Raw genomic sequence first — 576,716 nt, 5'->3', positions numbered from 1 at the left:
CACTATAATTCACTTCATGGGCTTAGCCGCCTGCCGGCAAAGCCCTTCAACGTGCCCGGTCCCCTGCAACCGTACACTAGTGCGGCATACTCTAGTACCGGCCCGCCTTCACTGGGCTGCCGCCGTATGTAATATAATCCACTTGTATGAGCGTTGCCGCCTCCCGGCAAGCCCCTTCAACGTGTCCGGTCCCCTGCGACCGTACACTAGTGCAGCGTACTCTAGTACCGCCCCACCTTCACTTGGCTGCTGCTGCTCGTCGCGTCCTTTGATCCCGCACCGGAATTGTCAGTGCGCAGCGGTGGATCCACCTGTTCTGTATGTTGAACGCTGAGTCGTGAGCTCGGTGCCTGTCAATTTGAACAATATCCTATGCAATGGTCTATGGGTGACGTCACCAGCTAAATCTTTGCATTAACAATTTGTGCACTTTTCATATATATCCCTCCACCTTTTTAATCCCACATTTAAAATCCATAATCCCCACAGCTGTCTTCCCACCTCCCCCGGGGTGGAGTATACATCATCATCTTTTGAAGGTGTACTGCACCCGTCGCGTCGCCTGATGTGTGATATGCTCCCGATCATGGGAACTTAACCAGTCACCTACCTTCCGCAATGTCAAGATAGCCACAGCTAATTTATACGGGAATTCCTGGGGACCCACTGTCCCGCCCCCAATATTCTAACCTGCATAAGAAGGGGCTACCTCTGCTCCGTTCCCCTTACTTATACATATGCCAATCACCACCTCGGTACCAAACGTTATGATAATGTGATACCACCCTCCACCCTACACGCACGTCCTCCCCCCACCCATACAATATGTTGTTGCTCGTTGTGCGGACCACACTTACGTTTAGGTGCACGTCTGCAGGTGCCGCTCTGCTGCTGGCTCCCCTCCCACTTGGCTCGCCTCGCCTCCTCTGGACCGCGTGTGGACACTTTTTTGAAGTCGGCTACCGACGGCCTATCTCCGGTTGCGCTGTCCAGTATTGTCGCAATTACACAAGGGTCCTGCAGTCCTTCGAGGTCCGACGGCGGAGGGGGCCGCACCTTGCCCAGCTGATGTCGCAAGCGGTCTTGCCGGGGTCTCAGGAGCACATCTCAGCAGTACCTCCAAGTTGTTAGGGTAGATTCTGGGGTCGGCAGAGCCGTACCTTGGGTCTGCAGACCTCCAGCTCATGGAAGGCCCTAACTTTTTCCAATGTCCCAAAGAAGCCGAGGTCCACACAAGGAGCAAAGGTTGAACTGCCATTTTATTATAGTCAAACAAGCAGGGACAACATACACGGCATAAATTTCATCCCAGCACATCTCAGTCATTTCGGGCGCGCAGGCCCCTTTTGTACACTTGTGACGTCTCAATTGTTACTTACCAAAATCCTTCGCCGAACCTAACACCACCCTGGGTTGGCGCCCAGAGTGGTAGGTCCAGTATAGAGACGTATGTGTTACTGTGTTATTGGTGGGTATGCTGTCAGGTGGTACGCTTGGGTCATTCCTAAAAATTGCTACCTGACAATTGTTACATTAGAACCCCTGATAATTGGCTGAAGATTTCGGCCGCCAGCCCCTGTCCCTGTACCTGTCCCTTAGTGTGCTGATTGGTCAGGCTGCAGGCCCCCAAGCCTGGGACTAACACTGTTCCCAGCCCACGAGACACCTCTTCTCAGATAATATGTATCAACAAGCTGTAACTTATGTGACAGTGTGTAATAGTAAGGTCTTTGCTAATGCCATGAGAGCAGTCCGGTCCCGGCGTATTTTGTAGATGGATTGTTGCAGTTATTTCAAAAAAGGTAGCAGGCGCTCCTCTCCAGAAAGAACATGGCATGATAACCTGTTCTGAGATGAGAGTTTGCAGCACACGCTTTTTGCTCACTGTACCTTTCACAGATGGGAAATATCCATTTGCATATCAGTCTTTGTCCCGCCCACATGGGCAGTCCAGCACCGAAATGCTATGGCAATTCCTCTCTGAACAAGAGTACCACCAGCAACCCCATACACGTGTTTCAGCCTTGTTGGGCCTCATCAGTGAGGTGAAGCTGTGCCTCTCTGAGCACAGTGAGCAGGGAGTCCACGTCTGGTTGCCCCCAGGTAACTTAGGGTGACCAACCCCAAGTTCGTTGCAAATATTTCAAAAAAGGTAGCAGGCGCTCCTCTCCAGAAAGAACATGGCATGATAACCTGTTCTGAGATGAGAGTTTGCAGCACACGCTTTTTGCTCACTGTACCTTTCACAGATGGGAAATACCAATTTGCATATCAGTCTTTGTCCCGCCTACATGGGCAGTCCACCACCGAAATGCTATGGCAATTCCTCTCTGAACAAGAGTACCACCAGCAACCCCATACACGTGTTTCTGCCTTGTTGGGCCTCATCAGTGAGATGAAACTGTGCCTCTCTGAGCACAGTGAGCAGGGAGTCCACGTCTGGTTGCCCCCAGGTAACTTAGGGTGACCAACCCCAAGTTTGTTGCAAATATTTCAAAAAAGGTAGCAGGCGCTCCTCTCCAGAAAGAACATGGCATGATAACCTGTTCTGAGATGAGAGTTTGCAGCACACGCTTTTTGCTCACTGTACCTTTCACAGATGGGAAATATCCATTTGCAGATCAGTCTTTGTCCCGCCCACATGGGCAGTCCAGCACCGAAATGCTATGGCAATTCCTCTCTGAACAAGAGTACCACCAGCAACCCCATACACGTGTTTCAGCCTCGTTGGGCCTCATCAGTGAGGTGAAGCTGTGCCTCTCTGAGCACAGTGAGCAGGGAGTCCATGTCTGGTTGCCCCCAGGTAATTTAGGGTGACCAACCCCAAGTTTGTTGCAAATATTTCAAAAAAGATAGCAGGCGCTCCTCTCCAGAAAGAACATGGCATGATAACCTGTTCTGAGATGAGAGTTTGCAGCACACGCTTTTTGCTCACTGTACCTTTCACAGATGGGAAATATCCATTTGCAGATCAGTCTTTGTCCCGCCCACATGGGCAGTGCAGCACCGAAATGCTATGGCAATTCCTCTCTGAACAAGAGTACCACCAGCAACCCCATACACGTGTTTCAGCCTTGTTGGGCCTCATCAGTGAGGTGAAGCTGTGCCTCTCTGAGCACAGTGAGCAGGGAGTCCACGTCTGGTTGCCCCCAGGTAACTTAGGGTGACCAACCCCAAGTTTGTTGCAAATATTTCAAAAAAGGTAGCAGGCGCTCCTCTCCAGAAAGAACATGGCATGATAACCTGTTCTGAGATGAGAGTTTGCAGCACACGCTTTTTGTTCACTGTACCTTTCACAGATGGGAAATATCCATTTGCATATCAGTCTTTGTCCCGCCCACATGGACAGTCCAGCACCAAAATGCTATGGCAATTCCTCTCTGAACACGAGTACCACCACCAACCACATACACGTGTTTCAGCCTTGTTGGGCCTCATCAGTGAGGTGAAGCTATGCCTCTCTGAGCACAGTGAGCAGGGAGTCCACGTCTGGTTGCCCCCAGGTAACTTAGGGTGACCAACCCCAAGTTTGTTGCAAATAGTTCAAAAAAGGTAGCAGGCGCTCCTCTCCAGAAAGAACATGGCATGATAACCTGTTCTGAGATGAGAGTTTGCAGTTATGTAGCAAGGCTCAGCCTCAGACGTGGGATGGCAGCATCTTCCCAGCTCCCAAGTCTTGGCATCAGGTCAGGTCGGCCGGATCACTTGTGAGGAGACCGCTGGAGAAGTCGAATTACTTCGATTTGATTTATATTTTAGCTTCAGGTATCCTGCTCTGCAGCTTGGCTCGTCGCTGTATTGTGGGGGAGGAATGTCACTCACAACATTATGGCCTTGGCGGTAGCAGCCTCTGCCAGGGTGATTTTGCTTGCTCAGCAGCTTGCAGCGTCGAGGTCTCTGTAGAGGGGGTGAAGGGTAATGGATCGTTCTGAGGCCTACCTAACGTCTGGTTATTCTTTCATTATGATTGTTCAAGAGTTTAGCGAATATAATGAGTGATCAGGTCCCTTGAGTGCTTCTGTTCATCCATAGGGTAAATAGCGAGTAGCGTCTGCAAGCATATACATAAGCTCTTCCGGCATCTTGCGTTTTCTGCAGTGTGATAGCGGCCTATATGAAAAATAACAAACGTGCTGACAGGGTGCGTGTTGCTGTCCTCTACCTCAAAGAACTGTACGCGTATGTTCTTCGTGTGGATTGGTGTGTGTGTCCCGATGGTGCCTACTGCACGTGTGCTTCCTGTCTAACACGGCTATGTCGCCATGAAGTCTATAACGACCTGCAGCATGGCTTGCGGGAACATCAGTCGATCTGGTCCATGTAATCGTCTCCAGCTGGGTCTTGGTTGTCATCGGTTGCGTTGCAAGGATTGATCGGGCGGATGGCCTGAGGTCTGTCGTATTGTGAGCTTGCAATGGGATTGGTGGGACCGGGTGCACCCTCTGATAGGCGGTAGTTTTTCTGTTGGGGGTGCTTCTTCCGGTTAGGTGCCCCATCAGGAGGGAAGGGACACTCGGATTTTCCCTCTTCACTGCCATCACTGACATCTCTCTCTGCAGGCAGAGGTACCAGAATTATTTTGCTCGCAATGCTAACATTCTTGACTTTGTGCCTTCTTGAGGAGTACACAACATCATGCCCTCTCCTGCGTCCAACATTTCACCGCGAATAAGCCCGCCAGAAGCTCCATGCATTTTATGTGAAGGTTCAGTTCTTCTTCGGACCATCTGCCACGATCTCCACATCTGGCTCCCCATCCCCACCTGCTGGCATTGGACTCTATCACTAGGTCTGGGGATGAGCCAAATATTGCCCTTCCATTCCAGGCATCCATGTGTTGCAACCACCACTCCAGTTCTTCTTTTGCCTCCAGGGAAAGGGGTATTCTTGGCACATAAGATACGCCCCTCCTATGTTCTTCGATCTTTAATCTCTGGAGGGCTCTGTAGTGGAGAGGACCAAGGAAGATCACTTGAATTGAGGATGCCAGGCAATGCACTGGTCTCGCTATCTCCCTCAATTATATCATCTTCTTCGCTAGCATGCTTCTTATCTCTTTTTTGATGGTGTTTACTTTGGTCAAGGGGAAACTCAATGTTCCCTGCACTGTATCCATCCTGAAGCCCCAGAACTCCATGTTCTGTTCCGGCTGTAAGATAGATTTCTCCCATTTTATTGGGAACCCTTGTTGCTGAAGGCGGTCTAAGGTGATGTCCACCTGTTCCTTGATCAGTTCTGACCCATTAAGCAAATGTTATCCAGATAAATAATTTGCCTGATTCCTTGTTCCCACAGGGAGGTTACTACTGACTTCATCACTTTCGTGAAGCGCCATAGGGCTGATGCTAGCCTGAAAGGTAGGCATGTAAATTCCCATATTTGTCCTTTCTACCGAAAACTCAGTAACATTCGCTGTTCTACTGCAATGGGAAGGGTCCGGTAAGCATCTTTGAGGTCTATTCTGGCTAGCCAGTCCACTTGCTGTAAAATGTCCCTCAGGGGGTGTATGCCCTCCATCTTGAAATGTCTGTAGACTACGCATTTTTTTATGATTGGTCTTAGTTTGTGGCATCCTTAAACTAGGAACATGTTGCTTGTAAAGCTGTCCCTCATATCTGCTGCTTCCACTATGACAGCTTTGCGCGCTAGCTCTCTTATTTCCACATCTAACAGCTCCCCGTCTGCCGTGCTCTGTACTAGTGTCTTTGGCTAACTCCCCAGACTTGGTGTGGCTTGCTAGTCTATATGGAAACCTTGTATGATGTCTAGAATCCAAGCATCTTATGAAATCAGTCGCCATTTTCCTATATACTTTGCTACTCTCCCCCCTACTGCGGGGGGTCTGATCATCTGACTTTTGTGCTTGCGCTTTCAATCTTACCTGTATTAGGTTGGTGTTGATTTTCTGCATGTCTCCAACCTCTCCCTCTTCCTCTTCCTCTCGAAGGAAAGGACGGGTTGGGCTTCCTCTCATCTTGCTTCCATTGATATCTATCGTTAAGGAACCTATTGCTTGTCTAGCGGCTGGCAGAGCAGCCCCTCCCTCTTCCACCCTGGCCAAAAACCTATTTGCCAAATACCCTTTTAAGAGATGACTGGGCTTTATCGGTTGCTGCATGTGAATTTGCAAATTTTGTCAATTATTTTATGAATGTGTCTCCAATGAGTTTCCCTTTGGTGGATGCTGATTTTAGGCTCGATCTTTACTAAAAAAACCATCTCCTTCTCTCTGCCATGATCGTGCTGTTAGCGTTGCCCAGCAAACATATGGCTCTCTGGGCCCATTCAGACAGAATAGTTGGGTCTTTTAGTTATTTTTTCTCTTTCGCCTCGTCCACCATCTCCATGAGTTATTTCATTGGACCAACCACGTCCAGCATCTTGTCCTGGCATGAGCGCCAGGACCTGTCTAAACATTTTTTAATGTCTTTAACATATCTCCCCATAAATGTGACCATGCGGTCATCAATATCCGGGGTCTATGCTATACCTTCTGGTAGATGTGATCTTGGGTATTCCGCCCTCAACCTATTTCTGGCTTCTTTTGCCAATGGTGTCCTGAGTCTTCTCTTTATGTATGCCGCAATTTGTGTCGGTGGTACCCACTCTGAGGAACGTGGATGGATCAAGGTGTCCGGGTCACACTCGTCCCCAGCTTATTCCTCCTTGTCCTCAACTTTCTGTTTATTAGAAGCTCTATTACTCTCCTCTTCCTCTGAGGATATAACTTCAACTTCCTCATCTGATGATTGGCTCACCCATTTATCCTCGTCATAATCTTCTGAGCTGTCTGAGGTTGCATCTTGCCATCTGTGCTCTTTATTTTGTAGGTACTGCCTTTCTCTTGCCCTTTCCTTTATGTTGCGAGCCCGGCTTTGGCCTTAAGGGCTTTCTTCCTTCCCCCTTTCTCAGTGCCTTGTCCATTTGCCCCCCTAGGTTCCTCCAGACCCTTGGAGAACTTTAGCCAGTCCTACATGATAGCCAGCTGTTGTGAGCTGTGTCCTAGAATCCGTCCCAGAGCTTGATGCAGTACTTGACCCATACTGGGTTGTAATCTTCTTTGCCTCACCTATGCCCTTTCCTCTTCACTTGAGCTGGTCTTTTATGGCTGTATATGTGCCACTGGTTTATCAACTAAACAGGTTATCTTGGGCATGTACCCCTCCAAAATATGTGTTAATAGGGCAGAGTAAACTTGCAGCGCTCTTTTGGCTATAATTTTGCTTGCCAACCTCTTATCTATCGAGCCGGTCTTTCTGGTCACCAGGTGGCACTGATCTAACCTTGAGTCGCGTTGTTTGGCACCTGGTATATCTCACACGTGCTTTGCGCTGTGTATTCCGAAGTAATAAAACAATTCAGTTGTCACTGGCAGATGAAACAGTATCTGTCTGGGGGTCTGCTCTCTGTATAACAGTCACGGAAGTGATATTGAGGAGCGCTGGGACTATGTTAAATCCCATCGCGCTCATAACACTTCTGTGACTGCAGTGTCCCCTTTACAGACAAGTTACTATTGCGGCCGCCAGAACTGTTGGTCCCGTCTCAGGCCGTAATATGCATATAAAACACTTTCTTAACTTGCGGATATTCTCAGCCACATTTGTCCAACGCTGCGCACTAGTTCAACTCGCGCTATGTGACAAATCTAGCATTCAGATTATCATACAATCAAATGCCACAGTAATTAGTGTAGTTACGGAAAAATGAACTTAAGTGGCTGCCCGAGGAGCAAAGAAAGAGGAGTTCATAAAATGGTGGACAGGATTTATAGAGGCTACAAAGAACTCTAAACATATGGAGATTGTAGTTTTTGCATTTTGTATGTTACTGTTATTGTTTGATGATGCTGCTCGAAAAAAGTAAAGATGAGAGTAAAGCATAATTCGAGCCTCCAGGTCTTGACATAGAATTCAGATTTTCAACACATTTGTTCCAGAAAGTCATAATTCTATTAAAGACACAGCAGCAAAGGATTATGCTTCTCTTTCAATTTACTACTCAAGCAGCAATGACAAAACCAATAATATAAATAATAACAAAGATAAAAAAAACTAAATATCCATTGGAGATAGAGTCTTTGGTATTCCTGATATCATTGGTCTCTTAACTGACCACGTGACAAAATTAACCAATCAGTCCAGTCCTTAACCATGACCACACTGAACATCCTCTTCCACTTCCTCTTTCTTTGCTTGATCAAAAATGCATCCACTGTTAATCACAATCCCATTGTATGATCGAAGACTTTCTTCAATTCCCCGGTTGTTTGGAATCCACCACCGTACCGAGTAAAAAACAAATATATGACTGTAAGTCGAAAGAGGGTGGAACAATCGTATACTTCCGACAGTTTCAATCATCTTCATATTCATGTATGCATTTATATACCTTTTGATTGATATTTTATTTCTATCGCGCTCGTACACAAGTGTTTCAGAGCGCGACAAGGCAAGGGAGGGGAATAGGGGAGAACAAAACAGCGATCTTACTAGGCCTAGTGACATTGGGAACGCGCAAGTGTATGGGAGAGGGGGAGGGGAAAAGTGCATGGAAGGGGGGAGAAGTGGAAAGTGCGAAGCAGAGGAGAAACAGATAAATAACAAATAAATAATAAAGGCAACAAACAGTGGTAGTGCAGCCAGCAATTTGCAAGTGCTAGGTTTAAGGCAGCAGACAGGGTAGGTCTGATAAGTGCAGGAAGAAAAAAAGGGGGGGCTGTATGGGTACAGATACAGACCCCAGTGCAAGGGGTGGCCCGGAGGCAGTGAAGGAGGGTGGCGGGGTGAGCATGTACCTGGGCCCGGAGGACAGAGGGTGGCCAGGTGCACAGTGCCAAGACAGAACAGATCAGCAGGGAAGAGGGGAGCAAAGGCAGAAGAAATGAGGAAGGTCTTGAGGTGCTTCCAGAACCGGAGATGGTTCTCCTCAAGTTTTAGAGTAGCATGGAGGCTGTTCCAGAGGGAGGACCCAGCCGAAGACAGAGATATACCCCCAGCTTGTTTCTTTGAAAAACGACTGACCCTGAGGGAGTTGGATGTAGAGGAGCAAAGAGCTCGAGAGGGGAGGTATTTGCAGAGAGATAGCTGAAGGTATTTTGGACCCAGGCACCAGAAATCCTTGTGGACAATGCAGAGGGTTTTGAATTTAATCCTTGCATCCACTGGGAGCCAATGGAGAGATTTCAGAGCTGGAGAGATACGATCCCAGGGCTTGAGGCCAAGGACAAGTCTTGCAGTCCTGTTCTGGATTAGTTGCAGAGGGCGGAGAGTAGAGGCAGGTAGATTTAGAAAGAGGCTGTTACAATAGTCCAACCTAGATATAACCAAAGCTTGGGATACCATGAGCTTCTGGGGGAAGGAGAGGAAAGGCAGAGTACCTCTGAGGAGGTGCAGTAGGAAATGTGACTTTTTAGAGACCTCAGAGATGTGGGCAGAGAAGGAAAGGGTGGAGTCTAAGATGACCCCGAGGTTCTTAGCCTCGCAGGTGGGGGTAGGAGGAGGGGCAAGGGAGGCCGGCCAGAGAGTGAGGGGAAAGGATGGTGAAGGTATGCCGATGAGGATCTCCGTCTTGCTGGCATTCAGACAAAGATCATTGGCGGCAAACAATCTTGAATGGCAGTTAGGCAATCAGAGATGAGAGAGGGAGAGGAGGTGGCAGAGGGCAGCCTGAAAATGAGTTGAGTGTCATCAGTGTAGCACTGGAAATTTGAGCAGAAAGTGGCAATGCAGTGGGCGAGAGTTACCAGGTATTGGTTGAAAAGCCAGGGTGAGAGGTTAGACCGCTGGGGAACACCACAAGTAGAGAGGAAGATAGATGAAAGGAAGGACCCAAGTTGGACCTGGGAGGGTCGATCTGAGAGGAAAGAGGTCAGCCAGGCCAGAGCCTGATCAGTGATACCCAGGTTTTCACAGAGACGGTTGAGCAGGATGGTATGGTTGACCGTGTCGAAGGCAGAAGAGAGATCGAGGAGGATGAGGACAAAGGGAATGTTAGAGTCAAGGTTGGAGAGCAGATCTTCATGGATGTTCAGGAGAGCAGTTTCCATGCTTCTGGCAGCTCTGAGGCCAGACTGGTGGTCATGGAGACAGCCAACAGAATTGGAATTAAGGTTAAGCTGAGAGATGGCCAACTTTTCCAGGAGTTTGCCCAGAAAGGGAGTAATGGAAATTGGGCGATAGTTAGCTGGACAAGAAGGATGAGCTGTGGGTTTCTTGAGAAGAGGATGCACAAGGGAGTGCTTCAGAGGGGAGGGGAAGGATCCGGAGGCAAAGGAGTGGTTGCAAAAATCAGCAAGGGCCGGAGCGAGGGTGTCAATGTGGTCCTTGATGGTTTTAGAAGAACAGGAATGAACCTGTTTTGACAAGGCTTTCGTTGCCGTGCGGCTTGATGCTTAGTTCTAACTTCCGGACCTAGTGTCTAGGTCCATTTCTCTAACCGCTTTGTCGTGCCGGCGTGTGAACGCTGCCTGTGACTGGATCCAGGCCCTCGGCTCCCGCAGCGCCCGTGGTGCTTTTGGCCCGCATGGCTGCCCATGGTCGGTGGACACATGGAGATTGGAGTCGGAAGACCCTGAGTCCAGGAGCCTCTAAGCTACCTTTGGACCCTTCTTGGGTGGCCTCCTTTGGAGAGGCAAAACTCTGCATGAGCGATAAGAGCTGTGCTTTTCTCTCTGTCCATATAGGACGAGATTTTGAGGACAGCCCACATCAGAGAGTGGGACTGCCTATTCTGCTTGCATATTCTGCTTGTTTCCTGGCCCGTCTCTCCCGTCAGTTCTCTTGTCAGTTGTACTGTTCACTCATCCAGCTGTAGCCTGCCCTAGTAGCGAGTCTAGCAGCTAGCCTGCCTGGAGAATGGTGCCGTCTGGACATTCAATCTCTTCTACTTCGGGTCCAGCTATAGATAGTATGGGCTCTGTCTCTGGGGGTGGGGGGGGGCGATACCATGGCCGCCAATAGAAAAGTTTGGGGTCTCTGGTCTGCGCCCAAAAGATACGGATTATAAATTGTACTCTTCACGGTCTCGGGGTAAGCCCATTATGGGAGTGGCAGAAACGGTATTAGTTGGTCCAGCAGTTGGCCTAGCTTTCCCCCACCCCTCTCCCTCTCCCATTAGAGATCGGGTCTCAGAGGTTTTGTCCCTTAGCTCCCTGTTAGACGATCCTCTGCACACCAGTTCACTACACATCAGAACACTGCTCACATTTCTCCACCATCCCCTCCCACGGTTCCAGGCTCAGGTGATTCGGTTAACCCAAAGAACCGAAAACCCCGTACCAGCTTTGGTGTACGGGCCCGATTGCAACCCTTTCTGCATTGGCAATTGCCTTGGAGAGCGTATAGCAGAAGGGGCGGTGTTACGTCACCACGTCTGTCACGTGATCCAGAGTCACGTGACCTTGTTGGACGTCACATGATCCAGAGACGTCACATGACTCCCAGACACACAGTATAAAGGTCTGAGAGACAGAACACTCATTGCTTCTCAGCTGGCTTCAGACCCTGTTTGGCGTTACTACTTGCTCCTTGCTATCTTGATCACGGAACTCTACCTCGGACTCCCTCGGACACCCCTTTTGTACCTTTGCTTGGAACTGTTGACCTGTTGCCGGATTTTGGACTTCACCTCGACTTGTCTTTGGATCATCCCTGGTTACCTTGCTGAACTTCTACGCCCTTTCCCTTCTTGGGATTCAAGTCAAGCCCTCTCTCCTACAGGTGGCTAACCCTTCATCCACGCTAACCTGCGGTTCTACCATTCCAGGGACCGCCGCATCATCTGAGTCTCGAACCTCTCTACTAGGTTACCTGGGTTACCCTTACACCAGATAGGTAAGACATTTTAGATCCTTTCGTTTATCTGACTGTATTGTGATTGCCTGGTACTTAACCCCGTTCCTTCTCGACAGCAGCATCGGTGTTCCAGAGGCTCCGTGGATCTGGGAAGACATCTCCCACCTGTGGCCTCAAAGGTCGCACAGCGGGTTTCTATTAAGTTCCCCTGTGCGTCACTTGGGGACAGAGGACTCATCGGTCTACACGACACTCAAGTCAGAACAGACTGAGAAGCCGTTTAGTCGTGTTTGACGATGCAGGGATCCACGGAAGAACCCATAGCTGCTTTAGTCCAGGCAATTACAGTATTAAGGGCAGATATGGCAGCCGCGAACACAGTGATCCACCAAAGGTTGGATTCCATACAGAGTGTTCAGCATTCCCTTCCTGCAGACCCTGAGTTTGGAGATGCCAGCTCCTTCACTACACCCCCTCCCTTGGCTACTTCTACAGTCCCAACTCCAATGATCCTCCCATCTCCTTCCCCCCTGGCTGCTCCGGAACGCTATCAAGGTGACCCCAAGAAATTCAGAACCTTTGTTAATCAGTGCAAGTTACACTTCTTATGCAGACCTTTGGCTTTTCCTACTTCCACTACTAAAAACGCCTTCGCCCTCTCCCATTTAGCCGGAACGGCTGCCGCTTGGGCTAATCCCCTGCTAGAGAATAATAGCCCAGTCCTTTACGACTTTGATTTGTTGGTTCTAGAAATGTCTCGAGTATTCGATACCCGACACAAGGCGCAGTCTAGGGATTTGGAGTTTTTAGAACTGACTCAGGGTAGAAGGACTTTGATAGAATACATCACCCGTTTCAATCAGCTAGTTGCAGAAACATCATGGCCAGAAAACAAGCGGGCGGTGGTCTTTTATAGGGGGTTGAGTAACACCATGAAAGATGCTTTATCAGTGATCCCTTCTATGCCTACTCAGTATCAGGAATTGGTTGATCTCGTCTTGCAGGTAGATGCACGACGATCAGAGCGTAGAGCTGAATTGGGGGTCTCTTCCCCTCCTACTCTTGCTAGTACTCCTGCTTCCAGTACAGAAGAACCTATGCAAGTGGGAGGTTTACGTAGTCCTATCACAACATCAGAGAGGGAACGTAGAAGGGTGGACAATGCATGCTTTTATTGTGGCACCACTGGACATATTGTGAAAGAGTGTCCTCGACGTCCCAAGAAAAGCCAGGTTTTTCGGATGGCTCGACCTTAGATCCGGAGAACAGGTCGAGTGTCCCGTCATCATCTCCGGGTAACTCTCTTGCCTTTGCTCGTGTCCAACCCGTCTCTGTAAAGGCTACTCTATGTCCCTCTACAGGCCTTCTTCATGCAGTCAATATCATCATTGATTCAGGTGCCACTGGTAATTACATAGATATTGATTTGGCCCATTCCCTCAACCTACCTTTAGTGGTAAAAACACGACCGGAACATGTCCAAGCCGTAGACGGCTCTGCATTAGTTTCTGGTCCTGTTAGACACCAAACTGCACCCCTCTTGTTGAACATAAAAGAAACACACACAGAAACCTTATGTTTTGATTTAATTACCACACCCCAATTCGGTATCATACTAGGAATTCCATGGTTACGTGAACATAATCCACTGATCAATTGGCAGTCAGGCACTGTACTCTTCGAGTCCAAAGTCTGTCAGAATTATTGTCTCCCGGTCCATCAAGCCTCTGACACACCTTCTCGGGCCTTGGGAGCTTTAGCTCAACTCACTGTTGATGATCCAGAGATTGTTCATTCACATACTGTTGGGGGGTTGGTGTCTGGGATTCCGCCTGAGTACAAAGCATTCGAATCGGTTTTCGATCGGGGCTCTTCCGAGGTACTTCCTCCACATAGACCATATGACTGCCCAATCGAAATACTTCCTGATTCCACTATCCCTTCGGGCAGGATCTATTCTTTGTCCCCTTTGGAGGAACAAGCATTGAAAGAGTATGTACAGAACGCCTTACGTTTAGGACACATCCGTCCCTCCACTTCACCAGCAGCAAGTCCCATATTCTTTGTACCCAAGAAGGAGGGGGATTTACGCCCTTGTGTGGATTATCGACGTCTTAACGCTATCAAAAAAAGGATAGATATCCAATCCCGTTAATCACCCCACTTCTGGACCATTTAACTCATGCTTCCGTTTTCACCAAGCTTGACCTACGTGGCGCATACAATTTAGTACGCGTTCGCGAGGGAGACGAGTGAAAAACGGCTTTCTGTACTCGTTACGGCTTGTACGAATATTTAGTCATGCCTTTTGGCCTATGTAATGCCCCAGCCACATTCCAACGATTCATGAATGACATATTCAGGGATATTCTGGACGTTTACATGGTTGTGTACTTGGACGACATCTTAATCTTTTCTCGTGATCTTGATGACCATGTAAAGCATGTTCGAGAAGTACTATCCCGTTTGAGAGAACATTCCTTATTTGCCAAACCTGAGAAATGTCAGTTCCATAAAACCTCTGTTGAGTTTCTGGGTTTCCACATCACCCCTGGGGCGTTATCCATGAACGAATCTAAGGTCAAAGCAGTATTAGATTGGCCAGTACCTCAAACACTCAAGTCCTTGCAGGCCTTTTTGGGATTCGCCAACTTTTATAGACGTTTCATTTCTTCTTTTTCCACAATTGTTGCGCCGCTCACGGCTCTGACTAGTCCTCAGGTACCCTATCATTGGCACGGGGAACATCAGGAGGCTTTTGAGGCTCTGAAAACTGCTTTCACTACCGCACCGGTACTCCAGCACCCCAATCCTGATCTTCCGTTCATAGTAGAGGCAGATGCCTCTTCTTTTGCTCTCGGTGCGGTATTGTCACAAACGTGTCCTACAACAGGCAAATTACACCCAGTGGCATACCATTCCCGTAAGTTCTCCAGTACTGAGACTCATTACACTGTTACGGAGAAAGAACTCTTGGCTGTCATGGATGCCTTTCGTGTTTGGCGCCATCATCTTCTGGGGGCCAAACATCCCATCACTGTATACTCAGATCACCGGAATTTACAGGATCTGGCCTCATTGAAGTGCATTAATAGCAGACAGGTCCGATGGCATCTTTTCTTTTCCTCTTTTGATTTTCGTATTATGCATCGTCCTGGCACTGCACATGGAAAAGCAGACGCCTTGTCACGTTCCCCAGGGGGGGTCGAGTTGCCAACCTTTCCTGACACTGTTCTCGGAAAGAGTCATGTGATTTGTCTTTGTACACCTTCATTGTCATTATTAGACTCGGTCCGATCCTGGACTAGCAATCATTCCGACCAGTTGCGAGAATGGGACCCCGTGTATTCTGATGGGTTGCCTTTCGTACATGAACGTCTATTCCTTCCCACACCTGACACTCGTAATCTGGCCCTTGAGTGGTCTCATGATGCCCCTTTTAATGCCCATCCCGGTCAAGAGCGCACTTTAGATCTTCTCAAGCGCTGGTGTTGGTGGCCCTCTATGAAGCGCGATGTAGACTGCTATGTCAATTCATGTGCAGTGTGTGCTCAGGCTAAACATCGGAGAGGCCGACCGGTTGGGTTGCTACTTCCGCTTCCAGTTCCTCCCAGGCCTTGGCATACACTGACTATGGATTTCGTTACCGATCTCCCCAAGTCACGAGGCTTTGACTCCATCTGGGTAGTGGTGGACACGTTTACTAAAATGGCTCGTTTTGTCCCTTGTAAAGGTATTCCTTCGGCCCCGGTCTTGGCAGACTTGTTTTTTGAACATGTGTTCATGTTATTCGGCCTCCCTTCGGTCATTATATCCGATCGAGGATCACAGTTCACCTCTCGGTTTTGGAGGTCGTTGACTAAATTGTTGGGCATTGATACCAGGTATTCTTCGGCATATCATCCTGAGACCGATGGGCAGACCGAAAGGACGAATCAATCTATGGAGCAGTATCTTCGCTGCCTTATATTGCAACATCAGACCTCCTGGTTGGCCGTTTTGCGGCTTGCTGAGTTCGCGTACAATAACGCGGCTCATTCAGCTACAGGTTATTCTCCTTTCTACGCCCTCTACGGCCAACATCCCAAGGTCTTGCCAGTCCCTGATGCTTCTAGTTCTTCGAATCCTGCGGCCACGACGTGTCTTAGGGATCTGTCTGCTGTACATGCTAGTACTGTGGTTCATCTCACAGAAGCGAAGACTGCCATGAAGGCCCGTGTGGATGGCAAACGTCTGGCTGCTCCCCCTCTGGTGGTGGGTTCTAGGGTCTGGTTGTCTTCACGTCACCTTCGCCTAGTGGGTTGCCGGAAACTGCTACCTCGTTTTGTCGGCCCGTATGTAGTCTCACAGGTAGTGAATCCGGTGGCTTTTCGTCTAGTGCTTCCTAGTTCTTGGCGTATCCATCCTGTATTCCATGTATCCCTCCTCAAGCCTTGCCCCGATTCTGTCCGCCTTCGTACCCCTGTTGCACCGGTGTCCCTGTCCTCTCCTGATGTCTTTGAGGTGTCGGCCATTTTAGGGTCCCGATGGTTTAGGGGTAGGCTCCAATATCTGGTGGATTGGAAGGGTTACGGCCCGGAGGAGCGTTCATGGGTTTCCGCCTTGGATCTGAATGCCCCTCGGCTGGTGGCCCGCTTCCATAAGGATCATCCGTCCTGCCCACGGGGTCGTGGGCCGTTGGGGGGGGCTATGTTAGACGATCCTCTGCACACCAGTTCACTACACATCAGAACACTGCTCACATTTCTCCACCATCCCCTCCCACGGTTCCAGGCTCAGGTGATTCGGTTAACCCAAAGAACCGAAAACCCCGTACCAGCTTTGGTGTACGGGCTCGATTGCAACCCTTTCTGCATTGGCAATTGCCTTGGAGAGCGTATAGCAGAAGGGGCGGTGTTACGTCACCACGTCGGTCACGTGATCCAGAGTCACGTGACCTTGTTGGACGTCACATGATCCAGAGACGTCACATGACTCCCAGACACACAGTATAAAGGTCTGAGAGACAGAACACTCATTGCTTCGCAGCTGGCTTCAGACCCTGTTTGGCGTTACTACTTGCTCCTTGCTATCTTGATCACGGAACTCTACCTCAGACTCCCTCGGACACCCCTTTTGTACCTTTGCTTGGAACTGTTGACCTGTTGCCGGATTTTGGACTTCACCTCGACTTGTCTTTGGATCATCCCTGGTTACCTTGCTGAACTTCTACGCCCTTTCCCTTCGTGGGATTCAAGTCAAGCCCTCTCTCCTACAGGTGGCTAACCCTTCATCCACGCTAACCTGCGGTTCTACCATTCCAGGGACCGCCGCATCATCTGAGTCTCGAACCTCTCTACTAGGTTACCTGGGTTACCCTTACACCAGATAGGTAAGACATTTTAGATCCTTTCGTTTATCTGACTGTATTGTGATTGCCTGGTACTTAACCCCGTTCCTTCTCGACAGCAGCATCGGTGTTCCAGAGGCTCCGTGGATCTGGGAAGACATCTCCCACCTGTGGCCTCAAAGGTCGCACAGCGGGTTTCTATTAAGTTCCCCTGTGCGTCACTTGGGGACAGAGGACTCATCGGTCTACACGACACTCAAGTCAGAACACTCCCGCAGAAGACAAAGACTGCAGAGTTATCTGCCTATGCTTAAAGCTGAGGAGTCTGCCTCTCTCTCTAAAAATCCAACCCTAGAACCTTCACATCAAGAGCCCGACAAACTTTCAGTAATTCCTAACTGCACAGCCCTCATACTCCCGCAGTGTACCCTTACAGCTGATAACAGCTATATCCAGAACTGCATGAAGCATGACCTCATCCCTGTGGCCATAGGGGCCTGTTAACGGCTTCAATTCCACTACAGCTAAGTCAATGCCTAGTCTGGGATGCTGATGGAAACCCATATTTATATATTTTTATGACAAGTTATAATCTGGATGATGAACCCTTGTATAACGCCCCTCTCTTAGAATCCCCCTGACCCCACTTAGCCAAGAAGTAGGTTTGTTTTGCAAATTGAAAAGGTTTATTTGAAAAATTAAACAATAGATATATATCACACTTTTATAATAAATTAATATTTGATATCACACTTATGAGTATAATGTCGATCAACAATGGATAATGTTATACTAGCACACTTATTTTATTACTTAGGAGTTGGTACGGAAAGAACAAGGTAGCTGGGAATGCTTTATGGTTTCAAGGAGTTGCAAAGATGAATAAAAGGCAGTACAGAAATAAACTTGATATGATTTAAGCAAAAGATAATATGATCACTTTTTCTCTGACAATTCACTCCCCCCTATGCAATGTAAGAAGTAACACACACAGTCTTCAGGAATACAATCACAGTACAATACGAATTCAGTTCCCCCCTAGCAAGCTTAGAGAAACAGGGATGATTTTAAACACAGGCAAAGTACTTTAACGGTGGTATGCAAAGAAGGGAAAAATATGCTAAAAATGATTTTAATTCCCTATAAGAGATTCAGGGTGGGTGATAGCTACTTCAAATTAGTTCAGGATCCCTTTAGCAATGTTCTATGAATGATTGTCAGGTTGCAAACGAATTTCAGCAAAGGAAAGCAAGAAGCTGCTATTTTGACAAGTGAAGAAATTTGAGCCAAATTGCAAATCACAGCACTTTTTCCGAGTGCGTCGAGCGCGATTACGGAAGAAATCTCGCTTCAAGCACAAACGGTTCAAGAGATACGGATTTCGTGAAGGTAGATTTTCAGAAATGAAATAATTATTCAAAATGGCAAAACGACACTTTTACAGGTTTAAAATCGGAGAAGGAACACACGATTCCTATGATGCAGTTCTGGATAGGTTCAAATGTTTTGAATCAGATTGTTTTAAGCTAAGAGATTGGTTTTGCACAGTTCTGGCTAAGTACTCACACTATGAATTTGAAATAGGCCGTCAGGGTCTGGTCAGCAGGTTGGACTGGACTCCGGGCGGGTGGTTCTGAAGTCACAGCTCCCTGGTTCAGCTCTGCTCTGCACTTCACCGCGGTCTGGATCTCTGGTTCTGGTCTCTCTGGTGCTGATCTGGTCTGTGGTTCTGCTGTCGGCACTTCTTTCTGGGTCTGCTACCAGTTCTGGCAAAAGTTCTTGGCAAAGAATTCAACAGCTTGCCCAGCTGTAGAATAGTTTGGTTGGATTGCTGGATTCTGAAGGCCTGCTGAAAAAGGATTTAGCTGGTGGCCCAGGCCTCTCTGCTTTAAGTTCTGGAGTGAAGTTCTGGAGTGAAGTTCTGGAGTTCTCCGTCAGCGTGCTGCGCAGGAATTCAGTTGAAGGTTGGAAAATTAATGTCCCTGTCTGGCTTCCAGTGGCTCTTTTTATGTCTTTTGAAAATGGGTGTGGATGCTAACTTTCTTTGCCCAACCCACTCACGATTTCATAGGTCAAGGATTTCTCTTTGACCTGATTTGAGAAGGGAGCAGTGAGTCAGAGTGAGTCAGAGTCTTACAGTCTATTGAAGAAACGCCCCTTTGCTTTTACTTAGAAAATGAATTTTTCATAACTAACACATTTCCCAGATACACAAGTGGTTGGCATTACGTATACACATCATATATCACATAAGGTAGTTTCTGTTCCAACTCTGATGTTTCTAAGAGCTTGGATTAAGAAATGACAACATTTTGCGCTTTTTGGTTGGTTTACCAATATTGGATTTTTACCAAAAATGACAGAGATGTACACCGCCTTCCTACACATATGCCAGTAAATTTTCATTTTTCTAGCGTGAACCCCGTGTCTGCAATCTCCATAGTTCATGGGGTTTTGCCTCAGAACATGGTACAGAGTTCTAACACCTCTTAAAATGTGCACAGAAAAATCACAAGAATAATGATATTAATTATATAATTTTGACAAGTCCGTACTATGAATTATCCATCTTTTTAAAATTATGCTCTGGCCCAGAGGGGTGTGGTTTCCCAAAGCACATGGTGGAATTTCTGGTATGTCCACTTCCTCCAACTCAAGTTGCTCACAGATGCAGAGCCCCTCCCATTTCCTTCCAAGAGGAAGCCATTTACGACCCCCCTAATTTTACATTTGCCTGGGCCAAGGAAGGCTCATTGTTCAGTTTCCTGCAGTCCCCAGGTGCCACTCCCCTAATTCAATCAGAGAGGTGTCATCTCCTTTTGGCAGGGGCAGCAGATTGCATCCAGGCCTGGGAACACAGCTGCTGATCAAGTTTCAACTCCTGTCGGGGGTAGTTGTCAGGCAGAATTCAATCTCTTTAAGCCAGGCTTCAGCTAAATGTCACTTTGGTTCCCAGTTTTGTACATTCAAACCAAACTTGCAATGTTTACATATGCAGCTAGAACACTGATTCTAAGTTCAAAACTATGACATTTAAACAATTGCAAGCTATGTGACACTCAAAAGTAGGTCACTCATTTATTCTAAACATTTCGATTTTAGTGGCTTTAAACCCAAATTCACTTAAGCTGCTGACATCCCCAGCTATTTCAATACATACTTTAGACAATTACTTCCTTCCCGTCATTTCAGAATATAGTTTTACATTGTATCCACCTCTTAGCAAGTCTTTCTTTGGCCTGGTTTGGGTTCATTTGTTCAGTTTTACACAAGGGTCTGGTGGTTTTAAAACGCCGGCTTTCTGGTAGTGGTGAGCACCAGTATTGCACCCATTTTTGACATTAATAACAACAGATTTTGAACAGCACCATATTCCTTAGCACTGATTTCGCTCATGGCGCTTCTGGCCCCTCACGCTCACACTGGTGGGTGGCAGGTCAGGCGACCGTTTTGGTGTGCGCACAAACTGCGCGGTTTTCCTGGATTTTGGCGCAAATGTGGGTTTTTCCGCCATCTTGGATTTTCTAAGCCCACAGCACCAAATGTTGTAGCATAATAACTTGAACGTGGGTCAAGACACCCAACAAGCCCCCCCGCCCGACTGTGCTTTGATTTCGAGTCGAGGGGAAGTCGGGTGCAAAGGATGTTTTGATCCACACGCTGGGATGTCCGCATCATCTTCTTTCGATTCCGCAGATGGCACAGTTCAGCATTTGTCCTTCATCAGGGTCGTTCGATCAGTTCTTCTTGCCGGTCCTGATGGGAGTATTGGGCGGTACCCCGGGCCCCTCGGATCTTTGCTCCCGGTCCCCAGGTCGTCTTCCGTGGTCAGTATCCAGGTTTCATCTCTCCTAGGATGATAAAGCAAAGCGGCAATACACATTCCTAGACATTTTTCCACCACTATTAATGGTGCGGCGAACATATACATTTTATACATCAGGATACATTTTGCAGTCTTATTTTAAAAACAAGATATAACAGGATACATTGGCATTTAAGAATCATAATATTTTAGAGACTGTATGTGGGATATTTTAGGGTTGGAACTGAATTACTCTGGAGCGGCCCCCTCTGGGATTGCAGAGGACTCCTCCAGTTGCTGCAGAGTGTGCCTGGGATGGCAATACTTTAGCTGATTGATGTGGACCCACTTGTCTTCCCCCTCTGCCAAACTGCCTTTGGGGAGGCGGATCTTGTATGCCACGGGGGAGATCTTGTCTATAATTTCAAAGGGTCCCTTCCATGTAGGCAAACATTTTCGCTGTTTGGCCTGGTTCCTTTGGAAATTGTATAGATAGACCCGGTCTCCCACATTATATTCCTTCCTGGTGGTTTTCAAATCATAGTGAGTTTTCATGCTATCAGCTGATCTTTCTAGATTCCGCTGAGCATAGGCAAAAGCATGTTGGAGGTGTTTCCTCAAATTCTCCACATACTCATGAGTTGTGGAGGCATTGATCAACGTCTGCTCTTGGGTCCTGTAGAGCGAATGCTGGGGAAGCACCATCTTGCGTCCAGTCATCAACTCAAATGGTGACATTTTAGTTGCAGATGAAGGGGGAGATCTGATGGCCATTAGGACCAGAGGTAATCGGATATCCCAACTTGGCCCAGAATCTGCCACAAACTTTTTAAATATGCTCACAATGGTCCGGTTGTAGCGTTCTACTGCCCCAGAAGAAACTGGCCGGTAAGCAATATGTAGCTTCCTTTTGACCCCCAGTATCTCCCACATCTTAGTCATTACTTCGCTGGTAAAATGGCTACCTCTGTCTGACTCAATCCTTTGAGGTAGACCAAAACGGGAAAAGATGTGGTTAATCATCAGGGCAGCTGCTGTTTCTGCCTTGCAGTTTGGGGCCGGGAGACATTCCACCCACTTGGTAAACAAGCATGTGACCGTCAACATGTACTTGTTTCCCACATCACCGGGCCTACAAAGTCGATTTGCAAATCTGACCATGGCAGTGTCATCCCCCTCTTTTGGAGAGGCGCCCGGTGTGTGAGGGATGTTGGCTGAAATTGTGCACACACAAGACACCCCTTCAAGTATTGGTCGAGGTCCTGCCCCATGTGTGGCCAGAAAGCAACCTCTCTTAAGAACTCAAGTGTTGTATGAAACCCTCTATGACCGGCGGTGGCTGCATCATGGGCGTGACTTAACATCAGGCTTCGGAATGAGGTAGGGACCACCCACTGATCATAGCCAGCTTGGGATTTCCTTACCAACAAACCGTCTTGGATTCGAAACATTTTTGGACATTTCATCAACACTCTAAGGCCCTCCTTCCCAATGTAATCGGTATCCGTCAGGGGAAAGTTCTCAGGGTCCTCAATGTGTTGGTAAAACTTACCAATTATTGGATCCCCCTTCACAGCCGTAATTAAATCAGCATCAGGGGTCTCCTTACTCCATTGTGCAGTTGAAAGATCATTGTGAGCATTTGTCTGGTACCTAGTGATAGCAGTGACCTGGATTTCCCCCAACAAGTACTCTATTTCTATTAGATCCCCTTGGATGGCCCCGGTTTTAGCCAGCTGATCAGCTAAGTCATTTCCAGTTTTGTCTGGTCCCTCTACTTTGGAATGACCCTTGATATTTTTCCAGTAGATGGTCATCCCATTCGAGGTGACCAGATCATCAATGTTTTGGATTAACTTCCCATGTTTCAAGGGTTTGTTATTAGCACATAACATGCCTCTGGTTTTCCAATTAACCAGGTGCTCCACAAACCCGTTCCGTACATAATCTGAATCTGTGATTATGACCAGTTCGTGGAGTTGATGTTGGACAGCAGTGAGGATGGCCTGATGCACAGCCATCAACTCTGCTACTTGACTACTTCGGGGACCGATTTTGTACCCAGCGTAGGGTTCTGGAGACTCATTCACCCACGCATTCCCTACGCCGGCCACCAGTTCTTTTTCCCCGTTGTTTTCAACATGGTAAGAGCATCCATCCACATAGACAGTGGGCATTCCCTCACACTTGTCCTCTTCAAAGACTTTGTGTGGGGAATTAAGGTATGCCTCCATGTTGTCTTTGATTTTTAGACTTTCGTCCTCGAGACAGTTTTCTCTGGCACAGTCATGCAAGTCAGCCAGACTTTGCGCAAGGGGACTCTTCTTGTTTTGGCCATATCTGACCTCCACAGGAAAGCCTTGCATTGACAGAATCCAGGAAGTAATTCGGGAATTACTCACATTTCCGGCCCGGATTCTGTCACTTTGGAGGTATTGCAGAGGCTGGTGTGGAGTCTCCACTATGATGTGTTCCCCATGGATGAACGGGCGGTAATTCTTCAATGCCCACACCGTTGCCAGGAGTGCCTTCTCACAATCATTGAATTTTTCCTCCGCAGAGGATAAAGTTTTGCTCGCATAGGAGATTACTTTATTGATCTTGTCATGCTTTTGGTATAATACTGCCGTCAAGCACGTATTAGAGAACCCTGTCTCCAGGAAGAACTCCTTGTTCTGACAGGGTAAGCTAGGCAAGGCGCTTGTGAGAGGCTTCTTTTGAGCTGTCTTACTGCCTCGGATTGTTCTGGACCCCATTCCCACTTGACCCCCCCTTCAAGAGATGAATCAGGGGTCTGGTGATCTCTGCGTAGCCCTCAATGAACTTTCTGCTGTAATTAGTCAGTCCAAGGAGGCTCCTTAGTTCCCGCAGAGTTGTGGGGTCTTTCAGTTTCTGAAGTGCTTCCACTTTCTATTCCTGGGGATAGAGACCCTGAGGAGTAATCTCATGCCCCAAGAAATGAACACGTGTTCTACACCACTGTGCTTTTTGAAAGGAAAGTTTTGCTCCGGCGGCCCTCAACTGGGTCAGGACATATCGGATCTCCGCTATGTGTTCCTCAACAGTTGAGCTTTTAATGAGGACATCATCTACATAAGCCAGGTTACCCCTCGCACCCAGGTCGGGCATGGCCTTGTGTAGGAAAATGTTGAATTCATTGCCGGAGTTGAGATATCCGAAGGGAGTCCGGGTCTATGTGTACTGCTGGCCCCCAAAGGTAAAAGCGAGTTTGTTTTGGTCCTCCCTACTGACAGGCACGGTCCAGTATCCATTGGTCAGGTCTATTGCAGTGAATACCTGTGAACCCTGAATCTGGGCCAGCCCTTGGTCAATGTAGGGCAGAGGCCATCGGGAAGTATGGACCCGTTTGTTGAGATCCCTAAGGTCGGCACAGAGTCTCCACTGGACGTTTGGCTTCAATATTCCCAGCACCGGATTATTGAAGGTGCTGTGTACCGGACAGATTATCCCCGGGACTCAAGGTTCTTAATTATTTCAGTAAGGGACTCCATGGATGCGAGAGGCAAACGATATTGCTTCACAAACACTGGAGTCATGCCAGGGTCCGTAGGAATTGTTGTTGTGTGGATGTCGGTGCAACCACAGTCATATGAGTCTACCGCAAAGAGATCTTGGAAATCCAAGAAAATGTGTTTCAACTTTTGCTTCTGTTCCAGAGTCACGCAGGCATCAGCTAGGTTGACTCTCTCTTCCACCATCTGCCTGAAGCCTGGAAAGACTTCTGCTTTGGCTATCTCAGCGGCCTCCTCCAGCTGGGTGGAGAAGTCCCTGGTCAGAGTGCTGATTTGGACTGGAGGCTTCAGGTGGGAAAGGCAGCCCTCGTGGACCTGGAAAATCACCTCATCCCTCCTGAAGTCACAAGTCACATCTTCCTTACCATAAGGGCAGGAAGTGTACACCAGGAAGTTCCCCCCATGCCAGGTGAAGATCCTGTCTGGTGTTGTATTGTCATCACTGTCACTGTTAAAACAGTCCTTGGGGATTGGTCCTAACAGTTCATTTCCTAAATCAACGGAGAAATGTCGGTCATCAACGGCCATTCCAATAATGGTGCCTGCGGCTAGAGTAATACTCTTTAAGTCGCTGTTATCCACCTCTATTGGAATGGTGTCATGTTCTATGTTGACCAATGGTGTTGGGTTTACCCCTAACCCTTGCTGTTGGAGGAAAGCATTTAGATGAATATAAGCATCAGGGTTTTTCAATTTTTGTCCTCTTTTAACTTTCACTTCCAGGGAGAATTGTCAGGTCCTTTCTGGGATGGTGACTTCCTCCTTAATCTGAATTTCAACTGCATAAGGTAGCAATTGAGCTGACCTAAATGCTTTTTCTGGATCATCAAAGCCCATGGGATTATCCGCTAATCGGGACCAAGCTTTGAAGTTTATTAGGTCCAAACTAATGGCAAAGTGATTGAGAATGTCACTGCCTAAGTAAAAGGCGGCAGTGACGTCTCGCACGACCCAACAATTATGGACTATGCTCTTGTTGCCAATGGAAATTTTGAGCATACACCTGCTTGGCAGGAGATGTTTGGAATTGGGTGTTTCCAGATCCATTTCCCATTTGTCTATCAGTTTGAATGTGGGAATGGCTGGATCTTTTGGGAGTTGGCGGAACATGGCTTCGCTGATGAAGCTCTTACCGTTGTTCACACACACTCGAGCGAGAACAGAGTCCTTCCCATCATTTAACTGAACAGGGATGAACAACTGCTCTCCAATTTGCTGAATATCAGCCAGGCTCTGAGCTGATTTCACCTCTTTCTGGACTATCGGAGTGGGAATGTCTGATTGCGGATTAGTAAAGAATTTCAGAGTATTTCCTTCCAGTGTGGAATACCACCTTAAACTGGAAGGAAGGTTGATTTTCAGAAATAGAGAGGACCCCCCCATCACCAGTCTGTTGTCCTACTGCTATTACTGTCACATCTGGAATTTGGTTGTTCTGGAAGTGAAATTCTACTTGGTCAGATTTTTGTTCAACCATGTTTTAATTTTATTGGTCGGCTAGTCTGGGTCCAGAGGACCTTGTTTACGCAATCTATTAGGGGTGACAACCTTCTCAGGAGGTCATTCCCTAGTAAACAAGGGGTGCCCTCTGGAGTCACTACTATGACCGGGTGTTTCACCTTATGTCGCCCAATTTTAATGTCCAAATCTGCCGTCCCCTCGACGGGAATTTCCTTCCTGTCAAAGTTCTGGAGTTGTCCAGGAAGAGAGGTGAGAGGAATACGGTAATTCTCCCACCTTCCTGCATTTAGTTCATCAAAGGCCCTTTTGGACAGAAGGGTAGCTTGGGATCCAGTGTCCACCAGTGCCAAAATTGTACCCTGCCCCTGTACTTGTACCGGGGCATAGTATCTTCCCTCCTTATCCTCAAGGGAGCACAGATAATGCACATTTTTGGACAACTGGTGGGCTAATTTTCTGGTTTTGGCCATTGCGAGAGAAGAGATTTGTGTAACGCTCACCTGATTCCCGTAGAGGCGCCGGTCTTGACTGGGCGTATACCGTATCTGCAAAGGTGATGTGTAACACATGGCTGGCTCTTTGGGCTGGACCTCTGTGCACTGTATGTCTGACTTGAAGGGTAAGATGTCTGCAGATAGAAAATATGGGATTAAGGAACTGGTTATTGAATGTCTCTCTCTTCTTCCCTTTCTCTTCTCCTGTAGAACCCCAAAGGTTAACGCTCTCACCTTAGGTAAGTGAACGCCGTGCTCTCCATCTGCCTCGGGGCAGGGTGCTGTAACCAGTTTCTTCACTGGATAAGGGGAGCAGGCCTCTTGACTTCAGAGGACTGCTGTCCGTCGTTTACTGCACGAACGGTAAGTTTCGAGTAATTCTAATGTCTTTAAAGTCTTTAGTAATGATGTTTCTTGTTTTGCAGGGTTCCGGCGATGGCGGATGACGGGCTGAAGTGAGTTGAAGATGGAGCCCGTGTGATGAATAGAAGCGCCTGGAAGCACGTAAGTAAGTGCTTGTTGCCTGCTTCACGATGCGCTCTAACTGTCTTTTTATTTTGCAGGTACAAGTTCGGAGCGGCTGCAGGGTGCCGGAATACCCACTGGGTTAGATGTGGAAAGGAGTAATGGCACGTGAGTATTAAAGTTCCCCAATGTCTTTAAACGCACCTTGTTTTGTCTTTCAGATGCGGGATGCAGCGCCGAAGGCCTCCGGAGCGTGCGAAGAGTTGGTAAGCTTTTGTCTTTCAGATGCCGGAATGCAGTGTGAAGACCTCCGGAGCGCACGAAGAGTAGGTAAGCCTTTGTCTTTCAGATGCCGGAATGCAGCGCGAGGCGTTGGTGACAGCCGATGGACCAGGTAAGTGAAGAGCTGTCACTGAAGACCGTAATGCTAACCTGTTCTTTCTTGTCTTTATAGGTGTTGCTGAAGACTGGATTCAGGATGGTAAGCCTTTTTCCTTAGGCCCAGGATCAGATGCAGAAGACACGATGAGCGTTCTGCTGCAGAGGATGCAGAATAACGCAAAGCAAGATTCATCCATCGGGTGTGGTTTAAATAGCCTTCTGTAGTGCTTAGGTGTCTCCTTCCACAGCCTCGCCTAGGTAAGAAAAGAGTTCCTGCTTTCCAGAAGAGTTCCAGTGTTCTGAATCTAGGGAGTGGCTCCTGCCCCACCCAACAGGAAAAGTAGTTCCAAACAGAAGAGGATCAGAGGCTCAACTGGCAGGCAAGTAAGCAGCATGGTCTGCTGCAGGTAAGTCCACCCAAGCATTATGAGCTCGGCGCTTCCAGCGCTGGGACTGGACATATTTATGAGCCTGGTGCCACTGGCGCCAGGACTAGGTCCAAAAGGTCCCAATTGGGACTGGTTGGCACTCGGAACCTGGGTTATGGATCTGCTTCCAAGGGAGTTGGGAAAACCCTGACCTTTTGGAAGCAGAGATCATGACAATTTGGGCAGAATTCTGTGGAGAGTCATGGGAATCTGCAAGAAAATGTTGGCAACTTGAAAGAGGATATTCGAGTTCCCCTGGTTCCGGTCCTGGGCCGCCCCCCCTTTTTAGAGGCAGTCACCAGAACGGGTTTGAACCCGGGGATTTTGATGCTGTTGGTTCTGGGATAGGATGATGGGCGGCGACAGCTCGATCCCCACATCTACCCAGTCTATTGATTCGGTTTTAGGTTCCCCTGGTTCCGGTTCTGGGCCGCCCCCCCTTTTTGGAGGCAGTCACCAGGATGGGTTTGAACCAGGGGTTTTCGGTCTTGTTGGTTCTGGGATAGAATGATGGGCGGCGACAGCTCAATCCCCACATCTACCCAGTCTAGGTTGGAATCCCTTGGGACCCATTTTTCCTTGGGAGGAGTTCCCCCATCTCTGAAGGAGAAGATCCTTTTCCCAGGATCCTCTGAGGATCCCTCTCCCTCAAATTGGAAGACCTGTACCTCCTCCACAAAATGGGTCTGTTTGGGTCCTTTGTTTCTCCTACCTCCTCTCTGCTCCTTGGGTGGCAGACTTCCAGGGGTAGGAGATTTTGTTTCCGGTTCCTGGTTTTCCAGGGGCTGTTTACAAGTTGGGAAGGAAGCTTCCTCCAAGGCTTTACACCCCCCTTCCCTTGTGCCTCCTCCCTGGGAACCGGTGGGTTATCGCGGTGCTGCCCCCGTCATTGTTCTGGAGCACCAGGCCCAGAGTTTGGGGCATTCTGCGGTGGCATGCTCATCTGAGGGTTCTGTTGAGCCCTCAGTATGTGACCCAGATCCCGTGCCATATTTTGGACCTGGCGCTCAAGTTGGGAAACCTGCTCAGGCTGATACGGGGTTCTGTTTTCTCCCCTGGGCTGATCCCGGGAAGGGCAGCTATCCCTTCTCTGGTAGTGCCCCGGGTTGGGAAGATTTGGGTACCCCTCCACCCTTGGCCTCCCCTCTCCCAGATTAGGTTGTCTGGGCTCAGGGAAGTGGGGAAAGAAGGATGGATGATTTTGGGGCTGGAAGTTGGGTGGATACCTGGGGAACAAGTTCTGCCCAGGATTTGGTGAATTTCTGCCCTCCTGGGGGAAGTGTGGAGGGAAGTTCCCTGGGTTGGGCGCTTGGTTGGATCCCCCCCTTGGGCCGGAGGAGTCCACACATAACCCAGGATTGGACTGTTTCCCTTATAGCGGGGACTTACATAGTCAGGGGAGCGGGGGACCCCATTTGTGGGACTACCTCCTTGACTCCCTGTCTGTGACTGGCCCGAGGGCCTTCTGGGCTGTGAATTATTTGGTGCAGGCAGGTTTTTAGGTCCCCCCATCTCCAAATCTAAAACGGGGGCAACCTTTACCTCTGCCACCTTGGCAGCAGTAGGGGTGCTGTTGGTTTTGGGGTTTTTGGGCTGATTCTTATTTTCCACCGGTTTCTGCACCTCATAGATGCGGGTGGCTTGCTCAATGACCCAGTCTAAAGATCTTTTCTCGTGAAAATCTCTCACGAACTGGGTCATTATGTATTTGGGGAGAGCATGGAAAAATGTGTTGATGAATTCTCTGCTGTCCGTGCGCACCCTTCTGGTGGTCTGTGCAAAGGCACACTTCAATTCTTGCACGAATTCTTGTGGGGCCTAATCCTTCCCACATTGCAAATTGTAGGCTGCCTTGCGAGCCTCTTGGGGATTCCGGTGAACAGAAAAATGTTTCAAGATGGCCGCCCTATATGTGGACCATCTTGAATGGTTTTGGTCCTCCAGCCCTGCAAAGAAACTGGAGTATTCTGGGGAGAATGTCCATTTGACATACTGAATGCAGCTACTGCTGTCCTTCAAATGGAAAGTCTCCATCATTTGCTCATAGAGCTCCAAGCGTTCCCAAACAGAATACTTGGCGTTCTTGTGATGAGGCATGATGACACTCCTGATTGCCTTGATCTGCTTTAAGGGGTCCTTAAGCAAGGCCCTTTTTGCCTTATTGGCCTTTTTGGTTCGGGTAACCCTGGTCCATTCCTCCTCTGACTCAGAAGCACTGCTCCCAGAGGTGCCCGTCTGATCTTCCAGGCTCTCCCGGATTCTGCGAGCCTGGGAATGGCTGGCAGAATGTGGGGACCTGGTCTCCTGTGTCCTGGGCCGCTCAGCGGAGTCCTCAGATCCCTCCTTGCTGCCAGGATTTGATGGGTACCCCCCCAACTGATCTAACTGGGCAGAGGTTTTTAGGATGCCCTTAGTGGGTCTACTTTCCTGGGGTTCTCCACTAAATTTCACTCTGCTTGGGTGCTCATACCCGGATGCCCGCCCATCCATTCCTGGGAGGTACTGGCCTATGAACCCCATACCTTTGGCCGGATAGTAATCTGCCCTCCCTGTGGCCCTGTGCTCATGTGCGCCAGAGGACATGGGGGTGGCAGTGTCCAAGGACTGGGAGAGATGAAGGCCTCTGGTACTAGGGCTCCTGAGGTTATGCTCAGGTGTTTACCTTTCCCAGTGAACTTCATCTCTATCAGCCCCTGCTCCCTGTTGCAATGCAAGAGCCTGCGCTTTCAGTTCCTCAGTTAAGGCCTTACTAGTCTCTATCAGTCTCTCCTGCATGGCTACCTTTCATTGTGCTGACAGAGAGCCTCATTCTCTCTCTGTGCCTCCTGATTGGTCCTGGAATACTGGGCCAGTCTTTGCTGCAGGAGGGTTACCTCCTGAGTCCCATCCCTACTGGCCTGCTCCTTTCTTGCCAGAGCATCTTCCATCCTCCTGGTGTGCTCTAACAAGTTCTGATGCTCTTTTTGGAGGTCACCCAGCCCCTGGAGGGCCAGGTGATTTCCTTCAATTTTCTTCTTTTAATTGGCAGACTTCCTGGCCTAAGGTGTCCCTTTCCTGACTAAGAGCCTGCATCTGTGCCGCCAGGTCGTCCCTCTGCCTTTGAAAGGCACCAGCTTTCTGGCGTTCTTGATCAAACTCTGCCTGGGTATCCACGTCTTTCAAAATCAATGTATTGCTTTCCTCTTTCTCTCTGTCTAGTCGGATTTGCAGGGTGGCTACCTGCTCTGTGCATGCCCTGTTAAAGTCTAGTTGTTGCTCCAGCTTTTTCTGGCTCTGCAGTAGTGAGTCCAAACCTTCTTGGTGCTCCTTCTGCAAGTTCAGAAATCTGTTATCCTGGTCAGACTTTTCCTGTTGCAGGATATCCATATCCTCCTTTATTTTAATAATATACTGCCTAATATCATTTTCTGACTCCGGGCTCCTCTGCAGCCTCTGCTCAGAAGAGACCAGGTCAGATTGGGCCTTCTCTAATGCCATCAGTTGCCTATTTGCCAGATCTTGGCCTACAGCACATTTGTCCTGAATGGCTCCCATATGTAAATATAAATATGCTGCTACCCTGGCAATCATGTTGTGCTCATCCTTGGCCTTAGGGGCCATATATAGTTCACTCAGGGCCACATGTAAAGGACCCTGATCTCTCCGTATATCTGACCCTGTTTCAGTGATCTGGGGTGCGATTGCCTGCAATCGGACCGCCTGGTCCTGATGAGCCCACTCACCTCTCACAAATAGCTTATGTAAGAGGTGTTCTCTGGCTATTTTGATATCTACCAAGGTCGTCATTCTGGAACTTTCCTTCCTGACTTACAGAAGTTTGTATTTTATTTTGCAAAACAGACCGTTTCCTTAGAGCGTTCCTTTGAGGGGTGTTTTTACAGTGTAACATGGCGTGGTGACCCAACAGAATTAATATATCCTGTCAGTTAGCACACTGTATTAATCTGCACAAGTGATAGATCTAATCCAGAATCCCCGGCTACGAGCCCCCACTCTGTTAACGGCTTCAATTCCACTAAAGCTAAGTAAATGCCTAGTCTGGGATGCTGATGGAAACCCATATTTATATATTTTTATGACAAGTTATAATCTGGATGATGAACCCTTGTATAACGCCCCTCTTTTAGAATCCCCCTGACCCCACTGAGCCAAGAAGTAGGTTTGTTTTGCAAATTGAAAAGGTTTATTTGAAAAATTAAACAATAGATATATATCACACTTTTATAATAAATTAATATTTGATATCACACTTATGAGTATAATGTCGATCAACAATGGATAATGTTATACTAGCACACTTATTTTATTACTTAGGAGTTGGTACGGAAAGAACAAGGTAGCTGGGAATGCTTTATGGTTTCAAGGAGATACAAAGATGAATAAAAGGCAGTACAGAAATAAACTTGCTATGATTTCAGCAAAAGATAATATGATCACTTTTTCTCTGACAATTCACTCCCCCCTATGCAATGTAAGGAGATGGAAGTAACACACACAGGGCCTCATTACACGGTAGGCGGTAACCATGGCGCTATTAGCGCCATGGTTGCCGCTGGTACCGTACCGGGTCCGCCTTGGTGGATGGCGGAATTACCGCCCTACTCCAAGGTGAGCGGGGCCGCTAATTCCCCATTCACCAAGGCTCTTCCCCATTCCCATTTTTGCCCCCATAGGGCATAATGGGAATGGGGAAGGAGCTAATTACGGTACCGCTAATTGCGGTACCGTAATTAGCTCCGAGGTCCTTTTGCGGGTTCGTTTTTTAACGCCTGCTAAAAGCAGGCGTTAAAGTGCCAACCCGCAAAGGGACCTCGTAGTAAGGCGGTAAGGGTTAACGGTCACCGGTACCATTACCGGTGACCGTTAACCCTTACCGCCTACCGTGTAATGAGGCCCACAATCTTCAGGAATACAATCACAGTACAGTACTTTAAAGGTGGTATGCAAAGAAGGAAAAAATATGCTAAAAATGATTTTAATTCCCTATAAGAGATTCAGGGTGGGTGATAGCTACTTCAAATTAGTTCAGGATCACTTTAGCAATGCTCTATGAATGATTGTCAGGTTGCAAACGAATTTCAGCAAAGGAAAGCAAGAAGCTGCTATTTTGACAAGTGAAGAAATTTTAGCCAAATCGCAAATCGCGGCACTTTTTCCGAGTGCGTCGAGCGCGATTAAGGAAAAAGTATAATGAATAGAAAGTCGGTTCTGGGTTCGTTGGAAAGCCTATAATCTTAAAATGAAAGTTAAATCTCACTTCTAGCACAAACGGTTCAAGAGATACGGACGATTTTGTGAAGGTAGATTTTCAGAAATTAAATAATGATTCAAAATGGCAAAATGACACTTTTACAGGTTTAAAATGGGAGCAGGAACACGCGATTCCTATGCTGCAGTTCTGCACAGGTTCAAATGTTTTGAATCAGATTGTTTTAAGCTAAGAGATTGGTTTTGCACAGTCCTGGCTAAGTACTCACACTATGAATTTTAAACAGGCCGTCAGGGTCTGGCCAGCAGGTTGGACTGGACTCCGGGTGGGTGGTTCTGAAGTCACAGCTCCCTGGTTCAGCTCTGCTCTGCACTTCACCGCGTTCTGGATCTCTGGTTCTGGTCTCTCTGGTTCTGATCTGGTCTGTGGTTCTGCTGTCGGCACTTCTTTCTGGGTCTGCTACCGGTTCTGGCAAAAGTTCTTGGCAAAGAATTCAACAGCTCGCCCGGCTGTAGAATAGTTTGGTTGGATTGCTGGATTCTGAAGGCCTGCTGAAAAAGGATTTAGCTCGTGGTCCAGGCCTCTCTGCTTTAAGTTCTGGAGTGAAGTTCTGGAGTGAAGTTCTGGAGTGAAGTTCTGGAGTTCTCCGTCAGCGTGCTGTGCAGGAATTCAGTTGAAGGTTGGAAAATGAATGTCCCTGTCTGGCTTCCAGTGACTCTTTTTATTTCTTTTGAAAATGGGTGTGGATGCTAACTTTCTTTGCCCAACCCACTCACGATTTGATAGGTCAAGGATTTCTCGTTGACCTGATTTGAGAAGGGAGCAGTGAGTTAGAGTGAGTCAGAGTCTTACAGTCTATTGAAGAAACGCCCCTTTGCTTTTACTTAGAAAATTAATTTTTCATAACTAACACATTTCCCAGATACACAAGTGGTTGGCATTACATATACACATCATATATCACATAAGGTAGTTTCTGTTCCAACTCTGATGTTTCTAAGAGCTTGGATCAAGAAATGACAACATTTTGCGCTTTTTGGTTGGTTTATGTCACGCACTCCACTCGTCCCTCTGGGGGTCCCATTCCTCATCCCCGTGCCCCTAACACCCCTCGCCCTCTTGCCCGGTTCTGGGACTCACAGGTTCTCTCTTCGTCCCAGTTGCCACGGCGCCGATTGCCACAAAGCTTGGGTCGGCATGCTGTTTGCCCGCGGAGACGTCTGCCCCTTTGGCGTCTTCCGTGGCGGCTGCTAGACCAGCTTCTTCCGCGTCACATGACCGTCACCTTCCACTCACGTGTTTCTGGACTACACTCCCGTGATGCGGTCGCGGGTCATGTGACCGGGAGGAAATAGCAGTGCCAGTATTTAAACGGCTGTGTCGCGGTGCTTCGGTGCTTCACAGCTGTTTCCTCGGATTCCTGTACGGCGCTACGTACCTTCTGTCTCACCTTTTTTGGATCTTGACCTCGGATTTGTTTCACGGACTGGCAGCTGGTAACCCTTGGCTCTGGTACTTACTTTTGGATCATCGTTACGACCACTGACTGCTTCACAGACTCCTACTACGTTCCGCCTTTCTTGTGCGGATTCTGGCATCAGGTGGGCCCGGCACTTGCAACGTTGCTGGGATCGCTACACAGTGAGAAGAACAGCCTTGCTGGGTCTCGGAACCTTCCCCATAGGTACAACCGCTACTCCACAGACGCCTTTTGGTAAAACCATTCCACTTACTTGTTGATTGGTTGTTGGTTCTGTTTTGGCTTGACGCTTAACTGGTGTTTCCTTTACAGCGGTTCGGGGTTCCACGAGTACCGCAGTTCCGGAAGAACATCTCCCACCTGTGGCCTCAAAGGCTGTACAGAGAGTGACTTTGATTCTCTCAGTGCGGCACTTGTGGACAGAGGACTCTTCGGCTACACGACAGTCAAGACACAACAGTTAACCAATATTGGATTTTTACCAAAAATGACACAGATGTACACCGATGTACAACGTGAACCCTTTGTCTGCAATCTCCATAGTTCATGGGGTTTTGCCTCAGAACATGGTACAGAGTTCTAACACCTCTTAAAATATGCACAGAAAAATCACAAGAATAATGATATTAATTATATAATTTTGACAAGTCCGTACTATGAATTATCCATCTTTTTAAAATTATGCTCTAGCCCAGAGAGGTGTGGTTTCCCAAAGCACATGGTGGAATTTCTGGTTTGTCTACTTCCTCCAACTCAAGTTGCTCACAGATGCAGCGCCCCTCCCATTTCCTTCCAAGAGGAAGCCATTTACGACCCCCCTAATTTAACATTTGCCTGGGCCAAGGAAGGCTCATTGTTCAGTTTCCTGCAGTCCCCAGGTGCCACTCCCCTAATTAAATCAGAGATGTGTCATCTCCTTTTGGCAGGGGCAACAGAATGCAGCCAGGCCTGGGAACACAGCTGCTGATCAAGTTTCAACTCCTGTCGGGGGTAGTTGTCATAGTTCTGGAGGAGGCAAAGTCAAGGCAGTCCGGATTTCTTAGAGGAGTAAGGTGGCAGCATCATTGAAGTTAAGGTGCAGGGAGGACCCCATTTAGCGTTCCGGAAGCAGACAGGGAGCCTTAGAAGGGGGCCTTAGAAGGGGGCCTTAGCTGAGAAAACAGTTTAATACATTTTCAACAATCCTCATTGATAATACGATTTACAGGGTGGGATAATCCTTCGCCTCCATGTCTTTAATAGAATTATAACTTTCTGGAACAAATGTTTTGAAAATCTGAATTCTATGTCAAAACCGGAGGATCGGGTTATGCTTGTTCAAAGCTTACTCACCACTAACAATGCCATACTCTCCATTGGTTTAAAATAGAAAGTCTAAAAAGTCAATTCATTAGACCAATCTGCCGATTTCATGATGTCTTCTACTCTGGGGCCTGTGTTAAATGCCTTTGTGTCCATCGCTCCCCTCGCTGAATGAGCACTGTATCTTACTATGTCGATGCCTGCCTGATCCATCACCCATCTCAGCCATCTGGCTATTGTAGCGGGTGTTGCAGCCTTATATGGTTTGCAGATTGCTATTAATAACTGGGATAGCCCTAGTGGCCTCACTTCTCTCGTCATATCCTCGTATGGTGTCAAACATCTAACTGGGCATAATTTAGGTTGCCCCGGAAAAGATTTGTACGATATAGATTTCAATCCTGTCTTAGTGCTCCTCATTATGAGGAAGGTTATCCCACTCAGTGATACACTCTTCCTATTGATCTCCAACGCTCCAATGTCCAATGATCTCTTCCAAGACAGCAGACATAGGAGCATGGATAATTTTGCTGAAATGGCCTTCCTGGATAAATCCTGGTTGTCGGACCATGATAGAAAATGTTTCAGTACTGTGTCCACATCCCATAGTTGAGTATATTTATCTCTAGGGGGTCCAGATATTTTTACTCCCCTTAACAGTCTGCAAATCAGGGGGTGTTCCCCTATCGTGACCCCTTCTATATTGGTGTGCCCTGCCAATATTGCAGACCTGGCTGTGTTGATGGTCCTGTATGAATTCCCTTGAGCAGCCATCTCGGCTAGGAAATTGGCAACATGGACTACATCTGTTCCATCGAGGTGAATGTCGCTCTCCATACACCAGCTACCCCAGATAGCCCATGCAGATTTGTAAGCTCCATGTTTTGCTGGGGCCCAAGATTCATTAATGATGAGTTCAGCCTCATTCAATAGTCCTGGCCTAACCCAACATCTCCTGAAATCGCCCATGCAATTGGATTGAGTTTGCTTATTCTCACTACTGGGTGGCTGAGCACCCTGGTGTCCTGTACAATGAATTTTACCTGGGTAGAGACACTGGGTTGTGATATGATAGTTCCAGTAGGTTGGGAAATCTGGTGTAATCAGAGCTAGCAATGCTTTGTGCCCCCTTGTCATGCCTGCGCCATGGGCGCATACATTGGCAATCATTATGGACTAATGGTTATTCATTTATCTACAGAAAACTCTTGGATCAACCGCTATTCACTTCTTGGACTTTATTTCCCATTTGCGAGACTTTGGTGCTTTTCTATTTTTCCCAACAAACTACACTTACCACAATGCACTTGGCTATAACTATCTATTCCTGGCTATTCCTATTTGTCATCATCTGAACTACAATCCCCAGAAGCCCTAGGGATCAGCTCTGCTTCCACCAGCTCAGGAACAGAGAGGGAGGAGGCAGATGGTATGCAGGTGTGCTGATCCAGGTGCAACCAATTAGCCTGCCTCTGTGCTGGGCAGGGCGGTATAAAAGCTGCTGCCTGCAGGAGCTCAGTCTCTTGCATTAAGAGTCCTTCCAGCACTTTTTTGCTTCGAGCTACGGATCTTTGTATGCGGTTCCTCCTTACTCCTGCTTTGGATCCAGTGCCCTGCCGGGCTCTCTGCATTGCAGCCGATCACGCTCTGCTGCTTTCCAGCCTCCGCCTTTATCCTTCCGTGCTTCTGCCTTGCAGCCGATCACGCGCCGCTGTTACCTTCCGCCTTTGTCTTCCAGGCTCCTGCCTTGCAGCCGATCACGCTCTGCTGCTTTCCAGCCTCCGCCTTTGCCCTTCCGGGCTTCTGCCTTGCAGCCGATCACGCTCCGCTGCCTTCAACCTACAGCCTTCGTCCGCTGGGCTTCCAGCCTAGCAGCCTGCTACAGTCATCGGCCCTGCTCCTCTGAGCTTATTCCTTGCTGCCCGGTCCTTCTAGCTTCTTGCCGCGCAGTCTGCTTCTCTCCGCTGCCAACAGCCCTTGTCCTTGGGGCTTCCTACCTTGCAGCCGATCACGCTCCGCTGCTTGCTACCTATGGCCTTTGTCTGCTGGGTTCTCAGCCTAGCAGCCCTCTACAGTCCTCTGCAGCCTTCTACAGTCAGCGGCCCTGCTCCCTGGGGTCACTCCTTGCTGCCCGGGCCTTCTGGGCTCCTTGCCGTGCAGCCTGCTTCTCTCCGCTGCCCTAAGCCCTTTCCCTCTGGGCTCCCTTCCTTACAGCCCTGCTCCTTTGGGCTTGCTCATTGCTTTCCTGCTCCTCTGAGCTCTCAACCTTGCTCCCTACCGTCCTCTGCTATCCTCAACAGTTTTCCTACATTATTTACTTTCAGTTATTGCAGTCCCCCTGTTTCCTGACTGCTGCTCCCTTGCTTTCCTCCTTGTTTTCAACCCTCTGTTCTTTATCCTTATCCAATCCTGTTATATGGCTTTCCCTTCATTTCCTTCTGCTAGTTTGCTTATCGACTTCCTTTTTCCTGGATTTGTCTGTTAGTGTCTTCTCTTGTATTGTTTGTAGACCCCTTTGTACAGAGCTTGTCTGTTGGTTTCCGCAAGGCAACCTCTGCCCCCTCCCTTGTCTCGTTTCTGCGTTACAGACACCGATAGCTGTTGTTCCAAGCCATGAGCAAACAGCGTGGGCCTCTGTTATAGCAAACTCTGCAGAAGGCTAGAGTTTTTCCTAAGGTCCGTGGAATACTCTTTTCCGATATCTGCATACACCCCAAGAGGGAATCAATTCTGTTGTACCTTATTTCCTTGCTACACTTGCCTACTCTTCATTCTCTTTACTTTCAGCTGTGTGTGTACTTATCTGTCCACCTTACTTCGGCACAACCACCCAAACCCTTCCTGGGTGTCCTGTGCCACTCTTTACAGAGTGCCATCCGTGACACCCCGCTCCTGGGCTAGCATCCTCACAATTATGGAGAAAGGAGGTAATGCATAATTTATTTGTTCACCCCATGTTTGAAGAAAAGCATCTATTGTTTCCGCCCCTGGATACGGGCTCCAACAGAAAAACCAAGGTTACTGGTTGTTCAATCTCGATGCAAAGAGATCGACCTGGCATGGCCCCCACTGAGTCATCAGTTCTCAGAATACCTCTTAGTCCAGCTTCCAATCGCTGCCGTCCCTGAGATACCTGGAGTTCCAGTCGGCCACCTCATTCTGATGGCCCAGTAAGTACTCTGCCATCACTGACACTTTTCTCTGAAGGCAGAGTTCCCAGAATTCCTTCACCATTGCTGCCATGAATTTGGACTTTGTCCCTCCCAGTCTCTTTATATATCTGACTGCCGAGACGTTGTCCCTCTTGAGTAGGACACAACATTGTGCTTCCTCCTGAGTCCAGCATTTCAATGCGAAGGACCCTGTTATTATTTCTAGGCAGTTGATGTGAAGAGCTGTCTCCTGATCCGACCACCTGCCGCTTGTCGACAGGTTCCGCCTCGGGCTCCCCAGCCTCATCTGCTGGCGTCAGATTTGATTATCAGGTCCAGGGACGAGCCAAATATGGCTCTCCCGTTCCATGCATGTGTAGCCACCATTCTTACTCTTGCCTTAATTCCTGGCAGATTGTAACGTTCGAATCATAAGATACGCCCGGCTGAGGTGTATGATCTTCAATCTATGTAGGGCTCTTTAATGCAGCGGCCCTGGGAATATAGCCTGGATCGATGACGCTAGGCATCTCACTAACCTTGCAATGTCTCTCCTCGACATCTCTCTCCTTGATAAGGTATGTCTTATCTGTTTCTTGATGTTGTTCACCTTGCTAATCGGTAAGCTGAGGGATCCCTGTGTTGAGTCTACTATGAATCCTAAAAATTCCATTGTCTGTTCTGGCAGTATTTTGGATTTCTCCCAATATATTAGGAAGCCCAGGTTCTGCAATAGATTTACTGTCGTCTGCACCTGTATTTGGAGTGTCTTTCTGTCTTGGAACATTAAGCATATATAGTCCAGATATATTATGAGTCTTATCTCCCGACTCCTGAGGTGGGTCACCACTGGTTTCATTACTTTGGTGAAACACCATGGTGCGGATGCCAGTCCAAAGGGTAGGCATCGGAACTCCCACGTAGACTCCCCCCAGACAAATCTTAGGAATTTGCTGTGTTTCGTCGGTATGAGTATAGTTAGGTATGCGTCTTTCAGATCTATCCTTGCGAGCCAATCGCTCTGAATTAAACTTGCCCTTAAAAGCTATATCCCTTCCATTTTGAAGTGTCTGTATATAACAAATTTGTTCAAACCCTTCTGGTTTATGATTGGTCTCACCTTGTGTTTTCTCCTCACTAGGAACATATTTCTTATGGAACCTCCTGAGGAGTCTGTTACCTGTTTTATGGCATTTTTGTTTTCCAGCCCTCTCACCTCTTCCTCTAATAATTGTTTGTCATCTTTGTTTAGAAATAATATATGATATGATATGATGTGGCATTTATAACGTGCCTATACACAAGTGTATCAAGGCGCGACAAGGCAAGGGAGGGGAAACAGGCGGAAGACAGACAGCGATCCTACTAGGCCAGATGACATTGAGATCGCGCAAGGGCAGGGGGAAAGTGGCAAGGGCAGTGCAGTACATAGGATAACAGTAAATGAATAAGACAATAAATAAAAATCCAGCCAGCTGGTGACAAGTGCAAGGGTAAGAACAGACATCAAGGGGTCAAGTGCTAGTAGGGGCTGTAGGGATACAGAAACAGCTCCCAAGTGCAAGGGTTGTCAGGGGGCAGTGCAGGTGTGCAACTGGCGGGGAGGGAACCTGGGCCCGAGATCAGAGAGTAGCCAGGTAACCAGTGCAGTTTCAGATTCAGCAAGGAGATCAGCAGGAGAGAGGAGGAGAGAAAGCAGAAGCAAAGAGGAAGGTCTTGAGGTGGTTTCGGAATCGGAGATGGTTCTCCTCAAGTTTCAGAGAGGCAGGGAGACTGTTCCAGAAGGAGGCCCCCACAGAAGAAATAGATCTACCACAAGTCGCTGCTTGGAGAAGCGACTGACACTGAGGGAGTTGGAGGCGGATGAGCGAAGAGCTCGAGAGGGAAGATATTTACGAAGAGAAAGTTGAAGGTATTGAGGTCCCAGGCCCCAGAAGACCTTGTGGACAATGCAGATGGTTTTGAACTTAATCCTCGCCGCCACTGGGAGACAGTGAAGAGATTTCAGTCCTAGAGAGATACGATCCCTGGGCTTGAGGCCAAGGACAAGTCTTGCAGTCCTGTTTTGGATGAGTTGCAGAGGGCGGAGAGTGGAGGCAGGAAGATTTAGAAAGGGGCTGTTGCAGTAGTCCAGCCTAGAGAGAACCAGAGCTCTGGAGATAGTGAACTTCTAGGGGAAGGAGAGGAAATGAAGAATGCCTCTAAGGAGGTGAAGATGGTAGTGTGACTTCTTAGAGACGTCAGAAATGTGAGCAGAGAAGGAAAGTGTGGAGTCGAAGATGACCCTGAGGTTTTTAGCCTCACAGGTGGGAGCAGGAAGAGGGCCAAGAGAGGCCGGCCGACAAACCCCTTGGTGGGTTCCTCTGGTGTGGTATCATGTGAAAGTATATGTGAAAACCCTGCACCGTCTCTAGTACCCAGGTATCTCCGGATTTAGCGTGTCAGTTTTTTTATATACTCTGCTAGCCTCCCCCCTACTGCTGGGGTAACTAAGTGCAGGTTGTTCGCTCTCACCTGTGGAATTCTATTGACAATCCCTGTTTCACCAGCCTCTACACCTTCCTCTGCCCCTTGAAGGGAAGAAAGGGTTCTGCCTACGATTGTCTTGGTCTCGCCACTGTGCCCTATCGTTGTAGGATCAAATGAATGGGAAGCAGCCAGCAGATCAAGCCCTACCTCTGCTGGTCCTCCAGAAAATGTGTCTTGCGAATACTCTATTCAGCGTTGCTTGTGCTTTATCCAGCGCTGCGTAACATTTTGCGAATTTCATTAATTCCTTCATAAATTAATCTCTGAAGAGTTTCCCCTTCACTGCCGTCGCTGTCTCTGAGGAGGCTTCATCTAAAAAGAAATATAAAACCTATTATCTAAATGATACATACTATCCTCGTCATCCTCACTTATTTCCACAAACACAATCTATGTGCATAAGTAACGTTCGATGTTGTTACAACTTGGGCTTACCTCTATTGTATAACTTGTGGAGTAAGTGCAACCAAAAATGGGCGTAGTCCCATGCAGACTCAACCAATTGAAGGATATTCAAACTGCGAGCCTGTGACAATAGGAGATCAATGGGTTAATACCTGCCCACTGAATCTCCATACATGCATTTTAACCTTAATCGTAATAAGTTATTTAATGTATGCATTATATTTGTACTCACTAATATGTCTTTCAACACCTTGTGTCTGAGGGAATTGCCTTCATCAAAAATGTCAGTATGCAGATACTATTCTGGTGTCTCAACTTAGAGGGACAGGACCGTCTTCTTCTTCCTCGACTGCCTAGCCTGTTGGAAACAAGTATTATACTATAAGTACTTTATATCTCCCTTGGTATAAATCCAATTCAGGAGACACAGATATGATATGATAGTTTATTTATATAGTGCCTATACACAATGTGTTTCAAAGCGCTTCAAGGCAAGGGAGGGAACAAGGGAAAATACAATGACATTCTTACAGGCCATGAACAGTAAGGATGTGAAATTAACTATCGTACTCGGCCTGACGACATTTCAGATAGTGCAAGAGCTATGACATAGATAAGGAAGGGAGGGTGAGAGTGGGAAGGAAATGGAAACAGACAGGCGACTATCGTACTAGGCCTGATGACATTTCAGATAGTGCTGGAGAGGTGTGGGGAGGAAGAAAACAGTAATGGGAGGGTGGAGGAAACAGACGAGGTTGCTATCATATTAGGTCCTGGGACAATTCTGATAGAGTAAGTGCATAGAAGAAAGTAAGGGGAGGAGATAGGAAAAGGGAGAAGGGAAAGGAGGAGAGAACAGAGGGGCTTAGGCCAGGTGACCTAGATCCACTTGCACCTGCTCCCATCTGCAAAGGAAAAGGGGCTGGAGGGCTCCTTAAGTAGGAAAAAGAGCGGCAAGCAGGAAGGCACCAGGTGGACGGGGCTTGCTAAGTGGTGAAAAAGAGCAGCAGGCAGGAAGGCACCAGGTGGGCGGGGCTTGCTAAGTGGTGAAAAAGAGCGACAGGCAGGAAGGCACCAGGTGGGCGGGGCTTAGGCCAGGTGACCTAGATCCACTTGCACCTGCTCCCCATCTGCAAAGGAAAAGAGGCTGGAGGGCTCCTTATGTAGGAAAAAGAGCGGCAGGCAGGAAGGCACCAGGTGGGCAGGGCTTGCGAAGTGGTGAAAAAGAGCAGCAGGCAGGAAGGCACCAGGTGGGCGGGGCTTGCTAAGTGGTGAAAAGGGGCAGCAAGCAGGAAGGTATCAGGTGGCCGGGGCTTGCTAAGTGGTGAAAAAGAGCAGCAGGCAGGAAGGCACCAGGTGGGTGGAGCTTGCTAAGTGGTGAAAAAGAGCGGCAGGCAGGAAGGCACCAGGTGGGCGGGGCTTAGGCCAGGTGACCTAGATCCACTTGCACCTGCCCCCCATCTGCAAAGGAAAAGAGGCTGGAGGGCTCCTTATGTAGGAAAAAAAGCGGCAGGCAGGAAGGCACCAGGTGGGCAGGGCTTGCGAAGTGGTGAAAAAGAGCAGCAGGCAGGAAGGCACCAGGTGGGCGGGGCTTGCTAAGTGGTGAAAAGGGGCAGCAAGCAGGAAGGCATCAGGTGGCCGGGGCTTGCTAAGTGGTGAAAAAGAGCAGCAGGCAGGAAGGCACCAGGTGGGCGGAGCTTGCTAAGTGGTGAAAAAGAGCGGCAGGCAGGAAAGCACCAGGTGGGCGGGGCTTAGGCCAGGTGACCTAGATCCACTTGCACCTGCCCCCCATCTGCAAAGGAAAAGAGGCTGGAGGGCTCCTTAAGTAGGAAAAAGAGCGGCAGGCAGGAAGGCACCAGGTGGGCGGGGCTTAGGCCAGGTGAGCTAGATCCACTTGCACCTGCTCCCCATCTGCAAAGGAGACGCAATGAACATCTCAATTGTGTCACAATAAACTAGCGCGCTGAGGCCCAACCTACCTTATTAGGGATGTGGTATATTCAAAGTAATGTCAGTAGAATCTCCACGGGCCTCGGCTGTCCGTAGAGGTCATGCCACGTTCTAAATTAGTTGTATGTGCAGTCCACGAGTGAAATCTGAAACACATAAGGTTCCTATTAGCACTCCTGTTCTGAACTTCTCTTGTCTGATAATTTTCTATTTATCCACATACATCGACATTCTGAGGCCGATTCATGGAATTAATGTGCGCTGAAATTTTCAGCACAAGCGTGCGAAAGCGTGCGAATCGCAGTGCCAGTGCAAAAATCGTAGCGAAACCCGCACACAGCGATTCATGGAAGTCCGTGCGCATGTAAATCCCAGGATGTGTGCCAAAATTCTGCATGGCGCACGCTGGCGCACACGTCTCTAAACAGCGTGCGCTACGCGCACAGCGAAATCGCACATAGCGCAGCGCACACAACAAAAGTAGGAGGAACAGGGGGCGTGATACGCGGAATGGGGAACAACTCGTGAAAATGTGGGCGTCACGGGGGAAGTACAGGAGGCAAGTGCACGGAACGCCCACACGCACGTTCAAAACACGTATTCATGGAATCGAACGGGGCTAAGGCGTGCGCCAAAAAAGACGCACTAATCAGGAAACACATACGCCAGCAGGAAGCAGGCGTACGTGGACCCGCGCAGCATAAAAGTGCACGCAAACAACAAACAAGCACAGACGCCAGGATGAATATACCGTTCCTAGGAGCAGTGATCGTGGGATACCGCAGGAGGAGGAGGAGGATAGTCAGGCCCAGAATTTTTACACCCAGAACCAGCCTTTTTGGGATGCCTGATGACCAGGTGTATGGGAGGTACAGGTTTCCACCTCACACAATACTCGACCTGGTCAGTGAGTGGGAGGATGACCTCACATCACCCACCCTGTGCTCCCAAGCACTCAGCCCCCTGCATAAGGTCCTCAATGTACTGCACTTCTTGGCCACTGGATCATTTCAGCGGACAACTGCTATAGTGGGGGGGTGTCACAGGCCACGCAGTCACGCTGCCTACACCAGGTCTTGGCCATCATGACTGCACGCCCATCAGTCCGCAGGCACATATACCTGCCCAGAACACCTGCAGAAAGGCAGGCTGTCTTCCAGGATTTTTACGGGGTGGCACACTTCCCCAAAGTGCTAGGTGCCATTGACTGCACCCATGTGGCTCTACGTCCCCCCAGGGCATCAGAGCACATCTATAGAAACCACAAGCACTGGCATTCCATCAGCGTCCAGGTAGTATGTGATGCCAAGGGAATCATCTCCCCAGTATATGCCAACTATCCAGGGTCCACCCACGACAGTTTCATTTACAGAATGTCAACCCTAAACTGGGACCTAGAAGTTGGGCGGCATGGCGATAAATGGCTGCTCGGTGAGTATAAATGCCACAGCACATGCGTGCATGTCAGATACTGAGCAATGTCACAACCCCACTAATGATACCCATCACCACCTCCCCCGGAGACAGTGCCTACCTTCTGAGCACCCACATGATGACGCCAATTCGGAACGCCACCCGAGGTAAGATACAACACAGCCCACATTGCAACCCGGGGCATAGTGGAGCGCACATTCGGAGTGTTCAAGTCACGCTTTCGCTCCCTTGACCGTTCTGGCAGGCAGCTGTTATACGCTCCCCCAGTAGTGTGCAGGATCATAGTGGCAGCATATGTCCTGCACAACGTTGCAACACGCCGGGGCATGCCCGTGGACATGGTGTTGCCACCACATCCCCAACCACATGCACGCCCGCTGCGCATGGGAGGGGAAAGGGCACGGAGTGAGGCAGCCCGTATGCAGCTGGTGGCTAATTACTTCACCTAAAATCACACCCCTGTGGAGTGCACATAGCCCTGGCACATACCATCTGACAATCAATGATGATGACATAAGGGACAGTCAACTGTCACAACCATACCAGCCTGAGATTGGTCACCTGGAAGTGTTACATTGTGTGCATCCCTACCTACACAAACACCACCAATGCTGTGTCATCAAAAGACACACTTCTATGCTGCTAAAATCATGACCCCCTTGCAAAATACAACATGACAACAGTGCCATGTCACCCAACCCCTCCCCAGCACCGCCACCCAACACACCATGGCATGTCATGCTATTTGAGAGCAAACAAAGCAATCCCCAAAACATGACACAAGTGTCAAAGTACAGTGTCCCTAATGGAAACTGCCCACACACAATATTCTCCCAGTAATGTAGAACTAACAACACACATGACGAAATACTTACCAACAATACAATGCAGCTACACAACCTCAAACATAGCATAAACATGACATTACTAAGTTAAAACAGTGGTAGTCTTACAACCTGATCATGCCAGCACATCGGCCACTTCCAACTGTACAGTGCTGCTGCCACACAAACGTCTAAGTGCACTGCTTACAACATAAACTCCATCTCCAAAGTAGACGGCCTTGTGAAGACATGAGGAATTAACCTGCAAATTAGGCGAAATACATGGATGCACAAGCACATAGCAATACACCATGCAGTGTACAATTCAACAACGATATCCACTAGGAATGTATACACAGTATTGACTACAGACTGCCCACACAGCTCAGTCACTGTCACTTGGGCGCACCCTTTGCAGGCCCATGGAAACGGGAAGCAGGAGGGGTGTGTGTCTCACAAACCCAAGCATCTAACCCAAACTCAGGACAAGCCTGCATGTGCCCATCCGGAATACAGTGGATGCCCACGGGAGGCACACAAGGCAACACACTGTAAAAAAAAAATCAAAAATCAAAAAATCAAAAATCAAAAATGGCCATGTGGGGGGGCACCCAGGAGGTCCGAGGACTGGGTGCACACCAACACCCACCTGTGTGGATGTTGGGAAAAAAAAAACACCTCCATGGGCTCATGGCCTGCACGGCTATGCCAATGTGGGAGAACTGCTGCTGTCGCTCTCATCACCCTCTGCTGCTGCCACAGGAGGTGGTGCTGCCACAGGAGGTGGTGGTGCTATGGGAGGCAGCCCACGGAAAGCCCTGGTATGGTCCTCCATGGCAGCAAGCATGCGCGTGTAGAAGGTTTCGTTCTGGAGGATTATAGTGCGGAGATCCCCATGCAGCACCTGACGTGATGCCCGGATCTCCTCCCGAGTTGCTTGCATCTCATCTGAGAGCGAACGTGTGAGCCGCTCCAGCTGCTGTTCTGTCCTCAAGTTAGTGGAAGCCTCAAGGTCAACAAGAGTCTCCCTGAGGTGATGGAGTTCTACCCTCAGGGCTTCCCTGTGGCCCTGGGACTCTATTGATATCGATTGGCGTAGAGTCTCCAGTGCCGCCCATCTGTCCCTGTTGGATGCCAACATGTCCTCCCTGTGTGATTGGCAAATGGAATCTGTTGCCTGCTGTAGTTGCTCCATCTGCCTTTCAGGGGGGACAATGGAAGTGGCCACCCTCTCCATTGCTTGAGCCATCATCTCAACTGATGCTGCCTGTTGGGTTGCCATACCGTACATGGATTGTTCCCATGCAGTATGGCCTGGTGGCGTACGACCACTGCATCGCCACCACCACACCTGTTTGGGGCAAGGCGATCTGCGCCTTGCTGTGCCGGCACTGCCTGAGGCTGCAGGACTACATTCCCCCTTTGCCCAGGAACAGGATCAGATGTTGTGGAGTGTGACCCTGCATCCGTAACCGCCAAAGGCGGACTTACCAACACTGACATCCCCATAGAGGGTTCTACCCCTGGTACAGGTGGGTTGGACAGAACAGAATCCCTGCCAGAAACACTTACCTGCGACGCCACATAGGTCTCATCATCCGAATCAGCACCTGAATAGAGGTCTGGGGAGGTGCACCCAGAGGCACCCCTCGACAGAATGTTCTGCAGCAAGATTGGGTTCTCACCCACCACCACACCACGTCCCCCACTGGTGCCCGGTCGTGCCTGAGATTCCTCCTGGGTCTGCACCATCACCTCAACAGCATCAAGTGCGTCATGCCCTGCAAAAACATGAAAGACAAAAAATGGAAACAGGCATTAGCACCATAGCACACAAATAGGCCTGACAAGCTACAGAACCAGTACATGATTTACACATGTCCCACATAACTATAACCCTCCCATGCATGCACTGTCAGTGAGTTGGAAGGGGAGGCAAAAGGCAGACACTGATGACACCAAGATGGAAGAGCAATACATTTGCTGCATGCTTGGTAGCACTGCCATCACACATTGGCCTGTGAGTGGCATGTCCAATACACATACATGACACATACATGACACATGACATCACACAGATGGCATGTACCATAGCCATGGTACATTCCACAAGTACATCCATATGTCAGTGAATGAATACTGTCAGCCATCCATGTGAGATGGACATGATGATATGAAAAATGCTACATAGTGTGACAAAATAGGCATGTGCCACACACTGCAACACATCCAGTGTACAAAAATACTGTGATTGCAGGCCGATGTACACATCAATGGTTGTGCACTTCAACATGACAGGAAAGAACTATCATGTTCCACATTCAAACAGGCCCCAAAAATTCCTGTGATCAGGCCAATACTCAATTAGCCTGAATGGTCAAATCATCCATCTAACAATGTAACACATGTGGGCCAATGTGGGGTTCATCAATGACAGAAGCATGTCACAAATGTGACAATAGGGCTGAGGAATGCGTAGCAAAAGTGGGAGAATTGAAAGAATCAGCCTGAAGGAACACTGAAAAATACAAACAATGTTGTTGCAAGATGCCACTTCAAGGGCAACTGCCGTAGTGTGGAGCCAAATTACTAATGTGGGCAGAAGGGATACCTTCACACCCAAATCCAAGGCCGCTGAATGTTTTGGATGAAGCACATGGTTGACCCATACCACTCAGGCACACACACCCTCACCTGGCACTCAATCAGAACCCGTCACCCAAACAACATACACATGCATTACACAAACATGCATGGGCACTCACCGGACAATGCATCATAATCAGGTAGTCCTCCCACACCATGGATCTGTTCCTCTGTGACGAAGGCCCCAGCAACAGACTCATGTTCAGTGAGTTTGTTGTCCTCTTGTGGAGACCCACCGCCAGTCACCAGAGTAGCGGCATGATTTGAGGCCAGCTTGTTCTTTGCTCTGCGTTTCAGGTCATTCCACCGCTTGTAGCAATCATCAGCTGTGCGCCTCACAAATCCAAGAGCACTTATGCGGTCGGGGATGGTCTGCCAGTGTGCCTTACGTTGACCAGGTGTGGTCTTGCACCCTGCAGTCACCAGCATTTCGTGGCTATGTGCCGACACATAGCCCACAAGTGCATCAAGTTCCGGATCATTAAAGCAAGGCTTCCTTGAGGTACCAGAGTGTGTAGCCGTGTCTGGGGTCTCAGCCTGTCGTGCCAGAGCAACCTTCTTCCTCTTCTTTAAAGGTGGAGCAGAGCCAGAGTGGCTTACGCCGCTCTGGTCAGTAGGGGCAGAATCACCGGTGGACTGGGTAGTAGGAGTGTGGGAATGCACAATGACCATAGGTCTTGATGCAGGCATTGGTTGCAGGGTAATGTTGGCAGGGGGAACGTCAGTTTGATGGACCGGGGCTGACACTGTCCTGGCTGGGAGAGTCAGAGCTGGGGCAGATGGAGCTGCAGCTGCCCCTGCAGCCTCCCCACCCTGCATACTTGGGGCAGCAGATGACATAGCTGCCCCAGATCCACGTGGATTGGTGACAACAACTTGCATCGCCACACGTGGCCTAGACTTGCTGACCTGAAAGTCAGCCAGGGAGTCATCCTGTGCCAGGTCAGGTGCCAAAATGGGCTGGTCCAACAGGGGCTGAGCTTGGATGGTGTCAGCCATGTTTCCCTCAACCATGGGGGGGCATGGGTGTCCCTGAATCGTCCTCCACACATGGGGGTATAGGGGCACCCTGCAAATCCCGGCCACGTCCCCTACCGTGCCCACCACGCCCACCTTTTGAGGGTCAGCCACCTTTGCCTCCCTTACCGCTTGGTCGCCTCCCAGCCATGGCACTGATGTTGTTGTGCGTATGGGAGTTGCAGTAAACTATTGTCCTGGGCAATTGGGGTTCAAAGGGGTAGGATACTAGATGGAATTCGTACCCTAGTGCTCTAACAAGGCTGTCTGTGACCCCTGGGGGAAGATGACAGGTCACGCAATGCACAGGCAGCCCAAAATCAAAAAATAACGTGCACGCAACCCCTCGTAGACCACGTGCGTGAAAAAATGAACCCGTACTACGCTGTGGCACCCAGAAACACAAAAATAAGCGTACGCATAATACACGCAGCCTACAATGACCTCTGAAGGGGAATGCGACACACAGGGCAAGCACAGTTGCTAAGTACGTGCGGAACTCACCGTCTGCCTGGAAAAAGAACGTGAAAAATACACGCGTGTGCGCGTTGGCAAAACCCCGCCAAAAGAAGAATTGTACGCTGTCTGAGGAGACAGGACAAAAGGAGAAGTGAACTCTGTTTGAGGAAACAGGCCCAACAAAAAATCCGAAAAGAGCTGTCAGAGGTAACAGGGAGAACGAACTAGAAACGCTGTGAAGTAATCGCGTGTGAACCGACAAGAAGTACAGATTTCACCCACTCGCTCTCCACGAAAAGCACGTACAAGGAAATGGCGTCCTACACGTAGCTTTTAAACCGGCCCACACGTACACGTCAGATACGAGTGTACGCGGGCGCTTTCCTCCAATTACACGCAATGAAACTCGGACGTGCAGTTTTTCCACGTGTGCTCTGTCATCACGTGCTATGAGGGAAACTGTTAGGAAAGATTTCTTAATTGTGGGTAATTTTCCTTCCATGTGGCAACCCCTAAACTTTTTTGCTGTTGTTTTCACCATGATCTAGACTTTGCCAGAGAAGTGCAGCCTTCTGCCGCACTCCTCTGGGCTTTCGCTTCATTCTTACGGGGAAACTGACATGCCCTTAAGACAGTCAGTACCGGGAAACATTGTTTTCCGTAGTTTCTTTATCATGTTGCAGCTTTCGCCGAAACATGGCACAAGAGGGCACTGTAAGCTAAGTTACTGCTCTCTTGGGTCTCTAGTCTTCTACAGGCCCTAGATACTCTCTTTGGATTGTAAATGAACGGTGCAAGTGAATCACAGACGGGATTGGTGACAGCGATCGTTTCTTGTGTTTTTGAGCTCCTTTTGGCGTTTTAAGCGCGTTCTTCGCACTTAGCCCAAAATGGTGGCCTGGCTCCCAAAATGGCCAGACCACGAGGCTCTTTGTCCTGTCCGCTGACCGTCTTGCCCCCTTCACCTCCCCCAGGTCGAGCCGACCCGGGGCCTTCCTTATTTGGGCATGTACTTTCCCACGAAACACAGATGCTTTCGCGGGCTTCTACAGGCCTGTGTGTGCCTCCAGGATGGGGGCTGGGATGTCTGGTCACAATACACATCCTGGGCGCCAGAGAGTCTAGGGTGGTGTGAATGCCTGGGACCCCCGTGGTCCGTGATGAGGTCCACAGATGGTGTGAGTGTTTTATGAGCGGATCTCCCATTGGTTCCCCTCCGCTTTGGCGCAAAGGGAACCGTGGATAAGAGGGGGCTGGAAACGCCACTACCATGTCGATTTCCTGAGTTCTCACAAACAAAGGAATACAGGAGCCAAGTATCCTGCAACCACGAGGCTGAACCGAGGAATCGCTGGTGACCCGCTGAAGGACTGCTCCTCTGCACTGCTGTCGCTTTTTGAAACCCTTTCTACCTCTGATCGAACGAGAAGGCCTGTACTGGTACTTCGACCCTTGGAATAGTGGGAACAACTATTCTCGGCATTTTCACCATCTCCTGCACGTAAGCCTTCGGAGTGTCTCTGGGCCATCCAGCAGACTGACCAGTTACCCAGGAGTCAGGTTGTGTTGTATTATGAGTCCTTGTCACTCTCACACGATTCGTACACTTGGCATTCCCAGGTCTGAAGTGAGTAGTGTACATTTGGCGGAAATACACACGGCCGCTCCGTTGCCCTGCTGTGGTAACAAACTGTGCGGGTTCACTGCGTTTGGAACGCCCTCAACTCAACTTCTGCTGCTGCGGAATCTACACGACGACGAGACGTCCCCTGCTCCTATCTGAACCTGTCAGCACTGAAACTGACGCAGAGAAGCCTGGGTCTGCTTGCATCGGGGACCGGTGAGTAGCATAGCTAGGAACTAGTCGCCCTCCTGCAGGAGCCCATAGCTTTTCCCCGCTGTGTCAAACAGCACGCCTTTCCGTACTCGCGCTCTGCTTCTGCCCACAGTGGAGGCTGCGCTTGAATCGCGGAGCTCTGTTCATCTTCATTTGTTCACCGAACTAAACTGCCTGATTCCCTCGAAGAGACTCCCCTTTTTGCCCATTGGCACCAGCGTGTGCAGGTACTTTTGAGCACAAAGCTCCACTCTTCATAGGGCTTGGACTTCCTTTTAGTTAGGTGTCTCTGAAGGCGGACTGGGTCTAATTATTATTCGCACTGCCTGCTTTCCTCCCCATCTAGGTGGTCTACACATTTCGTGCGTCTAACTCTTTAGACTCGTTTGTATTTGTATATATATTGGGCCTCATTACGACCCTTGCGGAAATGGAAAAATGATGGCGGAAATGCAATACCGCCATCGAACACCGCTCGTTGCGATCATGACCCGTCACCGTAAAGTACGATGCCATTAGCGACACCGCAGTGAACGGCAACGCTAACTGCACCAAGTACGCGCACGCGCGCCTTGCAAAACCGGAATCACCGCCATGGCGCAACGGTACGCGAATTCTGACCCTAGCGGACATGTACTGAACGCCATCAAGCACGTCGTAAAGTACCATTCCGCCATGGCGAGAAATACGGCAACGCGAACCAACCGTAAATGGCCCACTGAGTGCCTGTACTCCACTCCCTGGCCTCATTGCACAACTCCTGGCAGGCGCAATGTACTCACACTATGCAACCAGTGAAATCCACTATTCACCCATGCATGCCAACGTAGAAAAGCATGCAGGGGCTCAAAGCGCCCCGTGAGTGGGCATCCATGTACGGCATGTCACCATAGCCGTACTGACGCAGCACAGGCATGTGAAGGTACAACACATCAAAATGAAAATCAAGAACACATGACACAAAACAACAGTAGTCCCCCATCGCTTGCCACCAGCGCAAGGCAACATCCACAACAGCATCCTGAGGGGGATTGCACCAGCCCTGTACTCATGCCAGTAAACAAACCAACCATCAGCAGAAGCATGTACCACACAAGTTGGCAGAGTGACTGAGCAGCCAGGCTCATCCCAAGAGGGGCCGATGGGAGCTGCAGGGCACAGATGGCATCAATACAGAAGCTATTCCAATGGACATGACCCCAGTCCCCCTCCAACAAACGCACGCAAACACAGTCACCTGTGACCAGCCACATTCTGAACAACCCATCATTCCACCAATCGACCTGGCTGACAGGCACCAGTCGGCCAAAAGCCAATCCCCCGCCCCTGAACAGCACATCATGTAAACAGACACAATGGCAGCCTCTATCCGTGACCATACTGTGCTACGTAGGCAAACGCGGCCAGTACTGTACCACACAACTCAACTCAGAAGGCGGAACACAAAGCAGATCATCACGCAATACATACCGCCACAAAGCGAAAATCGCCACATCACCTGCAAAGAACAACGCAACACGACAAATATCGGAATACAATTTAAATGCACATCCAAATGACAAAGGCCCCACAGCAATTTGCAAAATCCCACCAAAACAACCATCATCACCGAGGGCTGCATCTGCAATAATTGACCGGCTTCCACTTGTGTGACGCCCTGTACCATCATGGCACACAGGGCTTACATCAACGTTCCAAAAGGCAACATGGAAGCGGCAAGAACCGCAGGTCCGTCCCATGAGGCAGGCACTAGTCGAGCTGAAAGGCCGAAATGTTGCACCTAGCCACCAGTACAGCGTAAGGGCATGTGGCCCATTGGCGATCGTCCCATATGATCGAAATGGTGCTCCACTGATTCACCCGAAGCTGCAGGAGTCGAGAGTAAAAACCATCTGGAGGAGTGGCGTAGAGATGGCATCTGCAATAGGGCAGGAGATACCTGTCACCCAAAAGAAACACAAATCAACCGATTGCATTACGGGTCTCATGATGCATTACAATCTTCATTCAACACACCAAATCCACACCCATATGCATGCTAGCCCACTCCAAAGGAATATACACACCCCTAATCCAGTATCGAATCACAACGAAACCAATCGAGCCAAATACACCATTGGCAACGTCGGTTACTGTGCATGCGTCCGTCAAGATAGAACCCATGACATGGGATTAGTAACGTGCCTAGACACAAGTGTATGAAGGCGCGTCGAGACAGGGAGGATCCGACAAGGGCAGAGAGACGTATGTCCCACTATGGCAGCCTTGCATCACATAACGCAGGGGAAGGGGAGTGAACCAAAAAACCCATGTACATGGCAGACCCTAAACGGATTCATCAGTCCATGCATCCACACATCATTCCCTCATCCCGCAATGAAAACGCATGAATATTCACTCACATAATATGTGAAACTTCCATCGCGTCTGTGCGTAATGCAGTCCGCAAAAACCACTGTGCCCCTGGCCGGATCTGTAGTGTTGTGAAGCAAGATGGATTTGGGAACGTCCTGCCTCATCGTCCACTACGCTATTGCGCATCCCCTTCAATTCATATCATTCATTGCCTGCTCGTTATGGGCCATGTCCCAAGGACATTCTACAATAGAACGTTACATTTCCAGCCAGACCTGTGGGCGTATCCTCGCCGCTACTTCAAAACCCAAAATGCTGGCCTTCGAATTCCTCACTTGCAACATTACGTCGAAAAGGCTTCTGTGAACGCTTGCATTCACAATTACATCAATGTAGTGCGGCTGTGTGTCATGATGCTAACTGGCTGCAATCACAAATGGGACGCCACGCCCGTCGGTGAAGTACGTTACTGTGCTGCATGAGGGTCGGCCATCGATCGAGCCCTACATACCACTGACTCTTCACAGGTATGTAAGCGGCTGCAATCATAGCATGTGTAACAATGGGAGCATACCATGAAAATCAGTCAAAGTACATCACACTGCCATCGGGATTTGATACATGATTCCAATCCCAAGATGCCATGCGGCCAAATGCAGCCTTACGTGCGGGCCGTGCTCGACCAGAAGGGATTGCATCTGCCACAGATTCATTCAATCAGCACAGGTGGAGGCCATACAGGCCGACAGCACATATATTGCAGACCCAAACCCCTCCCACAACCACTCCCACTCCAAAATGCTACCGGCAGGACTAGCGATGTTGGGCCTGGGGTACCAGATAGCACTGCAAGTGCTACAACTACAAGAAGACGACGAACAACAACAGGTACAACAACCGGGCGCACAGGGGAGACGGAGGAGGAGGAGGAGGAGGAGGGCAAGGCAGGGTCAGCAAGGCCCACAAGCACTGCCACTACCACCACGCAGGCGGCCCGCAATCCCACGCCTCCGAGCCGATCCGTTCAACCTCACTGCTGAGCAGATCCACACCCTCTACCGTTTGGACCGGGACACCATAATCGCCATTGTGGACATGACACATGCTGACCTCGTGAGCATGATAGATAGCCCAACCGCCATCCCACCCCAAATGAAGGTGGTGTCTGCTCTCCACTTCCTGGCCACAGGCACCTACCAGCACACAGTGGGACAGTTGCATGGCATTTCACAGCCACTGTTCTCACGGACACTCTTCCAAGTGCACGATGCCCTCCTGAAGCACGCCGACGACCACATCACACTACCACGCACGTACCAGGAGATTACCAACGCTAAAGTGGGATTCCATGCACTTGGCGGCATCCCGGGTTGCATTGGTGCCATCGACTGCACCCATGTTGAATTGGTTGTCCCACATGCCATGGAGGTCCAGTACCGCAACCGGAAACAATTTCATTCAATCAATGTGCAAATGGTGTGTGACTCCAACAAGATATTTACGCATTGTTGTGCCAGATTTCCAGGATCTACCCATGATTCTATGGTCCTGAGGAACACAAGAATACCACGCTACATGGAGCGACACGCAGGGCACAGATCCTGGCTACTCGGTGAGTCTCATTCCATGCATGACATCGTGGCCCATTTGATGCGTCAATGACCTTGCAGGGGGGGGGGGGCTACTTAGCACTATCATTCCACTGACACCCTTTATTCGTCTCATACAGGTGATGCCGGGTATCCACTGAAGAGATGGCTCCTTACACCAATCCGGAACCCACAGAACGAGCATGAGGAGGACTACAACCATGCCCACTCACGTACCCGTGTGGTCATTGAACAGGCATTCGGCCTACTGAAGGCTCGTTTCCGCAGCCTCAGCAGGTCTGGCGGGGCACTCATATACAGCCATGAGAAGGTTTCTAAGATGGTCATGGCATGTGTCATGCTGCACAACATGTGCATACGTAGGAATGTGCCCATGCCCCCTGACGCTGTACTGCATGCACCTGAAGATGATGATGATGATGAGGGTGGGGATGTGGAGGCACCTCAAGGAGTCCATGAGGCACAGGATGCACGTGCAATCCGACAGAGCATCATAGATGCATGCTTCTAGCAACCACGCATGGTGCCTATTACACGGAAAGGGGACCTGTGGCACTGTGTGTGTGTAGTACAGGCACATTGTGGACTGTACGCCTATGAAGGCCTCGTACGCAAATATCAATGTCCACACATGTCATTGGATGATAATGAGGTGCTGTATTGTTGATGTGATTTGATTTATACACCCTATGGACCCGCCACCCAGTGAAGCCCAACACACCCCCTCCACCCTACTACCTCCCCCCCCAACACCAGTGTCCAAATATGCATGCTGTCCGTGGGTAGACGCTATTGCAAGCCCCCTCTACGGGTATCAGGGGCACCCCTGCCCGTGGAGCGCAGGTTCCTGCCAGATCTGCGTTGGGGGCTGCCCTGGACGGAACTTGCCACGGATGAGGTCTCTGCCTGCTCGCGTCCATGCATGTCTCTGAGGGTTTGTGAGAGCTCCGAGAGCACACGGCGCACAGCAGCAAGTTCAGCACAGACGTCTTTGGACGTCGCATGCAGTTCCCCCCTCAGGCTCTCGGTGCTTTTCTCCATTTGTGCTCTCAGGCTCTCGGTGCTTCTCTCCATTTCTCCCCTGAGGCTCTCACTACTTTTCTCTATTTGTGCCCTGAGTGTCTCGGTGGATGTTTCCATGGCTGCCCTGGAACCCCCGCATTCATTTGCATGGTCCTTGAGTAGCGTGGACGCTTCCTGCTGTTGCTCGATCAGCAGGTCGAGGGACTGTTGCCTCTGCTGGGCCATGGACATTTGCGGTGGTGTGACAGGGGGGCTGCTCAACACATGTTGCCTTGGCACAGGACTTGTGGGGGTTGGCCAGTCGTCGTCTTCAGGGTGCCCCTGCGTGGTTTCGTCATGGTGTAGGGGATGGAACATGCAGGGGGATTGGGAAAGGTCATGGATGGTACCTACGTCGCCAGCACTGTTTTCCGTGTCGGAGCATGCTGGCATGACAGCTGTGTCACCTATGGTGCTGCTACCACCAGAGGCAGTGCCATCAGATACGTTCTTTGGGGGGACCTGTGGTGCTGGGGTTGTGGACTTGCTGGCTGCTGGGGTGCCTGTTGCAGTCCCCTCCAGTGTGCTGCCACTTGATTCCTGCTGCTGCCGTGTCTTGATCCTTGCACCTGAGGTGGAGGCTCTTGGGACGTTGGTCCTGGCCCTCTTTGCAGGCGTGCTGGTAGGGGTGTCCTGCAGCTCGTCGTTGGTATCGGACCCTGTGGTGGAGTAAAGAGGGGCGAGCGTTAGTTATGGGTCTGTCGGATTTGGAATGGCAACGTATCAAATGCATTGGGGTGGTACATGAGGCTGATTTGGGACTGGGCCTTGGAGGTGGTCTCATTTTCGTGTGGATTGAGGATGCATTCATTTGGCTGCCTGCAGTTAGGGGGTGCATGCTGCACATGTAGGGGTTGTTTATGGCTTCTTGATTGATTTGTTTGTTCATTCTGACTTTTAGAGGGCGCTGTCAGGGCTAAGTATGTATTGCACTATGGGGTCACATGGTACTGCACATGTTCGTGGTTTGTGGATTTCGCATTGTTTCTCTTGGCCAACCTACCTGATTCTCCGGATGTCGGCACTCCTTTCTCCATCCCTCCGACTCCCTCTATGCTCTCCATTCCTATGGTGGAGGCGCAGATTTCCTCCCAGGGGGTCAACTTGATGGGCGACTCTGAACCCCCCCCGGTAGCTGTGGCGATGTTCCTGTTCGCAGAAAGTATGCTGCGTACGCGGATCCGCAGGTCGTCCCACCGCTTGCGACATTGCTGTGGCGTGCGGGGTGTTGTCCCCACCGCACTTACGCGCTGTGCCACCAGGACCCATATGGCCTTCTTGTTGGCAAGGGCCGTCCTGGTCATTTGACTGGAGAAGACGACGGCGGAATTTTCCTGTAGGGTCTCGGTGAGCACGGTCAGTTCCTCTCGGGAGAAGTGTACCTGCCGCTTGCGGTCACACGCTTTCTTGGCTACCTTTCCCATATTTATTTTTTTAACTGGGGTTGCTAACGGGTTGGGATGTGTGTCAGGGTCGGATTTTTTATGGTTGTGTTGGGATTCGGATTTTATAGTTGTGCGGCGTGCTGTTTCCCGTTCCGGCCACATGCTTTTACTTCCGTTTCCGTATATTTACGGTGGCCGTAATTTGCGGTGCACGCTCGTTACGGTGACCGCTCATTACGGTGACCGCTAAGATGGGTGGCGGTATTGCACCTGGTGCAGCGTACGGCGGCGGTAAGGGCCGTTTTGGGGTCATTTCCGCCATCGCAGCCTTTCGGATTCCGCCATGGCGTAATGCTCGTGCCCGATGGGTCGTGATTGGCCGCACTTTGCTCCTTCGTGCTATGGCGGAAACGCTATTTACGCTGTTGCGGTCCGGTCAGTCAATTTCCGCCAGGGTCGTAATGAGGGCCATTGTATTGGTTTGGTATGTGTTGGTTTACTTGAGTTTTATTGTGATTTCTCGCTACGGTCAATGTTACAAAGGCCTTGTAATAAATGTGTATATATTTTTAATGTAACACCTGCTTGTAGTAATTTGTAAGTGTCCTTGCTTTGTGTGCTCATTGCGGGCTTTCAGTCACCCTCACCCCTCTTGAGACCTAGTCTTGACCGCTGCGATCGCTACCCTGTTTGGTCTGGCTTGTCAAGAGGTTAGCCTGTTCCAAGAAACTAGGTTGGCCTTCTGAACCTCTGCGCCTCCAGGACAGAGTTCAGAAATCCGTCTTAACAGAAACGCCCGCGCGCGTAATGGAACTTACGTGCTAAGGGCCTTTGGTCCAATGGAATTGCGTGCGTGTACTGACGCACTTACGCGCTAAGGCCCTTTCCTCGAATTACACGCTGACGTGCAAGATTTTCACGTGCCAAATCACTCCGTATCAAGCTTGCCACGCGAAAACACACGGAAGACCACGCTCCTGCCCAGAAGCGCCGAACTACTGCCCCCCAGAGCCCGAGCACGCTCCCACCTGCCATCTGCTGCTGCCTGACTGCCTGCTGCCCACGTGCCCTGCCATTTGCTGCCTGCACGTCAGCCAGGGATGTAGTTGCTGTGACCACCCCTGCTGGAACCTAAGACTCCCGACTGGGATTCCATCGCTCCACAGCCCAGCCCCAGGACCCAGTTGCCCACCCACTCCGGCCTCTGGGGTTGCCATGACCAGCCCTACACCATCTGGCAGCACTGGCAACCCCCAGCCAGAGAGACAGAGGGCCACCAGCTTCAGTGCCACCGAAGTTGGTGTCCTGGTGGAGCAAGTCCTGGGGCAGTATGATGCCCTCTTTGGAAGTTCGCGCGCCGACAAGGAAGGACGGACCAGGATCTGGATGCACATCGTGACTGCCATCAACGCGGAAGGGGGTGGCAATCCGCGACTTACAACATGTCAAGAAGCGCTGGGAGGACTTCAGGTCCAGGACCCTCAACGCGGCCGGCGCCTCGCTAAGGCAGCGGATGCCAAAGGGCGCCGGGCCCAGCTGTCAGACCATCAAATGAGGGTCCTGGAACGCATATGCCCAGCGCTCTACGTCCAGATCCTTGAGAGGCAGACCCGTCTGGAGTCGAGCGGTAAGTGTACATGCATGTTGATGGTATGCTGTGCGTGTCGTGTTGTGCCAGTAGTGTGCAGGTTGCACATGTGTTCATGTAGGGCCATGTAGGGATGTGTATGAACATGGGCGTGTGGCTGCCACATGTGAGTCCTCTCAGGTGTGAGACACATTGATGGTGTATGTGTTGGTAAGCATGCTGGGCATATGCAGGTGTGGGAGCACACAGGTTTCAATCTCTCTGTATGTACATTGGCATGGTTGTGGCACGGATGGTGCTTCATAGTTCATGTATCTGCACTGTGTACATGTGCATGTATGGGTATTTCACAAGGGTGCAAATGTGATGCATCATGCATGCACGTGACACTGATATGGACAAGGATGAATGGCAGATGTGACATGTATGGCGATCTCTTCACTGAAACAGTTGCAGGAGATGTAGACATGCATGTAAGTGTGGTGGCGTGTGTGCATGTCTAGTGCACTACCTATGTTTCATGTGATGTCTGGCTCACCTTTGGCTGCTCATGCTGTTGTATGTGTATGGATGTTGCTGGCCGTTGTGATATGGCTGTGGAATAGCTCATGTGTGTGAGTTGAAATGACATGTGTGTTGGGGATTGCGATGCCATGTCTGAAGTTTGGCACTGCCACTCATGTGGAACTGTCATGTGTGTATCAGTCCATTGTACAGTGCCCTGATGCCTGTCTCCTATCTCTCCCTGTCTGCAGCGTCAACTGATGAAGAGGGCGGAGAAGGTGCTGTGGAGCACAGCGGCGGGGATCCCACCGCCAGCCGGAGACGCAAGGCCCGGCTCCCCTCCCAGGTTGTGATCTCGTCGGGGAGTGAGGAGTCTGGTGCCGCATCCCAGGCCGCAGCTGCCGAGGGTAGTTCCAAGAGGCGGAGGTTGGAGTTGGACTCCTCGGCAGCAGAAGTGGCAGCTGAGACCCCACAGGGTCCGACGGAGGAAGATGGCATAGAGTCATCCAGGTTGGTGGGGGTTTTGGTGGAGGAGGAGGCCGTGCAAGGGACAGACACGGGGTCTGGAGGTGGGGATTCCACTGGTGCTAGTGGTGCAGTGCAGGGACAGGAGGCAGCACAGGCCACCGCGGAGGTGCCTGTGTGTAATCCTGTCCCCGATCCTGTGACTGCATCATCCCGCACCAGCAGGGATGCCTACGTTCAGACCCGTTTTCAGGGAGGGGATCCGCTTACAACAACTGGCCTTCCTCTCCCTGCGGACGTGGCTATCCGGGACCGGGTTGAGCCTGTCCTGGGTGGGGTGGCGTTGCGTCAACGGGCCATGCGAGCTGACCTGCAGTCTTTTCATGAGGAGACTGCACGTCTTCTCGTATGGCTCGTTGACCGCGTTGACCTACTGGGACAGCTCACCAGGGCTGGATTCCTCCGTTTTCTGGACCTTGTTCCGACCCCCTCCTCAACTGAACCCCTATGCCTCAGTCGTCCTCCATGCCATCTTCCCACCCATGTATCACCTTGGTACCCTGTGGAGCTGCCTCTGACCCTGCGGCCGGGCTGGTGGAGGACACATCCCTGCCACAGTGGGGAGTCGGACATCCAGGAGGGGTAGCCACCTCAACAACTGCACCCCAGTCGGAGGAGGATGTGCAGGCAGCAAGAGCCAGGGCACAGGCAGAGGCACAGCAGCAGCAGCAACAAGGTGGGAGCCATCATGGCTCGGGGCCTTCGACATCGGAGGGGCAGGCATCGGCCAGAGGGCAGGAGGACACAGGACTGGAAGTGTCTTCCGTGTGGCAGCGGTTAGGCCATGCTATAGATGCGGAGCGGCAGCGGGCAGAAGAGGCACGGCTCACAATGGTCAGGGCGGAGAACTCCATGCGGAGGGCCCTGAGGCGGGACGAGTGCCTTGAGGCAATTCGCAGGGAGTTGGAGGAGAACATGCCATCGTCCCTGCGAACCCTTGGGGCCATGGAAGAGAACCGCCTCCAGGACATTGAGAAGGAGTTCGATGATGCCCTGGCCCGGGACATCCAAAAGTGAGCCGTCGGATTAGCCCGCTGCCCTTGTAAATAGTTTTTAGAGTTAGGTTTCCTTTATGTTTTCTTTTTATTTGTGGTCAATGGACAATGCCACCCAAATGTGTATATAGTTATATTTTTAGGTAGTTAGGTAGGTAGGTTTCATTTGTTTGGTTGGGATCATGGACCCTTTACATCCTTGGACAATGGATTGTATATAGTTTAATCATGTTTTCATTTTTTTTTTTTTTTGCATTATGGACATGGAGCAATGGATTTTTTTTTCCCGGACAATGGATTGTAAATAGTTGGACTATGGATTGATTTCTCTTTTTTTTTTATGAACATGAAGCAATGGATTTATATTTTTTTACATTTCCTTTGGATTTGCGTTGTTGGAGGGTGACTTTGGACTGTTTTTCTTTCAAATTTATATGGATTGGTTATCATTTTCATTCAATCATCTTTTTCACATGCTTTTCATTTCATGTTTCATATTTTGGTATGCTTTCATTTCATTTTTGATTTCATGTACATAATACATTTTCATTTTTTAGTTCCATGTGTGGGATTCGCTCATTGGGTTGATGCATGTGAAAATGTGGGTTTACACAAGCAATGCCAACCAGTGTATGTGTGTGACGGACATGTGTTGATGTACATAGTTGAATTTTGGTTTGTGTCATGAGATCAGCATTTCACTGCTGGGGGTGGGGGTACAAGGGGACATGAGTGGGGGCCTGCTGGCAGGTGCCCTGCAGTGCTGGGGGTGGGGGTGCAAGGGGACATGAGTGGGGGCCTGCTGGCAGGTGCCCTGCACTGCTGGGGGGTGGGAGTGCAAGGGGACATGAGTGGGGGCCTGCTGGCAGGTGCCCTGCACTGCTGGGGTGTGGGGGTGCAAGGGGACATGAGTGGGGGCCTGCTGGCAGGTGCCCTGCACTGCTGGGGGGTGGTGGTGCAAGGGGACATGAGTGGGACATGAGTGGGGGCCTGCTGGCAGGTGCCCTGCACTGCTGGGGGTGGGAATGCAGGGGGACATGAGTTGGTGATCAGTAGTGCAAGGTGACATGTGGCTTGGCTGGGGGGCATGCCCATGGTGGATGGGCTGCCTGCGGGACATGACCAGGGGTGCAGGGTAGTCCCCTGTGGTGTGGGCTGCCTGCAGGGACGTGGAGGGTGTAGAGGGAACACCTGCCAATTCACGTGTAGGACTCCCCTGCACCCCCGAAATACACGTACCCTGCTGAAATCGCGTGTGAGACTTCCCGCGAACCCCAGTTATACACGTACCCTGCTGAAATTGCGTGTGAGACTTCCCGTGAACTCATGTCTCACCTATGTCCCCTTGCACCCCCACACCCCAGCAGTGCAGGGCACCTGCCAGCAGGCCCCCACTCATGTCCCCTTGCACCCCGCCCAGCAGTGCAGGGCACCTGCCAGCAGGCCCCCACTCATGTCCCACTCATGTCCCCTTGCACCCCCACCCCCCAGCAGTGCAGGGCACCTGCCAGCAGGCCCCCACTCATGTCCCACTCATGTCCCCTTGCACCCCCAGCAGTGCAGGGCACCTGCCAGCATGCCCCCACTCATGTCCCCTTGCACCCCCACCAGTGCAGGGCACCTGCCAGCAGGCCCCCACTCATGTCCTCTTGCACCCCCACCCCCAGCACTGCAGGGCACCTGCCAGCAGGCCCCCACTCATGTCCCCTTGCACCCCCACCCCCAGCAGTGCACGGGCACCTTCCAGCAGGCCCCCACTTAAGGCCCCTTGAACCCCCACCCCCCAGCACTGCAGGGCACCTGCCAGCAGGCCCCCACTCATGTCCCCTTGCACCCCCACCCCCCAGCAGTGCAGGGCAACTGCTAGCAGGCCCCCACTCATGTCCCCTTGCACCCCCACCCCCCAGCAGTGCAGGGCACCTGCCAGCAGGCCCCCACTCATGTCCCCTTGCACCCCCACCCCCCAGCAGTGCAGGGCACCTGCCAGCAGGCCCCCACTCATGTCCCCTTGCACCCCATCCCCCAGCAGTGCAGGGCACCTGCCAGCAGGCCCCCACTCATGTCCCACTCATGACCCCTTGCACCCCCACCCCCCAGCAGTACAGGGCACCTGCCAGCAGGCCCCCAATCATGTCCCCCTCATGCCCCCTTGCACCCCCATCCCCCAGCAGTGCAGGACACCTGCCAGCAGGCCCCCACTCATGTCCCACTCATGTCCCCTTGCACCCCCACCCCTAGCAGTGCAGGGCACCTGCCAGCAGGCCCCCACTCATGTCCCCTTGCGCCCCCACGCCCCAGCAGTGAAATGCTGATCTCATGACACAAACCAAAAGTCAAAACTATGTACATCAACACATGTCCGCCACACACATACACTGGTTGGCATTGCTTGTGTAAACCCACATTTTCACATGCATCAACCCAATGAGCGAATCCCACACATGGAACTAAAAAATGAAAATGTATTATGTACATGAAATCAAAAATGAAATGAAAGCATGCCAAAATATGAAACATGAAATGAAAAGCATGTGAAAAAGATGATTGAATGAAAATGATAACCAATCCATATAAATTTGAAAGAAAAACAGTCCAAAGTCACCCTCAAACCACGCAAATCCAAAGGAAATGTAAAAAAAAAAAATCCATTGCTTCATGTTCATAAAAAAATAAAAGAGAAATCAATCCATAGTCCAACTATTTACAATCCATTGTCCGGGGAAAAAAATCCATTGCTCCATGTCCATAATGCACAAAAAAATGAAAACATGATTAAACTATATACAATCCATTGTCCAAGGATGTAAAGGGTCCATGATCCCAACCAAACAAATGAAACCTACCTAACTACCTAAAAATATAACTATATACAAATTTGGGTGGCATTGTCCATTGACCACAAATAAAAGGAAAACATAAAGGAAACCTAACTCTAAAAACTATTTACAAGGGCAGCGGGCTAGTCCGACGGCTCACTTTTGGATGTCCCGGGCCAGGGCATCATCGAACTCCTGCTCAATGTCCTGGAGGCAGTGTTCTGACTTGAGTGTCGTGTAGACCGATGAGACCTCCGTCCCCAAGTGACGCACAGGGGAACTAAAAAGAAACCTGCTGTGCGACCTTTGAGGCCACAGGTGGGAGATGACTTCCCAGATCCACGGAACCTCTGGAACACCGATGCTGCTGTCAAAGAGGAACGAGGTTAAGTACCAGGCAATCACAATACATATTAAGTAAACCAAAGGATCTAAAAGGTCTTACCTATCGGGTGTTAGGAAAACCCAGGAAACCTAGTAGAGGTTCGAGACTCAGATGATGCGGCGGTCCCTGAATAGTAGAACCGTAGGTTAGCGTGGATGTAGGATCAGCCACCTGTAGGAGAGAAGGCGTGACTTGAATTCCCCAGAAGGGAAATGGCGTAGGAGTTCAGTGAGGTACCAAGGGATGATCCAAAGACAGGTCAGGATGTAGTCCAAAATCCGGCAACGGGTAAACAGTTCCAAGCAAAGGTACAAAGGGGTATCCGAAGGAGTCCGAGGTAGAGTTCCGTGATCAAAAGGTAACAGTGGAGCAATACGTAACGCCAAACAGAGTCTGAAGACAGCTGAGAAGCAATGAGTGTTCTGTCTCTCAGACCTTTATACTGTGCGTCTCTTGGTCATGTGACGTCTCTGGGTCATGTGACGTCCACCAAGGTCACGTGAGGAACGCCACTCTGGATCACGTGATCGACGTGGAGACGTAACACCGCCCCTTCTGCTGTATGCTCTCCAAGGCAATTGCCAATGCAGAAAGGGTTGCAATCGAGCCCGTACACCATAGCTGGTACGGAGTTTTCGTTCCTTTGGGTTCACCGAATCAGTTGAGCCTCGAACCGTGGAGGGAGATGTTGGGGAAATGTGAGCAGTGTTCTGGTGTGTAGTGGACTGGTGTGTAGTGGACTGGTGTGCAGAGGATCGCCTAACATAGCCCCCCCCAACGGTCCACGACCCCGTGGGCAGGACGGATGATCCTTATGGAAGCGGGCTACCAACCGAGGGGCGTCTAGATCCAAGGCGGAAACCCAAGAACGCTCCTCCGGGCCATAGCCCTTCCAATCCACTAGATACTGGAGCCTACCCCTAAACCAGCGGGACCCCAAAATGGCCGACACCTCAAAGACATCAGGAGAGGCCAGGGACACTGGCGCAACAGGGGCTCGGAGACGGACAGAATCGGGACAAGGCTTGAGGAGGGAGACATGGAATACAGGATGGATACGCCAAGAACTAGGAAGCACTAGACGAAAAGCCACCGGGTTCACAACCTGAGAGATCACATACGGGCCGACAAAGCGAGGCAGCAATTTCCGGCAACCCACTAGGCGAAGATGACGTGAAGACAACTAGACTCTAGAACCCACCACCAAAGGAGGAGCAGCCAGACGTTTGCCATCCACACGGGCCTTCATAGAAGCCTTTGCTTCAGTGAGATGGACCACAGTACTGGCATGTACAGCAGACAGATCCCTAAGACATGTCGTGGCCGCAGGATTCGAAGAAATAGAAGCATCAGGGACCGGCAAGACCTTGGGATGTTGGCCGTAGAGGGCGTAGAAAAGCGAAAAACCCGTAGCTGAATGAGCCGCGTTATTGTATGCGAACTCCGCAAGCCGTAAAGCGGCCAACCAGGAGGTCTGGTGTTGCAAAATAAGGCAGCGAAGATACTGCTCCATGGATTGATTCGTCCTTTCAGTCTGCCCATCAGTCTCAGGATGATAGGCCGAAGAATACCTGGTATCAATGCCCAACAATTTAGTCAACGACCTCCAAAAACGAGAGGTGAACTGTGATCCCCGATCGGATATAATGACCGAAGGGAGTCCAAATAACATGAATACGTGTTCAAAAAACAAGTCCGCCAAGACCGGAGCCGAAGGAATACCTTTACAAGGAACAAAACGAGCCATTTTTGTGAACGTGTCCACCACTACCCAGATGGAGTCAAAACCTTGTGACTTGGGGAGATCGGTAACGAAATCCATAGACAGTGTATGCCAAGGTCTGGGAGGTACCGGAAGCGGAAGTAGTAACCCCACCGGTCGGCCTCTCCGATGTTTAGCCTGAGCACACACTGCGCACGAATTGACATAACACTCCACATCGCGCTTCATAGAGGGCCACCAACACCAGCGCTTGAGGAGATCTAGAGTGCGCTCCTGACCAGGATGGGCATTAAAAGGAGCATCATGAGACCACTCAAGGGCCAGATTACGAGTGTCAGGTGTGGGAAGAAACAAGCGTTCATGCACGAAAGGCAAACCATCAGAATACACGGGGTCCCATTCTCGCAACTGTTCGGAATGAACGCTAGTCCAGGATCGGACCGAGTCTAATAATGACAATGAGGGTGTACAGAGACAAATTACATGACTCTTTCCGAGAACAGTGTCAGGGAAGGTTGGCAACTCGACCCCACCCGGGGAACGCGACAAGGCGTCTGCTTTACCATGTGATGTTCCAGGACGATGCATAATATGAAAATCAAACGATGAAAAGAAAAGATGCCACCGAACCTGTCTGCTATTAATGCACTTCAATGAAGCCAGATCCTGTAAATTTCGATGATCTGAGTATACAGTGATCGGATGTTTAGCCCCCAGAAGATGATGGCGCCAAACACGAAAGGCGTCCATGACAGCCAGGAGTTCCTTCTCGGTAACGGTGTAGTGAGTTTCAGTACTGGAGAACTTACGGGAATGGTATGCCACCGGGTGTAATTTGCCTGTTGTAGGACATGATTGAGACAGTACCGCACCGAGAGCAAAAGAAGAGGCATCCGCCTCAACTATGAACGGGAGCTCAGGATTGGGGTGCTGGAGCACCGGTGCGGTAGTGAAAGCGGTTTTTAAAGCCTCAAAAGCCTCCTGAAGTTCCCTTTGCCAACAATAGGGTACCTGAGGGCTGGTCAGGGCCGTGAGCGGGGCAACGATTGTGGAAAAGGAGGAAATGAAACGCCTATAAAAGTTGGCGAAGCCCAAAAAGGCCTGCAAGGACTTGAGTGTTTGAGGTACTGGCCACTCTAAGACTGCTTTGACCTTTGATTCGTTCATGGATAACGCTCCCGGAGTAATGTGAAATCCCAGAAACTCAACAGACGTTTTGTGAAACTGGCATTTCTCAGGTTTAGCAAATAAGGAATGTTCTCTGAGACGGGATAGTACTTCTCGGACATGTTTTACATGGTCATCAAGATTACGGGAAAAGATCAAGATGTCGTCCAAGTACACAACCATGTATACATCCAGAATATCCCTGAATATGTAATTCATAAAGCGTTGGAATGTGGCCGGGGCATTACACAGACCGAAGGGCATGACTAGGTATTCATACAAGCCGTAACGAGTACAGAAAGCAGTTTTCCACTCATCCCCTTCGCGAACGCGCACTAGATTGTATGCGCCGCGCAGATCAAGCTTGGTGAAAACAGAAGCATGTGATAAGTGGTCCAGAAGGGGTGTGATTAACGGAATTGGATATCTATCTTTTTTTGTGATGGCATTAAGACGCCGATAATCCACACAAGGACGTAAATCCCCCTCTTTCTTAGGTACAAAAAATATAGGGCTTGCAGCTGGTGAAGTAGAGGGGCGGATATGTCCTAAACGAAGGGCGTTCTGTACATACTCTTTCAATGCTTGTTCCTCCGAAGGAGATGAAGAATAAATCCTGCCCAAAGGAATGGTGGAATCAGGGATTAATTCGATTGGGCAGTCGTATGGTCTATGTGGAGGAAGTACCTCGGAAGAGCCACGATCAAAAACTGATTCGAATGCTTTGTACTCAGATGGAATCCCAGACACCAACCCCCCAACGGTATGAGGATTCCCAAGCTCAGATCCATCAACACTCAGCGTGAGTTGAGCTAAGGTTCCCAAGGCCCGAGAAGGGGTATCAGTCGTTTGATGGGTCGGGAGACAATAATTCTGACAGATCTCGGATTTGAAGAGCACAGTGCCTGATTGCCAATTAATCAGCGGATTGTGTTCACGTAACCATGGTATCCCTAATATGATACCGAATTGAGGTGTGGTGATTAAGTCAAAACTTAATGTCTCTGTGTGAATATCTTGTATGGTCAACAAGAGAGGTGCAGTTTGGTGTCTAACAGGACCAGAAACTAACGCAGAGCCATCTACGGCTTGAACTGGTTCAGGTTGGGATTTCACCACTAAAGGTAGATTGAGGGAATGGGCTAAAGCAATGTCTATGTAATTTCCAGTAGCACCTGAATCAATGATGATCGTGACTGCATGAAGAAGGCCTGTAGAGGGACACAGAGTAGCGTTTACAGAGACGGGTTGAACACGAGCAAAGGCAAGAGGGGTACCCGGAGATGGAGACGGAACACTCGACCTGCTCTCCGGGTCTAAGGTCGAGCTGTCCGAAAAACCTGGCTCTTCTTGGGACGTCGAGGACACTCTTTCACGTAATGTCCCGTGGTGCCACAATAAAAGCATGCATCATCCACCCTTCTACGTTCCTTCTCAGATGTAGTAATAGGGCTACGTAAACCTCCCACTTGCATAGGTTCTTCCGTACTGGAAGCAGGAGTACTGGCAAGTGTAGGATGGGAAGAAACCCCCAACTCGGCTCTACGCTCCGATCGCCGTGCATCTACTTGCAGGGCAAGATCAACTAGTTCCTGATACTGAGTGGGCATAGAAGGGATCACTGCTAAAGCATCTTTCATTGTGTTACTCAACCCTCTATAAAAGACAACTGCCCGCTTGCTTTCTGGCCATGATGTTTCAGCAACTAATTGATTGAACCGGGTGATGTATTCTATCAAAGTCCTTCTACCCTGAGTTAGTTCTAACAACTCCAAATCCCTAGACTGTGCCTTGTGTCGGGTATCAAATACTCGAGACATTTCTAGAAGCAACAGATCAAAGTCATAAAGGACTGGGATATTATTCTCCAACAGAGGATTAGCCCAAGCGGCAGCTGTCCCGGCTAAGTGGGAAAGGGCAAAGGCGGCTTTAGCAGTGGAAGTAGGAAAGGCAAAAGGTCTGCACAAGAAATGTAACTTGCACTGATTAATGAAGGTCCTGAATTTCTTGGGGTCACCTTGATAACGTTCAGGAGCGGCCAGGGGGGAAGGGGTTGGGAGGATCACCGGAGTTGGGACTGTAGTATAAACCAAGGGAGGAGGTGTGGTTGAGGAGCTAGCATCTCCGAACTCAGGGTCTGCAGGAAGGGAATGCTGAACACTCTGTATGGAGTCTAACCTTTGGTGGATCACCGTATTAGCGGCGGCCATGTCTGTCCTTAATACTGTAATCGCCTGGACAAAAGCAGCTATGGGTTCTTCCGTGGATCCCTGCATTGTCTAACACGACTATACGGCTTCTCAGTCTGTTCTGACTTGAGTGTCGTGTAGACCGATGAGACCTCCGTCCCCAAGTGACGCACAGGGGAACTAAAAAGAAACCCGCTGTGCGACCTTTGAGGCCACAGGTGGGAGATGACTTCCCAGATCCACGGAACCTCTGGAACACCGATGCTGCTGTCAAAGAGGAACGAGGTTAAGTACCAGGCAATCACAATACATATTAAGTAAACCAAAGGATCTAAAAGGTCTTACCTATCGGGTGTTAGGAAAACCCAGGAAACCTAGTAGAGGTTCGAGACTCAGATGATGCGGCGGTCCCTGAATAGTAGAACCGTAGGTTAGCGTGAATGTAGGATCAGCCACCTGTAGGAGAGAAGGCGTGACTTGAATTCCCAGAAGGGAAATGGCGTAGGAGTTCAGTGAGGTACCAAGGGATGATCCAAAGACAGGTCAGGATGTAGTCCAAAATCCGGCAACGGGTAAACAGTTCCAAGCAAAGGTACAAAGGGGTATCCGAAGGAGTCCGAGGTAGAGTTCCGTGATCAAAAGGTAACAGTGGAGCAATACGTAACGCCAAACAGAGTCTGAAGATAGCTGAGAAGCAATGAGTGTTCTGTCTCTCAGACCTTTATACTGTGCGTCTCTGGGTCATGTGACGTCTCTGGGTCATGTGACGTCCACCAAGGTCACGTGAGGAACGCCACTCTGGATCACGTGATCGACGTGGAGACGTAACACCGCCCCTTCTGCTGTATGCTCTCCAAGGCAATTGCCAATGCAGAAAGGGTTGCAATCGAGCCCGTACACCATAGCTGGTATGGAGTTTTCGGTCCTTTGGGTTCACCGAATCAGTTGAGCCTCGAACCGTGGAGGGAGATGTTGGGGAAATGTGAGCAGTGTTCTGGTGTGTAGTGGACTGGTGTGTAGTGGACTGGTGTGCAGAGGATCGCCTAACAGGCAGCCCTCTTCCATGGCCCCAAGGGTTTGCAGGGACGACGACATGTTCTCCTCCAACTCCCTGCGAATTGCCTTGAGGCACTCGGCCCGTCTCAGGGCCCTCTGCATGGTGTTCTCCGCCCTGACCATCGTGAGCCGTGCCTCTTCTGCCCGCTGCCGCTCCGCATCTATAGCATAGCCTAACCGCTGCCACACGGAAGACACTTCCAGTCCTGGGTCCTCCTGCCCTCTGGCCGGTGCCTGCCCCTCCGATGTCGAAGGCCCCGAGCCATCATTGCTCCCACCTAGAGCCTGCTCCTGCTGCTGCTATCCATGTGCCGTGTCTGATGGTGCCTGCACATCCTCCATCTGCTGGTCTCCAGTTGTGGTGTCCACCCCTGCTGGCCCGCCGACTCCCGACTGTGGCAGGGATGTGAGCTCCACCAAGCTGGCTGTGTTGGTCGGGCCAGGTCCACAGGGGGCCCTGGTGGAATCTGAGCCAGAAGACGGTGTGGAGAATGACTGGCGCATAGTCTCCACAGAGGAGGAGAGGTCCGCCAGAGTGCGCAACACATGTAGGGACCCACCAACCAGGACGGAGCCCATATGTTCGTGGGACCCCTCGTCCGCAGGTAGTGGAGAGGCAGATGACATGGCACTCTCTCCTACCTGCGGACGGGCCTGGGACGGGGCCTCCCTGCTGGTGCATGCTGGTGCAGTCACAGGGTCAGGGACAGCGACATGCACAGGCCCCTCCGCGGAGACCTGTGCTGCCTCCTGACCCTGGCCCTGGACTGCACCACTTGCACCAGTGGTACTACCCCCACCAGGCCCCATGTGCGGCTCAGTAGCGGGCCCCTCCTCCTCTGTGGAGACCACCAACCTGGATGTCTCCACACCGTCTTCTGCCATTGGAAGCCCCTGTGGGGGCTCACCCGGCCCTTCCGCCACAGCCGTTGTGGCAGACGCAGCACCAGACCCCTCGGTCCCGGATGATGGTAATTCCTGGGAGGGTGGCTGGGCCTTGCGTCGCTGCCCGGTGGAGGCATCCCCGCCGCTTGGCTCCACAGCGCCGTCTCCGCCCTCTTCTTCACTTGACGCTGCGTAGAGGGAGACATAGAACACAAGCATCAGGGTACAGTACAAAATACCCTAGACAGGAAGCAATAACACATGAGTGGCACTGTCAAATGTCACTTCCATCCTGTCATTCCACAACCCATGGGTCAATGCACACAACACACATGCAGAAACAGTCCCGGCGCCTGCAATCAACATCAACATCCATGTAGAAGGGTCCCTGTAAACCAAGATGTTGCCTTCATAGTCACATGCAGCCATGGCGTTTCAAAGTCACACACACACTTCTCTGGCACACACACACACACGTGCACCATACAAGTACATGACATCAGCACCCATTCCTCACCCCCCCTTCATGTCCAGGAACAGAGACAGCCATGCTTTCATGTGTGCATTCCGCATAGAGCTCCCCATGTTGCATTAAAACACATGCACCAACCATGTGGTTCACACATAATTGGTCTCACATGCATGACCATGATGTCCCTGCACACACACATCCATACATGGCCTATGTCACACATACAGGCAAGCATCAGACTAGCAGCACACTGCAACATGCACTGTGTCACACAGCAATGCTTGGCCACTTACCGCTCAACTCCGGACGGGTCTGCCGCCGAAGGATCTGGGCGTGGAGCGCTGGGCCTATGCGTTCCAGGACCCTCATCTGGATGTTACTCATGCGTGCCCGGCCCCCTCCGCGAGGCGCCGGGCCTTGTGGAGGGTCCTGGACCTGAAGTCCTCCCAGCACTTCTTGACATGCTTGATGTCGCGGGTTGCCACCCCCTTCGTGTTGATGGCAACCACTACGTCGTCCCAGATCCTCTCCCGTCCTTCCTTGTTGGCGCGTGATGTTCCAAAGAGGGCATCATAATGCCCCAGGACATGCTCCACCAGGACACCAACTTCGGTGGCAGTGAAGCTGGTGGCCCTCTGCCTCTCTGGCTGGGGGTTGCCAGTGGTGCCAGATGGAGATGTGCCCGACATGGCAACCCCAGAGGCAGGAGTGGGTGGGCAACTGGGTCCTGGGGCTGGGCTGTGGAGCGATGGTATCCCAGTCGGGAGTCTTCTGTTCGAGCAGGGGTGGACACAGCAACTGGACCCCTGCAGATGGCTGATGTGCAGGCACCAAATAGCAGGGCACGTGGGCAACAGACAGTCATGCAGCAGCAGATGGCAGGTGGGAGCGTGCTCGGGGCTCTAGGGGGCAGGAAAATGGCCTTCAGGGCAGGAGCGTGGTCTTCCTTGTGTGTATGCATGGCCAGCTTGATACGGAGTGATTTGGCACATGACAAATGTGCACGTCAGCGTGTAATTCGAGGAAAGGCCCTTAGCGCGTAAGCGCGTCTGTGACGTGTCGCGCACGGGCGTTGCCGTTTCGCATGTCAAACTTCACGCGAACCCCAGGAATACACGTACCCAACTCGCACGGGGCCCTTTTGCGTGTAAAACTTCACGCGAACCCCAGGAATACACGTACCCCACACGCACAGGGCCCTTTCGCGTGTAAAACTTCACGCGAACCCCAGGTATACACGTACCCCACTCACACAGGGCCCTTTCGTGTGTAAAACTTCCAGCGAACCCCAGTTATACACGTACCCCACTCGCACAGGCCCTTTCCCGTGTGAAACTTCCTGGGCACCCCCGAAATACACGTACCCGGATCCAATCGCATGTGTGACTTCCCACGATCCCCCATAATACACGTACCCTGCTGAAATCACGTGTGAAACTTCCCGCAAACCCCAGTTATTCACGTACCCCACTCGCACAGGCCCTTTCGCGTGTGAAACTTCCCGCGCAAACCCGAAATACACGTACTCGGATCCAATCGCGTGTGTGACTTCCCGCGAACCCCAGTTATACACGTACCCCACTCGCACAGGCCCTTTCGCATGTGAAACTTCACGCGCACCCCCGAAATACACGTACCCGGATCCAATCGCGTGTGACTTCCTGCAAACCCCCGTAATACACGTACCCTGCTAAAATCGCGTGTGAAACTTCCCGCGAACCCCAGTTATACACGTACCCCACGCGCACAGGCCCTTTCGCGTGTGAAACTTCACACGCACCCCAGCAATACACGTTCCCCGCTTGGCTTTGCTGTTTGGCAGCCCTGTAAACTGGTGCAGGGTTAGCGCAGCCCTTTGCGCTGGATTGGGGATTTTGATGGCTTTTCCTTGCGGGAGGGCGTTCTTGGGGGCGTAACTGGCGCTGCTGCAGGGTCGCTGCGTCACTCTGCCCCACGGCTGGTTTTGGAGGATAAAATCCATGAATATGCTGTGCGCGTAAATCGATTTTAGCGCATGCGGCTGGCGCAGACATTCGCACGCGCACACTGTGCGCCAGCCGAGTGCGCCACTTTTGTGCGAAATTCTATGAATTACCCTGTCTATTTATTCTGTATCTTCACTGCTCTTGCACTTTCCTAAAATGTGTCCAACACCACATATTACATTGTGGCTTTGTGCTTTTGCAGTATATTTTTACAACTCTATGCACCAAAGAATATCAGTTTGATACGTGCGTGCGAAGCGCTCACATCTAAATTGCAAAAAACACCTGCGTGCATGTCCTTTTTAATTTAATCCGTGCGGCTGTCCTGAAAAGCACTCACCTTTGGTAGTATGCGTCCTGATTTAGTGAAATCCGCTGGCATCTTTGTGCTCGCCGTGGCGTTTTACACATGGAGTAGATTGAACTCGCATAGTGATAGAAAGAGGACTTTAATCTGAATACCTCTTACGGCGTTCTCAATTTTTATATTTTGCTGTAGAACATTCAGAAGTCGTACTGCTGATAATGCTGCTTCAACCCCGCATATCAGTGCTATTACATAAAAGCATATTAGAGTGCGACCAAAATTATCCCGTCTTAGTAACTGCATATTTTGTCACACAGTGTCTTCTGGGAATTGCCGTAAAAAATAGCTTGTTATTTTACTTTCAAAGATGAATGTGTGAGCTGTCTTGAAAATCAAAACATGCCACATGAAGAGTCTGGCTGATGTGGTTCTGCATGAGTATTTGTTCCTAAAGATCTGCTCACTATTGTTGCAGAATGCTCCATGTGATACTATTGTTTCACGATACGTGGTAGAATTTATGAGAACAAATGTGTTGTGGCCTTGAAGGACGACAGGATGCTGTGCAAGGGTATAAGTGTCTTTATTGTAAGACAAGGGGTGAACCTTTGGTTGTCCTAAAGCAAGGTAAACAATTACTCACAGTTCAGTTCTGTTCACTGTTCAGGAACTCCCCAGTTGACTCACTGGGAAGTGGGTGTGCACAACGATAGCACGCTGCGAGCTTCTAGGGCCCCCAGGTAACCTCCTGTGGCTGTGGACTTACGCCCTAGAAGCTGGAGCATGAGGCTACTCAGGATCTCATGTCAATGGCCTCTGATAATGTTTAGTGGCTCCTCATAAGGAGCAGCGCTCGCCGGCACGACTTGCCTGGCTCACTGCCAGCCTCCGACTGGCGCCAAACGCTTCTCGCGGAGCGCGGGCTCGCGAGATCCCGTTGGGCCGAGATCTCGCGAGACCGCGCCCCCGCGGTCACGTGACGTCCCCACACACCTCCTTTGCTGGGAAAAAGGATGGATGGTCACTCCATGACAAAGTCTGCAAACTTGCTGGGTTTCCTTTTCTCTCTCTGTGGTCTGCCTTGATCTGGATGCGGGGCAGGGGTGCGAGAGTATTCTTGGGAAGGTGCGGGTGATTCTGGTTCTCCTTGCTTTGCCCTCGGCTGTGACTCCCTGAGTGGGTTTGGGGAGTTGCTCCTGGAGGCTTCGCTGCCATAGGGTGACTCTAAGGGATCCCTTTCTGTCTGGCGGGTGCTTTCGGATTGCCCTGGCAATTCGGGTGCCTCTTGTTGGTTTTGATCTTCTCCGGTCTCCCAGACTGGCTGTTCAATGGATTCCTTCCTACAGTACATCGCCACTCTTTCTAGATTCCATTTCCTGCCATCGCTGGTGCAGATGTGGTTTGACCCTTTGGCAACGACCTCTATGGGACTGCTGTACCTGGAACCTGTCACTGTGTCTTTGTGGGGAAGACGAATCTTGACCAGGTCGCCTCTGTTGACTGCTGTATGTCGAGCGGCCCGCCGCATGTCTCCTAGAGCCTTCATGGTTTCCTTGTTCCGCTGAATGCGAAACACCACGTCTCCCATGTCCACGTCTTTGTCAGCCCTCACTTGATGGAGCCACGGTGGTACCAGTGTGGATGCTGCCCTTCTCCCCCTTAGCAGATGGAATGGTGACACGCTGGTGACGGCGTTAGGGGTGATGCGGTGGGCCGCGACGGCCTCCTTGACAGTCTTGTATGGGTCTAGGCCCGAGGCATTCGCCAGTTGCAGTGCACCTTTGATAATGCGGTTGGCCCGCTCGACCAGGCCGTTGGCCTGTGGGTGGTAGAGACTTGCTCTTCGCTGTTGAATATTGTTGTGCCTGAGGAATTTCTCCATTTCTCGAGAGACTAACTGGACGCCATTGTCCGTCACTATTTCCTCTGGGAGGCCTTCTCGCTGGAATATGGCGGTGAGTGCTTCAATGACTGTGTTTGTGGTGATGTCCGAAGTGAACTTCGACCCATTTAGAGAAATAGTCGACGGTGACTATCCCGTATTTATGTTCTGGAGGCATGACGTCCAGCGGGCCGATGAAGTCCAAGCCTAGTTTGCGCCAAACCCCTTTGGGGATTTCGGTAGGCAACATGGGGGCTTGTCTCACAGACAGGCGCTTGTCGCTGTTTGTGCACTCATGGCACCTTTCAACCATTAGTCGTATGTCCTGATCCATGCCTGGCCACCAGTAGGCGCCAGTAGGCGTCGCGAATCCTGCGCCTGATCATGTTGCACACCAGATGGCCTGAATGCGCTCTGCACAGAATTACTTTGCGAATCCCACTGGGCGGAATCACTTGGTCGCCTCTAAGAATGAGACCGTTCATGGCAGTGATTTCGTCATTCACCTTCCAGTAGGGACGTAGACCTTCGGGAATCGCTTTTTCATCAGGCCATCCTTCACGGACCCAGGCTGCCAAGTGCCATAGGGCATCATCCTGCTCGAACTCCTCCTGCCAATGGTGCTCACTAAGGTCCATGTACTCGCCATTCCTCAAGTCGCCTATGGAGGCCACGGCGCATTTGTCTTCTAAGAATGTGGTGCCAAGGGTGGTCTGGTTCAAGAGCCTGGACATGCAGTCAGCTTGTGCATTTTTCCAGCCGGCAATGTGGGCTATCTCGTATGTATACTCTTGAAGTTTTGCGGCGATCCTGGCCAGTCTCGGGGTAGCAGTCTTGGTGCCGCCTGGGCTCAACATGTGAATGAGGGGTTTGTGGTCTGTGACCAGTTTAAATTTTGTGCCCCAAACGTAAGATCTGAAGTAGTCGACGGCCCAGGCACAAGCCAACATTTCTTTCTCCACGGTGGAGTAATTCTTCTCCGCTGACGATAGTGCTTTGGATGCAAAAGCCACAATATTTTCAGTGTCGCCCTTCTTCTGGGTTAGGGTAGCCCCCAGACCATACGCACTGGCGTCCGTAGTGATGCAGGTGTCCCATTCAGGGTTGAAGGGTTTCAGGCAAGGTGCATGTATAATCCTACTTTTGATTTTAGAAAAGGCGCCGTCTTGCTCTGGGCCCCAGGAGTATGTAGCACCTTTCTTCAGAAGCTCCCTCATGGGGGACGTGGTTTCGGAGAACCTTGGGACGAATTTTACATAGTACTCCGCTAGGCCCAGGAATGAGCGGAGTACTTCTCTGGACATCGGGGCCGGGGCATCTGCTATGGCTTCCATAAGGTTCTTCTTGGGGCTCACCCCTTCGCTTGAGATGCAGTACCTAAGGTATTCCACCTTGCTCGCTCGGAAGACAGATTTCTCGTGGCAAAGATGAACGCCTGCATCTTGAAGCTTGCTCAGGACCGCCCTGAGTGCTCTGTCATGAGTCTCATCATCCTTTGCATACACGAGGATGTCGTCCTGAAAGAATGCAACGTTTGTGAGTCCTTTGAGTAGGGAATTCATCATTCTTTGAAATGCGGACGCTGCCGAAGACAGCCCGAACGGCATGCGGGTGTACTGAAAAGTGCCGAAGGGGGTGATGAACGCCATAAGGGGGCGCAAAGACTTGTGTAATGGAATTTGGTGATAGGCGTCACGCATGTCAAGCTTCGAGAAGACTGCTGCTTCTTTCATCATTAGGACAATCTCGCTGATGCTGGGGAGCGGAAAGCTGTCGGTGACCACCTCAAGATTCAGACTTCTCAGGTCGATACATATTCTGAGGTCGTTGCTGGACTTCTTCTTGACTAAAACCACCGGACTCAGCCACTCTGAGGATTCCACTGTCTCGATGGTCCCTTCTTCGACCATCTTCCGGAGATGAGCATCCAATGCAGGTCTCGCCGTGACGGGCACCGGTCTAACCTTGTGTTTCACAGGTACTGCATTGGGTTTCAAACGAATTTTGTGAACGAAGTTTCTCACTTTTCCCGGTCTCTCGGAAAACAGGTTTGGGAACATCTCCTTGTAGTCTTGCGCTGCTCCTGAGGAGACCATAAGCACCTGTTCCGGAGTGCTGGGGTCTAGTTTGATGCTGAGTCTGTGTTGATCGTCCCATCCAAGCACAGCTGGACCTTTGGGTGAGAAGTACACCTTGGTGGTGGTGGTCCTCCCTTTGAATTCAATTTGGGCTTTGATGTACCCCAGTAAGTCGACGGTTGCTCCTCCGAAGACCGTCGGTTTCTGCCTGGTGGACATGATCTCCACCTTTGCTTGTCCCATCATCTCCTTGTACGTGTCGATGGGAAGGATTGTGAGGTCCGATCCTGAGTCTGCCATGACACGTGTTTCCATGCCGTCGACTCTAATGGTGCAGTGGGGCTTTTCCCTCCTGGAGTGGAGGGCATTGACCATGACGACCATGGGTCTGTCCTGTAGCTCGTCATCGTCGCTTGAAGCTTGGTCGCCATTGACGCGGGAGACAGTTCTTCCCCGCCACGTCCATGCTGGGGCCACGTGGCCGAAGCGTCCGCATTTGGAGCACTCCTTATTCCTGGCGGGGCAGTCACGATCACTCGCCATGTGTTTGGTGCTGGAGCATCTGTAGCATTTCGGCACTTCCCTTTGCCTGGGGCCTTTTTCTCTTGGACTGTCACGGGGCTGCTTGTCTCTGCGCCCTCTCCACTGCAGCGCTGTAAGCTCGGGTACGGGTGGATGACTTCCCGCCTCTTTGCGCCTGTTGGAGGTTTCTTCTTCCGCCCTGGCAATTTGGATGGCCTTGTCGAGGGTCACTTCCTTTTCTTGTATAAGCTTGTCCTGCACTTTCCTAGAGTTGGTGTGCACGACCAGCATGTCGCAGATGACCTGTTCTGCGTTGTCGCCGAAGGCGCATAAGGATGCTAGCTCCCTCATCCTGGTGATGTAGTCGTCCACGGGTTCACTCCCTTCTTGTTTGCGAGTGTAGAACCTTAGCCTGTGCAGCACCACGTTCTCCTTATTGGTGAACCGCTTCACAATGCGACGGATTGCCTCTTTGTATACGTTGTCGTCGTCATCCTCCACTGGTATGGCTGTCAAACTGGCAAAGATGCGCTGTCCCTCATCCCCCATTGCGTTCAGCAGCATCGCCTTCTTCCTGGCAGGGGCATATCCTGTGCCGCCTACAGCCTCCAGATACGTGGAGAAGAGGGGCTCCCACTGCATCCACGGAATCGCCGGGGTCCCGGGTGAGGGGAGGAACGCAGGGGGCGGCGTGGCACCTTGCATGGTGGGTCCGTGATTGTTGGGATATCCTGGTCGCCAGTTATGTTGTGGCTTTGAAGGACGACAGGATGCTGTGCAAGGGTATAAGTGTCTTTATTGTAAGACAAGGGGTGAACCTTTGGTTGTCCTAAAGCAAGGTAAACAATTACTCACAGTAATACTCCATGTGCTCGCCGCGGCGTTTTACACATGGAGTAGTTTGAACTCGCATAGTGATAGAAAGAGGACTTTAATCTGAATACCTCTTACGGCGTTCTCAATTTTTATATTTTGCTGTAGAACATTCAGAAGTCGTACTGCTGATAATGCTGCTTCTACCCCGCATATCAGTGCTATTACATAAAAGCATATTAGACTGCGACCAAAATTATGCCGTCTTAGTAACTGCATATTTTGTCACCCAGTGTCTTCTGGGAATTGCTGTAAAAAATAGCTTGTTATTTTACTTTCAAAGATGAATGTGTGAGCTGTCTTGAAAATCAAAACATGCCACATGAAGAGTCTGGCTGATGTGGTTCTGCATGAGTATTTGTTCCTAAAGATCTGCTCACTATTGTTGCAGAATGCTCCACGTGATACTATTGTTTCACGATACGTGGTAGAATTTATGAGAACAAATGCCTGCTGTGCCTACAAACTGCAGATGCCGGCTGATACATCAAAAGTGGATAGTCCTCACTGACAATAAACCCTAAATAAAATCTTCTGGGCAAAATCTGATTGATGTTAATGAATGTGTCTATTCTGGAAAAGCATACTTCTCATCCAGAAAGAAATATATATGTATTCAATGGGCAAACTCTGTTTGGAATTGTCGGAAATGTCTATTCCTGGAATCCCTTGTGCAACTAAAAGATAGAGCACTGAGTCGACGTATTGTATCTTGTACAGAAGAAAATGTATTCTTGGTGGCGTGGCCAGGAGCGCCAGCAATGCGGCTGCTTCCTTGATGGCCTCCGCCCGGAGCCCGTGGCCACCAGCTACCATTCGATGGTTTTGGACCGGATCGCGCTGTTGTGATGTGAGCCGGTGGGGCCCCGTTTCCCCCTGCTAGCCCCTGAATCGGCAGTGCCTCACTTTCGCGCCGAGACGCGGCTGGCACATTCAAGATGGCGGACGTGACGAGTCCCTCGCCGTGACGAGGAGCGAGCGGGAATCCATCCCTGCCCTGTCCCGGACGCCGAAGTGGAGCCCTGAAGCAGCCAGAGGCAGCGGCTGCGACGGCGCTGCGTGGGAGTCTGGCCCACCGACTCGTGGAAGAGCGAGTGCAGCGGGTGGTGTGCGGCCTCCGTCCCGCCCCAGTGCCCCCCCACGCCCAATCCTCGGGGGTGTCTCCACGAGGGAGGAACGGGCTCTGTGCCCGTGGCTGCGGTCGAGCGGGAGCTCCCGAGTCCGGAAGCTGTACTACGCTGGAGGCGGGCGAGGAGGCTACGGCGGCCCGCCACGGCCCGCCCCACCCCTGGGATCTCTGAGAGCGGCGGCTGGGGTCCTCCGGCCCTGGAGAAGGTGAGAGCGCAGCAGCGGGGCTCTGGGGGGTGCTGGCTTCCCGTGGCTGCTTGAAGCGGTCGCGGCCACTTCGCCTCCCCCCCCTGGATCCAACAAGAATCTTCTGGCTCCCTGCCTGGCACCGCCGCCCCGAGGCGCTGAACTGGCGATTCCAGCGCCACTGGGATCCTAACATCATAAGCCCCTGAGATCACTATCCTCGCAGCGCCCCGCCACCCAGTGGCTTCCTGGGGCGCCCCTGCCCATCAGTCCTCGCTGCCCCTCGAGTGTCCTGGACCTCCATCCCTACGACAGTGGGGTCTCTCCTGCCAGTGATCGGCACCTCCGGTTCGCCCTTGGGACCCCAGTCTACTACCGACTGACGGCCTCGGAGCCTCTACCACTTTGGGTATCCCCTGCGGAATAGCTGACCGGAGCCACCCCCAAGACCGCCGCCCTAGGAGGTTCGGACCCATAATCCACGCAGGATGTTGAAACTGCCTAAAGCAACCAAATCCTCGGACATCTCCGCCTAGCTGCTGGCAGCAGACAAGACGAAGAGGTCAGCCCCTTCCCCGAAACTAGCCCCACAGAATGCCCCCGAAGAACAGGGAAAGCTAGCCACTAGAGATGACATCCAGGCCTTCATGCAGGACATCAAAGCTGAGTTCCGGTCTTGCATGACTGAACTGTCTGCGCGGATGGATCAAACAGACCACCGACTCACAGAAGCGGAGCAGAGATTGGGAGAGGTGGAGGACCTAACCCACAGCCACGATGCCGCATTAATAGAGCTGAGACGCGACCTCCAGGTGTTACAGAACAGGAATGAGGTACTCGAGTTTAAACAGGAGGATCTGGAAAACAGGGCTCGAAGAAATAACCTGCGTATCCGAGGGGTCCCGTCATCGGTCCCAGACAAAGAATTACCAGAGTACATAGGCAACTTCTTCCAAGCACTCATAGATTGCGCCCAAGACGTGGAGTGGACTCTGACGGTCCTCCGGATGTAATCACCAGAGTCCATTTCTACACCACCAAAGAGGCCATCTCGGCAATAAGCTGTACTAAGGATGAGCTCTCGTTCATGAGCACTCAACTTCAGATTTTCCAAGACCTCTCGCTGATGACCCTGCAGAAAAGAAGAGCCCTGAAGCCCTTAACTGGGTTTCTGCAGTCCCAGCAAATACGCTATCGATGGTTGTTCCCGTCCACACTTCAATTCACGTTCCAAGGCGTTAAGCGTAAGATAAGTCATCTGGAGGACGCGGAGTCCATTTTGCACGCTAACTCTCCGGAGTCCTCAACGACCCATAGTCCCCTACGTCCCTCGGGAGAGGCGGAGCAATCACCCCAGAAACAGCAACAGCAACCCTGGTCCAAAGCTCAGAGACGCCGGAAAGTAAAGTAACCCTACCACGCACAGCGATCATGAAATTTCCTCCAAGGAGTATGTCACCGATCCACCCTTGGAGACGAATCCAATTACGCGGTTTGATCCTGGCCCTGTTGGCTGGGAGTACAGTTATGGCCCTGTTGGCCGTGGATGGGACTGTGTTGGAAATTCCGGCCCCCCACCTGACTAAAAGTTTGCCCTCCCGTTGGAGGATATATAAAACGCAGCCACAGGAATTCCATGCTGAGTTTAAGTCTCTAGATGATGACTGAGAACTGCCGTCCCTCCCGCTCAGACCAGCTCCCTCCACCAGGAAAGGCCCAGGAGGCGACACCGCCGCACCAGAAACTGAAATTCCTGACAATGAATGTCAGGGGCCTCAACGCCCCACAGAAGAGGAAAGCGATCCTGAGACGCCTGCAGAATGACAAGGCCTCCATTATCTTCCTCCAAGAGACCCATCTGCTCCCGACCAACTTCACGCGGCTACGCGACCGGCAATTCCCGCTGCAATTGCTTGCATCGAATGGAACAAAGAAGGCTGGCACGGCGATTCTGTTTGCCAGGGGCCTCAGACCACAAATCCTAGACTCGATGCTCTGCCCAGTTGGCCGCTTCGTGGCAATCAAATGCCGAATCTTCGGCCAACTCTACACGCTAATCTCGGTGTACGCTCCTAACGAGGGGCAGGAGGAATTCTATTCAAGCCTAGAAAATACCCTCCTGCCATTTGCGGAAGGCCAAACTATGATCGGGGGAGATTTCAACGGAGTCCCTGACCCATTGACAGACAGGTCACACCCCCCGGCTCGTAGAGATTTTGGCCTGGCAACAGCGATTCTAAAGCTATTCAGAACTTTGGAGGTAGATGACACTTGGAGAGTCATCCATCCCGAGGAACGGGACTACTCATTTTATTCTTACGTACATAGAACGTACTCACGCATCGACCTCCTCCTGGCCTCGCCTCAGGTTTTAGCATTCACAGACAAGGTTTCCATCGGGCCGAGAATCCTCACAGACCATAGCCCAATAATCCTAACGCTCAGAGCCCACGATCCTGACCCGGCCCCGCAACGCAGATGGTCCCTCTATGACCCTATTTTAGGCGATATGGCAACTAGAGACGTGGTGGCCAAAGCTATTAAGGAGTTCTTTGAAGTAAACAGGAACTAAGATACCTCTCCAGCAAACACGTGGGATGCAATGAAGGCAGTGGTGAGAGGGGTCTTGATCTCCCGAGGTGCAGCCTACCATAAACGAAGGCAACAGTTCCGTCGTGACCTGGAGGACAAGGTGCAAGAGGCAGAGACAGCATGTAAAGCTAAAAATTGGTCCCCACAAACTTATCGAGTCTTGCAGACAGCCCAGAAGAAGTTGGAGGCCCACTATGCAGAGGATACGGCTCAGCTCCTAGCCAAAACAAAGCAAAGCTACTATGCCAGAGGTAACAAAGCTAACAAATTCCTTGTGGACAAGCTAGCGAGAGTCAAGAGAAGGAACATGATTATAGGCCTGCGGGACCCCCAGAACATAGTGCAGTTCGCTGACCGGGATAAATTGCGGGTTGCAGAAGCCCACCTCGCAGAGACAATGTCAGCTACCCCGAGATCCAAGGAGGAACAACAGGCCTACCTGCAGGAAGCTGCCGTACCTCACATTACCACCGCAAGAAGAGAAGAGCTGGAGGCCCCGATCACCAGCAATGAGGTTGACATGGCTATTAAAAGCCTGAAATCAAGGGCCCCGGGCACAGATGGGTTCTCGTCTCGATTCTTCAAACTTTTCCGGCACCAGCTGTTGGCCCCCATGACGACACTCTTTAATTCCTTCGCGACCTCGGGCTCTATCATGGCGTCAATGTAACAATCAATACCAGTGCTAGCTCTCAAGCCAGGAAAAGACCCTAGGGACATCACAGCATATAGACCTATTTCGCTATTAAACCTGGATGCAAACATTTACTCAAAGGTCCTGGCGAACCGCCTGGCGAAGATTCTCCCGGACATCATCGACCCAGATCAGACAGGCTTTGTGATGAATAGAGCAACCACGGATAACACCCGTAGGGTCCTTAATCTGATCGAAATCGCCAAGTGAGACTCACGAAAGCTGGCCCTACTAGCCTTGGACGCAACCAAGGCGTTTGATAAAGTAGATTGGTCGTTCCTCCGTCTCGCCCTGGAATCCTTCCGTCTTGGACCACTCTTCTCGAAGCTCATCCTAGCGAATTACCAAGCTCCGAATACTCTCCTCGAGTGAATGGCCTATTATCCAGCTCGATCCCCCTAACATGCGGCATGAGGCAGGGATGTCCTCTCTCCCCTCTGCTCTTCGCTCTGGTGATGGAGCCTCTGGCCCAGCGGATCCGTTGTAACCCCAGCATTAAAGGCCTCCAAGTAGGCCCTACCCAACATAAAATTGCGCTATATGCGGACGATGTGATGTTGACCATAACAGACACCTCCCAGTCGTTGAGGGCCGCCCTGGTGGAAATCCACAGGTTTGGCAGGGTCTTGGGATTCTCCATAAACTTTTTATGAAATCAGCAGCCTTGGGAATAGGCCTGGATCGGGCGGACAAGGAGTCCTTTGGAACCCATTGCCCGATTCCATTAAGCGATAAATCTATCCCCTACCTGGGAGTCCAGATCCCCGCTCGCCCTGAAGACACCCACTGGATAAACTTCCCGACCCTGTTTAAGACCCTGGAGAATGATTTGGATCGCTGGCTCTCACAGGAGATTTTGCTGATAGGTCGCATCGCGGCCTGTAAGATGAATCTCCTACCGCGGTTCCTCTACGCCTGCTCCGCCCTCCCCACCATCATTCCCTGTCCCCCGCTGCAACAGCTACAGAGGAAGATCTTTAGCTTCATCTGGAGGGGGAAAAAGTCACGCATCCCGCGGAGCACCATGATGTCCACCCCAACCCAGGGAGGCCTAGGGTTCCCTGATCTACAAAGGTACCAGATGGCGGCGCAGATAGCTCATACTCGAGCCTGGACCATCGCGTCAGGGCGGCCCAAATGGATGGAAGTAGAACAATCCCGATTACCCCTTCCCCTCCGTTTCCTGCTGCACCTGCCAGCTTCATTGCGACGAACATGGCCATCTCTCCTATCGTCGACCAAACAAACACTAAAGGCATGGGATTGGGCACGCAAAGCTAGAGGCATCCCAAGAGACTTAAGCCCTGCCGCCCCAGTGTTCTACAACCCAGCCTTCTCCCCGGGGACCACACCCTCGAACTTTAAAAACTGGATCACCGGGGGCCTCAGCTCTTTAAGTCAGCTATTCGAAAGCTCCCAGCCTCTGACGTTCGCCCAATGTAAGAGCTCTTTTAGCCTGACTGAGACCGATGGATTCTCTTATATCCAAATCAGACACTGGTGTTCGCAACCCCAGACCTGCACAGCAGCCACACGAGATCTAGATGCCCTCGAACTAACGGCTGCTGATCCACCGAGCCGAGGGCGAATTTCCACGCTATACAAACTATTGCAGATGAATCTGCTTGCAGCTAAAGCAACTTATATGGCGCAGTGGGAAACGGAACTAGGACATCCGATTCCAGACCAGTCGTGGTCCGACATCTATGCTGGCGCTGCTGCGGCATGGAGGGCACCTACCTGCATATGTGGTGGTCATGCCCAGTGGTGGCGAACTTATGGTCCTAGTGTATAGCCACCATTGCAGACATTACTCAGATTACGTTACCGTTGGAACTAGAACCAATCCTACTGGGGACCCCTATCCCAGGCATATACCCAAGATCTGGCAGGAGGGCGACTCTCATAACGCAACTGCTCCTAGCTGCGAACATCACGGTTGCCCGAACATGGAAATCCCTGGAGGGCCCCCTAATCCTGTGGTGGCTGAAGCTTTGGGACATCTTCATTGCTGAAAAAATAATGGCCGCAAATAGAGGCCACCTCCACCGCTTCACAAACATTTGGTCGCCAGTGATCAACTATGACCAGCGCGTCCCAGCCCTAACATTCAAACCTCGCTTGTGGTAAATGCCCAAAGGGCTGAGGACAGGGACCTGGCTCAATCAGCGGAGGAACGAGACCTGAGGGGCAGTCAGAGCGGGTGGGGTGGGATGGAAATTTAGGAGATGATTAAGATGACAGGAAATGTACTAAATGTAGAAAGATTGTAATGTAATGTTTTCCTGTGCGTTGCCTGAAAAATAAACAAGTTTAAAAAAATTAAAAAAAATGTATTCTTACATCTTGTGTAAAGTTATACCATATAAGAGTATACCTGGGTATGCACAGCATTCAGATCTCTTCATAGGTTGTTTGTAGCTGTATTATTGCGGGTGTATTCCTGTGATTATCTGTACATCTGTCACGTGTGTACATTTATTTAGCAATAAGATTATTCCACTCTACGGAGACATTTAAACCATGGTTTACAGTATCCAGTGTGTTAATCCAACGTTGTTCGACCCTATGTAAGGTCATGGCCATATCGCCTCCTTGTTCTGATGGTTTAATGGCCTTAGGTATAAATCATTTCAAATCCGTATCCTTGTGGTTGAACTGCACTAAATGTTCTACAAGGGGCTTGTCTGCCACCTAGTTGCGGATGCAGGAACTATGCTCCGATATCCTCTGTCTTATTGGTCCGATCGTTTTGCCTACATATAGCAAACCACATGGGCATGTGATGATATACACCACATTTGTTGTAAGACAATTGATATGATTTTTAAGTATCCATCTGATACTCCCATGTTGAAATTCGTGCTTATTCTCCATCAGGGGGTAAGCAGCACAGTTCCCGCACTCATGGTGTCTAGTAACGGGAGGCAGATCCCATTGGTTTAATACAGTCTGTTCTCTGATCGTGTCCTGATACGTGTGTATCAGTTTTTGTTTCAGATTTGCACTTCTTTTGAAGGCAAACATAGGCCTTTTGGATAAGCTGCCTGGTTGTTTCACCAGGCTCCAATTTCTGTTGATAATTTTCTTAATTTCATTACTAATAGGGTTGAAAGTGGTTACGCATACTAATCTGTCGTTTTTGTTCTCGCGAGGTGTCAGACAGACTTCTCGATTAGTGTTGGATGCTCTTTTTAGATGGTCCTTTGCCAATTTATTTGGGTAACCTCGCTCTCCCAGTCTCTCCTTTAGCTTGTCTGCATGTATGTCAAATTCTCGTCATCCTGAACAATTTCGATGAATCCTCAAAAATGTACCATATGGCAAGTTTTGCCTTAGGCTTGCTGGATGGAAGCTTGAGTGCAACAGAGCATTTCTATCCGTTGGTTTCCTTTGGCCACAGGAGGCCAAAACTATCGAAGATCTAACAGATATGTTACCTTTTCGAACACATCAGGGTCATCGAGCGGGTTGGATCAATCGTTAGGGAGTATGGCAGGACCTAGGTCAGGAGGCAACAGAGGACAACAGCAACAGCAGGTTTTTTTTTTCCGAGGGGGCCAATGGGGTGCCGAAGACAAAGGCCCTCATTAGGACCCTGGCGGAAAGGGGTTTACGCCGGCGTAAAGCATGGCGTACCTTTCCGCCAGACTACGAGTTCCCGTAGCGCCATGGTGATTTTCACGCCTGCTTTTTGCAGGCGGTAAAATCCATGGCGCTACGGGACTCGTTGTTAATTACGCCACCGTAATTTACGGTGGCGTAATTAACACCTTCCCCACTCCCATTATACCCTATGGGGCAAAAATGGGAATGGGGAAGGGTAAATGGGGATTGGGGACTTACCGCCCCGCCAACCTCGGAATGGGGCGGTAAGTCCGCCAACCCCCATGGCGGAGTTGGCAGCTTTGCGCCATGGACCATGGTGCAAATTGCACCATGGTCCTCCGCCAGGGTCGTAATGAGGGCCAAAGACAACAGCAATTTGGTCAAGGTATGAGGACCAGACAATGGTACCAAAACCAGTATATAATATGACATTAGCCATCATCAATCTATCAACACATGTACTCACCACTACTGAAATAGACCTTCTGTTCAAAGGCCTCTCTTATGTCCCTGTGGCAAAGGCAGATCCTTTCACCACTGAAATAGAATTACATTGTTTTTTCAGAAATATTCAGCGAAAACATTTCTTTTAAATGTATTAGCCTAGTCAAACTACAAAAGAAAGTAGCGGAGGACATACCATCGATGGGGTCACGAACATCACAGGTTTGAAAGTTAAATCCAGATTTATTCCTCCACCCCAAACATGTCCACCTGCAATTCTCACTTTTGTGAATAGAGTTACCAAACAAGTACTTTTAGCCCTGAAATATAAAAACTATCGACCCAACAATTTGAATAGAACAGAGAGAGTCTGTTTGAGAGCTTTATGTGAGACACAAGAGATTACGATCAAGCCGGCCGACAAAGGTGGTGGAATTGTCATCATGGAAACATCTAAATATGAGAAAGAATGCCTGCGCCTTTTGGCGGATGTTACTTCATATAAAAAACTAGAGCATGACCCCACTAGCAGGTTACAGGAAGAAATTAAAAGTTGAACTGCTCATGGAGTTAACGAAGAATGGATAAGTCTGGAAGAAAGTCGTTTTCTGAATAAGTTACGTCCTAAGAAATCGGCTTTCTACACTATTCCCAAGATTCACAAAAACAAGACAGAACCCCACGGTAGACCAATTGTCTCCGCTATTGTCGTACCTAGTACCCCTGTTGCACCTGTTCCCATGGCTCCATACCTTCGTGGGACACGTTTTGCTTATAGAACAACAAGACCGTTCTATGCATTGCCAGGAAAACGGCGTATTCAGCATACACGCTGTTAGTATCACATGATCTGCATTTAATCACGTGATTCCTTGCTACGTATTTAGCAGGGTTGGCAACTCTTATTCGCTGCTTCTGATTGAGTTTCTACAGTAGTTGTTTCTCGGTGAAGCTACGTTCTGCGTTACTCACATTACTGTTTTCTTAAAACAGTGTTCCTGAATCCCTTTCGACCACTTGCTGCTTTTTCCTTAAGCGGTTCCTTTTGTTTCTAGTTACCAGTGACGAGTCCCCCGCTATCTTGTTTCCAAAGCTGGTTTCCAAAGCGAATCCTCTGCTGCTTAGCTCCCGCTCGAGGTTTTCCAGCACGATTACAACTTGGTACGCTGCATCCAGAATTTGAACTGTCTGCAAGATCTAATCTCTGCAATTGCACGGCTCCACAGCAGCAGCCCAGATTTCACTAGCAGCTGTATTTACATGGCGGCAGTCCTAGACTCATTTAGAGCCATATAGACATTTCTGGCTGCTCCGGCTTTAACTGTTTCAGCTAGCTGGGCATTGCGAAATTCCTCGTTCTCAAAACCCCACGAGCCTATCCATCGGTTATACTGATCCTCAGGATTAGTACTTACTCTCCATTCCAAATTACCTTTTTGACAATTCAAGGGCATGGATTATTAGTCCCGACAATAACTGTTTTCACCAATTGCTTTCTCCAAGTCACCCCAAGGATACACGTGCACAGGACTTCATGGACGCTATCCAGTAGTGCACCAACCCGATATCTAGTGCGACCCTTGTGCCGTTTGGGATTAGTTCCCTTAGTAACCTTCCTTCCTTGTCGTTGCTCCTTACTTGGATTGACTTGGTGTTCTTGTCGGACTTGTTCCAATATACTCACGCCAACAGGTTGGTGATACTCCTTATTTCCTTATACAGTGATAGGACTCATAGTCTTAGTACATACACTTACTTGTTCTTTATTCTCTCACAGGTTGGTGATTATTTTGTATCTTCCACACCCTTTCCATTGATTCCTCTCTCTGCCCGTGTTTACTACGGTCATAGAGTGTCATCAATTGGAAGGTCTGATTCTGATCTTATCGTGCTACTCAGCCCGTATCTTGACTTATCAAGACCCGGAGATTGCCCTCATCATTCGTATCCTTTAAGGTGGTCATTGACCTGTATCCTTTGTGTATGAGTAATTGATACAGTGGTTCAACCATGACAGCTATTGATCACTCTTGGAACCATTATCGGTTAACCCCAAATATTTTTTTAAACCGTTTGTGCTTCAAATGCCATAATACGTGATAGATTCTTCAATTATGATTAGGATAACCCAAAATATCACCCTAGAGGTGGAAGATATATTGGTGACAATGGACCTAGAATCTTTACATATGTCAATACATCAGATGGACGGTTTAGTAGTACTGGGAGATTTCTTGGACCAACGGAGCACACCACATGTCCCCCCACAGGATTCATCCTTGAATGCGCACGCATAGCGATGACCGAGAACTTTTTCTTGTTTAAGCAACAACTATACCAACAACAAATAGGAGTCAGCATGGGGGCCATATTTGCCCCCCGATATGGCCAATCTATATATAGCAAAATTTGAGGAAACATTCATCTCGTGAATCGATAATACTCTAGAACAACATCTAGAACACAGTAACCATTTGAAAACGTGGCAAAGGTACATCAATGACGTGTTCATCATCTGGAGAGGGACACCTGATTCTTTGCTGAAATGTTATCATTGGCTGAATACCTGCAATGATAATATCAGGTTTACTATGGTGCGGAGTAAATCAGAACTTAGTTTCCTGGATCTCATGATTAAGAAATCTGAAGATAGATTGACCACCACTTTGTACAGGACACCAACGGATAGAAACACTCTGTTGCACTACTCAAGCTTCCATCCAGCAGGCTAAAGGCAAAATTTGCCACATGGTCAATTTTTGAGGATTCGTCGAAATTGTTCAGAAGGATGACAATTTGACATACATGCAGACAAACTAAAGGAGAGACTGGGAGAGCAAGGTTACCCAAAACAATTGGTAAAGAACCATCTAAAAAGAGCAGCCAACACTAATCGAGACATCTGTCCGACACCTCGTGCGAAGAAGAAAAATGACAGATAAGTATGCCTAACCACTTTCAACCCTATTAGTAATGAAATTAAGAACATTATCAACAGAAATTGGAGCCTGGTGAAACAACCAGCCAGCTTATCCAAAAAGCCTATGTTTGCCTTCAAAAGAAGTGCAAATCTAAGCACGAATTTCAACATGGGAGTATCAGATGGATACTTAAGAATCATACCAATTGTCTTACAAAAAATGTGGTGTATATCATCACATGCCCATGTGGTTTGCTATATGTAGGCAAAACGATCCGACCAATAAGACAGAGGATATCGGAGCATAGACCCTGCATCCGCAACAAGATAGCAGACAAGCCCCTTGTAGAACATTTTGTGCGGTTCAACCACAATGATACAGATTTGAAATGGTTTATACTTCAGGCCGTTAAACCATCAGAACGAGGAGGCGATATGGCCATGACCTTACATAGGGTCGAACAACGTTGAATTTACACACTGGATACTGTAAACCATGGTTTAAATGTCTTGGTAGAGTGGAATAATCATATAACTAAATAAATGTAAACACGAGACATATGTACAGATAATCACAGGAATCCACCCTCAGTAATACAGCTAGAAACAACCAATGAAGAGATCTGAATGTTGTACATACCCAGGTATATTCTTATATGGTATAACTTTACACGAGATGTAAGCATTTTTTTTTTCCTGTACGAGATACATTATGTCCACTCAGTGCACTATCTTTTAGTTGCACAAGACATTCCAGGAATAGACACTTCCGACAATTCCAATCGGAGTTTGCCCATTGAATACATATATATTTCTTTCTGGATGAGAAGTATGCTTTTCAAGAATAGACACATCCATTAACTTCAATTGGATTTTGCCCTTTAGATTTTTTTTAGGGTGTATTGTCAGTGAGGACTATCCACTGGTGATGTATCAGCATCTGCAGTTTATAGGCACAGCAGGCATTTATTCTCATAAATTCTACCACGTATCATGAAACAATAGTATCACATGGAGCATTCTGCAACAATAGTGAGCAGATCTTTACGAACACATACTCATGCAGAACCACATCAGCCAGACTCTGCATTTGGCATGTTTTGACTTTCAAGACAGCTCACACATTCATCTTTGAAAGTAAAATAACAAGCTATGTTTTACTCCCATTACCAGAAGATACTGGGTGACAAAATAAGCAGTTACTAAGACTGGGCATAATTTTGGTTGCAGTCTAATATGCTTTTATGTAATAGCACTGATATGCAGGGTTGAAGCAGCATTATCAGTAGTATGACTTCTGAAACTTCTACAGCAAAATATAAAAATTGAGAACGCTGTAAGAGGTACTCAGATTAAAGTCCTCTTTCTATCACCATGCAAGTTCAAAGTACTCTAGGTGTAAAACGCTAGGGTGAACACAGAGACGACCATGGATTTCACTAAATCAGGATGCATACTACCAAAGGAGTGTGCTTTTCAGGACAGCTGCACGGATTAAATTAAAAATGACACACACGCAGTTGTTTTGCGCAACTTAGATGTGAGCGCTTCACACGCACGTATCAAACTGATATTCTTTGGTGCATAGAGTTTTAAAAATATACTGCAAAAGCACAAAGCCCCAATGTAATATGTGTAATATGTGGTGTTGAACACATTTTGGGAAAGCCATCTAAATGCAGAGCAGTGAAGATACAGAATAAATAGAATGTCGATGTATGTGGATAAATAGAAAATTATCAGACAAGGGAAGATCCGTACAGGAGTGCTAATTAGGAACCTTATGTGTTTCAGATTTCACTCGTGGTAGTGCTGCTCATGCAACAAATTTAGAGCATGGCATGACCCCTACAGACAGTCGGGGCCCGTGAAGATTCACCTGACAATACTTTGAATATACCACATCCCTAATAAGGTAGGTTGGGCGTCAGCGCGCTAGTTTGTTGTGACACAATTGAGATGTTCGTCGCATCTGTATCTCCTGATTTATACCAAGGGAGATATCAAGTACTTATGGTGTAATACTTGTTCCAACAGGATAGGGAGTCGAGGAAGGGGAAGACATTCCTGTGCCTCTAAGTTGAGACGCCAGAACAGTGTCTGCATACTGGAATTTTTAATTAAGGCAATTCCCTCCAACTGTTACTCACCACACAGGCCGGGGCGTTGGTTACGGAACCCGGGAAGGTTGGAGAGTTAGCCAGAAGAATACCCGTAAGCTTCTTAAGCCTATATCCGTTCGTCCGGGACTAGGCCTCCTCAACTTGAGGGTACTCTTTATTATGACGTGACCCTCTGCTGGATGACAGCCGACAGAGGGACTGATCAAACTAAGGAGCGGGGAGAACACACACCGCCAAACCACAATGCTGTAAAGGAAAATACCACAGGTTGCTGGGCAAGATGTAGCATACAAGCAAGTTCTGATTAACAGTTATTGTACCTTAGGAATGGAAGGTTGCTGTCTATGATAACAAAAAGGGATCTACAAGAAAACAGGACAAGAGTGACTAAATACCAGGAAGAACTCACTATATCTAGATACAAATAAAGACTTTTCCTTTCTTTCCCCAACTGTATAACACCCAAAGTCAAGTAGGTTCAATACAACGACGGGAGAAAACAAAAAACTGGGAAGTTAGTAAAGGGGAAATAACTCGAACGGCACGAGGGTCGCACTAGTACCGGGTTGGTGCACACACAGCAAAGCGTCCAGGGTGCACTTAAATGGATTCCACAAGACAGTTCACAACAATGTTGGTGTAGGATGGAGTGTGCAGAAGGGCGTGTATGATTGGCAACAGAAAATGGTAAGTAGTTGTGGCGGTACTATGGATTAACCATGGATTAACCAGTATTTCCCCTATGAGCGTATAACCAGGAAGCAGATAATACAGAGCTTACCAGAGGATGAAGAGGAGCTCAGAACTGGAAGTGTATGCAGAATGAACAGCTCACCGCAGTCCAGTGCACTCGAGCACTGAGGTAGGGAGCGAGTGAGAAGACGCGTTGAAAGGAGTCAACGCGGTAGAATGCGTATCCGAATCGGAAGACAGAAAGCAGTCCGGGAGGAGTTCCGTGTTCGTCAACGTGCTGGCGAAGGAGGATCCCAGGGTAAACCAGAGGCAGTCCGGGTAAGAGGTCCGAGTTCGGTAACAAGAAGGCCGTAATACCAATTCACAAAGTGATAGGAAGTCCGAGGACAGGCCGAAGTCAAGCACATAAAGAAGTCATCAAAAAAGGTAGTATAGGAAGTAACGCTAAACAGAAACAGCGTTCTATCGAGTAAGGATTGTTATAGGGCATATCATAGAGGCGTGTCTCAAACACAAGTCAGCTGACTTCCACGTGATACGTTCCGTCGAGCACAATGGAACAACGGAGCATGTTGCCATGACAGCTGCCATGCCTCCAAAGTGAACAATATCCCTACACAGGACTTCTAAGGAGCCTGCCATCGTTCAGGCCAAACGGGCGCTGCACGCGGCTATGGCCAGATGTGACAGCATCTGCCCCCAAAGAAGGCGGCAACCCCCGGGAAGCATGGAAGTCCCGCAAGAGATCCGGGGCATGGATGTGATCCAAAGGTTCCCAAGTCCGGTCTTCAGGACTGTAACCCTTCTAATCCACAAGATAATAAGGTTGGCCTCGTTGCAGCCTAAAATCTAGGATCCGGGCAACCTCATACTCCTCCTCCCCATCCACCGAAACAGGGGCAGGATGCAAGGGCAGATGGGTGGAAGAAGGGCAAGGCTTGACCAAAGAGACGTGGAAGACAGGGTGTACACGCCAAGAGGGAGGCAGGGAGAGTTTGATCGCCACAGGGTTAATGATGGAAATGACTTTGAAAGGACTGATGAACCGCAGGAGCAAAGACTTCTTGCCTGGAATGCATAGATGGCGGATAGAAAGCTATAAAAGCATTCCCACATGGTATGCCAGAGCAGGTGAACAATGAACGTCTGTGTATTTCTTTGCGCGTACCTCAGCCCTAAGAGATGAGACTGCACGTCCCTGTGAAGTTGGTCCATGTCGCGGACATAAGAGAGAGCAGCAGCAGGATTCTCCACAGGCAATGATGGATCCAGAGGAAGGGACCAGAAATGCTGGCAGTACAACACAAAAAAGGGTGAAGAACCAGTGGCAGAGTGCACTGAATTGTTATAGGCAAATTCGGCAGAATAAAGAACGGCTAACCAGGTGATCTGAAATTGGAGACACAAACAACAGAGATTTTGTTCCAGAGTGGAATTAACACGTTTTGTCTGTCCATCCATTTGAGTATGAAAAGCTGACGAATACCTGTCGTCAATCGTCAGGGATGTAGTAAGAGTCCTCCATAAACAGGATGTAAACTGCGTACCCCTGTCGGACACTATAATAGAAGGCAGTCCGTAATGTCGGAAGACGTTGTCAAGAAACAGTTGAGCCAGCAGCAGGGCAGTGGAAAGACCCTTGCATGGAACAAAGACGGCTGCCTTGGAAAAAATTGTCCACTACCCCTCAAATGGTATTGTAGCCGTTGAGTTCTGGTAATTCGACCACAAAGTCCATCGACAGCATCTGCCACGGTTTGTAAGGGACTGGCATTGGTTGTAAGAGACCAACGGGTTTGTTTCTTGTACTCTTGCACTGGGCACAGACCGAGCAGTCCGCCAAATATTCCCCAACTTCTCTGGACATGTTAGGCCACCAGGTCCACCGTTTTAAGGATTCCAGGGTTTTCTGTTGGCCCAGATGGGCAGCAGAGATAGAGTCATGGGCCCATTCCAGGGCCTGGGTGCGTGCCTGTCCGGGAGGCATATAGATCCTGCCTTGGATGTAAGGCAAACCCTGCACGACATCCAGGTTGAGGTCACCGACCTTGTTGGGATGCGAAATGACCCAATCAGAAACCAGAGACTGCAAGGAAGAGGCTGCAGTGCAACCACACACCACTTGGTTTGGAAGTAGCAAGGGAGGTTTATTGGCCAAAAAGGGCCCTGCTGAATGTAAGCGGGATAACACGTCCACCTGAGCCTGCTGCTTAGCCAGGCGGTATGTGATCGTGAACTGAAACTGCAAAAAGAAAAGATGCCAATGCGCTTGTCTGGCAGTTAGACATTTCATTGACTGGAATGCCAGAAGGCTCAGATGATCGGAGTACACCGTAACAGAGTGTTTTGCTCCCAGAAGGTGGTGCCTCCATTCAGTGAAGGCATCCTTAATGGCAAGCAGCTCCTGTTCCGTGATAGAGTAATTGCGTTTGTAAACGGAGAGCTTCCTAGAAAAGTAAGCAACAGGATGGATGTCTCCGGAATCCGGACAGGCCTGAGAAAGAATAGACCCCACTGCACAACCTGAAGCATCGGCCTCAACAAAAAACGGCAAATCAGGATTAGGATGCTGAAGTACAGAGGCTGAAGAAAAAGCAGCCTTTAATGCATCAAAAGCATTCTGAGCATCTGTTGACCAGACAAAAGGAACCTTGATACTGGTGAGAGCCGTAGGTGGTGCCACAATAGAGGAGAAGGAATGTATAAACCGCCTATAGAAGTTTGAGAAACCAAGGAATGATTGCAGGGATTTCACAGAGTTGGGCACAGGCCAGTCTAAGACGGCTTTCACTTTGGACCTGCTCATTCGTATTCCTGACTTGGTCAAGTCGTAACCTAAGAACTCTACTCCTGTAGCATGAAATAGACATTTCTCCGACTGGACAAACAAGTGATTCTCCCGAAGGCGCTCCAAAACAGTGCGTACATGCTGCACATGTTCTGATTCGGAAGAGGAATAGATCAGAATATCGTCAAGGTATACCACGACGTATTGATCCATGATGTTGTGGAAGACGTCATTCATGAACTCCTGGAACATTGCAGGTGCATTACAGAGCCCGAAAAGCATCACAAGATACTCGAATAGACGGAATCTGGTCTTAAAGGCAGTCTTCCATTTGTCATTCTCTCTGATTTGTACCAGATTATATGTGCCCCCAGATCTAGTTTTGTGAATATTCGCAAAGAACCCAGTCTGTCAAGAAGGACTGATGTAAGAGGGAGCGGATACTGATTACGTACAGTTAACGCGTTCAGAGCCCTGTAGTCGATGCAGGGTCTCAGATCCCCTTCTTTTTTGGGAACAAAAAAGAGGGGAGAGGCTGCGGGTGATTTGGATGGTCTAATGAACCCTGTTTTAAATGCCTTGTCTTTGTATTCTTTGAGGACTTGATCCTCTTTCAGTGTCAGGGAATACACCCGGCCGGAAGGTATTTTAGCCACTGGTACGAGGTCTATAGGACAGTCATAGACTCTGTGTGGAGGCAAGGTTGCAGCCTTGCCTTCATCGAATACATCATGAAAATCGGCATATTCCTGAGGAATACAAGCAAGTGTCGCGGACACAACTGAGCCAATTGAGGCTGAGGCTGCCAACGGCACATGGCAGGAGTTAGTTGTTGCTATACCATACACAGGCATACACTGGGTGTTACAGGTGGTTGATGGAAATTGAATGTTACGCAATGCCCAGTCTATGACTGGGTTGTGGAATTGCAGCCAGGGAAGCCTTAGAATTACTTTGTATTGCGGGCCTTAATGATGTCAAAGGTCAATTCCTCAATGTGACCATCCTGTATACACATGGAAAGAACCACCAACTGGTCCAGTTGGGTAACTGGACCAGAAATGAGAGTGGAACCGTCAACCGCATTAACTGCCTCTGGATGCTCCTTGGTTTGGGTTGGAATACCCACGGACAGGGCATATTGTTGAGCCATGTAATTGCCCGTGGCCCCGGAATCAACAATAGCCGAAGCGGGAAAGTATACCTGAAGCAACGGTAAAGACAATGGGTAGATGAAAAAGAACAGAATACCCGGAAGTATGTGAGTCCAAGCATGACTCTCCCAAAGTAGGGACTCGATCTACTGTCGGGATTTGGCGTTTCCCGCCTTTTTCTTAGGTTTCTTGGGGCATTCTGGTAAGAGATGTTCCGAAGACCCACAGTACATGCAAAGGTTGTGAGACCTCCGTTACTACCTTTGGGTCAGAGTGAGAGGACCCCGTATAGCCTCTACTTGCATGGGTTCGGGTGTAGGAACGGAAGAAGCCAATGTTGCCTCTGAAGAAGCAGAGACGGGAACAGCTCTCTTCTCGCCTTTCCTCTCAGCCTTTTGAGCGTCGATTTGTAACACCAAATCGAGTAGTTCTGGAAATTGTTTAGGCACCACAGGAACGATGGACAGCGTATCTTTGAGTTCCTCCGAAAGCCCTTGGTGAAAGACTGTGGCTTTCTTCTCTTCAGGCCAGTCAGTTTCTGCGGCTAACTGATTAAACTTCGCCAGATAAGTTAAAAGCGAGGAACTCCCCAGTCACTGTTTTAGAAACTCCAAATCTGTGGCTTGCGTGGTATACCGAGTGTCGAAAACCCGGTTCATGGTATGGAGGAGTGCGTCACAATCATACAGCACCTGGCTGTTTGATTCAAGCAAAGGGTTTGCCCAAGCGGCGGCGGTACCCCATAAATATGACAGAATAAATGCTGCTTTTGCGGTTGAAGAGGGGAAAGAGGCAGGACGACACAGGAAGTGTAATCAACACTGGTCCATGAATGTCGTATATGTTTTTGGATCACCCATAAACCTTTCCGGGCGTGCTAATGGGAATTGGTTTGACATTCGCACAGGAGTGACAGCTGGACTGGGTGATGGAAACCCTGAACCCGAAGCAGAACCTCCGGGGGCTCCAGTGCCTTGAATAGAGGGTGGAGCCATAAACCCTTGCAAGGAGTCGAGACGATGGCGCAGGCCTGCATGAGCTAAAGTGAAGTGCGTACACAGATCGACAATCATCTGCAGGATGGATGCCAAAGTCTGTTCAGACTCCATCAGGATGCTTTGCAGCTTCTGTTTCTGTTACTCACCACACAGCCCGGGGCGTTGGTTACGGAACCCAGGAAGGTTGGAGAGTTAGCCAGAAGAATACCCGTAAGCTTCTTGAGCCTATGTCCGTTCGTCCGGGACTAGGCCTCTTCCACTTGAGGGTACTCTTTATTATGACGTGACCCTCTGCTGGATGACAGCAGACAGAGGGACCAATCAAACTAAAGAGCAGGGAGAACACGCACCGCCAAACCACAATGCTGTAAAGGAAAAAAACACAGGTTAATGCTGGGCAAGATGTAGCATACAAGCAAGTTCTGATTAACAGTTATTGTACCTTAGGAATGGGAGGTTGCTGTCTATGATAAAAAAGGGCTCTACAAGAAAACAGGACAAGAGTGACTAAATACCAGGAAGAGCTCACTATATCCAGATACAAATAAAGAGTTTTCCTTTCTTTCCCCAACTGTATAACACCCAAAGTCAAGTAGGTTCAATACAACGACGGGAGAAAACAAAAAATTGGGAAGTTACACACACACACACACACACACACACACACACACACACGCACGCACGCACGCACACACGCACACACACACCCACACACACAGTTCACAACAATGTTGGTGTAGGATGGAGTATGCAGAAGGGCGTGTATGATTGGCAACAGAAAATGTTAAGTAGTTGTGGCGGTACGATGGATTAACCATGGATTAACCAGTATTTCCCCTATGAGCGTATAACCAGGAAGCAGGTAATACATAGCTTACCAGAGGATGAAGAGGAGCTCAGAACTGGAAGCGTATGCAGAAGAACAGCTCACTGCAGTCCGGTGCACTTGAGAGCTGAGGTAGGGAGCGAGTGAGAAGACGCGTTGAAAGGAGTCAATGCGGTAGAATGCGTATCCGAATCGGAAGACAGAAAGCAGTCTGGAAGGAGTTCTGTATTTGTCAAGGTGCTGGCGAAGGAGGATCCCAGGGTAAACCACAGGCAGTCCGGGAAAGAGGTCCGAGTTCGGTAACAAGAAGGCTGTAATACCAATTCACAAAGCGATAGTCCGGGGACAGGCCGAAGTCAAGCACGTAAAGAAGTCATCAAAAAAGTTAGTATAGGAAGTAAGGCTAAACTGAAGCAGCGTTCTATGGAGTAAGAATCGTTATAAGGCGTATCATATAAGCGTGTCTCAAACACAAGTCAGCTGACCGCCACGTGATACGTTCCGTCGAGCACAACGGAACGCGCTGCCATGACAGCCATCAACACCTCCAAAGTGAACAATATCCCTGCACAGGCTTTCTAAGGAGCCTGCCATCGTTCAGGCGAAAGGGGCGCGCACGCGGCTACGGCCAGATGTGACACCGACACAAGGTGTTGAAAGACATATTTGTGAGTACAAATATAATGCATACGTTAAATAACTTATTACGATCAAGGTTAAGATGCATGTAAGGAGATTCAGTAAGCAGGTTTTAACCCATGTATCTCCTATTGTCACAGGCTAGCAGTTTGAATATCCTTCAATTGGTTCAGTCTGCATGGGACTACGCCCATTTTTGGTTGCACTTACTCCACAAGTTATGCAATGGAGGTAAGCCCAACAGTTCTAACAACACTGAACGTTACTTATGCACATAGATTGTGTTTTTGGAAATAAGCGAGGATGACGAGGATAGTATCATTTAGATAATAGGTTTTATATTTCTTTTTAGATGAAGGCTCTCACCCCTACCATTGTCGAAGCAAGACACATTTGACACTGAGCTTCTGTCCTGACGAAGTTCTGATCAACTAAAGGGCCAGATTTGGAAAGCCCGAGACATATGACCGAAACACGTGTTGACTGTTTTGTACACAATCTGTGGTGATCACAGTATAGTCACACTTGTACTAAAGAAAAGGTGTTAGAAGTTTGTGTTATATATTTCTCATGTGAGAGGTATATGTATATCAATACCAGTTTTTGATGTAGAAAAAGAGAGCTATGGTTGATTGCATGAATGCTTATGAGCGGTAGGGAAACTGATTGTGAGAGTTCGTGAAATACACATGTAAACTGTTTTTTATTGTTGCGATAAAATATTATATTTGATCAAATAAAATGATGTATATGAAGAATTAGTAACATCTTGTCCTGGCATGATTGCTAGGACCTATCTAGACCTTTCCTCACATCTTTTACGTATTTACTCATAAATGTGACAATTATTTCGTCTATCTCGGGTGTCTGAGCGGCACCTTCAGGTAAGTGAGGTCTTGGGCATTCTACCCTCATCTTGCTTCTAGCTTCTTTTGCTAGTGGTGCCCTCAGGTGCTTTCTAAGATAGGCCGCTATCTTTTTTGGAGGTTCCGTTCGGAAGATCTGTGATGTATCAATGCTTCTGGGCTAAAGTCATCATTTGCCCCATCCTCCTCTGCCTCCTCTTTCTTTTTCTTCGGTGCTTTACGGCCTTCTTCTGACGATGATATGGAGTATACTTCCCTCTTCTGAGTAGTCATCCTCCCAAATGTCATCCCCCTCCTCTGAGGTATCGGATGATTTATCTTGCCACCTGCTAGGCTCCATTTTGGTTCCCTATCTCCTTCTTGGGTGGTGTGTCCGGGGGATGGGGGGTATGGGCTTCATCTGCCCTTGGGCTGTTTTTCTTCCCCCTTTCACTCTGCCTTGTACTTTCATCCCTTTGATAGCCACTATGAAAACTTGAGCTAATCCTCCATCAGAGTTATTTGTTTAGGTCCCTGCCCCAACAAGGCTCCCAGGGCTTTTTGAAGGACCTGAGTAATTTCCGTGTGGCTCATCTTTTGGCTAATACTAGCCTTACCCTCATCACTAGAGGAACTCGTCTCAGCACAGACACTGGGCATTATATTATATATATTATATATTATAGCCAGTAGTTTCTAATAGATTGTCTCCTTGAGACTGTATATGTGTGTATCTTCAGAATCTTGCACGATCTGATTGTTTACAACATAAGAGAATGCACTATGCACTTTACCATAATGTTGACTGTTAGGAAAGATTTCGTAATTGTAGGTAATTTTCCTTCCATGTGGCAACCCCTAAACTTTTTGCTGTTGTTTTTCACCTTGTTCTTGACTTTGCGAGAGAAGTGCAGCCTTCTGCCGCACTCCTCTGGGCTTTCGCTCCTTTCTTACGGGGAAACTGACATGCCCTTAAGACAGTCAGTACCGGGGAACGCTGTTTCCCGTAGTTTCTTTTATCATGTTGCGGCTTTCGTGCAACATGACACAAGAGGGCACTGTAAGCTAAGTTACAGCTCTCTTGGGTCTCTAGCCTTCTACAGGCCCTAGATACTCGTTTAGGATTGTATCTGATCGGTGCAAGTGATTCAGGGACGAGAATGGTGGCAGTGATCGTTTCTTGTGTTTTGAGCTCCTTTTGGCGTTCTAAGCGCGTTTTTCACGCTTAACCCAAAATGGTGGCCTGGCTCCCAAAATGGCCAGACCACGAGGCTCCTTTGTCCTGTCCGCTGACCGTCTTGCTCCCTTCACCTTCCCCAGGTCGAGCCGACCCGGGGCCTTCCTTATTTGGGCATGTACTTTCCCACGAAACACGGATGCTTTCGCGGGCTTCTACATGTCTTGTGTGTGCCTCCAGGATGTGGGCTGGGATGTCTGTTCCCAATACACATCCTGGGTGCCAGAGAGTCTAGGGTGGTGTGAATGCCTGGGACCACCGTGGTCCGTGATTGGTCCACGAATGGTGTGAGTGTTGATGAGCGGATCTCCCATTGGGTCCCCTCCGTTTTGGCGCGAAGGGAACCGTGGGTAAGAGGGGGCTGGAAACACCACTACCATGTCGATCTCCTGAGTTCTCACGAACGAAGGAATACAGGAGCCAAGTATCCTGCAGCCAAGAGGCTGGACCGAGGAATCGCTGGTGACCCGCTGAAGGACTTCTCCTCTGCACTGCTGTCGCCTTGTGAAACCCTTTTCACCTTTGATCGAACCAGAAGGCCTGTACTGGTACTTCGACCCTTGGAATAGCGGGAACAGCTATTCTCGGCATCTTCACCATCTCCTGCCAGTAAGCCTTCGGAAGCGTCTCTGGGCCATCCAGCTGACTGACCAGCTTACACGGGAGTCTTGCTCTGTAACCGCCGCCAGGTTGTGTAGTATTTCGAGTCCTTGTCACTCTCACACGCTTCGTACACTTGGCGTTCCCAGGTCTGAAGTGAGTAGTGTACATTGGGCTCAGATACACACGGCCGCTCCGTTGCCCTGCTGTGGTAACAAACTGTGCGGGTTTCTTCGATTGGGACGTCTTTTTACTCAACACGACGACGAGGCGTTCCCTGCTCTTCTGAACCTGCCAGCTACTGAAACGGACGCGGAGAAGCCTGGGTCTGCTTGCATCGGGGACCGGTGAGTAGCATAGCTAGGATCTGGACGCCCTCCTGCAGGAGCCCATTGCTTTTCCCCGCTGTGTCAAACAGCACCCTTTTCCGTACTCGCGCTCTGCTTCTGCCCACTGTGGAGGCTGCGCTTGAGGCGTAGAACTTGTTCTTCTTTTGTGCACTAAACTGAACTGCCTGATTTCCCTCGAAGAGCTCCTCCTTTTGCTCGTTGGCACCAGCGCGTGCAGGTACTTTTGAGCACAAGGCTCCACTCTTCGCAGGGCTCGGACTTCCATCTAGTTAGGTGCCTCTGAAGGCGCACTGGGTCTAAGCATTATTTCGCACTGCCTGTCTTCCTTCCCTTTTAGGTGGACTACCCATTTCGTGCATATAACGCTTGAGACTTGTTGTATTTGTATATATATTGTGTTGATATGGTATGTGTTGGTTTACTATCGTTATATTGTGATTTTCTCGCTACGGTCATTGTTTTAAAGGCCTGGGAATAAATGTGTATATATTTTTAATATAACAACTGTTTGGAGTAGTTTGTAAGTGATCTTGCTTTATGTGCTCATTGCGGGCTTTCAGTCACCCTCACCCCTCTTGAGACCTAGTCTTGACCGCCGCGATCGCTACCTTGATTGGTCTGGCTCGTCCAGAGGTTACCCTGTTCCAAGTAATTAGGTTGGCCTTCTGAACTTCTGCGCCACCAGGACAGAGTTCAGAAATCCGTCTTAACATTGACAAAATATCTCTTCCTTGACATAACCCATGGCCATAGACAAATGCAAATATGTAAGCACTCTGCACTTTGGTCATGAAACATTCATCTACAGTAAGACATAGGCACATGCTGCGAGATAAGTGTAGCATTCAATATAGTTTAGCCTGGCTTGTTTATATATATATATATATATATATATATATATATATATATATATATATATATATATATATATATATATATATATATTATCAGGTTTTACCTGAGACTGTGCCCGTCGTGATTCGAGAGCTGCGTTGTCTCTCTGTGGCCTGCAGGGGCACTGTGTTCAATAAATCATGGGTCGTGATCTTCTCTCAGAGATCACCGTGATCATATGATGCAAGCGTACTTTTCGCTCTGTAGAATATATATATGAATATCTCAAATCGAGGGAGTGATATCTCGCACCTTCTCTTTCGCTATGGTCGCCAGAATGGAGGAAGCGCCGGAACTACATGATCCCTTCGCGCTCATCCTTCCGAGACCATGTCTGTATGACTGTATGGTTGCGGTCGCCGGAGCATTAGCCCTGTTGCGACCGTAACTCTCCTACCCCACTAAATGCGGATATGCCCTGCCACACTGCTACATTGCGTGCGAGCTTGCCAAACACAAAATAAGCTGACATTTAAGGTATAGTGACACCATATGAAGTAATGAAAAAATTGTACTTCACTCACTGCCGAGCAATAAAGAAAGAGGAAGTGGAAGAGGATGTTCAGTGTGGTCAAGGTTAAGGACTGGACTGATTGGTTAATTTTGTCACATGGTCAGTTAAGAGACCAATAATATCAGGACTACCTAAGACTCTATCTCCAATGGATCTTTGTTACCATTTATATTATTGGTTTTGTCATTGCTGCTTGAGTAGTAAACTGAAAGAGGAGCATAATCCAAGCCTTCGGTCTTGATATAGAATTATAAAAGCGCCACACAGAGACATAAAACGAGAAGCCAGTGCTATGAACGTAGTTGCTTTATTTGTTTTCTTCATACTGTCTATTGTGATGCATGAGAATTTAGGAACAACTTGTGTGGACAATGTATGTCAATTACTCACAAACTGCATTGATTTAATGAACATTTGAACCGGAATGATACATTGTACCATGAAGAGGCAAAGACGTCCCTTTTTGTTGATGAAAACACACGAGCTAGAGGCATACCTGCCTAACCTCCGGTTTTATCCCGGAGACTCAGGGTTTTCAGGCTCTTCTCTGGGTCTCCGGGGAAGAGCGATGAGTTTCCGGGTTTTCACAGCAGGCCCATAGTTGCTGCTGCTCTGAGGCTTGGAAGGGCTGGAGCAGCCAACATTAATGCGGTTATGGCGGCACTTGCTAGTTCACATCCCTTCTGCACAAGACCACAAGCATCCCCAAACATGTTTCAGCCTTGTTGGGTCTCATCAGTGAGGAGTAGCTTGGGTCTCTAGACCAGCAGGCACAGGCCCCCGCATCAGAGCATACCTGTCCCACTCGGGGTGACAAAGCAAAAACAAAAAGGTGATGGCTGGAAGGTTTAGAATGCATCTTAACCACTGGCATTGCTCTGGGCCACCCTCCAGACCATCGTTCTTTGCCTGCCAAGATGGATTTGCAAATGGTAGCATGTGCCACCCTTAGATGGATCTGTAAATGATAGCATGTCCCACACTTAGATGGAATTGCAAATGGTAGCATATGCCACACTTAGATGGAATTGTTGGAGTTGTAAATGGTAGCATGTGCCGCACTTGGATGAAGTTGCAAATGGTGGCATGTGCAATGCCTGGATGAAGTTGCAAACATTGGCCTGAGTCGATTCTTGATAGAATTGCAAATATTAGCATGCCCTACACCTGGGTGAAGTTGCGAACACTATCCTGAAATGCATCTAGATCGAAATGCGAATGTAAATGTTAACATGACACGCTGTATCACTGTGTACCCTGCTTTCCTGTTTCCCCTGTCTATATATGCCCGTGTGTCGCTGCATTCCCCGCCATCCTGTTCCGATGCCTGGTCTTGTGCGCTTTAAAGATAACCATCTTATCACATGACTATGCTTACTCTCTACTATACACCATCATACAACTAGAACACAGCTACACCCCTGACTAATTCGGCCTAGCTGTTCACATATGAATATGACCCCATGAACACCTCATCACTCTATAAAACGCAGCTAGCCGAGCACATTCTAGCCTTGTTGCTCACATATGCGTCCTACAGGCCTAACGCAGCTAGAGCCCTGTCTGGGTGTCCACCCACCAGGCTGCACACATTCAACTGATATCTTCAGCACCACAACTAACGCTAGGATGCAGCTACCATCATGCAATTACATCAGCTGCACACATAACTGGTGCACCCACGCACCCTATGACTCTACCTCTCTCAAATGACCAGAACTACGGTTCCCGAGGCCGTTCAACCTACCAGCGCTTTGAGGTCATACCAATGATATATAGAGCGCTATATAAATACCAAGTAACATAACATAACCTGCATGCTCAAAAAAGGTGTTTTTTAAATTGTCTGTGATTTTCTAATTACCGGTTACTTTTATTTGTTACTGCCAGGGAAGCGGTGATCAAGGGCTTGATAAAATGTTAATGAGATGTCTCAGCAGGACTATACAGAGCTGAAGGCATTTTCCTCTCATTCTCCAGAATGGAGGAAGCGCCGGAACTACATGATCCCTTCGCGCTCATCCTTCCGAGACCATGTCTGTATGACTGTATGGTTGCGGTCGCCGGAGCATTAGCCCTGTTGCGACCGTAACTCTCCTACCCCACTAAATGCGGATATGCCCTGCCACACTGCTACATTGCGTGCGAGCTTGCCAAACACAAAATAAGCTGACATTTAAGGTATAGTGACACCATATGAAGTAATGAAAAAATTGTACTTCACTCACTGCCGAGCAATAAAGAAAGAGGAAGTGGAAGAGGATGTTCAGTGTGGTCAAGGTTAAGGACTGGACTGATTGGTTAATTTTGTCACATGGTCAGTTAAGAGACCAATAATATCAGGACTACCTAAGACTCTATCTCCAATGGATCTTTGTTACCATTTATATTATTGGTTTTGTCATTGCTGCTTGAGTAGTACACTGAAAGAGGAGCATAATCCAAGCCTTCGGTCTTGATATAGAATTATAAAAGCGCCACACAGAGACATAAAACGAGAAGCCAGTGCTATGAACGTAGTTGCTTTATTTGTTGTCTTCATACTGTCTATTGTGATGCATGAGAATTTAGGAACAACTTGTGTGGACAATGTATGTCAATTACTCACAAACTGCATTGATTTAATGAACATTTGAACCGGAATGATACATTGTACCATGAAGAGGCAAAGACGTCCCTTTTTGTTGATGAAAACACACGAGCTAGAGGCATACCTGCCTAACCTCCGGTTTTATCCCGGAGACTCAGGGTTTTCAGGCTCTTCTCTGGGTCTCCGGGGAAGAGCGATGAGTTTCCGGGTTTTCACAGCAGGCCCATAGTTGCTGCTGCTCTGAGGCTTGGAAGGGCTGGAGCAGCCAACAATAATGCAGGTAATGGCGGCACTTGCTAGTTCACATCCCTTCTGCACAAGACCACAAGCATCCCCAAACATGTTTCAGCCTTGTTGGGTCTCATCAGTGAGGAGTAGCTTGGGTCTCTAGACCAGCAGGCACAGGCCCCCGCGTCAGAGCATACCCGTCCCACTCGGGGTGACAAAGCAAAAACAAAAAGGTGATGGCTGGAAGGTTTAGAATGCATCTTAACCACTGGCATTGCTCTGGGCCACCCTCCAGACCATCGTTCTTTGCCTGCCAAGATGGATTTGCAAATGGTAGCATGTGCCACCCTTAGATGGATCTGTAAATGATAGCATGTCCCACACTTAGATGGAATTGCAAATGGTAGCATGTGCCACACTTAGATGGAATTGTTGGAGTTGTAAATGGTAGCATGTGCCGCACTTGGATGAAGTTGCAAATGGTGGCATGTGCAATGCCTGGATGAAGTTGCAAACATTGGCCTGAGTCGACTCTTGATAGAATTGCAAATATTAGCATGCCCTACACCTGGGTGGAGTTGCGAACACTATCCTGAAATGCATCTAGATCGAAATGCGAATGTAAATGTTAACATGACACGCTGTATCACTGTGTACCCTGCTTTCCTGTTTCCCCTGTCTATATATGCCCGTGTGTCGCTGCATTCCCCGCCATCCTGTTCCGATGCCTGGTCTCGTGCGCTTTAAAGATAACCATCTTATCACATGACTATGCTTACTCTCTACTATACACCATCATACAACTAGAACACAGCTACACCCCTGACTAATTCGGCCTAGCTGTTCACATATGAATATGACCCCATGAACACCTCATCACTCTATAAAACGCAGCTAGCCGAGCACATTCTAGCCTTGTTGCTCACATATGCGTCCTACAGGCCTAACGCAGCTAGAGCCCTGTCTGGGTGTCCACCCACCAGGCTGCACACATTCAACTGATATCTTCAGCACCACAACTAACGCTAGGATGCAGCTACCATCATGCAATTACATCAGCTGCACACATAACTGGTGCACCCACGCACCCTATGACTCTACCTCTCTCAAATGACCAGAACTACGGTTCCCGAGGCCGTTCAACCTACCAGCGCTTTGAGGTCATACCAATGATATATAGAGCGCTATATAAATACCAAGTAACATAACATAACCTGCATGCTCAAAAAAGGTGTTTTTTAAATTGTCTGTGATTTTCTAATTACCGGTTACTTTTATTTGTTACTGCCAGGGAAGCGGTGATCAAGGGCTTGATAAAATGTTAATGAGATGTCTCAGCAGGACTATACAGAGCTGAAGGCATTTTCCTCTCATTCTCTTTGTTTCTTTTAATTAACCCACTTGGCACATCTTATTGCAGGCATTAGCAGACAAGTGTGTGGGAATGGTCAATTTCTCTATCAAGCCACAGCTCACTAGAATGGCTTGCTTAGCATTTAAAGGCCCCATAATCTGTATCTATGATAAAGTAAATACCAGACTAACAATGCATTCTAGTCTGTGCGTGTCTGCGTGGTTGACATAAAAACAATGTTTACCCTTTATGAGGCATTGCATATTGTATTTACGTCCTGCACAACAAGATGCATCAGTGTGAAATGACTGAGCTGCATTCTGGGACTGGTAGTCTTGTAGCTATAACAGGAAACCACGGGTATATTCCCAGCACCAAGTTAAAGAGGCTGGAAGACCGTCTCCGAATGGAATGGTGCGTGGGTGCGCATTTCAAGGTGATGTTGGTCCCCTCGCCTGCAGCTGAGAAGACAAGACGGCAGCTCTGACCTGCCTGCACATGTTAGCAAAGTGCCTTTCTCTAGATTAGTGTAATGATTCCAAATTCAAACGGGCACTGTAAAAACGGAAAATGCGTTTTTGGGGGCACAGTTTGATTTGGTGGTTGTGTGCACATAGCTGTTCACACATTCAACATAGTTTACCTTTTGACATGTGGGCGGAGCCTTGTGTCATTGAGCGGAGTCCTGTGTGGCTATGGGCGGGGCATAATTCTCAGAGTTTTTGATTTTCAAATGTAGGCAGGTATGGCTAGAGGTCGTATAACAAAACCCAAAACATAAGCAACTCAATATTGGTTAGCAAAGGCGACTTGAGATAGAGTCCTTCCATAGTGTTTACTATTTCGCGAATGTCGTCACGACGCCGGAAAACACCCAAAGATGCACGTAACGCCGTAAATTAGTATTAAGCCTGAGTCCCGCTTTCTACTAAAAAGAGCACACAGGTAAGAGGAGGTGCGTGTAGAAATACTGGCGCAATGTGAAACCGTAATAAATGCCCATGTATTTGTCTGAACAGCAATATCTCCTGATTCAATTGCAGGAGGAGATTGGATTATAATGCCTATATTGTGTATGGGTTTAAACTGACCGGGAACTGCAGACTCTGTCAGACAACAGCGCTTATGCACCATAGATGATAAAACAAGTTTTCATACCTTAAAGTAAGTACTCCTTACTAAATAATGACCATGGCTGTGACAGCACATTGATCTAACCCTGTTTGAAAGGGACCACATGTTACATACATACCTTTTTTGTTTATCCCTTGTCGGTTGAAAACCCTATATATATCTGAATTTAGCTGGCAACTCATCTGCTTAATTCCCAAATTGGATGTATACGAGTTCTATCTCTAATACAGGCTAGTACTCAATCAGGTAATCCGCATGAAAGCACATGAAAAAAACAAGAAGACCTATTAAAGCACTGAAACAATGTTACATTTTTAGGAAGATGGGATGTAACACACCTATTGAAGGGAGAACCCAAAATCCAGAAACACGTAATGTCGCCAGATTATTCCTTGTAGTACACTTCTTGGGAATCAAACAAAGTGAAATTACTGCAGAGTTCACATCCTGTTGAAAATGTGTTCTATAATTTGTGAATGTACCTTTGTATGCTTATTGTACATAACGATTTAATGTATGTAGTCTGATTGTAAACGTATCATACACATTGGAGCTTAAAAAAGTAGTTTGTTTTACAAATGTTTATTGGGTCATTACGTTTGTTTTCTGAATATTCACCATTTTATGTGCAAAATAAATACTTTTTTATAATCAAGAAAGATTCCACAAATCGTCTTTAGGATTTATCCTTAGTTATGCGTGCCCAGGTGTTTGAGTTGGCTCTCAGTACCAATTTCTTCTATTAGTATGTGTGTCCTTTTAGCCAGGGAGACACACCTGGAGCACCAAAAACATCAATCTAACATAAATGAAGAAAATCGTACTGACATGATTAAAACATTAGTGCGTCTCCACAGATAACAGAAGGCCCCAGCAAACTGACCAGTATAAGGTGAACCTCCACAGACTCAGGAAGAAACGACTCCTCTCTGCTCAATGGGTATAATTTAGAGATAAACAGGGACACGGCAGTCCGCTCTGGGACTTTCTACTCAAAAACAATATCCCTGATAGCAGAGATGAGGGGCAGATCCAATTTGGAAGTTGTATTACTGGTTCTTTCATGTCTCCTGGTCCACCAGGAACATGTTGTGTGGAAAAACCCATAACAGCCACCACACCATCACTTTCACTAGAGCTTCCTTGACCAGATATTTGCCCTGCGGCCCGGGTCACTGTAAGTATTCAAAAAGACAGTCACTGGATTAAGATGACGAAAATGAGAAAAACAATGACTAAGATAAAAGGCACTTTCTTCACTCTGGCTTAGTTCTTGTACCTTAGAGGATCTGCCAAACAATTTGCTGAGGGACAACAAACCACCTCTTATGCTTCTTATGACCCTCTTAGAGCAGAGGAAAAAGAAGCTCTCTCCACAGAAGAAGCCTTCTACACATTTCTGCTTGCTCACCCTTTTCTCATCCCCTAGCCAAATGCCTGCCTCACTACCGCACAGAGGCACCACTTTTCTAACAGGACCTCGAGCAGCACCAGAAACAAAGTATACAAGCTTTGAATGGCAGCCATGAGAGCAGTCAGGGACTGGGTAGGTTGAGCAGCTGGGGCCAGGTAATCAGGTGATGAGCGAGAGGCAGACGCAGAGACCAAAGCTAAATTATGCTTCCTTTCTATCGATTCGTGGTGCCAACCATTCAAGCATGCACGTTTCAGGGAAAGCGGTAGGAGGGAAGCCAGCGCATAGCTGCCTGCACTCCCAAATTGGCCTGGAGACTCTTCCACAGGAGTCTCACAATTACTTAATGCTTGGCTTAGCATTGAAAGTGGAAGCTCTTAGTGTTGGTTCTGGGAGTAACCATTTCCTTGGCAATACCCTAATGTATGTTATTGTTTAGGTATTAAGAAACAATGGACACATTTGCTTCTCAGTGCCCACCCAATGCTCCTCTGTCTTCTTTCAAGACAATTCAACTGAGCGATTGTGACAGTCAGTGCCCACGTTGCATACAGTTTCTGGTCCGTCTGCGAGTAGGACTTTTCGGACCAGTCCTGACCTATTCCCAAACCCCCAGAGAGAGCAACTAATTAGAAAACGACCAGGTCCCTAAGAAACAGGGTGTTGGGGACTGCATTTCCCAAGAAGCTACAGGTTTACAAATCCAAAACCCAGAGGGGATTCTGGAGTGCCTTTACAGAATTTATGGAAAAATAGGGAGAAACATTCAGAGAAAGAACCCTCTGTCAACTAGTGCAAATCCTCGAAGGAAAAACATAACTTATGCTAACCCCTGCTCCCAGCTGTTTTTTCCCTCCCCTGCAGCTGCAGCATTTAAAAAGGGAAATACTTCCCCTTTCCCAAAGTGAAAACTATGTTGCTCTGGTCGGTATTTACTAAATGTTTTCCTGTTGCTCGGGATAGCCTGTTAATCACTAGAAACCCACAACATAAACTTATGTGCAGGGGGACAGCCAAGAACAGAGCAACGGACAAACACCAGTCCAGACACTTGGTAACCAACTAAAAGAAATCCAAGATTGCCTTTTAAAGACTATCTTCCAAAAGGCAAGCAATGAAAAATACAAGAAATGAAGAGAAATTAAGTTGTCTTATGTGAGGGGTCAGAAATGTCAGGCGGACAACTTGGTAAGGTTTTTCACAATTAGTCATTTTATCTTAAAAGTGTGTGACAAATGCCTCATTATCCCTAACCTAAGATTGAATTTCCCCACCTATCAAAATAACTAAAGGAAACATTCTATCTTTTATATCCTTCCATATATATAATATTCTATACTATCCTTTGCTCTCCTTCTTACGCTACTCCTCCTCCTCCCACTCCATTTCTTCATTTCTTCCAGTCACTCAATCTGAAGTTACCCTACTACTCTCCAGAACTAATCCTACAGCTTCTCCTTCTCACCCCATTCCTACCCCCTCATTCCTAAAATCTACCCCCTCCTTATACCCTATCTCACCTCTTTCTTCAATACCTCCCTCACGTCTTCCACTTTTCCAGCTCCTTTCAAGCATGCAACTATTATTCCGATACTAAAAAAACCTTCCGCTAACCCCCACCTTGCTTCCAACTATCGTCCCATCTCTCTCCTACCCTTTCTCTCTAAACTTCTCGAACGCATTGTCAACTCTCAACTTTCCTCTTTCGTCTCCAACCACTCTCCTGCCTGACTCTCAATCTGATTTCCGCACTACACTGAAACTGCCCTTACCTCTGTTCTCAACTCTCTCCTCACGCCACACCAAACATTCCTCTATCCTTATTCTTCTCGACCTCTCTGCTGCTTTTGATACCGTCGACCATACTCTTCTCCTTAATTCTCTCTCCTCATTTGGCCTCACAGACTCTGCCCTTCTATGGTTCTCTTCTTACCTCTCTATCTTTACCTTTGCCGTCTCCTGGGGCGGCTCTACCTCCCCCCCCCCCTTCCCCTCAACCATGGTGTTCCCCAAAGTTCTGTCCTTGGTCCCTTTTCTCTTTTCGCACTACACCTCCTTCTTAGCTCCCATCATTTCCTCCTTTGGTGTCTCACATCATTTCTATGCGGACGGCTCTTTCTCTCCTCCTTCTCTCCTGATATCCAAGAGAAGCTTTCCTCCTGCCTCTCTGCCATTAAATTGTGGATGTCCTCTCACTTCCTTACTCTCAATACCGACAAAACTGAAGTCCTTTTCTTTCCCGCATGCTCTCCCTCCTCCCCCTCTCATACTCTTTCCCCCTCCAACCTCTCCTTCTCTCCCCATGCGTGCAACCTTGGTCTTTATCTTGACCCCCACCTCTCCCTTTCTCACCATATTTCTCTTACTGCTAGATCTTGACGCTTTCACCTCTACAACATCCGTAAAATTTGCTTCTTCCTAATCTTTCATGCCACCAAACTCTTAATCTCCTCACTCATCTCCTCTAGACTCTTCTACTGCTCTACTCTCTTCTTTGGACTCCCCTCCTCTCACCTATCCCCTCTCAAGTCTTATCTACAACTCTGCCACCCCTTCTCTCTCCCCATGACTACATCTCCTATTCCCTCTCCTCTCTAGGCTGGCTCCCATTTCACTCAAATTCAATTTCCTCTGTCTCGTATTCAAATCCCTCCATGGTCTTGCCCCCCCCCCCCATCTATTCACCCTCCTCACTTTCTACACTCTTGCCCGTTCTCTCCGCTCTTCTAATCTCTTCCTACTCTCCTCTCCACCTCCACCCTGTGCCCCTTCTCGCTTCCACTCTTTTTAAACTCCTTGCCCCTTTCCACTGGAACCGCCTCCCTCTTTCCATCCGCTCTACTTCCTCCTTTACTTACTTTCGTACCTCCCTAAAATCTTATCTCTTTCACTCACCTCCTTAAAACCCTTTGCTTTCTCCTACTTCTTTTAATATTCTCCCCAACCCCTCCTTTTCCTTTCTTACTTCCTTCCCCCTTTCTCTCTCTCTTTACTCTCTGCTCTCTCCTTCCTAATTTCCTGTACGTTTCTCACCCTCCTCTATTCCTTCCTTCTCCTCACTCCCTCCTCTCATACTTCTTCTCTCTCCTTTTCCCCCACCCTTTATCTCTTCTCTCTCCTTGACCCCTCCCTCCTCTTCTTCCCCTTCCATAATGTAAATTGTTTTTGTACTGCTTTCTGGTTTTATTCAATTGTTATGTAATGCTGGCTGTATATTGTTGGTTCCTCTTGTAAAGCGTTTTGTATTAAAACGCTATATAAATTCAATAAAATATGAATACTCTAAAAAGGAATTGTCCCTCACACTATACTGTACTGTACATACTTTAAACTCATAAAGATAAACTATGGCAATTCACATGTAACATAAATAACAGTTATGTTCAACTCAGACTCAATAACTGTATCCTTGTAACCTGGATTGGATCCCCTTCCCCAGATCCAAAGCAGGATTTTCAATCCAAATTCAAATAAGAAAGTTCCTTTTTGTAGGCAAGTTTTAACCATAAAGTTTGCCTTATTTCAAAAGTCTTCCACTTGGACTTAACCAAAAGTTCAGTCAGATAAAATGTCTTTATCTCTTCAAGATAAAAGTTCAACACAACTTCTTAATAGAGTACAAATAATTTCACAATTCTTCTGTATCAACAACAATGTTCTGTCAGGATGTTTCCAACACAATTTATGTAACACTTTAGTGGTCATGCCACTTATTCTTCTTCACAAGTTTCAACCACAATGCAGTACTTCAATACGTTCTTCCTAGTTCACTAACCCACCAGGGCAACCACTAAAAGGTCCCTATACAGGTTCACTGTCCTGCCAGGACCAAAAGCTCCTAACACCACTACTCTGTGATGTTTACTTCAAACCCCTTTTACAAGGTATTTCACTTTCAATCAACATTGAAATTCACAACTTCTTTTGGGTAAGACATGAGCCACATTGGTTCGGTTTATTCCAATGCTGTATTTGCCACATCTAATGTAGGCTATTCTCCTCTCCTCCTTTATAACCTCTGTCAGAAGGGCTTCTTTCCTGCAACTCCTTTTTTCCAACTTTTATATCAAACAATTGTTGGCAATGTTCCTTTACAACCCTTGCCCTTCTTTGACTTTGGCAATGCTTGCTGACATCCTGCACAACTGCCTAACCCTGACTTTGGCAATAATGGTTATAATTAGTTGTTTTCAGTATTGATAATTCTTTACTTTTGCAATGGTGGTTAGTATTTTCTTGTTTTAGTATTGACCCTGCTTTACTTTGGCAATGGTGGTTAGTATTAGCCTGCAACAATATTGTCCCAGCTTTGTCTTTGCAATACCTTTTGGCCTTGATAACAATGAGTATAATGTTTCTTTTCTTGCTTACAAAATTCCCTTTATGCCAATTTGACTTCTTTAAATTAGTTCAGTATTCAAATTGGTTACTTGTAGCCAGCGGTCATCTACGGAGCGTACAGGGATTACCCGAAAATGGTAAACTCACCTGTGTAGTCACACGCATCCGATTGACTCGCTGCCACAACTCGCTCTGCTTCCTCGGTTCCCTCCTGCACGGCAATCTTCTTCTGCTGGTTTCCTGTGGCACGGGTAGGCCGGGAAAGGAGCTTTCCTCACTCCTGGGACAGTCTGGTGCTCTCCGGCCACCAGAATGTAACACGCAATAAGGAGAGTCTTTCTCTTGTTCGGGAAAGTTTCTTACAACCTCGCTTCCTACTGTGTAATCTCTGCAATTTAAGTGAGCATGCTTGGAGACCCTCTCGGAGACCCGTCTCCCGCTCCAAGTATAGCCAGCATCTCTGCTTGCTTTCTTCTTCTGCTCCTACTGCGAACGGCAGTCTCGGCAACTGCTCCACCTCCTGGCTCTGCTTCTGATTGCCTGTACATGAGGGGGCCATATACATTTGAAGTCCCGCTCAGGTGTGGGTCATGTGAAGGCATTCTGATGTGAGGCATTCTGGAGTTAAGACACATTTCTGAATTAGAAATAAAACACATTATGAATTTAAGTCCGGATGGAAAAAGGCCTAACATGCCTTTACTATGGTGGGATTTCCCTACCAGATTAAAACTAAGGAAAGTCAGAGTCAAAGAGTTCAATTTAGGAATCTGTGTGTGTCCAAAACCTGTACTTGCCCTCACAGCTACTCTATACAATGTTACAGGATTTCAGCAACCATCAGAAACAGTGTCAACACAAAGTTTGCAGCTTCCTTTCAGCTCCATTCCTCAAGTATAACAGTTCCAACACAATTCTTGGAATAGTCTTCTTTAAATTCAAGAGGAAAGGACTGGACAAAAAAATGGTGAGAGCGACCCATAAAGAAAGAAACCAGTGCAAGAGTGCACGAAAGAAGCGTGCAAGTGGCAAAACACGGATAAGGAATACAGGACAGTACCAGTGTGCACGGGAAAAGAGAAAGGAATACAGGAAAATGTGCAGGAAGCAACTAAAGATAAAAAGTGCCAGAGAACGTAACAGTTAGAAACAAAGAGAGGGGCAAAGGGTCAGAGTGGTTGCGCTGAGGAAAAGCAAAGAGCCTGGAGTTTTTAAAAACCTCGGATTCTAAAACACAAGAGGATGATATGCAAGAAAGACTGTACATAAGGAAAAGGGCACATCCTGACAAGCTAACTTGCTGTTTGGAATCAGAGAGGCCGGAGTTTGGGGGAAGGGAACCCTGAGAGGCCTATTGAAGAAACTGACTTTGTGTTTTGTACTGAAAGCTGAAGTTGAAGTTTGGGCAAGGGAACCCCAAGGAACTTAGACATTGAAGGTACTTGAATTCACTGTAAGGGCCCTGTGAAGAAGGTCTTACGAACAGCCCTGGTGAGTTAATCCATCTTTGTGACATTGACCAAATTGCACCTGGTGTGAAGACAACCTAAAACCATCTTTGGTTTTGCCATTTTTGTTGACCCACTATTTTTTCTTTTCAAAAGACTTCCTGTCACATTTTTGTACAGCATGAGGGCAAGCATAGGTTTAGACACAGTCTGACTTTTATTTTGGACTATTAGACAGCAACAGCACTTAGAAACATCAGTTAAGGGAACCACCCTTTTAGAGTTGGGGCCATTCAGGCATTGTACCAACCCAGGAACCTTAATAAATTAAGGTTTTAAAACAAATACTTTCGAGTCTGTGTCTCTTTTGGTAGCATGCCTGTCTCACAACTGCTAGATAAACTTCAAAGTATATTGTTATTATGTACAATTTTCTCCCACTTTCTTCTTTGATAGGCCTCTCTTTGATTCGCTGTTAAAGTTCTCCTCCAAAGTTCCATTCACTCTGAAGTCCAGCATATAGGGTGTTCACTTGCGCTGTTAAAAAAGTTCCATTCATTTTAACGTTCAGTATGTACTGGTTTCACTTAAAGTCAAAGTTCTCTTCACTTGAAAGTTCAACATATATTGATTTTACTGGGATTGCAGTTTTATTAATTTCTGAGTTTGGCACAGGGTAATTTTATTTGAATTTATTTAAAGTTCTATTCACTGTTAATCCCCATATGTAACAGTTCTGTTTATTTAGTTTTCATTCAATTTGGAATTCGATAACCATGAGGTTGTTTTTTTTAAAGTTTTCATTTAGTTCGTCCCGTTGTTTAATATCTTTGTAAGTTCCCTTTAATGAAGTGCTGAGCACTCTGAGACTTTCGTAAACATGCTTTCTTACACACGCAACCACTCCGCAACAAAGTATTCTTAATAGTTCAGTAATTGACAAGGATTTGAATCAGAGACCTTAGAAAACATGTCTCTTCAAACACGTGACCACTCTGATAGTGTATTCCTCTACGAAAATTCAAAACACTTGCATACTGGGTTTCTCCTTGATCAAAACTCACTGGTTGCGTCCAAGGGTTTTCTAGCAGTGCAGATCGTTCGGCCTTCTGCTCTCCACATCCGGGTTCCGCCTCCTGCCTCTCACACTCCTTCTGTCCACAGGAGAATGAGCACTGTGAACACCAGAAAAAGGGACGCCCTCTTGCACGTCTCCCTTTCTAGCGTTGGATCGGTTCCACAGAGCCCCAGCTCCCAGGCTGCACTTCCATAAACCGTTGGTGTGCTTTACAAACACAGTTCCCTGCTGCTTCTCTTGACCTCTCTGCTACTTCAACACCACTGCCACCACCTCTCTGCCCCTTGATTAGAGTTCCTTATGTACACATGCAGCCCCTTGACATGCTGCATGTGCAAATATCCAATTGGCCCTGCCTGACCATAATCAAAAGGACATGCCCGACCCTGCCAGTCCTTAGCAGGTATCTTCCTCTTCCCAGGACCAGAGTGGTAAAAGCATCTAGTCTTCATTACTCCTAATTGCTTCTTCTTTGTCACCGTACTGTCAGTGATCATATATGAGGAGGGCGGGGGCTTACAATAGCCCATGAAGGTTGGGGAAGGGTTGGGTTGGTTGTTAGTAGGAAAAGGGGATGCCATGTCTCTCCCAAGGAATCCCACTCCCAATCCCCAAGGACTCTCCACCCAGCTGACCCTCCCTCTCTTGCCCACCCCCAGGGTCCGGATTCAAAAGCAATGGCCTTTCCCTGGCCACCTGTGCAGTGGACCCATGGGGAATAGTTTTTAGAATACCCTCAGGCTTCTCAGTCATTAGAATCACTAGACTGCCTCTTGCAGTTTAGTTCCTCTGACTCCCTCCTCCTAGTCCCAGCACTTTAAGGCATTGTGGCACTTGAAGTCCCCAATGTACCGGTTATGTTTTTCTTCATAATTGTAAGCTTCAACTTTATAATAAACCATTAGATTTGTAGGGTCTTTAGGGGCGTTATTAAAGGGGTTCTCCCAGTCTTCTTGACCTGGTTCCCCACTCATATGATCCTTCTGCAGACCACCACCCCCAGGGTCCGGATCAGGAACCATCTGCCTTTCCCCCGGCTACATAAGGGCTCCAGGCCAGGGTTTTCTGGGATAATCACATCTGATTCTTCACATACCCTTCCCCTAATGTTGCTGGTTTTCACAGCCTCTATTGGGAATTGGAAATGTGACGGGCCACCCTGTTAGGGGTGGGGGGAAAATCTGACCTCAACCCTGGGCTTTGTTCTGGAGCCTTGCCGAGAGTATGCAGGTGCATACCTGGAATATATATATATATGATTGGGATGAACACCTAAGATACTTTGATGCAGTATGCACAGAACTCTGGAAAGCCCACTTAACAGCCAATCCCAGTAAAATGTCATCTGGTCAGGAGCTTCGTACATTATCTAGGCTTCCAAGTAGGAAATTGGACAGTCTTGGCCCAACAAGCCAAGGGTATAGCAGTACAACAAACTAAACGATCATGTACAAAGACGGTCTTACAAGCCTTCCTGGAACTGGTTGGGTATTATCGCAGGTTTATACCCACATTTTCCAAACTTGCTGGGCCATTAACAGATCGCCTAAAGAAAGAATGTCCTAATCGTCAATGGGATGATAAGACCCAGAAGTCTTTGAAACAGCTTAAAGAAGCCCTCTGCAAACATCCTGTCCTTATTATGCCAGACTTTTCAAAAGAGTTCATTCTGCAGACGGATACCTCCAGCGTCAGTTTAAGGACTGTAGAAGCAGGGGCTGTATATAGGTTGAGATATTCCAAAGTTCCGATTGGTGACTGATCATGCCACACTTGTGTGGATGGCTCGAAATGAAGATCCAAATCCCTGTGGTTCTTGGCCTCACAGCCATTTTTCTTAACAGTAGAACATCGGGCAGGAATAAAAAAAGCCAATGTAGATGCTTACCCCCAGACAGTTGGCCCACAAGGAGAGTTGGGAGAAGGAGAAAGGGTGGAGGTATGTGACAGGGCCACTAATATGATATGACATTTATAGCGTGCCTACACACAAGTGTTTCAAGGCGCGACGAGGCAAGGGAGTTGAACAAAGTGACATTGACACCGCGCAAGTGCAGGGGAGAGGGAAGGGAGAAAAGTGCTAGGGGAAGGGGAGGAGGAGCAAGTGCAAGACATAGGATCAAAACATCGAAAAACAAGAAGTGCGGCCAGCAGGTGGCAGTGCAGGGGTTAAGCGCAGACAAGTGTTCGATAAGTGCAGGTAGGGTGGACTGTATGGTTGCAGATACAGCCCAAAGTGCAGGGTTGCCAGGAGGCAGTGCAGGTGTGCAACCGGGAGGGCAGGGACCTGGGTCCGTGTTTCAGAGGGTAGCCAGGTAACCAGTGCAGTATCAGACAGGAGATCAGCAGGGAAGAGGGAGAGAGAAGCCAGAAGCAAAGAGGAAAGTCTTAAGCTGCTTCCGGGACCGGAGAAGGTTCTGCTCAAGTTTCAGAGAGGTTGGGATGCTGTTCCAGAGGGAGGCACCAGCCGAAGAGAGAGATCTGCCCCCAACTCGTTGCTTGGAAAAGCGACTGACCGTCACGGAGTTGGGAGGAGTGAAGAGCTTGAGTAGGAAGATACTTCCGAAGAGAAAGCTGGATATATGTTGGCCCCTAGTCCCAGAAGGCCTTGCGAACAATGCAAAGGGTCTTGCACTTGATCCTTGCAGCCACTGGGAGCCAATGGAGATATGTCAGTGCTGGAGAGATACGATCCCTGGGCTTGAGGCCCAGGGCAAGTCTTGCAGTCCTGTTCTGGATGAGTTGCAGAGGACGAAGAGTAGAGGCGGGCAGATTGAAAAAGAGGCTGTTACAGTAGTCAAGCCTAGAGAGAACCAGAGCTCTAGAGACAGTGAGCTTTTGGGGGAAGGAGAGGAACGGAATAATACCTCTGAGGTGCAGTTGGTAGTTTGACTTCTTAGAGATGTCAGAAGTGTGAGGAGAGAAGGAGAGTGTGGAGTCGAAGATAACCCTAAGGTTCTTAGCCTCACAGTTGGGAGCAGGAAGAGGGCCAAGGGTGGACAGCCACAGAGTGGCAGGAAAGAGGGGTGCAGGTGTGCCGACAAGAAGGATCTCCGTCTTACTGGCATTCAGGCAGAGATCATTGGCGGTGCACCACTCCTGGATTGCAGATATTCAATCCGGTATGAGATGAGAAGAGGCAGCAGAGGGGAGTCTGGAAGCAAGCTAGATGTCATCCACATAGCACTAGAAGTTGGTGCAGAGAGCAGCAATGCAGTGGGCGAGAGGTGACAGGTATTGGTTGAACACACTCTGTCGGGGGTAGGGGAAAGTCTGACTCCAATAACCCTGGGTGCCAGAGAGTATATATACAGATCTTCTCCCATTAGCTCCTTACCTGCCAGGATGACCCTATGGCAGGATTGGGTGTTGCGCTGCACAACATCCTTGCAAGAAAGGCCACAGATCAGCAACAGAGAAGAGCCAGCACATCAGGAGAAAATCCCTAATACAGCAAAGCCGTTTAGAAAAGGGGGTGGTCTTGAAGCCCTTATGTAACCTCCCAAGCCCACCTCTGTCACACACCTGTAGAGCAAGGTAAGCCATTGGTAGAGTAAGTAGCCAGTCCAGAGACGCGGGGGGGATATACAAGAGGGAGCTTGGGAGTTATGTGGTGTGGGTTGCAGTTGAGTGAGGACCGGCAGCAGAGGACGTCCAAGATACTAGAGGAGGCAAGAGTGATTGGAGTGCAGAAGCTATTGCTAAAGAGGTAGTCTGTGGAGTGTTTATGTGAGAGAGAGAAGTGTGAGTATAGTAGTAGTAGAGTGGGGTAGTAGAAGAAGTGGCAGACGTAGTAGCGGTTGGGAGTAGAAAAAGTAGGTGGTGGGAGTAGTGAGCAAAGCCCATTAGTTGTAGAGTGGGAGTTGGTACTATATCCCTTGGTTTGAGAAGGGTGAGCAGGGCACAATATCCCTCTGAGTCCCTGATGGTCAAACAGGGGCTACTGCAGAGGGTGAATAGGGCACCATATCCTTGGGGTCTATAACGGGGAGTGGTACACAGTGCACCTTATCTGTAACAGTGAGAAAGGGGTAGTGGTTTTAGCAAAAGAGGGACAGTGGGAGACAGGGAAGTAGAATGAGACGTGTGGCAGGAATGACAGAGGTAGAAGAATAGTTGGGTGTACAAGCGATTAGTAAGAATATGAGTGGGAAAGGAAGTAAGATTGAAGGGTGGTAGTTGAAAGGCAGAGAGAGAGATTGGAGGGACAGTGTCGTGGTGGGAGAACAGTCATTGGGATCAGTACAGAAAAGGGTCAGGTGTGAGGTTGTGGAAGGAGTGTCCATGACACAGGGTGAAAGAAGGCACCAGTCCCTATTCCCAGAGACTAACCAACGATAGGAGAGGGAAAGCTAGAAGTCCCCTAGGGAGTTAGTTAGCCATCGTCTGAGGGAATACCTGTAGCCGTAGTCAGAAGAGACAGATGGGGGTTACCGATCGGTAGATGACCAACAGCCCGGTAGGGACGTCGGGGGCTGGGAGGTGAATGCCAGACCTGGGCAAGTCGAGAGAGGAGAGGGATGGCCCTAGCGCCAATTATATCCCCAAGCCCTTAGAATTTTAGGAAACAGAAGCGCTATTCTGACAACTTATTTTAATAAACCCCCTTGAACTTTTACTCAAGAGTCAGCATGATTATTGGTGGCGGGCTGCCCCGTCACAGAAAGGAAATCAACATTACCCTATTCCTTTCCGATGTTCATCTGAAAAGCAGTAGGGCTGTAAATTTTTAAAAAAAACAACGGACAAATACAAAGAATCAAAATGTCAACTTAAGGTCCCTACTAAATACCTCGACAACCACACAGAGCGGAGGAGAGGTAAGAGAGGAGGACAAAAACGTGCAAAGAAAACCTTCACAAGGAATGCAAACGAGATCCAAATTGAGAGGGAACCAGAGGTAGATTTAATTCTAAATCTTTCAAACCTAGAAATAGATGTTAACTTGAACTCAGCATTGAATAAAGGCCTTTCTTTTAGCCCGACTAACAAGATGGATTATTTTCAGATGCAACTTGACCTCTACAAGTTTTTTCGAAAATTGAAATTAAGAAAATACTTTGAGGAAAACCCAAAACAGAAGACTCAGCCAGAAAAAACAATCCCATCACCACTCTCAGAAGAATTAATTGAACAAACAGTTGACTTACTCAACCTGGCTGGGGAAGAAGACTACACAATGGAAAAATACATAGATAAACAAGAAATAGACATCTTTCTTTGTGAAGAAACAACTCTCAGACCTAAATCAAAAGTTATGTTTATATTCATTTCACAGAACGTAATTGACCTATTCCATAAAGCATTAAAAGAGGATCTACGGAAAAATTATCTTGAAAATCGAAAGAGTAAAATCAATTATAACCTTCATTACAAGAATGGAAAGCGATTGAAAAACTATCCCAAAATGAGGAAGTTATTGTAAAGATGGCAGACAAGGGATGCAAATTGGTTCTAATGAACAAATCGGACTATATCAGAGAGGTCTCCCAACAACTTAATGACCCTCTATGCTATGAAATACTAAACCACAGTCCACTCCAAGACCTACTACAAACCTGGAACCACATGAGTAAAAACTGGTTTGAAATAGGCCTTTTAACACAGGAAGAATACAGCTATATGAATGTTCAATACCCAATAATGTCCACAATATACTTTCTCCCTAAGATCCACAAAAAATACAAAGGATACCCTACCTTTAGACAGATAATTAATGGAATAGGTTCAATAACGTAGAAAATCTCACAATTCATAGATGTCCATTTACAACCGCTGACCATGCAATTGGCATCAATTACATGCGACACAAAGCACATTCAGTTAGACTATCCCATGGCAAAACAACTACTACTTGTTGACATTGGATGTTGTGTCTCTATACACAAGCATAAACCATGATCAAGGCATAATAGCATCTGAATATTTCTTGAAAACAAGATCAATCCCATTCAAAGAACAAAATAACATGCTATTAGAAATGCTGCACTTTGCCCTAAACAACAACATCTTTTGCTTTAACAAGAAAATCTACAGACAAAAGCAAGGAACCGCGATGGGCTCCAAATTTGCCCCATCGTATTCAGATCTGTTTATGGGCTATTTTGAAGTGAAACATGCATGGAAACACAAGGCCTTTACCGACTCCAAGAACATTATTTTTTGCGGTCAGTATATTGACGATATCTTTATGATTTGGGAAGGAGATCTAATGGAGTTTGACTCATATGTTTAGTATCTAAATAACAATGAATACAACTTGAAGTTTACAACAAACTACAGCAAAGACAAGATCCAATTTCTAGACCTAGAGATCTACACGGACAAAGAAAACATTCTTACAAATCTATATACCAAACCAACTGCAGGCAATAGCATTTTACATGCCCAAAGTAACCATCCAAAATACATTATAACCAATATCCCGTATGGGGAAAACCTCAGGATTAAAAGAAATTGTAGTACGGAAGAATCATTAGAATCAAATATCGAAGGAACAATAAACAAATGTACACAAAGAGGATACAAAGCAAAAAGTGTAAAAGAATCGATCAAAAAAGCAGAGAAAATTAGAGAATATCTACTACAAGACAAACCTAAAAAAGGAACATTAACAACAAAAACGAAATGTATTACCACCTATGGATCAGATGCTTCAACACTAAGGAAAATTCTTAAAAAACATTGGGACATGTTGAAATTGGACAAAACTTTACCAAAATATATTGATGATAAGCCAGGGATGTGTTGCAGAAAGGCACCAACCCTCAGAAATAAAATAAGTCCAAGTCACTTTAAATCAACAACCAAACAAGACATTAGAAACATGTTTAAACAGCCACCAATCTTTGGAACATATAAATGTGGCAACTGTAAACTGTGCCCACAAATGGTTAACGACCTAAAGAAAATTAAGTTACCAAATGGAAAAGAGAAAATGGTGAATCACCTAATCAATTTCAACAGCAAATTTGTCGTATATGCAATACAATGTATATGCTTGAAAACATATATAGAAAGCACAATTAGAAGCCTGAAAGTAAGAGTATTTGAACATTTAAGAGCAATAAGAAACCATGACCTAAAATATCCTTTATCACTACACTGTATTATGGAGCACCAAGATCTAAATGTCGAAGAATTGATTGTATTTGGCTTAGCCAAAATTGAAGATCTGCCCAGAGGTGGAAATAAAGAACAGATCCTGCGACAAAGAGAATCAAAATGGATTTGCCTTATGGACACGTGTGATACCGGATTAAATTCGGAAAATGAATTTTGTAATTGGTTATAACACGATGCAAGCAACACGATTGGCCATGCATGCACAATAACCTGCTTTTTTCTGAAAAAATCTTTCATTTCCTTTTCCCTTTCCTTTCCCTCTTCTTTCACCCTCTGTGTGTTGAGTTATTTTGCTTCTAAAAAGTTTACAATAGATGAATATAAAGGTAAAAAATATTGTTTGGGGAAAAAAACCATGCCTGTGTTAAAGTAAACAAATCATTGAAAACAAGCGCGAAATCGGCTAATAAAATGGGCGACAACACGTGCACAAATCAATGATACTATCCCACGCGCTAGAAATCAAGTGTGGTGATGTCAATCACAAAATCAGAAAAGCGTTGTTAGATGCAGTAATTTGCATATAAAGCAGCTAACCTTTTTAGAATCCAACGCGAAATCGGCAAATAAAATGGCCGACAATGCACAGAGCGTGATGATGTCATTGTGCATGCTAAAACGCAAATGCAATGACATCACTCGCTCAATCAAAATACCGTATATATATGCGCGAAAAGCACACACCTATGTGCATTGATTGAAGGGGCAAACACATCCCTCCACTGCTCCAGTTCTAAGAAATATAAAAGAAGCAAGGTAAGCAAATGTATCTTTGGATTCCCCTGCAAAAATAGCTCTTTAGCTTCTAGACCCTAGAACCTTTAACAAGGTTAAAAACATTTTTCTGCATTAACAACTAGGTAAAACAACCCATTGGACCCTGAATTCTTTTTGAAACCTCATTGAGACTAAAAACAACTAACTATAAAGCAAGAAAAATTGAAACAAACATTATTGGTGAGTGCCAGCCAAATTTGATGTGTAACCCTGAGATGAGAAATCTCAGTGTCTCGCCTTTCCACCTTTCCTTTTTCTCACAGTACAAAAGAAATTTGTTTTTGAGTTCAAATGAAGAAATGTATATATTATTAGCCACAAGGAAGGTTATAATGATTTTGAGTTGAAATGAACAATTGTACACAAGCTTAGCCATTAGGAAGGCTATAAGGTTTCTTCTATAATGTGTAAAAAATTATTTTTGTTTCCATAGAAAAACTCTCCTGATGATCCCTTTTGATGTTATAAAAAGGGTGAAACACGTGTAGAGAGACCGCACAATTGAGGGGTTACATACCCTTTGTAAAATTAAGACCAAGTTTGTGTGGAAATGACTAATTTGGCACTCACATTTGCATATTCAAGATTGCCTTGGGCTGTCACAAGTGGATATGTATGATTATACAAAAATACTGTAAATCTAGAAAACAGTGCCTAACTCTAGCATTAGCATCTTTTCTTAAACGCAACCACTTAAGAGGAGCATGGTGAGTCACTAGTTAAAATGTCCCACCTATCGTATTTCAAATGAGTAAAAGACCACTTCAAGTTCCAGAGTGGCATAATTCTTCTCTTAGGGAAATAATTATCTAATAATGTAGAGAATGGGAAGTTCCATCATGTATTTGTAACGATACTGCCCCTCATCTGTAGGTAAAAGGTCTATTGAAGTCTTCCACCTTCAAGACAGGTTCACTACATAAGATCAGTTTTAATTTATCAAAACATACTTGGTCTTCAGAATTTCTAAGTTTGTCTGTAAGAATGGAAGTGAAGGAAGAGAAATTAGGGATGAACCTTCTATAGTACACTTACAACTTTTTTCACTTTACAACTCTTGTCTTGCAGCAGCTAAATCCTCCTACTACACTAACCTTCTCCAGTCTCAAGCCTCCCACCCTCGTCGGATTTTTCAAACTCTCTCCCGTCTTCTCTCTCCTCCAACTCCTGATCCCTCGACCAACTCCACACTCTCTCATTCTGACTTCGCCAATTTTTTCTCCTCCAAAATCCTCTCACTCCGGCAAGAAATTAACTCCCTCTCTGACTCCACCTCTCCTCCTCCCCCCTCTCCTCCCTCTTCTACTATGTCCATCTTCTCACCTGTTTCCCCCTCTGAAGTCTCCTCCCTTCTTTCCAAAGCCCACCCCACGTCCGCCCCCTCTGACCCTCTCCCCTCTGTTCTCATCCCCAAGATCTACCCTCTTCTTATCCCTTACCTTACCACCTTCTTCAACTCCTGCCTTTCCTCATCAACCTTTCCCTCTACGTTCAAACACGCAACGATTATTCCTATTCTAAAGAAACCCTCTGCCGATCCACTTCTCACTGCTAATTACAGACCTATCTCTCTACTACCTTTCCTTTCTAAGCTTCTTGAGCGCATTGCCTACTCTCAACTCTCATCCTTTGTTACTTCTTCCCATCTCCTTCCTCCCTTCCAATCTGGCTTCCGTCCCAAACATTCCACTGAAACTGCTCTCACCTCTATCCTTAACTCACTCCTCTCTGCTCGTCATGCTAAGCAATCCTCTATCCTTATTCTACTTGATCTCTCTGCAGCTTTTGACACTGTCGACCATCCACTCCTACTCCATACTCTTTCCTCCTTCGGATTTAAAGGCCCTGTTCTAGAATGGCTATCCTCCTACCTCTCCTCCCGTTCATTTGCTGTTTCGTGGGGAGGCCAGTCCTCTCCTTCTTTTCCTCTTATCTACGGTGTTCCTCAAGGCTCTGTACTTGGTCCTTTCCTTTTCTCTCTTTACACCTCTCTCATTGCCCCTTTCATCTCCTCGTTTGGCATTTCCCATCACTTCTATGCTGACGATACTCAACTCTTTCTTTCTTTCTCCTCCTTCACACCTGACCTCCACCTTAAACTCCCCTCCTGCCTCACTGCTATCAAGAACTGGATGTCCTCCCGCTTTCTCTCTCTTAACACCGATAAAACCGAAGTCCTTTTCTTCCCCTTTAATTCTCTTCCCCCTCCCTCCCCCCCCCAAGCTCGTAATCTAGGTGTTCTTTTTGATTCCTCTCTCACCACATTTCACTCACCTCCCGCACCTGCAGATACCACCTCTACAATATACGCAAAATCCGTTCCTCCCTCACATTCCACGCCACCAAACTCATAATTTCCTCTCTCATCTTCTCCTGCCTCTTCTACTGCTCTTCTCTAATCTTTGGACTTCCCGCTTCTCAACTTGCCCCTCTTAAATCCATATACCACTCTGCTGTTCGTACCCTCTGTCTCCTTACCTCCCGTGACTCCATCTCTTCCTCACTCTCGTACCTTGGCTGGCTACCTTTCCACTCACAGCCTAAATTCCACTTTCTCTGCCTTGTCTTCAAATCCCTCTATGGTCTTGCTCTTCCTTATCTCTCCTCCCTTCTCTCCTTCTACTCCCCATCCCGCCCCCTTCGCTCCGCTGACCATTTCCTCCTCACTGTTCCTCCTTCCCCCTGCGTTTCCTCCCGTTTCCGCTCATTCCAACTCCTTGCACCTATGCACTGGAACTTACTCCCTCTTGCAATCCGCTCTACTACGACCTTCGCCTCATTTCGCACTTCCCTTAAATCCCTCCTCCTCCATTCTCCCCCTTGAAAACTTCCCCTTTCACCTGATTCCTCTCTCCCCGTTCCTACTCCTCTCCCTTCCTCTTCAACTTTCCCTCGCCCTGTCCAACTCCCTCTCCTCCCCCACTTCTTCCCTCTCCCCTTTCTACCCCCCCGTTAATTGCTGTTTGCACTGTTTTGTTGAATGATTCAAGATGTACATTTTGCTCCCATTGTTAAGTGTTATTGGTTTTTTGTAATCTGTTGTTCCATTGTACAGCGCCTTGGTGTAAAGCTCTCTATAAATCTAATCAATCAATCAATAGTAACCAAATAGGCCTGGGAAGGCTTGTAGTTCTTTCTTAGTCTTGGGCGCTTGTGTTTCTTTAACAGCTCAACCGTTTCAATCTGGGGTTGTACTAATCCATTTCCTACAAAGAAGCCAAGATATTTTACTGTGGATCTAGTAAGATGACACCTCTTTAGATTGGCAGTGAGTTCAACTTTCCTTAAAGCTTTTGTGAACTGATATGTGTGACCTATGTTATGGCCATGTTTTACTCTGTATAATGTTATCAATGTAGACGCCACAGAATGAAGCATATGGTCTTAGAACATAGTCCATTAGTCTTTCAAAGCTAGCTGGGGCCCCATGCAAGCCAAAGCGTAAAACCTTACATTGAAACAAACCTATTTGAGTGGAAAAGGCTGTTTCTGGTTTGTCTATGGGGTTTACTGGTACCTGCAATAACCTTTCGTTAGGTCAGTGGTAGAAAGATATACTGCAGCTCCTCATTTATCAATCAAGTCATCTACCCATGCCATAGGGTAACTGTTAAACTGTGATATCCCATTGACCTTCCTAAAATCATTCGTGAAAGAACCGCTTTGCCGCAACGCTTGCTGCTTGTGGATTTGTTTGTGAACCTGCTCCTGTGACTTGGTGCCGTGAAGGATCGTGGATGAACAAGTTTAATCTCATTGGATTGTGATCTGTCCCACCCACCCGACCAGCGGATTCGCGGAGAATTTACTTCCTATAAAGGACGAAAGCCCGCGCACAGCGCGCGCGCACTCGCGGAAGTACTCGTGGAAGTACCGCTTTGCCGCGACGCTTGCTGCTTGTGGATTTGTTTGTGAACCTGCTCCTGTGACTTGGTGCCGTGAAGGATCGTGGATGAACAAGGTGACTTTGTGCCTGAGCCCCAACGGAGCCATTCACTATTGAATAAATTGTGACTCTGATGCTCTGACGCGGACGGTGGTTACAACACTGTTTTTTTTTCTTCTTTTTATTTGTTGTTTTCCCTGTAGTTTAATCTCATTGGATTGTGATCTGTCCCGCCCACCCGACCAGCGGATTCGCGGAGAATTTACTTCCTATAAAGGACGAGAGCCCGCGCGCACAGTGCGCGCGCGCACTCGTGGAAGTACTCGTGAAAGTATCGCTTTGCCGCTTAGCCGCGGAGCAGTGACGTACCTCCTTTATTTTTTTTCTTTAAACATCAACCTTGCCCACTGCTAGTTGTGGGTGACAAATTCTGTGTGGAGAGTTTTGTGAGTTTTTTGAACACCTCCTAATACTCTCAGTTTATTCACCGTAAGTGAAAATTCTCTCTTTCAATTACAATGGTATTGACGCTTAAATCAGGAATGCCTGGAATTGAAAAAATTAATGTATGTGTGGCAGAATCAATCATGACCCCGAAATCCTCCTCACGTACCATTCATCTAAAACGAGCGTCCAAGTCAGCAACTGTACTACGGTCTTGTGCTGTGTTGGCTGACATACGAAAGTTTTGTGCGCCGGGGCCCAAAATGGGGGAGGGAAAAGAAACTCCTCAAGAAAACCTGACGAGTGTGGAAACAGCGAAAATGCCCTTGAGTAGTAATGTCAAGGATCAATTAATTCAAGATATTGATAACACTCCCCTCTCATTTATGGTGGAAGGTCATGGGAGGCAAATTAAAGAACAATTGGCCGTTAAGGGGGGTGAAAAAGAAACGGTCCCTATTATTATTCCACAACAAACTACAGTAACTGTAGTAGATATAAATCAAGGCGGCGCTAATCAAGATGTTTGTACGGGCTCTCCTTCTGATAGTGCCATAGTGAAGGTACTCCCGGTCGTGGAAGAGGGTTTTAATGTTGACAGCACTGTTCCCATAAGAATGCCGGATAACATTAATTTGGTTGAGCAGACCACCGATGGCGATGTAATTCGGCATGATCTATCGAAATCCCCAATAATGTTCTCACCGACACAAAATGAATCTTCGGTGTTATCATGTTCTTTTGTGCAGCCCACTCCACGCAGAAACTATATAAACCCTGGTGGCAATAAGCAGGCTTCGCAGGGGAATTTTGTAATTGGTTTGGAGACCTCTATCCAAACAATGAATGCTGCGCTGTTTTCATTGACAAGGCTGTATGATTCGTTAGACACAAAATTGAATGATCAACAGATGTTATTAAAACTGGTACAGGGACAGTCTGTGAACTTGACGTCATGCGAACAGTGTAGGACTCGTAGTATTGTCCAACCTCAAATGGGGAAAAATCTTACTGATATGCAAAGAAATATGAATTATACTAATGATCATGATGTTTTATTGATTGATTGTAATCATAATCAGCAATTGATCCTACAACAAGATGCTGAGAAAGAAAGAAGAACAAAAACATTAATTGATAACAAGCAGATTGAGGATCATGAAAAATCTTTAATATTGGTCCAAGAGCCCATTAAGAGCAACATACAGCCTACTCCGAAATTAATTGCGGACAATGAGGAAGTATGTCAAATAGGCCAGCAATGCCTGAAGAAAAAAAAAACAAAACTGAAGAATATGATAATCCCGTCCATACTAGGTGATGAAAAGGTTCAGCAAGATAAGGTTGTAGGAAATACTGATGTAATTTTGACAAGTGACAAAGAGCCAACATATCTGATATTTGATAAAAAAAAAACAGAAGACTCAGATGGTAGGAGTGCAAGAAACTAAAAAGTCACAAAATTTGAAAACCTTACCAAATTCTAAGATCTCTGGTACTAAGCAGTTTATACAATCTTTGACAAAACCGAAAACAGTAACAGCTCTGGCTCGAAAAGCAATAGCCAATAAGCATAGGGACGCAATGTTAATTAGAGCTAGTCAAACAAGCCAAATTAAACTAGCCTCCCTTGCATACAAGCCCCTTGATAACTTAGTATTGTTGAGTAATCAGAATGAGGGTACAGATGCAAGGGAGGTGGTTACTGCACGGGAAGTTCCGAAGGCTCAAGCGGAGCCTGAGTTTACTACTTCTACTTTAAATGTTACGATGCCGCCTGAATCTGCAAAGGAAGGAGTGCGAGTGGCACCAGTGGAATTGGTGGGCGAGAATATATTAAGGATGAAAGAGTGGAAAGAGGAAATTGAAGACTCGTTAAAGAGAATCGTTTCCCTTGTAAATAGACCGAATGTACCGCAGCAGAGTGATGGGAAAAACGATGTCAGGAATGCTGCTCCACCTTTTAATTCAACTCCTCTAGCTTTGCGGAACCAACCTCATCCGATCTCTGCCCCTAGAAGAGCGCAAGGAAAATTGGCAAAATCTGTTACATTGCATCACCTGATTTTGCAGTGCCGCTCGCACCCGTTTCGGTGTTTTGATTTGAACAGACAATCTGTTATGAACATCATTTCAGATGTACCGTCTTTGGAGGGGATATGTTCGGGTGACATTGAACAAGTAGAGTTTATACACGGATCTGACTTATCAGTAGTTAAATTATGGATCAAATCAGGGTTTGTCAAAAATGCTTTGTGGCAAGCCAGAATGGACTTATACGAACTGGGTTTTGTGTTAATAAATCTTGCCGAACCTGTACAATTACCGACTCCGTTGGGGAGAAATCAATATCAATCCAAGGCAAATCAAAATGTGAAGAACCAATATACTAATCAATTTACGACCAATGAGATGGTGAGTCTTAGTCGATCAGATGATATGCCAGGAAGATCATGTGGAAATTAACTAACTCAGCCTTCCACTTTTGTCTCTCTTGCCTCATGGAACATCAGAGGCTTTAAACATTTAACCAAATTTAAGAATACTATTTTGGGCCAATATGATATTCTAGTGTTCCAGGAAATATGGTTGGCAACTGCCCCGGTCTGGGACAATCATATAATATCTCTGATACCGGCAATAGTCCCTGTAAAAGGTCGACCGATGGCTGGTCTGATGGTGGCTATAAAAATTTCACCAAATGTTTACTTGGAACCATGGGCATCCCCAAATAGTTTTCTTCAATTGGTAAGAATAAAAATATACTCTAGAACAATACGGTTAATAAATGTTTATTGGAATCATGGAGCAATTACAGAAGAAGCTTTCTTTCTCGCCCTGGAAGAACTCTTGAATATGACGGTTGTGGATCTGACCTGTGATTATGTCATCATCACAGGCGATCTCAACATTACTTGTCATAGACAAGAGGGTAAACAACTATCCGCAGTGGCTGCGAAATGGAATTTGTTAATGAATGAAAGGCAACTATTCAAATTGAACGGATCAATGGAAGGGGATATTCCACAACGAAACACCTGGCATCGGGGTTCGCAATCATCTATGATTGATTATACTTTTGTTGATAACTCCTTGTTTAACAGTATGGTAAATTTCACAATTGTCCCCCAGACATCTAGTGACCATGATATCCAGACTATGCAATGGAATTGGAATGTTCAAAAAAAATATTTTGATAACTCTCGGGCTACTAATTTAACCTTAAATGGTCTCCTCAGTCACTAAAAACATTGGAGCAGAATCTTATGAGAACTGAAAATGATCGACAAAATGGGATTAAGGGCAATGGCCGCACTTATGTAGAAGAAATGCAGATATTCGTAGTTAAAATAAAGAACAAATCAAAAATAAATTCTAAGTTGAGGCTACACTCATATGATGAAGACGTGTCTGTACGGAAAGCACAATATAGGAAAGAAAAGAGACAATTAAAACACTTAAGTCCGTCGAAAAGAGGTGCCAGACTTAGATCCCTGAAATGTAACTATAAAAATTGGGTAAAATCAAGACGTGTTAATGTATCAAAAGGATGCGGAAAACATGTTAGAACAATTAAAATCAAAAAACTCAGCAAAGATCTGGGACCTTCTGAAAGTGACCCAGGCCAAGGTCGAAATGATTCACCAGTTGAATCCCATTCCACAGGAAGTATGGGCTACGTTTTATAAAACTCTTTATGCCGAAACTAACTTAGTGAATAGCCTGATTCCGGTGAATTATACACAAGGTAGGGATATCATATTTGATATTGCGGATATATTATTTTATATATCAAAACTATCAACGTCGCGTGCACCAGGGCCCGACGGTTTATCGAATTTAATGATCAAGAGACATCCAATGGCGTGGGCAAACATCTTTTTTCTTATATTTCAGCAGATAATTGAAACCCACACCATTCCATCGTCGTGGAAAAAATCCATTACCATCCCAATTTATAAAAAGGGAGATAATAAAAATCCTGCGAACTATAGGCCGATATCGCTATTAGACATACCAAGTAAATTGTTTGCTAGATTACTCTTGCGAGATTTAAATAAATGGTTGTGTGATGGCGGAATGAGGGACCCAAACCAAACAGGCTTTATGCCAGGGATGGGAACTGCCATTAATCTGCACATCTTGCAAATCATTAAGGAACAGGAATGTCTAAAGGGTCAAATGGTATATCTGGCCTTCATTGATTTTCAAGCCGCTTTCGACTCGGTATGCAGAAAATTGCTAATAAAGAAACTAGGAGAGGCGGACTGTCCAGCGTATCTGATTTATTGGATAAATGAGTTAAACTCAGGGACAACTGTCTAAATTAGGCTAGCCTCAGATGGTACGCTATCGGATCCCATCCCGACGTGCAGAGGCCTAAAGCAGGGATGCATATTGGCAAGCACCCTGTTTAATTTCTTTGTGACTGCAGTCAGACATGACTTTGAAAACTGCAGAGCTGATGCTCCACATCTGGGAGGACGTGCAATCCCCTGGTTGTTTTATGCCGACGACCTGATTTTGCTGGCTAAAACTCCGGGGGGGTTGCACGAGCTCCTGACAGCCCTGAGTAAATATGCTAATGAAAATCATCTGAAAATAAATCAAGAAAAATGCAAGATCATGATAGTGGGTAAAAACAAAAAGCGGAGAACTGTGATCAAACCATGGGTTATGCAGAATATTCTGATTGAGACAGTGGATGAGTATAAATATCTAGGTCTTCAAATCAGTAATGATACACAAGATAGACCATTTTTCAGTGATCTAAATCAAAAATTGTCAACGGGTATATCACAAACAAAGATTATACAAGCTAAATATGGGAAGTTTTCTTTAATCCCTGCGATGACCTTTTATAAACAAAAGGTAGTCCCTACTCTTACTTATGCGACTGAAACTAGGGATATGATTGCTGAAAGATCTTGGATTAGAATGGAAGGTCGTTTTTGGAAATCGATTTGTGGTTTACCTCTATCTGTCCCAGTTTGCTTACTACGCCATGAGATGGGGATGATTTCTTTAAATGCTGTGTATTTATGGAAAGTGCTGTCTCTTTATCGTAAATATTTCATGGCTAAGGAAGGAAATGGGGTTATGCATATTATAGGAAACTACATGTTAAATGCAAGCAATAACAAAATTGTAAAGTGGCGAAAATGGATAATTTCAATCATGAATGAAGCAGGCACAGACATCATTCTCTTGGTAAATAATCCAGACAGAGCCAAGAAAAAGCTGTGGCTTGGTGACTGGATCAAGACCAGGGAGGCTTGCTTGAAATTAAGGTTGTTCAAGAATCAACCATATGCAATTAAAGAACTGCATAAAATAGAGCAATACTTGATCCGATTTCCTGATCCGAAAAATAGATTTAATTATCTAAGGTTTAGATTGAATTTATGCCCAACAAATGAACTGAAAGTGATGCGTAAAATGATCATGAACGGAGACTGTAGATTCTGTAGGGTTCCGCAGCAATTGGAAACTGTAAAGCATCTCATTGTAGCTTGTCCTGCATTAATTGAGAAAAGATGTCAATGTTTTAAACATATGTTTGCTAATCAGTGTATCCTTGAGTATGAAGTACTATGGGGAAAATTATATCACAGTCAAGAAGCAAAAATGAACATTGCAATATTACTGTTTATTAATTCTCTAAACTTAAATGAGTACATCCCGGTAAATAGCAAAGAATGATTATGGTATATTTCGAGAATGTGTGTTTTGGTACGTTTTCGAGTGAGGTAGTCATATGTAGTATTAATTAATTGAAAAATGGAGAAGGACAAAAAGATTTTGCTATGATGGTAAGAAAGGTTAAGATGAGACTCAGTTGGAAATGTGGTATTTTATTTGTTTTTTTGTAAAATTGATAATTCTTCCTTTCTCGATTTTGGAGATAAAGTGGAGATAAAAGTATATTTTTATATGTTGGGTTTATATTATGTAAACTGTTAAATATATTTTGTGTATAAATTTGAAAGGCTGTTTTTTATACAGCTAAATCAAATAAAAAATAATAAAAAAAAAATCATTGCAAAACCTCCATGAGTTATCGGGTTTAGCAGCCAGCACAATAGGAACGGACCAAGGACTTTGTGAGGGTTCAATAATATCTGCTTGTATCATAGCTTCTATTTCGTCTTGGATAATTTGTTTCCTATGCTTATGGATTCTATAAAGTTTCTGAGGAACAACCTTCCCCGAAGGAGTGCTAATATGATGGTACACCCATTTCACTCTCCCAGGTTCAGCTCTAAACACAGTGGACTGATGCAAGAGGTCTGTCAAATCTTTTATTTTGTTGTAAATTAGGAAAGATTAATTTGTTGGTATCCCTTTCTTCAGATCATAAGCTTGTTAATATAACTGAAGGTTTTAAATAAGGTCTGCTTTCCATTCTTTAAATTAATATGGTAAATGTGAGTTTTAATTTTTCTGTCTGTTTGGGAGACTTTATAATTATAAGGTCCCATTTGTTCTAAGGTCTTTTGTGCCATGCCATCTGGAAATCATTTTATTTTCAGAGGATGGAAGTAAAACCAATACCTTTTGACCTACAGAAAAGGATCTCATCACAGCTTTCTTGTTATAGTATTCCTTTTAATGTTCTTGTGTTTGTGCCATGTTAGTTTGGACTATATTTTGAACCGCTGCATATGTTCTTTCAGTCTTTGTGCAGTTTGAGATAATGGTATGGCAGACCTATTTTTTGTTTTGTTTTGCGTAATTGTCCAGCCCATCTCTAGGTTCTCTCCCATATAAAAGTTCAAATGGGGAAACCCCCGTAGATGACTGATATGATATATTTTATTTATATTGTGCTCGTACACAGGTGTTTCAGAGCGCGACCAGGCATAGGGAGGGGAACGGGGGAGAAAAACAAAAACAACGATCTTACTAGGCCCAGTGACATTGAGAACGCGCAAGTGCATGGGGAAGGGAGGAAGGGGAAAGTACATGGGAGAGGGGAGAATTGGAAAGTGCAGAGCATAGGAGAGAACAAGATAAATAATGTAAATAAAATAAATAAATAAGGTGGTCAAAAAAGGTGGTAGTGGAGCCTGTGAATGGCAAAGTGCATGGTTAGTCAGATAGGGTGGATCTGATAAGTGCAGAAGAAGAGTGGGATGGGACTGTATGGGTACAGATACAGTCCCATGTGCAAGGGGTGGCCAGGAGGCAGTGCAGGAGGGTGGCAGGGTGAGCGTGTACCTGGGCCCGAAGGACAGAGGGTGGCCAGGTGCAACAGTGCCGAGAGTGAAAGACGATCAGCAGGGGAGAAGAGGGGCAAAGGCAGAGGCGAAGAGGAAGGTCTTTAGGGGCTTCCGGAACGTAGATGGTTCTCATCAAGTTTCAAGGTGGCAGGGAGTTCTTTGAAAAACGACTGACCCAGAGGGAGTTAGAGGAAGAGGAGTGAAGGGCTCAAGAGGGACGTATTTACGGAGGGATAGTTGAAGGTATTTTGGACCCAGGCCCCAGAAAGCCTTGTGGACAATGCAAAGGGTTTTAAATGTAATCCTTGCATCCACTGGGAGCCAATGAAGGGATTTCAGAACTGGAGAGATCCCAGGGCTTGAGGCCAAGGACAAGTCCTGCAGTCCTGTCTGTATTAGTTGTAAAGGGCGGAGAGTGGAGGCAGGTAGATTTAGAAAGAGGTTGTTACAGTAGTCCAACCTAGAGAGAATCAGAGCTTGGGAGACAGTGAGTTTCTGAGAGAAGGAGAGTACCTGAGACTGAGGAGTTTTTCTAATGGCGAACAAGGCCCACTGTATCATATTGTGCCAATTCTTACTGTCTGCTGATAATAGTTTCTTTAAGATGTGTTTTAAAGTTTGGTTACATCTTTCTACTAATCTGTCTATTTGGGGATGATAAATGGATGTGCATAAGTGTTAATTTGGAGAATTTCTTTATCCTCTGCCTTAAGTTTACTCATAGGATTGTGAATGTTAGCATGTGCCACACATGGAATTGAGAACATTAGCCTTTGCCGTATCTAGACAGGATTGTGATTGTTAGCATGTGCCAAACTTAAGCAGATTTCCTAGCTTCGCACTGCGTCGCATCTGGACAATATTGTGAAGGTTAACGAGTGCCACATCTAGACGGAATTATGAAGATTACCAAGCACTACACTTAAAGGGAATTGAGAATGTTAGCATGTCCCACACTTGGATGGAGTTGTGGGCACTGGCCTGTGCCGTATCTGGATGGTATTGTGAGGACTGTTGAGTGCCACACTCTGACTGAATTATGTAGGTCAGAAAGTGCCACACTTAGACAGAACTGTGAATGCTTGCATGTTAATGTCACATAACCCGCTAACCGATATAAACTCAAACTCGCTGCATACAAAAACTCACACAACCATCTCTCGCACAACAAGCCGTATGCACTTCACCACACTGCAACAACACATAAGCCGCACCAACAGCATACGCGGACGGACACCGATCCAATACTCGCACCACAGCTCTGCACCCGGTGTCTTCCGAGTTGAAGCTGCCAACAGTACACCACTCCTCTCACTATCCTACTCCCGCTTTACTTCACTAACCCATCCCACCTTCTCGTTTACAGATCCACCAGAGTGCCTGGGGGCCAATTCCGTTGGTGACGGTGCGCTATATAAGTACCGATAACATAACATAACGTACATGTGGACTCTTGACCTGACAATTTATTTTGGAAACCCTTTTGTAGAAAAGAACATGAGTAAATGTTTGAAAATTTGTTGTGATGTGTTATTTCTGAATGGAAAATCCTCAGGATAGCATGAGGCATAATCCAAAATAACCAATATGTATTTGTTACCTAACTTTGAGTTTCTAAAGGACCCACTTTACCCATCCCTATCCTTGAAAAGGTAACTTCTATAACAGGTAACAGTTGTACTGGAACTTGAGGAGGAATTTGATTACTGGTTTTCTGACAGATGGCACATGCATTGACAACATAACTTATCGGCATACATTCCTGGCCCATAGAACCTATTCACAATTTGGGCCTGAGTTTTGGCAGTTCCTTAATGACCTCTTAAATTTGAATGAACCTTTTCCAGAACAATATTCTTGTGGCTTTTGGGTATTACAATTTGTGATCTGGGTGAACCCCTTGGTCCTACATCCCCTCTATATAACAGTCCTGATTTTAGGAGAAAAAAAGTCCTGTCTTTCCTCAGATTCAGATATCACCTGAATAAAGGCTTCTGCTAACAAAGGATCATTTCTTTGAGCAAAAGCCAAATCAAGAACAATCTCTTCCTCAACATTGGGTTTCATTATGGGTTCCACAGAAGGTTCTATATCTGCTTCACCAAAAACCTGAGTTCCTCTTTCTGTTTGATCACTAAATTTGACTTCCTTTGGTTTTGGAAACTGAGCCTTTTCCAATATTCCTTGAGCTATTTCCCCAGCCTTAACTTGATAGACTTTCTTTCCATTATTCTGTATCAAAAGTTTGATATCACCTCTAGTCGGAATCAAATACTCCTGCCAATACGTCTAAGACATAGCACCAGGCTAGTCCTGCCTTTGAGGCAAATCTGATGTAAGTACCTTTGGGAGGAATAAGGATTAAATTGCTGGAAATTAATGCTCTGTCTCCAGGTTGAAGGAATTCCCTTCTGCTACTGTAGATATTGAATCTTATAGACTGTTCAGTAGCAATAAAAGGAGGGGAGGCCCTTTTACTACATTTCTCAAATTTAAGGTTTCCCCAATTTATATCAGTTGATTCCGATCCCACTTCTACCACCATATGTGAGGGGTCAGAAATGTGAGCCGGACAACTTGGTAAAGGTTTTGCACAATTAGCTATTTTATCTTAAAAGGCTGTGACAAACTCCTCACTATCCCTAACCTAAAGAGAATTTCCCTACCTATCAAAATAACTAAAGGAAACCCTCTAAAAAGGAATCTGTCCCTCACACTTGTACATACATCCAACTCATAAAGGTAATCAATGGCAATTCACATGTAACGTAACAGTTCTATTCAATAATAACTTTGTATCCTTGTAACCTGGGTTGGATCCCCTTCCCCAGATCCAAAGCAGGATTTTCAATCCAAAGAGTGTTAATCATAAAGTTCACCTAACTCCAAAAGTCTTCCCCTTGGACTGCTTAACCACAAGTTCAATCGGATGAAAATTCTTTATCTCCTCAAGTATAGATAATTTTTTTTAACCGTTTTTATTGCTTTGAACACAAACAGGTAACTAAAACAAGTAAATATTCACTGCAACCAAACCAGTCTTTGTAAAACCTGTTACCACAACGAAACCCACCTACCCACCCTGGTTCCTCCCCCCGATTTGCCTTTGGCACTAGCCCATATCTTGAATTAGCATTCGACACTTAAAACACTGGTCGCTGCCCATATACATAATACTTAAGGTATCTGAAGTATCTATGGCGTTTATGGGGTAATGGCCTCCCGGATGGCTTCTGTGGCGTCCGGAGCGAATAGGCCTTGCACCAGAGCGATCGAAGCCGCCACCACTTCATCGGCAGCCGAAAGACCAGAGTGCACCACCCCCTCCAAGCCTCAGTCTCAGCCTGCGCCCATTACCTCTGGTCCCTCCACCAATCCTTTATGTTAAGGCCCACTGGTGCTTTCCATGCCAATGTAATTCTGTGTTTGGCCAGTATATATGCCAAATCCTTCATCTTATGCATGTGCCTTGCGCCTTTCGGGCACTGGAAACGACCCAGCAAACATGCCCCGGGGGAGGGAATTTCCAGCGCCAACCCTCCCCTGTATATTCTAGCTGCTATTCATCCCAGTATTTCCGCACCATGGGGGATGCCCAGAACATATGAAGTATACCCGCTTCCTCTGAATCGCACCGTGGGCAAAGTCTTGTTCCTGCCCCAGTGAAACAGGAAATCTTCAATTGGGTCAGGTAGGCCCTATGTGTCACAAACAGCTGAATCAGTTGTAATCTAGCATTCCCGGACATTCTTTTGGTATCCCAGAATTTCCTTCCACTGTTTGTCTGGAAAAGGGACTCTGAAGTTCCACCCCCCCCACCCCCCCCACTTGCGTCTGACTACCAATGGTGTGGGGGACCTCCTGTAAGCAGTAAATCATATATCCTGGATATGGTGTGTCCGTCCTCTGAGATGACGTACAGGATGTCCACAATTAAATGTTTTTCCATTGACTCTCCCATGCAGGCCAATGGCCTGTGATCTCCCTCCTAATTGTGCAAAATAGTATGTATTGGCCCCAGTGTATCCCAGTAATGTCAGCTAATTCACTGAATGGTATGAAAGTTGTTACGTAATAGATTCCCAATCGTAACCACCCCACCGGGCTCCCAAATAGCTCGTATCCCTATTCCGCCTTGTGTGGATGTCCTTACTACCGATATCAAGGGAATCTATACTGAGATCGGGTCCATAAGCTGTATGTGTTTGAGTGCCCTATCCCACGCTTGCGCCCCCAAAGACATGAGGAGCAACCTAATGCGTGCCTAAGGCCTCTTGGCACATAATACCTTTAAATAGAAGTGTGGGAATGTACGTATGAGCATTCTCGTGTCTCTGTTAGGTGTTATCTGCCAGCCAATCCACTACAAATTGCAGCTGGCCCGCTAGGTAATACAACTCAAAGTGTGGAACTCTGATTCCTCTTCCTTCGTCGTAGGGTCTGCATAGGGAGGGCAGCGCTATCCTGGGCCTGCCGTTCTGCCACAAGAAAACCCCACATACGGAGGCTAACATCCTGAAGAAGGACTTGGGTATGTATTCTTTGTAGAACTCCCCAGGCAAGCCATTCCAGCCTGGGGTCTTTCCTGTAGGCAATGCCCTAATCGTGCATCATATTTCTTCCAATGTAATGAGCTCTTCCAAACTATGAATCGCCTCTTGATTTAGGCAAGGCAGGTCAATCCCATCCAGCAACTCCCTTATATGTGCCTGTGGCCCCTCCTGGTAGAGGGTACTGTAAAATTATTTAAAGACCGCATTAATTCCCACTTGCGTATGGCATAGAGCCTCATTCTGCATTTGTTTAGTATGAATTGGGCTCCGATTCTCCTCCCTCTTGTATAACCAGGCCAGCAGCCTGCATGGCTTATCCCTTTCCTTATGTTGTCTCTCAATATACTTAGCAGACTTATGTTTCCCCAGTCTTTTCCCAACACTCTACACACTCTACACACTTATTTCTGAACCTCACTGCCTCCTCCGTCCGTCACCATTATGACCCTTGCGGGACTGCACTGTCTCCTGTAGCTGGTCCTCCGCTGAGGTTAACTCCCTTTCTAGCCTGGCTTGAACGCTGTTGGATAATCCTATGGCAGCGCTCCTAATGACAACCCTGAGGGCTTCGCATAGCAGCACTGGGGACGCTGCCCAGATTATGTTTGACATAGTAGTCAATGTTTTCTTTGATGTGGTCACGGAATGGGATGTCGTGTAAAGATTCACTTATGAGCCTCCATGTGGGGATTCAGGGTCTAGGGGGTGCATATTGCCATTGCAGACAGAGGAGTGCATGCTCTGACAGAACCTTGCCTCTGTACTTGACAAGTGTGAAACAGTCTACAATCTCCTCACCAATAAAAAGAAATGGTCAATCCTAGTGTGAACTGCACGTGGAGCGGAGAAATGGGAAAAATGCCTGGTGATCGAGGAAAAACGTTGATCATTGACTGCCCGGCATCGCGGCTCTCAGCGACTATCTGCTTGAGTACATACTGCACGACGCTATAAGCGTCTTGAGTGGTTTAAGATAGTCCACCTGGCTGCACCCCTGGACTGCTGCAGGAGGGGACGCATGTATCTGCCGTTGGCATCTCCAGTACAGACACGCTGGTTAAGTAAATTTATTTCTCTTCAAAATGATGGCCCTGATGAAGATGGCTTATCTTCCTACCGCCATCGAAACCGGTCGACGTTTCGGGTCATGAGGGACCTCATGACCTTGATGATATCTCCTACAAGAATTGAGAGATACTAGATGGATAATTTAGATCTTATACTCGCACAGATTGGAGCTTTTTACACGCTCAAGTTAAATGAGCCTTCCTTTTAATTGGTCTCTTTTAGTGAACATTCCAACTGCATGTGTTGACTCCAACACCCAAGGGCAGAATTAAACATCGAACTTTGTTTGGAATCAAATTAGCCACCTTGGTGATAGGTTGTTACCATCACCATTTTTGAGCTGTTACGGTAGAATCTAATGCACAGTTCTGCCGTCCTCTCAACAGCTGGTTGGAATTGTTCTTGATGCATGTTGAATTGTTTTTGTTGGGTATATGCCATAGTTGTAGTAAATTAGGGACCGCTTCCCTTACTATCTCTGTTAGATAGGCGTTGCATCACACGCCACCTAGGGTGAGGAACCCCCGATAGGGACAGGATGTTCTTCCCCAGGGTCAGCTTACAGCAGGGTTGTCTCCTTTTTTAGACTGTGGGCCGGATCACGAGTTTGGCGGTAATGTAATTCCTCATTCCCCGTTGAGCCCATTCGGGAATGACCCATTCCCCATTGGGCTCAATGGGGAAAATTTGCGCTCTTACTGCCGGCGGATTTCCCGCTGGCGGTAATAGCTTGAATTTTCAGCGGATTTCCCCCCAGCCAAGAGCTGGGGCAAAATCCGCCGAAGTCCTGATTTGGTGGACCCTTAAATCCGGCGGTAATAGCGCGACCGCCGGATTTAAGGGTTACCGCCAAAGTCGTGATGAGGCCCTGTGTGTTTATATATGATTAATAAGTGCACTGTAGTTTTGAATGACTTCTCTCCTTAAGAACCGTTGTTTTGTGATAACACCTTAGTGGTTGTGCCACTTATTCTTCTTCACAAGTTCCAACTACAATGCAGTACTTCATTATGTTAGTCCTGGTTCACTAACCTGCCAGGACAAAACACTAACACTACTACAAGTACTCTATGATGTGGTTTACTTCAAACCCTTTTTACAAGGTATTTCCCTTTCAATCAATATCCACTTCTTTTGGGAAGACATGCGACACACTGGTGCTGTTTATTCCACTGTTGTATTTGCCATATGCAATTCAGGTTATTCTTCTCTCCTCCTTGATAACCTCTATAAGAAGGGCTTCTTTCCTGCCACTCTTGTTTTTCCACTTTTATATCAAACAACTGTTGCAATGTTCCTTTACAACACTTGCCCTTCTTTGGCTTTGGCAATGATTGTTGAAATCCTGCTCAACTACTGCCTCTTCCTGAGTTTGGCAATAATGGTTGTAATGAGTTGTTTGCAGTATTGCTCTTTCTTTTCTTTGGCAATGGTGGTTAATATTGCCTTGCTTTAGAATTGTCCCCTCTTTATTTTGGCAATGGTGGTTCGTATTAGCTTGCTTTAATATTGCCCCTGCTTTGTCTTGGCAATACCTTTGGCCTTGATAATAATGATTATATTTTTTCTTATTTTGTCTGCTTACAAAGTTCCCATTATGCCAATTCGACTTCTTTAAATGTGGTTGGTATTACAATTGGTTACTTGCAGCCATTCGTTGTCTAGGGAGCATACCGGATTTACCTGCAAATGGTAAACTCACCGGTGTAGTCACATGCATCCGATCGACTCGCTGCCACAACTCGCTCTGCTTCTTCTGTTGCCTCTGTTAGGCAGCATCCTGTGTAGTGCCCTTAGGGACCACTACACACAATTAAGACTACAAGTGGTAATACAAGTTCACCTTTGGTACAAACCTGTACTACTATGTTAAAGTGGTAGCAGTACCGGAGCAGCCAGGCTTATCTCAAGAGTATATGAGCAGTAGCAGAAAATTACACAAAGGACCACAATTACTGTGACTCAAGTAAACACTGACTCAAGGTTTCAGGTAAATAATATAAGTACATTTATTTTTAAACCATCTGTTATAAAACACTTCACTTTTATACATTCGAAACCACACGTAAAATACACTACACACAACCAATTCCACTCGTGCCAGAAAAGTCAAGGTAAGTACATTAGGATTTGACAGACTGGTGTTGCGATACTAACACGTAACTGCGGATAGAAATGTTCACGAAGTTAAAACACACTTTGTACTTAAGAATTTCAAACAAGGGAAAAGTGAATAAAAATCAAAGGCAATACTTTTTCTAGACCTGGAGACTCGAGGACGTGTTCAAAGATACAGATTAAAGTCAATAGGCCTGTGCCAGTGTCAATGGAGCAGATGCTCAGTTTCTGAGGATCACACGTTGAACAGTTTGAGATTTGAGATGCCAAGTGTTCGTAAGATTGTCAAATGGAAGGAAAAGTTATAAGAAGGAGGGAAGAAAGAACAGATCTTCGTGGAGGAAAAGGGTTCACACCGATTCCAGCTGGTCAGACGGAAAGAATGACAACCACCTCAGCCAATCAACACAAAGTGCGACTTGGGTCTCCAAGGAGACCCTGTGCAGGGGGTGACTACACCCCTCCCTCACATTCAGCCCACCTAGACACCCAGACGCCAAAGGAGGGCTTCTGGTCAGAAGCCCGCCAAAGGTCGGCGAACAAAGGAGGCAAACCTGGTTTGCTGCACAAAGAAAGACCCAAGAAGGATGTTAACAAAAAGAATTGGTGATTAATCCCAACCGGAGCCGAAATAAGCATTTGGGGTAGCAGATTTAAAGTTCAAGGCTACTAACATAGCCTAAAACAATACCACGATATGTAACATAATCGCGGTAGGAGAATTAGGGTAGATACCACTGCCACCAGCCAAGTCTTAATGTTAAGGGAGCGAAACAGTGCTCCAGGTGGTACAGATAAAAAGGGCTAAGAATTAACCCTTTCCAATACTCCATGTAAGATGGGGTGTACTGGATCTGTGGTTAAATGACTATGTAAGGTTAATGGCAACTTTACCCTTTTCTGGGGGACAGTAGTCCGCCACAGAAATGGAGTCGGTGGGAAGTCTAAAAGACAACCCTGTGTCACTGCACTGAAAGTGCTGTGTAACACACAAAAGAGTGGGGCTACTGAAGTGGTGTACTCCAGAGTCCACAATCACAAATACAGATTAAATACACATGGCAGAACACAGGCAAGAGTGGGGGAAAAGCTCACACTCTTACCAAGTGGAAAAAAATAAACTCCAGAAATCCAGCAAAGCTGCTGGAGGACTCACTAGGTAAGGGAAATTAGCAATAGAATGATAATTCTCCCTAACACTCACCCCCCACCCCCAGACTAAGTAACAGGAGGATTTAATTCACTCCTGGATGGATCTCCTACCTCAAGTCGGTTACAAACATCGTAGAGAGACCATCAGCATTTTGGTGGTGACTTCCTGCTCTGTGCTCAATGGAAAAATCAAACCCTTGCAGGCAGATTGACCATCTGAGTATCTTGGGGTTTTCCCCTTTCATTTGCCTCAGCCATCTCAAGTGTTGGTGGTCAGTCTGAATAATGAAGGTAGAACCATACAAGTATGGCCTAAACCTCTTCAGTGACAACATAATAGCAAAACATTCACGTTCTATTGTTGCCCATCTTGTCTCGGGATCCTTTAACTTCCTGCTGATGAAACAAATGGGGTGTTCCCTACCTTTCTCATCCAGTTGACTAAGGACTGCACCTATACCTACATTTGAAGCATCAGTTTGTACAATGAAGGGTTGGTGATAGTCAGGAGCTCTTAGGACTGGAGCTTGACAAAGGGCTTTCTTTAGACCTTCAAAGGCTTGATTGCACTCCTCATTCCACCTGACCTTTTTAGGGAATTTGGGAGAGGAAATGACATTCAAGGGAGAAGCTATGGTCCCATAGTTCTCAATGAAGTTCCTGTAATAGCCAGTGAGGCCTAGGAAGGCTCTCACTTGGGTTTGAGTAGTAGGGGTGGCCCAGTTTCGTACAGCTTGTACTTTGCTAGGCAATGGCCTCCTTATTTCACCTCCTCCTACCTCATGTCCAAGGTAGACCACTGTACTCTGACCAATTTGACATTTACTTGCCTTTATGGTCAGATGGGCCTGTTCCAGAGCCTGCAATACATATCCTAGGTGATCAATATGTTCTTTCCATGTAGGGCTGAACACTGCAATGTCATCCAGCCATGCAGAAGTCCTCCATCCCATTCAGAACTTGATTGACCATCCTCTGAAATGTAGCAGGTGCATTCTTTAAACCAAAAGGCATTACCTTGAATTGGTAGAGGCCAGCTGGGGTGGAGAATGCCGTTTTCTCCTTGGCATGGTCTTAGGGCTATTTGCCTATAGCCTGACGTTCGGTCAAATGTGCTGAGGTACTTGGCTGCACCAAGTTTGTCCACCAGCTCATCTGCCCTAGGCAAAGGTTGGGCATCAGTCTTTGTGACTGCATTTAGAGCTCTATAATCCACGCAGAATCTCAACTCCTTAGATCCTGCCTTTGGCACAAGCACAACTGGGCTAGACCATGGGCTTGTAGAGGGCTCTATAACCCTGAGATCAAGCATCTTGTTGACCTCATTCCTTATATGGGTTCTTACATTGTCGGCCATTCTGTACCCCCTGCTTTTGACAGGCAAACAGTCACCAGTGAGAATATCATGCTGGCCCCAAGGGGTCAAGCCTGGTGAAAATGAGAACAGGGAGGCAAACTGATTTAACAGTAACTTGCACTCATCCTGCTGGTCAGATGTGAGACTGGAAGAGAGATTAACTCCTTCCACTTGCTCATCTAAAGGTAAGCCTCTGAGGAGGTCAGGCAGAGGTTCACTCTCCTCCTCCTGCTGAGCTGAAGCTAAGAGCAATGCTCCTATGTCAGGTCTAGAGATATAATCCTTTAAACGGTTGGTGTGAAAGACTCTAAGGAGCCTCCTTAGGATTGCCTAAGTCCACCAGATAGTTTACCTCTCCAAGTTTAATACACAACTTTGAAGGGTCCTATCCATTTGTCCTGAAAGGCCCTCTGCCTTGTGGGGACCATAACAAGAACAAGTTGGTCTTCAGTAAACTCGACCAGGTTAGCCTTCTGGTCATGCCAATGCTTGACCAGGCTTCAAGTTATCACTTGCCTCTGCCATCATGTGTGACATTCTCCTCCGGAGACCTATCACATAGTAGTCACTCTGACTGGCTTGAGGGAAGGAGCACTCTCCAGCCCCTCCTTAATCAGGGCCAATGGACCTCTGACTGGATGGCCATAGAGGAGTTCGAAGGGATTGTAACCTACTCCCTCCTGAGGGACTTCTCTATATGCAAAGAGAAGGCATGGCAGTAGAAGGTCCCACTTACTTTTAAGGGGTTCTTCTAAAGAACCCATCATACTCTTTATAGTTCTGTTAAACATCTCTACCAGCCCATTGGTTTGGGGGGGGTGGTAGACAGTAGAGAACTTGTAGGTGACTCACAGGTTTTCCACATGGCTTGCATGTAGTGGGACATAAAATGTGATCCCCTGTCAGATATCACCTCCTTAGGAAAACCTACTCTGGTAAAAATGCCAAGTAGGGCCTTAGCCGGAGCCGTAACAGTCCTCGTAGGTATGGCTTCAGGATACCTAGTGGCATGATCCACTACAACCAGGATAAACCCGTTGCCTGAAGATGTGGGAGGGTCAAGAGGACCAACAATGTCAATCCCGATCCTCTCAAAAGGAACTCCCACCATTCGGAGAGGCACCAGGGGTGCCACATTCTTGGCTCTACTCTTGCCAGAAGTTTGGCAAGTGTGGCAGCTCCTGCAGAATGTGTCTACTTCTGAACCCATCTTAGGCCAGTAGAAGTAAAGAGAGAGCCTTTCCTTGGTCTTCTTAAAACTTAAGTGACCAGCCAAAGGTATCTCATGGGCGAACTGCAGAAACTGGAGTCGGTTCACTAGAGGTACTACAAGTCTTTTGCAGTCTCCAGGGGTTGACTCAGTCGGTTCACTGTAGAAAGAGGCCATCTTCCCAGTGCAACCTATACTTTCCAGGCTCAGTCCCATTGAGCTGAGAAGCTGCCTTCAAGAGTAGGGCACTCTTTGTCCTCTGCTGAAATCTGCCCTGTTGGGTCCACCTTCTGCCAGTAAAGACTGCAGTTTAGGATGGTCAACAGGATCAAGATCTCCAACCAGAGTAAGATCATCTTCTAGATCTGATTCCTCAGTATCTAGTTGAACCATACAGGGTTGAACCTCACACTCAGCCTCAGCTGGTGGAGGAGTCACATGTGCGACTTTGGACAGTCTTGGAGATGTCCTTCTGGGCACAGGAGTGCTTGCTGGTTTCTTGCTGACAGGCTTGGGGTTCCCCTTGGTCTTTCGCTGTCCTGCAATAGCAGTAAGTCAGTCCTGTAGACTTGGGGTGATAGTTTCCTCTATCATGTCCCCAGGAGAGCCTCTAAAGGTTCTCTCCCTTGCAGACCTTGTGAGCTCCTGCTTCCTTCTGCTGGGGGGCTGGGGGTACTAGACACAATGCCAAGAGTTTTAAGGTCATTACCCAGCAGGACCCTCCCAGGTATGTTATTTTGCAAACTTACGGGTATTCTGACAGTCATGTCATTACACTGGAGGAGAGCTGGTAACTGGGGAACCATTTGCACAGGGCCTCCAGCTAACTTGGTTAGGTGTTTGGGTGTCTTAGCAACATCCTACACCTTGAAAAAACATTAATCAACCACAGTTATGCTGGCTCCAGTGTCTCTGATGGCAGGGGTCTCCTGGCCATTCACAGGAAAACTATCTTTGTAATACTCTTTAGTATTATCTGGGATTGAGTTATAGACATCTACATTCTGTTGTTCCTAAAGACCCATGGATACTAAAGAAACACTAGCTGATACTCTCACAGGCTCATCAGCTAGTAACTGAAAGTTTCCACTGACTATATGTACTTCATCCACCTGGGAGAAGGCTAAGGAGACAGAGTGAACCCCTGAAGGTTTATCCTTACATCTGGGATCCCCTTTCACGTGGTCAGTTGACCCACAGACAAAGCATTTACCAAATGCTTTATTGAATGAAGGTTTGTTCTGACCTCCATCTGGTTTGGGACCAGATGGTACACTAGCCTGATTCGGTTTCCCTTGTGGCTTACCCTGGTTATGTTTGTGGCCCTCTTTTGGACTGGAATTATTGGAATTATCTTTGTTGTCTTTCTTTGGCTGCTTTCCCTCATCCTTTTTCTGACTTGCCCCAGAATCTTTGTGTGTAGCCCTGTTGGCAACCCAAGTAAGCAGCCTTGGCTAACTTCTTAGGATCCATCTCCTTTGAATCAGCCAAGTGCTGTCTAAGCTCAGGGGAGCAGGCATCAAAAATAGACTCCAACATTACAATATTCCTCAAACCTTCATAAGAGTTCACTTTGTAACCCTTAACCCAACCATCTAAGTTTTTCAAACATTCACACACCCAGGTAGCCCAAGGGGTACCATCATACATTTTGAGGGTTCTAGACCTCTTAAGGTACTGGGAAGGGGTCTTCCCAAATCTAGCTATTAATGCTAGCTTCACACTCTCATAATCCTGTTTATCCTCCTCCTCCAACTCCATTACAGCATCACTTGCAACAGGGGGAAGCCTAGAGAAAAGCCAAGGAATCAACTGATTCCCTGAGATACCTTGAATCCCATGATTGTATTCAAACATTGCTGACCAATCCAAAATATCAAGTTTAGTCTCATGCATACCAATCATTTCCTTTGGCATACAGGGTATCTTAGGGCTAGAAGACCTAGAAGACTCTGGGAGAGAAGCATTTTCTACAGACAATTTCTTCATTTGTAGTTCATGGTTCAGCTCCATTTCTCTGAGCCTTAACTCTTGATGTTTCATGGCAGTTTGTGCATCAATACGTTTCACTTCTAATTCAAGTCTCATTTTCTCTAGTGCAATAAACACAGGAGTAAGTGTAGGACCTGTGGGGGTCCCAGTGGACAGAGGTTGTGGTTGCTGAGCAGACAAGGGGTTAGTAGGAACTCGTAACAAAGGGTTATCTACTTCTTCTTCAACACTCTCAGAATCAGAAACATCAGTATCCACATTTGCTGGAGGGGTAGGCCCTTCTGACCCACTCTCCAGACTTTGTTTTCCTAATAACTTAGCAACAAGTTCAGATTTCTTTCCTTTACCAGAGAGACTCCTCTCCCTACACATGGTTTTCAGAACCTCAGCAGTGTAGTTTGAGAGACTCTCTTCAGTGTAGCTTTCCAAATTTGACATGAGTTCTTTAGTTAATAGAATTTGGGGTGTTTAGCCTTGTGGTTAGTTAACCCAAAGAAATAGCAGCACTCTAAGTTCACTCTACTTTCAAATCCTCACCGCTGTACACCAGTGTTAGGCAGAATCCTGTTCAGTGCCCTTAGGGACCACTACACACAATTAAGACTACAAGTGGTAATACAAGTTCACCTTTGGTACAAGCCTGTACTGCTATGTTAAAGTGGTAGCAGTAGCGGAGCAGCCAGGCTTATCTCAAGAGTATATGAGCAGTAGCAGAGATTGCACAAAGGATCATAATTACTGTGACTCAAGCAAACACTGACTCAAGGTTTCAGGTAAAAAATATAAGTACATTTATTTTTAAACCATCTGTTATAAAACACTTCACTTCTATAAATTCGAAACCACACGTAAAATACACTACACATAACCAATTCCACTTGTGCCAGAAAATTCAAGGTAAGTACATTAGGATTTGACAGACTGGTGTTGCGATACTAACGTGTAACCGCAGATAGAAATGCTCACGAAGTTAAAACACACTTTGTACTTAAGAATTTCAAACAAGGGAAAAGTGAATAGAAATCAAAGGCAATACTTTTTCTAGACAAGGAGACTCGAGGACATGTTCAAAGATACAGATTAAAATCAATAGGCCTGCGCCAGTGTCAATGAAGCAGATGCTCAGTTGCTGAGGATCACACGTTGAACAGTTGGAGATTCGAGATGCCAAGAGTTTGTAAGATTGTCAAATGGAAGGAAACGTTATAAGAAGGAGGGAAGAAAGAACAAATCTTCGTGGAGGAAAAGGGTTCACCCCGATTCCGGCTGGTCAGACGGAGAGAATGACCAAGTGTGCACAGTACCTTATTCCGTTGGAAAAAAGCTGGTGCCACGGCAGTTGTTCCTGGTAGTTCCTGCAGACTCATGGTTCCTGCGGCTTCAGTCGTGGGGACAAGAAGGAGGATGTCTGGAGCGATCTGCACTACCCAGGCATGAGGCCAGCAGCAGCGAAAAGAGCAACAATGAATAAAAGGTGCGCTCCTTTAAATCAGGAAAGGGCTCTTCTGATGGCTATCCGGACCACTACAGCACAGCAGTGATTTCAACCCAGGAGAGGATTCTCTGACTGAAGAAAAGACGAGCTGGTTGATCCCACCAGGCTCAAGGGAAGAAGACTCCGGACTGGATCTTCTCTTGTTGTTGAAGGGTAGATAGCTCAGGACTGCAGCAGGGCTTCACCGGGACTCGGGGCTGCAGCAGCTGTCTTCTTCTCCGCTTCTCTTCGGTTCCTTGCAGTTCCAGTGGCGGCTCTGACTTCTAGCCCAAGAGTCCTGCCTTTTATGCCAAAATCCCCCATTCACACAGCCTGGCTGTCAATCACTCAGCAGGGGGGTTGTCCAGCCCGGACAACCACCTCAGCCAATCAACACAAAGTGTGACTCTCCAAGGAGACCCTGTGCAGGGGGTGACTACACCCCTCCATCACATTCAGCCCACCTAGACACTCAGACGCCAAAGGAGGGCTTCTGGTCAGAAGCCCGCCAAAGGTTGGCGAACAGAGGAGGCAAACCAGGTTTGCCGCGCAAAGAAAGACCCAAGAAGGATGTTAATAAAAAGAAATGGCGATTAAACCCAACCGGAGCCGAAATAAAGAGTATTTGGGCTAGCGGGTTTAAAGTTCGAGGCTACTAACATAGCCTAAAACAATACCACGTTAGGTAATATAATCGCGGTAGGAAAATTAGGGTAGATACCACTGCCACCAGCCAAGTCTTAATGTTAAGGGAGCGAAACAGTGCTCCAGGAGGTACAGATAAAAAGGGATAAGAATTAACCCTTTCCAATACTCTATGAAAGATGGGGTATACTGGATCTGTGGTTAAATGACCATGTAAAGTTAATGGCGACTTTACCCTTTTCTGGGGGACAGTAGTCAGCCCCAGAAATGGAGTCGGTGGGAAGTCTAAAAGACAACCCTATGTCACTGCACTGAAGGTGCTGTGTAACACACAAAAGAGTGGGGCTACTGAAGTGGTGTACTCCAGAGTCCACAATCACAAAAACAGATGAAATACACATGGCAAAACACAGGTAAGAGTGGGGGAAAAGCTCACACTCTTACCAAGTGGAAAAAAATAAACTCCAGAAATCCAGCAAAGCTGCTGGGGGACTCACTAGGTAAGGGAAATTAGCCATAGAATGAGAATTCTCCCTAACAGCCTCCGACAGAGCAATCTGCTTCAGCTAGTTTCCTGTGGCCCATGCCGGTCAGGAAAGGAGTTTTCCTCGCTCCTGGGACACTCCTGTGCTCTGGTTTTGAATGTAACGCGCAATAAGGAGAGCCTTTTTCTCCTATGGGAAAGTTTCTTACAATCTCGCTTCCTGCTGCGCAATCTCTGCAATTAAAGTCAGCATGCTTGGAGACCTTCTCTGAACCGTCACCTGCTCAAAGTATAGCGGTGGCTCTGGCGTCTCTGCTTGCTTTCTTCTTCTGCTACTACTGCGAATGACAGCCCCAACTGCTCCACCTCCTGGCTCTGCTTCTAATGGCCTGCACCTAAGGGGGCCATATATATTCAAAAGTCCAGTTCAGGTGTGGGTCATTAACCACTAGACTGTCTCTTGCAGTTTAGTGCCTCTTGTTAGGAAAGATTTCTTAATTGTAGATAATTTTCCTTCCATGTGGCAACCCCTGAAATTTTTGCTGTTGTTTTCACCCTGATCTAGACTTTGCCAGAGAAGCGCAGCCTTCCACCGCACTCCTCTGGGCTTTCGCTCCATTCTTACGGGGAAACTGACATGCTCTTAAGACAGTCAGTACCGGGAAACGTTGTTTTCAATAGTTCTTTTCTCATGTTGCAGCTTTCGCGCAACATGGCACAAGAGTGCACCGTAACTTACATTACCGCGCTCTTGGGTCTCTAGTCATTCTACAGGCCCTAGTAACTCTCGATAGATTTATAACGAACTGTGCAAGTATCCCACGGACGGGACTGGTGGCAGTGATTGTTTCTTTGTGTTTTTGAACTCCCTTTTGCCCTGTTAACCGCACTTCTCGCGTTTGGCCAAAATGGGTGGCCTGGCTTCCAAAATGGCCATGCCACGAGGTTCTTTGTCCTGTCCGTTGACGGTCTTGCCCCTTCACCTTCCCCAGGTCGAGCCGACCCGGGGCCATCCTTATTTGGGCATGTACTTTCCGGCGAAACACAGATGCTTTCGCAGGCTTCTGCATGCCTTGTGTGCACCTCCAGGATGTGGGCTGGGATGTCTGGTCCCAATACACATCCTGGGTGCCAGAGAGTCTAGTGTGTCTTGAATGCCTGGGACCACCGTGGTCCGTGATAGGTCCACGTATGGTGTGAGTGTTTTGTGAGCAGATCTCCCATTGGGTCCTCTCCGTTTTGGCGCAAAGGGAACTCTGGATAAGAGGAGGCTGGAAACACCACTACCAATGTCGATCTCCTGAGTTCTCATGAACGACGGATACAGGAGCCAAGTATCCTGCAACCACGAGGCTGAACCGAGGAAACGCTGGTGACCCGCTGAAGGACTGCTCCTCTGCACTGCTGTCGCCCTGTGAAACCATTCTGCCTCTGATTGAACGAGAAGGCCTGTACTGGTACTTCGACCCTATGGAATAGTGGGAACAACTATTCTCGGCATCTTCATCATCTCCTGCACGTAAGCCTTCGGAAGCGTCTCTGGGCCATCCAGTGGACTGACCAGCTTCCCCAGGAGTCCTGCTCTGTAACTGCAGTCAGGTTGCTGCTGTATTCCGAGTCCTTGACACTTTCACACGATTCGTACACTTGGCATTCTCAGGTCTGTAGGGAGAAGTGTACATTGGGCTGAAATACACACAGCTGCTTTGTTGCCCTGCTGTGGTAACAAACTGTGCGGGTTCACTGCGTTTGGGACATCCTCAACTCTAACTTCTGCTGCTGCGGAATCTACACGACGCCGAAACGTCCCCTGCTCGTATCTGAACCTGCCAGCACTGAAACGGACGCGGAGAAGCCTGGGTCTGCCTGCATCGGTGACCGGTGAGTAGCAACGCTAGGAACTGGTTGCCCTCCTGCAGTAGCCCATAGCTTTTCCTCGCTGTTAAACAGCACACCTGTTTTCGCACTCGCGCTCTGCTTCTGCCCGCAAGTGGAGGCCGCGCTTGAGTAGCGGAGATCTGTTCGCCCTCCTTTATTCACTGCTCTGAACTGCCTGACTTCCTTGAAGAGACTCCCCTTGGCCCATTGACACCAGCGTGTGCAGGTACTTTTGAGCACAAGGCTCCACTCTTCGTAGGGCTCGGACTTCCTTCTAGTTGGGTGGCCTCTGAAGGTGAACTGGGTCTAATGATTACTTGCACTGCCTGTTTTCCTCCCCATCTAGGTGGTCTGCATATTTCGTGCTTCTAACTCTTTAGACCCTTCGGTAATTGTGTATATATATTGTATTTGATTGTGATGTGTTGGCTTACTTGAGTTTTATCGTGATTCTTTACTATGGTCAATGTTACAGATGCCTTGTAATAAATGTGTCTATTTTTAATATAACACCTGCTTGAAGTAATTTGCAAGCGTCCTTGCTTTGTGTGCTCATTGCGGGCTTTCAGTCACCCTCACCCCTCTTGAGACCTAGTCTTGACCGCCGCGTTCGCTACCTTGATTGGTCTGGCTTGTCCAGAGGTTACCCTGTTCCAAGTAATTAGGTTGGCCTTCTGAACCTCTGCCCCTCTAGGACAGAGTTCAGAAATCCATCTTAACACCTCTGACTCCCTTCTCCTCGTCCCAGTACTTAAGGCATTGTGGGACTTGTCTCCAATGTACTGATTACGTTTTTCAGCATAATTGTAAGCTTCAAATTTACAATAAGCCTTTAGATTTGTATGGTCTTGGGGAAGTTATTAAAGGGGTTCTCCCAGTCTTCCTGACAAGGTTTTCGCTCATGTGTTCCTCCCGCAGAACACCACCCCCAGGGTCAGGATCACAAAGCATCCGACCTTTCCCCTGCCACATGAGAAGGGCTCCAGGCCAAGGTTTCTAGGATAATCACATCTGATTCGTCACAATTATGATAGCAGTAATATGGAGTGTGAAGGCATCATGAAGCAAGAGGTGTCCAGTCAAAGGGTCGAATACATTGTTTCGAATGACAATAGTATTGAAACAAAAGGACAGAAAATAAAAAGGTAGAATGCCTTTTTTTAAATGTATTTTTATTTTTTGTCTTCTGTATAGGAAAAAAAAGTGTGTTTTACACCAAAAACAGGGGTTTGAGGGTGGACCGGTCCTTTTGACTCAAAACTATTGCATTCGAATCAATTGCAGTCGACCCTTTCACCTACAACCAAGCAAGACACAGACAACAGACTCAAGTGTAAAATAAGATAACTTATTACAGCAAATGTCAGGATGGTTGAAGGCCTAACTTGCCCTATGCTAAGGTGGGATTTACCTACCTGAATGAAACTAAGGAAAGTCTGAGTCAAAGAGTTGAACATAAAAGTCTGTCTGGGTCCAAAACCTATCCTTGCCCTTGTGTAGGGATGTCAATTAAAGAAATACTGTTCAACACATTCAGACCTTCTCCCAGCTCTTAGTCTCCTTTTTGGCTCCCCTTCCCCAAGTTCAAGAAAGTTCCCCAAAGGTCTTAAGAATACTATTCTCAAGTTCAAGGCAATACAGTGCTGCACAAACTTCGGGGTATCCTTCCCCAAGTTCCAAGCAACACGGTTCAAAAGAAAAGGGTCTTGAGGCTCCGTCCTCAAGACAGCATTTGTAGTCCCTCAGGGTTCCCTTCGCCAAGACTTCAATACCATAACTGATATTTGTTTCAATCTTTCAAAGTTAAACACAAATCCAGGCCAACTTGACCTTTCTGGTTTGCATCAACTGCTTACTTGTAGTACTTCTTCTGGATACGTTTCGCAATGTCTTTTGGTTTTACACTAGAATTCACTGGTCTAGGCGCAACTGTCAGACCACACAGTCCACCCATCACAGGTCGCGCAACCAGGAACCCAAGGCTCTTTAGCACACACAGGTTCTTCTGTTTTGCTCCTATGTACAGATTCACCTTCACTTGACTTCTTTGTCGGCCTCATGGCTTTATATATAGGTTCACATTTTCACGGCTTCTCTTTGTCAGCCTCTTGACTTTGCCATTATGTGTTAGACACCTCTGAGCCAGTCATTAGCCTTTTAGCACTATACACTCATTCATAAAGTTTCACTGTATTGCGGTGGTCTGGTCCATGCCCCACCTTTCTGTGACACCCTTTCACACTTGTGCTCTTTTGTGAAGGTTGCTTTTAATTGGGCACTTTACTTTTTATCTTTCATCCGTTATAAGTTTTGCCCATATGCAATATGCATAACTTTTTTTTAAAACCTTTATTTTTTGCTAAACGGTGTAACACATTCACACAACACTTTGGGAGTGAACCCCATAGGTACCTAGCAACATAGTAATTGCCTTTTCAACATACATGCCATAAGTATAACTTTTTTTTGTTTTTCCAACATTCATGTGGAGTCCGCTGAACCGCCTTCTTGATTGTCCCTTAGCTAGGTTCGTAACGGAGCCCAGATGTCTTTAGGTCTGTTGGTAGTCATAACACTGTTACTATATGTTCAGGATACTGAAGAAAAATATGTTAAGTCCCGTAGCCATGCCTTCTGAGTGGGGGCTGCTTTGGATTTCCATGTCTGCAATATATTTTTCTTTGCCAATGCCCCTGCAACAGCAACAAATCTACGGATTTTAACTGAAGCCTTCCCTATATCGCCCGGGAGGTATTTATGTGGGACAGCTGGGATATGTAGCCCCGTAATATCACTTATGCTTCTAGCTACTTCCTCCCAGAAGGCTTTTACGGGGGGACACTCCCAATATATATGTATTGAGTTCGCATTATGGACACCACATTTGGGGCAAGTTACTTGGAGGGTAGGGTCAAACTTGGAGATCTTTTTCTGGGTTATATGTAGATGATTTAGTATTTTAAACTGAATTAACCTAAAGTTAGATGGCTTTGGTATGTTGGCAATATTTAGCCCATTAGGCATCTTCTATTGTGATGCCAAGATCACACTCCCATTTTTGTTTCATGGTGTTCCCTGATGGGGCATGTTCCTGGACTGCTTTGTATTGTCTGGATAATGTACCCGTAAAACCCTCCTGCGACATAACTGCAGTCAAGAATTCATGTATCGGAGGGGCCTCGGGAAACGACAGCCATTTCTTTTTACAGGCTGATTTCACACGGCATTAACACGCTGCAGCGTGTTAATGAGGCCTGGCCCCACTTTATTATGCACAGTTGCGAGTGTCGCAAATCTGCCCTCTGGGTATAAATCTCCTACTCTCATTTCCTTGTCCGGGTCCCATTTGCGCTGCAAGGCCGTATCAAATGTGGGTTCCAAGTCGGGATGGTGCCACAAGGGGGTAAATGGGCAGTATGGGTTCACGCATCCCACCCTTGCAAATAGTGCTGACCAGGCTCGTACTGTTGCGCTCACTGCATCTACCTCCCTGATATTTCCTTTACTTTTTGCAAATGGCATCGCTTGGATGTTAACTGGGGCTAATGCAAATTTCTCAGCCTGCACGTGCGCATGTTTTTCAGCAGTGTCCCCCCAATACTTCGCAAAATGTGCTTGTGCTGCATGAAAATATAATATGAAGTCTGGGGCTGCCAATCCACCTGTTTCATACCTTTCGCACAACCTGGGCCATTTAAGTCTAACTGATTTCCCACCCCATACAAAGTTAACCGCTAGTCTCTGTAACCTCTGAAAATAATCCCTGCCCGGCCATGTGGAGATACCAGAGAACATGTATAATAAGTTGGGCACCACCACCTTTTTGAGCAGGGCCACTCGTCCGTACATGTATATTGGCAGTTTCTCCCAGACAGCTAGTTTGTGTTCCAGGAGTTGAAGGTAAGTGTAAAGGGTCTGTCTGTCAGTGGCCATTAATATTCCCAGGTATCATGTTGTTGTAGGGGACCATCTAAAATCTGATGTAGCCTGAGATTGCCCTGTAGTTGGCGTCACTGGAATTATTATTGACTTTGTCTGGTTAATTTTGTAGCCAGAGAACGTGGACATTTTTTTTTATTTTATGCATTATTGGGGGTAGATGTATTTGTATTTGTATTTTATTGATTTATATAGCGCCTTGCGCCAAAGCGCTGTACATAGAACAACATGATACATAAAACATGAACGATAAACTGTTGAAGCATAACAATATGAATCAATCAAACAACAAAACAATGGAAAGAGCAATTAGCTGAAGGTGAGGGAGGAAAGGGAGATGGGACAAGTTGGGGGTGGAGTGAAGGAGGAGGAGGGCAGGAGGGGGAAAGGGTGGGAGGAAAAGGGGTGGGGGGTATAGGAGGGGAGAGAGTCAGGGAAAAAGAGACAAGAGGGGGGAAGTAGAAGGGGGTAGCGGATTCAAGGAGGAGGATGGAGAAGGAGAGATTTAAGGGAAGTGTGGAATGAGGGGAAGGTGGGGTAAGAACGGATGGCAAGAGGAAGGGAGTTCCAGTTTAGAGGAGCTAAGAGCTGGAAGGAGCGAAAACGGGAGGAGGCACAGGGGGAGGGGGTGAAGTGAGAAGGAAATGGTCAGCAGACCGGAGGGAGCGGGAGGGGGAGTAGGAGTAGAGAAGGGAGGAAAGATAAGGGGGGGGCAAGACCATGGAGAGATTTGAAGACAAGACAGAGAAATTGAAATTTAAGTTGGGAGTGAAAAGAAAGCCAGCCAAGGTAGGAGAGAGAGGAAGAGATGGAATCACGGGAGGTAAGGAGACAGAGGGTGCGAACAGCAGAGTGGTAGATTGATTTAAGAGGGGCAAGGTGAGAAGTAGGAAGTTCAAAGAATAAGGAAGAGCAGTAGAAGAGGCGGGAGAAGATAAGGGAGGAGATTAAGAGTTTAGTAGCGTGGAAAGTGAGAGAGGGCGGATTTTGCGAATGTTGAAGATGTGTTTCCGGACACCTAACATACACCATAGTATCATCTGCATATAGTGAAAGAAGCTGGGGAACTTCTCCAATACGGATGCCCCTCCACGTGTGTTCATGTCTGACCTTAGCGGCCATCCCCTCTATCGTGAGCGCAAATATGAGAGAGGACAGAGGGCAACCTTGCCGGGTGCCCCTACCCAACACAAAGGGAGATGAAAAAGAGTGTTTAGTTCTTACCATTGCTGCCGGGTTCTTGTATAGCAGACGAATATAACACATAAACATTGGACCAAACCTTAATTTACCCAGCATTGAGAACATATAATTCCATGACACAGAATCAAACGCTTTTTCGGCGTCCAAAGTAATTGCAGCTGCTTTAGCGTTCGGGTCCAGTTGTGACGTGTTCGCGAAAAACCTCTGCAAATTCAGTGCCGTTGATCGGGTCGGGATAAATCCTGTTTGGTCCGCGTGGATTAAATTGTTCGTGTGGGATCAGGCGACTTGCTATCGCCTTGGCATACATTTTTGTGTCCAAATTAATCAGTAATAATGTGCGGTAAGATGCAGGGTCTTGTGGAGATTTGTGGGGCTTTAGCAAAACAGTTATTATCGCCTCTCATGGTGCTCGGCAACTCTCCCCTTCCGAGCGCCTCTTCCCAGATCTCCAGCAGTCTCGGGGCCATCTCAGATTTGAATACCTTGTAGAAATCAAGCGGGATACCATCCGATCCAGGGCCTTTGCCAGCATGCAGATCCGAGATGGCTTGCTCAATTTCTTCGGCCGTCAATGGAAGTTCCAGCAGTGACCTTTCTGTTTCCCCCAATTTAGGCACCGAAAATGAGTCCATGTAAGTTTGGAGTTCTCCTGGGGTCACTGTATCAGCATTAGCATACAATTTGGCATAGAACAGCTTGAACTCTTCATTAATTGCACTTGGGGCCGTCTGCACTGTCCCCACAGAATCACAAATACTGGTGATATGTCTCGATCCCTGTTCTGTTCTGATAAGGGTTGCCGTTGCCTTACTCGCCTTGTTCCCCTCTCCATACTTCCTTGCTTTCGCAGGTTGTGTAATGTAGTGCAGTTCTTTCTTTGCCAGAGTCTTACATTTATCCAATTGTTCTTGTATTTTTTGTAAGTGTCCTTTCCCCGAGACCACAGGCTGTTGGATCTTGAGGGCCCTTAGTTCCTGTTCAGTCTGGCACAAGTCCTTTCTGATTTCTCTCAGGGAACCATAGGCTGTCCCCATCAATTGGCCTCTCAGCCACACTTTGAATGTTTCCCAAATCGAACTCTGGGTCCGTACTGTGCCTGTATTTCGCTCAAAAAAGTCCTCTATTTCAATTCTAAGTGGTTCAATCACTGACTCATCCTTCAGTAGCTCTGGGGGCATGCTCCAAGTTAGAGTAGTACCCTCCATATTTTTTGGTGCCAGACTCCGGAGGACCGGTGACTGATCCAACAGCATATGCGGGAGGATTGAGCTCTGTTCCACCTCTGAAATCAGCCTGGGGGAGCATAGTCAATACGTGAGCTAGACCCATGTACCCCCGAGTAGAATGTTTATTCCCTTTCAAGAGGGTGCAATTCTCTCCATGCATCTACCAGGGGTAGTGTAGCCATATCTTGTTTAAATGGCAGTGCCGCTTTAGTGCACTGTCTGCGGCTCCCCGTCGATGGGGTCCAGTATTACATGGAGGTCCCGTCCCCATATCACGGCTGCTGTTCTCAGAGGCGATATTAATTCCACGATACGCAGATAGAACTCCGGGCTATCTGTGTTAGGGCCTTACGTATTGACTAGTACAACTTCCCTGTTGTATAGATGCCCCCAGATAATCACATAGCGGCCATCGTCGTCTGTTAGTGATTTGAACATCCGGATGTTAACACACTTGTGTACAACTGTGAGGACTCCTCTCGCCATTGAGGAGTAATTCGTAGCTACCTTTTGTATGACCCCAGTTTCGTGCAAATACGTCGGTGATCTTCCTAGTGGCATGTGACTCTTGCAGTAAAAGTATGTCGATCTTATGTCGATTTGCATATGCAAGTATCTTCCTTGCTTTTATCGGGTGTGCCAGGCCCCATATGTTCCAAGTGAGCAACTTAATCTCTTGCATACTCGGCAGCCTTAATGATGATATCGTAGGTATGTTGCAGCTTCCCATTCAACTCCTGCAGTGCCATGCTGCATGTGCCACACCCATCAGTGATTTCGTGCATATCATTCCTCTCCCACTCCTGTCTAAATCCGATTTCTATATCAGCATGTATGTTCCTGGACCACATTCCATGAAATGTCTCATCCTCTTCAACAAATGGGAACTGGCCCAACTCGCTTCCCACCCCCACCCTCACCATCCCCACAACCAGACAGTGCAGACCCCTCAGAAAACTTCAACCTTTGAAAAAATGGGCGGCTCTGTACGGCTATTCTGCCCTTTTCCATATGCCAACCAGACCGCCTTAAGGTCCGCTGCACCTGTTACTTTGTGTATCCAGGAGTATAAGACTATTGTGTATTCTCGTGCTCCCGGCATGACTTCATGTACTGGGCCCGAGTAGTGGCTTCTTGTCATTTACAGGTTGCGGAATATTCGCTCGACATACCCCATGGCCTCATCAGGGGAATCAACAAAATGCACCTTCCCAGCGTATTGCAGGCAGAGTTTAGCGGGAAACAACATTGCATAGGGGGATAGATTGTGCCCGGAGTGCTCTCTTGACTTGGTCGAAGTTGTGGCGTTACCCCATTTGAAAAGTCAGGGTAAATATGTATCCTGGTGGAGTCATATATTAGGGAACCTTTCTCCCGAGACAGGTGTAGAAATCATATCCCTGTCGCGGTAATTAAGGAGGCGGGCGATGACTGTGCGTGGCGGTGGGGGAGACGTCAGGGCTCGGTGGGCTCTCGATCAAGAACTGCTGTGAGAGAAGTGCATCAGGGAGGACTTCCCGGATTACTTCTTCCGTATACACCTCCATTGGACCATTAATTTGTTTTTCTGCCAGCCCGACCACCCTGGTATTATTGCGGCAGGACCTAGATTCCAAATCTCTGCACTTCGTTTGCACTAGTTTCAGGTTCTTTTTGATGGCCTCCATATGCTTGCCATGGTTTATCTTAGTGTCCTATAGTGCTTATCCGGTTCTATGTTTCCAGTACTTGTGCGTTCACCTGTTGGAGGTCTCCTTTAATGGACGAAATAGTGGCTCCTATTTCATCCAATTTGGTGTTGACTGCAGCAAATCCCACCTGTAATGCCACCATATAGGGATCTGGTGATTCGTATGTAGCGCTTTGTGGCTCTGGTGTGGTGGCTCGTGACGTTCCAGCTTTTTTATCCTCCATGGTGACGTTAGTAAATGCGTCCATGGGTCCCTTTTTATTTGTTTTATTGCCTCTGGGCATACTGAACGTGGGCTGTGTGTTTATGTGGCCTCTACCCCCAAGCTGGGGCTCGATGCAATGCTTCCTGTTTGTGCTGGGGACAGTATTTGGCCCCACGTCTACCACACGATCGTGCTGAGGGGAGTTGGTTTATAGTGCTTCAGACCACTGTAGTGCCACTCGACAACCCTTCTAAGTATAATGACTCACTGCCTTATAGTTCCAGCGTGCTTGCCGCCAGCTAAGGTATTTTGTAAGGCTTCTTCCATGACTTAATACGGTCCGGGCCACCTCACCGTAGCATATCTGCTCGCCAGAAAATATGATGTCAGGGGGGGGGTGTCCATGCACTGTGCGCCGTGTTGTAGGCTCACAGCTCTACCTCCCTCCTGCACGGTAACTTCCCCTGTCCGGCGCTCACACTTGTATTAGTCTTTAGTTTTTAATGGGGCCCCTGTTCAGCATACCCAGTGTACATAAGGATCTCTGCTCCCCACACGCATGTGCCAGTCTGTTTCTGAAGAGCGGCGTGGGCTCGCCCTCGACCCGGCTGACCAGCCGATCACACACGGCGGCCACTGGGGAGGGGAAGCCTGGCCCTCCGACTACTTTCGAAGATTCAGGGCCTCAGTACAAACGATGCCTACAGCTCGCTCCAGGAGCCGTCATCCGCTTCTCCCCGCCTGTCTCAGTGATCGGGCACTCCCACCGCAGCTCTGCTGCACTGATCCCCTTTGCTTTTGACTCCTCTCTGGGTCGAACGTGACCGATTTGCTCGTGCTGGAGAACCGCAAGCTCGCTGCGGGTGGGGGAGGGGAAGCAGGTCACGTAAACGCTTCCCGCCCTGGTGGCCCGCCAGCTCTTCAACACAGGTTTTCTCTGTATTTACCGGGCACTGTACCGCTACAGGGGTGTCCACCGGTACTCTGGCACCTCCAGCTTTCTCGCCCACCGCAGTATGTAGGTGTATGTTCTCTGAATACATAGTATTTTCTGAAGGATTTATAGCATACGGCGCAGCTACTCTCTCAGGCGGCCTTTTTCGTTGGCGTCCGACAGCGCCACACACCCAATATGCATAACTTGTCCTTGTTTCACGTTTTCATTCAGTTCGGTGTTCAATATATTTCATTCAGCTAGGTGTTTAGAATGCATATTTTATCTTTGGTTCGAATCTCCATTCCATTCGGTCTTCAGTAAACATTGTAAGGCATTTCATTATCTGCGTGCATCCTTTTCTTGTCGCCCTGGCTTCGAGGGACCTTCCCGACACTCACCGGCTTATGGCGTCTTCCCCGGCGGCTTATCCTGCCTTCAGTCTGCTCCTCCTGTCGACGGACCGCCTCCTGCTAGCCCTGCTCGCACTCCGCTTCCTGGACATGGACACGGGTGGCGTTCCTTCTTTCCTGCCTGCTGGCAGGATTAGCAACAGGCTTCCCAGTAATGATGCTCCCAAATTTGTGGTAGCTCCACGGCTGCACCAGTCTTGGGCTCCACAGCTCCTCGGGGCATCTGGCGCTGTCCTGGCTTCCCCGTAGGCCCTTAAAAACTGTAAGGGGACTTTTTTTTTTTTTTTTTAAAGACTGAGGCCAGGACCGCGCCCCTCCCAAAAATAAGAAACAGTTACAAAACAGATCCTGCGCCTCACTTTCTCCCCTATCTGGTGAGATAAATACTCACAAAGTCCCTTTAGACCAAATAACAATTCTGAAACGTAGAATTAGAAAAATACATATATTTATTTTATTTAATTGTACCGAATATCATTAAAAAACATAGAACCTCAATAGGTATGCAGTGTAATCTTTTCTTTTTGTTTTTTTTTAAATTTCACATGAATTACCAACGTAAAAAAACTAAATATCGACATAAATTATGAAAAGGGAAGTGAATAAGTGAATGGATAGACTAATTACACCAAATTTACCTCAACCAACCTCCACCTAAATACTGGCACTAACAAAATTCAACAATACATTCACAAATTCTCAACAGGCAAGAAATGCATTTGATTTCATAAAACTCATTAAGAAACAACTATACAATTCAGAGAAAAGCAATTTGCACTACTAGTCAGGCTATATTAGCATAACATTCAGCTGTCTAGTATTTAATCCTTATATAGGTTAGGATTACTGAGTGATTTTTAATGGATACTAGCCATTAATGCTCTATTATAGATGTGTCTTGGTCACACGGTATCATTGTCCCCGACATGTTTCATTCCCTAAATTTGTAAGTCTAGTACAGGGAAATTCTTCAGGGGTATTGCTTCAATATCTGAACAGTGTAACGGTAACCAAACTTGTATACTGTCGATTCTTTAAAAAAAAAAAAAAAAACTTTTGATTTGGCCAAGAGTTGCAGCCCTCGAGGGATTCCTTCTGGTTATGAATTAACTATAACCCAATGGAAAAAACAGGGGGGAAAAAGAAATAAACACAACATAAGAAGTTGGTTGTGTTGGGCTCAAATCATAACTGAGCAATCATCTCAACCTAAGTTTATAATTAACTTGGTGAGGCTTACCACAATGCAAACTTGATAAATAGTAAGAGGTGTAGAGCGCGCTTCTTATAAGTAGGGCGCTGATTCCCTAAAAGGGGAAAACAAGGGAAAATAACACCAGGTCAGTGTTTTGTCTGGACTGGACGGTCTTATTCTACAGCTCCCTATACCAATTTAAAATGTGCTTCTGCGTACAGATTAGAATGTACAAGTTAGACCGACAATTACCCATCGGTTATGCGTGTAGTCTACTGATATAATCCTATTAGACTTATCTTCTTTAGACTAAAATTATAGCCATCCGTGGGGCCAAAGAATGATATTTGACTTTTTAACAGGGTGTTTTAAATTACAGGAGGTGGCCCAGAACATACCCGCGAGTAGTGTGTTATACTCCTACCTGGATGATCATGGAAGTAGATCCTGTCTTAGTGAAGTCTTCCTACTGGGCCCTATGGCCATTTTCCATGGAGTTTAAAACTTTAAATTGTGCTCGTTTCAGCTCGTTCTTCCAGTCAGCTTTTTCAATGAAGCTGCTAAAAAAAATAAACACTATCTCTAAATAAAAAGTGTTACCGTATATTTGCTTTCTAGTACAGATATCCGTTGCTTGAATGTTTTAAGAGCCTTTATATTGTAGGCGTCTTGCACGGTCTAAACCATATTGTATGGTCAGCGCGGATGTCTTCCACGACAGTTAAATAATGGCCAAAAGTGGCCGTTCCAGCCCAAACAAGCTGAATTCATTCCAAATGTACCGCGAGCAACGCAAGTACTTACAGCAATTGCTGGATGAATAAAATACCGCATATGTGCTGCTAACATATCATGCTACTTTAGTTGCCCCCTCCCGAGCTATTCCATTGTGCTCGCACACGAGTTAAAACTCGGGCTTGTCAGCTATTTGTATGCGGACATGTGTTGCATGTAGGTTCTTAGCTTGTAGCTAGTGGTTATTACTGCTAACTCCTGGCGTACGCTGCAACTCCATATTCACAGTCGGATCTAGTATGCTGGCTACCTCTACAGTGCCGTATCGTGAAAAAACACGTCCTACCGGAAGTAGAGGGCGGAGCTCGTGTGCCGGCATAAACACTAGACTGTGCACCTCGATGCGCATTTTGTGCTTTCCAAGGCTCCGTATTGAAAACAGTAAAAGTATATACTTAGTATCTGGCGAATGGAGCCAGACCTGATGGAAACAAAGTTTGCATCTCAATTTGACGCCAAACTCAACGTGGTAAGGATATATTAATAAACTACAAGTACTTAAACTGCCTACGTTCTTAGAAATAGCTGTAGTGTTGAAACTACTTTGCTCTTAGTTATATGGCATTCCGCCCTGTATCACTATTTTATGTTCTCTGTCGGAATTTGAAAAACTACCACCAAACTACTTTGTTCGGCATAATGGATTCAGTGATTTGCTGATATGGTCGGCTGTTACTATTTGTCAAAAATGTATGGACAAAGATGTGTACTAGTAACACTTGTTTTGGCGTGTAACTCTACAGTTTATAGAACTCTACTTCGCCTCTCTTACAAAGATTACCAGTCTATCAATTAGTTTAGACCGTTTTCGACTGAATTACAAAGGTAGATTAGTCTTTGTTCTTGGTTTGTTCGTTTTTTCTTATTGACTGATGTTGGTTCTGTTGAATTCAGCTGTAGCAGTCCACTCCACGTGAGTGACTCAGGTGTATGATCCATAGCCAAAAAATGGCCTACCATTGGAGCTGTTAAGTTACGGTTCCGTATGCAACTCTTATGCTCTATGATCCGCTGCTTTACTTTTCTTTCTGTCATTCCAATATAGATTTTCCGGCAAGGGCACTAAATAACATAAACAACCATTTTTGAGTTGCCGTTCGTGAATTGGCATTGTAGCCACGGTCTCTTCAGGCCCAGGTCTACCTCTTTAGTATGTTGAGTACTTGCACAGCAACTGCATGTGCCACAAGGAGTGTGACCTATGGGTTTGGTCATACCCCAAGATTCAGTGAGCGTCTTCTGGACTTGTTTGACAGAGATGTCATTCTTTGTCACAAGGTCTTTGATATTTGGACCTCTTTTAAACGCGCTTCCACTAAGTATATGCCAATTCCGCTTAATAATGGCATTAACCTTGTTGGAGAGTGGATTAAAAGTACTCAAGAAAACTATTTGATCTTCAGTTTGCGCCTTTGTTCTGTACTCCAAGAGGGCTTCTCTGTTATTATTCCTTGCACGTTTCCAAGCTGTCTTTACAATTTCTTTAGGGTATCCTCTTGCTGTTAATTTGGTGCCTAGGACTGCTGCTTCTTTTTCAAACGTACTGATATCAGAACTGTTGCGCTTTAATCTAAAAAATTGCCCTACAGGGAAATTTTCTCTTGTATGTCTCGGACGACAGCTATTGAACTGAAGCAAAGAGTTTCTGTCTGTTGCTTTGTGGTACGGTTTCACCTTTAACATGTTATCTGTCGTGTTCGCCCAAATGGTTAGATCAAGAAAATTAATCTCACTTGTACTGCTCGTCGCTGTAAATTTCAGAAATGTATTCTGTTTGTTGAGCCAGTTCAGGAAGGCTTCCAATTCACTACGGCCTTCTTTTCATATCATGGGTCTCTTGCTGGTTTCTTCCCCAAAGGTCTCTGATGCACTCCCTGCTGTTCTCTGGTTCTGCATATACACCTGCAACCACTTGACAGGTTGCAGATGCGGATTCCTGATTAGATTTGCCTTACCATAGTTAAAGGGACATGCCAGACCCTCACAGCTCTCTGCCATCATCTTCTTCGTCCCAGTAGCGAAGTGGTGAAATGGAATTTTGAGTGTTTAGTCGCCTCTTAGAGTACTTTCAGGACTCGTTTGTGGGGAAATGAGGGAAGATGATTTGCAATGACTTACAAAGGCCGGCGGAGGAGTAGGTTGGTCATCATTACGGAAAGGAGATACCATGTCTCACCTATGGGCACTCCACTCCCAATTCCCCAAGGACCCTCCACCCAGGGGATCTTGGTATCCGTATAAAATAATGTAAATAAAAAAAACGAATGGTAGATATGTTCGAATTCCGACTGTATGAAAATTACGTACAGCCACATTTTGAAAACCTCTACCATTCAGTGAACAAGGGGAGCAGTGGTTGTGGTGGTGTTCGCCGCGACACACAATGTTTTTAAAAAAAGGACCACGCAGCGCTGGTTCCCATGCACGTAAGTGAAGGGAACCGGTGTCGCAAAGGGATGCCGAAGGTTAGTAAGGAGTTGGGGGAGCGGGTTGTCGGAAATGTCAGCGGGAGAGAAAAACAAAAGTTATTTTCATTCAAATAACTTTTGTTTTTTTTATCCTTGGGACATTTCGTGTCTGGTCAATTCATGGACATCCGGTGATCCTCCCTCGCTTCTCCACCCCCAGGGTCCGGATAGAAAAGCAAAAGCCTTTTCCTGGCCACCTGATAACGGTGCAAGGCTAGGGTTTCTGGGATAATCACTTCTGTTCATCACAATTATGATGGCAGTAATAATAATGTGGAGACAAACCATTAGGGTTTAATGCAATCAATGTTAAAGGGCAATGTACAATTGAAATTATAGTGCAATTTGTGATCAGTGCAATTTTACTAATGGAAACAGGTTTGATTAAAAGAAAATGCCACATTTTTTAACAAACTAATGCAATGAAGAAGTTATTGTAAAATGTTCAATCTGGGCTATGTTCAATAACGTAAAATGAAGAAGCATAGGAGATACAATGTGCTATATAGATATTGAGAGAAATGTAATTGATTTAAACTGAAGGGCAATTTATAATTGATGTTGTTTATAACTCTGGTGTGAATTTTAAAAGAATTATTAGAACACCTTAATGAATTTTAATGATTCCTGATTCCCAATTTCTGGCCCTGAAGGCGTTTCCTATAAATGTTTAGGAACGAAACAGGCTGCGATGAGCAGTCAGACATTTGTATAATCTGGTCACTTTAGTTGTTCAGATTCTTTTTTTTTTTGTTGAAGTAGTTCATGCAATGTTTAATGTTGTCTAGAGTGGCATCTGCGTTTTGCGTGTATGGAATTTGCGTTTTAAATAACAGTAATGATGGGTTGGTGAGTTATGATATGTTATATAACATGGTGTGGTGTTCCTTTTGTTGCCTTTAACATGGCAATATTGAACATTCATCATACTATAGAATGAATAGTTTTGATCATGTCTGGTTTTCAGTGTACTTTGCCACTAATTATTGTAATTTTATTTGTTGGTCTTATTTATTGTAATATGTGTGACGATCATTCAGATGGCATCACATCTCAAGGGGAGCCCCTTTCCATGAGGCTAGGAAGGTGAGGCTGATAAACTAAAGAATGCTGAACCACAGAAAATCTGGTGTGACAAATAAGACCAGGCTAGTTTCAATACTCTTTAACACCTCCTCTGCAACTAACTGGTACTTTATATACCCAATTTGAATACAGAGTTTAGTCTGCAGGCGGATGCTTTGAAGGTTGGTCTTGGGGCATTCCTATCATAAATCCATGATGGGGTAGAACATCCAGTCCTCTGTACGAGTAGAACGCTGTTTCCCTGTGAACAAAATTATGCTACCAGAGAATAACCCTTGCTATTAAGTTGACTGTGATGTTACTTTACCAGTTGCAAGTTTAGATTGGAGACAGACCACCCCCACCCCCCGACCTAGCTTAGTCTACATTAAAACACAAACACAAATTCTGTTTTCATGTTGTGCACAGGAAGGGATGGGACCAGGGAGACAATGATCTCAATTTCCCATAGGAGTAGATGGGGAAGCCGAAAGCCTAAGGGGAAGGGTATGTGACTATCCTTCAGATAGCATCACTTCTCCCAGGCGGGAGCCCCTTTCCATGAGGCTATGAGTTGAGGCCCCAAACCAATAGTCCCCGTAGGGCTGTGTGAGAAACCTGAAGATGTTTCATCCGCTAGTCCCTGAGGATCTGTCATCCAGGTGGCCAGAACACAGCTATCACTATTGCAACCAGCTCCTGGGGATGGACCAGTGCGGGAGGATCACCTGGATGAGTGGTCCTCGGGGAGTGGAAGTTGGACACCGAACAAAAGAAAATAACAATCTACAATCCAACGAGGCTCATCAGATCAAGCAACAAAATCCGCCCGGTACAAAAACCATACCTTAAGAAAAAACCTGGGGGCTCCACATTGTCCCACTTAGCCGCAAAAACCTGAAACAACATCCCGAAAGAAATGAGAAACACCAAAGACCGCCTACAATTCAGAAAATTACTAAAAACCTGATTCTTCAACGTCACAGACTGAAAAAGCAAAACAACCAAACGGGAAATGCAAAGAAATGGATGACAAAATTTAAGATGACACTGACAACATCCAGAACCGAATAAGGAAACTCTTACTACAACAAGAAAGACAATGCTAAATTGAATATGAGACAAGCGACCCCCATGAGGACAGAAATCGGCATCCCTAGCCAGCCAACTCCAGGCAACAACCTCACCCGCTCTATAATTGCTACTATGTATCATACTTGTTTAGAGTTATGTGAACGTTAGCATGTGCCACACTTGAACTAAGTTGTGGATATTGGCATGGGCATTGACCGAATGGAGTTGTGAATGAAGGCAGGTGCCGCCCTTGGATGTAATTGCAAGTGTTGGCATTTGCCACGTTTCGAAGGGGCTGGGAGCGGTAGCATGCATGAGCAACTGAATAAGATGATGAATGCCGACCAGCCGCCACATATGAATGGAGTAATCTTGGCTGACCGATGCCGCGCAACGACTGGATTGGGAATGCTCTCTGGGCCAGATTTGAAGGGACGCACAAACGCCTGCCTGCCCCGCATACAGACAGATGTCGCGTAGGTGGCCGGTGCCCAACTTGGGCAAATTTATGAATGTGAGTGGATGCCATGTGTGAAAGGGACTGTGAGTGTCGGACGGCCCCAGATGTGGACGGAGACACAGAACTGCTGACACACGCGACCTGGAGAGAATACGGAAGTTTAGTGCCTCGCTTCCAGACAGCAATGCCAATTAACCAATCCACTGACAATTTCACCCCTTTGCATACACCTCTCAAACTCTAACCAAACACAACCACAATCCTACAACACAGCAATCCACACAAACCTCACTACACTCCAACAACAAAACAAACCACACATAGACTTGCACAACAGCACACGACGGCTGCCGACCGTAAAACACCCCAAGCCCAGCCAACAGACTTACCGGGCTGAGGCTGCCAAGAGCACATCACTGCTCTCTTGCACTTTTCCAGCTTATTCCCACTAACTCACCCCACCCCCCCCTTTTTTCAGAGCCGCCAGGGGACCACTCTGGTGGTGATAGTGCGCGGTACAAATATCCTTTAACATTAACATCCTACCAGGAGGATACCTAGGAACTCGACTCCCCCCCCCCCCCTTTCCAACACAAACACTTTCTCGCCAACAGTTCACAGTGAGCGACAACAGACTAACACCCAACGCATGGGTCAGGCAGAGTCAGACAATTACTGATAATTACAGACACCTGACTTCCACCACACTTCCCCACACGGATAAAAGGGGCATCACGATAGCACACTCTGAGTAATGCAAAACGCACGAGCAAGCTGCAATTCTGAGATGGCAGTTTAAACCGAGGTGAAAGGGGCAAGACCAGAGAGGGTTGCAAGGAGGGAACTACCCTTGACCTTTTTGGTGAAGAACCGCAACTTTAACGAGGCCTCAAGGAATTACAGCTGAACAATAGTGCGTTGTGTCTCAAAGGTGCACGGGGCCCTTCCGCATTGATAGCCAAGGCTTGGAGAAGCGATTGCTGCCCTGGTACTGTCCTTGGCTCCGACAACAAAGCAGCGCCAGTGAACACAGCCGGTGATGCAGAGAGACTGATAGCAGGCTGGACTGTTACGATCAAGGTTGCAAGCGGCAACATTGTATGAAGAAAGATGAGGCGTATGTGATTGAACTTTGTGAAACCGAAGAAGGTACCATACACAGAGTGGTCTGGCGCCACGTGGGTGCTCATTCGAAGGTCTCTGTTTGGTATCCAACCAAGCGTGTGAGAATCATTGAACTGTGTAATTGAAGTGGTCCTACAACGGGTCAATCTAAATCCCGTGCACATTCAAAAGTCTTTGATAGCTAATACGAACGGAAATTGGTCTGAGCCTGGCTGAGGGAGACTAATTGTAGAAAAGGGGATCTGAGCCCATGAGAGGGGGATCCGGGGTGAACCGAGAGTCACCGAAGAAGATATTGTGGCAAATGTGAACCCGACTGAGGGATGCCTACGAACTAAAATTGGTCTGAGCCCGGCTGAGGGAGGCTAATTTTATAAAAAAGGATCTGAGCCCAGAAGAGGGGGATCCAAACGAAAGATTGTGGTAAGAAAAGGGATCTGAGCCCTGCCCAGGGAGATCCAGGGTGAAGAGCGAATCGCCTGACTTGAATATTTGGAAAGGAACTTTGTTGTTGTTTTTTGGTACATCAGGCCCTCTGAATCAAGAGACTCTGAACACAAGCCACTTGGGCGCAGAAGGCCCTGTTGTTGGTAAAAGTAACTGTGTCCTCATGCCAAAGAAGCCCAAGAGTGTGCTATGCTCGAGTGAACCGTATTGTCCCGTGCTGAAAACGTGGGGAAGGGAGGCCAACGGACTGAACATCCTGACTTATCATTTTGTGAACACTTTTTCTTTTTCTTGAACATTACCCCACACTATTTGTAACTTAGCAGTAAGGAATGGCTATAGGTTTGTTAGTATAGGCCCTTTTATTTTTACGAGACTCCACTAGGACTGCATTATTTATATTTGATGGTCGTAGCTTGCCCCCATCTTAGATTTAGGTTTAAATAGGTGTTTATTACACCCTTGATATTCAATAAACACCCTTGAACTGTGGTCACTTGTTTTGATACCATGCCTTCCTTACAGCTGATAACATGCGGGAGGATCTCATGGAGAGGGACTCCTCTGCTAAGGATAAGGACGCAATTGGGAGACACAGCCCCTTTACACCCCAACCCTGCAGGCTGATGCTAATGCTCGAATCTTGTACACATAAACTCACGTCCACAACTGTTACCATAAAATATCAAGCCACCTTGTGTCATAGGTACAGCTATGAAGAAGAGCTTGAGAATGCTACAATCGAGTGGGAGGAACGATCAATCAGCTGCTGTCAATTGGACTGATGTTACGCTGGTGCCATCCCCACTATTTAAATTGAACAGCAAAGGAGGACTGGGTACTGTCTCATCTTCTGAGCCTATGCGGTTCTAATATGCTGAGAGCAGTTGTATGTCCAGAAAGAGATCCTGGCGAGTGCGGTGGCCGCATCGAAGCCTGTAAGGCTGAACTTGGAATTCGGGAGACTGCAGTGAGGCACATCTCCAAAGTTAGAGACAAACAGTGGGACGCTGAGGAAGCGTCTTATGTGTTGATTGGGAACCGGCCCAGTAAACCTGGAGATGGAAAGTTGGTGGCACGACCTGTAGTGGTGGACCATCAGGTCCGGTGATGGTGCAGAGACCACCTACCGAAGCCTACAGCAGAGCCGCATAGGCAAATGTGTGCAGAGTGCAAGAGACTGTGGTGGTTGTGTGACCTGATGTGAGTGGACGAAGGATTCCGACAACTGCGCAGGGACGCCAGTAGTAATTGGCTGTAGAGAGAAGTAGGCTGTGGAGAGAAGCAGGCCGCAGAAGTAGCATGAAAGAAGAAGCTGAAGTAGAGAGATTGGAGCCGTGACCCCTGACAAAGCTGGTAAACAGTTCCCAGGGAGAAGGTAATGGGAACAAGTACAAGTCCAGGAGGGGGCCGTGAAGATTCGAGACTGTAAGCCATGAAGAAGCAGATGAAGTAGTGAATCCTCATGTAGCACAAAGTGTGGTTTTGAGAGTTGAGAGGGACTCGGGGAGCATCTTCGTCGTCCCAGTGGGAGCAGGATAAGTGTACAAAGAAAGCTGAATGTGTGGAAACTTCCTTAAAGGAATTACAAGTGAAAAACTATAAGCAACATTGGGGAACCAGCTTAGGAGAAGGGTGTCATTCTCCCAGCCCCACGAGGATCCTGTAGAACAGTTTTTTCTTTGCTATGAAAAGCTTGGAACTTTAATGGAAGTTTTACTCTGAGAAGACTTGGGTCTTTGGGACACTTTAAATCCAGAAGAAAGGCACTCATTCTCCTGGTTCACGATCAGAACCTGAACTTTATTATTATTTATGGTAGTGACAAGGATAGCGTAGAAGCTGTTTGACCGGGATGGTGCCTTTTTTATTTGGACTTTCACTGACTTCCTGACGAGCACTCGAGTTTCTTTAGTTTTGGTAGGGGAAACCCCATTAGAGTTAAGGAAAGATATTTTTATCTTTTATTGAATAAAGGTTTATAGCAATCATCATGGCACCACTTGGTTAGTCTCTTAATTCCTTACCGCCACAAATGGTGTCAGGAATGGGAACCTGTCCAACTGGCAAAAATTGGGGGACCCTTAGATTTACCAAGTTAACCACTAGAGCCTGTGACCCTACAATAGCCACTCTTGAGTCCATCGAATTCGATCTAAGTAGTAGTCAGGACATGGTGGTTGAATGTAGGCGGACACCAATTGATACCCAGAGGCTTAATCTTGTCCCCACCGAAAGGCACGTCCATCAGGCTTGTGTCAAAGTCCAGCTTGGCATGGACTAGATGTGCTAGCAGTAGTGATCGACCTGCATTACCGGGCAGATGTAAAATGCTTGCTCCATAATCCTGGGAAGAAAACCTACCATATCAAAATTGGAGATAAAATAGCCCAGGGTATATTGGAGGCAGCCCTTTATCCCAAACCTGTGCAAGAGATTAGGGAATGGGGTACCAGGGCTTTGGGGGAAGCAGATGAGCCTCTCCCTAAAAAGATTACCCCAATAACAAGCAAAGACGCTTCTGTTAGTGCTGAAGTGCTGGGTCCGGTTGACGAAGACGCAGACGTAGTCCCTGATCTAGTATTCGCACAACAGTGTTATCCAGTTTTGACTTGGGCTTTTCATCAGGACATTTCCGAGGAAGAAGGCAGAGAAAAGAGGAGGCCTCTTCTTTATAAACAAAGCTCTCATTTACAGAGGAGATGTTACACCTAAGGGAATATCGAGGACCCAATTGGTGGTTCCTAGGAGTCACTGCTGCATTGTTTTAGAAATGGTGCATGCCCACCTGACATCCGGGCACTTATGCATTACCAAGACACAGAACCAAATAATACCTACATTCTACTGGCCAGGGGTGAATGCAGATCTTAAAAACATTGTTGCCACATGTGCACTGTGCCAGAAGACAGCTCAGGTCAATTTCCCTCCAGCCCCAGTACAACCCCTTCCGATTACAGAAATCCCATTCCCAAGAATAGGAATGGATATTGTCGGCCCGTTAGAATCATCCCAATTAGGAAACAAGTATATTTTGGTCATTGTTGATTACACGCCCGTTGCCTGGTAGCGTTTCAGGTGAAGAATAACACCTCTCAGCAAATACTAAAGTACTTGTACCTTTCTTATCACGGGTGGGTTCTCTGAAGGAAATTCCCACCGACCAAAGGAGTTAATTTATGTCTAAACTCATGGCAGAAGCGAAAGAAATCCTGCACATTGCCACACTACACACATCTGTAAAACATCCACAAACAGATGGGCTTGTGGAACGATTTAATTGGACCCTAAAGAAAATTCTTAGGGGGCAGAATTGTGATTTAATGGTGCCTTGAACTCTTTTAGCAATCCGCAAATCTCCCCAAGCTTCTAGGTTTTTCTCCTTTCAAACTCTCGTATTGTATGGACCCAAGAGACGTCCTAGATAAGACCAGGAACCCTGGGAAGAACGTGAGGAGGCTGTTCTTTCTTTATGCACCAGGTTTTGGACCACGGTCATGTGTTCCTTCAGACATTGGGATGTCTGAGATAAACATCTAGAGAAAGCACAGGGAGCCCAAAAAGCCTATCATGACCAGTAGACAGTAAAAAGGTGTTTATCAGCCAAAAGATCCTGGTATTCTTACCAACCTCAGAACACATAATGACCTCAAGGTGGCACGGCCGTATGAGATCTTAGAACAAAGGGGGTCAGTTAACTATTGTGTGTCACAGCCAGACAGGAAACTGAAAACTCAGATTTATCATATAAATCTTTTAAAGGAATGGAGGGAAGACCCGGTTGAGAGAACCTCAGTGGTTATGGCGGCCCTCTTGTCGGAAGAGACCGTAGAACGCAGATTGATACCCCCAGACTTGCCTCCTGAAAAAAAGGATATGCAAGATCTGCTTTATAAGTCCCTGATGTATTTAAGTAAGAGTTAAGAACTTTCAACATCATAAACAAACTCCACCTGGGAAAGTAGTTAACCTGCGTCCTTGTAGATTCCCAGACTCTAGACAGAAAATAATCCTCAAGTAGGTGGAGAAAATAGAAATCCTAGAACCTTCTGAAAGTCCATTGTCCTCACCAATAGTCCGGGCCGCGAAACAAGATCAATTGTGGAGATTTTGTATATACTTTTGAAAACTGAACGTTGTATCCCAGTTTGACAATTATCCATTGCCCTGGATCGACAATCTTATTGACAGATTTTGAGCCGCGGTTTTCATTTCCACAATTGATCTGGCTACGGGCTATTGACAGGTGCTATTGAATCCCTCCAACAAAGAAAAAAATGCCTTTTGCAAGCCTAGAGGATTATTTCAGTTCAGACTCCTGCCTTTCAGACTCCATGGCACCCCAGCAGCTTTACAGCGACTTATGAATAAGATATTGCTACCCTATTCCAGCTTCTGTGGTGCATATCTTGATATCATGGATCATAGTCAGAATATCTATGCCGCTTATACAAAATCATAAGAGCTCTGAGACAGGCGGGTTTGACAGCCAACCCAAAGAAATGCCACTTGAACCAGTCGGCCGTAAGATATCTGGGTTTGTTTGTGGGTAAAACCTTGGTGAGACCTCAAGCTGAGCAAGGTAAAGCAGTTAGCAACCCCCATTTTCCCCAAGAACAAAAGGGAGTTATGAGGATTTTTGGGCCTCACAGGCTATTATCGCAAGTTTATCCCGAATTATTCGAGCATTACATCTTACCTAACCGATAAACTAAAGAATGCTGACCCACAGAAAATCTGGTGGGACAAACAAGACCAGGCTAGTTCAATATTCTTTAACACATCCTCTGCAACAAACTGGTACTTAAGGTACCCAATTTCTATTCTGCAGACAGATGCTTCAAAGGTTGGTTTTAGGGCAGTCCTATCACAAATCCGTGATGGTGTAGAACATCATTCTTCTGTAAGAGTAGTAAACTGTTTCCCTGTGAAAAAATTATGCCACCATGGAATTGGAGGCCCTTGCTATTAAGTGGGCTATGGCTGTCCTGGATGAGCTTTGGCTGTTTTTTTCCACTTAACGGTGTTGCTGGTCATCTACTACCCAACATACTTAATGCATTCTCCTCCATTGGAGGAACTCATGATTCATTGGCTAAATCGGGAAGTCCCGCCTCCCGGCCCTAGAACTGTATAAATATTGTGGGCCACGTGCATTCTGTGCGCACGCACTCGGAGTGAGTGCTGAGGACGAGTGCTGTTGTCGCTGTCCGTGCTGAAAAGTGCCTGAGCATTTGGACCAGAAGAGTAAGTTTACTTTGTGTGTATCAGCATATTATTACTGCAAAGTGCTTACTACTATAAACATATGTACTTTATCCACTTGTTGACCTCAGACTCGAGACTGGTTAGTCTACTTACATTTGATTCATGAACCCTATACCGGCCCAGAGACAATGTCTACGTAGTGACATGCTACAGAGGGGGAAGCGGGTACAAAGCCCAAGCTTTCCCCAGAAACTTGTGAAGGAGGCACCAAAAACTAAAGGTTGGGAAGAACGACCGGGGGGCTAATGGGGGCTGTCCCCTAAATCACAACCTAGAATTTCAGAATTTTTCGCTGGGGTGGGCAACGCCTCCACGCAAATGAATAAATCCAACATGGTTGCCATGTCCCTTCTACCTAAGGGTCTGTCCGTGCACACTGTCTCTAGAGCTAGTGCTACGATGTCACCTATGTTACTGCCGAGCTTGATTGGTGAAAGTTGTGCTCAATTATCTTGCTCGCTACTCACCCTATGCAGGTCCTTGCAAACAGATACATTAGGCAGTGCTAATGCTGCTGGTACAGGCAATCTATCTGCAAACATGTCCTTTAGCCCCAACCTCGAGGCACTGGCTCATGAACTGGAGGCAGCTGCAGCTAAAAACTACGAACCTGAGTCTAACGTCCAAGCTCGATGCTCTGCTTGCCTATGCTCTGTAATAGCTCTGGACCAGTCTGACCTAAAATCGAAGATGGCAGTGCTACTGGAAGCAAATACCGCACATAGGTCATTCTGCTCTGTAAACACGAGACTATTGTTGACAGGTAGGCTGCCTCGAAGGCCCTCTTTGGGGCCACAGAGTCACCTACGACCTGTCGAAATGTGGGCTGTGAGCCTGTGGTGAGGGGAGAACTGGTAACTACGAGCTCAGATTCCTTAGATGAGACTGAGGTCTCCTGGAACGCACAGGACTCGGTTAATATTGCTGCCGGGGACGAGGAAGATGCTCTGGAAGAGCTATGTGCGGAGATCGGAGAAAACCCCACCCCCGGTACCCAGGCCTAATATCTCTAAGAATGCTTGGGTTGGGTCGGAAAACGCCAGTCAGTTTATCTGCACTAAATGCCCTGAGTCCCATATGAATATCGCTGGTGGCGATTACAACAAAGTAACTACAAAGGTGCAGAAGGTTACGAGATTACAGTCGATACGGTACTCGGCGCACAGTGACGCTAAAAGGGCCACTTGACAAGTGGACTGTCCCAAAGAGCGCGCCTGCTGATCAAAACCTGCAGGCGGGTATTGGTATTGGATTGGACATGAAAAGCAATGGGAGTAGACCGGGTGTACCACTGGCCAGTCATTCTGATTCTTTGCCTTCTACTACCCCTGGTCAGCCTGCTTGGAATTCACACAAGGCCACAACTGAGCAAACGCTGTATGCAAAAGTAAGGGGCCCTCCCCATGTTAGTGGAAGTACCAGGGATGGTAAGACTTGGAGTGGTACGCAGCTTTATAGGAGAATCGTGTCCACGGCAAGTGGACTGTACAGTGCAGCCTCTGGCAACAGGGTGGTGGGCCCTATAAGGCCAGGATCCTTGGCTAAATTGGAAGAGATCCAGCCCTCTGACCGCAGCCCGTTTTTGAACAGCTCAACTCTACTCTGGCTTTGGGCCTCTATACCATGGTTATCCAAAATTGCCTCCACCGACATGGTCCAACTCGAATTGCCCAAATGGGTTAGCCCCACTATTTGGGTTCTGATACGCTTTTTCTCACCCTCCATTGTTTCCTTACTGTGTGCGAATGTTGATGCTTTGTGCTCACTAGGTTTGAAACGAACTGTTTGCTGCAAGTTACAATCTGCTCTCCGGTGCCTTGATTTGCATAAGGGGGATCCCTATCAGGGGGGGTAAGGGGGAGGACAGCTATAATGCTAATAAGTACATGATAGCCATAACGATGCTGTGCTTGCTTAGGTAACAACGGCTGAATCCACCCCAGGTTTTGAAGCAGTACACTGGGTGATGTCCCAGGAGAAGGTCGCTCCTGAGGGACCCCACAATGGGATCTACTGACCTTTAAAGATTGCAAGTTGGAACACGAGGGAGTTTAACCACTTATTGGCGGCTGCTGGGACTTCTAAGGTTTCGGCTGACTTTGACGTATTTCTTTTGCAGGAAAATTGGCTAGATTGCCCTTTGTTGGTGGAGGGATTTTACTTGTATCAAGTACTGCCAAACAAAGGCCCTAGGGGACGCCCTTTTGGTCGTCTTATTATTGGAGTGAGACAAAAAATCAGCTCTCGAAGTGTGGTCTCTGCAACAGCTGGGGGTAATGTCTTGGTGGTCGAGCTCTGGTCAGATAACATCGGAGCAAAGTGGAGGATGCTGATTATAAATACCTACGTGCCACCTAGTTTCGGTAACATGGAGGAGGTGTTTGACTTGTTAGAAGAGGCCCTAGTTGTGAGTTGTGGGTATCCTGCAGAGTACCTTGTCCTATTAGATCTCAACGCCAACTGTTTAGATGAATTGCAATGTGCCCCCTACAGGAATGTGGTTAATCAATGTGATATGCAGCAGGGAAAGAGCAATAGAAAGGGTAAAAAGTGGGTTGAGTTCCTGAGAAGTTGGGACTTGGTAATGTTAAATGGCAGCACTAGGGGTGACATTTCTGGAAATTACAAGTCGACTGGGAATAACAGTCTGTCCATGCTCGATTACTATTTCGGGAATAACCCCTGCCTTATGGCTGCCATGGACCTTAGGGTGATTGCCATTGAGAGCAGTGATCACAACATATTGGCACTCGCCATCAGCCTCCAAACCATGGCTAGTAAGCCACGTGGCTGTACTGGGTTGCTTCTTAACCATGGGGGCAACCGCATACGTTGGTCCACTAGACAAAAGCACAAATTGGGCGCGTTTATTGCTGACCTCTCTAGTGAGGCCATTCATGGTCTGGGTATGCTTGGTTGTAATGATATAGAAAGATGGCTTAATGAGGTAGCAGGGATATCTGGCTCCTGCCCAAGGGACCCTTGTACTGCCTGTGTGAAGCCTGTGAATAAATGATAGTGCTTTTCAAGATGCCGAACGACTAATGCGCAGAATACTGCGGGTAGTACATTGCACCAAGTTACCAGTGAACGAGATGACTCGAAGGGTGAAGCAGATTAAAAATGGCTACAAGTGTTGGCTTAAGCATTGGAAACGCTCTTTAACAAAGCTCACATTGGCAAAGTATGATCACGGTGCTGCCTAGCGGTAAGACTAAGAACATATGGGCGGCGCTATCTAGGGCAAAGGTAGACCTTAGAGTGAACATTCTTAATTCCATACAGGAAGATACGTGGATTAGTTTCGTAAAAGATAAGAGGCTCCATAGTAGATGCATTTCCACCACAATACATGCAGGAGGGTTGGCCAGTGGATATTGGGGAGAATGAAATTGAAAGTGCTATTAGAAACCTTAAGAACTCCAGGGCCCCTGGGCCTAATGGCCTTGCTAATATTGTTTTAAAACAAAACCCTGGTAAGTGGGCTGGTATTCTTAAGATTTTATATGATGAAGTGTGTAAAAAGCAGGTGATCCCAACATCGTGGCAGCAGACCGTGCTGGTACCGGTCTATAAGAAAGGGGACTGGGCCATGCCGGACAATTACATTCTGCTGTCATTTTTGGATGTTTCGGGGAAAATGTTCTCCACATTTGTATTGAGGGCCCTGCAGAGCTGGCTGGAAAAAACACAACTGCTGCACTTAACCCAAACTGGGTTTCGCCCTGGATGCAGTACCGTACATAATCTGAGGATCATGGACGTGTTGTCTCATGGAGCCTCTGTCCCTGGGGGGTGTCCACGTTCTACGTCCTCTACGTGGACCTTCGAGCTGCTTTTGATGCTGTGAACCATGGGAAACATTGGGCAAAAATGGAAGATTGGGGGGGGGGGGGGGGTCTGTATGGCTTTTGAATGTCCTTAAGGGGCTTCACTTATATACCTAATCAAAAGTTTGCTTAGACGACAAGGGTGACATGACTAAGCTGGTGCAGATGTTAAGCCGGACTGCACCCTGGCTCAATTTTTGTGCAATTTGTATATGGCTGTTCTTCCTCGGTGCTTCATGTCAGGGGCTAGGTGCTTACCAAGAATTGGTAATTTCCCTATACCATTCATGCTATATGCTGACGATTTGGTAATGTTCAACCATACATATAGGGGTGCCTGAGCTATGTTTGATATTTTAGCCCAATACGCAAATGAGAATGACCGAACTATTAACATGGGGAAGACAAAGTAATAGTGATGGCGCCTACATGGGTCAAGTGCCTGCGTTTTGTTTCCAGCCTTGGGACACTCGAATATGTGCAGTCGTACCTGTATCGTGGCCTGGATATGAGTGCTAACAGGGCCTACACACATATTAAAGAGGCCAAGGTTACTAAGACACAGTGTCTGTCTCTTTTGGTAGAAAAATGTTTTCAGAAAATAGCTGGTTATTCCTTAGAAGGGATAATCGCCATATATATTCAGTGCTTTTGTTCCATGGTCTGATACGGGCTGGAAGCCTGGACTATGGATGACTATAAATGGTTGGACCGTATAGAGTGCAACTTTTGGAAATGTATATTAAAATTGAGCCCTTCAACTCCCATAGAGTACCTTACATTGGAATTGGGGTTGGTCTCTCTGAAGGGCCAACTGATGGTTAGACAAGGTGAACTGCATATAAAAGCCAATTCACAACCTCGTTGCCAACATTTAGCCCTACTAAAGGCACGAGCTGGAAACATGCCGAGGCAAAGCGAAGCATAATATGACAAACTGTTGACTAGATTATATGCCGGTATTGGTTGGTACACCGATTTTTAAACGTGGCACTAGAGTACCTATATTAAAACAAGTGTTTAAAAGCAAAATGAGGAATTGGGATTGGACTAATAACTACTCGCATGTGTCCACCCTACGCAGTTATAAGTACGTATCTAACGTCACGCACCTGCAAACTCAAAGATACTTGTGACATTGCCCTAGCCCTGCTATGCAGTTCTTTTTATTGAGGGTTAGGACGAATCAACTTCCCTTGCAAATATCCCTTGGGGCTAGGCTCCAGATACCAGTCACATCAGGCATGTCGAAATGTAACGTACCCAGGATTTTGTAAACTGAAAAGCATGTTTTCACTGAGTGCAAATTACTTGGCCCGGCGTGTATGACAATAATGGGCAGTTTCGTGCATAATTACGAGGCGAGAACACATGATGATTTCTGGAACTACTGCCTTAATTAACACCGACTTGGAAAGTGTCAAGATAGCTCTGTATCGGCTGTGGTGTTTTATTTAAATGTTTTTTTGACATAAATGGAGCGGGCCTGAGTAATGAATTTCGTTTATACTGTCTTATGTAATTCTAATTGATTTTACATGAACAGATGTATATTTATAGTGCATATCTTCTTTAATTTCTGACCATAGTTCAATATTTCTCACTATTGATCTATTACTGTTTGGCTGCTGCGCTTTTTAGTAATATTTATTGAGTGATGCCCACATTTGGACTTTTAGTTTGTTCTTTTATCCTGTACATATACTGAGTGAACTATAGTAATTATTTTAATGGTAACACCTTTGTAACCAAGCTGTATGCTATTGTATAGCACTATGGTATTGTATGGTGCTGAAATTTGGAACATGTAATATTGTATTTTGATTTCAAATCGCAAACATTTTCTTGGTGTTTGTGCTTTCTCCTAATATATGATGTGTTTTGTAAAAGTTCTTTGAACGGAATACAAATAAAATAAATTAAGTGGGATGTGGGACATCTGCGATATTACCTTACCGGTCGCAAGTTTAAATTGGTGACAGACCACTCCCCCATGACCTGGCGACATGACCACCTGCATTATGGTGTTGAGCACAGGAAAGGAACAGGGAAACGTTTAGGTCTTGTCTCGATTTCCTGCAGAAGTAGATGGGGAAGCCGAAAGCCTAAGGGGAAAGGTATGTGACAATCCTTCAGATAGCATCACTTCTCCCCCATTGGGGGGGGGCCTTTCCATGAGGCTATGGAGGTGAGGTCTGTAACCTCCTAGGGATAAGGATGCGATTGGCAGACACGGCCCATATAAACCCTTACCCCGCAGGCTTATGTAAATGCCTGAATCTTCTACAATTCATTTTATTTTTAAATGTATTTTATTGTTATCCAAATAACACAAAATAAACCATTGGCACCACGTATACAAATGCCAGCCATGAACATCAACTTAAAACATATGCCTAACACAACACTGTCCAACCCTCCCAATTGCCCCCCCCCCACCTAGCCTGATTCCCCTATTCCTCATAAGCACTTCACATTCCGAACAGGTTGAAATTGGCTAAGATTTCTCTAAAGTCAGACCACCTCTGAGTCTACTGTACCTGTCTTGGCAAACAAGGTGTGTAATAGGCCCTCCCACTCTCTACTTAAACCTGGGAAATCCGCTTTGTCTCATTGCAATGCTTTTTTCCTAGCCGCAGTCTCTGCGCCCCCGCCCCCCCCACCTAAACAAATCCCTCCACCATTCCTCTATTCCTGGGCCTCTAAACGATTTCCAAGCCATGGCTATCCTGCATTTAACCAACATGCACGCCAAATGTTTTAACTTACTAACATGTAGCCTACCCATGCGGCGTGTGAAGCAGCCAATTAGGCATGCTCCAAGAGAGTGCCCATCGAAGCCTATCCCTGCCTTCCGTAGTCTGCTCGCTATCCCCTGCCAGAATGGTCCCGCCACCGGGCATACCCAGAAAATGTGAAGGATACCCACATCCATCGCATTACACCTTGGGCAACCCCTTGCTACTGCCCCTGGAAATCTATAGATCCGCAGAGTTGTCAAATAATCCCTGTGCGTTACCAGCAACTGCATGAGCTGTAGTCTCGCATTACGTGACACCTTCCTGTGGTAACCCAATATCCTCACCGATTGTGCCTCAGTAAAAGTGACCTCTAAGTCCTCTTTATATTTCCTTTTTCTCTCCAGAGGGGAGGCAAACCCATTGGTTAGTAGAAGGTTGTATATTCGCGATATGGTATGCCCAACATTGGCAATATCATAGAATATCTACTATCGAGTGCTTCTCCATCAACTCGCCATATGTAGGCCACCTATTTGTAATCTCCCTTCTACGAGTGCTATGTAACATATATTGTCCCCCCTGCACTCCCGTCTGTTGTGCCAATTCTGTGAAGGGTATGAAAGCAGTATCTTGCAACAAGTCCCTTATAGTGGCCACCCCACTAGCCTCACAGTACTTTTAAAAAATATATATTTTTATTATTTTATAAACAACACTTCACACATTACAAACAATGAGGACTTCCGTGTTTAAGCTTCACAGCCTTACATTACAAGTTACAATTTTCAGTCCCCCCCCCCTCCCGCCCCTTTAACTCGAGCCCCTGTTTCTCCAGCATGGGGTCTGGCATGGATTCACATGCTCATGAATATTCCCCGTCGTCAGGCTGGGAATCCTCGGTAAAGAAAAAACCAGTATCAGTTTCGTTTCTGATCTGTCTTTCGTAGTAATAACCAATCACTGGTCTCGGCGTCATACTGACCACAGCCAATGACTGCCCTCTACCTAAGCACCGCCTCTGGCAGCCATCTTCAGATTTTTACCGCACGTTCATGTGTTGGGATCTTCGTGCTATTGCTCTCGAGCGTTAGTGCGATTTTTTTCACGTTTTTTCTCCAAACTTCGTTTTTTCGGTCAAAAAGAGCCTCAAGCTCCACCGATTCTCCATCCGATCAACGGGGACCCGTGTCGGATTCGTCTGCGCCCCTCAAGGGTGAAGATTTCGTCGAGCTACGCTTTTGGAGGACTCCAGAAGTTTCTCAGGCCCGGTCATGGCCCAGGAGAAGGGAAGCTCGACGCCCGGAAAGCTGTTCAGGGTCTCCCTGGATGCCAGCTGCAGAACGTCTTCAAGGAGGACGAACACTCTTTTTGTCTTTACTGCCTACATGAGGACAAGACGCACGTGGAGAAGGACTGTGCGTTTTGCGGCAACATGTCGGAGCGGACCATGAAGGACCGCCATCAACGTCTCGCCAACTGGCTGGAAGGGAAGAGCCCGTCTGGCGAGAAGAAGAGGAAGAAAGCCGAGCGGTCTTCTAAGACCTTTGAGGACGCCCCGGCGACGGGGGTCCAACATAAGGCCAAGCACCGCGAGTCCGCTGGCACCGGGAGCGCCGAACGGTCGGGCTCTACGGGCGCCAGGCAGGGCGCACCCTCCCCGGCACCATCAACCACGAGCCAACGCTCGGGGTCGGGTAAGAGGAAGGCCGAGCACCCGGCGAAGCTCCTGGAGAGGCCCCGGTCGAGCTCGAAGGCGGAGGGGGAGCGAGGCAGTGTCCCCCCCCCCTCAAGGATAAGGCGGTGAGCGCACGTAAGGTGTTGAAGGCCTTAATCCATCCAGCCAAGCCCTCTATCGAAACTGTCGCGGCGGCCCTGGCTCAGCCTGTGGAGGCTACACCAGTGGTGGCGACCTCGGGGCTCAGAGTCTCCCTGCCACCTCGGAGGGAGTCCTCTTTTGTGCCCATCGATAGGACCCCCGTGGGGAAGAAAAAGGGGGGGCAGGGCGTCGTCGTAGATTCGGCCTCAACCTCGGAGGAGGAGCTGGTCGAAGTCTTAAGCCACGGCCTCGGCGTGGAAGAAGACCGACCCGTCGGGATGGATCCCGACGCAGGTGACGACGACATCGTCGAGGGTACCGACGGGGCCCCTGATCGCCCGTCGGATTCCCCTCTGCCAGCGCCGCGAGACAACTCGGCGGCCATTTTGTTGGCTATACAGTCCTTATGCTCAGAGATAAGGACGAGACTACCGTTGCCGACGGAACCTCTCCCGTCGGGGGACCCAGAACCGGGACCTTCTGGTGTTCCCCCTACCAAGAAAAGTAGGATCCACCCTCCGCCTCCTTTTCAGCCGTCGCGCCCCTTCCAGCCCTCCTCCTCGTCCACCCGGGGGGATGATACGGGGACTGACACGGCAGCGACGGGTACGGACGATGAGGTATACGACGAGGATGTACTGTCGTCGCCTCCCACCAGGGCTTCTCCGCCCGATGAGATTGGATCGTTCCACTCCATGATCACCAGGGCATCCGAGCTTTTCCAACTCTGCCCTGAGGAGAAGAAGGAAGGAAGGCTTCCTTTATCAGCGGCGCGAGGCCAAGAGGAAGACGGTCCTCTCAGTGCCTCTATTGGACGACATTTTGGATGAGGGCCTCACCCTCCTCAAGAACCCTTCCACGACGCCAGCTAGAAGAGTCCGGTACGAGAAGAAGTACCGGGTCCCGGACACTGCCCCCCTGTGCCTCCGGGCGCAGCCCACCCCGGACTCGTCTCCGCGGCGGCCAGGAAAAAAGCGGGGGGGGGTGCGGCCTCCACATCGACTTCCCCACCGGACGGCGAGGGAAAGAAATTGGACGCTATGGGAGTCATCTCGTCTGCGGCGACGACGATTAAAGCGGCCAACGCCTTGGCTATCGTGGCCCGCTACGACAGGGAGCTCTGGTACAAACTGGCTCCCCTGCTGGACTTCTTGCCGGACGACAAGAGGGCAGAGGCCCTGGAGATCCTGCAGGAAGGTGAGGTGGCTTCGGACCACGCCATTACCGTTGCGACGGACATCGCCGACACTGGGTTCCGCCAGTTGGGCAACGGCGTTTGCCTTAGGCGGCGTGGATGGCTCAAGGCTACGGACTTCCGTCAAGACGTTCAGACCAGAGTCCTGGACATGCCCTTCGATGGGAACAACCTGTTCGGGAAAACAGTGGACGATTCCCTTCAGGCCATTAAAGCGGACACCGAGACGGCCCGGGCCCTTGGAGTTCTGCAACAACGACGGACGCCCTTTCGGAGCAGCGGAGGCAAGGGCGCCTCCAAAAGTTCCGGCGGCGGTTTCTCCACCTACCGTCAAGCGGCCCGCTCGTCGGCTCAGGAGGCCTACAGAGGACGAGGCAAGTCTGGCGGACCCCGCCGTCGTCGCCAAGGAGGTCAAGGCGGCAAAGCCTCGTCGAAGCAGGATTGAACCGGCCGTGGGGTTGGGGCCCCACCGAAGCACCCCGGTGGGAGGCCGGCTGGCGAGCTTCGTCAGCGTGTGGGAGTCCATCTCCACCGACCGTTGGGTGCTGGACGCCTTGGCCCGGGGCCACGCGCTCGAGTTTCAAAGAAGGTGTCCGCGCGTCCCCCCCGTGGCCAGGAAAGAACTTCACGTCCCTCAACTTCTCCTGGAGGTAAAGGCGATGCTCAGGAAGGGCGCCATCGAACTCGTCCCAAAGAGGCTTCGGGGCTCCGGAGTTTACTCGAGATACTTCCTCGTGAAGAAGAAGACGGGGGGATGGCGCCCCATCCTGGACCTGCGACGTCTGAACAAGTTCATCAAGGCGCAAAAGTTCCGGATGGTCACCCTCCAGCACGTCCTGGGTCAGCTGGAGGAAGGAGACTTCCTGTCGTCGTTGGATTTGGAGGATGCCTACTTCCATATTCCCATCCTAAAGGGGCACCGAAAATTCCTCAGGTTTGTGGTCCAAGGGCGTCACTACCAGTTCAAAGCCCTCCCCTTCGGACTACGGTCGGCACCCAGGGTATTTACCAAGTGCCTTGCACCGGTGGCGGCGCAGCTGCGCCGCGAGGGGATCCACGTCTACCCCTACCTGGACGACTGGCTCATCCGAGCCAAGACGAGGGAGCTCGCCGTGGATCACACGGCAAGGACCGTCCAACTTCTCACGGACCTGGGATTCTCCGTGAACTACGCCAAGTCCCACCTGGTACCCGCGCAAAACGCACTGTTTCTGGGAGCGAAGCTCGACACAGTGTCCCTTCTGGCCTCCCCGTCGGAGGAAAGGACCAGGTCCATCCTGGGCAAGGTACAGCGGATGTTGGTTTCCGACGCGGCCAAGGTGAGGTCCATCAAGTCCCTCCTCGGAATGATGTCTTCTTGCATCTACCTCATTCCCATGTGCAGGCTCCGGATGCGCCCGTTGCAGGAGTTCGTGGACACGCGCTGGATCCAAACGACGGGCGGCTTCGAGGAGAGGATCACACTCGACGAGAGTTTCCGCCGAGCGGTCCGGTGGTGGGGCATCCGCGCGCATCTGACGGCGGGCATGGACTTCCAGACCCCAGACCACCAGGAGACAGTGACCCACGGATGCCTCCCTGGAAGGGTGGGGAGCGCACACCGAAAATCTGCACGCGAGAGGCCTTTGGCTCCCGACGGAGAAGTCCCTCCATATCAACGTCCTGGAGCTCCGTGCTGTGTTCTGGGCCCTCAGGTCCTTCCTTCCGTCCCTCAAGGGCAAGGTGGTGAGGATCTTCACCGACAACACCACCACCATGTTTTACATCAGGAAACAGGGCGGAACCAGGTCCCCAGCACTGTCCAAGGAGGCGCAGGACCTGTGGCATTGGGCCGTCGCCCAAAGGATGTTTCTGGTGCCGTTTCATCTGGCAGGGATAAAAAACACCATCGCCGACTCACTCAGCAGGGAGCTGCGCTCGTGCCACGAGTGGGAACTACGGCAGGATCTAGTGGATCGCCTCTTCCGACAGTGGGGCACACCCCAGATCGACCTGTTGGCGACGGCGACGAACTCCAAGTGCCGGAGGTTCGCCAGCAGGTTTCCCCAGGCGAGGAGCATGGGCGATGCTTTCTCGTTCCCCTGGGAGGGCCTGTTCCTCTACGCGTTCCCTCCTTTGCCACTGCTAATCCGGCTCGTCAACCAGCTAAAGAGGTCACGGTGCAGGATGATCCTCGTCGCACCTGCGTGGCCGAGGCAGATATGGTTCCCGGACCTTCTGGACTTGTCAGCGTCCCCGCCAATCAAGCTGCCGGTGGACGCGGATCTACTCTCCAGGGAAGGAGGCGCCATCCTCCACCACGACCCGAAATCGCTGAACTTGCAGGCCTGGCTCCTGCAGCGCTAGAGTTTGGAGGATACGACATACCGGCCGACTGCAGAGAGGTTCTTGCAAAGGCCAGGGCGTCCTCGACTCTTAAATGCTACGGACACAAATGGAAGAGGTTCTCTGTCTGGTGCCACGCACAGAAGATTAACCCTCTACGGATTACGGCTCCCCAGGTACTGCCGTACTTGCTGACGCTGGCCAAAGCTGGACTGGCACACGCGTCCATCAAGATTCATCTTGCTGCGATCTCCCGATACACCAGAACCACGGGGCGGACGTCCTTGTGGTCTCATCGTCTGGTGAAAGAGTTCATGAAGGGACTGTTCAGATCGTTCCCGCCGGTGAAGGCTCCGGCCCCGGCGTGGGAGCTCAACGTGGTGCTGACCAAGCTCATGGGACCTCCGTTCGAGCCTCTGCACTCGGCCCCATTGAAGTTTCTGTCGTGGAAAACAGCGTTTCTTGTGGCCATCACCTCCGCACGACGGGTGGGAGAGATCCAGGCCCTTTCCTGCAAGGCCCCGTACTTGACTTTTCACGACATGAGGGTAGTGCTCAGGACGCACCCCTCCTTCATGCCCAAGGTACCGTCGGACTTCCATCTCAACGAACCCTTGGTGTTGCCTGTGTTCTTCCCGTCGCCTTCGTCGCTGGCTGAGAGGACTTTGCACTCGCTGGATGTGGCTAGAGCGCTGAAGTTCTACGTGGACCGCACGAAGTGTTTTCGGAAGACGTCACAACTCTTTGTGAACTTTGGACCTGTCAATCAGGGGAAGGCTCTCTCGAAGGCTTCCATTTCCAGATGGCTCTCCGGCTGTATCATGTACTGTCATCGGTTGGCAAACCGACCGCTGCCTGGCCGTCCGAGAGCCCATTCCACCAGAGCGATCGCAGCTACCACGGCGTTCCTTTCTGGTGTGCCCCTGCTGGACATATGCAGGGCTGCTACGTGGAGGTCGACGCACACCTTCACGAAATTCTACTGCGTCGACCGGGATTCCAGGGAGGAGTCCAGGGTCGGCCAAGCAGTGCTGCGCAACCTGTTCGCCTGAGGTGAGCCTGGTGAGGAGGTAAGATGCTTAATGTTGAGTTTGATGTAAATCTTAATGTTGAGCCTTTGCCACCTCCCGTGGTTGTGCATGTGTGTACTGCTATGTATTCTTTATTCATGAGCATGTGAATCCATGCCAGACCCCATGCTGGAGAAGGAACAAGTTACTTACCTGTAACTGTTGTTCTCCAGCATGGGTCTGGCATGGATTCACATGCGAACCCTCCCGCCTACCCCTCTGCGGCTCTTCACTTGGTCATACTGCCGCTTCACGTGCTTCCAAATCTGAAGATGGCTGCCAGAGGCGGTGCTTAGGTAGAGGGCAGTCATTGGCTGTGGTCAGTATGACGCCGAGACCAGTGATTGGTTATTACTACGAAAGACAGATCAGAAACGAAACTGATACTGGTTTTTTCTTTACCGAGGATTCCCAGCCTGACGACGGGGAATATTCATGAGCATGTGAATCCATGCCAGACCCATGCTGGAGAACAACAGTTACAGGTAAGTAACTTGTTCCATCCATGTTATCGTCTTACTTTTCTTCAGGCGTAATTATTGCTGGTATCTTTTCCGTATCATCATCGCTATGGTCGGCCTGGGAGGGGCCCGCCATTGAGGCCACCAATTGTCTCCATGCTATTAGGGGTCCCACCTCCTCCTCCCTCCCCTGCTAACTGCTTCATATCAGACAGCTGTCTCATCCTCTGCCCACTTCATGAGGTCTGCCCACCACATCTCAATTCTGGGACGATGGGCTGCTTTCCAGCACATTGCAATTCTCCATTTGGCCAGGATGTAGGCCAGGTCCTTCATCTTACTGATGTGCCTCAGGTTGCGCGGTCTGGTAAAACCCCCAAGCATGCATGCCCAAGCTGACTCCACATCCAGCGTAATCCCTTTTCCTGCTAAGCATATCTTCAGCTCTGTCCAAAACCTTCCCACCTCCGGGCAAGCCCAAACATGTGTAGCATCCCAGCTTCCTCCTCCCCGCACCAAGGGCATTTCTGTATCTCCGGGCCACCAAACTTAGCAATTCTGCTGGGGGTCAAATATGCCCTGAATGACATATAGTTGGATCTGCTTGAGCCTCGCATTTCGGGACACCTTCTTATGATACCTTTGGGCTCTATACCATTGCCCATCTGACATGGGTTCTCCCACCTCCTCTTCCCAGTCTCGCCTCTTTTGGAGCAGCTCCTTCCCCACCCTAGTCCCCAGTAGCTCATATATGCGAGATATTTCATGCCCACCCTCCGAGATATCATATATCGTCTCAATGGTAGCATCAGGTTGTTCCGCAAGCACTGCCTCAGGCCAACTTTCTCGCACCCATTTAATGATTCTGGAATAAGTAATATGTTGGCCTTTATGCACCCCGGTGTCCTCTGTTAGCCTCTGCAAGTCCAGTGCCTCCCCCTCCTGCCATATATCTCCAAGGGTAGCCAGGCCCATCGGTTCCCAGTATCTACAGACCCCTTTTATCATTTGGGAGTCTTCCCCGCATAGGGCCACTAACGGCACCTGCAGGGAGAATGGGGCTGGGTTTCCCACAGTTTGCCACGCTCTACGCCACATTTCCCAGCCTAGCACCAACAGTCTCGCCATTCCTAGTACCTTTGATTTAGGCAACCACACTGTCTCTCTAAGGAAGTAGGGAGCAGGGTCCCTACACAACAGCCTGACTTCAGCCGTTTCTTCTTCCGACAACCACCTGGCCACATATTGCAGCCGTCCTGCCAAGTAATAGAACTCAAAATTCGGCAGGTTTATACCCCCCCTGTCACATGAGTTTTGTAATTTCCAGAGGGCTACCCTGTTCCTGGAATTGTGCCATATGAAACCCATGCACAGGCTGTGGAGTTTGGCAAAAAAGCGCTTTGGGATCGCATACGGGATGTTTACAAAAAAGTGTAACGGTCTGGGCAGAACTACCATCTTAATCAGAGCTGCTTTTCCCATCATGGCCAGCGGTAGTCTGGATCAAAATCCCTTGCTATTCTTAATAACTTCAACTGCCTTATCCGTATTGTGTTTATGTTCTTCTCCTGTCCTGTCGTGTGGTATATGTCAATACCTAGGTATCGAAACGTCTCTGTTCGCCAGGGTATTGGCAAAACGGGTAGGCTCCTCGGTAGGGCGCGTCTATACCTCCCCAGGGGAACATGCTGGATTTCTTGGGATTTACTGCTATGCCCGAGAGTGTAGCGTATCGTTCCATCACCTCCAGGACATATTGTAGGTTTTCCTCTGGGAAGCGCAGGTATAAGAGTATATCATCGGCATACAATGATATGAGATGCGACCCTCCTGTGGTGTGGATCCCTATCTCCCCATATTGTTGTCTGAGGCAGACTGCCAATGGCTCCAATGCAAGGATATATAGCATAGGCGACCAGGGGCAACCCTGTCTAGTGCCCCTGCTAAATTGCCATTTGTCAGAGATTATGGCACCCGTTTTAACCCTTGCAAATGGGGAACTGTATAACATTTTGACCCACCTCAGATACCCCGGCCCCATCCCGTATTCTCTCAGAGTTGCTAGCAACCAAGGCCATCTCACTGAGTTGAAGGCCTTAATTGCATCCAGCGAGACAATTACTAGTTCGCCGGGGTCCTTCTCTGTTTGGTCGAAAATGTGGTGTAGTCTCCTATGGTTGTCAGTTATGTTCCTGCCAGGAACATAGCCTGTTTGGTCAGGGTGTATCCGTCTGATCCATTTCTTCCCCTGCGTCCTCATAAAGACGTTTATAGTATCTGAGGAACTCTTCGTTTACTCCCTCCTGGGTATCCCAGATCTGCCCCTCATCCCCTCTGATTTTCCTGATCACTGGTTGTGATGTTTCATTTTTATATAACCAGGGCAGCAATCTACCCGGCTTGTCTCCACCCGCATGCTGCCTTTCAACATATTTCTTGTGGCTCAATTTACATAATCTATCCCAGTGCTCACTGCTGGCTTGTTGTAGCAACTTCATCCTCGCCTCATCCTCCCGAGAGGTGCCCCCCTTACGCATTATGTCTTCCAACTCCCTCTGCGTTTCCTGCAACTCCCGTTCTATGCCCCCTTGGAGCCCTCTGGATTTTGATATGGCTACACCCCGCACTACTAATTTAAATGCCTCCCATACGGTTCCCTCAGATTGGACACTTCCAGTGTTAATGTCGAAATACTCAGTGATCGCCTCCCTCAGGTCCTACCTGCAGGGCCTCCGCTCTGAGCTTCCACGTCGGGATTTGTGCTCTAGGGGGTTGGTGTCGCCACTCCAGGACCAAGGGGGAGTGGTCTGAAAGCACTCTGGCCTTATACTACGCGCCCGTCATTTCTCCTACTAACTCAACAGCAGCGAACATATAATCCAGCCTTGTGTGTAAGTTATGTGGGGCCGCGTAATGTGAATACTGCCTGTCTGCTGGGTGTAGCTGCCTCCAAACATCTTGGAGTGCAACATCGCTCAGCAGGGCCTATAACGCCTTTGCGGCCGGGGTGGGTTTGTCTAGTTTACCACCTCATCTGTCCATTGTAGGATTTAATGTACAATTAAAGTCCCCTCCCCATAGGATCGCGCCGCCCAGTAGGGGGCTAATTTTGCCGTATAAAGACCTAAAATAAGCCGCTGTATCTTGGTTAGGGGCATATAAGTTTATAATGCTCAATTCCCGGTTTTCCAGCATCCCCCGCACTACTATCATTCTGCCTTCCGGGTCCATTGTAGACTGAATCGGCTGAAATGGTACATGCGGTGCCACCCATGTAATAACTCCCCTCGCGTAAGCTGAATATTTAGCTCCTGTGATACTCCCTTTCCACTTTATCTTGACTACCTCCAGTTTCTCCCTAGTAAGGTGGGTTTCCTGTAATAATGCTATGTCAATCCTCGCCCTTCTTAGATACATCATAACCTTGTTACGCTTCAAATAGATATTGAGGCCCCTCACATTCCAGGTCACCACTCTTGGGCTACCCGACGCCATCTATTGGATATCCCGCCTCCCCTCCCAGTTTCCCTTCCCGCCTGATGTGACACCAGATTTGGCTTGTTCCCCTCCCACTCCCAACAAACTCCCCCACCCCCCTTTCCCCAACTCCAACCACTGCACACAACCCCTACCCTCCCCCCACCCCACCCCACCCAACCCCACCCCAACAAATGCCCAGCTCCATCCCTGGATCTCGGCCCCCCCCCCTGCGTTTGGTCCTGCCTCGGAATGCCGGGGTCTGGAACCGGCAGGGTGTCACCAGACTACCGGTGACTTAACTAAACTTGTGTGCGCAGTGTGTTTTGGTGAGCCTGAGCCTGCCCAGGCTCTTTTCTGCTGCTACTGCCTTTGTGACTTTGGGAAGTCTGTTCTCTAGCTCTACTACTACTTCCAGGAGGAAGCAGTATATAATCCCCAGCACACGCGGAGCGCGCGGTGTGCGCAGTGTGTTTTGGTGAGCCTGAGCCTGCCCAGGCTCTTTTCTGCTGCTACTGCCTTTGTGACTTTGGGAAGTCTGTTCTCTAGCTCTACTACTACTTCCAGGAGGAAGCAGTATATAATCCCCAGCACACGCGGAGCGCGCGGTGTGCGCAGTGTGTTTTGGTGAGCCTGAGCCTGCCCAGGCTCTTTTCTGCTGCTACTGCCTTTGTGACTTTGGGAAGTCTGTTCTCTAGCTCTACTACTACTTCCAGGAGGAAGCAGTATATAATCCCCAGCACACGCGGAGCGCGCGGTGTGCGCAGTGTGTTTTGGTGTTCTGGTTTCGGGCGAGGGTGAGGGCCTGAGGGCCCGTGTGCCTGCCATAATGGATGGATCTTTGCACAAACGCGGGAAAATAGGTACCTGCGGAGACCGCTTGCCCTCTCCTCCACACACAAGACTGCAACTGCGACGCTGGAAGTCTGCCTCCGTCTCTGCCTCCACATCTAACCTGACTGACGCGAGCACTTGCCCACGTGTAAGTACTAAACTGTCTAGATATAATGAGCACTTGTCACACAATCTGGCCTCTGATGTGAGCAAGCAGACACTGAGTGCGACGTCACAATGCATGGCGAGCGATGGGAGGGCCGAGCTAGAGGAGAGTGAGCGAGCGCCTAGCGGCCATCGGCATAGCGGCCTCATGGACGACCGCGTGAGATTGGGGATCCCCTCCCACCTAAGAAAGGGTGAGTTACCCCTGGGTGGTGTCGGAGTCGCTTCTGCTCCGGGTTATTCTAGGGATAGCCCCTCTCCCCCCAAGTCCCTGACTGCCGCTTTAGTCAGCTGGACGGTGCTCGACCACACGGGCAGCTCAGTGAACTCCGTGAACACTGAGAGCGTCGCAAAACACAGACACGGAGTGCCCTCACCTGTGGCCGCTCCCTCGCATGCGCCTGTTGCCATGCCTGTAGATTCACCTGAGGCTGATATCCGCAATACTGAGATTGCAGAGACTGAGGTCGCGGCAAGGCTGAGCCCAAGCTCTCTGAATACTGTAATTCCCACTGATGCCCACTTCCTAAATTCTCCCTCAAACAAACCACCCAAACTGATGGTTTTGGCGTGGCGTGTCCACAATAAGAGAGGAGGCCCAAAAAACGGTAGCGGTGTTGACAGCTCGGCCATAACCTGGAAAGAGGCCTTTCCGTCAGAGCTATGCTCTTCAGCACTCCCGTCCATTAAGAAAGCACATGGTCCCTCCTCATATGGAACGGATGAACTAGACTCTGCGAAGACGAACACCGTGCTAGAAGATGAAGTATTCTGCCCCCTCGACAAGCACTTAGCTGACTCCGACAACGGATGCGGGTCGCTAACATCCTATAAAAATAGAAGAGGCTCGATAGAAGTCGCAAACAAAACTCCGCAAGACCTCTCTCAAACAAACAAAGCCTACATCTTCACACCGAGAGGAGACCGGAGTCAAACTGATCAGCAGACTCAGCGGACGCCCTTGGCACATAGCCATGAGACGCAGCCAGGAGACGTCTGGTCTACCACAAAGCTCGATGCTCTGCATAACTGGAAAATTGCTCTCCAAAATGAAGAAAATGCTGCCTGTCCGGATTCACCCCGTATAGCATGCTCTCAGGCTCGTGCTTCACAAAGACAGAGAACTGCAACAACACATTCAACTAATTCTAGAAGTGTCAGACAAAATCTGGCATACAACATTCGTGTAAGTGACACTCATGTCTTTAACTCATCTTCCTCTGAGTCCTGTTCAACTGCCTCCTCAATCATAGAACGTGACTTTCCAAAAGTCAGGAGATCTAAATCTCATTTACTCAAAAAAGATTGCAATTCAAAGGTCAGGCTCGATGCGGACATCACAAAAGACCTACAGTCGGTCTTAATGTCAGCAACTGGAATTTCGCTTGCTCCATTTCTAAAACTGTACGAGCAATTAAATGACAATGTGAAGGATCTAACAACATTAGTGGCGCTCATGAATTCAAAATTAATCAACATGGAGAAAGATTTGCGCACCGAAAGAAAGGACAATGGAGCAATAAAAACAAACTTGACCTCCGCCCTGCAAACCCTAACAGAACAGAAAGAAAGCAATAAATTGGATAAAAAGCTTCTAGCAGAGGTCGCGAAAGAAGCCCTTAGCGTGCTAAGGCATCGACACTCGATGACACAGGACTCAAACCAACAACCTAGCAGGGACCACTTAGCTGCTCAACAAATCACTAAGGTTCATCTGCCCACGGAAAATTCCGCTCACATTATAATGAATAATCGCTACATAGACCCTGGCGCGCTGGTGCTCCATCCCAACATGGGCGTCACGGATACAACTAATAACTCTGAAGAAACCACGGAAATACAAGAGAAAAATGCCCCAATAACGCAGACCTGTCGGGAGGCCACCTTTCTGAGAAGTGAAAAAAGTTCGCCGGGTCCTCTAGTTCCTTATTCTCGGAGCATCCAAGGCTCACAACTTGAGCTGGAGAAATCTACGAATGAGGGCTTGGGCCCTAGCCTTGGAAGCATAAACACCAAAGCATCTACCCAAATGAGCTTTGCCAGCGTCCTGCAAAGCAGTAAGGCCTCTAATAATTTGGCGACCTTGGATCCGCAAAAACCCTCCTCGTCGGGCTCTCTGACTGACACGTGTGTCTCTCGCACACCTGAGGTGATTTTAATTCCGGACACCACGGAGCCCAAAATTCAAATATTCGACATATTCAAGGGGTCTGTACCCCAGAAACCTGACCATAAGACGCTCCCACTAGGACCGCTGAAAAAAACTAAAAATCAAAGAAGTAAAAATCAAAGAATTGGCAACAACTCAAGAAAATTTCTTCGAAATCTAAAAACCGTCAACGTAACTGTTAACAACACTCGGACACAAGACAGAGTCCCAACAAAGAAAAAAGATCTCTCCATCGCAAATACTTCTGCAAAACATATAGACTCTGGTCTCCCCCTGGAACCTACGGAGGCCGATTCTATAGACTTAATCAACTTGTCTGTGTATGAAGACGCAGATTCAGCGGATAAGGGTCCTGAAACGGGTGATGAGGATGCGGTACTTGTGGATGCACAACCGGAAGCTCCAAGCGACGGAATCAACGCAGTGCCTATCCGAATTCTAGCGGGTGCGGCAAGAATATGTACACTTATCGAAAAAAAGCCTAAACAAGACGTGCCTCCTAAAACTACTTCAAGCCCCATATTCAAAACTTTGGAAGAAAGGCGAAAAGTCCTTGCCCAATCTCAGACGCTGTCTAATCCACTTCAAGAAAGGAAGAATGACCTGGAAGTGGGTCCGTGGCTTCGTAATAAATCAAAAGTCACACTTTCGGATGATTCTGCCTACAACAAAGACAACGTAAAGAGAGCAGGACTGGCCAGAACCGAGACCCTTGACATACGGTCTGGCCGTGAAAGATATGAATGGCGCAGAGCGAACAGGGATGCCAACAGCGCTGGCGACAATAGACAAACATCTCACAAGCTGAGGCTTGAACGCATTGAAAATGGAGAGAATCTTATCCTAAATCGCACAAATGTTCTATGTCTCTTTCAACACGTGCCATCTCTCAGAACGATACGCTCTGAGGACATCAAGACGGTGGAATTCAAAAATGAGGACCAAAATGATAAAATCATCCTCCATTTCAGATCTAGAATTGTTTTGAATATTGTTCTGGCTGCAGGACCCGCTCTTATGTCTATGGGTTTCGATATTTTAGAAGTGTTTGAGCAAGCTAAATCTGATCACAGAGCCGACACTCACAAAATCAAACGTGACTCGTTCTGTCAAGAACCGCCGATTGCAATTAAAACCATGGATAATGAGGCTCCCCGAAATGTGGAAGCATTGGCAGAATGTGATCTGCATCCCAGCGCTGGAAGCCTGAAAAAGACAACGGACAGGAGCCCCCCTGAAACCATATCAGGGAAATTTCACATAGAGGATTCCATCAAAATTACCATTAAAGGAGCTGAACTGACTGACCCGACTCTTGTTGATGCACTAAGTCCACAAGAACAAAGTGGAACACAAAAGGATTGGTCCTTGCTGGCTGAAGCTTTGGGCAGACCTTCAAAGCGGTAACGCCAAATGGTAGAGGAGCCACGGGACCTTAAGATCGGATCCTGGAACACCAGGGGTTTCTCACACCTATTAGAAGAATCCTGGCCGGATGCTCTAGATGTGGCCTGCCTTCAAGAGACGTGGATGATGAGTTGCCCAACTGCGGATGCCTACGAAATAGCTTTCAACCCAGCCTTTAAAAAAAGTAAAGGAAGACCAATGGCAGGCTTGTTGACTATTGTAAAAAAGAGTTCAGGCTGCCGTATTACAAGCTCTTTAATTTTATCACCTTTCATACTATTGTCAACCATAGCCCTGGATGGGTGTCAAACTGACAACTCGACCCTTTTTCATATATTCAATATATATTGGAATCACACTCAAGCCGGGTCAAGTTCCTTCATTGATACAGTCTCATCGAAAATCGACGACCTCATTCTCGACAACGAGTCAACAAATATAATAATATGTGGAGACTTAAACATCAACTGCCTGGCAACAAGAATGAAAAACAACGAAGTCGTGCATGCACCTAATAACGTGGCCTCAAAATGGATGGGGGAAATGGAAGCCAGAAATTTAGCAATGCTCAATGGAAATTCTGTCGGCGACATACCAGCAAAACCTACATGGCGACGAGCAGACCAGAAATCTACCTTAGACTACTTCTTCGTTTCAGAAAAGATCCAACAAACCACCAAGACACTTGAGGTAATACCTATGATGCAAAGCGACCATGACATGGTAATCCTCACCTTGTCAGCCGCAAAGCAAACATCCCAAGAAAGATGGAAACATCGGATACTAGCTGAGCCAAACAGAGTTAGGCTAACATTGCTCCCGGCCGAAGTCTCCACATTTTCAGAATCCTTCATCAAATTAGATTGTGGAGTCGAATACGCACACTTATTACACCTGTTTGTGGAAAAAAAGCAGGGCCTGAGAAAACTTGGCTTTGCTAACAAACATAAGTTTGACGTCGAGATTATGAGAAGAAAGAGAGAATTACGCGCCTCCATTAGACTCCTGAGACTCAGAGACCCTACAGATGCAGAGCGAGGAAAACGTGTTGCAAAACAGAAATATAAAAATTGGATAAAATCTCACAAAGCTCTCATGTTCCAAAACGACGCCGAACTAATGATGCAAAAAATGAACAACAAAAACTCGGCAGAGTTTTGGAGACTTTTAAACAACGAAGGTGCCCCTCAATCTGCACTGATGTCAAACATGGTACCAGCAGCGAGTTGGACATTACATTTCAAAAATTTGTACAGTAAACAAGGGACCTGTCAGGCCCCTATAACACCAACTCTAACTAAATGGGACCTGACATTCCTCAAAGAAGACATTCTTCAGATAATCAAGAACGCCAGTGACTCAAGGGCCCCTGGCCCTGATGGTTTGACCAATGTAACCTTAAAACAAAATATGGAGCTATGGGCGGACTTTTGTGAGGAACTCTTCATTCGTATCTGCAGAAGACAAGAATCTCCAAAGTCTTGGAAGCAAGCAATAATTGTGCCTATTTTTAAAAAAGGAAACCGGCTTGAACCAAAAAACTATCGACCTATTGCTCTTTTAGACGTACTGGGCAAAGTGTATGCAACAATGCTGCAACAGAAACTTTCACAATGGATTGTCGAAAGTGGCCACCTGGATGAAAGACAAACAGGTTTTGTAAAAGGGGTCGGCTGTGGCCTTAACCTCCTGTTGATAAACTTGCTGAAAATGGAAGCGATAAGAACTGGGAGAAAGGTCTATCTCGCTTTGATAGACTTTTCCCACGCTTTCGACACCATCGATCGAGAGCTACTTTGGACGAAAATGTCTAACTGGGGGTGTCCCGAGAGTCTGCTAGCTGCAATCAGAGAAATCCACTCTGCTACCACCATTAGAGTGCGCCTTGACCAAGGAGGTTTGCTTACAGAAGAAATTAACACTTCTCGTGGTGTCAAACAAGGCTGCCCCCTGGCGGCAATCATCTTCAACCTTTTTCTCTCAGACATTGGTTTCGCAATAAACGAGCCACGATCGTTTTCTCCCATGATACACGGTTCTGAATTAGGATGGATGTTGTATGCTGACGATCTGATCTTGTTGGATTCTACCCCAATCGGCCTCCAGCGTAAAATAAATGCAGTCGAACGCTACGTGGAAAACAACGGTTTGATCATTAACAACTCAAAAAGTGAAATACTAACACTACAGAATTTGCAAACTGGATGCCACCAGAAAAACAACAAATTCAGATGGCGCCTGGGAAAGGAAACACTAACTACGGTGGAAAGCACCAGATATCTTGGGATGCAAATTAATACAAATATAAACGATAGCCCCTGGATGGAGCTCACAAAGATGAAATGCCGACACTTAGCCTCCCAAGCCTCAATCTTAAACAAAAAATATGGAAAGTTCTCACTCAAGCCTGTGATAGCGTTTTATCAGCAGAAGGCTGTACCAGCCTTGATATACGGTGCAGAGAATGCCTTTGGATGCCCGGCGGACTTTTGGTCAACCCTGGAGCATATTTTTTGGGTAAAAATTTTACACCTACCAAACAGCACCCCCACATCCTGCATACGTTATGAGCTAGGCATGATCTCGCTTGAAGCCCGGATCATGTGGAACACCTTGGCACTTTTCAGGAAAACTGTGTTGTCTGTAACAGCACCTCAATTCAAAATACTACGCAATCCTGGTAATGCTAGCCCAGACAGTATCCTAGCGTTGTGGTACAAAAGATGTCAAGACCTGCTAACCACTCATGGAACGAATATTAAAACTCTTCAGGACAACCCAGATTTGGTGAAGAAAAAGATCTGGGAAGCTGACTGGATTCAAACTAGTGAAGACAGAAGAATGACCAAATCAATGAAGGACGCTCCAGCTGAGGCACGAGCATTCAACACACTACAAAACTATGTAGTTTTGTTTCCGGATAACGTTAAAAGGGCAACATACATGAGATTTCGCCTAAACCTTTTCAGAACTAAAGATCGGACAAAGAACTGGACAGGAAACGTCGTCGCAAACACTGTTTGTAGATACTGCAAAACCTGTGATGAATCACTTAAGCACCTTGTCTTATTCTGCCCATTCTTTAAACTACAAAGAACTAAACACCTGGGACAACTAGTATCTGAGCACTCAATAAGGAATGCAGAAGAATGGTGGCAGTTGATGTTCTCTGGCTCCAACACACAACTGACAAGGTTGCTAACCGTGTTTCTGCAAGAAATTGAACGAAGCCTAGAGTTGAGGGACATCGAAGAGGAAGGCTGATGGTATAGGCCCGTATGGTTCCTTATCAGCTCATCCGACGTCACATACGAAGACCTTTCTGGCCCTAGTTGTGGATGACAGACCTCTCATGATTGTATCCTGAAATATGATTTCATGTATGTTTCCGAAGGTGGAAATGGATGATGTGTCTACTTATCTCCTTCTTCTTTTTAAAGGTTTGAATAAACCAATAAAATAAAATAAAAAAAAAAAATAAATAAACTTCTCGTTGTGGGGATATGAGGGCTAGCTCTGTGAGGCTCCCGCACTAATCAAGGTTTTTCGTGCTAACAGATCATGCATACATGTATGGCCCTAGGTGCACCCTCCTACAGGCTATATCCTGTGCTAGATTCAAGTCCCTTTGTCTTAGGCTGTGACACCACAGGTGCCACAGACACATGTTACTTATCTCCGCCTTCTCCTGTCTGGATACTCGATTCTTGGGGGCAGCTCTGCTTGTCCATCCATCCCATTGCGTCCTCTGGGGTTTCAAAAAACAAGGTTCTGCTCTTGTGGAACACCATCAGTTTTGCTGGGTAGATCAGCATATACTTGTTGCCTGCTTCACGCAATCTTCTTTTCACAGTCCCAAAGTTCATGCGTCTGCGCTGCACCTGCAAGGTGTAATCCAGGTAGGCAGTTATGTTTGCTGACCCCCTCTGTATTGTTCAGCCCTTCCGAAAGTGTTCAAGAATTTTCTCCCGATCCCGGTAGTTCAGGATCTTGGCTATCACCGGCCTATGGGGGGTTCCCGGCAGTGGCCTCCTCATCAGGGCCCTGTGCGCTCTTTCCACAGCAAATCCCTGGGTCAACACTCCCCCGGTTATCTCCTGCAGCAGCATAGATTCAATATACTCTGTGGGGTTGGATCCCTCAGTTCCTTCCGGCAATCCAATGATACGAATATTATTCCTTCGGGCGCGTCCTTCCGCCTCCTCCGCCCTACTTTACAGATTGCCCACGCGTTGTACTAAGGTGTGAAGTTCCAATTTATGAGCTGCACAGTCCGCTGTGTTCAGGGCCACCTCTTTTTCTAGGTCACCCATGCGTTCTGCTAATGACCTGACATCTTGCCGGAGAAGATTCATCTCCTCTTGTACTGCCCCGACTTTCAGCTCTACTGCCGCTTTCAGTTCGTTCATGGCCAGTTCCAGTTTATTCTCCCAAGCCACTTTCAGATCAGCAATCGCAGCAAGAATCTCCTGGTCTTTGCCCATAGTATCTGTGCCCCCAGCGGGGATCTTGTCTTTTCTCCTGGCCCCTTCTGCACCCGGCGATGTCCTGGCGTATTCGTTGAGTGTGGGTTGCTTGCCCTTTGTTCTTAAAGGTTTGTTAGTCATCGTGATGTGTCAAGGACGTGTGGGCAAGCCCCACCGCTAGTGGCGCTCGGCCTTAGTAAAGATAGACTGCCATTTGTGTCTGGGCCCGGCCAGGCCGTGTCAGGGGTGTCCTTAAACTGCCTGTTCTGCTCCTGGAGTGGGCTGTGTCGCACACGTCCGTGTCTCCCCCCTCGGTGTCCATCATCGGAGATCACCACTCTAGATGCCTTCCGTCATACCATCACTCGTGACCTCTGTCTGCTGACCGTGTGTGGCCCCGAGGTCTCCTGGGTGCTGGCTGTGGTACGCCCCCCAGGCTCTCCTCCCCTTCTTGTGCAGCTACATCCAGTCTGCACTCCACAGCATGCTTCCGGCTCACATGAGCCTGCAGGGGTCCTTGGGCTGCCCACTATATCTTCCAGTATTTCTCTGGCTAGGTGCTGGCCCCTCAGTCCTGGCATGGATCTCGTGTCCCCCCGGCCCCTCCCGTTATTCCTTGTTCTAAGTTCACATGTGCGCCGGGTACTCCGCCGCTTATGGCTTGATCTTAGCACTGTTGTGGGGGCCGGTTACAGCGTTCAAACGTTGTGCAGCTTACTGCTGACTGCCGTATGCTAAAGGGCTCGCATATTCTCTGCGGTGTGCAGTCTTGCCTGACGCCTCCGCTCGTTCTTATAGTTGCTACAGTGTTGCCTTCACCGAAGTCGGCTTCAATCACAGCCCGCCTGTCCGTCGCACGCAAGCGTGCACTTCTCTCGCCTTGGATCCTTCGATTACCTATTCACATATTTTGCAAGGGTCGGAGGGTCCTTTCAAGGCAGGCAAGTGTGACGGGCTTCGGTCCTCTCCCGACCAACATTCCTAGAATTGCCTCAATGTATTGACTTCTCTTCTCCGTCCGCGAAGGACGTTACTGTTATTTACAGTTCATACATCCACAACATCCATCGGCTGCGACTGCAGTTCGTTCTGTCCCATTTACAGAGGGCAGGCGGGGCTCATGTCTCTGCGCTGGGAGCCGTGTTTCCCTTAGGTCATATCCAAATGGGCACCCTCGTGTTGGGCGAACAGCTCACCCTCGTATAGGGACCCTACGCCAGCAGTCCTTTTGTAAGTGTCTATCGTTCGTACTCGGTTATGCACACAGTTCACCCTAGGCACCCCAGGCTTGATCCTTTGTTGCAGAGTCCGCCATTTTAGATCTGCGCGATCTCAACTTCTTCCTGCTTTGGTTGCTCACAGTCTTCATCTCTTCTCGTTGCGCAGATGTCTAGGCACTTTTCTTGGTGCCCTGGGGGTTCATATCCATGATCCCAATGTCTGATCCATCAAGTTCCATTACAGATGCACTATTTTAACGGATTGTAGTTGGATAAGCAGGAGCTCCTCCGGGAGACTTCCTCTTCACATGGCTTCCTGGCCACGCCCCCCTAGCCTCACAGTACTTACGGTTGTTCATTCTTGCCTGGGTGAGGACACCACTTTCGATACCAGAGGATTCTGTTATGTCACTGGGTCTGTCCACCCCATCATGGCCATGGCCCTATCCCACATTTTCAGCCCTAGGTATACCAATTGCGACCCCCCCCCTCGCCAACTCGAGGTTTCCTGAGCCCCCAATAACTCCTTTAAATAATAGCGCCTTTCAATGGCTTGTAACATCAGTGTGTCCGGAGTAGGGTCTTCAGCAAGCCAGTCTACCACAAATTGCAGCTCTGCATGCGGTCTGTATAGCGTTGACAGTGCGATCCTACTCCTCCCATTGTGCCACAGGAAGCTTCTGTAGACGCTTTCTAAGGACTTAAAAAAGAGCCTTGTGATATAGAACGGGACATTCACAAAGAAGTGTAATAGTCTGGGCAGCACCACGATCTTCAACAAAGCCGCCCTACCCATCATAGAGAGGGGTAGTTTAGGCATAGAGAGGGGTAGTTTAGGACAGAACCACATGGAACCCCTAATGCCCTCAAGCGTCTGCAGCGTATTGTGTCCGATGGGTCATGACTCCCAAATATCTAAACGTCTGCTCCTTCCACTGCAGGGCCAGCACCGGCTAGGCTTCTTGCATCACCCCGCGCAGGCCCGCTATTGGGAATACCACCGATTTATCTGTGATAATAGTGATCCCTGACAGCTCTGCAAAAAACGCCAAGGTCTCTAGTAGTAATTCCAAGTTATCCTCCGGGTTCTGGATGTATAATAGTCTGTCATCCGCATATAAAGATATCAAGTGTCTGGCCCAGTCTATTTCTATACCCGCCTCCCGATATTCCGCCCTGAGGTATTGGGCAATAGGTTCCATGGCCAGCACATACAGTAACCGTGGCAATGGACAGCCCTGTCTAATGCCTTTTTCTAGTTCCCATGCTCCTGATATGCATCTGCCCGTCTTAACCCAAGCCATCGGCCTAGTGTACACCAGTTGCACCCACTTGATATATGCCAGCCCAAAGCCAAACCTGCGCAGCGTAGCATACAGCCAGTCCCACTTCACTTAGTCAAATGCGTTCACTGCGTCCAGCGTAGCTATGGCGCACTGCGCGTCCCAGGCTACTGCCCTATCTATCACATGATGCAGCCTCCTCAAGTTCCAGGACATGCTGCGACCTGGGATATAGCCCGTCTGATCGGGCTGCACCAAATTGCAAATCACTTTTTTCATCCTTGATGCTAATATGGATGTCCACGTTTTATTATGCTGATTCATCATTGAAAAAGGCCTATAGGCGCTACACTCCGTCTGTGGTTTTTTAGGCTTAAGTAAGGTAATGATTATGGACTCTCTCAGGCTGAGGGGAAGAACCCCTGCTGTGTATGATTCATGGTAAGTGCTAAGCAAGTGGGGAGCCAGTGTTTGTGCATATTCCTTATAGAAGTCACTAGGCAACCCTCTGAACCTGGCGTCTTCTTCGTCTGCAAGCCCACAATCGTATTATGTACGTCCTCCATCGTAACGGGCGCCTCTAGACAATCTCTTTCCTCCTGGAACAATCCCAGGAGATTAATCTCATCTAACACTTCTGCCAATGAGGTATCCGGTGCTTTGGGTCCCTCCTTATATAGTTGCTGGTAGAATTCACAGAACACCTCATTAACCCCTTTTTGAGTGTGGCATATTTCCCCTTGTCCATTGCTAATCGCATGTATGGCAGTTTGTTGCACGTCCCTCTTACATAGTCATGCCAGTAAGCAGCCGGGCTTGTCCTCTTCTGTATGTTGTCTCTCCATATATTTGGCGAAGCTATGCTTGCCTAACCTCCCCCAGCAATCCATACATTTTTGTTAGTTACTTAATCCTTGCATCATTATCCTGGGATTGTTCTCACTGCTGCTACAAAATCTGCAATCGTTCCACTGCTGAGGTCAGTTCCCTATTGATATTTACTTGAATGCTGCTGGATCCCGCTATGGCGGCACCTCTGACCACCACCTTCAGTGCTTCCCAGAATGTTCCAGCAGTTGGTACGCTTCCCAGGTTGTGCAACGCATATTCAGAGATGCATTTCTCAATGCAGTCACGGAACGGAGGGTCTCTAAGTCTGCACGTGGGTATCTGGGCCCTGGAATGCACATATTGCCACTGCAAACTGAGCGGGGCATGATCTGACAAGACCCTACCTTCATATTGAGCATGTGTAACATGGTGCACCAGCTCCTTACCCACAGAATCTTATGCACATATTCTCACATCCGAAACGATGCGTTATTGTAAAATATCAAACCACCTTGATGTCATAGGTAGAGGGATGAAGAAGAGCTTGACAACGCTACAATCGAGCGGGAGGAATGCTTGATCAGCTGCTGTCAATTGAACTCACCTGACGCTGGGGCCTGTGATGAATCCAATGGAGTCATCACGGATTCCCCGGCGGTGACCGCCTCCCATGTGGCTGTGGGATGACAGCTGCTACCTGATCCTGACCCTGGGAGCAGCTTTGAGAGGATCACATAGGACGAGACAACTACCGGGGAGATGCCATGACTTCATTGGTGTAGACGCAGTATCTCACCCTATCCCATGAGGAACACCCTCTACCCAAGACTCAAATGGTATATTGTCAGCTGCTTGTTCCCCTTTGTAGAAGAAGTACAGAAACCACCATTTTCTTCTGAAGTACCTTTGTGTAAACTCACTAAGAAGTACTATTCAAATACCATTTGTTCAATGACACCTATGGACTTCACCTCCCAGAAACTCCCCAAGTATTGAGACAAGGAAGAGCCAGGAGTTTGAACAAGGTACCAAGAGCTTGACACACAGTATGCAGTCTAGGTTTTCCAAAGTACCTGTGCAAAGGACATTTAAACATGTTGAGCGCACTATTCAGAGAATCCGTGCAGGAGAAGACATTGGCTCCTGTCCCAACGCCCACAAACGTGAAGATCACGTATGTGGCAGAGCAGAGAAGGCTGCCATGTTAGAGGGAGGGACCCTATGCCGGAGACAGAATGCTGTGGAGACGCTGGCAGCCGCGAGAGAGGTCCTGGGCGCTCTCGGGTCGAGAAAGCGACGTTCTCCATTCCATAACCTGAAGGGAAGCAGGTGTATGACTGCAGAGCTGCGAAGGAAGCCGGAATAATGTCTGCACACTCCAGTGTGGAAAGCAGGTGAAAGCAACATGCAGCAGAAGTGCAAACCGGACCGGAGACGCTGGCGAGTCTATCCAAAGCCAATGGGGTCCCCAGGGCGTTCCAGTGACCGCGCCAACAGCAATTTGAACAAAATACAAATGTTAACTCAACAAGAAGTTGTTTGAATGCAGAAACAGCAATGTAAAATCCCCAATGAGCTATGGATGCATGAAGTGCAAATGTGGAGCAAATCTTGAACAAACCTTTCCACAAACCTATATGCCAAGAACAATACATACAGTATTGGTGATAGAAACGCATGAGAAGCCCTGGCAGGGGAGTATATCAGGCAAGCAAAAACCACAAGTAAGACCTGGCAGGCGAGTACACCAGGCCGTACACCAGGCCGTACACCAGGCCGTTGGCATTGCATAAAGAAACCTGACGGGGGAGCATACTAGGCAATTTGCAAACCTTCCAGAAATGTTGAGGAAAGACAGTGTTTTCTAAACCAAGGAGAAAGTTGTGTTAAAGAGAGACTGTTACAGAACTAGTTGCCTAAATAGAAACCTTGTGAATCAAAGCAAGACACAAAGGAACTGTTAGTAAAAAGAGATTAATTCCATCTTACTTAAGAATGCAGAGGAAGGGCCCCACCCTATGGATCTAAGGGCTTCCACCTTGAAGAAAATTTGTGTTGGAACTATTCTTACTTCAGTTGTGAACACTTTTTGCCAGTATCAAGTTGAAGATATTTTCCTTACATTTTTTTTTTTTTTTTTTTTTTGTAGTGTGAGGGTCAGGATAGAACATTTTGGACACAATGATGGCTTTTCAGTTATTGACATCGTGACACAGACAGATCCTTAGTTTTGGTTTATTGGTAGGGATACTACTCCTTAGCATAGGGTCAGAGTCATTTTCCCAACCCTTTTTCATTTAATAAATATCTTTGATGAAAACATGACAAACTTGTATGCTGCTCTCATTTCTGACTCCTCACATATGGGGTCAGGAGTGGTATAGAGCTCCGTTGAAATAAACTGGGGGACCCTTAGGTTTGAGAAACTCAGGAAAAGGCTGTTTCCTAAACCCCACGAAGTTGAGTCCTCTGATAAAACTGAAAGAGGAAGCAAGGGTTTTGGGGAGGCAGACATAGTCTTGCATTACTGAAGAAGGGCCAGAGGTTATCCCTGATTTAGCCTTTGCCCAAAGGAACAATAATTTCTTGGCTGAACCTTTTCTTCAGGTTTTACCTGAAGAGGAAGGGAGAATGGGAGGAGGAAAGGTGGACCGTTTTTTTTCCTAAAGAGTGGGTTGTTGTATAGGGATGATAAATGGCCAGATGGTACCCCTCAATCACAAATGATAGTACCTAAGAGTCACAAGCAAAGTGTACTAGAAATCGCCCATTCCCGCCTGACAGGCGGGACATCCAGGGACAAGCAAAATTCAAAACTGGTTTTATTGGCCTAGGATCTACGCAGAGTTAAAGAACTTTGTGCTCACTTGCTTCCCATGTCAGAAGATCAGTATCCAAATGCTATCGCCATTCCAGCTTCTACCCATTATTGATATACCTTTTTCACGCATAGGTATGCATATAGTTGGGGCCCCTTGAGCCATCAAAGTTATGAAACCGATACACCCTGGTGATATTAGTCTAAGCAACCCGTTAGCCAGAAGCTTTTCTTTTATGGAATAACGTGACACAACACATTCTCAAGCATTTCATTTCATTTCTTTTCGAGAGTTGGGTTTCTGGAGGAGATCTAAACAGACCAAGGATCTACCTTTATGAGTAAACTCAAGTCAGACCTATAGGAAATTCTCCAGATCAAAACTTTGCGTACTTCTATATATCACCATCAAACTGATGATTTAGTGGAATGGTTCAACAAAACTTCAAAGCATATTTTAAAGAAACTGGTTGAACCCGCTGGCAAAAATGTGGAAAACAGCACAATTCTCAACAGGTTTCGATGTCCTTGAAATGTTGTGTGAAACCTGGGAGGAACGAGAGGAAAGTACCTTAGCATTATCCCAAACTGCACAGAGACTAAAAGAACATATGGCGGCAGTTGGATCCATAATGCAAGCCAATATGACTAAAACACGAGATCATCAAAAACAAGGTTATCATGATAGAAAAGGATCTTAATACAGTTTTTCTATCGGGCAAAACGTTCATCTGAAAATAAAATGCTTTCCAAGTGGCATGGTCCCTTTGAGATAATCCTACAGGGCCTTGTGATTAGCGGGTTTCCCAGCCAGACAGAAAGAGCAAGACGTGCATCTATCATGTGCATATTCTTAAAGAGTAGAGGGATAATCCCATTGAAGACACTACTGTGGTATTAACCAGCTTGCTGTCTGATGAAACCAATACGAATACACTGATTCTGATTTATCTCAAAATGAAAAGGAAGACTGGACCTCTTATAACAGTTTTCTGATGTTTTCAAGGCTCAACCTGGTTGGTGTGTGACAGGGATGATATTGAGAGAGACATATTCAAAGATTTTGGTTTCAAAAACTTTATTCCCTAAAGTTCCTGGGTTGGTGTAATGCCTAACTGGCCCTAGCTCTAAAGGGATGGTTCCCTTAACTGATGTTTCTAAAGGCCGTCAATGTCTGATAGTCCAAAATAAAATCTGTCTGTGTCTAAACCTATGCTTGCCTACACTGTTTACCAAAATGTGTTAGGAAGTCTTTTAAAAAGGAAAAATAGTGGTTCAACAGAAAATAGGAAACCGAGGTTGTTTAAGGTGTTCTTCTCACCAGGTGTAGTTTGGTCAATGCCACAAGAATTAGTTAAATCAAAAAGTGCTGTTCGTAAGACCTTCTCCAGAAAGCCCTTACAATATTCTCAAATACTTTCAATGTCTTTGGTTCCTTGAGATTCCCTTCCCCAAGCTTCATCTTGTCCAAGTTCCAAACACCACAAAACAAATATAACACAGTTCCTTTGAAGCTTCTCAGGGTTCCCTTGCCCCAAGCTTCAATTCTTTCAACACTACAAAAAAATAAGTCTCCAATTTTGCGAGGCCTCTCGGGGTTCCCTTCCCTAAGCTCAGGCCTCTTTCAGTTTCCAACACAAATTCAGTTCTGTTAGTATGCACTTTTCTTTGCATACACAATTCTTTCATATTTTTGGGGTTCCCTTCCCCAAGCTTTAATTCCTTCAGTATCATAAAATAATAGGTATTCCACTTTGTTAGGCCTCTCAGGGTCCCCTTTCCCAAACTTAGACCCTCCTTTTGTCAGGATGTACCTTTCCCTTTATATACAGTTATTTCACACACACTTTACTTGTGGGGTACAATCAGCGACTTTCGAAACCGCCCGGTTCTTTGCTCCTCCTAGGCATGACCACTCTGATCTGTAACACCTCTTTTTATTCCTTGCTTTTCTTTTTTAACCTTTCACCGTCAGGTGCTTCCTGCACCCCTTCTGGTATTCCTTTACCTCTTTCTCATGCACACGTGCACTGTCCCTTTTCTGTTTCCTTTTTTTCACTGTACACACTTGCACCTTCCTTTGCTTTCTTATCGTGTCTCTTGCACACTTCACACGCTTTCCCTTAATTTGTACCCTTACACTTGTCTGTTTCTTTCTTGCGCTTTCTGCACACTTGACACACCGTCCCCTCTTCAACATATACGCTTTGCACCTTTTTGCACTCTTCAAATGTTTTTCTTTCATTTTTACTTTTCTTCTGCGCTGCTAGCACAATTCCCTTCTTTCTATTTCTGGGCCAGTGTCTTGGCACACTGTTCTCCTCCAGGTTTCAACTCCTGCTGCTCTCTGCTCCTTGGCTTCTCTGGTCTGGACAGCATCCCCAGCTCGACCTCTTCCTTGTGAAAAACCACACCTTTTATAGTTAAAAAAAGTCAAGTGGAGTCGGGTGAGTGGCCATTATTATTGCTTGATCCTGCCCGTCTCTATTAGTGGGGCAACTTGAGTTCTTTCTATAGTAGGTTTCCCTTACTTTTCCCATGTTTCTATGGGAAATCTTCACTGCTCCTAGTTGCATCTTCCTCGTCTCAGTATTTGCTGGAGATGGGGTGAGATTGTAAATACCCCATAAAGGCTGAGGGAGAGTGGGTTGGTTTATTATTGAGAATGGGGAATACCATGTCTCGCCCTTGGGTATCCTCCTCCCAATCCCTTGTGACTCTACTCTCAGGTGATCCTCCCTCGCTTGCCCACCCCAAGGTTGGGATCCAAAAGCAATGGCCCTTCCCAGGCCACCTGAATGCAAGATCCCGGGGAGTAGATGTGAGAAACCTGACTGTATTCTCCCATCGGGTAAAAGGAATTGTTGTGGGGGCCTCAAATCACCCCCAGCCCTCCAAGCATACCACCAAGATGGCAGGTGCCACCCAATGAAGCAGCCCCACAGACCATAACGGGATAACATCACCAAAGTAATCAAGAAGAGGCGACATGGCAAACAAACAGGTAAATTCATTAGCTAGTTACAAAAGAACACATGTGAACTGCTTGCTGACGCCTAAAAGCAACAAACATGAGCAGCCTTGAAAATAAAGATGGAAGCCACAGCTGCATTGAAATGAATTGAAGGCATTGGAAAGGCTCAAAACACTGGGAGAGGCCTGACACACTGATTTCCCTGAGAAACCAAGACCGAGTTGCAGTGCAAGTATTGTGCCCAACCTTGCCACGGACGCTGGGAGAATGTTTTGAGTCAACAGAAAAGATAAAACACCTGCAAGGGCTGGGAGCTGACATTCTTTATAAATGCAAGCAGAGGAACTCAAATCTACGGTCCCTACACACGTGATCTGAACCTGAGGAACAAGGCCCATTCATCCGAGGCAGTCAAACTGAAGTCAGAAGATGCAGAAATGTAACACAGCATGAGGTTGGAGGCTGGAATGTCTTTGCTTAGGACCAGAGGAGTCAGAGAAGTGGTAACCCTAGTGGGAAACAAGTACCCTGAGACTATTCTCTCCACCCATCATTGTGCTCATGTGCTGGTAAATTTCCCAAGCTGAGAGCCCACACTTGCCTCTTGTGGGTGGTCCTAGGCGGAGTTACCCAATATTTTTATGTTTATTGAGTTTATGTAGCGCTTTAGGCCAAATCGCTTTACCGCATAACAGGTACAATAGTGAGAGAAGCATATTTACAAACATGAAACAAGTCATTAGAACGATATGTAGAACAATTTACTAAAAGGAGGGGGAGAGTGGGGGAAGGGGAAGGGGAGGGGAGAGGGTGTAGATAATGGGGGTTACAATGTCTGTTTTGAGGTCAGGGGAGTGGGAGGAAGGGGGATGAGGAAGGGGAAGGGAAGGGGGAGTTATCTGATGACCACCAATGCCCTACGTGGTTTCAGTGATCAATTTGAGGTCATTGGGGAAGGGGGAAGGAGGGAGGGCAAGGGGGGGCAGAGGTTAGGGGGAGAGGGGTAGGGAAGAGCAGTCAGGGGGAGTGAAGAAGAAGGGCTTTCAGGGAGGAGCAGAAGGATGAGTAGGTAGGGGGGTGGAGCGGATGGAGAGCGGTAGGGAGTTCCAGTGTAGGGGGGCCAAGAGTTGGAAGGAGCGGAAGCATGAGGAGGCACATGGGGCTGGGGGTACAGTGAGATGGTAGAGGTCTGCTGAGCAGAGAGAGCGTGAGGGGGAGTAAAATGAGCGGAGGGAAGAAAGGTAGGGGGGGCAGGTCATGGAGAGATTTGTAGACGAGATAGAGGAAATTAAATTTCAGTTGTGAGAGTAAGGGAAGCCAGCCGAGTTGAGCGAGAGAGGAAGAAATGGTCTCGAGGGCCGAGAAGACATAGGGTACCAATAGAGGAGTGGTAGATGGATTTTAGGGGAGTCAGGTGAGAGACAGGGAGTCGAAAGAGGAGAGAGGAGCAGTAGAAGAGGCGGAGAAAATAAGGGAGGAGATTAGGAGTTTGGAAGCATGGAATGTGCGAGAGGAGCAGATCTTGCGGGTGTTGAAGAGGTGGTGCCGACAGGCACAAGAGGTTAGAGAGATGTGGTTGGAGAAGGAGAGAGAGGAGTCGGAATGTAGGCCGAGATTGCGGGCATGGGTAGATATGGGGAGGTTGGAAGGTGGAAAGTGGATGAAAGGAGGGGGGGGAAGGGGAGAGAGTGTTAGGAGGGAAGAAAAGTACCTCAGTCTTGTCAGTATTGAGGGAAAGAAAGTGGGATGACATACAGTTTTTTTATGGCCATGAGGCTGGAAGAAAGAGTGTGGTGGAGGTCTGATGTGAAAGAAGAGAAGGAAAGGAAGAGTTGGGTGTCATCAGCGTAGAAGTGGTGGGAGATGCCGAAGGAAAAGATGACTGGGGTGAGAAGGGAGGTATAGAGAGAGAAAAGAAAGGGTCCAAGTATAGATCCCTGGGGGACGCCATAGTTCAGGGGGAGGCTGGAGGAGGTGCGGCCGCCCCAGGAGACAGTGAGGGATAGATTGGAGAGGTAAGAGGACAGCCAGGAGAGGACAGAGCCTTTGAGGCCGGAGGATAGAGGATAGAGTGCTAAGAAGTAACGGGTGATCTACGGTATCAAAAGCTGCAGAAAGGTCAAGGAGGATGAGAATTGAAGGTTGCTTAGCATAGCGAGCAGTGAGGAGAGAGTTGAGGACATAGGTGAGGACAGTCTCAGTGGAGTGTTTAGGGTGGAAACCAGAATGAGAGGTGAGAGAAGGAAGGAGAGGAGAGGATGTTCTGGCGAAGAGAGAGGATTTTGGATGAGAAGAAGTTAGCGAAGTCTGAGGGAGAGCGGGGAGAGTTTGTGGAAGGGTCAGAAGTAGGAAGGGAAAGAAGGCGAGAAAGGGTCTGAAAGATACAGCGAGATGAGAGGCTTGTGAGTGGAGGAGGGTAGAATAGTAGGAGCACTTGGCAGATGAGTGGCAAGATTATTAGAGAGAGAGTGATATGACGAATAAGATTTGTTTCTCATATATATATTATTTGTCTGCCCAAACTGTTCACCCAATCCCATTTCATCTAAGGCCCGGGAATGTAACTTTTGGTTGTGATGTCATCATGGAATAAAACCCTGCAATGAGTGAAGAGTGCATAGGAAGCTGCAGACATCTGTGTGCCTAGCCCGCCTTTTGAAAATGTATTAATAAAAGCAGATAGCCGCTCGGATAGCACAGCCCGTGGAGCGCTCGCATTAACATCTGTGCGCAGAGCCTTCTGACGCAGGTCCAAATCCCGGCAGGACCAAACTCGGCCTTTCATCCTTCCGATGTCGATTAATGAGCACCACACACCGTGGGTATTAAGCAGCGCTCAGATACCCAAGGGTTCGTAACGCTATATAAATGCTAAATTATTAGTAATTTGTCACATTTCTGGACTCATGTTTTTTTGGCATGGGGGATTTCCCTTGAAGCTGACCTCTGGCTGTTCACTCGGCTTCAAATTGGCAGCAGAGGATGGCTGTTAATGCCTTCGGCAAAACAAATGCGGTCTCCCATGTCTTCCTGTCTGCTCCCTGTGAGACGTCCAGAGATCAGAAGGTGCGGTGGCAGTCTGTGGGAGTGACGGAGTCCGAGGGCTTCAGCAGTTCCACAGAGTTTATGTAAGTATAGGCCCAGAGATCTGTTTTGTGTTTATGAAGGTTAGCTGTTTTTTAGGCTAGTTCGTTAAGGCGGTCAGCTAGCTTACGGATGAAAAACATTTAAAAAAATACAAAAAGGTTACCTGTGAGTTCTGCAGTTTGGCTTGGTTTGTAGATGATTATGTATGGTTACCTGTGTATAGGTATTGATAGGAGAAGCTAGCTTATATCACGGAAGGTGGCTTCCTAATTTATCTCTTTGAGATGGGTTCTTCTATCCGGCGGTATAGAAGAGGGACCACATGATTTTTGAGGATACCCTTTAAGGCAGGAAGACAGCTGTGCGTTAAGTTAGGTTTTGTTATTGTGTCTATGTTGTGAAATGCAGGGCTCGAAATTAAGATTGGGGTAAGCAGGAGTGAAAAGCTGCTCCTAGGTATTCTGCATTAACTAGTGACCAAGAGCTACCACTGGGCAACTAGGAGCTAGTACATAGCTTTCCGCTAATCTAACTTTGACATAAGATGGAAATCTATAATTGTGTCCATTATTTATGACCCCTTATGCTTTAAATGTCATATAAATGTGTCCTAAAATGTATTTAAAGGTTGTCCCAAATGCACAGAGGTCAACTCACTTTGGTGTGCTTGTACGGAATCCATTGGCTTGGATAGCCAAAAGTAGCTCCTGGTAGCTGTTGGTGTCAAGCTAGCCAGGCTCTACTAGGCAACAGGCAGGAGCTAAATAGCTCCCAGCTCCCCTCAATTTTGCACCCTAGCAATGTGGGGTATATTTTAAAGTATATGGGGTTTTTCCTTTGTAGGCTTTGGGATGTCGCATGTGAGGTTGGTGAATAGGACTTAGTGCTTAGTAGGTGGTGGATTCTATTTTGGTGAACTGTTGCTTGAATTGATTAACAGTGTTACATTTGGGTGAGGCTCGAGGAGAAAATGAAAAATTGTGTATTGGCCTTTGAGGGCAAAGAACACAGAGAACGGTGCGTGGAGCACGTTCTTGTTGATGCTGGCGAACCTTCCGAGGCTTGTTGTGATTGTGAGAGAACTGGTTCTACATTTATGGCAATGGAGAAATGCATTGTGACCCATAGTGAAGCACAGTGTGGTTGCTGAAGGAAAATGGAAACGTTGAGGTTTTGGAGTTTTGCAAAATGAAGAGTCTATTGGGATGTGCCTGAGAAGCATGTGGAAGGAAGGTTGACTGGCCTAGGGTGGAGATCAAAGTGAAGGTTGTTCGTAGTGTTTTGGGTGCACTTAAATATGCGGGGTATACTGAGAAATGCATACCTTGTCTCTTTTTTCCTATTAACTCTCTCTCCCTTTCATGCATCGGGTGTCTTGTCTGATATCTGTGTTTTTGCTTAAAGGATAAACTCCTACTTAGAACAAAGGGCTTTTGTAAATGGCTTAAAGAGTTCATACTCCAACCAACGGCAGGCAGTGCGAGTCTCAGGGAGGGGGAGGGGAAGATCAGGCTGACGAACTAAACCCAGCTCAGCGGGCGAAAACTCATGCGGCTGGACTTTCAACCGAGCAAAATTTAAAATGTATTGTATTTTGGTGGTTAATTGAAGTCTGATATGTGGGGTGAACCTCCCAACGTTTTTGAGTGGCAGGGGGATGGGAGAAGCAACACACATAGGCATTTGAGTATAGGAAGAGAAGAGTTTTTTGTTAGTGAATGTCGACTTTGATTACATGACGAATGATGGCAAGGCAAGTATTTATGCATTGGGGAGGCAAAAAAACATGAGACTCGGGCACTGTGAAATGCAACGTAATAGAGACACGGTTTGCTGGCAATGATTGGGTGTTAACTTAAAGAAATGGCAGAATTGCAGAGAAGGGAGTTGGAAAAGGTGTTTTTTTTAACCTTTGACATGATAGAGAATGGCTGGCACAGAGTGTATGGGGCTTATGAGATGTGATTTGAGAAGCAGACGAGAAGAGGTTTATGAAGTAAGTTAATTAAAGAAGATGAATCTATTTTAGTGGTGTGGTCTGAGGAACTTACATTGTTGCACATTTATGAATCACTAAATTCATTATTTTATTTTGAAAAAAAAGGTGCATTTCACAAATGAATTTTGTGTGATTTCCATTCTCTGTACTTAACAATACAATCAATAATTGTGTATTTACAACCAGCATGAATCCATTCAGAAAACATGTAAACGAAAAAAATGTATTACATATATTTTAACACCAGCATGAGACTTGGACCAGAATATATATAGGAATGAGTAAGGTTATAGATGATATATATATGCGCATATGATATGATAGTTTATTTGTATAGCGCCTATATACAAGTGTTTTAATGCAGTTAAGTATATAACTAGTGTAGATTGTTGGACAAGGCAACGCTTAACATTTGCAATTCTTATCTATACCAGGATGAAGCAAAATCTTAGCAAAGTGATTTTTGACTGACATTGCTAGGGGAGCGAGTATTGGGATAGTTGTGATTAAATGTTTTGGAAAGTATATTATTTTAACCCCTTAACTGTCATGGGGTCCCCCCTTACCCCCGTGCCAAGGCCTTTATTGGTAATTTCGGTATGTCGCCATTCAATCCCTTAACTTTTTGTTACATGAGATATCTCAGCCAAATTTGGCCCTCCCCCCCCACCACATGTAGGCGGTCGTAACGCCACCAAGAATTCTAGTTTTCTGTAGGGGGGGGGGGCGAAAGAAAATAACCAAAAAGGGAGAAAATTGTTTTTTAGCCAAAAATGCCAATAAAATTATGTACAAAGAAACCTGTGGTTTTTTCCCTATAAGTTCTAGGAATAAATGGTTTGCTGTGCTGAATGCCCCATTTTCCAACAATGCTCCGCTACATTCCCACGACTCTTCCAGTTAGGAAATGCCATGGTACACAGGATTTTTATGCTTACGCCCTAAACAGACGTACTTAGCATGTGTAAATAAGGAAAACAAATGTGGTGAGGAAGGGGAAGCATACATTTTATGAAAGAGCACAGGTAGGCGACTTGTGCAGGTTACAAAAGTACATAGTGCCTAAAGCAGCGATTAAATGTAGGTCACATTTTGGAAATGAAAGGGTTGTGTGACAAAGTGCAGCAGAAAATGTGTCGCAACTTATGAAAACTACGCAAACACAACAAATGTCGTACCTTCCCACGTTACGTATCCCGACGAAAACGGTACCTCACATGTGTGGGTGCACCTACCTGGGCGCAAAGGGAAAAGGCTAAACCACTGGTAACCCCAAGTCTTTCGGCAGAGCAGATTATGAGGAATATTGCTCTTGTGGACAACCTACAGATTTGTGCCTGGGGTATCGCAGCCACCAAGGAAAACGGGGAACCCCATGCATTTCCGAAAAGAGGACACCCGTGGGAATCCACAGAGGTCTGACTTGCGCAAATCGCCCCAGAATTTATTACCCACAATCCCCGGCAAAGTCTAAAATGTCGCAAAATTTGTCAAAAAACTAAATTTTCAGCAATTTCCCTCTGCCCACCCACCGAAACACACCGCCAACACCACATGTGCTACCTTCCTGCGTTCCCACAGGTGTCCCGACAAAAATGGTACCTCGTGTGGGTGCACCTACCTGGGTGCAAAGGGAAAAGGCTAAACCACTGGTAACCCCCAAAAGGGTTTGGGGATACAACCTACAGATTTGGGCCTAGGGTGTCGCAGCCACCAAGGAAAACAGGGAACCTCATGCATTTCCGAAAAGAAGACAAGTGAGAATCCACATAGGTCTGACTTGCGCGAATCGCCCAACAATTTTATTACGCACAAGCCCCAGCAAAATCCGAAATTTGGCGACAAAAATGAAAAAAATGTTCAGACATTTCCCTCTGCCCACCCACCGAAACACGCCTCAACAACACATGTTCTACTTTCCAGCGTTCCCACAGGTCTCCAACGAAAATGGTACCTCACATGTGTGGGTGCAACTACCTGGGTGGAAAAGAAAGTGTCGACCGTCCACAAGTTCTACGGCATTCACAGGGAGCACCCGGTAGGGTCAGGGTCCCCAACCTTTCCCGGAGGGAGAAGCTGCAACACAAGCCAGCTAGAGCTCCAGGATAGTCAGTGGTGATGTCTGTGGCCTTGGGCGGCTGTCCCCCATGTGGTTTGACTAGCCCCAAGCCCAGCAGCGGTTTCAAGTAGCCCTGGCAGGGTCCCCAACCTTTCCCCCAGGTAAATTCTGTAATGCTGCCTAGCCAGAGCTCCAGGATGGTCTGGGGTGATGTCCCTAGCCTTGGGTGGTTGTCCCTCATGTGGGTTGACCGGGTACCCAAGGCCAGGGACAATAACCCCCGACCATCCTGGAGTTCTAGCTGGGATGCGTTCCAGAATTTACCTCTGGGAAGGGTGGGGGACCCTGCCGGGGCTCCCTGGGACTGCTGCTGCACTTAGGGATGGTCAGCCCACATGGGAGACAGCCACCCAAGGCCAGGGACATTACCCCCCAACTTACCTGGAGCTCTGGCTGGCCTGCGTTACAGCTTCTACCTCCGGGAAAGGGCGGGGAATGTCCTGGGCCTCCCTGGAACCAATGCTGGGCTTGGGGATGTTCAACCCACGTGGGAGTAAGCCGCTCAAGGCCAGGGATATGACTTCCTACCACCCTGGAGCTCTTCCTGGGTTGCGTTACCGCTTCTCTCTCTGGGAAAGGTCAGGGACCCTGCCGGGCCTCCCTGGAACCACTGGGCTGTGTTACAGCAAGAACTCCAGGGCAGTTGGAGCTTATGTCCCTGAGCTTGAACATCCGTTTACCATGTGGGTGTACCATCCCCAAGCACAGCGGCAGCTCCAGGATGCCCCGGCAGGGTCCCCTTCCCTCCCCCAAGGGAAATTCTGTAACGCAGCCCAGCCATCGCTCCAGGATGGTCGTGGGTGATGTACCTGGCCTTGGGCGGCTGTCTCCCATGTGGTTTGACCACCCCAAAGCCCAGCAGCGGTTCCAGGGAGCCCCAGCAGGGTCCCCGACCTTTCCCAGAGGGAGAAGCTGTAACACAGGCCAGCCAGAATACCAGCATGGCTGGGGATCATGTACCTGGCCCAGGTCACCCATCTCCCATGTGGGTTGACTATCCCCAAGTGCAGCGGCAGTCCCAGGGAGCCCCGGCAGGGTCCCCCTCCCTTCCTAGAGGTAAATTCTTCTGCGCATCCCAGCCAACCCACCAGGATGGTCGGGGGTGATATCCCTGGCCTTGGGCACCCGTCTCCCATGTGCGTTGACCATCCCCAAGTGCAGCGCCAGTCCCAGGGAGCCTCGGCAGGGTCCCCGTCCTTTCCCAGAGGGAGAAGCTGTAACGCAACCCAGCCAGAGCTCTGGGGAGGTAGGGGGGGGTCATATCCCTGGCCTTGGGCGGCTGACTCCCATGTGGGTTGAACGTCCACAAGCCCAGCGGTGGTTCCCGGGAGGCCCGGGACAATTCCTGTCCTTTGCCGGAGGGAGAAGCTGTAACGCTCTCTGGAACAGCCGCTGCACTTGGGGATGGTCGCCTCACATGGGATACAGCCCACCAAAGCCAGGGACATCACCCCCACCCATCCTGGAGCGCTGGCTGGGCTGCATTACTGAATTATCCCCTGGGGAGGGAAGGGTCCCTGCAGGGGCTCCCTTGCGCTGCCGCTGTGTTTGGGAACGGTACACCCACATGGGAAACGGATGCTCACGGTCGGTGACATCACCTCCAACCGTCCTGTAGTTCTTGCTGGCCTGTGTTACAGCTTTACCCCACCAGGGAGTCCCGGCAGTGTATCAATACCTCCCCGAAGGGAAAAGCTGTAACGCAGCCCAGCCAGAACCCCAGGATGGTTGGAGGGGATGTCTCCAGCCTTGGGCATCCGTTTCCCATGTGGGTCTACCATCTCCAATCACAGCGGTAGTTCCAGGGAGCCCAGGCAGATTCCCCATATTTTCACAGAGGAAGAAGCTGTACTGCAGGCCCACCAGATCTCTATGATAGTCGTGGAGTGGGGGGGGTTTATGTCCCCGGACTTGGGCGGCTGTCTCCCATGTGGGTTGACCATCCCCAAGTGCAGCAACAGTTCCAGGGAGCCCCGGCAGGGTCCCTGTCCTTTCCCACAGGGAAACGCTGTAACACAGGCCTGCCAGAACTCCAGTATGGTGAGAGGTGATGCCTCCGGCCTTGGGCGGCTTGTCTCCCATATGGGTCGACCGTCCCCAGGTCCGGTGGCAGTTCCGGGGAGCCCCAGCAGGATCCCCATTCCTCCCCAGAGGTGACATCTGTAGCGCAGCACAGCCAGAGATGCAGCCTGGGCTTGCGGCTGGTCAACCCACATGGGAGACAGCCGCTCCCAGGGAAACACCAATGTTATGCTGGCATGGGGGGCAATTTGTGGCCTGACTTTGCAATTGTGTCCCAGACCACCAAAATACCTCCCCAGATGGCCCACTCCCACCCACACCACCAACAACCAGCCCCAGTCCCACCCACCCCACTGACAATGGGCCCTAACCGTAGAATAATAAAAAAACGGTACTCGCATAACGTTGCAGCTGCTCGCGTAGATAAAGCTGTAAACGAAACAAAAAACATTTGTTACCTATGGTCACCCCAGCAAAAACAAATCCTAAGTACTAATCTCTGATCACGGACCTTGCTTTCAAGCCATCCGTGGTGGTCTACTGACACTCTTCCCCCAGGAAAAACACATTTGCCCCTTCCTAGGGGCAGATTGCAAGATTGCACTAGCAATCTGCCCCCAGAGAGGGCTGCATGAGAGCCCCCCCATCCATTTGGGATGCGGGGGAAGAGGGCTACCCCATTTTCATTATATAAGCCGCTGGTGGTTTAGGGTGCCCCCACACAAATCTAAATGTATTACTATTATTTTTTTGTATTATTTCTTTTTGCCCTCTTCCCTAGGGGCAGATGGGCACCCATCTGCCCCCAGGGGGGCCAATACGTGCAGCCCCATGCTTGGAGGGGGGCCTGCACCTAGATTTCTGGCGGCCCTCTCCCCCCACCCCAAATGGATGGGGGGCATCTTATGTAGCCCTCCCTGCGGGTAGATGGGGGCAGAAATCTGCCCCTAGGGAGGGCTACATGAGGTGCCCCCCCATCCACTTAGGGCAGGGGGAGAGTGCCACTCCCCTTGTATCAATAAAAAAGCCTGGTGGTCTGGTGGGCCCACCCCACCTGTATATTTATTTTATTTTTTTACCCCCTCCACTCCCTAGGGGCAGATGGGCACTTATCTGCCCCCAGGGGGCCCAATACCTACTGCCCCATGCTTTGGGTGCCGTGAGGGGAAGGCATCTTACATTGTAAGCAGCCCCCTAAACCCCCCACTTTACAAACAGATCCCCGGTGGTCTAGTGGCATTGCTGAATGCGGATTGAGCGCTCTGCGCCGATCCGCACCCAGCAATGATTCAAAAAATGTGTTGTTCGAAAGGGGAGAGTCTCCCCTTTCCAACGACGCCTCCCTCGATCTGAAGGGCAGAATAGTGCTGCAGATCGAGGGAGAGGAAGGTGAACACTCGCCTTTTATTTTCACTGCGGCAGCCAAAAATGGCTGCCGCAGTGAAAATTATTTTGTTTCATGTCGGCGTGCATTGCGCACGCCAACCTGAAACTGAAAGAAATCCAACCCCCGGCTCGTGAGGAGGAACCTCCTCCTCACATAGCCCGGGGGTTGGATTTCAGTTTTGTGCGATCCCTGCACGGATCGCACAAAACGAAGTGCTAAAAAGGGCAAGCTATCGCGTCCTTGGCAACACAAACGTAATGTCAAGGACGAGATAGCTTGTCCTTGGCACTTACGATGTTAAACGCTTGCCCAGAGCCAGGATTCATTGAATTGGTTATTCCTATCAAGGCTTTCATGAAACATATGGGTAATAATGTTGTTTTGACAGTGGAGGTAACTTTTTGGGGACGATCAGATTGAACATTTTAGTTGTAGGAATTCAAGATTGAGTTTTTATTTTATAAGGGGAGCGCAATGAAAAGTGTATTTATTAATGGTTACTGCGTTTAAGGCCCTGTAATCAATATAGGGCCTCAGGTCCCCCTCCTTCTTCGGGACAAAAAATAGGGGCGAAGTGGCCGGAGAACGTGAGGGTCTGATAAATCCCGTACTCAGAGCCTTGTCTATCTACTCTTTCAGAACCGTGGTCTCCTTTTGCGTGAGTGAGTAGATGCGTCTGTTGGGTACGCTTGCCCCGGGAAGCAGGTAAATCGGGCAATTGTATGGCCGGTGTAGTGGTAGCTGGTTAGTTATCGAAAACATCACTAAATTCCTCGTACACCGATGGTATGGCTGTAGAGGTAACCGAACCCACCACTGAAGCAGTATCCAAGAGAGGGATACAAGGACTGATGGCCGTGGGTCCAGCGTTCCCTAGGCAAGTAGACTCTCACAATAGTCGGACAAAAAACAGACCTTGTGTTTCTGCCAATCGATGTCTGGATTGTGCAGTGAAAGCCAAGGGAGACCGAGGATGACCTTGAATTGTGGGGTGGCTATAAGATTAAGGGCAAAGGTTTCTGCTAGGCTACTTTCGGTAACCATCTGAATAGCCACTATGCGCTGAGTAACTAAACCGTAAACCAACGTGGTACCATCCACAGCATTAACTACCTCAGGCCTATCTTTGGGAACTGTAGAAATGCCCGATTCGTGAGCGTACGAGATTCGATATAGTTGCTAGTGGCCCCTGAATCCAGGATTGCAGAAGCAGTCCAACGTGGCCCCTGAATGTGTGAAAGCTCAACTGGAATGACGAAAGGAGAGTGACCAGTACAAGACCTGGGGTCCAGAGACGGAGGACTCGGCAGAGGGACCTCCTCTACTGACGAGTCTTGGAGTTTGCCGATTTTTTTTTTTGTTTTTTGTGGCAGGTTTCTTAGGGCATGATCGGATGAAATGCTCTGATGAGCCACAGTAAAAAGAGAAATTGTTTAACCTTCTGTTTTCCCTTTCCATAGGCTTAAGAGGACCGCGTACGGCACCGATCTGCATGGGTTCCATGTCTTGACTTGGTGGTTCAGGACAGGGTTGAGTAAGGACTACTGGTTTTCTCTCACCTCTCCTTTCCGCTTTCCTGGCATTGTCCTGTAAGACCATGTCCGGGAGCTCTGCGAAAGCCGTTGGCACCACTGGGACTGTAGCAAGGGTGTCTTTCAATGACTCTGACAAGCCTTTATAGAACACTGCAGCCTTTTTATCCTCCGGCCAGCTGGTTTCAGCAACTAGCTGATTAAACCTGGCGAGATAAGTAAGAAGGGGACTGTCCCCTTGCCGTAGATTCAACAATTCAAGATCCGGGGCTTGAGTCTTGTATCTGGTGCCAAAAACACGACCCATGGCATTGATAAGGGCATCCCAATCGTAGAGCATGAAGCTGTTCTCCTCTAGCAGAGGATTGGCCCAATCGGCGGCTGTACCCCGAGGTACTACAATACGAATGCGGCCTTGGTGGTATAATCAGGAAACGCAGCCGGTCTACACAGAAAGTGCAACCAGCACTGGTTGATGAAAGTTTGGTAGTTTTTCGGATCTCCATGAAACCTTTCTGGGGCAGCCAGAGGGAAATGAGTAGACATGAGCACCGGAATTGGGTCTTGGCGAGATGTGGGGTACCCAGATCTGAAGCCTCCGAAGGGACTTGGGCTTCCACACCCAATGTGCGGCAGGCTGCTTGCAAGTCATTGATACGTCGATGCGTGGCTTGATGAGCTGCTGTCACGTCGGCACGTAACTCTGAAACAAGATGAACCAGATTTTCGAAGGTGTCTGATGTCTTCATCAGAAAGATATAGGCTTCTGATTATGTTGTGACCAAACATCGGATAGCACGACAACTAGGGGCAGACGAGATTCAGAGAGCCCACACAGTAGCCGAAGAATTCTTCCTACTGTTGTAACCCTCTGCTGTTCTAAACCGAGACAGACGGAGGGATCTTGCTGGCGAAAGAGGAGACACGCCCACGACTCACCAGCTGTAGGAACAAAGAACAATTTCAGTATTCTGAATCAATATACTGAAGAACCCCTCACCCACATACCAAGAGACACACCTTGATTGTAGGCAGGGATGGAGTAGGTCAGCCTTGGGCGATGGTGGAATGTCCCCTGGATCCTATTAATGGATTCTATAGCAGATAACCAGAATAAGCTAAGTGTACACAGGATAGGACTAAACAGATAACGGAACGGGGGGGGGAGGAATAGGTTCTTACCATGCAAGAGTTCGACAGCAGACGTTGTCTGTATAATTTTCCCAACAATCCGGCAGGATACGTGGCAGGGCAATCCAAGGTACTACCCCGACGGCACAAGGACGCCTAGAAAAGTCCTGGCAGGTTCCCAGCCTACCCCGATGGCACGAGGAGGCCTAGGCACCTTCAGCAAGCGTCTCTAGTCCAGGTGCAAAGGAACACGAAGAATGCTGGAAGAGGAATCCTAGATGGTATGGACAGTTCCTGTTGAGGCAGAACAAGGTGCAGGCAACGACAAGTTCAAGGGAGCAGGCAATCTCAATCCGTGAAGCAAAGCAGGTTAGCTGAAAACACATACAGCATCCGAAGGAAGGAGAAACCAGCTGAGGTCCACGTCAGAGCCGGGAAGTCCACAGCAAGCCCAGAGGGGAAGGGACAAGGGAACTGGGTTGAGGAACAGGGAATTGAGGAAACAGCTGAAACGGAGCAAGGCAAGGACTAAAAGGACAGAACTTAGCAAGGAGCAAGAGTCTAGCAACTTCAGTCAGAAGCACCCGTTCGTAGCAGGCGTGGGATTTACATAGTGCGAAGCGTGTGTCCCTGCGCGACGTGACCCACAGCTGATAATCTACTTAGCTCGCGTACGTGCTCCTTGTCCCCATGGCAACAGGTACCGAGACACAAACAGAGTGTGTCGCCGGAGAGCGGATGCCTTATGTCTAACGGACAGTTTTGCATTTGGGTGAGAATTTTTTATCCGATTCCTGACACAGAGGTGCAGGCCATGCAGTTCAGGGGGAGGTGAGACCAGGTGGCAGCGTGATTCCAAGGAAGAAAGAGCGGGAAGAGGTGAACCTCTCAAGTGTCATAGATGTGCCAGCACTAGTCACCTGGCGAGTAGTAGAGAATGTCCGGCAAGGAACAAGGAGTGCTCAAAGTGCAGGAGGTTCAGACATATTGCCACAGTTTGCATGTGAAGCGGAAAGAAGAGGGCAGATTCGGTGCAGAGTGACAGTCAGGAATGAGGCCTTGTCTAAAGAGAGGGGAGTCTTACAGTCATCATGGTTAACAGTGTCATGGCACGAAGAGAAAAGCCGCACTGCATCATCAAAATTGATGGGAATGACCCACAAGTGATGAAGAAATCCGGCTCAGACCTCACAATTTTACCCATTGACACATACACAGATATGGTCGGAAAGAATCGGGTGGAAGACTGCACGACGAAACACAAGTCCAAGTTCTTCAGTGGTGCCACTGTGAATCCTGTTGGGCTACATTCTAGGCACAGTTGAATGCAAGGGAAGAGTGGCAAAGACCAAAGTCTACTTTTTGGAACAGGGCTCGGCTGTGCTAGGCTGGGACGACCAAGCCAAGTTACAGATCAGATTGCATCCCAGCTTAGAGGGACAAGTGCTATCCATCACCACAGTAGGAGCGGAGCGTCTTTGTCCAGAGAAGAATTTCCAGATGTATTCTCCGACACACCAGGGAAAATCAAGAACTATGTGCACAAAATTAAGCTGAAGCAAGGAGCTGTCGCAGTGGAACACAAAGTGAGACCTGCGACGGGAAGGGGTGCATTGCAAGTGCAACTGGAAAAAATGCTAGAGGATAGGACGATAGAAAGTCGAGTCATCTGAATGGTTGAGCCCAGTTGTTCTAATAACAAAACAACTCCGATCTACGAATCTGCATTGACTTGCGCAGCATGAATCTCAAATTAGTGGCGGACGGTTATCCACTACCCAGCATAAACGAGTTGGTCCTATTAATGAGAGACCCACGTGTTTCTTGAAGCTCAAATGAGAGACGCCTATCATCAAATCAGCTTTCACAGAGAGTCGAGACCCTTGACTGCGTTCATAACCCCGTTTGGCACCTACCAGTTCACTCTCAAGCCGTTTGGCCTGTCTTCGGCAGCGCCGGCATTTCAGCACATGATGGACTCTTTTTTTTTTTAAAAAAACTTTAGATTTTATTGCCATTTTTAGATACAACAGAAACCAACAAAAAGAAAGCCCCCTGCCCCTACCCACCCCCCTACCCTGTGTCCAGAAACCTGCATTTGCCTTGGGAGAATTTCAATGTTCAGTCCTTCGTCCGTACCATGGTAATGATGAGATTTGTGGCCTTTCATCTGTTGGTTAGATGCCGCTTTACCCCAGGTCGTGGGTTCCCTGGCGTATTATCTCACCTTTCGGGGTCGATCCCGGCTCATGCAGGGCGGAAGTCTGGCGTTGAAATCAGTGAACGTCCCAGACCCAAGACTGCTGCACCCCATACCAGTTTGTGAGGAAAGTGCTACTTTCTTTGTTCACCATCGCAGTCAGTTTATCCATCAGGAACATATTTTTCACTTTTAGCAGCCAGTCCTCTTTGGACGGGGGCTCAGGGCTTTTCCACTTCTGAGCAAGGGCCACTCTGCCCGCCCTCAGCATGGTTTCCCACATCCTAGGGTATCGGTACAGCTCTGTTTTCTCCGGGGGGAGACCCAACAACATTGTTAAGGGATTTAGTGTCAATCGTTCTTCTATCACTTCCGCCATCCAGTCCCACACTGAACCCCAGTAGTCCTGAACTTTCGGGCAGAGCCACCACATGTGGCCTCTGGTGCCAGTCTGCCTGCATCCTCTCGGGCACCTAGGCGAGACCCCCGTGAACATCCTCGACAACTTCGCGGGATCCCTGTGCCACCCCTGTAACACCTTAAAGTTATGCTCCATGTCCGAGTTGAACACATTTCCGTGAAATACTATCTTGAAGATTCTGGCCCAGGAGTCCTCGGAAATCTCTTCCCAAGCTAGGTTGTCCCAAAACTTACAAAAGTTCCTTCTGCCTTGAAGGTCGTAGGTATTTAAGATTTTGTACATGCTGGACACCGCCCCCCTCCTTGAGGTCGCCAGATCGAGGAGTTTCTCGAAGGGGGTCAGCTGTCTCCTCAGGTTCGGGCCCCATGTCGGGTTGCAGAGGATGCCCTTCAGGCGGAGGTATTCGAAGATGGATAGCGAATCTCTTCCGAGAGCGTCTCTCAGGTCCTCGTAGGTTAGGAATTCCCCTTCTCTGAACAGCAGCCCCGCCCATTCCAGTCCCTTGTCCGACCATTCCTGAGAGTGCCGGAACCCTCTGCCTCCCAATCTAAGGGAATGGCCCCAGAGAGAGGTCATCGGGGACGGCCAAGTGGTGAGGTGAGCAGTCCGGGGCCCCTCTCTCCAGATGTCCCAGAGGACTCCCAGGGTCGGGTGGGACCTTAAGTGTTGCAGAATCGACCCGCGAGGGGCCCACAAGAGGTCCCGGACCTTCAGGGGATGGGCGTCCATATCTTCCAAGTATGACCAATACGTCCCCATTCCCTCTTTCATATGCTCCAGTAGGACGCGCAGTTGGGCGGCACAAAAGTAGAGGTGAAAGTCCGGGAGCCCGAATCCCCCCTCCTCCCTAGGCAGAGTCAAGGTGGTCCTTCCTATCCTCGGGGTTTTCCCCTGCCACACAAAGTCTCAAACCCCCTTTTGTAGCTCTCTAAAAGTCTGAGCTGTGATGTTGGTTGGGAGTGCCGTGAAAAGGTAGAGAAGCCGGGGTAGTATATTCATTTTTACTGCAGTCATTCGGCCATACCATGACAGGATCATCTTGTCAGATCTGATTTGATCTCTGCCATCATGGGGTCATAGTTAGCGGCGCTCAATTTCGATATGTCTCTGGTGAGGAGTACCCCCAGATACCGTACAGCGGCCTTCTCCACTTTAATCCCGTGAAACCAGTCCAGGGGGTCGAGCCCCGGGTCTAATGTCCTCATAGGGAGCAAAACAGATTTTGCAGCGTTGATCTTCAGACCTGAGAAGCGACCGAACGAGGCCACCAGCGCCAGGAAGGGGGGGAAGTGATGCCACAGGGTCCACCAGATAGGCCAGGATATCATCCACAAACAAGGAAAGTTTGAATTCAACATCACCCCTTCTGATCCCCCTGATGTCCCGGTGAGCTCTAATCGCTATTGCCAATGCCTCCATCGTGAGGACGTATACCAGGGGGGAGAGAGGGTAACCCTGCCTTGTCCCCCGGGAGAGGGGGAATGGTTCAGACAGCCTCCCGTTCACCTGAACCCTCGCCGTGGGGGCCCTGTAGAGGGCGGTCATCCAGCTCATGATGTGAGGCCCGAAGCCCATCCTCTGGAGGAGAAGACCCATGTATCGCCACTCGACCTTGTCGAAGGCCTTCTCCGAGTCTAGGGAGAGGACACATGCGTTTAACCCCGATGTTTGGGCAAAATGGAGCAGGTCTATTGTTTTGCGTATATTGTCCGACCCTTGCCATCCCGTAATAAAGCCCACTTGGTCGCCATGGATTAGCTTTGGCATGATTCCCTCCATCCGCCTCCCCACCACCTTGGCCAGGACCTTGACGTCGATATTCAACAGAGATATGGGACGGTAAGAGGTGCATTCCACGGGGTCCCTCCCCTCCTTGGGCAGAACGGCTATTATGGCCCCCATCATGGACTCGGGGAGGATGCCATCCTCCAGCACAGCGTTGAAGACTCTCGGCAAGAACGGGGCCAGGGCGGAGCAGAATCTTTTATAAAAGTAGACGGAGAAGCCGTCATCTCCGGGGGAGGTTCCCACCCTCATCCCGCCTATCACCTTGTCAATCTCATCCTCGGTCACCGGACCCTCCAACCCTTCAGCCATCTCACGTGAAAGGGATGGGATCTGTATGGAGTTCAGGAAATCCTCTATCTGGGTGGCATCCCCGTCATACTCCGAGGAGTAGAGGGTTTTATAGCATTGGCGAAAGGCCTCTCCAATATGGGAGGAGTCACGGCCGAGATGCCCCTGGGTATCCCTCACCTCTTTCACCTTTCTTCTTCTCTGGACCTCCCTTAGCTTTCAGGCTAGGATCCTATCCGCCTTGTCCCCCTTCTCATAGTATTTTTGTTTTACCATTAGGAGGCTCCTCTCAGTTTTATGTAGGAGCAGATCTTTCAGTTGGAGCCTGTAGTCCTCCAGTGCAGCCACACGGTCATGCCATAAAGCCTGGTCCGGGGATCCCCCCGGCTGGAGACAGGCTATTTTACCCCACAGGGCTTTCTACTGGGCCTCCCTCTCCCTCTTTCTCATGGAGCCCATTTTTATGAGGACTCCTCGTAGGGTTGCCTTAAAGGCGTCCCAAAGTGTATGCATGGCCACCTCTCCATTATCATTAAACTCAAAGAACTCCGCTATGGAGTCCAGGATCTCCTGGGCGAGTGCCTCATCTCTCAATAGGGCATCATTGCATTTCCAGCGCCCCATACGTTCTTCACACCAACCCATCGATAAGGTGACTCGGACCATGTCGTGGTCCGACCAGGGGACTGGGTCTATCCTATAGCCCGCTACATATGGGGTGAGGACCTCGTCCACCAAAATGTGGTCTATTCTCAAACGAGTTGTGAATAGCTGAATAGTAGGTAAAGGAAGGGGTCCCTGATCTGGGGGTTGGGATCGTATCTGACAGTCCCAGGTCCCCATTAACCCTCTGAAAGTTCTGCGCCATGGCTTCATCCGCGGGTCTGAGGTTCTGGGGGCCAACCCATCTTCTGTCTATAGTTGGATCTAGGACCATGTTAAAATCCCCCCCCCCACCACCAGTGGGCCCTGCACGAACAACCTCAGCTTGTCCCCTACCTCCTCCCAGAATTGGGCCTGACCTTCGTTAGGACTATACACTACTGCTAGAGTCAAGGGGGAGCCCTGCAGGGAACCCCGCACCATCAGGTACCGACCCTCGGGGTCCCTCTGGATGGCCTCCTTCTCGAAGTCCATGTCCCTTGCCACCAATATGGCCACCCCTCTTTTTTTGGCCTTGTGGGAGGCGTGAAAGACCTCCCCAATTCCTCCCCCTCGCATTCTAGGCTCTTTCCCCTTTGCCCAATGTGTCTCCTGCAGAAAGAGCAGGTCCAGTTTCGCCCTCCTAAACTCCCTATGAACCAGGGACCTCATCGTGTGGGTGTTCAGCCCCCGCACGTTAAGGGTACCCACACCCAGGGCCGGACGAACATCGGCCATGATCTAGGTTTTCCTCACTCTTAGCCAATGATTTCGCATCATCACTCCCTCCTTACTCCCCTTGTTTCCCCTTTTGGACACTTTTGGAACGTTTCCCCAACTGCCCCCAAACCCTTCCCCCAACAAACAAACCCCAACTAGTTCGTACTCCCCCCTCCCCTCACCCCGGTGACAAGCCAGTTAGTTCCGCCATTGCTGGCATTTGGCCGGACCACCAGCCTACCCTCCTCGGCTAGGCAACCAGTACAGTGCTCGTGTCTATGAGCCCCCCCAATGCTTCGTCCCTTCAGTTGACCCCGTTATATTTGCTGTTCAAGGGGACTCTGTATTCTGAGTAACTTCAGGAACTTCCTTTTTCCGACACGCTACGGGTCGGGACATCACCGTCAGCCCTCCGAGTCGACGTGTTCGCTTCCCAATGCGGGCGGCGGGGTGTTCAATTTTTTGCATTTTCTCGAACTGGTTTTCTTTCTTCTGGCCCTCGGCTGGCTAGGGTCGCCCCTTCCAAGGGCCTCCGGACGCACCGGGCCCCTCCGGGGGGTAGATTCCGCCACGTAATCCCGGATGGCTCCCCTTATGTCGTCTTCTGTAATCAGCGTTGTCCGTTGGCCCATGTATTCGAAGGCCAGGGAGAAGGGGTACCCCCACCTGTATCGCACCCCCTTTTCCTTTAGTAACTGTGTTAGGGGACGGCACATCCTGCGCTTGGCCAGGATGTATGCGGAAAGGTCCTGATAAATGGTGATCTGAGTGCTGTTATAGGTCACCACCCCTGCCTTCCTTGCTTCCTCAAGCACCTTAGTCTTTTCCGCGTAGTAGTGGAACCGGGCCAGGACTGACCGGGGGCCCCCTGCCCTGACCCCTGCCCTATGCACTCGGTCGAACGTGAGCTCTGTGGTCCTCTCCTCTGAAAACAAGAGTGTGATAATGTCCCTCACCACTCGGATCAAGTCTCTCTCCGTTTCGCCCTCCGTTTCAGGGATACCAAAAAATCTAAGGTTATTTCTCCTTTCCCTGTTTTCATAGTCATCCATCTGTCTAGCCCTTTCCTCGTCCCTCTTCTCCAGGGCTGCGAGCCTCACCTCAGTTTGCACCTCCTGGGCTGCCGTTGATGACTGGTTGGTTTCCACTTGCAGGAGTCTGTCCTCGACCTTGTCCACGCTTTGGTCGATCTTTTCGAATTTCTGAGCGATATCCGACCGCATGTCCCTGATTTCCTGTAGGATAGAGGCGAAGCCCCTCTCCATCGCTGTCGTGGACTGCATTGAGGCCTCCGGCTGTGCCATGATCCCAGCATCAGTGGGGCCGCTGACCGCACTTTCCGTTCCCTTAAAGTGATATGCCTGCAGTGCCACTTGCCAGCTCCTGTGGCCTTCCACTATGCCCACTGTGTGGACCGCTGCGGTCCGTTGGCTTTAGGGAGCCTCCTCGAGGACCCGGCTTGAGGTCCCTAGGCTGTGTTGTCCCGGGGAAACCTGCGGGAGGCCGGAGTCTTTCCGTGGGGGGGAGGGGGCAGCTCCCACCAGCGACGGATGGGGGCCTCACACCTGGGTGCCTTTGAAATGTTGCCGTTCCTCTTCGGGGGGGGGGTGGCCATCCGCGCCATCCCACTGTCGTCTGAGGTCGCGTTCCCCTTCCAGGGGGTGTTAGGCGGGCACACAAGAGAGGGGGGGTTGCGATTCTGCTCCGGCGGTTATTGTTATTTATTTTTTTGGGGATTATTGGGGGGGGCGCGTGGTGTCGTGCAGCCCCCCACACGCCCTGACCCTACTCTCCCGCTCCGAGGGGGGGCCGGGGCCCGGAACCTCCCAAATCAGGTCCTGTTTGCCGTGGCCGAGATGGGGGCTCGTCACGGCCCGGGAGGAGAGGGGGGGCAGCGGAAGGCCGAATTCCCCCGCCGGGGCCGCTGTCCCGAAATCTTGTGGGCACCCCGCGAGGGCGGGGGGGCGGATGGATGCTGGGGGACGGGCTCGCCGGCAAAAGGCTCTCCCGCGGGTCGCTCCTCCTTCTCCGGCGCCGATGCGCTCTTCGTCGCTCCCCCGACACGGCCCGTTCTCAGGCTCTCGGGGGAGCTCGAGTACCGTTCTTGTTGGCGGGGGCGTCACGGGGGGCTCGCCAGCTCAGGTCGAGCGCGTGAATCCGCCTGGGAGGGTCCGGGGGGGCTCAGTCCCCTTCAATGGCCCAGCCTCAGCGGGAGCACGACGCTCAGGCAGCCATCACTTGTGCGCCCCCTGGTGGCCTCCCATGATGGACTCTTTTACGAAACAAAGGCAACGTATCATACTTTCAGGACCATTCCGGCCCTGCCCTCACCCTCACCCTCCCCATCCCGGACGGTTACACCATCTACAGATAAGACCGCTCCTCTCATAGAGGGGGAGGTGTAGGTGTCATTGCTAGGGACACCCTCCAGATCAGAAAAATTCAGTATGACCTCGATCAGAATTCCGACTTCCTCCTACTCAAATGAAGTCTCTCACAACTCCACTATCGCACTCCATGTAGTGTATCGCCCTCCTGGTCCTACCTTAGACTTCCAGGAAGCCCTCATCCACTCCCTCTCTGACAACCTCAAAAAATCCTCCAAAATTCCCAAAGACTACCATGCTTATGCCCTCCAAAAAGCTCTCTCCACGCTCTGTTTCACCCAAGCCATCTGTCAGCCCACCCACATCAAGGGTCGCTCTCTAGACTGGGTGTCCCAACACAACTGCCCTGTCCTCCTTAAAGAGATCACTCCTCTCCCACGGTCTGATCACCACTGCATCAAGTTCGATATCCTGAACTCTAGAGAACAACCTAACCTCAACACCCCTCTCCCAGCTGCTCTATCTAGAAGTTCCAGGCAACTCGCAAAGGAAAATCTCATACATCTCTTGGTGCTGGCACTACTGCCTCCGTTCTCCAACGACCCTGAGATGCTAGCTAATGTATTTAAAACCACCATCAGCCAGGCCATTGACATTGCGGCCCCACTCACCCTCAAAAAAGCTAAAAAAGTCACGCACGCCAACGCATGGTTCACCCAGGACCTCCTTGAGTTATGCTCCAAAAAAAGGGTTGCTCTATCCAACTGGAAAAGTAACCCCAAGGACAGCACACTAGAAGCCTTCAAGGCTCTAGAAAAAGAATAGAAAATGGCCATCATTAAGGCTAAAGCCACGTCCTTCAATACTAGAATTTGTAATGCCAAGTCAGGGACCAAAGAAATATTCTCCATCTTTAGAGAGCTAGAAAACCCTGCCCCTCCGCCTCCCTCATTTCTGAAGGACGAAGCGTGGTGTAATAACATTCAGTCAGCTATGTTGAATAAACTCGACACCCTGCACTGTAAAATCCCTGCTTAACAGAGTGCTCTCTCCAACCTTTTAGACAAAAGTCACAGAAGCTCACCCCCTCTGACTGCCCCCACTCACTCTCCGATGTTTGAATTCAAGGACGTGACCGTCCCTGAAGTCATCACCCTCCTCAACTCTATTAAACCGTCCAACTGTAAAGGTGATGCCTGCCCAGCACAAGTCATCAAAGACTGTGCTCCATCCCTTGCACCCCCTCATCACGGCCTTCATTAATGCCTCCTTCCAGTCAGGCCACGTCCCTACTGGTCTCAAAGAAGCGTGTGTTCCTCCGCTCCTTAAAAAAACATCCCTTGACCCATTGGCCCCAGGGAACTACAGGCCTATCACCACTGTCGCCTCCTACTCAAAATACTTGACAAGGCAGCTTATCTGTAAGTTCAAACATTTCTAGAGGAGAACCAGCTCCTCGGTTTTCGGCAGTCAGGGTTTCGACTGTGTCACGGCACTGAAACGGCCCTCCTTGACCTGAAGAACCAGATGATTGACCTCAGAGATGCCGGCAAGCCTGCTCTCTTGCTCCTATTCGACCTTTCAGCGGCTTTTGACTTGGTTGACCACAAGACCTTTTGTCACCACCGCGGCCAATTTCTCACCTAGGGCCTGGAACTGGATAACCTCCTTCCTACAGGGGAGAGCTATGAAGGTTTTCTCAGAATCCTCTTGTGCCACACCCAGCATCCTTAAATGCAGTGTACCCCAGGATTCCTGCATTGCCCCCACCCTGTACAACCTTTTCACCAGACCTCTCTTTTAAAATCCTTGACGCCCTGGGCATCCCCTATACGAACTATGCTGATGACACACAGGTTCTCATCCCTCTATCGGGAGACTACGCGTCATACTCAAACACCATAAATTCAGTCTATTCGACAATCCAATCCTGGATGGCAGATAACTGGTTATGCCTCAATACTGAGAAAACAGAACTTCTGCTCATTGGAACCCGTCCACCTTGGGCAAGCTGGACAAGCAGTACAACTGCTTCTCTGACGAAAGCATTCCCATCAATGTGTCGCAGGTGATTAAGACCTTCGGCGTCTACCTTGAACCAAACCTAACTATGGATAGGCAGGTTAACGCCAACGCATCTTCCTCGGCCTACCATTCCAAACTCATCAATTCAGTCAGACCTTACCTATCGCAGCAAAACTGTCTCACCATTGCCAGGGCAATAATTGGTTCAAGACTGGACCATTGTAATGCCCTTCTTGTGGGAACATCTGGAAAAAACATAGCTAAACTACAGATTGCTCAAAATAATGCCCTTGGGGCCGCTACTGGTCTCTCGAGTAGAGACCACATCTCAGGCCTCAGGAGGCTGGTCCACTAGCTTCCAGTCAAGCAGATAATCATGTTCAAGACCTTAGCGCGTACCCATAAGTGCCTTCATCAGCTTGCCCCCCCTTACTTGGCCCAGAGGATCTCCAAACCCCTCTCCTCCAGGCCAGCTAGAACACCCTACACAAACCTGATCACCATCCCTAAAACTCACAAAACGCGTGCCGGTGGAAGAAGCTTCCCCACCCAGGCTGCGCACAACTGGAACGCCTTACCGCCACACATCAGGAGCATTGACTCTCATGCAGCCTTCCGTAAGGCAATTAAAACTATGCTCTTTGTTTGAATATGTTTTGTCTACCGCTGCGTCTGTAACCATGCAGCCTTGTAACCATGTGGTCACTCTTATGTCTGTATAAACCTTACCATGTACAAGAATCCTCCTTGGGCGGCATTTATGTAACCCAGAATCAAGCCTTCTTATGCTCATCTTAGCGCCTCGAGGCCCATGGGCTGCAGTGCGCTTTACAAATCTAAATAAATAAATATCTTGATTTACGCCGAGGACATGGAGACTCATGACCGAGTGCTTCAGAAAGTGTTGGCACAATTACAGGGAGCAGGCGTCGGGTTGCGCTTCAACAAGTGTGTGATAAAGGCAGAGGCAGTGGAATACCTGGGCTACAAGATCTCCACGGCAGGAATCCGCCCAAAAAGGAACCTGTTGAAAGCCATTGTGAAGACACCAGCAAAGAAGAACTGAGGTTGTTCCTAGGCCTGGCTGAATATTATACAAAATGTGTGGCAAACTTCTCAGGGGCCACTGCCCCATGAGGGGAGTTAGTAAAAAGAGGTGCTGACTACCAATGGGGAGCAGAACAGTTCAAAGCGCTTGAGAGACTTAGAGTGTATCACACACGCTCACTGTTTGCAGCCAATTAAGCGCCAGTGAAAAACTGGAATTGCCACTGACGCCAGCTCATATGGATTCGGACACCAGAGGAAGGGTGACATTGAGCACATAGTGGCCTTTGCGTCCAAAGCGATGTGCCAGGCTGAAAATAACTAATCTACAATGAAGAAGGAAATGATTGTGAGTGCATGGGCAGCAGACTATTTTGAACATACGTGTGGGCACAAAATTTCAATTGGTGACAGACCATAAACCATTGGTACACATGCTAAATCCAGCAAATATTAGAACATCCACGCCTTGCCCCATTGCAGTGAAGTTACAGGGATATACCTACTAAATAATGCACATCGCAGGTTCTAAAAATGCTCAGGCAGACTGCATGTACAGACTACCGGAACGAAGAGCCATAGCGACCAGCTTCCTCAAGGGACGAGTGCATGGTAGCGTCGCTGGGAGATCTCAGAAGCAAGGAATTCCTCGAAATGAGCAAAAACCATTGGCATGAAGAGTCGGTGAAGGATGCGACAACAAAATATCTCATGGAAGGGCTCAGAAATGGATCTCTGGACGAGAGGGTGATCCCCGAAGCACTGCGCCCTTACTGGAAGGCGGCAGAAGAAATCTTTAAATGCAAGAGCATGTTGATGAGAGGCGATCAATCCATCCCACTGGTCGCGTTGAGGAAGACCATCATTTGGGGAGCAACAAGACCAGGAGGCAAGTGAGAGAGTCCTATTGGTGCCCTGGCATGGACCAGGATATAAGAATGACAGAAAGGTGTTATGCTAGCCTCAACGGTGATAAAAGGCTAAATGTGAGACAAGCTCTGTTGCACCCCACTGAGATACCGGAAGGTGTGTGGCAAAAACTGGGGCTGGAATTTATAGGTCCCTTGGAGCTAATGCAGCGAGAACACAGGCACGGAATTGTGGTAGTCGACTATCTGTCGAAGTGGGTAGAAGTAGAGTTTGTCCCCAACATCACGACGTCCATGGTTATTGGTATTCAAAAAAATCTTTCAAAGAAAGGATTGCCCAATGAACTTGTCACAGACAATGGAGTCCAACTTGTCTCCAGAGAGATGGAAAAGTTCTTGAAGGACAATAATATACATCCATCAGATAAAGGTGGCGCTGTATCATCCCCAGGCCAACCGGCTGGTAGAATGGACAAATGGATTTATCAAAGGGGAAATGCAACTGCCCACGGCGTCTGGCATGGACACAAAAAGCACTGTCAAGGAGGCAGTTGCGGTGTATCGCCTACCCCCATCCCCCCCATGGGACTACAAATATTTTCCTGTTTCACCTGCCGAGGGCTCAGAGCAGCATCCACTTTAGTTCCACCCTGGTTGTCAAAGGTAAGGGAGGATGGCATCATAGACATGGAAGAATTGGTCTGGAGGTTTCCCTGTTTCACCTGCCGAGGGCTCAGAGCAGCATCCACTTTAGTTCCACCCTGGTTGTCAAGGGTAAGGGAGGATGGCACCATAGACGTGGAAGAATTAGTCTGGAGGTTGAGGAAAGGCAAGACCCGCATGAAACTCAAACGACAAAAGGAGAGCCCTGAGGGCGTGGCTTGGAGGCCATGCGGTAGGAGGCGAAGCTCGAGAGCTCCTGAGTGATCCTGCACAACATCCGCATAAGCTGGCATGAACCGCTAAGAAAATACAGCCAAAACAAAGGTGCAGGTGTTGGAGCACCCAGGAATCCGGTGGGGGGCTTGCAGTCAACAACCGGAGAAGGAATTGTGCCGAAACCACTGATTAAAGGGTTCGCCCACCGAATCCAAGGTGGCGGGCGTAAGCTGCGGGATCCCCGGTGGAGAGCAGTCGCATTGAAGGACCCGAGGGCAGCCAACTGGAAGTGGAGCTGCTGGAAGACACACTGCCACCAGCAGCAAGGCGGCGAGAGTGCCCCGTGAACGGGCTGAAAACCGCTAGTGCCCAACAGTCCCGAAGAACGGGGGACCAGGAATCGGGCCGATGAGAGCTGCTACAGTGCCAGTGGTGAGACCGCCGGCGCAGGGTGGTGCATGGGTCGACGGAGCACCGGAAAAGGAGCCGGACGAGGAAGCGACCCATCTGCTGCCCCCCGGACTCCGGTGCAGGGAGTCGTTCGCTCCATAGCCGATCCAGCGGGCCCGGCCGGGACGTCGAGAACCCATGGCACACAGCAGGCGAGGTGGAAATGAGCGCTTCTCCATCCATGGGAGAGGTGGGCATCAGCCAGGGCAGACCCGCCGAGCTGCAACGGTGCCGGGGGGCGAAAGTGTCCAGGATACGGCTGAGTGTATAACACACAGCAGCACATACTGCCTGCTGCGGAAAAGCCCCGGCGGGGACGTACACAGCAGGGATCTATCCCCTAGCCGTATCGCGAGGGAGGCGCAGCTTGCAGCCACGGCACTCTGAGGATACCAGCCATGATTCAGGGAATAGAGCGTAGCTGATCAGGTGGGGCGAGGGAGCGGACCGGAGACACTGGAACAGCCACCCAGACCCACGAGAAGGGGACGACACGCATTGAAGCAACCCGTGGACCCACTAGGGGCTATTGCCTACATTGGGGTTGAAAGTCTCTGGGTAGCCCTGCAGGCATTCCCAGTGAAAATAAAAAAATAAAAATAAATAAAGGCAACCAATAATGCTGGAGATAGGAATGAACAAGCACAAGAACTGACATTTGGTGGGGGTGGGGAATATAACCCATGGAGGGACACATGCTGAACTGCATGGGACAGAGCTGGGTACCACTAGACACACGCACATAACAGGCAACACCCCAAGAGAGCAGGGGAGCCAGTGGCAGAGCGCAACAGGCGAGGTGTCCTCACACGAAGAGCCTCCCAGGAGGGTATCAATGAGTGGCTGAAAATGGTTGACGTGGGAGAGCACAACCCACCCTGAGACAATACGAGTCTCGGGAGCACTCGGAACGCCACCACAGGAGGGCCTGACTCGCACGCCCGCAGGCAAACAACTAAAGGTCAACCAGACTGGAGACGTGGGAGAGCATAACCCATCCACTGTCCATCAAAGGGGGGGTCAGAGCAGGAAGGGAACACCTGGGAAGGTGCTCAGTGGAACCAAGCCTGTGGAGTGGATCAGACACAGGTGGACACATGGTGGACTTACTATCCAGAAGGGCCCATTGCTGGACCTGCCAGAGCGGAAGCAAGGCAGGCAGTGCCGTTTAATCTATCGAACTGCATCGGTCAGCACTTGCGACCTTCCGCAATAAGGTGACCCAATGCCAGAGTGGAAACAAGGACGGACAAACCCACACAAAGGTAGGGGACGGGCCCACAGGAGCACGGCTGCACACATACAAGAGGGGCGGAGTGCCCATACGAAGGGGGGGGACATCAAATATCAGGCCCCAAAAGAAATCAGCTGGTGCACGAAGGAAACCCTGGGAGGCCGCTGATAAGGAAAAGCAGGGGAACATGCGGTATGCAGCTACACAGCAAAGCATGCCAAGTAAATCTAAGAGGGGAAGAGGTAGACAAACAATCATTGATTCTTTCGCCAGGAAGCAGGACAAGAGCTAGCCCACTCCATCAGCTGCAGTAATGGCTTCACCCAACTTCATGAAGCAGGGGGGAGATGATGGCGAGAGCTCAATTCTATGAGCTATTGCAGCCCTGAAGACATGACTGGAAACCAAGCTGGACACAGCTATAGCAGCACTGAAGACGTCATTGGAACACAAGAAGGACACAGTCATGGTGGACGTGGGTCTCCACCGGCAAGAAGTGAAGACCCTAGCGGACATAATGGGCACGGCAGAACAGCAAGTGCAGCAAAACACTGCTGATGTTGTGACCACCCAGACCCAAATGACAGATGTGCTCCAGCGGGTGAAGATCCTGGAACGGAGGGCGGAGGATGCGGAAGGGAGGGCCCGAAGGAACAAATTATCGGATTGTAGGGCCGCCGGAGGGCGAGGAGGGCAATAACCCCACAAACTACATCCAGAACCTGTTGCTGCAGGAGATCGGGGCAGCAGTACTGTCCCAAGGCTTCGTGGTGGAGAGAGCCCACAGTGCCCTGACCAGGAGACCGCAACCGGGAGCCCCCCCGAGATCTAAAGTGAAAAGATTTAAAGATCGGGAGAAAATATTGACATTTTCAAGAGAAGGGGGAGTGATAACTAGAAACTCCTCCAGAATAACGATATACCCAGAGTACACAGTGATGGTACAGAGGCAACGGGTGCGATGTGGTCCCACCAAAGAGACTTAAAGCTGCGGGTATACGCTACATGCTGCTGTACCGGGCAAAACTCGAGGTAATACACGATGGCAGGTCACACTTCTTTGAGACAAAAGAGGAGGCCCACGCATGGATGGATCAACAGGGTATCCCGCAACAGAGACCCAGGAATGCCAATAACACTGATGATAACCCACCTCGTAAAGAGCGGGAATGAGCCTATCATCGGAAAAGACCGCTCCGACACAACTGACATTATGCAAGCCAGAGGGAATAAAATAAAGGAGCAAGAGCTTTGGTCCTGCTGCGGCAGATGACAGGACACGATACCCCAAAGAATTCTAGTAGTTAGGTTGTCCGTTTCAAGACATGACGCTGCGGCCGGCCAGTCCCACCTTGGTGGGCGGAGCAAGAGAAGCAGCGAGACCCGAGCAGGGGGAGGGTGGCTGGGCCTTTGTTGATTAGTTGTAGTTAGGTTGTTTAGTTGGTTGGAGAAAGGCACGAGTGGTGGAGGAAGCCGCAGACAAAGCAGTAAAAGGCACAGCAACAGTGGCAAAGGAACTGAAGAGGACCGAAGGAAGCCAACACAGGAAAGCCGCCCTAGTGCAAGGCTGAGTGGAAGAAGACCACATACTGAAGGGGGGGTGGGACATCACAATCCGGGGTCAGAGCATTGAGTATCAGGCAGGTGTACACACAGAAGCACAGGGGAAAGGCAGACCCACAGGACATAATGGAAAAATGGGTCTGGACGAGGTAACCATCTCAACCTGGAACGTCGGAGGACTCAATGCTTATGTCAAGAGACTCAGAGTGTATGCTTGGCTGAACAGGATGAAGATTAAAATAGCTCTGTTACAAGAAAATCATTTAATGCCGGAGAAGCAAACCAAATTAGCCAAGAAATGGGGGGGGGCAAATGTACAGTTCATCATACTCTAACTACGCCAGGGGAGTATTGACATGGGTGGCCCCGGGCGTCCCATTCCAATTGATCAAGCAGGAAGGTAGACTTGTGATAGTATACGCAATGCTGGAGAACAGGGAGATATGCCTGATCAACACGTACACCCCGGATCATGACGCAACAGAGTTCTTCAGGAAAATAGCACCCATGCTGGCCCAATACAGAGAGGCGACGGTCATCTGGGCAGGGGACTTTAACTGCACACTGGACCCGCTTATGGACAGATCTGAGGACAAGTACAGAAAACCGGCACCGCCAGCGAAGGCCCTGCAAAAGATCCTGACCCAACTGCACCTGGAGGACGTCTGCAGGAAGGTACATGGAGGGAGCAGAGAGTACACACACCACAGCGCCCCCAAGGGGTATTCACATGCATAGATTACTTATTCACAGGCACAGAAACTCTGGGCCAATTCATGGGGATTGACATTAAGGCACGGACACTATCAGACCGCGCACCACTGCTAGCGATATGGGCACACACTCATAGGAAGGCCTCCATACCAACGTGGCGGTTGAGGGCGGAGGCATTGAAGGAGGGAGAGTTCCAGGAACATATGCAAGGCGCGATAGATGATTACTTCGAGCATAACGTGGGTAGCGTAGACAGCAAGGGTATACTCTGGGATGCCTTTAAAGTGGTGGTGGGAGGAGCAGCATTAGGGAAAACAGGAGGCCAAGGGGACGCGCCCTGGCGGATCTCTGGAGGTGGAGAGGGAGATAGAGGAAGCCGAACACCAGGCGGGTGTAACCGGAGAGGAGCCTGGGGAACGCACAAGGTTGAGACTGGAATGTGTTGAGTTCTGGGACAGATTGGGGAGGTTGGATTATGGGAAGTACATTCAACGGTTACACGCGGAGGTCGACAAACCCGGCAGACTCCTGGCCTGGCTCACCAAGCAGGAGCACAGGAGAGAACCCATTAATGTGATTAAAGACGAAGCAGGGGTGGAGGTTAGAACCCAGGATGGTATTAAGATATTTTCGAAATTATATGAACAATTATATGGTCCTAACCCAGCGGCAGAGATGGGCGATCTGGCCGACGCCCTGGCAGAGATCAAGCTTCCAAAGCTAGCAGAAGAGCAGGTCCAAATACATGCTGCTTCCCTCACAGTGGAAGAGCTAGAGACCGTAATTACTGAGCTTTTATCTGGTAAAGCCCCGGAATCCGACAGGCTCCCGGGCGAGTTTTATAACGAATACAAGGGCACCTTAGCACAGAGACTGTTGGATACGTACCAAGAGGCGTTCGAAAAGGGGCAGTTGCCAGATAGCATGCCGGAATCGGTCATCCATAATCATCCTGAAACCGGTGGAAACACCACTATACTGCTCCTCCTATAGCCCGATTTCCCTGATTAACAAAGACTCCAAAAGAACTTGGAGTGGTTGTTGAGGGTCCTCGCGCACTTTGGGATAGGGGAGGGGTTCCTCCAATGGATCAAGCTACTTTATAAGAACCCCAGAGCGAGGGTGAAAACTGGGAGGCATATCTCGGAGGCCTGGAGGATCTATAGAGACAAAAGGAGAGCCCCCCAGTACAGGATGGTGACCTGGTTAAAATAGAGTTGTCCCATAAGGACCCAGTGACAGGGTCCAAGGTCAGCAGATCCCTCAGAGTGTGTCAAAGAGGGACCAACCATGTGCGCCCCCAGGATGGCAGAAGATGGAACTTAGAAGGAGTAGCACCATTCAAAAGAAGGGCCAATTAATCGCAGGACACAGTGAGTCGCGAGCCAGTGCCCAAGGAGAAGGTGACAGAAGTTGAAAAGTTGATCAGTGAGGTGCAGCAACTCCCAGGAAGTGTGATGTCAGAGGACCCCAAAGAGCAAGAAGAGACCAGTCAGACAGGACACGAGCTGCAGACTGAGTCGACTGAGGAGGCAGAGAACCTGCAGCGACACGGGGAGTTCGGAGGATCCGCCCTCAAAGAGGAAGGAAAAGACCTGTACGATTTCCCAATTTTGTTTTGGAGTAGCACCATGCTGCTCAACAAAAGGAGGTATGTGGAGACTGAGATTTGCGTGTAGTCGGCACCCTGACCTTTCGCGAGACTTTAACGGAGTGGAGCGACGCCGGTGCATTTGGATGCAATTCAGAGTGCGGGCCCAGCGCGGAATACACTGCGATCCGCCGCTCCTCCTAATAGCATACAATCATACCCTGAATGTTTCCTTTCCCACAGGCATCACCCGCCCCCATCAGATGAACTCATTGAGTCTTGTCCACTCACAGTGAAGTAATTGCATGGTTAATGTATTTGGATGGCACCAATAAAGCCATAATCCCAAAGGGTTGTGTGTAATTAGTGTGGGCCACAACAAAAAGCTATTGGCTTTTCTAAACCTGTGTTTGTCATTCAGGCCGCTGTAGGCCTGTCGTTCCCATTGTAAATACAGGTCTGAAAATCCCAGAATTCAAATAAAATCCAGGGCTGGACGAATGTATTTTTATCTTATGGGAGCTGCATTGCCCATTGACCAGCATGGCATTCCTTACTGAAGGCCCTAGTGGCAGAATTTAACATCTGTAGAAAAGTACATTTTTCACACACAACTGTCACAAAATAATTTCTCTAAAAAGGCAGGAATTCAAACCAAAAGAAAACAAACTATTTCTTGCACGAAGGGAAGATCCTGGATAACAATGGTCACCGCCACACATGCCTACAAAACCCCTTTAGATTGGATCGCTGCTAGAATCCCAGAAACAATCAATCCAGGGCTATCTTCAAAGGTGAATAAACTTGACGGCGGAGCAAATAGTAGAGGAATGGTGCCCCTTAATGCCTGGGCCTGACAGTCAGCAGAGATCACAGGCACAGGCAGCCTGAGCAGCTAGGGAGAGGTAAGCAACAGCAGGTGATGTGCAGGAGCACAGATTGCTAGGACGAGGTACATATGGAAGCTGAAACGATGATCCCTTTCTCGACATACATTTATTTTTATTTTATTTATTGGGTATTTATAATGCGCCTATACAACACATGGTGTTTCAAGGCGTCACAAGACAAAAGGGGGGGGGGGGGCAGGGATGAAGAATAACAAAAAACCGACCCTAGTAGGCTTTGTCATTCGGATGTGCAAGTTCAGTAGTAAGAAGTGCAGTGGAGGTGGGGGGGGGGAGCTGGTCTCCGCAGAATGCGTTAATGCTAAGATGGAAAGGGAAGAGTGGAAAGCACGCAAGTGCTGGGGGTGTGGGGGTGGAGCCCCTGGGCTAGGCGACTGCCACAGGGAGGCCAGGTGGACAAGTGCCATGGGAAAGCAGGGAGTGCAGGGAATGAGGGACAACATGCCAAGTGTGAGAACAGGGCTGGATCCGGCTCAGGGGTGTATGCCCCACCAGGCTAGTACAGGGGGAGGGAGCCTGGTAGGGCAAGTGCAGGTTTGGTGGGTGGAGGGTCAGGGGAGAACGAAGTGCTGTGGCAGAATTTGGTGAGGAGGGCCTGGTGCCCTATAAGACTCAGAAGGAACCAGGCAGCTAGTCCAAATGCGGCAGAGGATGGACATTAGTAGGGGAGGGCAAGCAGGAAGGAAAAAGAGAAAAGGAGGGTCTTGAGAAGCTTCCGGAACGTAAGGTTATCCGGCTCAAGCCTGAGAGGGGCAGGGAAGCCATTCCAGATGTAGGCACCTGTGGAAGAGGGATTTACCCACCACACTCTGCTCGGAAAAGCGTCTGATCTGCAGAGTTGGAAATAAAAGACTGAAGGGCTCTAGCAGAGAGGTATTTAGGTAGAGAGTTGTAGGTAGTGGGGTCCCAGGCCCCAGAAAGCCTTGTGGGTGATGCAGAGGGTCTTGAAATTGATCCTCGCAACAGCCGGGAGCCAGTGGAGCGATTTTAGGGCTGGAGAGATGCGGCCCCTTGGCTTGAGGCCAAGGATAGGTCTTGCAGTAATATTCTGGATTAGTTGGAGGTGGGGCGAAGGGTGGATTTAGGCAGCTTGAGGAAGAGGCTGTTGCAGTAGTCCAACCTAGAGAGGACCACAGCTCTGGAGACAATGAGTTTCTGGGGGAAGGTGAGGAAAGAGAGAATGCCTCTGAAGAGATGCAGCTGAAAGTGGGCCTTCTTGGCAAGGTATGTGATGTGAGGAGAGGAGTCGAGCACGACACCAACGACTTTGAGGTGAGAGGAGGGGGGGCCCATGGAGGTCGGCCAGAGGGTAGGAGGGAGCAGGGGCCCCAATGAGAAGGATCTCATTTTTACCGGCATTAAGGCAGAGATTACTAGCAGCACACTATACATGAATAGCAGTCAGGCAGTCGAGAATGAGAGAGCAAGAGGAGGAAGGGGAGGGAAGCTTGAAGGAGAGCTTTGTGTCATCTGCATAACACTGGAAGTGAGGCGAGAATGTGAAAATCAAATGGGCTAGTGAACAAGGTAGATGTTGAAGAGCCACAGCGAGAGGATGGAGCCCTGAGGGGCGCTGTAGGTGGAGAGTGTGATGGGGGAGAGAAAAAGACAGTTGAACCTGGGAATGTTGGTGAGGAGGAAAGAGGTCAACCAGTCCAGTGCCAGGTCTGTCATGCCAAGGGTATCAGGGCGCCGTTTCATAAGGGTGCCATGATTTACCATATCAAAGGCAGCGGAAAGGTGAAGAAGGATGAGAACGGAAGGAGAGTTGGAATCAAGATTTGAGAGCAAGTCTTCACAGGTGTTCAGGCGTGCAATTGCCGTGGCTCTGGCTGCTCTGAAGCCAGACTGGCGGTCATGGAGACAACCAACAGATTCAGTGTGGTGGATCAGCTCGGAGATGAACAACTTCTCCAAGAGTTTTCCCAGAAAGTGGGTAATGGAGATAGGGCAGTAGTTAGCCAGGCCGAAGTGGCTCCCAGAAGGCTTTTTGACGAGAGGGGGCACAAGGAAGTGCTTTAGGGGTAAAGGGAAGGAGCCTGTGGCAAAGGACTGATTGCAGAAATCAGCCAAGGCTGGAGCAAGGGATGAAATGTCCTTGATAGTTCTGGTGGAGCAGGGGAGCACCTGTATGGAGGATACTTTCATAGAGAAGACATGTCTAGAGATCTCATCTGGTGGTATGAGCGAAAAAGAGGGGAGTAGGAGGGAATGCGAGAGCGAGGCCTGAGAGCGGGTGAGGGAAGACGGGAGGGGTGAAGAGAGTGAAGACCGGATGGCCTGTGTTTTTGTTAACAAGTGAGAGGTCGGTGCAGAGGGTCTGGAAGGGCAGAGGAGAGGTGGAGACTGCAGAAGGATTGGCAAGCTCCTTGCAGATTTGGGCTTGGATATATGCTTTCGTCTTTGAGCGGATGGAGAGTCTGTATTGCCTTTGGAGCAGTATGCTTGAGGTCTACCAATATCGCTCAGCAACTCTGCACTTGTATTCCAAAGAGGCTAGGGCGGAATAATACCAGTTGTTGTGCTCAGAGGCAGACTTCATGCAGATCCTCATGACAGGGTCTAGGATGTCCAGAGTGTTGGAGATGTGAATGTTAACAAGGGCTGTGTCAGTGTACACGTTAGTGGCCGGAGTGGGAGGGGGAATGAAAGTGGTGTCAAAAGCGGCAACAGACACTCACTTCATTGGTCGAATGACTGAGGAGGAGACTGGCTGTACGGGCAGAGGCGTAGTCGGGGGAACAAAGAGATTCAGGTGAGCAGACATGAGGGCATGGTCGGACCAGTATATGCGTGTAGTAAGAGGGTTGGAGATGGGGATGTTTGCTGATATGAGAGCATCAAAGGTGTGTCTGGTTGAGTGCATATGACCGGAGGGAAGAATGGTGAGGAAGAGTCACAGAGGCTGCGGAAGAGAACAGAGGCTGCATCAGGAGAGTCGAGGTGATTATTGAAGTCGCAAAAGAGGAGAAGCTTGGAGGTGGAGGCCAGGAGCGAAGAGGTGAGGTCAGACCACTCTGGAAGGAAGATGGACAGTGGACCAGGGGTCCTGTAGATGGTGGCAAGAGTCAGCGAGAGGATTCGAGAGACGCCAAGCCTGCAGACGAGGCATTATAAGGTTGAATAGGACTGAGTGGGTATGACAATAGCAGGGACCCATTCAGGGAGGATCAGGGCCACTCTGCCCCAAAGCTGGTTAGGCCTGTGCTTGGAGAGGATGTTGTAGCCCTCCGGGAAGAGTGAGTCAAAAGAAGTAACAAAGCAGGCAGTAAACCATGTCTCGTGAGAGCGAGGACATCAAGGTGAAAGTCTTCAAGGAGATGTCGGATGGCAGTGTTTAACGGCAGAGTGAGAGTAGCTAAGTGGAGCTTGTTCCCACCTTTTGAACGTCTTCCGAGGAGGGGTACAGGAATGTGGTATGCCTGTCGCTGGTGGTGAAGGGGGCTGGAGGTGAGTGGCAGGAGAAGAGGGAGAGTTGATGAGAGACGAAAGACTCCTATCAAGAAGGAGTGTGTTGGGCTGAGAGCCCTGGGCCATGATGGTGCCATGCTGGTAGACATTAATGATGCCCCTAGAGGATGGGGAAGTGTGCCAAGAGTTCTTCCCATTGGGTACCACCATTAATGGGCGAAGAAGAGAAGGGGGAAGAGGACTGAGACCATATGGGGAATCCAAAGTTCCGGAGAGGGAATGACCAAGAGGATGTCAGTGACAGTCTGCCTGGAACAAGTGTTGACGTAGGTGTCAGCAATGGGCAGGCATGGATTGGAGCGCAGGAGATCTTTCTTGAATTTTTTCCTTCCAGACCTCAAAGAGAGATACGATAGGTGAGTAGCAGCTGGAGTAGATGGGAGAGATGGAGAGCACCATGGATGGGGAGAGAAGAGAGATGGAAAGGAGCCGAAAGAGAGGACCGGAGAGACTGTTCAATGCACAACAAACTCACAAGGCGGCCTAGTAGCCAGATGGGCGCAGATGAGTCGGGTGCACGAGAATGGAAGTCCTTAGATTAGATGCTCACAAACTGTGCGTCCCAAACAGCAGCTGGGTCTCTGGCGGGTTTCACAGATTGAAATGCAAATGCGGGCTCTGCTGTGGCATCCTCGAGAAAGAAATAAGGCAGTAGTGTACCCAGTGGTAGCAGGATTAACTTGAGTGTCGGCAGCCCAAGACCAAAGTTCAATACCACTGCCAACTGGGGGCCTTGGTGACTCCTTCTTGAATGTCACGCAGAAGATCATGGAGTCGGCAGGCTGGGCTTTCCTCCACGAACGTCGCACAGTGTAGCAAATTCTACAGACGTTTCATGGACACATTGGCGGGCTCAAAGGCTGCCCGCTGTGCTCTCCAGTAAGCAGGCCTCTCAGCTGCACTGGTGCCGCAGGATATTGTACCTTGTCTTTGTGGGAACCCCGGCTTCCTTGTGCTATCCTGGCTAGTGTCTGCTCTCGGTGGGCCTGGACACACCAGACTATCTGATCTGGGCTAGTTTCTCCAGGGGGGACGGTGGGGTCCACCCCTTATCCGCGCATATGTGGGGTCAAAACCTGGCACCAGCGCTTTGTGCTGGAATGGTGTGCTCCGCCTCTTTATCTGCTGCAGTGGTTCACTGTGGCTTCACACCCCACAGTTCGCCCCACTTACTTTGTATTGACCAGTGGTTGTGTCCACTCCTGGGTGGCCGCTGGAGGTCCTTCCCACCCAGACAGCCCCTCTATGGGTCCTGCAACAAGTAATTGAGCCCACGTTCAGGTGGCTGTGTCGGGTCCTGATGTTGGACTTGTTAACTTTACTGCCGGAGGTGTTTTAGTGAGAGTTGTATTATATTTACATTTTCCCTGTAGCTGCCACAAGTCTCTGTGCTCAGACTTGCTGCCCTGAGTACTGCTGCCTCACCTCTGCAGGACTCGCCTGCCGCAGATCTGTGCAGGATGTGGCGCCCGACTGGCTGAAATCTGCTCCCCTCACGCAGCCGCGGATATTGGGACACACACCGCAGAGCCCCTGGTGTCAGTGGGGTTGGGGGGGGGGGGGCGGTGCACTAGCACAACCGCTGCTAATCTGCTCTCCGGCTCCCTCACCTCAGGTTGGCAAGGGCAGCCCCTCCCAAGCGGTGACCGATCCTCCACAACTTTGCCCACGTTCCACTACTGTTGGGGCTATGCTGGTGGCTTCCGCTGCTTTCCATCCCACCCCCTCCTCCCCTTGACTGGTGAGGCAAGTTTCTTCCTTTTTGTTCTCAGCCCTTTGGTCAGCACGACCGTTCCACACCCCTCTGCTCCTACTTCTCCACCACTTCGTCATAGTAAGCAGGTGGCTGCCATTTTCTTGGATGTTCGCTGCACCTCCAGGCCAGCAAGAAACTTTGAATATCTCTTCTTCTTGGTCCGGTAACGTTCCCGGACCGAGGCCACATGTGCTGTGTCGCTTCCGACAGCCTTAGGTATATTTTGGTGGGATAGGGCACCTGAAGACTGCTGTTTCCTGGCCTCGGAGTGCGGTTTCAGGCCTGCAGCATGGTTCAGTGCATTCACTATTCAGAGGTGAGGGTAGAAAAGACAATCAGCCCATAATTGTCTACATTTCAGCATTCGACTCAGAATATCCAGAATGTTGCGCTCTCCTCCGGTTAACTGTGGAGGAACTACAAAACTCTAGTATTTGTATATTGAAATATGGGCCAATGCAGGCCATGGATAAGTCTGCGCAGTGACTCAGTGTTTCATAGCCTTTGCTTGCCACCAGAGTTTTTATGAGAATTGACTGACAGACCGGTTATACTCCTACGTCCCGTCCCCTTTCCTCCATACTTGTGTGACATTCCGTCCTTCGGGACGAGACCGGAGTACTTTTGTCAAAAAGCATCAGAAATTAAATTGTTGTCCTTCCTTTATTTTTACGTGGGTACACCAGACGTGGCCATAACCCCGCTCTCCTGCCATCCACCCCACGCACCGCCCTTCAGTCCTTTTCTCTGCGCGGTAGGGACCAGACGCACTAGCATCTCCGGGAATTGGTCTTTTTATTCCCTTTGTCCTTCCTTCCTGCATATGGTTCCAAGGTCGTCTTGTCCTCCGTCTATGCTGGAGCATCTGGGATTCATGTCCTGCTCGTCCTGCGAACGCCATTTCGCGAGGGCGGATCCCCACTCTCTTTGCCTGGAGTGTCTCGGCCCGGAACACCGTTGGGACTCATGCTTTTATTGCGACTCCCTTTCCGTCCGGGCACTCCAGCATAGTCTTGTCCAATGGGAGGAGGCGTTTCAACGCGTTCCTCCACCACATTTGCAGCTCTTCATCGACGAGAAAAAGAAACGCCCGGTGAGAACTTTCCTTTTTAGGGCACCCCGGCCAGGGGACTCCTTCCCAGGGGCTATTTCAGGACCGGGAGGGCCTCAATTAGCTCATCTACCAGGGGTGTCCCGCAAGGGGCCTAATAGGCGCACTGGAGCTTCCGCCGAGGGTCCCCACAGTGGGCTTGCCATAACTGGACATTCTTCCAAGGTTCCCAGTTTGGGGGCTAAAGTTGAGCTCAGTTCTTCTGTGGCTCTGGGTACCGGGGTTCGCCCTGAGGTCTCAGTTTCTGGCCAAGTCTCAGCTCGATTACCCTCTTGAGGGAGCTAAACGTACCGTGTTTCATCCTGAGGTTCCCCTTCTTAGGGCTAAATCCAATACTGGCAGAATTGAGGGATCCTCTTCGAGGGTCCTGGCGGAGAGGTATATCCCTCAACCTTCCCACTCTCAGCGGCTTAGTGGTACCAGTACTGTTGAGGGGGCAAAGAAGGCAGTCACGCACCACAGGCCTTATAGTACCGGCTCTGCCAATGTTCCTCCACCGGAGGCTAATCCTGGGGCAGTCTCTAAGGTCTACAGTAAGCGCCCTAGATTTGCCAGTACCGGCTCCTTGCTTCAAGGCTAAAATGTCACATAAGGCCCCTGACTCCCCTGAGGATACCATTGCCTCACTTTCTCCTGTGACGCAGTTCACCTAAGGTGTCGACAAAATGGCGGACCAACCGCCACCATTTTGACTACCTCTTAGGCCAACATTCACTATGGCTGGTGCTGGGGTGGACTTCTTTTGCGGCAGAACAGCCTTTTCCACGCCATGTGGATAACAAGAACCCGTTGCGCCCTTCAATCGATTGGCATGCTCGGGCACCGCTGACCCATACAGTCTCACTCCCTCCTGGTTCTGCACCCCTGTTCTATGTGGACCCAATTGGTGGAGGTCCTTCCTGGGAACCATCCTCATTGCGTTCATGGGGGTATGCCCCTTCCGAGGGGCCTCTGCCCGCTCCAACACCTAGACTTTCGTCCAAGGATGTGTTTTTTGGGGTAATTTCAGACGCTCATGCATTCTGATCCCATGAAGGTGTACTTTAAGGATCTGTTTAGGGAAATCTATCCTAGAACTTCTGTACCGCCTCCTGCTTCTGCAGATCCTACGCAGACCCTGGTGGTGCCACCTCCTCCACCTTTTCCTGCTGCACCTCCTCCACCACCTCCTCCCCTGCCTCCGCTTTCCCCGATAGAAAATACATTGGGTGCTCTGCCAAACACCACTCCTGCTTCACTGGATGAGGACCAGACAGACCAGGACAGTGATGAGCTGCCCCACTTTCATGACCGGGTGCTGGACATGATGGTCTTGCTTGACAGTCCAGTACCTGAGGCCCCCCCGCTCATCAGGAGGGGGTGCTTTCTGGAGCCTTTACTCTATCGCCTCAGGAGCGCACCGGCCTGTCAAGGTGTGGAGGGAGCTAACCGATTTCCAGGAATGTATTCCTGCGTATAGGCTCGAGGACTTCAAAGCCGGTTTGTCGGACGCCAGAGTGTTGGCACAGGATCTACTGGAGGCTGTGGCACACCACGTAGAGACCTCCGCCTGAGGCCTTATGGTCGGGATTGACATCTCCCGCCAAGCATGGCTCCATGCTAAGAAGTTCTCAAAGGAAGTGCAGTACAAGGTGTGGATCTTCCTTTTGATGGTAAGGAATTGTTGCATTCCTCCACAGATGAGGAACTCACAAAGACTAAGGCGAGCACCCAAACAGCCAAGTCTTTATCTGTCCTGGCGAAAACTCCAGCTAAGACTCCTTATACACAGAGGTCAGGGTCCCAAACTCTGTCCTTCTCTGGATTCAGGGGTTTTCAGGATTGCTGTGTGCCGATCTGAAGCTCCGGCTGGCGGGCCCGGCCCTAAGCAGCAGCGGCAAGGTGTCCGGTTTTTCTCTTGCCCATCAGCCTCCTCTCCAGGGACAGGTAGTCTCTCTGCCGACAAATCATCCAAATTATATTTTTTTGTTGGTGGCACGAGGCTCCGGTGGGAGAACAAATTTTGTCTCATCTGGAGGCGTGGCAGACCATCACCGAAAACCGATGGGTTTTATCAATTGCTCGGACGGGCTTCCGCTTGCCCCTCCCCCCTACAGCACCCTTCAACCCTCCCTTTCAGCAGACTGGGTTGCCCTCCCCCAAGCTGAGGTACAGAAACTTCTAGAACTCAGAGCGGTGGAGCCTGTTCCCCCTCAGGGAGCAAGGGAGGGTTACTACTCCCGTATGTTTACAGTGCCCAAACCCAACAAGGCTGGCCTGCACACTATACTCGATCTTTCCCAGTTCAATCTTTCTCTTCCCCAAGAGAAATTCAAGATGATCACGCCTTTACATGATAAAGTCCTCTCTCCATGAGGGGCGACTGGCTCAGCGTGGTAGACCTCAAGGATGCATACATGCACATTCTGATTTGGAACCCGCATCGAAAATATCTGCGGTTCTCTCTGGGAGCGGAACATTTCCAGTTTTGTGTACTCCCTTTTGGTCTCAGCTCGGCGCTGCATGTCTTTACGAAGATGTCGGTCATCACAGCTTTCCTCAGACTGCAGGGGGTTCATGTAAATCCATACTTGGACAATTGGCTCCTGCGCAGTCCTTGCCCACAGGCGGCCTTGACCAATCTTCAGTCTCTCCTTCAGCTCCTGTTCCATCTTGGGCTGTCAGTGAATTGGCGGAACTCATCCATGACGGTCTCTCAAGACCTGATCTTCCTGGGTTTCTGTTGGAATATAGTCAGTAGCAAGGTGTTCCTAACGGCGGACAGGATTACAGACCTATTGTACCACCTGTCGGCTCTTCCTCCAGTCCTCTCACATGACGGCCTGGTGGTTCCAAAGACTTCTGGGTCTCATGGTCTCTTGCGTGCTAGCTCTACCTATTGTACGTCTGAAGATGAGGTGCACTCCGCTAGCTCTCCGGAGCTACTCGTCTCAGGCATCGGATCCGGATTCCAAGATAATTCCAGTTTCATCCTGCATGACAGCTGATCTACAATGGTGGCTCTCGACCAACAACCTTTCAGTGAGGGCCTCCTTCCAGGAGCCCTGCCCACAAGTCATGGTTACTACAGACTCCTCCCTTCTGGGGTGGGGAGCGTCACTACGCCACCTCAAAGTTTTCGACCTGTGGACGCTCAGGACAGGCAGTTTCATATCAATTACCTGGAACTCCTGGCTGTGTTCTGGCGCTCAAAGCTTTTCAACAGTCTACCACCAACAGGGTAGTCCGTATTCACACAGACAATTCTGTGGTGATTTTTTACATCAACAAGCAGGGTGGCACCATGTCACCTCTCCTTGTGGATCTTGCCATACAATTTTGGGACTTGGCCATCCAGCACCAGGTCTGGCTGCAGGCTGTACACATCCCGGGTTACATCAATGTGACTGCAGATTCACTCAGTTGTCAGTCGGCAGCCAGTTACGAGTGGGAAATGAACAGCAATGTCCTCTCCAACATTTTCCATCAATGGGGCACTCCACAGGTGGACCTCTTTGCGGCTTCTACATACAAGAAACCTCTTTATGCAGCCATGGACGGGCTCGGAGTATCCTCCTTGGGAGATGCCCTTGAGATTCCGTGGGACAACATGAAGACTTATGCATTCCCTCCATTGCCATTGATTCATCGGTCCCTCTGCAAGCTCAGGACTGCACCAAATTGCACTCTCCTGTTCATAGCTCATTGGTGGCCAGCCAGATTCTGGTTTTCGGAACTACAGCATCTGTCGATTCTTCCCCCGATCAGATTGCAGCTGATACCCGACCTTCTTCACCAGATCACCAGCTGTGACACCCCTCCCCTCAATCATTCAGCTTGGCAGACTGGTACCTGAGTTCAGATCTTTAGCGCAGTTCAATTTGTCCGAAGACAATATGCGCATTATCCAAGCGGCCAGGAAACTTTCTACGAGGGCCCAATATAGGAGCAAATGGCTCCGTTTTTGCCACTGGTGCTTAGCTAAACAGCTCGATCCTAGGCATGCTACGGTCAGCACTGTTCTATCCTTTGTGTCTTACCTGGCAGCTTCTGGCATTCATGTTCTGTCTTGCAGAACTTATTTATCCGCCATTGCGGCCTACCTGTCCACGGACAGCTGTTCCTTTTGATTGACTAATCCAGTCATCAAAAGGCTTTTTGTGGGACTTCATCTCTTCCCGCTGGTGCGCAGTCCTCATTCCAATGGGATTTAAATGTGGCCCTCGCCGCTTTATGCCATGAGCCGTTTGAACCCATGGCCACTACTGATCTCAAGTACCTTTCTTGGATGGTTGCTTTTCAGATTGCAATAACATTTGCAGGGCGAGTAAGAGAACTCCAAGCGCTTTCTGTGGAACATCCGTTTCTCACTTTCCACAAGGATAAAGTTGTGCTTCGCACTCATCCTTCCTTCCTTCTTTCCTAAGGTGGTTACTGACTTTCATTTGAACTAATCTATCTCTGTATCAGTCTTCTTCCCGAACCCGGCATCTGATGCCGAGAGAGTTCTACACAATTTGAGCGTCAGGCGAACCCTGAAGTTTTACCTCGATAGAACGAGTGAATTCAGAATCTCCTCACAACTTTTTGTTACGTTCGGTGACCCTAAAGGGAAGCCAGCTTTGAAAGCATCCATTTCCTGCTGGATTACCTCGTATATTTCAGATGAGTATAAGATCCAAGACCTTCAACCACTAAAAGGCATCCATGCACATCTAGTCCGAGGCAAAGTGGCTGCTTTTGCCTTCCAAATGTATGTTCCATCGCCAAGGCAGCTACGTGGTTCTCCCCATCGGCTTTCTGCAAGCATTACTATCCTCAAAAACTTGTTTCATTGAAGGGATTTTCCATCCCCCCGTACTACCTGTGGTTGTTCTTGGGAATCGCCCACAAGTATGGAGGAAAGGGGACGGGACGTAGGAGTATAACAAAGTTACTCACAGTAGTGACTATCTTACTCCTAGTCCATAGTCCCCATTCCTCCATACTCACGCCCGCCTGCCGTCCCCTCTAAAAAGTATCCTCTATTGTTGCTAAGTATCTATTGTTAAGTATCCGACCTGGCGATAGAAAAGGACTGAAGGGCGATGTGCGGGGCGGAGCGCAGGAGGGTGCGGTTACAGCCCTGTGCGGGGGCCCCGCGTAAAAATAAAAGAACACAAATTGAAAATGTGTATGCTTTTTGACACAAGTGCTCTGGTCCCTTTCGCTGGACGGAATGTCCCACAAGTATGGAGGAAAGAGGACTATGGACTAGGAGTAAGATAGTCACTACGGTGAGTAACTTTGTTAATATACACCGCACCCTCAGCAAAACCTCCCACGTTAGCCTCACATATAGTTAACATTACCTTTGTTTCAAGCAGAGCATTTAAATGGGAAGCTCTTTATTAGTGAGGATTCAATGAAGTAACCATTGTCTCAATAAAAGACACTAATACGTTTTTCATGTTTGGGTTTGCACATGCAAATCTCCATTTAACTAGCCAAATCGGAGTTTTCTTTCAAGACAGTTAAAGTCAGTCATAAAAACCTCTTTTATACTCTGTCTTGTATTTATTTTTAAATGTGTTTATTGGTGAAATTGTTGTAGCTTCATTTCAGTTACATTTTAAGGAATCAATGTATAATTCAGCAGTTTGTCAACCATTACATTTAGCATTGAGCATTTCAAACCAATATGCATAAACTTAAACAATTACAACAAGTAACTAGGGCCTGCAAGTCCAGAGCAAAAAATTACTGGTTGTACAAATGAATACAGCAGATCAGGTATGGGCAATCTGGTACTCCATGGCAGCTGTATCTTTACAGGGTTCCAGGACCATTATGTGATGCTTACCCAATAACAAAGATACGAACAAAAGCAGATGCAGACAGAAACCAGTAATGCATTCATGGCGGTTTATCATCTGATGGATGGAAGACTATTTCAGTGAGAGCTTTCCAGGCCGCAAAGCTAACTGCAATGTCATCATCATATGCCTCTATCGCCCCCAAACATTCTCTTGTTTCAGCCTCACTCCAAGTTCCAAGCTCCCTGAACCATATACTATATTGAGGGCCCTTATTGGATTTCCATGACATTGCCACTCTTCTTTTGGCAAGTATGCAAACTAGGTCCATGAATCTGGTAATGTCTATGCCTGCATGCTCTAGGATATATGCACTATAAACACTCAAGTTGATTCCTTTGATACCTATTATTCCATCCTTCTCGCAAAGCTGCTTAATTCGAGACCAGAAGCTCTGCACCATCATACATTTCCACAACGTATGCATAAGGTCAGCCTCTTCTTGATTGCAACAGGGGCAGGTGGAAGGTGCACCAGCTTTCAATTTTTCTACTCTGCTAGTTGTCATGTATGTACGATGTAGTACATTTACTTGAAATAACTTAAACCTAGCATTGTGAGACACATTCTTGATAAAGCTCTGCGCCATTTCCCATTGCTTGTCTGATTTCTAAACCAAATTCAACCTCCTAACAGGCTTTCAGTTTAGTCGGTGCGACAATCGCTCCACCCAATAAGTATTTATTCAATCGCGATACAGGTCTCCATCTTCCAATGCATACATTAAAGTCAAAAAGATGTTCTCTTGTGGCTCAGCAGGCCACTCATTCCAGTTACGTCTGGCGACCCTTGCCACCTTCATGTATCTTACAAATTGACCTTTGGGAAGCCCCTCTCGTTGCATGAGACTGGCCAGCTCTCTGAGCAGCCAATTTGCCCCAAGTGGCTATGCCTGTCCTATCCCAGCACCTAACAGCATTTAAATCATCCAAAGTATCACATGTATCTGCCAAAATCGGGACATTAGGGGAGTAGGGATGATGCATCCGTAGTACCTTTAATGCTCTGTACCAAATCTGTCTGCCTAATCGTAGGATCACGGGCTGAGGGTCAGCTTGACCAGTCGGGAGCCATAGGGCCTCTCTTAGCCATGCAGGTTTCACCAATGTGTGAAGTAGGTTGTGTTCAGACGTGAATTCGTCTGACAGCCATTTTGCTATAAAGCTTAACTGGGCGGTCAAATAATAAAGTTCCAGTCGTGGGAACTGTACCCCATCTCCCTGGTAGGGCAGGGATAGAACATCCAGCACCAATCTATGATTTTGGGGCACCATAAAACGTCTGAGTATGGCATCAAGGTCACAAAAAAAGCAGCTTCTATATAAAAATTGAAATTTGTAAAACCATGCAAAAATCTAGGGAGAACAATCATTTTAGTAATAGCCATCCTTCCCATAAGAGAGAGGCGCAACCGAGCTCAAAACATTATTGACTTCTTAACACCCTCCAACACCCTAGCTGTGTTACGCGTATGCACCTTTCTGGTTGGATGTGCAATTTTGTATTCCCAAATATTGAAAAGTATATGTCTCCCATTTCAATCCCCAGTCTGGTAAAGGTGTTCCCCCTCGCTGCGCAGTCCTGCCAGTGGGAACAGACACGATTACTGCTTATTGAAGGAAATCCCGGATAATCTGGCAATGTCACTCAAAACATCCAACGCAATCAGCAAGTTATGATGTGGCTCACTGAGGTAAAGCAATACATTGTCTGCATGCAATCCGCCAATTTTAATACATATCTCTAGATATTCTTGCCTAAAATATACCCCCACAGGCACCAAAGCTAATATATAGAGCATAGGCGAGAGGGGGCATCCCTGCCGCATGCCCCTTTTGTATGGGCCATTGTCCCGATATCTGTCTGCTGGACCTCGCTCTAGCTGTTAGAGAAGTGTATAAAGGTTTCACTCAGTGTATAAAACCCTCTAATGCTGCCATTATCCACTCCTAATGCACTGAGTCAAAGGCATTGACAGCATCTTATGATGCCACCACATAATGTTCAGTGCATGTATTGGTTTGGTCGATGACATGCTGGAGCCTTCGCAAATTCAGTGTAGTGTTGCTACAAGGTACACATCCATTTTGGTCCTTATGTATCAATGATGAAATACATTTGTGAAGATGCACAACTAATGCTGTATTTTAAATCATAATTTATTATGGCTAACGGGCGATGGGTGTCAAATACCTCTTCAAGGTCCTTACGTGAGCCTTCTGATGAGGTGTGCAGTGATGAGTCAGTCTGGAAAGACTTCTTGTTGTTCTTTTTTTCTTGAAGTCTTTCACTCCTTGTAGAGGGTAAGGCCTGCCACGAGGAGTAGCCACTATGCCTGTCTGCAATCAGCATAGGCAAGAGGCTAGCTCCCCGGAAAACCCAAATAGGGGAAAAAGCTGAAGACACCATCAAATATCTAGTAATTACACTTGCTAGAAGTTAACGTCTTGGACAGGTAAACTACGGGGTGTTCTATTGTTTCCACCTACTGCTTGAGTACTCCCCCGGCTGAGGCTTCTGCTTCAATGATGAAAGGTAGGTCTTGATTCGGTTGGAGTAAGACCAGAGCAGTATAGAAAAACCCTTTGATACATTGAAAGGCTTCTTCAGCTGAGCTACTCCAGTAAAAAGGCACAGTTTTCTTAACGAGTGCAGTGATAAGTAGTACAAGTTCTGAAAATCCTGGTATAAACTTAAGATAGAAGTTTGCTAATCCAAGAAAACATTGGATTTCCTTAATGGGTGTGGGAGCCGGCCATTTGAGAACAGCTGCCACCTTCCTTTGGTCCATCTCAATGCCCCGATCAGAAATTCTGAACCCTAGATAAGCTATAGAAGAGACACCAAATGGCACTTTTCTGGTTTGACCAAGAGATGGTGATTGCGCAGTCTGGATAATACTTATTTTAGCTGACCAAGGTGTTATTGGCGAGAAGAGGAAAAAATCAAGATGGATCACGACGGAATGGATAACATGTTGGAGAAAAGTCTATCCATAAAACACTGAAATATCGATGGAGCATTCAGTAGGCCAAAGGGCATGACTTGATACTCGAAATGGCCAAATGGTGTTCGAAAGGCTCTGTCCATTCGTCTCCAGTTCTTTCTCATAAATAATGGTAGTCCACGGGTAGGTCCAATTTTGAAAATATCACAGATCCTAGTACCGCCTCTAGAATGTCCTTTTTATAAGGTGCATGGGATTGTTTGTGCCCAAACAATGTCTCCAAAATTCCCAGCTGCACCACTGTTGATGTGAGCGAGGGTATCTATGACCCTTTGGTGGAAGGTTACCTGTACACGTTTCACCATAAATTGGGAATCAGCTTGCGCAGGACAGATTGTAAAGAGTGGTTGAGGGACCTGAGTTGAGACCCCAGTGACTGGTCCCTCTTAGTACCAGGTTGGTTTGTTTCCTAAGCATTGGGGTGGAACCTCAGGACAAGTACTAAGGAGATGATCCCCAGATCCGCAATACACGCGCAATCCCTTCTCTCTCTTCTCCTTTTCCTTTCTGCAGGAGTTAGAGGGCCTCTGGCCGCTCAGAATGGCATAGGCTCTTCCTTGATGTTATCGGATGAGGCTGTAACGGGGAGAGAAGGTCTGAAAGATGTTGCTTGGGGTCCTCTATATCTTTATCCTTTCTGATCTCCTTTCCATCAGTCGATACTCTATTTGAAGAGCCAATGTAATTAAGGCTGACAAGGCTAATATCGTCATTCAAGCCTTGCCTGAATACGGTGTATTCGGCGGCTTCTTGCCAACCAGCTTCCGAAGCCGTCCTTTGGAACAAAGACATGAAAGACCTAATGTCAGCTATCTCTGCCTTATGTCCAATAGGGATTTGCATGCTGAAAAGATCACTTCAGATCTTTCCAAAGAACGTCTCAGCAAGGCTAGAAACGCCCCATAGTCCTGTAGAACTGGGTTGGCCGACGTAACTAATGGTGTAGCCCAAGCAAGAGCATTTGCAAACATGTTGGAAATCATAAACCCAATCCTGGAAAGGTCTGACGGGTAAGTACCAGTGCGAAAAGTTAAATGCACCACTTCAGATTTTTACAGCACGTTCAAGTGCTGGGAGTCCTCGTGCTATAGCTCTCGAGCTTTTACTGCGTTTTGCGATTTTTCAAAGAGTTTAATCTCATTTTTTCGGTCAATCGAGCCTCAAGCTCCACCGTTCCTACTTCCGATCAATGGGGACCCGTTTCAGAATTTTCTACGCCCCTCAAGGGCAAAATTTTCGTCGAGTTACGCTTCTTGGAGGATTCCAGAAAACCTTGAGGCCTACCCCGTGGACATGGTCCAGGACAAAGGAAGCTTGACGCCTGGATCCAAGCTGTTCAGGAACTGCCCTGGATGCGGATTGCAGAATGTGTTCAATGAGGACGAGCATTCTAGATGCCTCTACTGCCTTCACGAAGACAACATGCACGTGGAGAAGGAACTGTGCGATTTGCAAGAACATGTCGGAGCGGACAATGAAGGATCGGCGGATCCACCTCACCAACTGGCTGGAGGGGAAGAGCCCAGAGGTAGGTGACAAAAAGAGGAGGTCCGAGTGGTCTTCTAAGTCCTTTGAGGGCGCTAGGGCGACGGGGGCCCAACAAAAGGCTAAGCACTGCGAGTCTGCGGGCACCGGGAGCGCTGAACGGTCGGGCTCCTCGGCTGCCAGGCAGGGCGCGCTTTCATCGACACCATCAACCACGAGCCAACGCTCTGGCTCGGGAAAGAGAAAATCGGAGAACCCGGGTAAGCTCCTGGAGAAGTCCCAGTCGATCCCGACGGAAGCAGCCGAGGGGGAGCGAGGCGGTGACCCTCCCCCCAAGGTGAAGGCCTCAGGTGCACCTAAAGTCGTGAAGGCCCTGATTCACCTGGCTAAGGCCTCTATCGAGGGAGTCGTAGCGGCCCTGGCAAAGCCTGTGGAGGCTCCCCCAATGGAGGCGACCTCAGGGCTCAGTTTCCCTGCCACCGCGGAGGGAATCCTCTTTTCAGCCCATCGATAAGACCCCCGTGAGAACCCTGGTGGAAAAAGGCGTGGGGCGGTGGCCGACACGGATACAGCCTCTGAAGAGGAGCTGGCTGGATGTCAGAACCACTGAATACTTGATATGGAGCGAGTTGCCTCGTAGTGTAGACGAAGAAGTCTTCCAAATAATGTACCTGTCTGATTGTTAGAATTCACAACCAGAATGGTCTATTAATGGAAAGACAGGAGACCGATGACACTGGCGTTGTGGAACTGGACACAAGGTAGGCAGGAGTACACACCACAGGCGTCGTGGAACTGGACACAAGGTAGGCTGAATTACACACCCCCAGCTGAAGACAAGGCAATAGTCAATATCGTATAACCAGGAAACACAAGGTAACCAATAAATAAGAAGCAGCCAAGTGAATTCACAGAGAGGGGAACCAGAAATTAGGAATTGGCGAAGGCAAAAGCATGAAAGAGTCAAATTAGCAGAATAACAGTCTTACCGTATTGGACTCCTGTCCGACGGCAAAAACGAAGTTCAAGAGCAACTGACATGCGTGGCAAGTTCCTTGATGGCAAAGCGTACACCCAGAAGTCTCTAGTCCGTGTACTTAGTCCCCCAAATACAATCTATTTTCCAGGCACTGTGCAAAGTTCCGTGAAGCAATGAGAGCAAGGTAAGGAAGAGGAAATCAGAAGACAATCCTTTGAGTTTTCCTGGTCAGACAGCGTGCAGGCGGAAAGGTACTTAAAAGTGTCCAAGGATAAACCCAAGACTGGGTCCGTGATCAAGCAGGAGGCAGGTCATGAAGAGTTGAGTCGTAATCCAAAGGCAAAACAGCAGCGGTCCGTGGTCAGGCAGGGATCAGGCGACAAAAGGCAGAATCAGAATCCAGAAGCAAAACAAATAGCGGTCCGTGGTCAATTCGAGGAAGGCATGAAGAAAAGGTTACAAAAACCAAACAGCAAAGTTCGTAACGCCACCGAAGGTTGTTCAGAAGCGCCGGCAACTTCAGGGGGAAGGGTTTAAGAAAGATGAATCTTTGACTGCATTGCGTGCTGCCGTCAGCGTAGGGCGGGCCAACCTGCGGTGTAGAGGACGCCAGCGTTGCCAAGCGACCTTCCAAGCGCCAGGCTGCGTTCCGGGTAAGCAGAGTTATGCGATTACGGGCGTGCCTACACTTGTATTTCGCTACTGCTCGCACCTTCCCTGCTACATTACCAGGACGGCAGGGAAACTTGACAGTATCCTCCCTCAAAGAGGCCTTCACCCTGCGAGCAGACCAGAACCGGGACAGGAGATCAGGGGCATGTATGTTACTTGCAGGTTCCCAAGTACGATCTTCCGGACCATAACCCCTCCAGTCTAGCAAATAAAACCGTCTGCCCTTACGTATCCGTGTCCCCAGAATAGCACTCACTTCATATTCATCAGAACCGTGAACTCTAATCGGGGGCGGGCGAGATGGAAGTCTAGCAGAAGGATGGCAGGGTTTTACTAGCGAAACATGAAAGACTGGATGGATCCTCCAGGCTGACGGAAGTTCCAGTCGTACAGCTACCGGATTTATCACCTCTATAATTCGATATGGCCCCACATATCGTGGCAGCAACGCTCTGCGACCTGGTAATCGCAGATTGCGTGTGGACAGCCAAACCTTCATACCCTTCTCATATAGAGGTGCCGGAGATCTATGTACGTCCGCAGACTCCTTCACCTTCGCTTGGACTTGAAGCAGATGTTGCTTAACCATCCTGCGTGTTCCAAATAAGTCTCTCACACAAGCAAGCGCCGCAGGAGTATCCAGCGGTGGGTCGAAGTGAATTGGAAGGGAACGTGGATTCATGCCATACATGGCATAGAACGGGGAAACACCAGTTGCAGTATGCAACGAATCGTTGTACGCATACTCTGCGAAGGCCAAAAGAGAAACCCAAGTGTTCTGCCGCTGATTGATGAGACAACGTAGATATTGTTCCATAGTGGCGTTCAGACGTTCGGTCTGCCCATCCGTCTGTGGGTGATAGGCGCTGGAATATCTGGCGTCTATACCCAGGGCAGAAGTGAGTGCTTGCCAGAACATGGAGGTAAACTGCGAACCACGGTCCGTAATAATGATCTGAGGAAGACCAAAACATCTGAACACCTTATTCAAAAACAAGCCAGCCAAGACAGGAGCAGTGGGAATACCCCGCCAAGGAATGAACAATGCCATTTTCGTAAAATAGTCTATGACAACCCAGATAGTGTCATATCCTTCCACCAGGGGTAATTCCACAACAAGGTCCATAGAAATCATTGTCCAGGGTAACTCGGGTACGGGCATGAGTCTTAGTAATCCCACGGTCTTGCCATGCAGATTCTTACACTGGGCGCACACCGCGCAGGTTGCCAAATGGTCTTTGACATCCTTCTCCATACAGGGCCACCAACACCAACGTTTCAGGATATCCAGAGTCTTCCGGATTCCTGGGTGGGCGGCAACAGAAGAGTCGTGGCACCATTGCATTGCCTGAAGTCTCGTAGAATTATCGGGTAGGTAGATTTTCCCTTGTTTATAGGGTAGAGATTGCACTACCTCTAAACCAAGAGCGGTGATCTCAGTGGGAGACGTTCTGACCCAATCACGTATCGTCTCTTTGAGAGAAGGTTGGAGAGTACATCCACAAACCACTTGATTAGGCAAAAGCAGAACCCCATCCATGCTATTGGGTCCGGGATTTCCATGGGTACGAGAGAGTGCATCGGCTTTAGAATGGAGAGCCCCGGGGCGATAGGGGATCACAAAGTTGAACATAGAGAAAAACTCATGCCATCGGGCATGACGTGCTGTGGTACATTTGACGGATTGAAGTGCAAGCAGGTTCCTGTGGTCAGTAAATACTTGGACAGGCTCCGGGGTACCCAGCAGGTGATGTCTCCATACCATGAAGGCATCTCTCACTGCCAATAACTCACTTTCTGTGATCGTATAGTTTCTTTCGTATGATGTGAGCTTTCTGGAATGATAAGCAACAGGGTGGAGGTTGCTAGTCTCCAGGCATTGTTGGGATATTATAGCCCCAAGGGCCATATTAGATGCATCCGCCTCCACAATGTATGGCCGCGTCGGATCAGGGTGTTGGAGTATCGGGGCCGAAGTGAAAGCGATTTTAAGGGTCTCAAAAGCATTCTGAGCGTCCTCATTCCACCGAAATGCCCTCTTCGAACTGGTCAAAGCAGTAAGGGGGGAGGCGATGGGTGAGAAGTCCTTGATAAAACGCCGGTAGAAATTAGAGAACCCTAAAAAGGATTGTAGTTCTTTCAAATTCAGAGGGATCGGCCATTGCAATACTGCAGATACTTTGGAAGGACTCATTTGCACCCCATGATCAGTGATAATATAGCCCAGGAATTCAACCTCATGAACGTGAAACGTACATTTTTCCAACTTGGCAAACAAATGATTGTCCCTCAAGCGTTGTAATACACTTGTTACATGGGTAACATGGGTTGCAAGATCAGGATAGTAGATAAGAATGTCATCTAGATAGACCACTAGGAACCGGTCCAACATGTCGTGGAAAACCTCATTGATGAAATACTGGAAGGTTGCTGGTGCATTGCACAGCCCAAAAGGCATCACACAGTATTCGAAGAGACCATATTTCGTTTTGAATGCGGTCTTCCATTCGTCTCCCTTGCGTATTCTGACCAGATTGTACGCCCCCCGCAAATCTAATTTGGTGAATACGACAGAGGTGCCAAGTTGGTCCAACAGGACTGAGATCAGAGGCAGTGGATATTGGTTCCTGATGGTAACAGCGTTCAATGCCCGATAGTCAATGCAAGGGCGTAGGTCCCCCTCTCTCTTGGGAACAAAGAACAATGGAGATGCTGCGGGGGATTTTGATGGGCGGATGAAGCCAGTTTTTAATGACTTATCAATGTACTCTTTTAGTATTAAATCTTCTTTAGGGGTTAAAGAGTAGATACGCCCCGATGGTATTTTTGCCCCAGGTACTAATTCTATAGGGCAATCTTAGCTTCTATGGGGTGGCAGGATATCGGCTCCCCCTACATCAAACACATCCTTGTACCCTTGATATTCATGTGGCAAAACCACGTTGACAACCGCCCCCACAATGGGAGCTGAGTCAAGCAAGGCATAACTGGGATTCGATGAATCCAGGCTGGCCTCCAAGCAATTAGTTTCACAATGATCAGAAAGGAACATCACCTCCCCTGTTTGCCAATCAACGACAGGATTGTGTAACTGCAACCAGGGTAGTCCCAGGATGCACCTGAACTACGGAGCGGCAATGAGATCAAAGGTAATCTCTTCCTTATGTCCACAACCTGTGGTCATACCCAAAGTGGCAGTGCACTCTGTTACAGGACCTGAAACCAGCGAGGACCCATCAACCGTATTAACAGTTTCTGGACAAGACTTAGGTACAATAGGTAATCCTAACTCTCGAGCATAGGTTCCATCCACGTAGTTCCCAGTGGCTCCTGAGTCTAGGACGACCGACACTTCTCTTAAACCAATCTTTTCCGAGGCTAGGGTAACAGACAAACGATATGGAATGGACATCTTGGATCCCATAGTGGAAATGCCCGGCAGCTGGACCCCTTCTACTGCCGAGCTTTGGCGTTTCCCTGTTTCCTAGCCGGTTTCTTAGTACAAGCACGCAAAAGATGGTCTGAGGCCCCGCAATAGAAACACAACCCATTCTTTCTTCTGTGTTCTCTTGTTTCAGCGGACAGGGGACCTCGTACAACACCTATCTGCATAGGTTCAGAAGATCCTGAGGCTTGTATGGGAGAAGCGATGGCAGTAGGAGGGATTGTTCGTCTTTCCCCTTTCCTTTCCGCACGTCTGGAATCAATCTGTAAGACTATATCAAGGAGTTCAGGAAAGGTATTCGGAAGTATCGGAACAGTGGCCAAGGTGTCTTTCAAGGATTCAGATAGACCTTTGTAAAATAATGAAGCCTTTTTGTCCTCAGGCCATCCAGTCTCTGCCACAAGCTGGTTAAATTTGGCCAAGTATGCAAGAAGGGATAGGTCCCCTTGTTTGAGTCCGAGCAACTCCAAATCAGTTGCCTGGGTCGCGTAACGTGTATCAAACACTCGGCTCATCGCCTCTATTAAGGCGTCGCAATTATAGAGCAAATGACTGCCATCCTCTAACAAAGGGTTGGCCCAAGCGGCCGCAGTACCTCCTAAATGGGACAGTAAAAAGGCAGCCTTTGTTGTAGAGTCCGGGAAGGAAACAGGCCTACAAAGAAAATGTAGCCTACATTGATTCAAAAAGGTCCGATATGTCTTAGGATCCCCATTGAATCGTTCTGGGGGGGCCAAGGGAAACTGGGCAGTCATGTACACCGGCCCTGTACCGGATACTGCCAGTCCTAAGCCCGACCCAGATGCCAGGTCAGGGGGTGGTACCTGTACGCCAGGAGGTTGAAGACCCACTTGTAGCTCATCAATCCGTCGTTGTGTGGCGGAATGAGCAGCCGTCATGTCATTACGTAGATCGGCCACTAATTGAAATATAGCAGCTAAGGTCTCGTTCGCTTCCATAATGTACAGGGCTTCTGAATCTGTCAGAACCACTGAATACTTGATATGGAGCGAGTTGCCTCGTAGTGTAGACGAAGAAGTCTTCCAAATAATGTACCTGTCTGATTGTTAGAATTCACTACCAGAATGGTCTATTAATGGAAAGACAGGAGACCGATGACACTGGCGTCGTGGAACTGGACACAAGGTAGGCTGAATTACACACCCCCAGCTGAAGACAAGGCAATAGTCAATATCGTATAACCAGGAAACACAAGGTAACCAATAAATAAGAAGCAGCCAAGTGAATTCACAGAGAGGGGAACCAGAAATTAGGAATTGGCGAAGGCAAAAGCATGAAAGAGTCAAATTAGCAGAATAACAGTCTTACCGTATTGGACTCCTGTCCGACAGCAAAAACAAAGTTCAAGAGCAACTGACATGCGTGGCAAGTTCCTTGATGGCAAAACGTACACCCAGAAGTCTCTAGTCCGTGTACTTAGTCCCCCAAATACAATCTATTTTCCAGGCACTGTGCAAAGTTCCGTGAAGCAATGAGAGCAAGGTAAGGAAGAGGAAATCAGAAGACAATCCTTTGAGTTTTCCTGGTCAGACAGCGTGCAGGCGGCAAGGTACTTAAAAGTGTCCAAGGATTAACCCAAGACTGGGTCCGTGATCAGGCAGGAGGCAGGTCATGAAGAGTTGAGTCGTAATCCAAAGTCAAAACAGCAGCGGTCCGTGGTCAGGCAGGGATCAGGCGACAAAAGGCAGAATCAGAATCCAGAAGCAAAACAAATAGCGGTCCGTGGTCAATTCGAGGAAGGCATGAAGAAAAGGTTACAAAAACCAAACAGCAAAGTTCGTAACGCCACCAAAGGTTGTTCAGAAGCGCCGGCAACTTCAGGGGGAAGGGTTTAAGAAAGATGAATCATGTGACTGCATTGCGTGCTGCCGTCAGCGCAGGGCGGGCCAACCTGCGGTATAGAGGACGCCAGCGTTGCCAAGCGACCTTCCAAGCGCCAGGCTGCGTTCCGGGTAAGCAGAAAGTTATGCGATTACGGGCGTGCCTACACTTGTATTTCGCTACTGCTCGCACCTTCCCTGCTACATTACCAGGACGGCAGGGAAACTTGACACTGGAGTCGTGAAGATCCTCAACAAGAAGTTTGAGGAGGTCCGGTCCCACGGGAGGGATCCTGACGAGGCGGACAAAGAGAGTGACGGCAGTGCTGACGAGGTTCCTGTGGAGGCAGAGGATACCACTTCACAACCGTCGCGCCAGTCGCAACCGGTACCCGAGTCACAGGACATCTCGGTAGCCATCTTTATGGCGATCCAGTCCTTATGTACGGAGATAAGGACGAGGTTGCCCTTACCCCCAAAGGACGATCCAGCGTAGCCTGGCCCATCGGGGAGCCCTCCAAGCAAGCGGAGGAGAGTTCATCCCCCCCCCCCCGCCCTTCCAGCCTTCGCGGCACTCACAGCCTTCATCCCCTTCCCCTGATCCTAGGGAGGACACGGGAAAAGAGACGGCCACGACGGGGAAGAATGACGACGGTGGTGACGTCGGGATGGGCCTTCCATCACCACACCCTCAGGCCTCCCCGTCCGACGAAATTGGCTCTTTTCACACCATGATTGCCAGGGCATCCGAGCTCTTCGAGCTCTGCCCCGAAGAACAGAAGAAGGAAGGTTAGCTCTATCAACGGCGTGAGGCCAAGAGGAAGACAGTCCTCTCGGCCCCTTTACTTGACGACATCTGGGACGAGGGGCTGTTGCTCCTGAAGAACCCGTCCACGACCCCTGCCTTGAGAGACCGGTACGAGAAGTATTACCGGGTCCCGGATTCCGCCCCTCTGTGCCTTAGAGCGCAGCCGACCCCGGATTCGGTCGTCTCGGTGGCGGCCAAGAAGAAGGCAGCAGGCGCTACGGCTTCGACTTCTACCTCCCCCCCCGGACGGCGAGGGGAAGAAACTGGACGCCATCGGGCGATGGGTCATAATGTCGGCGGCGACGACGAGTAAAGCGGCCAACGCCCTAGCGATTGTGGCCCGCTACGACAGGGAGCTTTTGTTTAAGATGGCTCCTCTGCTGGACTTCCTCCCGGATGACTAGAGGGCGGAGGCCCTGGAGATCCTGCAGGAAAGCGAGGTGGCCTCGGACCACACCATAACGGTGGCCACAGACATTGCTGACACCGGTTTCCGCCAGTTGGGCAACAGTGTTGGTCTTCGACGGCGTGGTTGGCTCAAGGCGACCGATTTCCGCCAGGACATGCAAACCAGAGTTTTGGACATGCCCTTCGACGGGAATAACCTCTTTGGACGAATCACTGCAGGCCATCAAGGCCGACAAGGAGAAAGGCCGGGCCTTGGGGGTTCTGCAGCAACAACGGCCGCCCTTTCGGAAATCCGGAGGCAAGCAAGGTGCCTCCAAAGGATTCGGCGGCGGCTCCTCGACGTACCGCCATGCGGCCCGCTCCTCGTCACAGGAGGCCTGCAGAGGACGCGGCAAGTCAGGAGGATCTCGTCGTTGCCAAGGCGGCAAAGCCGCCACCAAGTAGGACTGAACCGGCCGTAGCGTCGGGCCCCCACCTGAGCACCCCGGTGGAGGCCGGCTAGCGAAGTTAGTCAGCGTGTGGGAGTCCATCTCCACCGACCGATGGGTGGTGGATGCCCTGGCCCGAAGGGCACACTCTCGAGTTTTTAAAGAAGTGCCCCTGCATTCCACCCGTGGCCAGGAAGGAAAACCACGTCCCTCAACTGCTGCTGGAACTAAGGGCGATGCTGAAGAAAGGAGCCATCAAGCTCGTCCCAGAGAGGCTCTGGGGCTCCGGAGTGTACTCTCGATACTTCCTCGTAAGAAAGAAGACCGTAGGTTGTCCACCCATCCTGGACCTTTGTCGTTTAAACCAATACATCAAGGCCCAGAAGTTCTGGATGGTCACCCTCCAGCACGTGCTGGGGCAGCTGGAGGAAGGCGACTTCCTATCGTCGCTGGACTTGGAGGATGCCTACTTTCACATCCCCATTCTAAAAGGACACCGAAAGTTTCTCAGATTTGTAGTCCAAGGACGGCAATACCAATTCAAGGCCCTTTCTTTCGGATTGAAGTCTGCGCCCAGGGTATTCAAGTGCCTAGCACCAGTGGCGGCGCGGCTGCGCCTGCAGGGGATCCACGTCTACCCCTACCTGGACGATTGGCTCATCCAAGCAAAGACAAGAGAACTCGCCATCGGGCAGACAGCGAAGACTGTCCAGCTGCTCACGGATCTGGGATTCTCCATCAACTTCGCCAAATCCCACCTGGTCGCACTGTTTCTGGGAGCCATGCTCGGCACAGTTGCGCGACTGGCCTCCCCGTCAGAGGAAAGGACGAAGGCCATCATGGGAAAGGTGCAGCGGATGTTGGACGTGGCCAGGGTGAGGTCCATCAAGTCCCTTCTCGGCATGATGTCCTCGTGCATCTTCCTAGTGTGCCTGTGCAGACTGCGGATGCGGCCACTGCAAGAGTTCCTCGACGCCTGTTGGATGCAAGCAGCGAGCAGCTTCAAAGACAGGATCTCGCTCAACGAGACCTTCCGCCAAGCGATCCGGTGGTGGGGCACCCGCGCACATCTGGTGGCGGGTATGCACTTCCTGACCCCGGCACATCAAGAGACGGTGACGACAGACGCCTCCCTAGAGGGATGGGGAGCGCACACCGGAGATCTCCACGCAAGAGGCCTTTGGCTCCCGGAGGAGAGGTCACTCCACATCAACATACTGGAGCTTTGGGCTGTGTTCTCGGCCCTCAGGTCGTTCCTCCCGTCCCTCAAGGGCAAGGTGGTGAGGATCTTCACTGACAACAGCACCACGATGTTCTACATCCGGAAGCAGGGAGGTACCAGATCCCCAGCCCTATCCAAGGAGGCCCAGGATCTGTCCCACTGGGCCGTTGCCCAAGGGATGTTTCTGGTACCCTTCCACCTGGCAGGAATAAAGAACACCATCGCCGACTCACTCAGCAGGGAGCTGCGCTCGTGCCACGAGTGGGAACTGCGACAGGATTAAGTGGATCTGCTATTCCAACGATGGGGCAATCCCCAGATCGATCTATTTGCGACAGCGACGAACACCAAGTGTCGGAGGTTCACCAGCAGGTTTCCCCAGCCGGGGAGCATGGGCGATGCCTTCTCATTCCCCTGGGACGGTCTGTTCCTGTATGCGTTCCCACCGTTGCCGTTGCGACTCATCAACCAACTAAGACGGTCCGGGTGCAGGATGATCCTCGTTGCACCGGCGTGGCTGAGACAGATCTGGTTCCCGGACCTTCTGGACATGTCAGCGTCCCCCCAGTCAAACTGCCGACGGACGCGGATCTCCTCGCCAGAGAAGGAGGCGCCATCCTCCACCACGACCCAGGGTCACTGAACTTGCAGGCCTGGCTCCTGCAGCACTAGAGTTTGGACGGTACGATATCCCGGCAGACTGCAAGGAGGTGCTTGCTAAGGCCCGGGCATCCTCGACTCTCAAGTGCTATGGACATAAGTGGAAGAGGTTCTCTGTCTGGTGCCGTGCACAGACGATTAACCCTCTGCGGATTACGCCCCCCCCAGGTTCTGCCGTACCTACTGTCGCTGGCCAAGGCGGGGCTAGCTCACGTCTCTATCAAGATACATCTAGCGGCGATCTCCCGCTACTCCAGAACTCTGGGGGGATCAGCTCTTTGGTCCCATCGCCTGGTGAAGGAGTTTATGAAAGGATTTTTCCGATCATTCCCGCCGGTGAAGGCTCCAGCCCCAGCGTGGGAGCTCAACGTGGTGCTGAGCAGGCTCATGGGGCCGCCATTCGAGCCGCTGCATTCGGCACCGTTGAAGTTCCTGTCGTGGAAGACTGCGTTTCTTGCGGCCATCACATCCGCACGGCGAGTGGGAGAGATCCAGGCCCCCTCCTGTAAACCTCCATACCTGACTTTCCACGAGACGAGGGTGGTGCTGAGGACGCACCCCTCCTTCATGCCCAAGGTGCCCTCGGACCTCCATCTCAACGAGCCCTTGGTGTTACCTGTTTTCTTCCCGTCGCCTTCGTCGCCGGCTGAGAGGACTTTGCATTCGCTGGACATATCTAGAGCGCTGAAGTTCTATGTGGACCGCACGTAGAGCTTTCGGAAGACAGCACTAAACGCTATGTGAACTTTGGACCTGTAAACCAAGGGAAGGCCCTCTCGAAGGCTTCCATTTCCAGATGGCTCTCCGGCTGCATCATGCACTGTTACCGGTTGGCAAACCGACCGTTGCCCGGCCGTCCGAGAGCCCACTCGACCAGAGCGATCGCTGCTACCACGGCGTTCTTGTCTGGCGTACCCCTGCTGGACATCTGCAGGGCTGCTACGTGGAGGTCGACGCACACCTTCACGAGATTCTACTGCGTCGACCGGGATTCCAGGGAGGAGTCCAGGGTCGGCCAGGCAGTGCGGCGCAACCTGTTTGCCTGAAGGTAGGCCTGGTGAGGAGGTAAGAGTTGCTTAATGTTGAGTTGATTAAATGCTTAATGTTGAGCCTTGCCACCTCCCGTGGTTGTGCATGTGTGTACTGCTATGTATTCTTATATTCATGAGCATGTGAATCCATGCCAGACCCCATGCTGGAGAAGGAACAAGTTATTTACCTATAGCTGTTGTTCTCCAGCATGGGTCTGGCATGGATTCACATGCGAACCCTCCCTTCTACCCCTCTGCGGCTCTTCACTTGGTCCTACTGCCACTTTACGTGCTACCAAATCTGAAGATGGCTGCCAGAGGAGCGGCTTAGGTAGAGGGGAGTCATTGGCTGGGGGCAATATGACCCAGAGACCAGTGATTGGTTACTAGTAGAAAGACAGTTCAGAAACGAAACTGAAACTGTTTTTTTCTTTACCGAGGATGCCCAGCCTGACGGGGAATATTCATGAGCATGTGAATCCATGCCAGACCCATGCTGGAGAACAACAGTTACAGGTAAGTAACTTGTTCCATGGCAATGTTAGAGCTTCCCCTCTGTATCTGCCCGCCCTCCCGCAAGAACTGAAGGATTACTTTTCCGATCCCTGAAATTCAGAATTCTGGCTATGATGGGGCGAGGGCGTGTAAAAATCGGTGCGCTCGCTCAACAGTAAATCCTTGAAAAACTTTCACACAGCCCACTGCCTGCAGCAACAGGTTCTCTATATAGGTTGTTGGGTCCCTGCCCTCAATACCTTCCGGCAGGCCCACTATTCATACATTGCTGCGTGACCATCCTTCCAAATCCTCAGCCCTCTGCTCCAGCAGAGCATTCCTCAATTCCAGTGTCTTCATCCAGGAGACCAAATCCTCAGTAGTAGCAGTGTCTTTCAGCAGTGACTCTATTGTTGTCACCCTCTCCGCAAGCGACCGCACATCCTTTCGGAGCAGTTGTACATCCACCTTTACTTCTGCTGTTTTATTCCCCAAAAAGAATCGCAGGGCGGCTATAGCTGCTAGCTCTTTGTCTTCCTGAAGGTCAGGTTGTGGCAACTGCGCCACAGCTTGCGTAGGTTCTGTGTTAGTAACCAGACTTCTTGGTTTCCCCTGACTGCAAGATTCCATAATTGTGCTTTTTGTGTTTACTTTTGCTGGGAGAAATGTCAGAAAGTATATGCTGGTGGAGACTCACAATACCTCAAAGGATGCAATATGTCAGTATATGCTAAGGTGTGATATGACAACAGTCGCAGTAGGCAGTTTCTAGGTCAGCAGATTGTCCCTAGGCTGCCCAATGTCCGGATCACCATTAGAAGAGTCTTAACAGCTTACCTCAGCCTGCATAGGGACCCCGGCAAATATGCACAGTCTCCAAAGTATATACTAAAGGTGCATCTACTTTGTGAGCCCCCAAGTAACATCAGGACATGAGCCATATGTCAGTCTTCCCACGCAACAGTTCTGCAGAGGCTGGCACAATACAATACCCCCAGTGCACTTTTAATGTCAGCATTAGTAGTAGAGTAGAAAGCCTTGCATGCAGTGTCCAATGTTATGCCTCAAACTGTAAATAGTGCAACCATAGGTAGCTTATCTGCTGTTCAGTACCTATTTATGCCCCAAATATATCCCAGTGCCCCGCTGCAGCCGCAATGATAATATCCCTTGTGATCAAGATCCGCAGAGGCAGCCCGCTTGAGGCAAATGTGCTAGTAGATCATCCCCGGGGCACCAACATGATAGGCTCAGCACCAAGCTTAATCCCTCAAATGCCGCCCGCACTCGCCGCTTCACAGCCGCTCGGGCTTCCCCGCCTCCTATCCAACAAAGACCAATGGAACCAAGTACCACACATCCGCCACTTTGTCGGTCACTGTACCCCCAGCAGCACTGCACCAAGCCGGTCTTGATTACACAAGACTCCACAGATGATCCATCTATCCGACCTCCAGCCTCCTACAGCGTCTTGCACCAGCGAGGTCTCCCTCAATGCCACACCTGGTACAACTCCGGGTCGTGGCAGTTGGCGGTCCCTATGATTTTTGCACCCTGCCAGCAACGCTCACCCCACGATGGTATCAGGTGCTGCAGTCCCTTCAGCCTCTGAAATGCATTCTGGTTGCCATTTTGGAGCATGGCTCTCGGAGGCTGTTACATTCACCCTGAAGGCTTACAGGCACCAATTTCTTCTAGGGGGTTGGGGGGGGACGGGACACAGGTGTCATTCACAGCCATGTCCTTCTGTTGGGAGCTGCAATAGTACTCAATTTTATGGCGAGACAGGAGGCGAGCATTATGCTTATCTTTCTTTTTTACTGTCCAAAAAGCAATTTCAATTCTAAACATTTTAACACTTTTTCAATTTAACACATTTTTTGTTTGTTCTGCGTTTCTTTGCAGACTTAAAAATAAAAAAAACAACTCTCTGCTTCCCTGTAGTCCAGTCTCATCCTGTGTAGCTCATCCGGGTCAGTCCATGCCTATATGTAGCTCTCCTTGTTAGAACCCTTCCTCTTTCTTTGTTGCTGCCATACAGATAAGTACCTTCCTGGTTATATGCGTATTTAGCATGACTGAAAGAAATGTGCTGTTGAGAACGGAATACTCTTATGTCATCGTAATATGTTTAAAGTAACGCGCGTCTCCTGCTAAGCATGAGCCTGGCGTTTGTTTACAGTTCCTCAACGTTGCAGCGTTCGTAGTGTGGCGCTATCAGTCGAACGGTGTCGTTAAGAGGGAGGCCTCTCCCGACTCGGTTGCATACAGTTTAGTGACCGGACGGGGCCGGAGCTGCAGGTGAACGCGCCTGGATTAGGCAGCCGGCCCCGCCTCCTGCAGTTAACGTTATCGCTCGTGTGCGGCCCGTGGAGGTCTTTAAGACCCTGCGGGTGCCGGCGAGCAGGGAGGTTTTCTCCCGACCTGCAATGTGCTACGAGTCCCGCCAGAGGGTTTGTACGTGTGTTGCAGGCAGATAAACAAGCGCATGGCTCCCCATTGACATGAAAAGCAAGACATTTTTTTAAGGAAGAACGGAATGTCAAAGGAATACATAAAGACGCTCCATACTTTCCAACAGTCGTGTTCCCTCCAACAGCTCCTGGCAGCTGATAAGATAAAATGGCACATTACAAGGAGCTCACAGTTTCACAGAGTACTTCCTCAGAGTGGAGCAGCCTGCAGAGGAGGAAGATCTCTCCCTCAGCTTCAAGAGAGTGTTGGGGGGATTCCCTGTCACAAGCAGTGTCAGAAGGTATGATGCCCCTGGCCCAGATACTAGACCAACTTGAAGCCATGCTAAATAAGCAAAAGGCAGAGAGTGAGAAGGGCAGGAGGAAGAGGGCAATGAGCCCAGGGCGGGAGGTGGGGGGGGGGCATCGACACGACACCCTGACTCTGGGGTTGACCAGGCTTTAAGAAGGCTCGGAAGAGGTCTACCTCTTTGACGCCCCTGAGCCCTACGGAATGGGTGGAACTAACGCCCCAAGAGCCAGCCGGTCCGGTGAGTCGACTGAAAAGCCTTTTTATTAAGGCGGCCCCAGGGGTGGACAATGAAGGGGAGGAAGAGGATGCGGACTACTCGCCAGACGATGAAGGTGGGGAGGAGGTGGAGATGCCTCGACCCAGACAGGTGATTAAGCCTCAGGAAGAAGACGAGGGTCTTCTGGATATGTTTGACCCGGAGGCTATCGCGCATCCCAGGGCCTCAAAAGGGGTGCCATTGCCCAGAGTGGCCCAATACATGGGACAACACCTAAGAAAGCCACTGGACAAGGAAGTCAGAGCTAAGATGGGGGCGGAATGCTCCAGACCATTGCTACCAGGGAAAGTAACTGAGACCCCAGAATAGGACCCGAAGATGGTGACCTTTGTCACAAAAGCGTATAAGGTCATTAGGAAAGGGGTCGACGGAGTGTGGCGAGGGCGCCAGGACAGAGTTTTAGACCTGGCAGGCCTGCTCGCTAAAATAATGGACCTGGCAGAAAAGGCTTCTGATACGGGCGAGCCGGTGGACGTGACAGCACTTGGGAGCTGTGCCCAACGCGCAGTGTCTGTTGGGTAATGCCAACTGCGCCCTCTCAGCTGAGAGGAGAGGCGGGGTATTGCTAAAAATTGAGAATAAATTGAGCGACCTGGCCTCCTACGTGGCAGGCGGGGAAGCGAAGGGCCTGTTGTTTGGTGACACCTTCGCCAAGGACATGTCCCAATTTGTAGGGACTTATTCGGTGCTTGAAAAAGCACAGTTGTCCATCCAGATAATTTTTCCAGGACAAGTTTTTGCAGGGAGCGGACGGCAGAGAGGTCAGGCGTCCGGTCGCTTTGGGCAGTACAGAAGACCTCAGGGCCGCAAAGCCCAATACTGGGAGAGTCGCCAGCAGGACAATTTCTTCCCGTCCAGGTTCCTCCGATGTTGGGAGGGAGAACGCGTTGGTTCTTGAATGCATGGCGAGAATTGTCCACAGATGCATGAGTGTTGCAAGCAGTTTCAGGCATGGAGTTAGAGTTCGTAGGCCGCCCCTCTCAAGCATGAGAGCCTGCAGCAATACATATGCCCCTAGAAGAGCAACAGCTGCTATTCAGCTAACTGCGCAGTCTGGTAGACAATGGAGCGATAGAGAGAGCGAGAGACACAGGAGAGCGAAGGCTTCCTCAGCAACATGTTTTTGGTTCATAGGGGAGAGAAGGTCAGACCAGTAATCAATTTGAAGAGTTTGAACGAATGGGTGGTGTACTGTCACTTCAAAATGGAAGGTATACACCTCCTGCGAGACCTGCTAGTCCGATTAGATCTCGAGGACGCCTATCTTATCATACCGATAGCGACACAGCATCGGAGATATCTACGGTTTCAGTGGGGGACGGAAATATGGAGGTTTACTTGTCTCCCGTTCAGCCTAGCGTCCGCACCGTGGGCATTTACCAAGATTATGCGCCCAGTTGCAGCAGCCATTCGACAACGAGGAATAAGAATGATCCTATATCAAGACGACGTTCTCATTCTAGGCCAGAGCGCAGAGAGCCTGCAGGCTCAGGCCACGTGGGTGTGCGAGTTGGTGGCTTTGCTCGGCTTCGTCATAAACAGAGAGAAATCCGACCTATGACCCATCCCAGAGAGTAGAGTTCTTGGAGTTTGTAGTGGATACCAAAAAAGCCTTGCTGGAGCTCCCAGTAGCGAAGTTGAAGGCTATTAAGAAGGAACTCAGAGCAGTGGTAGCGAAGAAAGTTATTTCACTTTGTGGCCTTGCACGGATAGTTGGTCTGCTAGCAGCATCCATACAAGCGATTTTCCACGGCCCGCTGCACTACAGGGCCCTCCAGAGATTGAAAATAAGGTACCTCTGAGGTGCCTTAGGGTATCATCAGTTAGTAACTTTAGATCAGGAAGCCATCACAGAGCTTCACTGGTGGCTATAAAATATGGAAGCCTGGAATGGCAGAGCCATTTTCGGAGACACCCCCGACGTCGTGATAGAGTCTGACACGAGCAGAGTAGGCTAGGGGACGCGATGCGGCCTCCTTCAGACAGGGGGGGAAATGGTCCGAGTACGAGTTGTCGCTCCATATAAAATGTCTGGAGCTCTTAGCAGGGTCATTCGCGGTGCGAGCCTTCACCAAGGGCCGAGCCAAGTGATGTGTCCTTCTCAGGATGGACAATATTTCAGCGGTTCGATGGATCAACAAGTTAGGGGGGACCACCTCCAAGATATTAGCCGAATTAGCAAAGGATTATTGGCATCACTGCCTGCAACAACAGATATCAGTATCGGCAGAGTATTTGCCAGTCGCCCAGAACACTGTGGCGGACTGGAATTCGAGATAGTTGGTGGACTCCAGCGACTGGAAACTCAGAACGGACAACTTTGGCCGATTGCAGGACACATGCGGGCCCTTAGACACTGATCTATTTGCGTCCAGACTGAACGCACAGATCCCCAGGTTTTTCAGCTGGAGGTTAGAACCTGCAGCAGCGGGGACGGATGCATTCCTACAGCAGTGGAGAGGCGCAGTCCACTATGCCTTTCCCCCGTTCGTTATGCTGACGAGAGTGCTGGCGAAGGTGCGCAGGGAGCAAGCAGAATTAGTCCTGGTGGTTCCGATATGGAAGTCCCAGACATGGTTTCCAGTAGTGATTGAACTTTCTACGGATTTCCCTAGAGTGATTCATCACAGGATCGACATTCTTCGGGGCCGGAGCGGGCAACTTCATCCACTAGTGGTGGAGGGCACGCTGCAGCTGATGGCATGCAGAGTTTCGGGCACAGATGGCAGCTCCTACAGGACGATAGGAGTGTACAGGTCTGCGATCTCGGCGGGCCATGAGAGGGTTGACGATAGAGCAGCGGGGGAGCATCAAGCCATTTTGTGACTTCAGAAGGGCATGAAAATGCGGAAGCCACCCGAACCGAGGTACTCTAGGCTTTGGGACGTACAAAAACTTTTTTGTTGGTTTCTGTCCTAGCCAGAGAATAGGGACTTGTCCCGATCTCAGCTTTCAGGGAAGCTGGCCATGCTTCTGTGCCTCATAGCTTGCAGGAGAATATCCGACGTAAAAGCTCTAGAGGTTAATAGGAAGATTTCTTTACCCAGAGGGAGTAGCGTTTAATGTGGCTAATGGGACGAAGTCCGATTCGACAATTATCTCTTAGCTGTATTTTCCCAATAATAGTAAGCTTTGCATGGCTCAATACATCAAAGAATACGAAGCAGCGACAGTGGACATTAGGCCGAGAGGGGTCACTCAGCTGTTAATAGCACGCAGGAAGCCTTTCCATGCTGTAGCTATGGCCACGATAGTCAGATGGGTTAGAGAGGTTATGCACTGGGCCGGCATTGATCTATCACTGTTTGGGGCGCATTGGGAGTACCTTTGCAAGACATAATGAAAGCTGACGATTGGTCGAATGAATGCACATTTAAATCATTTTATTTCAAACCTATCTTCCAGATAGCAAATAGAGTGATTGACAGCTTTGAGCAAGCATAATGCTCGCCTCCTGTCTCGCCATAGAATGAAGATTGCCCATGCTGAGAGCGCTGGACAGTCTTGATTCTATTAAAGACAAGGAAGCGGGCATTATATCCCTCCCAGGGTTATGCAAAATACTGCTGTAAACTTTTCTGTCGCATAGGGGAAATGAGAACCCGCCCTTTTAATTGTGTCTCTATTATTTGTAGGAGACGACCAGAAGGCATCTTGAGCTTGGTGGATCCACCACCGTATTTACAGTTGTGGAAAGTTCATGGAAGCAATAGGACGACAGAGAAGAGCGTCCCAGTTTCCTTAAAAACTTTTTTTTTTAAAAGTGCCAATCGATATTTTTTTTTTTTTTGTTTTTTTTTTTGTTTTATTATTGCCCATCTTTTTTTGCAATAAAATGTTTTGGGTGAACCATTCCTTTAAGTTGAAAAAGTGTTAAAATGTTTAGATATGAAATTTCTGTTTTGGATAGTAATAAAGAAAGATGAGCATAATGCTCGCCTCTTTGTCTTTAATAGAATCAAGACTGTCCAGCACACTCAGCATGGGCAATCTTCATTGTCCATGTAACACTGCATATAGTATCAAATGCCAGGATCTCAGTGGGAGCTCCTGGCAGTCACGTCCTTACTACAAGAGCCCAGACCATGCCCCATACTGTGTCTTCTATTGCATCACTGTGTCACACTACGGCTAAGCAGGGGTCTGTCACACTACATCTTCCATGAACTACCTCTTCTTGGAACAAGGTATTCAGTGTAGGGCAAGCCCACCCTAATCCAGTCAAAGAGCTGTTCCCGGGAGACAAACCCCACGACAACCTTCCCCTCCCTATCTTGGAATGAGTGCTGGTTACTTTAGGAATTATGTTTGCAACTGCTACATCCACAGGGGAACAGGAATCTAATCCGTTGGTGCACACTGATAATTGTGTGATTTGCGAGCAGTGTGCATCAGGAAACAGGGATCTTAGCTGTACCCAGGTGGATCTGCAAAAACACCAAAATACAAGACAAATCCGCACAAACACATGTAGAGCTTCTCCCAGCCTTAGAGGGGAGTTCTATGGTACGGGGAACCTAAAACATGTCTTTATAGGCCAATCGTTACCAACCGAGGCTACAAGAATCAGTAAGGCTCTGAGAGGCAAGGCAGTTCTGTAAAATCGAAAATGCTGCCCTTGATCATATTTCTTCTCTTTAAGCAAACCTACCCATAATGACTCACATGAAGCAAGTGGCAACAGCCAATCCCATGAAGCCCACCACTACAGACACAGCTGCAGCCCATTAACTTTGTAAGCCAACCCAGAGGAAGGATTAGCCCATTATAAAGGTAGCTCTTTATCTTGTCAGGGCAGAGGTGATTGGAGAGGAGGAAGAAAGGAGCATTTGTAGCCTGAGGAAGTGGTCTGGAGTAGGAGCAAGATGGTGGTTGGAGGAGTGGAAGATGTGGAGAGTTGAAGCATAGGGGAGTAGAGACGAGGAGTGAAGGAGGTATCAGAGGGAGAATTTAACCCAGAGAAGGTGACGTTAAGGAGAAAGTTACATTCGAAAGGAAAAAACAAGGGGGAGGTTAACCCAGAGATAGTCCTGTAGGAAGAGGTTGGTGGAGGCAAAGTGAGGGAGAAGTTTACATTTAAGCAGGTAGATCAAAAATTGAAGTTGAGGAAGAAGCAGAATCAAAGGCAGTTTTATCAACAGAGAATTGTGGGGGTGAGATTGAAGAGGAAGTGATATCTGAGTGGATGCAGGTGAGGTTTTGGAGGAAGGTGTATATGTTTATTAAGAGGTGGTGGGAAGTGTAGTCACAGAATAACTTCAGGAGGTGGAAAGCAGAGACAGTAAGGAAGTTGGGATAATCAAGTGGGAAGTGGTAAAATGGTAGAAGGAGGTTGAACTTTGGGTGCGCGAGGGGGTGATTATAGTTTCAAATCTAGGGGAAAGTAGAGAGGAAGGTTCTGCTAACCAAGGTCAGAAGACAGAGCCATTTTGGTTAGAGGCAGTCCCCAGAAACTGAATATGGGAGGAGGTGGGCCGACCTGGGATAATGAGCTAGAAATCACTGGCAGTGTAAAAGTTTGAGAAGGCAGAGTGTGAAAGGAGCATAGAAGAAGGAAGGTGCCCAAATGGGTGAAGATTATATTGAGAACTCACGCCCGTAGAGGTACAGAGGGTCCTAAGGAGATAGTTAAAACCAAAGGGGCGAAGAAGGGAAGGAAGAAGACCCCAAAGACTGGGAAAGATGGATTAAGAAATGAAGAGGAAGCTGGGGGGGGGGAGAGACCCCAAGGAGAGAAAGGGGCACTAGAGTCTGGAGGGAGAGGCTAGAGTCGGTCAGCAAATCGCTCCACCTATCTCCAGGTGCAGCAGAATTGAGATCTTTCTCATGAAATGTACGAGGACCAGAATATAGATATTTGGAGACATTCAAACCAGGTGGTGTCCCGGCAAGAAGCAGGGTGTTGTCGGGTAAGAAGAAAGACACAGACTCTGGTCTTCCATTTTTAAATATTCTTTATTAAAAGAAAAGTGAAAACTCCACTTGACTTTCCCTAAACTATGGGTGTTCCCTACTATGAAGAATCCTACAGATCCCTCACTGAAACCCTGCTGAAGTCTCTGTCAAGGTGGCCAGAGGAAAGCAAATGCTTTCTGATCCCAACCCTGGGGCTGGTGTACTGCGGGAGGATCACCTGCAAGGAGACAGGGCCCAGTGTAGTGAGGAGATTCTGTGGGATGAAACACAGTATTTTTCCTCTGGATTCTTACCACTGTACCAAAAGAGGTAACGGCCAATTGTCATTAAAAAAAGGGTGGTCTGTCATTTAAAAAAAGGGTGGTCGGTCATAATTTCGAGAAAAAAAATGTCGAAAGACAAAAATGTCGAAAAAATGTCGGGAAAAAAAAAAGTCGAATTCCGTTTTTTTAAAATTATATATTTATTTTGGGGTCCGGGAGTAAAAATAAATGGGTAAAACAAAAAAAAAATTAAAAAAGGGGGGTTGGGGGGGACCCCCCCATTTCGAATAAAAAAACGTATTAAAAAAAATTCGACTTTTTTTTTCGACATTTTTTCGAAAAAATGACTTTCGACATTTTTGCATTTGAAAAAATGACTATAAACCAAAAAAAAGTATCCCCAAAAAGAAAAACCCCCACCCCCTGCCCCCTTATTCCACCATGATACAGATTAAATAAGTAAAATCATCAAACAGATATACCGAGTTAACACCCAGAATTCGGAGGTGCTGCGGGCAATATCGAATGTTATCTCAGTGTAAGAATTTAAGTATCTCTGCCCAGTCTTGTGCAAATTGCGTTTGATTGCCTTTAATTGAGTATCTTATCCACTTAAGTGCAACAAAGTTCCATAGTTTTGAAAACCAGTCCGCGATATCGGGTGGGTCTTTAGATTTTCATTTTTGCACTATACACAGCAGAGCAGCCAATTGTAAAATGACAAATGTTTTGCATTTTTGTTTGAGAACATTTTCAATTGTATCTTACGGATCAACAAAAGGTTAGACTTCATAGTACTGTGCCCGACGGCCCCAAATATGTGCACCTTGAATTCCTCAATTGCCCAATAACCCTTCAATATCGGACATGTCCACCAAACATGCCCCCATTCCCCTGGTAGACCACACTGCCTCCCACATTGCTGAGAAATGATTGGTTTCATTTTGTGCAGACATGCCGGGGTATAATGTCACTGAAACATCAGCTTATACCAGATTCCCTTATCTGAATCGAGCGAGTATACTTGGGGATATCTTTCCACAGCCCTTCCCATTCGAACTGTGATATTTGTTCCCCCAAGGTTTGCTGCCATCGAGATCTGTAGTATGGGGAGGAAGCGAGAGGTACTTTTGCAATAATTTTATATAAATTCAAAATAAGTACCTTGTTCCCTGGATTTGTGCTGATACATTTCTCAAATATAGTAAGCTCCTGGGCCACCGCCAGCTTGGTTGGGGGAGCCAATATCCAGTGTCGGACCTGGAAATATTGAAAACGGGCAGATTTGTTCAGACCTACCTCTATTTTACATTACGGTTTGGGATCTGTGCCCTGAAACGCGTCACAAAGTTTGGTGCAACCCGCTAGCTTCCATTTAGTAAATGCACCAGAGTCCTGATCCGGTGTGAACTGAGGGTTAAAAAATAGTGGTGTTAAAGGAGAGGGGGAAGGTCGTGATCTGATATTTTGTAGCAGCAATATCCCAGACCTCCTCCAGCAAGCTTGTGATCTCACTTTCATGAATATTTTGAGGGCGGTCCCTTTTGGGCAGCCATAGGTTATCTCCTAGTCTGGGACCAACTATCGACCGCTCCATTTGTACCCACCTCTTCTCATAGTCTTTGTCCCACCAATCCTTTATTATGCGCAGCTGTGAAGCTATGTAGACTTTTTGCATGTTAGGAAGACCAAACCCCCAATCCCCCAATTTGCCGGGTTGGAAAGCATATCAAATGCTACCCTGGGATGTTTATTATTCCAAATAAATTCCGATATCCTGCTCTGTAATTTTTTTTAAAATAAGATGGGACCCGAACATGAAGCACTTGAAGAAAATAGAGGAATTTGGGAAGAACTACCATTTTATTGTATTGATCCAACCAAGCCAAGATATCATCAATGGACCCCATTTCCTCAATTGCCCTGTTAATTCTTCCAACAGTGGTGGGGTGGGAAGTTAGCTGGTTAGCCGAGTACAACCTGGTTAATTTAGGAGTTAACATTACACAGAGAAGTCGAACGCTAGCCTCTGCCAAGCCAAATTATGTTTGCGATCAAAGTGCCTGTACCTCCTCTGGAGAGACAGAGAGATTTAAGATTTTGGATTTTGTATGATTGATGTTTAACCCTGCCACTTCCCCATAGTGTTTTAATTCCCTAGCTATTAGTAGCAACGTAGATGCTGGGTCTCTTATAAACAGCATGTCATAATGCATATGCCATCATTTGATGCTGTATACCCCGAACATTATCCGCTATATTTCAGTGATTTGATGAATTTTCGTGAGAAAGGGCTCCAGAGAGATGGCATAAAGTAGCGGTGACATAGGGCATCCCTGCTTTGTCCCTCTTTGGAGTGCAATAGGTTGAGATAGTTGTCCGTTGATCAAGAGGCGAGCAGACAGATTTTATAGTTTACCTTTATTTTCTCTAGAATACCTGGGCCGAAGCCCATCTTTGTTAACGTTAAAAAGAGAAAAGACCACTCGACGCGGTCAAATGCCTTTTCAGCATCAAGAGAAAGAATTACCACAGATGGCCCTTCTTTGCAACTTTTCCAAAATATGGCAAGTACGTTGTATATTATCATGAGCCTGCCTATTTTTTATAAAGCCAGACTGATCTGGGTGTATAATAGAGGGGAGCAAGTTCTCTAATCTATTGGGCAACATTTTTTAGTAGATCTTTGTATGTAAATTTATCAGAGCGATGGGCGATAAGATTCGCAACCATGCAGATCTTTTCCTGGTTTTAAAAATACTATTTTTGCCTCCTCCCTAGTCAGGGAGATATGCTCAGATTGTGAGAATGAGTAAAATAAGGTTACAAGCCTGGGAATCGGCACCTTCCGAGATGTTTTATAAAATTGGGCAGAAAAACCATCCGGGCTCAGAGATTTATTGGGGTGAGAGAGAATTTATAACCCGTAACAGAATTGATTTCGCCCTCTAGACTTTATCCTCGTGCGTCATTAGGTGGAGATTAATCGATGCTAAATACGTTTGTGTCCCGCTATCTGGAAATTCGGATCCATACAGATCTGAGTAAAAGTCATAAAATTGTGTAACTATCTCGGATGTTTCTGTTACGGATTCCCGAGAGGGGGTTTGTATTGCCTGAATGGTTTGGGAGCCAGATTTTTGGCGTAACATTTTGCCACTTATACGGTCTGCCCTGTTAGCTTTAACATATTATTTTTGTCTAAGGTACAGTAATGACTTTTCAGCTTTCTTGGCATGTAACAAGTTTAATTTCCCAGCAGCCACCCTATATGCTCTCTGGCTAGACAGAGTGACTTTGGTTTCCATTTTACCCAATATTTGTTTGAACACTTTCTCCAATTCTATTTCTAGGGCCATTTCAGCTATGATAACCCCCCGAACGGTGCCTTGAATGCACCCCACGTTATATATGCTGAGGTAATTTGTGACTGGTTAAACCTGAAAAACTCGACTATCTTGGCCTCAATCTTTTTTACCACTACCGGATCCCCCAATATTTCGACTGGAAAACGCCACGCCTAGACCTTCTGTAGCATCCCGTCTATTTCTAAGTCCATGATAAGGGGAGCATGATCTGAGAGAGACATCACCAGGCAAGAAATTTGAGTTATCAGACCCAAAAGTGGCTTCGAAACCCAAACATAATCTATGCGTGAAAAGGTCTGATGGACGTGTGAGTAGAAAGTATAACCCCTTTCCTCTCCTCTAATGGTTGGGCAGACATCCACTAAGGTAAGGTCCGCTACTTTTTGCTTGAGAGATACTGATGGCCTCAAATGTAACGAGTGGATAGCGGTACTGTGTTCTCGGGAGGGGTCCCAAGCTAAATTTAGATCCCCCATGAGGGCTATTTCCCCTCGCCAAAAGCTTCCAATAATGTCAGGGTAGATTTCACGAGCTCCTCCTGGCCTGTATTAGGAGCATAAATAGAAGCCACTGTTAACTTCTTTTGTCCCATAGTGATCACAATAAACACTCTTTATGCATCTTCGTACGAAGCACCTTGGATTTGTGAGGAAGCTCATTGCATTTAACACCCCTGCAACCTTGCTCTTTGCATTGAACTGTATCAGTACTGGGTATCGTCTCAATCGGAACCTCATTCTATCCTGCTCACAGATATGCGTATCTTGGATCGCCATCATGTTCGGTTGGTGTCGCCCCAAGAGTGCGTTTAGTTTCCGACATTTCGCCGGGGCATTTAGACCCCAAACAGTAAGAGTTAAACACTTGATAAATGAAATAGATCAAAAAATGAAAAAGAGAGTGCATCTGAATCTGAATTTTCCCAGCTGGGGGGCTCCTGCCTCAATCCGCCTATAGGATCTACATCCACTGGCCTTTTGAAGCTTCCCGGCACAGGGGCAAGTTCTCTGCCGTCTTTGAGTCCTCATGCCAGGTTACGTTCAGATGGGCCAAATCCTTGATGCTGCGCCCCTTCGAGATATCATGCAGTCCATCGGGCCGTCGGGTGGAGTGTTGAGGACCGTTTTCCATTATTTCTTTATTCCATCCACTCCTGCGTTCATGTGACCACTATCGGGCTATCTGTATACCTGATAATATGGGTTTATGCCATTTAATGAAGCAGGGTTCGTCAAAGCGGCCCGCACGCACGTCTTTAGGGTGCGGCTGCCATCTTGGAATCACCAATTAGATCGAAGGTTGTAAACCCTAAGCTTGTAACATCTGAGCAAACTATGCCAAAAGTAAGACCGTTTTTGGTATCTAGAACTAAATACCCTCCTCAATTAAAAGGGTACAATACAAAGGATTGTGGAAATGTCTTTTCTAAACCATCTTCCTCTGTAAAAGCTAAATCTCACAGCCTCTCTACTAAAAGCATTAAGAGAATCAAATCTACCTTTTATAAATAAATTAGAAGTAGAAAAACCTAATTTTGTTAGAACAAACTACAAGTCCCAGAATCCTAGAGGGAATGAGACGAGGAAGAGGACTGGAGAGACATGCAGATGTAGCAGTCAGGCAATTAAGCCTATTAGCCATTGCAGTGGTCAGGCAGTTGAGGATAATAGCACACACCTGAAGCCTATTACACAACCTGTGAGGCATCAAAGGCCCCCACAGGAAATGAGCATAAGAAGCTGGAAGTCTGGTAGTAGCAGCAGCAGAGGAGAAGCACAAGGCTGGCGAATCATGAGTAAGTGGGAGCACAGAAAGGGACGCCATAGCGAGGAGACAACAGATTTCACCTGCAAGTTCTGAGGGAGTCCTGTTCTTCCAAAACCTGAATGGCCGAGGCTGTGCAAAGGAAGACATGCTGTAGACTAAGACTTCCCCTTGTGAGCCGTATTGCTGTGAGCATGCAAGAGACCAAGGCCAGAAGCAGATGGCAAGCTGAGGGTCTAGGGAAAAAAGGAACTCCCAATTGAAGTGGCTGGACCGGAGAGCCTGTGCTGGAGAAGGTGTGGGTCCCCAGCGAGCCAGAAGTAGTAGCAGAGGTTGGGAAGTAGTGCAACCCACAAGAGCAAGAGTCCCTGAAGCCGGCGAGTAAAGTACAGCGTTAAACACACTGCGCAAACTTTCCCGCTAACTGTAGTCTGCTACTAAGTGACTTGTGTATGGTCTAACGCGAGGGAAAGCTGTTTATCTGAAGTCTTATTTCACAATGGACATGTAGCACGCACATGCATTATAAAATACCGGACACTCGCGCTAAAGCTTACTACCGACAATTTACATCAAGGGAAGGTCGTGTGCACCCAATTGTTACCGAAAGGAAGTCCGAATTCATCATTTACCATTTCATGGAAATACAATCCTTTCTTCAGCTTTAAACTTGAAAATCTATTATAAAGAAGGGTTGCATGTGCCCAATTGTGTTTTCACTTGAAGAACTGAATCCTATACTATAACCCAAAGTGATATTCTCACCACTTCTAAAGAAGTAGAGTCTAAACCAATCAAGAGAAGAACAAGCATTGCCTAAGTCAAGAGGTACCCCATTTGTATAGTGAAAGTCACATTGCCAAGAGTTAAAGAGCCCTCTAACTCCACTGCAAAGTTGTCCTCAACTATCAGGTCGCCTATGATACAAGTGTGGCATTATTACCTGAAGCTGGAAGACTATCATAACCAGGAATACCATTGGTGCTATTTCTTTGCTGGAAGTTGGAAAGGGATATTTTCACCCAAGGACAAAAGTGTTGATACCAGTGGATTTTGTTTAATGTACTTTGCCTTTAACTTGGAACTATTAAGAACTGGTTCAAGACTTTTTTCTTTTCCTTTGAAGAACACTTTGAGTCAACTTGGAATCCTGGGGAAGGGATCCTGCCCGGGATGAGAAAAGGTCATTTAAATATTGCGTTTGTTTCTTCATGGTGTTGTTATAGAATTTCTTTGTATGTTTGATGTCTAGTGTGAGGGCCAGTTTACCCATGTTAGATTGTTCCCCTAGCTTCTAGACGAAGCAGGGACTTCCTCGACAGAGTAGGGCAAGCAAGGCTTTATTTTCAATTATTTACTTTAATAAAATGGCATATTTGGAAAATGCTACAAGCAGTTGTCCACCATGCATTATTGACCCCTCACATATGGTGTCAGGAGTCGGATCGGAATCAGCTGATACAAACTGGGGATCCGCTATATATGACAGAATCTCATCAAATAGAAGCCAAGTCAGAAAAGGTTTGGTCAGAGCTTAGTCCTCCACTAGTACTTTACCTTTTGAACCTAGTTTTGGATAGCTCAAGGGCAACGGGTATGTCTTGGAAGGAAGACAACAGCACAACACAGGTTTGAATCCTGATCATGCGCTTAGAAACCACTCGCTGGTATTAAGCGTGTTATAAAAGAACAATTATAATAGTTCTGATACCTCCCTTACAGGGGGGGAAAGGAGCTTTGATTCCTTCTCCATCAAAGGAACCACAGCAATAAGAGAAGGCCCTTGTAATCAGTGGGCCATTAAGATTAATGTTGGTATATCTGAGAGTAAGTGGAATACCATCACCTCTCCCAATATAGGGTCTCGACCTATACCTTTTTATAGCTGAAAACAGATGTGAAACAGTTATATTTTCTATCACCGGGTTGGAACCCCTTCTCTATCCCCATTCCCTGACCAACCAAGCTATTCATCCCACTAAAAAACATGTGTAAGGTAACACTTATAACCTCTTCTTTCCCTCGGTCTTAACAAGTACCCAGTAGAGACAAAATCATAATTTCCTTAGAACGCATGTTGGAATTCCATCAGCCTCAGCGGTATGTCTTATGCCTGTAAGTGGAGAGAGACAAAAGGTAATGCTAAGGGCGCTACTTCTGATGTTTGGTGAGAAAGAAATAGAAATCGCCCTTTTGAATTGGTCACATCCACTAATACCAGTTAAGGGGAGCGAGCTGGCTGGACTTCTGTTGAATGAAACCCCATGGGAATCTCTTCCCCAGTCTAACAATAAGCAGGCAGATGGCGAGAATCCCGAAAAACAACTTGAGGTGAGGTGGGGCTCAATTTCTTTTTGACTGACTCACAGTGGGAGACAGAGAAAATCTCTGAATCCAGTTACCCACAGAATGAGTCAAGCTTAATACGGGGAGAAAGCAAAACTCTAGCGATCCCCATGGTATCAGAAAAATGTAATGCACTTGAAACTATGGTTGTTCCAATTGATACCTTAGAGAGTGATGGAACACGTGAACAGCTAATAGAGGTCAGTTTAGAAATAAATCCAGGCAAAGAAAAATTACGACTTTTATGCCTTCGCATTTTAGAAACGGAGAATTGTGAAGTCTCCCAGTCTAAAAATGTTCAGACCTCCTTATTGGATGATGTTTCCATCTCGTCTGAGGAAGATATTCTATCAAGGTCAGCAACTTCCTTGACAGACGAGAATGAAGAGGAATTGGTATTCTCATGGCATGATTTTGGGTTTCCTGTAGGTTATTGACCCCCAAGACGGGGAATATCTGAGGAGGATATACTATGTATTCTTCCCCTACTTCTGCCCTTGAATCAGAAATAGTTTCTCTTGTGTGGAACAAAGGATTCCATTCACGGTGGGCAAGGAGAGGAAACAAGGGGTTAACCATCTTATACTAGTATACCAAAACTGTGGCCCTGAAACGTGTAGAGCGTAGATCCATTGTATTTTACAAATTGTTCTTTATCACATTGTGATGAATATGTACACTGTTAATTTTCCACAAAAAAAATCCTTAATGATACGATTTGGTTTTACAAAAAATGTGTGTGATTGAACATTTCTCTTGAAGAATCAAAACTAATAAATATTGATTGGTTTACATTCAATTTAGAAGTGCAGGGGACGCAAGTGTTCCACAGTCTGTGGACACCAGTGTCATGATGCCCGCTCCCGGGGAGCCGGTTCAAGCCCTGCGTCCCCGAAAGCGGACATCCAGTCCCCATGGAAGGACCTAGCAAACCCATATAGGGGCCCTTTGGACAGTGTCCTGGCGCCATAGGCGCCAGGCTCATTATGGAAGTGCTTGGGTGCACTTACCTGATACAGACCATGCTGCAGGATCCCGGCCTCCTTGAGGCCTGAAAGGAACTACTTTACCTGTGGGACTAATTTACCATCCGGGCGTGGTCGGGGAAGGATACATACCTGATTGGAGGAAGGATACATACCTGGAACTTCTTCCAAGGCTATTTAAACCCCACCCGAACAGCCACACGTGCTTCGCGTTGTTCTGCATCTAGCAGCTGGACGCTCACCGTGTCTGCTCCTGCATCCTGACTTCTGCCACGCCTGCCAGCATCCTGGATCACCTGCAAAGGAAGAGAAGAAGAGAACAGAAGAAGGAAAAGTCCTTACCTGCTAAATCCGCATCCCGGAGACATCTCGCCGACAATTCTGAAAAGGAAGACTTTTATTTAAAAGCTCATCACGTCGATCGCTGCAGCGCCGCATTCCACTCACCTTGACAGGGCGCTCCCATGTTCAGCAGCGATCATCCGGATTCGCAGTCACGCCCCAGCGCCTAGGGAGAAAAAGACCAGAACAAAAGGTGAGAGAGAGAAGGGAATAAGGAAAGCTAAATCTCCATGTTAAGACTTACCTGTTGATTCATTCCCTCTTCATTTCGGGTCCGCGCCGCATCCTGGCATTTCCGGACCCCGGCCCCTAAGGGGAAAAAGAGACATCAGCGTTAATGAGTGAATGAAAAGACATTACCAAAAAAACGCTCATTAAAGACTTACCTGATTTCTACAAGGATTTCACCTCTCATCTCGGGTCCTCATCTCGGGTCGGTGCCTGTTCCCCGGCATTTCGTACCCCGGCCCCTATGGGGAAAAAGACACTAGCATTAGTACATTAATGCATGGACACAAGGGGGACCTCTTATCAAAAAACTTACCTGGAAGCCAAGCAAGTTTGGTTCTCACCAATCCGAAAATCCAGTGAAGTAACTGGATACCAACGCGCCCCTGCATCAGAAGCAGGATGGGGAGCTCATCCTTCCAGACCCTAAGGTGAGACGCTACGAGGAATCACAGAAGGGTTTCGAGGAGGGTGAGAGGGGAAAGTGGGAGGCTGATTGCATTACCCCGCAGACAGTTAATCCCCTATTTTCGCCTACAGAAGGATACTTCTGCGAGCCAGACAAGCCAGATTTGGGGGCCCGGTCCAGTCCGTCTTTCGAACCCTGCGCATCACCTTAGAAGAGGTCACAGCAGCGCGAACCAGGCCAGCGCCTCCGTGGGAGCCAGGTGAGCGTTACAACCAGTTTCTAAAATATGATAAAACCCCAGAGAAACCCCTTCCAAAATGGAGGAAAAATAAGAAAAGGTTCATGAAGAAACCAGATAAAATGTTTTGTATTGGACTGAAAACCAATTACAGAATCCCTGTACTATTTCTGGGGAATACAATTTGGGCCCAGCTAGACACTGGGAGTAAAAGTTTTGTGGTATAGGTAACCTTCTTCCATCTATTTGGAAACCTATGGGCTATAAATAAATAAATTGTGTACATGGTCAATTAGAAAAGCATCCCTTAACCTGCCGATGCACTCTACTGTGTGGCTACCTCTTACTTTATTTTGAAATCACCACTGCTTCTTCACCCCGGCATACTGACCAGCACTTGTGCAGCCCCTTTTTACCGAAACCCGTGTTTTCCACGTGCAGCGGTTACGAAATGGCTGATGCATGGGTTGTTTACCTGGTTGCTTAGCAACCACCTCGCCGACCCGCACACCCCGATTGTCACAAAGTTCTATTTCCTGGGCCTTGCACCACCGGAAGACGCAAGCTGGCCCTCCTTCATAAGGCCGCTTCAAAGGGCAGTTGCCTGTATGTGCCTGTCGGGGCTTTAGGAGCCGTGGGCCAGCCACCCTTCCCGTTTACAGCGAGTGCGACTCCAGTGCCTGACTTTGAGCCCCCTCCTGCACTGCAAGTACACCCCACTCTGCTGCAAAGTAACTAAGACAGCGTTCGCTCCACTGGTATAAGGATGCACCGTTAAGAATCTCCTAGCTGCTCACGTATATTTCAGATTGTAGTACCTGTAGCCCGAATGTTGTTTCTAGCATTGTATTGTACTCTGTGCTGTGCCCCCTCTCTATATACATGCTCCACTTAGCCTACGAGGCTGCAGTACCGACAAAGCACTCTCCGTACTTTCGCCTATAGCTGTCATGGTGCGTGCTCCGAAACCCCTGGAACTGATGGGCCCACCCCATTCATTGACACCCAATAGGGCTTATCGAGCCCCAAAGGAGCGTCCCAGAACCTCCTAGACTCAGTCCTGGCGCCGTTGGCGCAGGCTCATGAGATGGTTTGAACCATATGGACTACCTACTCAGCCTAATGAGGCTGAGCTTTTCTGCATATCCAGGGCGTGACCGAGGGACTACTTTACCTGAAAGGCAGGGTGTGATAAAGGGACTATTTGCCTGGAACTACTTGCAAGGCTATTTAAGCCACACCCTGCAGGCAGAATACGCTTCGCGTTATTCTGCACTCCTGCAGCGTAACGCTCACTGTGTCTGCTCTGTCCTTGAGCTTCTACAGCCACGCCCGTTGTGAGATTTCCATCCTCCGGTGCCTGAAAGAAGAAAGAGAGAAGAACAGGTGTTATTACAGCGATAAAGGCCTTACCTGCAATTCTCATCCACTGTTCTCGCCTTCAGCTGATCTTCGGATCGCCGTCCTTGTTCGGAAGAGGGTATCCGCACAGGCCTCAAATACTCGCCCGCGCATCTGCATTCCTCAGGAATACGTCGGAGCGATTCTTCCATCCATCATCCTAGGGCAGCGCCTGCATAGAAAGAACAGAAAACAGCAGGTTGGTCCCGCACAAAACAAAAACAAACAATTATTCAGCCTTCCAGTGCCACTCACCCGTGCTGATACTCACCTGGAGATAACCTGCCCAGCATCCTAGGAGAGTCAAATCTTCATCCAAACCTCTGTACGAATCCGCACCTGCAAGAAAGACAAAACACGTTTAAACCTTGGGAAATAAAGACATTGAGCACCTATACCAAGCATCCATTGGCATAGAGCTGCTTAATCCAGATATTCCAGACACAGCAACAGCCACTCTGGACCAGTGAAGTAACTGTGTCCGGGGAAAGACTGAGCTTACTGCGCCCCTGCTGAAAGTCAAGCAGGACGGAGAGCCAACCTCACAAAACTCAAAGGTGAGCCAGAAGAGGAGTTGGACATCCGGAGGTTGAAGGCGGTGGGACCAATACAGCCCCCACTCAAAAGCTAATATCTTGTTTCAACATTGCAGACAAACGCCTCCTGGGGTGATAACAGGGGAGAGGACATCATCATACCACCAGAGCTACGCCAGTGCAGACATCATTCGTACGGCTACGTGCTACGCCCCCGTGGAGACCAGGTGAGCGTGACAATAGCGACACCCCTGCTAGCGTCTCCTTGACTGATTCTGCTTCTTGCCGGCCACAGTAGTACCATACCTATCGCCTGTTAGTTCCTGCGGTCTCACTGTATCTATCACCACACTTAAATGTTACTCTTGATGATGACTGTTTTGATCCCTTAAATGCTATTTTAGATACACCCATCACATTGCTGTAACCCCTCTCTCGAGACACATTGAACGGCTCATTTAGCTGCCTCGTATCTGTTGTTGCACTCCCAGTCGCTAGTTGTGTCAAGTTTAATGCAGCCTTCTACGAATATGTTTACACGTACTGAGTGAACCCATCTAGCCTTCATGCATCGTTAGACCCCCACTACTTTGAAGTGCTATTACGAGCATCTCTGTGCCCCTTATCTACCACCTTCTTTGTACTGGCCCCACTGCCACGAATGTCGCGCATACTCACTCATAGGACCATTCTACCAAGCCATCTCCGTGATGCTAGCATCCACTATGTTGTCCAGCCTACTTTTCCACTCAGCCCTGCTCATGAGTGCTCACACACACCTCACCCAGCCAGCTATGCCCCCCCATCCCCCACAGGATAGCTATATAACTGGCACTAGAACATGCTCACAAGGCACCTATATCTATCAAGGCCCATGACTGGCCCGTATTTGTTGCCCAAAACACCACCCTCTCACCTGCCCCATGCCATTTCTGCCTAAAATAGCAGCCTTTCCCTCCACAGCACACACAAACCACTATCATTCCACAATTGTTTCCCTTAAACTCAGTAGCCACCGAAATCACACCAGCTCCCCACCACCCTATATTAGTAAGTACTGCCAACCGTTCCGCACTCGCCACCCTATGCCGCAGAAGCGTCTGAGTTCAAGAACCCAAGATTGCACCCTCATAATCAAAAGACCTATACTGGGGACTATTAGGAGACTTAGACTCTCCACCCGCACTCACCAGCGTCCTCCTGCAACTTGTAATCAGGGTAGCTCTCCCTTCCAATCTCCCCCGAATTTCCACCAACCCACTACACGACGCGCTATTCCCCATCCCATACACTATCCGCGTCAGCCTCTACTCCCCTACCTAAACTCCAGTGCCCCCACTCCAGAGCACAGCCTGTTAACACAGGCCACACAGTTCCGCTCCACACACATTGCCCACACAACTCTCCCACCAATACACTCCTGAAAGGGGCGCTACTTGATGTGCGCTCCTTAGGTGCTCATGCCACTGATATACACAACCTCATTTTGGAGCACCAATTAGACTTCCAAACATGACAGAAACTGGGCTCCACCCAGCCTCAGGTCCATTACTATCGCTAGCCATCCCATCGGACTATACCATCCTCAGAACCGACCGCTAAAACACCACGGGAGGAGGAGTAGCCTCTATAGCTAAAATCTCCTTACAGTTTAGAGCTTGCAACACAGATGCAATAGACGGATATGAACTTCTAGCCCTCAAACTAGCTAATGACTCTAATACCACACTCAATTTCCTCATAATCTATAGAGCACCCAGCTCATCCAATCACCCGGATATATATATATCCCATTACTGGTTATCCCGCTCTTGAAACCTAAGACCAAATTTATATTCTTAGAAGACATCAATTTGGGTTTTAATGACGCCCTTGACCATAAAGCCACAGCCTTCCACGTGGCATTACAGGAAATGAAATTCGCCCAAATTGTCAATGCACCCACCCATATAAAAGGCAGAATCCTAGACTGGATCTTAACCCTGAACACTAAAGCATCCCTTGAAGATATTCTAAACATCTCATGCTCAGACCGTTCTCTAGTACTCTTCAATGTATCTACCTCCAAAGTTCATGAACCACCCCCTCTCCCACCCATTCCAATATTGGTGAGAAACTCACATAAGCTCACGTTAGAAAACCTGACCCCAGCCCTCAATAACCTACTTCATGCACAGCCCAAACCGAATTTTAATCCAGCTAGCATATCCTTATGCTACCACTCCTGTCTGACAACCGCTATTGATACAGTAGCCCCACGCAAGTCAAAACTACCCAGACCTAAACGAAGACAACTCCTGGTTCAATTATGAACGAATTGAACTTAGAAGAAACAAAAGAGCCCTAGAACACCTTACCAGAAAAAAAAGTACTAATGAGGCCAAAAAAGAACTGCAGTTAATCTCACAAAAATATAAACAAGCAGTTATCTCTCATAAAGCTAATACCCTGAACGCACGTATCACTAATGCTGCCTCAAACAGGAAAGAACTGTTCTCAATTCTTAGAGAATAGGAAACCCATATACCGGTGCTGAGCCCTCGCTAGCAAAGCCTGGTGCACCACCATTCAGAATGCCGGAGCCACCAAAATGAAGTCTCTCCAAGACAAAATCATTCTGAAAAGAAACTCATTGACCTTAAGCACCGACATCGCCCCGAGAGTCCCGACGAACAACAATACCCCAGTTATCCAGTTCAACTTCGCCCCAGTCACCCAAGACCAAGTACTAAAGACCATCGCCTCCCTCAAACCGTCAAACTGCAAAGGAGACAGCTTTCCCGTCAAACTAGTCAAGACCTGTGCCCCGGCCCTAGAGCCTCTTATCACCAAATTTATTGACGCCTCCTTTAGTACCAATTCCATCCCATCAGACATCAAAGAAGCCTGGGTCACGCCCCTGCTGAAAAAACCTACTCCAGACCCCACCAACTACAGATCCATTACCACAGTCCCCTTCCTCCTCCAAATAATTGACAAATTCGCATATACGAAAGTCCAAACACACTTACAAAACGTCTTTAAACATAGTACAGAAATGTTACGCTCATCTGGTTTCTGCGGAGGCGTTGGGGCACGGTTGCAGCCCTCCCTGAACTTGAATCACCCCTTTCAGGCCTCTCCCTCAGTAGGAAAGCTGTGAGCGGTGGTACGTGGTGATACTGCTCCTCCGTGGAGATAAGTGTGTGGGTGCGCCAATTTTTGATTGTTGTACCTCTCGAACCCATCACCCCAAAGTATAGTTTCTGTGAGCATACGCTGGCCCATAAAGCTCACCTGTGAATTATGGAAGATAAGCTCTCCATCCTGCTACTTCTGGCAGGGGCGCGTCAAATAGGATCTAGTTCCTTCACTGATCCCTGATAAGGATTAGTCTAGTCCAGCTGCGACTATGCTTCTCCTTATGATTGGTAAGTCTTTCTTGAACTCTTGTGATGCTATTTGTTCTGTTTAATGTCTTTATATGTTGCTCCTATTTATGCCCGCAATAATGTCTCTCTTCTGTTTTCTTCTCTTAGATGGAAATGCGGCCTCAATGCAGCTGTGAGACGCGAGACGCGGCCGGATGGAAGATGGATGCTACCGCAATGTTCGACAGCAGGTAAGTGATGGTTTATGCAAAGCGCAAAGTATGGCGAAGCGCAACCTTAAGCGGACTGTTTTTTCAATGTCTAACCTTGTCTTCTGTTTTTCCTTGCAGGCGCTGCTGTCGACGATGGAGCGTGTCGTGCTGTGGTGCCAAGCTGAAGATTTCGGCGTTCCGGAAAGTGTAAGGATGAATACTTGGTTCGCCGAAGAGATGTACAGGTAAGAACAGCTTCCCCCAGTTGGTAAGTATGCTGGCAGGAAGCAGGACGTCCAGGAAGCATGAACTTCAAAGGTGAGTCTGACCTCAGGCGACGGTGAGCGTTACGCTGCTTGCAAGTGCAGAATAACGCGAAGCGTCTGTCTTGAGGATCGGGGCAGCTTTATATAGCTGAGATTGTGGGCACGCCCATTAGGGCCGGCTTAACAGCCACACCCTGCCACTCCTAGAGAGTGAGCACGTGCAAAGGCAATCCATTAGCAGCCACACCCAAGAATACACTTGGGGCTGCTTAATGGATGGAATGTTCAAGATTAATGCATCCAGCTTAATGGATGGAATGTTCAAGGTTAATGCATCTGAAGTGCTATGTCCATAATAAAAGCTTTTTGGTGTTAAATGGATGTTCTTGTTTACTTTTATTCATGAGCCTGGTGCCAAAGGCGCCCGGACAGTGTCCACCCAGGTCTCCTGTGCATGCGACCCCCTGCGCCCCTGACTTCATGACCATGACAAGAAACAGCTTTGCTCGACCTAAAAAATCAGATGGACGCTACCAGAGCCTCAGGGAACCTATGCATCCTATTATTACTCGTCTTATCCACTGCGTTCGATTTAGTGGACCATGACAAATGATGCCTAGTTCTAACAAAAAAATAAATAGATCTCCAACGACGCAACCACATGGATCAAATCGTTCTTATCAGAACGTACGTCCAGAGTAGTCATTGGTGAGGCGGCGGATTCCATACCAGTCCCTTTAGGCGTACCGCAAGGATCATGCCTCTCCCCTATCCTCTACATCGCCTACTTGAAACTCCTCTTCGCAACACTTGATGCCATGGGAGTAACTTACACCAATTTTGCAGATGATACACAGATATTAATCCCAATCTCTGGCAATTTGATAGACTCCATCTTCATAAATAAAATCTGCTCGCTCATCCAGGACTGGATGGCAACAAACAGTCTCTGCCTTAATTGTGAAAAGACTGAGATCCTCATTGTAGGTTCCCCAGCCCGACTGGAAAAGCTACGCCAGGATTATACCTCTATCGTTATAGATGGTATTCCCATCGTTAACTAAGTCAAAACCCTAGGGGTTTACTTAGACTCTAGCCTCTCCATGAGCAAACATATTAACGCCCTTGCCTCATCTACAGCCTACACGGCCAAACTCATTACCCTCAGTATGCAATTTCTCACCCCACAGAACTGTATCACATTAGCAAGAGCACTCATCCTGTCTAAGTAAGACTATTGTAATATACTTTTGCTAGGCACTACTAGTAAAAATCTAGCTAAACTCCAATTGCTGCAAAATAAAGCATTAAGAGCAGCACTCGGAATCAAAAAAGGGACCACATATCACAAACGAGAGGTACACTGGTTATCTATTCAAGCCAGAATACTACACAATATACTGATCACCACACATAAGTGTATCACTGAAAATGTCACTACCTACCTAAATCATTCTCACCCAAAAAATGTCATCCAGACCCCTCAGATCTAACTCCAGCACCCACTTATTCCCCGCTTGAAGAATGCAAGAACAGGAAGGTCCAGCTTCCCCGTAGCAGCACTCAGAATTTGGAACTCATGCCCCTCTAGCATAAGCAACAAGCCCTCCCACACACTCTTTAAGAAACTTCTAAAAACCTGGTTATTCAATAAATTCTAACCTGTCCATCTCACTAGCTTTAGTTATAACCATATGTTTTACTGTCTAACTACAAGTATACACTGTTGTCAACTGACCATGCTCTGTGACTATCTTGCCATTGTTGTTATCCCATGACAGCTCTTTGACCCTGTCTCACTGTTTAACTGTGAGTGTACACTGTTGTTAACTGGCCTTGTCCTGTAACTATCATGCCATTGTTGTTATCCAGTAACCTCTCTTTTGCCCTGACCAGAAAGCTTTACTGCAATTACTGTAACCTACGCCGTGATAGCTCAGGGTTTGGGCGTATAATCAAATGTAAAAAAATAAAATGAATACAATTAAATAAATAACCATTCTTCAGGTTACCATTCTAGGGAAAAATTGTTCAGGTTTAGTGACAGTAATACCTGATCTTCCTGGATCTTTGGTTTTGGGTAGTGAGATGACATGCTTTGATGAATGGATTTTTTCATATAATTCATATGAAATTACAAACTGAGGTAAAATCTGTTACTCATAAAAGAGGGAGGAACACATCATATTTCCTCCATTGATTCATGGGTTTGTGGAGATTTCTGTGATTGTGATCCAGTTTGGGACTGAGAAGCTGGTGCACCTGTTAATAATTTGTGGTGTGAGACATCGGAGGGTGTCCTCACTTCTTCCCCTGGGTTATCCCCGCTCCCCAGGTGGCCAGGTACAGGCTGTTTCTACCGGATGCTGACCCTGGGGGTGGATATGTGTGGGAGGACTACCTGGGTGGAGGAGACTTTGGGAGAGGAGATGAGGTAAGCTTAGATGAGATATGGTATCCTCCTTTTCCCTCTCAAAATGTCCCCTAAATCCTGCAGACCTTTGTGGGCTACTGTAGGTCAGACCTCCTATTTTCCCATTGCCATTCACTATTACACACACCACCAAGGTACTGGGATGAGGAAGAGGCAACAAAGAGACAAAAAAGAACCAAAAATATTCGGTTCTTGTAGTCAGAGAGCCAATCAGCTCGGCAAGAAGTTTAAATACCCGCAATGCACAAAGAACGGTGTTGGCTATGGCTGTGGACACGAAAGGACCAAACCTTCCTGGGAAGTCGTGCAGAGGGAGGAGCGAGTGCCGGTGTGGTGGAGCGAGCAGGCTCACAAACAAGAAACGCAGCAAGAAAGCAGCAGGCTGCAGGGATGCCAAGAGCAGAGGAGAAGCTATAGGGCATTCGCAGGTGCGGGCAAGTCGAACAAGGCTTACCAGAGCTCTTACCAGAGATGATGGGAGAAGTGGAGACCGTTAAAGCCAGTGGAAGCCTAGGAAAGCAAAAGCAAAGCAGACTTCACCATGGCCGTTGCTACGGTCCACCGTGAGAGAAACCAAAGGCACCAGAAGAGACTGAGTTCTGTGAAGTGGGAAAGGGACGCCGGGGCATATTGGAGGCAGCCTATATAAAGAAATAGCAGAAAGTGGGAAAGCCTTAACCTGGCAGGGAAAGAAACCAAGTTAACTTGGGAGAGCCATCTCCTGATAAGCTGAAGCAAAGTAAATGGATATTTCAAGTAGAAACTGGCACTTTTTGAATACTGATCCGTATGAAAGTACGCATTTTGGATACTGATCTAAATGATGGCAGTTTTGTGGAAACTTATGAACATGAAGGAACTGTGTACTTTGAAAGAACAAGCATTGGCCAGAGTCATATGGATATGAAGGAACTGTGTACTTTGAGAGAACAAGCATTGGCAAGAGCCACAAGAGTATATGAAAGACTTGAACATGTGAATAGTGGCAAACAAGTAACGGTAAAGCATCAAGAGGTTGTGAAATGAGCTTGAACCAAATCCAACTGTAAAACTGAAACAGTGGCAACGTGCAAGTGAACGAGAAGCAAGTTAGTTGTGTTGGTTGCGTGACCTATAATGGGTGGACCGTGTGGTCAAATAACTGCGCCTAGACCGAGAACACCCACCTATGAAAACACCACTTGAAATACCTGCAACGGAGCCTGTGGGGAATCTAATGGAAACCTAGTGTGAAATGGAATTGGAGAATTGAACTTTGAGACATTTTTCAAATGCTTGAAGCCTTGCGGAAGGGAATCCCCTGGGTGCTTTGTAAACTATCATGAAGCCTTGGGGAAGGGAATCTCATGGTGCTTTGTGAACTATCTTGAAGTCTTGGGGAAGGGAAACCCCTTGGTACTTTGTGAACTGTCTAAAGGAGATCCTTGCTAACCAAGAGCTGGAAGAAGCTTGGAACTGTTATTTGAACACTTATGCTTTTGAAGCTGACCACCCTACACATTTTATACAAATAGATGTAAGGGAAAGTATAGGCTTTGGATCCTGCCATTTACTTTGGACATTGTGACATAGACTATCCTTAGTTTTGTTTAGGTTGGGGAAATCCCACCTTTGCATAGGGCAGGATGGGGCTTTTTCCAACCCTCCTTTTGATTTAATAAAAGTATAAAGAGCAAACTTGAGTTCAATCGTCTGTGTCTACGGCATGATGGGAAATGTAATCACTCACAGGCACAAATAACCAATGGAATATTATGGTTGGAATTGTTTCATAATTGGGAACTCTCGTACTTAAACATAGCAAGTACAGATGTACAAGAAACTATGTGGACTAATGGGAAAATTAGTTACCAAGTGGAATATATGTTTGTTACGGAGTTCATACGTGGCCAGTTCAAACATTTCAAGCATATCTTTACCTCTCATAGTGATCACACAGTGCTTAAATGTGAATTGAATAAGGTGACAATCAAGAGAATGTATAACACTGGTGATAAAATGAACATTAAGACCTCGACGGGTGGGAATAAGATACTATGGACCGACAAAAACGTAATGAAATTTGATGAAATGTTCAATCAACTGCCTATTGATAGGGAAGATATGGTTGGATTGGGAAATAAGGGATTAGGTATGTTGTTTGACAGGATACTAGTGACCACAAAAAGAGCTAGTGCGACACAACACTCAGGGAAGAAACACTCTAATCTTTATGATGGAGTTTTCCATAGTGAGAAAAAAAGATTGATGGAGGAAATAAGGGAAATAAAATATGCTAGAGGGGTGAATTATGAACAGAAATGTAAAATGGAAGCAACTCTTCAGATGAAATATATAAGAATTGGTTGAATGCTCACAGATACAATATTAGAAATGCGAATTGGGATTGGCCACCAGGGGGCGCACGGATGTCCACTGCCTCTGTGTGAGCTCCGCCACCGACGGTCCCACAAGTGGCCTGAGCCCCCAATTTTTGACCCCCACACCCTGAAATCTCGACAGGAGTAGGTGTGTGAACACCCCCTCCCTCATAGAGAAAGGACCCGAAGAAAATCTGACGCAGATTCACTCCGAAATCCGCCTGCGAAGCTCATCCTCGCCCCAACCGTCACGGAGGAGAAAAAGTGAAATCGAAAGCAACGTGCCTTCTCGACACGGAGCACGGACTAGATTGCAGACGGTGATCAACACAGACCTGAGAGACACTATAATTGGGCAACTCTTAACTCCACAAGGACGTCACTAGAAAGACCTCCGGCACCCGATCTGATAGCTGTATGGACCCAGAACACGCCACCCTACATGTGAGGCACAGATCCGGTGCCCTTCAGGAACGCTGAGGAAAAGCTGGAAGGCCGATGATGAGTTTTGCCCGCCCCCAAGGACTGCTGTTGCGATTTGGCTCCCCTGTGCCAGACTGTACTATGCCCTCGCCGGTTGGTACGCGGCACCCCCCATAGGCAGCCCAGCAAGCGGCGACCCTAATCCCAGCCAAGGCACTGCACGTAACGGGCCCACAATACCACCCGAAAGAAGGGAGAATCGTTTCAGATAATCAGGAAGCGTACCCTCCCCACATTGAATGGGGCGGCCCTAGCACCCTCCTCGGAGGCGGACTGCGCACAAGGAAGAAAAATTGTGTACCACTGCGTGAGTACAGTATAGCCCCTAGAGAAACTGAGCCGCTCCTCCACTTTTTCTCCATCTGCAGCCACGCCAGATAAGGGGCAACCCGTCAGACGCCCACCGGCGAACACAAAGGGGACACAGCAATAGGAGGACCACACCAGACAGGCATATCATGCCGCGCAGCCCCTCTGGAAATCGCTGGCACGTGCAGAGCACAACCAACCACGGATTGCAGTACCTCGGTGCACTTGCTCCCCCTTTTCCAACGGGGCAGGAGGCGAACAAGAGAGACTCCTCCAACGTGAAAGAGGATACCCCAGGGCATAATCCTGGAATCATTCTAAACTCATCAAGTCACGACCTTAACCCTCCTGATTGTCAATACGAGCTAGCACAAGCACAAAACACACCCTGGCAAAGATGCGCCCACAAGAAGGAATGTTAATTCTGTAACCCCTTAATTCAGTACTCTACTTCACGCTCAGAGTGTATCGTGGGGTGTTACGCTCACCTGGCTCCCACAGAGGCGTCGATCGGAACTGGACAGCTGCAGTCTCCACCAATGTGACGCATAGGGCCGAGATGACGGACTGGACTGGCCCACCTAGCTTCGTTTGCTTGACCCGTAGGAATATTCTTCTGCAAATGGAGAAAGGGAATTAACCACCCGTGGAGTTAAGCGTAAATCCCCCCAGCCCCGCTGTTCTCCCCACAGATCACCTTTGATGTCCCCTCTTATAGTCTCACCTGATGGTTTGAAAAGATGAGCTCTCCATCCTGCATTGAGCGCAGGGGCGTGTTGATAACCAGTTGCTTCACTGGCTCGAAGGAATTGGTGAGTTCCAGAACAATATTGACTCCGAGATTCCCGGCAAGGCGCTGTAAGTATAAAGTTCGTAAGAGTTCAAATGCCTGACTTTCACTCTTGTCCGATTCCTTGCAGGTTGCAGCTTGACCCTAATGAAGAGTTCCTCGTGGCGGTAGTATTCTGGTAAGGATTTGTATTTTCCAACACAGTTCGATAAAATAATGTCAATATGTAACCTGTTGCTTTTTCCCTTATTCAGGCGCTGGGAGAAAGTATGAAGTCTTGGGGAATAATACCTCCGGCGGTAAAATCAGGTAAGTCTATTGTGGTGAGGAGGGTTCCCCTTGTTAGTCCCTTTGTTTCACCTTGCTGTCCTTTTGTTTCCCCTTAGGGGCCGGGGTTCGGCGAAGATGCAGTGGAAGCTGCGCCGACTCGTGAAGAGGAATAGTACCCCCGGTGGTAAAATCAGGTAAGTCTATGGGGGGGTAACTTATATTCCTCTGTGTATTCCCTTGGCTCACTTTGCTGTTCTTGTCTTATCCTTAGGTGCCGGAGTGCGGCGGGAACATGCAGGAGGATGCGGTGTAATGTGAAGATGCTGCGAAGGCCGGTGAGTTCAGCGCGGTACTGCAGCAGGCGAGGCGACGCGCATAAAATAACTTCTTCCTTCCAGCACGAAGGCGCGATGGATCGGGAATTCAGGTAAGGATTAAAGGTATTACTCTTGTTCTAACCTTTTCTCCTTCTTCCTCCCTTTTTCTAGGAGCTCCAAACTCGAGGCGGGCGTGGCAGAAGGCTGGATGCAGACTTGCAGGCACGGTGAGCTTTACGCTGCTGGATGCAGAATAACGCAAAGCGTGTGCTGCTCTTCGGGCGTGGTTTAAATAGCCACCAAAGTAGTCCCAGGTAAGTATTCCTCTCCAGCCCCACCCGAGTAAAAAATAGTCCCTAAGTAAAGTAGCCCCTTCCAAGCCTCTTTCGGCTTGGAGCTCTTGCAGCATGGTCTGCATCAGGTAAGTTTGCAGCATGGTCTGCATCAGTTTTAATCTATGAGCCTGGCGACTATGGCGCCAGGACTGACTCTCCATATGAGCCTGGCGCCATAGGCGCCAGGACTGGACCCAAATAGCCCCTAGCAGGGGTTGTTGGGCTTGCTTAGGATAACTTGATGCCTGCTTCCGGGGTTGCTGGACGTGGTCTGGGTCCCCGGGGGTAGGCATCATGACATGGGGTACAGGGAGGATTGCCCTAGCGATAACCCATCCAGACTCTTCCCTGCTATCCAGGTTACAAAAGAGGGCTATTCAAATACCCTGGAGAACCCCGACAGGGCAATACTCTATGAAGAAGAAACAAAACGAGGAGAACACTCCGGGAAGATTGAATTTACGGTCCTCCTCACACAGGGTCCGTCTGCCACGACCCCTGGAAGATAACAAGGAAGACCAGACAAAAGAGGGCACCCCATGAATCATAACTGATAAATTGAGAACCACACCGGGAGAGACAACCGGAGACTTGGGCCCCCGACACCAGGGCGTGTGCCCTTCTCCAGCACATTCACCATCGGGATGTGCTAAAGAACGACTTGCCCAGGACTGCCTAGATTCACAAAGCAACCGCACCCTAACGGTGTGAACCAGTTCTATTAGTGAAGTGGCCACAAAAAACTCCATACATCAGCCAAGACTTCTTCCGCAATTGGCACCCACCTCGATACATCCCCATGGTAACGGCTGACAACATAAACATTGTCCTGGAGGCCGCAGAGTGACGCCTCGCTCCCACTGCAGTACAGTAGACGCCACCCCATCTCACCAGCGTCTACAAGGCGAAGAGATACAATGGTAGACTAAGAGGCAGAAGCCGGAAGATGACGGGCGTTCACTACGGGACACCCACATCTGCAGTTGGACACCAAAGGGCAGAGCCCCTACACAAGACAAGCCCATGAGAAAGCCGAAAGCGTCCTCTTATCCAAGCAGTTAACCACCCCCGGTGAGACATACCTAGGTACACTTACCCACACAGTAGAACAGCTCATGCTGAGGAACTACTGCGATACTCCATCACCTCAGCTACCTCCTTGGCAAAAGCGTGCCTAGCCTGCGGGGTACAGAGGCCAAGATAGGTCTGTCATAAGCAGCGGAGAAGATTGGGCCCCCACTCAAGGGACGTGTGCCCTCTTCTCCACGTCGAGTGCCCTCACCTCCCCGAGACACTGGAGAGGCCAAGTCCCACTAGCCGCATCCTATTGAACTATACAGAGTCATACGCATATGAACATCAAGGAAAGACTCGCACCATACAGATTTTCTCCTGGAGCCCTGCACACTGATCTTTACTCAGACCCTGCAATGGCGACCTCAGGAGCACAGACGGCAGCAACGAAAGCCGACATGGCGGATCTGCTGAGTGAAATCAAAGGTATGAGAGCGGACATAGGTGCCAAGGTGGATAAAATAACAGAGGATAGACAAGATGGAAGAAAGGATAGAGGAGGTAGAGCACAACCAGACCTCCCTCACCACATTGGAAGCTCAGATAGATCAAAGAATAGCGGACGTCGAAGCCAGAGAGGAGGAAACCCGCATGAAAATCGACGAAAGGCGCAACAACATCTGCATTTTCGGCATACCTGAGAGGGAAGGCGACACTGAACAGGACCTAAAGAGAGTCCTCCATGCACTCATGAGGCTACTCTTTGAAGATGACTCCATCGATGAACCGAAACTCGACCGTATACCTAGAGCGGGGGGCACTGCAGGGGGACCAAAGTCGGTCCTGGCACGGTTTCACAATTTCGTTGACAAGACGAGGGCGCTTGAAAAGGCTAAACGCACAGCACAGATCCTGCTGGACAGAGCCCGGATCTCGATCTTCCAGGACCTGTCGTCTCTCACACTAGCCATGAGAAGGAAATGCATCCCCGTCCCCCCCGGCATCCCCGCCACCAAGTGGCTGAAAGAAAATGATGTGAGGTATAGGTGGGGCTACCCCTTCTCCCTCACCTTGAGTGCGAGGGTAACACGTTCAAACTAAGAACCGAGAAGGACATTTGGAACTGCACAGCCGATCTCATCAGAGACCAGAAGGAGGAACCTAACCAAGGAGAAGGAGACGTAGAAAATAGACAACGGCGCATCAAAGGTCCAAGAAGGCGACGTATCCTGGTCTCCAGGAAGTTCAGGCGAATGAACGCATCTCCCGAAGCTGAAGCATGACTCTTGGGTCCACCCCTGTAAGGGGCCAAGCAATCTTTGACGACGAACTGACAATTCGATGGCTGTGGCGAAAGACAACTGACTCATCACCGGCGGCCAGCCGGTATTCAGAGATGGACCAAAATAACACTAATGTACTAGATTTATGCGGAGATGAGGAGAATTAAGAAGGGGGGGCGGGGTAACAAGAAGTGGGCTCATTTGTTAATTGAAGTTTTGTGATAGGACCGAGGTGCACTTGGTCTACCCTGGTGGTCCAACTCCGGCCGGAACGAACCAACTAGGCTGGCTCAGACGCTGTTCACGTTTCAATGGGGGAGGGGAGGGGAAGAGGGGGGAGGAGAGCGGCAGAGGGGGCAATTACAGTGTCACGCAAACATGTAAAACTTGGTCTTTATGGTCATCATAAGAAATCAGCGAATGCTAAGGTCCCATAAATGCATGAGACAATTTTCTGATAGGTGATGGCAGTGGCTCCAGATATGTCGGGGGGCGCTTTCACGAGAACCTGCACACCCAACGTCAAGGGACTTAATTCCCCGACAAAACGGTCCATGGTACAGAAGGAATTCCGAAGGTCTCGAATAGATGTGCTCTTCCTGCAAGAGACCAAATATGCCTGTGGTGAGCAGCGTACGGTTCTACACCCCAAGTTTGGGACAGAGTATTTGGGTTCTGGCCCACTGAAGAGAGCGGGTGTGGGGATACAGGTGAGGAAAGGGACGGAATTAGAAGTGTCTAAGGTCTGGTCAGATGTATAGGGGAGGGTCTTGATGCTGGTGGGTATCATGAGAGGTCTCAAAATCACGCTGGCAACAGTGTACGCTCCAAACGTCAAGCAGGCTGGGTTCATACAGCGCGTGGTATCAAAAATAATGCTCGAGGTCGAAGGCCATGTGATAATGGGAGGTGACTTCAATCTATGGGCTGACACCAGTAGAGATAGGCAGACTGCTGCCCCCACCCCACTGGAACCACCCGACGCTGGTAGAACGGCGGTGGCAGAGATGATGCAGACCTACAGATTAAAAGACATATGGTGGGCTCTACATCCAGACACCACAGGTTACACCTTCTACTCTGTACCTCATGGTACATACACAAGGATTGACTACATTTACATCACAGAAGAATTAAAGGAGGTGGTTCCCAGCTCAGAAATTGAGCCCATCACCTGGTCGGACCATGATATGGTCTCTGTGGGCCTTAACTTGGGAGCACCCCCATGCAGGGGGAAAAATGGCACTGTAATGACTCGTTATGGAAAGACCCTGTCTTCCGAGCAGAAATGATAACTGAAATAGAGGAATATCTCAAGACGAATGATACGGGCGAGGTACCCATAAGAACGGTGTGGGAGGCGGGGAAGGCAACCTGGCGGGGGATATTAATTGGGGAGGGCGCCAACAAGAAAAGGGAGAGGACCCTGATGGAGAACAAGCTGTGAGCTGAAATAACACACCTGGATTGTGCCGCTCGGACAGCAACTGAAGGGAGGGTGAAGAAAATCGCTATGGCCAGGCAGAAAAGAGTCAAACTACGCCTCCTCGAGGAAGCTCAAGTAGTTAGAAAGCTTCAACTCCTCAAACAGAAATATTATGAGAAGGGGATAAAGCGGACGCACTACTGGCAGCCAGGCTCCGTGGGCAGAGGGAAGAAAGATGGGTTGCATCTTTTGACAAAGGAGCAGGGGATCCGCAGGATACACAACGAAATGACATCCCAGATACATTTGCGCAGTTCTATCAATCCCTGTATCGATCTGAAATAAAACGCAATGTAACAGAAATCGATAATTATTTGGCCGGGATAGAAATGCCTCAGTTAACAAGTCTAGAGACAGATGAGATAGATGCCCCGATTACGGCAGAGGAGGTTGAAGCCGCGGTAAAGTGGCTAACACTAGGAAAAGTGCCCGGAAACAATGGATACACAGCTGGTTTCTATAAATCTTTCCTAGCCCCCCTCCTCTCCTTCTTAGAAACTGTTCAATGATATCCTGGAGACAGGTGCAGCACCTGACTCCTTGTCTGAGGCTCTCATTTCGGTTATACCGAAGAACGGGAGGGATCTCAAACAGTGTGGAGCCTATCGCCCCATATCCTTGCTCTACATAGACGCAAAGATTTATACGGGGATACATTTAGGAGAGGGGTAAAGGCGCTATATACATCCCCTACGGCCTCAGTGTCGGTCAACTCCGACTACTCGAGATGGTTCTCTCTGGGCAGGGGAACGAGACAGGGCTGCCCCCTGTCCGCCATACTGTTCACCTTGTCACTTCAATGGCTGGCACAGGGAATCAGGGCTGATCGGTTGGTTGAAGGGATCTTAGTGTGCGGAAGCGTATACAAAATAGCGTTATATGCTGATGACCTGTTGTTGCACACCACAAACCCGCTAGCATCCATCCCCAGAACGATAGAAATGATCGAACGTCATGGTCTCCTCTCCTGATTCAAGATTATCAGGACTAAGTCCATCTTGTTCCCTCTTCATGAACCAACTGAGGGTGATGAGGTGAAATACGTCCCCCTGGGATTAACTATTGGAGGAGCCACTTTACGATATCTGGGGATCAACCTAGTAAGACACCTAGATGCCCTTTATTAAGCCAACGTTCCCCACCTACTTGATAAATTCTGCTCCGATCTATCCAAATGGCAGAAACTCACTGTCTCATGGATGGGGAGGGTGAATGCAATAAAGATGGTATGCCTCCCGCGAGTCTTATGCCCTTTCCAGATGCTCACGATTAAGATGCTGAAAACATTATTTGGGGAAGTAAAATAGGCAGTGATAAAATTCTTTTGGCAGGGGAAAATGCATAGAATTGCATATGCTGTATTAACGCTGCCCAAAGAAAAAGGCGGGGTTGGCTTACCAGACCTGGAAAAATACTATATGGCGGTACAACAAAGAATACTCATACCACATTTGAGGAATCATACACACTTGTAATGGTTAGGCCTTGATAACCTCTACTTCACCCCTGTCACCCTCTTGGAATGGCTCTGGCTTCCCAAGAACAAACTGACACGTACGATACAAGAGCATCTGATTATAGGCACCATCTGGGAAATTTGGAGGGAAAGCCCGGACATGCGAGGTATCACGACTTGGCCGTCCCCATTGAGACACATTTGGGCACCGGCAATCGGGGAAGAAATCCCGGACCATGCAAGATTCCAAACATGGTTTGAAGCAGGTGTAGAGAGGGTTGGTCAACTCTGGATGGGGGGACATTTTATCACAATCACTGATCTTGAAGATTCACTGGGCATAGGGAAGTTCCCAGTTTTCCACTTCCTCCAGTTTAAGGGTACATTAATGAGAGAACCATGGAAAGAAAATATACAAAGAGATATCGCCCCCTTCGAAAAGCTTCTCGACACACTCACTGCCACAAGGGGTTTAATCTCAACCATTTATAAGACTCTGATAGATGCAGGTAAGGGTACCTCGATCAAGCTTAAAGAGAGATGGGAAACGGATATGAGCATCGAGATCACCTCTGAGTTGTGGTCCAAGATATGTACGGGGGCCTCAAGGGTATCACTTGCCTCCCAGTATGAGTTGCATGCCACAAAGCTTCTCCATAGGTGGCAGTATGACCCCCATAGGCTGTCCAAAATGTTCCCGACGTTGAGTCCTTTGTGCTGGCGGGATTGTGGTTTAAGACCAAATTATTGTCGTATGTGGTGGGGATGCCCCAGAGTGAAAGTGTTTTGGACTGAAGCTGGATAAAGGACATAGATGGGAGCCAACGTGAGCAAACGCCCCTTCTGGTATTGTTTGGGCTCGAGAGGAATGAGGATGCATATGTGCAAATGACAGGGCTGGTTGCCCCCTTATTACTAGCTGCCCGAGCATGTTTAGTTATAAAATGGAAGGCAAGTGTCACCTCGAGCAAGGAGGATTCGGAACAGGTGGCAATCAGCATCTGTGTGATGGAAAGGATCACTGCTGGCCTTCACGAGAGATCCGCACAATATGAGACATTATGGAAGGACTTTGTTGACTTGTATGTTCCCAATCCCTAATCGTTGCAACACAGCCAAATGTGGAGGTACAGACGGCACAGGGCAGGACCCTAGGCACACTCACCAAATGAAGGCTGAGCACCCTCGAATGGACTTTGGAGCCCCCTCTGGCCACTGCACAACAATTAATGCTATGGGCACAAATCAGAAAGTATTGCGGTTTTATGTGGACAAAGACTTATTACTTAAGCAACAATGTATTCGGGGGTGAGGGGGGGAGGGTGGGGAGGCATTTGCATTGAGGTACGGTTCTACTATTCGGAAGGGGGGCGTACACTGAATGTTGTCTTAAAATGTGTTAATATATGTTATGCTAAACGTAATAAAACTAAATTTGAAAAAAAAGAAATACGAATTGGAGAAAAATGCTTAAAATATGTAAGACTAATGACTCAAAGAAGTTTTGGTATTTGTATAGACAACATCTTATCGAGGAGAATAATACGGATGTTAATGTCATACCAGTTGAGGAATGGGTAGGGTATGTCAGTTAACTAATATTATGAGAAGCATAAAGAACATTGGCTGAATGTAGAGCGGTGGGGGAATAATTATCTGGAGGAGCCACCATTTGACCACGCAGGTATTTTAAGGGTAGTTAGCAAAATGAACGCATCTAGAACTCCGGGGCCCGATGGGTTAGTTAATGTGCTAACCCTCCTGAGGGGTTGTGAGCTCACTCCACTAGGGGCGTTGCTACTTCCACAGCCCTGCGTCGGGAAGTTCCTATTAGGAATATTTGTGACGTAGCGATATGGGCTTTTATCCACACCTTTGTCAAACATTACTCCCTGGATACGCTCAATGGTCAAGATATGGCCTTTGGTAAAGCGGTTCTTTATTCTGCCATCTAATTGGGTATTCTAAATTCTTCGCCCTCCATTTTCTGGTACTGCTTTGGAAGTCTGTCAAAGATGTCGAATACGTTGGAGGATACAATTCATTTGAATAACAAGTTACTTATCAACCAGGTAACGTTCTTTCAACTGGATGTTCCTACAGCGTATTCCACATCTCCCTCCCGGCCTGCCCCTCTGGAGAATTTCCTATGCTATTGCAGCTTGCTTTCCCTCAAGGCTATGTGCAGTCAAGCAGGCATTGTGTACGAGCAGGTAACACGTTATGGAGGAAAAAACATAAACTGATGCTGTGGGCGCCGTGCGTCTTATATATAACATTCTGTGACGTCGCCCTCGACAGAGGCCTTCGAGTGACATCGACCGGACGTCATCGACGCAGGACGCCCTCTGCCAAAAAATTTCCGAAGTAGCACAGCTGTGGACATTACATGGTAAAGATGTGGAATACGGGGGGCGCTGTTGCGCATGGGAGAAAATGGCTGCTTCCGTATGAGCTCCGGCGGAATCCGAGGCTGTGATGCCTTTATAACCTCATATATGCTCCGGTTCTGCTAACATTCAACATCAAACGTGTCTGAAAGGCAGCTGGCTGAGCACATGAAGTTTGGCGGCGAAGGAGTGCGAGATTGCTGAAATACGGTGCTGCCGGGACCCCACGCTCAGAACGAAGCGAGATTACGTGCCGCGACGGAGACCGAGGGGAGGAGCCCGGCTTCGATCAATGTGAGGAGTGGTGGGGGAAGGAGCGGCCTGCCGACGCCTGGGGCTGAATCGCAGGCGCTCCGATCCCGGACTGACAACGTTACACGCCCTGCTGTGGACGGGACCCGCCAGCGCGAAGGTCTGACACGGATGAGGTGAGGAGGGGCTCTGTGCTCGTGGCGCCCGGGGCCCCGTGCTACTCTGCGCTCTGGGCTTGGAGACAGCGGGAAGCTCTGCGGTGGGGGGCTGAGGCGAGTGATTGTTGACCGGTGGCCTGCCCAACCCCCACCCCACTCCCAGGCTCGGGAGATGGGCGCGCTATCCAGACATTGAGGCAGCCTTGGCCTCCCCCCTCTCCCCTGCTTGCGCTCAGATTTCCTCACTGCCCTGGGGCTAAACGCTGCAATCTACGAGACGGGGGCTGAGCCTGCCCATTCCCCCCATTATAAGGGACCAGCGCCTGGACCACACCAGAAGCCTTGAACAACGTGTAGGCGCACAGCCACGGTCACAGGGGCATCTTGGACTGCGTGGTGTACGCGGGGGGAGGATTTACCGCACATATTAGCGTTCCCCAGGTGGGCACGAGGAGACTACTCTGGAAATTAATAGAGTGGGGAAATAAGGACATACTATCCAGCGATTGAGGATCTGACGGGCAACACCTGGCCCCCACGCATAGGGCAAAAAAGGGGGCATTCCCCCATCCACAGGAATTAAAGGACTGGTTGTGTGCAGAGTCATAACCGCACAGGCCATAACTTCATAACCTCACCCAGCATGGGCAGAAGTGTGAGCTGATCGGGGGGGCAAAGATTAAGCAGAGATAGAGGCCCACAACACAATAGAAGTGCACACGCTGTATACGAATACAGTGCAAGTGTATACTCAGTCGAGGATTGGTCAAGCTTGTGGTAGCACAAATCTGTACAGGGACCAGGCGATAGCTGCATGAAGTAGCCACGGACAACGAAGCCTAGCGCTGTCAACATCAACCTACGCGGGTGAACAGTATTGACGCCAAAGACGAACCCCTCCATAGAACACTTCAAACGAAATCCGTGTTAGATCCTTTCTATACACCCCAAGTGCAATCTACGTGCAAACACGGACCTCCGGGGTGGTCCCCAGGACTAATCCTCAAGGAAAAACGATGCCCAAAAACTTTGGCCCTAAGAAGGGTAGAGGAACCATAGACAAGTATACAACGGCAATTCAGAAGGATAACGACCTCGAGATGGAAGGGGAAACTCCCTCGCAAGAACAACAGACCCCCGCCGGGTCGACGATGGACCCTCATGCAGTCTTTCTGGCCATGCAGAAGGGCTTCTCTGCATTAAACGATAAATTGGACGGAATAACAGCAAATGTGATGAGCATTAGAACGCAACTAGAAAAAACAACATTGCGCATTACGGAAGCTGAGACGAGAATTTCGAGCACAGAGGATGCGCTTGTAACCTTGAAAACCAGGGTGTACACAATGGCAATAGAGCTGGGGATGGTGAAGGCCAAGTGTGAAGACATAGAGGCGAGGTCCAGGCGGAATAACATTCGCATAGTGGGGGTTCCGGAGGAAGCAATGAAGGGATAAATGGAGAAAGCAATAGAAGAACTCTTGCACAACCTCTTAGGAGACCCGGGCTAATCACCAATGTTTATTGTGGAGTGGGAGCACAGGTCACTTAATAGCTCGACTGATGAATTATAGAGATAGAGACTTGATCCTGAAAAACGGCCAGAGAAACCAGAGCTACGATGGGAAGTGAACACAATACGTATCTTCCCGGTCTTTACTCTCGCAGTACAACAAGAAAGGAAACTCTTCACAGGGGTCAAGAAACTGTTACGTGAGAGACAAGTGCAATATGCTATGCTCTACCCGGCAAGACTCAAAATCCAGCATCAGAATAAAGTGTATTTCTTTACATTTCCAGAGGAGGCAGCGAACTTTGTTGAAACACACATCCCAGCCCCGGCAGGACAGCCAAGTGAAGAGGAGAACTCGTGAATACCTGGTGTCATGTAATAGTTAACACGTTCATGATATACTATAGATGTGCAAATACAGAGAACCTCTCCGGAGCGGCTCTTAATGGGGGCAATTATACTTACTCTACAATTGGTGTTGATATGCATTGCCCCACATATGTCAATGTGAATTAGAGCAACGTAGCAGAACCGGACACACCATAAAAGCCCAATGTTGGCACGGGCATTGGTGACCGCCACAGTTTCCCCCATTGCACAGGCAATTGTTGGGTGGGGTGGGTGGGACATTGAAGTTAGGGGAACTGTGGGGGGGGCAAGTTAGAACTGTTGGGTTTTAGTTATGGTAAGAATTGTACTAAAATAAAAAGCACACAGGTACTACGCACAATGACCGTTGAAGACATAACCGTAACATACTGGCACGCATATGATATCACACTCTTCATAGACAGTGGCTAAGGCAGGCACCGACGACATTAAAATACTGAGCTGGAATGTTCGAGGCTTGGGGTCCAGAATCAAGAAAAGGAAGATTCTGACAGGTATTAATAGGCAGAACCCCAAGGTAATATTTTTTACAGGAAACACACATAGGACCCCAGCAAAGTGGGCCACTGTTACCGAACTGGGGGGAACACCAATATGTTACAAAGTACTCCAAACGGGCAAGGGGAGTGGCGCTTTTAATACACAAATCCTTACCGTTTACATGTAGGAAGACAGAGTGCGACGCAGAGGAGAGATGCGTGCTAGTTCATGGCACACTCTGTGATAAAGAGATACTCCTCCTTAACGTGTATGGGCCAAATGTAGATGACCCGGAGTTTTACTCCCAGACATTCCAAAAACTGGCAAACTTCCCTACGGCCTACTTGATTTGTGACAGAGATTTCAATACCATCCTAGATGTACACTCAGATCGCACGTCAACACAAACTAGAACATTAACCAAGGCAGCACAGACAATACTTATACATATGGCAGATATAAATCTAAAAGATGCATGGAGGACATTGAACCCATTTAAGCGAGAATATACTTTTTACTCATCCGTGCATGACATGCATTCTAGAACAGATTTATGGCTGGTAGACAATGAAGTCTTGTCTTGGGTTACTGACGCCCATATCTACCCTAGGACGTATTCAGATCATTCGCTAATACAACTAACACTACGAATCCCCAGTAGGGTGGGGAATCGACCTCCATGGAGATTTAAACCTGCTGCTCTACAGGACCTGGTCTATAAGAACACGATGTTACAGCAAATACAGGACGACTTTGAAATAAATGTAAACTCGGTTAACAGTCGGGCCACTTTATGGCAAGCATTTAAGGTTTGCATCAGAGGCAACTCGATATCCACGGAAAGTGGAATCCTTAAAGATATCAGGGGTAGACTGGAGCGATTAGAAACGCAATTAAACACACTACAATCTCAGTATGCACACACTCATCAACACAGCTCAGCCCTGAAATAAAGACTAAACTAGATGAATACACCGAGGCAGAGGATCAAGAGATCCGATACTTTGACAAACCTACCACAGCGCGCCGGTACGGGGAGAGTGAGTGCCCAGGGAAACTATTGGCCAGAGCAGTAAGAGGGAAAAATGGCCCATCAACTATACCCTGCATACGTATGCCATACGGCATGGTAACCACCGAACGGGGCAAGGTGGAAAAGGCATTCTATACATTCTACAATAAACTGTACTCCCCACAGTGCAATGTTACTGAGGATGAGATTAAACATTATCGCTCTCAGATCCCAACGACACTCTTATCTGACACTAGAGAAACATTAGAAACCCCAATCACATAGGCTGAAATAAGGGAAGCGATCAAGGCACTTCCCAATGGGAAAGCCCCAGGAACAGATGTCCTCGGGGCAGAATTCTATAAAGAATTCAGCCAGGTGCTAACCCCTAGATTATATGCAGTACGGGAGGAGGCCTTAAGGCAGTGATTACGCTTCTGCTTAAACCAGGGAAGCCCCCTGAAGATTGTGGCTCAAATAGGCCATTGCCATTAATAAACACGGACGCGAAGATTTTCGCAAAAATGATAGCAACTAGACTTCCACTACTGATGCCATATATGGTACATGATAACCAGGCAGGGTTTATCAACGGCAGATCCACAGCAATGAATATTAAAAAAATGTCACAAAATGATGGTTACAGTCCCCCCGAAACGCAGGCGGTAGCGGTATCACTCGACATGCGCAAAGCATTCGACACTGTCTCGTAGCCCTTTTTATTCGGAGTACTGCGGAACTATGGGTTTGGCCCTAATTTTATAAAATGGATACAAATATTATATACACGTCCCCACGCCAGGATTAGAATTAACGGAAACTTAACAAACAAGTTAGAACTACGTGGAGGCACCCGACAGGGCTGCCCATTGTCACCTTTATTGTTCGCCCTAGTGATAGAACCCCTGGCAGATATACTTAGGTCACGATACAGCTCTTATGGCCTATTGCTAGAGGGCAACCCACAAATTATAACTCTATACACAGATGACATCCTATTGTATCTTAAGAACCCAGATCGCTCACTAGGCATGGTCTTGGCCGAGGTTGAGAGATTTGGAGAATATTCAGGTTTACGGCTAAACCCCAACAAGTCAGAGTTATTCCCACTGACAGAAAATACAAAGCAACCCCAAGACGTACATGGCCTCATTTGAAGCCCGACACACATTCTGTACCTAGGTGCATACATTGCCAGGACGAGCCAACTTTCCCGTGCCCTGAACTATAGCGCTCTGGCGGTCACATTATGCACTAAGATAAAACGCTGGAGTGCTCTTCCCATTTCACTGATGGGAAGAATAGCGCTAATCAAAATGATAATACTACCAAAACTATTCTATCTATTCAGCACTGTACCGGTTTGGCCGGGGCATGCCCTGTTCACGAAGATGAACAGCGCCTGCATCGAGTTTGTTTGGGAAGGCCTTCCGAGACTGAGCTGGAAAACACTAACTGACACATACCCGAGGGGTGGGTTGATGGCACCGGATCTGGAATAACATCTTGCGGCACAGGCACATCATGCTGCCCAGTGGGCTACACAATTCCTTAACCCATGGACTCCGCTGCCTGCCCAGAAGGAACGGGAGGCAATTACAACTTTGCACAAGTTGTCTAGACCAACCCCCAAGCACTATAACACCATAGACCCCACAAAGGTAACAACCACGGCATGGGCTAAAATAGCAGATATATTTGCTACGAACATGCTATTTTATTTATTTATTTGTTTATAAAGCGCTGAAAGCCTGCGGGCATCAGAGCGCTAATAAAGAGACAGGACAACAAGTAGTGAGAACAGGACACAAGTGAATTGACCGTTTTCCTATACCACCCAAGTATGCCACTTTGGGGAGATCCACTAACACCTTTCAACTTAGATGGGGAGGTGGCCAGGCATTGGAGTGCTCGGGGCATTGCTCAATGGGGACAGCTTTTCTTAGATAAGCGCTTCGTCCAGTGGGATGATATAAAAGATATACTGGGAAACACAAGTAAACATAAACAGCAATATGTGTGTGTAAGTAATGCCGTACGTAAGGAATACCCCACATTCCCAAACGAACCAGAAAGAAATATGGGACTTGGATACATGTTCACCGGGGAAACACAGAAAATCACAGCCTCAGCACTGTATAAAATGATAGTACAGACACGCCCAGCAGATATACACACAGCCAGGAACAAATGGGAACACGATCTGGGACAACAAATTGAGGATACGGAATGGTCCCAAATCTGCGAGCTAACTAAACGGATTTCATGCAATTCTAGGTACAAACTAATCCATTATAAAATAATAAATAGGACGCACTATACCCCTGCAAAACTCAAACGGATTTACCCAGACACCCCAGGAACGTGCCCGAGGTGTAATGAAGAAGATGCAGATATATACCATATGCTCTGGACATGCATAAAGCTGAAAGACTACTGGGGTTGGCTGTGTGAAGCACTAGCCGAGATGGCAGATCAACCGGTGGAATGGTCCCCGCGGATATGTTTGCTTGGGGTGGTGGGGAAAATGAATCCGATATGGAGAAAATTGTTAAATCTGGGCCTTCTAATAGCTAAAAGAGCAATATTGATGAGGTGGAAAAGTGCAATCCCGCCAACCAAGGAGGACTGGAACAGGGATATGATATGGACAAAAGATGCAGATGAACTATATATAGACACGGTGCTGCCCCCATCCAAAACTAGAAATATATGGGCAAGATGCAAACAATACTCGTCAGACAAAGCCGAAAACGAAAGTGTGGATTCAGAGGAAAATAACTGTGTATGATGTAAAACAATGTAGTAATGTGAAGTATACATACGCATGTGCTGTGCCTGTGTGCAATAATAGATAGATAGTGTTTAAAAGAAAAAGATGTGGAATACGTTGGAGGAACATCCAGTCGAAAGAACGTTACCAGTTGGTAAGTAACTTGTTCTTCTGAGGCTTGTGGAATCTGCTAAAATCACATGCTGTGCATAGACCGACATCTAGTGGAAGCTGCAGAGTATTACAGTTGTTTTCGAAACTTGAAAAGGGACGTCGACAAGGCGTGCCAGTAATACTATCCCTAGTGTGACGTCCACTGTACCCATGATCCTTCACGCGCCGAGGTCCCACAGATTGTTTTTTTCCACCATCATATACGGACGCTTATAGCGGAGTTCCTCTTTTAGGTATCGCCATTTATTATCAATGAACCATAGTTGTTCTTGCTATCCTTATATATTCACCAACTGTCGATACAACCCGACGCTGGTGAAGTACAAGAAACTACCGTTGAGAGACTCCCTTCGTTCAGCCCACACAGTAGGGAGAGAGGGGCGAGGTCGTTTTAGAATACTTACACCCCTTTTCGTACACTTTCGCCTAGCTGCCGTGTTATTCCGTTATGGAAAGGACCCCCTATAAATTGTGCCCAAAGTGCAACAAAAAGTTCCCGTGGTTAGACAAAACACCTTGTGTGTAACCTGTGTCTCGCACGTGACTTTGAAGGATCGATCAACTAAACGCTGGGCCCACTACGCCAGGCAGCTCGAGGCCATGGACATGGAGGGTGCCTTCAGCGATGGCAGCAACGCTGCAGACGGTGTAGAAGACAGGGATACTCTGGTTTCCCAGGCACATGCCCCAGGCCCCAATATACAGGGCGGTGGCTCTGTTACAGGGACAACACCCGGTGGTGGAAGCGCTTCCACCATCCACCACACCAAACACACAACTCACCGCCGAGACTCAACACATGTGTCGAGCAAACGGCAACGCACGACATCAAGGGAAAGGTCAGTTGATTCTTTGTCCTCTGGGCACTCCAGATCGCGATTTCCGCGTGACAAATCCCGACTGTCGAAAGACAGATCAGACATTGTGGAAAAAGAGATTCCCGAAGACTGTGAATCAGATGACAAGACTTTGGATCGGCCCATAGCCGAGATTCGACGACCTACATCGAAATCGGTAGAAAGGCCCTTACAAAAGGGACTAGCCCATCTTATAGAAAAACACGTTCCAGCAGGCCTTACTAAGTCAAAGGAGTCTAAGAAGAGTTCTTCGAAGACCCCTCATAAGGATAAATCTCAGAAGGCCCCCCACAAGAGTAAGGAACCTCAGGTACAGGATTCCCTTTCTTCAAAGAGGGCTGCGCCATCTTCTGTACTCCCACACACGCCAGAAGATTTAGGCATCACACCTCCACCAGGGGTCATCCCTAGTTCTGCAGAATAGTCTTCTGCTGATATAGATAGGGTCATGAGGAGGATGTCTTTCCGGGCTGATTTTTATGAAAAGAATCCAGATTACTTTACTAGCTTCCACTCGACCCCCACCTACAGCAGCAGCCTCTAGGTCTCAAGATCCTTTTCAATCCCCTACTAAAAGGACTCGACCCAGTGAGCCAGTGCACGATCCAAATCCCACTGTCATTGAACTATATGACCAGGTCTCTGATCATGAGGATCTATATAGTAAGGAGGCCGCAGACCGACCCTTATTATGTTGATAATGAGGACGATGAGGGTGACCCAGACACACAATCATGTACAGCATCGACTCCCCAATGGATAATGATCCCACTGTGGTAGACTTACCCGTGGATAATCAGCCTTGTTTAAATGAAGTGCTCATGAAAGCAGCAGAGCACTTCCAAATATCTACTCAAGAAGATCCACAGGACAAAGATATCGTGGATGATATCTTGGGAGATAAAAAGTCTGTCTCTCAATTTATTCCCCTACTAAGGTCTGTCCAGCGGAAAGTACAAGCTTCGCTAGGGACTCCAAATCAGACACGAGCTGTGAACCCCCGCATAGAGAAACTTTTCAAGCCTGCTCCATCTGACCTGCTGTACATCAGGGGTCAACTAAAGCCTGACTCGCTCATCGTTACTACAACAGGGAAACGGGCAGGTACTCTCCTTGTCTGGAGGAGCCTCAGAAGAGGCTAGGGAAGTAAGAGGCTATACACCATGGGCAGAAAGGTTGCCTCTTCCGCTGCTTTCCAAACCAGAATAGCTAATAGCTCTACTCTATTAGCCAGTTTCAACTGTCATAAATGGGACGAGGTCTTGGCTTTACTCTCCCCTGCCCCAAAACCCCTCAAGTCTCAGTTAGCACTAGTGGCTTCAGAAGAAACGGCAGTGTCCAGCTGCTTGCTTAAAACCAGTCGTGACGCTGCAGACACCGCCGGCAGAATCATATCTGAGGGAACCATTATTAAGCGTTGCGCATGGTTACGCCAATCCGGTTTTAAACCAGAGACACAGGCTACTCTCATTAACATGCCCGTCGAGCCCAATGTTCTCTTTGGCAAGGCCGTCGAGGACGTCTTGAGAGACAGCCAAGGAAGAATATGACACTCTAAAGTCATTGGGACACTTGACCAATAATCCTCCTGGCCAAAGGGAAAACAGCAATTTTCGTCGCTCACACGGACAATTCTCCCAGAGGGTTTCCAACTACAACCAAAGTCAGGGAACAGCATGGGGAAATAATCAAGGCCAAGCCTCTCAGAATTACCAGAGAGGACTGCGCAAGTCTTGCGGTAGGGGAAGGGGTGCCACCTCGAGAGGTGGTACCCCTCCTCAGTGACATCCTTCTTCAGGTGCCCTCCCATGCCTCTCCAGTAGGAGGGCGCATTTCCAACTTCACACAAGCATGGGAGGGAATCACCTCTGATTGATGGGTGCTGTCCACCGTAGCGCGAGGATATTGTGTAGAGCACCTAGAGTGACCCCGGAACCATCCCCGACGCCAAAAGACCCACTCCAAAGAAGACCAGTGCATCCTCCTCTAGGAAATCACCACGCTTCTCCTAAAGGATGCCATAGAAATCGTCCCGTTCCCGGCCAACCAGGTAAACGGGTATTTATTCAACTTACTTCCTTGTCCCAAAGAAAGATCTAACAATGCACCCAGTATTAGATTTGTACCCTGCAAACAAATATGTCAAGCCACAAAAGTTCTGCATGACTACGCTACAAGAGGTCATACCTCTACTAAAGAAGGTGGATTACATAGCAACACTGGATATGAAAGATGCCTATTTTCATGTTTCAATGTTCCCAGCACACAGAAGATTCTTGCGTTTCAAGATAGCGAACCAGCACTACCAATTCAAAGTGCTGCCCTTCAGAATAGCATCTGCTCCAAGGATATTCACGAAGGTACTGACGGTGGTGGCAGCACACCTTGTCAGGGAGGCAATCCCAGTGTACCCTTACCTGGACGACTGGCTGATTACAGTGGAGTCTCCCCTAATTTTCAGGCAAAACATTCAAAGAACCATGAACCTTCTCTTTCAATTGGGCTTCTTCATCAACGAGAAGAAAATCAAGCCTAGTGCCAAGCACAACCAAACAGTTCCTAGGGGCTGTTATAAACACACAAGAGGGGTTGGTCTTTCCGTCAGAGGAAAGAGTCCAAAACATGTTACTGCAAATACTGCATTATCAGGCCGCCCGACAGATAAGGGTGCGCAAAGCTATGCGTTTGCTAGGCATGATGGCATCTTGCATTTACCTGGTACCTCACGCGCGCCTGCAACCCATGCAGGAGTGGTTGGCAAAACAGTGGTCTCAGGTAAGTGGTCAGTGGGACGATCTAGTGGTCAAAATCTTCGCTGGTGGACAAGAGAAAATCTGTTGAAGGGGAAACCGTTCTACAATCGGGAAGTACAGGCGATTGTCACAACAGACGCCTCACTCGTGGGGTGGGGGCTCATTACCTTCACCACACAGCTCAGGGTCTGTGGTCTTGTGCGGCAGCACAGCATCACATCAATCTGCTAGAACTACTGCCAGTATTCAAAACCCTTCAGGCATTCGAAGTTCACCTAGCGAACCATTCTGTCCAAGTCCTGCCAGCACTACTGCAATGTTTTACATCAACAAACAGGGGGGCACATATTATCCAAATCTGTCCAGGCTTGCGCAACAAATTTGGAAATGGGCACGCAAACTGAAGATATTCTTATCGTATCTGCATGTTCCAGGGGAACTCAACTCTCTTGTAGTCTCATTGAGCAGAGATCTCCTACCAGAAGAGCACGATTGGCAACTACATGCAGGGGTCGTAGAACACCTCTTCTCCCAATGGGGTTTCCCCACAATAGACTGTTCTCTACACGCGAAAACCGTCCATGCCCACACTTTGCGTCCAGGTTCCCCCAGCCAGGCTCCAAGGGGAACACCCTACGGATGAACTGGTCAAGGAAATTTGCTTACGCTTTCCCCCAACCCCTCTCATGAGGAAGGTGGTGAACAAGACACACAAGGAACAGGTGACGCTCATCCTAGTTGCTCAGATGTAGGCAAGACAGCCCTGGTATCCACATGTGCGCAAACTGGCAATGTGCGATCCCATCAAACTCCTGTGCCCTTACAATCTGCTCACTCAGCACAGGGGACTAACCGTGCACCCTCAAACTCACTCAATGAACTTGGCAGCATGGCTCCCGAAGTTGTAGAGTTTGGACATCTTAATCTACCACAAAGGTGTATGGATATCTTGAAGGAAGCAAGAAAGCCTAACAGTAGGCACTGTTATTTCAAAAAAGTGGAGATTTGTAATTTGGTGCCAGTCTAAACAAATTAACCCCATAGAATGTACTCCATCCAATATTCTAACTTATATGCTCCACTTGCTAGATTCAGGGTTAGTATTCAACTCTTTAAAGGTCCACCTGTCGGCTTTGTCAGCCTACACCACCTCCCACAGTATGGACTCACTGTGGAAGGTGCCTGTCATCAAAGCATTTATGGAAGGGCTAAAGAGAGTTCACCCTCCAATTTCTAATCCGCCGCCAGGATGGGATCTCATCGTTGTACTTGTAAGCTCATGGGACCTCCCTTAGAGCAGATGCATACGTCTAGTCTTAAACACTTAAGTTACAAGACTGCCTTCTTAGTGGCTAGCACTTCCATAAGAAGAGTTAGTGAAATACAAGCATTGTCAGTCCCGGATCCTTTCTTTGTTGTACACAAGGACAAGCTGGTTTCACGTACTCACCCTAGGTCCTCCCCTAAGTTCATCTCTAAATTTCACGTAAACCAGTCTATTGAGCTACCGGCTATCTTTCAGGAATCCACCAGCTCAGCTGAGGTAAAACTCCACACAGTAGATGTGAGAAGAGCGGTCCTCTACTATGTAGACAAGACCAGACCGCTAAGAACAACAGATTAACCGTTTGCCTCCATAGCACCAGGCAGAGAAGGGGACTGCATTTCAAAGAATGCCATCTCCAGGTGGATAGTCAGATGTATTCAATTGTGCTATTCCCTGTCAGACAAGACACTGCCTTTTACGCCCAGAGCTCATTCCACAAGGAGCACAGGAGCCACTCTGGCTTTCATTGCAAATGTCCCTCTAGACAGCATTTGCAAAGCAGCTACATGGAGCTCAGTCCACACTTTGACTCCGCATTACTGCATTGACACTCATTCCAAGACAGATACACAAGTGGGAGAAACGGTTCTAAGACATCTGTTCGCCCATGAACCTTCTCACATCCTACCACCTTCTTCTAACACTGCTTGCTAATCTATGCACAGCATGTGATCTAAGCAGATTCCACAAGCCTCAGAAGGGATATATTACTCACCGTAATCGTATTTCTGATGCTTGTATCTACTTAGATTCACATGCTCCCACCCTTCATCCCCTCAGAGAGAAGGCGCATGGATGCTTATGAGCTTGTCTGATACGTATCTGCTTGGATACAACTGTACTCACGCTACACTTCATGCTACCTCATGTCAGAAAAATAACAATCTGAGGGACCTCAGCGCGTGAAGGATCATCGGTACAGTGGACGTCACACTAGGGATAGTATTACTGGCACACCCTGTCGACGTCCCTTTTCGGGTTTAGAAAACAACTGTAATACTCTGCAGCTTCCACTAGATGGCCTACGCACAACATGTGAATCTAAGCAGATACAAGCATCAGAAATACGATTACGGTGAGTAATGTATCCCATATAAATGCCAATAAAAAGACGTTAAAATAGCAGGTTTAATTGCAATCTAAGGAATTCTTCCCGCCAGTACGGATTGGGAACCCCTCTCAGGTAAAGCGGCAGCTAGCCCTGTGGTTTAGCACAGATCGAATTTGTACGTATTAACTTTATCCACTGTTTAACACAGTCAAGTTCTCTCAACTTTTTCGTGACCAATCCTGGGTTAGAGACCAACAGATTACCATTCGTAGTACACTCACTCAAAATTAGATCTGCTTTCCCAAAAGCAACCAGTGGGACACCTTTATGCCTCCCCAAAGCGATACCGAAATCTTTGTACAAACTATCCGGCCTATACTGGGTTAGTATTTTCCACTTAAAAGTGTAAGCCAAAGAATTCAAACCCAGTTCTAGAAATAGTGCAATAATTGGTAAACAGTTTGGCAGGTTTAGGGCTTTCTTCCAGACAATTGCCTCGATTTTATCTCAATCCCCCGATGTACACATGCTATGCCAGTGCTGTACGTAAGCGGTGGGACCACCTTCATGTTGTAAAATTTTAAAACAGGACGAGTGAAAATCTACAGTACTTGACAGAAATCCTTCTCATCTAGGCAGGCAGATGTTCAGCTTTAGATTTTGTCCTACCCAAAACAACTCCGTTATTTGGGCCAGAATCTATCAAAAAGCCCAGGTAGGTAAGACACTGTTTCGGAATCACTAGTTCACTACGCATTGACCAGGAAAAACCAAGAGTTTTTTTTTACTATTCTCACAAAACCTTAGCACATTTGTTTTAGCACAATTGATTTCTAGTTTAGCTCAGCATATTTTTGTAGTGCACTATCCAATTTCGGTAGCCGATTTGTGTACTGTCCAGCAGGATGACATCTGCGTAAGTCAGAAAGGATACCCGTAAGTTCCGGAGCTTAGGTGGTACAAAGCTCACGGCACTTAATCATTCTGCCAAGTACAGGTTGAGCAGGCAGGGGGCCAATATGCATCCCTGTCTCAATCCCCTACGTACACAAAATTCCTTCCAAAAAAATACTGTATGTTCAACCGGCCCCTTATGCAGATGAATCAATAATGACAGAGTGGGGAATTTCCCAGGCGTGTAATTTCATCCGAAAGTGTAACCAAATCAAATGCCATTGGTAAGTCAATTGCCATAATAAAAACCTGCCTTGTGGACTCCATCCAAACGTGTTCTTGTAGATAGGATATTACAAAACTATTCAATAAAGTAGATACCCTTTCTAAAACCTGTTTGAAACTTCGTTAGGCAACCTGCTGCAAGGGCCCAATCCTCCATTTCCTGCAGAACTATATTGGCAAATATTTTACTTTCAGAGTCCAACAGCGATATAGGCCGATAGTTAGACGGGTTGTTCCTGTCACCTTTCCTAAATATAGGAATAATCACAGATCGCTTCCAAGAGCCTGAGGTCTCTTTATTTGCCAGCATTGATTGAAATAGGAAAAAAAAATCACAGCACATAACCTAGGATTAAACTTTAGGGTAGTGTTAGAGAGACCATTCGGTCCAGCCACCCTCTAATTTGAGGACTTTCTGATAATTTCCTCAATCTTTGCCACCCGAATTTTCAGGATCCATGGGCTATTAATAGGTGACTCCTACCCAATAACTACTGGGTCCCTGTAAACGTGTTCAAAATGATAATCCCAAGCTACTTCCGAGATAGGGTTATTTATCATCCCGAGGCTGAACCAAGTTATTAATCACCCCCCAAAATGTTGAGAGTCTTTGCTAAAAACAATTCACAACATTTTTTCACCTTCTAGGGGAGACCAATAATAGCAGCAATGGGATTTATACCAGTTTTTAAATCCTTGCTTCAGGGAATCCGGGAATCATATAGACATTTCTTTCTAGTCCAACGTATTTCTTTTCGCGGGATTTATTTCCGTTCTTGAACTAATCTTGCTCTCCAACTTCCCTATGTCAACAAACCTATCCAACAGACAGTTGAAAGATCCTACCTTCAAAATGTCAACTTTTACGAATAGGGAAGTTGTACTTAACTGATGGTCAAAGTAATCTAAGTATTGATATACTTTAAAAGTCCTTTTCACCAATTGATTACATCCATTTAAACTTGGTTGGACGACAGATTGAATTCTAAAATCAAACTTTGCTACGTTTCCAATGAGATGCTCGTGCATATACTTTTCATGTGATCACGACATGATCACAGGCCACCTGATTGCCTGTTTGCTTTATGGAAGCCACTTTTGTGTAGGAGGTTAGTATGGAGTTTACGGACCCTGCTCCTGTGCGCCCTTTGTCAATTTACTCAGTGCATTTAGGTGGGAATTAAGGGGACTATGTTTTCAAGTCCTTTTTTCCTGTTTTTGTCTCCATAGATAATTCATAACTGGTTATTACCAGTAGGATTGTGGGCCACGCAAATGAAGCTATCTCTTTCTGCGCCCCCCTGGGACTCTGCAAGGTGAATTTGTTTTACCTGCATTTGCTAGTCACTATCAATTGAACTCTAATGGGTGATGGATCTATGTTGAGCCACGGGCAGGCTCAGTCAAATTTTAATTCCTGTTTTTAACATCATGCTTTTTTTTTGTTTTTCTTGTTTGTTTGAATTAGCGCTCCACCAGAGGCACAGACCTTCAAGCAAGATTGAAGCATAATGTACCATCTAGTATATGACCTTCTGGTGTATTGCTGTGTATAGTTCTTTTTGATATTGTTTCGGGCCTTTTGAAGATTAAATAACATGCAATTACTGTGCTCTGATGAGGACGGCTATCAGCTCTTTTGTTCTTTTTTGTCCTAGATGAGATTGATTGTTTGACCGTCGAAACTACTGTTAGGAGAATGTCACACGAATGTGACACCCGTAGTTGGCACTTAGCACTTTTTTTGACAAGGCACTTAGCACTTTTTTTGATAACCTTGTTGCACTGGCTGGCTATATACACTGTGGCTAGCAGTGCCTGATTAGATAGTCTTTTAGATAGATACATTATCTTCTCTAGTATATTTTTGATATATATTATGTATTTGTATGCATTTTAGAAAATGTTATAGTGTGGATGATATGATCTTTGTGTTATTTGTATTAATTGAATACAATATGTAAATTTGACTCCTGATCTGTCCATGTCCCTCATTGCCCATTCACCCTGTTGAGTATTTGAATGTTTTGAATTGTTGTATTTATCCGTGTGACCCCATTTCTCTTATTCGCTATTTATATAGTTCCCCAGGTCCACGGTTCAGGGGATACCCATCTCTATTGTTCTACTTGGATTGTAGATGTGCCAGCGTTCACACTACTTTGGTTTCACACCTCTCCTCTAGACTTGTAACCTTGCATGTGAGGAAAGTCTGTGTGGGCTTAGTGTGGCAGAGCTGTGATAGGTGCGCATCATTTGCCTTAGAGGGTACAAGAAGCTGCTCTCAAGCGCATGGCAGATGCGTGAAGGAAACACATGGGTTCCTATGCAGAAGTGTTTCAAAACAGCAAAGGCAAACCTGCACAAATACTGGATCACTCTCGGTGCCGTCCTTAGCTTGTGCACTTGCGGCATGGTGGCACGGGCAGCAGAGCACATCAAATGCATCTTTCTCAGACCAAAAGATCCTCAAAACCCTGCCAGCGGTTGGGATTTGAGACACTGCCTACAGCGTACTCAGCCAAAATAAAGTGTCAAGTTAATGTTGGATTCAATGCTAGGCATTTTCTAATTCCTGAGTGGAACGTGACCTGAGCTCTTTGTGACTCTTTCCTGGATTTTATCGCTGATGTACAGCTTCGACACACCCACCTGGTGATTTTGGGTGATTTTAATCTTAAAGTTAATGACGTTTCTGATAATAAGATTCAGAGATTATCACTGCTATGAATGAATTGGATGTCTCTCAGCTGCTTGTTGGTACTACACATCGATTAGTTAATACACGGGACCTTATTTTGGCTTCTAAAGCCTATGTTGCTGTTTACCCTGCACTTCCTCTTTGTTGGTCCGATTACTTTATCATCCCTTTTTCTTGGAAATTGATCCCCATTAAGACAATCTCCAAGCATGTCTTTCTTCCCTATCAGAATTGACACCACGTACCCTGTGATATTGTTGTTCTTGCTCGGTGGCTCCAGATCTTGATGCCATCACTGAAGCTTTCCTTGTGGCTGCCTATTTGTTGTCTCCTTTAAAAATTCCTAAACATAAGGCTCGGCCTTCGAGCCTTGGTTTACTGATCCTCTTTGTGCACTTCGGCAAATCAAACCCAAAGGTTGTACGACCTATAATCCTGCCGTTAAGACAGCCCTACTACATTTTTCTTATATGTAGCATAAAGCTATTTTTGAGGCAAAGTGTGCTTATTTTTCTTAGCATATGGAAAATTCCATTAATCAACCCAGAGAACTTTTTAAGGCTGTTTGATTTTTATACTCCCTTCCTTCTGAACCGCTTCGTTCATCTCAATCCTGCTGTGATTCTCTCTCATCTTATTTCACTGATAAGATTGCCACAGTTCGACAGAGCATTTATTCCCCCGGATCCCAGTCCATGGTCTCCCTACCTGCAGTCGTCTCTGCGCCTTCAGTTTATTCCTGGTCTACATTTTCTGTATTTAATTTGGAAGAAATGGTAGGGGCTTCGCTTAAATTGAAATCTTCATCCGCCAAAGACCCTATCCCCCTGTCTGTGTTGAAGGATATTTTGCCCCCTATGGCCCCCTTGGTCAAGCTGTCAATACGTAATTTTTTACTGGTCAGTTCCCAGTTTCTCTAAGACGTACGTTAGTGGTTTCACTTTTGAAAAATCCCTTTTTGGATCAGTGTGTCTTGTCTAACTTTCTCCCTATCCTGCTTTTTCCTTTTCTTATGAAGCTGGTTGAAACATTAGTCTGTCCACCTCTTAGTTTATATTGAGCAGTCCTCTTTTCTTGATCCATCGCAATCTGGTTTTCCTTCTCGACGCTGCACCGAAAGTGTGCTGGTCTGTTTCCGATTTGGCTCGACTGCATGATCAGTGTGGTGTCTGTGCTTTACTGATCCTCGACCTACATGCCGTCTTTATTACCAGTGATCATGTGGTCTTGCTGGATCGTCTTTCTGGGGCCGGCCTCTCTAGTGCCGTTCTGTCATGGTTTTCTTCATTTCTTTCTAACCGCACTGAATCGGTCTCTTCCTCCTTTTTGTGCTCCCCCAGCTGCTTTTTCCTGTGGCATTCCCAAAGGGTCAGGCATCTCCCAGTACATTCAGCCTCTGACGAAACGCATCTTTTTTCATGACGTCGGTTTTTATTCTTATGCAGATGATACCCAGATCTTGCTTCATTCATATCTGTATCTTCCTGAGACTGCTGACAGATTTAGGGCCTTCCTTGAAGCCATGGGGGCATGGATGCATAACAACTGGCTCAAGCTGAATGGTGACAAGACCGAGGTGTTGGTGATGGGCCCCCATCTGCTGTTACATTTTGGACTCTTGTTTTTTGGCCTCTCTCTTTAGGCCCTTTCATTGTGGCATCAGTTTCCGGCCTGGGCGCGGAGTGCCTCCAGCCCGAATTTTGCCCGTACATCCATGCCCGGGCTCTTAGTTCGGCGGACCTCTTCCTTGTTTCTGTTCCTCAATTCAAAGCAGCCCGTATCGGCACCCGTTTTTGTGTAGCTGCTGCTCAGCTGTGGTATTCTCTTCTCCGTGGACTACGGGCTTCTGAGAACCATGTCTCATTTAGGTGTCTGCTTTTTCCGTCCTCACCCACCTGAATTGGCAACAAGATGCCTTTTTGGTGAATGCTGCACTTTATACGTTCGGTTAACCTAACATGAGCTCCGCACACACCTTGTCAGTAGATGAGCTACAAATGTTTTGCCAAGCAAGGGTACTCCCCATGAAGCCAAAAGGTTAGGAAAGCTCCACTGTTAAAAAGCCTCCTAGCTTTTGAGGAAACTAGTGGAATGAAGGGCTCCCCAGAGGCCAATAAGGACACTGAACTCCCACCGCAGGTACCCACTTCTCTGGGGGCGTGGAAGTGAATGAGGAAAGCAAAAGCACTTCTCGACATTCCATCCATAGAGTGTAGTGTAGATTCCCAGCGGTCCCTGGCCTCTGTTAGGCCCCATGCTTCTGTAAGGTCCAACGCTTCCATTGGGTCCTAAGTAAGTCACACCAGGCAAAAGTTAAGTGCAGACGAATATCATTTAAATGAATACAGGTTTGCATTGGAGGAACCTAAGGAGGACACTGCAGCCTTAGTAGAACTAAAACTGAATGAAACGACTGGGTAAAACAGTTTAGTAAGGGGATGCTGCGCTCTCGCCTAACACCCTATGAATTCTATGTTTCAGTATGAGATGCTGCATAACCTCTAACCTGAAGCATCAAGTGTCTGACGGATGTAAGACCGTAAAGCAACCTATTGGATAATCAAATTGGCAATTACCAGACTGGACATGCGCAATGGTTTAACAAAATATGGTAATGCTTTTGTTTGTAGAATTCAAATTAATTGTGCCTGTAGTACAAACTAATGATTAACATCTTGTATACTCGCAACAAAAAGTAAATCACATACCAGCAATAACTAGTTGGGTTTTTTATCTTGATGAATTCAAGTTATAATTGATTGTACCTGTAGTACTAACTACTGGTACAATCAATTATAATTTGAATGTTATTCGCTCATTAGTTTGTACTACAGGTACAATTAGAATTTGAACTCTACAAACAAAAGCATTACCATATTTTGTTAATCCATTGCGCATCTCCAGCCTGGTAATTGCCAAATTAAAACAGAATGAAGATGCTGCTGTAGAGGAGCAGAAGCAAAGAAATGTTGTGCTATTGTGTAAAATGGAACTTGAGACTCAGTGGAATGCAGGACTTCCAGTGGGGGAGGGAAATCCTCCAGTGGTGGCTCCCAAGGAAAGATTGGTGTCTCCGCCCCAAGAATTTGATCCAACCTTATGAAGAGGGGTGTGAGGTGGAAGAGGAGTTGTGGGGTGCAGCCCTTGTGAGCCGTCTACCGATGGTTGGAACTGTTGTAATCATGCAGTTGCCCCCCGAGAAGAGAGCTCGATATATTCCAAGATGAAGGCCACCATCCTCTGGAAGTTCTTTAAAAACTCCAGAAGAATACCGTAGGAGCTTTAAAAAGCTCAAAAAGAAAGGGAGGCCAACTTTTGAAGTGGTTGTGCAATCTCAATTCCTACCAGAGGGTCAAAGGGGGTGGGGGAGTCCAGTGGCCACTAAGGTGCCACCAGACTGTGATCTCAGGGTTGCCTACATGCGTAAAATCAAAGACGGAGGACCCAGTAGTTGCAACCCTCAATTGTCTCCAAGATCTGAGTGACTTGTCCTTAGCGGGAGTGCCCAGTCAGGCTGACATTTGCCAAGCACAACATGACTGCCCTACCCTGGCAGATCTGCGTGAGCAGGCAGAGAAATGGGCACAGGGGTGAGCCCCTGTGATGTTCAGGGTGTATTGGGAGAATGGCTTCCTGTACAGAGATTCCAAGCTTTCTGAGGAGGATCCTACTGGACTTGGCTCACAACAGTCTGTTTGCAGACCATTTAAGAATGACCAAGACAGCTGTCTGCATATGGTTACTGTTAGTAACAGGAGGGACAGCCCTAATGATGGCAGGACTGTGGGCTAAGTAGGATTGAAATGTAAGGAGGGCATCCCACCATCCTCATTTGGATGTTTACACTATTTATGCAAACATATTTACTTTAGTCATGTATCACTTGACAGAAATATCTCTGTAGATATTGTCACCTTAGTGTTAAGTAGAAGAATACTCAATCCCGTTTGAGTTCTTACAGCATTTTTTATTTTGCTGTTGAAACAGTTTTTTTCTTTATTTTGTGACTTTTTGGATTCATTAGTCATCTTAGAACAATTATCAAAAAAGGACAAACAGTACAGTGAAAATTGTGTAAAACAAAAGACCGTCAACAAATGGCTGTACGTGTGTCAATTTCACATATTCAAGTGTCAAGATTGTGTAACATACATCAAATACAAAATGAAAAAACAAAGCAATCGGAGCTTCTGGAAATGTCAGGGCTCTGTTAGTACAGGAGAGTGCGGAGTGTCGCGTTCCAGTGGAACGAGATAAATGTCGTGCTCCTTTCTAAGGACCTCTCTGAGGTCTGGTATGCTAGGCAGAAGGGTGACCCAGTAGTAGGTCTACGTCAGGAAGTAAATCGATGGCATGTTTTCTTAGTGAGGAGTGCGGCGTCCTGTGACATTTCGGCTTGTAAGTAAAATACCCTTCTTCTAGGGCCAGGACAAGGTCTCCTTTTAATGCGTTCCTTTTGAATAACTCCCTTGGGGAAAGGGGTTGCTACCTGGAAAAATTTCTTGCAGCAATGGGTGCTTGCCACCTTGACTTCGGATGGTGTGTTCTGCTCGTGTAGAAGCCCAGTTCGAATATGCGTGGGGAAATGTCGGGCTCTGGCGTCTATGAGCTGCGAGTCTGAGATGTGCAGGGCTCCCTCTAGTGGAGCCTCAGGATAGCGACCGAGGCTTCTTGCTTGTTTGCAGTCCTTTGGATGCTGGTGGCGTCCTTGGAAACGACTCGAGGACATGCCTATTTTTACTGGCCACCCATGGGATTAAAAATAAGCAGGTTTGTCCGGTCCTGCAACACTTGCCAAGCATCCAGCAAGGCAGGCAGAGCCACAAAGGCCCCCTTAATTCCACTACCAGTAGTTGGGGCGACTTTCAAGAAAGTGGTGTGGTGGGTCGGATGGAGTAATTGGACAATTGGAGGACATTCTGTACTCTCTTTATTAAAATTAAAGAATAAGGCCTAGCTCTCCATATGGTTAAAGGGAATACCCTAACTATCTATTTTTAAGAAATTAAAGGTGCTTGTCAGATGTCAGGAAGTCAAAAGTAACAGTCCTCCGTCCAAACTAACTCTATCTGACCCTACCACCAAAGTAAATGGGCCAAGAGACTGTCTCTTCTTCCCTTGGTCTTCTCTTTGTTCTGGATAGTCCTTTTATATACAGGTTTCCTTTTGGCTTATACACTTCTTGGCGTAATGTCCTTTGATAGTCTTTCTTATCAACACTAGTTCTGTAGTTCCTCAAGATAACTCTTGGATCTTCTGGGGAGGCATGGCTACAGAGCCATGAGATAGGATGTGATCCCGAGGTGCGCCTGCTGATCCTGATGTAAAGTAATGCACTGAAGCGGCTGCGACGAGTGTTGCAGTATCCCGATGGTGAACAAAACAAAATGGCGATCGGGTGAGAACGAAGAAATTAGCTGACGCACCACAGGAAAAAAGGAAGAGTGGCAGCAACACTGTTGAGACGGGAGAAGACTTCAGCCGGCCGGAATTACAGAGCTGAAAGGAGGCGGATAGCAGACTTGCATTTCCGCACAGAGGGCGGTGCACAGGAGCCTCTGCAGACACTGAAGAAAGGGCTGGAGGATTGAAACGGCAGTGAGGAGCGCAAACAGACGGTGCGTGGTGACACAGCACTTACCCCGGAGCTCAAGGCACAGGGGGACGAGCGAACAACAGTACGTGAGAATAATATTAGTAGCCCAGACACCCCGCCGGGCTATTTGGAAAAAAGGAACAAATGAAGCAATGTTTCTGATGCTTGTTAATCTGCTTAGAATCGCATGCTGTGCATATGGTCCGACATCCAGTGGTAACCGCAGAGTATTGCATCTTGTCTTTCGGGGACCGAAAGGGTGCTTCAGCATAGGCGTGTCTGTAACACTGTCCCTATCGTGACTTGTAGTGTACCCAAAATCCCTCACGCGGCAAGGTCCCTCAGATTGTTTTGTTCAGCCCAGATACTGTTCGCCTTATAGCGGAGCTCTTCATATGAGACTGTTTATCTTTATTCCGACTTTGTTGGTTATTTCCCCTTAAATCACTTCGGCAGCGATTCAACAACCTCGACGGAGACTACGGGAAGTTTTGACGGCGGTGGATTTCGGCGCCTAAGATCCGGCGGCTGAGCCATCCACGTGGCTGGGCCCTCTGGCTGGCCTACACAATAGGGAGAGTGGGGTCGGGGTGGCCATATCTTTCGTTATGTCTTTCCTCTTTCCCACTCTTTGCCCTCTAGGTCTGGTCATCTTTGTTTATACCTTTTGCTATGGAAAGGACACCATTTAGGTTCTGCCCTAAGGGTAGGGCCAGGTACCCGTGGAAAAACGAGCACAGAACGTGTAATTCTTGTCTCCCCTTAATCACGACGAGAAGCGGAGTGCGGCTTGTACGCTCGTTAGGCCTAAGACCCTTAAGGAGTGCTGTGTAAAGCGGTGGGCCGTGTACAGTATGTCGCGGGCTGAACCCTCCTCCCCCACTGCCACACCCGCCGAAAGTGACTGGAGCACTGACGATGACCAAACATCTGTATCGGTTGTGATAGACCTTGAGATGGACACTTCTAGGCCCGCCACGCCCGTCCCCGACCCCTCAAGGCCTGTTGCAAGTCTCGCTTCAAGGACAACAACTGGCGACAGGGGCGTACAGACACAAAACACTAAGCACACAACCCCACCACCAATTTCGATGGTTCCGTCGAAAAAGGTGAAAGCGCCAACAGGACCGTCGGAAATTTTGGCGGTTTCCCCTGATAGGTTAGATCAGCAGCCTTCCCTGCATCAGCATCAGCGTCTTGCGACTGGGCACTCCAAAAACAAGGGCGCTACTTCTAAATCGAGTTTATATGCCGAAGCGCGGTCATTCGACGCTCCGGCGCCCCCTAATAGTAGGCCTTCTGGCCTTTCCAGAGGTGAAAAATCCACCACCAGGCCCTCTGACGCCACGGTAGGTGGCAAATCTACCGATAGACCTTCTGACCCGTTAACTCACGCCGATTCGGCAGAGATGGAAGAAAGTATCGCGAGGATCACTTCGGCGGTTGGGCTGGTACCTAAGACACTGTCAAAACACATGGAGCGTGCTGCGGACAAGTCTAAAGACACGCCATGGTGCCCCGATACTCGCAAAACCTACGAGGACAGTCAGTAGCCTCTGTCCAACACCCTTAGAGACAAATTTCGACACCAAAGAGCGGAAGACAACGTTTTTCCACCTTTGGGCCCTTCTGGTTCCTCTAAGTGGACAAGGGAGAGGTTCGAAGGGTGCATGGACCGTCTTGAAAGGATTGTCTCGTTTCTGAGCATCCTTCCCCGAAAAGATCTTGTGAAGGGCCTCTTTTGAGATCGCAGGAAAAAGAGGATCGCACGTTTGCAGGAAAATCTGGACTCTCAGCCCTCGGCTTCTGTCCACCATGAAGATGTGGTCCAGATGGACACTTACCAGGACATCTACAGCGAAGAAGAAGACCCTTCCTTCCTACAGGACTACCCTGAGGACCAAGTGCATGCCATGGACAACTGGGAGGAAACCCAGCAAGTGGAAACGGAGCCATGGACGCTTCCCACGCAAGATCAGGACACTGGCGTTCTATGCCTGGATTCTCCTCCGACCACCCCGGCTGGCCACGCCTCGCCTGTAGATGATCAAATGGCCTTCAATGCCATCTTAAGGAAGGCAGCAGAGCACTTTCAGATCTCCACCCAGGAGGTGGTACCCGAACAAGAATTTGTGGAGGACATTCTCAAGGAGAAACCCCCCTCAAGCCAAGGCATTCCCCTCCTAAACTCTGTTAAGAGAAGATTGGCCCCCTCCCTGGTCACGCCAGCTCAGACCCGTGCAGTGAACCCAAGGGTAGTAAAACTATTTTGGCCAGCTCCCTCGGACCCTCAATATATTAAAGGCCACGCCACCCCCGACTTCTTGGTAGTCACTACCACCCAGAAAAGGGCAGGGGTACCCCTTGCTACAGGGGAGGCACCTCCGGATAAGGAATCCAAAAGGTTGCACGCCCTAGGTAAGCGTGTTACCTCAGCAGTTGCCTACACCACTCTCATAGTGAATAACACCACGATGCTTGCAAGCTATGCAGACGCACAATGGAATCTTGTACAAGAAGGTCTCCAGGAGGTTCCTGAAGCCGCTAGGTCCAGGCTTCTCACCATCGTGGCCGAGGGCAGGCAGGTAAATCAGAACATAACCAAGAACACTCTGGACACTGCTGAAACAGCAGGCAAGTCTCTGGCCCAGAGCACTCTACTCAAGCGGCACGCTTGGCTTCGCAACTCTGGGTTCAAGCCTGAAACACAGGCTGCTCTTATCAACAAACCCATAGAAGATACCATTCTGTTCGGGAAAGCGGTCGACGATGCCCTGGAGACGGACAAAAAAAAGAGCATGAGACTCTTAAGTCCTTGCGGCAAATAACTGTGAAGCCTTTCCCCCCAAAGGGGAGGCTGTTCTCGTCGGTCCTTTCGAGGGGAGTCCCGTGGAACTCTGGACAAACATCAGGAAGCCCCGCCAACTACCCACCTAGGGGTCAACGATGCAGCAGAGGCAAAGACTCCAACCCCAGAGGAGCAACAGCCTCTGGGCAGAAATTACCAACAGGTCCAGGTACCCCCCCATGTCACCCCGGTCGGGGGGCGTTTAACATCTTTCCTCGCGGCATGGGAGGGGATAACTTCAGACCAGTGGGTTATAAAGACGGTCGCCCACGGGTACTGCGTGGAATTCGCCCGACCACCACAGTTCAGACCGCCACACTCACGACACCTCTTGTCGGACCACCTGCAGATCCTGAATCAAGAGGTGGAAGCGCTGCTGGGAAAGGATGCCATAGAAGTCGTCCCTATTCTTCAGGTAAACAAGGGTATTTATTCAGTGTACTTCCTTGTACCCAAAAAGGACCTCACCATGTGCCCTGTTCTAGACCTGCGCCCAGCAAACAAATTTATAAAACCTCAAAAGTTTCGTATGGTAATGCTATAGGAGGTGATCCCACTGCTGAAACAGGGGGACCACATGGCGACATTGGACATGAAAGATGCATGCTTTCATATTTCAATGTTGCCAGCGCACAGGAAATATCTAAGGTTCATGATAGAGGACATGCATTACCAGTTCAAGGTCCTCCCCTTCGGCATCGCCTCAGCGCCAAGGGTGTTTACAAAGGTCCTGGCAGTAGCGGCAGCACACCTGCGCAGACTGTCCATCCCAGTTTACCCTTACCTCGGCGACTGTCTCATAACAGTGGACTCTTACGACACATGCTTTTTGAACACCCAGAAGACCGTAGACCTTCTGTTCAGTCTGGGATTCTCTATCAACGAGGAAAAATCCAGTCTAGTCGCCAGTCAAGTAAAACAATTTCTGGGGGCTCTTATTCGGACGAAGGACGGCCTCCTCTTCCCCTCCAACGAGAGGCTTCAGAACATGCTTTTTCATATCCCTCAATATGTAGCCAGTCGGGAGGTGACTTGCTAGGTATGGTGGCGTCATGCATTTACTTGGTTCCCGACGCGCGGCTGCGCATGCGTCCCATGCAAGAGTGGCTCAACAGCCAGTGGTGTCAGGCCAGCGGACAATGGGAAGATCTGGTAGTTGGAGAGAAAAGACCTAGGCATGTATGCCTTTGGTGTGGGCCGCACACCCCAGTTTCCCACTTGGGATTTAGTTAGTTTCTTTCTGTTTGCAATAAACTAAAAGACACACTTTGATGATTTGTCAAAAAAATTATATTCTTGATTTAATTTTCCAAATTAGAGCTTCTTGAAAATTATTTTGTACTTCATTGGTTTAAACTCCACCAATGAAGTTATTGCTAAAGAATGAGGCAAAATGTGAAACACGTATGGCTAATGCATTTCGGAGTTTTCCTTCTTCAGAGCCAGGGTATTACTGTGTTGCACACATTGTAATTATTGCAATATCAACATTCAATAGAACACGCCACATTATCAGGTTAGAGTTCGACAGTGCACCGAACGTCAAGAGAACACAAATTATGCCAAATCAAACAGGGCGCCCACGAGGACAAACAGATATTTAACAAAAATGCGAGAACAAAGAGAAAAGGAAAAGAAAAAGATTCCATCATTACATGTGTTCCTGGCATAGCAAAGTATACCCATACTTTACTTAAAATGATAACGGTTTTACCTTACAGGCCATGACATTCTACTTTGATTAATCGCATAATTACTTAAATAAATTCTAATTTACGTAATCACATAATGTGCTTCAATTAATACCTGCATGGCACCATCACATTCAGTTGAGTGCAGTATAACCTTATTTTCATGCGCAATGTCACCCGTGTTGTGCCAAAAATAATTCTTCACGACATTAAATGCATTCAAAAGTCTTTTACCTATGCTTAAAGTGATGTGCTTTTTGTCACTAACCTGATTGCCTAGTTTCAAGTTTCAAAATGCACGCGGTCTGTGTGTGTGTTGTTATCTTCAAGAGAACGCTGCCTAGCATGAAGTGAGCAATTCTATTAGCTCCTGCTCTTGTTAATCTTACTATTTCACTTAAAATATCTTGCGATCTTGGATCGCGTATGCCTGTTCAATCTATACGGCTTACCTGGAGTGCAGCTTCAGCGTCCTGCTGTGTCGACTGCTAACGGCGTGTGCTGCTCGCGGTTCGTATGGTTGTCATTAGCAACGTGAAATAAACAATATGGCCGCACGTACACTTACGTGTCGGCCATGTTGGTTGGGGCTATAGGTCTTCGTTGTAAATACGCGTAGGTATTCCTTGGTAGTTGTCTCGCCAGCCCTCATTCCCTCTCTGCATTGGTGGTCGAGGGAAAACCTCTTGAAGGGGAAAACCTTCACCACCCCCGCAGTGGAAGCCACTCTCACGACAGACTCATCTCTCACGGGGTGGGGGCTCACCTGCTTCAACAGACAGCGCATGGAGTGTGGTCCCCACAAGTAGCATCCAACCATATAAATCTCCTAGAGCTATTAGCGGTGTTCAAGGCACTGAAAGCCTTTCAAACGCAACTACAAGGGACGACTGTGCTGGTTCTGATGGACAGCACCACAGCCATGTGTTACCTGAACAAGCAAGGGGGCACACACTCTCCAGGGCTATCCAAGCTGTCCCAAAACATTTGGATGTGGGCTCTCAAACACAAGATGTTTCTGTTGTCCCAACACGTTCCAGGGGAACTCAATCTTTTGATAGACATGCTCAGCAGAGATTTCCCACTGCCAACAGAATGCAAATGGCGTCTGCACAACAAAGACATTGTGTCCAACGTCTTTGCAGAAGGGGGCTTCCCAGGGATCGACCTGTTTGCAACTCAGGAGAATGCCCAGTGCCAAGACTACGCCTCCAGGTACCCCCAGAACCGCTCCTAGGGGAACAGACTCTCGATAACATGGTCAGGGAAATTTGTTTACGCTCAATGGAAATGTCCCTCTCCCCACCAGTAAAATTACCCTGCCAGTACAATATGTTGTCTCAGGACAGGGGGGGAGACCCTACACCCATGGCCCCAAACTCTGAACTTAGCAGCCTGGCTCCTGAGGTCATAGAGTTTGGACAGCTTCAGCTCCCTCAGAGGTGCATGGACATTCTCAGGGAAGCTAGGAAACCTAACACCAGCTATTGCTATTCTAGCAAATGGAAATGTTTTGTCATGGTGTAATACCAAGGGAATCAATCCCATCGATTGCTCAACCACTGACATTGTGCTGTATCTTACTCATTTGTTAGACGCAGGTCTGGTGTTCATCTGGCGTCTCTCTCAGCTTACACCACATCACAACAGAAAGTGTTGTGGTGGAAAATACCAGTGATTAAAGCTTTTATGGAAGGGGTTAAGAGGATTCATCCCCCATTTGTCACCCAGCTCCTAGATGGGATCTAAATGTGGTTTTAACCAGGCTCATGGGATCTCCATTTGAGCCAATGCATAAAGTAAGTCTAAAAGACCTTACTTACAAGACGGCCTTCCTAGTGGCTATCACTTCTATTAGAAGGATTAGCGAACTACATGCCCTTTCTGTTCTAGACCCTTTTGTTACTGTCCACAGGGATAAGGTAGTTCCATGCACTCATCCCAGATTTGCGCCTAAATTCATCTCAAAGTTCCATGTGAACCAATTGATCGAACGACCCACTTTCTTCCAGAATCCCACTAGCATGGCAGAAAGAAGCCTACACACACTAGATGTGCGCAGGGCAGTCATGTTCTACTTGGAAAGAACGAAACCACTGAGGAAAACAAACCAATGTTTTGTTTCAGTGGCAGCTGGTAGAGAAGGGGACCCTGTCTCTAAATCAGCTATCTCAAGGTGGATTGTTAAATGCATCACACTTTGTTATGCTCTTGCTAAGCGAGAACTGCCCTTCAAGCCTAGAGCACACTCTACTCGGGGCACTTTGGCTTCCATAGCATCCATTGCAAATGTTCCCCTAGAGTCCATTTGCAAAGCGGCAACCTGGAGTTCTCTACACACCTTTACAAAACACTATTGGCTAGACACTCATTTTAGATCTGATTATCAGGTGGGACAAGCAGTATTAAGACATCTTTTCTCTACTGTTCCTTCTCACAACCCACCTCCAACTCCGGGTACTGCACTCTAGTCTATGCACAGCATGTGATTCTAAGCAGATTAACAAGCATCAGAAGACATGCATTACTCACCGTAATAGCATGTCTGATGATTGTATCTGCTTAGATTCACATGCGCCTTCTAGGGAGGCCTCCCCGCTCGGGGTGTAAGGAACACAGACGTCTTAATACTTTCTCTCATCATGTACTCACTCACAGTAGCCTTGGTCTCCCTCATGGCAGAAAAAATACAATCGGAGGGATCTCGGCATGTGAGGTATTTTGGGTACACTACATGTCACGATAGGGATAGTGTTATAGACACACCTATGCTGACGTCCCCTTTCGGTCTCCGAAAGAAAAGATGCAAGTCATTATTTAAAATTTAATTATTTTTAATTGCCACTGGATGTCGGACCATATGCACAGCATGTGAATCTAAGCAGATACAATCATCAGAAATGCTATTACGGTGAGTAATGCATGTCATACGTGGCAGCTGACGCATTGCAGCAAAGGTAGAAGACAGTGCGAAATCAGAAAGGATGAAAGCATTAGTGCGGAGATGGCCCGCAAATAGAAACCGCGTTCGATTACATAGAAGAACACAAAAGAGTATTGGGTATTAATATCGCCACATATATGGTCGCGGTAAATAATATCGCCGGGAAAATGTCGTGGCGATATTATTTGGGTGACCATATATGTGGCGATAGGGGCACAAAACATTTTGTTTAAAAAAAATTGGGGGTTGCGGGGGTGTCCCCCGCATGTTCCATGCAATAATGTTGCCACAAAAAACGACAATTTTTCTGCGATATTTTTGTATGATGATATTTTTGTGGCGACATTATTACATGGAACCCACTGAAGAGAGGCCGAAATAGATACATTGGACGTCTCACAGGGGCTACAGTAACAAGCAAGGCGAATACACTGACCAGGCATACTGAACCTGTGAAATTGACTAATGTTTGGATGCGCCGGATTCACGCGCACACAGAGGCACCGAAAGTGCACAACACTGGGAGAGATAGCTCCATGACCGAGGTAACCACACCAGGTTGGGTAATACGGCATGCAAACGCAGACAAATAACTATGCGGTTATCGCACCTGCACATATAATTCGAGGACTCCAACTATACGGATAAACGCTGCGATTGTAACACAGGAGAAGGGCAACCTGGCCTAGACGGAAGATAAGGCCACGACAACCCAAACGGGGGAGCAGAGTGAGGCCCTGAAGCCAGCCCACTCGGCCCTGTGGGAAGAGCGTCAAGGCTCAAGTCTGAAAGTGCTAAAAGAGGTGGCTGAAAGTGGAAAAGTACAGGCGATTACAGAGGGTTCAGGACAGTCGGGTGAAAGCAAGGCGCCTCAAGTATCTATGAGGCCGCAACTGGGTTAACTACACCTGCAGCTTCTCAGCCACACAGGATGAAAGTACACAGTCCCTGAAAAGCGCTGCAACACGGGCCACACCAGTACCTTGAGCGATCCTAGCTCGCAACAGAGACCTGCAGCAACCGGTCATCCAGGTGAGCTATAACTTAGGAAGGAAGGTGCCCCCGGAGGGCGCTTGACAGTGCAGAGGCCCCCAAGAGGAGCAGCTGACCCCCGACAGAGACGGGGAGATTAAGTACAGTTGACAAAACACTGGCCCCCATGAAGCAAGATCGCCCAGTTCTAGGAGGGCATACAACAGTGGAAGCCAATACATGTGGTGCACACAGGATAGGACACGAAGTGAGAAATGGTGGTAACCAGTAGGGCAGCTTGAGATGGTCAGTAAACGCTAGCGTGTGCAAAGCGGAGGACTAAGCAGTTTGGCACATTACCATTAGACACCAGAGGATCCCACAGAAGCAGCCACGGAAACAAATGCGAAGTGGAGAGCACTGGAGAGATAAGCCAATGGAGGGATCCCACCACGAGAGGAACTTCGAGTAGACGCCGGAGAAAGCGGTGGGCCCATATAGCAGATACATGCCCCAGAACAACACAGGTAGTGAATCGAAGTGTGAGACAACAGCAGGATACTGCTCAACACAGTACCACAACAGACTAGACACAGCACTGTGCTGATCTAAGTAGAAGGGAGTGATAGAGAGCACGTGGGCTCAGGAATGCAGTCCAAGCCAAACAAGGGCAAAGGGAAGCAGTCATCGCTCTACGCATTTCCCAAACCAGCACAATTGGCGGACAGCGTGAAGACAACAGCTCAAGACGCACAAGGTGAGGTGGCTCCTGCGCGAAAGGCCCATCAGATACTAGAGGCCGTAGCTGAACTGAAATCGGCACTGGAATCCAACCTTTGGAGGGATATCACATAAAATGATGGCCTATGCAGACGATATGTTGCTCCTTGCAATTGATCCGGTAAACGCATTACATACAGTGGAACAAGAGCTAAAGAGTTATGGGTCGGTAGTCTGAAAATTAACCATACTAAATCGTAAATCTTGAACCTCTCCCTACCCCCTAAGGAAGTTCACTCCCTGTGGACACAAACACAATTTGGCTGGGCGCAAGATGCAATTAAATTGCTGGGTGTCACTATAACGTCTACGATTGCCAAGATGTATGAGGCTAACTGTCCCCCTTTGCAGAAAGAAATCATGGGTCAACTAGCTAAAATGGGGTCTGTTAATGGTTTCCTGGCTTGGTCGAATCAGTTCGGTAGAAATTGTCATCCTCCCCAAAGCACTTTATTTCATTCAGGCACTCCCAATCAGGGTCCCGGCTCTCTTTTTAAAAAAGCTACATAGAGCTATATCTGCATTTGTATGGAACAACAAGGCCCCACAGGTAGCTTATGACATTTTAATAAAGAGTGGTGGTCTGGGTCTTCCAAATTTTCAAATGTTTTACCAAGCCACACAAATCCAAATAGTGAAAGACTGGTGGGGAGTAGACAATGGGAAACGGTGGGTTGAGATGAATCAAGCGATAGGAGGTCCGCAGCTCGGAGACACTTTATGGACCCCTAAGTGTGATTGTTCTGCCTAATATTCACAAGAGCAGGATAACGAGCTGCTTAGAAGAGTTTTTGGACGTAGCGTTTAAGCAATACCAATTTACGACATTCCCTTCACGCCGTTGTTTTTTAATCCACAGTTTAATCCGTGCCAAGACCCACAGGCATTCGCTAGATGGAAGCAGACAGGCTGTACAAAACGACGAGATATGTTTCAAGGAAAAAACCCTAAATCTTTCACCCAATGAAAACAAGAACTTGGGTTGAATGAATTAGCTTGTTTCCAATATTTCCAGGCCCGGCATTGGATGCTGGCTCCCTCGAACAAACAAGCAGCAACCAGAGAGTTGACGTTGTTTGGAAAGTTTGCTATCTCAAACTTCTATAAAATCATATCTGAGGCTATCCCCAAAATCTCACAGAATTATAAACAACGTTAGCAGTTAACGTTGGGAGAACAAATTTCAGAAGCAGGATGGGATGGGCTCTGGAAAGATATCCCCATACTTAACCGCTCAATCCAAACAATAGAATTTTGGTATAAGTTACTAACTCACTAACTCAATGGCGTTATACTCCAGTCCATTTGCATAAAATGAGATCGCCATCTCAGACCAATGCTGGAGAGAGTGTGGTTCCCTTAGGGATTGGGTGCTATCGTGGGGTTGCCCGATCCTGACTGGATACTGGAAAGAGATTGATGTGCATATGGTGCACATTTTTGATGTGTTAAAGCCTAGCCTACTCTGAAGTCTAGCGTCCTGTTAATGTTGGAGGCGAATATGTGACAGAGCTCTAAACAAAAATGTAAAGCTTTTGTGATATTGCAACTGACGGCTCTATTGGGGATAGCTCAAAAGTGGAAATCGAAAGACCCACCAAAGTTGAGTGAATGGCTCTTCAGAGTCTGGAACTTTGTCGCACTTCAATGCATTATATATTCTATGCAGGGGGATCAATCGAAATGGACACAAAACTGGGCTGAGGTGCTAAACTTTTTACAGAATGACTATAATATTCGATACTGCCCTCAACATCTTTGAATTCTTGGTATTCAGTGACTCTGTGAACATTGCAATGCGTACCAGGCAGTGGCATAGGGGGGCGGGGGTGGGAACGTGAGTGGGCGTGGAGGGCAGAAGGGAATACGGGGTATGTTAATGTTTGTTATTCACGATTTGCCAATAAAAACAAATTAAGAAATTAAAGACTTGCCCAATCGATTGGGCCAGGAACATTTGTGAGCGAACTTGCCCTTTAACTCTCCAACCTCTTGAAACATACCCCCATGGTGTCCATTTGAGTACTTGTTCACATTTTACTTACCACTTAGCTTCTACCGGTGCTAAACAATCCAGCTGTTGCCTATTAATTCCTTCTTGGTATAAATGTCCCTCTTTGCGTGACTGCAAGTGCTTTTAAGTTGGTAATGTACAAGACAAATATTTGTCAATTTATGTGGAGAAGCTTTTAATCCTTTTTGAAATCTTTCAAACTTTGTATCCTATATAATGTTTTTCATGATTTTTCCAGGCTTTGCTGTCTCCATATAGTCCTCTTGCTGTCTTCTAAATTCTTTGCGATTCTCGTTCTGAGATTTTAGGTTACTTCTGCTTTCTATAAAAAATGCATTTCTTGGGCATTGCGTTGATTGATTAATACAATTTTAAAGAGCAGTTTCAAATTTCTATTTTTTTTCCTTAATAGATTTCGAGGATAACTGATGTGTTTTGGAGATATGACGGGTGAAAAATTCAAAGGACCTTATGGATAAAGTGTGATTTGATTAGCAGTACTACCCAGGAGCCACTCATTAACCAGCAGCAACAATGGCTAGTAAACGCAAATCTACCACTCCTTGCATGATACCACTAAAAACTATGGCAATGGGGGAGAAGGAAAGCCATGTTATTGATGAGGATAATGAAGATGAACAGCCGGAGATGCCCCATACTCTGGGAATCCTTATCAACAGTAATGCAGAGGATTCAGCAACTGGGAACAGTCTGTCTAATGGCCACAACATTACTGATGATGACAACTATGTTTGCAAATACTGTAATTTTGGAGCACAAGAGGTAAGCACTTTCATAGAACACATTGAATCCAAGCACTTGGACTTCTGCAAGGACCCATCCTATGTGTGCATCGAGTGCAGCTTCCTTGTGAAAAGCCACGAAGAGCTCACATGTCACAATAAAGAGTGCCACACTGATGAACCAAACTGTAAATGGAACCTGGCCAAACATGACAACCAAACGACAGTGGAGCAAAGTTTCTCTGATGTCAACAGTAGCCAGGACTTGCCAGGAGATTGCTACGAGGAGGCAGTCGATGGACAATCTGAAATCACGTTTACCAAAACTCCAATTATGAAATTAATGAAAAGTAAAACTGAAAGCAAAAAAAGTCTTACACCAAACGAGAACCTGACAAATCTTTTCCTCAATGAAACCGAGGAAAATAAAGGCAATTCTATTACCACTTTGACGACAATGCCAGTAACACAAACTCACTCTCCATTTGCAACTAGTTCATTATTGGGGACTGTGACAAGTCCACTAGTTGGTACTGTGCCAGTAATACAGGCTGGCTTAACACAGCTTGTGTCACTGCCATTGCAGCAACATCCAGCACTACTTCAACAGCCACCACAGCACCAGCAGTTACCAACTTCAAAATCTCTTCCCAAAGTGATGATTCCTTTGAGTTACATTCCAACGTACAATGGAACTATGGACTCCAATTGCTTTTTGAAAAATTCTTTCAACAAATTCCCCTACCCCACAAAAGCAGAACTTTGCTATTTGACAGTCGTAACCGAATACCCGGAAGAACAGATTAAGATTTGGTTTACTGCTCAGCGATTGAAGCAAGGCATTAGCTGGTCTCCTGAGGAGATCGAAGATGCGCGCAAAAAAATGTTTCACACAATCATCCAGACCGTCCCACAGCCCACCTTTACAGTTTTGAATGCCCCAATCGTTGCAAATGCCAGCAGTGTCCAGCACCTTTTCCAGACTGCTTTACCAAGCCATTTTGTTGGCCAGCCCAAAGGCACAGGAGGGCTGTTTGTGACGCAGCCGTTCATTACCAATGGAATGCAATGTTCAAGCTCCACACTCACATTAGCAGTTGCATCAATTCCAAATCAACAGAGTGCTGCACAGCCCAAAACTTCACAGGTAAAAGTGGTGAATGCTGCTCAGTCTTTGATTACTGCTTGCCCAAGCATCTCCTCGCAAAGTGTACTGGATTCAAATCTTGCAAAGTGTAAAAAGCCAAATAACCAGCTCTCTGCACTGAAAACCAGCTTTCTTAAAAGTCAGTTCCCAGCCCATAGTGAAGTTGAAAAGTTAACACAAATTACAGGTCTCACTAGAAAAGAGGTGCGGAAATGGTTCACTGACCATAGGAATAATTGGCGTATTCATAAAGGAGCAAAATCCTTTGATAAGGAGGAGCATAGCCCAGTAGGTAGTGATTCTTGCCCCGATGTTGTCCTGGATGTGCCTTTGAAAGAGGAAGATGCTACCTGCTCGTCGCCAGCCACACCACCCATTGTTCCTCAAGTAACCAGGAGACAAGGGTGGCACCAAACGCCAGATTTCACACCTACAAAATACAAAGAAAGGGCACCTGAACAACTGAAAGCTCTGGAAGGAAGTTTTGCTGAGAATAATTTTCCATCGGTGGAGGAAGTGGACCGTTTAAGAAGTGAAACGAAAATGACTAGAAGGGAAATTGATGGTTGGTTTTCTGAAAGGAGGAAAAAATTAGCAGAGGAAAACAAGAAGGAAGTAAAACTTGAACTTGATTCTGAAGATGAAGAGGATGAACCTGAAGAAAAGGAAGATTCTATAGAGGAACTAAAGGTTCTAGATGAAAATGGATCCCTCGACATGGAAAAGAGCAGTCCAATGTCTGGTGAACGCAAAGTGAGTCCTATCAAAATCAATCTGAAGAATCTTAAAGTAACCGATGCAAATGGTAAAGGAGCATTGCAAGTGGGTGCCCTAAACTCACCACCAATTGATGATATTAGTAGACCACCAACACCACCAAAAGGTAAACTTCATTATAAAAAGACAGCCCAACAACGGCATTTACTAAAAAAGTTGTTTGTCAAAACACAGTGGCCAACCAACCGCGAATATGACAGTGTGGCAGTACAAGCATGTCTACCAAGGCCTGAGGTGGTTCGCTGGTTTGGAGATAATCGGTATGCGTTTAAGAATGGACAGCTAAAGTGGTATGATGATTACAGTAAGGGTATATTTCCTGACGGTCTTGAGGGCATAAAACTAAGCAGCATAGAATTACTACGGGACTACTACAAAGAGCACAATATGTTGTATGAAGATGACCTGGAGATGTTGTGTGAAAAGACAGAGATGATGCCGGAGGAAATTAGGATGTGGTTTGCAGAAATGATGAGTGAGGACAATAAGGCTCTGTCTGAAGCTGGCAGTGGAGACCGGCATTCAAGCTTTGATGACCAAAGTGAGATCCACAGAGGAGTAAACGATGCTTATTCTGAGGTTTCTGACAATAGTGAGTCTGGAGAGCCTACTGCCCCAGAAAAATGCCCAGATGCAATCAAGGCATATAGTCCACTGACAAGGATTCCGTTAGGTAAATAACTCGCATTTACAGTATAGTCGAATGAAGACCAGTTTAATTTGTATGTGTACTACATATTAACCAATCGCCTTGCCTCTTAAGATCAATCTAAGGTGAATGCAAGTTTCAAATGAGCCTGAGTTCTAAATGAGAGCAAGGTGTGAATGACGATTGCTATATTGTATTTAAGTACAATTTTCACCAAAGTGCGGATGCTTATTTATAAAATACAATGCAAATCTAGATAGATTATTGAATATTAAATTACAGGGCAACCACTGAGAAAGGTAGATGAAAATGCTGCAAATTAGAGATAAAGTTAAAATTGTATTGAAGAATGCGAGTGTTAACATGACCAGCAGAGTGCTTGACAATGAATAGAATTGCAAAAATAAATTATATATGAGATTTCCAGAGTGAGTTACAAGACATAAGAGTTAATCAGAAAGGGGAAAGGTAAATGAAGGATAAGTAGATGGAATCGGTTATGTCAACAAATGAGCAAAATATGTGAGTTTTTGAGGACCTTTATCTAGGCAAAATAGTCGATGACTAGGCAAGTGTTCTCAGGTAGTGTGTGCCATATCCTGGCGGTAGAGCATGGGGATATCTGTTTCTATGTTTTTCCCTTTTTGGTCTAGGAAATGTTTTGGGTGCAACAACAATTATGAATTGCTTGTATATATTGTATGGAAGGGTTGGTCTGTTTGGATGGCTTTAATAATAATCAAGCAAATCTTAAAGCTGATGTGTGCTTTAAATCATCACCCAGGGCATATCAAGGGCATCTAGAAGAAGGGCAGTGCTGTGGTCGGATGTTTTTTTTTTCTTCAGTTGCAAGGTTGACTGGCAATTGATATGACTACCAGGTATTTAAGTGCTAAATAGTGGGGCTAAGTTGTTTAACCAATATTGTATGAGGGGTTAAGTGTCGCTAGTTTGAAGAAGGCAAAAGATGGCAAGAGATGAGAGAAATATGAACAGAAGAGAGATCGAGAGCATTTCACAGTTTGTAAGCTGTGAAAGCATCATGAAGTAAGACAGACAACGGATTCAATTTTCTACAAAATGGTTTATTTTTCTTATGTCAGGCTGGAGCAAGGCCTTAGTTGCCCTGTGCTAAGGTGCGATTTCCCTATGTAAAGAAACTAAGGATAGTATGTGTCAGTAAGTACAGCTGAAAAGTCTGTCAGTGTCAAAAACCTATACTTAACCTCACAACTAAAGATATAAAATGTGCAGAGATGTCAGCAACAAAAGAAAGTGTTCCAAATAAAGTTCTGAGCTTCTTCCAGCTCTTGGCTTAGTTTCCAGCTTTCCCTTTCCCAACTTCAAAACAGTTCCATAAGGCCTCGAGGTTCCCTTCCCCAAGAGGTTAACACAGTTCACTAAGTCTCGGGGTTCCCTTCCCCAAGATGTCAGCTCTTCCAGCTTCAAAACCTATAAATAGTTCAAATCTCTTGGATTTCAAAAACACAACTTCCTATTCTTGGCTTTCCTTTGCTCTTTTCAAGCATGGGCCACTCTGTCTAGGTGCAGTTGTCGGACCACAGGGTCCACCCATTACAGGTCACACAACCGATAATCCTTGGCAGTTTTTGTCATGTTTCACCACTCTTCGGGCTTTCTTGCCAACACAGGTTTTCTTGCTCCGATTCTGTGTCATTGGTGAACATTCTTTTCTTAATCTCCTTGGCAGTCTTTTGGCTTTCTGCAAATAACAAGGGGGGTCCTGGGAGACTCTCTGTCAGACATGAGTCCTGGTTACAAGAGCCTTACCCAGAGTCTTTAGCTCCCTATCTTTCACAGAGGAGAAATATCCTAAACATATCAGTCTTTGTCCTGCCCTGGGGCAGTTCAGCACCGAAATGCTAGGCAATGCTCCTCTGAACAAGAGTGCCAACAGCAACCCCAAACACGTGTTTCGGTCTGGTTGAACCTCATCAGTAGGGTGTAGCTGTGCTTCTCTAAGAATAGTGAGCAAGGGGTCCACGTCTGGATTCCCCTAGTAACTGAGGGTGAGACCCAAAGTTACTTGAAATATGCAAATAACAAGGGGGGTCCTGGGAGACACTCTGCCAGACATGAGTCCTGGTTACAAGAGCCTTACCCAGAGTTTTTAGCTCACTATCTTTCACAGAGGAGAAATATCCTGAACATATCAGTCTTTGTCCTGCCCTGGGGCAGTCCAGCACCAAAATGCTCTGGGTAAGGCTCTTGTAACCAGGACTCATGTCTGGCAGAGTGTCTCCCAGGACCCCCCTTGTTATTTGCATATTTCAAGTAACTTTGTATCTCAGTATCTCTTTCAACCATCTGCTGCACACCGCGTCCTTCCCGCCAGCCCCTCTCCAGCCTGCTCCACGTCTGCCAGCCACGTCCTGTCCTCCAGGCAGGTTTCTCTCTTCTCTGTGCCGGTCTCCTTTTATGCACCTGGGGCCTGTTAACTTGTTGCAGGTGCAAGCCCTTGTCTTCAGTTGCCTGACCATAGTTAAGCCTATTAACTGGACATGCCTGGCTATTGCAGTGGTATTCCTCCACAGTCCTCTTCCTCGTCTCAGTACCAAAGTAGTGTAAATGAATGGAAGTGTGCATAGTCCCTGTTGTTTATTCCTTGTTTTGGCATTGATATGACATTTGTCTGAGATAATCGGAGGCGGCTGATGTGTGCTTAATCTGCCCAAATAGAAGGTGTCCTCCCAGTTGATCCCTTCTTCGTCCCAGTATAATAATGGCATATCGGAGGGACATTTTGAAAGGCAGGAAAGGGGAAGGGCTAGCAGTAACCTATGAAGGCTGCTGGGAATGAAGCTTCCTTGTGAAAAGGGAATGGGCAATACCATGTATCACCCAAGGACGTCCTCTTCCTCACTCTCTAAATCTCCTCCACCCAGGTGATCCTCCCTTGCATGTTTAACTGATAATGTTAAATAGAAGTATAAAATCTCTACTATTCAACTCGGCTGATTAATTTGTTTTCACCCTCCCACCCCCCGGTCTGATCCCCTCTGCTTCTACTCTCTTTGCTGTTTCTGTCTCCCTTGTGCGCTGTCAGGCCTACGGGTATGCAGCGCCTTACTAAGAATTAAAATAAATAAATGTCCACCCCCGGGGCCATGATACGAAAGCGATGGTCTTTCCGAGGCCACCTGAGCAGAGGATGTCAGGGGTAGGTGGGGGGCAGAGCAAGTGAGGACAGCCTAGGGTACCTCACATAGCATTAAGGTAAACAGACTTGGTACAAAACATAAGACCACAGGGGCTTGGGTGGTTACTAAAAGAATAGAATTGATAAAAAAAATACAAATGTAATGATATTGAAGTCTATAGTGAAAGAGTTGCCAACCAAGAGAAATACACAAAGGGGAATCTGTGCGGGAAAAAGCGTAAGCTTAAAGATAATAGTAAAAGAAGAGAGCCGCTCTTATCAAGAATCGTTCTTTATTACATTTCAGGTCAGTGAATTTGAAAGTCTATTGGAACGCTAAATCATTTGCTTGGAGGACAGGTGTCAGAAATGATTCTAGAGAAGAGGGCACAATATCAACTGGCCAAAAAGGTCATGAAGCCTCTGCTCCTGTATCTACTTTGGAGTTGATTGTCAAACAATTGATGTGCATTAGTTGACCGATAGCCAGCAACGATTCCACACTCCTTCTCAGATTTTACGAGCAGTTTGAACAGCAGTTGGGTATCATCAGTATTGTTACCCTATTGTCAAAGAAAAATCACTTAAGCTTGATGGGTCATATAGTAGTTCAAAACAGAGGCTAAAATGCTGAGCTCGAGGTATGCAATTGTTCATAGACTGAGGCAAGGATTTACTCATTTGCAGAATCACTACTTGGAATCTACCTGACAATAATAGCTGAGTACTAAATCCTGGAGATTGTTAATGAGTCTGGCATGGCCAATTGTGCTGAATTTCACTATCGGACAGGAACATTATGGTTTTAGCATCATTGTCTTCAATCTTCTTTTATAAGCTGTCCATGATAGCAATAATAACCAACTATGTGCTCTGTGCTGACCTAAAGCTGGTCTTGCACTCGGCTAAGAAGAATGTTGTAGGTTTAGAAAATAGACTGTAATGGTTCATTTAATGTTAGTTTTAGAGGTTTAGCTCCATATGGCAGATTTGAAATAGGCCTACATTTAGATGTCTGTTGGATCTTCTTGAGCCTTGTTCACTCAGGTAGGTGACAACCAGCCCCTTTGGGGCATCTGGGACTCAGCCAGATGTTAGATGATGGTTGATACTATGTCACAGAGCTCCTGTTCTACTGGGCAATTCAGCCAAATCAGGTTGTGTGCTGGACATACATAATTGATGGTGCTTGAGGGATTTGTTTTTGAGTACAATTAATTGTTTTTTCACGGAAAGTTCAAAGTGTTTCAAAGGTGAAGGTATTGCCTACTGCTTGCATTGAAGTTGGAGTTGAATTACTCCTTTGTGTTGCCTATAAGCTTGGTCTGGAAATTCTAGTGTGCAATTCACTAGAATTATTTTTGAGGGCAATAATTGCTTTCAAACATTGAGTCAAATACAGTGCTTTCATTTTGCAGATAAAACATTTGTGATAATGAATAGTCCTCCGAAAAAGCCCACCTTTATGAATTAAGCCTTATCCTTTGTTCTCCAGTGCATGTTTGTTTCTTTGAATCTATATGTTTTTGAGATAACTTTTTTCTTATTTTGGTATGACAACTTTCTATTGTTTTAATACTTTTTTGAGGCTGGTCGGTGCGATAAGTGAGAAAAAAATTACATGGAAAGCCAAAAGGTCCTACTTCTGAGGTCTTTTATTGTGTGCTCTTTATTTCCATGTTCTAATTGTGTATGATGGCAGGTACTTCAGAAAGTGGGATAAGGGAATAAGGATTACAAAACAAATAGCTTGGTTATTAGACCAGCTCTTAGAAATCAGGGTTGCTTATTGGTATGATGGGGTTTCAAACAGAGTAGAAGATCCAGAATTGGATAGGACAAATGAGGTTGACCCGCAACATATTGAGTAAAGATCATTGGTTTAAGATTTGAAATGTAGTTTCTTAGATTTACCACATCCCTATGGTAAAGTGCATATTGAAATCCCCAGAAACAATTATGATTTTTGCCTAAGTGATATTTAGCAGAAATATTAGCAAACCAATTTGTGGAAAAAGAATCTTGGGGGCAGGCTTGTGAGCACAGTTTAGCACCGAAAAGAAATGTGTTCAAACCTGAGAGTGGATTTGTTCTGCGCTATTTCTGCTTTCATGTTATATTCCACCTTTTATATAATTTAAGGCAGGGGGAAAAATGTCATGTTGTAAGTTATTAGTCAGTCTTAAAAAAATCACTCAACCCTTTTCTTCGAAGAGTCAGTTATCACTAGCCAATGATTAGTGCCAAGCGCACATTTTGAATGCTGTTTCAAAGTATCATAGGTGATTAGTAGCAAGGCCAACACCTTAGCAATAAGGACACTTATGGACATTTTAAAGAAAAATATTACAATTGTATCATTCAAAATTGGTGTGCACTCAGCCTCAAGCAGGGTCTAACTTAATTTCTAGGATTAACACGATATTCATGAATTTAATGGAGAATCGATTTTTTTAAATTGTACTATATAAAGAAGTGGGAGAAGAAGCTGCTATAATAGTATATCATATTAGTTGGGGCAGATGGCTGACAGGGTTTGAGAGGGAGGAACAGGGTCTCCCTGTCTGGACCCCACTTTCCAACAGAGCTGCGAGGAGCGTGCAGCATCATTCCAGCTTTTTAGGTCCCGTGAGGTATGTGCATATTGTAGAGCACACACAGCCCTCAGCTGACTTTGCTGCCAACGACCGAAAATCGTCTTTTAAAAATTGTGCTTATTGCCCACTTGGGCCACAGATGCACGAGAATGCAACTATAGCACTCTTTAAATGTTTTTGCAAACTGCAGCATTGTTGAACTTCTGATGCCCCGGAGTTTGACAGCTATGCTGACATTTAAATATGGCTGCCACCATTTCTTTCTTACTATAGTCTTCATTGTAGGCAGCCTGAGCCCGCCCGACTCACCTGATTGGTTTGCCTACTTCCCTTTCTCCAACCAGGGGAGCTGGCAGGTGGTTAGCCGGCCCCTTCACAAGGCCCCCTTCCTAAGTCCCATGGTCTACCCTGTCTGGCTCCTGTCAGGAGCTGGAGGGAGCCCCTCTCCATGCCGCTGCTGCAGTAACTTGTGTAAGAAAGGCATGGCATCAAAGTAAGACAGACACAAGTGATCACAGTTCAAGGATGTTTATTAAACTGTAAAATGGGTGAGATAAATGCCTAATCTAAACGTAAATCTAAGATGGAAGCAAACTACGACCATCAAATAATAATAATACCGTCCAAGTAGAGTCTAGTCAAAATAAAAGGGCCTATACTAAGAAACCTATTGCCAATCCTTACTGCTATGTTCAAAAAGAGTGTGGGATAATGTGCACAAGAAAAGAAAGAAGTGTTCACAAAATGATAAGGCAGGATGTTATGACCGGGGTCTCCCTTCCCAGTGTTTTTATCACAGGACAAGGCGGGGACTCTCGAGCACAGCACATTCCTGGGCTTCTCCGGCAGGAGCTTACAGTTCCTTTTTTCAATATCAGGGCCTTCTGTACCCAAGTCTCTTCTCATGCAAAGTATCTTGCTTCAGAGGGCCTGATATGCCAAAACAAAAGTTCCTTCTGTTAATATTTACGTCGTGTGATTACTCTTCACCCTTGGATCCCCCTCACCCGGGCTCCAGACCTTCTCTCAATAGTCAGCCTCCCTCAGTCGGGCTATGACCAACCACTCACTGTGGACATCCCTCAGTTGGGTCATACTTGTCATCACATTGTTTTTCACTTCGCTTCTTCGCAATTTACTATTGCTTTTCAATCACAATCTCCTTGATTGTAATATTCAAAATGTCTTAATGTCTTTTTAAACAACCCCCTTGGTTAAGTGAGTTCCCCCTCATCTGGGCTCAACTCTTCCAGAACACTTGCCAATTCAAACAGAGACTTCCGAAGGGCTATTTCATCTCGCTCAGTCACTCTGTTATACTGCGGCAAACACAGGTTTCACAAAATCACAGTTCACACAGCGTTCCTCTCAGCTGGGTGCAAACGCCTGTTTCATAATATCAAAACATCTGCAATGTGTCAAGGACTTTCGATTGTACAAGCGATTTGGCTTGAGCCTTGTATGACCACCTTATACCAGTCTCCACCATGGCCTCTTTATACTGGCCTCCACCATAGTTTCTTTACTCAAAACTTTCAACACAGTCTTTGTTCAGGAAAGGGGTACCCGCCAGAGACCTTCGACTGAGCACCCATGTGGTGCTGGATCACACTATCTCTGGTACCAAGTTTGTTCACAAAAGACCTCTGGTCTAATTATCTTCTTAATGTTGCCACTTTAACCTTGAGCCTAACACAGTCCGGTCGACTATCTGTTTCTTCTGACTCACCAGCTGTGCTGATCTTGTTGGCGGTTCCTTTGCCGCTGGAGTCAAGGATGGTACCACGATGAGAACCGTGTCTCCTCGCCCTGACTATCAGTGCAGGAGGGTTCCATGTACCTCTGACATCCGTCACACCATCTGCCATATGCGATTCACAGTCTTATGTTTCTTTCATTTGAGGCTTTGCGGGTCTGCGTTGAAAGGGACAATGGCAACTCCCTCCTTGGCGTCCTTTCAGGTCTCGCTGTCTTTCTTCTCCGTGTGAACTGCTGTCCTGGAATGACTGCTTCCTTGTGCGTTCGGCTTTGATTCCAGTGTGCTCTTGTGCTTCGCCTTTTATCCCTATGGGGAAGAGAAAGAGCAGTCAGGTGTTTGTAGTTGACTCTGCCTGACCCTTGTGTTGGGACATGTCAGGTATACGGTTCTGCTGTTAGTCCATCTTGCTTCAAAACGGGGACACCAGGGTGGGCTTACATAAGGAATTGTATCCCTTGTACTTCTCTTGGGATTATTTCTACCTCCTAGTTCATTAACCCTCATTCTAGGATAGGGGTTGGTAAACTCGTAATGAAGGGGCCCCTGAGGGACCCTCGGATGTTTAAACAAGGCACAGTCACCACACACGAATAGATATGCCAAACATGGGGTTCTGTTCCCAAAATCTAGGGTTTATTGCAATACAAAATAGTCCCAGTTGGCCAAGTGGTCCCACGCCCCGCGACGTGTGTCTAACAGACCTCGGGGGACGCAAGAAGTGCGAGACGTACATCAGTTACATATATACAAACGGAGCACCTTACAATCAGCAATGACACAGTATGACACATTCAATGCCGCCCTCAATTCACTTCCCTTTGAATTAGAGGCGATGATTGACCATCGTGACAAATATGACACCTTAGACCACCATATTTGGTAACGGTTTGCAATCTCCAGTTTTACAGACACCATTCTTTGTTTGCGAGAACACAGCGTTTCTGTTTTTCATGGGCAAGGTGCGCGTAGGAGACTGGCACATACCAGGCCTCACTATCTCTAAGTTTCGATTCTCGCTCTAGAAGTCAGCCCGCTCTCCGGGGCCTCACTGGGCTCAGAAAGGGGGTCCGTAAAGAAGATCATAATTAAACTCTTTAAATGCTCGTTTCATACATTGCTATTCTTTCAGGAGACTCGCTGGCATTCGTGTACTGATTAAATGCCTTGCTCCCTGTCTTCAAGGATACGTGAGGGAGGGAATCTGGCATTTTTGTCTGGCTCTCCAGTGTAATGTTTCAACATGTTTCTTAGCCTTGGACCATCGAAGCGAAATAATATCTACAGCAAAGCAGTTTTACATGAGGCAGAGGGAGAAAACAAAATGGCGATTCTGGTCATCTTAAAATGGCTTCACTCAGGTTGAACTAATAGCTACGTAATAACTAATGAATATATATTCTTACACTGTAAATGAGGCGGTTGGTCTTCGGCCAGCCAATTATCATTAATTGCCGGACCCTCAAGCAGTGTTTGGTTTTTCTGGACTGACAAACCCTCCTCTTGGCCGTAAACCAAACGTCTCATCCATACATTGCATCCTCCTCCGACCAAGTATTTGGATTAGATTCGGAATCTGATTCAAATTCGGACTCATGTAGACTTGTTGTCTCCTCGTTATTATTATCAATATCAATTGCCATGAATTCTTTAATGGTTTCAGATTTGTTACTATGGCGAGTGCTTGGTTTAGTAATGTTTTTTCGTTTCATCATTTGTACACAGTCTTCGCTAATTTCAGTACATATTATGGGGAGACAATGTATGCAACAACATGTCATGAATATTCCTAGGATTGCTACTAGGATTGCAAATAGTTTCCATCCCCAGGATCGCAACACTTCCCAGAACCAGGAGCTTATGTTCAATTCCCAACCGCCTTCAGGGGGGGTGAAGATCAGAACTTAACACATGCAATTTTCTTATCGCCTCAAAAATCGTGGGGGAGGAGTCACTTACAAATATGCAACACGCTTATCCCACGATTTTGCAAACACTGCCGCGATCAACTAAGATTATATCAAGGGCCATTCTATTTTGTAGTGACATTAATCTAATTCCTTTTTCTTCAAAGAGTCATATTATATAATATATCAGTGGTTCCATTTATTGTTTCTTTTAATATCCTAGACAGTCATCTTATGTTATAAGAGTTTATCGCCTGGCCCCAAAATGGTTTGAATGATTTTATGTCCCCTACAATCAACCCATCTTCAATATTACGGCGAGATCGTGACCTGATCAATCTGGTTATGTCTGATGTTTTTAAAAGAAACACCCCAGGAAACAGAAATCCCAAATAACACTTACCTCCCCAGTTCCTAGGTAACCAAGGATATGCTTTTTCTCCACATATGAAATACACAGGATCTCCCACATATATTGGTTCCACTTCTTTATCAAGGAATGCTATATTCCTGCATCTGGTAAATGTTCCTGCCTGGAAAGAAACCTTTTTCTTTAAACAGAATGGGACAGAATGAGGGTTATAATTAACTGTATATGAAGGGGGTTCCGCATCCTTATTCCCCTGTGGGTTCATGTGGAACGTGATCACAGAAGTTTTATAAGGTACAGACAATCTATCCTGTGGCATTATTGCTGGTGTAATTAATCGTCTTTTGTGGAACATGGAGCAACCCACCGGTTTCATAATCACTTCCTTGAATTAATTCCTATTTGTTTTATCTAGTTGACCAGTTTCCCTTTTGTTCCATTTCCCATAATATAGGGCACTCAGAGAAGCATAACGTGCAGAAGTTAAGGGCAGGGGCTGTACATACCATCCTATTCCCTGACCACCATGCTGCGGCAGGTGGGCTCAAACCCAACAATTATTTTTTCTTAAGATTGAGTGTGTCACATTCATTATTAACATAAATGTGTTGTTCCCATATCCTTCCCTATGTTTCTCTTCCATTGGGGACAAGGTATAGGAAATCACATGGACTGGGCTTCCCTTTTTGGAAACGTTCATCATAGGCAAAAGTACTTCAAGAGGGTGCATTTCCTCTCGGTACCATAACACTGTTATGGTCAACACTGGGGCTAATATACTCATTATGCACATTACTATGGTTGGACCCAGCATACAATTCTTTTGACCATGTCCTTTCTTCACCTTATTATGTACTGCGTTTAACTCGCTATCAGCATTAGTGCAAGAGGCGGCATTTGCTGGTTCCGACATTTCTTCTCTCGTCCTTCTTCTGCTGTGCTCGTCGTGAATATCTCTTGTTCATGTGCTTCTTAGGATGTTGAAAAAGTTCAATCAATCTCTACAATCTTTTTATGCCAGTTTTCTGTCTGGCTGGATTGCCTATTCATCTGGCAAGGCCTCCGTGCATTTTGCACATTGCTCTAGAATTTCAGAGCAGCTGCCTTTGTACCACGTGTGCCCCGCTTGTTCACTCGGGTTCCTGACACATGGATTTAGCACTGAGGAGTTGCGTTTCGTGAGCTGTCTAACTTGCACAACTCTTACGCCACCCTCCTCTATGCCTCCAGTTCCCACTTCATCCGAAAATAGGAAACGGATTCAAGAAATTCACCAAGAGATGAAAAAATGTGATCACTCCTTCATTCTGCTCCGCAGGTTGTACCGATTTGCTCCTGGTACCGTGTGATCAACAAATAGTGCGGGTGCACTTCCGATCTCGAGCTTGGAGTCCGCCTGCGGCACAATGGCAGATGATGATGGGTGCCCAGCCGACAATGCAGGCTGTGGCGCAACAGAAGATGGTGGGCGCCAAAGAGGTACGTGCTTGCTGTCGGCCAGCAGAGATGCAGCATCTGCTGGACAATGTTGAGGCACTCTTTGCTCTTCCGATTTTATGGCAATCTCATCAGGCTTTGTTTCAGGATCAGGCAGTTTCTGTGGCAAGGGACTGGCAATGGTATTTTTCATTTCTGGAACCGCTGCTATCTCTTTCTGGTCTTTGTCCCGATCAGTTAACGTGTCGAATGGCGATGGGACTTTATTGGCGTGCGTGGCATGAATCCACGCCTTGCGTCCATCCACGCGTAATGCTGTCTGCGTGGTTAAAAGTACCTGGTAGGGCCCACGCCACCTCGGTGCCAGCGATGTTTTCCGCTCATAATTTCTGATGAGCACGCAGGTTCCGGGCTCTAATGCATGTCCTGGGCCAGTATACCGCACTGGTAATGCCTCCTGCACCTGCTGATGAATCAAACGCAGTTTCTTTACTAACAAATGACAGTAAATGCTGAGTACAGGGTATTCTACCTCTCATTCTTTTAGGCTGAGGTGCGCACCACACATTCGCCGGTCTCCCCATTATGATCTCATAGGGGGAGAGCCCAGTTCTGGCCTGCACTGTTGTTCGCATGCACAGTAACGCTATCGGTAATGCATCTACCCAGCTTAATTTGCTACCTGCACAGATCTTACTGATTTTAGATTTCAAAATTCCGTTATGGCGTTCTATAAGACCGGCCGAACTCGGATGTCTCGAACTGGAATCGTTTATCGATCTGCAATCCTGCACAAATCTGCATTATCACTGCACCTACAAAGTGCGGACCATTGTCTGACCATATGACACGGGGCAGACCAAAGCGAGAGAAATACTCTTTTAGCATTACCTTCGCCGTGCTCATGGCTGTGCAATCTTTCAAGGGATATGCTTCTACCCATTTGCTGAATGCACATATGATCACCAGAACGTATTTCAGATTTTGGCATCCCTCCATCTCTATGAAGTCAAAGTGAATCACTTCGAATGGCATAGAGGGAGGTCCGAAACTTCCTGTTGGAGTCACTGTTCCTTTTCCCACATTATGCTGTAGGCACGTGATGCAGTTTTGCACCAGCCTCTCGGCATTCTTTTTTATGAGTGGATTTTAACCAGACCTTGGCTAAATGTTGGACTATTTTCTTCGCACAGATGTGTGTGGGACTGTGAGCCATTGTGACCATTGCATTTACATAAGCATTCGGCAACATCCAATTCCCATTTTTTTTGTTCACCCAACAACCCTCCAAATCCAGTTCTGCAGAGCCCTTGGCCCATCCCTGTATTTAATTGGCGGTAGCTTCCGCCTGCATTTCTTTAACAGTCACAATTCCATTTTCTATCATGCAGGGCACTTCCTCCGATTGTACTGTCAACATTTTTGTACTCAAATCAATGGCAGTCTGTTTTGCAATCTTGTCTGCAAATGCGTTTCCTTCTCCCACTTTACATGTTACTTTTTTATGCGCCTCGCATGTCACTATTGCCAGGTGTTTTGGACATGTAAGTGCAGACAGTAATCGCACAATCAGAGGGCCATGTTGAATTCTAGCCCCATGGGATATTAAGAAACCTCTCTCGGCCCATAATCGGCCAAAATTATGAACTACGCCAAAGGCGTACTGGCTATCAGTATAGATATTTACGCTCAAGTTCTCCGAAATTTCACAAGCTCTTGTTAAAGCAATTATCTCTGCTGCTTGGGCGGAGTTATAAGGAATTCTTTTACTCTCCACAACACTTTTTAATGTCGTAACAGCATATGCGGCAGTTGATGTGCCGTCAGGTAGTTTAAAACAGGAGCTGTCACAAAACAGTTCCCCATCTGGTTCTTTTAGTGGTGTGTCACTCAAATCAATTCTCCCTTTTGTTTCTTCCTCAGTAACCATTAGGCAATCATGGGGAGGCAATTCAGTCCCACCACTGTTTTCCCCAGGCATTGGCATTAATTCTGCTGGATTCAAAGCGCTACACCTCATAATTTGGATGGTGGGCGCGAACAATACAATTTCATATCTAGTCAATCTAGCAGAGGTGAGGTGAGGTGTTCTATTGAGTAGAACATCTATGGCATGTGGCACCATCAAAATTAAGGTGTGGGTGCATGCGCCAGCCGCGCATGAAGAGCTAATCGTCTCGGGCTCCTGGCAGCCGCGGAATATATCCTGTAATTATTCCGTACATCGGAACCACCCGACCCCAGGACACAGCACCCCGGTGGCGGACGTCCCCAGGCAACAATAGCTGCGGCCTGGGGCGAAATCGGTCCCGGAAAGGCGAAGAACGCGACCCCGGAGTCGCTGGTGCGAGACTTGCCGCCATTTCCGCGCGGCTGCAGAGCGGCCGCTCCGCCCCTCCCCCCCTGAGCCGCCCCTCCCCCCCTGAGCCATCGAGGTGCGGGCACTTCATAGAAGGCAGAAGACGGCCCCGAACCTACAGACTGCAGCCCGGAGCCCCTCTCTCTCCGAGCCATGCAAGACAGCCAGATGCCTGCCCACGCTGCCGGGCCGGACCGGATGGCATAGGAGAGGAAGAGGACGGGGGACGGGACACGGAGCTGAAATCTCTCTGCCCCTCCCCCCCCCCCACCACCGGGGTTGAGCCGCAACGCAGACACGGGCAACACGGTGTCGCGCTCCCCCCAACAATACCGACAAGGTACGTGGAACCTCTTCCCCCCCACCCAACGAACCGAGGGACGGCGTCCCACACGAAGGAAGGGGTACACCCCCCCCACGACAACAACGAAGATGAGGGAAGGGGATTGAAGGCGCTCTCCGCCCCCACCTCTAGGAGCAACCTTTACGGGTGACTGGGCGCATAACCTCACCCCCACACTGCGAAAGAGCTTCAAAAGCCCGAAGGACTGGCCAAGTTTCTGGACACACACCCCACAAGGGGGAACAACTCCCGGTGGAGACGAGCATTGGGGCAACCCCTCCTACCCCCCCCCCGCCGCAGATCAAGGGCCTCGGGCACCATTACCGCTGGGAGACCGGGCCGTCACTCTACAACCAGGCCCCTGGGAGGATAATACTCCTACAGAAGTGCACGCAGTGGGGTGTGCGTGACTGGCGCCGGAGACAGCGCCCCTCTGCGCTTCAATCCACTCAGGAACAGTACACATTCGAGACGGTGGGCACGGTCCTCACGTGTATGCCCCTACCAGTGTTTCGAGACAGAGTGGGAAAAGATAGGCGACCGACGAGCCCACCCCGACTTGGTGCCCTCGGCGATCCCCGCGGGGCTTCCGCACGACCCACCCGGGCCTAAATCCTCACATAAAACACCGGCTCGGCCATGGGCAAAGATAAGGTCAAGCGACAAACCCTGCAGAGTAAAATGGACCTTTACACAGTGGAGGCCCCCGCCCGCCAGGAGACACAGAACCTGGCGGAAGCAGGCAACATGGAAGGAACTCAGGACCCCCAACTCTCCCTGAACGACTTAATGAAGGCAATTGGGGACTCGAGAACCTCGCTGGAACTTAAAATAGGAGGTGTCTCCACGGAAGTATCTCTCCTTCGCCAGGATCTCTGCAACCTGTCGTCCAGGGTCGGAGAAGTGGAACAAAGGGTGTCGGATACAGAAGATAACGTCCGCCAGCTGGAACAACAACTAGCCATAATCGCCCAGAAAGTTAACCAACTTGAATACCGGGCCGAAGGCAGTGAGGGCAGAGCACGCCACAACAACCTCAGGATTCTCGGGATCCCGGAAAAAGAGGAAGGCCCTAGTGTTGAACTTTTCCTAGAGGACTGGCTACCTCATGTCTTTGCCCCCAAGAAATTGTCGAAATTCTTCTCTATCGAGAGGGCACATAGGGTACCCACTGGGAGACCCACCCCAGGAGCCCCGCCTAGAACAATAATAGCACGCCTCCTCAACTACCGGGACCGAGACGCTATCCTGCAGATGGCACGGGCCTCCGGCCCAATCACATACGGCTATAGAGTGGGTTTTTTCCCAGACTATACCAGAGAGGTCCAGAAGGCCCGCCAGTCATACAAATTGTTTGCTCTCTTCTTCCCGGCGATACTCAAGGTCCCCCACAAGGGCACGACCCATTTATTCCACAATCCCAAAGAAGCATGGGACTGGCTTGAAAAACAGATCCTCAATGGGCCCATGGCCCGACGCTCGCCCTCCGGACCGCCTGCGCGCAAGCCCGGGCCCGGGCAGCGCTCGCCACCCTTCACCCGGACAGACCCGGAAATCGCATCGCCACAGCATCCCACCCAAAACACCACTGAGAACGGATGAGGTCTGGGCACCACAGAACCGAACTGGCTATGTGACAACACGGAAACTGCATCATTGCAGCCGCCACCGTTCAGGTACCGCAGTCTCCACAAGGGCTACCACCCTAGGTCGGGTCATCCCGACGCAGTTTAAGTTCACCAAGTTATAAGTTCAATGTTTGGCCGACAGGTGCTCCCAGTTGGGGGGGGAAGTACAGGGTGGGGGGAGTTTTGGGGAACCGAGGAAACGGAATCACGAGAAAAGAAAGATGGAAACCAACGAGAACAGACAAGGCAAACAAATACTGTTCTGGGCCAGGACCAGAGACACAAGTGTCTACCAGCCTTCAGGCGCTCCAGTGTGAAGCGGCCCCCGGATGCCCCCCCCCCCACCGAGAGGAAAACGACACACGTCCCCGAGGGGGAAAAATGCAACAGCCACTAATCCTCCCTGCTACCACGCCAAATAGACTCACGCAGACAGGATGAACTCCAACAAGCTGACAATACTGTCCTGGAACGTCAATGGCTTCGGCTCTAGCATAAAGCGGAGACTGGTGCTCCAGTACCTAAACCGACACTCCCCGGACATTGCCCTCTTAAACGAAACGCACTTGATAGGCACAAACACCAACTTTTTCAAAAGGTCCAACTACTCGAATGTCTACCATGCCGGATTCACGAAAGGAGCCAGGGGCACAATGATTCTCGTTCACAAGAGAGTCCCTCTCCAGGTTAGGAAGATCAGGGCGGACCCCCGGGGTCGCTATGTATTGATTCTGGGGCGAGAAATGGGGCCTGGCAGCAATTTATGCCCCCCCCCATGCTGACGAAAGAACTGCTCACCGAGCTTCAGAGCTTGCTCCTGGAGGAGGAGGCTGATGTGTGGGTGCTCGGAGGGGACTTTAACGAAGTAATGGACATCACAGTCGACAGAACCTATAGGCGAGCTGGAACAGGTCCCACCTCCACGCCGCTCGCCACGTTCGCCCAGGCCTCAGGAATGGTGGACGCGTGGCGCACACTTCATGGAGAAGAGGCAGGGTTCTCCTTCTACTCGGGTGTCCACAAATCATTCTCCAGGATCGACTACGCCTTCGTCCCCCGCAACATGACCCACAGGCTTCTCAATGCTGCATTCCTCGCGAGAGGAATTTCGGACCACTCCCCGCTTCTTTTAACTCTAAAAAAATCCTCCTGTCGCCCGGATCGTAATTGGCGCCTAAATACATACCATCTCCGTCTTCCTGAAATTGCGGAGGAGCTGGAAAAGAGGACAACGGAATACTTCGAAATTAATGAGGGCTCGGTGGACTGCCCGATCTCGATCTGGGAGGCATACAAAACAGTCCTACGAGGGGAGGCTATTTCCACGGTTTCCGCCTACCAACAACGCCAAGTCCAGAAGATCAGGGAAGCAGAAACACGCGTCCTGGAATGTGAGCGACAAATCCTTATACAAAACACCCAAGAAACAAAGGAAGTGATGCTCACGGCGCAAGACGCCCTCAGTATCCTATCCCTAGACAACGCTCGAACTGCCCACCAATTAGTCCGGAGCCAAATATACGAAGGGGGCGACAAAGCTAACAAGACTCTGGCCTGGTTGGAGAGACGCGAGCAAAGCAGGGGACACGTAAGGGCATTCAGATCGCCGGACGGGACATTGTTGACAGAAGACTCGGATATCGTCGAGGCATTCGCCACCTATTATAAAAATCTCTATACCCCACCTATTGGGAATCCATCAGTTGAACCCTCTCAATTCCTCGACCACATCGAGATTCCGATACTCCCGCAGCACCAATCTGATCTCCTGAATGCGGACATCACTGACACCGAGGTACAAGATGCACTGGCGCAGCTCCAACCCGGGAAAACTCCGGGCCCTAATGGGTTCCCAACTGAAAAGTGGAAGTGCCTCGGAGGCATGCTACCTGTCCACACGCACCGCATGTTTCTACGCAGCAAGGAACTAGGAGCCCTTCCCCCAGACCTCAGGAAGACATGCATAGTTGTCATACACAAGCCTGGGAAACCCCCGGAGGAATGCGCCTCCTATCGTCCGATATCCTTGATCAATGGCGAAGCGAAGGTCCTTGCCAAAACACTCGCCAACAGACTGCTGCAAGTGATCGAGACCCTCGTCCACCCGGACCAATGTGGTTTTATGCCCAATAAATCAACTCGGATGAACCTACGCAGATTCCAATTGGCACTGTCCATGGCAAAGGAAATACCAGCCCCACTCGCCCTCCTGGCGGTGGACTTCGAAAAAGCTTTTGACTCTGTGGGGTGGGATGCTTTGTGGGAGATCATGGCTAGGATGAATCTGGGGCAGGCATTTATATCCTGGGTAAAACTTCTATATGCATCCCCGGAAGCCACGGTGAGGGTGAACGGCAGGTCCTCCAAACCTTTCCCCCTGGGTCGGGGCACGAGACAGGGATGCCCGCTGTCTCCACTCCTCGTCGTCCTTGCCATCGAGCCACTAGCGATTGAGCTCAGAACTAACACCAACTGGACTGGTTTTGCCTGGCCGGGAGGAGGAGAAGACCATCTTTCGCTCTATGCGGACGACCTGCTCATATACCTCAGTAACCTGAATATCTCATGCCCGGTGGTCTCCCGCATACTCAGGGAATATCAGTACTTTGCAGGCCTGAAGGTTAATGAGGCCAAAACCATCTTCTTCCCCATCCAGGGTGGCGAATCGGCGATCCCGGAGACCTGCCCATATCACGTCTCTATCAGGGAACTCAAATACCTGGGTATACAGCTTGACCCGACGCTTGATGGGTTCCCCCGGCTTAATATACAACCAGTCATAGAACGGTTCAACAGAGACACCCCCCATTAGCAATCTCTTCCCCTATCGCTAATGGGCCGGGCCGCATTATTCAAAATGATGACCCTTCCCAGACTATTGTATGTCCTCCAAAACGCCCCATTCCCCATCCCCCGAGAAACATTCGCACTCATTGACAAGAACCTCCGCACACTGCTATGGGGCGGGAAACAATCCAGGATAGCCCTTGTTACGCTCCAGAGATCGGTGTGGGAGGGAGGCATCGGTTTACCCTGCATACGCACCTATTACCTGGCCACACAGATAGGGGTGGTGAATGACTGGATCCACGCGGATCCCACACTTCCACACACCAGAATAGAACTGGAGACCATGTCCCCGCTAACACCGCTCCAAATCCTCTACGCCACCCGCGATCAACTCCCGATGCTGCCCAAAATGACCCACCACATCCGGCGCGCATGGCGGGCCGCACACAAACTCATCGGCTGGGAAGAACAGCCAACACTGTCGCAACCCATATGGCACAATGCGCTCCTCCCAGAGCTAGTGAAAATGGGCTCCTTCGGTCACTGGCTGGCAAAAGGAATACACACATTAGCACACGTGATACAAGAGGGCCGCCTCCTGAGCTTCGAGACCATGCGCGAACAATTCGACCTGGCACCCATGGACCGGTTTCGGCATGCGCAACTGTCCCACGCCATCCGCACCCAATTCCCCGACACTACGGTCGTACTTCCCTGTTCTACCGTCGAGACCAATATCCTTCCACAGCACATCTCCTCTAGGGTCACTTCCACTCTCTATCAGGCCCTTAACTCATTCGGGGCTACACAACTCGACGGGCTAAGGGCAAAGTGGGAAAGGGATCTGGGCCCCCTGGAACCTGAAGATTGGGTGGAGGTGTTAATGTCCCCCAGAGAAATTGGAATAGAATCCAAGCTCAGACTAATACAGCTGAGGATCCTCCATCGTTCATACCACTCACGCACTGCAATGGCCAGATGGGGGGGAATAGAAGACGGGACATGTGTCCGCTGCAAAACTGAACCCGCCACCTTCTACCATATGATATGGGACTGTCAGGCGATACAGGCCTTCTGGGTGGCCTGTGTCAACACAATCTCGGCCGCTCTGGCGACACCAATCCCTAGGGACCCCAAGATGATACTCTTGGGCATTGGGGGTGAAGTAGACCTGTCCAAATATGAAAAAATGTTCTTGGCAATTGCATTGGGGGCAGGCAAGAGACTTATTGCAGCCAATTGGGGATCTGCCGAACCATTGAGCCTGAACCGTTGAAGTAATGAGTTAGACAGGTGTGCAACCTTAGAGCGCCGGATCTATAATGCAAGGGGCTGTCCCCGCAAATTCGAAAAAATATGGGGTAAATGGTTAGACGCTCATTGAGCCCCGCGGTGGGGGTACACCGGTAACGCTGCTAGCATTGTTTGCCTGCCTTGTCCTATTGATGTCTTGTGGTCCTCGGCCCTACGGGCCCTGTTGCTATGGATAACTGCCTTCAACGTGTACACTGCTGATTCGTGTCTTATTCATGTACGTTTCTCTATGTTATGTTGTTAAAAATTCAATAAACAGAGTTTAAAAAAAAAAAAAAAATAAGTTGTGCCCCAAAACCATCCCTTCTGTTTGTTTCACTGATGCAGCAGAACAGCCGCTGCAACAGCTCACAAACATTGTGGTAGTGCGCGCTACAGGGTCTAGCGCAGAAGAAAAATAGCTGCACCCCTATTTCTTCCACCTTGTTCCTGTGTTAAGACAAAAAACGTGCATCCTTCATTCTCATGCACAAATAGCCTAAAAACCTTTTCATAATTCGGTGTGCCCAAAACTGGAGCAGAACTCAAAATGATTTTTAGCAAGTCAAATGCTCTCTGACATTCTTCATTCCACTGCAAAGGCATCAAAGCATCCTTTTTTGTTAATTCCACCATTGGTTTCACAATTAAAGTTCATAACCCATTGACGGCAATAAGAAGCCATCCCTATTATCGCTCTCACACCTTTCTGTGTTGTTGGAATAGGCATACCAGAAATACTCTTTATTCTCTCTGGTGTTAATCTTCTCCCTTCCTTTGAGAGTAGGTAACCCAAATAAGCTACTTCTTTCTGACAATACTGGAATTTCTTTAGGCTTGCTTTATGGCCATGCATGGCTAGATGAGTCAATAATAGAACAGTACCTTTTTTACATATCTCCTCTGTGTCAGCAGCGATTAGTAAATCGTCAATGTATTGTAACAATACACAGTCTGCTGGTAATTCTAACATGTCCAACTGCTCTTTCAACGCTCTACTGTATATGCTCGGACTTTCAGTATACCCTGTGGAATGCGTGTGAATGTGAATGATCGTCCTCCTAAAGTGAAAGCAAATAAATACCTACTTTCTTTGTGTACTGGAATGCTGAAGAAAGCATTTTTCAAATCAATAACACTAAAGTATCCTGCCAAAACAGGGATCATTGTCAAAATCGTAGTGACATCTGGCACTAACGGGAATTGGGGATCTACCTCTTTGTTCAGTGCACGGAGATCAATTATGAAACGGTACGGTACCTTGTTACCACCTTTCTTGTATACGGGAAGAATGGGGCTGTTACATACACTACCTGTAATCTCTTCAATCACTCCCAATTTCACCAAATCAGAAACAATACTTTTCAATCCTTTTTCTCCTTCTGCTGAAATTTTATACTGCGGAATACGTGGTAACGTTATTCCTTCATTCAATGTAATTTTTACTGGCTCTATTTTCAAACATCCCACAGCATTGTCATTCACGGCCCAAATGCAAGTTGGCACTGTACTCAATTCCCCTGTTAAAGGTTCCGCCATAAATTCAGAAGTCGGCATACTCTGGGGAGAAATAGTCAAAAATACCCCATCTGGTTTACAATGGATAACTGCACTCAGCTTTTTCAATAGGTTTAATCATAAAAGATTTTCTCCACAATGCTCTGTTAAAAGAAATGGACAATGTTCAGTAAAAGGCCCTATTGTCACTGCCACTGATTCGGACTCAGGGTTTATTACTGGGGTACCTGCGAACCCTACTGAGATATTTTGTCGCCCTGACAGAGGTATGTCTGGAACCAAGTGATGATCTATCGAGCACTTTTGTGCCCCCGTATCTACGAGGAATCTATGCTCTTCATTCCCGATTTTCATCTCTACGTAGGGTCCTTTCTGATTCACGGCAATAGACACTGGTTCCGACCCCTGTCCTGGGCTGTCCTATTGGGGTAACAAAACGTCATCCGATGTGTAGTCACCACTGTTATAGTATGCAGCTGTCTGGTTATCAAAAATGTTCCCCCCTCTCCCTCCGTTTCCCGTTTGTACAACCTGCTGATTTTGACTTTGCGTAATTTGATTCGAAGCCTGGCCTTGATTCTGTGCACCATTCCCTTGATCATTCTGATGCTGCTGCATATGATTTCTGTTGTGACCATTTGTTCCCATGTGCCCTCTGTGAGGCCTTCTCTGACTATATCCGCCTCTATTTTGCAAATGCGGACATTGTGCCCGCCAGTGTCCTTCCTCTCTGCAGTATGCACATTGATTTAATCCCAAAGGCCCTCCATGCATATTCAAATTTCCACTACTCTGTGTATTTCCCCTTCCCCTGTGGTGTCCTGCTATCTGCTGGAGTAACACCCGTGTTTTCAGGTTTGTTCTATCCTTTACTTCTCTTTCCTTCTCGGTATTTACTCGGTTCTCATAATATTGGGCCATATGTAATACTTCTCCTAGCGTTTTTGCTTGCCATGCACTTTCTGAAGTCATTATCAAATTTTGAATCGGAAGTATTAATCCCCTCACATATTTATCCACAAATAGCCTTTTCCCTGCTTCCCTACTCGCATCCTGTCCACTGGAATCTGTAAATATCTCTTCGAATCTGTTGAAATAATCTGTGGACAACTCGTCTTTACTTTGAACACACGCCGTCATCTTGTCCCATTGAATTCTTTTCTCTAGGACCAATTCTTTTAACTTCTGTACTATTTGTGCTGGTAATGCTAACATATTCGCCCCTGGCTGTGCACCCACTGCTTTATTTTTATCTTCCAGTATTAAATTTGCCCATGTGGCGCCATAAGCCGTCTCATCATCTACCTTTCTTATTCGTTTTCAAATGTCCGCTGGCAAAATTACAGGGAATATTAGATCTATATCACCCATCGTGAACACTGAAGATTGCAATAAAGACTCCACTTCTTCATAATATTCACTTCCTGTCTAGAGAAGGGAACGTGCACATATTGGGCTGTGTAATGTGCTAGGATTACCACAGGAGGCGCACTGCCTACTGCGGGAGTCTCTACCTTCGGTACAAAGGTAGGGGGCACTTCTCTCATGGGGAAAGCCACACTCGCTATTCCTCCCCCCTCTCTCATATGCAACAATATTCCCAAGTCGAGGGATAAGGCTGTCTCTCCTGTTCCCCGTTCCATCGCTCTCTTATATACCACCAAAAATTCAGGAGGGCTCACCTTCTCCTCGCTTATAGCTTTGTTTATCAAATATTCAACCATCGTTTGTAACGCTCTCCTTTTCATTGCTAAAGTGTAATCATCAAATATTCCATGTATTTCCATTGTGGGAATACTGGGATCTGAAATCCATTTTTGTGCCTCCTGTATACATACTTTTAGCTCCGCACTAATTTGCGCTGCTGGTGACGTAAATCGCTGCTTTCTACCCCTCTCAATATTCTTTCTCCTATTCCCCGGTGTGGCGAGTACTTCAGAATACTCTTCATCCAATTCATTCTTTATTTCAAACAGTCGCTTCACATGCTCTTCTATTTCTTCATCTCTCCCTCTACAACGGGCTAATGCATTCAAATCCAACAATCGTTGCGGTGGTAACTTCCCAATTAACTTTTTCCATTGTCCTGACAAATATTCCCCCATGCATTCCAACAATACCTATCTTTCGTTGTTTCTTCTGAAGTCATATAGGGACGCTAGCGTGGATACCTCGTCCTTATCGTCTATATACATTTCCGCCTGTTCTTGCAGCTCACGCTTTCTCTCCTTACTGATCGCGCTGCGAGTTACTCTTGTACATTCATTCTGCTCAATTCCACTCATGGGAGGGGCAGTCGGGACAGTGGCACCCCCTTGATCAGAAGGTGCTGAGGGGGCAGTGAGAGTGGGATCCGTCTGCTGGGGCTGTGGTAATTGCGAAACACTCGGGGCTGGCTGGCTAGTGGGCAGTGCAGTGTCTGATGCAGTCTGTGGTTGTGCTGGTGTGGGAGGGGCTGGGCAACGGGAGGGGGTTGAGCGGCAGCTACTGCCGCAGTCTTTTTAGTTACACTCATCGGGCCCTGTTTTGTTTCAGTTAAGATTCTGTTTATTAATTCGTCCGATGAGTGTAGCTCTCTTTGTGGATATATTTTTTCTATGTTTAATTCATTGCGCCGTCTCGCCTTTCGCAAGCTTTTACTCCACCCCTCCTCCTCCTCAGCTTTCTCCGTCTTTGACTAATGCCTGCGCGCATGTTTCTCTCTACTTCTAAATCGGAGCATTGCTTCCCTCCTCCAGTCCCTAAGGATATCAAGTGCCCCAGGGCGTGCTCTTACTTAGCAACACCTTTTCCAGGTTATCTATACGTTCCATCTCAAAACTCTCATCCCTCGGCCACTGAAGATTTTCCTGTTTTCTGGTTTGCTTATGCCAAGTTTCACAAAACATTATCGCTCCCATACCATACTTTATGTACATATCATAAGCCGGCGTTCCTCCCGGAGGTGCTTCCTGGCCAGTTTCCAAAGATTGTTCGCCGCAGCGGAAAAATCCCGCTAAGGTGGACAATCCCCCAGACATGTTTTAACCTTACCCTTGGCTAATCAAACTTACTCTGGGTGTTTGATTTTGCAAAATCAGCTCTCAACCAATATCAGGATTACTTACGAATCGGGGCACGACTCACCTGATCAATCAATTTGTCTTTTCAAGACACAATTCGTCCGTATATTGACGCAACCAATGACGTTGTGTCTGCGTATCTCGGCTCTGCCTCGTTTCGGGACCCTCGCCTCCTTGTTCACTGGCCAGGGACGTCGATCAGGGATCAGCGGTGTGCAGATCTGCAGCAAGGAATCTCATCACTTACGCAGGGGCGCCCCGAACACCTCTCGATCCCGGCTCGATCGCTCCCGTCCTCGCCATTCTTACTGCCTTCCTTATTTTGCAACATACACGATGGAACAAGTGGGGGAGGGTCCCTATTCGGGCGCCATCTTGAAGGGGCCCCTGAGGGACACTCGGATGTGGAAACAAGGCACAGTCACCACACACAAATAGATACGCCAAACACGGGGTTCTGTTCCCAAAATCTAGGCTTTATTGCAATACAAAATAGTCCCAGTTGGCCAAGTGGTCCCACGCCCCGCGACGTGTATCTAATAGACTTTGGGGGACGCAAGAAGTGCGAGACGTACATCAGTTACATATATACAAACGGAGCACCTTACAATCAGCAATGACAAAGTATGACACATTCAATGCCGCCCTCAATTCATTTCCCTTTGAATTAGAGGCGATGATTGACCATTGTGACAAATATGACACCTTAGACCACCATATTTAGTAACAGTTTGCAATCTCCAGTTTTACAGACACCATTCTTTGTTTGCGAGAACACAGTGTTTGTTTTTCATGGGCAAGCTGCGCGTAGGAGACTGGCACATACCAGGCCTCACTATCTCTAAGTTTCGATTCTCGCTCTAGAAGTCAGCCGGCTCTCCGGGGCCTCACTGGGCTCAGAAAGGGGGCCGTAAAGAAGATCATAATTCAACTCTTTAAATGCTAGTTTCGTACATTGCTATTCTTTCAGGAGACTCGCTGGCATTCGTGTACTGATTAAATGCCTTGCTCCCTGTCTTCAAGGATACGTGAGGGAGGGAATCGGGCATTTCTGTCTGGCTCTCCAGTGTAATGTTTCAACATGTTTCTTAGCCTTGGACCATTGAAGCGAAATAATATCTACAGCAAAGCAGTTTTACATGAGGCAAAGTGGCAACGTTAGAGAGAGCAGAGAGAGAAATCAAAATGGCAATTCTGGTCATCTTAAAATGGCTTCACTCTAGTTGAACTAATAGCTACGTAATAACTAATGACTAATGAGTATATATTCTTACACTGTAAATGAGGTGGTTGGTCTTCGGCCAACCAATTATCATTCATTTCCGGACCCTCAAGGGGTGTCTTGTTTTTCTGGACTGACAGTAAGGGTGAAATTTGTAGGGTTTGTGAGAAAAAAAAATGGGAAATTCCGTAAAATAATAGTTTGAAGGTTTGTCGAGGGAAGGACCAGGATTATTGTCGTGAAATGAATAGGGGGGATTGTGGGAACAGTGGTTTTTGGTTAAGCAGATGGGGAGTTCGGGAAATAGTAAGAGGGACGGAGAGAATAATGACTGGGAGTATTCGGGTAGGCAACCGTAAAATAGGGATTCTGGGAGATGTAGTTTCTCGCTGCAGCAGGGTTTGGTTTGGTTTTTGGTAAGGGAGATTCATTGGGCGGAAGGGAGATTGATTTGGAACAGCATATAAAAGCCTCAGGGAGTTAGTCCTCTTCCCCGGTGTAATACTGCGTGTCACCTGGGGCCTTCCGCCGAGCAAAACCCAGGGCTCCCCTATCCAGGTGATCCTCCCTCGCTCGTCCGAGGGATTCTTGGGGTCTAATTGGGAGAACACCCTTAGATTTCTCACACTTGCCCCCAGGCGACAGTTACCCCTGCATTTTAAGTGACCTTGAAACTATGCTTCTACATTGCACCAGTAAGCACCCCGGTCCGCCCTGTCCTGGTCTACAACACACTGCCTGGTTGCTTTGCCGAATCATGCCTTCCTTCCCCTCCAGCCTAACTGCAAACTGTAACTTCTTGACCACTTCATATGTATATCTGCCTCAAACTCACACATTGCTAGTCTTCTGTTGCTTGTTAGTGCCTTACTCAAAATTCCTCTTTAAGTGTGCTTTTAACCTGTCCATCCTCCATTTTGTGCTGTTTTTAGTGCTTTTTTGGAAATTCAAATTCAGGTGTGCTTTTTAAATCTGTACACTGCTTGTCAACCATTGCACAACTCCTTCTGTGCCTGCCTGGCTGCTAGGCCACTTGGTGAGTAGCTGTGCACTGTGCCACCCCACTGCTTTATCTCTCTCTCTCTCCTCCACTATTTCCATGCACTCTCTATTCCTCCTATCTATTATAACTGCTATTCTGTCACCTATCCTACCTCTCTCACAAAGTCTGGAAGAAGAAACCTGAAAAAAGCTCTCCTGGACTCTAATCCAGGCCTATCTATTGCTGACACCTACGTCAATGCCCCTTCCAGACAGACAATTACAGACATCCTCTTCTCTGTCCCCTCTCCTGACCTATGGACAACCCACCTGGTCTCCACTCTCTCTCCTCCTCACCCATTAACGGTGGCACGAGATGGGAAGTACTCCTGGCATACCTCTCATCCTCTAGGTGTATCATTAATGTTTATCACAATGGCACTATCATGGCTCACGGTTCTCAACCTACTCCTTTCCTTCTCGACTGACGCCTACCCTCACTCATAAACTTCTTCCCTTCTCCTGCCACTTTTTCTTTCATCTCTCCACCACCACTGGCAGGAGTATCACACCCCTGTAACTCCACTTGGAAAACATTCAACCTGTAACTAGCTTCACTTAGCTATTGTGAAATGCTCGCTCTGCTTTCTAACACTCCTCTGACATCTGTCTCCTTCTTGAAGACTCTGACATTGATGTCCTCACTCTTACTGAGACGTGGTTCGACGCCAGCTCTGTCACTGCAATTGGCACTCTCCTTCCTGAGGGCTACAAAATCCTCTCCAACCCCAGACCCAACAGGCCTGGAGGTGGAGCGGCCCTGTTCTTCCCTGAGTGGCTCCCTGCCTCCATCATACCTACTCAATGCTACTCCTCCTTTGGCTTGTCTGTAGGCATGGGGCCTGACCTATTCTCTCTCTCACCTTTGCCACGATCTACAGGTCCCTTGTCCCCATTTCTCTCTTGCTGTCTGAATGTGCCGACCTTGCCTCCTGCCTCTCAACCTCTTCTTCCAAACTCCTCCTCCTTTGTGACTTCAACATGCACCACAAATCCCTTGAATCATCCACCTCTCAGTTCCATGTCTTCTGTGACTCCCTCTCTCTGTTCTCCCTTCCGGCCCAACCCACTCTGCTGGTCACACCCTGGATGCCCTTATTTCTGGCAACATCCCTATCTCTAATCCGATCACCACCCCCTCTCCTAGTCTGACCACTCCCTCCTCCCGCCTGGGGCCCTATGGCCCTCTATCCGAGCCACCCCCAGCACTACCAGCCTCTTTCGCCGTCATCGGACCAATGAAGCAAGTGTTAGTAACTGCCTTCGCCTCCACCTTCATCCCCGCTCTCACCCTCTTCTGACTCTCCCTGTAACTCTTTCTTTGCTAACCTGCACCTCTCCATCTCTAACACCCTCAACATCCTTGCCGCTGTCATGAGGATCCACCTAATACCTGCCTCCAAGAACAACAGCTGGTACGACTCTGATCTAGCATCACTAAAACGCAAGTGCAGAGTTACTGAATGGAAGTGACGGACCTTGGGCTTAGTTTTACAATCAATGTGTTATCTACCAGTCCCTACATGTGGGGTGTCCATCCCTAGGTTGTGAGTGGTGATCTGCCTATCTAAAAGGGATAGGTAAGGAGAGCAGTCCCTTGCTCAACAATGTTTCTGGATTTTAAAATAAAAAAGCAAGTTACTGTCTGATTCAGTAAGGCAACATTTCTGGGAGGACCTATTTCTCAGGGCCCTTTGGCCCTCTTATACTTTTATTTGACCTTCCAAGAAGTGTGTTGTCAATTTCCTGAGTATCGGCTGCTTGGTTACGTTAGATAAAAAGCCTTTTGACAAGGCGAGCGCATTTTTGGAACTTAAAAAGTTATTATAAGAACAATATTTCACCAAGGGGTGGGATATTTCATCTACATAAGATTCGTATATGCCAGTTAAGAGTCTTGAGTTGTATAGACAACTTTGTCAACTGGTGGAGGGTGACCAAGGTCCGTTCTTCACTCCAATGATGTTATTCTTCCGTATCCCATGCATCTTCCGGGATATCGTCTTTCTGAATGGTCGACCGGTTTCGATGAATTTCGCAAGTATATCATCTTCTTCAGGACCAATGCATTTCGCTCTGTCTGGTATTGATCAGCATTCCCAGCGGTTATGGTGGATATCTCACCACATCTACCTAGGGAGACATATTAAAATCTAGTTGTATTGTGGGTTCGGTAGACAACCAATTTCTTTTCGCATGTCCTAAATCCCTTTTTGGTACATGATTACTTCAAAATGTCTGGTGAGGACCTCGTTCATAACTAATGCCAGCTTTGTCTAAACTTTCCATAGGTTCCCCATGTAGTCCTGATATCTATCAATTTGAGTCAAACCTGGGATAGGAGTTACCTTCAACCCGCACAGATTCCTTGTGTGTAGATGGTGCTTTTTGCAGGTTCCTAGTCCTCTGATCAATTGTTCAAGTTCATGGGAGCTTCCTGTAGTGGTCTCGGGTCCACTAGAGTGGAAAAGGGGGGAGGGGGGATTGGTGTTAGGTTCCTTGTCTTCCTGGAGCCATGTATATAGTTCTCCCTATAATGGAGATCGGTTTGTTCATAAACGTATGCTGAGGCATCCACCTGGCGAACCCTTCACTCGTTGGCACTAATGCCACGGTACAGGCAATCGCCAGTAACGATGAATGGAATGAAATAGAAGCCCTACAGAAGAAACCTATCCGCACTGAACTGCATGGAGCCCTTATGGTAGAGTACCTAAGGGCACATGCAGCCTCCAATGGGCTAATAATACACATCGAACCAAGAATTTTCCTTGATAGTCTGCAATTTAGGAAGGACTGGTCCTTCATTGCTAACAAGTGCTCAAGGAACTGGCTCATTTTGATCATCAATACAGCCAAAACTGTGTCCAAGAAATTGATGAAGGAAATACAAGACAAACTGGACATTAGTAAAGCGAACATTGCTCTGGAAATCTACAATGCTAAATTGGCAACTCTCAAAACCTCCATGAAAGAATTCCATGAAGCAAATCTTACGAAGATCAGTAAACTGAAAAAGGATTTGGTGAATTTTTCTCATGAGAAGATTTACCCGCACACCACCGAAGAATACTACTCGGACAAGGCCAAACAGGCGAGAAAGTACGCCTACCTGCTGAATCAACAGTCGGGAGGCAGGCAGTACCGGAATAACAGATCAGGGTCATCGAACGACAGACAATGACGCCAGAGCCCCATAGAGATATGGGGTATGTTTCAACACAACCGGACCACCACAAAACAATCAGGGCCAAGGAGCCACCAACAATACTTTTTCAGGGCGACGAGGCAGACCCAGATGGCAAACGTTTTCCCCAAGAATCACCCGCAGCCAGTGACAAGGATTCCAGCAACCAACATTTCCCTGGTTATGAACCTATGCACACACGCTCTGACACCAGCGGAAAAGGGATACTGGGTAAGGGCCTTTTGTTCGTACCAACAGCACGATACGATCCTTTTCAAACACGAATCGAGATCACCCAATTGTTGAGAAAGATATGATTGAAACAATTTTTTCTAGACAAAGTGGAAAAAGACAGCTCCCAATTTACTGATTTACACCCGCTCTCACAATTCCTTCCACCATCTGAAAGCAACACAGCTGAATTTATAACATTCGAACATGCCCTGCTGAAGAGTCTGGAAACCCTAGAATCGAACCCCGAGTTCGTACATAACAACTGTAGCAAGGAAGAACTAATAGCCCTAAGAACATTAGGAAACAATGATGAAGTCCTGACATGTTCCTCATCTTTCAAGGCACAAGGGAAGAACTATTTGCCTTTCACCAATGGCTAAATACTTGTAACAACCATCTAACATACAAAATTCAGTCGGGAGTCCAGCAGAACGGAGACACATTTTCTGGACCTCCATATCTGTGTACAAGATCAGAGACTGATCTCTAAGATCTATAAGAGAAACACGGACAGAAACTCGCTATTACAATACAGGAGTTATCACCCGAAGGCCCTGAGGGATAAACCTACCCTTCGGTCAGATCCTCAGATACCGGAGAACCTGTACCCTGACCAACGATTAGAACACACAAGCAGGTGTCTTGAAAAACCAACTCAAGGACAGGGGTTACCCCAAAAAAAATCATTAATGACACCTACAAACGAGCCAGGAATATACCGAGGGAAACTACATTACAACAAAACCCAAAACCATCAGAAAGAGAAGGAATCACAGCAGTAATGAGTTACTCTCCACTGTTCAACTCATTAAAGAGAGAAATTAAGAGGCTTTGGCCGATTCTTAATACAGGCACTAGCTCACTATCCATGCCCTCCTTTGCAATCAAAAGGCAACGTAATATAAGGGATTGTCTAGTACATAACCTCAAAGAAAATGCCCTGCCACCTGGTGAACAGACACTATGGGGGACAGAAAAACCCACAGGCCACAGACCATGCGGAGGATGCACTGTGCACCCAAACTTCCAGGAGTAGGCATATCGAAATAGGTTGGAAAACACCCTGGGAACAAAGACATCTAACCAACTGCAAGAGCAAAGGGGTTATTTACCTCATCACATGCCCCTGCGAGCTGCGGTATGTGGGTATGACCATGAGTGAAGCAAGGAAAAGACTGAACGTACATAAATCATGCCTCCGAACCAACAAACTGGCGGCCCCCCTGGTGAAACATTTCAAGAAACATACACAGGATGACTTCAGATGGACCATCCTAGAAAAAGTGAAACCACTGAGAAGAGGAGGAAACTTCGGTGAAATGCTCCTGAAGCGTGAACAACTATGGATATTCCATTTGAACACAGTAAAAAATGTCCTCAATGAGGAGATCCAATGGCATGACTTGGCTCTGATGAAATAGTACACCCTGGAGGGGGATCGGGTTGGTTATATGCAGAGAAAAAACAGGTCAACCCAACACCCACGTCCGGCACCTACCCAGAGACCTTTGCCCGAGTTAAGGTGCCACATGAAAATATCATTTAGATTGACATCACACACCAGAGGCGCCAACACGCGTTCTCCAACTCCTACCACACCTACACCCCTGTCCGAGGCAATAGACTGGTATTTGATGTATGGACATTACCTTACAACTAATAACAAAACCAAAAACTGTGCTCCTGGAACGACTAAAAGAAACAATGCCAATTGCTACTTTAAACTGCTTACACACTAATTTGGTATGGACAGTGGCCCCTCTAATAACCAACATCCATTAGGGTTTACCCATTTCCTAAACTATGGACTCCAGTTCAAGATGGCCGACACTGTGGCCACTAGTAGACAGCAATGATTCCCTACAGGAGCCACAAACAGGCTGCTTAGCAACTGTTTGTTGGCAGGGGATGGGACTACTGTGGCGTCCGTGCGAGGTTGCAGGAAGGGATCCCACTAACTCATGGTAAGCAGAATGAGACTATCCGTAACGAGTATGAAATATGCAGCAAGCCAAAGCTACAAACTGGATGCCTCGCGTGCTCCTCTCAAATGCATTGATAAGAATCCAAAGGTGGTTATGGCAAACCGACGCCCGGGTTTGTTTAAAAATGCAAAAAATGTCAAGCGCACACATAGCTTGAATGCAGACATAAGTGCTGGGATCGGAGCATGTGGAAGCCGCAGTAGGCGTAGGAAGTCCTACCAAACTAAGTAAAAATATGCAGCAGCCGACATGCAGGAAAACACCTCAGCATGTTGGGTGCATACGCGTGCCTGATCACACAATGATAGGAATGTGAACATGGGAGACGAACAAATGCAAAAAATGCCGGATGTGCACACAGCCCGAATTCGGAAACAGGCTTTGGAGTGTAGGATCCACTTAACCAACAACAAATAAGTAGCAGCCTGAGCGCTGGGAAACATCACTGCATGCTTGGTGCACATGTGCGCACGATCGCACCATGGAAGGACGCGCGTGTGTCTAAAGGAAGTTTGGTGCACTCAAAACCAGTATCCCTGAACCAGTAGCGCTACATCAAAAACACTGGTCTTATGGACACTGCTTAGCGAAAAATACGCACAGCCGGTGGTAGTTATCGAAATTGATAATACAAACCTGGCATGCCAACCCCAAGAAGGCTGGGCCATACACCCTATGCACCATGGGGTAGAAGCGAGAGCAAACATTGCACAGCCTAGTTCTAAGCAAAAAACTATAGCCCTGTCACTGGGTATTTAGATACAGGACAAGGAACAAGTACAATTTGGCACTGAATATATAAGGGGACCTGGAGCAACATCACGGCCAAGAGTATATGAAAACCCCTACTTAGACAAATACAGCAGAGTGTGCACACACACACAAAAAGGGTGGCCTGAACACCCTTGCTTCAATCCAGGTGCATTGTCGTGGATGCCTCAGCATACGTTTATGAACACACCGATCTCCATTATAGGGCGAACTATAAACATATAAATATAAACATGGCTCCAGGAAGTCAAGGAACCTAACACCAATCCCCCCCCCTTTTTCCACTCTAGGGGACCCGGGACCACTACAGGAAGCTCCTGTGAACTTGAACAATTTATCCGAGCACCGGGAACCTGCAAAAAGCATCACCCACACACAAGGAATCCTTGCAGGTTGAAGGTAACTCCTATCCCACGTTTGACTCAAATTGATGGATATCAGGACTACGTGGGGAACCTACGGAAAGTTTAGACAGAGCTGGCATTAGTTATGAACTAGGTCCTTACCAGACATTTTGAAGTAATCCTGTACCAAAAAGGGATTTGGAACATGTGAAAAGAAATTGGTTGTCTACCGAACCCACAATATAACTAGATTTTAATATGTCTCCTTAGGTAGATGTGGTGAGATATTCGCTGTGAATGCTGATCTATACCAGACAGAGCGAAATGCATTGGTCCTGAAGAAGATGATATACTTGCGAAATTCATCGAAACCGGTCGACCATTCAGACAGACTATATCCAGGAAGACGCATGGGATACGGAAGAATACCATCATTGGAGTGAAGAACGGACCTTCTTCACCCTCCACCAGTTGATAAAGTTGTCTATACAACTCAAGACCCATCACTGGCATATACGAATCTTATGTAGATGAAATACCCGACTCCTTGGCGAAATATTGTTCTTATAGTAACTTTTTAAGTTAAAAAAATGTGCTTGCCTTGTCAAAAGGCTTTCTATCTCGCGTAACCAAGCAGTCGATACTCAGGAAATTGACAACACACTTCTTGGAAGGTCAAATAAAAGTATGAGGGCCCAAGGGCCCTGAGAAATAGGTCTTCCCAGAAATGTTGCATTACTGAATCAGACAGTAACTTGCTTTTTTAATTTAAAATCCAGAAACACTGTAGAGCTAGGGACAGCTCTCCTTACCTATCCCTTTTAGATGGGCGGATCACCACTCGCAACCTAGGGATGGACCCCCCACATGTAAGGAAAGGGTGTCCTTTGATAGGGACTGGTAGATAACACATTGATTTTAAGACTGAAACAAAAGCAACACCATTGTTTGCCAGAGAAGTGTTTATGTGTGTGAAACGTATGTCTTTAACTAACACTTAAGGCTGAAATCTTGTATGCTCAATCAGAATCCCTGATTGTTTTTTGCGAGACCTTAGGCTTACCCTCTGGCAAACTGGCCTATCGCCTGCTCCAAAGACAATATCGCCTCTCTATATGCTCCAAGAAGTGGGCCCACATCCAAGACTGCATCTCATCTCTGGAGCCACTAACAACACAGCTGAACTTATCAAAATCTGTAACAAACTCGCCAATCCAGCTGCAGAATCCTTTCCAGGCTCTCTGCACCGCTTTGGCCTCCCATTTCACATCAAAAACTCAGGACAAACTCCCACCTCCAATCCCGCGCCTGCACCCCTGGGTCTCTCCTTCCACCCCTCACTCTCCTCCCGCCCCTCACTCTCCTCCCGCCTGCCCATAGCATGGACAAGGTTTCTAAACAGGTCAGCTCTATGAAGGACTCCTCCAAAAAGGTTCTCCTCCAGAACATCATCTCCTCTCTTGCACTGGCATTTGTGGACTTTTGTAACCACTCCTTCGCCACTGGCCCGTTACCTCTATCCCTCAAGCACTCCCTTGTGCACCCTTTCTTAAAAAAGCTGTCTGCTGACCCCTTCTGCCCGGCAAATTATTGCTCTATTTCCACTACTGGCCTCCTGGGTAAACTCTTGGAGAAGCCTGTCCACCCCAACTGACCCTCCACACTGACCTTGTTGGTTGCCTTCATGACCATCAATCGGGATTCCGGGTAGCCAGATGCACGGAAACTGCTCTCCTGAACAACCATGAAACCCTGCTCGCAAATCTCAACTCCAACTCTCCTGCTGTCCTTCTCCTTGATCTCTCCTCTGCCTTTGACACATTTAACCATTCCATCCTCATAAAACGACTGTGACACCCTCTGCATCACTGACCGGGCACAGGATTGGCTGACTTCTTTCCTCACTAACCGCCGTTCCTGGTTGCAGTTGAGTCCTTCTCCTCAACCATCCCACTCTCTACCTGTGTGCGGTCTCCCATAGCTCTATCCTATCTCTGTGGCCATCTAATAGCTATGTTGCCCCTCTTTCTCACCTGATTTCCTCCCTCTCCTCATTTACAATGTTATGCTGATGACGCACAGCTTTCCTCTACTACCTCCTCCTCCTCCTCTCTGATCCCTGACTGTCTGTATGCCATTGTGTGCAGCTAACAATCTCTGCCTTAATGCCAGTAAGAAGGAAATCCTTCTCATTGGGACACCTGTGCCCTCTTTTCCTCCTACCCTCTGCCACCCTCTTTGGGCCCTCTACACCCACCATCCTGTGAGGCCAAAAACCTTGGGGTCATCTTTGATTCCGTGCTCTCCTTCCTCCCTCACATCATGGACCTTACTAAGATGTCCAACTTCCAACTCCTCATCCTCAGAGGCATTCTTCCTTTCCCCATTTTCCCCCAGAAGCTCAATATCTCCAGAGCGCTGGTCCTTTCCAGACTGGACTACTGCAACAGCCTCTTTCTCAACCTCCCTACGCCCCATTCTCCTAATCCAGAATAGGGCTGCAAGACTTTTCTTTGGCCTGAAGCCCAGGGACCGTATCTCTCCAGCCCTAACATATCTCCACTGGCTCCTGGTGGCTGCAAGGATCGAATTCAAGACCCTTTGCATCATCCAAAGGCCTTCTGGGGCCTGGGATAATGCTATCTCCAACTTTCCCTCCCTAAATACTCCCCTAGTAGAGCCCTACGCTCCTCTAAGCCAACTGTTTGATTGTCATATGCTTTTCCAAGCAGGGAATGGGCAGCAGGTTTCTCTCCTCGGCTGGGGCCTCCCTTTGAAACAGCCTCCCTGAGCCGGACATCCTTAAGTTCCGGAAACTGCTCAAAACTCTGCTATTCATTACCTCTTTCCCTCCCCTGCTAATCACCCCACTGCCGCTGGGACCAGTGACCTGACCCTCATGCATCTTACAGGATTCCAGGCGGTTCTACCCAGTCGATACCAGCACCTGCCCCCAGCCCCACTGCACTGCCCTTGCAGGCCCCTGCTTCGTGTCTCTGCATCCCACCCTTGGGAGTCGCCTGCACTAGCGCTTAGCCTGAAGTTCTCCTCCTTGTCTCCCATTAGCACTTCCCTCCCGGGCGGCCCACTAGCACTTGTCCACTAATTTACTCCCCCTCGCCCTTTGTCTCCTGCACGTCTCCTCACTGCACTTTTACGTCCAAATGCCACAAGGCCTCGTAGGACCACGACTGTATTTTGCCTTTGTTTTTTGTTTTTCCCCCCATGTTCCCTTCCCATTTAGCCTTGTGGCGCTTTGAAACACAATTCTGTCGCATAAGCGCCTAACAAATGCTCAATACATTTTTTTTTAAATGTGCGAAAATTGTGTTGCCAGGATATTACTGCATAGACATTCACTTGTATATGCACATACTTATGAGGCAATAAGCCCCTCGACAGCGGGCCATTAACGGCCAAGGTAATGCCCCTGGGGCCCTTAGTTACAGGCCAGAGCGTAGCGAGGGCCTTAACGAAGGTCCCATGGGGCATTACCGTTGGCGTTTATGGCCCGCCGTCGAGGGGCTTATTGCCATTAGTACCCCAGCCTGTTTGACCGGGGTACTGTTTTTGTCCCGTCTGCGAGAAGCGTTGTGAGATTTCAGACAGTGTAGACAGTAATACATTTGTATGAAGGTTATGCTTTGTACAGAAATAAGTTACAATTCACATGGAATCAGCATAGTTATTAGCAAAGAGGTGGTTGTATAGCGCAGAACCTCACCCACTTAGAAATGGTGCTGCGCATCGAACTATCTAGGTTCATGCAGTATAGAGAATTCTAAGAAATTCTTACAATATGGAGAACATAGTCCTGAACACTTGAGCAATATGTGGTTGCTGTTTTGTGTGTGTGTTTCAGAATACAAAATGCACATTGTTTAATTCAGTTGGTTATTTGATAACTTAGAAAATTAGCAGTTATTGTTGTATTTTAAGCATGGTTAGTATTGAAAGGAAGCGCCCCCAATTCAGCACGATCCTCCCCGCAATGAGAGACAATAAGGGACTCTCCCGTAGTGGGAATAAGACCAAGACAGAGTGCGGGTGAGCGTAAGTGGGAGTTTATCCAAGGATAAGGCATGCAAAGAACTCTGCAACCTACGAGAGCGCTCTGTCTGACAATAGCAAAGACAGGCGTATTTCTAATACAGAAAACGTCATCAACACCTAAACACTATAGGGGGCACAAGTTAATTGGGATTGGGTATCGTCGACTAACTATAGGTGTTGCTGCAGCATGGTTGGTCTTGGCAAGACGACGTCACTGGTCAGCCTCGTGGGTTGGGTTGGGCCTGGCAGGCCGGCTTGAGGTCATCCGTACGGTGTTGGTGCGCTGGGGCAGCCTGTGACAATGATGAATACCTTTCCTGTCTTAGTTGCCCTAGGCCATGCACACTGCAGTTATTCAGAAAATGACATTTACGTTCACTAATAAATTGTTCCGTAGCTTATCTTATAAAATAAACGCAACACATGAGGAATGCACCTCGTGAGAGGTCTGGTGGTTGTTGGTTGGGGTGAGATTTACCTGAGTCTTATTGACCGGTATTTTAGGTCGCGGGACGGGGCTCTGGGACCTGGGCCGAGTGATACATGTCTGTCTGCTGCGTTAGAAGTTATTATATAGATGGGTCTCTGTGTCTTGTCCCAATGATGGGGGTCGTCCTTACACGGGGTCAGGATTCTTGGGGGGGTTCGTGGGGATTTATGAGAGGGTGCTGGTAGATCAGTGGGTTCATCCGTGGGTTTATTACCGTGCTGTAAATAACACAGGTGGCGGGCTGTGGCCTTGGTTGCGGCGCCGGGGCCTCTGACTCTCTGAAGTAACGCCAGCTTGGTTGGGGGAGGTGAGGGAGCGCAGCACAAGTCTTAGCTTTTTTATCTGGCAGGCTTGGTGGGGTGGGAGAGGGAATGACCTTGCATATACTCACAAAGGTATTTTCCTCGTGCGTTGCTGATCAGTGAATGCAGAAGTTTTATACTGTTCTGCCTCATTTTAACGTTATTCAGACACACATATACATATATATATATTTCATTTTCGTTACACATTTCTTTAATACAGTCGGTTCCAGTACCTTTTCATTACCTAACATTATGTTCACTACATTGTGTGCGTATTGTATGTACATTAGACGTTATACGAGGGATATCTAGGTTATGGCCTACAGAGATTGATGCTCGCCGCTTAGGGTGATTCAGAAAACATATATGAGTTCAAGTTTCTACATACTATTGAAAAACACTTTTACAGATAGAGGTTACACGTTTGGTCAACATCTTTCTCCGTGGTTATAGCAGCATTAGTCCAGACCTGGAGGGATATCATATAACGTTACATTTTTATGGTTCGTTCACATTTTAAACAGAGGTAGTTCATTAACACCAATACTTGAACTATTTTCTACCTTCTTCAGATAGTGATGCTTCAGCTTTTTTCCCCGTTGCCCCGGCCTTGCGGTCTGGGTCATACGGGGTGCAATATCACATTGTTACTAATATAATGTTGCCGTGTTGGCATCTCGGGTTTAGCTCATCTCCGACTTTCTCATGGGAACGCGCTCGCAGCGGATCTGCCAGGGCTGCTGAGGCGGCAGAGATGCATGAAAGGCCCTCCAAAGGTGGGGGCCTCGTTACAGTGTGCTGAACTCACACCATGTTTGCTGTGCACGATGGCGTCTAGGCCTAACTTAAGTTTCGGTAAATGCAAAGACAGGGTGCGTGTGGGCAATGTCGTCGGCGGGTGAACCCCCCTCCACCTGGGCCCGGGTGGCATGAGGGTGCTCCCACCGAGCCATGGTCCTCACCTGGGGAGGGAGCTGTAGGTGAGGAGGGCCTCGTGGCCATTCCTCCCCTACATTTCCCCCCTTTCGTTACTTAAAGTAACGAATTTCTTTAGCTCTTCTAATCTTCTACATTCTTGTTCTTCTAACACTGCACCATCCCATGCAGGGGTTCCTTTTATAGGCATCCATGCTCTGCACACCCCCCTTAAGCTCTCACCTCTCCTAGCATACTCGTCTGGTGTACATGTCAAATATATACAGTCGCCGGTCTCTTCCAGATCTACCCAGACCTCCTCATACCATTCCAGTTCTACGTCTCGTGGTTCTTTAATCGTGGTGTGCCATAGCTTATCTACTATGTACTTGTCACGGCACATAGGCACTAACTGGTACCTGGGGGTGTTGTCTGTTCCTGTCTGCACGTGTACTTCTTGTGTTGCTTTAATTGTACCACCGGAGTTGCCCATTGTAACCATCATCATTGCACCGTTAGGGACTGCATTAGCACAACATCGGAGGCCCACCTGGCACAGGCAGAACATCACAAGGATGATCACCACTATTGGTATCAGGAACTTCATTGTCACTCCAAGCCATGAGGGAACCCAGGAGAAGATATTGTCGAACCACGAGCTATCCTCAGCTCCACCTTCCATTTTCATCTTCTCGCCCAGGTTATGTACTGCTTCAATAACGTGGGACAGGGACCCATTTTCTGCGTCTTCAGAAGGTACGAACGTGCAGCACGCACTTCCTATTTTTCGGCAAACACCTCCATCGATAGCTGTCAACAGGTCTAGAACATACCTGTTCTGCATGGTCATTAGTCGCAGAGCTCGTAGTTCCACCTTTATTATGTTGAACCCTTCTTCAGTGTCATTGGCCAACTGGATCAGTTCCCACCGTGTGATCTGGAGCCATTTTGCATTTGCTCTTGCTTGGACACTGGACACTAGTGAAGCAAAGAATGTTTCCACGGAGCTGAACAGGCGATACTTGTCTGGGATCTGTGCCAATAAATCAGATGATGCTTGTGATATGTAGTTCGAGGCTCGCTTGTTTCTTGAGAGCTTTTCTTCCTTCCCCCCGGAGGACAGGACATAAAGGTGCGCTTGTGTAGTTGGAGAAGCTGCATTCTGGTTCAAGCCTCCTTTCATCATGTTACTTCTGTCAATATGGCTTTCTGGAATCACCATTAGTGTCGAGTGCAAGGTGGCCATTGAGCAGCTACCACTCCATGATTGGGGAAGGTGCAGGTACGCCTGGTTTCCGCATACCCAGTAGGTGTCCATTAATGCTGCTGTCCCTTTTTTCATATCCGGGATGGTGAGAGTTTTGTTACAGTTCGTGTTCGTTCCCATTGCCATTTTTCCTTCTCCCTTGAAACATAGTTCGTTTTGTATTTCACTTTGTAGCTTGAAGGGTTTCTCCATCGCTGTTACCCATGTTAGTTTAGGGATGTGCTCTTTCCATATTGGCAAGCACGTTCTTTCCATCCACCGCAACTTGTCCGGTTGGACACCTTTCAGCGCTTCTGCCTTGCACAGCACTTCTTCGTCTTTCCATTTGTTTTCGGAAAACAGTGTCCCTTGTATTGCAAAGAAAGGTTCTTTAAGGCAGATCACTCCAGACGCTTGCGAATAGCACGTTTTGTTGTTCTGTACCATTCTGAAAGAGACATCGTGTGCTTGGAAAGTGTTCTTTATTCTACACAGCGTGAGATGAAGGAGACATTGGGCATCCACAATGGGCAATTCTCGTGGCAACAATACTTTAGGTGTGCCTGATGCATGGGGGATAAGTGAGCAGACATAACAGCTCTCATTGGTTGTTTGTTTAGCTGTTGTGCTCATATCTGCATACCATTTATTTGCTTGGTGAGGGTGTCGTGGGTCTTCCATTTTGTCTAACCCTAGCCCATAATACTCATCATACCCTTTTCCACCAGTCTCTCTTCTCCGCCTACTTTTCTCCCTTCTTCTGTACCTTCTCGTTATAGGAGGTGAAGAACCAGGCCCCCCTTCCTCCCTCCCACCCCCCTTTTCTAATTCTTCATATAGGGGCGTGTGTTCTGCCATCATAATCACTTTTCCATCCTCATTAATAAACAAGAGATCGTTGTTTGAAATTGGGGCGGGAGGGATCGTGTGGTTGTTGTATGTTCCAGGTTGGGACATTGTGTCATTATCTACATTTTTGGTTCTCCATTGTGAGAGGACAGCAGTGGGTGGTGTAGTATAGTATCCCCACACAAAGTGTGCTCCATCCCAGATCAAGAAATCACCTTCTTTGATACCTACAGTCGGAATTGTTTTCGTTCCAGGAGCAAGGGTGGTGTTGTTCCCCCCTCCCCCCTCGTTCATCTCGGTAGAGATGAACGCTATAATCCAGTGTAACACCAGACAAAACATTGAGATGAAGAACACGATAGCACACATTGATAAACCACATTCAAATGAATATGTTAATCTAGCCACTAACATTTCTCTAAATCTAACATATCTATTAGTTGCAGGCTGCCCATTCGATGCCATGATAAATCCTGTTTGAGACACAAAAGTTCATTAAATACAAACATGTAAGCATTTCCACATTGTAACGTTTCGGTGATAAAATATAGGGTTGGGTGAGGAAGGGGGTTTGTTGACAGACAAGGTAGCTTTCAGTCAATATTATTTGTAACTTACTATATATATATATAAATAATAAAAAAAAAACATGACATTTCTAAAAACAACAATAATAAAAAACATCTTAAATAGTACAGGAAGGGGAAAAAAAAAGAACCCCACGCAAAACTTTCAAAAATTGTAAAACGAAAATTTACATATACATGTGTACATGTTTTAGTCCAGGACATTTGTTGCGCGCTAATTGTGTTCACTGTTCATCTCATGAAGCACACGAAATTCAAATCATTCATTCCGCACAACTTCATCGTCCGCTGTTGCCTGTGCCTCATCCTGCACCTCACTCTCCGCAGCGCTGTAAGCTTTACGTACATCTGTCAAATGCACCCAATATCGCAGGCCCTTAACCTTTACTGCTGTAGGCGTGCAAAACACTACCTCATAGGGGCCATGGAAGCGTGGTGCGTTCCACCTCCGCACAAAACTTCTAACATATATAAGGTCCCCAGGCATTAGCTGTAGTGGTTTTTCAGGCAAACCGTTTGGTTCAGTCGCGTTCCCCTCCTCTCTTGTCGAGGGGGGGGCTAGTTGCTTTGAAATTACGCGCGCTGCCCTTGTCAATTTTCGCAGGTATTCTGTGAACTCCTCCCCCAATATGGCTGCGCTTCTGTGTGCATCAGAACGCTCACGGAGAGGCGAATGCGCTGTGTGCATTCTTCTTCCCGTGACGATCTCGTGCGGGGACAAATGGTGATCCTTACTTGGCTGGTTTCGTAGCTCAAACAAGGCCAAAGGCAGGCAGTACATCCAAGTCTTTTTAAGGGAAAAACAAAGTTTTGATAATCTGCTTTTTAACAGGCCGTTTATCTTTTCTACGACGCCATTACTTTGAGGATGATAAATCGAACATAATTTGTGCTTTATTCCCAATAATGTAGTCACTTCTTTAAAGAGTTCATTAACAAAATGCGTCCCGTTATCTGAGCGAATAACGTCGCAAATTCCCCAGCGCGGAAACACTTCCCGCACTAGGAACTTCGCGGCGCCCTTCGCGTCAGGGCGGGCACAAGGGCCTGCCTCCACCCACCTCGAAAATGGACATACAACCACAATCATGTATCGAGCCCCGTTACACCTTTCTCCCATGTCTACATAATCAATGTGGAGCTCTCTGAATGGGCCACTTGGTTTTGGTATCGTACCCCTTAGTGTACGCAATGTCATACCTGAGTTGTAAATTTGACATGTCGTGCATTCTAGAGCTAACCTTGTGACATGTTCCTGGAGGCAAGGTGTAAACCAATCTTCTTGTATCTCTGCCATTATGTGTTTCTTTGTGTTGTGTGCAGGAAAGTGTAGTTGTTGAAATGCTATTTCTAACAGCGTGATTGGCATTACCACTTTTCCTGAACTCTCTTGTCGCCACAATAAATCAGTCGGTGATTTGCTGCATCCTCTCTTAGTCCACAGCAATTTTTCCTCTGCTCTAGCTCCCTCTTGCAGCTCTATTATCTCCTGTGTGGACATCATGTTGTATCCTGTGGGGACTTCTTGGCTTGCTGTGTGGTGCAACATGTACTCTCCTATTTCACCTTTTTGTAGATATGAAGCTGCTTTGGCAGCGGCGTCTGCTGCCGCGTTCCCCAAAGATACAACATCTGTATTGGTGGTATGAGCTTGACATTTTACGATGGCCACTGCCGTGGGGTCTTGCAGGGCCTCAATCAGTTCTTTCAATAATTCTGCATGCTGGACTGGCGTTCCGTCTGCTCGTCGGAACCCTCTCCGCCCCCACCGGGCCAACCCACCGTGAACTGTTGTTGTCATGTATGCTGAGTCTGTATATATGGTCACTGCGCACCCCTTGGCGGCATGCAATGCTTCTATTAGCGCTATTAGTTCTGCTGCTTGCGCTGAATAGTGTGATGGGAGGCGGTGTTGTACTAGTATCTCATATTCATCTTCCTCTAATCGTACCACTGCCATACCCACATGCTTTTCTCCTGTCTCCATGTCTATTGATGCTGACCCGTCCACAAAATACACCTCACCCTCGGTCAGGGCATTTTCAAAAATCACTTGATCCTTACTTTCGTCACCTATGTACGTGGCGCAGTTGTGGTTTTGCATGTCCTCTATGGTGCATGCCTCTGTGATGAATGTGGCTGGGTTCACTGTTTTACATCTTACTATATGGATGTTAGCGCTGGACAGTATTATCTCATATGCTGTGGCGCGTTGTGTTGTCAATGTGCTCTTTGTTCGCTCTAATATTGCAAAAAGTGAGTGTTCCACGAACAGTGTCACCGGGCAGCCCATTACTATCGTGGCACTTTTTTCAATTGCGAACGCGGCTGCAGCTAGGGATTGCTCGCACGCGAAATGACCTTGCATTACTGCGTCTAGGGTGCCGCTATAGTAAGCGAGTGGTTTGTGCCCTAAAGATGTTTTCTGTGTCAGTACTGCTGTCATCAATGTTCCTTTGCAGTGTGAAAATAAGAAGAATTCGCGCCCATAATCTGGGTTTGCTAGTACTGGAGCGCTTGATATCAGCTCTTTTAGTGAGTTAAATGCTGTGTTCATCACCTCTGTCCATTCTATGTGTTTGTGTTCCTGTTGTGCTTCTTTCAGTGCCTGTAGCAAGGGCCTTGTGTACGCTGCATAGTCCAATATCCATGCTCGGCAATAGTTACACATACCCAGAAATTTCTGCATCTCTTTTACTGTTTTGGGCTCCCCAATTGTTCTAATCGCCTGTGCCCTGTCTGGTATAATTCGCTTGCCATCCTTTGATATCAACTGACCCAAGTATAGGACCTCCGTCAGACAGTATTGTAACTTCCCCTTGTCCACCTTGTACCCCTTATTTGCCAATAATGTCAATAGTGTTATCGAGTCCTGTCTGCATTCTTCCTCAGCCTGTGCACAAACCAATAAATCATCAACGTACTGAATCACTGTGCTTTCTACAGACAAATTCCCCAGATCTTCATGTAGTACCCTGTTAAATATGCTTGGGCTTTCGCAATATCCTTGTGGTAGTCTGCAGTGTTCGAACCTCCTTCCTCCCAATGTAAATGCTGTCAAGTACCTGCTCTCTTCTGCCAAGGGAATCGAAAAGAATGCATTTTTTAAGTCAATTACTGTGAAGTGTGATGCTATTTTTGGAATGTTGCACAGTATTGTCGCCGGGTTCGGGACTAAAGGGAACTCCTTCATTACCACATCGTTCAATGGGCGTAAATCTTGTATCATCCTCCATGAACCCCCCTTCGCTTTTTTGATTGGGTAAATGCATGTGTTGCATGGGGAGTTTGAGGGCACTATTATACCCTGTGCTAGCAGTGCTTCTATTGTCTCTCTGATCCCTTCTTCTGCTTCTCGCGACAGTGGATATTGTTTCACCCGGGGCAGTATTGCTCCTTGTTTTACTTTTATCACCACAGGCTGAACTTCATGTAGCAACCCTACATCGTGGGGGCCATTAGTCCATAAGTTAGCGGGTACTGAACTCATGTCTTCATCAAAAAATGTATGCGGTGCTCCTACTACCGCCATTAGTTCAACTTTAGTTTGTCTGGCTGTAACTACGATGTCGCAGGGCATTGCCAGTTCCATCACTACTTCACCATCTCCCTCAGTGTCAGAAAATAGCTCCTCGTCCGAGAGCTCTCTCAGGGGGATATTTGCATTTGTACACAATACTGTCCGCCACTCACACCCTTCCATGTCAATACCAATCACGCATATTCTGTTTGCTGATACATGTATTGCATGCAAATCCAATGATAGTACTTCCCCAAGAGCAGTGTCAGGGCTTGCTATGGGACGAAAAAGGAATTCTGCTGGTATTCTCCACTCCACCCTTTTTAGTTCTGGTACTATGAGAGCCAATGTTCTCATGCCTTCAACAAACATCTCCTCATTTCTTGGTACCCCTCTGATCTCTTTTATTGTTGTGTGGCCGTGTATTACTGCTAATATACGGAGGGGGCATATGCCTGGCGTTGAACATACGATGCCGCTCCCTGTGAATGATATGGTCATGTTTAGTTTGCTCAAGAGATCTCTCCCCAGTAAGTTGATGGGAGAGTTTTCATAGTACAGTAAGGGTGCTTTCACTGTTTTACCCCCCACTGTCACATCCAATACCTCTGTGTAAGGAACTTCAATTACAGCCCCAGAGAACCCCTGCGTCTCTAACGTTCTATTAGATAACGGGAACCGGCCCTCTCTAATGCATGATTTCTCCGCTCCCGAATCCACCATGAATATGAATTGCTTGTCTCCTATCTGCGCTCCTATCAATGGTTCCTCTGATGCATTGTGGGTCGTAGACAGTACTGGACACGCAAGTGCTCTCTGTGGGCTGTCCTATGCGGGGTGTCTCATTGCCCCCCCTTGATCGAAAATATTCCCCGAAACTACTGACACTCCACTGTAAGGTGCGGGGGCTGGTGCCCCATTAGCTCCTGTGGCGAAAGTATTACCAGGCGTGTAGTGCACATTGTCATTATTCTGTGGGCTGGTTTGTGTTCGGTATTGATGTCCGTGTAGTTGTGCGTTACTCCTTTGTACTACATTGTCTGGTTGCTGGTATTGTCCCATGGGGAGGCCGTAGGGGCTTCCTGGATGGGGGTGTCCGTACTGTTCTATCTCTTGGAAACCGTTGTTTTGTCTGCTCCTACATTCCCTTGAGTAATGCCCCCATCTCCCACAATTCCAACAGCTCCCCTGTGGACCTCTGGGACCCTGCCACCCATTTCCTCCCATTCCTCCATACCCTTGTCCTCCTCTTCGCCCCCTGTACCCACCTCTTCCTCCTCTTGGGGCCCACTCTTGCCACGTTGGACCTCCGTTCTGCTCCTGCTCTGTCCACTGTCGTTGCCCTTGTCCTGCCCAATTCGCTGCTATTCTTCCTTGTATTGCTATTTGCCCCTCCTCTCCTTCCTCTCCCTCCCGTATGAGTGGGAGTCCCGCTACCGCTGCTGCGACCTTCACCAATTTTGATTGCACCAACTTCGCCTCGTCCGCCAACCTTTTCTGTGCTATTTCCCTCTCTCTTTCTTTGATCCTTTTACAATGGTGTACTATTATGCTTTGGATCTCCGGCCAGCCTTTTGCCTCAACACCTGCTATTTTATCTAGTGCCTTTTGCACTTCCTTTGGGAGCCCTCTTTTAATGATGAAGTAAAATAGAGACGTGGATTGGTGCCAGGGCGTACCCGTTTCCGCTCTCCACATCTCCTGCACCCGGAGAATGTAATCCATAGCGTCCTCCCCATCATTCATGGTACATTGCATTACTGACTGCAGATCAGGGGTATCTGGGAAAGTTTCCCGCAGTGCGTCCCACACCCTTGCTCGCACGGTGTTAAAAGAAGCCCCATCATGTCGATCACACTCCAAAGTTACAGCTGGAAAACCCGCTTTAGCCCACACTCTGTCTGCCTGATCCCCTACTGAGGACACTAGTAGGCTTTTCACATCGCCTACTGCCAGCGGTATACCCGCGGTATGTTTTTCAAATGCATATATCCACTTGCTTGCCCCTCCTGACAGCTGTGGTAGTAATTTCATTAAGTTAGCCTTGTCCATCTGAGCCCACGGTATATAGTTCGGCCTCCCACCTCCCCTGTGGAGTAATGGTAGTTGTAATTTCCCTTTTGCCGTTGCAGCTTCCTTTTCCTTGGTCACTGCTGACTCTAATGACGCCATCTTCCCCACCCTATTTCTTAGTCGTCCTATCCATTCATCCTCTATAGTCCCCAGTGAACATGCCCCATCTAGCTCCTCGCCTTCTCCGCCTACTGCCATGCTCAATCTATCACTCTCATCCCCCCCTCCTCTGACATCACATAACAAATCCTCTCTGATCCCTCTCTCTCTCGAGACATCACCAATGCTTCCTTCTGCTGTCCCTACTTCTATTATCCTGGTCGGTTCTTCCTCAATTCTGAACAGTATTTCCCCCTTTTTCCATCCTTCCTCAATTTGTCTACTTTCGCTCGACGCTCTAGACGTGCGTCCAGATTGTGTGGGGGCGCACGCTGTGCGTTCACATATGTCTTTTATTCTTGAGAGCTCATCTCGTGCCACTGTAAGCCTCGACTCTAAGTCACTCGTTAACTTCTCTATGTCCACTCTCTGTGTGCCTCCCTGGGTGTGCTCTCTAGTGTTTTCGTATGGTGGGGGTGCAGTTGGTCTTTGTGGCGTGCTGGTTGAAGGGGGAGGCACATAAATCGGGTCGCTATATCCTGTTGCAGGGGCTGGTTTAGGTAATATTGGGTACAACATAACCACTTCCGCAGGCTGTTCTGTACTTAACTGTTCCTTTTCCTCTCGCGGGATCATTAGTGGATTGTCTGTGGTGGAGGGTAAATCAATATTTGGTGCTGGGGCTTTGGGTGGGGGTACTTCCTCAAACAATCTCCAGAGATCTAATATCTCCTTCCTAGTCTGCCATTTTTTCCCCTTATACTTGAGGCGAATACAGGTACATACCATATCGAGAACGCTTTTGTCAAAAGACCCTCCTTCTGGCCAAATCTGGGGCAACCCCTCCCCTTTCAATTCTGTTAACCATTGATCATGATATTTATTTATGCGTTCAGCATATCCCGGCAAGCTCTTACAAATGTGTGACAAGGGAGTTTCAGCCCCCATCCTCTAAATCGTCAGCGCTACCGCGTTCGCCTTCGTAACTTTTAAATAGGTGTAAATATGCGTACGTATACCTTTATGGCACAGACAAGAGCGGACCTCTCAAAATTGTCACCCACTGTAATTCAGTGCACAAATCTCTTCTCACTCACCATATCTCATCTCTTTCTCATTCTCAGGCACACTTATGTGATTTCACTGGCAATCGATCTAGTACTGGTTATGTCCACACTCTTTGGCACCACCTCACGGCCACCTGTTCGTCTCTAACACTCGTACGGTGCGCGCACCCTTCACAATGCTTTCCACTCACACTCTTTGTCTTTCTCCTCCCTTTCCTCCCTAGCCAGCTGTCCCTGTTTCCCTACTAAGGTTACTGTGTTCACGTCTGTACGTGCCACTACTGAGTCCCCACTTTTTAAGATGTTCTAACTACTTCATACCCTTCTCATTTTCACCCCCTACCCCGTGGAAATGGAAAAAAAAGAAATAGAGAGAGAGAGAGCACAATCACTAAAAAATATTCCCGGTGTCTCCTTTTGCTAGACACCAATAACTTATTTCTCACTTCTTCATATATTCCCAGTACTAATTTAGATAGTACTATGCGGCGCCGCCTTCCACCCCCTCTCGGAGCTAGGTTTCCGTCACTTCTACCACGTCACTTATTTCTTACTCCTAATGGCCATATGCAAAAGAAAGAATAAAGAAAATTTCAAGACCCGTCTGTAGTAGACCCCCGATATTCTTCTCCTCTACCTGTCCCCGTTCTGTTATTCCCAATTCCCTTTCTTTTCCCCTTGACGATCACTCGCACTCGGTACTCACGTGCCCGTCTTGAACCGATACTCTCCGAAACTGGGTCCGTCCAGGCGGCGTCACCGGTAACTCAACGGTCAGCCCCTGGCTCCGGCGAGCGGCACTCAAAGGGGATTTTTTTCCAATCGGGATCCCGTACCCTTTCTCATTGAGTGCGCACTTCTTATTGTGCCGGTCGCCGTTGGCGGGCGGCCTCCCGGAGACGGCTCACCGTGCGTATCCCTTCTCGACCGGAGATTCTCGTGCCACAAGGGGGTCGTTTAAGAAGGAGTTAGGAAAAATAGTTTGGAGATATCACGCTATCGGGGTCACCACTGAAAGGAAGCGCCCCCAATTCAGCACGATCCTCCCCGCAATGAGAGACAATAAGGGACTCTCCCGTAGTGGGAATAAGACCAAGACAGAGTGCGGGTGAGCGTAAGTGGGAGTTTATCCAAGGATAAGGCATGCAAAGAACTCTGCAACCTACGAGAGCGCTCTGTCTGACAATAGCAAAGACAGGCGTATTTCTAATACAGAAAACGTCATCAACACCTAAACACTATAGGGGGCACAAGTTAATTGGGATTGGGTATCGTCGACTAACTATAGGTGTTGCTGCAGCATGGTTGGTCTTGGCAAGACGACGTCACTGGTCAGCCTCGTGGGTTGGGTTGGGCCTGGCAGGCCGGCTTGAGGTCATCCGTACGGTGTTGGTGCGCTGGGGCAGCCTGTGACAATGATGAATACCTTTCCTGTCTTAGTTGCCCTAGGCCATGCACACTGCAGTTATTCAGAAAATGACATTTACGTTCACTAATAAATTGTTCCGTAGCTTATCTTATAAAATAAACGCAACACATGAGGAATGCACCTCGTGAGAGGTCTGGTGGTTGTTGGTTGGGGTGAGATTTACCTGAGTCTTATTGACCGGTATTTTAGGTCGCGGGACGGGGCTCTGGGACCTGGGCCGAGTGATACATGTCTGTCTGCTGCGTTAGAAGTTATTATATAGATGGGTCTCTGTGTCTTGTCCCAATGATGGGGGTCGTCCTTACACGGGGTCAGGATTCTTGGGGGGGTTCGTGGGGATTTATGAGAGGGTGCTGGTAGATCAGTGGGTTCATCCGTGGGTTTATTACCGTGCTGTAAATAACACAGGTGGCGGGCTGTGGCCTTGGTTGCGGCGCCGGGGCCTCTGACTCTCTGAAGTAACGCCAGCTTGGTTGGGGGAGGTGAGGGAGCGCAGCACAAGTCTTAGCTTTTTTATCTGGCAGGCTTGGTGGGGTGGGAGAGGGAATGACCTTGCATATACTCACAAAGGTATTTTCCTCGTGCGTTGCTGATCAGTGAATGCAGAAGTTTTATACTGTTCTGCCTCATTTTAACGTTATTCAGACACACATATACATATATATATATTTCATTTTCGTTACACATTTCTTTAATACAGTCGGTTCCAGTACCTTTTCATTACCTAACATTATGTTCACTACATTGTGTGCGTATTGTATGTACATTAGACGTTATACGAGGGATATCTAGGTTATGGCCTACAGAGATTGATGCTCGCCGCTTAGGGTGATTCAGAAAACATATATGAGTTCAAGTTTCTACATACTATTGAAAAACACTTTTACAGATAGAGGTTACACGTTTGGTCAACATCTTTCTCCGTGGTTATAGCAGCATTAGTCCAGACCTGGAGGGATATCATATAACGTTACATTTTTATGGTTCGTTCACATTTTAAACAGAGGTAGTTCATTAACACCAATACTTGAACTATTTTCTACCTTCTTCAGATAGTGATGCTTCAGCTTTTTTCCCCGTTGCCCCGGCCTTGCGGTCTGGGTCATACGGGGTGCAATATCACATTGTTACTAATATAATGTTGCCGTGTTGGCATCTCGGGTTTAGCTCATCTCCGACTTTCTCATGGGAACGCGCTCGCAGCGGATCTGCCAGGGCTGCTGAGGCGGCAGAGATGCATGAAAGGCCCTCCAAAGGTGGGGGCCTCGTTACAGTGTGCTGAACTCACACCATGTTTGCTGTGCACGATGGCGTCTAGGCCTAACTTAAGTTTCGGTAAATGCAAAGACAGGGTGCGTGTGGGCAATGTCGTCGGCGGGTGAACCCCCCTCCACCTGGGCCCGGGTGGCATGAGGGTGCTCCCACCGAGCCATGGTCCTCACCTGGGGAGGGAGCTGTAGGTGAGGAGGGCCTCGTGGCCATTCCTCCCCTACAGTATTAAAGTAGATGTAACTCAGTTAATGTGCATGCGTGTTCCTATATACTTTTAACAAATGAGCCCAACAGTTTCTCGCGTATTGTACACATTTATTTTGAAAAGTTAATAAATTATGCCATATTGATAACATTGAAACAAGAGAAATACACAAAATAAAATTGTATGTTTTTAATTCTGATTTAATTAAAACATACAATTCTATTGCCCTTTCCCCCTTCCTGTATGGCCTTCCCTTCCTTTCACCACCCCAGGATAGTAATAAGGCATTAGCAACCCAATTTGCTTTTATGTGCAATGTAGCAGCTCCTTACTCACAGCTTACCCAGAAACGGCACAGTCCATGCGTGTTTGCTGATTCGAAAGTAGTGATTTGTTAGATCATTGTGCAAAAGAGTTGACCACAGTCATTGGGACAGTAAAAAAGCGTATAGAAGTTGCAAGAAAATGTACCATGTGTCGGTATTTACTGCCATGTCACATTTGGAAGAGGAGTGAAGGTCCGTATTGTGTTCAGGCATATGGTTATGTGACGGTCCTGACTACACCCACACACAAGTCCATTTATACAATTCTAATAGAACCCTGGTACTATTCACACACCATTCTCCACCTCAAACTATGCGATACGATTACCAGCATGTGAGTATTTTTAAATAGAAGTACGGCACTGCATAATTTCTGCACAAGTCTATAGTCATTCATGCCTCATTATCTTGTTACTGGTTTGCGAATTCACAAATAGGTTTTCATTAACAGTCTTGGCTCATTGACACTTGTTCGGGCTAGTAGCAATTCTAGGGTAATACCATTTTCTAATTCTAAGGGCACATTATCCAGTTACGGAATATTGCTAATGTCTTTGTTAGGGAGAATTCTCCAGAATGGCTAATTTTCCTTACCTACTGAGTCCCTCAGCAGCTTTGCTGGATTTCTAGGATTTTTTTTTTCACCTGGTAAGAGTGTTGGCCTTTTTCCCCACTCTTACATGTGTTTTGCTGTGTGTGTTTAACATTTTCTTGTGTTCATAGACTATGGAGCCTCACCTACTCCACAGGCATCATCTTTTTACTGTGTGTTACACAGCACCTTCAGTGCAGTGACACAGGGTTGTCTTTTCGACTTCCCAAACTCGGACTCCATTTTGTGGGGCTAACTACTGTCACCCAGAAAATGTAAAGTTGACATTGACTTTATTAATCTTTTTAAACACACAGACCCTGTACAAACTATCTTTCATAGAGTTCTGGAAAGGGTTAATAGTTATCCCTTCGTGTCTGTTTCTCATGGAACATTGTTTCGTTCCCTTTTCATTAAGATTTGGCTGGTGGCAGTGGTAACTGCCCTATTTTTCCTACCGCGGTTATTTTAAATAACCTTGGTATTGTTTTAGGCTATCTTGGTAGCCTCGAACTTAAACCCGCTGGACCATATATGTTTTTATACGGTTCCGGCTGGGTTTATTCGCCATTTCTTTTTGTAAAAGTCTTTCTCGTGCTTTTCTCTGTGTGCCAAACCAGGTTTGATTCCTTTGTTTGCTGACCTTTGGCGGGCTTCTGCACAGAAGCCCTCCTTGGGCACCTGAATGTCTGAGGGGGACAGGATGTGAGGGAGGGGTTTGAGACTCCCTGCACAGGGTCTCCTTGGAGACCCATGTCGCACTCTGGTATGATTGGCTGTGGTGACTGTCCCGGCGGGACAGCCACCCTGCTGTGTGATTGACAGCCAGGCTGTGTGAATGGGGGAAAACTGCATGAAAAGCAGGTCTCTGGGACTGGAAAGATAGAGTCGCCACTGGATCAAGAGAACCGAAGAGAAGCTGACAGAAAAGGACCTCTACCGCGACTGAACCTCCCGGTGAAGCCCTGCTGCTGGTCCGAATCTTCAAACTTTGACGACAGGGAAGATCTGCAGGGAGTCTTCTCCCCTTGAGCTGGTGGGACCAACCAGTTCACCCAAACTGCAAGCCAGGCCTCCCTCCTCTGGTTGAATTTTCTGTGCACAGCTACAGTGAACCAGATAGCCTGGAGCTTTAAGGAGCGCACCTTTTATTCGTTGCTTTTCTCTGCTGCTGGTTTCTTCCCTGGGCAGTGCAGGACCCTCCAGTCTTCCTACTTCGTGTCAGTCCAACAGTCGCTTCAGGAACCGTGAGCCTGCAGGACCTTCCAGGAACGTCTGCTTCAGCTATAGCCGCCTTCTTCATTTATGGTACTGTTAAAATCTGGTCGCCCGTTTCATACGGCCGCGGTAAAAGTGCTTGAAAGCTTTTGCCAATCCCAGGGCTTGTCCTTCTCCTATCTTTAAAGTAACTTTTCGTCCAACCAACTTCGTTCTGAACTCTTGGCAAAGACTTAACTACGAACTACTCTGAACTGTGTGATCCTCTGCATAAGACTCTGGTCCATTGACTTTGGCCCAGGCCTCTTGATTTGATTTCATCACTGTAGTTACTTTTTCTAGATTGCCCTCGCTTACTTGTTGGTGCTGCTTAACTTTTGTCTAACTTTGTCTTTCCCTCCCTTTTAAATTACTGAAGTACCATTTTGCTCACTCTTCATTTTGAGCTTAACTTGTCCAGAATCTATTGGGTGCAGTGTAGTGTATTAAGATTGTGATTTTTCAACTGCTTTATAATAGTGAAATGTTTTATAACTGATGTGTAAATAAATGTATATTCTTTTACTCAGAAACCTTGAGTCAGTGTTTGTTTGAATCATAGTAATTGCAGTCCTTTGTGCAACTATTGGTCCTGCTCACTTTACTCTTGAGATAATTCTGGCTGCTCAGCCATCGCTACCACTTTACTGTGTAGTACGGGCTTGTACCAAAGGTGAATTTGTACTGTCACTTGTAGTCTTAATTGTGTGTGGTGTTCCCAAAGGGTACTGCATATGATTCTGCCTAACAGTCTTGTCCCGTGCTTCTCAGTTGTTCCCCGCAAGTTTACATATAAACATCAGGAACGTTTTGCACTATTCCATCTGTGTCCCAATAGGAAGTGTGAGTGGTGTCATTTTCCCAACTATGCATTATGAGCCTGGTGATTTCTGCTCACTTAAACCCGGCATAGCGATACTACTTACTATTCCCAGTATATCCTTCAGCTCTCCACATGTGCAGATGAAAGTGTATGCAGAGAGCTTATGGTCGTGGTTTGTGTATAAACCGTGGCCTCGCATATACTGAAGACTTCCTTGGCCTTTGCTCTACAACGAGCCTGTTTTCCTCCTATTTGCTCCTTGCTTTTGCCTGTCATTCTGATTCATTGACTCTGCCTGCTCTCCCGACTTCTTTTTGCTTCACCGTGTGTCCAAATACTGCTCCGATCTTCTGTATTTTCATCGGTTTTCGTATGGTCCTGCTCTGTCTAATCGTCCTACGTGCAAGACTCTGCTCACTGATCACTTGACCTCAGACTGCTACAGAGACTCACTTGTGAAATCCCTCTAATTATAGACTGTTTTGTACGACATTCCGACTGCCTTTCATTTATAGAGCTAGGACCTGCCTATCTGAGTTTGACTTCAACCTGATCTGGGTCGTCCTACTCTTTGTTGCATACAGGTATCCTTGTTACTTGCAATGCAACCGTCACCTATCCCTGCCTATTGAAACATTGTTTGCACACTTCCAGACTAGAACACTATAATTCTGCACTCATCCTACCTATTTTTCACGCTTGGATTTCTCAGCATCCTCTTGCCATTGGGGAATGGGCACTTCAGACCATCCTCCTGCCATTGCATTGTGTGACAAAATGGCTATTGCTCTGCAGGAGTACAGGGATGGGTAGTGGCTCAACTACCTACTCAGCCCACACTACTACTAAGCCAGCATGGTATCCAATCATGTAGGTAAAATATGCACAGCCTGGTATACCTCTTCTCCTCTTTTGGAAGCACAGACCGATGGCATTCTATATCTTCAGTCAGTAGAGGTGTGAGCCGATAGCAGTAGCAACGCAAACAACTCCAGCACTATGGTCCAAAATTAACATGATGCCCAAGTTTCTTTTAAAAAATGCAGACTGGTAATCAAACAATAATATCCTAGCAACAAATTGGGAAAATCTAGAAACACCCCACCCCTCTAAAGGAAACACAGACGATGCAGACTCTTTTGAAGGACTACTCTCGGAAGATGAGAAGAGGTATTACTAGATTGGCAACAGTCTCAATGTTCAAGGAATTGTCTTTGAAGAACAATGTAGAGAAGGGGGACTTATGAGTCACTATTGTCCCATAAAGTGGACCAGGGGGACTTGGGATCTTCACAGTACCGTTGGTTTCTTGTCGTTCAACAACATTCCGCCTGGATTATAGGAGTTTCCTCAGGTGCTGCTTCGGCCTTGGGCTGGTGAGCTGATTGACTGGGTCCAACACACAGTGCGGTCGAAGCAGCAACAGCATGTGGCGCAAAGAATCTTGGGACAGGCAGGCTACATTCTGGATGGTGTAGCTCACAAGCTTTAAATACAGGCATTGGCCCTCCTGAGCTGTTGCTTGACTTCTGGGTTGCTGGGAGGCCCAATCAAGAGTCTCCAGGGACAGGATGGGCCCTTAGTTCTTCATTTCCACTTCTGGGCATTGTCTGGAACCTACAGGGGATCCTTCAACTCTACCCGACAGGATCCCAGTTGTGCACAGCCAGCAGGGAGTCCTTGGTCCAACAGCAGTGTCACCCCCGCTGTTCCGTGGGGATGTTTTTTATGCAGAGCTCTCTTCCTTGGATGCTTTCTGTCTTCACCTCTTTGGAACAGGTTGTACACTCAACACGTGCATTGATTCTTTGGAAGTCCTTGTAAGAGTCCAAGGATGAATCGAAGAATGAGGGGGTACCCCTGTTTTTTTAAAGTAAAAGTCCCACAGGGGATTGGTCCAAAGCATGCCTGCTGTAAGGGGTCCAATTCCAGTCCTGTTGTTGTAACAAGTCCCCTTTGACTGATCATATCACACTCAGAGTGACTTGCCTCCAGGAAATGGAGGGAACAGGAAAAGGAAGACCGCCCTAACAGAAACCAAGATGGTCGGCGCGGCTTGCCTTCTGGCTACTCTCATTTTGCCCCCTTCCCATGCCGGCTGGCTTCAAAAGGGACTACAGTGGTCAGCACCCTGATGTGGAGTGGCATCAGGTCCATGGGGAGTGTTCCTGTTCCCTGATGGAAGGTGTTACCCTTCATGCAGGAGAATCAAAGGTGCAGCATTGCGGCCATTGTTCCACATGGCTGTAGTGGAGAAAGTCAGACCAGATACTGATACACATTAGTCCTGTCATAGTTACGGTCCTACTCACAGAGCTGGCAGTGTGATATCAAATAGCTGTGGCACAATAAGTGTGTGATTCGAGAAGGTACACGGCAACCCAGGCACGGCTTGTATTTACAGATTTCCATGCCATTAGAATAACTAGATTACACGATTATTCTAAATTAGATCAGCGGCGCAATAGTTAGAAAGGCACCTTGGCCTGCAGGAAATGTGTGTCCCAGCAGCTGCCAGAAATGCACACGTGACCTTTGAACCTGTGATGTACTACTTCAGAGCTGGTGCCATAGATGTCAGGAGACTGGTTACACAAAGGACATATGTGTGCACTATAATTTTGGCACAGCAGAGTTATGAAAAGGGGTCTGGTTAGCCTGCCCTTTCAGAAACAGAATTACCTGCAAAATTTGATGTTAATACAAATCAGAATAGCTTGGGCTAGCACGCCCTTTCCTTGGCACACACTATGGAAATAACTGCAACTATGATGACACCAAGAATCCTTCTTGCACTTGCTATTACACCACCTATGATATCCTTTGGTCCAATATGACACTTTCACCCTCTTCATGTAAAAGCATACATCTATTCCTTTCATGGCTTTACCTGTTGTGATACCCAACTGACAGTTGTTTCTTTCATCTTCCACCTTTGTCCTGGGACAGTGATCATGCTTATCCTTCCCTTTGGAATATCAGTGGAGCTGGGTAAGGTCAGACATTGCAGATTCCTGACGAGCACAATGGCAATTATCCAGGATGTCCAATGGTAGTTCTGCTGAGTTTGTGGAAAACCCTCTGTGGAAATGTCCCTTTGGCGGTTCATCTACCCAGTAGCTTCTCTTGTTGAGGCCTTTCAAACAATCAATGATGGTTCTCTCGCAGTATTCCTCCCCCTGACCTAAACACACCTCGGGATACATGGTGAGTGATGAATGCTGCCTCAGTGGGGTTGCAGGGATGCTTTGCAGACTCTCATCTTGTCTTGGTTGTGAATTTTCTTTCTGCTCTGTAGGAGGCATTGCCTCCTTCCGCTTTCCCTAGTTTACTTCCAGGCTCTCAAATTCGGTTCAGTTGTCGCCCTTTATGACACCTCTGCACCGCTGTCTGGCCTTTCGCTCGACACTCCTTATTTCAGGTGTCAAGTAGCTTCCTCGCCCATCAAACTGGTTCACATTGTGACTTATTGCTCCTCGCCTCCTCCCTGTCCTCTCACAGCTAGCACCTTCCACGTATCAGTGTGCTCGCAACACCAAACGCACTGCGGTTCAACCACGGTTCTAGCAACCGGCTCCTCCACTTCCCATTCCTTTTATTAAATCTCTACGATGTCATCCTCCATGGATTGTCACTGGGCTATCTGGGACTAAGAAGCATGCCAAGACCACAGATTCAAGTTCAAGCTTTTGTTAGGGAGATATATACAAGTTTGGCCAACTTGGGTTAAAACAGAATGTTTCCAAAGTCAAAAATGTATAACAATATTTGTCTTCAGACTTAATTGGACCTCTTATCTCTCGGAGGTTCCTACAATGTCCTCCCTGGTCACTCTGGGGCCTTGCCGTCTTCTTGTCGATCTCAAATCTTCTTTCCAGTTCAAAAGGTTTTCCCTCACGTTTCAGTTATCAAAACATTGTGGGCTATAGAGTTTCTTAGACCTTCTTCAGATGACTGACTAGCTGCAAGCTTTCCGTGACTGTGTACCTCGAGAAGATGGCTGGAGGAGGCAGTAGAGCGAGATGGAGAGGTATCCATTTATATCGAGAGGTATACATTTATATCGACAGATATCTGTTTATATCGAGAGGTATCCATTTATATCTGACCTGTCTAGGGCCCCTGCTGCTCCTTCCCCTCCCACCACTCTGATCTTCTTGTATTCTTCCTGGCCCATTCTTATACCTCCTCCAACTTTTCTGTACTGCCTGTGGCCGGCCTGGCCTGCCAGAACCCTCCAGTTCTAACTGTGGGATTGCTCTCCTCCTTGATCCTGGCTGTCATCACCTCCCAATATCACCTCTCTCCCACTACTTGCACCTCATTCTGTTACCTCCTCTTCCACTCATGATGTTACCAATTCCGGACTACCACCTTCCAATCCTTCTGTGACCAACTTTTTCTCTCCTCTGCTGCCACCTTTCCAACCTCCTCTGCCTCTCTAACCTCTGCTTTCTCCAACTCTATCCCATCTGCTGCCACCTCCATACCACAGAGTTAATCAGCCCACACTGAAACTGTGGTCTCGGCCGCATATATGGTTCTGTCTTTTTGAGTATCTGCACATGTGTTTTGCAATTGGGGACTAAAAGTTCATTTAGGCTTACTTTGGGTTTAGGGAGCCAGAACAAGTCTTTATCAGGCCTGACTTCCAACTTGGGATTCACTTCTTCCTTCCTGTTAAGTGCCTGGAACTCTGGGAAAGTCACAGGTCTCCAGTTTCCCCTGCATGTGAACTGGCTGTTGGAAAAGTTCTTGGTACTTTTTTACCACCACCTCTGAATGTGTTCAATGCTGGTTTGCAGTGATCTTGCAACTTTGTATCCTCAGCGAGCGAGTGCTCTGCCGAGCGACAACGGGCCAGTAAGATGGTATCACTCGCAATTAAACCCACACACCGAGGGCTGTAACATTGTACCTAATATAGGCATTGCAACCTCTCCATGGTGCCTTGAAATAACTTTCCTGCTACCATGGATTCGGTGTCAACAGTGGCAGGATAAAATCTAAAAGTATTGTGCGGGTACTGACTTATGAAGCACTTATTTCTTTTCTCTAAGGAATTTTTGTATGTCTAGAAAGTATAGGTGGGGGAGCCATAGCCGGCTCGAGTTTAGTTTGACCTAAATGCCTTGATCTGTCTCGGCTCAAGTGTCTTTGTGAAAGAAGAGCCCAATTGGAGCTGAGCCATAGATCCCCTCGTTCTCCATTACATTTAAAGAGAAAATTAAAGTGGCACTGCCAGCCAGTGACAGTTAAAAGAACTTTATGCAATCGTCTACTTGCACAGAATACTTGGTTTATTCCTTGAAAGCAAATGGATGATGCAATTCAAGCATGTGTGGTCTGAAACATGCAAAATTGCAAATTGTCAACCAAAACATCTTGATTCCAAACTTGACCAATCTATGCAATCCTGGAGAAATCACTATACTTAAGTATGTTTTATTTCCTTTGGCTGCCACAATTGAAATTTGCTACAAGTAATTCTGTTCAATGTGCAATACAGAAAAGTGGGACCTTTTTTTAAAACTGCAGTGTTTTTCGAAAGATAATACACATTTTCATCATTTATATGGGTACACCACACAGTGAAATATACTCAACTTGCTCATTGCTCTGTCACTTTTAAGCCACGCTTCTCTCTGAAGGAAAAAGCAAAACAGATGGTCTACTGCACTGATGGTGGGTAAGAAGGTTGGCCTGGTGTGGTGCATTTTAAGTTAATGAAAATGATCCTGCTAGGACCCTTTCTTTTACTCTACCTGGTCTATGGGCAGTGGTTATGGGGTCTCCATATATGACCCAGTTTGTGAATGAGGCACTGGGAGGTCACATTGGTGTTGGGCAAGGGAGATGCTTGCCCAGACATGAGCCTTTCTACTTTCCACACAACTCTCTAGTTTTGTATTTGTCTGCTGTCTCCCACCATACAGAACATGCGAGTGCTACCTGTTGCTCTCAATTTTGCCTGCTTATAGACTAAGTACAGCTTAGCGTTTTAAGTCAGCTAGAAGATTTGTACAATAACTATCTCCAAATCGGCGTGAAACAATGAATACAAGCTGACATTTCACACAGTTTTGTTGTGTCTCTAAGTCTTGGAGGTACAGTTGTAAACCACAACACAAGGAATTGTTTGGGCAGGCATTAGTTTGCATTCATTTACGTGTAGAGCTCCATCTCCGTTCAGGGTGGTGAAAATAAAGCCAGAATCAATATTTTTGCTTAACATGAGGTTTTATATATTTGTCAGGTTGTTTGATATTGTGATTTGTGTCCTCGTTATGAAATCGAGAATTATTTTAGCTCCCTAAAACTGTACATTAACATACATTTAAATTTGCTAGAGATGAACATATCTGTAGTCAAGTGTCTAAAATGCAGACTGGGATCAAATCCCATCTTATAGCAGTGTGCGATCTTGGACAAATCATTTCATTTCAGTGTGCTGTATCTTGGAAAATTGGAATGCCAGATGTAGGTTTCTTGTTACGGGACAAGGGGCGAGGACATCCGGTATAGGTTTGTTTTGTGGGGCAGGGAGAAGGATGGCGGGTATTGGGTTTTTGTTGTAGGGATCGAGGAGGCAGGATGGCAGGTATGGGTTTTGTGTTTGCAGGTGGGAATGCTGAATGCAAGGTCTGCATCTTTTGCCAACTCTGCTCGCATTTGGCACTTAGAGCCAAACCAGGCCCCATGGCTTGTCTTGACCCATGAATTAGTTGGCTCCCCTGCCTGTACTAGAAAGGGCTTCAGGCTCTCTCAATTGTGAGGGAGGGGGTTCAATGTTTTAGTGATTGCTAGTATTGCTGGGACATTGGTGAGGGTCCAAGTTACTTTGGCACTCCCTGCCTACAATGCTTTAGGGCATGGGAGGGTCAAGACCACTGACTGTCTGACCCTGAGATACTGAGAGGCCAGAGGAGGAGGTTGGGAGGGGGCAAGGATACTAGGACTGTCTTCAATATTCTCCAGTGTTTTGCGACTCAGTCCCTGCATCATTCATTCTTTCTGGTATTTTAACTCTTATCATCCTCATCCTCCAGAAGGCCCATATGAATAGTATATAAAAATGTAAATTAAAGAAGTCAAGTACTTATGTGCGTATGACAACATGGACAGACTAAATTAAGGGTATTTAGAGTAAGAGGACACCTTTATGCAGAAATCTTGGTATCGATTGGCTGTACTCTAGTTGCGCTATAAAAACTATTAAGTGGTTTTGTAAAATGTATGTACTCTTTCACTGACCCTTATCACTCTGAAGTTACGGGTCTTAATATATAGGAAAAGCCATCGCGTTGCTCCTTTCTTCCAGTTGGATATACTGATCTTCATGAAATAAGGGTGACTAACTGCCTGGGCCAGCGACTGGTCATCACAGAGAACGCTGGATAAATAAAAGCGTAGTCTGCTTTCTTTATCCCATGTTCTCTGCGTGGAGGCAGGAAGTGGAGTAGGGGGCTCTGCAGAAGAGCAGGTAAGGAGATTGGGAGGGGGGAATTGAGGTGGTGAGGCAATGTGTGGCATTGAGTGGGTTGGTGGGCCTGACCGGGTGAAGGGGGTAGTGAGGTGAGGGTGCATTGGCTGGGCTGAGTTTCAGGGCACGAGGCATGTGGGACAAGCTCTCTATTGGGCGTACAGACTGGTGGGAGTGGGCATGAATGGTGAACCCCCTCCCTATTGGCAAGGATAAGAGGGAGTCGGGTATTCTACATTATGTCATTCAGGAGGGGGTTCGGTATACAGAATTCAGTAGGAGGACCGTTGAGGGTGGGGGAATTGATTAAAAGTGATTATTTTGAGCTGTCCACATTGAGGGATTAGGATTACTTATGAGTTTGGTTTTCACACACGTTTATTTGGACTTAATGTGTTGCCAAAACAGCAGGGCTAATGAAATTGGTCAACTCTGGGAACATGTATCTGTTTGGCTTCTCACCGTGCTAATGCTGTTCTCCCAGCTCTCAAGGGATAATGGGCTCAATCCTATCGTATTAGGTGCTATTTAGTGGAAATCTGATGATTTGTCTCTTTGACAGCTCTCAAAATATGAAGTCCAATTCTTTTTTTAAATCTACCAGGTTTTATGGACCCCACAGCAAGTGAACTATTGTTTTACAACTAGATCTGAAACTGATAACACTCAAGCTACATGTAGCCTCAGTCTTTCTTCGGATCTCCTCCTGAGCCAACCATAGAATTCTATTATCCAACCTCATCCTTAATGATACAGGTCAGTCAATGGTGCATCCAAGGTCCCATGAATTAAGTATGTATGCAAGATGTGAGGAGAAAGCGGTTCAGCTATCAGTTTTTTCTAAACATACATAACAAACAAGTGTAAGAAGCGTGTCTGCAAAGTGATCGTGGGCAACTCCTTGATTTTTTTTCCACTAACATTGCTTCATTCTCTTAGGTTACTTTAACCTTCCTGGTCCAACCACTTCTCAGAAATCTGAACTTCAGTCTTTTCCTAGTGACCATGCTCTGCACTCTATCCATAACCTACCTACCCACACAGGGGGTACATTTTTGGATCTCTTATCTCCACCTCTTTCTCAGCCACTAATACTACTGTCGCACCAACCATATCTGATCACTCAATTGTTTTCCACCACCATCTCCTTTCCACCCTCTGACCTTTCCTCGCCACTTGCTTCACCTATTACTAAAAAGAAATTTAAATCTTCTGCATTTCCCCCTTTCTGACATACAGTTCTCGCTCTCCTCTTTCACACCTGATGTCTCTTCCACCAACACTGCCTTCTCCAACTTCCAATCCCTAGTATGCAACTCATGCTCCTCTCACTTCCCACTGCTTACTTTAACCCACAAGTCTCAGTATCCTCAACCATGGGTCACCCCATTCATACACTCTGTATGCACAGGCATGCATTGGCTGCTGCGCAAATGGAGGCGTAGTCACTCGCATGAGGACCTGCAACTCCACCTCTCTGCCCAGAACTCTCAAGTTCACTCTTGATAGAGCGAAAAGGAAATTCTACGTAACTCTCATTGACTCTCACTCCAATCATCCTCGCCGGCTACAGTGCACCCTTAACTCACTCCTCACTCTTCCCAAGTCTATGACTATCAATTCCACTCTCACAGCTAATGACCTAGCTGAATACTTTGCTGCAAAAATGTCCATAATTAGAGTCTCTCTCCTGAACTTCCTCTCACTCCTCTCCTTCTACATTTCACACTCTGCCTACTCTACCATGACCCTCTGCCTCCATCTCCCACTGTAGTCACACTATACTGAAGAAGTGCTCTCTACAGAGGAAGGCTTAACCCTCTTGTGCCCCATCAGACCCTGTTTATCCTCAGCTAGTCAAGCCTATTGCCCCTTTAGTGGCCTCTCACCTCACTGAACTCTTCAACCTGTCCTTCGACTCTGCTTGCTTTCCCTCTGTTTTCAAAACAGCCAGGGTCTTCCCTCTAAAGTGCTCAAAAGGGTTGCGTTCAACCGTCTTACCAATTTCTTAGACACCCACAACCTTCGAGGCCCCCTACAAGCAGGTTTCTGCTCCTGTCACTCCATGGAAACTTCTCTCATGAATATGTCCAACTTCATCGCACTCCAACCTATCCTAAATCTTCTTGACCTGTCTGTTGCCTTTGGCATTGTTGATCACTCTGATCTACTTAATACTCTTTCTTCTTGGGATTTGCGATCAAGCCCTTCCCTGGATTGAATCGTACCTTGCACCTCACCAATTCCCTGTCTCCCGGAGAAACAACACCTCTCAACTCACTCCTCCTCTGTTGGTGTTCCACATGTCTTCGGTCTGCTCCTCTTTACATACTACACCTCTGTTCTTGGGGCACTAATCTCCTCCTTTGGGTTCTCGTACCACTTCTTCACAGATGACACCCAAATCATCATCTTTTTTTCCTGAACTCTCCTCTGTTCTCTCTATTAGAATGTCCATCTGTCTTTCTGCCAAATATGAGATGGCCTTGTGATGTTAAACTCTACCAAAACGTAGGTGCTCTTCTTCCCTGTCAAAAACTCTCTCTCTTCTCTTCCTCTGTCTATCCAGTTTCCACCTGGCAAAACCCTGGCGTCGTCTATGGCCCTTCTCACACCTTCTCTACTTTCATCTCCAAAAATTGGAACAGCAGCTAGCCTCAATCTCCTAAATAAAAATCAGGCAGCTCCTTCCTTTCAACGCAGCCAAGCATCTCTTAACCACTCTTGTCTTCTTTAAACTGGACTACTGTGCCAGCATCCTCTTCAGTCTCCCCAACTATGCTTTCTGTCCTCTCGACCAAGGCCATTAACTTCGCTACCAGAGCTCTTTGAACTCCCTCACTTCACATCTATTTTCTCTTACCGTCGCCAGGCTGGATGGCTGATGATGCAAAACAGGACTAGATTTATGTTTCTTCTCCTGGTTCACAAATCTATCCACGGTAAGGCACCACTATCTTCCTCTATCCGACACTCCAGGCCGTCTCGTAATCTCCACTCTGCCTCCTCGACTACCCTTGTGGCTCATCACCCTGTTGGTGCTTCCTCTCTCTTCTGCGCCTTCTCTCTTCTTGCTCCACTTGCATGGAATTTCTCTTCCCCCCGGAAATCCAAGAAACGGTCCACATGGATTTATTCTAAACCAAACTAAAAGCCTACCTCCACGCCTCCGAGTTATCCTCTTAACCTTCCTCTAATCTGCCTGCTAGCTAACATTTTTCCCTCACATCTAACCTGCCTCTGCCCTTGACTTCCTCTGCCTCCACTCTAGAACTTCACTCATGGTCGCATCCCGAGCACAGCTGGATGTACCGTCTACCTGCACTTAAAATTGTCCAATGTCGTTGTACTTATTCTATTTATGTCCACTTATGTATTGTCCGCGGTGACTGTTCCATTTACTCCCCTTCACAACCTAGTCAGAAATTCCCTCAACTCTCCCAAGAAGCTCTGTTTCCCGTCAAATCTGATTGCTTATCTATTGTACATTCTTTTGTGATTTAAAGAGCATTGTTCCTCCTGTATATAAGTAAATACACGTTTTTCATGTTCTTTGGAACAACAGCATGTGATTTGTTGAGCATTCTAAATCTACTCTCAAATCATACCTGCCTTTCAAGCCCTTTAACATCACAACCAAGTTTTGTCTTTCACTGGTACTTGTGGTCCATTCAAGGAAGCTGATTGCCCGCTTGCATTTTCATCAGTTACCGTATCCTTGAACACAATCAAATGGAAGTCATTTAAATGTCACCAAGAGGAGAGAAAATAATAACAGCAAAGTATTTCGTCCCATGAACAAGGGATCTTTAACAGTCTTGTGAGGTGAACCTATGTCATGCTTACCAGCAACCACAGTATGTTGATGCCTGGATTATTTGAACATGTTCTACCTGTGACATTAAGGATTAGATCAGCTCCTGTGCTATTGTGCGTTAGGGAACATTTAACTTACTGCTATTTTACCTCTCTATTTGTGGATCCCCCCAAACATTTTGCCCTTGTTGCAGCCTCCTCTCCCTTCAGCGGCACTCCACCGGGCTTTCGCTCATCGTTATGGGGAAACTGACTTGTCCTTCAGACAGTCAGTACTGAGAAACTTTGGCAACTGTATTTCATTGTGCAAAGTACATTACAGTACTGCGCAATGGGGTCCTTGTGTTTCCGAGCTCTAGTCATCCACTAAGTATTTTTTGATAACTGGACAATGTGCCTAGGAGTAGACTGGTGGCAGCAGAAGCCATGTATTTTTATGAACTTTTACCGAGCCAAATCGCGCTTGGCTAATGACTGTGGCTAGTGTCCATCATGGCCGTGACAAAAGGTCTTTTGCCTTCTCCTTTGGCCATTTTGTCTGTTGGCCTTCCTCTTGGTCTGTGACCCGGGGAGTCCTTATTTAGGCATGCATTCTCCCACGAAAGCCGCTGCTTTTCACAGACTAATGCATGTCATGTGTGTAGGTACACAGAAAGTGGGCTGGGACTGTCTGGTCCCAATCCACACTACTGGTGCCAGGCTGTCTGTTGTACACAAGAGCATGAGAGCCTCAGTGGTCCCTGATTGGACGACTGCTGGCGTACATGAGTGGGGCAGATCTCCTCATTGGCCAGCTGGGTGCGAGCACTCACTGGACTTGAGGGTATGAGGAGGGGTCTTGAATGCAGCCCCACAATAGGTCCGAATCGACCCATACACGGAACCAAGTATCCAGAGGACCCAAGGACTATCCGGAACCACGCAGAAGAAGGTTGGCAACCTGAGCCCGCTGTTGTTCCCGGTAGAGCCCTGCTTTGCGCTCGATCTCAGAAGACATGCAAAGGTGCTTCAACCCCTTGGAGTGGTGGGACCAATCACTCTTGACGCCTCCTTGTTGACCTGCAAACAAGCCTTCTCGGAAGTGTCCCTGGGTCCTCCAGTGGACTGATCAACTTGTACCTTGGCATCCGCGCTGGAGCGTTGTTTCATCAAGTTTTATCTCAAGCTTTGGTGGAATCCTAGTTCGCACTGCAAAGCATCTTCTTGCCAAATCTTGTCCCAGCTGCTTTGGGCTGTGAGAGAAGCATGCGTCAGACCGCGAGACTTGGGTGCCGCTGTGGCAGTCACTGCTGGTGACTTTCCCGCCTTTCTTCAAGTGTCCTGAGACCAGGTGTATCAGTGCTTTCTTTGTCCTGCAATCGAGATGTGAGATCCACCTCCAGTTGTAAACCGGACCCGCATCGGAAGCACATGTACATTTTAAAGCTTAACCAAGGGTGGGATTTTGTACTCCAGGCAACCCTCTCCAGACCTGCCAAATTCAGACCCGGAGTGAGCCAAGGGCGATGATTAATCATGCCACTTACAAGTGGCACCCAGTTCATCCATTCCCTTTTTATGCACAAAGGATCCCTGGTGGTCCTTGCCTTTGCTTGGGTGGCCTCCGCTTCCTAAAGCTGTCATAAAGTTGTGAATAGTTTTGTTCTCCGGAGCAGATCCTCCCCTGACGATCATAACCGAATTTCTACACTCCATAATACTCTCTCTAACTTTTTCTCCACTTTGAATATTGTACTTTGTGTCTTTAAACACACCCATTTTTTTTTAAAATGTTTGTTCGAGGGGATTGGTTCCTCCGATGTATTCCATATCTATGACAGGTAATCACCACAGATGTGCTGCTTTGGAAAATTTTCTGCGTCGATGATGTCGATACGCTGTCCTCGAGGGCCTCCGTCGAGCCGGCGTCACCGGATGTTATAAGTGGGATGCACGACGCCCGTAGCCTTAGTTACGTTTTTTCCGCTTCGGAGATCTCGGCTCGGTTCTTCTGAGTTCTATTCTTTCGGTTCTTCGAACCTGTTAATTTGTGAAGATTTCCATGATGTCTTCATCTTCTTCTACCCCGCGGCTGGGTTTCAAGAAGTGTCAGGACTGCGGTTCCAAGATGTCGCTGACGGACCCGAACGACGCCTGCCTCTGGTGTCTCAGTGAGGACCACGCCACGGACGATTGTGACGAGTGCCAGTCATCGAAGGCTTTGCGGGAGCGTAAGAAGAAGCTTTCTGTGGGTAAGGTGTCCAAGCCCCGGAAGTCGAAATCCGTGGGGCTTCCGACTGACGATTCGAGGGGCGACTCTCCGCATCGTCGGCTAAGGTTCAGGGGGTCTCAGTCCCGGAGTGGTTCCCGCCATTCCTCTGCCTCTTTGAGGCACTCACAGAAGCGCCGTCACCGGTCGCCGTCCTCGTCCGAGGACTCTGCCCATCGGCAGGTTGCTTGTCCCAACAAGCATTCCACTCCTGTGGAATGGGATTCATTTCATAAGGAGATGGCGAATTTTCAGTCGCAGGGCTCCGTTCCGTCTGCGCTGTCGAAAGACGCCGGCAGGGAATGTGCTAGAGATGCTGTTCGCACGCCTTCGGGCTCGAGCGGTCGTCGCGATCACCAGGCACCTTCAAGGTCCCAGTCGGACAAGGTGGATCACTCTAGCCATGCCCGCTCCAGGTCCTGGTCCTTGACGCCCTCGAGACCGTCGGAGCCTGTGAGGTCTTTGAAGAAGACATCGGCGCCGAGGCCGTCGAAGGACTGTCTGGAGGCTCCGCCTCCGAGGAGGCCGTCGACGCCATCGGCACTCAGGCTGTCAAAGGACACGCACGGGGCTCCGCCCTTGAGGCCTGTGTCGATGCCTTCGGCGCCACGCTCGACATCGACGTCGATTCTGTCGACACCCTCGACGCTTTTTGAGGCTTTATCAGAGGTGCCGTGGGGACGGGTGGAAACTCCGAGAAAGGCCCTGCAGAAGTCAGTAAGGCCTGTATTTGAGACTTTTTCTGTGCCTTCATCTAGGGATTTGTTCCAGCCTCTGGATTACATCTCTGAGGTGGATGAAGGGTCTGATGAAGGTATGGTTCCTGATGAGGTTCCTGACGTACTCATGTCTGGTCATAGCCAGCTGGAAGACCTGTGTCAGTCTTTGCACGACGCTAGTGGTCTGGACACCTCTCTGGAGGTTGAGTTCGGTAGGCCTGAGCCTGGCACGCACGCCGAGTCCTCATACCGGCGCCTTATGTCGAGGGTGATGAAACACTTGGGGTGGTCTGCGCCACCAGTGGATTTTCTGCAGGATGACCTGACGGATATCCTTGACCAAGGTCCACCAACTGACCCGGTACTGCCATTCCATATGGCCTTGCAAAGAAAGGTGGCAGCGGCTTGGACTGCACCGAAGAGTCTCCCGGCAGTGAGCAAGTCTTTGCCAAAAAAATACCGTCCAGCCAGTAGCGACCCCCAGCTACTTGACTACGCACCCCACTCCGGAGAGTTTGGTGGTGCAGGCGGCTACAGCCCCGGCAAAACAGGCGTCGTACCCTACCATCCCTCCTGATAGGGACGACAAACGTTTTGATGGCTGAGCGAAAAAAGTGTTTTCTTCAGGGGGGTATGGCTTTACAGGCAGCCAACTCCGTGTGTGCCTCAGTACGTTTCACTCATTGTGTCTCTTTGGCGGCTGAACATATTCCCTAAGGGGAGGAACGGGATGGCTTTCTTGCTCTTGTTCAGGATGTGAATCAGTTCAGTCGGGTCTGGACATGGCAGATTGCGTCAGCCGGTCCATGGCGACTAGCACCGTAATGCACAGATTTGCGTGGTTGTGGAAGTCGGGGTTTGCTCCTGATGTAGAAGCCCGGCTTCTCAACATGCCCTTTGATGGTGAACATCTTTTTGGCAGCAAGGCTAACGAGAGCCTTCAGAAGTTGCAGACCTCCAAAGCTGCAGCGAAGTCGCTGAGCACTGCAGTTCGCGAACCTCCGCCTTTTCGTCCTAGGGGACAGCAATGGAGGGGAGGTTCCTTTCGATATTACTCATCCTTTGGTAGATTGACAGGAGCTGCAAGTCAAAGGGGCCACTGTAGGAGTACCAGAGGTGGAAAACAAGGTACTCGAAGTGCCAAGGCCGCTCGGGCAGTTGCCTCTTTACTCTCAGGCAATGCCGCAGCCGCTTCAGCTCAGTCATGAGGCCATGGTCCATGGTTCGCCGGTTGGGGGAAGGCTGGCACAGTATCTTGTAGAATGGCGTGCCATTACTTCAGATGTGTGGGTTCTGGCGATCATAGCCCACGGCTACTGTCTTCCTTTCTGGCAGAGGCCTCACGACAATCAACCAGGGTATCTCTCTTTGAAGAGTCTGGATCAGCTCCTTGCACAGGAAATATAAGCCCTGCTGGAGAAAGGCGCAATAGAACTGGTGCCGGTAGCGGAGAGGAACAAGGGATGGTATTCCCCTTATTTTTTGATTTCGAAGAAAGACGGAGGATTAAGACCCATCATGGACCCATCATGGACTTGCGTGGTTTGAACAAGCTCCTCAGGAAGGACAAGTTCAAGATGGTTACTCTCTCTCAAGTCCTCCAGGTGCTTCAACTTCAGGACTGGTTGCTGTCTCTCGACCTTAAGGACGCTTACTTTCATTTGCCGATCCATCCCAAGCACAAGAAGTACCTGGAGTTCGCGGTTGGCGACTCGCACTTTCAGTTTCGGGTCCTGCCGTTCGGATTGACCTCCGCCCGAGGGTTTTCACCAAGCTCATGGTGGTGGTGGCAGCGTATCTCAAGAAAGGGGGGATTCACGTCTACCCCTATGGCTAGGTGTAGTCTGTGTATGTTCATTCTCATAGATCTACCAGGCATAAAACCACATTGGTCTGGGTGTATAAGGGATGTTATGACCTGTTGTAGACGCGTCGCTAACAGTTTTGCCAATATCTTCGTCTCACTATTAATTAGGGATATTGGTTGGTAAGAGCCACATTCGTCCGGGGGTTTGTCTGCTTTGGGTATCACAATTATTGTTGCCTTCCTTAAATCCGCTGGTAGACTGCCCTCATCTCGGGCCTGTTGATACAGCTTGAGTAGACGTGGGGCCTGTATCTTCTTCCAGGTTTCAATGGGGAAACCATTCGGACCAGGTGTCTTTCCGGACTGGAGTTGCATCATAGCTGCCACTATCTCGTCTTCCCTGATTTCCATTTCCAGCTCAGCCGCCTGTTCAGCGTTAAGAGAGGGAAGGGTGATCTTTTCTAACACGGAGGTTTCAGGGGGAAGTTCAGGTGCCCTGTATAGTTTTTCATAATATTTTGCAAATTCCTCTGCAATATCTGCATCTGTTAATCGCGTTTCGGCGTTTTGTGTTGTGATTGCTTTTACTTGGTTGTGTCCCTCATCTCTTCGCTCAAGCCACGCCAGCATCTTTCCAGCTTTGTCACCTGTTTCATAGATTCTGGCTCTCAGCGCTCCGTGTGCTTGTTTGGCATTGTCTAATGCAATATATTGTAGCTTTTTTTGAGCTAGGATAAGAGCTCTGTTCGTGTCAGGAGTATCCTGGGTTAGCTGTGTTTCCTCAGCTAGTTTGACATTTGCCTCTGCTTCTCTTAGTGATTCCAGGTGCGCTTTCCTTTGCGCTGCAGTCCAGGAGATGATCTCTCCACGAATCACAGGTTTGTAAGCTTCCCACGGAGTAATAGGGGAGTCTACCGTTTAGGGATGTAACGGTATAACGGTATACCGTTAAAGATACCGTGAACCACTTAATTGAACAATAATAACCGTCACATTGTTTATACCGTTCATACCGTTGAGTGTGCTTTTCAATCTGATTTGGAAAGGCTGCAGTAAGCAATTGCTGCGCAGTCTTGGTTTTGCACTGTTGGATGTGCCGTCTGCCAAGTAGTTTCAGTTGGAGCAGTTTTTAATGCCATTACATAAACCACACGTGCCTTACACAAAATCAATATGTTAGCAATAGGAAGTATAGATACAGTGCCAAGAAGGAAAAGGGTTTACTTTGGGGTGGCGGCTTTGGGGTTTATATATTTATAATGGATAATGTTCTCTAAACATATGGCAATGGGGGATTTCCCTGGTTCTATCATTGAATTTACATATAATAAGTCACACTGCGAAATTCACTCATCTCTGTGGGTATTCCCTGCTGCCATACCAAAGGGTAACATAACATGTCAGTGATTACTGAACACCTTTTGGCCTGCAAGTAAACTAAAGGCTGTAACAGAGAGAGCGAGAGAGAGAGAGAGAAAACACAAGCGTATACTACCATCAGCCTCCATTGATCTGTGGCATGCAGGTTATCAAGATGGCAACATGTTCATCTTCACCAGTAGCCAGTGGGGAAGCAAAAAGCCTAAATGAACACTTAAGAAAAGCTATTCAGTTTGCTTTGCCAGTTGCAGCAGGCCTCCTCTCCACAGGTGTGTTTGTGTTTGGTGGAAGCAAGGCATTTCAGTGGAAAGTATGTTGAAAAGCCCAATTCTGGCCCTGGGTGCCTGGTTTTGTTTGTGATGATACATCTGTCAATTTATGACCTTTTAGAAAATATTTGTTAAGATCAGTTAACTCCACCTGCTATACCGCGATAACCATGATATACTGTCGTTTGGCAAGAAGGTTATCGTACCGTCATAAAACGAATACCGTGACACCCCTACTACCGTTCCTTCATTTAGTTCGAAGTATGTTGTGCTAGCGTTTTGTAGACGTTCTATCAGTTCCAGGGACCCTAGATGGTAATTATTCAGCCTCCATACCGGTGGCAGGGTTGGTTTATACGTCGTAATTGACATGAGTAGTGGGGAGTGATCCGAGATGCCTCTTGGGAGGTACTTCGCCTGTGTCGCCGTGTGTATTATTGATGCTGGTATGAAGAAATAGTCTAGGCGCGACAGTGATGCGTGTACCCCAGAGTGATAGGAGTATTCTTTGCCTTCCGGGTGAAGGTCCCGCCACACATCTCTAATACCAAAAGCTTCGACAAAGGTGGCTAGATTAGTCCGGCGACTAGGGTCTCTACTGCGCAGGTGTGTGCGATCTCGGGCATTGTCCATTACATCATTGAAGTCACCCCCCAGGATTAAGATGTCTGAGGTGTACGCAATCAGCAGTGGCGTGACGTCTTCTATCAGCGTGGCTTGCAGTGTGGGCGGGGCATAGATCGCCAGTAGGGAGATTGTTTTGTTCCACAGCGTGCCTGTGACATACGTGAACCTGCCCCCTGTGTTGTGTCCGTGAGGGTAAAAGGAAGCCTTTTATGTATCAGTATTATTACTCCTCTGGCTCCCATCGTGAATCCTGCTTGAATTGCTGTGCGGTATTTGGACCGCTTAAATAGTGCATTGGTTGATCCTGCTAGGTGGGTTTCAGTTAGGAAAGCAATATCTGGGCTATGCCTATTCAGGAACTGCCGCACTAGTCGTCTCTTCAGACTACTTCCTAGACTGTTTACGTTACAGGTCAGGAGCTTTAAGGCTCGAGTCTTAGTATCTTGCGGAGTCATTTAGGTGTACATGGGTGTAAGTGACAACAACGTTCCTTGGGATCTGGTCATTGTGGTCATGCGCACCATGGCAGGGAGCAACGGCCTATGCCGCACCAAAACCTGTGTCTCGAGGATTTCGATGTCCCGTTGAGTTTGTCCATCCTTTAAACATATAAACATATACCCAACTCCCCCCTCCCTATACTTCGCCCCCAACTGAAGCATCTGTCGTCCCATTACAACTCAAATCCAAATTAAACAAGAACTGTAGACTCGCAGCTCTTTGCTAGTAAGTTCCCATCATACTACAACACAAAGAAGCGGGGGGGGAGCTTTGCAGGGGAAGATGGGGGGGGCTTCCAACTGTGCTGGCCGCTTTTCTGAGAGTCTCTTTGTGGCTATTATGGTCGTGTAAGCAAAATGTCAACAATGCACAGTACCGTACACCCCGCTCGCTGGGGCCTCCAGAGTTCCTGATCGTTCATGTCTCAGGTGTCAGTCTTCCCCTTCTTGCAGTTGCGGAACATTGTCTGGCGATTGTCGGTCCGGCGGTTCATGTCTTGGTCGGGCTCGGGGGGCTCTGTTTCTGTTGCCTCCTGTCTTGGTCCAATCTCCTTCAATGTGCTGCTCTGCCCATTTCCATGCATCCTTGGGGTCAGTGTAATGGACCGTCGTGCTTTTGTAGTATATTTTAAGTTGGGCTGGAAATAGGAGGCCATATTTCACATTCAAGGTTTGCAACTGTTTTTTGAGTTGGTCAAACGATTGTCTGGCTTTTTGCACGTCTCTGGTGTAATCTGGAAAAAACGCTATCTTCGATCCATTGTATGTGAGGGTGCCTTTTGCCCGAGCCGTCTGGAGCAATGCATCTCGGTCTCGATAATTCAATAGCTTCGCTATCACTGTGCGTGGGGGGCACCTGGTGGTGGGCGGCCTGTCGGCATGCGGTGGGCCCGTTCAATTGAAAATAAGTTGGAAAATGTACCTGTTTCAAACATGTCTGTGAGTAACTGTTCCAGTTATAGTTCCATGTTTGGGCCCTCGGCTTTCTCCGGCAGTCCCAGGATTCTAACATTATTACGTCTGGATCTTCCCTCACTCTCGTCGACTCTCTCCTCCATGGTTTTTAGGCAGGTCGTGACTCTAGCCAGCTGTTGTTCTATATGCCGAAGGCCGTCCTCCGTCCCAGATATGCGTTGCTCTGCTTCTCCGGTACGGGATGTCAGCTTCTGGAGGTCATGCCGGAGGAGGGAGACATCCATGCTGATGCCATCTATTTTTTGCTCCATCGTGGCCCGTGAGTTTGCTATGGCAGCCATGATGTCTTTTAGAGATATTGCGCCTTCTGCTTGTGCTATAGTGTTTGGTAGGTCTTGTTCCGACTGGGTGGTTGTTGCCGGCGTCGTAAATTGATCCATCTTGCTCTGGGAGATTAGCTTCCTGGGTTTATCCTTGCCCATGTCGTGCGCCGATGGTGAGGTGCCTCCGACTGAACAGGCGCAGAATTTTGGTGTTCAGGCCGACTTGCGTAATAATCCTTCTGCGCTCTCCCGGTTCAGGGGTGACCTCTAGTCTGTGGAGGTGTGGATACCTATTGGTTAGGGCTGTGCGGTCACTTGATTTATTGGTTACCGTTTTGTGCAGGTGATGCCTGGGCCTCGGTGTAGCTACTGTGTAAATGCTGTGGGGACTGTTCAGCTCTCCACGGCGGGTATTGGTTTGCCTCTTCAGCTTGGTCAGGGAACTGCCAGATGTGTTGATCGGTAGGTGGATGGGCCCCTCACCACAGTATGTTTTTATTGGGTGCACTACAGATCCGCACGAGGACGGGTCTCAGTGGGATCATTACACCACTCACACAGGCACAGCGCTGCCCCGCTAGTTCCAGGAGACGGCACGAGAGCAATAGTTTAGTTCCCCTGTTGTTTGACAGATTTCCACCTGGTGCGATCTGCTGTTGGGGGTGTCCAGTCATTTGGTCGACTGAAAACTGGTCGAATGACATTTGGTCGACGCAATTTGGTCGAAAACCAAATGGGCGAATTTTTTTATTTATTTATATATTTATTTTTCGGGCTTTCGTTTTTTAAAAAAAGGGGTTTTTAGAGAAAAAAAAGGGTTGGGGGGGACCCCCCAAAAAAATAAAAAAAAGGGGTGAAAATAAAAAAAAAAAAATTTCGACCATTTGGTTTTCGACCAAATTGGTTCGACCATTTGTCTGGTCGACCAATTTTTTTCGACCAAATGTCTGGTAACCGCTGGTCGGAGGTGCACCACGAATGATGTGACTACTGCTGTCCTTGTGCTTTCACCACGCCATGCGCATCTGTACTTCACGTGTGCAGTCGCTCCCAGACATGGGTCGCTGATCGCGGGTCTATCACAGTATGGCACTCCTACATTCTGCTACGTCCTGACGAGCGCAACCATTTTGTTCATGTTTTCCAGCTGCCATGTAGATTTACTGACTGCACTACAGGCCCACGCAAGTACGGGTCTTCGCCGCGCATTCCCACAGGTCGCAGTCTCTGGGGGGGTTCTATGGCGCTTCCCAGAACGGGTTATGAAGGGTTGAAGCTAGCGGGGCATGGTCTGTGCACCTATCAGGCCGCTTGGTTCTACCCGCCGTCTGGGCTACTTCTCCTGCAGGCTCTGTGCGAGCGCGAGGGCCATGGGGGTGAGCTGCTTCAGGTTGCGTCTGCTCGTATCTTTGTCGGATCCACTCTTCCACACAGATCCGCGGGTCCACGGGCAGGGTGAACGTCTAGATGTCGCCCTAGGCTGCTGTCTCCATCTCATATTACTCCGGCGGCCAGGCGACGCACTGGACCCCGCTCCCCATCAGGTTCGTCTCACCACTCGCACGGGCACAGCGTGGACCCGCTATTTACAGGAGACAGTGCACCCGTTCTCTGTATTGTTCGACGGGTTCCCGCCTGGTTCAGTCTGCTGGCCGGCGGTGTTCCACGGTCGAAGTGATTGCTGCTGCTCTGATGGTGCTTTCACCTTGTTATGCGCAGATGTTATTCCTGCGTGTCTTCGTTCCCAGACACAGGTCTCTGACCGCAGGTCCGCGTCGGTCTGACAATCCTCCACTCGGCTACGTTCCGACGGGCGCGGCCATTTTGTCTGTTTTTCTTGCTGGCACGCGGCTTGCTTCCCTCGGCTCCGAACTCACCCAGGAGTATGCAATTTTGGCCAGGATTTCGGTCAATTGTGCCCAGTGTGTTTGTCTTCTGGAAAATATATAGCTCCTACAGGAAAGCCACTCGTAGCAGGCTGTTTCTACAGGATGTCTGCCGCGGCTACAGGAGCTACAGGGGCTCACGTCCTCATAGCTCCGCTGCTGGCTCCAATGGCTTCTCCCTCAATTTAAAGAAGTCACAGATGATACCATCACAGAGACTCCAGTTCATCGGAGCGGTCCTGGACACTTCCCTGGGAAAAGCCTCGCAACCAGAGGTGAGGGCTCAAGATATTCTGCAGATGGTCAACAAGTTTCAAAATGCCCAACATCTCCCAGCCTTTGACTTTTTGAGATTGCTAGGCCTCATGGCATCCTGCATCTTCCTTGTGCCAGAGGCTCGCCTGAGAATGAGATCTCTCCAGTGGGCACTAAGAACCCAGTGGTCACAATACTCGGGAAGAATGACAGATCTCCTCCGGATTCCGGACAAGGTAGCCCACGACCTTCTATGGTGGGCCTATCCAGAGAACATCTTGAAAGGAGAACTGTTTTGGCAACCATGGCCAGAGATAACTGTAGTCACAGACGCCTCACTCACGGGGTGGGGAGCCCATGCCAACGACTTGACCATCAGCGGCCGTTGATCTCCATCTGAGTTCAGACTACACATCAACCTATTAGAGCTGAGAGCGATCAGACTAGCGCTGAAAGCTTTCCTGCCATCAGTACAGGGGAGAAATGTCCTGAAAATGACGGACAACACGGTGGCCATGCACTACCTCAACAAAAGAGGAGGCATAGGGTCACTGCCACTGTGCAGAGAGGCAATGCAGCTCTGGTTTTGGGCAATTCAGGAAGGAATCTCTCTATCAGCAGTCCACCTAGCCGGAGAGAAGAATTTGATAGCGGACACTCTGAGCAGGCAGAGCAGTCTCCCACGAGTGGGAGCTAGCTCAGGAAGTCCCTCAAGAGATCTTCGCCCTTTGGCGAACCCCTCAGGTGGATCTGTTCGCCACCAGCACCAACAGGAAGTGCGATCTGTTCTGTTCAAGGGAATTTCCCCCGAGAGGAGCTCTAGGGGACACGTTCGTAGTGGACTGGGAGTTCCCACTCCTTTACGCGTTTCCACCAGTCCCTGTTATTCCTCAAATGATCAGGAGGTTGAGAAGATTCCGGAAAACCATGATCCTAATTGCCCCGGACTGGACCAGGAGAACGTGGTACCCGGACCTTCTGGATATGTCCATCTGCCCTCCAATCCGTCTTCCACTCAAAGAGAATCTTCTCTCGCAGAAGGGAGGTCAGGTTCTCCATCCAGACATAAGAACCCTCAACCTTCACGCTTGGCTTCTGAAAGGTTGAGGTACAAGGATTGGGACCTCCCTGATGACGTCATGGAGGTGTTGCTTTCGGCCAGAAGGCCAGCAACAAAGTCTTTTATACCGCTGCCGTTGGAACAAATTTTGCAGCTGGTGTAGAGAAGAGAATATCAACCCTTTTTCATGTGGTACACCAACGGTGTTATCGTTTCTACTCTACTTGGCAAACTCAGGCCTTCAATTTGGCACTGTAAAAGGCTATCTCGCAGCGCTATCAATCTTCAAGCGCACTGCGGAGGAACCATCGTATTTCAAACTACCCTTAGTAATACAATTTCTCAAGGGATTAACTAATGTTTATCCTCCAAGACCATTCCAAGTTCCCTTATGGGACTTTAAATTTGTCTTAAATTTCCTAATGGGTACTCCCTTCGAACCACTCCACTCTTGTTCGCTGAGATTTCTCACTCTTAAAACTGTCCTGTTAGTAGCACTAACATCTGCTAGGAGGGTGAGCGAATTACAAGCTCTATCTTGTAAACCCCACCCATACAATTTTCCATAAGGACAAAGTTGTCCAACAGGTGAAGCCTAATTTCCTCCCAAAGGTGGTTTCTGAATTTCACATCACTCAGAAAATTACCTTACCTTCGTTCTACCCTCCTCCCCATCCGGAGAAAGAGGAAGAAAGGCTACATAGGCTGGACCCAAGGCGAGCGCTTAAAGTTTTACATCAGCAGACTGGCTAGGATTAGGCAAGCAGATCAACTGGTTGTAGGCTACTCAGGTCACAAGTTGGGACTACCCATAACAAAACAGACCATTTCCAGGTGGATTATTTTGGCCATTCTGGAATGTTACAAACTAGCAGGGAAAGAGCCACCCCAGAATCTTAGGGCTCATTCAACCAGGGGTATCGCAGCCTCTTTGGCCCTCCAAAGAGGGGTACCGGTCTGAGACATGTGTGCGGCTGCCACATGGTTGTCCGCACATACATTCACAAGATTTTACAACCTGGATTCCTCCACTAGTCAAGAGACCAGATTTGGCAAAGTCGTATTACATTCGGTTCATTCCTAAAAGGAATACATGACATTATTACTCCCACCTCCAATTACATGCCACTGCTACGGGAGTCTATCAAAGATAAGGAATACGTCGGAGGACACAATCCCTTCGAAGAACAAGTTACTTCTTACCTGGTAACTTTCTTTCGATGGGATGTTCCTCCGACGTATTCCTTATCGCCCCTCTCATCCATCCCTACAGTAATACTTCCCTTGTGGTTGCAGCTTACGCTCCTTCAAGGTCAATAATCGATTCAGGCATGACAAAATGGAACTGAGCAACGGACGCCGCGCGTGGCTATTTATGAGCATGGTGACGTCGGCGCCGATACAGTGGCTGTCGAGGGACATCATCTCGGCGGACGTCGACGCGCAGCGCCCTCTACAGAGAAAACATTTCCGAGCTCAGCAAGCTGGAGACGAATTATCAAAGATAAGGAATACGTCGGAGGAACATCCCATCGAAAGAATGTTACCAGGTAAGAAGTAACTTGTTCTTCTGAAGGAACCATAGGGTCAATGTACTTTGCATTCAGGAAACCCACCTACCTAAGGGGGCTCCCTTTCCTAGGCTTGTTGCGTGGGGTATAGATGGGTACAAATCATCCTACACGTCCCACTCCATGGGGGTGGCCATTTAGATCCACGGCTCCTTACAATTCAGGCTAGATGAGCGCCTTATGGACGAAAAGGGTAGATTTGTGGTTCTGGCGGGTGAGCTGTATGGTATCAAGTTGCTGCTCATAAATGTGTATGCGCTGAACACAGACTCCCCGGAGTTCTTCCAGTGGTGTGCGGCGAACATTCACAAATTCCCGGGTTATGAGATTGTGTGGGCAGGTGATTTTAATTTGGCCCTCACGCCTGAACTGGATGGATCTGCGTCCAGCCAAACTTCTCTCCCCTTGGCAGCTAGAGCTTGGAGTGTCATCTCCCAGTATCACAGTCTGTCTGATACATGGTGATCCTTACATCCGAATACTAGAGAGTTTACATTCTACTCTGGAGTGCATTGTAGCTGCTCTAGAATCGATTACGTTATGGTCACTCCCGGGCTCCTTAGAAATGCTGTTGCTGCTTCTATTCTTCCCCGTACCCTTTCTGATCACTCTGCTGTTCTAGTATCCATTACTGTTCCTGCGAATCCCCCGAGTCATCTCAGGTGGAGATTTCGGGCGCGTGCCTTGGAGGACGTGGCCTTCCAGTCTGAGATAGTGCAGGATATCCAAACGTTCTTACAATTCAATACAGATTCCGTCCCAGATCAGAGAACAGTTTGGGAAGCTTTTAAAGTTTACCTGCGAGGTTGTTGCATTTCTAGGGAGGGTGGGGTGCTTAAAGCCGTCAGGAGGCCTATGCAGGTTCTTGAAGATAAGATTAGGGAAAAGGAGAATCGGCAGGGCGAAGCTGACACTCCTGAGCTCCGTCGTGAACTGCTAGCCCTCAGGGAGGACTTACTCCAATTGGCCACCAGCGAGGAGAGGTTCATGGGAGATCCTATCCTAGCGAAAAGATATGGTGAAGGCGATCGCCCGAGCAAAACCTTGCCATGGGCAATTCGGAAGGAACGCCAATCTACCGTGGTGCCCGAGATTGTGGGGGGGGGTGGTTCCACGATTAAAGACTTACAGGGGAATACGGAATTCTGTGAATTTTACAGTCAATTATACGTGTCGCGCCCGCTCCTGGGGCACGATGTGTTGACCCAATATCTTGATGAGGTTGCACTGGGCTGGTTGGAGCCGGAGCAGGGTGCTTTGCTCAATAAACCTATCACGGAAGAGGAAATACGCAAGGCTATAAAATCTCTTCCTAACGGTAAGGTTCCTGGGCAAGACGACCTGACAGCGGAATTTTATAAAGCGTACGTGGACCTAGTGCTCCCCCACTTACTCAGCATGTATGACAGTGCTTTCTCGAGTGGCTCTCTTCCTGAATCCACAATATCTGCTCTGGTAACCGTACTCCTAAAGTGCGACCCCCGACAACTGTCTTCATATCGTCCATTGTCTCTTAGCAACACGGACAATAAAATCCTCGCAAAAATACTCACCGACCGTATCCTACCTCACATGCCAGCTTTGGTTCTCCCGGACCAAGCTGGTTTCATCCCAGGCCGCTCCACTCAGTTTAATCTGAGGCCTTTATTCACCTTAATTCATAATGTCAACCCTGAGGTCCGGATAGTCGTGGCGGTGCTTGACGCGGAGAAGGCCTTCGATTCTATCGAGTGGCCTTTCCTTTTCGAAGTGCTTCGCCGATCCGGGTTCGGATTGACATTCATAGAGTGGGTTAAAATATTATATACCGCTCCTAGAGCAGCGATATGCACAAATGGTATAACTTCGGACCACATCTACCCTAGGCGGGGTACCCGGCAGGGATGCCCCTTCTCACCTGTCCTATTTTCTTTAGCAATGGAGCCATTGGCATGCCACATCCAGGAGCAACACGCGCACTGGGGCGTGGGGGTGCGCTGGCACCGAGCTGTGATATCCTTATACGCCGATGACATCCTCCTGTTTGTTAAACATCCTTGGCAAAATCTGAATCCCCTGACTGAAGAGGTGGTCAGGTTTGGCGAGCTATGTGGCCTTCGAATTAATTGAACAAAATCTGAGGTCCTCCCCTTGACTCCCTCCGCGCGAGTGGATGCAGGGGAAGGTTTTCGTTGGTGTCCACAGGGTATACGTTACCTAGGGGTGAGGGTCTCCACCACGCCAGACGTCCTATATAGGGAAAACTACTTACAAACCCTAGAGGAACTGGAACAGAAGGTTGAGGCTTGGATACTCCTCCCTGTGTCTCAAGCGGCCCGTATTGCATTGTCCAAGATGGTCATCCTTCCTAAACTATTATATATTTTTAGTAACGTCCCCCTATGGCCTCCTCTACATTTCTGGGCTCGTGTCGGGAAAATTATGATGAGACTAGTCTGGGCTGGTAAGCAACCTAGGGTCGTGTATGAAACTCTCGCCCGGCCGTATGACCAGGGTGGCTTGGAATGGCCAGATATGTTCCTATACTACCTTGCGGCACAGGCGCAATACATTGCTGTCTGGAGGTCTCTGATTTCCGAGGTCCCACATAGCCATCTTGCATCGGCAATCACCTCGCCTAATGCACCCATGGGGTTGGTATGGGGCAACAGGGATCCTATCCCGAAGAGGAAGATCCAGCCGCTAGCAGTGACATGTAAAGCCTGGGATAAGATCTGTCAGCTGCTCGAATCCACTTCCCGATACCAGCGCTCTTTCCCAATTTACAACATAGTTGGGGTCCCACTCACACATGAAAAATCATTTAAAGAACACTTTCTGAGACTTGGGGTGCAGACCCTTGGCGACTTAGTTTTTAATGACCAGATGGTGACTTGGGAGGAACTTAAATCCAGAGGAGTGCATACTTCAGTGTCTTTACTCTACTACTATAGGCTTCGGAGTATACTTAAGGGTATTTGGCCTGAATTCCCCCTAGCTCCTTCCCCTCATCCGGCCCTGAGTCTTATCACACAACCACCGTCATCTGGTAAGCTTGTGTCTACCATCTATAAATTGATCAGGGCTGGGAGGAAATGTGGTAACAGCAGGCACACGCGCATATGGCAATCAGCCCTAGGAGAACCTTTGAATGAGAATCAATGGAAGGCAATTGGCATGCAAACCCGATATATATCCTTGAATTGCCGATTATAGGCTGATCCATTTCAAATTTATCCATCAGGCTTACTATTCCCCTGCTGCTCTAGGCAGGTTCTTTCCTGGGAGATCTTCTGCATGCAAGAGCTGCGGAAGAGCTGACGCATACTTTTTTCATGTCGCTTGGTCTTGCCCTTGCATCAGATACCTCTGGTCCAGTATAGAGGTGAAGTAACTACAAAATGGAGTCGAAAGGCACTCGCCTCCCGTTTATACCTCAGTATTGTAACACATATGTAACAGAAGGCTAATTTATTACAAAGTTATTCCTAACGCTGAGTCCCTAGCACAAAGTTAAATTACCCTATCTGTAAAAAATCTCGTCTTGATATGTTGACGGCCCTAGTTGGTGCTGCTGAGCCGACTACAAGGGGATGTCGAGATCCTGACCCTATCCTCTCTAAACCACTTTCCTAGTGTCTACAAGTAAGTGCACACAAGGTGGAGGTCGATATCTTGGATTTAATTTTTCCGCCCCCAAAGCGTGTCTTATCATTAAAAAAACAAGGCAACTCTATGACCAATGGTCAAATAGAGTAATTTAAAACAACTTATTTTTTTGCCACTGTAGTGTGTTGGAGAGAAAATGAGTGGTGATAACTTAGTAGATTTCTTTTTACAAACCCTTTTCTCTATATGTAAGGGTATTGAAGTCTGGGTTATCAACCAGTACTATTAAACAAACAGTCAACCGGTTTCAGCGGGATTCTTGAGTGGACGCTTTCTTCAGGACGAATACTTGTGAATCTAGTATTCTATAAGTATCTTCAATATTATGAAGTTTTTGAGGATGTCTTCCTGGGTCCAAATAGGTTTAATGGAATAATCCCTGATCCAATAAAATAAAAAGAAAAGAGAGACAGGTGGGACTGTCATCAGTCTCAAAGTACTACTAAAACCCTATTCAAATTGTATTGTAGATGGTTCTACCACCTCCTTAGAGATAAAGTTCTCCTTACCTCTATATATCAAAGTTCTTGCTCATGCTGCCTGCTATGTGCTGCGGGTGTCTTGACCTCAGCTGCATGTGTTGTTTTGCAGGGTTCTGTAAGAGATGGGAAATCAATCCTAGGTTCCCACTTGCTTACTAAGGTAATACAGGTAACACTTTGTATATATACAGTGCTCTGGTTATTCATTTACCTGTCTTGGACATTCAGTTCTGTATGAGGGAGGAAGGTGCACAGTCCTTTCTTCTCTCCTGAAGTGTTCTCTCTGTAATAAAGACAGGAGTATCAGGCTGTGATGTAAATTCTTGTACACACGTTGTTAGACTAAAGGCCCAGTTTTGCGTATGTGCCCCTCTGTTATATCAAGCCTTGCAATATCAGGTTATTCAATTTCTACAGTCAGAGATCCACCACGGTAGGTGCCTCGACTATTAGGTGAATTTGTCGCGACTGCATTTACTTAAGTGCCCCTCCCATTTTAACCTCGTGCTTGTTCAATGTTTTTAGATATTACGGCAAGGATGTGGTCAAAACCTCTCCATTGGATCATATGGATCACGAGGCTATGGGCAATGAAGCCGCAGTTAGTAACGCTCACCTCTATTCTGTTATTGTAGCCGCCTCTCGTGATGCGATCCGGTACGGCGCCATCTTTGTCAATGTTTGTATTTATAAACGCGTCATGCTCACGTGATCGCGTGTGGGTTACAAATGTTTCCCAAGCTCACCTGGGAATTGTAGTTGGTGTCCGTGTGTGTCCCACTCGGATCGCCAGTGATGCCGGGACTTGTAGTGTAAATACACCTTTCTGTTCTGTATATATTATCTCATAATTACGAGGTAATGTAGTTCGTGTCCGTGTAACATCTACTTAAATCCCCAATGCTGCCGGGCTTTATAGTGCAAACCTATCCTGTTTTTTTATGCATAATCTCGCAATTGCATCTCATATGTAAACCTAGGCACCATTGTAGAGCATGCCTAGTGGCCGTAATTTTAGGAAAGTGGAGGATTAATTCCAAACAGGAAAAAGGTTTGTGGTTATTGTCCAAGAGAGGATACATGTTAATTTAGCCCTTCCATACATCTACAGTAGTTAATCTCATTCTGAGAGAGGGGGGATCAAAAAGGAAAGGGGGGGGTAGAGGAAATCGGAGCTATATTCCACTTTGTATGGATAGCAGGATATTTCTCTTCACTGTGCATTTACTAATGGCTAGCAGGCTATTCATAGGACCGCCACAGTTTGCCAGCAAATCACTTCATTTAAGCCTATCGGGTGGCTACGAGTCCTATATATCCATTGTTGTTCTCTTCTCAATAATAGGGCTGCTATGTTTCCACCTCTCTTTGGTATTCTGACTTTCTCTAAAATGGTCCATGTTAGGTCATTTTCAGTGTGTTGCATTTCGATGAAATGTTCTACCAATGGGGCAGTTCTTTTTTGAGTCCTGATGTTTGATCTATGCTCCCCAATACGTATCTTTATGGCTCTTGTCGCCATGCCAATATACTTCTTGTTACAGGGGCACTGGATTAGATACACTACGTTTGTAGTGTTACAATTCCTCTGTTCCCAGGGATACTTCCAGCCTATGTCTATAGCTGTAGTGCGTTGGTGAATTTGCACACAGTACAATTCCCACATGGCGTGTGGCCCTGAGGCCTGGGTGTGTTCCAAAGTGTATTTGTATTGGTGGAAGGGGTTGTTTCTTTATAGGTCTGGACCAACGAATCTCTAAGATTTTTTCTCCTTCTTGTAGCAAACTGTGGTTCAGGTAATTGCTTTTCTTCAATGTTCAGTATGTGCCAAGCTTTCCGGATTTCTTTCTTCAAGCGATTAATTATTGGAGAGTGACTAAATATGGCTGTAATCGTAGTGTCATCTCTTTTTCCTTTGCCAAGTTGGTTGAGGGTTATTTCTCTAGGTATATTTCTCACCCTCTTTTTGGCGTGGTTAATTATTCGATGAAGATAATTTCTCTACTTTAGGTTGTTAGAGAGTCTTGCCGCTTGTTGGTCATATTCAGTTCTCGTATTACAGTTCCTCCTAAATCGGAGAAATTGACCAAAGGGTAGATTTTCTTTTAATGATCTTTGGTGGAAGCTGTTATAATCCAATAAGGAGTTTCTGTCAGTTGGTTTTTGAAAAACCGTGGTTTCAAATGTCTGACCTGTCCTCATGATTTTCAATGAGGAATGTGGCTGCTGTTTTGCTTGCCTCATGAGTACATTTTAGAAAGGGATTTAATCCATCTCATAAAGTTGTTCAGGGTGGCGTTGTCTCCATCGAACAACAGAAATATGTCGTTGATGTATCGCCACCAACTCACAATGTTGGTGGCAAAAGGATTGGTCTCTTGAGTATATATGGTTTTCCTCAAAATTAGCGACATACAAGTTCGCTAAAGTGGGTGAAAATGTTCCACCTATAGCTGTTCCGGCTATCTGTTCGTAATAGCATTCTCCATTCAGGAAATAGTTCCTATTTAGGGCTATTTCTGCTAGTTGCATTATCAATGAAACGGGCATGTCCAGTGTTTTAGTTTGTAACACACTTTCAATGACCCTCAAGGTTTCTCCCTGGGGGATCTTAGAGAATAATGACTCTATGTCCATAGTTACAATGTAGATGTCTTCACTCTCCAGAACAAGATTGTTCAAATATACCAGGATTGCTGTAGTATCTTTCATATAAGAGCGCATTTTATTCACCTTCTCTCTTAGGAAAAAGTCAGTAAACTGGGCTAATGGTTCTAAAATGGAACCAATTCCAGATACAATAGGACGTCCAGGAGTTGGGAGGACGCCCTTGTGTATTTTAGGTAATGCATAAAAGGTGGCTCATCTAGGGTATTGTGGATTCAAAAAAGCTGCTTCTTTTGTGCTTATATGCCCTTCCGCCTCCACTTCTTCAATAATCGGGTTAATCAGATTCCTGATTCGTTCTGTTGGGTCACCTCCAAGTTTTCAATATGTGGTCTGATCTTCTATCAGGGTGTTCACCATTCCGCCATAATCCGTTCTCTTCATGATGACGATGGCTCCCCCTCTATCAGCGGGTTTTATGACTAGGTCTTCGTTTGTTTGTAATTCCTTCAAAGCTGTACTTTCCATCTTGGTCATATCGGATTGCCAGTGATGCCGGGACTTGTAGTGTAAATACACCTTTCTGTTCTGTATATATTATCTCATAATTACGAGGTAATGTAGTTCGTGTCCATGTAACATCTACTTAAATCCCCAATGCTACCGGGCTTTATAGTGCAAACCTATCCTGTTTTTTATGCATAATCTCGCGATTGTGTCTCGTATGTAAACCTAGGCACCATTGTAGTGCATGCATAGTGGCTGTAATCTTAGGAAAGTGGAGTATTTATTCCAAACAGGAAAAAGGTTTGTGGTTAGTGTCCAAGAGAGGATACATGTATCTAATCCAGTGCCCCTGTAACAACAAGTATATTGGCATGACGACAAGAGCCATAAAGATACGTATTGGGGAGCATAGATCCAGACGAGAATTGAGTTTACTCAATGAGAAAAATACGGTTAAAACAATTCTTCGCAAAGAACATTCACACAGGACCAACAGATGTGACAGGATTACACAATAAATCCTACATATTATCCTCCACCACACACTATAAGCGTGGAATCTCAGACCTTTGAAAAGCTGATTCTCAAAAAACTTGATGAGATTGAGGCAGAAGATAACTCTGGAGTTTTCCATAATATGACCAAGATGGAAAGTACAGCTTTGAAGGAATTACAAACAAACAAAGACCTAGTCATAAAACCCGCTGATAAAGGGAGAGCCATCGTCATCATGATGATGAGAACGGATTATGGCGGAATGGTGAACACCCTGATAGAAGATCAGACCACATATAGAAAACTTGGAGGTGACCCAACAGAACGACTCGGGAATCTGATTAACCCGATTATTGAAGAAGCGGAGGCGGAAGGGCATATAAGCACAAAAGAAGCAGCTTTTTTGAATCCACAATACCCTAGGCGACCCACCTTTTATGCATTACCTAAAATACACAAGGGCGTCCTCCCAACTCCTGGACGTCCTATTGTATCTGGAATTGGTTCCATTTTAGAACCATTATCCCAGTTTACTGACTTTTTCCTAAGAAAGGAGGTGAGTAAAATGCGCTCTTATACGAAAGATACTACAGCAATCCTGGTATATTTGAACAATCTTGTTCTGGAGAGTGAAGACATCTACATTGTAACTATGGACATAGAGTCATTATACTCTAAGATCCCCCAGGGAGAAACCTTGAGGGTCATTGAAAGTGTGTTACAAACTAAAACACTGGACATGCCTGTTTCATTGATAATACAACTAGCAGAAATAGACCCGACTAAGAACTATTTCCTGAATGGAGAATGCTATTACGAACAGATAGCCGGAACAGCTTTGGGCGCAACATTTTCACCCACTTTAGCGAACCTGTATATCGCTAATTTTGAGGAAAACCATATATACTCAAGAGACCAATCCTTTTGCCACCAACATTGTGAGTTGGCGGCAATACATCAACATATTTCTGTTGTTCGATGGAGACAACGCCACCCTGAACAACTTTGAGATGGATCAATGGATTAAATCCCTTTCTAAAATGTACTCATGAGGCAAGCAAAACAGCAGCCACATTCCTCGATTTGAAAATCATGAGGACAGGTCAGACATTTGAAACCACGGTATTTCAAAAACCAACTGACAAACTCCTTATTGGATTATAACAGCTTCCACCAAAGGTCATTAAAAGAAAATCTACCCTTTGGTCAGTTTCTCCGATTTAGGAGGAACTGTACTACGAGAACTGAATATGACCAACAAGCGGCAAGACCCTCTAACAACCTAAAGTAGAGAAATTATCCTCATTGAATAATTAACCAAGCCAAAAAGAGGGCGAGAAATATACCTAGAGAAATAACCCTCAACCAACATGGCAAAAGAAAAAGAGATGACGCTACGATTACAGCCGTATTTAGACACTCTCCAATAATTAATCGCTTGAAGAAAGAAATCCGGAAAGCTTGGCACATACTGAACATTGAAGAAAAGCAATTACCTGAACCACAGTTTGCTACAAGAAGGAGAAAAAATCTTAGAGATTCGTTGGTCCAGACCTATAAAGAAACAACCCCTTCCACCAATACAAATACACTTTGGAACACACCCAGGCCTAAGGGCCACAAGCCATGTGGGAATTGTACTGTGTGCAAATTCACCCAACGCACTACAGCTATAGACATAGGCTGGAAATATCCCTGGGAACAGAGGAATTGTAACACTACAAATGTAGTGTATCTAATCCAGTGCCCCTGTAACAAGAAGTATATTGGCATGACGACAAGAGCCATAAAGATACGTATTGGGGAGCAAAGATCGAACATCAGGACTCAAAAACGAACTGCCCCATTGGTAGAACATTTCATCGAAATGCAACACACTGAAAATGACCTAACATGGACCATTTTAGAGAAAGTCAGAATACCAAAGAGAGGTGGAAACATAGCAGCCCTATTATTGAGAAGAGAACAACAATGGATATATAGGACTCGTAGCCACCTGATGGGCTTAAATGAAGTGATTTGCTGGCAAACAGTGGCGGTCCTATGAATAGCCTGCTAGCCATTAGTAAATGCACAGTGAAGAGAAATATCCTGCTATCCATACACAGTGGAATATAGCTCTGATTTCCTCTACCCCTGTCATGATTCTTACCCCCGGGCATCCGGACCAGGTCCATCTGTCCCGGGAGCAGGCATCCAGATACTTGGGAAAAACCCAGCAGCCCCGGCTAGGGGCTATCTGGGTACAGTCCTGGCGCCGTAGGTGCCAGGCTCATAGAAGGGGTCAGTCCTGGTGCCATAGGCGCCAGGCTCATTTGCTTTCACTTACCTCATGCAGACCATGCTGCTCAACATTCAAGCCAATGTGAAGTCTGAAAGGGACTACTTTATGTCAGGGACTATTTTCTTACTCGGGTGTGGTCTTGGGAACTTCTTACCTGGGACTACTTTGAAGGCTATTTAAACCACGCCCGAAGAGCAGCTCACGCTTTGCGTTATTCTGCATCCTGCAGCATAACGCTCACCGTGCCTGCAAGTCAGCATCCAGTCTTCTGCCACGCCCGCCTCGAGTCTGGAGCTCCTAGAGAAAATGGAGAAAGAAGGAAAAAGGTTAGAACAATACTTTTTCCTCACCTGATTCTGGATCCATCGCGCCTTCGAAAAGGAAGAAAGACATTATTTGATGCGCGTCGCATCGCCAGCTGCAGCGGCGCGCTATACTCACCAGCCTTCGCAGCACCTCCACGATCCACTTCTGTCTTCTTCATTTCTTCGCCAAACTCCGGCACCTAAGAGGAATAAAGAACAGCAAGGTGATCCGAGAGAATAATAAGGCAATATTAGTAACCACAATAGACTTAACTGATTTTACCGCCGGAGGCATTCTTTATCTCCAAGGGCCGGCGCAGTCTCCTTTCATCTTCGCTGAACTCCGGCATCTAAGGGGAACAAAAGGACAGCCAGGTGAGCCGAAAGAACAAACCAAGGGAATCACCTTCACCCTAATAAACTTACCTGATTTTACCACCGGAGGTATAGTTCCTCAAAACACCATAATTCTCACTCAGCACCTGTAATAAGGGAGAAAGCAACAGATTACATACAGATGTCATTTAACGGACAGTGTTGGATACTAAAGACTCTTACCTGAACTTTACCCGCCGCACAAGGCAATCTTCTCTAGGGTCAAGCTGCAAGGAATCGGACAAGAGTGAAAGTCAGACATTTTGAACTCTTACGAATTATATACTTACGGCTCCTCGCCTGGAACCTCAGAGTCAATATTGCTCTGGAACTCTCCAATTCCTTCGGACCAGTGAAGTAACTGGTTATCCACGCGCCCCTGCATTCTATGCAGGATGGAGAGCTCATCCTTTAAAAACCTAAGGAGAATACTTCTTCGGGTCAAGCAGACGAGATTAGGTGGGCCAGTCCAGTCTGTCATCTCTGCACTACGCGTCACGTGCGTGGAAACCGCATCTCTCTAGTTCCGATCGACGCCCCTGTGGGAGCCAGGTGAGCGTAACAACCCCCCCTTTCCTTTTTGGCCCCCCTTCTCTCAGAATGAGATTGACAACTGTAGATGTATGGAAGGGCTAAATTAACATGTATCCTCTCTTGGCCAATAACCACAAACCTTTTTCCTGTTTGGAATTAATACTCCACTTTCCTAAGATTACGGCCACTAGGCATGCACTACAATGGTGCCTAGGTTTACATACGAGACGCAATTGCGAGATTATGCATAAAAAACAGGATAGGTTTGCACTATAAACCCCGGCAGCATTGCTGATTTAAGTAGATGTTACACGGACACAAACTGCATCACCTCGTAATTATGAGATCACATATACAGAACAGAAAGGTGTATTTACACTACAAGTCCCGTCATCACTGGCGATCCGAGTGGGACACACACGGATACCAACTACAATTCCCAGGTGAGCTTGGGAAACATTTGTAGTCCACACGCGATCACGTGAGCATGACGCGTTTATAAATACAAACATTGACAAAGATGGCGCCGTACCGGATCGCATTACGAGAGGCGGCTACAATAACAGAATAGAGGTAAGTGTTACTAACTGCGGCTTCATTGCCCATAGCCTTGTGATCCATATGATCCACAGGAGAGGTTTTGACCACATCCTTGCCGTAATATCTAAAAACATTGAACGAGCACAAGGTTAAAATGGGAGGGGCACTTAAGTAAATGCAGGTGCGACAAATTCGCGGAATAGTCGAGGCACCTACCGTGGTGGATCTCTGACTGTAGAAATTGAATAACCTGACATTGGAAGGCTTGATATAACAGAGGGGCACATACGCAACAACTGGGCCTTTAGTCTAACAACGTGTATACAAGAACTTACATCACAGCCTGATACTCCTGTGTCTATTACAGAGAGAACACTTCAGGAGAGAAGAAAGGACTGTGCACCTTCCTCCCTCATACAGAACTGAATGTCCAAGACAGGTAAATGAACAACCAGAGCACTGTATATACACAAAGTGGTACCTGTATTACCTTAGTAAGCGAGTGGGAACCTAGGATTGATTTCCCATCTCTTACAGAACCCTGCAAAACAACACATGCAGCTGAGGTCAAGACACCCGCAGCACATAGCATGAGCAAGAACTTTGATATATAGAGGTAAGGAGAACTTTATCTCTAAGGAGGTGGTAGAACCATCTATAATACAATTGGAATAGGGTTTTAGTAGTACTTTGAGACTGATGACAGTCCCACCTGTCTCTCTTATCTTTTTATTTTATAGGATCAGGGATTATTCCATTAAACCTATTTGGACCTCGGAAGACATCCTCAAAAACTTCATAATATTGAAGATACTTATAGAATACTAGATTCACAAGTATTCGTCCTGAAGAAAGTGGCCACTAAAGAATCCAGTTGAAACCGGTTGACTGTTTGTTTAATAGTACTGGTTGATAACCCAGACTTCAATACCCTTACATATAGAGAAAAGGGTTTGTAAAAAGAAATCTACTAAGTTATCACCACTCATTTTCTCTCCAACACACTACAGTGGCGAGAAAATAAGTTGTTTTAAATTACTCTATTTGACCATTGGTCATAGAGTTGACTTGTTTTTTTAATGCTAAGACAAGCGCTTTGGGGGCGGAAAAATTAAATACAAGATACCGACCTCCACCTTGTGTGCACTTACTTGTAGACACTAGGAAAGTGGTTTAGAGAGGATAGGGTCAGGATCTCGACATCCCCTTGTCGTCGGCTCAGCAGTACTAACTAGGGCCTTCAACATATCGATACAAGATTTTTTACAGATAGGATCATTTAACTTTGTGCTAGGGACTCACCAGTATAGAGATGGCAATGACTGCGATGCTTCCCGAGCCACGATCTTACTCCCGGGAATTCTGGTTGTTGGCCCTGATAGAGAGTGGCACTCGCTCAGAGAAGAAACTATTAGGTATGGCCTCTGTGCTGGCTAGGCACCTTATAGCCAGATTTTGGGGGAGGTCTAACCCGCCCACTGTTGCTAAATGGCTGGAGCTTATGAACACATCGGAGCGAAGAGAGACTAGGTACGCTTCAACTCTGCCGGCCTCCAACCGTCCTCTTGACTATTGGTATCCTCTGAGGCAGTACATGGCGGATAGGTCCTCAACGATGCAATCACCTTCCCCCTCCCCGAATCACGCTTCATAGTGCAGGCCTGTGGCCAGTTGGCCTGCCATCCCGGAGTCCGGGGAGGGACTAGTGAGCTTTTCCTTCTCCTGTTGTAACCTGGAACTGTATGATTATATTGGGTGTTCATGTTTTTGTGATGGGGAGGGTGGGCGGGAGAACCTGTGGGCTAGAGGTAATTTGTTGTTTTGTTTGCACGGTTTTTTGAAATTCAATAAAGAAAGTTTAAAAAAAAAAATGTCATACTGTGAGAAGAAGTAGGCCCACCTGACGTGTCCACTATTCTGGCATTCCATTTGCTGAAGGACCTTCAGATTCTGATGTTCTGTCCGACCGATGAATGGGTAAACGGAACCTAACAGCAGATGTTGCCATTCCTGGCATGCTCTCTTTATCGCCAGCAACTCTTTCTCCAATACAGTATAATTGATCTCTGATTTGTTCAGGGTTTTGGAGAGGTAATCCACAGGATGTTCAAATCCGCCCGTATGTTTTTGTTTTAGCACTGCTCCTATCGTGGAGTATGATGCGTCAGTTTCTAGGATAAATTGTCGTCGTTGGTGAGGGGATTCAAGAATAGGAGCTGAGGTGAAAGCTTCTTTTAATTCCTGAAAGGCTGATTGGGCAGAAGGAATCCACTCAAACCTTTTCCCTTTCTGCAAAAGTTCAGTAATGGGTTTGATTTTATTGGAAACGTTCGATATGAACTTCCTAGAAATTTGCAAAGCCTAAAAATCATTGAATTTCTTTTACCGTGGTTGGTGCCTTCCATTGAAGGATGGCTTTGACCTTAGATGCATCCATGGACTTGCCTTCTTCGGACAGAATGAAATCCAGATAAGGTACCTTAGTTTGGTAGAAGGCACATTTCTCTAACTGCAAATAAGTGATGTTCTTGTAATCTTCGTAGTACTTCCTTCACATGGAGAATGTGTTCTTTGATGGATTTGGAAAAAATTAGGATGTCATCTAAGTAGACAACTACATAATATAGTAATAGGTCTGAGAAAACATGATCTATATACTGCTGAAAGACAGCTGGAGCGTTGGCTAAGCCAAACGGCATGACTCTGTACTCGTAGTGGCCAAAAGGGGTATGAAAGGCGGTTTTCAATTCTCCACCTTCACAAATACATATAAGATGATAAGTTCTGCGTAGATCCAACTTAGTAAATAGTTTAGCCCCACGAACAGCTTTGATAATGTCCGAAATCAGTAGCAATCGGTACTTTTCTTTGACGGTAATCTTGTTCAACCCTCAAGTCTGTGCAGTGCCTGAGCTCCTTGGTGTCCTTTTTCGGGATACAAAACAAGGACACTCCGGCAGGAGATTTTGACTCAGTAATGAGCCTGTGGCAAAGATTAGTCGTCAAGTATTCTTGTAACACCTCTTTTTCTGTAGAGGACCAGGTGTACATCCTTCCGAAGGGAGCCTCATGGGCTGCGACTAAATCAATTGAGCAATCATCATTACGGTGCAGAGGCAACTCCTTGTATTCATCATTGGAGAATACAGAATGAAATTCCTGATAGCGAGTTGGAGCTTGAAACATATCTACCCTTGAGGAAGCGACAATGTCATGAATAGGTTCCATTGGGGCATGTATTCCGACTGCACATTCATGTAAACAATTTTGAACACATTGTTCAGACACCAAGAATATAGTGCCTGCTGTCCAGTTTATGTAGGGATTGTGTACTCTAAGCCATGGCAACCCTAAAAGGATCGGATAGTGTGCAGCCTTAATAAGGTCAAATTGTATGGTTTCGCTATGGGAGGAAAAGGACATGGAGAGGAATCCAGTGCTTTCCTTGATTAGCCCAGATGATAAGAGTTTCCCATCCACTCCTTCCACAGGTATCTGCAATTCTCTGGTTTGGCTAGTGTGACGGAGTCAGTCTCTATGGGGAGTAAAATATAGTCATTAGCCCATTCAGGAAGCCACAGATGTATGGGCTTTCCTCTAATGTTTCTGACTCCGTGTTCGTTGCCTAGGAAACGTCTCGAGGGGAAGAAAAGCCGGAGGACGACGGTTACGTCTGGGCATATTAGGATCCGAGCTGGAAAAAAGAAAAAAGATTCCTGTTGCCGTCCTGAGGTGCCGTTGCACTAAGGAAAGCCTACGTTTGAGTTAATCCGACGACCGGTTGTCGTCACATAAAGTATCGAGAGTTAAGAGGTTAGAGTTTGAAGAAGTTCAGAGCGGGCGTCGGAGCCATGGCCGAGTAGCCGAGAGAGGAGGTGCGCTCCGCAGCTGCTTCCAGGAAGAAGGCAGCTGATCTCTCAGCCTGCCGTGTCAGCCTGTCGGACGCGGCCAGCAAGGGGAATCGGAGAAGGCGGAGACAGCGAGCGCTGAAAGCAGAAGTCCAGCTGACAAGGAAAATATAGGGAGAAGTGAAGTCAACGCGAGAGAATCCCGTTTGAAACCAACAGTAGCACGCTTTGCTACGAAGGTACGTGAAGCACCGGGAGAGGGGAAAAGCAAAGAAAGAGAGCATATGTACACAGACTAGTGGAAGGGGCTATAGAAGGCTGCGTATGAAAGAAAAGAGACAGAAAGGCCGTGTATCAACAGAGCCGCCATAAACCTCGTATGGCAATGTTGTTAAGTAGTCCCCATCATTACGAACTTGCAACAGACAGTGCATCAAGAAAACCTACATAAAAGAGGCCGCTAAGTCACAAGTCGCATAGGACTAATTCAAGAGGAAGTGAGAGACATATACAGTAAAGAAAGAAAAGTCAAAGATCTGGGAAAGACATTTAGAGACTTACCTGAGAAGAAGAGTCTTGATTTGATTTACAAGAAGGTCGTGGGCTCCAAATCTACTGCAAGGATGATAAGAGTTTCCCATCCACTCCTTCCACAGGTATCTGCAATTCTCTGGTTTGGCTAGACAATCGGTGTGAATGAGCCCAGTCATCATCCATAAAGTTACCGGCTGCTCCACAATCAATGAGAGCAGCCACATCGGTAATTGACACTTCGGAATCTTGCAGTGTCACTTTTACCAACACCATGAGGGTAGTTTGGACCTTAGCGAATTCATTTGGGAACTCTCGACTGATTCCCCAACCTCTGCTCCCTTTAGGTCCGGATCTGTCGTTTCCCGAACAATGTGGAGGTGCAACGGGACAATCTCGGAATAGATGACCTTTAGAGCCACAGTACATGCACAGTCCGTTTTCCCTCCTAAGATTACCTTCTTTTGTGGTTAAGGGACCTCTTGCAGCTCCCACTTGCATAGGTTCTTCCTTCGATTTTAGCGGGATTCTTAGGAAATTCAAATAATGGTCTTCTTACATGGTTCTTCCTTTTCTCTGCTCTTCTCTCTTGAATCCGGTATTCTAATTGCAAGACAAGAGTAATGTGTTCTGCCAAATTAGGAGGAGGAGGAACCCTGCCAAGTTCATCTTTTAGTTCTTCCGAAAATCCTCTTCTCATTATAGTCGCCAAGGCATCGTCTGACCATGCTGTCTGATTGGCCATCTGTTTGAACTGAGTTATATAAATCAAAGTATCAAGTGATCCTTGCTTGAAATCAAGGAGATGTTCCTGTGCAGAGACAAGTATTTCGGTCCGAGCAAACATAGCACGTTACCATGCAAGAAAACCAGGAAATGAATTAAGGGTCTGATTGTTGGTGGTTACTCGCGGTGGTGCCCACCCCAAGGCGCTTTCGGCCATGTTAGAGACCATATAACTGATCTTGGAGAGATCTGTTGGAAAATAGGACTTCAGGGTATTTTGCACCAGGCAGGCTTTGACGAACTCCTTTAATTTCTTTGGGTTCCCTTCAAACTTCCCCCCCAACGAGAGGTCCTGGGGGTATCTCATGATGCACAGGGCTTCGCAAAACCAACTGGCTTAAATTTGCATTTTCAACTTTTAGACTCTGGACTTCCTGGGTCAGGGCTTGTACTGCGGCCATAAGCTGTTGTACTTGTTCCATGGTTTATTATGTAAACTTTTTTTTTCTTTTTTTTACGGGTGTCGCTTACTGTCAAAAGAGTGTAAGCATTGACTTGGTTGGTGATGCCCAAAACACTGCTGACGTATGTGCAAAACCTCCCAAAAGACTCTCGAGACTCGGTTGGGAATGGAAGTAAAGAGAATCCTCCGGGAAGTCAGCTGGGGAAAAACCCCTCTTGGGGAAGAAAAACCCTTGGATTGAGGCAGTCAAGACGTCAGGGCTGAGATCCCTCGTAGAGTCACGAAGACAACGAAGCAGCAGCACCAGCAAAGGCAGCATACAACAGCACAGAGGGGAAACCCGAAAAAAGGGGAAGAAAACTGGAGGGAACCGAGGCAGAAAGAAAGGAAAGAAGGGGAGAGAGCGAACGGGCGACGCGGGCTCCGTATACAAGGAAGGAAATTACTAGAGGTTAGGGAGCGTCAATGCTACAAAACAAAGTGACGCATCCGCTTACTGTTTCGTAACTCCTTTTGAGTCGGAACTGCCTTCTGATTCTGCCGTCGATGCTGATGACAGGAGGCCGCCATCCTCGGGGAGAACTAGACCACGCTGAGTGGTTCGGATTGCAGGAGCTGTCTGCTGCCATCTTGAGGGAAGTAATGAATAGCAAAAACAATGTTTTACCCACCAAAACCACAGGGACCAGTTTGAATACCGATGTTTCCTGACAGTCTGGTTCTACTTTCCCCACTCAGTGACTTTTTGATGTGTTGTATTGTGTCTGTTTTGTAGTGCTGTGATAGGATGTACTTTGATGGCCTCATGGCCGAATAGTCAGGATGATGATGATGATGATAATAAAAAGGTAAAAATGCGGACACCAATAACGGCAGATTTAGGATTCCGCTATACGATGACCCCCTGACATGCCTGGCATCAGTAGTATGGCATCACTCTGCGTTGAGTACTAGATAGTTACCACAGATGTCCAGAATTGTATCTTCTCTGTGTCACAGTGTATATGTGACTTGTTCAAGCGTTGGAATGGTATGGTGTACAGACTTGTATGTACTTGTAAAGTGCAACCCATACCAAAAGGTATCTTGGTGCTAAACCAGCATCTTGGTTGAAGATGTTATCAATCGATCAGTAAGCACAGAACATTTGCTGTGTGAATAAAGATTTTAAACTGTCTTATCTCCAAATGAGTAACAGTGAGGCAGTGGTGTATTGGCACAGCTTCGCAGAGCTTGGCTCCTATCACTGAAAATGTCCATCTTCCCCATTTAGAAAGCCTACATTTGGACACAAAATGTAGTCTAGCTTAGGTGGAGCGAAGTAAGCGGGGAGGGATATAGGGAACACACATGTTACTAATAAAGGAAGGGGCCTAGTAATAATAAGATTTAGGTACCAGGCGCAAAACCTCTAACTGAATGCGTTTTTCACCTGGAAGCCAAGCGAAGAGTTGCAAGACTGCAGAGATAAGTATCAAACCATCTCTTCTAATAACATTCACTACAAACCTAGTCTTATTCAGCATATGCTGGTTACAATTCATATGTTAAATCAATTATTCTACATTGTCCTTCTACCCAATAACACCCTCCCTCCCTTCTTCCTTCCTGTAGTTGAATTATGCTCATGTACACCTTTAGCATGCAGACTCATTGTTTTGTGTTTCCCCTGGCTTGTCAATTCATTCCCTATTTTTGGGGTTTAGGATGTCTAGGTAGCCTTCGTTCCTGTCAGCTCCTCCCTCCCCTCTTTGTTTCTTTGTTCACCATACAAAAACCAGAATGGGGCATCTCCTTGTAACCCCTCCATTACCTTCTTAATTGCGTATAACACTATGCCTTCCTTATTCATTCAGTTTTAGATCTGAGGATGGCATCTTTCCATTTTTAGGCCAAACAAGCTCTTGCTGCCAACAGCAAGTGGCGTGTCATGTGTGTCGGGTTTCTCTCTGTATTTACCTCCTCGCTGAGACCGAACAGAACCACAAAGGGTTTCCCAAGTATCTCTACACTATTTATTTCCCTGATACAACAAAAGGACCTCTGTCCAGGAGGCTTAGGTACAATTAAATGACCACGAAATGCGATAAAAGGTGCCTTTCTCTCCACAACCTCTCCAACTCCCCTCTCTCCCCTCAGGATACATTCTAGATAATATGTCTGGGGAAAGTTGCCATCTGTGGAGCAGTTTAATATCAAGAATCTTAAATTGGGCTGCCTCTGATGTTTTGTGGGCATTCAGGCACATTCTCTTCCAAACCCTATCTGATATAGGGCGTCTCAGGTCCCTCTCCCAGCTATCTTTTAGGTGTTGTACTCCTCAACCTGTGGAACCAAGAATACATTTGTATATTGCTGAAATTAATCCCTTGCTGCTCGGGTAAGCATCCAAAATGTTTTCAAAGGGTGTGAGTGGTCTAGAGGTTAGCTGTTTCCACTTCCCTTGCAATAAAAGAGCTTTCAGTTGAAGGTAGCCAAAAACCAAGAGTTTCACTAAACTCTGGGCATGCTCTAAGGTCAAAGGATCGAAAAATCTGCCTCCTAGAAATAATTGCCCTACCCTTTCATGTCCCACCTCGAACCATGTATGCAACTCATGGGGATTAGTTATTTCTTTGATAAATGGAGAGGCCAAAGGCAACTCATTGGAGACAACCATCTGGTTAGCCTTGCTATACTTCCTTTCTTCCTCCATATCTCTCATGAAACATTCAGTACTGTGTGTTCCTTCATTTTTTTGGGGACCACAATCAGCAGAACCCAAACCCATTCCGCTACGGTAACTGGCCTCAACCGATGGTTCTTTAAAGCTATCCATTGATTCCTGGTCTCCGTGATCATACAACAACCAGAATTGTGCTGCTAAATAAATCCCTCGCTATCTGGTAAGCCAACTCCCGCCTCCCCCAATTTCCTTTGGTAATACCAATCGACTATAAGGGACCCTAGCATGCTTACCATTTTAAGAATCGGAAGAGGGCTTGTCTAATTTCTGTTCGAACATTATTGAGGATGCTTACTGTGAGCATGCTGAATAGAAACAATATCCTTGTAAGACATTTAATTTTGTTTAGCACCCTGGCATGTGTGATCCAGCCAATCGGGTAGCTAGAAACGCAGGCTGAAAGGTTGTACGAATTGTTCGTATTACAACTGTTCGAATGACAATTGACCTTTTCACAATTCACCGAATTGTGAAGGTCAATTGTAACATATATGCGGGGGGAAACCCCCTGCAACCCCCAACCCAACCCAAACCCGCCCAAAACCCCATATATATATATATAAATATATTTCTGAGGCTTGTGGAATCTGCTTAGATCACATGCTGTGCATAGGCCGACATCTAGTGGAAGCTGCGGAGTATTACAGTTTGTTTTTCGAAAATCCACTGTACCCAAGATCCCTCACGCGTCTAGGATCCTCAGATTGTTTTTTTCCGCCATACTGGTCGGAAGCATCTTGCGGAGTTCCCTGGCCTTAGCCATACTTTTGCTGTTATTATAATTATAATTCTTATTCATTCCCTTCCCCACCCCAACGTCGACCCTCGACCTCGACGACGGCTGGAGAAGTCATCGACCGTCGACTGCTGCACGACGGATCTGGGCCTCGGAAGGCCGCTGGCCTCGGCCTGGGCCTAGTAGGCCGCTGGCCTCGGCCCTTACAAGTAGGGAGAGTGGGGGGTGGTACATACTCTTCACTCTTGATATATAGTTACATTTTATATATTCCTACACTTAGCAGCCCGCTGCCTTAAGGTGCGTATGGAGGGTACCCCTTTTCAATTCTGCCCCAAGTGCAATCGCAAATACCCTTGGGTCGACAGGCACGCCACGTGCAATCTCTGCTTGCCAAGGGATCACCCCGAAGCGAACTGCAGAGCGTGTAGTAGGTTTAAACCTAAGACACTTAAGGACCGTTCGACAAAGCGTTGGGCCCACCACGCCAGGCAGGAGGCCATGGCAGCGGAGGGCGCCTTCAGCGATGGCAGCGACGCCGTACTTTCGGACGGCGAGGGCATTACGGTGTCGAAAGACAGCCGGCGAGCGCAGGTCCCCGACCTCGGAAGGTCGTCCGGCAGGGCGGCTATGGGGAAGACCCCCGGCGACGCAAGCGCTACACACCTAACACACACTAAACACACTAAGACCAACCGGACCTCGACGACGTCGACTTCACGGAAAGAGGCACAAAAAGAACGGTCCGACTCGGTGTCCTCTGGGCGCTCTCGATCGAGATCACCTCACGACGCAAGGCAATCATCCACTCTTGCCAAGAGTGCCTCGCTACACACATTAACGGAAGTTCGATCGTCGGGAGACGAAGACGACTTCCACCCCCAGGCCGCGCTCCAAGATACCGAGACCGCGGTTAACACCAGTGAGGCCCCACGTAAGCACACAGATACCTCTCCAGACCCTCGGCGCCAGGCGTCGAAAGTCTCTGGGGCCTCCAAGGGACAGGGAAAACATTTTTCCACGCACGGGGAGGGGGGGAAACAGCGGAAAGCACAGCCTTCCACTCCTGTAAAGCCATCCTCTCACCCTAGGCAGACAAGCAAACACAAGTCTACCCTTGAAAAGTCCCATAAATCATCACCTACTAAAGTAATACCCTGTTCCAGGGAATGGTCCAGTGAAGACATAGCCAGGGTTATGTCTAGGATGTCTTCCTTGGCTGATTTTTATGATAAGAACCCAGAACATTTTCTTTCATATAACCCTCAAGGGGCCACACCCTCAGGCTCCTCCGATCCTATCCCGCTAAGTAAAAAGCCCCGGTTCGAAAGACCTGAACCCTTCGAGGTTCAGCCTTACTCCTTTCCATATTCTACTCCACTCCCCAGTTACCAGGGACAAGTTTTCCCTGAAGAGGACCAGGAGTCTAAATTTATGGAAGAACAAACCGGGACAGATTACCTTGCAGAGGATGAGGACCTGGAGGAGGGAGAAAATGAGCAGGAAATTTACAGAGTAGATTCCCCAGTACAAAGCGAAGCCCCAGTTACCGACTCTCCAGTTGATAACCAGCCCCTCCTCAACGAGGTTCTCGCTCGAGCAGCGGAACATTTCCACATCGACACCCACGGTGTACAGGAGGAAAGGGACTTCGCGGAGGAGTTTGTAGGAGAAAGGAGACCGGTCGCTCAGACCATCCCTATCCTCAAGTCCATCCAACAAAGAATAGATCCTTCCCTGGTGAATCCTAACCTCACCAGAGCTGTCAACCCCAGAATTGAAAAGATTTTCCGGGCAGCCCAGTCTGACCCTCTGTATATAAGGGGACATCTTAAACCAGATTCCCTAGTGGTTACCAACACTAGAAAAAGGGCTGGCACGCCCTTATCTTCATCAGAAGCTCCTCCCGACAAGGAGAGCAAAAAACTTTACGGGTTTGGCAGGAAGGTAGCCTCAACGTCCGCCTATCAAGCAAGGATTGCGAATTCCACCACCCTGTTGGCTAGTTACAATTGCCATCAATGGGAAGAAGTCGCGGCGCTCATTGCCTCTGCTCCAGAACCGTTAAAGGGCCAGCTGGCTCGGATCTCGGCAGAGGGGAGAGCCGTGTCTGGTTGCATTTTAAAAGCAACTTTCGACGCCGCTGACAACGCAGGGAGATTGATAGCAGAGGGTACTGTTATCAAGAGACATGCGTGGTTACGGCAGTCGGGATTCAAGACAGAAACCCAGGCTTCTTTAATAGACAAGCCAGTGGAACCCGACCTATTGTTTGGGAAAGCGGTCGAAGACGCACTTAAAAATGCCAAAGATGAATATGAGACTCTCAAATCCCTTGGCCAGCTTACCAACAAACCCCCTAACCAGAGGGGGAACAGTAATTTTCGTCGCCCACGCGGCCAAAATTCACAAAGAGGCAACTATGCCCAGGGACAGGGTACACAATGGAATAACAACCAGCAGTCTACCCAGAGTTACGGCAGGGGTAACAAGAGAGGTCGTGGAAGAGGCAGAGGCAGCCCCAACAAGGGAGGTGGCACGCCTCCACCAAAACAGTGACGCTCAGTTCAGGGTCCCTTGTCACGCAACCCCAGTAGGGGGACGCATTTCCACCTTCACCCAAGCTTGGGAAGGGATCACCTCAGACAGATGGGTGCTGTCAACAGTATCCGCAGGATATTGTATAGAACTACTGCAGCGTCCCCGGAACCATCCTCCACGACAAAGAGTGCACTCCCTAGAGCATCAAAGGATCCTTCTCGAGGAGATCGCCATTCTGCTAGAAAAGGACGCGATAGAACTCGTCCCAGGACACCAGGTAAACAAGGGTATCTATTCAACTTACTTCCTTGTGCCAAAGAAAGATTTGACAATGCGCCCAGTATTGGACTTACGGCCTGCCAACAAGTATGTCAAGCCCCAAAAATTCCGTATGACCACGCTACAAGAGGTAATCCCCCTCCTAAAAAAGGGGGATTACATGGCAACCTTGGATATGAAAGATGCTTATTTTCATATTTCCATGCTCCCAGCGCACAGAAAGTACTTACGCTTCAAGGTGGACAGTCGCCACTACCAATTCAAGGTACTGCCCTTCGGGATAGCTTCAGCACCAAGGGTATTCACCAAGGTACTGGCGGTGGCAGCTGCACACCTACGCAGGGAGGCAATCCCGGTGTACCCTTATCTGGACGACTGGCTCATAACGGGGGAAACCCCAGGAATTTGCAGGTCAAACATTCAGAGGACTATCGACCTCCTCCACGAATTAGGCTTCTCTATCAACGAGAAAAAGTCAAGTCTGGTGCCAAGCACCTCAAAACAGTTTCTAGGAGCTATCCTAGATACTCAGAAAGGATTGACCTTCCCTTCGGAAGAGAGAATTCGGAATATACTTCGGCAAATTCCGCATTATCAGTCAGGTCAACAGATAACAGTACGCAAAGCTATGCGGTTACTGGGCATGATGGCGTCATGCATTTACCTGGTCCCCCACGCGCGTCTGCGCATGCGTCCCATGCAAGAATGGTTGGCGAAACAGTGGTCTCAGGCAAGTGGTCAGTGGGACGATCTAGTGGTCGTTTCGCCAACACTCGTACAGAGCCTACACTGGTGGACAAGAGAGAATCTCGCAAAGGGGAAACCCTTTTACGATCCCAAAGTACAAGCCGTGGTGACTACAGATGCATGCCTGACTGGGTGGGGAGCTCACCATCTCCACCACACAGCTCAGGGTCTCTGGTCTCACTCAGTAGCCAAGAACCACATCAATCTGCTAGAGCTTCTGGCAGTATTCCGAGCGCTAAAGGCGTTCGAGCCCCATCTACTGAACTTGTCGGTGCAGATCAGGACGGACAGCACGACAGCCATGTTCTATCTGAACAAGCAAGGGGGGACTCGTTCGCCAAATCTGTCCAAGCTTGCCCAGAAAATATGGATATGGGCACTCAGACGGAACATCTTCCTGTCATCACAACATGTTCCAGGGGAGCTCAATTCCCTAGCGGATGCTCTAAGCAGAGACTCCCTCCCAGAAGAACACGAATGGGTCCTTCACAGAAACGTAGTAGAAGATCTCTTCTCTCAGTGGGGTTTCCCCACTATAGACCTATTCGCCACAAGCGAAAACAAACAATGCCCAGGATTTGCATCCAGGTTCCCCCAGCCAGACTCCCAAGGGAATGCCCTGTGGATGAACTGGTCAGGGATGTTTGCGTACGCTTTCCCACCAACTCCTCTCATCAGGAAAGTGGTGTACAAAATGAACAAGGAATCGATGACGCTCATCCTAGTTGCTCCCATGTGGGCGAGACAACCATGGTTTCCACACCTACCCAGGATGGCGGTGTGCGAGCCCATCAGACTCCCAGCCTGGTACAACCTACTGTCCCAGCAACAGGGTCAAACAGTGCATCAGGAACCCAACTCTATGAACCTAGCAGCATGGCTCCTGAAGTCATAGAGTTTGGACATCTCAAATTACCACAGAGGTGTATGGACATTCTAAAAGAGTCCAGGAAACCAAATACAAGGCACTGTTACTTTGATAAGTGGAAAAGATTCGTTATCTGGTGCCAGAATAAACAAATCAACCCGGTTGATTGCACTCCTTCCAACGTTGTGACATACATGCTCCACCTGCTGGATGCAGGGTTGGTTTTTAACTCGCTGAAAGTACACCTGGCAGCCCTCTCGGCTTACACCACATCCCATAACAAGGTCTCGTGGTGGAAAGTACCAGTGGTTAAAGCCTTCATGGAAGGAGTAAAGAGACTTCACCCTCCTATTTCGAACCCACCGCCAGGATGGGACCTCAACGTGGTGCTAGCTAAGCTCATGGGACCCCCATTCGAACCCATGCATAAAAGTAGTCTCAAACACCTGACTTATAAAACGGCCTTCTTAGTAGCCATTACCTCCATAAGAAGGGTCAGTGAAATTCAGGCTCTGTCAGTGCAGGATCCTTTCTTTACTATCCACAAGGACAAACTGGTTTTACGCACACACCCTAGGTTCTCACCTAAATTCATATCCAAGTTCCATGTAAACCAGTCCATCGAGCTTCCGGCTTTCTTCCAAAACCCGCAAAGCTCGGCTGAGGTGAAACTACACACCCTAGATGTGCGTAGGGCGGTCCTATACTATGTAAATAAAACCAGACCGCTAAGGAAAACAGATCAACTGTTTGTCTCCGTAGCTACAGGCAGAGAGGGGGATCGCGATCCTAAGGGCGCTATCTCGAAGTGGATTATCAACTGTATACAGCTGTGTTACTCTCTTTCTGAAAAGACTCTGCCTTTTACGCCAAGGGCCCACTCTACTAGAGGCATTGGTGCCACTCTGGCTTTCATTGCAAATGTTCCCCTCGACACCATTTGCAAAGCAGCTACTTGGAGCTCTATTCACACTTTTACTCAGCATTACTGCATTGACACTCATTCCAAGACAGATACACAAGTGGGACAAGCGGTTCTAAGACACCTGTTTGCTCATGACCCTTCTCACATCCCACCTCCTTCTTCTGGTACTGCTCGCTAATCTATGCACAGCATGTGATCTAAGCAGATTCCACAAGCCTCAGAAGGGATACATTACTCACCGTAATCGTATTTCTGATGCTTGTATCTGCTTAGATTCACATGCGACCCACCCTTCCTCCCCTCCGAGAGAAGGCGCATGATTGCTTGTAGTCTTACCTTTCTGTCTATCTGCTTGGATTATCTGTACTCACGCTACTCCTCATGCTTCCTCATGTCAGAAAAAATACAATCTGAGGATCCTAGACGCGTGAGGGATCTTGGGTACAGTGGACGTCACACTAGGGATAGTATTACTGGCACACCTGTGTCGACGCCCATTTTCGATTTTCGAAAAACAAACTGTAATACTCCGCAGCTTCCACTAGATGTCGGCCTATGCACAGCATGTGAATCTAAGCAGATACAAGCATCAGAAATACGATTAGGGTGAGTAATGTATCCCATATGCAGTCAGTTGTGAAAAGGTCAATTGTGATCCTTTAAATACGGTCAATTGTTGATTCGAAAAATTGTAAACGAACCGGCTGAAACCTGCAATCTCCTTCCGTGATTGAATCCACCTGACGGCTGGTTCCCTGGCCCCATCCCGCCCAACCCTGACCCCTTATTTGTTTGTCTATTTCCAACCCCACTTACCTGCATTTTTCCGGCCGCTATGGAAAGGGAAGAGGGGCTCTGCCTTGCCTTTCCATGGCGGCCATTTTAACACAGTATTTCCAGTGATTAAATGGACCCCTCACACGTCCGGTTCAATGACTGAAAATACCCTTTTTTGTTTTAGCACCTTGTTAATGGCCTTGGCTTCGCCCAGGCCGTAAACTTTGGCTGCTGGGTCGTTACCCCCGGTCCAAGGGCTTAACACCACATTATATTTGTCATACACGTCCACCCCATGGGGGTGCTTCTCCATCTCTCCAAGTTCATTCGTATAGAACTCAAAACTGAGAGAAGTTTCTTTGGTAGGGGGATTGTAAATTATTTGAGAGCCATACCCAGTTATTTCAGTTTCAAGTCACACACCTGACAATGAGATTCTCAGACTGATCTAGCTATTTCCTCTGCTCTCAGCCCAATATCTAGGATTTATCTGAATCGACCTTGTATCCAGGGAGCTTTCCATGCTCCTGTAAGACCTTAGTTACTGCTTTCAGTGATCTCTCACAGTTTTAATTCAATGCAGCCAACTTGACTCATACCTACATTTTTCCAGCATATTTGAGGAATTGCCAACTACCCAATCAAACGCCTTTTCAGCATTCAAGGCATCATCGGTTCACTGTGTATATTAGTTTGATTGCTTTCTAATATTATCCAAGCATTGCCTTCCAGAGACAAAGCCTACCTGATCGGAATATATCAAGGAGGGTAGTATACCTTCAGGCCTGTGGCCAAAACTCTAGATAATATTTTGGCATCTACATTTAACAGGGAAATTAGCATGTAAGAGGAGCAGGACATAGGGTTTCTGCCATCTTTCCGGATTACTGAAATGAGGGCATGTAGACATTGGGAGAATGGCTATTCCATTGAATAGTTCTGTTACCTTTGGGGCAAGACAGTCTAGAAAATTAGTATAGAAGGATATTCTGAAGCCATCCACGCTGGGTGCCTTCCCTGATGTCATACCTAAAATTGCCCTTTTGACCTTGTTTTATGATATGGGGCTTTCTAATCTCTGTTTTGGGGTCCCTGATAATTTTGGAAGATTCAGGCTTTGCAAGTACTTCCTCATGTTATCCTCCAAGTTAATCCATCCTTCCTTGTACAGTTTTGTGTAGAAGTCTGCAAAGGATCTTGCTATTTCCTTAGCCCCTCAAACTACCTGCCCTGTGCTGTCTGTAACCCCAGATATCGTCCAATCTGCTCTTTATTTCTGTAGTCTCTTGGCCAATAAGGCATCCGTATTGTCCCCTTGTTCATAGTATTTTTGTTTTAGTAGGTCAGGTTTCTTGTAGACTTCCCCTAATTGTAATTTCCTGAGTTATGTGATGAGTTCTGTGATCCGATCCATAAATTTCCCCTGGCATACATGTTGCCTGCTTCTTAGCTTCCCCAATTCCCCTCTATTTGGACTCTCAAGGACTGTTCCTTTTGGCTCCTTGTTAATGTTAAAGGATATTTGTACTGTGCACTATCACCACCGGAGTGGTCCCCTGGCTCTCTGACGGCTCTGAAAAGGGAGGGTGGGAGGTGAGTCAGACAAACTGGCCATGTGGAGACGATACATCGATGACATTTCTGCAATTTGGAAAGGCCCCAAACAAGAACTGGAAGTATTTTTTAAATAGATCATTGAATGCAACCACAAGATTAAGTTCACCCTTGAAATAGGAACACCAGCGGTTAATTTTCTGGATGTGAAGATCTATCCAGAGAACGGCAAGTTACAAACAACAATCTTCAGGAAACCTACTGATGTTAACAATAGCTTATTCTACACAATCACCCGCAACACTTAAAAAATAACCTACCACTTAGTCAGCTTCAAAGAATCAAACGGATTGTATCAAAGGATGTATCATATAAAGAAGCGGAAGAGGAACACATTTTACGATTTCAAGAGAGAGGCTTTCCAAAACCAATCCTATCAGAAGCTATAGAGAAATGCCAATTAAAGGAAAGAACTCAACTTCTTAATCAACAGAAAAGAGTGGACAAAGACAATCCTCCGTTAATCTGTTCATCTCAGTATTCTACAAAAAGTGCACAAATCAAAAGAATACTGAACAAAAACTAGAAAATCACAAGACTAGACCCACAATTATGTAAATTTTTTCCAAAACCACCACTAATGGCTTACAACAGAGGTAGAAACCTATGAGACTCTCTAGTTAAAGCGGAAAGAACCAATAAAGTCAAACAACAATTTCTTTCAAAGCCAAAGAAGGGTACATGCCCCTGTTTAAATTGCTGCCATTGCAATAACGTACAGAAAGGGTCACTCATTAGACACCCCTATACAGGACAAAAGATAAATTTACAAGACTACGCCACATGCGAAAGCAAATGTGTGATATATGGATTGATCTGCCCATGTGGGAAATATTATGTTGGTCAAACAATAAGACGAGTTAAATACCGTATCACAGAGCACAAATCCAACATAAGGCTGCCAATATGAAATCGCCAGTCACCAGACATTTCAAAGAACAGCATCACACGATCTCACAATTAAGGTTTGTGATTCTTGAAACAGTAACACATCCACCGAGAGGAGGCAATCTACAGAGCATACTATCACAAAGAGAGTTGGTTCACAAGCTAGAAGCCCTGGAACCTAGAGGGACGAACGAGGAATTTTCTTGCAATGTATTCTTATGAGCTTGCTAAAAAGGGTTGGATAACACCCAGAAAATGTCTACGTGGTAATACACACAGTGGAATTGTTCACCAAAGCAATCACATACGCCAAAATGTAATTACGATAATAACAATAGTATGCACACAATCCAATATATCAAAAATTGTCCAACATTGATTAATGAACATGTGGAAAGACTGGATAATACTTCTGTCAATTACATCAGAATATAATTACATACTGCAAAATGTAATGATAAGACAGCACTATAGTTTGTCCCACAATTGAATGACGTCAATGTATTTCGAACTAGATAACAATGTAAGTGGTCCATGACCAATATGAGATTGTCGTTATTATCATAATAATACAATGATACATCTGAAAATGACGTTATAACATAATGGAATGACCATATGAATTAGCAATAACATAATGTAAGACCATTGTAATGACATTACATAAAGGGCCATAATATTTGATCATGATCGATATAATTCTGCATCCTAGAACAGGTTGACCTATTGACATGTTGGTCAATTGGAACTGACAGAGTACTATATTACTATTGAAAGTATGCTGCTTATGTCAGCACCTCGACTTTTGGGCTTGTCCATAGTATGTCTTACGACATCACGTAACACACTACACACATGAAACATTGTTCATTCACCTCCAATGATGTAACTATGGTTGCACAATAGATCAGGGCATTATTATTCAGAATGTGTACAGACCTAATTCGAGGGGATTGGGTCCTCCGACGTATTCCATATCTATGACATGTAATCACCACAGCTGTGCTGCTTCGGAAAATCTTCGGTGTCTGCGTCCTGCGTCGATGACATCGATACACCGCCCTCGAGGACCTCCTCCGACGGTCGACGTCACTGGATGTTATAAGTAGGACACACGACGCCCGTGGCCTCAGTTCCGTTTTTTCCGCGGACGTGTTCGCTTCGGAGATCTCGGCGCGCCTCGACTCTTTGGAGTTCCTGTTCTTTCTCGGTTCTTCGAACCTGTACGTATTGTGAAGTCTTTCTTGGTGAAGATGTCTACCTCGTCTTCCACACCGCGTCCGGGCTTTTAAGAAGTGCGGGGACTGTGGGTCCAAGATGTCGGTAACTGACTTGCACGGCGGCTGCCTCTGGTGCCCCGGGAAGGTCCATGACACGTATGACTGTGTCGACTGCCAGTCACTCACGTCCAAAGCCTTGTGGGAGCGCAAGAAGAAATTATCGGTAGGTTAGGTGTCCAAGCCACGAAAGTCGAGGTCTGCAGGGGATTCAAGGGACGTTGTCGTCGGATGTCCAGTAGGTCTCGGTCCCGGAGTCGGTCCCGCCACTTCTCTGCCTCTTCGAGGCACTCCCGGAAGCGCCGTCATCGGTCGCCTTCCCCGTCCTCATCCGACTGCTCCGCCCGTTGGCGGGTCGCTTACCCCACCAAGCATGCGACGCCGGAGGAATGGGCTTCCTTCGGGAAGAAAATGTTGACGATTCTCGAATCGCAGGGCACTGGTCCGTCTGCGCCTCCGAGTGGGGTCGGTCGTGATCGGGCGAGAGACACCGCTCGCACGCCTTCGGGCTCGGGTAGTCGTCGCGGGAAAGGTCCCGCTCGGACAAGGGGAATCGTTCTCGTCATGCCCATTCCAGGTCGACGTGCTCGAGACCATGTGCACCTGTGGTGTCTTCGAAGAAGACGTCGACGCCGGTGGCGCCAAGGTCGTCGACGGACTCTTTCGAGGCCCCGCCTCCGAAGTCGTCGATGCCATCGGCGCCCAGGCTGTCGAGGGACATGGTCGGAGCTCTGGCCTCGAGGGCTGTGTCGACGCCATCGATGCTGTCGGCGCCGCGTTCAGCGTCAACGCCGATTCCCTCGACGCCTTTCGAGGCTGTTTCGACGGTGGTTCCCCAGGGCTCGGTGGAACCACCTAGAAAGGCTCTGGTAAAGGTCAAGCATGGCTTTGTTCCACATTCTATGCCTTCTTACCGCCAGCTTGAGTTTATTTCAGAGGTGGATGAGGGCTCTGATGATGGCATGGTTCCGGATACGGTGCCGGACGAGATTCTCTCGGGCCATAGCCAAATTGAGGACCTGCGGCAGTCCCTGCACGATGCCAGTGGGCTGGACACCTCTCCGCAGGTGGAGTTTTGTAGGCGTAGGCCTGAGCCTGGCACTCATGCCGACTCCTTGTACCGGCGCCTTATGTCCAGGGTCACCGAGTACTTGGGATGGTCTGCTCCCCCAGGGGATTTTCTTCAGGATGACCTTACGGATATCCTCGACCAAGGACCACCAACTGACCCGGTACTGCCGTTCCATATGGCTCTACAGAGGAGGGTGGTGGCGGCTTGGACTGCTCCGGAGAGTCTCCCGGCTGTGGGCAAATCTTTGCCGTGAAAATACCGCCCAGCCAGTAGCAACCCCTGCTACTTGACCAAGCACCCCACTTCGGATAGTTTGGTGGTGCAGGCGGCTACGGCCCCGGAAAAGCAGGCGTCGGATCCTACCATCCCTCCTGATAGAGACGACAAGCATTTTGACAGCTGGGCGTGGAAAGTGTCTTCTTCAGGGGGTATGGCGCTTTAGGCAGCTTGTCACTTTTCACGCACACTCTGTGGAACTGTGTTTCCTTAGCGGCTGAACATATTCCCGAAGGGGACGAATGGGATGGTTTCCTTGCCATGGTTCAGGATGGCAAGGATGCCATGTGTGAGGCCGTTTAGTCGGGTTTGGACATGGCAGATTGCGTCAGCCGGTCCATGGCGGCGATCACTGTGATACGCAGGTTTGCGTGGTTGCGGAAGTCGAGGTTTGCTCCTGATGTGCAGGCCCAGCTCCTCAACATGCCCTTTGACGGGGAACATATTTTTGGCAGCAAGGCTGACGAGAGCCATGAGAGGTTGCAAACCTCCAAAGCTGCAGCAAAGTCGTTGGGCGCTGCAGTTTGCCAACCTCCGCCTTTTCGACCTAGGGGACAGCAATGGAGGGGAGGTTCCTTTCGTTATTACTCATCCTTTGGTAAAGCGAGAGGAGCTGCCAGTCAAAGGGGCCTACGTAGGAGTGCCAGAGGTGGAAAACTAGGTACTCGAGGTGCCAAGGCCACTCGGGCTGTTGCCTCGTTGCCCTCAGGCAACGCCGCAGCTGCTTCAGCTCAGTCCTGAGGTCATGTCCTATGGTTCTCCGGTTGGGGGGAAGGCTGGCGCAGCATCTTGCAGAGTGGCGCGCCATTACTTCAGATGTGTGGGTTCTGGAGATCATAACCCACGGCTACTGTCTTCCTTTTTGGCAGAGGCCTCAAGACAATCCACCAGGGAATCTCTCTTTGAAGAGTCCGGATCCGCTCCTTGCGCAACTAATTCAATCCCTGCTGGAGAAAGGCGCCATAGAACTGGTGCCTGTAGCGGAGAGGAACAAGGGATGGTATTCCCCTTATTTTTTGATTTCCAAGAAAGACGGTGGATTGAGACCCATCATGGACTTGCGCGGTTTGAACAAACTCCTCAGGAAGGACAAGTTCATGATGGTTACTCTCTCTCAAGTCCTCCAGGCCCTTCAACTTCAGGACTGGTTGGTGTCTCTCGACCTCAAGGACGCTTATTTTCATGTGCCGCTACATCCAAAGTACAAGAAGTACCTGAGGTTCGCGGTTGGCGACTCGCACTTTGTTTCGGGTCCTGCCGTTCAGATTGACCTCTGCCCCGAGGGTCTTCACCAAGCTCATGGTAGTGGTGGCAGCGCACCTCAGGAGAGGGGGGATTCACGTCTACCCCTACCTGGACGATTGGTTGATCAGGGCGCGCTATCCCGAGCAAGTCCTGGATCTTCTGTCAGTCACCTGCCACTCCCTCCACAAGCTGGGCTTCTCCCTCAAATTAAAGAAGTCCCATTTGACACCAACTCAGAGGCTCCAGTACATCGGAGCTGTGCTCGACACGTCCCTGGGGCAGTGTTTTCCACCCCAGGTGAGGGCTCATCACATTCAGTAGATGGGGCACAAGTTTCAGCTTGCCCAGAGTCTCCCAGCGTTCGAGTTCTTGAGATTGGTCGGCCTCATGGCGCCCTGCATTCTTCTGGTGCCAGAGGACAGGTTGCGGATGAGATCTTTACAATGGGCACTCAAGCTCCAGTGGTCTCAGTCCTCCGGCAGGTTGTCGGACCCTGTTCAGGTGCCGTCCTCGGTTACCCAGGACCACCTTTGGTGGGCCGTCGAAGACAATCTGCTGAAGGGGGCTCCATTTTGGCTACCCTGGCCGGAGGTGACGATCGTGATGGGGAGCTCATGCCAACGAATTGACAGTCAGCGGTCGTTGGTCTCCGTCGGAGTCCAGACTCCATATCAATCTTTTGGAGCTGAGGGCCGTCAGGCTAGCCCTCAAGGCTTTTCTGCCGAGTGTGCGAGGGAAGAATGTCCTGAACCTGACGGACAACACGGTGGCCATGCACTACCTCAACAAAAAGGGGGGGGGCAGGGTCACTTCCTCTGTGCAGGGAGGCGATGCAGCTCTGGCTCTGGGCAATCCAGCAGGAAGTTTCGATCTCGGCAGTTCACCTGGCCAGAGACGAAAACGAGACGGCAGACGCTCTGAGCAGGCAGAGCGAGATCTCTCACGAGTGGGAGTTGGCTCAGGAGATTCTCCTGGAGATCTTCGCCCTTTGGGGGACCCATCAAGTGGATCTCTTTGCCTCCAGTGTCAACCGGATGTGCGAGAGGTTCTGCTCGCGGGAATTTCCTCCAAAAGGAGCCTTAGGAGACGCGTTCGTGGTGGAGTGGTCATTCACACTGCTGTATGTGTTTCCTCCAGTCCCCGTCATACTGCAGAGGTTACGGAGGTTCGGTTCCCGGATGATACTCATTGCTCCGGCATGGTCCCGGAGGACGTGGTACCCAGACCTTCTCGACTTGTCCATCTACCCTCCACATCGTCTTCCCTGGAGGGGGTGTCAGGTTTTCCATCCAGAGGTCAGATCCCTCAACCTTCACGCTTGGTTTCTGAAAGGTTGAGGTATAAGGATTGGGACCTCCCTGAAGACGTGATAGAGGTGTTGCTCTCGGCCAGACGGCCCGCAACAAAGTCCCTGTACCGTTGCCGTTGGCGTAAGTTCTGCGACTGGTGCAGGGTTAAGAATGTGGATCGTTTTGCATGTGACATTCCCATGGTTCTGTCTTTTTTGCTTTCTTTGACCCACGGGGGCTTGCAAGTGGGTACCGTTAAAGGTTACCTGGCGGTGCTGTCCATATTTAAGCGCTCGTCTGAAGAGTGTTCCTATTTTAAAATTCCTTTCATTTCTCAGTTTCTGAAAGGGCTCACTAATGTGTTCCCTCCGTCACCTTTCCAGGTGCCTGGTTGGGATTTGAACCTTGTTCTCGAGTTTCTGATGGGTGCTCCATTTGAGCCTTTGCATTCATGCCCTTTGAGACTGTTAACTCTTAAAACTGTATTTTTGGTTGTGGTCACTTCTGCTCGCAGAGTGAGTGAGTTACAGGCACTTTCAGTTAAGCCACCCTTCACTCTGTGTTTCATAAGGACAGGGTTGTCCTTAGAGTTCGTCCTTCCTTTCTTCCGAAGGTGGTGTCGAAATTTCATTTAGGCCAGAAGGTTGTTCTTCCGGCGTTTTATCCTCCTCCACATCCTGGTAAGGAAGAGGAGAGGCTCCATAGGCTTGATCCTAGGAGAGCGTTAAGCTTTTATATTTCACGCATGTCCCGGGTCAGAGTGGACGATCAACTCTTCATTGGTTACGCTGGAAAGCGTTTGGGACAAGCTGTGACGAAACAGACTTTTTCTCGCTGGATTATTTTGGCTATCTCCGAGTGTTACCGCTTGGCGGGTAAGGACCCACCGGTCGGCTTGCAGGCCCATTCTACCAGGAGTATGGCTGCCTCTACTGCCCTACATAGGGGTGTTCCTATTCGTAACATCTGTGATGCAGCCACATGGGCTTCGGTACATACTTTTGTACATCACTACTCCCTCGATTCCATCCGTGGGTAGGATCTGGCCTTTGGCAAGGCGGTCCTTTACTCCGCAATTTGATTGGGCATTCTAAATTTCTGTTTTCTAAATTCTTTTCCTACTTCCTTGCATTGGTACTGCTTATGGTCTGCTTATGGTCTGTCATAGATATGGAATACGTTGGAGGACCCAATCCCCTCGAAAAACAAGTTACTCTCTTACCTGGTAACGTTCTTTTGATGGGATGGTCCGACGACGTATTCCATATCGCTCCCTCCCTGCCCTCCCCGCTACAGAATTTCTTATGCGATTGCAGCTTACGTCTCCGCACGGCTTTGTGTGTCAGACTGGCAGAAGACTGGTGCCACACGTTCTGGGAAAAAACTACAACTGAGGCTACGGGCGTCGTGCGTCCTACTTATAACATCCAGTGACGTCGGAGGAGGTCCTCGAGGGTGGCGTATCGACGTCATTGACGCAGGACGCAGACGCCGAAGATTTTCCGAAGCAGCACAGCTGTGGTGATTACATGTCATAAATATGGAATACGTCGTCGGACCATCCCATCGAAAGAACGTTACCAGGTAAGAGAGTAACTTGCTCTTCTGTTGGAATGATTTGGAATACGAAGTATGCAATTCCGATTGAATATATTGGGACTACTGTTCCCATAAGTCCACATAACACATGACCACCGTCAATGAGTCACGTGATTTAACTTCACTACCGTTACAGAGCAACAGCTTGTTTTTGTGAGCCCAATTTACCTGAAGCACAATGGTGAACGTACAATAACTAATTCATTTTTGTTATCCGTATTGAGCACACGTTGTGATTCTATGACTTGGAACTACGGTTCCCACAATTCTATTATATCACATGACCGCGAGTGTGGAGTCATGTGAATACATATTGTAACCGTTGCTGAGCAACAGGTACACTCGGCAATGATGCGAGGGGAAACTGCAAGATTCTCCATGATATCGTGTACTTGTAAGAATTACACAGGTAAGCACAGCGAATATAACCACATATTGCACAGATAACATTATAGGTCCTCACTCTAATGCTAGACTAATCTTCACAGACGGAACTCTGAGCCCGACATGGAGACTGCAAACGCATTTGTTTGGAACACTGCACACATCCAAATGGTGAGTACTCGCGTCATGTTTGCTAGCCTAACTCATTGAATGATTAAGTTATAAATATGCACACTCACAATATATACACTTACTATTCTAAGAGACACAGATGCAGGTTTCATATAATAAGGAATCGTTGGTGACCTATTGATCTTGCTAGTATTGGGAAAGTAAGAAGACCTACTCATCTTCTATATTCCTAGAGGATTCATCCGTGCACAGGTATTAACACACTGATGTTTTATTCAGTAATCACTACATTCACCATAGTATGTATTACTAATATGTACATTATACAATTTTCAGATCATCACCACAAAATGAACATTGACGCCAATAGATGGCGTTTCCATGATCTCACAACGAAATTGCGCCATATACCGAGAAATACTTTTGAACTTGAAAAGGTCCTTTTGAGAATATTTTTGAATATTTTGGAATTCATTTTGCTCCTGAAGAAGAGAGGCACTATCTCTCGAAACGCGTAGAGCTCTGAATCTAACTATGTGATTTGTTTTTTGGTGTTACTATTATTTTATTTTTGTCATTGATTCTTGAGTAAATTGAACTCACTTGTTAAAAAGTTTTCTTTGCTTTTCTGCTCTTTTGATATGTAAGAATATGATATTAACAAAGTGAATGAACTATTGATATTGAGTTATTTTGAAAAACGATTGTATTTGATGTACCTACTTTTCATCTTTCGAATTCCTATATTGTGAAACTACTAAACTATCAAAGAGATCTATTTAATTTTTATTGGAAAACCACTTTTTCCATTACTTTATGGTGTGCACGGGACGGGAGTTCCTATTACCAGTAGGAACTCTATTGTGTTCATTAGTATGTTGACTTGTGATACCAGAGTCATTTGTTTTCTCCCCCGCACCCTTTAAACTTATTAAGAGTTCATGAGCCTTAGGAGCTCTACATTACTAAAGATTATGCTCAGTGTTTTCGTACACACACAAAACAAATAGGGTGTGCTTCTTCTCTCTTATTGTTTTGAGCTGCTAACATTCACACAACTCTATCCAAGTATGGTACCTGGTAGTGTTCATGCAGTGGGTGAAGTTGTTAGGAGTTGGGCAGGGATGTAATTTCTGTCCTTATGGTGTGTGGCTTGTGTCCTATTCGGCCTAGCGTCATCTTTCTTGTTAATGTAGAAGTTTCCCTTAGTCGGTTCTGGGTGTTGTCGGTGTCATCCTGAATTCTGTCATCTTGTTCTTTGTTTCCTGTTTGATTGTTTAATTGTTTCAATTTGAATCTGCAGTGTTGAAGAGCCAGATTTTTAGCAGCTTTCTGAATTGTCTGTGGTCCTTGGTGTTTCTTATTTCTTTCGGGATGTTGTTCCAGGTTTTTGCAGCTAGGTGGGAGGAGGAGAATCTGCCTAGTTTTTTCTTGAGAATGGTTTTGGTTCCGGCAGATTTCGTCACTTGATCTGAGGAGTCTGGTTGGCTTGTCGATTGTTATTTTCTTTTGTAGGAATTCAGCTCCCTGTCTGCTGATTGCGCTGTGTGTTATGCACATTGTTTTGAAGGTGATGCGATGTTTGACTGGGAGCCAATGTAGTATTTTTAGTGCTGGAGTAATGTGGTCTCTTCTGGATAGTTTGCGGAGTCGTCTGGCTGCTGTATTTTGGATGCGTTGTAGTTTCTTCAGGAGGTATTCTGGAATCTCGAGAGGCTGTTTGCAAGTCAATTCTTGACATGATGAGGGCGACGATTGTGAGTGTTTTGTGGGTGATGGAGAGGAAATGTAAGATTCTTCCTGTTGTGTGAAGGAGAAAGAAGCATTTCTTGATTATTACATTTATTTGTGGTTCTATGGTTAGGGTGTTGTCCATCAGGACTCCCAGGTTTTTTCTTCTTTAGATGGTGTTGGCGCGGTTGCCATTTCCATAGGCCAGGGAATGTGGGTGCTGTTTTCTTGGTTTTTGGATATAATCATGATTTCGGTCTGTACTGGGTTGATTTTCAAGTTGTTGGTGTTCATCCAATTAAAGACTTCTTTTAGACACTAAATTAGGGTTGAGTGATCGGCTTGAGTGTCTTCGATTTTGTAGATGATTTGAGTGTCGTCTGCGTAGTTGTAGCATGTAACTTTGTATTTTTTGAAGATTCTGATTACTGGAGTCTGGTAGATGTTGAAGTATAGTGGTGATAGTGAGGATCCACAGTCGTTAACTCGTGGAGTAGATTTGAATGGTTTTATCCATACGGTTTCTGTTCTGTCTGTTAGGAATGATTTAATCCAGATTCAATCCTTCCCTAAAAACAGCCTTCAGATCCTTGCCTTGGCTGCATCCCAGACCATACCCGATTGAACCACCACTCCTTTGAGATAAACTAAAATTCTATTTCAGACTCAAGTTCGTCTATAAACACGAGGTCCCTTAATGACGCCATGTGTCAGAAGCTTGATGGCAGAAATATGTCCACACAGCTAAGTGGGGAATAGTGCACAAGAAACAGGAGTTTAAGGAGTCCTGAGGACAAGAAAGGAGAGGCAATAACTACAGACAAGCAGCAAAGGCAGTGAACAGAAAGGGTCAGAGAATACAACCAAGACAAGCATGTTAGGTTCCTACTTGTGGTATTTGCAGAATGGGGAAAGAGTTTCCTACAGATCTGGGGAAACTCTAGCCTTCTGAGCTGATTGTTATTAAAAGGGCCTACTCTGAATGCTCATGAAAAGAAGCAGCAGCAGTGGGCGTTTGTGTCTGGACCCTGAGGCATGAACAATGAAACAATGCTCACAAGACTGATCCCTGTACAGGTCTAGCAGGAACGAATCAGTAATTGCCCCCTGAAACAGCAACAAGCACACTATTTACAAATATGGCACAGTGGACAAGACTCAGATGTAACAAAGGAAAGGCGCAGAGATTGCTTGCCGGCAAACACAGCAGCCAAACTCTCTACTAGGGAATTACACAAACACAGGTGAGGACAAGAACAGTACCAGAAATATCCAGAGAAAGAACAGGAAGTCAAAGTAGGTAAGGTTCATGACCGAGAAGAGGAGGAAAGAGCATAAGCAAGAAAGCAAGAATCAAAGCGTAAGCATACAGGAGACTGGAACTGTAAACTAAGGACTGGAATCAAGGAACAGTGAACTGAACTATAGAGCAGGAACAAGAAATCTCATGATTGAAACAATGGACTATGATGACTGCTGAGCTTCAGGCTTGTAGCAAGGAATACAAGGAACAGTAACACTGGACTGGAATAACAAGGGACTCGTCTGCAGACAGACAGCAAAGAAACTCAGGACTGGAATCTAGGAAGCTAAAACCAGGGAATATGGACTATGGGCACAGAGCAAGGAATTGCAGGCAGGGAACAAGATAATGTATGGTAGAGAGCTAGGAGCTGCAGACAGAGAACAGGACTGCAAGCAGGGGAGCAGGACAGGAAGCACAGGGGGTGCAGGACAGAAGGCAGGGGAGAGCAGGCAGGGTTGCAGGGCATGGAGCACAGGGCACTGGAGAAGGAGCAGGTTCTGGAAGCAACAGGACACCGAAATCCAAAGATCAATGGATGCGGGGCTGGCAGCAAACTCAGTGAAAGAACCCTGTGATCCTGCAGGCAGCTGCTTAAAACGGAAACACCCTGTGCTTAGGCAGGCTTCTTAGCAGAACCTGGAGCACCACACCTCAAGGTAATCTGCCTCCTCCCTCTCGGGACCCGGAAAAGTGAAAGCAGCACTGTTCTCTAAGCCTTCTGGAGATTGGAGTACCAGGACTGCTGCGTAGGAATAGCCAGGTAATGAGAACTGCCGAAAGGTGCATTTTAGGATATGTAGTTTGTGAAATGAAATGGGAAATTACCATAGTCTTGCACAGGATAAATAGACCGAAATATGAATATGTATTGTCGCGTTTAGATTATTATGATGATGAATTTCGAGTTCCAATTAGTCCACAATGGGTGCCATTTGGTGCGGTCATAACACCATATTACACTGCCGTCTTCCTGTCCCTCTGTCTGGCATTGGGAGGACCAGTTCCGCGCTCACCATATCATGCAAGGCATAAAATAAGCTGTGTCGCACAGCAATTTGCTATGCAATTCTGTAGGTTTGCTAATTGACACTTGTGTGGCAAAGGTAGCTATTTAAGTTGCCCTATTCAATAAAAGCACTGCTCACCCTGAATTCCTTTGGCTATCAAGGCTCTCGCCACACTCTTCTCTGTTCAATCCCAAGTTCAAAGGGGCTTATGGAGAGACAGTGTAATAGTAATCATCTCCTTCACTCTTAAGTGCCAAAGGCCTGTGCAGGATTCCTAGGCAAGATTCCCTTTCTTTTTCTAACAATTGATAGCCAGAAGTAATCTGGATGATACTTTTATTAAGCTAACTATATCCTCTTTGGAAAGTATGTGTAACTTTATTTAAAACAGTCATGCAATTCCATACCTAACAATTTTAAGTTGCTGCATAATACATAACTACAGTATTGCTTCTGTAAAACACTACATTATCTGCATGGTTTACAGTAAAGTTTAGGTTAGTGTTTCTAAATCTGTGTCAACTAGATGTTTTTTGTTGTTCTGGAAGATGCATCACATTCATGAGTGAACAATTTTGAAAATGTACATGATCACACAGCCTACTGCTTTTAATGTCAAATCTAGTTCTGTGACCTGCTGGATTCATTTATCTGTGCAGCTGGTGCTCAACGCATGAGCAGTTTTATACCACTTACCGTGAGGGTGAGATCGCAGCAAACTACAATATTCCACCTAGTTTGACCAGTTCTCTGCCTGCTTTGCCATCTACTCTTAGTCTTACACCTACTTTCCTCTTATATAATGAATACACAAAGCTAACTAATGTTAATGCAAAATAATTATCAATAGTACAGTCCAGACTGTACATTGACAAATCTACTGCAAGACCACACACTGTATGATATGATATGATATGGTATTTGTAACGCGCCTATACACAAGTGTTTCAAGGCGCGACGAGGCAGGGAGGGAGGGAAACAAGGGGAAGACAGACAAACGATCCTACTAGGCCAGGTGTCATTCAGATCGCGCAAGTGCAGAGGTAAGGGGAAAAGGAGAAAGTGCAGGGGGAGGAGGTGGGGGGGAAGTGCAGTACAAGGTAAGTAGCGTAATAAAATAATAAATAATAAATAAAAAGGGCCAGCTGGTGGCAAGTGCGAGGTAAGTGCAGAGCAAGTGCAGAGCAAGTGCTGGGAAGGGGGCTGTAGGGATACAGTGACAGTCCCACAGTGCAGGGGGAGCTAGGGAGGCAGTGCAAGTGGAGAGTGGCTGGGCCCTGGACCGAGGTCGCTGAGAGTGGCCCAGATGCAGGTTTAGTGCAGAATTCAGTGGGGAGTTAAGCAGGTTTAGCAGGGGAGAGGGAGAGAGAAGGCAGAAGCGAAGAGGAAGGTTTTGAGGTACTTCCGGAACCGGAGATGGTTCTCCTCAAGTTTCAGGGAGGCAGGAAGGCTGTTCCAGAGGGAGGCCCCTGCTGCGGAGAGAGATCTACCCCCAGCTCGTTGCTTCGAGAAGCGGCTGACCATGAGGGAGTTGGAGACGGATGAGCGAAGGGCTCGTGAAGGAAGATATTTAGGAAGAGAGAGTTGAAGGTATTTAGGCCCCAGGCCCCAGAAGGCCTTGTGGACAATGCAGAGGGTTTTGAACTTAATCCTCGCAGCCACTGGGAGCCAGTGAAGAGATTTCAGTCCTGGAGAGATACGGTCCCTGGGCTTGAGGCCAAGGACAAGTCTCGCAGTTCTGTTCTGGATAAGTTGCAGAGGGCGGAGAGTGGAGGCAGGCAGATTAAGATAGAGGCTGTTACAGTAGTCCAGCCTTGAGAGAACCAGGGCTCGGGAGACAGTGAGCTTCTGGGGGAAGGAGAGGAAGGGAAGAATACCTCTGAGGAGGTGCAGCTGGTAGTGTGACTTCTTAGAGACGTCAGATATATGAGGAGAGAAGGAGAGTGTGGAGTCGAAGATGACCCCGAGGTTTTTAGCCTTGCAGGTAGGGGCGGGAAGGGGTCCAGGGGAGGCCGGCCAGAGAGCTGCAGGGAAGGAGGGAGTGGGTGTGCCGATGAGTAGAATCTCAGTCTTACTGGCGTTAAGGCAGAGGTCATTGGCAGCACACCATTCCTGGATAGCAGACAGACAGTCGGAGATGAGGGAAGGAGAGGAGGAGGCCGAGGGTAGCCTGAAAATGAGCTGGGTATCGTCCGCATAGCACTGGAAGTGGGGGCAGAGAGCGGCGATGCGGTGGGCAAGGAGTGCCAGATACTGGTTGAAAAGCCAGGGAGAGAGGTTGGATCCCTGGGGGACACCACAGGTGGAGAAAAAGATGTCAGAGAGGAAGGAGCCCATTTGGACCTGTAGTTAGCCTCCTGAGCTCACTTTGCTCTGTGATATTATGATTGCATTATATATTAGCATCTGACTTTTTTAAACATATTTATGTTTTTATTTCTGTTCATTCGTGCAGTTAACCCTGTACATTTTACAGACACTCATCCAGAGACTGCCAACTCCACTCGTCCACTCAAGTAGATTTTATGAAGGGCGAGTACCATTTGTAGGGAATGTTTGAAACTTCTATGTAAGTAACATTTACTTTTTTTCAGTAAATATCAGATACGTTTCACTGTGCATAGCTGGCAGCAGTATGCCAAACATAAAGTGGATTTATGGTGACATGCACCATTTTACAGAAAGCGCATTTACATTTTTTGTCACCCGTTGCTATGGGTAGAGTGCATTTCTTTCAGGTCGAGTAGGTAAATTAAATTACTTAACATGCGTGTCTAGTGGAATTTTAAAGAATTTGTAAGGCCTGATTCGCCTCACTAATATCCTACTTCACACAAACATGCTATATTATGTTTTGGATGCAAAAAACTTCTGGGCACATTAAAAATACTAGTACAACATTGCTGATCAAATGGAAGGGTTTGCTAATCAAGAACATTTTAATTAGCAAACTCTGTTAATCAATTTTTGAAAACTAATTTATGCCTTGTCACGGTGTGAACCACGTGACTGGCATAAACATCACTACTCCTAGTATACCCTGTAGGTATTCCAGACTTGAGTGGGACAATTGTATGCTGTGTCCTGTGGATTAGTCTATCTGCAAGCATCTACTAAGTCCATTGCTTGGGAGGAAAGAACCCAATATTGGGGGCCTTCAGGTGTCACTTTAACCATGAGCCCTCCAGTAATCTTTCTTTGCTCCAAACCAAAATCATGTTGAGATCATCTCCCAGTAATAGACCCTCCACCCATACTTTCACCTTCTCCATCACTCTAGCCATATAGCCCGACGCTGCTCTCCAGCAACCTCTTTACTATAGTTTCTTCTATTATAAGCTTTTTCCAGACCAAAATACCCACCCCAGCATTCTTGGTCTCCTAATGGACTTAAAAGGCATGGTCCACACTTTCCCATTTGTAGTCCCTCTTCTCTCCCTTTTTTTTCTTTTCAAGCTTTATTTTTCCAATCATGTTATGACAGTATATGCAAAGACTCGCAAACATCTGTTATCATTTGCCATGGTACACAGCCCAGGTCACTCAAGTCAATAGACACATGTACTGCAAAATATACTTAAAAGAAAAGAATGAACACTACTAATGATAACTTCAACAGTTGACAATGAGGCAGTTAGGAATCAAGCAGTATTTCCTCTATAAACAATGACATTGCATTTTGTTTCCCTCTTTAACTTATGAACAGGCTTTCACCCTATTGAGAAATTGCTCAGTGGGCCTGGTTTATTATAGTATTGCTCCCTATCTCGTACAAATTCCTGAAATGGGGCACATACTTTAACAAAAGTCAGGAAGCCTCCAGAAGCAAGGGCAGTTATTTTCTCCATTGCTAGTACTCCCATACCTTGACCTACCACTGCCCAGCGATTGCCCGTTCCGGATTCTTCCAGAATTGTGGCAACCTTAGCCCAGCTGCACCCAGCATGTGTGTTATCAAGGTTGCTGTATCACCCCTCATTCCATATGAAGCTTCCGACACATTTCCCAAAATCACCACTGCCGGGTCCATAGGCAATAGTATGCCTGGTATGTCCTTGAAATGGTCCAGCATCTCTTTCCAAAAGACTTGGGATTTCTGGCGGCTCACCACAGGTATCCCAAGGTTCCTACTTTGCCACATCCTCGCCAACAAAGTGGGGACTACAGGTGGGAAATTTTACTAATTTTGTGTGGGCTAAGATACCAATTGAAGCATAGTTACTTTTATCGTGCTGCATTTGGATGCCCTATGCATGCTCTTGCCCATTTGTGTTCCCAATCCTCTTGTGCAATGTTCTTCCCCAATTCTACTTCCCAACGTTTTATATAGGGTACTTTATAACACAGGTTATCTTTATCCATAAGTTTATATAACTTATAAGTCCTTCCCTGATCTATGCCGTCTGTCATCGAGATTTCCATCCCCATGGGAACCCTGTTTCCCGCCTGCCTTACCCTGTTATTTGTAATATAGTGTCTGATCTGGGCGTAGCAGAATCTTTCCTGATCCCCAGTCTTCTACTTCCTCTAACAGTCTTTGAATGTTATTGGTCTGCCTTCATTGTAAAGATCTGTGAGCCGAGTCATCCCATTCCTCTGCCACCCAATTAGGCTGCATTCATCCCTGGTGTAAAATCAGGGTTATGGGTGAGTGTTGAAAAGGGTCCTAAATCTGGTTGTATGCCGCAAGCTTGTAAGGCTCTATACCAATATGTTAACAAGCTTGTTGCAGATGCCAAAGGGTTCCCACCCGCATGTCTCCCAATCCCATCCAAGAAGGGGAGATTACGTGAGTGGATAGACGTAGCGCCCTGTTCTACGTCCTTCCATCCCTTAACTCTCTGTTCCGATATCCATTCCAGCATAGGTGCTATTTGAGCGGTAGGCAGATATTTCTTAACATCTGGGATGCCCAAACCACCTAAGACCCAAACCCCCTAAGAGGAGGGGCCCTTGTCAAAATCCCTTTTGCTATTATAGGCCTTCTCCTGTTGCAAATGAACCAAACTATGGCTCTCTGCAGCATTGTCCTCTTTATCGCAGCCACTCTGGCCTACCATGCCAATTCTTGCAAGTCCCATTGTCGATTTCCATAGGTCTGGAATCTTAGCACTGTATAGCACCTCATAAAAATTCTCCTTCTGCCGCCCAAAAAAGCAAAGATGGCACCTTTATTCTCCGTTTTCGATGTCTATCTTTGCGCCCAGGGTTCTTGTCAACTGTTCATTCTCTTTAAGCTTTGTCTCAGATTTGAGTTCCATAACATCGACAGACAGCTGGTTACTTACTAAGGCTTCCAGCCTGCCTTCCGCTCTTTCCAACCGGTTTCTAATCTCAGAGATTGAAAGAAACCTGAATTTAGGATCTCATAGCTTCGATTCCATCCAGTAGGTCCTTAATGTTTCATTTATTGGCCATAACTCTCCACTCTTCTGCCTCCCTGGTGCTGGCCTCTGCTTGTGGCTGCATAAGTGAGTCTCCCTCTACGGTTCCATGTAATAATGTCACCACAAAAATATCGCCGAAAAATGGTCGTTTTTTGTGGCGACATTATTGCATGGAACATGCGGTGGACACCCCCGCAACTCCCACATTTTTTCAAATTTTTTTTTTTTGCCCCTATCGCCACATATATGGTCACCCAAAAATTATCGCCACAACATTTTCCCAGCAATATTATTTAGGGCGACCATATATGTGGCGATATTAATACCTGATACCCCCTCTACTGGTTCTTGTGCTCTGGAAAAATTATGCAATTTAGTCTTCTTGTCCAGATCTGGTCTTGTCCTGGCATTCAGCAATGTCATGACATGCCGTTATTGTTTTGTTTTCTTTGCAGGTAACATATTCTTTTGGCCTCTTGATGTGTGGCTGGGTGGCCTGCACCCGTGCACCCACGCACTTTACTACACTACTCTCTCCACTGACCTGGACTACGGTCCCCGAGGGCGTTCAACCCACAGCGCTTTCGAATCATACCAATGGAAAAGGCGCTATACAAATGCCCAATAACATAACATATCTAGCCTGTGCACAGGTCGGGTGATGTCAGAAATTCCACCCCGCCCTAGTTCTGGGCCACCTCTGGACACAAGGGTCTGTACTTTATATCCTCCGGTTGCGCTTGCAGCAGTATTTGGGGTCCTAACTCAGGCCTCACTTTAGTTTCACTACTGGTGGTCTCCATCCCTCCTCTGTTCTCCCCACCCAATTGCACAGCCCTTGCTGTGTTGGACCAGCGTCTCGCTCTTTAATCGTACGGATTGGTGCAGGGACTTTGGTGTCCTACTTTGTCCTGCTGCTCCCCACCCACAACCGCCACCAGGGTTTCACAGCTCCTTACCGTCTTTTCTTTTCGTCTGCCTTCTTTTCCCTTGCAAGGGGTGTATTTAGGTCTCTGGGTTGGGCCTGCTGTGGTTACCCGTGCCTTACCTCTCAGCCTATCCACCTTCCGCACTGCACTGGAGAGGTTGCCAGCCTCTCATGGCCTCCCATGTGCAAGACAGCACTCTGGCACACCGCCAGTCCACTTGACCTTTCTGACTTCACTGTGCTTTCTGGGCCCCAAACCCCCTTCTCTTCCTCTTTGCTTGGGCTAAGGCCCATATTTAGGCTGCATCTGCGTGGCCTGACCGGTCCCTGCCTGCCCTTCATTTCTTGTGCCTTTTTGTGCAGTCGGTCGGGTCTGTCCAAGTTGCACTTTTCCAGTCAGTCATCATTATGCCCCCCACGTAGGGCACACCTCTGTGTCAGGGCCAAGTTAACCCATGCTTTTTCCTACTCTTCCCATACCCTTGTTTTCTCCGCCTGGTGTGCTATTGTTCCGCTCAGTCTCCTCGGCTCCTCCACTTTCCCCAGGGCTCTGTCTTTATCACTCCTGCTCATGATGGGATCAGCTCTGCGGTCCTCTGAGAAGCTGCCGCCTCACAGAAAGATGTGTTATGGTTTGCGTTTTGTGTCTTTGGCCTTCTAGAACATTCAGACTGTGCCGGCCTGGTCAACCCTCCTGTCGGTTCAGTCAGTTTCCCTTTGCACGGAAAGTCCATGGGGCCTGGTGACTTTTGATCAATCTGCCTCAAGCTGTTTTTTTTGGCAGGAAATCCCTTTTGGGCACAGGCTGGGACCCATGAGGACACACAATGGCCCAGGCCACCAATCTCATCGACTGTGGGGTGTTGGTACGGGAGTGAGAAGGGGAAGGAGGAGGTGAAGATGAAAGTCTTGAGCTTCTTGAATTTGAGGATATCCCGCCCAAGACTGAGAGGAAGAGGTAGGCTGTTCCAAAGGAGTGAGCCGGCGGAGGAGAGAGATCTGCCACCAGCTCGCTGCTTAGAAAAGCACCTGACACACAGAGAGTTGGAGCCGGAGGAGTGTAAAGATCTGGAAGGAGAGTATTTGGTGAGAGCAAGTTCTAGGTAGTGTGGTCCTCAGCACCAGGCAGCCTTATGGATGATGCAGAGGGCTTTGAATTTGATCTTTGCAGCAACTGGAAGCCAATGGAGGGATTTTAGAGCTGGAGAGATACGGTCTCTGGGCTTGAGGCCAAGGAGAAATCTCACAGCCCTATTCTGGACAAGCTGGAGGGGGCGGAGAGAGTAGATTGAGAAAAAGGCTGTTGCAGTAGTCCAGCCTAGAGAGTACCAAGAGTTCTAGAGACATTTAGCTTCTGGGGGAAAGTGAGTAAAGGAAGGATACCTCTGAGTAAGTGTAGTTGAGAATGCACTTTCTTAGCAATGTCCAAGATGTGAGGGAGGAAAAAGAGCTAGGAGGATGACTCCGAGGTTTCTGGCTTCAGATGCAGGAGAAGGGGGCAAGCCCATAGAGGGCGGCCAGATTGAAGGGCGAAACAAGGAAGGATCTCAGTCTTGTTGGCATTGAGGCAGAGATCATTGGAGGCACACCAAGACTGGATAGCAGATAGGCAGTCGAGAATGGTAAAGGAAGGGAGAGCATCAGAGGGAAGTTTGAAGAAAAGTTGGGTGTCATCTGGGTGTGCAGTCAAAATATTGAGAAAAAAAATGTCGGAAGACAAAAAAATCGAAAAGACAAAAAAATCGAAAACATAACACCGAAAAAAGTAGAATAATTTTTTTATTTTTATTTTTTTTGGCTCTCGCATGTAAAAAAAAAAAGGTAAAAACAAAAAATAAATTAAAAAGGGGGGGTTGAGGGGGAACCCCCCATTTCGAATAAAAAACGTAATAAAAAAGAAAATCGTCGTTTATTTTTCGATATTTTGACTTTCGACCTTTTTGTTTTCGATTTTTTAACTATAAACCTGTCATCTGCATTACACTGGCAGTGAGGGGAGAAAGTGGAGATAAGGTGAGTAAGAGGAGCGAAATAGACATTAAAGAGCCAGGGGGAGAGGTTAGAACCCTGGGGAAACCCTACAGGTGGAAATAGAGGTAGGAGAGAAGAAAGAGCCCAGGAGACATAGGCAGATGAACATCAAAGCACGAAAGGATAAGGTCAAGTGGGGACGGAGTGTCTGCAAGGCACAAACCCTTGAGTTAAGTCACATTGGGGAGCGTGGAGCAGGGACCACCTAGATTGTTCCAAGAGGGAGTCATAGCTAGGTACGGCATTTTCCTATAGGCCACCATCCTGATCTATTCAGTTGTGTAGATAGTAGGGGTTACTGATCTCCAGTGACAATCCAGGGGTTGAGGGAGCCCTGGGTTGGGGAAGGAACAGCCATCACTAAACGATATGGACGGATGGCCATTAGCGAGCCCCTTTACTACTCTAAAAATAAAACCCTTGAACTGTCTAAGCGTTTACCTTTTCCTAAATTGATTATTCAATTTGTGTATTACCTGTGGTCCACCATAGATGACGCCAAACATGTGTTTGCAATGTTCAACTTTATATGAGGACATAAGTGCCTTTGGTAGCAATTTCAAAACCTCTACTTCCCCTTGAAATGCATTATATAGTCATTGATATTGAAAATTGGCTATAGGAAAAACTGCTTTTCCTCTACACAGTACTGAAGTGTTTTCTCACATGCACCTCTCAGGGACTCGATACATCGGAGCATATTGCGGCTGATTTTTAAAACGTTTCTAAAACTGAAGCAGGAAAAGTAATTCAAAAACGCTGTAGATTTGTTTGTTTTTCCATCTAAATATTCTAGAATGGGATAATAATTGATTCCAACTCCAGTAATAGAATATTTTTTTGTAATCGTTTATTTGTAAACCGCTTATACACAGGTGAAGTGCTTCAAAGTGCTTAAAGGCGGGAAGGGAACAAGGGAATACAGTCAACATTCATAGGCCTTGAAGTTTCCAAATGATCTTTGGAGAAATATTTGATTTTCAAGCCCCCTGGAGTGGAACCCAATTAACTTTTGAGAGATAAGGAACCGTTTCTTTGTGGAAGTTGTATTATTCCAGGTCAGGAATGTTTTATAGCCAGGTGGGGTCCACAAAATGACTAAACACAATTTTTAAGGTAAAAATTGATTTTATAGCGCACACACATTTTCTCCTTATGGTCAAAACCCCAAAATAAAAAGGCTTTAGATAGTCTCTTCTCAACAGTTCCACTAGTGTGAGATTTACCTTAAAAACATTGGGGGTACTTTCCCGTCACTCAGTTTCAAGTTTACTGTTTATGGGCATCTCCCTACTTGATTTTGGTTGTACCGGGTGAGGTAAACGTGATATGGAACATAAGTTATGTGAATTAACCTATTAAGGATGGGGTAAAGGTGTTAAAAGGGAAGGGGATACCGGGTCTCGCCATCTGGTTTTCCCCCCCTCCCAAAAACCCCTCACCCAGGGGATGCTCCCGCACTGGCCCACCCCCAGGAATTGGATCCAGAAGCGATGGCAGTGTCCTGGCCACCCAGATGACAGATTCCCGGGGACTAGTGGGTGAGACACCTTCTGGTTTCTCACACTGCCCTATCTCTTGTACAAAAAGGAGAAATGTATGCAAAAGGAAAAACCAGTGTTCAAAAGAATAAATGTGGTTGAAGCAGCTCACCTCCCTACATTAGACTCAGAGTAAGGCTGTCCCCGCGGGCAGGATGACACAATCTGGCTTGGTTTTCGACACAATGAGCAGTTCTTCGAGGCCCACCTGGCCTTTCATGTTAAAGTCTCTTTTCCTAACTTCCAAATAATGTTTTAACAAAAGGTTCACATAGGTCCCCCTCTGTCGGGCTCAGACCTCTCGCAACAAAGTTCAACAAAACTTGCTCTCTTCCCCAAGCTTATTATACTTCTGGTCTCCCTCTGTCGGGCTCGGACCACTTTGGATGTCGAAGACCTTCGAATGTGTGTGGCTTTCTTAACAGACCACCGCAGGACCACTTCAACTCAAAGTTCACGTTTTAACTTTCACTGTCTCCTTCTTTAGGAGTTAATCTTGCTTACTTCACTTTTAGCTCTTCATTCGCTTTATTGCTTCAAACAATGTACCTTTCACGGAGCCTTCAAGTGGGCTACTTCCTTTCTCCGGCCTCTCCGTTACTTAGTATCGCTGATCTCACAGCTGGCCTTACATCAATGTTCGTTCACCGGTCTGCCTTTCTTCATGTCTCATTCTCGAGTGTGTAGCCTTCACTTGCGATATAATGGTGCTAATTCAAACTTTAACTCAGACCGGTCTCTCAGGTCGCTTGCCAACTCACTGGCTGTGTGCGTTTCTTTTGTGGTTTTTATGATTTTCAATTCACTAGTCAAGGTTAGTACCACAGGCTTTGCCTCGCCTCCCCAACTCTGCCGTTCACCCGGGAGGGTTGCTGGCATCCTTAAAACACAATTCAGCCTTCTCATGTGGGATCTGGCCTGCTCCACGCGTGTTTCACAGCCTGTGGGAGGCAAAAACCTCCAGTGGGGTACTCTTGTGGTTTTTCAACCCGCTGCTCTCGTCTCTTGGTCCGTCACTCTGCTCCAGTAGGTTTGCCTTTGTCCCGGAAGTTCTGCTCGTACTCGTGTTCCGCCTTGCTCAGAGTGTCTCTAAGTTCTGCCTTTTATTCTTGTGAGGAGAGCTAATTGGTATCAGGTGTATGCACAAGTGCCTGACTTTGCCTGACCCGATTAGAGGTACAGGCCGCGTAGGATGTGCCAAAGTTAATGTTGTTATTCTCAGTCACCCTCTTCCTCGGCCGAGTGTTTGTGTAAAAAGAGGGGTGGGTTGAGTATCCTAAAAATAGGATGGGTTAGATAAAATGGGGAGGAATACCGCTTCTCGCCATCAGCTGCATCACCCTGACTTCCTGACGACCCCTCATCCAGGTGATCCTCCTGCACTGCTCCACCCCCAGGATCTGGATCGAAAGGGGATGGCTGTGTCCTGGCCACCTGAGAGAAAGATCCCCGGGGACTAGCGGGTGAGGCACCCTCTGATTTCTCACACAACACATACAGCGTCTGCCTATGAGATAATCCTATCCAGCATAAATATCCACATTGTAAGGTGCAAATTAGTAAGCCCTGCTACGTTTCTAATTGGAATGTGCACAGATGAAGACATGGCCCGACATGATTGTGTTTCTTATAGATCAAAGTGGGTATATTTTTTGGCTACGAGGTAGAGGGAATGGACCTAGAGGAGGACAAGGTGGATTTCGAAACCCTCAAGGAGGATGAGGATTTCATGGAGGACAGCCGAAGCAATGCTGGAATTGTGTGAGAATAGGACATATGGCCCGAACGTGTAGAAGCAGAGGGGGCATGCAGTAGAACTGGCAAGCTCGAAGAGGGTAGATGGGCTATTCTCCACAGTACAATACAGAGCCACAAGAATATTATGCCCAAGATCAAACGCTGAATCAGACACGTTTGCCGTAAATACAGCAAGCGCAACAAGTTCAATTTCAAGCGCTATTGCCACAAGGGCAACCACAGCAAGCTCCTATGCAAACACAGCAAGTACAAACTCAGCAAGCACAGACAGAACAAGCAATAGTGACACAATGGAATGTGAATACAGGAGTCCCACAAGCATCACACCCAGGATAAGGGAGTGTGGCCGTGGTAGGAGGAAATCCTTTCACGGGTACGGGATACATTTATATCCACAATAGGAAAGCCACACAGCGACCTGATGTGTTTAGTACCATCAGTGACACCAGACCGCCAGGAGGAACCAAGGGTCAGGGTAACAATAGGAGGCAAACATTCTCGTTTCTTGTAGACACTGGAGCGACTCGTTCCAGTGTTTGAGAGTGGAAGTATCCAATGTCTGGCATTGCCGTGAATGCACAGAGGGGGGCTTTGAGCTTAGTTCCTTTCGCTGACGAACTACCAATTTCTATAGGAGAACATGACGTGTCTATGCCACTATTGTATTCTCGGCAGACACCAGTTGATATATTAGGATGTGACTTGATGACAAAATTAAACCTGACAATATCTTTTACTGACAAAGGGATAGTGTGTTCCACTCCAGGGATACATTGTATGAATGTAAGAGAGTTCATATTAGCATTTACAGGCCAAAAGGCATTATGAGGTGTCCCTTTAGATCCAGAAGTATTTTTGTATGGAGTGAATATCTTGTTGACATGACTTCCTAGACCGATAGGTTAAGTATTGAGAATACCTGATAAATTTTTGTTTAGGCCAGAAATACCTATTGATGATGGAGGAGAACAGATTATTCCTTTAGAACTGGAAGTAGCAGTAGTAAGAGAGAAAAGGGTGGTTGTCCATGGGACAGATGATGTGGGAAGAGGATGGAGAGAAGTAATGGCTCTTGGTGAAGGATACAGACTAACAGATTTAACAGAGAAAAGACATTTTTAGAGGTGATTATTCAGATGCTGAATTCATATTTTTCATAAGTCTCACTTATTGGATTAAAGTTGAGAATAGGGAAATACCGTAGAGAATGGCATTGATAAAAGACACCATTGTTTTTCCAGAAAGATTTAGAAAAGGTGCCAAGAATCTTATGGACTAGCATTCCATAAGACGTGGCCCTATTGAGTGGAGCAGGAGCAGTTACAATTAAGCTCAAGCCAGGAGTACAGAGAAGCAGTTGAAGGTATATTTGAAACCATTTCCGCTTTAGTAGAACAGGAAATATTGGTATCATCAGAATCCCCATGTAACACATCTGTGTATCCAGTAAGGAAATAAACAAGGGGGGATCGTGGAGATTTATTCAGGATCTCTGTCCCCTAAGCAATGTAGTCGAAGCAGAGTTTCCTCTGTTTCCAAATCCAGCTACGATATTATGCAATATTCCAGTCATAGCCAAGAATTTTACAGCAATAGATTTAAAGAACGCCTTTTTCTCAATTCCCCTTCATGAGGACTCACAGGATTTGACCTTGTTTTCGTATAGTAACCAGCGCTGGAAACACACGAGATTGCCTTAAGGGTACTACTCTCTAAGTCCCCCTCAATCCTTAATAGGGTCCTCCAGGCGGACCTGGGTAACATACAACTCAAGAGCACAATAATTCAGTACGTAGATGATATATTAGTTTGCAGCGAGATTGAAGAAAAGTGTAGAAAAGACTCAGTCCAACTAATGACCATACTCGCAGAGAAGGGATATAAAGTAGAAAAAGAGAAATTAAAGTATTGTCAGGAAGAGGTCCTGTATATAGGACAGCTATTCTCTCAAGAAGGGAGAAAAGTGACACCTGAGAGAGCAGAAGCAATCATGAAAATTCCATTACCGGATACAGTGGGGGGAATGCAACAATTTGTAGGCCTATGTAATAATTGCAAGGCCTGGGTTTTTGATTACAGTATGTATCACATCACACAAGCCAGAATAGCAGCTCATTGGCTCCCAGTCAAAGACCGCATCTCCTTCAAAATTCTCACAACCACCCACAAATGTATCAACCTCACAGCTCCCTCTTACTTATCTGACACGATAGGTAGATATCAATCCACAAGACCTAGAAGAGCACAATACACGAACCAACTTGCAATACCTCGCATCAACAGAACAAAAGCAGGAGGTATAGGCTTCCCCTTCCTCGCACCCAAACTCTGGAATTCCCTTCCTACTGACCTTAGAGCTGACACATCTCTTTTCTCATTCCGAAAAAAGCTCAAAACTGCCCTGTTCAACTGAACCCGTTTTCATGTACTCCTGCTGCACTTGCATATCTGTAAAAAAGTATATCTACATGAACTGAATGTAACTAAGTAAGCAACACTGTAACTAGCGCCACGATGCCTACGGTCTGATGTGCGCTCAACAAATGTGAATAAATAAATAAATAAATAAATATGTATATTTGACCACTTTTGAAGGGACCTGAAGCACAGGTAGGCAAAAGTAAGATAACACAGGCAGATGAGGTGACTGAAGGATTTGAAGATTTAAAAAGGGCAATTTGTACAGCCCGTGTTAGGAATTCCAGACTATAATGAAGAGTTCTCTCTATTCTCACACTGAAATGGAGAAGTAATGACAGCAGTCCTCGCACAGAAAACAACATAAAGACATGGGCATAAATCATTAGCTTATTATAGTGGGATTTTATACCCAGTAGCAAAATGACATTATCCTTGCAAGGCTGTAAGTATTGCCATGGGATGTTCAATGATATTATTTGTCGAGCATTGCTTTTTTGCTATTTTAGTACATTGACTACACAAAGAGCATTAGGATATGAGGTAATTATTTCGAACCCAGCGCTCAAAATTGTTAGATGTAGAGTATTGAATCCAGCAACATTCATAGCAAAACCAGTGGGGAAAGGGGACTATGTACATGACTGCACAACGTATACTGAATCGTATGAAGATATTCTCCATGTTAGAGAAAATGCTCTCAGAGAGGGAGGAGGGGAATTCTGTTCATTGATGGTTCTTTGAAAATTTACCAAACAATGGGAGAAAGGAATACGGGAACTGCAGTAGTAAAGCTAAACAGGAGTGGTGCGAGACTTCCTTTCACATTGATTAGCAGAGGCTGCAGAATTAGTGGTGCTTATCGCTGCACTCCAGAGATATGAAGACGTGACAGTGTACTCTGACTCCGCCTATGTGACGTCAACCGTGGACGCAGGATTGTCAGGCTGGAAAAAGAAGGGCTTCTCCATGCAGACGAAACATCAGTGCAACATGCGTCTTTATTGGATAAATTCATCAAGGCACTAAAGCTCCCATTGGCTATCGCTGTGGGGAAGTGTGCGCCCCATACTAAGAGGGCAGACCTGATTTCTCGCGATAACGAAGCCGCAGACGTGGAAGAAAAAACGGCAGCTATGTTCCAAACATTTCTCATTTTGAAGTAGAAAGTGTTAAGCAAATGTGAGGACGATGTATGATGGTGCAGGAAGGTTTTAATATGTTGTCTATTGTACAGTTAATTGAGTTACCAGATCAAGCGCCACAAGAAGAGCAGGACTTATGGAAGAGACAGGGGTGTTTTTTATCCCCCACTAAGGCCTTCTGGCGACAGGCCAGCACTGGAAAGCAGTTATGTCTCTGAGTATTATTGAAGGTGGAGCTGGAGCAGCTTCACTACCCTGCACACATAACTAGAAAGTCGTGCTGCCATTGTTGCAGAAGACGGGTTTTTGCCAAATGTATTAGAACACGTGGCACAGTTTATTGTGAACTGCATTGTAGGGCATACATGGCACAGTTTATTGTGAACTGCATTGCAGGCCAGACGTTCGCAGCAGGGCACACTTTGGTAAGAGGAGCAATCCCCAGACCTAATGGTCTTTTTCAGCATCTACATATAGATTAGGTGGATATGTTACAAACATGCAACGGTTATGGATATATGCTAGAGGTAGTATGTCCCTTTTCCAGATGGATTGAGGCAGGTCTATGTACGCACCCCGACGCAACATGCACTACCAAGTTTCTTTTAAGATCGGGTGTGTTTGAAGTCCTGCGTTCTGATAATGGGCCCCATTTTGTAAATGAGCTATTTGAACAGGGAACTCTTTTATTAGGTATAAAGCACATGGTGCAAGTTTTCATCTGCCTATCACAACACAGGACAGGTGAATGGTATCTGTAAAAGATTAAATGGACTCCTTAAAGAAAGGATAGGTAAGATCAAGATAAATTTGAAGAAGGAATGGCTTCATTGCCTATCCCTTACATTGTTTGCAATTAGAATTCAGCCTGGCTCAGATCACCACTTAACTCCTCATGAGTTGGTGACTATACGCCGCATGAGAATACCTCGTGCTCCTGCCACTCAAATAGAAACTGATGCCCACAGTGTAGCAAAAACATTAGGTGATGAGATGCATGATTATTTCACAAATATGACCGCTAGTATTTCTTTTATCTTTCAGCAGATCAAAAATCGGAGGGAAGGGTCGAAGAAGATTGATGAAGAAAGCCAGATAGTTGATCCTAGTGACTTATTAAAACAGCCTAGTTTACATCCAGGGGATCAAGTTCCTGTAAAATGTTTTTTGCGCACTTAGAACAAACCCCACTTGGAGGACCGTACCTAGTGGAGGGTGTCGCTCCCACTACAGTGAAACTCAAACGAAGAAGGGCCTGGCTGCACCTGAATGACGTAAAACTCTACGAAGGAGAGACCCCTACCCCTCTGGCACCGGTTAACAGCAAAGCAAGAGAAGAAGTTCTGCGCATGCAGACGAGATCGTCTACCAAAAGCCAAAATAACGACTTACTGAAATAAAGACACTTTGAACGTTTAAATAAATTACCAAGTCTAAAGGGACAGAATGAAGAACTTTTGCAGCAGTTACAGAATTATTCTAGATAGGCGTAAGAGACGACGTGTTGGTGAATCGAATGCAAAGAAGAAGAGCAGATGGCACTTTGTAATCTATAACAATAAAGTTGCACACATTTCAGTATGCCGTTTTTACCTACCTCCTTCGTTCTTACCCAGCTCTAGTGAGACGACACGTTGATGCTGTTACATTCTTTTGAAATCATAAAATCATTTTTATTATTTTCAGGACCATCATTGCAATCATTTTACAATTCCTATTATAAAAAGTGTGTTTTTTTAAAAGTAATAGAAATGACATGTGAATTAAAAAATGGGAATACTTCAAGTGATAAGACATATGGCCAGCAAGAAGATCGATTTGTCTCTTTGGAATACTTTTGGTAACTTCATTCTGTACAATGATTTGTCTTTTCTTCCTTATTATTATGGCATTTCGTCATATAAATATTAAAAATGTAGATAAAGTGTTGGGCAATGAGACATCTATTTTTGTCCCTAACAAAAGCACAAGTGATATTTTCCCTGATATTTCAAGGCTAATTGTCCGACTCAAGAGGGATGCTGGGGAAGATCATGAGAATATAAATACATACTTTGATAATTCATCCCATTTAAAGAATAACATGTGGTATCGGCACATGAAGGAGGTAGGGAGGAGAACATCAGATGAAAACTGTTACGTGTGTTCTCTCATCCCTTATGCCACAAGCACAGGCAGAACATTTATTGCAAGAGATTCATCTGTACATGATGCAAGGTGTTTCAGCCATCTATCAGCTTGAACAACGAGAGGACAATTTGATGGAAGATGGCCACCCTGCGATGAAGGTCGAGAAAGACATTCTCATGTGAAGATGAATGCATAAAAACACAGAAAATGGAAAAGGACCCCGATTCGAAAACTAGAATGCTTATTTACTCATTCATTGGTATGACCGGAGACCAGATAAGGATTGTTGAACAAGAGAGACTGGGTTGTGCAGACAGATGGTAGATGCCAGGATTACTAGAATGCTGGGAAAGACCTCTGCTATTAATATATGGACAAGTAGCAACCAGTACAGGGTGGGAAGACGGAATTCTAGCATGCAGTGCACACTTATTGATGACACCACCTGTACAGATAGTGCTAGAAGTGAATGACGAATGCCTGCAAACATGGGCCAAGTATTCGAAATTACTAACATGGGTTGAGAATGTTGCCTATGAAGAATACCACATTATGTTTCAGAAACAAAGACCTGACCAAAGTTGGAGAAAACAAAGGATGGAAGCAAATAATTGATGTACGAGGAATGAATGGCAGAACTGCCTTGCTGATGGACTATTACTGGGTCTGTGGATCCAGAGCTTATATGCATAGATATGGCAAAGATATGGATTCCGATGAAACCAAAGTGTGAAGAAGATTGAGAAGGTGGTTGAGGACTCGACCAGAGGGGGGAATGTAGAGAGCCAGATGTATATGTCATCTTTAGTGCCCGCCCCCTCACCTCTGTCATATTGGAAGAACAAGAAAGCACTGTGTGTGATACCAGGTATCATCCCAATATGACCCTTAATCATGCTGTTCCCATCTTCATTGTGTATCCAGGCTTGCAACATTATGTGTTAGTACTGACTTCTGCAATTGTATTCGCTCTCTCACCACTGAACATAGAAGAGCTATAAGTGAAATCAGACGAGAGTAAAGTGACGTCATGAAGAAAAGACTCAAGGATGTATTGAAACGATAGACGCATACTTAAAGAATCAAGATGTAATTGAAGTAACAAGAGAAACATGTTGCAAATATGAAGAAATCATATACACCAAGAAGATAAGTAAGAAGAGAATCAGCAAATGTATATATGCATAAACGCAAGGTAGATGAGACGTATATAGAAGCTTGCTGCAGGAGAAAATATAATGTGAGTAAAGTGGCCGCGATGGAAAGATGGACTTCGGTTTCGTATAATAGTAAGCTAAGAAGCGTAAAGGAGGGAGACCAAGGCTGCAGAGCTGACGGATGCTGAAAAACAGCTTTGTGCTAGCAACAAAGAATATCTGGCATGGGATCAAGGATGCCACATCAAGAGGTAACTGCAAGGCACAAGGGGAGTTAAAGAGGTTCAGCTAGATACACATGACATATTTCTCTTAGATTAAGTAAAGGAGAAAACATGTGCAAGTGCCAACAAGACAGAGAATCCAAGTCTCCAGAGGCCAAGAGGAGTAATAGCACTCAGCTTAATTGAATTAAATAGCACTAAATAAAAGATCGAAACTGACAGAATCGTGGTGCAAGACTAGAAAACAAGGCCTATTCATTAAGCTCCAACTTAAGATAGTGATGTACCTACACTTTGTTAAAAGTGCCAAGAAAGAGAACAGTCAGCAAGGTCAACTACAGAGAAGAAGCCTTGGCTTAGGGCCTAACTGATGAGAGATGGTAGGCTAATTGATCAAGTTGGCAGTGGTCTGACGTTGTTATCCGCACCTGGGTTTCGCTTTGCTTACGTGCTGCTGACGAGCCGAATGTCCAAGGTTGGGAGAGAATGCCAACCAGTCATGAGGGTAGCAGTGTACCATACATTGTTGCAGAAGCCAATCCATTGCTGCTATTTCTGCTATTAATCTGTATTATACGTAGTAAGAGGTAGTTCAAGGCGTGCCTACCTGATAGGGAGTAGCCAATTATTAGATTTTTTTATTGAGCCTTTGTTAGGCACCTATACAACCCAGTGGTGTTTCCAGGCGCCACGAGGCAAAGGAGGGAAGGGAACAAAGGGAGTAATTAAACAATAGTCAAAAGTAGTGAATAATCAAACAATCGTGGTCCTACTAGGCCTTGTGACATTTGGACATGCAAGTGCAGTGATGGGAGGGGCAGGGCAAGGGGGGGACGTGTGTGCATGTGCTGGTGTGAGCCCTGGGGGTATGTGCCAAGGAGTGCAAGGGTAGTAGACCACTGGCTAAGTGCAAGGGCGGAGGTGTCTCATGGGGGGCACCTCAGTCCCCGGCAGGGGGCCCAAAGGGAAGTGCTGGTGGGGGAAAGGGTGTTCTTGTGTCGGCTGGTCAGAGAGCTTGGTAACCTGTGGGACTCATGAAGGACCAGGCCGCCAGTCTCTGTGGCTGTGGGGGGATTAGAAGGGGAAGGTAAGTGGGAAGGAAGTAGAGAAAATAAGAGTTTTGAGAAGTTTCCAGAACTTAATGAGGTCCGGCTCAAGTTTGAGAGGGGCAGGGAGGCGATTCCAAAGAGATGCGCAATTGGAAGAGAGAGAGCTGCCCCCCACTGTTTGAGCTAGAAGAGCAGATGGCTAGAGCAGGGAGCCATTTGTGGAGAGATAGTTGGAAATAGTGTGGTCCTAGGTCCCAGAAAGCCTTGTGGATTATGCAGAGGGTCTTGAATTTGATCCCTGCGGGCCACTGGGAGCCAGTGGAGAGATTTTAGTGCTGGTGAGATGCCGTCCCTGGGCTTGAGGCCAAGGATAAGTCTTGCAGCCCTATTCTGGATTAAGACAAAAAAAACTGGGCTTACGGTTACAGCTGGTCTGTTGGGCGACTCCTTCGACCTTAATTAAGTGCAAAAAGATCCAAAGTGTAAACAGGGATCAATAACCCCTCTATTACTGACATTCAATGATCTGTCACAAATCACTGGACCGACGGTAAGCCACAAAGAAACCCGTCAAAAATAGTAAAGAGAATATGCAAAAGCATAATAGAAGATCCAGGACCTTGCGCCTTATTTAAGGTGATTGTAAATGTATTTTATTATCTTTTCAAAAAAAAGTTGCCCTTATAATATCACACGTGTTTCGGCCACAGACGGCCTTTTTCAAATTAGGGCTAATATGTTGAACCACACTGGGGCTCACTGACTTCTTATTCACGAAAAATGTATTGGGTTGAATCCCATTGTTATTTGACAAGGGAAGTAGTCACTTGCGTCGGATTCACTTGTTCCCATGTGTGGTTCAACATATTAGCCCTAATTTGAAAAAGGCCGTCAGTGGTCGAAACACGTGTAATATTATAAGGGCAACTTCTTTGAGAAAAGATAATAAAATACATTTACAATCACCTTAAATAAGGCGCAATGTCCTGGATCTTCTTTTATGCTTTTGCATATTCTCTTTCTTATTCTGGATTAGTTGAAGCGGCGGAGGGAGGAACGAGGCAGATTGAGAAAGGGGCTGTTGCAGAAGTCCAGTCTGGAGAGGATCAGAGCTCTGGAGACATTGAGCTTCTGGGGAAAGGTAAAGAAAGGAAGAATGCCTCTAAGGAGAGGACACTGAAATTGGGCCTTCTTGGCAAGGTCCAAGATGTGAGGGGTAAAGGAGAGAGAGGAGTCGAAGATGACTCAGATGTTTGGCCTCGCTGGAAGGTGAGGGCCCAAGGAAGGCGGCCAGAGGGCAGAAGGGAAACACGGCGCAGTTGTCCCTATCAGAAGGATCTCAGTCTTACTGGCATTAAGACCGAGATCATTACCAGCACACAATGCCTGAATAGCAGTCAGACAATCGGGAATGAAGGAGGAGGAGGTTGTAGAGAGAAGTTTGAAGGAAAGCTGTGTGTCATCGGCATAGCACTGCAAATTAGGAGAGGAGTAGATATTTAAGAGGCACAGGGAGAGGATAGAGCCATGAAGAGTGCCACATGTAAAGATTGAAGCGCTGGAGGAGAAAGGGCCAATTTGTACCTGGTAAGGGTGGTTAGTTAGGAAGTACGTCAGCCAATCTAGTGCCTGGTCTGTGATGCAGAGGGTGTCAGGGAGCTGTCTTGTGAGGATAGCATGGTTCACTGTGTCAAAGGCAGAGGAGAAATCAAGGAGAATGAGAGCAGCAGGAGAGTTGGAGTCAAGATTAGCGAGCAGATCTTCACGGGTGTTCAGGAGAGCATTTTCCGTGCGTATGGATGCCCGGAATCGTGCGTATGGATGCCCGGAATCCAGATTGATGGTCATGGAGGCAACCAGCGAGGTCAGTGTGACGGATCAGTTGGGGGAAGACCAATCTTTCCAAAAGTTTGCCCGGGAAGGGGGTGGTAGAGATGGGTCAGTAGTTAGCCGTGCAGGAAGGACCACCAGACAGCTTTTTTATGAGAGGGTGCACAAGGAAGTGCTTGAGGGATGAGGGGAAAGAGCCAGTGGCGAAGGAGTGGTTACAGAGATCGGCTAGAGCCAGAGCGAGAGAGGAGATGTCTTTAAGAGTTCTGGAAGAACAGGGGAGCACCTGTTTCGATGTGACCTTCATAGAGCAGACAACTTTAGAGACCTCATCAGGTGCATTGTGAGAGAAAGAGGTGGGGTGGGGGTGCTGGAGAGTGAGGACAGGATATCCTGAGCTCTAGATGAGAAATGGGAGAAGAGGGCAGTGCAGAGAGACTGGGAAGGGATGTAGAGACTGCATTTGGATTGGCGAGTTCTTTGCAGAAGTTTAGTCATATTGTTAGTGGCTCCAGAGATACAGGCTTGAATGTGGGCCCTCTTCTTGGAGCGGACTGAGAAACAATATTTCCTGTGGAGCAGGCGACAAGGCAGTTTGTCAGCGGATGTGCCCGAGGTCTGCCACTTCTGTTCGGCAACTCTGCACTTATGTTTCAGCGAAGATAGATCAGAGTCATACAAGCCATTGCACTTGGAGGCAGGCTTCAGGTGGATCCTCATGACAGGGGCAAGGATGTCAAGGGTATTGGAGATGGAAAGGTGGAGGTTAGCAAGGACAGCATCAGTGGAAGAGTCAGAAGCAGGGGTGGGAGGGGGATGAAAGAAGTGAAGCAGCGACTGGCACTTGCTTCATCGGTCGAATGATGTTGCCGGCTCGGACAGAGGGCCGAGAAGCCCAAGGCAGGGGGATGGGGGAGAGTGGTCAGTCCAGGAAAGGGGAGTGGTGAGCAGGTTAGATATAGGGATGTCTTCAGAGATGAAGGCATCCAGAGTGTGTCCAGCTGAGTGGCTCGGACCGGAAGGAAGAAGGGGGAGGGAGTCGCAGAGGTCATGGAACGATGAAGTGGCAGATTCAGGAGAGTCAACGTGCATATTGAAATCTCCAAGGAGGAGGAGTTTAGAGGTTGAAGTCAAGAGAGAGGAGGCGAGACCAGCCCATTCGCAGAGGAAAAGAGAGATATGGCCAGGACGACTGTAGATGGTAGTGAGGGTAAATGAGAGCGTGGGAGAGACACCAAGCCTACAGACCAGGTATTCGAAAGAGGAGTAGGATTGAGTAGATATGATAGAAGTGGGGAGCCACTCAAAGAAAATCAGGGCCACTCCACCTCTGGACAAGTTGGGCCTGGGGTTGGAGAGGAGCTTATAGCCCTCGGGAAGGCGAGTGTCAAGAGCAGTGACAGAGCTGGCGTTAAACCACGTCTCGGTGTGGGCGAGGATGTCGAGGTCGATGTCTTCAAGAAGGAGACAGATGTCCGAGGAGTGTTTAACAGCAGAACAAGCATTTAGGGTAGCTAATTGAAGCTAGTTGAAATTATGTTATTAACACCTAAATAAAGTATAATTGTATATGTTCTCTTAACCAATCCCTCCTTTCGATAGGTTTTTACTGTTTGCCTCGTAGGATGATGTCATAGCTGATGTACATCAAGGTAAATATCCTTTGTGTAAACGAAATGTAGATGAGCGCGTGAGCTGCAATCTGTTTGTTCAGCCGGTTTCCCTACTTTATTTGAGCTGATAATAAAGTAGTATTTTGGCGTATTCTTTGAGTCTGTCTGGTTATTTGGGTCTGGAATAGTTTATTGGTAATTCCATCTAGCACTTGGAACGCTCTAGGTGCGACTTCACAGCTTCCTGGTGAATATCATTGTACCTGTATTGTTTGACTAAAACAGTATTTTACTGTCTGGGATTAGATGTGCGGACTAATTCAGGCTGACAGCTAATTGGTGCACTTTATTAGAACTTTTAAAAAAAGAGTGGGCCCGGTTCACTTTAATTTGTGCATCTTTAAGTAGGGAGAGATGGTTCTCCTTCTTGTGGCCAGAGCTTCAGAAATGTGAAGGTCACTGTATTCACAAAGATTAACTCCTTTTTTGGGGGTTGTGAGCCAGTGCAGCCTTATCCCTTTCATGTTAACATGTCAGCCCTTTCAAGTCAAGCCCCCTGTTCATTTGGGGCCAGACACAGCCTGTGAATTGTGCCCTGTTCAAAATGTCCTCAAGGAGCTCTGTGCTGGGTAACCAGGCCTTACATTTTCCTGACTTTCTTGACCTGTACAGTGACACCACCTGTGGTTCCATTGGACAGCCTGCCCAACTGTTCTCTGTGCTGCTCACCTTAAGGGGCAGTGTGGTCATGTTAGGTAAGATTTTCATTTGTGATAGATCTTCCTGACCTGTTTCAACCCCAGTACTTTTTTGCTGGACTTGGTGATTATTTTTCCCTTATTCTTAGGTGACTGGGAATCTTTTTCCCCTCTCACCTAGTCTTTTACTCTTTTTATGGGTGACCTTTTTATATCTCTCCATACTGTGTGATTGGAGTTATAGTTTCCTATAAATTTGAACTGAATGTAAAGTACTCTGGTAGCACACAGCATTTTAAATGCAGTGGCTTCCTTTCATTTCTCTTTAATGTACTTGGGTGAACTATTGGCCCCAAGTGGTAAAGTGTGATTTCCATCCCCTTTACATTTCATATAGTGAGCCAGCACACCCTTCCGTATGTGGAGTGACTGAGGAAATACAGTGTATCCTCTTGCTTACTTATATGGTAACCTTTTTGTTACAATTGCAAGTGTACTTGAATGGCTGGTGGCAGTGAAAATACTTTTGACATTTAGTCATAATTACTCGCAGGCTGTCAAATCAGCTGTGGTAAGGCACAGAAGGGCCACCATTCTGATAGAATGGTGGGCTCCTTCTTTTTTCGCCATTTGTTTGCTTGTTGTTACTTGAGTCTTGTTCTGCCGGGCCAGGCGGGAAAGACCCTGGTTGAAGTTTTTTCTTCGCCAGGAATCCTTTGTATTCCCTGCAGAGGCTCCAGAGTGTCTGAGAAGGCAGGGAGGAGTCCAAAACTCTGCAGCCCTTTGTCTTTCTCTTTGCCTGAAAGGAACCAGTTCCCACTGGGGGGCTTGCTGTCCTGATTGGAGAGCCAGACCACCCCTTTATGTAAACTGCAGGGAAAGTTTGCAGAAGTTGTGCTGTAGTTCCTGATAAAGACTTTGATTCTGGAAGCTGCTGACAAGTCAACCAGTGGAGCTGAATTCGAAGAGGGAGATGAAGAAAATACGTCTGTAGTGGTGCTGCTGTGTAACCAGAGTCTGATGTAACCCTTCCTTCCAATCTAGCTGGGGGTCCCGAATACAACTCCTACCCATAGGCTGGTGAGATCCACTAGTCTCGGGAAGACATGCAAAACGAGCCATCCCTTGATGTGCGGTGACCTTCCTGGACTGCAAAACGCCAACACCAGGGGACCTCGAGCCTGAGTGCAGTGCATGGTTTTCCAGAAGTCTGAATCCTGCTGAAACTTTGGTGGACTCCTGCTGGACCTCCAGAGACACGATTCAAATCCCTGTAGACCCCTCACCAGAGTAAAGGACAGAGAGAGTGAAGAGAATGTGACCAGCATTATACATCCTTCTTCTGGTTGCTGTAAAAAGGTGCTAAATCCACAGAGATGCAAGAAACCGGGAAGAACCCATTGCTGGAAGCCTCTCCTGGCGACTGCTGCTGCAAGTTCCCATTCAGTGTCCGTTTCTTCAGTCTCCAGACCAAGAATTCAAGGACAGGGTTTGGTGCTGCTGCATGCTGAGGGCATCCACCTAAAAGCTCTTCTCCTAAGGTACTGTGTTGACTTGGGTAATACTTACCTTAAGCCTTACGTGAATCCTGTGAAGCTGAGTGGATGATTCGTGTGGGTGGGAGTTTTCCCATACCATTCGGCCAGACCTAATGCTGGAACGCATATAGGGAACTCTTTGTGAAGTCCCTGAACACTTTTAACTAACTCTAAAGCTAATACTTACTTGTTGAAGAAGATATCCAGTGGAACTCAGACTTTTCTGCATCAGAACCTTATCCTGACCTGTCTACAGCTGACTCCTAGACAACTAAGGTCCCTCTTCTTCCTCTGAGAAAACTCCTGCTATAGACTAGGCAAGGACTACAAAGACCTCTGTCTTAAAAACTATTACAAGTGTAAAGGTCCTTACTTGTAAATGAGTTAGTATTGTAACTGTAACTCTGAAATAGAATATGTTACAACGTGTCACAGAAGTTATTACTTACCTTAAGTTGCTGGTTGCTTCTTTAAAAAGTATATAGAATAGTGTTCCACTCTTCTTAAAAGTACTTATGTTGGTACTGTTTTATTATTCTTAACTGAATGAGTGTAAAAGCTTACCAATAGGGTTACCTACCTTGAATAATTGATCATTCTTAAAGTGTATTATTGGGTGTTGCTTTCCCTGATCTGCCTAGTGCATTTCTAAAACAGTATTGTAGTTAATACGTACCTATGAATTGCTGGCTGCCCTTCTTAAAAGTATACTAGGCTACTTACTTACCTTGAAATACATTGGGCCTCAACCTTCGCCCCCTGTGAGGTTGCCATTAAGGCACACGTGAAGGGGGAGCTCGCAAAGGGTGTACTGGTGGGCTATTATATGTCAGCCCCGTTATAGCGGCCAATTATCCCGACGTCAAAACCCAAAAGAAACTTCGGACATCACATTACATACAAGAGACCACTGGAAAAATTGCTCAATGAAATTTGTTTTATGCATGACACAAATACTTCAGTGACACCCCCTCCCTGCACCCTGAAATGTATGCTGTTAAATACAAGATCACTCCTCAAACATGCCATTGAGGTAGCCACAAACATAGAAGAGCGCAACTTGGACATCTGCGCCCTTACTGAGACATGGAGTCAAGAGGCAGCAGGTCCATCTCTGACACTGGTCATACCAGAAGGATACTGCATGATAAGACAGGATAGAGCTGACAGTAAGGGGGAGGAGTTGCCCTGATCCTTAAATCTGATTTAAACATTTGGGAAAATAAAGTTGACGACATCCCAGGGACTGAACTCTCCCTAGTAAAAGTAGGTATTGGCGCAGAAACCACTCTGAACATCTTATTATATAGTGCTCCAACCTCAGCTCCCAACTTCCTTACACAGTTGTGTAACTATCTCCCATCTATTCTCAATCCTAACACCAAACTGATTCTCTTAGGAGACTTTAAACTTTGGTTGGGTAGTGAACTGGACGCCAGTGCAGGGGTCATGGAGATTGCTCTTGACTCACTGGGCTTTTCACAATTCATCAGAGTGCCTACACATACAAAGGGATATACCCTAGACTGGGTCACCACCCATAATCTTAATATATCAGATATTGAAGTTACTCCATGACACTGTTCGGCTCACTTCTGTATCTACTTTCAGACCTGCATCAATCTCTTCACGAAGAAAATGACTGAGACTAAGGTACTCATACCAGTCAGAAGAATCTGACCCTAAAGAATCTTAGGATTTGGGCACAACCCTGAATGTAGAAATCCTTAACATGGGAAATCTAGAGAACATCACGGACACGCTTGTTAAGTCCTTGAGAGCTACCACAGAGACCCTAGCTCCAATAAAGGAAAAACGCCAGATGAAATATAGAATTAACACCTGGTTCAATGATAACCTTATGGAACTTAAGGCTACAAAAATGTAATCATTCTATGCTTGGCAGCAGTGTCGTGAAGCAGCCAGCCTGGATGCCTATAAAAAAGCGGCACCCATATATAAAAAAGCGATTCTCGTAGCGAAAAAGGAATCACTGAACAACAGAATCATGAATGCCACGTCGGACAGTAAAAAGTTATTTAAAATATTAAAAGAAGGAGCTGCAAAAGGGCCCTAATCAAGATCCCATTCTAAAAAATGAGACCTGGGGTTCAAATATTCCGTTAGCCATGTTTGATGAACTGGAAAAGATTAAAGAGAACATTGAAGAGAAAAAATTATCCTTCAGTAATAAAGAACTTGAAGTGAATTCCTATACCTCTCCAAAAAAGGATGAGAAGTCTCAGGCCTTCAACTTTTCCCCAGTTTCGGAAACAGAACTTTCCAAAATCATTGCAAAGCTCAAAACAACCAGTTGCAAGGTGGATCTCTTTTCCACCTTGATCATAAAGGAATGTTCATTCCTACTTATCACAGCCCTCACCAAATTTGTTAACACCTCTTTCGCCCAGAACCATGTTCCTAATGATCTTAAAAACGCCTGGATTACTCCATTATTAAAAAAGCCAAAAACGCTGCCCGTTGACTAATACCAACTATAGACCCATTTCTAATACTCCTTTTCTGTTGAAAATTCTGAATAATGCTCACATTCTTCATAAATACCAATCTGGTTTTCGCCAAAATCACGGGACAGAAACCGCCCTTTTAGCTCTAAAACCCGAGCTGCTTCAGGCTTCGGATGATTTACAATCATCCCTACTCATGATTCTAGACCTCTCGGCAGCCTTTGACCTGGTGGATCATTCCATCTTGACCACCAGGTTAAGGGATACGGCTCACTTCTCAGTCCAGGCCACCCAATGGGTCACCTCATTTCTTTTTTTTTAATCAAAAAATGTATTTGATTTTGAAACATGAATAGACATTACAACTAACACTGTGCATTGCAGGGGAGGGAACAGAAACATAGAGGGTAAAACAACACAGGCACCATCAAGTCTTCGATGCAGGACCTCATGAAACAGTTTGTGCGTATTGGGTTCGCTGGCCCGGCGTCGCCTCGTCCATTTAGTGCCTGTTGCTTGTGTCCTCACGTCGGGAACTTAGCTATCATCTTCCCATCTCTGCCATATCTTGCTAGCTTTTTGCGGGCATCCCCTTGTCGCGTACATCCTGCGTTCCATTATTACACAAATGTCCACGTCTGTGACCCATTGGTCATAGCTGGGTGTTCTCTCCGATCCCATAGCTGTGCAATGTTCCTCCTGAGTATCGCTGTAGCGGTTGACCAGAGTAGTTTCTCATAGCGGGTCAAATCACATTCGTCGGAAATCCCTAACAGGAGCTGTTTTGGTCCCCTTTGTATTGGCTTGCCCACGACTCTGGATAGTTTGTCACAGCATTTCTGCCATAGGTGCTGTATATTGTCGCATTCCCATATGATATGGAAGAAAGTTCCTTCCTCACGGTTGCAGCGTAGGCATCGCGAGTCCGAGGCCCTGCCCCAGCGGAAGAGTGCCACTCTTGGATAGTAGGCGCGTGTAGGATCTTAATGTCCTGATTGGAGAGCCAGACCACCCCTTTATGTAAACTGCAGGGAAAGTTTGCAGAAGTTGTGCTGTAGTTCCTGATAAAGACTTTGATTCTGGAAGCTGCTGACAAGTCAACCAGTGGAGCTGAATTCGAAGAGGGAGATGAAGAAAATACGTCTGTAGTGGTGCTGCTGTGTAACCAGAGTCTGATGTAACCCTTCCTTCCAATCTAGCTGGGGGTCCCGAATACAACTCCTACCCATAGGCTGGTGAGATCCACTAGTCTCGGGAAGACATGCAAAACGAGCCATCCCTTGATGTGCGGTGACCTTCCTGGACTGCAAAACGCCAACACCAGGGGACCTCGAGCCTGAGTGCAGTGCATGGTTTTCCAGAAGTCTGAATCCTGCTGAAACTTTGGTGGACTCCTGCTGGACCTCCAGAGACACGATTCAAATCCCTGTAGACCCCTCACCAGAGTAAAGGACAGAGAGAGTGAAGAGAATGTGACCAGCATTATACATCCTTCTTCTGGTTGCTGTAAAAAGGTGCTAAATCCACAGAGATGCAAGAAACCGGGAAGAACCCATTGCTGGAAGCCTCTCCTGGCGACTGCTGCTGCAAGTTCCCATTCAGTGTCCGTTTCTTCAGTCTCCAGACCAAGAATTCAAGGACAGGGTTTGGTGCTGCTGCATGCTGAGGGCATCCACCTAAAAGCTCTTCTCCTAAGGTACTGTGTTGACTTGGGTAATACTTACCTTAAGCCTTACGTGAATCCTGTGAAGCTGAGTGGATGATTCGTGTGGGTGGGAGTTTTCCCATACCATTCGGCCAGACCTAATGCTGGAACGCATATAGGGAACTCTTTGTGAAGTCCCTGAACACTTTTAACTAACTCTAAAGCTAATACTTACTTGTTGAAGAAGATATCCAGTGGAACTCAGACTTTTCTGCATCAGAACCTTATCCTGACCTGTCTACAGCTGACTCCTAGACAACTAAGGTCCCTCTTCTTCCTCTGAGAAAACTCCTGCTATAGACTAGGCAAGGACTACAAAGACCTCTGTCTTAAAAACTATTACAAGTGTAAAGGTCCTTACTTGTAAATGAGTTAGTATTGTAACTGTAACTCTGAAATAGAATATGTTACAACGTGTCACAGAAGTTATTACTTACCTTAAGTTGCTGGTTGCTTCTTTAAAAAGTATATAGAATAGTGTTCCACTCTTCTTAAAAGTACTTATGTTGGTACTGTTTTATTATTCTTAACTGAATGAGTGTAAAAGCTTACCAATAGGGTTACCTACCTTGAATAATTGATCATTCTTAAAGTGTATTATTGGGTGTTGCTTTCCCTGATCTGCCTAGTGCATTTCTAAAACAGTATTGTAGTTAATACGTACCTATGAATTGCTGGCTGCCCTTCTTAAAAGTATACTAGGCTACTTACTTACCTTGAAATACATTGGGCCTCAACCTTCGCCCCCTGTGAGGTTGCCATTAAGGCACACGTGAAGGGGGAGCTCGCAAAGGGTGTACTGGTGGGCTATTATATGTCAGCCCCGTTATAGCGGCCAATTATCCCGACGTCAAAACCCAAAAGAAACTTCGGACATCACATTACATACAAGAGACCACTGGAAAAATTGCTCAATGAAATTTGTTTTATGCATGACACAAATACTTCAGTGACACCCCCTCCCTGCACCCTGAAATGTATGCTGTTAAATACAAGATCACTCCTCAAACATGCCATTGAGGTAGCCACAAACATAGAAGAGCGCAACTTGGACATCTGCGCCCTTACTGAGACATGGAGTCAAGAGGCAGCAGGTCCATCTCTGACACTGGTCATACCAGAAGGATACTGCATGATAAGACAGGATAGAGCTGACAGTAAGGGGGAGGAGTTGCCCTGATCCTTAAATCTGATTTAAACATTTGGGAAAATAAAGTTGACGACATCCCAGGGACTGAACTCTCCCTAGTAAAAGTAGGTATTGGCGCAGAAACCACTCTGAACATCTTATTATATAGTGCTCCAACCTCAGCTCCCAACTTCCTTACACAGTTGTGTAACTATCTCCCATCTATTCTCAATCCTAACACCAAACTGATTCTCTTAGGAGACTTTAAACTTTGGTTGGGTAGTGAACTGGACGCCAGTGCAGGGGTCATGGAGATTGCTCTTGACTCACTGGGCTTTTCACAATTCATCAGAGTGCCTACACATACAAAGGGATATACCCTAGACTGGGTCACCACCCATAATCTTAATATATCAGATATTGAAGTTACTCCATGACACTGTTCGGCTCACTTCTGTATCTACTTTCAGACCTGCATCAATCTCTTCATGAAGAAAATGACTGAGACTAAGGTACTCATACCAGTCAGAAGAATCTGACCCTAAAGAATCTTAGGATTTGGGCACAACCCTGAATGTAGAAATCCTTAACATGGGAAATCTAGAGAACATCACGGACACGCTTGTTAAGTCCTTGAGAGCTACCACAGAGACCCTAGCTCCAATAAAGGAAAAACGCCAGATGAAATATAGAATTAACACCTGGTTCAATGATAACCTTATGGAACTTAAGGCTACAAAAATGTAATCATTCTATGCTTGGCAGCAGTGTCGTGAAGCAGCCAGCCTGGATGCCTATAAAAAAGCGGCACCCATATATAAAAAAGCGATTCTCGTAGCGAAAAAGGAATCACTGAACAACAGAATCATGAATGCCACGTCGGACAGTAAAAAGTTATTTAAAATATTAAAAGAAGGAGCTGCAAAAGGGCCCTAATCAAGATCCCATTCTAAAAAATGAGACCTGGGGTTCAAATATTCCGTTAGCCATGTTTGATGAACTGGAAAAGATTAAAGAGAACATTGAAGAGAAAAAATTATCCTTCAGTAATAAAGAACTTGAAGTGAATTCCTATACCTCTCCAAAAAAGGATGAGAAGTCTCAGGCCTTCAACTTTTCCCCAGTTTCGGAAACAGAACTTTCCAAAATCATTGCAAAGCTCAAAACAACCAGTTGCAAGGTGGATCTCTTTTCCACCTTGATCATAAAGGAATGTTCATTCCTACTTATCACAGCCCTCACCAAATTTGTTAACACCTCTTTCGCCCAGAACCATGTTCCTAATGATCTTAAAAACGCCTGGATTACTCCATTATTAAAAAAGCCAAAAACGCTGCCCGTTGACTAATACCAACTATAGACCCATTTCTAATACTCCTTTTCTGTTGAAAATTCTGAATAATGCTCACATTCTTCATAAATACCAATCTGGTTTTCGCCAAAATCACGGGACAGAAACCGCCCTTTTAGCTCTAAAACCCGAGCTGCTTCAGGCTTCGGATGATTTACAATCATCCCTACTCATGATTCTAGACCTCTCGGCAGCCTTTGACCTGGTGGATCATTCCATCTTGACCACCAGGTTAAGGGATACGGCTCACTTCTCAGTCCAGGCCACCCAATGGGTCACCTCATTTCTTTTTTTTTAATCAAAAAATGTATTTGATTTTGAAACATGAATAGACATTACAACTAACACTGTGCATTGCAGGGGAGGGAACAGAAACATAGAGGGTAAAACAACACAGGCACCATCAAGTCTTCGATGCAGGACCTCATGAAACAGTTTGTGCGTATTGGGTTCGCTGGCCCGGCGTCGCCTCGTCCATTTAGTGCCTGTTGCTTGTGTCCTCACGTCGGGAACTTAGCTATCATCTTCCCATCTCTGCCATATCTTGCTAGCTTTTTGCGGGCATCCCCTTGTCGCGTACATCCTGCGTTCCATTATTACACAAATGTCCACGTCTGTGACCCATTGGTCATAGCTGGGTGTTCTCTCCGATCCCATAGCTGTGCAATGTTCCTCCTGAGTATCGCTGTAGCGGTTGACCAGAGTAGTTTCTCATAGCGGGTCAAATCACATTCGTCGGAAATCCCTAACAGGAGCTGTTTTGGTCCCCTTTGTATTGGCTTGCCCACGACTCTGGATAGTTTGTCACAGCATTTCTGCCATAGGTGCTGTATATTGTCGCATTCCCATATGATATGGAAGAAAGTTCCTTCCTCACGGTTGCAGCGTAGGCATCGCGAGTCCGAGGCCCTGCCCCAGCGGAAGAGTGCCACTCTTGGATAGTAGGCGCGTGTAGGATCTTAAGTTGGACCAATCGGAGTCTTGACAAAATGGTCACTTCCCGGGGGTACATCAGAGCTTCTTTCCATTCCTCTGGTTGTAGTGGTCCCACGTCCCTCTCCCATCTGGTTTTCAGGCTGACCAGTTCAGGCGTGGCAAAGGATGTGATCACGTTGTACAAAGTTGAGGTGACTTTTTGTTTTATTTGGTCCTGGACTATGTTGCGCTCTAGCGGGGTGCATTCTGGCGCGTCGCTGATGATCTGTCGATGTGTGCGTGCAGTGCCTGTTTCAGTTGAGTATAGTGGTATTCCTCTGATGTAGGGAGGGCGAATTCAGAATGCAGTGTTTCAAACAGGGCCAGTTTCTCCTCTCATTACGTCCCCAACTTTGGTGATACGACGCTGGGTCCAGGCGGGCCATTTAGGCAACTTCTGTATTTCGGGGAGAAGACTGTTGTTCCACAGAGGTTGGGCTAGTGTCAGTTTCGAGCCCCATCCTACGTGACAGTGTGCTTCTGTCCAGATTCGTGTGATATGCGCTTCCATGTTGGGAGCTGATGCGCAGCCCAGACCGCAATACAGAAGTTCCAGGGGTGTTGTTATACTGTTAGTGTTGTTCCTTCTGATGTGTGGAAGGTTCTTGTCCCCATGGAGCATGTCATTCACCACTGCCAATTTGCTGGCCCAGTAGTAAATTTGCAGTCTGGACAGCCCAATCCCACCCTCCCAGACGGACCTCTGAAGAGTAGAGAGAGCAATCCGCGGGTGGCCGCCACGCCAAAGTAATTTCCGAAGGATGCGGTCTATTTTGAGGAATTCCTGATGTGGCCTGTGCAGCGGTGCATTGTGCAGGATGTACAGGAACTTGGGAAGTGCGATAATTTTGAACAGAGCAGCTCTGCCCATCAGTTTCAGTGGCAGGGAGATCCAATGGCGAGTATCCTCTGCGAATCTCGTCACGACTGGGTGGAGGTTCAATGCTGTGTAATCTGTAAGATGCTTCGTGATTTTTACCCCGAGGTATTTAAAATGTTCTGTTGCGATTTGGTTGGGGCAGTCCGCAGGACATGTGGCAGCCATGCTATCTATGGGGAACAGGATGAATTTGGACCAGTTCACACGTAGGCCACTGAAGGCTCCGTATCTCTTCAGCATTTGTGTGACTCTTTGGCAGGAGTTGCATGGGTCTTTCAAGTAGATGAGCAGGTCATCCGCATAGAGTGAGACTCTGTCTTCCCATGTCTCCGACCAGCGGAAGCCCTCCCAGAGTGGTGTGTTTCGTAGGAGGATAGCCAGGGGTTCAATGGCAATTGCGAAGATCATGGCTGATAGAGGACAGCCTTGCCTAGTGCCTCTGCCCAGACTGAAAGGGTCCGATTGCCAGCTGTTGACCTTAGTTCTGGCCATTGGGTTTTTGTATAGTAGTTGCACCCAGCTCATAAAGTTTGTGCCGAAACCCATGTGTCTCATTATGTCCCAGATGGCCTCCCATCATCGAATTGAAAGCCTTTTCGAAGTCGATTGGTAACAAAGCCAGCGGGCCTTGTATGCTGTTGGCTTTTTCCAGTGCTGAATGCAGTCTGTAGAGGTTCATGCGCGTCGATATCTGGGGCATAAAGCCGCATTGGTCAGGGTGAACCAGGGTGGGGATGACCTGTTGCAGCCGGTCTGCAAGTATCTTCGCTAATATTTTGGTTTCGCTATTTATAAGTGAGATGGGTCTGTATGAACTGCAGCTTTCAGGGGGTTTGTCCGCTTTGGGTAATACTATTATTGTGGCTTCTCTCAGATCCGGAGATAGGATGCCCCGTTCTCTTGCGTGTTGGTACATTCGCAGTAGGTATGGGGCAATTACGTTGGTTCCCACCTTCCGCCACAGCTCGGCCGTGAAGCCATTTGGGCCTGGGGATTTGCCAGACTAGAGTGCAGACATGGCATTCGACACCTCTTCCTCCGTGACGTCCCTCTCCAGCAATTCTTGTTGTGTTATGTTTAAAGTGGAGGAATTGATTTCCTCTATGATTGAAGTGTTTGCGCAGGTGGTGGGTGTTTTATAAAGCTCAGCATAATAGTCCGCAAAACCCTGTGTTATGTCCTGATTTGACACTAGTGGGCTTATGCCCCCTGTCTGTAGCTGCCGGACATGGCTGTGTCCCTGCTCCTTACGTTCCAGCCATGCTAGCATTTTGCCGGCTTTATCGCCAGTTTCATATACCCATGCCCGCATTGCCGTGTGTGTGTGCCTGGCATTATCCAGTGCTGTGTTTTGGAGCTGCTTCTGTGCCAGGAGTAAGGCTCGGTTCGTACCAGGCGTGTCTTGGATTATGTGCATTTCCTCTGCCTGTTTTACCTGTTGTTACGCTTCGTGTACCTTGAGTAGATATTGTTTCCTCTGTGCAGTCGTCCATGAGATAAGTTCCCCCCCAATACTGTTTTGTAGGCCTCCCATAGTGTCTCGGGGTCTGATGCGGACTCTGTGTTTAGCTCGAAATATGTTTTAGTTGTCTCTTGGAGCTTGTCCACCAGGTCCGGATTACCAAGATAGTAATTATTAAGGCGCCAGCTAGGAGGAGGGGGGGGGGTCGGCCTGGATGTTGTGATTTTCAGTGCCAGCTGGGAGTGGTCGGAAATGCTTCTTGTGCCCTGTGTAGGTCAGTTGATGGGAGAAAAAAGTAATCCAATCTGAAGAGCGAGGTGTGGGCCCCAGAGTGGAAGGAATATTCCCTAGTGTTGGGGTGGAGATCTCTCCATACATTACACAGGCCCAGGGTGTTCGTGAATGTAGCAAGTTTGGTGGGTACACTGGGGTTTCTATTGCGTATGTGTGAGCGGTCCGGGATTGTGTCCATGACTTCATTAAAGTCTCCTCCTATTATCGTGATGTTGGAGGTGTCTTCTGTGATCAGTGGGGAGATGTCGGTGAGTAGCGGCGTTAGTAGAGTGGGTGGTGCATAGATAGCTAGCAGTGTGATGGAGTGCTCCCATAGCGTGCCTGTCGCGTATATGTATCTGCCTCCGGTGTCCTGGGTTACTGTGTTCAGATGGAAGGGGAGGTTTTTGTGTATCAGTATCATGACACCCTGTGAGCCCATTGTAAAGCCTGCATGGAGAGCTAGTCTATAGTTTGTGCGTTTGAATAGGGAACACTCTGTGCCCGCGAGGTGTGTCTCGGACAGAAATGCCACGACTGGTGCATGTCTATTCAGGTATTGCCCTACCAATCGGCATCTGATTGCATTGCCAAGGCCGTTGACGTTCCATGGCATGAGTTTGAGGGTTCTTGCTATGTTGGTATTGGTGTTACGTGATGCTATGTCTGTTTGTGGCTGAAAAAATGTGTGTAGCTGATGGCGACGCTAGGCGCCGGGCTACTTTGCGTTCATGTGCTGTTCCCCTCTTGTTTGACTTTAGTATGTTTCATGCTTGACTGGTCCCTTTCCTAACTAAACACAACAATCCCATAACTTCCCACCCTATACTCCTCCCAACTAGAAGCATCTGTCACCCGAACATTAGAACTACAAGTTGTCAACAGGACAACTTACATAGCACAAACTAAACTTGAGGTTCAGGTGGTTCCCCCTTGAGAAGTATAACTAGGGGGATGCCACCGCTAATGCTGACGTGGAGTGTATTTGTCGGGGGGGGGAGGGGCCTTAATGTGCAGGTATGAGGCGTCCCCGCGACCGAATCGTGCAAGTGTGTGTTACCTTCAATTGGGTGTTAAGGTGTGTTGCAGGTGGATCGATGGTTCAGTTCCTGTTTACTGCCGAGTATCGGGGCTCTGTTGGAGGTCGAGGCGGGGGTCATCCCCCTATGTCTTCCGGTGGGTCTTGTGCTGGTGGCTATCGGGGCGCTCGCTGTTGGTCTGGCAGTGGTCTATGATTCCTGCCCTTCCTTCCATGAGAGGTCGACCAGTCTCCTTCTATGTGTTGTTCAGCCCAGCGCCATACATCTTTGGGGTCATTAAAGTGGACTGTGGTTCCCTTATGGTAGATCTTGAGCTGTGCGGGAAAAAGCAGACCATATTTCACACCCATCGTTTGCAGTTGCTTTTTCAGGTGGTCAAAGGATTCTCTCGCTTTTTGAACTTCCCTGGTATAGTCAGGGAAAAAGGCGATTTTGGAGCCATTGTAGGTTATCGTGCCCTTGGCGCATGCATGTTGCAGTAGTGCGTCTCGGTCCCTGAAGTTTAGAAACTTCGCTATTATCGTGCCCGGGGATGCCCCGGGTGCCGGCCTGCCCGAGGGCATTCTGTGCGCTCTCTCTATGGAGAAGAACCTGGAGAAAGAGTCTGGTTCGAACAGGTCGGTGAGCCACTGCTCCAGAAACAGTTCCATACAAGAGCCTTCTGCTTTCTCGGGTATGCCGAGTATGCGCACGTTGTTGCGTCTAGATCTACCCTCTCCGTCTTCAATTCTGTCCTCCAGCACCTTAAGCTTGGATGTAACGCTCTGGAGTTGTTGTTGCATGTTGTGAATCCCATCCTCTGTGTTGGAAATGCGTTGTTCGGCCGTTAGTTTTTGGAGGTCGTGCCTGAGGAGGGACACATCCATGCTTATTCCGTCCATTTTCTGTTCCATTGATGTGCGGGAATCCGCTATGGCGGCCATCACATCCTTCAGGGGGATCGTATTGTCTGTCTCTATCTCCTCCAAGGATAGCGAGTGGAGGTCGGGAGCTTGTGGCGGATGGTTGGTGTATTAATCCATACTACTTTGGGTAGGAAGTCTTTTGGATCTGTCTTTCCGCATGGTTCTTGTTGCGCCTTGTGGCCATGGGCTTTGCGCGGAGATCCCCTTGCAGCAGCTAAATAGCGGTTTATATGGTCCGCACACTTCTTGCGGTCTATTGGCACTGGGGTTGCGCTCAGGGTCCTCCGTGGCGTAGGGTCCGGTTATGACCCTCGTGACCAGTTCAGTACCAGTGTGCCCCACTAATTTGGTCTAATTCCCTCGTGGTTATTTCGACAGTGCTTAGCCCCTGGTCCCGGTGCTCACCTTCTGGTGCCTTAGCGGAATGAGGAGGTGTGTGCTGGTCCTGCGCCTTATGGGGGGTTCCCTCCGCAACTCGGTGTTATGGTGGCAGCACGTGGGGCTGCAGCCACCCCGCTAGGCCCGCCCGTTGTGTGAGAGGCGCCAGTTGGTATGGATGTTAGGGCTGCCGGGCTCTCCAGGACCGCCCGCTTATTTCTGGAGCGGGATCCAGGCTGTGTCTCACTGCGGGGTTCTTGTCCCACTTCCACAGGCAATGTAGCTGTTGTTCCTGTGAGGCCACGCCTCAGCAGCCGTACGGTGCAGGCCTCCAGGCCCCTCTCCCCAGGTGGTATGTATGCCGCTTTCCTCCATGCCCCTGCCAGGACCAGCTGTGCCCCAGTGCACCGCAGGTCGGACCAGTGCGCACGCCCCCGCACGTTCACTTTCTCACTTGCAGTTGGGCTCGGCTCCCATGGCGCTTCCTGGGGGTTGCGTGTTCACCTTCCTCCAGCGTCGGTTGCGGGATACGGCCACCCGTGCCCACGGCGTCTCCCACTAGCAGAGATGCGCTGGATTTTCGATCTTCCGGCAGGTTGACCAGTGTCTGCCCGCGAGCCGGAGCTCCGCTTCCGACGCTGCCGGCTGTCAGGTGGAGGGCTCCGTCGCAGTGCTGCCCCGCTTCCCGGTTCCAGTGTATTCGTTTACACCCATCGGCGGCCATCTTTGAAGTGGGCTGTCTGGCGCCCGTTCGGAGTTCTTGGCCCACAGCTCTGTGGTTCAGCTGCCGTTTTTGCTGCTTTTCACCGACACCCATCAGGAGTGTTTGTAGTCTTGTATTGTGCAGGAATCAGGCGGTTTTAACAGGATGTGTTAAAAGGTCGCGGGAGCCAGAGAGACTCGCGTCTTTCCGGGGTCACCTCATTTCTGAGTGGTAGACTGGTGAGAGTGGCAAGTGAGATAGTGGAAGCAAAACCAGCGCCTCTGCTTTATGGGGTCCTTCAGGGAGCGTGTGTGTCTCCATGCTTTTATAACATCTTTATGGTGCAATTCTTCCACATGCGAGAACAAGAGAGGATATTGTTTGCTAACTACACAGGTGACACACAATGTGTCATCCCGATCACAGGTTCACATTTCACTGACAAATTAAATATCAACAAAGTATATCATGCTATTCAAAGTTGGATGGTGCAGAATGGATTGGCACTGAATGGTGCAAAAACAGAGCTTTTGATCATTGGCTCTGATACCAGGCTTGCCAAACTAGATCCGATGTACAAAAGTTTCAATATAGATAACTGCATTATTGAATTGAAGAATAAAGTGAAGACTTTAGGCGTTGTTCTAGATAAAAACCTGAATATGAAATCACAAGTGAGCAGCCTAGTCTCTTCGTCATCCTACTTTATCAAGCTTCTACGTCATCTTCGCCCACTGATTTCAGAAAAGAACTCAGAAACTTAGCTAGAGCCATCATTGGATCTAAAATAGATTATTATTGAAGCCTCTTAATCGGCATCACTCAAGCTGACTTTCATCGCCTCCAGGGCATACAGAATGGGGCATTGAGGGCTGTGAAAAGCCTCAATCGTAGGGACAACGTACCTGAGGCAAGACGGAGCCTGCATTGGCTCCCTGTTCAGGCCAGAGTGCATTTTAGGATGTTACTCATTATTCACAAATGTCTCCGGAGACATATGCCTGCATATCCGATGGAAGTCATAGTAAATAAAAAACAACATGGGACCAGACACCTGAGATCCAGCAATGCGAACCTTCTCAAAACTACCCGCTGCAAAACGAATAAAGTCTGTAATGGAGCTTTTAATATTGCAGCTCCTCTGGCATGGAATGTCTTGCCCCCGCCCTTAGAACCACAGACGGGTTCAAGAAGAAATTGAAGACCTTACTGTTCTGTTAATCCGCAAATAGCTTTACTTAAGTAGCATGGCCCTGTTTCCTTTTCCTTCTTGTGTCGTTTGCTCCATGTTTTTGCGCCCTTAGCCTTCGGGTACCTGGAGCGCGGTACAAATCAATAAACCTAAACGGGTCAGGCAGTAACCCTGCCGATGCTACCGGCGGGTTTACGCCGGACCCGTAAAACTTTACCAGCGCCTGACTTCCTGGTGGCATCGGCACATTATGAGTCCGGCAGCTGGGAAGTCAGGAGCCGGTATATTTGTTAATCCTGATTCCCATAAAGTCCATTAGGACTCTATGGGAGTGGGGACATGGAAGCACCGGCACCATTGCTAACGGTGCCAGTGCTTCCGTGAAGGGTTTGCCTACCATAACCGCTGTGCCTGGCAGGGTCAGACCTGTCGGGTACAGCGGCTCCGGCACGCAAACACATAGTTTGCCAGTCCGGAAACAAGGGTGCCGGTGAGATTACTGGTACCCTTTTTTGCAGACCAGGAACAATATAATGAGGCCCATTGTGTCTTTCTAAAAGTGTATAACTGAGATATGCTTTCCCTGAACTGCTCTAGAGCTCTTCTAAAATAATCAGAAGAGTCCTTACTTACCATAGAATTGTATAACACACTTCTGAAAGGTATCATTGGTGAAACTGTCTATTCCTATGCTTAGAAATAGTGTAATAGTTTAAACCTCATTAGGTTACACTGACCTTGAAAAGCTGCTGCTCTTCTAAAACTAATACTGGATTGTGCTTTCCCTGAACTGCTCTAGCGCACTTCTAAAATAGTTTACTGTATTCATACCTATTCTTGAGTAGCTTTAGGTCTCTGGGTAGTATACATGTTAAGTTACTCCCTTTGCACTGTGTTCTTAAAAGTAACATTGGTCTGGTAACTGGTTCCAATCTTGATGGAAGAAAAGTTGCATGGTTTGCAAGAGGTACTTGGAACCAGTGTGGGTATAACTATGTGACTGAAGTGAATAACATTGTATGCTATAACCCATAGGGTCTAATACCCTTGATTTACTGAATGTAATCTAAAAGTAACTAACTGTGGTTTTACTCCCCAAGAATAGCTGAATGCTATTCTGAATGTATTAAAGGTTTGACTCACCTTGAACTGCTGATTGCTATTCTTAATAGGGTTATACTTTGGTTTGTATACCATAAGTATTGGGTTGGTTTTTATAATAATGTTTATATGATATGATATTGTACTTTCTTACCCAAGATTTATCTTGGCCTACTTGTATTTAAATGAACCATTTATTTTGACAATACATAGGGCATTTTATAAGTGTGGCGGTCCGGAAACAACAGTGCCAGTAAGGTTACACTACAGGTTTGCCTGCTGGAGCCAGTGTGCCCGTCAGGGCTGACCCTGCCGGGCACAGTGGCCAAGGTAGGCAGACCCGTCACGGAAGCACCAGCACTGTTAACAACGGTGCTGGTGCTTCCGTGGGCCCCATTCCCATAGAGTCATATAGGCCCTATGGGAATGGGGACTTACTATTTGCCGGCGCCTGACTTCCCAAACCGCCAGGGTTGTAATCCCCTGGTGTTACCTGGAAGTCAGGCGCCAGTAATTCATTACGGGTCCAGCGGATACCTGCCGGTAGCAATGGCACAGTTACTGCCGGACCCGTAATGAGGCCTATAGTGTTTCAGTGTTTCAGTGTTTCTTTGGACCATATGTATGCTATAATTTCTTTGTACCAAGCTACAGCCCTCTCTCCCTCATAAGATAAGCCTGGCTGCTCTGTCTACACTAACAAATGTTCTCAACTGTGCTTAATGGGTCACAAGGGTGTTACCTGTGTTTGAGTGCCGTTGGTGAGGACCAATGACGGAGATCTAACTGATCAGATTTGGGCGGTAGACGGCTATGAGGGGAAAATATGATGAGCCTGAGAAGAGCAGTGCATTTCTGGGAAGAAGAAACTATGTCACAGGATTTAAGAAGTATTACCTTGTAGAGCTTGTATTCAGGTTTTGAGAGATTGGGAGAGATTTAGTGAATTACTTTGTCGAAGAGAATTACGGGGGTCACATGCCTTTTAAATGCCTAAAAGGTAAAGGAGGGTGTGTGGCCACAAACTCCCAAACCATTCTCAATGTTTTTATTGATTGTCCAGGATATGGTTTAGCATCACTATAAAAGTCCCTAAATTTCATTAATGTTGTTGATTGACATGGTAACAGAAGAAATCTATAGAACTGGTAGGGTGTCCAGCTGCCATATTGTCCCTTAAAATGTTTGACTGGAGGAACGGGGGTCAAAGTCTGCTTGGATTATGTACAAAAATTCCTTCTCTGAGCTCTAGCACACTTTTACTTCAGGCCCTCTTTTAGCCCCCAGGAATTTGTGACACTGGTTTCTGGGAGGTGATTGGTGCTGATGCTCAGGCTGATCCACGTTCAGGGTACTAGTTTAGGGGAGAATGGCTGGAATTTGGAGTATGCGTTCTCCCCTGCTTGAGCGGAAATATGACAGCGACTTAACTTTGCGAGAAGTGGTGTCCGACCACACTGTAAATGCGACAGACTTGTGTATCCTATTTGAGTCATAGTGGTGGACAGCATCAGCAGCGACAAGGGAGGTTTGATTAACTGGGGTTGGCAGCAGTTGTCTCCAGAGGAAAAGGTGGCTGTGACAATAGGGACAGGAGAGGAAATTAGACCATACTATGCCAACGCTTCATTGCAACATTCGACCACTGCACATGTAGCATTGGATGCAAGCACACATTGGCAGCTGAGCTGTAAGGGTAAAAGCAGTTACTCCCTTGGTTTGAGGCAATTGGAATTTAACATCTTTTTCTAAAAAATGTATATATCTTTTCGATATCTATTCGAAGGCCAGCGTTGGCAACGACAGTGCTTCCACCGTGGACCGTTCCCATCCCCGGTAATCTTTCACAAAGTTTTGTTTGCACAGTTTGTTAGGGAGAATTCTCCAGAATGGCTAATTTCCCTTACCTACTGAGTCCCTCAGCAGCTTTGCTGGATTTCTGGGATTTTTTTTCACCTTGTAAGAGTGTGAGCCTTTTTGTGTTTTTGGCTATGTGTTGTACATTGTATGTGTTCATGGACTGTGGAGCCTCACCTACTCCATAGGCATCATCTTTTTACTGTGTGTCACACAGCACCTTTAGTGCAGTGACACAGGGTTGTCTTTTTCAGACTTCCCACTCTAAACTCCATTTTCTGGGGCTGACTACTGTCCCACAGAACATGTAAAGTTGCCATTGACTTTATTAGTCTTTTTAAATCCACAGACCCAGTACAAACTATCTTCCATAGAGTACTGGAAAGGGTTAATAGTTATCCCTTTTTGTCTGTTTCTCGTGGAACATTATTTCGTTCCACTTTAAGATTTGGCTGGTGGCAGTGGTATCTATAATTTTTCCCCTACTGCGGACTATGAAAATAGCCCTGGTACTGTTTTAGGTAAGTTAGTAGCCTCGAACTTTAAACCCGCTGGACCCCTTTTATTTTATTTCGGTTCCAGCTGGGTTTTTTCGCCATTTCTTTTTGTAAAGGTCTTTCTCGTGTTTTAATCTGCACGCCAAACCAGGTTTGGTTCCTTTGTTCGCTGTCCTTTGGCGGGCATCTGCACAGAAGCCCTCCTAAGGCGCCTGAATGTCTGAGGGGGACAGGATGTGAGGGAGGGGTTTGAGACTCCCTGCCCAGGGTCTCCTTGGAGACCCATGTCACACTCTGTATGATTGGCTGTGGTGACTGTCCCGCCAGGACAGCCACCCTGCTGTGTGATTGACAGCCAGGCTGTGTGAATGGGGGAAAACTGCATAAAAGCAGGTCTCTGGGACTTGAAAGGCAGTCGACACTGGATCGAGAGAACCGAAGAGAAGCTGAAGGAAGAGGACCACTACCACGACTGAACCTCCCTGTGAAGCCCTGCTGCGGGTCAGAATCTCCAAACTTCGCCGACAGGGAAGATCTGCAAGGAATCTTCTCCCCTTGAGCTGGTGGGACCAACCAGTTCGCCAAACTCCAAGCCAGGCCTCCCTCCTCTGGTCGAATTTGCTGTGCACAGCTACAGTGAACCGGATAGCCAGGAGGACCGGACTCTGCTTGGGTTTTAAGGAGCGCACCTTTTATTCGTCGCTTTGCTCTGCTGCTGGTTTCTTCCCTGGCAGTGCAAGACCCTCCAGCCTTCCTCCTCCTTGTCAGTCCGACAGTCGCTTCAGGAACCGTGAGCCTGCAGGACCTGCCAGGAACGTCTGCCTCAGTTACATCATTCTTCTGCTCTAACGGTACTGTGAAAACCCAGTTGTTTGTTCCGTCCGACCGCGGTGAAAGTGTTTGAAATCTCTCGCCAATCCGAGGTCTTGTCCTTCTCTGTTCTTTAAAGTAACTTTTCTTCTGACCAATTCCGAACTCTTGGCAAAGACTTAACCGCGAACTACTCAGAACTGTGTGATCCTCTGCAAAGACTCTGGTCCATTGACTTTGGCTCAAGCGTCTTGATTTGATTTCCTCACTGTAGTAGCCTTTTCTAGATTGCCCTGCTTACTCACTTGTTGGTGCTGCTTAATTTTTGTCTAACCTTGTCTTTACCTCCCTTTTTAAATTGCTGGAGTGCCATTTTGCTCACACTTCATTTTGAGCTTAACTTGTCCAGAATCTATTAGGTGGTGTGTAGTATATTAAGAGTGTGATTTTTCTACTGCTTTACTTTAGTGAATTGTTTTACAAATGATGTGTAAATAAATGTATATTCTTTTACTCAGAAACCTTGAGTCAGTGCTTGTTTGAACGATAGTAATTGCTGTCCTTTGTGTAACTTCTGATACTGCTCACTTCACTCTTGAGATAAGTCTGGCTGCTCAGCCATCGCTACCACTTTACTGTGTAGTACAGGCTTGTACCAAATGTGAATTTGTACTGTCACTTGTAGTCTTAATTGTGTGTGGTGTTCCCAAAGGGTACTGCATATGATTCTGCCTAACACAGTTGGGCCTACCGACTACCTCGTCATCGGTCACAACTGCCGCGTCAACGGCCACAACCACTAGGACCTCATCTACGTCTATGACTGTAATACCCTTGTCGACGATCTCGTCGGTGGCCAAAAGTGGTTCCTCTCATTCGATTGTTACCACTGCCATTGTCACTGGCATCTCCGACACCCACACCAGCACAGTGTCTGCATTAACGGCCCGTCGACGGGCATCATTCCCAAACCTTGTGGTGGACTTGCTGCCAGGCGGTATTGTGTTGTCAGAGCCGAGTCTATCCCATTCAGATGTGGAAGAAGAGGAGGAGGCCATCATGTCATCGCCAGCAAGCAGGATATCGCCTCCCAGTAGTTCACTGCGGGGTCAGGCAACTCAGAAGACGCCTACACATGGATGGACACGCAGAATTTGCCAACCGGAGCAGAAGCAGGCCCAAGTAGCAACGAGTAAGCACATACAGAGGACTAGGACAACTGCAAGGTGGCAGAGGCCGGAAATATACGATGAGGTGGGGGGATGAGCCCTCGGATGGAAGCTGCAGGAGTATGAGAATTGCTAAATGCAGGAGCCCATGACGTGGTGCTTGTTTAAGAGCGCACCATGTAGAAGCGCCCTACCCCGAACATTTGATTAGTTTGTTCAGGTACTAGCAGTTATGTACCCGCCTACTGTGCCCAAGCACCAGGACAAGACCCTGGAGCGACAGCGAGAAGTGGGGATGCCTGAGCACAAGGTATTGAGCTGGGCAGTTGTTGGGAGGGGGAGGGCAGGGCAGTTAGTTGGGAGTTAGCCTATGAGTCCACATTGTATTTGCCGAACATTGGATTGCGGTTATGTGCCAGCGGTTATACGTATGATGGGGGAACTTAGAATAGTATCCTGGAATGTCAGGGGCCTTAACAGTTATATTAAACGTAACTGAATTTTGACCTACTTAAGGTGTCAGAAAATTGACATTGCACTCCTGCAAGAGGCCCACCTCACAAAAGAGAAACAGATTGCACTTGCCAAAAAATGGAGAGGCACGACACTGGGTTCGTCATACTCTGCTTACGCAAGGGGCGTACTAATATGGGTGGCACCGTCGATACCTCTGAGGGTGCTCAAGACCTTTCAAGATAAAGAGGACAGAATGTTGTTACTGCTAGGGCGGGTCGAACACATGGAATTCTGCATAATTAACTCATATGCGCCAAACCAAGACAATGCGGCTTACTTTCGCAATCTATACCCACTAGCAAGTCCACACAGAGATGGTACAGTGATATGGGGCGGGGACTTTAATTGGACGCTTAACCCTACCCTAGACCGATCGGATGATAAATGTACACAACCGGCCCCTGCAGCCAAAGCGCTGGCCACATTGCTACAAGCTTTTAAGCTTTCAGACATATGGCAGACTCACATTACTCTGCTACCCAAGACCTGTACACTAGACTAGATTATATTTTTACAGGAGAAGACTCCATGGGGGAGGTTGAAGGGGTGGAATATAAAGCACAGGTGTTATCGGATCATGCCCCGTTGGTGGCTACGTGGCGAGTCCCCCCGCCCCCCACAACCACCCCTCCCAAGAGCACGTATCCCGACATGGAGACTAAGGAGTGAATCCCTGGGAGATGTAGCATTCCCGGAACATTTAAGAGAGGGGGTGCAGGATTACTTTACGCTTAATACAGGTAGCGTGGAGTCAGCTGGCATGTTATGGGAGTCCTTCAAAGTGGTGATCAGAGGAACAGCAATCGCAAAGGGGGATCAGGCCGCAATAGAAAATGACTTGCGCAAGGCAGGAAAAAAAATGAGAAGCCATTAATGGTCGGGGACATCTCCCCAGTAGGAGTGCCCGAGAGATGGTTGCCCTGCAGCAGGAATGCTTAGTACACTGGGATAGATTAGATAAATTGAGTTATCGGAAATATGTGGAACGACAGCACGCCGAGGGGGACAAACCGGGACACTTGCTAACCTGGGTGTACAAAAGCGAAACAGAGCAGAGCATGATTCGAGCAATTACAGCAAAGAGTGGGGAGGTCTGCAAGACACAACAGGATATAAACAAATGTTTTTGCGATTTTAAAAGGTGTTATCTGTGATATGATATAGGTTATTTATAGCACGGTTCATACCCAGAGGTTTCTAAGCACAGACCCGGGGATCGAACCTGTGATGCTCCATGTCGTCTTGCTTCCAAGGCGAGCACGTTGCCGCTGAGCTATCCTCCTGAGACATGAGGAGACATCAGAAACCCGAGAGGCAGAGATAGCGGAAGCTTTAGAGCTAATGGATCTTCCAAAGCTAGATGTAGAAGAGGTGGATAAGGAAGACCCCATAGCTAAGGAGGTGCTGGAACACACCATAAGGGGGTTGCCGTCGGGGAAGGCTCCAGGCGCGGATGGTCTACCAAGTGACTTCTATAAAGAATTCATGACAGAGATCATGCCCCCATTGTTAGCAATGCTGAATGAATCACTAGATAAAGGCATCTTGCTGCTGTCATTAAGGGAGTTCATTAGAGTCCCATTATTGTAGCCTAACAAACCCGAGACCGAGTGCGTCTCTTACAGACCCCTCTCGCTGATAAATCAAGACGGGAAGATACTGAGGGCTCTGATGGGCCAGTAATACACAAACTTATACACCCAGATCAATCAGGTTATGTCCCAAACAGGAATATTGCACGACCACACCCAAGATTGCACCCAACTAATGGTAGTAACCTCGCCGTATGCAGTTAAGGCCTTTGACTCAGTCAGGTGGCCATGGCTGCTAGCGGTGCTGAAAAGTTTTGGGATTGGCCCTACTTATATCAAATGGGTACAGCAACCTGGTTACGCAAGTTAAACCAGGCACCACAATATCAGAGCAATGGAAACTAAGCAAGGGCACCAGACAGGGTTGCCTGTGGTCCCCCATGTTATTTATATTAGCCTTGGAGCCATTAGCTGTATACTTACGGAAGGAATACTCGAGGCGGGAGTTAGAATATGGGGTAGCACACACCTGACATCCCTGTACGCTAGGGATGTCACGGTATTGATTTTTTGACGGTATGATAACCTGCATGCGAAATGACGGTATACCGTGGTTATCGCGGTATAGCACACACGCGTGTTTAACCATTATCTTAGATAATATTTTGCCAGGGAAAGTCACACATTTTCACCAAGACACAAAACACAAACAAGAGTCTCCACCAAGAAGTTGCCTTAGTTCTTCTTACATAAATTTATGTTACTTTAACGCAGCAGACGGGGATCCTGGTGGTCCAACTTAACTTGGTCATACAATATACAACCTTTATAGAAGTTTAGAGAGGTAGGAGGTCAAGAAATGTGGAGTCATGCAAGTGTTGTAGTAGAAGTCACTTATGTCTCAGTCGCACTAATGGTAATTAGACCATCAATATGAAGAAAAACAAATCTCAAATGATGTAAAATACTGTCATGCCATACAAAGTAGATTGTACACGATAACACTTGTACCGATAAGGTCATGCCACAGAAATAAATGACTAGACTGACTACCAAAATGCTATTCTAGTGACATTCACATAACACATATGCTGAAGAAAAAGCAATTGCACAGACCCTAACCTCGGGTGTGAAAAAGTACACATAATGTCATTATATGTAGGCTTGCATCCGTGGGGAGGGGGCTTATGTGAGCATTTGATTTTGCTGAGGCAGACGGGCATGGAAGTCTTGAAAATAGCAGCTTTCAAGTTTTACTGTGTTAGTGCAAGTACATTTTTCTGCATGTGCACAAACAGAGTAAAAGTTTAATGCTGCCGGTTTCAGGAAAGTCTTCCCTCCTCACCTCTCTGCCAACAGCAAGTGTGCATATCTGCTCCTTCCAGTGGTGCACCTAGGGTAACATTTCGGTGGGTGGGGGACGGGGGGGCTAAATGTTGGTGGAGGCGCTAACTTCAGAGAATGTGGGGGAGTGGCAAACATACTTGTGTGGGGGCATCTAACTTCTTTACACATTCCAATGAGACTATTCTGGTCAAGCTTGAAGGCTAAAAGCTGTTAACTCTGCCCTATACCTCTGAAATCACCCACTTATTTATTTATTACATTTGTTATACGCCCAAACCCGGAGGTATCACGGCGTAGGTTACATGAACAGGCTTAACTGGGTACAGGGGAAAGTACAGTGCAGTGAGGGTTAGGGTGGTTGATTAAGCCACCAGCGGCACAGTTCAAGGCATGGCATGGTTATAATACAATACAGGCAGTGCGGGGCTATAACATAGATATAGGTCAATATAGACAGAGGAAGATAGCCGGGTGAAGTGGGAGAATGAGGCTCTCAGAGTCAAGGCATGGCATGGTTATAGTGCAATACTGGAAGTGCAGTTCGGGGCATAACATAATTATAGAACAATGCAGGCAGAGGGAAATATCCTTGAAGGGTGAAGTGAAAGAATGAGGATCTCATTGTCATGGATTGTTAAAACTTGTTGGAGAGCCAAGTTTTGATTAGGCTCTTGCACCGCTGGTGGGGTGGCTTGTTTCTGATATGCATGGGAAGACAGTTCCAGATTTTTGGTGCAGCAACAGGAAAGCTGCCCCCCCCTGCTCTGGTGCTTTTGAACCTCGGGATGAAGAGGTTGAGTTCTGGAACCTGATCTGAGGGATCTCCGGCCGCAGGAAAGGACCGAGACCCCTGAAGTCCTGTGCATGGCCAGTGTAGGCCATCCCCTGTTTAAAGAGGCGACCACCCTCCCCCTGGGTAAAAGCGCCCTAAGGAGCGCTCACCTGCAGGAGAACAACCACACGTCTCTGACACACCACCTAGCATTATTTTCCAGTGATCCCATTAGCCCTGCCCAAGTATTGGGGTTCCCCGCTTCCTATGCCACCCCCTCGCTGCATCATGGCTTCGGGTCAGATCGGGGGCCTGGTGCCGGATCCCCCATGACCCTGGTTTCCCTTCCAGTTGGAGAGCTGCCACTCGCCCCTGCCAGCAGCAGCGCCGGGCACGGAATAAAGAGCCCTTTCACGCCACCAGTGCCGATGACAGAAGAGGCCCAGGCCAACATCCTGCTCTCAGGAAGGAGGCGCTCTCCTCCAAGTGCCCATGGGGCTTTGTCAACAGTTCGAGTGTCCCCTACTGATAGAGAGCGGGCAAAAGATTGAATGTCAAAGCAGTGAGCGCCTTCTGGCCCTGGGGCAACAGGAGTAGAGCATTTGGTGCCCAGGAGTGGTTTCTACAGCTGTTAACACCCCGCAGGCCACGTCTCCCCCGAAACCTAATTTGAATCGTGCGTCTCTTATCCCCCTTCTGAAGAACAAGTTCTCAGATCCACAGGACGGACATGCAGCCTTGCTGCCACAAAACATTCCTCTCCCCCTCACCACCTCCCCTCCCCCCATTCCAATGGCCCCTATCCACTCCTTCTCCTTTCACAGAGTACGGTCTGGATACCCCGGGCAAGGGGCGCACAATATGCCAACCTCCAGACCTGCCTGGATGCTCAGAGACTACTACGGTGGACACATGAAGGCACAACATGAAAGCTTTACAACACAACATAACAAAAGGCTGCGATACCCCACTATCAGATCCTGACAGCAGCAGGTGCATCACCGACCCCACAGAGTTTTCTTCCCAGCATACCATTTCTAGAACTGCCAGTTGCCTAGCCCTGTGTTAGTTGCGTACAGCCTCAGCCAGTCCTGTTTTTCTTAAACATCAGTAATTATGGTAGGAGCAATTAAACTACATGTCCCAGCATGCAACGTATTGGGTCTCCAAGGGTCAGTCATGCATTGCATATGGCCACACAACAGCAATACCTATACAGTGCCGGCGGGTGCAGGGGCCTGCTCTAGGGACATGGGCTGGCGTATCCTTTCCGAGACAGTCAGAAGACATAGAGAGAGGCTTGTCAGAAACTCTCGGGTATATTATTTGCTTTTACTCTCGTCCCCCTTGGGCGGGCCCACTCTTATATTCGGGGCTAAACACTCAGTTGTGAAATTCTAGGAGCTGAAATTGGCTCTTGCCTCTGTCAGGGTAACATGGCCGTGTTCGCAGCTGGCAGGGGACACAAATCACGATGAGTCACATTGTTTTATTTGTTTCACAATTTCTCAACAGACACGTGCTATCATAGGAGTGTTAGCCTGGGGAAAAAACTTCAGACAGCTCTGCAGGCCAAGCCACCAGAGGTGGCGATCTGTGCATGGCATAAATGCAGGCCAATCAAGAAGAGATGGACCTCTGAGAGGCTAAAGGCAAGTACAGGGCAAGTCATTAGAGGACTTAAGAACTGCTGTGAGAATGAGCAGTCTCCTATGCTCCCTCTACACTTCCAATCACTCCCCTGGCGCGCATCTACACTTCCAATCACTCCCCTGGTACGCAGTGCTAACCCCACATGTATGCATGCATTCGAATACAGGTGCTAACAGTGAAATGAGTTAGTAATGCAGCCCCTTTGTCTTTTGGTCCGGCCACGGCTCTTTAGGTCAGCCAGGTCGAATCAATAGCCCAACATTTTGGTGGCCGGGGGGAGGGGGCGGGGGTCTGGGGTAGAGTCCGATCAGAACAATGGTTTTGCCCACTGCAGAACATAACATACAGAGTAAACTGCTAGGGTACGGTCAAAACATGCTTTGTACCACCATTCCCTAGTACATTCCAAGACTTAACTGCTTTTCTGGTAGAATGCACTATGCCACATATAGCATTCATAATAACCGAGCAATTGTATAATTAAAAGACAGTTCTAAGGCCACACAGTAAATGGCCACTTTCGATTTGCTCGGGTGAAGTGTGCTGTGCCGCTCTAAATGTTTGTCTTTTAGTTTTGCGAGGGGTTTCAAATAGTTTTGAAAGGGGGGGCGAGGGGGATAATAAAAACTGTGCAGGATCATTACGAAATGCATTTTCTTGGAGAGATACGTGCTTGCTAGTTTTTAAAACTGAGTCAGTACATGAGTGAGAACCCTGCGCATTCGCATAATGTGCCGCCACCATGTCCGTTCCTCTCATGCTAACTGGCATCAGAGAGAAGTGCAGTGCCCCATATTTTACCCCTCACCATGCCCCCTAAAACAGAAGAGACTACACACACACACACGGGGCTTTGCAGGCAGAGTGCAGAAATTGATCCCCATTATTAATTTTCTGTCTAATGCGGCAGACTACAAGGGGAAAGCTGCATCCTGACTTTCTCTTCTCTTCGCTGAGGCTGCCTATGCCTGTCTCGTGCCCCCTTTCCCTCCCAATACCCTCCTCGCGCCTAGCCCTGTTTGAGCTGAGGATAGGAATTACAGTTACACCTGTGGCTGGTTTGTAACTGGGGTTGGCGAACAGGGCTGGGAAGGGGGAAAGGAAGGGTAGGTAGGGGTACCTTACCTGCTGCTGCACGTACGTAGGTATATAGGCTCCTGCAGGTGCTGCCATTGCACCCACGATCGTCAAGGAGCAGGCCACAACTCTGGCACTGAACAACCCTGCGCAGGTCCAGTGGGCCTCCATTCCAGAATCCAGGAGGGCACTGTCTGAAGTAAATCTGCTCCCTGCTCAGTCTAATAGCTGCCTGGCTTTTCAGAGTTCTTCTTGGTGACTGAAGTCATGCTGTGTTGATAGAAACTTCAGAAACTTATTTTTGTAACCTCCTCTCTGCTGCAGGCCCGTGTCTGTCTTACACATGCGTCAGGAATGTTCCAAGCAGCCTGGGCCCGGGCAAACTCCGCCTCCAGTCCCAGGCTCACTGAACAGAAGCCTGCCAGCCCAGCCCAGTGACTCATAGCCCTGCTTGCATTCATTGTAAAGTCTGGGCCCGGGCAAACTCCGCCTCCAGTCCCAGGCTCAGAACAGAAGCCAGCCAGCCCAGCCCAGTGACTCACACCCCTGCTTGCATTCATTGTGAAGCCTGGGCCTGGGCAAACTCCGCCTCCAGTCCCAGGCTCACTGAACAGAAGCCTGCCAGCCCAGCCCAGTGACTCATAGCCCTGCTTGCATTCATTGTAAAGTCTGGGCCCGGGCAAACTCCGCCTCCAGTCCCAGGCTCAGAACAGAAGCCAGCCAGCCCAGCCCAGTGACTCACACCCCTGCTTGCATTCATTGTGAAGCCTGGGCCTGGGCAAACTCCGCCTCCAGCCCCAGACTCGCTGAACAGAAGCCAGCCAGCCCAGCCCAGTGACTCACACCCCTGCTTGCATTCATTGTAAAGTGCACTACAAAAACATAATTTATATCGGGATTCGGTATACCATTACAAACAAGGTAACGGTTATTTAAAGATAATTAAATTGTTCACGGTGTCTATACCGGTATACCGGTATACCGTTACAACCCTACTGTACGCGGACGACATGCTTCTTTACCTACAACAACCAGAGACCAATTTACAATATATATATATTGGATGTGTTTGAGCGCTACGCAGACCTTTTCGGGGATTACAATAAATGCACAGAAGCCAAGCGTCTTCCCCCTGGGAGGGTACAAGGGATGCCCCCACAGCATGTTGCTGGTGTTACCGATTAAATGGGAAATGAACACATTCAGATACCTGGGAGTTGATATTTTCCATAGTCCTAAAATAGAACATGCCCAGAACAGGTTGAAGGCGTTAAACAAAATAGAGAACTCCATGAAGTTTTGCGCCAAGCTGTCTTTCATTAATGGGTAGGGCCGCATTTTTGAAGATGGTAGTGCTTCCAGGGCTGCTTCATTATTTCACAAATGTCCCGTATAATATATCGAGAGCCGCCTTTAGGACACTGAACACTATTTACCAGAGTTTCCTATTGCATAACTCAAGGTGTAGATTGTCGCTGGAGAAATGACAGCGACCATATGAACAAGACAGGATAAAAGTGCCAGGTTTTGAGGTGTATTTTGTGGCGTTCCAACTACAGTTTGTCACGTATTGGCTACCGGATTAATAGACTCAAGACACAGAGTTACTACAACCGGCATGCACCCCATTCTTTCTGAAAGAGATGGTGTGGACTAAGATATTACGGGTCACCAGGCCCCTTCTATTGCTGAAGCTAAGCATGACAATTTGGCATAGAACCTGCCGGTTTGTGGGCAATCTAACGCCCTATTCACCCCAGATTTCACTGGTGACAATGAAGAGTGAGAATGCACAGTTTAGGCTGAATATAAGGAAATACTGGGAGCCTACCGGGTGGTGACATGGGGCGATATACTGGAAGAGGGAAAGCCAAAAACCTTTAAAGAGGTTACGTCGGAATCTGGGGTTCTGGATGGGCAACACACAACATTCGCCTCTCTTCTCCATAGTCTGAAATCAAAATGGCCAAATACGGAAGGAATATAAGTAGAGGATGAAATGATAGAAACTCTCTATGATGAAGGGGGACACGCAATATCTAGACTATATGAGATTATGAGGGGTGAAAAGCACTTAAAGGCCCAGTCATAAGCGTGTGGTTGAGGGATCTCCAGAAATGTACACTGGCAGAAATAGAGGTGTGGCAAGAAGCGCCCTGTCGGGGCCAGGAGGAACAAAACGCAGATTTAATGGCCTGGAAACATATGATACAAGAACTGATGCCCCCTGCACAAGATGACACTCACGCACAGGCACACGTATCAACACAAATGGCGGAATAGAGTTATGGTGATAAATTCAAGGAAATTACTACATACCATGACAGACATTGCAAGTGGAATAGAGGGAGGAGGGCGGGGGTTGGAACAGACGAATTACATGATGTATCATTGGATGCTATCTATACAGTCTGTATGTTGTTTTGCTGTACAATTAATAAAAACTGTTAAAAAAAATTATTCTCAAAGCCGTGCATGCCGCCATCTCAACGGGCACTCTGTCTCGGAGCAAGGATCGACACCCAAACCTGCACCGCCAGACCCTCCGACAAAAGGGTGGCAGCTCGTCTGTGTTGGCAGCACCCAGGTAACACCAGTTCACAACTACAAATCCCTGCTGATGGTGTCATCATGCATCCCATTAATCACCAACTGCCGGTTGCACATGCGACTGGTGCAAGAATTCCTGGATGCCCACTGGATCTAAGCCTCAGGGTCCTGGGACGCTGCATTTCTCTAACAACTGTTTTCAAACAGAGCGTTAGCTCTTGGTAGTGAGGAAACGTCTGGTGCAAGGTGTCCCCTTCAGGTTGCCAGACAATCGGGCCACTGTCACGATGGATGCTTCACTGGAGGGTTGGGGCGCCCACTGTCAAGACCAACACACCAAGGGCCTTTGGTCGGAGGAGGAGAAGAGCCAGCACATCAACCTGCTGGAGCTACGAGCAATCTTTTGTGCCCTGAGGTCTTTTCTTCCCCACCTGAGGAGAAAAGTGGTTCTGATTTGCACAGACAACACAATGTCAATGTTTTATGTCCGTAAGCAAGGAGGAACAAGGTTCCCAGAGCATTCCAGGGAGACCCAATCCCTGTCGCCTTGGGCTCTGCAGCAGGGCATGTTTCTCATTCCCATTCGTTTACAGGGGATCCAGAAGACTCTGAGGGACTCACTCAGCAGGGAGTTGCACTCTTGCCACGAGTGGGAACTGCACAACAACCAGCTTCACTTGTTGTCTCAAAAGAGGGGCACAATGGAGATCGACCTCTTTGCTACACATGACAACAGTCACTGCAAGACCTTTGCCAGCCGCTTCCCCCATCCAGAGAGCCTGGGGGACGCCTTTGCGTTTCCATGGGAGGGGAAGTTTCTTTCAGCTTCCCTCTCCCCCAATTCCTCTTTTGCCTCGAGTCTTACACACCTTCAGACTATATTGGTGTAAACTGATATTAGTGGCCCCGGCTTGGCCGCAGCAGTTTTGGTACTCAGACCTCCTTGCCCTCTTGTCGGCAACACCAATCAAGCTTCGCCCACATCAGTCCCTCCTGTCCAGGAATGCAGGAGCAGTATTGCACCAAGAACCGGCCTCTCTCAATCTGACGGCCTGGGTCCTGTGTTCCTAGAGTTCGGGGCGCAATCTTTTCCGCAAGATTGCCAGGTAGTCCTGGCCAGGGCTAGACCTCTGTCTACCTTAAGGTGCTACAAAAGCAAGTGGAAATGTTTTCAAGTATGGTGCAAAAACTAATGGTTGCGACCTGAGACCATCCGTCCGGAGGATCTGTTGCCGTATCTCTTGTCCCTTGCTCTGTCCAGTTTAACGCATTCTTCCATTAAGGTGCATCTAGCTGCAATCTCCAGGTACAGCCGCACTGCAGGGGCTCCATCACTGTGGTCTCACCGGCTGGTGAAGGAGCCTTTGCGTGGGCTTTTTTGGTCCTTTCTGCCTGTCCGTCTCTCAGCTCCAGAATGGGTGGTCAATGTGCTACTCGCAAGACTCATGAAACCACTGTTTGAGCCTATGCACCAAGCCTCTATTAAACATCTTTCCTGGAAAACGGCGTTCTTAGTGGCCATTACTTCAGCCAGGCTTGTGGGAGAAATACAGGCGTTTTCCATAAAACCACCCTATTTAACGTTTCACAAGGACAAGGCTAACTCTACACACCAAACCAACATGTGTGCCAAAGTTGCAATCTGCTTTCCATCTAAATCGGCAGGTGGTTCTGCCTGTGTCCTTTGGCATACCAACGTCTCCAGGGGAACGAACGCTGCACACGCTGGATGTAGTGTGGGCCCTCAAGTACTATGTGATGCATATTAAGTCATTACGTACAACAGATCAACTGTTTGTTTCATTGGGACCTACTGGGCCTGGGAAGGCTGTCTTAAAGTCCTCCACTGCAAGGTGGATTGCTGCCTGCATCTCATTCAGCCATCTGCAAGCCGGCAGACCACTTCCTGGCAGGCCTTGAGCTCACTCTACCAGAGCAGTAGCTGCAACCTCTGCTTTCCTCTCTGGAATGCTGATGCCTGACATCTGCCGTGCAGCCACCTGGAGATCAGTGCTTACGTCCACCAGGTTATACTGTGTCGACAGGCATTCCACGGAAGAGTCTAGAGTCGGCCAGTCGGTTCTGCTGAAAACGTAATGCGTAAGGCGCTAAGTCTCCCATGGTAAATTATGCTGGGAGCTTTCGTCCACCGATGGGTATTGTTGTAATACTGCTTTGTAATCTATTCACAGCAGGTTATTCTATGAAAGATCCAAAGTTGGAGAAGGAATAAGTTACTTATCTGTTATTGCAGGTCACCAGCCTTGGATCTTTCAAAGATTCATGACGACCCTACGTCCTATCCCACATGGCTCGTCTTTGGGCTCTTACTGCCACTCACGTGCGCTTCAAAATCTAAAGATGGGCAACGATGGGAGGAGTTAAGGAGGGTGTGCCTATTGGCTGGTAGTAGTTTGACCCAAAACGACTATGATGGAGCACAAAAGTAACTGAAAGTTTTCAGTTTAAGTTTAAACTGCTCTGTTACCGAGAATTCCCAGCCTGACGACAGGGAATATTCACAGCAAAATCACAGCATGTGAATCTATGAAAGCTACCAATGGTGAAGAACCAAAGTAACAGCTAAGTAACATATTCCTTCTATATGGAACTGCATTGGAGCTGAGTAGCCACCCAGCTCCAGCATGGGTGGTCAATGTGCTACTCGTAAGACTCATGAAACCACTGTTTGAGCCCATGCACCAAGCCTCTATTAAACATCTTTCCTGGAAAACGGCGTTCTTAGTGGCCATTACTTCAGCCAGGCTTGTGGGAGAAATACAGGCATTTTCCATAAAACCACCCTATTTAATGTTTCACAAGGACAAGGCTGCTCTACGCACTAAGGATCATACAAGTGTGTTGAACTCTGTGTCCGAGTCTCCTGAAATTATTGGCGGCCTGCAACTTCAGATACAGAGAAGGGTCAGGTTGGAAATTACTGGCAGGTCAGCAAAAGAAGCTGAGGAGAAAGGACAGTCCCATCGGGGCATGTATGTGATAAGGGCAGAGCTTTGTGAAGCCAAAATGATAGAGATTACTTCTGAGGATTTGTTTGTTTAGATGGCCCCCAGTGTCTTGCTTCCCACACATTTCTCCAGTGCGGACTGTAATCGTCAACTAGGTTAATGCGAATGATATTTTGGAAGTGAACGGATGGATTCCTCCAGGTTGATGTGGGGTGGTCTGCTGGATCATGGCAGAATTTTACATATGGAAGTATTTTGATGGAATGGTTGCTGGAAGGGGGCAGCTATATGGTGGAATGCTGATGGATGGATTATTATTATTATTTTTTTAAACACTGCCTTGCTGTTGGCCTGCTACGTTATGGGAGCTGACACTTTGCAACCAAGTGGGCTTTCCTTAGCTGGAGTGTTAGTTATCTCATTTACTTTATTGGATAAGGGTGTTTGTAATCATGTCTAGTCAGAGGAATTAACTTATTCCATGATAGGAAGAGATCTTTCTGCATTGGTTATTTCCCTTCAGCTCCCCCTGCTTCCTGTGAATGAGATAGGTAGGGAGGAGGTAGGTAGGGATGGGTTGGGAGATCATTCTGGACTGGGGGTTCTTTACTGTGAGATGCAAAAAATGTCATTAATCAAAGTTGTGTTGCCGTTGGGGTGGAGAAAGTGTATCAATATTGTATTTAGGGCATGGCGGGCGAGAGTGCTTTCTTTGTATCTCAATGCTTGTTTCATTCTCTAAGAAAAAGATATTTAAAAAGAATGTTGTAAAAGTACAGCACTGTTTACTGTCTTGTATTCAAGGGTGAGTCTGCATGTTTTTTTGATCTTTGTACCTTATAGGAAAAAGCTGTTTCTTTGAGCTCGCTTTAATCGAGCCCTTCCACCAGACTTTACATTCAAAGTGCCTTCCAGTGTTTGTTCAAAGCAGTCTTCTGAGATTTAAGGCCTTAATTGGAGTTGTAAACACGCTCTCTTACCAGGCCTGCCTTCAGCCACTCTCGATTTATAAGTACTCTGTGTGTCCTTCACTGAAATTCTATTAAAAACAAGCAATGGCAAATCCACTATTTTTGGCTTGTGCATAAGTTTTACGTTTTTGCCAGGCACTGCTATATACCATGCGGAAAACTGGCAGCACGTCATAAATGTAGTGAAATAAGGCATAATGGTTTATGTTTAAGTAAAGCTATGTAGTAGTAGTGGGGCTTGTACTAGTAGCTTTGGGTGTTCTGCAGTAACATGCAGATGAAAAACTCATTTTGAACAGTGGGGTGTTATGTTATGTTACTGAGGCTTGCTATACGTTGGCTTCTTAGGTGGAAAATTCAGGGTCTGCTTTTTAATTTTAAGAAGATATGAGATTCACTAGGACCAAAGGCTGGAGTGAGAGCCCGTTGAGCTGAGCACCCCAACACAGACTCGTGCTGGGTTGCACTTGCTTGTTATTATCCGGTTCCTGTTTGTTTTGCGCTGCGTTTGTCATCTGCACGTATGCATAACAAAGGCAAACCCCACACTGCCCACAACCCGCTTCTCAATATTTTCCTGAATTCAAGAAAACAAAGTAAAATAAGTGAACTGTTTAAAGAGATACATTTCATTTGTATGATGACTTCTTGTTTGATTGCTGTTAAAATGCAGATTTAATCTCATCAGGAATAACAGCAAAGTGCATCCGCTGTATAAAGAATGATTAAAAATAAGGGCTAGCCTGCAGGCTTCTTTGGAGTGTCTTTAAATCTTTTAGGTAGTAGCCAGTTTGCAGAGATTTCAAGTTGCTCCTTTTTAGGCATAAGCTGTTCAGCTTTCTTTTTGTTTATGATGTTTACATAGGCCGATTTACGCAAATTCGGGCTGAGTCGAGCATCTGTTGTCTGCGGCATCCGTGGCGCCAGTTAGTCACCACCTGCTTTCCTGGTTGTAAGGGCTTTGCTGCAATGTACTGTACTGGAGTACAGTGTCCCTGCCTGGCTCACTCCTTCGGTAAGATCTCCTGCAGCACCTCCGTTGCCAAGCAACAGGCAAGGGCACACCTCCAGCCTCGCTCTCATCCCGCACACAGCATTTAACATCCGGCCCAGGCGAAGTCGGGCTAAGTCGAGCCCCTGCTGTCTACGACATCCATGACTCCAGTTAGTCACCACCTACTTTCCTTGTTGTGATTGCTTTGCTGTGATATACTGTTTCGCTGCCTGGCCCGCTCCTCCGGCGAGATCTCCTGCAGCATTTCTGTTGCCAGACAATGGGCGAGGGCACACCTCCAGCCTCGCTCTCATCCCGCACAGAGCATTTTACATCTGCTCCAGGCAAAGCCTGGGCAGAGTCAGGCTAAGTCAAGGCCCTGCACTCTGCGGCGTACGTGGCTAGGACGCGGCCCGCAGAACATCAATCAGTCAGTCAGTGCTTGCAAGGTGTACCAGCTTGGGTGGCAATGTCATCCAGCTCTAGCTCCTGCTCCTCAGCACATCCAGATGATCAGAGTCCTGGTTCTACGCACCATCTCTTGAAGGTGCTGGTAACATTGCTCACGTTCACTCTGTCTTCATCAATATGCCTCCAGATAAGACATGGATTCCTCCTTACAATACCATGGTCGCTGCTTCCTTGACAACTTCACAGACTTCCTTATGCCATGTTCCTCGTACCTTTGCTCGTGGAGGGGGTATTGGCATTCTTTACCATTCTTCCTTTTCTGTTATTTCCTCTTCTCGTGTTCTCCCTAATTATTCTTCATTTGAATTTACTTATGAAAACCATTTTACACCCCATCCCATTTCTTTTGTTCTTGTTTACCGACCCCTTGGAATTATCGGTTCTTTTTGTGAGGATATTTATCATCTTCTTTCTCGCATTTTCCCTACTTCATCTCCTGTTGTATTGTTGGGCGGTTTGAATCTGCATCTTTCATCAACACACTCTACTACTCCTTTTCTTTCAATTCTCGATTCTTCTTTTCGTCTCTTCTCCCTCTTTCTACTCCTCCATCTCATGCTTCTGGCTCCTGCCTTGACCTGATTTTTATCTCGTCATCCTCTGCTTCATCTGTGTCTTCTCTTCCAGTCTATCTTTCTGACCATTATCTTCTTTCTGTATCACTGTCTCCTGAAATCCCTGTACGTTCTTCTGCTTTTTCTTTCACATCAACCTTTTTTCAGCGTGATCTATGCAATTTTAACCCCTCACTCTTTATTTCTGCTTGGACCTCTGCTCTTCCTCCTCTTTTTTTCTTTTTCAGCTCTCACTTCTGACAAGGTTGATTCTTCTATCTCCTTGTCTCTCTCTTCCTCTCTTGACTCTTTATCTCCTTTCGATCCTAACCGCAAACCTTCCCAACCTTGACTCTCCCATCACCTTTGCTCTGTGCACCGTTTTCTGCACCATCTAGAAAGGTGGTGACTTAAGACCAAATCAATGTCTAATCACTCATCTTGTTTCTCCTATCATGCTCTCTATGACGACTGTCTACTCTCAGCTAAGCAGCTTTACTTTTCTGATCTTTTACACACTCAGTCTGCCCATCCTAGGCGTCTTTTTCAAATCCTCACTCAGCTTCTGTCTCCTCCTACTCTCAACTATTCTGCTAATTCAACCTTATCTGCTTCAGACTTTTCTCAATTCTTCTCCTCTAAATTAATTTTCTTTGTAATGATATCAAAGCTTCCAACTTACCTGCAGCTCCGACTCCTCATATCTCTGCGCCACTTACTTCTATTGATAGTTTTGAACCTATCTCTAACACTGGCACTTCTCTTCTATTAGCTAAAGCTCACTCTACTGCATATCCTACTGACATGATCCCTTCCACACTTATTCTTAAGGTCTATCCTTTTCTACTTTCTTATCTCACTTCCTTTTTTAACGTCTGCCTTTCTTCTTCTACCTTTCCCACGTCTTTTAAGCACGCCTTCATTATCCCAATCCTAAAGAAACCTATGGCTGATCAACTGATTGTCTCTAATTTGGGTTCTATTTCTTTACTACCCCATTCCTCTAAATTACTAGAATGGCTCGTCTCTTCCCAAGTATCTGCGTTTGTCTCCAACTCTTGTATTCTACCTCCATTCCAATCTGGCTTTCGCCCTCTTCATTCCACGGAAACTGCTCTTCTTTCAGTGCTGAACTCTCTTCTTTCTGCGTGATACTCCTAACTTCTAATCCTCCTGGAATTATCTGCTGCTTTTGACACTGTCGATCACTCTTTACTTTTGGCATCACTTTCCTCTTTTGGTTTCACAGGTTCTGTCCTGTCTTGGTTTCATTCTTATCTATCTCACAGAACATTTTCAGTTTCTTGGGCTGGCCAATCAAAATCTTTCTGGCTTGCCCACGGTGTGCCTCAAGGGTCCGTCTTGGGCCCTTTTCTGTTCTCTCTTTACACCTCTCCTCTTGCAGCTATTATCTCTTCTTTTGGTTTATCACACCATGTTTACGCTGACGACCCTCAACTCTTTCTCTTTTTCTTCCTTCTCCTCTGAAATTCACCATACTCTTTCTGCTTGTTTAGTTGCCATTAAACCTTGGAGGTCCTCCGACTATCTTATGCTCAATGCTGGGAAGACTGAAGTCCTCTTTTTTCCTGCTAATACCCTTTCTTCTGCCAATCCCCCTTCATTTATTTCCTTTCCTCCATCCCAGCTCTTAATCTCACCTATGGCCTAAATTCTTGGCCTTCACTTTGATTCTAGTCTTTCCTTCTCTCATCATATCTCTCTAACATCACACGCCTGTCACTTCAACCTTCACAATATTCGCAAAGCTTGTCCATTTCTCACTTTTCAAGCTTCTAAACTCTTAATGTATTCCTTAATTTTTTTCTGACTTTTCGACTATTCTACTGCCCTCTTTGGACTTCCTAGTTCTCGTCTTAGCCCCCTCAAAATCTATATTCAATTCTTCTATTCGTCTTCTATGCCTTCACTCCTTTCAAGATTCAATTTCCTCTTCCCTTGCCACTCTTGGCTGGTTACCTTTCCATACTCAAATTAAATGTAACTTTCTTTCTCTTGTTTTCAAGTCTCTCCATGGTCTTGCTCCTAGCTACCTCACTTATTTGATATCAATCTCTACTCCTTCTCGTTTCCTCAGTTCTTCCTCTGAATTTCTATTAGTGGCACCTCGTCCTCCCTTTGCCCAATCTCGTTTTCGCACTTTCGAGCTTCTAGCCCCTCTATTGGCATGTTTTTCATTATTCTCTCCTTTCTATTTCTACCTATTCTTTATTTCGTGGGTCGCGGAAGTCTCATTTGCTGCAACATCCCTGTTCCTAACCTTTTGTTTATGTATTTTTATTGTACCGTTTCTTATCCTCTGTACAGCGCCTTGGTTTAAGGTCCTTTATACAATACAAATAAAATATAAATGCAAAAATATAACACTTTGCATTCTAGTACTTGTACTCCTATAAAAGGAAACTAACACTACAAATAGATTACACCGTAGCAGAATAGAAACATGTTCTACTGCCAATCAAGTGAATTAATCGATTCAGTTGAGTAATTGTAATTGGTTATCTACACACCTATGTCCTAAAAGAGACTGGTATTCTGTTGTTCTGTGTTTGTGTCCTCCCATGTCACTTCCGGAGGTATTTTACCATCCTTGCGCTAATTTGTCCCCCCACTTCCACTTATTAGTTTTGGCTATTAGGTGGTGCTCAAGCACAATCTATTCATTGAAATTATGGCATTGGCATATGAGGGGAGCGTGTTAGTTTATTTATTCAACCATTGATTAGCCATGGCCATGCTAACCCCTATAGCCATTCCCACCCCGCCATTCTCTACTAAAAACTAATCTTTGAGCTATCTCTATCACACAATCAAACCAACCTTTGTGCTGTAAATAGCCTGACAGTGTTATTTCAAAGCAGTCTTCTTAGAACAAATAGCTTAATTGGAGATGTAAGTATACTACTGCTGTAATACACATGCCCTTAAACAAGAGAGCCTTCAGCCACTTTATTTATAACTGAATTTGAATCCTTGCATCTGTTCCTTGCACCAAAGTCCTGTTAAAAATAAGCATTGCAAAAAACTAATTTTTGGCTAGTGCGTAGGTAGACATCTGCCAGGCACTTGCATCATGTTACTGCTGATACCTTCTTATGGCTATGTAGTACCATTATGGCAGTGCCTGGTAAACCCCCTATCCCATCCCTACTGAAACCTGAAAGTGTTGGCTTTGCCAAAGCTTGTTTTTTATGGACTTCAGCAATAAAAGCGATTTTCTCAGTAGTATGATGAGTAATGTTGCAACTCTGAACAAACTTGGAAGGAGGCTGGCACACCAGCTAGCTAGGAGGTTTACTGTTCTCCTGGTACAAAGTAAAGGGGCCTGCAAGGATTGGAGTTCTGGCATCACATTTTAAGGTGCCACATTGAGCAGCAACTGACACTTAATAGATTGAATTGAAGTAATACTTTTACTTTTTCAGATTTTCATATACATTGTCTCCCTGAAGTTTGTTCATTAACTAATAAGAAAACATGTATATCCTGCCTTGTGCATTTAGTGCACTGCTGCGTTTTTCCACAAATAAGCACCTGCATAAAGTGTTCCGACGTACGGGTTGACATATTTCTATATAACTGCTCGAGGACGTCTATTGCTGCTGAGGGTCAAATGAGGAGCAGTGTGGGAATCGGGGACTGCTCTGCATATTGTGTTAGAAATAAAGTGCTCTGCTATGTGGAAAGATATGGAAAGTCACCTCTGAGTTCCCTGACCTTATAAGGAAAGCCCTCTGAGACTTACAATTGCCTTATCACATAAACGGCGGGGGAGGCGTGGGGGTGGCTTACTCAAATATAATAATCTAGTGCATGGACAACTTAAGGAATTTTGTGCTTCATTACATACAGGCTTACTGGTAATAGTAAAAACGAAGTGTATTTTAATACCCACTATTTTTAAAATACGACCTATTTACAGGTTGCATCAACTTGGGATATTTACAGCAAGGGATATATCGAAAATATTGCATTGCATACATAACGGACATTTACCCTGTGCTATATATTCACACAAACATTTATTCACACAAACATTTACTCTACTTTAGACCCCCTATATACATTTCAGTCAGTCAATTTCCTTTTCCCGAAAAGAACATTTCCATCAAAATTAAAACAGTATAAAACACATTTTTACATCATCGATAATACATATTTAAAATAATAAGATAATAAAAATGACTCCATGTTCTGCTAAATCACACCCAATTGTAAGAATTGGCCCTGTAGGGACCGAGCACGTTGAATATAAAAATAAACGCACTGTGCAGAGAACACTCATGGGTTGCTAGTACAAACTTAAAAGCTGTTAGCACCTGTCTCACTCCCCAAAGCCTCATTATTGGGAAGATGAGTTTCTACCTTAAGTCTGCGCATACAGGGCATAATAACGTAAGTCGTTCATCTGCATTGTGCCGCATTTACATTCTTTGGTGGAGTCACTCTGATTATGCTACTGTGCCTTTTGCAAATAATACGTTTGTTCTAAAACGAAGGAAGTTTGCCCTTTTTCTCAGACTTTTAAACCATTTAACGTAATTTGACTTAGATATATTTTGTGATGAAATGGTACGCAGTTTTTTTAATTCAATTTCCATCCTAGAGTTTGCTTTAAAGGAAAGAAAACTTTCCACCAAAGGTTTCTGCTCTTCTTTACTGACAATTAGCTTCTTAATAAAGAAGTTTGCGAGACCAAGGGAGTTCAGAGAAGATTTTATATACTTTAGCCAAAGAGATATACTGCAAATATCTGAGGACATGGCGTCTTCTACCAGATGTCTAGTTAATGTCAGATGGGAATTTCCCAATAGTCGAAAACAATAGAGGAATGGTTGCAATGCTATATGGTCCTCAATATGTGTGTTGTTACATTGAAAGCCCATTATTTTCCTTGAAATTGATTTTTGTTAACTTGAACTGCCTTCATAGTGTAATACACCCAAATGTCTGCTCGTGTGTCATCAGCGATACTGATTTGGCTCTGTAGATCCGAACAGTGTGGTTTAATTTGCAACCCACCTATTTCCTTACTAGATCTCAGGATTGAGTCGTTGATCTGCAATGCCTTGGTTGTTTGGTTTTTAATAGGCAAATCCCACCTCATGTCATGGGAAATAGCAACACCCAGGTAGCAAAAGGAACTAACCCAGTCAATTTTCTTGCCTTCAATTGATACTGCATTCCCAAGTGGTTTACTACTTCCAATGCACATTACTTTAGATGCATCTAAATTTAATTTTTAGATCTTTTTGTCCCATAAAATCGTTAAACCCATCAGCCAATATTTGAAGGGCATGCTTTGTTCTTGCCAGCAGGACAGCGTCATCTGCGTACAAAAACATGCATATCTTCTGTCTTGCCATCTTGGGGACATCACTTGTCAATGTAAAAAAGGCACACAATAATGAGTTTATGTAAAAAGAGTAATGGGGCTAAAATGTACCCTTGTCTCACTCCTCTAGATATTTGACATGCCTGGGTTACTTTCCCTGTGCTCCCCAACCTCACTCTTGCCGATATGTTTGAGTGCATTGCGCCCAAGACTTGAAGAGTCGCCTCTGACATTCTAGTGTACGCAAACCATTCCAGAGCATATTCCGATTCATACGATCAAATGTCATTGAAAGGTCCATATATCCCAGATATATTGTGCGTTTGTATCTTCACACGGATTTGTCCAGGATTAGACTGAAGTTCATTATTTGATCAGTTGTGTCTATGCTCTCTCGAAAAACCATATTTAATCTGATAGAATTCGATTATCTACTACCAATCCATTATCTTTCCGTAAAATACCTGGTCAAACCACTTAGCTGTGATATCAATTAGAGAAATTGGCTGGTAGCACGCAGGATCATATTTTTGACCTTTCTTAAAAATGAGTATTATAATCACCTCCTTCCAAGAGTTAGGTATGGTCTTGTGTTGTATCATAATATTAAATATTGTGGTGGCTATAGGCAACCACACCGGCCTTTCATATTTAAAGTGCTCCATCGGGACCGAATCCGGCCCCGTAGATTTGCCGTTCTTATTAATACTTTTGCTACTTCGCTAATGGATAATGTTATAAAACATATCTAGATGTTATTAGATCTTCATTCCCAATTAAAGTTTGATCAGTGTCTAGACCTTGTTACTCTCAAAACATGGGTTTGCGTATTGTACAGTCCAGAGAAGTGCTGTATCCATGTAGGTTGGCCTACTAGGTCTGTCAAATCATTTGAGGATTTACCATTGATAGTCAGGCCATCTGCAACTGTTCTCCAGAATGTATTTTGACTACCTGTTACTGCTGCCCTTTCTAGGTTTAACAAGGCCTGCTCTGCCTGTTTTGATTTCCTGGCGCTTAATGAATTTTTATAGAATGCCCTGGCTTTAGTTATTTCCTCCTGGATTCTGTTTTGCCTTTTTAATGCATCCTTCGACCACCTCTTCTCCTTCTCTCATCTCTTACTGTCTGTCCGCCATCCAGGAGTGGTGTGCCGCCAATGATCTCTGCCTTAATGCCAGTAAGACTGAGATTAACTTGGGTCTTTCCTCTCCGATATCTTTTTCTCTACCTGTGGTGTCCCCCAGGGATCTAACCTCTCTCCTTGACTGTTCAACCAATACCTGGCACTCTTTGCCCACTGCATCGCCGCTTTCTGTCCCAATTTTCAGTGCTATGTGGATGATACCCAGCTCATTTTCAGGCTACCCTCCTCCTCTCCTTCCCTCATCCCTGACTGTCTGTCTGCTATCCAGGAGTGGTGTGCCGCCAATGACCTCTGCCTTAATGCCAGTAAGAGTGAGATTCTACTAATCGGCACACACACTCCCTCCTTCCCTGCAGCTCTCTGGCTGGCCACTCTTGGCCGTCTTCCTGCTCCCACCTGCAAGGTTAAAAACCTTAGGGTCATCTTCGACTCCACACTCTCCTTCTCGCCTCACATCTCTGACGTCTCTAAGAAGTCACACTACCAGCTGCACCTCCTCAGAGGTATTCTTCCTTTCCTCTCCTTCCCCCAGAAGCTCACCATCTACAGAGCCCTGGTTCTGTCTAGGCTGGACTATTGCAAGAGTCTCTATCTTAATCTGCCTGCCTCTACTCTCCGCCCTCTGCAACTTATCCAAAAGAGGACTGCGAGACTTGTCCTTGGCCTCAAGCCCAAGGATCGTATCTCTGCAGGACTGAAATCTCTGCACTGGCTCCCAGTGGCTGCAAGGATTAAGTTCAAAACCCTCTGCATTGTCCACAAGGCCTTCTGGGACCGGGGCCCACAATACCTTCAACACTCTCTTCCCAAATACCTTCCTTCTCGGGCTCTTTGCTCATCTGCCTCCAACTCCCCGAGGGTCAGTCGCTTCTCCAAGCAACGAGTTGGTGGTCTATCTCTCTCTTCAGCAGGGGCCTCCCTCTGGAACAGCCTTCCTGCCTCCCTGAAACTTGAGGAGAACCATCTCCGGTTCCGGAAACACCTCAAAACCTTCTGCTTTCTCTGCCTCTCTCCCCTGCTGAAATTCCTTGCTGAAACTGCACTGGTTACCTGGCCACCCTTTCTGATCTTGGGGCTAGGCCCCGCTTTTGCACACCTGCCCTGCCCCCCTGGCAACCTCTGCACCTGGGGACTGTTTTCTGTATCCCTACAGTCCCCCTACAAGCACTTATTTCTGCTCTTACCCTGCACTTGCCACCATCTGGGCGCTTTTATTTATCTTATTTATTCTTCTATCCCATGCACTGCACTTCCTCCTCTCCCTTCCCCCAGGCACTTTCCCTTTCTCCCTACCCATGCACTTACGCGATCTGAATGGCACCTGGCCTATTAGGATCGTTGTCTGTCTGTCTTCCCACTGTTTCCCCTCCCTTGCCTCGTCGCGCCTTGAAAGACTTGTGTATAGGCGCGTTATAAATGCCTTATATCATATCATATTCTCATCGGCAAACCTACTCCCTCCTTTCCTGTCACTGTCTGGCTGGCCTCTCTTGGCCCTCTTCCTGTTCCCATCTGTGTGGCTAAAAACCTCAGGGTCATCTTCAACTCCACACTTTCCTTCCCTCCTCACATCTCTGACGTCTCCAAGAAGTCACACTACCAGCTGCACCTCCTCAGAGGTATTCTTCATTTCCTCTCCTTTCCCCAGAAGCTCTCTGTCTCCAGAGCTCTGGTTCTCTCTAGGCTGGACTACTGTAACAGCCTCTTTCTAAATCTTCTCTGCCCTCTGCAACTCATCCAAAACAGGACTACGAGACTTGTCCTAGGCCTGAAGCCCAGGGATCGTATTTCTCCAGGACTGAATCTTTGCACTGTCTCCCATTGGTGGCAAGGATTAAGCTCAAAACCCTCTGCATTGTCCACAAGGCCTTCTGGGGCCTGGGAACTCAATACCTTCAACTCTCCCTTCCTAAATATCTTCCTTCTCGAGCTCTTCACTCATCTGCCTCCAGCTCCCTCAGGGGTAGTCGCTTCTCCAAGCAGCGAGTTGGTGGTAGATCTCTTTCTTCAGCTGGGGCCTCTCTGAAACTTGAGGAGAACCAACTCCAGTTCCGGAAGCACCTCAAGACCTTCCTCTTTGCTTCTGCTTTCTCTCCCCCTCTGCCTTGTTGATCTACTGGCTGAATATGAAACTGCACTGCTTACCTGGCTACCCTCTGATCTCGGTCCCAAGTTGCCTCCCCGCCAGTTGCACACCTGCACTGTCACCCTGGCAACCCTTGCACTCTGGGACTGTTGCTGTATCCCTACAGCCCCTACTAGCACTGACCCCTGTTGTCTGCTCTTACCCTTGCACTTGCCACCAGCTGGCCGCACTTTTATTTATTGTCTTTATTTATTTTACTGTTATCCTATGTACTGCACTGCCCCCTCCCATTCCCACCTGCAATTTTCCGCTTCCCCCCGTCCCTTCCATTTGCGCTATCTCAATGTCACCTGGCCTAGTAGGATCATTGCATGTCTCCCCTGTTTCCCCTCCCTTGCCTCGTCGCGCCTTGTAACACTTGTGTATAGGCTAGTTATAAATGCCATATCATATCATGTTACCTTTTGAAGCCCTGCAAGTGTTTTTAGGAGAGATTAGTAGGGCCTTTCAGAAATTCTTATTGAGCAATGGGAAAGCCAGGATTCCTTTGAAAGTGGTCAATGCACTGGGTTAGGGGAGTAGCTGGACTTCCTGATATGGAATGTTATAAAGGGCCACCCAGTTGATTGATGGTGGTTGATTATCTCTGGAACACTACGGGAAGCAATGGATTAACCTTGAAAATCATATATTATGCCCAATTAAAATTGTTGAATGGCTATCTCCCACAAAAGGCTGCACCTAAAGTGCTCAAAGGGCACCCAGTGTTTGGTCCTTTTTGACAGGTTTGGGGAGATTGTTGATTGAATGGGGTAATTGCAACCTTGTTTGCTCCCTTTAGTTGTATGTGGGCTCCTCCCTTAATTTCCTAGATACGTGATCCTGCAAAGTATTGGTGATGCTTTGAAGCTGCTTTCGAGAAGTATGAACAGCTCTGGAAATGGGGAAAAGTTATTGACATTTTAGGGCTAGAACGTAGCCTAGGAGTAAGGCAGCTATCTGTTTTTGTATTTCTCCACTTAAAGGGGGGGTTCTACCGGGGGGTAAGTGGAAGAGATTTGTGTCTCAGGAGTTGACTTCTTTCAAAGTCTTCATGTTAGACCATTAAATTGGCACACATGGGTTAATCTCTGTAATATATAAAATCCCTTTGAAGGGGAGAGCCCGAGAGACAAAGCAGCAAAAATAAAATGTGAAGCCGAGTTGGTATTCCCTCCCGCATATGGATTACAGTTTAATCTGTCAGGCAGTGGCTAATGTTTTTTTGTTTTCTAACCTATGCAAATTTTAGAGTTTGAAGCTCTATCAACCATGTAGACTGGCAGGACTGTTTAGGAGTGTGAATATGCAATGTTGGAGGAAATTTGGCAAAAATGCTATGTAATGCACATGTAGTGGGATTGTGTAAAGGTGCAAAGGTATTAGCAATAGGTCTTATCATGGATCCAAAGCTACGAGAGAGTTGATACCCAAGAATCTGTTGTTGGTCTCATTTGGTCACTGCCTCTCACTCGTGGTGCACTATGTTTTATTAGCAGCTGGAGCCTGCTTAGTTGATTTTTGGGAAAGGGATTACCTTCCACCATGGGGTTAATGGCTGAGAAAAGCTAAGCAATTACATTAAATAGAACTAATTGCATTTTGTTTGCATCTCCAGCTCCTCAACACATGTACAGATTTGAGATTTGTTTGTTTGGATCATCATGGGGGTGACCATTGGAGGTAGGGGCTGGTTGCAGGGCTAGTTCAGATTAAGGTAAATGTGGTCTTCATTCAGTTCACATGTATACCTTTATCAGTAACAGTTGTGAAGGAATTTGGAAAATATTCTTTTTAGGGGCAAGAACTAGGATGGGTCGTTTGGTGAGGGGGATACAAGTTGGAAATATTGTGACAAATGTTTCTATCTTCACTAAAATCAAAAACATTGTTTTTTTTTTTTTAATCAAGGGAAGGTGTTAAAATTCAAATAGTATGTCTAAAAATGGAAAACTCCTATATAAACATATATTTAGTACCATTTATTAGTAAAGTATGTTAATAATTATAAGAAGTTTACATAGTTTCCAAATGTTTGTCCATAAAGTTCAGAAAGACACCAGAAGTATACCTACTCTTCACACAAGCTGCAGAAAGGGCAACTTTCAGCCTGGAGAGTTTTGGGGACCCCATAAGAAGAGTTACAGGCCCCAGTTAGATGAACCGCAGCAGTGAGCATTTTGGTGAGGGTGGGCTTGAAGTATGACTGTAGATGAAGCCCCAAGACGATGAGACCATCAATGGATCCAAAGTAAGAAGATCTCAACAATACGTCCAGGGCCAGTGGACGTAGTCGAAACCATGGAGTCCTGGGTACAGAGATCAGTTTTGACAACAGGATTTAATTTTGTTTGTAATGCAAGTTCCTGATGCTGGATCATCAACCAGAGCCATGGCAAATTGGTGGGCAACAAAAATACAACCAATGAAATGACCCGCTCCAAGGGGGACCCTTTGAACAGTTGGACACAACTGTTAAAGCATCAGCCAGGAAGATCAGTAGTGACCCTTTAAAGCGGTTCAGAAAGATGCTCCAGTGAAGGGAAAGTGCTCAGGAAAGGATGCCGGGAAGTCCCGCGGCAAGACGCAGCTGCAGAGTTTCGAGCCAGGATATCCCACCCACAAAGGAGCAGATGGATTTGAGCAGCAACATGCCTTCAGGTTAAAGCCAAGCAGCACGGTCACCCAGCTTATGTACAGGGATTACACATGTCCTGGAAGCTTCATAAGAGCACCACAAGGTTGCAGACATGGAGGGTCCAGATATTATCATCGGATGGAAAAATGTGTAAGGGCTTGGAGCAAGATTTACAGCACATAAAGGCAGAGTTTCCGTATCAGGAAGATCAGTATCGGCAGTCAAGCCAGCCTCAAAGATTCTCATGAACATCCCATCTCTCCAGCATTTATCTTCCTAGTTATATACTCGAACACAGGGGTTGTGCCCACCAATTACCAACTCTGCATCTTTGAGAGTTTTGGCAGCTATCTAATCCGGATTGGCCAACCAAACTCAACTTTCATGAGCACTCGCATGTAGATGTGGATTGAGGTGCCTTAAAGACGCTCATCCTGAGTTTTCCATTCAAACGTAAATGCTTTTTGGAGTTCTTCAAAGATCCCACCCTGGCAGAAAGCCCAATGTGCCTGTTGATTGTTGCAAGCCTGCAAAGAAGGACCACAAAGAAAGTTGGCAGGTTGTAGAACTAATGCACTTGTACTGACTTTGCTTAAAGCAAGTACTTAATACTGTGGTAAAGAGTGGTGTAGCAAATAATCAGACAGCTGCCACCAACCAGTCTATGACCCAACACGCTTTCTGGGTGGGAGAAACTAACCTATGGACAAAATGAGGCGTAACCCTGCCCAGGTTACCTTAAAGTGAGTCCCCTCGCCCCCACCCTCCATTTTCTGACACAAACACTTTCTTACACCGTGGAAGGCAACAGACTAACACCAGAGCCGTTTACCTGACTTGTCCCAACACAAGGGTCAGGCAGAGTCAGTCAATTAACAATACCTACACACACTTGACGGCCCTTATTCCTTCCCAAAGAATAAAAGGTGGAGCACAAGAGCACACTTTGAGCAAGGACAAACGCACGAGGAGGCAGCTATTGCAGGGCGGCAGTTCAAACGGAGAAGAAAGGCGGTGAGACCGGAAAGGACAACAAGGAGGGAAGTGCCCTTGCCCTTTTCGACCCAAGCCCGCAAAGCCTCTGTGAAAGGCTTCATAAGACCAGGAACTACAGCCGACGTCTGGTGTAACAGATGTCCACGGTGCACAACCCACCCGCACTGATAACCAAGGCAGGGAGGCTCGCTTGCTACCGTGGTACAGTCCATGACTCCAGAGACAAGAAATGACAAGGTTGTCAGCACAGCCGGTCAGTTGGAGGTAGAACCAATAGTAAAACCAGATGGTGTTGAGCGAAGGTTGCAAACGTCAACTTGTTATGAACAAAGAACTTGTGTGCTACTGAACTTTTAAAACCCATCAAAAGACCAGTCGTAGAGCGGTCTGGCGCCACATTAGGTCCATTCGAATGACACTGGCTGGTCCCCTTTTCGTGTGAATAATATAGTAACCAGAGGCCGTAGCAAAAGGCCAGCATATAGAGTTAAGGTGGTCATACAGGGGTCAAGCCAAAATCCCTTGTACAATCAAAAGTCCTTAACCCATTAACAAAGTTGTGACATTGTAATACAGACGTGTGCGCCCGGCTGAGGGAAAACGCTGTATGAACGATAAATGTGGAAAGCCTGACTGGAGGCTTGAAAGAAAGCATGACTAGGGGCTAGAAAAAGCAAAGGGAAATGAATCTGTGTTAAACTGGTAAATGTGAACCTAGCTGAGGGATGCCTGTGAATGAGAGCAAAATGTTGTTACATTGTGTCGACAAGCATGAACCCGGCTGAGTCATGTTCACAATGAACGGTTGTTTAAAAAGACATTGAGACTCTTGAATGTTACAAGTTGCTGAGATCTTGCAACGAAAGGCTGTAGAGAACCCGACTGAGGGAGACCCACGTTGCAAAAGCATTGGAGCCCGGTTAACTGAAAGGAACTTTTTATTTTGTTGTTTATAGTGCATCATGCCCTCTGAGGTGGATTTGGGTTGTTTGCCCATAACAGAAAGGTTTGCGGCCGAAAAGACCGTAGATAACTTGACCGTTACGGTTAAACAACCCAAAGCAAATGCCTCCTCAAACATACCCCACAAATCCACTTGCTTGTTGTGGGGCGCCGACTTCCTGCAACACTTACATGCTTGGGAACCGGCGCCGCAGGGTCGTTTACTTTTTTAAAATTAATTTTTTTACTTTATTCCCCTATGCGGGGGGCAACTCCAAATCCAAAAATGCCGAACGTGGAGAGCGGGGGGCACCCCCGCTCCTCGTGCGTACAAATGGATAGTCTTTTGGCGCATTTCCCTCTGAGGCAAGAGACTTGGTGTAAAAGAGGCTTGGCCACAGAAGGCCCTGATAATTTGGAAACTAACTGTAAGCTTGTGCTGAAGAAGCCCAGGAGTGTGCTGTGCTCGAGAGTCCTGCTTTGTCCCATGCTAAAATACCTGGGGAAGGGAGACCCCAGTGATACCATCCTCACTTATCATTTAGTGAACACTTCTTTCTTTTCTGATGAACACTATTTTGTAACTTAGCAGTAAGGATTGGCAATAGTTTCTTTTAGTATAGGCCCTTTCGAGGGGATTGGGTCCTCCGACGTATTCCATATCTGTGACATGTAATCACCACAGCTGTGCTGCTTCGGAAACTTTTTTCTGCGTCCTGCATCGATGACGTCGATGCGCCGTCGTCGAGGACCTCGTCCGACGTCATCCGATGTGATAAGTAGGACGCACGACGCCCGTAGCCTCAGTTCCGTTTTTCCGCGAACGTGTTGCTTCGTGATTCTCGGTTAACGCCTCGACTCTTTGGAGTTCTGTTCTTCTCGGTTCTTCGAACCTGTTCGTTTTGTGAAAATCCTTTGTGTGAAGATGTCTTCTACTTCGTCTTCGACCCCGCGTCCGGGTTTCAAGAAGTGCGGGGAGTGTGGGTCCAAGATGTCGGTGACGGACTCGCACAACGCCTGCCTCTGGTGCCTCGGGGAGGCCCACGACACGGATGACTGTATCGACTGCCAGTCACTCACGTCCAAAGCCTTACGCGAACGTAAGAAGAAGTTGTCGGTAGGTCGGGTGTCCAAGCCCCGGAAGTCGAAGTCTGCGGGGCTTTCGACGGATGATTCGAGAGGTGACTCTCCGCGTCATCATCGGAAGTCTCGTGGGTCTCCTTCTAGGAGTCGGTCTCGCCACTCCTCAGCCTCTTCGAGGCATTCTCGGAAGCGCCGACACCGGTCGTCTTCCAGGTCCTCTCCGGAGGACTCTGCCCGGCACGTCGCTTACCCCACCAGCCGTGCGACGCCGGAGGAATGGGCTTCCTTCGGGAAGAAAATGCTGGCGATTCTTGAGTCGCAGGGTACTAAGCCGTCCGCGCCCCCGAGTGGGGTCGGTCGTGAGAGGTCGAGAGACACCGCTCGCAAGAGTGGTCGGCACGAGTCACGGGAGAGGTCCCGTTCGGACAAGGAGACTCATTCTCGACGTACCCATTGCAGGTCCCGGTCCTCGACGCGTTCAAGACCGTGTGCACCTGTGAGGTCTTCGAGGAAGACATCGACGTCTGAGGCGTCGACAGGCTTTCTCGAGGCTCCGGGTTCGAGGAAGTCGTCAAAGCCGTCGACGCTCAGGTCGTCGAGGGACACGCTCGGGGCTCCGGCTTCGAGGGCTGTGTCGACGCCGCCGATGCTGGCGGCGCTGCATCTGACGTTGACGCCGATTTCCTCGACGTCGACGCTGATCCTCTCGACGCCGATGCCTGTTCTCTCGACATCGGCACCGATTCGCTCGATGCCTTTCGTGTCAGAGGTACCCCGTGGCACGGGGGAACCCCCTAGGAAGGCTCTGGTTAAGAGCAAGCACTCTCGGGTGCCTTCTTTTCGCCACCTGGAATATATTTCAGAGGCGGATGAGGATTCGGATGGCCTGGTTCCTAGTCAGGTTCCAGATGAAATTGTCTCGGGCCATAGTCAGTTTGACGATTTGAGGCAGTCACTGCATGATGCCAGTGGACTGGACACCTCTCCGGAGGTGGAGTTATGTAGGCCTGAGCCTGGCTCTCATGCCGATTCCTCGTACCGGCGCCTTATGGCTAGGGTTTCTGAGTACTTGGGATGGTCTGCTCCCCCAGGGGAGTTTGTGCAGGATGATCTGACGGACATCCTTGATGTTGGTCCCCCAACTGACCCGGTACTGCCGTTCCATATGGCTTTACAGAGAAGGGTGGCGGCGGCTTGGACTGCTCCGGAGAGTCTCCCGGCGGTGGGCAGATCCTTGTCGCGAAAATACCGTCCAGCCAGTAGCGACCCCTGCTACTTGACCAGGCACCCCACTCCGGAGAGTTTGGTGGTGCAGGCGGCCCCGGCAAAGCAGGCGTCGTACCCTACCATCCCTCCTGATAGGGACGACAAATGTTTTGATGGCTTGGCGAAGAAAGTGTTTTCTTCTGGTGGTATGGCGCTTCAGGCGGCCAACTCCATTTGTGCCTTGTCTCGTTTCACACACACTCTGTGGAACTGTGTTGCGTTAGCGGCTGAACATATTCCCGAAGGGGACGAACGGGATGGTTTCCTTGCTGTGGTCCAGGATAGTAAGGATGCCATGTGTGAGTCCGTTCAGTCGGGCTTGGACTTAGCTGAATGCGTCAGTTGGTCCATGGCGGCGAGCACCGTGATACGCAGGTTTGCGTGGTTGCGGAAGTCGGGGTTTGCTCCTGATGTGCAGTCCCGGCTCCTCAACATGCCCTTTGACGGTGAACACCTTTTTGGCAGCAAGGCTGACGAGAGCCTTGAGAGGTTGCAGACCTCAAAAGCTGCAGCGAAGTCGTTGGGCGCTGCAGTTCGCCAACCTCCGCCTTTTCGTCCTAGGGGACAGCAGTGGAGGGGTGGTTCCTTTCACTATTACTCATCCTTCAGTAAAGCGAGAGGAGCTGGCAGTCAAAGAGGCCAACGCAGGGGTACCAGAGGTGGACGACAGGGTACCCGTGGTGCCAAGGCCGCTCGCGCAGTTGCCTCTTTGCCCTCAGGTAACGCCGCAGCCGCTCCCACTCAGTCATGAGGCCATGTCCCATGGTTCGCCGGTTGGGGGAAGGCTGGCGCAGCATCTTGTAGAGTGGCAAGCCATTACTTCAGATGTGTGGGTTCTGGAGATCATAACCCACGGCTACTGTCTTCCCTTTCGGCACAGGCCTCGCGACAATCCACTGGGGAACCTCTCTTTGCAGAGTCCGGATCCGCTCCTTGCGCAGGAAATTCAAGCCCTGCTGGAGAAAGGCGCCATAGAACTGGTGCCTGTAGCGGAGAGGAACAAGGGATGGTATTCCCCTTATTTTTTGATTTTGAAGAAAGATTGGGGATTGAGACCCATCATGGACTTGCGCGGTTTGAACAAACTCCTCAGGAAGGACAAGTTCAAGAAGGTTACTCTCTCAAGTCCTCCAGGCTCTTCAGCTTCAGGACTGGTTGGTGTCACTCGACCTCAAGGATGCTTACTTCCATGTGCTGATCCATCCCAAGCACAAGAAGTACCTGAGGTTCGCGGTTGGCGACTCGCACTTTCAGTTTTGGGTCCTGCCGTTCGGATTGACCTCCGCCCCGAGGGTTTTCACCAAGCTCATGGTGGTGGTGGCAGCGCATCTCAGGCAAGGGGGGATTCACGTCTACCCCTACCTGGACGATTGGTTGATCAGGGGGAGCTCTCCCGAGCAAGTCCTGGATCATCTGTCCGTCACCTGCCACTCCCTTCACAGGCTGGGCTTCTCCCTCAATTTAAAGAAGTCCCATTTGACGCCAACACAGTGGCTCCAGTACATCGGAGCAGTGCTCGACACTTCCCTGGGGCAGTGTTTTCCTCCCCAGGTGAGGGCTCTTCACATTCAGCAGATGGTGCACAAGTTTCAGCATGCCCAGACGCTCCTGGCGTTCCAGTTCTTGAGGTTGCTCGGCCTCATGGCATCCTGCATTCTTCTGGTGCCAGAGGCTCGCCTGCGGATGAGATCTTTGCAGTGGGCACTCAAGACGCAATGGTCGCAGTCCTCCGGCAGGATGTCGGACCCGGTTCAGGTGCTGCCCTCGGTCGCCCGGGACCTTCTGTGGTGGGCCGTCGAAGGCAACTTGATGAAGGGGGCTCCATTTTGGCTTCCCTGGCCAGAGGTGACGATCGTGACGGATGCATCCCTCACGGGATGGGGAGCTCATGCCAACGGGCTGACAGTCAGCGGTCGTTGGTCTCCGTCGGAGTCCAGACTCCATATCAATCTGTTGGAGCTGAGGGCCGTCAGGCTAGCCCTGAAGGCTTTTCTGCCGACTGTGCGAGGAAAGAGTGTCATGATCCTGACGGACAACAGAGTGGCCATGCACTACCTCAACAATAAGGGGGGGGGGGGGGCAGGGTCACTTACTCTGTGCAGGGAGGCGATGCAACTCGAGTTCTGGGCCATCCAGCAGGAAGTTTCAATCTTGGCAGTTCATCTGGCCGGAGACGAAAACGTGACGGCGGACGCTCTGAGCAGGCAGAGCGCGATCTCTCACTAGTGGGAGTTGGCTCAGGAGATTCTCCTGGAGATCTTCGCCCTTTGGGGGACCTCTCAAGTGGATCTCTTCGCCTCCAGTGTCAACCGGATGTGCGAAAGGTTTTGCTCGCGGAAATTTCCTCCAAAAGGAGCCTTGGGAGACGCGTTTGTGGTGGAGTGGTCATTCCCGCTGCTGTACGCGTTTCCTCCAGTCCCCGTCATCCCGCAAGTGCTGCGGAGGTTACGGAAGTTCGGTTCCCGGATGATCCTCATTGCTCCGGCGTGGGCTCGGAGGACGTGGTACCCGGACCTTCTCGACTTGTCCATCTGCCATCCACGTCGTCTTCCCTACCGAGACGATCTGCTCTCACGGGAGGGGGGGCAGGTTCTCCATCCAGAGGTCAGATCCCTCAACCTTCACGCTTGGCTTCTGAAAGGTTGAGGTATAAGGATTGGGACCTCCCTGAAGACGTGATGGAGGTGTTGCTTTCGGCCCGAAGGCCAGCAACAAAGTCTCTGTACCGTTGGCGTAAGTTCTGCGACTGGTGCAGAGTTCAGAATGTGGATCCTTTTGCATGTGACATCCCCATGGTTCTGTCCTTTTTACTTTCTTTGGCCCACAGGGGCTTGCAAGTGGGTACCATTAAAAGGTTACCTGGCGGCGCTGTCCATCTTTAAGCGCTCGTCTGAAGAGTGTTCTTATTTAAAATCCCTTTAATTTCACAGTTTCTGAAAGGGCTCACTAATGTGTTTCCTCCGTCACCTTTCCTGGTGCCCGGTTGGGATTCAAACCTTGTTCTTAAGTTTCTTATGGGTGCTCCGTTTGAGCCTTTACATTCTTGCCCTTTGAGGCTGTTAACTCTGAAAACTGTGTTTTTAGTTGCGGTTACTTCCGCTCGCAGAGTGAGTGAGTTTCGGGCACTTTCAGTTAAGCCACCCTTCACTGTATTTCACAAGGACAGGGTTGTCCTTAGAGTTCGTCCTTCTTTTCTTCCGAAGGTAGTGACGGAATTTCATTTGGCCCAGAAGGTTGTTCTTCCGGCATTCTATCCTCCTCCGCATCCTGGTAAGGAAGAGGAGAGGCTCCATAGGCTTGATCCTAGGAGAGCTTTAGGCTTTTATGTTTCACGCATGTCCCGGGTCAGAGTGGACGATCAACTCTTTATTGGTTACGCTGGAAAGCGTTTGGGGCAAGCTGTGACGAAACAGACTTTGTCTCGCTGGATTATTTTAGCCATCTCGGAGTGTTACCGCTTGGCGGGTAAGGACCCACCGGCTGGCTTGCGGGCCCATTCTACCAGGGGTGTGGCTGCATCTACTGCCCTGCAGAGGGGTGTTCCTATTCGCAACATCTGTGATGCAGCCACCTGGGCTTCAGTACATACATTTGTACGTCACTATTCCCTCGATTCCATCCGAGGACAGGATCTGGCCTTTGGCAAGGCGGTCCTTTGCTCTGCTATTTGATTGGCAATTGTAAATATTGATTCTAAATTCTTTCCCTCCTCCTTGCTTTGGGAGTCTGTCATAGATATGGAATACGTCGGAGGATCCAATCCCCTCGAAGAACAAGTTACTTTCTTACCTGGTAACGTTCTTTCGATGGGATGGTCCGACGACGTATTCCATATCGCTCCCGCCCTGCCTTCCCCGCTGCAGAATTTCTTTTGCGATTGCAGCTTACGTTCCGCAAGGCTTTGTGTCTGACTGGCAGTTGACTAATGTCACACGTTCTGGGGGAAAAAACTACAACTGAGGCTACGGGCGTCGTGCGTCCTACTTATCACATCGGATGACGTCGGACGAGGTCCTCGACGACGGCGCATCGACGCAGGACGCAGACGCCGAAAAAAGTTTCCGAAGCAGCACAGCTGTGGTGATTACATGTCATAGATATGGAATACGTCGTCGGACCATCCCATCGAAAGAACGTTACCAGGTAAGAAAGTAACTTGTTCTTTTATTTGACAAGACACCACTAGGATTGCTTTATTATTTGATGGTCGTAGCTTGCTCCCATCTTAGATTTAGGTTTAATGAGGCGTTTTTCTCGCCCATTTATACAGTTTAATAAACACCCTTGAACTGTGATCACTTGTGTCTGTCTTTACTGTTGCCACCACGAGTTTCTTACCCTATGAAATGCTGGCTGTTTTACTAAATGTATTTTGGCCAACAACACTCGAACCATCACCAAGGAAAGATGAAAAGCAAGTATGCATGCTGATCTTTGTATGTAGCTGCACCTGCGTGAGTACGAAAGGAAATCTTGCTTGTATCTCATTGTCCAATTTTATTTGTTTAAATTATATATGTCAATTTTTCATTGACCCTCTTTAAATGTTTTGTTATGGGGACACTTATTGCACTCTATTGTTTCCATATAGTTACATGAGAATCACTTCAATTTTGGGGTTGGCCTGCATTAAGGAGAAACCTACAGAATGAGTAAGAACAAACTCTAAACTGATTTTATGATTTCTTTTTCAGAAGGTGACTGAAGAGGAACTGCTACAAAGAAATCTTTCCACGTTTATTATTTCTTCTTCCCAAGGGATGACATACTTCTTCTGGGAAGACCAGACTCACTGTGCACATAGTTCCTATGCAGCTATAGAAGACAATATATGTGTATATATGCATCTTAGTCTTATGGTGGACGAATAAAGATGATGCAGCGTCTATAGAACATGTTTTCATCATACCGTACAGTAGAACACATTTGTCCTTCCCAGGAGGAAGTCTTTTTGGAGTGATTTTTCTTATAAGATGGAACAAGAGTGTCAACTTACAAAGTTATTTGTATGTTGTACTAAACCACTGACTGTAAAGCATCGCTGTACATCTAAGTGAATCTTCCTGTTTTCCCTATATTTGTAATGTGATGTTTGTGTTTTCAAACAGGCTTATTTATAGAGACAGTTTAAAATTGTTAATCGTTGTTGCACAATATGTTAATTACATTTTTCTAGAAAAAACTGCTTGATCAGAGTATAACGGATAAAAAAATAAAACTGTTTTTTAATGCAAATGTGTTTTGAGTACTCGATGTAGAAAGCCTTTGTTAACACTATTTTAGCTATCAAATCCTTACAAAGAAAGACAAAGTGGGTATATATATATTCATTGTTCAGTTGTTAAACAATGCTAATCGTTTAATGTCATCTGTTTGTTTGGCTTCCCACTGCAAAAAACACCCAAAATGCATACTATGCAGTGGGATAACGTGTTACTTACAAAAAGAGATCAATCCTAGAAGTCACTTTCTGTGAATTGTGCTGTTTATGGGTGTGCTATCAGTATCCGAGTTGTTGGTGTTTTAGCCCTGCATTGTCTAAGTTCAATAATGTTTGAAAGAAGTTAAATTGATGTTAAAAACATATTCCCATGTAAAAGCAAGTCCACTCTTTGGGCCTCATCACGAGTTGGGCAGTATCCCCAGGTATTACCGCTGGGGCTATTAGCGTTACTGGCAAACCCCCCAGCGCTGTTAGCGCCGGATCATGGGTTTGGCGGAATGCTAAGTCCCAATTCCCCATTGGGCCCATTCAGGAATTCCGAATTCCCCATTGGGCCCAATGGGGAATTTTCAGCGCTACTACTGCCGGCGGAATTAGCGCGCGGTAATAGCACTGAAAATCTGCAAAATCGTTGCGGATTTGCTCCCAGCTCAGAGCTTGGGGTAAATCCTGCCAAACCCGTGATTTAGCAGACCATTAAATGCAGCGGTAATAGTGTTACCGCCAAACTCGTAATGAGGCAGTTTGTATGGTACTCACACATGTTCATGAATTGGGTGATGTTGTACAGTAAAGTGTACTGTAACGGCTGAGAGATTAACCAAAGATTCAAAATGGATTTCTTGATTACCTTCCTGCTTTATTTTTGTTACAGCCGAGAGTGAAAAAGAGTAAGGTCTATTTTTCCTTTGGAAGGCATACTAAAAGGAGTAATCTTTAAACAAAGTGATTGTGGTATTGAATGGAAACTAACAAGTCAAGGCGTACATTATTTTTCAAAAATGTATTAGCAGAATTTGTTAATTAAAGTTTCCTTTATTAGCAAACAAAAGTATTTGATTAGCCAATTTGTACTCCTAATTCAAGTGTCACAAGAAATTATTTGTACCCAAGACATAAAATTAGCAACAATACAGCGTTTTTGTGTACCGCTGAAATACATTAGTGAGAGGAGGAGTGTCTGTAAAATGTAAAAGGTTAGGTGTGGGAATGCACATAAATAAATAGATATGATACAAATCTCCAAAATCCCAAAACATTTTTCAGTGCAAGGCTCTGTGCAGCTGGTTGCAGTCAGTGTTGCACAGGGCAGTGCCCTTTATATTGTATGCTGACCCACCAGTTGCTGTGTAAGGAGAAGTTCAAAAGTTTAATAAAGCCAAACAGTTAACAATGTTAAAGGAATACATAGCCTGAAACTAAGTATGTAGTATAATTTTACAGCAGGCAGGGTGGTAATTGTATACTTTGAGTGGACAAAGATGTCCCTTGCCTGTCATTGATATCAGCTGTTTTCAATATAGCGTTAATTACCACCTTTTGAGGGTGGGCCGTTAACAGTCCTCAAGCCCAAATCAGGTAATCACAAGTGCAGCATTCTAGCCCTGCGCATCCTTGAAAGCGATATTTAGCACTCCGAGGTGCCATCTGGAGTTCTGATACTTTTTTTTTTTTAAGGGAACCAAGCTCTGCACAATTCATGCTTCCCTTAAAAAGAAATTACCCATATGTTAGCAATTGGAAATAAGTATTTCTATGACCTGAATGCGAGCAAGGTGGTGTGCAGGTGAGTGAGCAGGGGGTTGAGATGTGGCATTCCAGTGGAGACATGGCCTGGGCACCAGCTCCAATTGAAGGCTGTGCACAGGCGCAGCTACCCGGCCTGAAATGCAGGCAGCTACTTGCAGATTCCACAGGCGTTCCCAGCCTCTGGATTGGCTAACTCTCTCCCGCAGGTGCTAATATATAATGCAATCATAATTGTGGAGCAAAACGAGCTCTGGAGGCTAAATAGTCTATGGTATGCAGTAGATCTATAGATGTACAGAATGGATGCACCTATTGATCATTACTTTGTGTATTCACTATATAGGAGGAAAGAACATAAGTGACTAAGCAGAGTGGATGGTGTAGCAGGCAGAGAACTTAGCAGAAATCTCGCTTTCAGGGGAGTTGGTATAAAGCAACAGGGTGATAAGATAGAATGTCAAGGAGTTTGGAATCATCTCATGGGTTGAGCAGCAGGGGCAAATATATATGCAACCAGCAGGTCACAGACCTAGGTTTACCATCTAATGCATTTGGTCCTGTGATCATATACAGTTTCAAAGGTTCACTCATCAATATGATGTACTTTCCAGAACAAAATTAAATCTAGTTTGCAAAGGTAGCGGGCGCCCCTCTCTCGACAGAACAAGGCCTGATAACCTGTTCAGTGGTTACTAACCACTTGAGAGTTCGCAGCCACTGCTTTTACTCACTGTGCCTTTCACAGATGGGAAATATCCATTTGCATATCAGTCTTTGTCCTGCCCAGGGGCAGTCCAGCACCGAAATGCAATGGCAATTCCAACCTGAACGAGAGTACCACCAGCAACCCCATACACGTGGTCTCCCTCTCACTGTGCTTAGAGGGGCATCAGCTTCACCTCACTGATGATCCCCAACAAGGGTGAAACACGTGTATGGGGTTGCTGGTGGTACTCTCGTTCAGATTGGAATTGCCATTGTATTTCGGTGCTGGACTGCCCTTGGGCAGGACAAAGACTGATATGCAAATGGATATTTCCCATCTGTGAAAGGCACAGTGAGTAAAAGCAGTGGCTGCGAACTCTCAAGTGGTTAATAACCACTGAACAGGTTATCATGTCTGTTCTTGCGAGAGAGGAGCGCCCGCTACCTTTGTAAAACTATTTTTTAAGGAACCTGGGATTGGTAACCCTAGGTCTCCTGGGGGCAACCAGACGTGGTCTCCCTCTCACTGTGCTTAGAGAGGCATCAGCTTCACCTCACTGATGATCCCCAACAAGGGTGAAACACGTGTATGGGGTTGCTGGTGGTACTCTCGTTCAGATTGGAATTGCCATTGTATTTCGGTGCTGGACTGCCCCTGGGCAGGACAAAGACTGATATGCAAATGGATATTTCCCATCTGTGAAAGGCACAGTGAGTAAAAGCAGTGGCTGCGAACTCTCAAGTGGTTAATAACCACTGAACAGGTTATCATGTCTGTTCTTGCGAGAGAGGAGCGCCCTCTACCTTTGTAAAACAAAATTAAATCTAGTTTACACTTTGAGATTTAGATACACCAACTTAAACCTACTGCAAAACATGGAGACAGTGCTGTGTTTTAGAGTAGCAATACTGTAATTATGCATTATGCAACAACTTACATTTTTTAAAAAAAGAATTGAAGGTCTGTCTTAAAAAAAAGAAAGTTAACACCTTCTGGTCTTTGCGAGAGAGAGCATAGTTAGCTTAATAAAAGTATCGTCCCGATTACCTCTGGTTTGGAATTATCTGAAAAAAAGAGAAAGTTTCTTCCATATCACACCCACAAAGGCTTTGGCAATTTTAATAGTGGAGGAGATGATTACTGTTGCACTATCTCCCATTAGCCTCTTTGAACTTGAAGTGAACAGATAAGAGGGAGGAGGGATCCTTGAGGGCAAGAGAGGAATGCTGGGTGAGGTGTGCTTTCATTGAACAAGATAATTTAAATAGCTCACTGTGCTACACAAGTGTCCATTTAATTAGCAAACCTACAAAATTGCATAGCAAATTGCTATGCACCACTGTTTATTGTGTGCCTTGCAAGTGAGGAAGTTTAGGTGGTTTTCCTATTATCTTGAAGACTGCAGTCCTTAGTCCCTCACTCCGAATTAGAACTCTGCCGCTCTGCTTAGGTTAAAAAGTCAGCCATAGTTCCTGGGATATTTAAAGTATTCCTGGACACTTCTTTCTTGGCTGCTGTTGACCTTCTTGATATGGATGTCACGTTGGTTCTCTGGGACTGGTGCCTTAAATCAACTTGATGGAAGTCCGGGTCAGATCCTTAAACGTGGATGGACCCCAGGGTATTATCTTGTTACCCCCTACTGGATTAGTGGAAGCTGTTGCCATTGGTTTCTTAACGGTGCTTCTAACTGTGGAGGGTATGGGCTGCCATCAACCCCCAACTCCTTTCTGGCAGGCCCTTCCTTAGCATGCCTGTTTTCCTCTGTCCCATTCTTCAATGACAGCCCTACAGCACTTTTTCCGTCACCCCTCCATCCTTCATTCAGCACTTTCTACCATGTCATTCATATGTCATTCTGTCCTGTCCTCGTCCTTGGTTTATGTTTCGACCTTCCCCTGCAACATCTGTTCTTCAAGTCACATTCTCTCACCCCGTTGTAAAGGGCCCATGTCATCTGCCTTCTCTGTTAACAATTGGAAAACTCTGAAAATGTTTTTGTGTCAGAAATGCATTGCTTTACCTGTGATTTTAATTAATAAATAATATTACTTCCCTTCACCTTTCTTTCTCTACTTTTCTTCCAGTGTTTTCCTTCCTTTTCTTTCTCGATTGCCTCTGTTCATTCCCTCCCTTTACTGCTTTCTCTGTCATCCTCCAAGTCTTCTCTCTTTTTTTTCTGGCCCCCTACCTACACTTTTCTTCCTCCTCTCTCTTTCTCATTTAGTTTTCTCCCTCATCCTTCCTCCTGCCCTCTTTCTTTTCTGTTCTTTCCCTACCCTCCTCTCTGTCTTTCTTCCACCTTTGCCAATCAACTCCTAACTCACACACCCCATTGTCTCCTCTGGGCATTACTTGGTGCTTGATTAATGATCTGGGAGCACCAGTGGTGTAGAAGGGATTGGGCATTCCAATTTGTTGCAGCCCACTCACACTACAATCTCTCTCTGTATGTCTCATTGTGAAACAGCAAAACTACTTTGAAACCTACATCTATGGACTAACACAGGAACACATAGAGAAAACACTAACTACTGAAAGAGGCACAAGTTGGCTTTATACCTATGAGAGGAACGGAGACAGCTTTCCTCTCAATCTGCTACAGACAAATGCAGACTCTGACAAAAGCTCAGCTCTGATACTTCTGGACGTCTCTGCAGCATTCGACACAGTCAGCCATGACATCCTCATCAATGGACTAGAAGAAATAGGAATCACTGACCTAGCCCTACTATGGATTAAATCATTCCTAACAGATAGAATGGAAACTCTCTGGATTAAGCCTTTTAAATCCACTCCAAGGTAATCTACCTGTGGAGTACCACAAGGATTGTCCGTATCCCCAAAGCGTTTCAACGTCTACCTGACTACACTAATGAAGCTCATTAGAAGACACAGCTTTACATGCTACAACTACGCTGATGACACACAAGTCATCTACAAAATACAAGACACACAAGAAGAAAACTCAACACTAGAAGACTGTCTACAAGAACTCTATGGATGGATGAACACAAACAGCCTCAAACTCAACCCAGGCAAAACAGAAATAATGGTTATACCCAAAACCCGGAAAACCAACCACTACATTCCATGGCCCATAGCACTAGGAACAGCACTGATGCCGTCGACAACAGTAACAAAATCTTGAAGTCTTAATGGGCATCAAACTAACACTAGAACCACAAGAAAATGCAATAATCAAGAAATGTTTCTTCCTCCTGCACATGGTAAAAATGATCCTACCGTTCCTCTCCACCCATTAAACACTTACCATCATTTCTCTCATCATGTCCAGAATAGACTATGCCAACAGCCTATACATTGGAATGTCGCAACGCCTACTGAAGAAACTACAATGCATCCTAAATGCAGCGGCCAGACTCCAGTTCAGACTACCATCATCCCTGCGCTATAAATGCTACATTGGTTACCCATCAAAAAACAAATCAGGTTCAAAACAATGTGCATAACGCACAGAGCAATCCATGGCCAGGGAGCAGAATTCCTACAAAAGAAAATAACCATCTCCTGGCAAGACCACTCAGATCAAGCAGTGACGTTCGCATTGTACCAAAACCATACGAAAAAGGAAACTAGGGGGGTCGTCATTCTCCCACCTCGCAGCAAAAATGTGGAACTTACTCCCAAATGATATGTGCAATAGAAAGGATCACCTAAAATTCAGAAAACGACTTAAAACGTGGCTTTTCACCTCAGAATCAGAAGGGAATGACTAGGAAAAACAAAGACTCCGCTGGAAACAGAGCACACTTTAACAAGCTTACATGGAAGAAACAAGCCAGGGAGAGAAACCAAGAAAGAACCACTCCCTACAATACCCACTGTAATCATTACCCTAGACACAAGAACCCCGGTTACATACAGGGGGAGCATTAACCAATAACTGGCAACTCAGGAGGCCTTAGGGCGCCGGTCTCCTGTGTGTGGGGACCCGCACAAAAAACCCAGGGAGGCACCTAAAACTCTCAAACTTATGCAATCTCTAGCCCAGGGGTGCGGGGAGGCCGCCACAACCTCATGCCCACAAACCAATTACAGAGGAAAGCCACCACCCTGCACAGTGCCAGACGATCAAACCGCTAATTAATATCCAGCACACAGGTCAGACAAAGACAATGAGCACAGAAGTCCAAAGCAACAAGGTTAGAAATACCCCACTAACTCAACTCTAAAAACCTCAATTTCTGCATACTCCTTTTAAACACTAACAAACACAACCACATCTCTGCACAGTAATCTGCATGCACTTCACCACACTGCAATGACAAACAGCCAAGCACAACAGCCCATGGCAATTGTACCGACCCATAAATCACACCCAAGCTCAGCGGTGCAAACCAAACTGAAGCTGTCAACAGAACTTCACAACTCTCGCTCTACCTATTCCCGCTATACCCTACTAACCCCCCACGCCCCAGACACATTCCTTTCAGATCCGCCAGGGGGCCACTCCAGTGGTGATAGTGCACAGTACAAATGCCCTTTAACATTAACACTTGCACAGGACTCCAGCTCCACACACTGAGGCTTCAAAACAGTGTTGCACCGTCTTGGATTCCAGTCGTTTCCTACTGCTGGCCTCCCAACTCCAACATGGCCCTTCACATGTTTGGTGGTGTGGGGTCCTGCTTTTCTAGAATTCCCCTGCACTGGCACCCTGTCTGCGAGCTCTGTGTGGATAAGCTCAGTGGTTTATCCCGAGAACTGTGTGTGCGCTATTGTTTGAGTGTTGCCAGATTGCTGCTACTGTGTGTTTTAGGAAATCTTGTTTTAGTCCTATTTTAGAATAGATTTTTACCTAATTCGTGTTGCTCTTACATGCCAGTTCCGAACTACATTTCCCACAAGTTCTGTAGTTCTTAGAACTACGTATCTCACACCCAGGAACGTGAGTTAGGCCGTTCTGTGCCGGTCTGTTTTGTTCCACATTTCGGCTCGCCTGACCTTTCGTTAGGTTCTCTGGTCATTATGCAGGCGCTTGCTGCAAATGACCTTTGCCAGAAATAATATAGGTATGAGGCATCCTTCTTGCTCTGTACCTTTTACTAGCTCTCGTGTTTACGACATATTACAGAAATATACGACCAGTCTTGCTGATTGCGCTTGCCCTGCAATTGATAGTATATCTACACTGTTGGTACAAGTTACGTTCCCTGCCCCTGTCACCGCTATTACCTGCTCTAAACTGGCTGTTACTATGAAGACCGTTGAGACAGTTGATCTTGTCAATCCTGCTGTTTGTGATATTATTTAATCTCCAGTTAGACTAAAAATCACTAACTCTTTCTTACCAATGCTTCTTGTGGTTATAACATTGGTAATAAGAGCTATACATCCCCTTGTCTACATGTTGGACTTTTGAAGACCCGTTTCTTAGCGAAACATGCCGAGGAGGTCTCTGATCTCATACTGACCCAGCAATTTGATGTACTTGATCGTACAGAGAGACGTGGTTCTCTGATGTCACTACTGTACCTAACTGTTATCAGATTTTTAGAACTGATCATGAATCTGATCGTGGTGGTGGTACTGCAGTTATCATTAGAGACACTTTGATCTCACATAGATGTATCTTTTTGCCTTTAGGCGAATCTCAATACACACTCATAAAATTGCTATTGACCCTAATACCGTTATTTGTTTTCTCACTATCGTCCACCTACGGCCATGCCGTTATTGGAAGTACAGCTTCTTATGTTACTTGGTGATTTTATCAAGACCTCTTCCTATGTTATTATCTTGAGCGACTTCTATTATTGGGCATATCACCCAGATGATCACAGAGCTTGCATTCTTATACAGTCATTTGAGGTCCATGGCTTTCAACAATTTAGAAAGATCCCTACACATAAAGGAGGACATATTCTGGACTGGGTGTTATCACACTGTCTATCTCTGAATAATCTCGAAGTCCCAGCATGTCTTTGGTCTGATCATTGCCTAATTTAGAATGTTAATCCTTGTGATGAAATGACTGTAAGGAATACTCGTAAGAATACATCAGCTGCTTTCTGTGAACTTGCTCAACCTATGCTAGCGAACCTGTTGCTCTCAGATAGCACAGCTACTCTTACAGACCAATACAATGAGACAATTTCTTTTATTGTTAATACACTTGCACCGCCTTCTCTCAAACTTGTTAAAACCAAAACTCTGGGTAAATCCTGGTTCTCTGATGAAATATTTCAGAAAATTTTCTGCGTCCTGCGTCGATGATGTCGATACGCTGTCCTCGAGGGCCTCCGTCGAGCCGACATCACCGGATGTTATAAGTAGGACGCACGATGCCCGTAGCCTCAGTTCTGTTTTTTCCGCGAACGTGTTCGCTCCGTAGATCTCGGCGCACCTCGGTTCTTCTGAGTATCTGTTCTTTTGGTTCTTCGAAACTGTTAGTTTGTGAAGATTTCCATGGTGTCTTCGTCGTCTTCTAACCCGCGGCTGGGTTTCAAGAAGTGTCAGGACTGCGGTTCCAAGATGTCGCTGACGGACCCGCACAACGCCTGCCTCTGGTGCCTCGGTGAGGGCCACGCCACGGACGATTGTGACGATTGCCGCTCGTTAACTTCGAAGGCCTTGCGGGAGCGTAAGAAGAAGCTTTCTGGCGGTAAGCTGGGCAAGCTCTGGAAGTTGAAATCCGCTGGGCTTTCGACTGACGATTCGAGGGGTGACTCTCTGCATCGTCGGCATTCGTCCAGGGGGTCTCGGTCCCGGAGTGTGTCCTGCCATTCCTCTGCCTCTTCGAGGCACTCCAGGAAGCGCCGTCACCGGTCACCTTCCTCGTCCGAGGACTCCGCCTGTCGGCGGGTTGCTTGTCCCGACAAGCATTCCGCTCCTGCGGAATGGGATTTATTTTGTAAGGAGATGATGGCGATTTTTCAGTCGCAGGGCTCTGTTCCGTCCACGCCGTCGAAAGACGCCGGCAGGGAATGTGCTAGAGACACTGGTCGCACGCCTTCGGGCTCGGCCGGTCGTGGCGATCACCGGGCACCTTCGAGGTCCCGGTCGGACAAGGTGGATCGCTCTAGCCATGCCCGCTCCGGTTCCCGGTCCTCGAGGCCCTCGAGACCGTCGGAGCCTGTGAGGTCTTCGAAGAAGACATCGGCGCCGAGGCCATCGAAGGACTCTCTCGAGCAAGCCGTCGACGCCATCTGCGCCCAGGCTGTCGAACGACACACTCGGGGCTCTGCCCTCGAGGCCGGTGTCTATGCCTTTGGCGCCACACTCGATGTCAACGCTGATTCTGTCGACGCCTTTTGAAGAGGCTTTATCAGAGGTGCGCCGGAGACCGGTGGAAACTCAGAGAAAGGCCCTGCAGAAGTCAGTAAGGCCTGTATTTGAGCCTTTTTCTGTGCCCTCATCCAGGGATTTATTCCAGCCTCTGGATTACATGAAGGGTCTGATGAAGGCATGGTTCCTGATGAGGTTCCTGATTAACTCCTGTCTGGTCATAGCCAGCTGGAAGACCTGCGTCAGTCTTTGCACAACGCCAGTGGTCTGGACACCTCTTCGGAGGTTGAGTTCGGTAGGCCTGACCCTGGCACGCATGGCGAGTCCTTGTACCGGTGCCTTATGTCGAGGGTGACGGAATACTTGGGGTGGTCTGCGCCCCCAGTGGATTTTCTGCAGGATGACCTGACGGATATCCTTGAGCAAGGTCCCCCAACTGACCCGGTACTGCCATTCCATATGGCCTTGCAGAGAAGGGTGGCAGTGGCTTGGACTGCTCCGGAGAGTCTCCCGGCAGTGAGCAAGTCTTTGCCGAAAAAATACCATCCAGCCAGTAGCGACCCCAGCTACTTGACTACGCACCCCACTCCGGAAAGTTTGGTGGTGCAGGCGGCTACGGCCCCGGCCCCGGCAAAACAGGTGTCGTACCCTACCATCCCTCCTGATAGGGACGACAAACATTTTGATGGCTGGGCGAAGAAAGTATTTTCTTTAGGGGGTATGGCTTTACAGGCAGCCAACTCCATGTGTGCCTTAGCACGTTTCACTCATACTCTGTGGAATTGTGTCTCTTTGGCGACTGAACATATTCCCGAAGGGGAGGAACGGGATGGCTTTCTTGCTCTTGTTCAGGATGGCAAGGATGCCATGTGTGAATCCGTTTGATCGGGTCTGGACATGGCAGATTACGTCAACCGGTCCATGGCGGCGACCACCGTACTGCGCAGATTTGCGTGGTTACGGAAGTCGGGGTTTGCTCCTGATGTACAAGCCCAGCTTCCCAACATGCCCTTTGATGGTGAACATCTTTTTGGCAGCAAGGCTGACGAGAGCCTTGAGAGGTTACAGGCCTCCAAAGCTGCAGCAAAGTCGTTGAGCGCTGCAGCTCGCCAAGCTCCGCCTTTTCGTCCTAGGGGACAGCAGTGGAGGGGAGGTTCCTTTCGATATTACTCATCCTTTGGTAGATCGAGAGGAGCTGCAAGTCAAAGGGGTCATCGTAGGAGTACCATAGGTGGAAAACAAGGTACTCGAGGTGCAAAGGCCGCTCGGGCAGTTGCCTCTTTGCCCTCAGGCAATGCTGCAGCCGCTTCAGCTCAGTCATGAGGCCATGTCCCATGGTTTGCCGGTTGGGGGAAGGTTGGCGCAGCATCTTGTAGAATGGCGTGCCATTACTTCAGATGTGTGGGTTCTGGAGATCATAACCCACGGCTACTGTCTTCCTTTCTGGCAGAGGCCTCACAACAATCCACCAGGGAATCTCTCTTTGAAGAGTGCGGATCCGTGTAACGCCCACCTGGTTCCCACGGGGGCGCTGATCTAGTCTGGATTACTGCGGCCTCTTCTAGCGTGATGCGCAGGACCCGGAACACCGATTGGACAGGACCTCCAAATCGTGCTTCCTTGGCCCGTAGGAATATCCTTCTGCAGATGAGAAAGGGGACTAACAGTCTGCAGAATGGTGTGCTAGCTCCCTCCTTCCCCCCTCCGTTCCTCTCTATTCCTCCAAACCCGGTTTAAGCTCACCTTATGGTTTGGAAGGTTGAACTCTCCATCCTGCTTCTGGTGCAGGGGCGCGCGTTCGTCCAGTTACTTCACTGGTTTTCAGAATGGCGCTGGCAAAATCCACTTGACTTTCCTGAGCGATGCGCCGTAAGTATGAAAGTTCAAAGTTCAAGTGAGGCCCCCTTTATGCTGTCTTTCTCACCTGTGATCTGTCCGTTATTTCAGGTGCAGAATGAAGGCGATGCGTCGAGGGGTTAACCTGCCGAGGTGAGTAGTAATGAGGGCGATCCCTCTAGATGTCCTTATCATTCCTCTTAAATGTCTCTAGTCCTTTACCCTTAGGGGCCGGGGTACGGTACCTGCCAACGGGGCGGCGCCGACCCGAAATGTGGAAGAAATGCCGGTAAGTATTATGGCTGTTAATCAGGCTTTCCTTCTGTGTGTCCTTCTGCTCACCTTTTGTTTCTTCCTCTCTCCCCTAGGTGCAGAGATGTGGCGTTCGATGCTGACAGCAGCGATGGAGCCGGGAGATGTCTCGAGGACAGGACAGGTGAGTGAAGCGTGGCGCTGCAGCGAGCAACACGATGCTTTTAAATTGAAGTCTTCCTTCAGGGATGCTGGCGAGAAGATTCCGGATGCAGGTAAGAAGCTTGAAATAATCCTTGGTTTTCACCTTTCTCTTCTCTTTCTTCCATGCAGGTCTTCCAGGTTCAAGACGGGCGTGGCTGTAGTCCAGGAGCAGGAGCAGACACGGTGAGCGTTAAGCTGCAGGAAGCAGAACAACGCGAAGCATGAGCTGCTGTCTGGGCGTGTCTTAAATAGCCTCCAAAGAAGCCCCAGGTATGTATCCTTCCCCAACTAGGTATGTATCCTTCCCTGGCCACGCCCGAGTGAAAAAATAGTCCCTATGAAAAAATAGTCCCTTTCAGGTCTCAGGGAGGCCTGAAGCGTGCAGCATGGTCTGCATCAGGTAAGTGCACAAAACACCTCCCTTTAGAAGCCTGGCGCCGACTGATGTCCAACATGAGCCTGGCGCCAAAGGCGCCAGGACTGAGTCCAAAGAGTCCCTATAAGGGGCCGCTGGGCTTTTACCCGAGGGCATGATGCCTGCTTCCGGGGGTGCTGGGCCTGGCCTGATGCTCCAGGGGTAGGCATCATGACAATCCGCTCCTTGCGCAGGAAATACAAGCCCTGCTGGAGAAAGGCGCCATAGAACTGGTGCCTGTAGTGGAGAGGAACAAGGGATGGTATTGCCCTTATTTTTTGATTTCGAAGAAAGACGGAGGATTGAGACCCATCATGGACTTGCGTGGTTTGAACAAACTCCTCACGAAGGACAAGTTCAAGATGGTTACTCTCTCTCAAGTCCTCCAGGCCCTTCAACTTAAGGACTGGTTGGTGTCTCTCGACCTCAAGGACGCTTACTTTCATGTGCTGATCCATCCCAAGCACAAGAAGTACCTGAGGTTCGCGGTTGGCGACTCGCACTTTCAGTTTCGGGTCCTGCTGTTCGGATTGACCTCCGCCCCAAAGGTTTTCACCAAGCTCATGGTGGTGGTAGCAGCGTATCTCAGGAAAGGGGGGATTCACGTCTACCCCTACCTGGACGATTGGTTGATCAGGGTGTGCTCTCCCGAGCAAGTCCTGGATCGTCTGTCAGTCACCTGCCACTCCCTTCACAGGCTGGGCTTCTCCCTCAACTTAAAGAAGTCCCACTTGATGCCAGCTCAGCGGCTCCAGTACATCGGAGCAGTGCTCGACACATCCCTGGGGCAGTGTTTCCCTCCCCAGGTGAGGGCTCTTCACATTCAGCAGATGGTGCACAAGTTTCAACATGCCCAGAGTCTCCCGGCATTCGAGTTCTTGAGGTTGCTCGGCCTCATGGCATCCTGCATTCTTCTTGTGCCAGAGGCCAGTCTGCGGATGAGATCTCTGCAATGGGCTCTCAAGATGCAATGGTCACAGTCCTCCGGCAGGATGTCGGACCCCGTTCAGGTGCCGCCCTCTGTCACCCAGGACCTTCTGTGGTGGGCTGTCGAAGGCAATCTGATGAGGCCGGGGCTCCATTTTTGGCCACAGGTGACGATCGTGACGGACGCATCCCTCACGGAATGGGGAGCTCATGCCAACGAGTTGACCGTCAGCGGTCGCTGGTCTCCGTCGGAGTCCAGACTCCATATCAATCTTTCGGAGCTCAGGGCCGTCAGGCTTGCCCTGAAGGCTTTTCTGCCAACTGTGCGAGGGAAGAATGTCCTGATTCTGACGGACAACACAGTGGCCATGCACTACCTCAAGAAAAAGGGGGGTGCAGGGTCACTTCCTCTGTGCAGGGAGGCGATGCAGCTCTGGTTCTGGGCCATCCAGCAGGAAATTTCGATCTCGGCAGTTCATCTGGCCGGAGACGAAAACGAAACGGCAGATGCTCTGAGCAGGCAGAGCACGCTCTCTCACGAGTGGGAGCTGGCTCAGGAGATTCTCCTGGGGATCTTCACCCTTTGGGGGACCCCATGAGTGGATCTCTTCGCCTCCAGTGTCAACCGGAAGTGCGAAAGGTTCTGCTGGCGGGAATTTCCTCCAAGAGGAGCCTTAGGGGATGCGTTTGTGGTGGAGTGGTCCTTCCCACTGCTGTACGCGTTTCCTCCAGTCCCTGTCATCCCGCAAGTGCTGCGGAGGTTACGGAGGTTCGGTCCCGGGTAATCCTCATTGCTCTGGCATGGGCCAGGAGAACATGGTACCTGGACCTTCTCGACTTGTCCATCTGCCCTCCATGTCGTCTTCCCTACCGAGACGATCTGCTCTCACGGGAGGGGGGTCAGGTTCTCCATCCAGAGGTCAGATCCCTCAACCTTCACGCTTGGTTTCTGAAAGGTTGAGGTCTAAGGATTGGGACCTCCCTGAAGACGTGAGGAGGTGTTGCTTTCGGCCAGATGGCCTGCAACAAAATCCCTGTACCGTTGTCGTTGGAGAAAGTTCTGCGACTGGTGCAGTGTTAAGAATGCGGATCATTTTTCATGTGACATTCCTGTGGTTCTGTCTTTTTTGCTTTCTTTAGCCCACAAGGGCCTGCAAGTGGGGTACCATTAAAGGTTACCTGGCGGCGCTGTCCATATTTAAGCACTCCTCTGAGGAGTGTTCTTATTTCAAAATTCCTTTAATTTCTCAGTTTCTGAAAGGGCTCACTAATGTGTTTCCACCGTCGCCTTTCCAGGTGCCCGGTTGTGATTTGAAACTTGTTCTGAAATTCCTAATGGGTGCTCCATTTGAGCCTTTACATTCTTGTCCTTTGAGACTGTTAACCCTTAAAACTGTATTTTTAGTTCCGGTTACTTCCGCTCGCAGAGTGAGTGAGTTGCAGGAACTTTCTGTTAAGCCACCCTTCACAGTGTTTCATCTAGACAGAGTTGTCCTTAGAGTTCGTCCTTCCTTTCTTCCGAAAGTGGTATCGGAATTTCATTTAAGCCAGAAGGTCATTCTTCCAGCATTTTAACCCCCTCCGCCTCCTGTTAAGGAAGAGGAGAGGCTCCATAGGTTGGATCCTCTGAGAGCTTTAAGTTTCTACATTTCACGCATGTCCCGGGTCAGAGTGGACGATCAGCTCTTTATAGGTTACGCTGGACGGCATTTGGGACAAGCTGTTACTAAGCAGACTTTGTCTAGATGGATTATATTGGCAATTTCTGAATGTTACCGCTTGGCGGGTAAGGACCCTCCGGTAGGCTTAGAGGGGTATGGCTGCCTCTACTGCCCTGCAGAGGGGTGTTTCTATTTGTAACATCTGTGAGGCAGCCACTTGGGCTTCGGTCCATACTTTTGTAAGACACTACTCCCTAGATTCTATCCATGGGCAGGATCTGGCCTTTGGCAAGGCGGTCCTTTACCCTGCAATTTGATTGGGCATTCTAAATTTCTATATTCTCCAGCATGGGGTCTGGCATGGATTCACATGCTCATGAATATTCCCCGTCGTCAGGCCGGGAATCCTCGGTATAGAAAAAAATCAGTATCAGTTTCGTTTCTGATCTGTCTTTCTTAGTAGTAACCAATCACTGGTCTCTGGATCATACTGCCCCCAGCCAATGACTGCCCTCTCCCTAAGCCCCGCTTCTGGCAGCCATCCTCAGATTTTTACTGCACGTTCAAGTGTTGGGAGTCCTTGTGCTGTAGCTCTCGAGCTTTTGCTGCGTTTTCGCGCTTTTTTCAGGAGATTTTTCTCATTTTTCGGTTAAATAGAGCCTCAAGCTCCACCGTTTCTACATCCGATCAACGGGGATCCGTTTCGGAGTTTTCTACGCCCCTCAAGGGTGAAGATTTCGTCGAGTTACGCTTTTGGAGGATTCCAGAAGTTCCGAGGCCTACCCCGGACATGGCCCAGGAGAAAGGAAGCTCGACGCCCGGGAAGCTGTTCAGGACCTGCCCTGGATGCCAGCTTCAGAATGTTTTCAAGGAGGACGAGCATTTGTTTTGCCTCTGTCTCCATGAGGACAAGATGCACATGGAGAAGGACTGCGCGTTTTGTGGGAACATGTCGGAGCGGACCATGAAGGATCGCCAACTCCGTCTTGCCAACTGGCTGGAAGGGAAGAGCCCGTCAGGCGAGAAGAAGAAAAAGAAGTCCGGGCGGCCTTCTAAGTCCTGTGAGGGCGCCCCGGCGACGGGGGCCCAACAAAAGGCTAAGCGCCGCGAGTCCGCGGGCACCGGGAGCGCCGAACGGTCGGGCTCCTTGGCTGCCAGGCAGGGCGCATCCTCCCCGGCGCCATCAACCACGAGCCAACGCTCTGGCTCGGGTAAGAGAAAGTCCGAGAACCCGGCAAAGCTTCTGGAGAGGCCCCGGTCAATCTCGATGATTCCGGCAGAGGGGGAGCGAGGCTCGGACCCTCCCCCCAAGGTGAAGGCCCCAGGCGTCCAGAAGGTGACGAGGGCCTTAATTCACCCTGCTAAGACCTCGATTGAGGATGTCGCCGCGGCCCTGGCTCAGCCTGTGGAGGCTACACCAGTGGAGGCGCTCTCAGAACCCAGAGTCTCCCTGCCACCGCGGAGGGAGTCGTCTTTCAGGCCCATTGAGAAGACCCCCACAAAGTCCTCGTTGGAAAAGGTGGGGGAGGGGCTGGTGGCCATCGTGGATACAGACACGACCTCTGAAGAAGAGCTCATCGAAGTCGTGGAAGAGGCCCAGCCCATCGGGAGGGATCCGACGAGGGCGTTGAAAGCGACGGGGTCGCCGACAAGGCTCCTCGAGCCCTCGCGCCCGTTGTTTCCGGCGCCGCAGGACACTTTGGCGGCCATTTTGTCAGCGATTCAGTCCTTATGTTCGGAGATAAGGACGACGGAGGTACCTGAGCCAGACCCGACGGGGGAACCGGAGCCAGGACCTTCAGAAAGTCCACCGCATAAGAGGAGGAGGACGCATCCTACGCCACCTCTCCCACCTCTGCGGCCTGCTCTGCCTTCCCCCCGGTCTACTACCCACGGGGATATTACAGGCACGGACACGACTACGACAGGTACAGATGACGACGGGACGTGTCCCCCTTCACCCCCTGCTCGGGCGCCCCCCCCCCCCCGACGAAATTGGATCCTTTCATGCCATGATTTCCAGGGCATCCGAGCTCTTCCAGCTCTGCCCAGAAGAGAAGAAGGAAGGGTTCCTTTACCAACGGCGCGAGGCTAAAAGGAAGACGGTCCTCGCCGTACCGCTTCTTGATGACATCTGGGATGAGGGGCTCGCCCTCCTCAAGAACCCTGCCACGGCGCCGGCAAAGAGGGACCGGTACGAGAAGAAGTACCGGGTCCCCGACACTGCCCCCTTGTGCCTTCGGGCGCAACCTTCCCCGGATTCGTTCATCTCGGCGGCGGCAAAGAAGAAAGCTGGGGGGCATCGGCCTCGACATCAACCTCCCCGCCGGTCGACGAGGGCAGGAAGTTGGACACGATGAGACGGCGGATCATCTCATCCGCAGCGACGACTATCAAGGCAGCCAACGCCCTGGCTATCGTAGCCTGCTACGACAGGGAGTTGTGGTTCAAAATCGCCCCTCTGTTGGACTTCCTTCCAGACGCCAAAAGGGCTGAGGCCCTTGAAATCCTACAGGAGGGTGAGATTGCTTCGGACCACGCCATCACGGTGGCAACGGACATCACCGACACCGGTTTCTGTCAGTTGGGCAACGGCGTTTGCTTGAGACGACGAGGATGGCTCAAGGCCACGGATTTCCGCCAGGATGTACAAACCAAGGTTTTGGACATGCCCTTCGATGGGAACAACCTTTTTGGGAAGGCGGTTGATGAGTCCCTTCAAGCCATCAAGACAGACACAGAGACTGCCCGGGCATTGGGAGTGCTCCAACGACGACGGCCGTCCTTTCGGAGCTCCGGAGGCAGACAAGGTGCCTCCATGGGATCCGACAGTGGCTCCTCCACGTACCGTCAAGCGGCAAGATCTTCGTCCCAGGAAGCCTACAGGGGACGCGGCAAGTCAGGTGGTGCCCGTCGTCGACAGGGAGGTCAAGGAGGCAAGGCGGCCTCCAAACAAGATTGAACCGACCGTGGGGTCAGGCCCCCGCCGAAGCACCCCGGTGGGAGGCCGGCTGGCGAGGTTCGTCAGCGTGAGGGAGTCCATCTCCACCGACTGTTGGGTGCTGGACACCCTGGCCCAAGGGCACGCCCTCGAGTTTCAGAAGAAGTGCCCTCGCGTTCCACCCGTGGCCAGGAAGGAAAATCACGTCCCTCAACTACTGTTGGAAGTAAGGGCGATGCTCAAGAAGGGTGCCATCGAGCTCGTCCCAAAGAGGCTTCGGGGCTCTGGAGTTTACTCAGGGTACTTCCTGGTAAAAAAGAAGACAGGAGTCTGGCGCCCCATCCTGGACCTACGATGACTGAACAAGTACATCAAGGCACAGAAGTTCCGTATGGTCACCCTCCAGCACGTGGTGGGACAGCTGGAGGAGGGCGATTTCCTGTCGTCGTTGGACTTGGAGGATGCGTACTTCCACATCCCCATTCTAAAAAGACACCGAAAGTTCCTCAGGTTCGTGGTCCAAGGGCGGCACTACCAGTTCAAAGCCCTTCCGTTCGGATTGAAGTCGGCACTCAGGGTGTTCACCAAGTGCCTCGCACCGGTGGCGGCGCGGCTGCGCCTACAGGGGATCCACGTCTACCCCTACCTGGACGACTGGCTCATCCGGGCAAGGACAAGGGAGCTCGCCGTGGAGCACACTTTGAAGACCGTCCAGCTGCTCACGGACCTGGGATTCTCCATCAACTTTCCAAAATCCCACCTGGTTCCGTCGCAAGTCGCCCTGTTTCTGGGAGCCAAGCTCGACACAGTGGCGCGGCTGGGTTCGCCGTCGGGGGAAAGAACCAGGACCATTCTGGGCAAGGTGCAGTATCTGCTGGCCACGGACATGGCCATGGTAAGATCTATCAAATCCCTCCTCGGGATGATGTCCTCCTGCATTTATCTGGTGCGCCTTTGCAGGCTTCGGATGCGCCCCTTACAAGAGTTGCTCGACGCCCGCCCGCTGGGTCCAGTCGACTAGCAGCTTCGAGGACAGGATCCGTCTCAACGAGACGTTCCGTCAGGCGATCCGGTGGTGAGGTACCCGCTCCCATCTGTCGGCGGGCACAGACTTTCAGACCCCAGCTCACCAGGTGACGGTGACGACGGACGCCTCCCTGGAAGGTTGGGGAGCGCACTCCGGAGATCTTCACGCGAGAGGCCTTTGGCTCCCGGAGGAGAAGTCTCTCCACATCAACATCTTGGAGCTCCGCGCAGTGTTCTGGGCCCTCAGGTCCTTTCTTCCGTCCCTCAAGGGCAAGGTGGTGAGGATCTTCACCGACAACACCACCACGATGTTCTACATCCGAAAGCAGGGCGGAAAGATGTCCCCTGCCCTATCCAAGGAAGCCCATGATCTGTGGCATAGGGCCGTCGCCCAGGGGATGTTTCTGGTGCCTCTTCATCTGGCAGGAATAAAAAAACACGATCGCCGACTCACTCAGCAGGGAGCTGCACTCGTGCCACGAGTGGGAACTACGCCAGGATCAAGTGGATCGACTCTTCCGACGATGGGGCGAACCCCAAATCGATCTCTTTGCGACGGCGACGAATTCCAAGTGCCGGAGGTTCGCCAGCAGGTTCCCCCAGCCGAGGAGCATGGGCGATGCTTTCTCGTTCCCCTGGGACGGCCTATTTCTTTATGCGTTCCCTCCGCTGCCGTTGCTGCTCCGGCTCATCAACCAGCTCAAGAGGTCCCGGTGCAGGATGATCCTCGTCGCACCGCCGTGGCCGAGAAAGATCTGGTTCCCGGACCATCTGGACTTGTCAACGTCCCCACCAGTCAAGCTACCGACGGACGCAGACCTTCTCTCCAGAGAAGGAGGCGCCATTCTTCACCACAACCCAGAGTCGCTGAACTTGCAGGCCTGGCTCCTGCAGCACTAGAGTTTGGAGGGTACGACATGCCGGCCGACTGCAGAGAGGTTCTTGCAAAGGCCAGGGCGTCCTCAACTCTCAAGTGCTACGGACATAAATGGAAGAGGTTCTCTGTCTGGTGCCGTGCACAGAAGATTAACCCTCTGCGGATTACGGCCCCTCAAGTACTGCTGTACCTACTGTCGGTGGCCAAAGCTGGACTGGCTCACGCCTCCATCAAAATACATCTGGCTGCAATCTCCTGATATACCAGGACTACGGGACGGGCGTCCTTGTGGTCTCATCACCTGGTGAAAGAATTCATGAAGGGACTATTCCGATCATTCCCGCCGGTGAAGGCTCCTGCCCTGGCGTGGGAGCTTAATGTGGTGCTGACCAGGCTCATGGGGGCCCCATTCGAGCCTATGCATTCGGCGCCTTTGAAGTTCCTGTCATGGAAGACAGCTTTCCTCGTGGCCATCACCTCCGCACGACGAGTGGGAGAGATCCAGGCCCTATCTTGCAAGCCTCCATGCTTGACTTTTCATGACACGAGGGTGGTGCTGAGGACACACCCCTCCTATATGCCCAAGGTGCCGTCGGACTTCCACCTCAACGAGCCCTTGGTGTTGCCAGTTTTCTTCCCGTTGCCTTCATCGCCGGCCGAGAGGACTTTGCACTCGCTGGATGTAGCTAGAGCGCTGAAGTTCTACGTGGACCGCACAAAGAGTTTTTGGAAGACGTCACAGCTGTTTGTGAACTTTGGGACTGTGAATCAAGGGAAGGCTCTCTCGAAGACTTCCATTTCCAGATTGCTCTCCGGCTGCATTATGCACTGTCACCGGTTGGCAAACCGACCGCTGCCTGGCCGTCCGAGAGCCCATTCGACCAGAGCGATCGCTGCTACCACGGCGTTCCTGTCTGGTGTGCCCCTGCTAAACATCTGCAGGGCTGCGACGTGGAGGTCGACGCACACCTTCACAAGATTCTACTGCATCGATCGGGACTCCAGGGAGGAGTCCAGGGTCGGCCAAGCAGTGCTGCGCAACCTGTTCGCCTAAGGTGAGCCTGGTGAGGAGGTAAGAGTTGCTTAATGTTGAGTTGTTGTATTGCTTAATGTTGAGCTTGTTGCCACCTCCCGTGGTTGTGCATGTGTGTACTGCTATGTATTCTCTTATTCATGAGCATGTGAATCCATGCCAGACCCCATGCTGGAGAAGGAACAAGTTACTTACCTGTAACAGTTGTTCTCCAGCATGGGTCTGGCATGGATTCACATGCGAACCCTCCCGCCTGCCCCTCTGCGGCTCTTCACTTGGACATACTGCCACTTTACGTGCTACCAAATCTGAGGATGGCTGCCAGAGGCGGGGCTTAGGGAGAGGGCAGTCATTGGCTGGGGGCAGTATGACCCAGAGACCAGTGATTGGTTACTACTAAGAAAGACAGATCAGAAACGAAACTGATACTGATTTTTTTCTATACCAAGGATTCCCGGCCTGACGACGGGGAATATTCATGAGCATGTGAATCCATGCCAGACCCATGCTGGAGAACAACAGTTACAGGTAAGTAACTTGTTCCTTCTAAATTCTTTTCCCGTCTCCATACATTGGTACTGCTTTGGGAGTCTGTCATAGATATGGAATACGTCGGAGGACCCAATCCCCTCGAAGAACAAGTTACTCTCTTACCTGGTAACGTTCTTCCGATGGGATGGTCCGACAACGTATTCCATATTGGTCCCTCCTTACCTGCTCCACTACAGAATTTCTTATGCGATTGCATCTTACGTTTCCGCAAGGCTTTCTATGGTCATACTGGCAGAAGATTGGTGCCACACGTTCTGGGGAAAAAACTACAACTGGGGTTACGGGCTTTGTGCGTCCTACTTATAACATCCCGTGACGTCGGCTCGACGGAGGCCCTCGAGGACAGCGTATCGACGTCATCGATGCAGAACATTTTCCAAAGCAGCACAGCTGTGGTGATTACCTGTCATAGATATGGAATACGTCGTCGGACCATCCCATCGAAAGAACGTTACCAGGTAAGAGAGTAACTTGTTCTTCTGGCTGCTAAACATGACTATTATGAAAATCGAATTACTAATGCCAAATCTTCCCAAAGAGAACTCGACTATTCTTAAAGAGTTGGAAAGGAAGTATAATTTATACCCTGCTATTGCCAAGAGTGATCGATGGTGTCTAGATATCCAACAGGGATTTAGTGCTGATCTTAATTCTCACCGCGACAAGATTGCTACTCTGCGCTCCAAAGTGGATACTTCTACTTGTATTCAAACTGATGTTGTATCGGACACTGTCTTCTGGTTCTACCACTCCTGTCTTTAACTTTAAGGAGATAACTGAAGTTGATCTATCGAATATTGTTTCACACCTTAAGCCATCTTCTCGTCCTGACGACATCTGTCCTCCTTCAAAAATTAAAGAATTGTTTAGTTGTTTGGGTCCCTTTGTCACTAGACTGATTAATTCCTCATTTGCCACCTCTACTGTTCCTGCCTCTTTGAAAAATGTCTGGATCT

The 576,716-nt window shown here is 47.7% G+C and overlaps 1 protein-coding gene across 6 annotated transcripts; it reads left to right on the top strand.

Moving 5' to 3' along the window:
- Positions 1-110,553: 110,553 nt before the first annotated feature.
- On the top strand, positions 110,554-554,341 carry ZHX3 (zinc fingers and homeoboxes 3). 6 transcript variants are annotated; one of them, XM_069652277.1, is made up of 4 exons: positions 110,554-110,650; positions 110,749-110,869; positions 350,168-353,095; positions 553,801-554,341. In XM_069652277.1, the coding sequence occupies exons 3-4, from the start codon at positions 350,290-350,292 to the stop codon at positions 553,809-553,811; spliced, it is 2,817 nt and encodes a 938-aa protein (XP_069508378.1). In that variant the 5' UTR covers positions 110,554-110,650; positions 110,749-110,869; positions 350,168-350,289; the 3' UTR covers positions 553,812-554,341. The 6 variants fall into 6 exon arrangements, with proteins under 6 accessions (XP_069508378.1, XP_069508374.1, XP_069508377.1 ...); XM_069652273.1 differs by lacking the exon at positions 553,801-554,341 and adding an exon at positions 489,058-489,665; XM_069652274.1 differs by lacking the exon at positions 553,801-554,341 and adding an exon at positions 489,058-489,665 and having other exon boundaries at positions 110,591-110,660.
- The last annotated feature ends 22,375 nt before the right edge of the window (positions 554,342-576,716 follow it).

This window comes from Ambystoma mexicanum, chromosome 3p (genome assembly GCF_040938575.1).
Source record: "Ambystoma mexicanum isolate Mex_15411 chromosome 3p, UKY_AmexF1_1, whole genome shotgun sequence".
In the NCBI taxonomy this organism is placed as follows: domain Eukaryota; kingdom Metazoa; phylum Chordata; class Amphibia; order Caudata; family Ambystomatidae; genus Ambystoma; species Ambystoma mexicanum.
This window is presented reverse-complemented; position numbering and strand designations above follow the sequence as displayed.

Coding starts and splice junctions, on each gene's coding strand:
- ZHX3 (XM_069652273.1), top strand. CDS start 350,290: ATGGCTAGTAAACGCAAATCTACCACTCCTTGCATGATACCACTAAAA. Junction 353,096..489,057: donor ACTGACAAGGATTCCGTTAG/GTAAATAACTCG, acceptor TTTATCTTTCAG/CAGATCAAAAATCGGAGGGA.